This window comes from Carassius carassius, chromosome 24, assembly GCF_963082965.1.
Source record: "Carassius carassius chromosome 24, fCarCar2.1, whole genome shotgun sequence".
NCBI lineage: Eukaryota > Metazoa > Chordata > Actinopteri > Cypriniformes > Cyprinidae > Carassius > Carassius carassius.
Window position 1 is genome coordinate 13849528 of NC_081778.1, and position 520682 is coordinate 14370209.

The window sequence follows — 520682 nt, forward strand, 5'->3', positions numbered from 1 at the left end:
ACACCATCAAATTTTGCTTTTAGCTCTTGCTTCTAGTCATGCTTTTAGTCATCACTTTTAGCATTCTCTGAGTGCAGTTCCAGCGTGCTTTGGCCTGCACGTCTGCTGCTACTTAGCCACGATGGGAAGAAACACTACCTACTCTCATCAAAATTTACTTCTGTTCTTTTACTTTAGTTTCTTTTCTTTTCTGTTTGAGAGTTATGTTTTGTAATGCCGTGTCTCCGGGTCCTATAATTCAACTGGTGCAATGAGACGCAAGGCTCAGTGCAAGTGTGTTTGCTAGTTTCAGTCTGCCGCTGTTCGCATTTTCCTGTCCAGCATCACGTCGTTTAATTAGCATTTGCGCCTATTTTTGTGCCCTTGGGCGTGTTGGTCTAAAAAAGAGGTGAGTTCAGGCGCATTGCTGGCACAATGCTATTTTAAGGAGCTGAAAATAGACTGCGCCATAGACCAACTCAAACCTGGTCTAAAGTCTGAAGCAATGCTCATGTTCTTTGTTATTTAAAGAGCGTGTTAGTATAGGTGGGTACACAACGTGCCTACACGCTGCTTATTACACACAGGGAAGCACAGCATCACCCAAACATGCCAAATATAAAAAATTAAAGGATTGCAATGCATGCAATGTATGTATATAATGTTATATATATATATAAGTATAACAATCTATCAATATCTAAAAGAAATGTCAATTTAAATAGAAAAGATAATCATAATTTAATAGAAAAACTACTTTTTTGGCCATTTTCCATTGTGGTACACTGTTGCCATATGGCAACGTTTTCCTAAATAACCCCCCCCCCCCCCCCCCCAAAGAAAAATTTCACAAAATCTTTTTAGATTGTATAATTGAAGCTATTTCATGTAATACAATTTTATATAAAAAAATATTTCATGGTTAGGACATAATGCGTACCATAGAGGGTTAACAGTGTTTTCACTATACTTTAGATATTAATATCCATTGGAGAGTTGACGTTATGTGGCTCATTCAATGAATCGCTGGCCGTTTCAGTGATCAGCCGTGAATCAGTGATTCTGTTCAAATTCCATTTAAAATCTTCAATGATTCCCTTTGAGCTAAATTTACATTAAATTTTCCCTTACACCAGTATGATGGTGGGGATAGTTGGCTTGTGTGGGTTAACCATTAGCCTAGCCCGGATACCTCCGCGATTACCCCTCTTCTGCTTCCTCTCACGCCTCTTGTGGCACTTCCGCTGTGGGTGAGATGCAGTAATGGGGGTCGGTAATAGTGTAGGCCTCCAGAGCAGAACGAAATGCCGCAGCTCTTTGGCGTGCACAGAGTTTAACTCTAAAAATGTGGTTCTGCTGACATTGAGCAGAAACTCAGGACTGTAAGTGCGCTTAAAGACAGGTAGATGCGATGAAGATGTACAAAAACACTGCGACTCACAAGACAACACCATTCTGATGGGAGAGAGAGAAGCTGCAGCATGTGCACGTGCCACCATCTTGGATGCACAGCAACCATTTAAACATTCTTAAAAATATATTCTCATATAGGAAGTTGTATGTACAGGTGTATTATGTGCAAATTTTGAGTGTAGACTAAGTATGTGTATTAGATAAATAAGTGTATGTGTGTATAAATAGTGTTGGGTGTTCCACAGTTATTATCAAGTGTTCATTAGATGGATTGCCTGGGGGAAGAAACTGTTCCTGTGTCTGGTTGTTCTAGTGCTCAGAGCTCTGTAGTGTCGACCAGATGGCAACAGTTCGAAGAGGAAGTCAATGTGAATGTCCCACTTCAGGTCCTGAGAGATTGTGGTGCCCAGGAACCTGAATGACTCCACTGCAGTCACAGTGCTGTTCATGATGGTGAGTGGGGGGAGTGCAGGGGGGGTTTCTCCTGAAGTCCACTATCATCTCCACTGTTTTGAGTGTGTTCAGCTCCAGGTTGTTGAGACTGCACCAGACAGCCAGCTCTTTAACCTCCTGTCTGTAAGCAGACTCGTCACCGTCCTGAATGAGGCCAATGAGTGTGGTGTCGTCTGCAAACTTCAGGAGCTTGACAGAGGGGTCTTTAGATGTGCAATTGTTGGTGAACAGGAAGAAGAGCAGTGGGGAGAGAACGCAGCCCTGAGGAGCTTCATTGCTGATTATATGGGTGCTGGATGTGTATTTTCCCAGCCTCACTAGCTGCTGCCTGTCTGTCAGGAAGCTGTTGATAATCAATTAAATAAATTATGCTAATTTAAATGCTTTACAGCATATACTGAAGTGGGTCTTAAGTCATTTGGCTGTTAAAATTATTGTTCATTGACTGTGTGGCCTGTGAATAAAATTTGAGCTTTCTTTGTGGGATTTTTATGAAATAAATGAAAATGTTTATTGCATTTTGATGGGTCTATTGAGCAGGCAGTGAAAAGTCATCTTGATGAGAAGTTCCATTGTGGAGAACAGACTCATTCCTTTCGAGACCAGCCACTAGTCTTTGTAACAGAGGCTTGTCAGCCCCATGCTCTCCTTCCGGGCTCTATTTTCAGTGCAGTCTTGGGAGCCAAGCAAAACAAATTCTTTATCGTGTTTCTCAGTTTCCTGCTGTGCCGTTATCTTGCTACTTCTGAATTCAGACAGCTTTATTCCTTGCGGGGAAAATGAATGAGCAAACAGATGTTAATGAAATACCCGTTTTCAATACAGAAGGATCAGTTTTCTTGAAATACAAACAAAACTAATGGGTAATAATGATGAGTATTATGACAAGCAAATGAAACTGTATGGAAATTACACAATGTTTTTTGACTATCTCATTGGATCTTTCTTCAAGACAACATTGTTTTAAAATATCAAGTAGATTCCCAACTATATTATTTTATGGAAATGTCTGCATCAGTCTGATGACTGGCTAAATACGTTATTTGAGTGGTACAATGTGCCCTGGTTGTCTGTCAATAACTCATTTAAGTGTCCTCAGCCCAAAATCATCAGTGTTCTCATTCTATCTATAGATTTTTATATGATTATCTAATAATTTTAGAATCAAAATGGTGATATAAAAGGATAGTTCACTCAAAAATGTTTTGATTTAGTCACTCATGTCAATCCAAAGCTTTATGACTTTCCTTCTTCTGAATAACACAAAATAAGCTAATTTGCAGAGTGTAAACAATAAAAGTCATACAGCTTTAAAACAACATGATGACAGATGACTCTCTGATGATGACTATCTTCTTACAGAACACAATTTAAGAGTCAATGAAATCATGGTTTCAACAAAGCAACTTTAAACATGCCAGTCTAAACTTGCCACTACTCCAGTTACATAACCCTTTCACACCCAATCTGCCCTAGCCTATAGGGGGCCCGTTTTAGTGTCTCTAAAATGAGGTGATAAAATGGTTAATCTTTGCAGCATTGTCACCTCTGACTGTGTGAGCTTAAGTGGTCTTGGCAATCTGTTTAAAACAACACTAACAAGAGCTTGGCACTAATTTACAATCCAACTCAGTTTTATGTATATTTTAAAGGTTTAAAAAACATTTTTCTTTGCATCTATTGTTTGTTTTATTTTCATATTTATCATCTATCATAATGCAATATAACAAAGAATATTCCTCTACTGTACGTAAAATTATAACTTATAATATTAAAGTTCAGTAAACTATTTTAATGTCTTTGAACTGATTCCTTAAAAAAACAAACAAAAAAAAAAGTTTAGTACTTGGCAATTTCACTATGTTATTTCACAATTCCTAGAAACGTGACACGCCAATGGGACAGTAACTCAGTTTCATTTTCTCGTCAAACCTAATCTTTACTCACATTTGGCACTCAGCTAGCATTAATGTTGGATCCTGGATCAGTGGGTTAAAGCAATCCAAAAATATTACATTGTCAGCTACTGTGTCTTCCACAATCTCTCTTAAATTCCCACATTTTGAGTCTGATAAAATGAGAGGAACTACATCAACAGTAGCTAAGATTGTTTTTTTTTTTTTTGTATTTTTGTTTTTTGTTTTTAACAAAGTAGATTTGTAATAAAATATGCTTTCAAACTAATCTAGGGGATGATTGTTGACGCTATGAATCATTTCAAGAACTAGTCTACAGTAGCTATAATTCTTCTAGAAAATTACTAACAATATATTTCTGTCTCATCATTTGACCATAATCCACATTGGATCACTGTCAAAAGTTATTACAAACACTCAGTGGTGATTGATAGTGATTTTCAAGTAGAAGTGTTGTATTAATCTCATTTATTGTCACGTGTAGCTTAAAGCTAATTTTAATTTCTCCGTTATCCGATTATATTTCATTATGGACTTTAGCAAATCACTTAAGTTTATAAGAAATTTTTTTTTTTTTTAAAAATCGAAAATATTTTGAATTATGGTAATATAATGTACTACAAGCTGATCAGAGGGATGTGGGTGGGATTTAATGCCAGAGTAAAGTAAAGCCACAACTTGCACTACAGTTTTAAGATCATATTCTTTCCTGACAAAATCAATATAATGCAATATTTCTATGTGCTGGATTTAAGCTTTTCCATATTCCAAGCTTGCCTGGTGCACTGGGGACATCACATGAATGTGTGAGTTGTGAAAATTATGAAAATAAATCTAGGGTCTATTTGATTGTTGGATTTTAAATCAGCAGGGTCAGGGTTGAGGCATCAAAAGTAACTAGTAACTAAGCTGTTTTATGATTGGTAACTGTTATATTATTACTGAAATCTTATTAGTAATTAGTCACACAACTAGTTACTGCAAAAAATTTATATTACAGTAACTAAGTTACTGCCCAACACCGTTCACCAGCTAATTCTTAATGGCCCTTTATCTGTACTTCAATATCAAGCAGACTAGAAAAACTTGGACAAGTGGGAGAAAAGAAAACAACTGAGTCACTAGGGATATTAGTCATGTTTCATAGTTGCAGTGATTTGAAAAACTGTGCAGATTGTAAACCCTTATATACACACTCTCATCCAGTCTGTTGGCCTTAGGCTCAGAGACATGAGAGATCTACCGGGGTTCATGGAAAAGCAGACCCTGAGGTACTGCTGTTGAGAAGCAACAGCAAAGGCAAGATTCTGAGAAACCTGCAGTCTTTCCCAGAGACTCTAACGATCTTTGTTACTGTGCACATGCAAGAAACAATGCAAATGAAATGAGCAAACATGTTTTTCATTACAGGATGTTTGACTTGCATAAAGGTAATTAAAATAGACCTTGATTGAATGATTACAGGAATATGTGACTATACATCAACACTAATTATTTCCCATAAACATCCTGGTTTTTTGTCTTAATCTGAGATGTACGAGTAAACAATAGCAATGAATACACAGCTCAGTACCAACACGTGCAGCATCTGCACATCTCTTTGTGTCAAGTCAATGCCGCTTCTCTCTTCTCAACATGGCTGATGTAACACTCTCTTGAAATCCTTACCCATGACAGCTACAAGTGTATTGTTATGGTATGAAGAAAGATTGGAGTCAATACTGCCAGATGTATTAGTGAGGTTTGTTGACATTACAGTAAAATGATTCCAGTGTTCCAATGTATATGAATATACTGACTGTTAGAATATTAGAACTAAAAATATCAACATAACACACTCATGGACAACAGTCATTTCTCTAAATACCTGCTGGCTAAGAAATAAATATTTATTACCTGTTTTTAAATCCACATCATTTGAATATCACAACATCGATGTCTGTCAAAAAATAACATGCACAATACACTGTAGTATTTATGAGAAATACTGCATTTATGAGGTAGCCTACAGGGAGTAAATGCATTATCTGGAAGACCAAACTATTGGATGTTTTGACTACATTATTGGTTTCTGAGGAAAATGAGAAAATGACAGCCTGAGCGACTTCAACATGCTGTCTTTCAGAGACTGTAATGTATGCAATACATAATGCACATGAGTATACATTTGCTCTTCACTTGCTGAAATTTAATTGGAAAGATCAGGAAACTGAGTAATATGCCTCACACTGCATGCTAAAGATAATCAATCAAATTAACCCTTATAGGAAACTTTCTGCAATAAAAAAAAAAATATATATATTTATATATTTTTATACCAGTTTTACAAATGAGGACATCACCAAAGGGAGGTTTTTGGTGATTTTGTCAAGTTTAGCTCACTTTTTGGGTACAAATGTGTCTCCAAAATATGGTTAACTACGTACTTATTATGTAATTTCTGAGATAAAAAAAGTAACACACCTTAACAAGTCAACATATCCATATACTGCTCTCAAGAGTCCCATCCGCTTTAATTCCAGCTGTCTGCGGTGGATGATGGTCGCTGAATGACAACACATATCAATTAGCACCCATAATGTGCATGATGAACACTAATAAGAAAATATGATGTCTGTATTATTTGATGTTATTAGTACTTTTATTGTAGAAAGCATTGGCAATACAGAATTGTTTGTTGTTGTTTTTTGTTGTTGTTTTTTTTACAAGTAAATTTTGGGACTGATGTACTGTATGAAAGAGACTTGTTCCCAATATACCATGTCACTATATGGAATGCAAAAACTTTGAAATTATGGCATCCTATTGAGGTGTGTACTGCACCAGCTGCATGTTAATGAGTAAAGAGCTTTTGGAAGTTAGGGGAGGAATTATGGATATTTTGTAAAAAAAAAAAAAAAAAAAAAAAAAAAAAGGGGGGGCTTAACGAGACAAGATAATAAATTAGGCTTAATGAGACTTACTTACCTATTCAGCAGAGGATGCATTAAAGTAACCGTAAAGAAAATGTTACAAAATATTTATATTTCAAATAAATGTTAATCTCTTGAACTTTATATTAATCTATTAATCTCTGAACTGATAATAGGAATGTTTGCTCTAAAGCACTAAAAGAACTTTTCACAACAACAACAAAAAAACACTTAAGCAATCCATAAATGATAAATGGATAAATGGAGATAAATGGAGTACATTTTACAGGAAATTATTTTAGCTTTTCTACTTCAAAAGTTAATTTAAAAAATGTTTAGTTCTATGTGTTACTTGTTTCTGTTATTATTTGTAGCAATTTATGAGTGAAAATTGTTTCAAAGTAAACTGAACACCTTTTTTATTCAGTGAAATGTCAAAATCATGAACAATACCTATGTAAGATAAGATTCAGATAACGCAGCTGGCTTGATGAGGTAACACTGTTAAAGAGAGGACATAAAAAAGTGACAATGATTGAAAGTACATAAATGTAACAAAGTTCTATGGTCATGCATTGTCATGGTGTCTGCTAACTTAAAACAGATTTTTATTTTTATTTTATTTTTATTGTCCTGTGACATTGTGACACATATGCATGAGGGAAGCATTTCACAGCCTACATCAGGGATGTCAAACTCAATCCCTGGAGGGTCAGAGCCCTGCAGAGTTTAGATTTAACCCTAATAAAACACACCTGATCCACCTAATCAAGGCTTATTTGAAAATTATGTGGTATGTGTGTTGGAGCAGGTTTGGAACAAAACTCTGCAGGGCACCGGCCCTCCACGAATTGAGTTTGATTCCCCTAGCCTACATAGTGTTGTTTACAGAGTATTGCATATGATATGTCTTGTTGTCTGAGAGGAACTTGCTTTTTCTTTCTGTTACTTGTACAACGGATAGCGCCTTGCCACAGCCATGTAAACAGAGCTTTACAATTTCAAATCCTCTTAATATAAAAAAACCTCCAGAGTTGGGCTGGCCCATTTGTGTCATATCAAGAGCTGGCCCAAGGTCTGAGGAGTGGGATCAATTCCCAGAGGATACGAAAAAAAAAAATTATCCCCAAATTAAAGAAAAACACAGTTTAATGTCACCATGTCACACGACGTACATGCACAAGAAGGAATTAATATGTAGAGCATGCATAACTCTGGCCAAGAGAGCAGGACACGCAGATTGAAACAGCTGTTAGGAGGAGAGTCCAGCTGTGGCCGAAGGGCCTGAGTACATGAGGATCCCTGGGATCTGTCAGTATAAATAAACAGGAGGTTCCTTCATTTTCTTTGACATCATCCTCGGACAAGTTGATACTTAACCCTCTCACCTTAATGCATATGAGCATTGCATCATAAAGGGAATCATGGGAGATAAACACAATTTACTCCTTATAATGCTCTCCTTGTGGTTATATACACTCTGGGCTAATTGACTCAGTATTTGTCAATTTATGGTACACATTATGTTCTAACTATAAAATGTTTAATAGCAAAAATTAATATTTTTTCCAGACAAACAAACAAACAAATAAAAGAAAGAAAGAATGAAAGAAAGGGAAACATATGTATATATACACATTAAATTCAAACAAAAACTAAGATTAAATCAATATTCATTTAATTCTTTGATTATACAAATGGAACTCTGCTGAGTGAATTGGTTCTCTCATTGGTTCTTTAATATTGTTCCTAAAACTATTAAAAAATATATAATCTGACCTATGAAACAAATTTCACATTTAAGAAACAGCAAGGAACACATTGAATTAAACATGAATTTTTGAAGTAGAAAGACTGAAATAGTATTTACTTGTAAAACATACTCCAATAATTTTTAAGTATAAATCATTAATGTGCTATTAATGCATAAATGTAATTTTATCATGATAAACACTTCCAAATAAAATATAATATATACAGTACAGACCAAAAGTTTGGACACACCTTCTCATTCAAAGAGTTTTCTTTATTTTCATGACTATGAATATTGTAGAGTCACACTGAAGGCATCAAGGGCTATTTGACCAAGAAGGAGAGTGATGGGGTGCTGCGCCAGATGACCTGGCCTCCACAGTCACCGGACCTGAACTAAATAGAGATGGTTTAGGGGTGAGCTGGACCGTAGAGTGAAGGCAAAAGGGCCAACAAGTGCTAAGCATCTCTCGGGGAACTCCTTCAAGACTGTTGGAAGACCATTTCAGGTGACTACCTCTTGAAGCTCATCAAGAGAATGCCAAGAGTGTGCAAAGCAGTAATCAAAGCAAAAGGTGGCTACTTTGAAGAACCTAGAATTTGACATATTTTCATTTTTTTTTTCACACTTTTTTGTTATGTATATAATTCCATATATAATTCCACATGTGTTAATTCACAGTTTTGATGCCTTCAGTGTGAAACTACAATTTTCATAGTCATGAAAATAAAGAAAACTCTTTGAATGAGAAGGTGTGTCCAAAACTTTTGGTCTGTCCTGTATATATATAATAATATTGTAACAAGCAGTCAGAGGCATTCGGATCCATGTGCAGAAACTTTATTAAGAGAATGGTCATACAGGCAGAAATCAGGAATGGCGTCAGGTATGTTAGGGATATCCAGAATCATAAACGGTAACGAGCAGAGATCAGGGCAGGCAGCAGAGAATCAGAGTCAGTTTAAATAAGGATGGCTGAAGCGATACAGTCGTTCCGAAGCTTTGCGAGATCCCGAAGCGCAGATGTGTCGAAACACTGATCCGAAGCGTGATTCGAAACACCCATGTCACGTGACTATGACCAAACGAAGCCTCGAAGTGTTTCACTAATTGTTTCATCAGGTGTGGTCCGCCGAATCAGCGTTTGATTGGAACGGTCGGGAACAGACCACACAATCGCACATCTGTATAAAAGTGAAATAAACGCATTTTGACCTCGTGGGTTTTTGTGAGAGGAGTTTGACTTTGAGATAGCGGATTTTTGGTGATATAGTGACATAGTGCGATTTGATTAGTTATAGGCAATTTAGACTTACATTTAAATTTACACAACTCATTGACTGAGAGGCTAGAGACAGACAGAGTATACATATAGTGACACATTAATAGATACATAGATATAAATATATATAGACAGCTAGATTAATAGATAGATACATATATAGATAGATTACAGATACATATATAAATACATATATTATAGATAGATAAATATATAGATAGATTATAGATACATATATAAATACATATATTATATATAGATACATATATAGATACATAGATTATAGATACATATCTAGATACATAGATCGATTCATATATAGATAGATAGATTTGGATAGATAGATAAAATGGAAGCTCCCCAGAAGAGATGCCGTACATCTGTGGTGTGGGAGCATTTCCATTTAGAAACCCCAAATAAAGTGAGATGTGTGTATTGTGATCGGCAGCTAGCCTACTGCAACGATACATCATCCATGATGCGCCATTTGAGGAGCACTCATCCTGCCATTTTGCAGGGGGCAGAGGATGGCATTCCCCCTGTACCTACGCCTGCTACTGACACTGCTGGGCCATCTAAGCAAGGTATGCATTGTTTGGGATATAATTATAATTGAAATATAATTACAACCTTTTGGGACACTGTTTATAAAGTTTATAAGTTATATAAAGCACTGATTATAAACACTGGAAGGTTTCCAAATAATGAACCAGTAGGCTATACTTTTAATAGATGTGCACTAATTGAAGCTGTATTTTTCCAATGTATTTGTCTGAAAGTATGTTTTGTCTTCTCTTTTAAAAGTCAGACAGAGGGAATTGGATGAGGCTCTTATAAACATGGTGGTGAAGGATCTGCAGCCCTTCACCATCGTGGACGATGAGGGATTCAGGGCATTTGTGAACAAGCTTGATCCAAGCTATGTCCTCCCATCCCGGAAGGTGCTTAAAATAATGGTCAGCGAAAAGTACAACAAAGCCAAGGAGAAGACAATGGAGGACCTACAAAAGGCCGAATTTGTTAGCCTTACAGCTGACATGTGGTCCTCCATTAATATGGATGGATATCTTGGTGTGACTTGCCATTACATAACACCAGAGGCAAAAATGGCAACTGTTGTACTGGGTGTAAGGAGGTTTTACCAAACCCACACAGCCCAGCATCTCATGGAGGCTAAAGCCTTGCTAATGGCTGAGTGGGGAATAACCTCCAAAGTTCAGTGCATGGTGACTGACAATGCATCTAACATGATCCTAAGTGCCCAGCTACTCCACCTTCGCCATGTCCCATGTTTTGCTCATACTTTAAATTTGATTGTGAAAAAGGCACTAGATCAAACCCCAGTCATCAATGAAATACGCCAGAAGGCCAGAAAGATAGTGGGGTTGTTCAGATCCAGCTGCAAAGCAAAGGACAAGCTTGTGGAGATGCAGAGCTTGATGGGAAGACCAACTCTGAAACTGATACAGGAGGTTGACACGAGATGGAACAGCACATTTGACATGCTACAGCGCTTGTATGACCAACGTGAACCAGTGGCTGTTGCACTTTCCTACTTAAACAATGATACTGCTCCCCTGACAAGTATTGATTATGACATTATTCAACAATCATTGTCAATACTGCAACCATTCAAACTCGCAACAACAGAGATGTCAGAGGAAAAGAGAGTGTCTGCTTCAAAGCTTATACCACTGTACAGGATGTTGCAGCACAAGCTTGCACAGAAAAAAGGAAATGCAACGCAGGAATCAACTGTTCAATTAGGTAGGCCACAATGACCATACTACCCATGTGATTGGCCATAACTGTCATATTATTGTCATTATTATAAATATGTGTTTCTCCTGTTTTGGCTCATAGGCTCACATCTGCAAGAAGGTCTGCACTCCAGATGTGGAGGTTATGAGAGTTTTAGAGCCTTGACACTGGCTACACTGCTGGACCCAAGGTTCAAAAATGTGGCATTTGGAAATGCTGCCAAAGCCCAGGAAGCTGAAAAGCATATCACACTGGAGTGTGCTTCACTGATGCGTTCAAACACAAATCCTGGTGAGCACTTTCAGTCTGTGTTATGTTATGTAATCTGAATCATGTAATATAATATATCCTTCATATATGCCGTCAGTTTAGGATTTGTTACTAATTGCTGTTTTCATTTTTATTCAGACCCAGAAATGTCAACATCACACCCATCATCATCATCATCACCATCACCATCAACATCAACACCAGTAGAAACACAGGACAGTTTATGGGAACTTTTTGATACTCGCATCCATCAAACCAAGATGATACACAATGCTACAGCTGATGCCACAGTGGAAGTGAAAAAATACATCAACGATGCGTATTTGCCCAGAACTCATGATCCACTAACTTACTGGAAAGAGAGAGCAGTAATCTTTCCTCATTTGTATGTCCTTGCAAAAAAATATCTTTGTATGCCAGCAACAAGTGTCCCTTGTGAGAGGATTTTTTCAAAGGCTGGAGAAATTATCTGTAAAAAAAGAAGTAGGCTAAGTCCTTCCACAGCAGATAAATTAATATTTTTGAATAAAAATCTCTAAAAAAGTGAGACATTGTGGCTTGATTTCTTTTATTAATATTCATTTTTCATGACCAAAATAACATTATGCACAGTGAGGAGCCTATAGGTTACAAGCTTCACATATTAGAACATTATAATAATAAAAAAAACAACACATTTTTTTAATGGCTCGTCAAGGTTGTTTCAGATCAACACCTGCAAGTGACCACTAGGTGTCACCGTTGAGACGGGTGTCGGATTGATTCGAAGCCTCGAAACAATATGGCACATTTGGTTCAACTGTTTCATTGGTTCACGAGGCCTCGATTTTGCCATCACTAAGTTTAAACAATCCAAGATTGTACACAGGGAGAACAAACACTAGGAAAAACGCTCAGAAATGTCAGACAGGCTAAACAAGACTTCGCAGTGAGTGAGAGTGATTGTGCTGCTTTTATGTGTGTGTAAATGAGGTGCAGGTGTGGCAAGGAAATTGGCTGATGAATGAGGTGCAGGTGTGGCAAGGTGATTGTGATGCAGTGACTCATGGGGAATGTAGTTCGGGTGTGGTGCAACAGTATGAGAGGTGCTAGTGTCCAAGTGACATCTGGTGGTTGATGGGTGGAATGGTCCTGAGTGGAGTGCCCTCTACTGAAGTTCATGGGCACACCATCTATAGATAGACTGTAAAAAAAAATTTTTTTTTAAACATTTTGGAAACTGACAATTAAATATTGACTCAACAAATTGCTTTCAAATAAATATCCCCAAACAAAAAGATGCATTGGGGTAATTTTAGCTTATGGTCTAAAGGTAAAATTAAAAAAATAGATTCACTGAACATATTAAATTGTGTTCAGCCAATTCATCAAGTAAAAGTGAAATATCTGTGTTGGCCGAACATTGCGGAGAAAAAAACCGCATGTGCATGTCAGACAGGCGCATGCACCTGAGAGAAACCGTTGGTAGTGGATTCAAATGTATGGTTATGGTGTCAAATGTTATGGTGAGTACTGAAATATGTATTTATTAAGTCTTGTTTACGTTAAACCGAGTGCAGGTCTCAATAGTTCAGCATAAAACCGTAAAATATGGGCATTAATGTTACACTACCGCGGCCATTACACTAGCATTGGGTAAGGTTAAACGAATTAACGACTCTCCGAATGTTTTACTTGAGGACATAGTATATTGTAATGTCTGAAAAATGACAGAAAAGGGAAGCTCTATTTCCGAACTTTTAATCATAACGCAGACACTGTCCCCGGCCCTCCGAACTATGCTCCGAACTTACTTTGTTAACCCCATCACTGCCGGTCCAAAACAAACAGCAATTATCACAACTATGAAGAGTCTGTGCGCTACAATATTTTTCATAGCCTACATAACATTGTATTTTGCAGAATAACAGTGAATTCACGCCTTGGTTTCATGATAGCCTTTTATAAACTAATTTAGCCCGATACTAATATCTAATTTACTATTTATTAAACTAAATAATTTTGTCAAACTATATTGTGATTATGTTAAATGTATGACACACTAGGTATTAGTTATATGTTTCTGTTATAACTTTTTTTTCTCTCAATGTAGCCAAACATCGTAGGTCTGACTCAACGGATTGACTAACGTTACAACTTTCACAGTGAGTATTTAAAAGTTTTTATTGCATATTTGTTCATACCATATTTGTGTCAAATAGCCTAAGCTCTTATGATATTTAAATTGTGTTAAATTGCTTTATTGAGAGCCGCCATGAGACGCTTCTAAAATTTGTGACACTGTAATTCAGGCTGCATAATTGACAGAGTGGTTGGCCATTTTGTGTTACACCCGTTTGACACATACTCTGTCTGCAGTGCTTATGTGCGTGTTGCAGTACATGTATTGCAAGCTATAAGGCTCAGAATTACGTAATGTTTATTAAATCACTATTTATTGATAGCAATCTGTTAATTAATAATTAAATACTGTTGGGTTTCTCATACAAACCGATCATTTCGTGTCAGACATCAATGTGTCAGTGACAGTATTTATATCACATTTTACCTCAAATCAGCTTTAAGAAATCATGCAGGTCATAAAGAAATTTGTTTTTCCACCTCCAAGAAAGGATGAGTGCTAACCATTATGTCACTTTTTTTTTACCAAAATGTACAGTCCCATGTATCAATCAGGTTTTGTCATTTACTGCTTATGGCACCTAATTCTACACAAAAACGGTCTGAATGATATACAGTATCTGCTACTTATTATTTTATGAACCTATCAGACATAAACTCTGTAATTCTTTGTTAAAATTTGTAATACATGCATGGCCAAAATTAAACCAGGGGGAACCACCATGAAATCTTTCAGAACAACAATCCTAATTAGACACTAGTGTTGTCAAAAACATATTACTTACATACATATACATATTGATACTAAAAATATCTGAAATGGTTCCAATACAACTTCTCTGCAGTATTGATACACCTGTTTCAGCTGCATGTTCTCACTCTTTCTTCTCTCCGATGGTGAAGTGAAATTCACTCTTCTCATTTGCTCTGAATAGTTGAAATAGTGCTTGTATTGTGAATCCTTTTAGTCATTCCTACAAGTTTCACGCTCACACCAAAAGCATGTGCACCACTGATCTATATAAGTGGCATGCACAAAGCCTTCTCTCAGGTAGCTTTTGAGTTGCAAGTACCAAAATGAGTGGTTTGCTCCGCTTAAACAGTCAAATACATACAAAATTGTCTAAACGCCTGTATTGGTGAGTGGTCTGTTAAGCAGTCAGTTTTGGAATGTAAATGGTTGTGAAAGATAATGCATGTTGTGTAACTGTATACTGGATACGTGCATAAGCTCTTAAAGAGACAGCAGTCTAATAAGCCTGCTGCTGTCTGTCATGTTAATCAAAGAGCAAAAGACAAATCAAATCACTCTACTCTTGACTGAATAAATTTTGTAAGTGTAAGCATTCATCTGTATTTAATTTTTACAATGAAGACTAACCAGTGTTATTTTACATCTGATTACTTTGATTTATGTAGTATTTCTTAGTTCTCATCTTATTACTGACTTTTTTTATGAAAATGAAATTTTGCAAAAAAAAAATTGTACATTCTGTCAATTATATTTTAAGTTTGTATCAGCCGGTCACACTATATATTTTAAAGTGGGAACTTTTCAATATTTTATTAAATAGCGAGAATATGGGGAATGAAGATGTTCTGTATTGTTCTGTATTTATTCACAATCAGTATTAATATTGCTATTTTATACTTTTTACAGAGTTCAGAGGCATTGGAGCATCACAAAGTTGGAATGAAAATGGGAATTCTTGAAGTGGTGAGCAGCAACAGTTCTACTTCAAGATCACTCTCCAATTTGGTAAATGTTGCAATTGTCCTTGAAGGGGAAGTTGTCCAGGAAAACATGGGAGACATGGGAGAAAACATGCGTTCATTGTCCTCTTTGGCATGCTCTACGCACTTAACATGGAGTACAACAAGGACTTAAGATATACTTTTGAATTCATTCAGAAGGTCTTTTTGAACATTGGAACTGAGTGGAGCAAAAAAGTGCAAACTCTGATGAGCAAATTATTGGAAAACGAAGTAAAATTTCACTTAACCCTTACGGGAGAAGTACCCTTAAGCTCAAAGTACCTTTCGTGAGAATGTTTTTTGCTGCTTTCTATATATCTGTAAATGTGTTTACATGCTTAATATTTGATGAGTAAGATGCAGTTTCATGAGCTCATATTAAGATGAAATTACACTAAACACAACCCTGAAGTAATTTCAGACTTTTGCAGCGTTTCAAATATTTGTAAATGTTTTACAAAAATTCAAGTAAATTTAAACTGAATATTTAAAGTAACCCTCTCCTGTTACTTGCATTTTATGTTGTGTTGACTTTTTTGCACTTTAGCAAATATTAGTACCTAAATACCAAAATGTCAGTGAAATTTCTCTAAACACTGATAATACATGTTTTTAAAATAATTGTGGTTTTGTTAATGTAAGATCTAAGGTCTAATGAGTTTTGTTTATCTTGGAATCCTGAATTGAAAAGCATGATTTTTATCTACTAAGGTCTACTGTGCAGAAATGTTCAATGTATTTTTACCATTTAAGGTATTTTCACAATAATGTTGTAGATTTAATAAAATGTATTAAATAAAATGTGTCAGTATGGCTTGAGTGTTTAATATATATATATATATATATATATATATTCTTTTGGGGAAACAGGGAATAAACAATACAGTGAAGTTGCTTTACTAATATAAATTTACCAAAATACATTTTTAGTTTAGGTAAAACAAAAAATGAATGCTACTACAATTTAAAATGTATAATTGGGCCAATAACATGGGTTGGTAAACTAATTTCTTTTCAATTGTTTTAACAAATTATTTCTCATTGAGCCAATGTTAACAGACTATTGCTACAATTGATAAAATTGCATTTACAGAATTTCACTTGGGCCAATTGAAAATTTTAGATGTGACCAGTCACTAGAAAATTTTGAGTTGGGAAGATTAGAAATTTTTTACAGTGTAATGATCATGACAAATATAATATAATAGTCACGGTTGTGTCAAAGGAAGGTAGATGAAGGCAAACGGTTGCAAAACCAATAATCGTATTTTAATTCAAAGAACCACAAGACACAACTCAACTGAAAGTAGAATGGACAAAGGCTAAGGGAGAACTGAGAGTATTTGAAGGGAAGCAAAAAAAAAAGAACTAATGAGTTAATTAATCAAACACATGTGAATGAAGTGATTATAAGAAGTAAAACTAGGTCACAGGGAAACATACGAACTGAAAACACAAAGAAAAGAGCACAAAAACTAAACATAACCTTAACAATAATATAATATAATATATATAAATATAATTGATTCTGTAATAATCCCTGATGAGCAATTGCACTAGTGCAAATCCACAGCAATTTTTCCCATGGTACAGTGTTCTTATATGGCATTGTTAAAATTTTCTCAGCTTTCCGTAAAACTGTTAGATAAAGTTAATAAATTAAAAACAACAGCATCTAATTGATGTATCAAAGATGTCCAAATCAAACAACAAGTGTCTTAAATAGCATATTACTAATTAATATTTCTTTAAATAATACATTGTGTTGCAACATTTTCTTTAAAAAATAAATAAATAAATAAATAAATAAATAAATAAATCATTGCCGTATGGCTACCACCATGCCATACAGGGTTATGCGAAGCAGATGATGGAAGGATACAGTTGTAGGAGGGAGACCAAAAAACAAAGTTTAACAGGCGCTCAATGCTGCAAGGGCCATACTTGGCCCATGCTCACAATGCATTGTGTTACATGGTTGAAATACGTAAAATATACTCCTGCTGGAATACACCATAGGATGTTAATGATAAATAATTATGGTTTGAGTGTGGTCATGAGTGCATATGGTGTCATGCTTTGTTTATTTATTGCTAATAGGACCAAATGCACTTGCCAGTATTGCCAATAAAGTATTTTGCCAATATACAGATATACTCCATATATTTCCATGGAGAATTATGGAAATGAAGTGCATAGTCTGAATATTTTACAAGATATAGAAAACATAACCAATAAATCTATAAAACGTTACAAGTACAGTTACTCTACCAAAACGAAAGTTTGTTGGAAATGGTCTAACAAACATGTAAGCTTCATTTCCACTGACTGCTTTATTTTTCACTTGCACGCCAGCGGTTCAGTTGCCATGCCAAGCTGATTAAGTTTATAATGGTCACCTCTGAGTTCCGCAGTCCAGCTGACTGCTAATGGAGAAGCAAACTGGGCAATGGGAAGTTCAATTTCTCATGGACAGAATATTCCAGCAGGACACCAGATCTGCTCCAACAAATGCAACTCTGAAAACTGGAAAGTGAGCATTGTGTGAAATCATCAAAGAACTGATTATTTTGCATGGAATAATAAGATAATTTCCATTGACTTAAAAAACTAAACTAAAACTAAAAGGCTATTAAACTAAAAATCAGCTATTTGGAAACAACACAGGACAGTGAAATGGAATAATATACAATATTTTACAACAGACATCAAAAAGATAACAACTGTAATGCCAAATACAACTCAGAACAAAGAAGCATTAGCGAAAAACAATTATAACCTGATTCTTTGCAAACTTATAGAGTTCTGGAAACTTTACAAAAGATGAGATTCACCCAACTCTGACTTTAGCAAAGAAACATTTACTGTTGTAGCCTTAACTTTCACTATCAGTCATGTAAGTAGGTGTCATGAGACTGTGAGTTATGGATCTCCTATCTTTGTGAAGCCTTTGCTGACGGGTAATATCTTCAGTCTTCAGGATACAGGGTCATCAGGGCATCACAGGAACGCAGGGAATCACCAGCTGCTTAACTGAACATGAGAGGAGAAGTTTGTTATCAGTAATCAGTATTGCAGACAAGACAGATCTCTTTATATAGCAATGTCAGTATTTTAAGTGCTGAAGTGTTGTATGTAGTTTGTGTTATAGCACTTTAGGCCTCTAATGGACAGAACCTGCAGTAGAGCTAATGTATAGTATGTGGCAAAGGCAAATAATGTGTTTTATTAACCTTAAACTGCATAAACACATTACGTTACACCAAAGACACAAAATAATGTTCTTTTTAGCAGCGTCATATGACCCCTTTATAATTATAGTTTTATTAAATCAACTGTGTGTAGATTTGTGTATTTTTGTGACTTTGAAGTCCCCTGCAGTAAAAAAAGTTGAATTTCCTTGTTGTAAACATATCACTGTCTTAAAGGGTTAGTTCACCAAAAAAGTTAAATTATGTCATTAATAACTCACCCTCATGTCGTTCCAAACCCTTAAGACCTCCGTTCATGTTCGGAACACAGTTTAAGATATTTTAGATTTAGTCCAAGAGCTTTCTGTCCCTCCATTGAAACTGTGTGTACGGTCTACTATCCGTGTGCAAAAAGGTAAGTAAAACATCATCAAAGTAGTCTATGTGACATCAAAGGGTCAGTTAGAATTTTTTTAAGCATCGAAAATACATTTTGGTCCAAAAATAGCAAAAACTACGACTTTATTCAGCATTGTCTTCTCTTCCATGTCTGTTGTGAGGGAGTTCAAAACGCTGCAGTGTAGTGATATCCGGTTTGTGAACGAATCACTCGATGTAACTGGATCTTCTTGAACCAGTTCACCAAATCGAACTGAATAGTTTGAAACGGTTCGCGTCTCCAATAAGCATTAATCCACAAATGACTTAAGCTGTTAACTTTTTAACATGGCTGACACTCCCTCTGAGTTCAAACAAACCAATATCCCGGAGTAATTAATTTACTCAAACAGTAGTCTGACTGAACTGCTATTAAGGGAGAACTGAAGATGAACAACGAGCCGAGCCAGATAACGAACAAAAGATTGACTCGTTCTCGAGTCCGATTTGAGAACCGAGGAGCTGATGATACTGAGCATGTGTGATTCAGTGTGAAGCAGACTGACACACAGAGCGTATGAACCGAACTGGTTCTTTTGGTGATTGATTCTGAACTGATTCTGTGCTAATGTTATGAGCCCAGGTAAACCGAAGGCTTGAATCAAGGGAAATCTTCGCCAATGACATCATTACTTCGAGCGCAAAAGAACCGGTGAACCATTTTCTTCAACCGGTTTATTGAATCGAACTGTCCGGAAGAACCGGTTCACAGAAAAGAACCGAACTTCCCATCACTACTTGTGATCTGAAAACCGATGCAACCAGTTCTTGACTCGAGAGCAAGTAAATCTTTCATTCGTTATCTGGCTCGGCTCGGTGTTCATCTTCAGTTCTCTCTTCACAGCAGTTACACAGCAGCAGTTACACACAGCAGATCTGGTTACATGAAGTGATTCATTCGCGAACCGGATATCACTAAACTGCAGTGTTTTGAACTCTCTCACAACAGACACGGAAGAGAAGACAATGCTGAATAAAGTCGTAGTTTTTTCTATTTTTGGACCAAAATGTGTTTTCGATGCTTCAAAAAATTCTAACTGACCCTCTGATGTCACATGGACTACTTTGATGATGTTTTTCTTACCTTTCTGGACATGGACAGTATACCGTACACAAAGTTTCAATGGAGGGACAGAAAGCTCTTAGACTAAATCTAAAATATCTTAAACTGTGTTCCGAAGATGAACGGAGGTCTCACTGATTTGGAACGACATGAGGGTGAGTCATTAATGACATAATTTTCATTTTTGGGTGAACTATCCCTTTAATCTGAAAGCTGTACACTTGCATTTGTTGCTGCAGTAAAGCAATCTGCTCCCTGCTAACCAAACCTATACTTGGGGTTAGCAGAAGCCCTTTGCCCTATTAGAAGTCAGTGCAAAAAGTCAAAACATTCTATTTGCTCTAACGGCTGTTTATTCATTTATTAATTTGTTTATTTATTGTCATGCAGTGAACTAGAGATTCCCACTTAGGCCTATAATTTGCCTGATTTACATAATGTTTGATTCCTAAAACAATGTCAAAATGAATAAATCCAGAGTTCAGATATCTGTTCTAAAACAGTATGCAAATCAGTGATGCGCGGGTTGATCCAAAATGAGCGGGTGCCTGTGGTCACCTGTGGTCACCCGCGGTTACGAGTCCAAAAATATTTTTAATGATATTCGGGTCACAGTCGGTCGGGTCGTTTGAAATAAAGATGCCAATTAAACCTTTGTAATTTATTTAGTACTAGACTCAATTTTGAAATACATAGGCCTACACTTTATTGGCTGAATAACTGGTGCGAATAGAGTGACCACATGTCCCGCTTTACGTTGTACTGTACAGCAATTTTACCCTTTGTCCCACCTCAAGCAAATTGAGCACCTGTCCCACTTTTTCATTCCACCCTGCCTAATAAATACACGAAAACGTTTATAGGCGTACTGTTAACTTAAGTCCAATAGTTCAGAGAAGAGCAATAAAAGCGTTAGTCGATAGGTTGAGTCGTACGTCAATCAAACTGTTGACTAGAGCATGAACACCTCCTCAACATTGTCAACAATCTCAATTGGAGAGCGCGCGCGCTGTTTGGTCAGGTTAAGCAGCCATGGCCACGAAAAAGAGAAGATGCACTTTTAATAGTGAATGGACTGCAACATACTCTTGGTTAAGACCTGTAGATGACGAAGCAGAGAGAGCTTTTTGCATTTTATACAAAAGCAGTTTTTCTGTGGGACATGGTGGAGAATACGATGTGAGTGACATGGTGCATGTGAGTACCACAGAAAAAAGCACAACATGAAAATCAGGAAACATGCAAATCAGTGCAATCGTTTTTCAATAAACCAAATGACCCACAGTCGACAAAGTTTCGGCAGCAGAAGTGACGAGTATTTATCATGCCATACATCACACACATTCATATCGCTCTACTGACTGTAGTAGCCTAACAAGTTAGCCCCAGTAGGCAATTTTTTCCAGATTCTGAAATAGCTAAGAAAAAAGCTGTAGAAACTTTGGGTGATATTTTGGGTCAGGTAGTGTCTTAATCTTTTAGTCGGTGGGTTTAAAAAGAAATATAGGCAATTTATTACAGAAAGCTTGAAATGTCTAATTTTAAACAAAAATATTCAAACCAAAATAAATAGGCTACTCTCTGATTATGTAATCCATATGAAATGTGCATTTCTCTCTGGCGTTCATGGTGAGTCTGCATCGTCAACTTCCATCTTTGCAGTGACACAGAAAACACCAGTTTATTACTAAACAATTAAATGTCTCCTTGCTAATTTAGACACATTCATAATCATTACTTTAACTGGTTCTTTGTGGCAAGCCTTATGTGTGTGGTCATAACGCTTATTATCCTGTAGGCTATAGCCTATTTAAGTAATTAAATTAATAAAGGGGTGACGCATTTACTACTTAAAAAAAATGCGGGTCAGGAAGCGGGTTGGGTACAATATTTCCTTTTTCTTTTTTGCGTTCCGAGTTGCGGGCAATTTAGTCAGTTGGGTGCGGGTTGTTTATACATTGATCCGCGCATCACTGATGCAAATTAGTGAATACTGTATTTACTTACATAATGCCTCATTATTCATAACATTTCAGAATTTGCAATGTACACCAATTGTGTTATACTTTAATTAATCAACTCTGGAATACTGGTGATATCTATTAGCTGTTTACCTGTAGTGTCTTGCCTTAAATCAAAAGCAGTCTATTCATAGTAAAAAGCTTTATCTGTATATATGAAGACTTTTAGTTAAATATGCTATAAAACTGTGCTCATTCAATTACTGCATGGACATTATTGCCTGGATATTTGAAGTTGTCATGGAAATGATACAGTATTTCACTGCATTCCTTATTATTTTATGGCTCTGGCTCATAATGATCTAGCTAACAGCAAAGGAGCAATGGACAATTTTGCAGGTCAGAGTTACATGATCAGAACCATTTGCCTTTTTGTTCTTTGACCCAGTTGTGTCAACTAGATACAGAGAGGCTATCCAGTCAAAAAAAAAAAGAAAAGAAAAAAACCCTCGGAGGAGACAAACCGAACATTAACTGCAACTCCTGCCATGTCTCCTGCCATGTCTTCATCCATTTAATCTCTTTGTTATACACTTGTAGAACAGATTGCATTATTAGTGCCACATGTTTGGCTCATGTTTGGAACCGGGATTTTAATCTATATGAATAAATTATCAAAAAAACTGAGAATTATAGTGTAAATGACTGCCGTCTAGACTAACCTTATTGCATCTACTTGTGTTTGCTATTTTATTACAAGGTTCTGCCATTTGCTAGCTGATGTTTCTTTGGGATCCCAGCCAGTTGGCTTGTGAATACACCTGCGATTTACTTGGATGGCACCATTAAGTTGTCACTGGAGGTCCTAAGGCAGCCCATAAAGTGCCAAAGCACCAGAGATGGAAGCAACACGTGCAGTTCCCCTGTGCAGCGGCCTGCCAGAAGGAGTTAAGAAACCAGTTTGCCTCTGTGTACCGTAGCGTGATGTAATGCATTTGCAAAATCTATGCCTGTTTGAGTTCTGGCAGTTAAAGCCGGTGAACAGGCAAGAGTGAGTGTGTTATGTGACCTCTGTAGCCAAATGGCATAAGGGTATGAGGATTTTTCACCCACCAGGCAGTTGAGGCCAAAAGGCATGAAGGTTTCCTGCTTGTTTGAAAAGGTTGTAGTGAGAGGCAATAGTTTGTTTGTAGACTAAAACAACCCACAAAGTTCTTGAAATCGACTCCCACAAAGGTTAGATAGACCTTGAATGGTGTAAATTCAACCTTTAAAATTATCCTTTCGTTAATATTCATGCATTTTGTCAGTTCAAATAAGTAGTTGTGACATACTGTAAATCTAAGGCCAAGAGTGAAAGAGATGTGATGCAAGCATGTGGCAGGCTAAAAGCTTGTTTTATTCCAGTTGGCAGCAACGTTAGAAGTCTTAACATATCATATATTATTAAATCCTGTTTAACTGTTTCACAGTCTTTAATTTTCAATATGGAGTCTCTGTATCGCTAGCTGGGACAGTTTTCTTCACTTTTTCTTATAATGTTGAGAACTAGCATTAAAGGTGTGGTTTTTATTTTTATGCAGGTTTATGAGGTTCCCACAGCATACTGGCTTTTTTACAAACTTAGTGAGCTGCCTTGCTGCATACAGACTACATCTACCTTCTAAAGCCAAGACCATGCTTTTCTGACGCTCACTATGTCTCACAGACAGATGAACTTTCAAGTCTTTCTGAGTCTATTCCATTGACTCTGGACTGGACTCATATGAACAAGTTCAGGTCAACAACATTAGAACTGCTTTGTAATTTTCCACCTGACCTGCAGAGGACAGCATAGAGATCCATCTTTAAATTCTTTTAAATTCATTGTAAAAAAAGTTGTAAAAAGTCTGGAACCATCTGACCTCCTATAGGTCATCTGATTGTGTAGTTTTGTTTTTATTTATTTTATTTATTTGTATTTATTTATTTTGCCATTTACAATCTTCTTCCTCAAGCAGGTCTTAAATGCAGTGTTGTCACCTAATATACATAAAGTGTTTTGAGGTCATAAAATAGTATTTTGTGGAAAGGAACAATAATTGTTGGTGTTACAGCTACTGGTGTTTATTTCAGCTGGAATCTGCAGTGAACTGTATGTTTAGGTACGTTTTTGGAGTTTAGCAATAATGTAGGTAGCATGTATTTCCAATAAAAATGTACCTGAAATGTGTGTACAATAAACTAGAACAACCAATTAACTTTGCAGGAGCATGTGTCACACCCAGGGGCTGGCTATGCTTTAACTAAGCCACACCCCTTCTCAACTTCCACCTCGAGGAGGTCCCCAAACCCGACCCAATGGCCAAACAACACGAGAACAAGTAAGTGATAAAACAATCTTTATTTAAATATTTAAAAATAGCTTGGGGAATAGGGAAAGGGCAATTAAAACTAAACTCTGACTCGGCCCTCCAGATGGGCTATAGCCGGGAAGAGGTCAGGGAGCAAGGGGGCCACGGGGATCCGGGGCGTGGGGCTCGGGCCCCGGCCTGAGTCTTAGGTATCCGTAGCGCCCTCCTTCTTCCTCCTCTTCGCTGAATACAGCTCACGGTAAGTACTGGTTCACACAGTTCGTTCTCGAGGTGCCCACTCTCTTTCTCTTCCTCCACAGGCAACGGCTCTTCGCTGATTACAGCTCACAGTAAGTACTGATTCACACAGTTCGTTCCTTGGGTGCTCACGCTCCTTCTCTTTCTCCACAGGCAACGGCTGGGACACACAGGCACAGTTAGTTCAGCTTGGTTTTGCTCTCACCTCTTCGCTGATTACAGCTCACAGTAAGTACTGGTTCACACAGTTCGTTCCTTGGGTGCTCACTCGCTTTCTCTTTCTCCACAGGCAACGGTCGCTTTCTCTTTCTCCACAGGCAGCGGCGTAAGTACAGGTTTCCTCAGTCTCTCCTCGTGTTACCCACTCTCTCTCCTTTTCTCTCCACAGGTATCAACTTGGGCACAATAGCACAGTTAGTTTGCTTTGAATGGCTCTCACCTCTGGGCTGGACACAGCGTACTGTAAGTACAGGGTTCGCTCTATTCCTCCTCGTGTTATTCACTCTCTCTCTCCTTTTCTCTCCACAGGTATCAACTTGGGCACAATAGCACAGTTAGTTTGCTTTGAATGGCTCTCACCTCTGGGCTGGACACAGCGTACTGTAAGTACAGGGTTCGCTCTATTCCTCCTCGTGTTATTCACTCTCTCTCTCCTTTTCTCTCCACAGGTATCAACTTGGGCACAATAGCACAGTTAGTTTGCTTTGAATGGCTCTCACCTCTGGGCTGGACACAGCGTACTGTAAGTACAGGGTTCGCTCTATTCCTCCTCGTGTTATTCACCTCTCTCCTTTTCTCTCCACAGGTATCAACTTGGGCACAATAGCACAGTTAGTTTGCTTTAAATGGCTCTCACCTCTGGGCTGGACACAGCGTACTGTAAGTACAGGGTTCGCTCTATTCCTCCTCGTGTTATTCCCTCTCTCTCCTTTTCTCTCCACAGATATCAACTTGGGCACAATAGCACCGTTAGTTTGCTTTAAATGGCTCTCACCTCTGGGCTGAACACAGCGCACTGTAAGTACAGGTTTCCTCTGTTTCTCCTTGTGTTACTCACTCTCTTTCCTTTCCTCTCCACAGGTATCAACTTGGACACAAAACACAGTTACTCTGCTTTGGATGGCTTTCACCTCTGGGCTGGACACAGCGTACCGTGCTATCTCCGGAGATCTGAAGCACGCTCACAACATATACTGTACTGAACTAGGCTAGGACCAGCAATCTCCTTGTCCTCCCACGCCGAAGTGCGTGAAGGCGGGGGTTTATCTGACAGGACACACGGCAATACACAGCAGCCCACAGCAATATACAACACCACGTCAAAATTATAGGTTTTCACAGCACGAAGACTCACCCACCACACTCAGTGTACGGAAAGGACACCCGTCTTCCTTCACTTCGCTTGGTTCGGATCTGGCGATGGAATATGCGGCCTAGCTAGTGATGTCGTCGTTGTGACTACTTCAATAAGTATTCCTTCGGCTCTCCCACCACACTATATTAGGGGTAGGGCCGCCCTCCTCCTCCTGGAGAGATCTACAACGCCAGGTCAATATACAGGGCACTTTCGACTGGCTCTTAGTACTCACATCAATGCCACTTCCAATCCCCTTTTTCACGTCGTCTCAGTTCGCCGTATAATCTGTTCACTTCTCAACCTTTAAGGTTCGCGATGTCTTCACAATCATACAATTCCAGCCTGAGGGAGAGAGAGAGTTAGACAGCTACCAGCAGCGTACCAAGACGGGCACAACCCAGTGCTTCACACACACCAAAAAGAGCTTCTTCAGACTGGGAAATAACTTGGCCTTAAGTACTGCCTTGTCCAGCGTATCCTCCAATCACCAACCGCTGTCCCTAACTAGGCACAGGTGCATCGAATTCCCTGATTTTCCTTCTTACGGCGCTACCGGAAGTTCCGGTGTTCTGTTTTTCCGGTCCGGGCGGAAACGCTTCCGGGCGGAACCAAACTTCCCGAATTTTGGTTCCGCCCCTAAAGATCGTCACCTTGTGACACATGCACAATATGGGATGAAAAAAAAAAACTATTTATTTACTTTTTTAATGTTTCCAACAAATGTTCATTCAATTTGCATTTAAGATGTTTGCTATTTATAAATCTACATGTACATAGTAAAATAACCATTTGAATTTTGGAAAGACCAACATTGAGTAATTAGCTCTATATGTAGCAATAGTCTGTTTTATAATATATAGGTGATATGTGAAATAAGGTGTAACTTTGGCATTGAGTCAAAGTCTATGATAACAAAGCCCTAAATCTCCCTCAGCACGTGGCAACATACACAAAACATGAAATAGAGTAGCTTGTATGCACTGTAAATAATGAACCATATTACTGTGCTGTGAGCATTAAAATTTCAGGCCCGTAAAGAACCTGATGGGGCTATTATAGTCCCAGTGGGTGTAAGATGCATGTCTCTCACATCATAGTGCTGTCATAGTTGAATCCTAATGAAGAGACTGAAACATGGCCACTACTAACCTGTGGTGTAAAACTCTGACCTTTTGGAGACCTAAGGAGGACAAATTTGATTCATTGCAGGATTTGATTGTGTAGCTTTCACACCGAGAGAGAGATTTTCTGCATAATGGAATGTCCAAGGAAAACATAAAACACAGAAATATCCAATCAAAACAGTGGATGATACTGGGATCATTAGTTTAGCGATAGCCATTAGTTAATCACACATTTCTAAGGGGAAATGAGGCTACTGGGACATCGTTTTCTCAAATTACCACATGCACTGGAGAGGAAACATGAGCTTCTCTCTTAAAATCCAACACTAGTAAGGTTGAAATACCACTGCATAATCTGATAATATTTTCATTACTTAAACCTGATTAAAACTTTGCTTGCCTTTATAAGTCACGATCTAATAAAACTTACTTTGCACTCAATGTGACTGCCGTTTCCAGAAGATCAAGTCGTCCGGGGGTGGAAAAGTGAAGCAAAAGGCCAAATTTTATCTCTATGAAACATTTTTTAGGTTAAGTTTTCTTAAATCATTATAAATGCATGTTTGTGTTAACCTTAAGACAAAGATCTTTTCTCAAGTTAGATGCAGCTAGAGAACACCCTCTCTCAGGGAGGAAGTAGTCTTACAACGTTGTGGATCAAGTGGCCCATGGTGGTGGTGGGGTTATGGTATGTGCAGGCATATGTTATGGACAACGAACACAGATGCATTTTATTGATGGCATTTTAAATTCACTGAGATATCGTGACAAGATTCTGAGGCCCATTGTTGTGCCATTCATTCACAACCATCACCTAATGTTGCAGCATGAAAATGCATGGCCCCATGTTGCAAGGATCTGTACACAATTCCTGGAAGCTGAAAACATCCCAGTTCTTGCATGGCCAGTATACTCACTGGACATGTCACCCAGTGATCATGTTTGGGATGCTCTGGATCGGCTTATACAACAGTGTGTTCCAGTTCGTGCCCATATCCAGCAACTTCGCACAGCCATTGAAGAGGAATGGAACATTCCACTGGTCACAATCAACAACCTGATCAACTCTATGTGAAGGAGATGTATTGAACTGTGTAAGGCAAATGGTGATCACACCAGATACTGACTGGTTTTCGGACCAAAAAGTTAAAAATAAATGTTGGCAAATGAGGCAAGATGATATATTTCCTCTTGGCAAGATATTATATTTCAATCATAAAAAATATAAACATGTATTATTTAAAAAAAAAATTCACATGTATTAGTTTACCTAATAATTTTTAATTATTTATTTGTGTGCATATTAGCTTGATGTGTAACGTGCTTGTCATGGAAACATTTGTGTTTTTACTTCCTAAAACAGCAGGACAAGGGCTTATATCAGTGTAAAATTTCATTAAATGTCATAGGCAATGTTTTATTATGTTTATACTGATCATATGACAATATATATAAAGTCTGTACAAATGTCTTTGAGTTCCCAATATTGACAAAAAACACAAGCCAACTCCTACTGACCCCAACATGTTTATAACATCAAGAGTTAATTATGAGGCAGCAAACTGAATAGCAACAATGTCGTTATTACAATTGAAGGACGTCAAGTCAGGACCTCCAGACCAAGTCTCCTACTCAAACTACTGTATGTGAATATGCTTTCATGTTTTGCAAGAAGTGTTAACCCATGAAATGCAACAAATTCTGCTACTTAAACAGGGGTTTCCGAGCAGAATTATAAGGAATTTTTGTAAACACTCTTTTGTTACTATAATAAACATTTCGCCACATGTAAAAAAACTGCCATTACACATCCCACGTCACACATTTACCTCAACAAACACAAAATAAAAAGCAATGAATTCCCTGACCTTACATTAGTGTAAATGATTATGTAAAATAGCCACCAGTGAAGGTTTGTTTTAGAAATGTTTAATGAATTGTGAACAGTCAGGCTTTTGTGGGATGAGAGTTGAAGTCTAATTCATGTGACTGCACATTTCACAATGTAGGTGGTTTTTTTTTTTTTTTGTTTTTCACTTCCTTTTCACATGCTCTGTAAAACAGCAAAAAGAAACATCATTTTATCTGACTTGTACTGTGTGTGTCATAGATATTTAATTTAACAGATGGAAAATTTGATTTGAGGGGAGTTGAAATGCAATGTAATTTACAAAGGGACATGTTCTGGGAACATTCGCGAAGAATTGCTATCAACAAACCGTTATCACCTGTTTTCTGAATGGAGTTGAGAGCACCTTAGGTACATAACCATGCCTCAGCTTTAGGATGACCTTGGAGTCATATGGCCCGAATTCGAGGCAGGTAAGGCTCACCGAGAGTGCCTGCAGATCACCATACACTTTACTGATGCTAATGTAAGTATCAGAGCAGTTTTTAGCATCAGGGGATGAAGGCCACAGACTGTAGCGGCTCGAAAGGAGGGCTCTTCACAGGCCTCAACACCGAGGGCATGTTTCATGTAGGGACAGTGACAGTGAAAGGCGGGTTGAGCCTCCTAAACCCTTTCAAAAAGCAAACAACTACAGTAGGTTGTTCCTACCCACTGACTGTCCAGCTATAGGAGCGTGTAAAGCTGCTATGGCTGCTATATAGACCTTGAGCATGGAAGGAGAACGACCTTTATCCAGCAGTTCCTGCAGGAAGGACAATATTCGTGATATGTTGCAGGAAATTTAATCTGCGCCACGGGCCATTCATTAGACGGAGAAGACAGACCACTTAAGGGCATAGATCCTCCTTGTAGAGGGTGTTCTAGATTGAGATATTGTGTTTTGCACGCTCTCTGGGAGGTCCGCAGGAGGCCAGAGGTGCAGAGCTCACTGCTCGGGCTGGGGGTGCCATATTATTTTGTTAGCCTGAGAGAGGAGGTCTTGTCTCAGGGGAATAGGCCACAGGGCTGCTAGTAGTAGTTGAGACAGCTCTGTGAATCATTTTTGGGTCCTCCAGAGCGGGTCCCCCAACAGAACCTTTTGTTTCCGCTCCTTGACTTTCCTGATTACCTGTGGGATCAGGGCGATAGGGGGAAAGGTGTAAACGAGGAGGTTGGGCCAATCGTGGGCCAGGGCACCTTTGTCCTTTGAAAAGTAAATTGGCCAGTGAGAGTTGTCTTTTAAAGCGAAGAGGTCGACCTTTGCCTTGCCAAAGATCTCCCAGATTCTCTGAACCATATGTGGGTGGAGCACCCACTCTTCTGAGGGGACAATGCTCGGGATAGCATGTCTGCTCCCTGGTTCAACCTGACCTGCACATACGCTGCTCTTAGCGTATGCAATTTTAGCTGAGCCCATTCGAAGAAGCGCTCTACCAGAATGAAGAGGTGCTTCGAGGAGAGACCAACCTGGTGATTTATATATGATCCCCTTAGGTCTGGCAGAAAGGAGCGAATGCCCAAACATACTGCCTACATTTCCCAGCAGTTGATGTGAATCCGACTCTCCTCCTTCGACCAATGACCAAAAGCCTGTTTGCCAACGCACAGAGCTCTCCAACCCATGTTGGAAGTGTCTGTTGAAACTACCTTCCATCTGCAGATCAAAGTCAGGGTCACGCCCTGATCCATCCACTGAGAGTCTTTCCGAGGGGCCAGGGCTGCTACGCAGGCCCGACTCACCTTGACACGCAGGCATGAGATGGAACTCGTGGTTTCAGCCAGTACTGAAGGGGCCGTATGCAGGCCCAGCTGAAGTACTGGAGACACAGAGGCCATTAGGCCCAACATTTTCAGAAATGCCTTGAAAGGGCGAAGGGCTCCAATTTCGAATGAGGCCATGAGCTGCTCAATAGCCAATGCAAGATCAATGCAAGATGAATAGCCAGTGCAACTTCTGCCCTCATTTGGGCTGAGTTGAAAATTGTTCCCAGAAATGATATCCATTGGCTGGGGGACAGTGTGCCCTTGGCAAGTTGACCCTGATTCCCAGGCACTCCAAGTGGCTTAGGAGTAAGGATCTGTGGGATAACAGCTCATTCTCTGAGAAGGGAAGGACCATGTACTGATGTGCCATGCCCTTGAAGGCGAATCTTAAGAATTGCCTGTGGTTGGCGCCGGGGATGGTCCGACTGGCCTTGGCCTCCATGGCAAGGGGACCTTGCATTCAGCGATGGCAAGATTTTGCCCATCCTCTTCCTGTCCCACAGATCAGATGGAGATGGATCAGATCAGTGATGCCGGGGCTTAGGCATAGAGACGGTGGTGCAGCTGATGAGGTGAGTTTCATGGGCTGCAGTGAAGCTCACTGCAAACGCTTCAACCGCAGGTTCAAACAGTCCAGAGTGGGAGACTGGAGAGTTGAGGAAGGGGACTTTATCCACATCATTGATCTCTGTGAGGGTCAACAAGACTGGCCATAGATCTACTGATCACCTGAGCCATCATCTTTGTGGCGTGTAAAGCCAGGTCGGTTGTGCTGCGTAGCTCTTTGAAAGCAATGGGGTCCGGTCCCGACTCGTCCATTTTCTGGAGAAGTTTGGACTGAAGGATCTGAAGGACCACCATGGAGTGGAGTGCCGAGGCCACTTGTCCAGCAGACAAGTGGGCCCATCCAGCAAGCGCTGAAGTTGTCTTTCATCATTTGAACAGCCTTAGACAGCATTAGCCTTAAACCCAGCTCTTGGACAGCCTTAGACAGGACGCGGAAAAGTTTGGAGCACATGACTGTGCTGGCAGTACTGGGCTCTGCAGACCGCAGGGAGGCGAGGTCAAAAGACAAGCCTGACAGCTCCTCCACATCTGAGGCAGCTAGAGACACAATGTTGTCCCTAGCATCACACTCGTCTTCCACCAAACAAACAAAACATTTGCAACAATGCCAGAAATTTGTTTAGAAATTTGCTCTTTATAGTTGCCGGATAGCAGCAGGTAACCGGAAGAACACGCTGCTTCAGACGCCGAAGATAGGTGAAGAGTGGCGAAGTCAGACAAGCAGAGAGGGGTCTTCACGGTGAAGGCTTCGAGTATTGTAGTGCAAAGATCAGAGTCATTGCTGAAGGAGAAGAAATCTGAGGATCCTATATGATTAAGGAAATTTGGCCTCACAAATCAGCACATTAGACTGATGTCTGAAGAATCATGTGACACTGAAGACTGGAATAATGACTGCTGAAAATTCAGAATTACCATCACAAGAATAAATTTAGTTTTAAAGTATAGTAAAATAGAAATGAGTCCTTTTAAATTGTAATAATATTTCATCAGGCTGCATTTATTTTTTGGTCAAATAAATGCAGCCTTGGTGAGCATAAGAGACTTTTAAAAAACATTTTAAAGCTTACAACCCCACATTTTTTAACAGTAGTGCAAATCTTCTGAATTCTAAACCTCAATATGCTTTTATGTTTTGCCACTATACCTGCTGATTTATCTGTGATGTTTAGTTATAATAAATCAAATATACCAAACAAATAAAAAAATGCATCATGGTTTAACCGCATCGCCCTACGTTAAATCTATTGCTTCAAGTGCTGCTGGTCATTTGTGCTGCAGTGAAAGGGAAATTGTTCTAGGGAGTTCCCAGGACTCTAATTAGAATGTGGTGTGAGGTCATGTTTGGGTTCAATGGAATCAGCAGACAGGTATCACCGGCAGCTGTAAGGGAAACTTCTTGAGATCAGCCCCTCATGAACCCAGCGACCACCAGAGCTAAATGACATCAGCACCAGCAAGTGTTAGACGTGTGGTAATTTTTGCGTACCTCTGAACAGAACACGGTCTGTTTGATAACTGACTTTAACAAGAGGAGGAGGGCTTGAATGACACATTTCAACTTCTAATGGCAGGAATGACTTCAACAAACACGAAGTGAAAGTTATATGCATGTAACTAGCATTTAGTCAAAAATTGTTGGGAGGTTTTAGTTTAAGCCAGTTGGTAGAAAGTTTGAAACATCGATAATTACTTTGAACTGAGTTTATAGAACTCTTCCTTGTTTCTCGTGGCATTTGTATTACAAATGGAGTAATGGTTTCATGCATGTTTGGTTTGTGTGTGTTTTTTTTTCTTTTTTTTTTTTACTATAAAAACAACGAGAGACTCATAACGCTAAAAACATATCTGAGTTGAGTTTATATGTGTGCAAGCCATCAAAATCCAAATAGGATATAAAAAATTATATGAAAAAAAATAAATTTTAATTATATATAACACACACCATATTCCAGATTATTATGCAAGTGACATATCAATAGGATTTCAGTAAAACAAAGAGTCAGATTTGTGTTTGTGTTGTTTTTCACATCATTTCAGGTAACTGGTATCAATCTCAGACTGGTTTGGGAAATAGTTCGCCAGGACTTCTTAAAGCTGCGTTTCAGTCACTGCTAACCAAACCTCACAAAGAGAAACCTGCACAGTGGCTGTAGAAACATATTTTCAACCTGTTTAGCACCATGGTATTTATGCAGCATGGGATAGTGTGATATCCTGCATGAAAATCCTTTTATTTCCGAGAACACTATTCTTCTTTTTCTACCACAGCAAAAAATGGTCAATTGTGAAGTCCACATATCTTGCAGAAGTCTTTTTGATATTGTGAAACTTTTATGTAAAAATGTTTTCAAAAGAAAGGACATCAGAGTATTTCAATACAATTTAGAGTGTATTTTTGGGTCAATCCCTGTGACGCAACTAAGGACAGACCGCATCGGATATGACCATTTTCAGCAGAATTATTAAGACTTTTTACCGCAAGGTTCAAAATTTACCAATGCAACACTTTCTACAGATTAGAGCTGTGCTGCAATATATGTTTGGCGGTATCATAAAAGCCTAGGAACAATGATTCCATTCTTGGTGATTCAACCAGATGTTCCCAGTCTGCTTAAGGACCACTCTGGTTTCAGAAATATGTTCTTCATTTCCACAAGCTTAGGAAATGTCACACACAGACCCCCATCAGACTACGAACATCTCTCAGCATTTAACCCCATTGATGACCAGCAACGTCAACTCTGCGTCAAATCCTTTTGTCCACACGCATGCACGAAAAAAAAAAAAAAAACACACACACACTATGGCATTATTCTTGAAATGACATCTAAGGTTTTCTATGGAAGTGTACTTTTTTATTTTTATTTTTTTTATATATGTACAGAGCAGATGTATTTTGCAATCTTTCTTGTAAAAGTATTGTTACTTCTGAAAGTTGCTCTCTTCGCTAAAATGGTTCAAAATGCTTTTAGGGTTTTAGGATTACTCTTTTTCCCTCAAGAACCTCAATTTAGGCCAAACAAGCGACCTTAAGTCTGTCAGTGCACAAGGGTGCTGAATGTAATCTGGAAGAGTTTGTTAGAAACACTAAACAGAAAAGGCTTTCTTTCACAGTATGAATCAGCTCTAAAGACTAGGCCATATATCAGCAGGTAAACACTTCCAGCTGCTCTGCAGTGGCACAGTTCTGGACGTGATGGCTGTATTCAGACCCCCAGAACCTTCTACTAAAAATGTATTACTTTTTTCTTTAGTAATCACACAAAGACAACTAGACAAGCTCTAAAATCCAAATGATGAAAAAATAATTACGTAAACCAAATTTCTAAGTTCACACACACACACATATATATATATATGATATGATATGATATGATATGATATTATATGATGATATAACGAAATAATAACATAACATGATATAATATCACACAGTAGTGTTTCCTGTGTTTATAAAGTGTATTATAATAAATAAATAGATAAATCAGTATGATGTTTTATTAATTAGTCATGAAAATAGATAGAAAATAGATAGAAAATAGAAAGTGTTTATTCCTTTAAAAAGCCACTAATAATTCCACTATTTTCCAGAAGCAGGAAGTGAGCCAAAACCAGGCGCGATGAAAATTTAGCCAATTTAACAAATGCTCAGCTGTTGTAACATTACCGTTACAAAGATAAAAATGTTACTTCTCAGTGTAAACTGTGAAATCATTTTCTTCCAACAGAAATAAATACTAGCTAGAAAATTGTTTATTTTTCTGTAGCCGACTGGTTTATTTTGTTTCTAGATGTTGGGAACTGGAGCGTCGCTTTGCGCGTCTTTGAACATAACCAGAGCTGGATGGCTCTGTGAGAAAGTGCGTGAGTTACAAAGCAGACTCGTAAATTCTTGGTAATGTTGCGACATCATAGAATTAAAACACAGATCCAGAGCTTTTGTGGTGTAACATTTGTTCTGGTCTTGTAAACTCAATTAGAAATTCTCTTGTAACGAGGGAGTGATTTAAAGCCTTCGTGTTCTTGCTTGCAGGTTGTTGTTTTGTAAGACAGCGAGTTTTAAAAAATGAGTACCAATCCTTAATGCTATTAATTTAGACGGGCTGTTTTTTCATCCCATCTGGAAAGGATGGAAGTGGGTGGTGAATTTGTGCCATTGTTCTGACACTGCATTTGGGGTTCACAAGGCTAAGGAAGTCGGAAGAGCCAAAGCCCATAAAAAAAGCTTCACTTTCATAGTGGTCACTCTCTTTTCCAGCTCAACATGACTGTTATCACACTACATAAGCGCACAGGGCCAGTGTGACAAACAGAGGAGACCCCAAGAGGACCGCAGATCATTGCTGAGGTGATAAAAACAGGCTTGGGTGTTGCTTAAAGTGTAAATCCTCAGAGTCCTTCTAATGCTCTGTTTAAGGCGGAGCTGTTTTGTCACATAAAGGATGTGTCATGAGAGGATCAGGGAGGAAGACAAAAAGCTGAAGTCAATATCACGTCGATGCCAAAGAATTGACAATTAAGTGAGAGATGTGCTTGACTTACAAACTTTCACTTTGTGACCCAGGTGTGTTTTCCAACCCTCTGATCTCTGTGGAGTCCTTCTTGTTTGGGTCTAGCCAAGAGGTCCATAATAATGCACTTTACACGGATCAGACTAGCAAATGGGGATGTTTGTTTAGCACCACGGGCAATTGAGCCACATCTCTCGCAAATTGAAAACATTTATATAGCCCTGAATAGCGCCCTCCCTGACCCTGAGACTAGCGAAGCTGAGATAAAATGAATAAAACACTCACACACACACACACCTACACACACACACACACACACACACACACACACACACACACACACACACATACACACACATACACACACACACACACCTACACACACACAACAAAGCATAACTAAGCAAAACTAAACAACACAAAACAAAGCAAAACCAATAATAAACTAATCAATAAACAGTAAATAAATAAATAACATTTCCGTAACGATGTGTCATTATTTTTTTAAATGAGTAAAATGAACCCCCCACATCATAGATAATTACATAATACAACATTTCCATAATACATTACATAATACATCATTGCAATTTTATGTGATTACTACAGAATGTAAAATATTTGATTACAATTTAATTGAATAAGCACAAGCAATTACTGTAATAGAAATTGTTGAAAATATGTTTTTTTGTTTTGTTTTTTTTATACATATGTATTCCTTCTCATATCCAATCCATCTTTCTCATCCTATTTGTGCAGGAACACATAGGACTGAGTTTATAATTGGATGATATGCTTCATCACAACTGTTTACAGGAATCTTCACACTATAGCATAGTTGAGCAGTGAGCAGTGCTCTATGAGAAATCATCTAATTGTGCTGGCAAGGCCAGAGCTGTGAGTATTTAGCTTACAGGCAGGATACTCTTGCAGTAAAGCTGCTTTGAAGCCTAGAGAAGTGCTTCAGTGTGGAAGTGAGACTATAAACAGAAGCTCTTGCATTTCCTGTTGGCCCAAGCAGCTGCGGTTAACTTTCTGACCCCCTAAGCTCCATTAACTCCATAATGAACTCAAAGATACCCCCTGTGAAACTTCAAATATCTACAGCTCACTGGACCAATCCAGTCAATGTGGTTTTGGTTGTGTAATTTGGTACTTTGCCGATCAAAGCATAATATGTCATGTCACAGTCAATAAATAGCCTGTATTATTTAGCATAATGACCATCTCCATGTAATGGCAATGTATGGCAGAAGAAGAAAGTATTGGACATAAAAGCCCAAAATAATAAACACATATATTATTTTTATTTCCTATGGCAGGAAAATTCTTGGTTCAATGTGTAAACAGTAAAACAAAATATCAAGCTATATTTCATCATGATTCAGTGAGGAAAATAATGATTAAAGGAATATTTATTTCAAAATAATGTTGATCACCACAAATATTAAAGTTTACAATGAGACATTTACAATGGAGCCAATCTGTAAACATTAAATAAACAAGAGTTTCAATAAACAAGAAATTGGAACAATTTTAGAATATTAAAAAAATCGCATACTAACTTTTTAGTAGAGACATGCTTATTTTTACAGTTTCATTGCCATAACAATATAATACCAAAAAACCTACAGTAAGCATAAAAATAATAAGAAAGTTTTAACAGAAGAAATGATATAAGTGCTTAATAAAATTATAATTTTACATTTCTGCTTTTCTAAAAGTTGGTCCTGTTCACTTCCATTCTAAGTGCCTTACAGTAAAGAATCAATATTAATGTTATTATTATTATTCTTTTTATTTTTTTTTTATTTTTTATTTTTTTGTGGTAATTAATATTATACCACAAATGCTGTTGAGAGAACTTGTATTGAACCCGGAATATCACATTCTGTCACATTCTGTGACCCAACATCATATTCTGACTCTGAAGCACATTGAAAAGAAAAGAATATTCATACTGCATTTTTATAATGAAATCAGTTTGTTCTGATTCTGTTGGGTGCCATGCTAACATCACTTACCATGGAGACCACAAAACAGACATGGTGGAGTGTAGTGGACCTGATTTTAACTCACTCTCTCTCACGCACACACACAACACACATGTGCACCCCCACACACACAGTGACACACTGAGGAAACACATGCTGTAAAACTGCTCAGCACAGCTCTCCCACGTCTGATCGTCTGATGATAATCACCTCTTTGAGGGCCAGCTATTGACCACAGATGATAGCAGAGACACTGGATGCACTTTAGAAAATGTGAGTAAGGTGCTTTGCTTTAAAGTTCAAAAGGCACTTCCCCTCTTTACTCATACAGTATTCACTGTCAATACAGAGCGCTTGCACAAGGGAGCAGAAGACACAATCTTCATTTACAAGCTGGGAGATCACTGGCCATGATCAAGTTACTGTAATCCACATCATAATCTCTGATCATCAGTCTCAGCCAGGCTTGTTTATCAATCAGAACTGCACTATGACACTTTTTAAATGTATAAATTCCTGAATATGAACATTCAGGATATATATATATATATATATATATATATATATATATATATACAAGCAGAAAGAAAAAATAACTAAATAATTAAGGTTATAAAATAACTCAGTTTGACAAAGCATTGTTTGAAAGTTTAGATTATTTTTTAACAGTTAAAGGAGAATAAATTTCTCAGAATAATTAGAATATAAATGAGGATCATTTTTCCTTCACAAAACATATCTTCTGTGGAATGTTGTGAAAAGGCCTTAATGAGCAGTGTTGGGCAAGTTACTCTGAAAATGTAATCAAATTACTGATTACTCCTTTTAAAAGTAATTACATTACTGTTCTGATTACTTTATTTCAAAAGTAATTAGTGATTAGTTACAATACTAGTTACGTTACTTTCTTTCTCCATGAAATTTATGAAATCCCAGCATACACACTCCCAATAAATATTGCCTGCAGCATGCATGGTTTGGCCTGGCAGAATGTCAGCAAAGAATGCTGCATTTATAATACCTAAAAGACATCTCAGTTCATCACAATCTTACAAATCTCTGTTATAACACAATAAATATATGCATAATGAATCTTATTTAATCTCTAGATTATAAAACACTGCATTCTGTCAGCAATGTAACGCAGCAGTAAAGTATGGAGACCTCTGCTTGTAACTATACTCTAATGACTATTTTGAAAACTCGTTAAATAACTCTGTTACTAAAAAAGTAATCAAATTACAGTGACACGTTACTACATAATGCGTTACTGCCCAACACTGTTAATGACATCTATTTGTAATGAAATGAATGAAATTTAAATAACTGTAACTTTTAACAACAAACTCTGAATGTTGGTTTGATAGAGCCGGAATGGGAATTGTAAAATAAAATGAATGGGAATTGTATTGATGGATTAAAAACTGGACTAAAATAAAAGTAAATAACTAACTTTAGTTATAACAACAAACTTTAACTTTTAACTTTTTTGTTGGCTTGACAAAGCCTTGTTTGAAAGTTTATCAAAAAAAAAGTTAAAGGCTAGGCAATAGATAGATAGATAGATAGATAGATAGATAGATAGATAGATAGATAGATAGATAGATAGCAGAAAACTGCTTTCAGTACTGAGGAATTGAGCAATCATCTCAAAGGGGGTGAGGATCAGCCTCCAAAGGAAAACATTAAAATCTACCCACTTTTAAATGGCATATCTGTTTAACATTTGTGGTTTTGGTAAAGGAGCAGGACTATCTTAAATACAAATTAAGGCCAGTATAAAGGGGTCCTGAGGGGAGACATAATTCAAGAACAGCAGATAAGCAGCAATCAGTCTTAATGACTGGGGCTTTATTCATGCACACTTAACTTTCTTTCCTGTCTGCCACCCTAGATGTCGAAAATTATGACTGTTAGAGGAAAAGGTTGTGTAGATGATTTCTGGGCTGATAATGAGTAAATGTAAAAGTTGATATTGGAAAGATGCCAACTATAGTAGATGTGGCGCCTAACACGCTTCAACATTTGACACGACCAGTGGAGCCATTTAAACCCATCTCCTCATGTTCAAGATCTAAACACACAGAGACCAATAACAATATCAGCGTCTCTGATCCAAACAAAATGCAAAATAAGTTGCACATGGTCTTTCAATGAGGCCATTGTTCCATGTGAAATCAAGAAAAACCATGAACGTCTGCTCAACTAAAACTGAAAAGTGAGTTATCTCAGATTTCTAGCACCATATAAGAGGCACAAGTCCCTGGGTAATATTTGGGGTTCCTGACAGGATAAGATCCATACATATGAAATACAATGCCGTACTGTACTAGACACTAGATGTCTCCGCTTTTTTAAATGAGTCAGCAAAACATGTGGTTGCTCTTCATCAAAGTCAGTTAAGGGTCAAGGAAACCCCAACTGTGAAGCCGGGAGTCATTAGCCTTCATCCTTCAGCACCTCTGCAGTCTGCTGGAGGGGCCAGCGTCCTCGTGTTTGCCATGCTTTAGTGGGATGTTATCCTACAGAGACACATAGCAGAGGCTGCCGTCTTCTTCCCTTTTCCGGTTGCTTATTTAGACCATTGGACAATCCTTGTTCAAATAAACAGTGGCCCAAATTAACACATAAGAAACTGCCTTTTCACATGGATGGACCGTTACCAAGGCCAGCCAGCCTGCGTGCTGTCCCTGCTGGGCAGAAAATCTCTTTTGAGCCTAGTAGGGAATTGGTTGAAACAAGCAAAGTGGACATAAACAAATGATGAACAAAAATCGCTGATGCTCTTGTGCCGAATGAATAATTGCTCAATCAATATTGATCTATTTGTGAAAGAAAAGAAAGAAAGAAAGAAAGAAAGAAAGAAAGAAAGAAAGAAAGAAAGAAAGAAAGAAAGAAACAGCAACATTTTAAAGGAATAGCTCTATGTAGGCTTACATCAAATATTGCTGCATTGCTTTTGGCCCACACTGGAATCTGCATTACTGATCAGCAGACCTATTGCAAATCTACATTCACTGCTGTGAACAGATTTAGAATTGTGTGGCGCACTCTTGTGGTTAATATGTGTGTTGAGCTTCCTGCTCTCAAAATCACAAGCGCAACTGAGAATCAATGACCATCAAAAAGTTCTCAGGCGTGTTTGATTAACGGTGTTCTTCTAAAACCTGTCAAAATAGCCATTTAGGTTGACGCATTTAGGTTAATAATACCCAGAATTTTCTGAAACACTTTTTTTCGTATGCACTTGGTAAATACATTAGCCTAATTTAGGTTTTTCAAAGTTATTCCTAGTAATTATTATAAATAAATAAACATAATAATAATTTAAAAAAAGAGAGAGAGAGCTCGGAATCGGACAAAAAGTCTCTTTGGCTAATTGCCTGATTAACTCATACCCACCCCCATTTCGGAAGTTTGAATGGGCAGCACTTTTTTTTTTCTTTTTTTTTTCTTAGAGGTTCACTCCTCCTCGCCCCCGAACCAACCCCCTTATTAAAACAAGTCCAAAACCCTGCTCGGTTAAAATAGTCTTACAAATGTATGGCTTAGAGGAAGCATAGCCTAAAGTTAAAGCGTCTGGAAGAAATTAGACGCAGAAAAAGGACAGTTCACTACTTCTACCTGTACGCTTGGAAAAACTTGAATGAATTACGTTTTTAGTGACCAACAATGACTACTGTTGGATAACTTTTTTCTTCTTTTTACAGCTGACAACTTCAGAATGAACTGCCAAGATGCTCCAACAGACCTCATCACTGCAGACTGATGCAAACTATACTATATAATGTACTGGAGGAGGCGAGACACTTGAATGTTCATTCGTTGTATGAAAAACGTGGATACTTCACATTTTTAAAAAGCAACGAGTTTTTAGATGCTCCATGCCGGCGTCTTCTGTATTTTACACAAAAACTTATATGGGAAAGTTTTTCCAGTGTCTGGAGCGTGCGAGCCTCTTCGGACAGCATCCCTGTTAAACTAACGGGACATCTCCAAGCAGCTGCTCCAAGGTATGATCATGATTATTGAATGGATAAATCTTTCGAATGATACACACTGTTCTGTTAGATTAATAGTTTCTTAGCATACATTTCATGTTGCAAAGGAATTATTTAAAAATAATCATAAGGGGGGTAAATTTGAATGAATGGAGTAGCCAGCCATGTGATTGCAATACCTACAAGTATTTAGCCTATTAAAAAGCCTATTTAATTTAACTATATTTTTGAGTAACAAGACTCAGCAGTACAGCTGATAAAGAACAGCATATATTTTATCTGGCATGTAAATCTTGAATCGTTGTTGGTAAACCTTTGCGTATCAGCTGTTCTGTCAGATTTCATTTTGTACATTTTTACAAATTTACCCAATTACAGTCAGGCTACTAATCAACATCAACTTGATATATTTTAAACATTTATTGTGTTTGAGATTCTACCAGGGCTACAGGCGTATTAAACACCATTCGGACCCTCTGGCCAATAGCAGAGCAGAACAGATATTGCGCGCAATCCAGCAGCAGACATAAAACTGAGGGATGACGCAATGTAATAACGATGCGTAATGACGCTTTTCAGTAGGCTCCCTCGGGTGTCTTCATGGTAATACGTCACACAAATGAATAATACAAACTAAACAAACCTTTTCTACACTTCTAATTTGTATGTAAGCATAATTTCAGGACATATTTTTAATTGTATTTTGGCGTCCCCACTTCTGAATTTTATTTTATTTAATTTATTTTTTCAAAAAGTAATATAGTCTAGCATAACGTTATATATATATATATATATATATATATATATATATATATATATATATATATATATATATATATATATAATTTTTCGACCTACCATCCAGAACTAATTCAAGCTAAAGCAGCTTTTGTTCACCAGAGTCTTTTGTATTGTGATTTGTAATCTAATTATGTGCAAAGTGTTTAAAAAGGCTACTTAAACATACATATACTTGTATGTTACATGTTGCTGCAAGGTCAGAAGGCTACAACCTTAGCCATGTGCCTGAGATAAGACCCAGCTGTTCTCTATAGTCTACTAATAGGCAGCAGAAGTTGTGTCAAGTCCAGGGGACTTTTAGTGACCAAAGTTCATTCAATGACCTAATCACAGTTAGCCCTCGAGGCACTTATAACAACTTGTGGAAATGACACATTATTTTTTCTGGCAGTCTTAACCATTAGAAAAACAGTGTTTTATTTTAGGACTGAAGGTGAGACATAGTGAGATATGAGAGACCTGGAAGGTTGAAAGGTGGAAACATGTCTGGAGGCAGGATTTTGCACTAAGCCAGGTGGCAGCAGCCTGAACAGCAGTGAACATGGCGGCCACAGTGTCTGGCAAGGCCACACCACAGAGCTGAGGCAGATTGATGGATATGTCTTAGTGCTTGTGGTTGGATAGTTCCTCTGGGAGGCGGCTGTGGCAGTTCTCCACCACATCAGAACCAACCACTCCGGAGAACCAGAAACTTCCTCCAATGCATGGGAATTCACTTGGGTATCTCAGAAGTGCAGGATATGCTACATGGCAGTGTCTCTAGTTTTGTGTCAATGCCAAAATTCCCACCAACACAATTTCATTGAAACAACTTTAGTTTATTCTATCATCTTTGCTAGGACGTTTGCACCAATCCTTTAATGCTATTTTTTTATTATTATTAGAAGTGTTTGTTTATATATATATATATATATATATATATATATATAGATATAGATATAGATATAGATATATAGATATAGATATATATAGATATGAACATAGGTTGGATTTTAAATGCAGTACTTTTTTTGATAATTTTGGAAGACAACTCTCACAAGATCCACTGTTGCTAAATAAAAATTATTTCCTACTTTTCAATCCAATTTCTCCAAAAGGATTAACACCGAAAGGTGTTAAGCTCTGAGCTGTGGATTTTCTGCTGCATAACAACTGTCATTGATGGTCTTTAAAATGAAGTTTAGTCTAAAGGAAGCTCCTCCAAGTCTGAGGATAAAGATGAACAAATCCTCCGTCTCCATTAAGTTACACAATCTACCTCCCCTACATTCAGTCATAGTGTAAAATCCTTTCGCTCTCTTTGTATATATATACATGCAAACCCATTTTCTGGTGGTGTTCAGGGGGCATTACAGGCCTGGGTCCCTTTTGGCTTGTGCGAATATACTTTTCTTGCACTGCAATATTTCATCCACCTTCAAAGCTGGAGTTTCCCCCACTGAGGATGATTCAACTCTCAGTGATCCTAGACACTATTTTATCTCCTCCCTGCTCTGTTGGATCACAGCCAGATGAAATACACTAGCTTGTCATGCTGACAAAAACATAATATATTTATCTATTATTCAAGAACAGTGATCCTCAAATCTGGCTCGCGAGATCCACATTCCTGCAGAGTTTAGCTCCAACCCTAATCAAACACACCTGAGTTTGTTAAATTAGCCAGATTTGAGGATCACTGTTCGAAAACAAAAACAACATAAGATAATGAGAACTATATTATTATCATTCACACAACGGGATGATAACTGGTGGACGGGATGTTTATTATTAGTGCATGCTGGAGTTTTGTCATATTAAATGCTCAAGCTCACTAAAGTTGAATTCTGCTTGACTGTTGATGTTTTTATTGTTTATGGGCTGGAAAATCGTTCTGAAAGTGATTCCAACAATATTGTTACTCTGTGTTGTAATCCTTATTGTTGCGGTTTGGTCTTTCCTGTTCACATCGAGTAACATTATAGTTGTCGTCCTTGGTGTGAATGGCCCAAATTACCATATTTCATTCAGTCAGATAAAATCTACTGGTGGCAAATGTTTCACATAGGACCAATTCATCTATGGGATTATCTAAAGAGGCGCATCCCCCTATTCACAACAAGACGAGTCAATCTGCACATGTAAACCCTGCACATTTATCCTTAGAGACACAAAGCCTGTACCAATTTGTGTAAACATGAGAAATTAAATCACTGACAAAGACAGCAATGCTTCTGATATCATGACCATGATTAGTGTTGAAGTGTCCTTTTAGGTGTGGGCTACTTTTTGTCTTGTCAGCAGCCTTAGCACTTTCAAATGAGCCATTAGAGTTCATCTAGAGTTTAAACAAGACATGAAAGCAGGTTTGGGGATAGCCCGCGAGTAGTACAAGCATTTGAGACATAGGCTTGCACGTGTCTATGTGGATAAGGTGGGGTTTGGAGGGTCCACAAGGCCTCGTAAACATGCATGATGACGTTAAAGGGTGTGACATGTGCCAGTTAGACTCACAGAGTGCTGTAGTCCATCAGATCAACCTCACTCTCAGGTCAGAACTGCTTTATAATCTAAACCTAGAGGGACAATATCAAAGAAAAAAATCAGATTTGAGTCGTGGGAGTCAATAAAACAAGACGGCATCATTAAAACAATGGCCGTCTTCAGCAGTAATAAGACAGAGGGTCTTTAGTAGAGCCCTCTGAAATCTAAATTTCACTGTTCATGCGTTCCCACGGCGATATAAACAGATGATGTCAGAGGGTGGTGCTGCATAGTCACGTCTGCCAAGCAGATGGGGAACAGCATTAGTTAGGAAACTTGGAACAAATGGTTATGAAGACTGCTCAGATATTCAGAAGAGGAGGAAAGATGTAGGAATATGATGCTGTCTGAAATATACTGACGGTTATGCGACAAACACATATGCATGCATTCTTTGCATCCATATGGGCAAACATCTGTAATCGTCACCACAAAGCTGTCCACACATCCGCTTTCATTTCATTTATGAGTGCTGTCCATGAAGTTGTTCTGAAAGGGATGGTTCTGCCAAAAATGAAAATTCTGTCTTAATTTACCCAACCTTATGTCATTCCAAACCTGTATGACGTCAGTTCTTCTGGGAAACACAATAGAAGATATTTTGAATAAGTCTATACAATAGCCAGCTGGGTCCAAAACAACATTGGGCTTTCTGTCTTTCATGGACAAAAAATAAAATAAAATAAAATAAAATAAAATAAATAAACAGTTCTTCAGATTCGTCTAAATATCTTCTTTTACGTTCCACATAAGAACCTCTTTGGTCCAATAGTGGCAAATCATAATATTCAATATCGTATTTTTATTTTCAGATGAGATGTGATAAAGTGATCACCTACTTGAGGATTGTTTGGACGACAATGTTCGGCATTTCACTGCTTGTGGGAATCTCTACTGCTTATATCATGGGGTATAAGCTTATAACGACTGCAGGCAACTACTTGTCCTTTGGTCTTTATGGGGCAATTCTAGTCATTCACCTCATCATCCAGAGCTTTTTTGCTCTACTGGAACACAGGAACATGAAACGTTCCCTGGAAACACCGATCAAACTCAACAAGTCACTGGCCCTTTGCATTGCAGCCTATCAGGAAGACCCCAACTACCTGAGAAAATGTTTAATATCAGTGAAGAGGCTCACCTACCCTGGGATAAAGGTCATTATGGTTATCGACGGGAACAATGATGATGACTGCTACATGATGGAGATCTTTCGGGAGATTATGGGCCGGGACAAGGCAGCCACATACATTTGGAAAAGCAACTATCACCAGAAAGGACCAGAGGAAACTGAAGATTCATACGCCGAGAGCTTGCAGCACGTTTCTCGACTAGTTCTCAACAATAAGTGTGTGTGCATCATGCAGAAGTGGGGTGGGAAGAGGGAGGTCATGTACACCCCTTTCAAAGCCCTGGGAAGAAGTGTCGACTACATACAGGTGAGTCTATCTCTCTCGGGCAGCTTTAGCTTTGCCTAGATACAGTATGTACATGGGGGCAACACAGGCAAATTGTACAAAGAAGCTTTTGTGACTCCATGAGTGGATGCTAGGCTGAAGCATGTAGTACACTTAGAGAGAGGAAAGTACATTCCTGGATAACACTGATGCTGTTCATTGAGTTGCATCAGTTGAAATTAATTTGCATATCCTTAGGCTATTTCTGGAACTGCCAGAACAGAACAGTGGTATTTTCCATGCCATCTTGGAGCACATACTATTAGCCAGTGTTGGGAAGGTTACTTTGGAAATGTAATAGGTTACAGATTACAAGTTACCCTGTTTAAAATGTAATAGTAGTGTAACTTTTTCAATTACTTTATTAAAGTAATGTAACTAATTACTTTTGAGTACTTTTTGATTACTTTTCTAAATTTGTGAAAATTAAATAATAATAAATAAAATCATATACATCAACTCAAATACAGTTATCTAATAAGCATGTGACGTATTCTGTGTAATAAACTCCTGAAACATTGGTGTTTTTTTAAACTGCTGTTTCTTTGTATATGATGATAGTTTTCTCAAAATAAGTAAAATGCATGAAGTGACACAGAGCAGTTCTAGAAATTATGTTTATGTGCTTGTGTACTCCTATATTGAGACAGCAGAGGTTGAAAACACTGCGAGCTTCAGTAGCCCTATGTGTAGTAAATGAAACCATATCTTTGCCATTAATTTACAGGAGGGGCGGACTGGGAAAAAAAATTCAGACTGGAAAATTCAAACTCATACAAACAAATTCATGGACAAAACTATTTTTTGTATGGATAAAAAAGGTTTAAATCTTTCATTTGGGGACATGCAAAATAATTAAAAGTTCTCTCCTGAACTGCACCTTCACTTCTCTTTATTTTGCCCTGTTATCCATCTCTCTCATGACTTTAATACTCAAGATTGAACAAAACTATACTGTACAATACAATACTCTACAATACTACAATATCTTTATAGAAAAATCCTAATACTGTACATGAGTCATGTTTTTCCCTTACAAAATTGACCATGCTTTTATTAGCCTATATAAAAGTACAATAACCTTGTTTTGTTTTGCAAATGGATTTTTATTTATTTTTAAATAAATAAATTTGTAAAATAATTTTTGGTTACCACAGTTAAACAATAGTAACCATTTTCTCTGGATTATTAGTAAAATAACAAAACTTTAATTTTCGTAAGGGTTGTGTTGTTGTCTGTCGTAGCTTCCACAAAAAATCTGATTATTTTTCAACTAAATTACTACTGTAACATTACAACAGATAATAATGATGTCTTTTATATCGTATTTTGAGTGATGACTCATGAGCAACGTGCTGCTGCTTGATTAAATAAATAAATAAAAACACAAAGACAAAAAAAGCATCTTTACAGATGAAACTGACCTGAAACCCTGAACAGTAGTTCAGCTTTTCGGCTCCGCTGTGCGCTTCCACAGTGCACTCTATTCTCTCGCATTGATTACTCTGAGTCTGATCCAAACCGTTTGGCGGAGGCGCGGAGAGCGCGCGAGTCACGAGATTTAATTATCAAATGGCGGATTCGCAAATGATCGCTTTATTACATACGGCACGAATCGGCAGGCAATTATCCAATAATGATATTAAAATAGCGGGCCAAATCGGCTGCCAGGCCACTGGGAATTGTCCCGGTTCTCCCGGTGTCCAGTCTGCGCCTGATTTCCACAGACACACAGAACGTGCAGGAGTCATATGTTGCATTTTCGTGGCTTAATATTCACAGACACTAGTCGATTTCATGTTTTGATTCAAGTGTACTGACCTACTTTTGATTTAGTCATCCAAAATGAGGCATATTCCGTCCGCGTTAGGCATTTTGTTTTTATGACTGGATTCTACGACTGTGTTTCCGCATCCCGGAAATTATTAGGGCGTAGCCTATGTCTCAGAAAAGTCAGTGGGAAAGAAATCAGTTAAATCTGTATGTGTATGTGTGTAAATATTCAAATGTAATCCCCTTTGTAATCGTTAAAAATTTCATAAGTAACTGTAATTTAATTACTCGTTTTTTCTTAGTAACTGTAACTAATTACAGTTACATTAATTTTGTAATTAAATTACGTAACGCCGTTACATGTAACTAGTTACTCCCCAACACTGCTATTAGCTCATGACATTGAGTGGTTATTTAGCACAAGAGAACATGTCACATAAATACATGTACATACTTTAGTCACATAAATACATAAAGTGAAATGATGCCAAGTATGGTGTCCCACACTATGAATGTGTACTCCGAATTTAACCCATCCAAGCGTACACACACAGCAGTGGGCAGCCATTTTTTACTGTGGTGCCTGGGGAGCAGTTGGGGGTTTGGTGCCTTGCTTAAGGGTGGTATTGAGGGTGGAAGAGAGCATTGTACATTCACTTCACTCATCAATAATCCCTGGTGGCACCGGGACTCAAACCCGCAACCTCTTCTAACTATTAAACCCCCGAGGATCTTTTCTGTAATTCCCACCCCTGAATATTTACAAGCTTCAAACAAAGGAGGCTAATTGTTTTGGAGAATTTCATAATGGCACACAGTTGAGAACAGCTGTGTTCTTGTGTTTTCACATCACAAAACAGACCCTCTGTTGCTTTGGTGGAATGCTACATGGGAATATTTACATTTGTTCAAACTTTTTGCAACAATATGTCTTTCTAAAGATTTATTATTTAAGATCAAATGTCATCTTATGTAATCCAAACAACTGTGTAATCGATGTTGATGTAAGAAAGATTCAAGCTCTCCAAACTCAAAACCAAGAAGAAAATCTGAACATTTTTGGTTTCCATGCCACTACTTTTAGTTGTTTTTCTGTGCAAATATGAACTACATATTTGGCCATTTGGCACATAAACATCACATAAAAAAAAAAAACAAATTTGTATGAACAGCCTCTGAGAAAGGTAAACCTAAAGCTGTACGTCATTACCAGTAATTTTGTGAAGGAATATGATGTTATTTTATCCACATGCCACTTGGTTCCATTAAGATCCCTGACTTTTGCTCTGAGTGTGGAGCCCTAATTGTGTTTAACTTATCAGTGATCTTGCTACCTGGCTTGTGGTTAGTCTTACTATGGGGTGTAGCTATAAAAGCAAACTGGCATACATGACATTCCATGGAAAAAGCGAGATAACCTTTGGGCGATGCTTGCTTAACGTTTCAATGTTAGAACACTTAAACCAAATCTCTACTGGTATTTGAACAGTGTGTTCTCATGTTTTATTAGCCAACATGTTTGGCTCTATAACTGAACGTGTAAACCAGAACTTAATAATTAAGATGACTTCTGGGAGAGACTTGTATACTTGTCTCAACATATTTAGCAGCACATTTGATTTATTGTGACCAATCACACAAATGCATTCTGGCTTATTTATATGTGACTTTGGAAAAGAATAATATTTGCAGCTAATATAAATCTCTTTGAAGGAACACACATCATATTAATGATGATATTAGGCATCTTTTAACTTGTTGAACAATGTGGTGCATCAGTACATGTGGAGCAAAAACTTAATTTCTCATAGGAACATTTTGTTCAAACATATGTAAAATGCATAACTGAAGGCATTTTCATATTTTGTATTCAGTGAGTATCTTTTATTGATGTACCTATATTATGCTGGAAACAGGTATGTGATTCAGACACCATGTTAGACCCGGCCTCCTCAGTGGAGATGGTGAAGGTTCTGGAAGAAGATCCCATGGTTGGAGGAGTAGGCGGAGATGTACAGGTATGTGTTCTCTAGCAATGTTAACAACATACTGCATACAGATTCGCTTTGATTTCCCCACTGATTTCTGTTTGTTATTCTGTCCCTCTAGATTTTGAACAAATATGAATCATGGGTCTCCTTCCTCAGCAGTGTGAGATATTGGATGGCGTTCAACATAGAAAGAGCTTGCCAGTCATATTTTGGGTGCGTTCAATGTATCAGCGGGCCCTTGGGGATGTACAGGAACTCCCTGCTTCATGAGTTCCTGGAGGACTGGTACAATCAGACATTCATGGGAAGCCACTGCAGTTTTGGTGATGACCGCCATCTGACCAACCGAGTCCTGAGCCTGGGATATGCCACGAAATACACAGCCCGCTCCAAGTGTTTGACCGAGACGCCTATTACCTACCTACGCTGGCTCAACCAGCAGACCCGCTGGAGTAAATCATATTTCAGAGAGTGGCTTTACAACTCCATGTGGTTTCACAAGCACCACTTGTGGATGACCTATGAAGCTGTCATAACTGGCTTCTTCCCCTTTTTTCTCATCGCCACTGCAATCCAGCTGTTCTACCAGGGCAGGGTCTGGAACATCCTACTGTTCCTGCTGATCGTCCAGGTAGTGGCGCTCATCAAGTCTTCGTTCGCCAGTTGCCTCCGTGGAAACATCGTCATGGTCTTCATGTCCTTCTACTCAGTGTTATACATGTCAAGTCTCCTACCTGCAAAGATGTTCGCAATAGCCACCATAAACAAATCCGGTTGGGGAACGTCTGGAAGAAAGACCGTTGTGGTAAACTTTATTGGACTTATTCCGATCTCAGTTTGGTTCACCATTCTTTTTGTTGGTATTATTTATACAATAATCCAAGAGACCCGAAAGCCTTTTCCAGAGTCTGAAAAAGTTGTTTTGATAATCGGCGCAATTGTGTATGCCAGCTACTGGGTCGTGTTTTTGACTTTGTACGCTGTTCTCATTATGAAGTGTGGCAAGAGGAAGAAAGGACAACAGTATGACATGGTTCTTGACGTATAGTGTTTCCCAGTTCCCCTTATCCTTTCTTTTCTACGTTTACATTAAAAACAATCTTAGACTGCTATCTGAAGGCAGACTGTCTGCAGGTGACAAGAAATAATCCTGTTAGGAGGCATCATTGCTGCTGTGACTGTTACTAAGGATTTTCCTTTGAAGTGATAAAGGAAAAACATTGTAATATGTGAGCTTTGACACTCTTGATGTTTTAGTATTCCATCTCCAAATGACAACTTCTTTGCACTTTCACGTTCACTCTCATTATGCATAATGCTTGATATAGAACTTTAAGGGTCAAAATACCTCAGTGGTTATGTTTGCATTGTGTGAGTGTTTGGGGTCAATGAGACTCATTTTTTTAGTAATTTATTATTTTTAATTTAGCTTGTTTTTAGATATACAACCCGAATTCCGGAAAAGTTGGGACGTTTTTTAAATTTTAATAAAATGAAAACTAAAAGACTTTCAAATCACATGAGCCAATATTTTATTCACAATAGAACATAGATAACATAGCAAATGTTTAAACTGAGAAAGTTTACAATTTTATGCACAAAATGAGCTCATTTCAATTTTGATTTCTGCTACAGGTCTCAAAATAGTTGGGACGGGGCATGTTTACCATGGTGTAGCATCTCCTTTTCTTTTCAAAACAGTTTGAAGACGTCTGGGCATTGAGGCTATGAGTTGCTGGAGTTTTGCTGTTGGAATTTGGTCCCATTCTTGCCTTATATAGATTTCCAGCTGCTGAAGAGTTCGTGGTCGTCTTTGACGTATTTTTTGTTTAATGATGCCCCAAATGTTCTCTATAGGTGAAAGATCTGGACTGCAGGCAGGCCAGGTTAGCACCCGGACTCTTCTACGACGAAGCCATGCTGTTGTTATAGCTGCAGTATGTGGTTTTGCATTGTCCTGCTGAAATAAACAAGGCCTTCCCTGAAATAGACGTTGTTTGGAGGGAAGCATATGTTGCTCTAAAACCTTTATATACCTTTCAGCATTCACAGAGCCTTCCAAAACATGCAAGCTGCCCATACCGTATGCACTTATGCACCCCCATACCATCAGAGATGCTGGCTTTTGAACTGAACGCTGATAACATGCTGGAAGGTCTCTCTCCTCTTTAGCCCGGAGGACACGGCGTCCGTGATTTCCAACAAGAATGTCAAATTTGGACTCGTCTGACCATAAAACACTATTCCACTTTGAAATAGTCCATTTTAAATGAGCCTTGGCCCACAGGACACGACGGCGCTTCTGGACCATGTTCACATATGGCTTCCTTTTTGCATGATAGAGCTTTAGTTGGCATCTGCTGATGGCACGGCGGATTGTGTTTACCGACAGTGGTTTCTGAAAGTATTCCTGGGCCCATTTAGTAATGTCATTGACACAATCATGCCGATGAGTGATGCAGTGTCGTCTGAGAGCCCGAAGACCACGGGCATCCAATAAAGGTCTCCGGCCTTGTCCCTTACGCACAGAGATTTCTCCAGTTTCTCTGAATCTTTTGATGATGTTATGCACTGTAGATGATGAGATTTGCAAAGCCTTTGCAATTTGATGTTGAGGAACATTGTTTTTAAAGTTTTCCACAATTTTTTTACGCAGTCTTTCACAGATTGGAGAGCCTCTGCCCATCTTTACTTCTGAGAGACTCTGCTTCTCTAAGACAAAGCTTTTATAGCTAATCATGTTACAGACCTGATATCAATTAACTTAATTAATCACTAGATGTTCTCCCAGCTGAATCTTTTCAAAACTGCTTGCTTTTTTAGCCATTTGTTGCCCCCGTGCCAACTTTTTTGAGACCTGTAGCAGGCATTAAATTTTAAATGAGCTAATTAAGTGGATAAAAGTGTAAAATTTCTCAGTTTAAACATTTGCTACGTTATCTATGTTCTATTGTGAATAAAATATTGGCTCATGTGATTTGAAATTCCTTTAGTTTTCATTTTATTAAAATTTAAAAAACGTCCCAACTTTTCCGGAATTCGGGTTGTATATTAAATATATTACGTATACATTTTTAGACTGAAATCTAAAACAGAACTTCTGAGTATTATTTTTTTTTTCGATTGTGCTGGACTTGTGCTGTATTTGCATAATATATTTTATTGCCTTTTATGTTTTGCTTTGCCACCAAAGATTCTATATTTTCAATAAAAATTAAGAAATGTAATTCTTTAAGACTTGCCTATCTGACCAAAATGTGAAATTAAAAAGCTGGATTTGTCTCTGTGATGACAGCAATAAAAGGCAAATCTAGGGATAAGTTATGCATTGACAAGAAGGGCTATTATAATAGTTAATACATTGAACATTATGGTTTATAGCTGTCTTACATGTTTCTTAGCAAAATATTTGTAATAAGAAATTATTGTATGCTGGTTCAGTTGAATGTTTTGAATTGTCCTGTCAAAATAATTGACAGTCCCACACAATCAATGCAATTTCAGCAAAGAAAAAAAGAAACTTTTCCACTGATTCCAAACCTTAATTTCCAAGTAATGCCTTACCTTAATAAAATGCCTTTTTTGACTGATTTTCTTTACCAGCATTAGTTAATGTTTACCAAATGTTTAAGAATATTATGATTTGAATCGTATATTTCAAAGTGGCAACATGTGATGATGAGTGAAGTTACTTTGTTTTACAATAGACTATGGATTGTAATTGATGAGGACTTTTACAAAGGCAGTATTGTCATAAAGCACTTTTGTTTTTGTGCCAAATAAAAGAAACATTTGTATAATGCGTGTCCAATGTGCTGTTTCCTTTGTAAGCATCATGTCCTTGAAAAATAAATATATGACCTGATGAATCTGATTTTTCTCTCTAACTCTGGCATCTGTTCGTTTAGTGATTAGGGGAATTCCCGAGGCTTCAGGCTGCTCTTACACACAAGGACCTTGCTTGGCCTTCGTTCTGCTCATCAGCGACTGATGAGGGATGAATAAGACAATTATTTTCACCTTGTATCAGGAAGGACGATTGCCATGGCGATGCTTTTTGTTTATGACATATACAGTGTTAGCAGGATGGAGTAGCCATATAGCCGGAGTCTAGACTGAGCACTTAAAGATGTCTACAGTGCTACAGTATAATCCCTCAGCGCAAAACTGTCATGTTAGTCTATAAATCAAAGATGGTTTCTTAGGTCAGAGATGAAACCCATGGTTCTGTAAAAAAAAGTTAATTATTCTGTTCATAGCCAAAGTCTTGGCAGGCTACATCCATCTCAAATGCTGCTGACAAACAGTCTGTCTGTCTGTCTGTCTGTCTATCTATCTATCTCTCTCTCTCTGTCTGTCTGTCTGTCTGTCTGTCTGTCTATCTCTCTGTCTGTCTGTCTGTCTATCTATCTATCTATCTATCTATCTATCTATCTATCTATCTATCTATCTATCTATCTATATGTCTGTCTGTCTGTCTGTCTGTCTGTCTGTCTGTCTATCTATCTATCTATCTATCTATCTATCTATCTATCTATCTATCTATCTATCTATCTATCTATCTCTCTGTCTGTCTGTCTGTCTGTCTGTCTGTCTATCTATCTATCTCTCTGTCTGTCTGTCTGTCTGTCTATTTCTTGTCTGTCTGTCTGTCTGTCTGTCTGTCTGTCTATCTGTCTATCTGTCTGTCTGTCTGTCTGTCTGTCTGTCTATCTATCTATCTATCTATCTATCTATCTATCTATCTATCTATCTATCTATCTATCTATCTATCTATCTATCTATCTATCTATCTATCTATCTATCTATCTATCTATCTCTCTGTCTGTCTGTCTGTCTAATTCTTGTCTGTCTGTCTGTCTGTCTGTCTGTCTGTCTGTCTGTCTGTCTGTCTGTCTATCTATCTATCTATCTATCTATCTATCTATCTATCTCTCTCTCTGTCTGTCTGTCTGTCTGTCTATTTCTTGTCTGTCTGTCTGTCTGTCTGTCTGTATATCTGTCTGTCTGTCTGTCTGTCTGTCTGTCTGTCTGTCTGTCTGTCTGTCTGTCTGTCTGTCTATCTATGTATCTATCTATCTCTCTGTCTGTCTGTCTGTCTATCTATCTCTCTGTCTGTCTGTCTGTCTGTATGTCTATTTCTTGTCTGTCTGTCTGTCTGTCTGTATATCTGTCTGTCTGTCAGTCTGTCTGTCTGTCTGTCTATCTGTCTATCTGTCTGTCTGTCTGTCTGTGTGTGTGTCTATTTCTTGTCTATCTGTCTGTATATCTGTCTGTCTCCCTACAGTTTCTACATATTTGATTCTGCTTCGCGTTCGCTACCTCAATTCAAATTTTGGAATTGAATTTGAATTTCTGAAGGGTGTACAGCCTTGGTCACTGTATGGAAAAAGCAGCTCGGTCATCCTGAATAAGTTCCACTAAAAGACTGTTCTCTGAAATGGAAATGGATTTAGCTCCTGTCATGTTTTCAAGCACTCCCAGGGCTCTGGGAAGATGTCTGCACAGAGGTAACAATTCACTTGATGTAACTGCCAGGTGGAGGTGGACACACCGAATGGCACGAATCACACTTAAGACTTGTAAAACACTAACTGTGTCTGCAGATGAGCCAAATGCATTGTCAATTTTATATTCAAAATATGAACATTTAATTATTATTATTTTTTAATCAATTGAGCTGCATCTTTATCGACATGTCTAACTAGTTATTTTACATCCAGTTTGTACCAATTTGTTTATAGAACTGACTTTTAAAATAAACACTAAGATGAGATGGACATATGCCATTACAGGCTCATCAAATCTTCTATGTATTCATATTTGATCTGAAAATGAGAGATGATGTGGCTAATAGAAGCATGCTGAGATTAATCAGTTAAAGTGTGGCCTGAGTGGCCGACTTGGGAAGGTTTAATGATAAATGTAATAATTTTTGGCTGAAGTATTCCTTCAGATCTGCAAATATCAAAACATTTAATATACAAGATGAGCATTAACCACTGCTGTTTTAAATACAACACAGAACAAAATTCATATTTCACATTCTTTGCATGAAAGGAGGAAAGGTAAATACAATGCAAACTAAATTAAGTCGTCACAGATGTCGAGATAGGTCTGACTGCAGAACTGCAGAACCATTATGTCATAACAGTCTGAGGACGACAGCACCAGCCCGACTGTCTGAGAGCGGAAGTGGGTGCGGCAAGGAATTACGCTACTTCCGTGTTTTGGAACGTTTTAAAGTTTAAAACAACGTTATTATAAAGACTTTGTTTTAAACGATTTAATTGAAAATGTATATTTAAGATTGATTAACAATATTATACATTAGACAAAGCATAAAATTAAAAATAAATAATCCAATGAAAACAAAGCTTGAGAGTTTGATCATTTTATTCAGTTGAAAATAACTTAAAATACTCAACCAACATAGACCACCATACACAATAATATGATGGACTGAAAACACAAAAAATATTAATTTAAATAAAATGAGTTTTAAATAAATCACACAATAGCTGTTTTCTAATTAAATAAAATTACAAAATCAAACTTAATAAATAAATTATATAAAACAAAATCAAACCAAAGAAAATAAATCTTATTAAAGATATACAGGCACAAATTTGACAACAATAATTCTCAAGAGAAAAATAAATAACATAAATTAAAACTCCATACACATGGAGTTTATTCTGAGGTGCCTTTCGTCGTGACAATTGAAAAGAAAAACTTCCATGTCCTGTTGAAACTGGAACCGAAACATGAAAGGCTCTTTGGTCAGTTCCAGATCATCTTTTCTTTCAGCCCGATCAAGTTTAAGAAGGGCCTCTTCCTGCTCTAGGTCCAGATATGACGGCTCTTGCACAAAACCTCTGAAGGAGTGGCAGTTGTTCTGCAGCCATCCAACTGTGGTCCTGAGGTCTTTGACCATCTGTGGTTCCTTCATGAGAGAAGAGTACAAAAAAGGAATGAAATAATTAATTCATTTATTCAAAAGAATTATTCTCACAAGAGAAGAGATGCACCACATTTGGCTGCTAGCTCATTTCCATCTGTTGTCCCTGGGGAGATTGGAAGTGTCCTCAACAATACATTGTGGTTTAATCAGGATGCATGTAAAGTAATGTTTTGAAATAAAATACAATTAATGCAATTCTCATGGTCAGACAATTTTACAAATGCTGTAAAATACAACGCCAACAACAAATTAAATTACAAACCATGAATATGTAACCCAACAAATTGATACTGTGATATTGCTAAATATTAGCCTAACTTACAAAATACTTCCTTTCAAAAAAAAAATGTCAGTACAGAGCCGTTTTGTATAAGCGTAACGTTATAATGTTAAGTATGTTGCATCTATCAAATATATAACTTCTTTTTACCTCTTTCTCTTCTTCTTTTCCTTGTTCTACAGTGTGCTCCGCCATAGTTAAACCTTTTATTGTCTATCTTTTACTGTCTAAAAACCTTTTACTGTCTATCTTTTACTGTTTAAAAACCTTTTACTGTCTAGTCTTAACAAACACGTCTAAACATGAACTCCGTACACTTCCGGCATCGGACTGCTACCCCGCCCACTTCCGCTCTCAAACAGTCGGGTTGGCGCTGTCGTCCTCAGACTGTTCTGCGGTTCTGCAGTTGGTTATTATTGCAAATGTCCACCAGTGGCAAAGTCTTTATGACAAACATAATATGTGCTCTCATAGCCATGAGGTGAACTTTAAAGAAATGAAGATCAACTTGCATTGTGAACAGCTAAATATTTTGTTAACTCACACAGAGAATTATTAAAATAAAATAATATAACTTAAATAAGCATGTATTTTGCTGTTATTGCTTCATTGCTGTTACTGCAGTCACTTTAATAAAGCAATTAGAGTACTTGAACTTCTTGATTAGATTTGAATTGAAAGTGCTTGCACGTTATACATAATTCAATGTAAAGGCCTAACTTAACTCCTAACTGGCCTAACTTGAGTTTAAAAGGTCTTGAAGTTACTTTAGGGAAATAAGGAACCACTAGCTCTGAAAACCTGCAGAGACAAGCCCCTCTTTGTATCCTATGGAGCTTTATGTTTCTGTTTAAATTCATATAACCCAGTCATGCAAGATATAAAAACTACAGAGCCCCACACATGACATGCAAGAGAAAATTAATTGTGCACACAATTTATGAATTTGTTTCTTCGATTTTTCAGATCTTACGTACAATTTAATAATGTGTTCCCTTGTTTTTAAGTAAACTGTGAGCTCAATATAATAGATCTTAATAACACTACGGCTGTGAAAAAAAAAAAAAAAAAAATATATATATATATATATATACAGGTCCTTCTCAAAAAATTAGCATATTGTGATAAAGTTCATTATTTTCCATAATGTAATGATAAAAATTAAACTTTCATATATTTTAGATTAATTGCACACCAACTGAAATATTTCAGGTCTTTTATTGTTTTAATACTGATGATTTTGGCATACAGCTCATGAAAACCCCAAATTCCTATCTCAAAAAATTTGCATATTTCGTCCGACCAATAATAGAAAAGTGTTTTTAATACAAAAAAAAGTCAACCTTCAAATAATTATGTTCAGGTATGCACTCAATACTTGGTTGGGAATCCTTTTGCAGAAATGACTGCTTCAATGCGGCGTGGCATGGAGGCAATCAGCCTGTGGCACTGCTGAGGTGTTATGGAGGCCCAGGATGCTTCGATAGCGGCCTTTAGCTTATCCAGAGTGTTGGGTCTTGCGTCTCTCAACTTTCTCTTCACAATATCTCACAGATTCTCTATAGGGTTCAGGTCAGGAGAGTTGGCAGGCCAATTGAGCACAGTAATACCATGGTCAGTAAACCATTTACCAGTGGTTTTTGCACTGTGAGCAGGTGCCAGGTCGTGCTGAAAAATGAAATCTTCATCTCCATAAAGCTTTTCAGCAGATGGAAGCATGAAGTGCTCCAAAATCTCCTGATAACTAGCTGCATTGACCCTGCCCTTGATAAAACACAGTGGACCAACACCAGCAGCTGACATGGCACCCCAAACCATCACTGACTGTGGGTACTTGACAGTGGACTTCAGGCATTTTGGCATTTCCTTCTCCCCAGTCTTCCTCCAGATTCTGGCACCTTGATTTCGGAATGACATGCAAAATTTGCTTTCATCCGAAAAAGGTACTTTGGACCACTGAGCAACAGTCCAGTGCTGCTTCTCTGTAGCCCATTTCCTGCACACGCCTGTGCACGGTGGCTCTGGATGTTTCTACTCCAGACTCAGTCCACTGCTTCCGCAGGTCCCCCAAGGTCTGGAATCGGTCCTTCTCCACAATCTTCCTCAGGGTCCGGTCACCTCTTCTCATTGTGCAGCGTTTTTTGCCACACTTTTTCCTTCCCACAGACTTCCCACTGAGGTGCCTTGATACAGCACTCTGGGAACAGCCTGTTCGTTCAGAAATTTCTTTCTGTGTCTTACCCTCTCACTTGAGGGTGTCAATGATGGCCTTCTGGTCTGCAGTCTTACCCATGATTGCGGTTTTGAGTAATGAACCAGGCTGGGAGTTTTTAAAAGCCTCAGGAATCTTTTGCAGGTGTTTAGAGTTAATTAGTTGATTCAGATGATTAGGTTAATAGCTTGTTTAGAGAACCTTTTCATGATATGCTTATTTTTTGAGATAGGAATTTTGGGTTTTCATGAGCTGTATGCCAAAATCATCAGTATTAAAAAAATAAAAGACCTGAAATATTTCAGTTGTTGTGCAATGAATCTAAAATATATTAAAGTTTTTTAATTTTTATCATTACATTATGGAAAATAATGAACTTTATCACAATATGCTAAGTTTTGAGAAGGACCTCTCTCTCTCTCTCTCTCTCTCTCTCTCTCTCTCTATATATATATATATATATATATATATATTGTTTGAAGGTAAGAGGTGTTTCTGTTCACACTTTGAAAGTTTTGCTCACACATCATCAAAATGCAGAGTATTTCTGTTTTCTTTTAACCCCTTGAACATTGATAAGGGCAAGAGAGTTGCTCTGTACTTCAAGGGTTGCAGCACAAGAAAGTCTTTTTCCAATTAGAAGTGTAATTGGTGACATTGGTGACATTAAGTAATTGGGGTTAAATTTAGAGTGATGGAATGTGTGGGGGATTGACTGAGGTGACTACCTATCATAAAACCAGAAACATGTAACTCAGTGTCTTTCATTCAGTAAGATACTAAACCTCGTCACGTGGAGTCTTTAAACCCCAGGCTGCCCATTCAACATGGTTATAAATCATCCTATACTGAAAGTTTGGGCAGATAATATCCACATTGATTAAGACAAATGGTCCCTTTGCAACATGCAAATGCCTAAAGGATATTCCACTGAGACAGCAGCCTTCCAGTATTACCTTCACTGAAACATTTCTCACATCACCCAGATCTGTTGGGTATTTCAGCAATCATTGTGTTGGACCAAGAAGAATCAAATTTGCAATGTGAAGATGAGGTCATGGGTGTTAAGCGACAGGCCAAGTGTGGAGCTCTGCTCTGCTTGCATTGATCTGTCTCACATGACAGCAAGTATCTTATGGAAAGGTCATTTGAAAGACTGCATAGGGAGAATTGACAGGTCAGAGGTTCACTAGGGCATGCAACCTTCATTGGTAAATTTTGTAAACCTGGTGCCTCAGAAACATCCTGTATGACTTGTGAGAATTTATATCCATATAAATGACCATAGTTTGTACAACTTTACCTACAATACATTTTTATTCAAGTGGAGTGAATCAGGAGTTTATGACACAAGTACATGTGCATCTTAATAAGAATGAAAATTATATTGCTGACTGCAAATTAAAGTGTTTGTAGAACTAAATTATTATTATTAATAATAATAATAATAATAAATAATAATAATAATAAAATGAAGGCAATAGTTGGCATTGTTAGATTAATTAATTGTCAACTCACAACAAATAAATAAATTAATAAAATAAAAAATCTGCATAGCAGTGAGACTCTTACAATGGGTGTGAATGGAGGCAATCAGTTAATGTTAAAAATCTAACTGTATCAATATAAAGTATAGACATAATATGCATATGTGACAAGTGGGGTGGGGCAGAGAGCTGTGGGAACGGAGTGAGGCTCCAGAAGGATAAAAGGAGTAACAACAGTGAAGGACGAGAGAGTTCCAGGCCTGCACTTTATGTTGTTTTGTTTGTGCGGGGAGTCAAAAAAAAAAAAAAAAAACACCTGACAACAAAAAACCTGCTTTGCCTGTTGGGTTTACTTAAAAAATAGGAGGATATTGTAAAAAAAAAGCAATGCAGTATATGCAGTAAATGATACTGTATATGAACTTCTTTTTAACTGAAAGTTGTAGGCTGTTATAAGTCAAGCTCAAGTCAAGTCGAGCTTTATTGTCATTCCACTAAATATGTGGCCATACAGTGGAATGAAATGTCGTGTCTCGCAGGACCACAGTGCTACATGAATAAACATAAATATAAACGTACAACACAACAAGGATGGTGCTTGTTGACAGTATAGTGTCCCCATGACTACACTGGGGCAATAGGATCCATACAGACCACAGGGTGAGCACCCCCTGCTGGCCTCACTAGCACCTCTACCAGCAGCAACCTAGTTTTCCCAGGAGGTCTCCCATCCAGGTACTGACCAGGCTCAGCCCTGCTTAGCTTCAGTGGGCAACCGGTCTTGGGCTCCAGTGTGATATGGCTGCCGGCCACAAGATGTCTGTTAAGTACAGTCTCTCAGTACCTGGCCTGGTATGTTGTCAGGACCTGCAGCCTTGCGTGGTTTAACCCTAGATAGGGTCTTCTTTACATCGACTTCTTTACAACCGTCCATAAAACTCATTGAGTGCATCTGGGAGGGATGTGTCATCATCACAGGCTTGTGGCAGGAGCTTGTAGCCTGTGATGGTCTGAATAGCTTGCCACAGACTGTGTGTCCTTGCAGTCAGGGAATTGATTATTGATTTTTTTTTGCATACAACCATTGCTTTCTTGATGCCCTGGGACAGGTTGGTTCTTGCTGTTTTGAGGACTTTTTTGTCTCCCGATCTGAATGCGTCCACTCTGGTCTTTATCAGCCCACAAACCTCTTCTGTCATCCATGACTTCTGGTTGGCACATGTGGAGATCTTCTTGGTGAATGTAAAAATAGTACAACTGCTAAATAGTAAGTAATTAAGCTAATAATTTTCAAGCATTATTTACTTTATCTTACAATGTATTTTTTAACATTGTAATTCAGCTCTCCTGGTTCAAATGCAAGCAGTAGAAATCATATTGTACAGATTAATTTGTTTTTTTTCCTTTGTTTTGTGTGTCTAGATTGAATCTGTTCAGTGCTTTATTGTTTAAGTACCTCTTGACAGGCTAAGTCTCCTTTATTTCTGCATCCAATAAAATGTTTCATGTATCAAAACTGAAGAAGGGAGGTGCCTTAAAACAAACTCATTACGCATAATTACATTCATACAGATGACAGAAAAATACCCAACACAGCGACCCAAACAACAAACCAACTTATCCAGATGTTAGAGCCAGGCAAGTGTATTACTTGGACCAAGGTTTGTTTGAGGGGGGATTTCTCTACAAGAAGACAGATGCAAAGACAGCAAAAAAGCAGATATTAATGAAATAATATAATTTTGCACAGGGTGAGTCTCTTGCCAAAAAAGCGTATGAAGTGCAAACTGCAGAGTCTTTGAATCCAGTCTTTCGCTTTGCGTTTATTAACCTCTAGCAGCAGGGTCTGACAGCCTCATCCATCATACTCAACAACCCTGCGTGAATGAAAAGAGATGGGTTCTGCATCCACTCTGAAAATTACTCTAGAAAAAAGATTTACCATCATTTTGTTTACATAGAACACACACAGATGTAGTGAGTGAGCAATCTCAGTCAAAGAGGAACAATAAAGATATTCCACCAGGGGCAACCCGGGTCAAGCCTAATTTGCAAATCATGCGTTGATATGCGCTGAGTATGTCATAATGTCACAGTGATAATTTGTTGCAATATTTTGCTCATTTAAAGTGAAAACATTTACATTTTATATAAAAAATCACTTTTGGTGCAATTTGTTGGAAACTTAATGTCCACTTTAGTTAGAATATAAAAGCTTTTTCAGAAACAATAGCAGATTTGTTCTGTAAAGCATGAGTACATCACTGTCCATATTTTATTTAACTACTTTTATCTGAAGTCCTTTAATACGGCTTAATAACAGATGCAATAAATACAGTCCAAGTTTCAGAGCCAACAACAGAGCAGAAAAGGAGAGAGAAACCAAAAACAGTGTGTTTGTGAAGAAATCATGCCAGCTTCTCATAAATGAAAAAAAAAAAACTAATGGTCTCTTTACAGCACAGAATGCTGTTGAGTCTCCCCTGAGCCTGATGATTAAAATGAGCTGGCTTTTTCAAACATCGGTTGACGAATATGTGAATGAGATCTGTTAGGAGACTTCAAGATCTGCAAGCCAACTCACGTCAAAGGTTGTGAATAAAAAGTGAAAAGAAGCAAAATTTCCAGCTCAGTATCTTTGCACTAAAAATAACTTCATTGATATTAATATTTGTGTCTATACAAAACAATCTCACAGCCTTCTACATACACAGTTCATTTTAACAGATACAGTTTTAACATTGTGGTGAGTAGCATGGGAAATGTTCTCATCTAGTTTGTATCTAAAAAGAGAAGAGGAATGGACTAGATTTGCCATGTCTAGTTCCAGACAGACGCTGAAACTTTTTGAATTTCGATTTTGAAACAGAACTTGTGGAAACGTGAAATTTATTATTTAAGCAGCATTCCAAGTAGTGGAGATTTTATGTTAAGTCTTTATGAAAAGTCAGTTAAATCCTTTATTTATTGATTTTTTTTTTAACTGATTCATTCAGGAATTAAACAAATAACAAACAAATTTTCATGAGTAAGTCATTGAATCATTCACTCAATAACGTCCAGACAGAAATGGGACCTTTTGCATTTTCTGTGTGGATTTGGGGGGACAAATAGCAGAATCTTGGTCCTTGAGTTTGATCTTGGTCAAGCAGCGTTCAGAAATATAACAGTCCAAATTCACATTGGACTTCACCTTTTTTAGCGATGCTTTCTGCAGGTTATATCATTTTCGCCTATAAATGGGGATAAGAGATTGTCTTTATAAAGTCAAATTAATTGTGCGGTTAAAAGCAAATTCACACAGAAGATAAATAAATGTCTATCTTCGTGGGTAAGTCATTGAGGCCCTGTTTACACTAGTGCGTTTTGGTTTTAAAACAGCATTTTAAAATGAAAATGATCCTAGCCAACTCTTGCGTTTTCACTGTGTTTCAGAAATGATCTCCCTCCACATTACACAACCAAAAATGCAAGTCACATAATCATTTGTGGAGGTACAACAATGAGCATGATGTTGTTGTTTACCTGTTTATCAAGGATACACAGAGTGAATGTTGGCAGCCACACCATCGTTTTTCATAATTCATTTAAAAACTTTAATTCAAAATCATCATTAATGTGTTTTGCTCGGAGGCATAAAACTTTGTTTTGCTTTTGAACTATTTATATTAGCAGACCACAAATAAGGAAGCATTATTGCAAATGGCTTTACATGAGGTAAAATATGTTAGAAATGAACATGCAAGAACCTGGAGTGTATCATTTTCAAGTCAAGTCAAGTCAAGTCTGCTTTATTGTCAATTCTTCCACATGTACAGTACATACATACAGAGAATCTAAATTGCATTACTCTTAGACCCCTGGTGCATATAGATAACATTAACATTAAAGCCTAAAAATCTAGATCAAATATAAAATGTACATACAACTATACAATAAGGGAATGTAAAAAAGAAAAAATAAAGTTAAATAAAGCAGCGCAAGGCACATGGTAGACAGAGTGCAAATCAGTGAAGTGAACAAACAGTGCAGATAAAAGATTTTTAGTGCAGAAAAAGAAGATTATTCAGTCTGATTGAATTGACAAAGGGCTCAAGAGCAGTTATTTATTTAACTGACTGATTAGGTAGTAGAATGACATCAGTTCCATGTTGATTGAGGTAGTGAGCAGACACAGTGGCTGGTGCATGTCATCGAATATTAAGCGGGGGGTGGTGGAAGGACCTGGGAATGTGGGATCTGGGGGTTAAAACACCAATTTTGTGAATGGGTGTTGAAGATGCATCAGGATGCAAATTTATTTCATATGTTTGGTAGTTTGATTTTGATGCTATTTGATACTTCTCTGCATTCAAGATGCTAAATAAACACGGGGACTTCCTGCAACTGGAAGAGTATATGACTAATACTGCTGTGCTCACAAGATAGGAGTGCTGTTCGGTTAGATGCTCTGGGACTGGGTGTGGGCTGGGACTGGCTGTCAAGTCCATGTGGCATTGTGCTTCATTTTACAGAAATTATCTAGTCATTTGTGCAACATCTGTTCACTCACTTACATACAGCAGAGCACACACCACAATCTCTTTCACACACTTGTGAGCAGCTTTTTGAAATTCAAAACACATGAATTAAGAGGCACTCCCAAACGTTTTAGATTCAAGGTTTTATATCATGAGCCAAAAGGGTTTAAGGAAGAAGGCACAGTTTCAAGATGAAGAAATGAGCATGGATAATTAAGTCTTGGTTAACTGCAGTAAAGAAGGGATTAACTAACTCTTTGCAGGTGGAGTATACTAAAAGGGCATTACACAATATTGATTTTTTTTTTTTAAATTGCATGACCATGTGCCATAGTGTCCAAAAGCAATAAGCATGAATGAAAGACAATGAAAGTTACTGAAATATTGGTGATTGCTATGTTAATATAAGAGTTTATACAACAATTTGTCCTTTAACTTGACATTACACTGGCTCCCTATTAAACACTGTATACATTTTAAAATCTTGCTAATTACTCATAAAGCCAATGGTTTAGCTCCTTAGTACTTGAGTGAGCTCTTATCGCATTATTGTCCTTCACGTCCACTGTGATCTCAAAACTCTAGCCATTTGATAATACCTAGAATATAATCATCAACTGCTGGCAGCAAATTATTTTCCTATTTATCTCCCAAACTCTGGAACAATCTACATAACTTTGTTCGGGAGGCAGACAAACTCAGTAGCGGGTCTAAGTGCATTCTTTATTTAAAAGAGTGGGCAAACAGGCAGGGTCACACACTAGCAAAGTCCAGGGTGACACAAAAAAGTTATCTACAAGATAGGCAAAGGTCAGGGCAGGAAGCAAACATTTTAATAACAAGGAAATAGTCCAGGGTCAAAAGCACTAATGATGTTTCCAAAATCACTCACTTGTTCACTCATTCGCTAATCCCTATATAGTGTATGGCAGTTGAGTGGACCATATCAGGAAGGAGTGAAAAAATAAGTAAACGGATTCGGACGGTGACATATACACTGCTATTTTATATTACATGTACCTTATTTTAGAAAATAATATTAATAGCAATACCACTCAAAATGACTTTAAATTGTAATTATACATACCTTTCAGCTTTGTGGTTTCATATATGGTATGTTTCTGATTTGTTTTGTAATGCTTTTATGTTCATAATCATTAAATACTATTAAAATACTTAGAAGAAAAATAGACAAACATTAACACGTTCATAATTTTATGTATTTATTATTTTTATTATCTTGACAGCGTTTTGAGCTCAGATAAGATATTAAGTCATAGAATGCCCTCAGGCAACTGTTAATTTTACATTTTTAAATGATATACCAAATTATCATCGTTTTTGTTAGTTAACAGCGATGCCACCTCAGTAAATTAGTAAAATATTAAACTGAGTTATTGCCTACATAACATATTTTAATATAAATAATTGTATCGTTAAAGCAGAAATAATAAAGATGTAAATGGCATCTCTCATTCAAACTCACTCTTTCCTGCTCTCACTTCCAGCTCGTCGGTTCTCCGCATTGGATTGTGGGAAATAGTACTTCAGCGAGTGTACATCGGTTGTACACTAGAAATCAGAATGAATTTTGGGTAAAAAGTAGTGGACGAATGTAGGGAATGAAGTCGTTCACTCAGAATTCGGAGATCACTACAAAATGTGATTAAGTGTCCAGGCAAAGGATTATGGGAATACAGTTAGTAAGGGAGTGACAACAGTCTGGGATGGAGGGCCCTCTGGAGGAGCTCATGAATATGAACATAACACCATCTCTTTAACCTGGCAAAGACATAACAAACAATCACTTTTCTATCATTCAGATCAGTTAAAGGTTTGTTAGGCTGCATTAATAAGGCCAACCGGAACCAGGAACACTTCCCATAACAATCAATGTACTCGTTATATTGAAGAAGAATGGCATCTATGCTAACATAGTCTGTTTATTCTTATTCTGAAGTCACCGTAACTGTCACGCTGGTAAATGAAAGATCCAAATGCAGAGATAACAGGAATAACAGTCTTTAATGAAAAAAATATATAACAAAGGCAGTCCGTCTTTTCAGCACACAGAACTGGTAAATAGAAATTTGAACAAACGGAAAGACTCCTGTCTCGATGAGTAACAGAACAGGACTCCCTTGTAGCAGACTCGAAGCTCAGGAGTAGATAACTCAGGCAGGGTGAGAGAACCACATTGGTCTACAATCAGCAGCAACAGCAGCAGAATACAGCAAAAACTTAGGGGCTAGACTGTTCCAGGCAGACAAGACAAGAATAGGTGAGTACCTCTCAATACAGACAGGATGTAACTGCTGACAAAACGCATGACATGTAACAATAATCCAACCAAGAATCTACCCGAGCAAACACCAGATAAAGGGTGAACACTTAGGGCAAAGTAGAAACAGGTGTCATAGCAAATCAGCGCGAGCGCTGATTGCAATGACAAACAGGTGCATGAAGAGAGAGAGGTCAGCGGGACAGACAAAGAGTAATATAATAAGCTAATAAGGTGTGTGTGTGTGTGTGTGTGTGTGTGTAAATGAGTGAGAGCGTGCGAGAGCGAAAACGGAAGAAAAACCTGACTCATGACAGTACCCCTCCCTCAACGAGCGCCACTAGGCGCTCGAGGAAGGAGCCTGACGGGACCGGTAGAAGTCGTCAATCAGCGAGCGGTCCAGGACATCCCGGGCTGGAATCCACCGCCTCTCCTCAGGACCATACCCCTCCCAGTCCACCAAAAACTGGTGACCACGCCCCCGGGGACGAACGTCGAGTAGCCTTCGAACTCTGTAAATGGAGGCCCCCTCGTCAATAGGAGGAGGGGGAACGGAGGGACGTGCGGGCGCACGAATAACGGGTTTAATGCAAGACACGTGAAAAACCGGATGAACACGGCGCATCTGACCAGACAGTCTTAGCTTTACAGCGACTGGACTGATGACCTTAACAATAGAAAAGGGTCCAATAAAACGAGGCATGAGCTTGCGAGACGTCTCCTGAATAGGCAAATTGCGGGTGGATAACCACACCCTCTGACCGCAAAAATATCTGGGAGATCTCACCCTGCGGCGATTAGCGGCACGACGAGTACGTTCCCTAGTCTGACATAAGGCAGATCTCACCCTCCTCCAGGTACGCTTACATCTCTGAATAAAAGCCTCGACGGACGGAACCGAGGCCTGAGACTCCTGGGCGGAGAAAACAGGCGGTTGGAAGCCAAGGCAACCCTCAAACGGGGATAACCCAGTGGCGGACGATGGGAGAGAATTATGAGCATATTCGGCCCATGGTAACTGCTCGCACCAAGACGCGGGATTCTGAGAGGTAAGACTACGCAGCATGCGACCAAGAATCTGATTGGTCCTCTCGGCTTGCCCATTGGTCTGTGGATGGAATCCTGACGACAGACTGGGGGAAGCCCCTATCTGGCGACAGAACTCCCTCCAAAACAGAGAAGTAAATTGCGGACCTCTGTCAGACACAATGTCCGAAGGAAGACCATGGATCTTGAAAACGTGATCCACCATAATCTGTGCGGTCTCCTGAGCCGACGGTAATTTAGGGAGCGGAATAAAATGCGCAGCCTTAGAAAAACGGTCCACGACGGTGAGAATGACCGTATTGCCAGACGAAGGGGGAAGCCCGGTAACAAAATCCAACGCAATATGCGACCAGGGACGCGAAGGAACGGGAAGAGGTCTGAGAAGACCCGCCGGAGGATTATTACTAGACTTAGTCTGAGCGCAGATAGAACAAGAAGCAACAAAACGACGAATATCGCGCTCACGAGTGGGCCACCAAAATCTCTGGCGGATGGCCGCTAAAGTACCTCTAACTCCGGGATGCGCGACTAATTTAGAAGAATGACCCCAGCGAAGAACCGTCGAACGAGCAGCCTCGGGTACAAACAAAGTTCCCTCAGGAGCGCGGGGCGGTCTTGCAGTGTGAGAAAGAGCACGCCTGACCGCTTGTTCCACTCCCCAGACGGCTGCCCCGACCACACAGTGCTGAGGTAAAATCCTCTCATCGGTCGAGGCACCCTCTGATGAGTCAAACTGCCGAGAAAGGGCGTCAGGCTTGAGGTTCTTAGAACCGGGTCTAAATGAAATGGAAAAATCAAAGCGATCAAAAAATAATGCCCAGCGGGCCTGACGAGCGTTAAGACGTTTAGCAGAGCGAATGTACTCCAGGTTGCGGTGATCCGTCCAAACAATGAATGGTACACTGGCTCCCTCAAGCCAGTGTCGCCACTCACCTAGCGCCAGACGGATAGCCAAGAGTTCTCGATTACCCACGTCATAGTTGCGCTCCGCGGGCGAAAGACGGTGGGAGTAAAATGCGCAAGGATGAACCTTGTCATCCTGGGAGGAGCGTTGCGACAAGACAGCTCCTATCCCAATTTCGGAGGCATCGACCTCAACAATAAACTGACGTTCTGGATCAGGAGTGATCAGGATGGGCGCAGACGTAAAAAGCATCTTAAGACGGTCAAACGCATCCTGAGCAGTCTCAGACCAAGCAAATTTGGACTTGGACGAAGTGAGAGCGGTAAGAGGGGCGGCAACCTGGCTAAAGTTACGAATAAAGCGCCGGTAAAAATTCGCAAACCCCAGAAATCGCTGGAGTGCGACTCGAGAATCGGGAACAGCCCAATCAAGAACTGCTCGAACCTTGTCAGGGTCCATACTAATCCCCTCCGCTGAAACGACCGAACCGAGAAAAGTAACCGATTGGGCATGAAAAACGCATTTCTCAGCCTTGACGAATAGGCGATTCTCTAATAAGCGCTGCAGGACACGGCGAACGTGTTGAACATGTACCTGGAGAGAGGGTGAAAAAATTAAGATGTCATCCAAGTAAACGAACACGAAAACGTTAAGCATGTCTCTTAAGACATCGTTTACTAATGCTTGAAATACAGCGGGAGCGTTGACCAAACCGAAAGGTAGAACCCGGTACTCAAAGTGACCGACAGGAGTGTTGAACGCGGTCTTCCACTCGTCTCCCTCCTTGATACGCACTAAATGGTAGGCGTTGCGCAAGTCTAATTTTGTAAAAACCCTTGCGCCCTGTAGGATCTCAAAAGCCGACGACATAAGAGGCAAAGGATAACGGTTCTTGACTGTTATGTCGTTCAGCCCTCGATAATCGATACAAGGACGCAAAGAACCATCCTTCTTCTTTACAAAGAAAAACCCAGCGCCGGCGGGAGACGAAGAAGGAGTAATGATCCCCGCATCGAGAGATTCTGTAAGATATCCTTCCAGAGCCTCTCGTTCGGGCGCCGAAAGAGAGTACAGTCTACCGCGAGGGGGCGTGGTGCCAGGAAGGAGCTCGATAGAGCAGTCATACGGACGGTGAGGCGGTAAGGATACCGCCCGGGAACGACTGAAAACCGCCCGCAGATCATGGTACTCCTCCGGGACACCAGACAAATCATCAGGCTCCTCCTGGAAAAGAGGAACAGAAGACACGGGAGAAACAGCGGAAACCAGACAATTTACATGACAAGCTAAACTCCATGAATGAATAGACCCCTTAACCCAATCAATGTGAGGATTATGTTGGATAAGCCAGGGATGTCCTAAAACAATGGGGGTAAAGGGAGACTGAAAAACATAAAATGAGACTGTCTCATGATGATTGCCGGAAACAGTGAGACTAACCGGACTGGTGACACGACGAACAGAAGAAAGCTCTCTGCCATCCAGGGCAAAGACAGTGGCGACATCAGTCAAATCAACTAAGGGAATCCTGTTCTCACGAGCCCACATCTCATCGATAAAATTGCCCTCCGCACCCGAGTCGACGAGGGCAAGACCGGTAACAGAAAAACCAGCCCAACGGAGAACAGCGGATATAGTGGTTCGAGACCTTGGTGATGAGGAGATGACAGAAGCGCTCACCAGTACTCCTCCGTCTACTGGCGAGCTTTGGCTTTTAAACTGCAGGATGAAGCGAAATGGCCCGCCGTACCACAGTAAAGGCAGAGACGGTTAATAATTCGCCGCTGTCTTTCCTCCGGGGAGATGCGTACGGCCCCCAGCTGCATGGGTACAGCATCAGGTTGGTTCTGAACAGAAGCAGTAGCAGAAGGAAAGTTATCACAGGATGTGAAAAGTGGAGAACGAACTCGACGCCTCTGCTCGAAACACTTGTCAAGGCGGATGGCCAGGTCGATAAGTTGATCGAGCTGAGTTGGCGACCCCCGCGCGTAGATCTCCTCCTTAAGGTCTACATTCAACCCTTCAAGAAAGCGAGCAGTTAGTGCAGGATCATTCCACTCACTTGTAGTAGCCAGAGTCCGGAACTCTATCGCGAAATCTGCAACAGATCTTCTGCCTTGACGTAGCACAGCAAGTAGACGTGATGCCTCGCTGCCGAAGACGGATCTATCAAAGACCTTGATCATCTCATCCTTGAAAAGAGTGTACTTGCTGCAGCATGCAGATTGCGCTTCCCAAACTGACGTACCCCACTCGCGTGCTCGTCCCGTGAGGAGAGAGAGAACATAAGCGATGCGGGCCCGATCCTCTGCATACGTCTGGGGCTGAAGGGAAAAGACAACTTCACATTGGATGAGAAAAGCTCTGCACTCCGTAGGCTCACCCGCATAACAGGAGGGATTGTTGACTCGTGGCTCAGAGGGCAGCTGACGATTGTGAGACATGGCAGATTCCTGATGCAGGTGAAGTAAACGGGCAGATAGATCAGCCACCTGAGCTGAAAGACTCTTAACAGCCTGATGAGCGGCGGCCAACTCCTGCTCATGTTTGCCAAGCATAGCTCCCTGGATCTCGATCGCCGACCGGACAGGCCTCTCATCTGCTGGATCCATGTTGGTTGGATTATTCTGTCACGCTGGTAAATGAAAGATCCAAATGCAGAGATAACAGGAATAACAGTCTTTAATGAAAAAAATATATAACAAAGGCAGTCCGTCTTTTCAGCACACAGAACTGGTAAATAGAAATTTGAACAAACGGAAAGACTCCTGTCTCGATGAGTAACAGAACAGGACTCCCTTGTAGCAGACTCGAAGCTCAGGAGTAGATAACTCAGGCAGGGTGAGAGAACCACATTGGTCTACAATCAGCAGCAACAGCAGCAGAATACAGCAAAAACTTAGGGGCTAGACTGTTCCAGGCAGACAAGACAAGAATAGGTGAGTACCTCTCAATACAGACAGGATGTAACTGCTGACAAAACGCATGACATGTAACAATAATCCAACCAAGAATCTACCCGAGCAAACACCAGATAAAGGGTGAACACTTAGGGCAAAGTAGAAACAGGTGTCATAGCAAATCAGCGCGAGCGCTGATTGCAATGACAAACAGGTGCATGAAGAGAGAGAGGTCAGCGGGACAGACAAAGAGTAATATAATAAGCTAATAAGGTGTGTGTGTGTGTGTGTGTGTGTGTGTAAATGAGTGAGAGCGTGCGAGAGCGAAAACGGAAGAAAAACCTGACTCATGACAGTAACCACCCAAATCCATTCCGTTTCCAGTCCAGATGGTGGATCAGCACTTATAGACGACCTCTACAGCTCTGAATGTCAGCGGAGACCATGTCAACTAGATTAACCCTAAAGAAAGATACCATGTGAAGACCTCATCGGCTGTCGGCACAAAAGCCATAAGAACCAGACAAGTCTTCTGTTCAATCTGACTTGTGTTGCAGGCTGGAATTAAATGCTGGTTTCGTCTGGAAATTTAAGTTACTCCATATTTACATACTTCTTGTTCATCTAATTTGTCCTTTTATTTTATATTTCTTAAATAAATGTAATGTTTAACAGTTAACACAATAACATAATAGCATAATAGCAGTGTTGCAAGAATAAACAAGTTTGTAAACTGAAAAACTGTTTGTAAAAAGAGATCTTGAAATATATATTGGTTTAATCCCTGCATTAGAACAGAAAAGATGCGCTAAAATAATAAGTCTGTCTTGTTCAAACGATTTATCTGGCATTTCTCTGAACATCTAACAACAGTCTGATTTTTGAGAACTCATTCATTTGTAGCAATTAATCATGGTTCTATTACATTGTAAATTTAATACATCCTTGAAGTATTCTCTCTCCATGCAAAGACAATAATACCAGTCAAATCCAGGCTAACTGCACTTTTGGCAAGTGGAAAACTAAAAACAGATGTCCTGACAGAGCGCAGACTGAATATTGCTCTGAAGCAGACTGGAGATACAATGTCTGTGATGGCCAGGGAGAGAAAATGCAGTAACTGATGCCTAGTTTTTCCTTTCCTTAACATTTGTTCATGCTGGACATAAAGCACAAAATATAACAAGACTTATTACCAAGACCAGAAACTATTTATATTACCTTGAGCTAAATAAACACAATTCTAAGATGGGAGAAAACTTATGGCATATGAAAACTGCACAATATTGCTTACATTCTTTATGTGATTTGTAGGTGGTTAAACTATCCTGAAATGGCATTTTAACTTTGAGTGTTTGATTATTGAATGTGTATTGGCATGAGTAAAGCCTATAATGAGTGGCAGTCATTTAGGTTTGATTAGTTGGTAGTTGCAACAAGAATTGTTTTAGTATAGTGACATTCAGTGTGGGAAAACAAATTAAATCAGCCATAATATATTTTAAATAGACTAAGTACCGGACGAAGTGCTTCTCATTCTTACCCAAAACATCCTGGGTGACACAAAAAAGTAATCTACAAGACAGGCAAAGGTCAGGGAAGGAAGCAAACATTTTAATAACAAGGAAATCCAGGGTCAAAAACACTAATGCTGTGTCCAAAATCGCTCACTTGTTCACTCATTCATTAATCCCTATATAGTGTATGGCAGTTGAGTGGACTATATCAGGAAGGAGTGAACAGTATAGTGACATTCAGTGTGGGAACACAAATTAAATCAGCCATAATCTATTTTAAATAGCTAATTTTAAAGTCAATGTAAATTTTCCAACACATTTTACTGTCATAAATGTACAGAATAGCCCACCGAAAGAGAACATTCAATGAGAAAACATACTGTATAGAGCGGGAATCAGTTGTATTGTTAAGTGTGAAGTTACTTTAATGCAAAGACTTTTCAGAAAGAAAAAACAAGATTATTACACTTTGATTAAACATTACAAAACCAAACCATTTTCTATGAAACAATATACACCAATAAATAATTCACAATGATTTTAATTTTAATTAAATGGTTTTAATTTCTGTTAATATTTTCTTTAAGGCCTATTTTGCCTCTTTTAAGTGCCAGTTTCTGAGTTTTTCTCACATCCAAATATTCATCAAAGTTTTCCTTTGAGGTGATTTAATAACAGTGGTGTAATGTAACGAAGTTAAAATACTTTGTTACAGTACTTAAGTATTTTTTGGGAGTATCTGTACTTTACTTGAGTTTTTTATATTTCAGGCAACTTTTATTTTTACTGCAAACAAGTGCGCGCTGTGCACAACCATGGATGATTTCATTTCTCACTCAAGTTGAGTCAGGGGTGTGCGATACAGCGATACGTCTACGATAATATGGTAAGTGTTGTTCACCAACCACATAGAGTGCATGCACATTCATTTATTAGTCTATTAAAACTCAATATTCCAGGCATTCTAAATTGTAGATGGCAATGCATATTCATATAATTTCATGTAGGCCTAGTTAAATTAATATATACCACACATAGAGTACCATTTTTCTGCGGAGGCATGAACACATTAAAGGTCCCATTTTTCATGGTTTTTTGAAGCTTTGATTGTGTTTACAGTGTGCAATATAACATGTGTTCATGTTTCGCGTGTAAAAAAACACAGTATTTTTCACACAATTCACCTATCTGTATACCGCTGTTTTCACTGTCATAAAAATGGGCTGATGTCATCCTTGTTCTATGAAATCCCTCCTTCAGAAATACGTAACTAGTTCTGATTGTGCCAGCGGTTGCTGTGTTGTGATTCGACAGCAGCTTAGCGCAAGCTGCCCTCCTGGAAACGCAATTGGGCTAGTTTTGGACTAGTTTTGAGAAGCAAGTGGGCAGGATTTGTTTTGAAAACCTGGCAATCCTGATCTGAACCATAGACAGTAAAAGAATGCACGTGCTGGAGATGTACTTATAATAACAGGAGCGTTTTTCCTGACGAGATGCGCATGAAAATCACATTCGTTCCCTTTCAAGGGAACTTCGAACTGCGTCCTCTGAGGGGACACTATGGGGAACACCTCGTCATGACCCGTGTCTGAAGCATACTTTGAAAAACGCCAACGTGTTGGCCGGCGACAGCCTCTGACGTCACTACCAGCGCGACTATAAATATGCGCCCGTAGGACCCGTCAATATCTTCTTCGTCTTCAGTTGACTGTTTTGTTTGAAGCGTGCATCTGAGAAACGACCAAAACGGTAAGAGCGATCTTTTACTGTTTTCATCATGGCTTCCACTAGCAAGGCGTTTAGACAGTGTGTGCATCCGTGTCAGCGTTATCTGACACCCGATGACACACACACTCTTTGCGTCTCTTGTTTGGGCGTGCACTGCGAGCGTTTCTCTCTGAGAAAGCTCCACTCTCGTTTGTCTCTTTTTTCGAGGAAAGAGGGACAGCCATCTGGATCCCGCGGCTCAGGTCCCGCCGTTGCCGAGGCACGGAGGAGAATGAGCTCGTGGGGATCACAAATGGATCTCGCTGAGGAGTGTAGAGAGGGACCTTCCTTTTCACACTCTCCGGCGGCGAACGAGAGCGAACTTCGGGAGGCAGATGTGGTATCATTAACCCATTCTGACACTGAAGTTAGTGCTCTGCTGGGTTCTACCCAGGAAGAGCAGGAGATGTCTGAGAGTGGTGAAGAAGCTGAGGCTGAGCCTTCTCAATCCTCCTGTCCCGCGTATGAGGAGCTGTTAGAGGTTATTGATCGCGCCACGGCAAAATTAGATTTGCCATGGAAGCGTGCCAGCAAGGTGGCGCCACGAGGTCACCTCGCTGAGCGGTACTTGTCTGACCATAGCCCTCCAGCCCAGGTGAGCCTTCCATTCTTGCCTGACTTACATGCAGAAGTCGAAAAGGAATGGAAGAGGCCGTTTTCCTCTCGCATCCACCGGTTTCAGCATACGAGCTATGCTAATATCGAGGGCTTGCATGAGAACGGCTATGAGAGGATGCCCCCTGTAGAAGAGACGCTGGCTTGCTATCTCTCTGTGGGGCAAACGTCCTCTCTTAAATCTCCCGCTTTGCCATCTAAGCCCCTCCAAGATACATCCCGCTTAAATGGCAGGTCATACGCGGCAGCTGGTCAGGCTGTGGCTTCACTGCACACGATGGCGGTGCTCCAGGCCTACCAGGCTGACCTGCTGAAGGACCTGAATACAGGTGAGGGCCTTTCACCTGACCAGGTAGCCGAGCTGCGCCGCACCACAGACCTCTCTCTCCGAGCTACCAAGCAGGCCGCCTCCGCCATGGGCAGGTCTGTGGCGGCCATGGTGGTGACGGAGAGACATCTGTGGGTGTACCTGGCTGACATCGGGAAGGAAGAAAGACTTCCTGTTTGTTGTTGGCGGCTGTACTGCGTTTGAGCTCCGTCACTATATTCTTTTCATTGACTATTTTTAACTCAAAAATCAATTTTATACATCATCGTTTCCGTTTATATAACGTGTGAATATATCCTCTATTGTATTCTACAACAAAAACAATCAGAGCGCCTCGCTATCACTAGTTTTATTTTGATCTCCCTGGTCCGCTATTAGCTTTTAGCCCGTTAGCATTAGCGGCGTGGTTGCAGCTAACTGCGCTTACATTGCTAATACTCTATTCACACACATTACCACTGCTGTACTCACTGTTACTTGCTTTAATGGCGGATGAATGTCTCCACTCTGTGCAGCTCGAGCTCGAGGCCGTGGGAAAGCAGATTCGCGACCTGGAGGTGAGGCAGGCCCAGCTGAGAGAGCGGAGAGCCGCGCTGGAATCATCCCGGGCTGACGCTCACAAGTCCGGGGTAAGTATACAGCGATCTGCTAACAGTCCCACCACGTCTACTCCGTGTGTTTCTCTGCACAGGCCCGGTGCACCCAGGACGCGATCTTCCCAGATGTCCTTCACTGCGACGCCGGGACACCACGGACCCTGGGTGCATCCACAGCGGAGGACGCGAGCCGGGTCCCGGGCGACGACTTCTCCCCCTCCTGCCTTCGACATCTCCATCCGGAACCGCTTCGCTCCCCTCCGCGAGACAGGACGCGACGCTGTGATCATCGGAGACTCCATCGTCCGACACGTAAGTGCTACGTTAGCCGAAGGTAAAGTGCACACTCATTGTTTGCCTGGTGCTCGTGTTCTCGATGTTTCTGCGCAGATACCCGCGATCCTGAAGGTCGACGAGAGCCCCAGAGCGGTCGTGCTTCACGCCGGGGTTAACGACACCACGCTGCGGCAGACGGAGACGCTGAAGAGGGACTTCAGCAGCCTGATCGAGACGGTTCGCAGCATGACGCCCGCGGCGACGATCGTCATGTCTGGACCACTACCCACGTATCGACGAGGACACGAAAGGTTCAGTAGACTTTTTGCTTTAAATTAATGGTTGTTGTCATGGTGTAAAGAACAGAAACTGCTATTTGTTAATAACTGGAATCTTTTCTGGGAGCGTCCTAGGCTGTTTCGCGCTGATGGATTACACCCCAGCAGAATCGGAGCGGAGCTGCTCTCTGACAACATCTCCAGGACACTTCGCTCCATGTGACTAGTAAGACAATTCTCTAATAACTATTATGATGACTTTTGTTCCACCCGCTTAAATGATAAAAGTACTTGTGCTGTAAAAACTATTAAGACTGTGTCTGTTCCCCGAATAGTGAGGTCAAAATATAATGTAGGATCTAGAAAAAATCTTATCGTAATTAAACCAGAAAAATGTAAAGTAAATGAACAAAAACAATTTTTAAAGTTTGGGCTCATAAATATTAGATCACTCACACCCAAAGCAGTTATTGTAAATGAAATGATCACAGAAAATAGTTTTGATGTACTCTGCTTGACTGAAACCTGGCTAAAACCAAATGATTTTTTTGGTCTAAATGAGTCTACTCCACCAAACTACTGTTATAAGCATGAGCCCCGTCAGACTGGTCGTGGCGGAGGTGTTGCAACAATATATAGTGATATTCTCAATGTTACCCAGAAAACAGGATACAGGTTTAACTCTTTTGAAATACTTCTGCTAAATGTTACACTGTCAGACATGCAAAAGAAATCTAATGTATCTCTTGCTCTGGCTACTGTGTATAGACCACCAGGGCCGTATACAGAATTCCTAAAAGAATTTGCAGATTTCCTCTCAGACCTTCTAGTTACAGTTGATAAGGCGCTAATCGTGGGAGATTTTAATATTCACGTTGATAATGCAAATGATACATTAGGACTTGCGTTTACTGACCTAATAAACTCCTTTGGAGTCAAGCAAAATGTCACCGGGCCCACTCATCGTTTTAATCATACACTAGATCTAATTATATCGCATGGAATCGATCTTACTGCTATAGATATTGTACCCCAAAGTGATGATATTACAGACCATTTCCTTGTATCGTGCATGCTGCGTATAACTGATATTAACTATATGTCTCAGCGTTACCGTCTGGGCAGAACTATTGTTCCAGCCACCAAAGACAGATTCGCAAATAACCTGCCTGATCTATCTCAACTGCTATTTGTACCCAAAAATACACATGAATTAGACGAAATTACTGACAACATGGGCACTATTTTCTCTAATACATTAGAAGCTGTTGCCCCCATCAAATTGAAAAAGGTTAGAGAAAAACGTACTGTGCCATGGTATAACAGTAATACTCACTCTCTCAAGAAAGTAACTCGTAGTCTTGAACGCAAATGGAGAAAAACTAACTTGGAAGTTTTTAAAATTGCATGGAAAAACAGTATGTCCAGCTATAGACAGGCTCTAAAAACTGCTAGGGCAGAGCATATCCACAAACTCATTGAAAATAACCAAAACAATCCAAGGTTTTTATTTAGCACAGTGGCTAAATTAACAAATTACCAGACGCCACCTGATTCAAATATTCCACCAACGTTAAATAGTAATGACTTTATGAATTTCTTCACTGATAGAATAGATAACATTAGAAATACAATAGCGAATGTAGATTCTACAGCGTCTAACACTTCAGTTTCATCCATCGCACCCAAAGATAAACTGCAGTGCTTTACAAATATAGGACAGGAAGAGCTAAATAAACTTATCACTGTATCTAAACCAACAACATGTTTATTAGATCCTGTACCCACTAAATTACTAAAAGAGCTGTTACCTGTAGCCGAAGAACCGCTTCTCAATATCATTAACTCGTCGTTATCTTTAGGTCACGTCCCAAAACCATTCAAGCTGGCGGTTATCAAGCCTCTTATTAAGAAACCAAAACTAGATCCTAGTGTACTGGCAAATTATAGGCCTATTTCAAATCTTCCATTTATGTCAAAAATTTTAGAAAAAGTTGTGTCTGCTCAATTGAGCACCTTCCTGCATAAAAATGATCTGTATGAAGAATTTCAGTCAGGTTTTAGGCCCCACCATAGCACAGAAACTGCACTTGTTAAAATTACAAATGACCTGCTTCTTGCGTCAGATCAAGGCTGCATCTCATTTCTAGTCTTACTTGATCTTAGTGCTGCGTTCGACACCATAGATCATGACATACTCATAGATCGATTACAAAACTATACAGGTATTCAAGGGCAGGCTCTAAGATGGTTTAGATCCTACCTGTCCGATCGCTACCATTTTGTTTACTTAAATGGGGTGTCATCTCATTTATCATCAGTAAAATATGGAGTGCCACAAGGATCCGTCCTAGGTCCCCTTCTATTTTCAATATACATGTTGCCCCTTGGTAATATTATTAGAAAATACGGAATCAGCTTCCACTGTTATGCTGATGATACTCAGCTATATATCTCAACAAGACCAGATGAAACTTCCCAATTATCTAAGCTAACAGAGTGTTTTAAAAATGTAAAAGATTGGATGACAAATAATTTTCTCCAATTAAATTCGGATAAGACAGAGATATTAATTATTGGACCAAAAAACACCACACAGAATCTTGTAGATTACAATCTGCAACTAGACAGATGTACTGTTACTTCCTCTACAGTCAGAAATCTAGGTGTTATATTGGACAGCAATTTGTCTTTTGAAAATCATATTTCCAATGTTACAAAAACCGCATTCTTCCATCTTAGAAACATTGCCAAGCTACGAAACATGTTATCTATTTCTGGTGCAGAAAAGCTAGTTCATGCTTTCATGACCTCTAGACTGGACTATTGTAATGCACTTCTAGGTGGTTGTCCTGCTTCGTCAATAAACAAGCTACAGGTAGTCCAAAATGCAGCAGCTAGAGTCCTTACCAGGTCAAGAAAATATGATCATATTACCCCAATTTTACAGTCTCTGCACTGGCTACCTATTAAGTTCCGTATCAGTTACAAATTATCATTACTTACCTATAAGGCCCTAAATGGTTTAGCTCCTGCGTACCTAACTAGCCTTCTACCACGCTACAACCCATCACGCACCCTAAGGTCACAAAACACTGGACTTTTGGTAGTTCCTAGGATAGCAAAGTCCACTAAAGGAGGTAGAGCTTTTTCACATTTGGCTCCCAAACTCTGGAATAGCCTTCCTGATAATGTTCGGGGTTCAGACACACTCTCTCTGTTTAAATCTAGATTAAAAACGCATCTCTTTCGCCAAGCATTCGAATAATGTATCTCTTAAATTGTGAGTGTAGTTGCATCTACATTTTTATTCTTTAGCTTGGGTTAAACTAATTTTACTTTGTTGGATCAGCAGCTATGCTAATGATGTCTCTATTTTGTTTCTATGTTTTGCCACGGGATTTACATCCCGTGGTAACTAGGATTTACACAAGCTCCAGTCTGGATCCAGAACACCTGAGAAGAGATGATGCTGACCCTCAGAGGACCCCAGATGATCCTAACCTTGAATCAACAAACAGAACTAACAATTATTGCATCATATAATTACTATTAATTAATAATATTGATAGTTCATCATCTAGCTGACTACGTCTTGTATTATTATTATAATTTTAATTTTTCTAAAATCCTGTCAAACATGCACAAACTACTAGCTACTACTAAATATTGTAGAAACATAATTTTCTGTAAAGTTGCTTTGTAACGATTTGTATTGTAAAAAGTGCTATACAAATAAACTTGAATTGAATTGAAAAAGAAAGGGGGTTTCTTCTCGATGCTCCGGTCTCGCCTTTTGAGCTTTTTGGTACCTCCGTCGAGATGGTGGTCGGGAAGTTCAGGGAGGCAAGGGCGCGCTCAGCGGCCTTTAAATCCTTCATTCCACGAAGGTCCAGGTCCGAGCCCGAGCAGAGCCCGAGCCCGACCATCTCGATCTGAGGCCCGTAGAAGGGCGCAGAAGGCTAGTGTTGCGGCTCGCGCTCCTCCCCCGCCTAAGGGCAGGGGCAAGAGGAACCGCGGGTCACGGAGCGGTAAGCAGGGTCTGAGGGACGTGATTCGGACGAGGCAGCGTCCTCGCCCGGGTCAGAGCGGTAGGATGACCTAGTAGCTCCGGATGTTTTTAACCTCTGTTTTTAACCTCTGTTTTTTGTCCTCCCCTGCCTAATTCCCCTGTAGCCACCAGCTTTCCACCTGATCGAGGTCAGGTGGACGGTCTCTCACATAACAGTCTCCTTTCTGGACCTATGATGTTTTGGTTGGTTCTATGTTCATAGCAACCGCCTTACTGACGGTCCGGACCAGAAGGGGGCGCCCCGCAGCGGGACTCCAGTACAGGAGGGTGGGTGAGTACGTAACCCTTGCTCTACCTGTTTATGGACGTTATGTTGCTGGTGGTTATATGTCTACTAACAATCTCTGTGAGTTTCCTTTACAGTAGCTAGGTGGCCAAAGAATTTGCACAGCACTGCAGGGAATTCCATAGATGTCCGGCCAGGTCACCCTGAGGGGCCGCCTGGCCGCCTGGCGCATCCGGGGAGGTGGTGGTTACGGCAAGAAGCTCTGTATTTACTGCCTCAGGTGATGCTCCCCTCGCCTAGAAAAGAGGGTTGGAGCTCACCGCTCCCGTGCGATCCAGCGCCTCTGCGATGCTTGGGAACCTCTCTGTACACACGCTTGCCGGTGTAATTTCTCAAAGCCACATAGTGGTCAGTGTGCACGTTAACGCTTTGCGCACTGTCTGAAATCCACGTAAAGTGGTAAGTGTGCACACAAGACTCTGCGCACTTTCTGAAATCCACGTAAAGTGGTAAGTGTGCACGCAAGACTCTGCGCACTTTCTAAAATCCTGTATGGTAAGGGTTACGCGCTCCGCTTCGTTCCCTTTCTTGGGATGATTCGCCCCCGGTGTTCCTTGGGCTTCATCCAACCAGTGTGTATTTGTTATGCACCTCAAGCATCGCTTCCCTCAACATGAGGGGCTGGGTGGACTCCCACATATTGTGGTTATCAGGTGGTAGGCTTCATCAGGCCTCCCTGATGGTGAGCTCCCACATACGGTGGTTGCCAGGTAGTAGGCCTCACCAGGCCTCCCTGGAGATTTGGCTCCCACATACTGTGCGTCTCCACTAAATAGCATATTGTGGTCCTTTCAGATAGTAGGCTTCACCAGGTCTTTCTGAAGGTGAGCTCCCACGTTCTGTGGTCGCCAGGTAGTAGGCCTCACCAGGCCTCCCTTGAGATTTAGCTCCCACATACTATGCGTTTCCACGGGGTAGCATATTGTGGTTTTTTCAGATAGTAGGCTTCATCAGGTCTCTCTGAAGACGAGCTCCCACTTACTGTGGTTGCCAGGTAGTACGCCTCACCAGGTCTCCCTGGGGATTTAGCTCCCACATACTGTGCGTCTCCTCTATGTAGCATATTGTGGTTTTTAGATAGTAGGCTTCACCTGGTCTCTCTGAAGGTGAGTTCCCACGTTCGGTGGTCGCCAGGTAGTAGGCCTAACCAGGCCTCCCTGGAGATTTAGCTCCCACATACTATGCGTTTCCACGGAATAGCATGTTGTGGCTTTTTCAGATAGTAGGCTTCACCAGGTCTCTCTGAAGACGAGCTCCCACATACTGTGGTTGCCAGGTAGTAGGCCTCACCAGGCCTCCCTGGAGATTTAGCTCCCACAAGCTATGCGTTTCCACGGAATAGCATATTGTGGCTTTTTCAGATAGTAGGCTTCACCAGGTCTCTCTGAAGACGAGCTCCCACATACTGTGGTTGCCAGGTAGTAGGCCTCACCAGGCCTCCCTGGAGATTTAGCTCCCACATACTATGCGTTTCTACGGAATAGCACATTGTGGTTTTCAGATAGTAGGCTTCATCAGGTCTCTCTGAAGACGAGCTCCCACATACTGGGGTTGCCAGGTAGTAGGCCTCACCAGGCCTCCCTGGAGATTTAGCTCCCACATATTGTGCGTTCCACTAAATAGCACATTGTGGTTTTCAGATAGTAGGCTTCATCAGGTCTCTCTGAAGAAGAGCTCCCACATACTGTGGTTGCCAGGTAGTAGGCCTCACCAGGCCTCCCTGGAGATTTAGCTCCCACATACTGTGCGCTTCCTAAAAAACGAGCTCCCGCGATTTGTGGTTGTCAGGTAGTAGGCCTCACCAGGCCTCCCTGGAGTCGAGTTCCATATTGCTTTCAGTTTCCAATGAGGTGGTTATCTGGTAACAGATAGTAGGCCTCTCTAGGCCTCTCTGTAGGTGAACTCCCACATATTGTGGTTATCAGGTAGCAGGCTTCACAGGCCTCTCTGAATGTGAGCTCCCACATACTGTGGTTGTCAGGTAACCTTTCAGTACACACGCTTGCCTGTGTACTTTCTCAAATCCACATGGTGGTCAGTGTGCACGTTAACGCTTTGCGCACTGTCTGAAATCCACGTAAAGTGGTAAGTGTGCACGCAAGTCTCTGCGCACTTTCTGAAATCCACGTAAAGTGGTAAGTGTGCACGCAAGACTCTGCGCACTTTCTAAAATCCTGTATGGTAAGGGTTATGCGCTCCGCTTCGTTCCCTTTCTTGGGATGATTCGCCCCGGTGTTCCTTGGGCTTCATCCAACCGGTGTGTACTTATTGTACACCCCAAGCCCCCTCAACTTGGGGGGGCTGTGTGGGCAATTCTCGGGTAGTTCAGCAGCGCTCCCCTTTCCTGAAAGGGTCACCTATGAGCATGCTGCTCGGAGCTCGGAGTCTTCCTCTCTTGGGAGACTGATTCCCGGTTCTTCAGAGCGCTCCAGTACCACATACTGTTTGAGACGCTCTGTGAGAGCAGGCATCCTGCTGAGGCAGGGGCTGAGGCCTCCAATTGCTCTGCTCCCGGGCCACTCTTCTGCGAGCTGCTCTGACAGAGTTCCACGAGAGCCCCTCCTTAGAACAGTATTTGTAAATCCATGTTATGGTAAGTGTGCACGGGAGTCTTTGCGCACTTTCTGAAATCCACATTGTGGTAAGTTCGCACGCTAGTCTCTGCGTTCTTTCTAAAATCCCTAGATGGTAAGGGCTTCGCGCTGCTGCTTCATGCCCTTTCTTGAGTTGGTTTAAGCCCCGTTCATCTTGGGCACCACTCCACCTAGGTATCCTCGGATACCTATCTAGAACAGGGCGCCACTACTAGAGTGCTGTGGGGACAGCCCTTTCGGCAGGTTTTGCGAAAGCTAGCAGTAGCCCCTGTGTGACAGGCAAAGAATTGGTAGAGGAAAGTGCCAGGCTTTTAGCCGTATCCCTTTAAAGGAATCTCTGTGATTCCAAGCCTTTAGCTCTACCCCGGGCCAGGGCCCTACAGGATAAGTTGGGTATGTAGCTTAGGCCTTTGGCCGTAAGGGATAATGTCATAAGGCAGCCGTCAGACCGTCCCAGGGGCGACTCCCGGTGAAGAGAAAAGCGGTAGAGTTGGTACTTAGTGTTTGCCATGATTCTGGTCTGCACTCCCCTCAGCATGGCGGCGTGGGTATACTGTTCCCCATAGTGTCCCCTCAGAGGACGCAGTTCAAAGTTCCCTTGAAAGGGAACGTCTCAGGTTACGAATGTAACCATGGTTCCCTGAGAGGGAACGAGACACTGCGTCCTCTAGCTCCCTGCCATGCTTCGGACGCAAGCTTCACGAAGAAGATATTGACGGGTCCTACGGGCGCGTATTTATAGTCGCGCTGGTAGTGACGTCAGAGGCTGTCGCCGGCCAACACGTTGGCGTTTTTCAAAGTATGCTTCAGACACGGGTCACGACGAGGTGTTCCCCATAGTGTCCCCTCAGAGGACGCAGTGTCTCGTTCCCTCTCAGGGAACCATGGTTACATTCGTAACCTGAGACGATTTTTTTGCACAGCCCTAACATCTAGTTAACAAAGCTAAACAGCGTTGCCCTTTGTGTAATAAGTTACAGAAACTGTTAAACGCACCAACTTAAATAATAAAATACACTTACCGAGTGTGGTCCATAAACAATGCCTTCTCCAGACAAAGAGGGAACTGCTCCATCTTTCAAGAATAATCTTTGTGCGAATCCGGCATTAAACTGATTGAGATTGAGGAAGCTCAATTCGGGAACAGAGTTAAGCATAAATTGTAACCATTAATCTCCAAGTACAGCGTCCCTGGGAAGCCCAAACAAAGGTGATTTGACTCTGAGATAAAAATAACAGCGTTTTGACGACATGGCGACAAACACAGACGCAGCTCTTCCTCTTCTCCGTCGGAGCGCAACAAGACCACGACCCCTTTTTCCTGTATTCATGCGGGCGGAAGTTAGTCAAGAAACTGTTTTAGTGACGTCATTACTGCAGAAAGTAGAGGGATGTAGTCCAAACGGGTCGTTTTTTGTAGGCGAATTCTGTTAAATAAAAATCTCGCTTGGCATTGAACTTTGAGCTTTAGAATTTTACAGATATTATTTATACTCTAACAACAACATTACACGCTAACTAAAGTTTAAAACATGGGATCACGAAGAATGGGACCTTTTAATAATTATTTCATGCAAGTTCAGTAAAGCAATAAATGACTTACATTTTAGACATAATATTGCTTGTTTTTGCCAACAAAAATAGTTCCAAACAGATCACAGCACTGTTTTGCATCTCTGAGTAATGGATGGTGTTTACTTATTGAATGAATCAGCTTTTTGAATCGGTTGCATAAATGATTCAATGATTCACTCATTAACATCTGAATGAATCAGCTGTTTGAAGGAATCGGTTGAATCTCAATGACTCACTCATTAACATTCACTTGCAGTCACCTACTGACGGTTTTAATTACACATTTCGACCATTTTTTTTTTACATTTCAAATATCAGTTTTCAACGTTTTATGTTAAAACAAAACATGAGGCCTATTTATACATCTGTATCTGCAGTTAAATGCATCCATGTCCCCTCTGAGATACATAAACTGTGTAAATCGACTCCATCTACGCTTTGATTATCATTCTGAATCCAATTCATAGTCTTTTTTCAGCTTTTTGTTCAAAATTTTATTTTTTATTTTTATGAAACACATTAAAGTGTTTAAAAAAAGAATGCATGAAGCTAGAATAAAATGTTTTTGTTTACAAGCAGATACCCTGTTCTTTCTTTGGATGTTTTGTGTGTTCAGATATTCATAGAACAAAATATATACAAATTAAAACCTAAATAGGGACATATTAGTACACCTAAAGTATGATGTAAAGTTCACTTAAAGAAAACTTATGAGTGTACTTGCAGTATAAAACTACTAGACTAGTAGTTTACCGAGACTATACTTCAAAGTGTACAAAGTATTTCATTAGTAAACTATCAGTATACATATAAGTTCACTTTTAGTATAATTGCATTACAAACTACAAACATAGATGTAAACTAGTTGTGTACTCAAAGTTTGTTACTGTTATACTTAAAGCATACTTAAAAGTATACTTTTAATACTAGAATGTGGGCCATTTTAGTATTTTAGTTTTTAGTACCCAGTGAGTATTGAAACAGTACACTTAACTAAAGTACACTTAACTACACTTAATACATATATATGTACTTAATTATACTTAATTATATTTAAGATTTAAAAAATACTTTTTGTATTTAAGTACAATAACTATCACGCATACTCAAGTAAAATTCCAAACAGTGACTTCAACGTAATTTTCTGGTAAGATATCTGTACTTTTACTTGAGTATGACTTTCAGGTACTTTATACACCACTGTTTCATAATCATCCGAACATGAGGTACTTTTTCAGACGTGTCATTAGCAAAGGGTAAAGAAGGTCAGCATTTTTCAGCTATTTAAACATTCACATGCATGTATGCTCACATGTTTGCTAAAGTAGTTCTTAAAGTGCAACCAGAGTGTACAATCTCAAAAAAGCTCTCTGGTAACTCCATCTGATTTATGTTCTGAATAACAGAATAGCCTTATCACCTGGTTTGCAAATAGTTTCGGTGATGTTAGGTTAAAGTGATTAAAAGACAGTTCTCAGACTCCAAATAACTTAATTCACCTTTATAATTATTTGACTCTCTCTCTCTCTCTGGACTCATGGGCAAATTCATTATAAATCATTAAAAATATAAATGATGTCAAAAGATGGGCTTTTTTGTGTCATACAGAACCACTTCAAACTGGCACAGTCTCATTTCCTGTCTGGTTTCGGCTAGTTGAGCATGAGGTAACTAGGAGTGTACACACAGATCTGTTAATGCAGGGGTCACACACTGCCTCTCTGTTTGTGGGACAGAAGGAATGAGGAAACTGCAGCTGCCAGAGAGTTTGTACATAAACTGCCACCTTTCCACACGCCTCTGGTCATCATATTTTGGTGTACAGAAGATGCATTGTTGGCAGAGGCTGAAGAGAAGATGCATCCTGGATGTGTCCTTTGACAAAGTTATACACTCACCTAAAGGATTATTAGGAACACCTGTTCAATTTCTCATTAATGCAATTACCTAAACACAGGGGCGCTGCACAAGATCCCGGGTCCTATGCATAGGCAGTCCTAATGCCCCCCCTTGAAAATATATGTTCCAGACTTTTCAAGGGCCCTCTCTTCCTTTGGGGCCCTGGTAATCAGTACTGGTTTTACCCCCAGTCCGACGCCCCTGTCTAAACAATCAATCAAATGGCAGTTGCTTCAATGCATTTTGGGGTGTGGTCCTGGTCAAGACAATCTCCTGAACTCCAAACTGAATGTCAGAATGGGAAAGAAAGGTGATTTAAGCAATTTTGAGCGTGGCATGGTTGTTGGTGCCTGTGGCAAGCTGACCGAGGGCGGAGTCAGGGAAGATGCAAGTTTCTTAAGAAGCTTCTTGTTTATTTTTTTTCTTTCTTTATATTTTCAAACAAGTGAAAATATTTACAGTGTCAGGACAGTAAAAAAATAATGCAAAACAAAAACTGTTCATAAAGAAAATAAATAGGCAGTAAGTTGCCAGGCTACATCTCGTGGGACCCTGCACACTGTACCAACCAACATTACTACGCAACAGTTCTTTCTCTCAGCACAGCCCTGCTTCAACTGAGGCCATGGGGCCTAATACAGCCTTAAAATAGCTGTAGCCCCACCCACTAGATCGCCCTACTGCTAAGAAAACAATTATCCATGAAACCACATAAAAATAATTAAATAATAAATCAAACAAGCAAACAACAAATAAACAAACACATATCCAATGTTTCTCCCCTACCAAAATCACATTTGTAAAGAAAAAACCCATACAAGTAAAAACACAAAAACACCCCTGCAATAATGGTTTATCTCGCCCATCACCCGCGAAACCCCTCTATTTCAACCCAGTGGTACATCCCCTCGGCTTCCTCACGCGGCTTCCTTTTCCCTGCACCTTAAACAACATTGCATGCTAGCTGGTATTTATGGCAAACTGTAGTAAACGATATTGTAAATAGTGCACCCATAATAGATCAGCAAAACGGCATTGACAGTGAAGGTTAGCGGCGGCGTTCGGCTGGCTGCTGGCTTTGTGAGCACGTCACAGCTCAGCTCGTGACATTTCCCCCCCTTTCTAGAGATGCCCCCTGTGGCATCCTAGACAGGAAGTCCGCCGTACAGTTCACTTTTCCAGCCCTGTACAAAACGTGAAAGTCAAATGGCTGAACTGCCAAGAACCACCGTGTGATCCTTGCATTAGAATCCCTCATTTGTGCCAGCCAAGACAATGCTCGGTGATCAGTCTCCAGGACAAATTTGCGCCCAAGCAAATAGTATCTGAAGGAATCCAATGACCACTAAATTGCTAGGCACTCTTTCTCCACTGTGGAGTAGTTACATTCCCTCGGCAGCAGCTTACGGCTAATGTAGGCCACCGGTTGGAGTTGTCCACGGTCTCCCTGCAACAGAACAGCCCCCAACACTCTCTCAGAGGCATCGGTCTGTACCGTGAAAAGTTTCTCAAAGTCTGGGCTGAGGAGCACAGGTTCCTTGCACAAGGAGCCCTTCAAGTCTTTAAAAGCTGCATCACACTCCTCAGTCCAATCAACCTTATTTGGCTGGCATTTGCGGGTCAGCTCAGTCAACACCACTGCTCTCTCAGAAAAGTTTGGGATAAAGCGTCGGTACCAACCCACTAGCCCTAAAAAGGAACGCACCTGTTTCTTGGTGGTTGGTCGCTCTGCGGCCATGATGGCCTCCACCTTCCCTACTTGCGGGCGGATGACACCTCGGCCAAGCACAAAGCCAAGGTAGGAAGTCTCTTCTTTAGCCAAGGCACATTTCTTTGGGTGGATGGTCAGGCCCTCCTCTTTCACCAGGGAGAGGACATGCTGTAGATGATGCAAATGTTCCACCCAGCTTGCACTATAGATGACGATGTCGTCAAGGCCACCATCCTTTTTAGGAACCAAGATGATTGGGCTGCTCCACTCACTGAAGGACGGCTCGATCGCTCCAAGCTGTAACATCATGTCCAGCTCCTCCTTCAGGACCGGTAGTAGGCGTTCTGGTACCCGGTAGGAAGCTTGTCTCACTGGCTGTTCGTCCTTCAGCACAATCCGATGCTCCACTACCGCTGTCCGTCCCGGTCGCTCCACAAAGAGGCCTTCAGGTAAGCAGTGACTGAGCTCACGCTGTCGAGCCTCTGACAGATGACTCACATCCAGCTTGCTCTCTTCGTCACGGCCAGGCAAGTACTGTTCACTATACTCTTCTTCCTCCTCAACCGCACGGATTAGCATTGCAGACACTGCCGGCTCCGGCCTCTCACTCCACTTCTTCAGCATATTTACGTGGAAGACCTGATGTTTCTTGCGCCGGTCTGGCATGTGGACCTCGTAGGTCACTTGTCCCATCTTCTTGGTCACCGAATACGGCCCTTGCCATTTTGCAAGCAGCTTGTTGTCTGAGCTTGGCAGCAACAGCAGGACCTTCTCCCCCGGTTGGAAAGAGCGTGTACGGGCTGACCGATCATACCACGCCTTCTGCCGACCTTGCGCCTTTCGGAGGTTCTCCTGAGCCAAAGCAGTTGCAGCTGCAAGCTTCTCCCTCATCTTCAGGACATAGGAGATGATGTATGTCTTGCCTGAGGTCTCTCCTTCCCAGGTCTCCTTCAAAACATCCAGTGGACCTCGAACCTGGTGTGCATACAGGAGCTTGAAGGGTGAGAATTCTGTTGATTCTGTTAATTCTGGGACCTCCCTGTATGCAAACAGCAGGTAAGGTAGCCACTGGTCCCAGTCCTTTCCAGTGTCATTCACAAACTTCCTGAGCATGTTCACCAGGGTCTGGTTGAACCTCTCAACTAGTCCATCTGTCTGTGGGTGATAAGGAGTGGTTCTGATTCTTTTTATCCCTAACAGATCATACACTTGTCGGAGGATTTTGCTCATAAAGTTAGGGCCCTGATCTGTTAGGACCTCACAGGGAATCCCTACTCGGGAGAACAGGTGCAACATGGCCGTAGCAACCTTTTTAGTAGTGACCTCTCTCATTGGAAATGCTTCTGGGTATCTGGTTGCATAATCACATATAACCAAAATGAATCTGTTCCCTGACGTGCTCCTTTCCAGGGGTCCAACTATGTCTATTCCTATCCGTTGAAAGGTAATATCCATAACCGGTAAGGGAATTAAAGGGGCATGGGCAAGGCCTTTGCCTCCCGATAACTGACACTGGGGACAGGACTTACACAAGCTCTTCACTTCTCCAAATAGCCCTGGCCAATAAAAACGCTTGCCTATTCTCTGCTGAGTTTTCATATAAACTAAGTGTCCAGCCCATGGTATAGTGTGACCTAGCTCCAGCACCTCTTTTCTGAATTTGTGGGGCACCACTAGCTGAAGTCCTTCCTCACTCTGCCTATAAAGGAGGTTGTTCTGCAAAATGTACCCTTCCTTCCCAAGTACAGGAACAAAACAAAAACCCTCCTCTGCTTTCTTAAACAAGGGGCTTAGGGTAGGGTCCGCCCTCTGCTCTTTAGCCAGATCCACCTTAAAAGTTACGTTCTCCTCCGTCAAACTAGGGACATCTACCTCCGCCTACGGCTGCATATGAGAAAGTTCTAAAATCTCTCCAACCTTTTGTCTGCGTCTCTCATACCTCTCTTCCCTGGTGTATGTGGGCTGTACCTGAATGTCCTCTCCATGATAAGGCAATTCGGACAGGTCTTCTTGGTGTTGCTCCCTAGCCATAGCTCTAGTGACTACCCCACACCAAGCAGTCTTGCTCACTAGTTCCGGCAGTACAGGGAGATCCTGTCCCAACAACACTGGATAGGGGAGTTTTGGGACTAGTCCTACTCTAAGCAGATATGTCTGACCACACACCCTAACATAAACATCCGCTGTGCTGTGCTCACTCGGATCACCATGAACACAAACAACAGTAAGCTTGTCATTAAAGTTCTTGAACTCTTGGGGGACTAGATCAGCTTGCACCAATGTCTGTGAACAGCCTGTGTCTATGAGAGCTGTGACCAGCTTGCCATTAAGCTTGATGGTAATAACAGGGTCCCTATTCTGCTGGTTCTTAAAGGGTGGTGTGGGATTGGGAACATAACACAGGTGGGTGTACTTAGACTTCCTGAGGGGGCAAGAGGGGCTCTTATGACCTTCCCTACCACAATTAAAACATGTTATGCCTTGCAGCTTGCCACTATCTGGGGGAAGGGACAGGGCATTTCCATTGTGACTAGGGGTAGCTTCAAAACCAACTCCTCTACCAACACCCACAGACTTACCCCGGGTTTGTCTGTCCAGCATCCCAGCATACCGGTAGCTCCTGGGGCCTCTGTGTGCTGCCACAAAGTTCTCTACCAGTTTGGCAGCCTCAGCTGCAGTTGCTGGGTTGCGCACCTTGACCCAGGTCTTCACCTCTGGATAGAGTACTCTGAGATACTGTTCCATCACGATAAGTTCCATGAGATCCTCTTTGCTGCTCCGGTCGTACTTGACCCAGTTGCAGAAGAGATCCTTCAGCCGGACGTAAAGCTCTTGGGGCGTCTCCTCTGGCATGGTCTCCAAGGCTCTAAACTGCATGCGGTAAGTTTCCGAGTTGATCTCATATTTTTTTAACACTGCCTCCTTTAAAAGGTCATAGTCCCAAGTGCTCTCCGAATCCATAGCTACAAACGCACTCCGAGCCTTGCCAGTCAGGAGCGGAATGAGATGAATGGCCCAGTCCTCCTCTGGCCAGTCAAAGACTGTTGCGAGCCGCTCAAAGGTGGTTAGGTAGTGCTCGATGTTAATTGATCCAATTAATGTTAATGTTAATGAACTAATGTTAATTGATCCAAGATGGCGCCGCACATGGCTGCTTCAGTGCTTGGCTCTCCAGTGTTTGTACTGTTTTTGTTCGTTTTTCCTGTTTTTTGTTTAACAAACACGATCAGTTTCACCAGGGATGAACTGCTGAACATTCGGCAGAACACACCACATGATATTTTTCCGGATTTCTATTATACAGACGTTTTACTGAACATTGTTATCGGAGGAGCAGCGGCGCTGATCAAGCGCTTCAGGACGCGCAGACGGGGAAAGCGAGCGAGAGCGCTCGTCAGACTCAGGAAGCGCGGATTTCGAATGCCGTTGCCTAGCATCCATCTCGCAAATCTCCGCTCTCTACCCAACAAAACGGATGAACTCCTTCTGCTTTCTCGGACAAATAAGGATTTCTCTCACTCTGCTGCTCTGTGTTTCACGGAAACCTGGCTGAATGACGCCATACCGGACAGCGCGCTCCATCTGCCGGGCTTTCAGCTGTTCAGAGCGGATCGCGACGCAGAATCAACAGGGAAATCGCGCGGCGGCGGGACATGCTTTTACATCAATGAACGGTGGTGTACAGATGTAACTGTATTAAAGAAGATGTGCTGTCCTGATCTAGAAATGCAGTTTGTCAACTGCAAGCCATTCTATTCGCCGCGGGAGTTTCACTCGTTCATTCTGGTTAGTGTTTACATCCCTCCTCAAGCGCATGTGAGCTCAGCTTTACAGAAACTCGCTGATCAGATCACAGACACAGAAAAACAACACCCGGACTCTGTTTTAATCATTCTTGGGGACTTTAATAAAGCCAATCTCTCCCGTGAACTGCCAAAATACAGACAGCATGTTACCTGTCCCACCAGAGACAGTAATATACTGGATCACTGTTACACCACAATAAAGGATGCATATCACTCTGTTCCACGAGCCGCTTTGGGACGTTCTGATCACTGCCTGGTTCATCTCATACCGACCTACAAGCAGAAACTTAAATCTGCTAAACCTGTAGTAAAGACTGTGAAGAGATGGACCAGCGAAACAGAGCAGGATTTACAATCTTGTTTTGACATCACAGACTGGAGAGTTTTTGAAGCTGCTACCACCGATCTGGACGAACTCACAGAGACTGTAACATCCTATATTAGTTTCTGTGAGGATATATGCATTCCTACCAGGACTTATTTAACATTCAACAATGATAAGCCATGGTTTACAGTAAAACTCAGACACCTTCGTCAGGCCAAAGAGGATGCCTACAGAAATGGGGACAGGGTCTTGTACAATCAGGCCAGGAACAAACTGAACAAAGAGCGGCTAAAAAGACCTACGCTAAAAAGTTGGAAGACCAGTTTACTTCCAACGACTCTACTTCAGTTTGGAGAGGACTGAGAGCCATCACAAACTACAAGACACCATCCCCTTGCACTGAGGCTAATCAACGACTTGCTAACGACCTGAATGAGTTTTATTGTAGATTTGAAACCCCCAACACCCACTCTGACCATCTCCCTACACAACCATTAACACCTCCTGCAATCCCCCTCTCCATACCTCCTGCTCTTCAAATCTGTGTAGATGATGTGCGCCAGGTCTTCAAGAAAAACAAAAGAAGAAAAGCACCAGGCCCAGATGGCGTTACACCAGCCTGCCTGAAAATCTGTGCTGACCAGCTGGCCCCCATCTTTTCACAGATCTTCAACAGATCTCTGGAGTTGTGTGAAGTGCCTTCCTGCTTCAAACGCTCCACCATAATCCCCATTCCAAAGAAACCCAAGATAACAGGACTTAACGACTACAGACCTGTGGCTCTAACGTCTGTCGTCATGAAGTCGTTTGAAAAACTGGTTCTGGCTTATCTGAAGGACATCACTGGACCCTTACTGGACCCCCTGCAGTTTGCGTACCGAGCAAACAGGTCCGTGGATGATGCAATCAACATGGCATTGCACTTCATCCTGCAACATCTGGACAAAACAGGGACTTATGTGAGGATCCTGTTTGTGGACTTTAGTTCGGCTTTCAACACCATCATCCCAACAACCCTCCAGACCAAACTGACCCAGCTCTCTGTTCCTAGCTCTATCTGTCAGTGGATCACCAGCTTTCTGACAGATAGGCAACAGTTAGTGAGACTGGGGAAATTCATGTCAAACAGCTGCTCCACCAACACTGGTGCCCCTCAGGGAGGTGTTCTCTCCCCTCTGCTCTTCTCCCTGTACACCAACGACTGCACCTCTAAAGACCCCTCTGTCAAGCTCCTGAAGTTTGCAGACGACACTACAGTCATCGGCCTCATCCAGGACGGTGACGAGTCTGCTTACAGACAGGAGGTTGAGCAGCTGGCTGTCTGGTGCAGTCTTAACAACCTGGAGCTGAACACGCTCAAAACAGTGGAGATGACTGTGGACTTTAGGAGAAACCCCCCTGCACTTTCCCCACTCACCATCATGAACAGCACTGTGGCTGCAGTGGAGTCATTCAGATTCCTGGGAACCACCATCTCTCAGGACCTGAAGTGGGACAATCACATTGGCTCCGTTGTGAAAAAAGCCCAACAAAGGTTGTACTTCCTTCGCCAGCTGAGGAAGTTTAACCTGCCACAGGAGCTGCTGAAACAGTTCTACTCAGCCGTCATTGAGTCAGTTCTGTGTACTTCAATTACTGTCTGGTTTGGTTCAGCTACAAAATCAGATATCAGAAGACTACAGAGAACTGTTCGGACTGCTGAAAGGATTATTGGTGCTCCTCTGCCCACCCTCCAAGAACTGTACACATCCAGAGTGAGGAAAAGGACTCAGAAAATCACTCTGGATCCCTCACATCCAAGTCACCCCATCTTTGAACTTTTGCCATCTGGCCGGCGCCTCAGAGCCGCAAATACAAGAACAGCAAGGCACAAGAATAGTTTCTTCCCCCGGGCAATCTACCTCATGAACAGTTAAATGTTTCCCACTTAAACTTATGCTTATGCAAAAATGTGCAATATCCTTATATTTATTGTTACCCCTCCATCCTAGAACATTCCTGCATCTCACTCAATCCTATTCCATTATCATCTATAGCACAATTGTTTATACACTTATTTATTTGCCAATTTGTAATTCTCCTGTAAATTTTTTTTTTTTTTTTTTTGTCTGTGTGTTGTTGTCTCTGTTTACTGGAAGCTTATGTCACTAAAACAAATTCCTTGTATGCGCAAGCATACTTGGCAATAAAGCTCTTTCTGATTCTGATTCTGATTCTGATGTTATCAGAGTCTTCCAGCTTAGCCATCTTTGGTTCATAGCCCCTAGGCCGACGACTGGGGGCTGATGGTGGCTCAGGTGCAGGGTCCTGTAGGTCCGTTGTAAGCGGTATGGTCCTCCGTTCCCAAGTCACCTCCACATCCAGCTGTAGCTGAGTCACCTGATGGGTGAGGACTTGGAACTGATGGGCTTGCCTGGACGACTCCTTCTCCAGCCGCTCATCTCTGGCCCGTTGCACCTCCATAAAGGATTCGAACATCTTTGCCATCCGGTTGATAGCAGGATCAGCAGTGGCGGGATCTGGACTGGGCTCCATATGCTCAGTGTCGCCTCCCATCGCTCCATCTTCCTCCGCCTTCTTATTCCTTCTGGTGGACATCCTGGCTTGTTTTAACTCTTCACTTCCACCTGACTCCCAATCCCACTTCTGACACCAAATGTGGCAAGCTGACCGAGGGCGGAGTCAGGGAAGATGCAAGTTTCTTAAGAAGCTTCTTGTTTATTTTTTTTCTTTCTTTATATTTTCAAACACGTGAAAATATTTACAGTGTCAGGACAGTAAAAAAATAATGCAAAACAAAAACTGTTCATAAAGAAAATAAATAGGCAGTAAGTTGCCAGGCTACGTCTCGTGGGACCCTGCACACTGTACCAACCAGCATTACTATGCAACAGTTCTTTCTCTCAGCACAGCCCTGCTTCAACTGAGGCCATGGGGCCTAATACAGCCTTAAAATAGCTGTAGCCCCACCCACTAGATCGCCCTACTGCTAAGAAAACAATTATCCATGAAACCACATAAAAATAATTAAATAATAAATCAAACAAGCAAACAACAAATAAACAAACACATATCCAATGTTTCTCCCCTACCAAAATCACATTTGTAAAGAAAAAACCCATACAAGTAAAAACACAAAAACACCCCTGCAATAATGGTTTATCCCGCCCATCACCCGCGAAACCCCTCTATTTCAACCCAGTGGTACATCCCCTCGGCTTCCTCACGCGAAACCAGGAAGTTGAACCGGAGATCAGGACGGTGGTGGGTTAAATGTGTACATTGTTATAATAACAAAGCTTTTACTAAATAAAAAGAAAGGTTTGACAGCCAGTGTGGATATTTTCATTACTTGATACCAAAAGATGTTAATACAGATGGGCGACAAAATGTCAATGTATAGTTTGTGTAATATATGCATGGAATCAAGCACAACCATTTGCCATTTAAGAATGCCGGTAGGCCTTTCCCTGCACCTTAAACAACATTGCATGCTAGCTGGTATTTATGGAAAACTGTAGTAAACGATATTGTAAATAGTGCACCCATAATAGATCAGCAAAACGGCATTGACAGTGAAGGTTAGCGGCGGCGTTCGGCTGGCTGCTGGCTTTGTGAGCACGTCACAGCTCAGCTCGTGACAGTGCCGGTCTGAGTATTTCACAATCTGCTCAGTTACTGTGATTTTCACGCACAACCATTTCTAGGATTTACAAAGAATGGTGTGAAAAGGGAAAAGCATCCAGTATGCGGCAGTCCTGTGGGCGAAAATGCCTTGTTAATGCTAGAGGTCAGAGGCGAATGGGTCGACTGATTCAAGCTGATAGAAGAGCAACTTTGACTGAAATAACCACTTGTTACAACCGAGGTATGCAGCAAAGCATTTGTGAAGCCACAACACGCACAACCTTGAGGCGGATGGGCTACAACAGCAGAAGACCCCACCGGGTACCAATCATCTCCACTACAAATAGGAAAAAGAGGCTACAATTTGCACAAGTTCATCAAAATTTGACAGTTGAAGACTCAATTTCTGTTGAGACATTCAGATGGTAGAGTCAGAATTTGGCGTAAACAGAATGAGAACATGGATCCATCATGCCTTGTTACCACTGTGCAGGCTGGTGGTGGTGGTGTAATGGTGTGGGGAATGTTTTCTTGGCTCACTTTAGGCCCCTTAGTGCCAATTGGGCATCGTTTAAATGCCACGGCCTACCTGAGCATTGTTTCTGACCATGTCCATCCCTTTATGACCACCATGTACCCATCCTCTGATGGCTACATCCAGCAAGATAATGCACCATGTCACAAAGCTCGAATCATTTCAAATTGGTTTCTTGAACATGACAATGAGTTCACTGTACTAAATTGGCCCCCACAGTCACCAGATCTCAACCCAATAGAGCATTTTTGGGATGTGGTGAAACTGGAGCTTAGTGCCCTGGATGTGCATCCCACAAATCTCCATCAACTGCAAGATGCAATCCTATCAATATGGGCCAACATTTCTAAAGAATGCTTTCAGCACCTTGCCGAATCAATGCCACCTAGAATTAAGGCAGTTCTGAAGGCGAAAGGGGGCCAATTATGTATAAGAGTGCTCACAAAAAAACAAAAGGTGAAATCAAGTATAAAACAGTTTCATATTGTTGAATATGTGATGTGGTTTTCATTCCATTTTCATGGTATGCGCCTTTGTCATGCTGTCTAGTCTCTGTTTCCCTGGGTGTCCACTAGTGGGCTCACTTCCCCTTAGGCACTTCACCGTAGGCACTACTAATTCCCACTAGCCTTGTCCCTTCCTCACAGTAATTGCACTCCTGTTAATTGCACCAGGTGCCTTCACTCAATTGTCATTAGCCTCCCTATATTTACCAGTCCTTTCCTGTTGTCTGTATGGAGTCCTTACCTTTCGTGATCCCAGTCTTCTTGTCCTCGGAGATTCCTCGTCTGCCTGTTCCCTTTCCTGTCCCTTCCTTGTTTGTTTTATTTTGGATGATTTTCTGGTTTTGACCCGGCTTTGTTGGATTATTCTTTGGATTACCCCACAATAAAAATACCTGCATTTGGATCGCTCTCGCCTTGTGTCTTACTGGATTGCGATCGTTACAGAAGGACTCCCTCAAGTACACGATCCAGTGGTATGTTTGTTGGGGTTTCCTCCCCAGCCAGTATGGTGGAGCGGAGGGCAAAGTATTTAAAGTTGATCACCCTCCACCAAGAGAGCAATGAGGTGGGTGCCATGGCACGGGTGTTCTGGTCCCTGGGCGAGGGCATGGGCTATAATGATGCTGCCCTTAAAGACACTTTCAATATCGGTCTGGATGACCCGGTTCCTCGGATCGAGATGAATCAGTTGGACGCCTATAGTTTCTGGCAATTTGTTTTTTACTTGCGTCATCGATCCCCGTGGAATACCCCAGCCACACCTGTCTCTCCCGGTGGGATGGCCGATTCTAGACCGGGGTCTACAGACAGGAGGACCACCAGCCCAGCGCCACTGCACAAGATGGCCGCCAGCCCAGTGCCACAGCACAAGATGGCTGCCAGCCCAGCGTCACGACGCAAGATGGCCGCCAGCTCAGCGCCATAGCACAAGATGGCCGCCAGCCCAGCGCCACAGCACAAGATGGCCGCCAGCCCAGCACCACTGCCCAAGATGGCCGCCAGCCCATTGCCACTGCCCAAGATGGCCGCCAGCCCAGCGCCACAGCACAGGATGGCGGCCAGCCCAGCGCCACTGCCCAAGATGGCCACCGATCCAGCGCCACGGCCCAAGATGGCCGCCGGTCCAGAGTCATGGCACAAGATGGCTGCTTGTCCAGCGCCTCTGCACAGAATGACAGCCTCCAGAGTCGAGTCAGGTTCCCGTTGACCCTCCAGAGTCGATCCAGGTTCCCATTGACCCTCCAGAGTCGAGTCAGGTTCCCGTTGACCCTCCAGAGTCGAGTCAGGTTCCCGTTGACCTTCCAAAGTCAGGGCTAGTCACCGTTGACCCTCCAGAGTCAGGGCCAGTCACCGTTGACACGCCAGAGTCAGGTCAAGTCACCGTTGACACGCCAGAGTCAGGTCAAGTCACCGTTGACACGCCAGAGTCCGGTCAAGTCACCGTTGACACGCCAGAGTCCGGTCAAGTCACCGTTGACACGCCAGAGTCCGGTCAAGTCACCGTTGACACGCCAGAGTCCGGTCAAGTCACCGTTGACACGCCAGAGTCCGGTCAAGTCACCGTTGACATGCCAGAGTCAGGTCAAGTCACCGTTGACACTCCAGAGTCAGGTCAAGTCACCGTTGATACTCATGAGTTAAGCACTACCACAGTTAGACCTCAGGAGTCAAGCCAAGTCACTGGTGATCTTCAAGGACAGAGTCAAGTCACCAGGGTTCTTCATGGGAGAATTCAAGTCACCAGTGATCTTAATGGGCAAAGGCAAGCCACTATTGATCTTCATGAACAAAGGCAAGTCACCATTGATCTTCATGAACAAAGGCAAGTCACCATTGATCTTCATGAACAAATGCAAGTCACCAATGATCTTCATGAACAAATGCAAGTCACCAATGATCTTCATGAACAAATGCAAGTCACCAATGATCTTCATGAACAAATGCAAGTCACCAATGATCTTCTTGAGCAGAGTCAAGTCAGCAATAATCTTCATGAGCAGAGTCAAGTCAGCATTGATCTTCTGGAATCCAGTAGAAACACCATGGGATTACCAGAGTCTCGTCACTTCTCTGTGGAACTACCAGAGCCTCTCCATGTCTCTGCTGTACTACTAGAGCCTCTCCTCTGCTCGGCTGATCTACTAGAGTCTCTCCTCGCCTCTGCGGAACTTCCAGAGCCTTGTCACGTCTCAGTCGAACTCTCTGAGCGCCCGACTGATCCTGTTGTGGCCACGGAGGCTACCCTTAACTTTTTCATGTTCTCTGTTTCAGACTTGCCTAACCAGACTTGCTCTCTGTGTTGCACAAAGGATTGAATCCATTGCATGTAATGTACTTTTAGATCAAGTTCACTTTTCTTTGTCAAAATAAAAGAAATGGAACTCAAAAACTATTTTACAGTAAATCAAGATCCAAAAAGAGAAATTTTAGCTTTTCTCACGGTCAAAAGACTATCTAGCACAAAATCCTTCTGATACTTCTTCAAATTGCTATGCATATGTGGCGCCTATAAAACTAGCTGAAGTCACATGATACAATACAAATAACACAAAATATGCATAAAAGGTTCACAAATTTCACAAATTCACAAATATCTTTAGGTTTCAGTTGAGTTGCACCACAGTTATCATAATAAGGTCAAATTATCTGATATTTTAAGAGACTTGACATCAAGTCTGAAGTGCTCTATGATGTAATTTCTTTTCCTTTTTTTTTGCTGGCAAAGTTTTGCAAGTGCATTAAAGCACTTAAGGTAAAATGTTTTTGTTTTCTTCTTTCTGCATTTTTTTACATAACTTTTAAAAGCAGTAATGAAAAACATCCTCCAAAATTCATTGTATGTTTGAAATGAATTGCATTCAGTTATTATTATTATTTTATTTATTTATCTATTTTTTGTATGAAACATTGTGCAAAACACTAAATCCCAGGTTGTTGTAGAGGGATTGTACTATTATTATTATCTTGAATATACTGTCAATTAGAAAAAAGCTTTTGCTTATGGACTATTTTTTTAAATACACAAAAGGAGAGACAGGAGTAGCAGAGCAATATCTCAACATGTGTAACAAATTATTATTTAGAGTTCATAAAAAGCATTTGAGCACAATTATTTGATTATATGCTTTAATTAATGCTCTTGCATCATGGGAAACATTGTGAGCAGAGTATTGATCTGCCTGGGGGAAGCCAGGTGCCTGTTCTGCATTAGAGATGATAGAGGGCAGTGTGAACAACAAAGAGTATGAGAGAGAAAGTGACACACATGAAATGAGAAACGCCCTATGATTCCTTTCAGACAGAGACACATGTGCGCATGTGGTGCAATTTAACGGAGGTTACAAGACGCAAATTGGAGGGAGAGCGAAAGAAATGATCGAAAGGCCAGAGTGAAACTCTGAGCGCCAAGAACTGTGATGCAATAGGATCAATATTATCACTGCAAGTCTTTGACTGTGATCTTTATCTGGCCTGCGGTGGAACCTTACAATTGCAAAGACCATCACAGACTTGATGTACTTTATACATTTATCACTGTTTGTCTTGATATTTCATGTTGTGTAATATTGATGAAAATTGGGTGTTTTTCTATCTGTTTTGGGGTTAGCTTGCTGGATAGTAAGTCACCAACTACAACTAACACAGCGATAAGCCTGTGTGAAATGATATTAGGCTAATATTGTAGATGTACCTTTGTGTTGGGTTTTGTGAAATGTGAAGTCAGATCAGTGGGCTTCTCTTTGTACACATATCCTTACAAGAACAATTTTGGCTATATTATTTATGTCGCCTTCTCTTGAGAAATTTCATGTTTAGGCAATGTTCTCTCAAAGTTATGAACATTTTTCGATTAACATTGATAGAACATTCATTCAAAGTTACCTGGTCTTTAATAATGTTCTCAAAACTTTAGCACAAAAACATTATTTATTGTTCACAGACATATTTGTGAACATATTTTTATTAGCTTGCACTGTACTGCAGCTGTAACTGCTAGCTGGAAAAGTCATAATCATCAATTTATTCCCAAACCACTTACTTCTCTTAACTGAAAAAGTATCAAATAAATAGCTATATAAATCTTCTCCAAAGCTTTTGTGTCTCAAGAAAGAAATAAAACACTAGACGGTGTGATATCAGAATCTATCTATCTATCTATCTATCTATCTATCTATCTATCTATCTATCTATCTATCTATCTATCTATCTATCTATCTATCTGGATCTGTCTGTCTGTCTATTTTTTTATTTATTCATTTGGTTTTTGTTTATTAATTTATATCTTATTTGTTTTTATTTTGAGTCACCATAATGTTTCATTTGCAGGCCATCTTTACTTGTATTTCTTTGTATTTACAACAAAACAGGATATTCCATAAGAAAAATGTGGGACTGGACCCTAATCATTTTTCCCATTGGAAATTGGTTGGGTTGTGAAAATAATGAGTTTGTAAAAACTATAGCTAAAAAGCTATTTGGCTGTTTGTTGAAATGATCTGAAATGATCCCAAATTCCTGCAAACAAAGAGACTTGTTTTAGACAAACCAACCAAATTTGCATCTGAACTTGACAGCCAGTGACAAAAGTGTGTTTCAAGCAACATGAGAACGCACCTGTTGACAAAATTTTTAGACTTAAGCAAACTGCTCTCAATTTTCACTTCATGATACTTAATAGTCAAAAGATTTTCATTGTTTTTGCTTCAAATTGTCATTGCCAGGTTTGTCAAAGTAAATTATTGAGAAGATCTTCCACAGCATCTTCCTCATCCACTTAAACATGATCCCAGGAAGATTTTCCTTGGCTACTGTTGCCTTAGCCTTGTTCAATGTTGAGTTTACAGGGGAGTTTAGTTTTTCGTTTTCCTTTTATCTTCTTCATTTTTTTCTAAAGCTGCTCTTGGCCAGTGCTGTGTATTTATAAAAAGAGCTTTACAAATAAAGTACAAAGTGAAAGTTGAATAACATCTCTGAGTGGAAGATATATGATATAAACTGAGAGCTCTATTGTGCTGAATCGGTGCGACCAGGTCATGATCTTCTTTTTTAATTACTTATATCTCTTGCAGCCTACAACAGACTATAATCACACACACACACACAAAAACTCAAGATGGAGATAAAACCAATAAACAAAGTCATATAAAAAGTGTTAAAATCTTGTACTTGTCCAGATTGAAGCACTTTAGCATGATTAATGAAATGAAACATGAGAAAAAGCGAGCAAGAAAGAGCAGAAAGAGGGTGTGAGAGACAGAGAAAGAGAAACATTAGAGAGTGGTTTAATCCAAACAGCTCCACTTGGACAACGATATCTCTGTGTATAGCTCTGGCAGCCTGTAAAACTGTAAAACTCCTCTGACACACTTTTCATTGTGTTCCATCAGAATTAGTGTCACAAGGTGACGATCTTTAGGGGCGGAACCAAAATTCGGGAAGTTTGGTTCCGCCCGGAAGCGTTTCCGCCCGGACCGGAAAAACAGAACACCGGAACTTCCGGTAGCGCCGTAAGAAGGAAAATCAGGGAATTCGATGCACCTGTGCCTAGTTAGGGACAGCGGTTGGTGATTGGAGGATACGCTGGACAAGGCAGTACTTAAGGCCAAGTTATTTCCCAGTTTGGCAAGCTCTTTTTGGTGTGTGTGAAGCACTGGGTTGTGCCCGTCTTGGTACGCTGCTGGTAGCTGTCTAACTCTCTCTCTCCCTCAGGCTGGAATTGTATGATTGTGAAGACATCGCGAACCTTAGAGGTTGAGAAGTGAACAGATTATACGGCGAACTGAGACGACGTGAAAAAGGGGATTGGAAGTGGCATTGATGTGAGTACTAAGAGCAGTCGAAAGTGCCCTGTATATTGACCTGGCGTTGTGTAGATCTCTCCAGGAGGAGGAGGGCGGCCCTACCCCTAATATAGTGTGGTGGGAGAGCCGAAGGAATACTTATTGAAGTAGTCACAACGACGACATCACTAGCTAGGCCGCATATTCCATCGCCAGATCCGAACCAAGCGAAGTGAAGGAAGACGGGTGTCCTTTCCGTACACTGAGTGTGGTGGGTGAGTCTTCGTGCTGTGAAAACCTATAATTTTGACGTGGTGTTGTATATTGCTGTGGGCTGCTGTGTATTGCCGTGTGTCCTGTCAGATAAACCCCCGCCTTCACGCACTTCGGCGTGGGAGGACAAGGAGATTGCTGGTCCTAGCCTAGTTCAGTACAGTATATGTTGTGAGCGTGCTTCAGATCTCCGGAGATAGCACGGTACGCTGTGTCCAGCCCAGAGGTGAAAGCCATCCAAAGCAGAGTAACTGTGTTTTGTGTCCAAGTTGATACCTGTGGAGAGGAAAGGAAAGAGAGTGAGTAACACAAGGAGAAACAGAGGAAACCTGTACTTACAGTGCGCTGTGTTCAGCCCAGAGGTGAGAGCCATTCAAAGCAAACTAACGGTGCTATTGTGCCCAAGTTGATATCTGTGGAGAGAAAAGGAGAGAGAGGGAATAACACGAGGAGGAATAGAGCGAACCCTGTACTGACAGTACGCTGTGTCCAGCCCAGAGGTGAGAGCCATTTAAAGCAAACTAACTGTGCTATTGTGCCCAAGTTGATACCTGTGGAGAGAAAAGGAGAGAGAGGTGAATAACACGAGGAGGAATAGAGCGAACCCTGTACTTACAGTATGCTGTGTCCAGCCCAGAGGTGAGAGCCATTCAAAGCAAACTAACTGTGCTATTGTGCCCAAGTTGATACCTGTGGAGAGAAAAGGAGAGAGAGAGTGAATAACACGAGGAGGAATAGAGCGAACCCTGTACTTACAGTACGCTGTGTCCAGCCCAGAGGTGAGAGCCATTCAAAGCAAACTAACTGTGCTATTGTGCCCAAGTTGATACCTGTGGAGAGAAAAGGAGAGAGAGAGTGAATAACACGAGGAGGAATAGAGCGAACCCTGTACTTACAGTACGCTGTGTCCAGCCCAGAGGTGAGAGCCATTCAAAACAAACTAACTGTGCTATTGTGCCCAAGTTGATACCTGTGGAGAGAAAAGGAGAGAGAGTGGGTAACACGAGGAGAGACTGAGGAAACCTGTACTTACGCCGCTGCCTGTGGAGAAAGAGAAAGCGAGTGAGCACCCAAGGAACGAACTGTGTGAACCAGTACTTACTGTGAGCTGTAATCAGCGAAGAGGTGAGAGCAAAACCAAGCTGAAATAACTGTGCCTGTGTGTCCCAGCCGTTGCCTGTGGAGAAAGAGAAAGCGAGTGAGCACCCAAGGAACGAACTGTGTGAACCAGTACTTACTGTGAGCTGTAATCAGCGAAGAGGTGAGAGCAAAACCAAGCTGAACTAACTGTGCCTGTGTGTCCCAGCCGTTGCCTGTGGAGAAAGAGAAAGAGCGTGAGCACCCAAGGAACGAACTGTGTGAATCAGTACTTACTGTGAGCTGTAATCAGCGAAGAGCCGTTGCCTGTGGAGGAAGAGAAAGAGAGTGGGCACCTCGAGAACGAACTGTGTGAACCAGTACTTACCGTGAGCTGTATTCAGCGAAGAGGAGGAAGAAGGAGGGCGCTACGGATACCTAAGACTCAGGCCGGGGCCCGAGCCCCACGCCCCGGATCCCCGTGGCCCCCTTGCTCCCTGACCTCTTCCCGGCTATAGCCCATCTGGAGGGCCGAGTCAGAGTTTAGTTTTAATTGCCCTTTCCCTATTCCCCAAGCTATTTTTAAATATTTAAATAAAGATTGTTTTATCACTTACTTGTTCTCGTGTTGTTTGGCCATTGGGTCGGGTTTGGGGACCTCCTCGAGGTGGAAGTTGAGAAGGGGTGTGGCTTAGTTAAAGCATAGCCAGCCCCTGGGTGTGACAGATTTGGCGTAGTCGGCAGGGTTTCCACCTCGAGTTGAGTAACCAAGGTCGTCCAATGACCGACAACGCGGGGCTTTCAGCCCAACCCCGTGCCATGCCCGTTTTTATGGGGAGCCCCTGGATTCAAAAATATGGGGGGACAGAATCCGAGGTACGATTGTCTGAATGGAAGGCTCAACTAGAGTACTTGGCCGACCTACAGGGCCTTAGTGCAGCCCAGCGGCTTCAATTTGTGTTAAACTCCCTGGATGGAGAAGCGCGGCGAGAGGTGCATGCCGCCCCCGAAGCCGTTAGAGCCAACGCCCAAACCGTGTTCCAGTTCCTCACTGAACAGTATGGTGACCACACCCCCGTAGCTGTCCTTCGCTCCCAGTTCTTCAATTGTAAGCAGGGCCCCCGCCAACCGATTAGAGCTTTCGCCCTGAGGTTGCGAGAGCAATTCGCCCGACTACAGACCCGTCGGGACCACGGGTTGGGAGATGGAGAGACTCTATTGCGGGACCAGTTTCTTCTGGGGTTGAAGGAGGGTCCGGTGAGACAGAGCCTACGTATCCAGTTTCGAAGGGACCCGGGTCTTACGTTCGAAGATCTGAAGAAAGAGGCACTGGCCCTGGAAGGTGATGAGACTGAGGTGAGTGGTTCCCCAGTGTGTGCGGTTGTCAGTGAAGTAGCACCAGCACAACCTGGAGGCCCTGACTGGAAGCAAGCACTGAAGGCTGAACTTTTGAAAGATGTCCGCGATCAGATGTCTGAACTGTCTAAAGCCCTCGTAGGAGAATTGCGCCAAGGACGGGCGCGGGAGGAACCACGGCCGGCGCCCCGAGACCGAGTGTACTCAGAGGGAGGCCGAGAGCCGTTCAGGCGCCCGAACCACTTTAACCGGCCCCGTTTCGAATGGGACGAGCAAGGGCGACCCATCTGCAGCCGCTGTGGCAAACCAGGTCACTATAGCCGTCAGTGTGGGCCCCGCAGGGCGTCAGAAGGGGGTTTTTAGGTCGGCCGGCCACTGTGGGTCGTGTGGCCGGGACCCCTCGAGAAGACCCTGGAAGAGGATATGGCTCTAGGAGCCAGATGATTGGGCGTAGCCCCGTGGCGAAGGTGAGAGTGTGCGGCAAGGAGATTCAATGCCTGGTAGACACAGGCTCCCAAGTGACGTTGTTTGCTGAGAGTTTATCCGAAGAAGTGTTTGGGAAACAAGGGGCACCAGGGGCGGAGGCCCCCTGGCTTACTCTGAAGGGCGCAAACGGCCTCGACATCCCATATATTGGCTACCGATTGACGGACCTAGAGGTTCACGGAGTGATGGTCCCCCAGAAAGGTGTGATTATCGTGCAAGACCATTGTCTGGGTGCACATCGAGCCCTGTTGGGCATGAATGTCCTCGCTGATTGCTGGGAAGAGCTATTTCGGGCTAGGCCCGTATCGAAGATACCACCTGCAGAGAGGCCCAAGTGGGAGTGTGTGGTAGCTGACTGTCGAAGGGTGCAAATGAGCCAAGTCCGCAGGGAACAGGAAGAGGTAGGAAGAGTGATGTGTCGTTTTGCTTTGTCTGTCCCCGCAAAAAGTGAGGCTGTTGTGTGGGCGCGAGTACCGCCCCGAAGAGCGGGCCCAGAAGAGTGGGTGCTGGTGGAGCCCCATGTGGATTGTCCACAAGTGGAAGTGGCACGAGGACTATCGACGGTCCGGCGGGGGAGAGTCCCCGTGAGGATACGGAATGTACATCCATACGCGGTGCAACTACATCGGCACCAACGATTAGCCCGTCTGACAACGGTTACATCCCACCAAGTAAGGGAAGAGAGGGATATTAGTTTTCGTCAGGTGTGCCCCACTGTCATCGAGGTGGCCCTGACACAAGTAGACACCCCATGGGGTGGTATGGAGAGGAGTGTGCCGAGCCACCTGGCGGGTGAGTCGTTACAAGGGGAGGATTTAGAGCAGGCACAGACACAGAAGTTACAGGCCCTCCTTCGGAGATGGCAGCATGTGTTCGCCACCCACGATGAAGACTACGGATGCACCCAGGTGGTACAACATCATATACCTACCGGGGATGCAGGGCCCAGCCGGGAGAGGTATCGCCCAATTCCGCCCACTTTGTATACCGAGGTACGTACACTCCTGCAAGGCATGCTGAAGCAAGGAGTTGTTAGGGAAAGCAGCAGCCCGTGGGCGGCCCCCATAGTGCTGGTGCAAAAGAAGACGGGGGCTTGGAGATTCTGCGTGGACTACCGTAAGCTGAACCTCGTGACTAAGAAAGACGCTTTCCCTTTGCCACGGATCGAAGATTCGCTTGCCAGCCTCACGCAGTCGGCATGGTACTCTACCCTAGATTTGGCCAGTGGCTACTGGCAGGTGCAGGTGGCCGAAGCAGACCGGGAGAAGACTGCCTTTACAACCCCGTTTGGACTATTTGAATGGGACCGGATGCCTTTCGGGCTCTGTAACGCTCCGGCCACCTTCCAGCGGCTGATGCAGCGGTGCTTGGGAGGTCAGTTAATGGAGTCAGTATTAGTTTACCTGGATGATGTGATTGTCTACTCCCCAGATTTTGATTCACACCTGAGGCACCTCGAGGAAGTCTTTCGGGCCATGGAGAAGTACGGATTGAAACTACAGCCCAATAAGTGTCACTTACTACGGAGAGAAGTCAACTTTCTGGGCCACGTGGTCAGTGCGGCTGGAGTGTCCGTAGATCCTGGAAAGGTATCGGCCGTGAAGGACTGGAAGGCCCCGAGGACAGTGAGGCAAGTGCGATCCTTTTTAGGATTTGTGGGATACTATAGGCGTTTCATAAAGGACTTTTCAAAAATTGCTAAACCCCTTAATCAGTTGCTGGTTGGCACAGGTCGTAACCGGGGCCGGGGGTCGCCCAACGTAGACTGGGATGCAAATTGTGAGTCGGCGTTCCAGACATTGAAGCAGGAGCTGCTACAGGCCCCTATCTTGGCATACGCAGATTTCACAAAACCATTCCTTTTGTATACAGATGCCAGCAATCTCGGGCTGGGAGCGGTGTTGGCTCAACGGCAGGACGGAGTTGAGAGGGTCATCGCGTACGCCAGCCGGAGCCTCCACCCAGCCGAGAGGAACGATGCGAACTATAGTTCTTTCAAATTGGAGCTGCTGGCGTTGAAGTGGGCCCTAAGTGAGAAATTTAAAGACTACCTCTGGGGTGCCAAGGTGACGATCATTACAGACAATAACCCATTAGTACACTTACAGACGGCGAAGCTGGGAGCCGTGGAGCAGCGGTGGGTGGCCCAACTGGCCAACTTTGACTATCAACTACAGTACCGACCAGGGCGTGAACACACGAACGCGGACGTCCTCTCAAGGCTGCCCGAAGCGGAAAGCCCCGGAGGGGCCAGCCCGGAGGAGGGCTATATGGTAGGAGCAGTAGAGGCACCAGGCAGCAGACAAGAGGCCGTGCCTGAGAACTGGGGATGGGATCCCCGTCGGTGGAGGGAGAGACAGGCCAGGGATCAAGATGTGCGGCTGGTAAGAGAATGGCTGGAACAGGGCCGACGGCTGACGCCAGCGGAGAGGTTAGCCCAGACGGATACTGGGAGGAGGCTGCTGGGGCAATGGGACAGGCTGGAGCTGAGAGATGGCGTTTTGTGCAGAAGGGTCAGTGACCCGAAGTTGGGCGAAGAAGTACGCCAGATCGTGGTACCCGCAGATGAGGTAACGGCTTTAGTTTCGGCGTACCACAACCAGTTGGGGCATCAGGGACAGGAGAGGACCGTGTCCCTGCTTAGGAGATTCTTCTTTTGGCCCGGGCTAGAGGCATCGGTGCACGCCCTAATTCAAGCTTGCCCGAGATGCATATTGTTTAAGTCCAGACGGGAGGTCCGAGCGCCAATGGTACCCATCCATGCGAAGGCCCCCCTTCATATCATGGCTATGGACTTCTTGACACTGGGCCGACCACGAGATCGCTACCAGAACATCTTGGTAATAACGGATTTGTTCACAAAGTACGCTTGGGCTATCCCCACCCTCGACCAGACTGCAACCACCACCGCTACAGTTTTATGGCGGGCCGTCTTCCAGACGTTCGGATGCCCGGAGTTTCTGCACTCCGATCAAGGAGCCAACTTTGAGTCCAGGGTAATTAGAGAACTATGCCAGTTGTACGGTTGCACGAAAACTCACACCACTTCGTATCATCCTCAGGGGAACGGCGGCTGTGAGAGATTCAATCAGACCCTATTGGGGCTGCTGGGGACCTTGGACCAACAACGGCAGGACGATTGGGTGAGTGCCTTGCCAAACCTCCTACAGGCCTATAACAACAGTATACATAGTACTACGGGTTACGCTCCCACTTACCTGATGTTTGGCAGACACATACGAATGCCTACTGACCTGGTCCTAGGAGTGATAGCCGACCAAGAGGAAGCAAGTGTAACGGAGTGGGTGGGGCGCCATCACCAGCGCTTGCATTTTGCCTACGAGCAGGTGTCGAAAAGGATACAGACGGCAGGAGAGAAAAGTAAGCGGTTGTATGATCGGACTGCTAGAGAAGCCCCTCTACTGCCAGGAGAGAGGGTGTTGGTGAGAGATAATCGGCGGCAGGGGAAGGGGAAACTGAGTGACCGTTGGGAGGCCACCCCTTATGTAGTCTGTCGGCAGCAGAGGCCGGGGCAGCCGGTCTATACCATCCGGCCAGAAGGGAAGTCAGGCCCCGACCGTGTGGTGCACCGGAACATGATTCGCCCATGCCCTAGCTACCCTGAAGCCGTGGAAGAAGTCCCCACGGAACCTGTACCAGCGGCCCCCTGGATTGAAGGTTGGGCTGTGGTACCAGGGAGACCCGTGGTGGCACCACCCCCGATCGCCCCGAGAGAACCAGAAGCAGCCCCTGAACAAGCTGAGCCCGATTCACCAGTGAGACGATCCCAGCGAGAGAACCGAGGCCGACCCCCTGCCCGCTATGGGGAGTGGACAGCCCGAGGACGTTCTAGGGACTAGAACGGATTGGCGGGGGAGGATGTCACAAGGTGACGATCTTTAGGGGCGGAACCAAAATTCGGGAAGTTTGGTTCCGCCCGGAAGCGTTTCCGCCCGGACCGGAAAAACAGAACACCGGAACTTCCGGTAGCGCCGTAAGAAGGAAAATCAGGGAATTCGATGCACCTGTGCCTAGTTAGGGACAGCGGTTGGTGATTGGAGGATACGCTGGACAAGGCAGTACTTAAGGCCAAGTTATTTCCCAGTTTGGCAAGCTCTTTTTGGTGTGTGTGAAGCACTGGGTTGTGCCCGTCTTGGTACGCTGCTGGTAGCTGTCTAACTCTCTCTCTCCCTCAGGCTGGAATTGTATGATTGTGAAGACATCGCGAACCTTAGAGGTTGAGAAGTGAACAGATTATACGGCGAACTGAGACGACGTGAAAAAGGGGATTGGAAGTGGCATTGATGTGAGTACTAAGAGCAGTCGAAAGTGCCCTGTATATTGACCTGGCGTTGTGTAGATCTCTCCAGGAGGAGGAGGGCGGCCCTACCCCTAATATAGTGTGGTGGGAGAGCCGAAGGAATACTTATTGAAGTAGTCACAACGACGACATCACTAGCTAGGCCGCATATTCCATCGCCAGATCCGAACCAAGCGAAGTGAAGGAAGACGGGTGTCCTTTCCGTACACTGAGTGTGGTGGGTGAGTCTTCGTGCTGTGAAAACCTATAATTTTGACGTGGTGTTGTATATTGCTGTGGGCTGCTGTGTATTGCCGTGTGTCCTGTCAGATAAACCCCCGCCTTCACGCACTTCGGCGTGGGAGGACAAGGAGATTGCTGGTCCTAGCCTAGTTCAGTACAGTATATGTTGTGAGCGTGCTTCAGATCTCCGGAGATAGCACGGTACGCTGTGTCCAGCCCAGAGGTGAAAGCCATCCAAAGCAGAGTAACTGTGTTTTGTGTCCAAGTTGATACCTGTGGAGAGGAAAGGAAAGAGAGTGAGTAACACAAGGAGAAACAGAGGAAACCTGTACTTACAGTGCGCTGTGTTCAGCCCAGAGGTGAGAGCCATTCAAAGCAAACTAACGGTGCTATTGTGCCCAAGTTGATATCTGTGGAGAGAAAAGGAGAGAGAGGGAATAACACGAGGAGGAATAGAGCGAACCCTGTACTGACAGTACGCTGTGTCCAGCCCAGAGGTGAGAGCCATTTAAAGCAAACTAACTGTGCTATTGTGCCCAAGTTGATACCTGTGGAGAGAAAAGGAGAGAGAGGTGAATAACACGAGGAGGAATAGAGCGAACCCTGTACTTACAGTACGCTGTGTCCAGCCCAGAGGTGAGAGCCATTCAAAGCAAACTAACTGTGCTATTGTGCCCAAGTTGATACCTGTGGAGAGAAAAGGAGAGAGAGAGTGAATAACACGAGGAGGAATAGAGCGAACCCTGTACTTACAGTACGCTGTGTCCAGCCCAGAGGTGAGAGCCATTCAAAGCAAACTAACTGTGCTATTGTGCCCAAGTTGATACCTGTGGAGAGAAAAGGAGAGAGAGAGTGAATAACACGAGGAGGAATAGAGCGAACCCTGTACTTACAGTACGCTGTGTCCAGCCCAGAGGTGAGAGCCATTCAAAACAAACTAACTGTGCTATTGTGCCCAAGTTGATACCTGTGGAGAGAAAAGGAGAGAGAGTGGGTAACACGAGGAGAGACTGAGGAAACCTGTACTTACGCCGCTGCCTGTGGAGAAAGAGAAAGCGAGTGAGCACCCAAGGAACGAACTGTGTGAACCAGTACTTACTGTGAGCTGTAATCAGCGAAGAGGTGAGAGCAAAACCAAGCTGAAATAACTGTGCCTGTGTGTCCCAGCCGTTGCCTGTGGAGAAAGAGAAAGCGAGTGAGCACCCAAGGAACGAACTGTGTGAACCAGTACTTACTGTGAGCTGTAATCAGCGAAGAGGTGAGAGCAAAACCAAGCTGAACTAACTGTGCCTGTGTGTCCCAGCCGTTGCCTGTGGAGAAAGAGAAAGAGCGTGAGCACCCAAGGAACGAACTGTGTGAATCAGTACTTACTGTGAGCTGTAATCAGCGAAGAGCCGTTGCCTGTGGAGGAAGAGAAAGAGAGTGGGCACCTCGAGAACGAACTGTGTGAACCAGTACTTACCGTGAGCTGTATTCAGCGAAGAGGAGGAAGAAGGAGGGCGCTACGGATACCTAAGACTCAGGCCGGGGCCCGAGCCCCACGCCCCGGATCCCCGTGGCCCCCTTGCTCCCTGACCTCTTCCCGGCTATAGCCCATCTGGAGGGCCGAGTCAGAGTTTAGTTTTAATTGCCCTTTCCCTATTCCCCAAGCTATTTTTAAATATTTAAATAAAGATTGTTTTATCACTTACTTGTTCTCGTGTTGTTTGGCCATTGGGTCGGGTTTGGGGACCTCCTCGAGGTGGAAGTTGAGAAGGGGTGTGGCTTAGTTAAAGCATAGCCAGCCCCTGGGTGTGACATTAGCAAGTTAATGGGTCACCGCATACATCCAATTCAAGCCTCGCACAATCTCTCTCACAGTGTGGAAAGACATGCCTTCAGTGAAGTTGCATGGACTCTATCTGGGTGGTTTAATTGCAGTCACATACAGGAAGTTATCCATCTAATGTTGACAACCAGCGGTAAACACATACAGTGCTTTTGTATACAACCCTTACAAACCCATTTGCCACTACAATGGGGCATGTATAATCTTAAGCATAAAGCCAGTGAAAAATAGGACTCTTCGGAAATATATAAACAGATGTGTGTTTCCAAACATTGTGCGTCAAATGAAATGTTTGAATAATTACCTACACTCAATCCATTAAACTGACATAAAATGATCAACTAAAAAAAAAAAAAAAACAGTTCTAAGAAAATCACTAACAGCTCATGATGTTGCAACCTCTTTTCAACAGTTTACAACAGTAGAGGAGACAGATGCTTGTAACACAAGGTGCTGATGAAATCACTTTTATACATTAACGTCATCCTCCTGAAGTCAAAACAGACAGGGACAAAAACAAAAAAATATTTTTCATTTTAGGCTACTTGCATGTTATAATTTGATTTTCAGTCAAGTTTCAATGTTTGTGAAAATAAAGAACTGGTATCATCTGATTCAGCAGACATTTTGCTTAATTGTAAATATATCATAGTCAAAACTATTAATTAAGAAAAAAATAGAAATATGTAATAAGCAAATGTAATATGCGTTCTTACTAGATCAACTTGAATAAACAGAACATTATCATCCAATGGTGCGGACAATAATACAGTCATTTGTTATAGTTATCATTATTGTTATCATACTTTGTCAATGGACCTTCATATTTTCTGATTTGTTAAGTTCTATTGCACCCACAGACTGAATAATCTGACATTTGACACAATAAAGAACATGCACACACTCTACTGATTTTATATATATATATATATATATATATATATATATATATATACAGTACAGACCAAAAGTTTGGAAACATTACTATTTTTTATGTTTTTGAAAGAAGTTTCTTCTGCTCATCAAGCCTGCATTTATTTGATCAAAAATACGGAAAAAACAGTAATATTGTGAAATATTATTACAACTTAAAATAATAGTTTTCTATTTGAATATACTTAAAAAAAATAATTTATTCCTGTGATGCAAAGCTGAATTTTCAGCATCATTACTCCATCCTTCAGTGTCACATGTAACATCCAGTCTATCACATGATCATTTAGAAATCATTCTAATATTCTGATTTATTATGAGTGTTGGAAACCGTTCTGCGGTCTAATATATTTGATGAATAAAAGGTTAAAAAGAACTGCATTTATTCAAAAAATCTAATAATATATATTCTAATAATATATTTTCTTTACTATCACTTTTTATCAATTTAACACATCCTTGCTGAATAAAAGTATTGATTTTATTTAAAAAATTAAATAAAAAAAGTACTGACCCCAAATTACTGACCATTAGTGTATATTGTTATTACAAAATATTTATATTTTAAAAACATAGCTTCTTCTTTTTTTTTACTTTTTATTCATCAAAGTATCCTAAAAAAGTATCACATGTTCTGAAAAAATATTAAGCAGCAGAACTGTTTCCCACTTTGATAATGAATCATCATATTAAAATGATTTCTAAAGGATCATGTGATAATGATCCTAAAAATTCAGTTCCCTTTCAAAAGCTACTCTCGATGCTGCGCTCAATAGCGCTAATGAGAACATTCTTTGTTCGACCGGTTGTGAAGCACGTGTGTCAAACACGCCAAGAATTGTCTTACATAACCTCGGCAGGTGACGTCACTGATAACGTGCACCTGCAGGTTATAAATAGACGTGAAACGGAAACATCCTCAGGTTTCTTTGTCTACAGAGACCGCATTGTGTGTGTGTGTCACGCTGATGAAAGTATTAGTTTAAAAGAAAGTATTTTGAGAGTTATAAAAAGAAAAAAGGGAGAAGTTCTAACTATTCTTGCTGATTCCATATGAGATGTGTGCCTCGCTCTCCATGGCCGATCTCTGAAGAGATATCGCATGTTTATTGTTTAAAAAAAAAAAAAGGCTGCTTTTGCGTTCTAGAGTGGCAGTTGTAAGCACCGCGGTTCACTTCCTATCCGCGCTATGCTCTTTGCTCTCACAAGGAACGAGCTGCTTCCCACTCATTAAGATCGCGCTCCGATCTGGTTCTCGCGCCCACCTCCGAAGCGTGCCCAAGCACTTCTTCGGATTGGGCAGAGGCTGCTGTAGCTCTAGCTTCTGTTGAAATGGACATTGAGAGTGCTCTCTCCTAGTGCTCCTCTCGCGATTATAAGCACATGAGGAGTTACTAGGTGGTGACTCGTGCAGTGACCAGATTAAAGCCTTAAAATTAGATTTTGTATATTATGATTTCAAAGGTGAGAGAGACGCTAGCTGCTATCTCTCCCCTATTGGAGCAACATCATTTAAATAAAAATATAAATAAATGATGATGAAAATGATGATGATTATGATGATGAAAAATATATATATAAAATATATATATATATATGAAAGGACAGCAATTGTTTCCTGCCAAGCCACGTACTGCAGCAGCATCTGCACTTGGATGGAACACATTTCATGCTGTGGGTCAGACTAGTACTGCCCTGCACACCATAGGTTCTGCAGGCGTATCAGGCTGATTAAAATAAATAAAGAAATAAGTCTGAGTGCCAGGAGGAGACCTTTTATATGTTTCTCACTCACTGTGCTCAAGTGTCGGGGCTGTCAAGAAATAAATAAATAAACAGTCCCGACTCGATCCAGCTCCTCTGGGGTAGGAGGTTCACAGAGAGTGTGGCGAGTTGTGCACCCCCTCATAAGACTGGGGAGCAGCTTGTAGCACTTGGCAGCCGCAGATGGAGCTGGACTAAAGTACAGTCATTACGACCAAAGCAAGGGCCTTAAGCTGTGCCCAGGACAAAGGGTGTGTCCCCTCAGGGAGGGCCCTGGAAAATTCTATCAGAAGTATAAGGCTCCTCCCTGGCACCCTTAGGGGATCACTGAACAACCTCCGCCACCACCGGTGTTTCGGGGGGCAGTGGCCTCCAGTAAAATGATACATGCTCTGTTGCTTCCTGCCACGTTTCAGGACACCAGATATCTTAACCCCCCCCCCCCCCCACACACAACAAACAAAGTGTCACAATTAAGTGCTCTTTTTGGAGAAGCTGGCAGCGTGGAAGCTACTACCAAATACCTCCCCATGAGTCAAAAGAACTGGAGTGAAGGGCTACGGGATTCAGTTTGCACATCGTCTTCTGCGTTTCAACAGCGTGGTCTCCACCTCTGTGAAACCGGCACGTGCATATCTGTTGACACAGGAATCACAAACTCTGCTGGTCAAAGGGGCCATAGAATGTGTTCCCCTGCCAGACAGAGAGTCAGGCTACTACAGTCTGTATTTCTTGATTCCCAAGAAAGACGGGGGGCTGCGTCCAAACACAGATCTATGGACGTGTTCAGAAGGTTTTAGGTCTCATGGCAGCTGCATCCACGGTAATACCTTTGGGCCTCCTGCACATGAGACCGTTTCAGTTGTGGCTCAGAGCCAGGGGATTTCATCCAAGGGCCAATCCCCAGTGGCAATTAAGGGTTACGCGCCAGCGGCTTCGTACCCTATCTATGTGGTTCAGACCCCGGTCTCTGACTTTGGGTCCCACTCTAGGTCCGTGTTGTCATCGCAAGATGCTAATGACAGACGCTTCCCTCATGGGCTGGGGAGCGGCCTTAGTTGGCTGTCCAGCCCAAAGGATCTGGAGAGGTCATCTTCTCGAATTGGCACATCAATTGCCTCGAAATGAAGACTGTATTTCTGGCCCTGAAATACTTCCTCCAGCAGTTGAGAGGCTACCATGTCCTAGTGCGGGTGGACAACACATCTGTAGTCTCTTAAATAAATCGCCAGAGCAGACTGCAGTCGCGCCGCTCGAATGAGTTAGCGCACCAGGTTCTGCTTTGGGCACAGGACAAGTTTCTGTCCCTCAGGGCGATTTACATTCCTGGGCATATGAATGTGGGAGTAGACTTGCTGTCCAGACAAGCTGTGAAACACGGGAAATGGAAACTCCACCCCTAAGTAGTCAAATCTGGGAAAGATTCAAGTAGCAGAAGTGGACCTCTGTGCTTCACAGGAGATGGCACAATGTCCCCTCTACATCTCTTTGACTCATCCAGCTCCCCTGGGTCTGGACGCTATGGCCCATGCGTGGCCAAGACTGCATCTTTACGCCTTTTCACCGATTGCTCTGCTCCCGGGAGTCCTGGCCAAGGTCCATCGACAGGGGTCTCGCCTCTTACTGATAGCGTCCCGTTGGCCGACCGGAGTTTGGTTCCCAGATCTAATATCCCTCCTCGATGGCTCGCCTTGGGCGATTCCAGTCAGGAGAGATCTTCTCTCTCAGGCACAGGGGACAGTATTTCATCCCCGGCCTGAGCTCTGGAACCTTCACGTCTGGCCCCTGAGGGGACCAACCACAGATGCTGGCCTTCCAGCCACAGTAATAGAGACTATTCTAAGTGCTAGGACTCCCTCCACTAAAAGAACTTATGCCCTCATATGGAGTGTTTTTGAGGGCTGGTGCATGACACACCATGCAGACCCAGCTCACTGCCAAATTGTTTCAGTACTGGAATTTCTGCAAGAGAAATTGTCCTCAGGCACAGGCCCTAGTACTCTCAGAACCTATGTGGCCGCTATTTCGGCTTGCCACGTTCTGATTGATGGGGTTTTTGTTGGAAAGCACCCTCTAGTCGCCCGCTTCATTCGTGGGGCTAAGCGGTTGAGGCCACCCACTAGAGCTACGGTCCCTTCATGGGATTTAGCCATAGTGCTCGAAGGGTTGGCTGGCCCCCCATTCTAACCATTAGAATCAGCGCCTGCCAGGCTTCTGACTCTAAAGATGGTTTTTCTTATGGGCGTTACATCTCTAAGGAGAATTCGGGATTTACAGGCTTTGTCAGTCCTGCCATCCTGTTCCGATTTTGCCCCTAGGCGAGTCAAAGCTATTTTGCATCCTCACCTTAACTATCTTCCAAAAGTTCCTTTCCCGACCATACATCCGGTCATTCTCGAAGCTTTCTGTCCTCCGTCATTCACGACACCGGAGCAGCAAAGACTTCACTTACTGTGTCCAGTACGTGCTCTTCAGACTTACGTCCACCGCACTAGCCAGTGGCATAAGTCAGAGCAACGTTTCATATGCCATGGGGGCCGCAACCGGGGGGGGGGCTGCCTCCAGGCAAACAGTTTCACATTGGGTGAGGGATGTTCCTGCTCAAGTGTGTGATGCGGCAGATTGGTCCTCTCCGCACACATTTGTCAGGTTCTATAGTTTGGATGTCCATCCTACTAATTTCCAAAGTCTTCTGTCCTCCGCCATTTACAACACCGGAGCAGAAGAGACTTCACTTACTGTGTCCAGTATGTGCTCTTCAGATTTACTTCCACCGCACTAGCCAGTGGCGTAAGTCAGAGCAGCTTTTCATATGCCGTGGGGGCCGCAGTCAGGGGTGCGGCTGCCACCAGGCAAACAGTTTCACATTGGGTGAGGGTTGCTATTGCCCTAGCCTACGAGGCGCGTGGTCAAACTTCGCCTCTAGGAGTTAGTGCCCATTCAACCTGTTGGGTTGCATCTTCAATGGCTTGAGCAAGAGGTGCGCCCTTGCAGCAAGTGTGTGATGCGGCAGGTTGGTCCTTTCCGCAGACATTTGTCAGATTCTATAGTTTGGATGTCGATGCTACTCCGGGCTCCCATGCCCTTGAGTCCACATCCCTGTCTGTCATGTCTGAGACCTCTTCGATGTTTGTGCACACATACTACACAGCCTTGGGGGTCCAGACACTTACAGTGCGGCGGCGTTGGTATTCTCGTTCCCATTAGCGCTATTGAGCGCAGCATCGAGAGTAGCTTTTGAAAGGGAACGTCTCGGGTTACTTGACTGTAACCCTGTTCCCTGAAAAAGCGGGAACGAGATGCTGCGCCTCAATGCCGCACTGTCGACGTGTCCGGACGTCTCTTCAGACAAAGGGGTAACCTGAGGATGTTTCCGTTTCACGTCTATTTATAACCTGCAGGTGCACGTTATCAGTGACGTCACCTCCCGAGGTTATGTAAGCCAATTCTTGGCGTGTTTGACACACGTGCTTCACAACCGGTCGAACAAAGAATGTTCTCATTAGCGCTATTGAGCGCAGCATCTCGTTCCCGCTTTTTCAGGGAACAGGGTTACAGTCAAGTAACCCGAGACGCTTTGCATCACAGAAATAAATGATAATTTAAAGTATAATAAATTTAAAAACAATTATTTTAAATTGTAATAATATATCACAATATTAAATTTTTTTCTGTATTTTTGATCAAATAAATGCAGGCTTGATGAGCAGAAGAAACTTCTTTCAAAAACATTAAAAAAGGTAATGTTTCCAAACTTTTGGTCTGTACTGTATGTATGTGTGTATATATATATATTTTTTTATTATTATTATTTTTGTAAGCTAACATTTTATGTATTTGTTCAATAATTTGCTCATTTAGTATATAATGCTCTTTAATTTTGTTCACATTAAATGCTTAACATGAAAAATAAATACAAATTTAAAAAAGTTGTGTTTATTCTGAAAAAGTAAATTTGTTTAAAAATAAATAAATAAATAAATAAATAAAAATGCACATATACAATTTTAACCAATGTGAAGTTAAATAGACACTGGACAAAAACATGGCTGTTCGGCAATAGGGTAGGTTGTAACAGCACTACTTAACATTCATTTTCACAGTTTAGATCCCAGGTCACCTCATATATGCTGATGGTTTTTGTTTGCTTGCTTGTTTTATGAACTTCTGGATTACTACAGTTTTAAAGTTTTAGATTTTGTCAGTTTTTGCAGAGGAGGTGAGGTTATAAGAAGCAGGTGTACTAGTGCATGTATGTGAAAATCTCTATAGAGTGGTGTCTTACAGATGTGCAAGGCTTATTTCTATTTCTGTGCCAACTACTCACGCTTTGTGATCTCACTAAATGCACACTTAAATGCACACGTACAATAATGCTATACACTCCACAGAGCCCTGACTCAACCTCTCCTGTCATTAATCACCTAGTCAAAGCTAGAGTCAGCAAGAGCCAAAATTTAGGTGGGGGGAGAATCAACACTTATGTAAATGACTAAAGCTCGAATTCAGTTGATCATATACATTAAGTGCTATTATCTAGGCCTATATTTTTTATGGTTTAATTCAGTGTTACTTGCCATTTCTTTACAAAATCTACTAGTAACTTCTTTTCTTTTTTTCTTTTTTTTTTTGATGTGGGTATTAAGTTATAAATGTAACCCTCATTTGGCATTTGAGCAGTCTATACAGATGCACTGGGAATGTATTTTTTGAGCTACTGAACTCAGTGACCTACTGATGGTTGATTACGAAGGGAAAATAAAAACGTCTTGAAGAGGCTCCCATAATGTTGTTAAGTGGAAGGAAGCCATTCATGTGAATGGTGCCATGCCAGTATTGTTTGCCAGGGTCGGCTCGCCAGTACACACACACACACACACACACACACACACACACACACACTCAAGCAAATCATTAGCAGTAATTGAACTATTGTTTCTTCTTGGTATATCGAAGGGATCCTCTGCATGGGAATATATCCCAGACAGTTTACATAAAGATAATTTGAGACTCATATTTCTCACTCTTTTTTTCTCAATAGGCAAAGCTCAAAATGTGTGTGCCGCTCCCTCTAGTGGAGGGATATGAGAGCAGAGGGGTACAATTGGCTTTTTTATTCACCAGAGTCAGTCACTGACTACAATTACATGTACAGCTATACTTGTTTTTCAAAAACAAATATTGACCTCGAATGTCTAAATAACTTCATACTGACTCATCAGCTTTTGATGACACAATGGAATGAATACCGCCATGTGCAGCTGTGCTGTGAAGGTGGGACGGTTAAACGCATGGCGTTCAAATCGACAAACAATGCTACCATGCCAGATAATATGGTGAAACAAATAATATTATTATGACACATTAATTATGACACTGAAGTAATTCATCATCTCTTTTATTCTGGAACTGCACATCTAACTAGTGCCAGAATAGAGACTGCCAATATCCATTAGCAGAGTGAAATCCCACAGTTTACACAAACACTAGCATTTCTGGATCTGTTTTGAAAAGGGAGATTAATGGAGAGTGTTGGCAATAAATTTGAGACCACAGGAAGAGTGACAATGAGAATCATCATGCAAAATCTTTAATTTACAATTATCATGATTTAAATCCGCTAAGCAAATGCCATAGGGTGAAATGTACACAACAGGCTAGTTCTGCAAATTTGATTGGCTGAGAGGCGTTAAGATTTAGTCCAACATCACTTTTTCTCTGGTTGTATCACTAATTGTTCAGATTTAGATTTGTGTATTAGTGGTAGGGATTTGGAGAAATGTGATAATGTGGAACTCTTTTTGTTTGTGGAGCCAAATTTGACAGTAGCTCACAAAATAAGGGCGTTTAGCACTGCCGGAACCTTTCCATAGTACCAGAACTAATTGTGGAACATCCAACTTTTGGGCGTTTTATTCAGCCCGCTGGAACTAGGTGCGATTTTAGTACCAGACTGCCTTTTTCGAGGTCAAAATGCAGATAAATATATAAGTATAGCATGTTGGTATATGCATTTTATTTTTGTACCTGCATCACAGTTTTGACTGTGAAGCATGTGAAACACGTTTTACAAGCAGACCTGAGACAATTGATAGTATGATTTAAAAAAAGAAACTGCATACAAAGACACATCATGATGGAAAGCATTAGTACAGCACAGCTAGGCTTTTCATTAACTTAAATGGAAAAGGCTGGAGAGACTATTGCATTTAATTAATCTTCCAATATGTTTTAAGGGTCAGCTTGGGCATATATTACTCACACACCGTTTTATAAACCAGCTCAGATAATATTATTCCACAATGCCTCTGGCATATTAACAGTCCATCAGTTAAAAATAACTAAATAATTGGACTGAAATGGGAAAACACAGCTAGTGGAGTTTTGCATTGAAACTGCACAGTTCTTCTGTCCTGCTGTCAGTCACAAAGAATATGGTGTCCTGGTTGGGTAATTAAATAATTCTTTCACAGCATTTGTAAAATAACAATTCAAATGTCTGGAAATCTTGCCGTACAACAGCTGGAAGACTGTTGTGTTGTCATATAGGCCACAATAAACATAGATTTTTTCTTCTTTCTGTTGTTTTTAACTTCTACGTTGTGAATCATAATTTACAACATATAAATAACAACTTCAAAGGTTCATATCAACTGATCACAGTGATCGCAGTACATTTCAGAAAACCGAGCTGTAACATATTTCAAGATGTAATGTTGAATGTGTTTGAATAACATATCAAATATATATTTCCTTTAATTCTAATGTCAGTATTGTATTAAAAAATCGTATTGAACATGTTTTGTCGTTACTTGATTGAACTGTGAAGAAGATTTAAACTGATGTGATGTTTTATTCTTGAATACTAATAATTTCCCCCGAGTTCTTAAGCAGTATACTGTGCTGATTGTTTCTCTAATTACCTTATATAAAGTGTTCTTATAATTGTGTTGCTCCTCATTTCCATATTTTGACAACTGTTATGATCAAGGAGAAATGAGTGTCTTTGGTTGAATCCTTGACATTGTAATTTGTGTTTTCAGGTTCTTAAAAATATGTTGGGCTGTGGGAGGAGGAAAAGCCATAAAAATAAAATCCATAACTGGTTTTAGTAGAAACATACAGGCGTCTTAGATGTGTTGTTTTAATGAGCACACTTCTGGCAGCTATTGTACACATATCTAGCAGATAAGTCCACCACGTTCCCCAAATACAGAACTGCTGTTTTCATTTACTGCATAATGTGGCTTTCTAACGATGCCTCCATAGAAATACATCTGAGCAGTATTTGAAAACAAAGAAACCATTTGGCACAAGAGTCCATCTTCACATTTTTAACAAGTCTTGAAAGCAATCTATGTGTTAGTTTAAACAGCAGTAAACATTTGACGCCAGGAATTACGTTTTTGTTTCAGACCACATGGCACAGATAAACATTGGTTGTGTAAAGACGTGCCACAAATAGCCTGTTTGTTGAAGCTTTGATGAGATCTACATTAAAATGTCTTAAAAACTATATTTTGCTTACTTATTCCTTATACTGTTATTCTTAGTTTCTGTTGGAGTTAATAAAGTGTGCCATTCCTTGGCAATTCATATCCAAAATGCATGTTGATATAACAGACATTTCTCTTACGGATCAACTTGATAACTTGGACTTAATTTCTCAGTAAGATAATACACATGTATTGCGTTACAGCTTGGTCCTCCACTCTGTTCTCTAGATGCACTGCGATAGCAGTACCCAACAATATACAAAGACAGCCAGGCTGAGAAATAAAAACTAAATTCGGGAAGACAGTGGGACAGTTATATAGACTTATAGGCTTTATATAGACTGTTATTATCTTCTCTTTTATATAAATATGTGTTTAAGTATTGTAGCAGCATATTTCACAACAATTTAAGTAAGTCATTTAAAGTCATATTATAAAATATAGAAAATACATAAAATTGCACTGAACCCGCAGCATGAACCTATTGTGAATCTTTTATAATCTTTCACAAAATTCTTGACAAACCAACTTAAACAGCATGTATTCCAACAACAACAGCAGAGCTTTGTTTGCCAAAATATATTTAAACTATATTCTAAATATATGTTGTAAGCAGTAAAGCTCAATCAAATATATTTTCTGAAATACTACATATATTTAATTTCAACCTTCATATACTCAAAATGTATTTCAGTGGCAAAAATAATATATTTTACAATATCACAGCAGCCTATATATAGGCTAAATTCAAATGTAGATAGCCTAGTGATCAAAAAATATTGTTTATTTTTTTTTTATTGGCCTATAGTAACATGATTTGTTGGAACATTGTAATGTATGTTCCTTACTGAATTTTATTCAAATGTGTTACATGTTCACACGTTATAGACAACAAATACAAAATTTCTTCAAAAGGGACATGAGACTGTATTTTCATGGGTTTTGTATATTTTGATATTAAAAATATATATTTGAAAGAATATATATATATATATATATATATATATATATATATATATATATATATATATATATATATATATATATATATATATATATATATATGCTGTGTGGGAAAAAGCTATACTGAAAACGTTTAGACAAAAATGCTCACATATAAGAAAATATTAATTGAAATAAGAATAAATAAGAAGTTTATACAATTTAAAAACAAAATGCTCTTTAGAAGTAGGTTGTGCTCTTTTCTTTACTGTTGTCATGTAAATACAGTATGCAATAATAAACACTAGATGGCACTAGAAAACGTTCCTTTAATGTTACTGAGAGAAGTGCGGTCTGGCCAATGTTCATTGCAGTGTTTTGTTTACATGTAACATTCGTTTTTGTCACCTTGCTTTGCTTGGAGATAAACACAAATAACTTTTTTCCAATTACGTACTTATGATGACAACAGTGAGTGAATTTTATTATAGTTGTCGTTTTAAATATTTAAGTGATCACACACGTGTGATTACAATTAATTGACTGTAAACGCTGGTGAACAGAACTTAGGTAGGTAATAATTAGACAGAACTAGTATCACCAGATCATTTTTGTGATCAGAACTGCAGCGATCCTCAAATCTGGCTCGCGAGATCCACTTTCCTGCAGTTTAAACTGCAGTCAAACAAACCTACCTGTGATTTTCTAATGATCCTAAAGACTTTGATTAGCAAACTGAGGTGTGTATGATCAGTGTTAGAGCTAAACTCTGCAGGAAAGTGGATCTCGCGAGCCAGATTTCAGGATCATTGTTTTACAGTAGTTTCAGTTAAAGTCTTTGTATCATTCCCAAACTTTAAACATTAAAAACGGACCGAAATAATGAACGATTTGACTTTCATTATGGAGGTAGTGCTAAACACATTAAGGTATGCATATACACGACCATGGCTGTGAACAGTGATCAGTGTATTTAAGAGAATCACACAGAAGTCAATCCGAGCGAGCGAGAGTTCAGCATGACCATGCACACACAGGACATGTCAGACGTTTGCTCCACCCAGAGAGGATCTGCATGTGGAGCCTGTATAGGGGCTGAAATCCAACCTGAATCACAACTTTTCCCTGTCCGGGGGTAAAGTCCGTGCGTGTGTATGAAATCACATGGCATTTTAAGAATGTTTCAAAGATGGCGGTTTGTAGTAACAGAGTGCAGAAAAGTGCATGTTTGGAGGTGCTAGTACGGGAGCGATGGCACGCGGTGCTGGCGAGTTTAAGCGACGAGTCGCTGACGCTCAGCTGCGAGGAGACCGCGACAGACACCGGCGTTAACCTGAACGGCATCACCACCAAAGGCTCCTACGACCAACCAGACCCCACCAACAGCCCCAAAGCCGGAGTAAGGACTCCTTTCACGGATTCCCAAGTGCCCGAAGCGATTGCGAACCGCAAAAGATGTGTCAAAGTGATCAAGCTGGAGGTCGGTGGATTAGGGATAAGCATCAAAGGCGGGAAGGAGAACAAGATGCCTATTCTTATCAGTAAAATATTCCGAGGTCTGGCCGCGGACGAGACTCAAGCGCTCTACGTGGGGGACGCGATACTGTCCGTGAACGAGATCAATCTGCGGGACGCCACGCACGACGAGGCGGTGCAGGTGCTGAAGAAAGCGGGCAGAGAAGTTATGCTGGAAGGTAAGGACCGGGGAAAGACTAGGGAACTGTCAGTGGGGCTGTTGAGTTTGAGGAGGTTTGTCAGGTGTGGATGGGTCTGCTGGGGAGAACTGAAGCATAAACAACATTCACGAGTTTACTTAATGCTAAAAACACCTTTAACCAGTCTAAACTGGTATGCTGTGCACAATACCACTCTTAAACCAGTTAAAACAACTAGGCTGGATTAAGCCTTTTTTGTTTCCTCAGCAAGTTGCCCAGCTAAACCAACTAAATAACACCTTGGTGACCAGCTTAGACCACCAAACCATACTGTTTTAAGGTGTGTGGGTCATTACTAGAGTTATGGACGTGTTCGCTGTGCCTTCCAGTGTTGTACATTTAAAGATGAAGCTGATAAAGTTATGAAATTCCCTCACACTGCACCATAAAAGCGTAGCACAGATTTCTGAGGGACGTTCGTAACTTTCCCGCTGTTATCAGGAGGTTTTCATTGTGCTTAGTCATGTTGAAGGTTTTCACAGTACAGCTGAAGATTTAAGCAAATGTGGTTTGACACGCATTGCACTGCAGCAGCAGCTACAAATAAAACATGGTACATGGTACACAAAATACAGTGACAAATAGGGTACCATTTAAAAAATATATGTGCAAAATATGCAAATTTTTATTTAATTTACACTAGCCTAAATTCCTAGCTTTAAAAATGAGATCAGGGGCCGGTTGCATAAATTTAGTTACTACAATAAGACTGACTGACCAACTAGCAGTTATTCAAAGTGAAATTAATCATTTTTTTGGATTCAAATTAGACCAATTTATGTATGAGATTTGAAAAAGTTATGTATAGTTTTAAAGAAAATTTGATGACTAACTTATAAGTTTAGTCTAAGCATTTTATTCAACCAGCCACAGAATATGAGAATTTATTATGTGCATCAATTCATGCAAATCTATTGTCTTTATTCTGTTAAAGATACTATTGTAAGAATGTATCCTGTTGTAACCAGTATTTCCGTGACCTGTACATTTACATTAAGTCGTTTAGCAGATGCTTTTATTCAAAGCGAAAATGAGGACATTTTAAAATCCCGGTTAGACAGTATATGCAAAAGCTCTTATACTATCAGACATACTGCTGCATGTGCTGTATGTTGTACTCTCTGCTGTGAGAGACTTTAACCCCATACCATCACTGCATCATTGTTCATGCTTTTCAAGGGTTTTCCTGCACACTGACCTTAGGGTCAGATATTTCACCTTCTGTAAATAATTTAAACAGGGCACTGGAGCTCAGCTGTGGAGTTATTTTGATGTGTTTATACACCATAAAAGTTTGACTGTCATGACAGAGGGTAACTCTTATCAGATTACTTTGGAATTTTAATTACTTTAAATAAACATTTGACCCCTTAATTGACAAAGATCGGGACAAACTTTGCATCAGTAGAAAGATTATTTCTTTTTTTATTTATAGCTTCGATATTTGACCGGTTTTGATAAAACATTGACAGTTGTTTAGTCATTTATTTCAGGAGTGCAAAATAATAAAGTGAGATTTGCATGTCAAATCAAGGCCCTCGATTCCTTTCTCCCGTCCTTGGGATTTGGCTTCTTTGAATAATTAATTTTGACATTTCTTGCCAGAAATATTTGCACATCCTTTTACTCCCACAGATATACTACACCCAGCTTGTATTTTACCCTGTCACCACTCTATCAATCAACACAATCTTCTTTTAACAGACTCCCTGATGCCTGTCCATAGTCTTTGTCTATATATCCTTGAGAAACACATTTGTTCTGGGGGACAAGTCGTCTTTGGCCCTGCAGTCTGAAGGGATTTGACAGGTTGATCGCTACCTGTCTATGTCTGTGCCAAGAAAGCCAAATTCACTAGTTATAATTTACTAAAAAAAACTCTGGTGTCTTTTTTGCAGCACCACTTCATGACTCAAATTAGCAATTTACCAATCGAAGTCTATAAAGGACTTTATTCTTCTTCTTTGAACAAAGAAACCCATTCTTAAAAACCCAGACAGTTTGCAATGAGGCTGACCAGATAAACACAGTGCACAAAAAGCTGCTCGCCTGTATGCCTGATGTTTCATTAAGATAAATTAAATGTATGTTAAGGCGCTGAGTGTTCAACAACACACTATTGTACTGAAAATAATTACATATGAAATGTTATAGTTCTGTAGACAAGTGAAAAAAAAATGATTTTGAGTATCTGTATTCATAGATATGCTTTAAACTAAAAACACTGTTCTAAAAAAACACCCAATTACAGTGGTAAGTGAAGACTCATACTAGAAGCCAAGACAAAGAAATTGAGATAATGAAACTGTTACTAGTGTGAAGCATGACACCATGTCTCTGCAAACTGTGTTAGTTACTTTACCTGAGATACACTTCTGGAATGTGGCACCTTATGCTTTGTGTTCTTTCTCATTCACTCACGTATTTAATATTGTAAATAAATGATAAAGTGGGAAAGAATGGGACTGGGATTGGAATGATGGCTAGTCTGTTCTATGAAGGGGAACGTGTAGTGAGGATCACTCACAAGTCACATGACCTCATTCTTAAAGCATGCACTAGATACAGGGAGCACGGGCAACACATTTGCACTCCATTCAATATCAGGTAATTTTTCATTGTACCTTTTGTATTTGTTTCCCAGTTAGTTAATGGTTATGAGTAGTGTAATTTCAAAACATTCAAAGCAGTATAATTTTCTTGATCCAGCCTGGAACGCAACTCAGCTGGTTCTTGACATTCCCTTTGGCATTCGGGAGACAAAGGAATGTATATTCTCAAACAAAGTCAGCTCCACATAGCAAACTATAGAGATAATTGAACCGCAGCCACAAGACTAGAATAACTGGTTGCATGTTAACACTGATCCCATGTTTTAAAGGGGTCATATGACGTTGCTAAAAAGAACATTATTTGGTGTAATGCAATGTGTTTATGCAGTTTAAGGTTCAAAAAACATTATTTTCCACATACTGTACATTGTTGTTTCTCCTTTATGCCCCATCTTTCTGAAATGTATAGATTTTTACAAAGCTCATCGTTCTGAAAAGCGAGGTGTACGCTGATTGGCCAGCTATCCAGTGTGTTGTGATTAGCCGAGTGCCTCAAGCGTGTGATGGAAATGTTACGCCCCTTAACAGACTGTGATGCCATGTGTCCCAGCACGACGAGACAAAACCAATAAAACCCATTACATAGAGGCGTCAAATAACGGACGAACGTAAAGAGAGCGCTGGAAATGCACAAGTCAGCAATATTTCTTATTTATTGGCATGAAGTTTCGTGCAGAATAACAAACAGCAACAGGAGTGCAACATTCTCAAAAAAATATATATGCAGAGGGGACGGCTGCCATAACAAAAGAAAAACACTGCAGGCTTCAACCCGGCTGCATTTATGATTTAGGCAATTCAAAAATCTCCAAGATTATTTTAAATAATGATTCAATCCATTTCAAACAACTGTTCAAAAAATTAAACTTTAAATGGACTTGAGAACAGGCCATGTGTGTGTGTGTTTTTTTATTGAACGTAACCGACACTTAGGCTAGGCGGCACAAGGCAGGCAACAAGTCAATCAACATTTTCGGGGTCCAGAGCAGAGCGTTTTTTATTCACTATATGTCCAGCTGTTGAGAAGACGCGCTCCGACCACACTGATGTCCCAGGGACACTCAGGTACAGCTGCGCAAGGTGGGAGTATTACTGCCAATTTTCCACCACAAAAGCCTGTCGCTGTCAGCTTGCAATGGTCCTTTTGATAACTCAAAATCTCCTGTAACTAGATGCGCGAATGAGGTTGTCTACAGCGCCGCGAGATCTCCAGACGCGCATAAACGCGTCTTTACGTTGACTTAACATTGAAATTATTCGCGCCAGACGCTCTATTCGCGTTTGGTGTGAACGCTTTCGACGTCACTGGGTCTTATAGGCGTGTAAAATTGCTGGTATTTTCTGTCTAGCTTTCGCAAGGCATACTGCACTTTCGGATTTCTTTATTTTCTTTTTCTGCTTGTTTGTGAGTTTTGTTACATCTATATTTTTTAATTATTTTAATGAATAGTGTACATATTTGGTTAAAATCGATTCCCTATTTTCATTATCAAAACTTTTTTTGGTTTGTCCGATCGATTGCGCAATCGATTTTCGAACTAAAAGTGACAGCACTAGTTTGAATCATCAGTGACATTCTTTAAATATGTAAACGTACTTACGGCTGTGAATCAAAAGCACCAGACTGTCCTTGCAATGTTGGAATTGCCCCACTTTATAGAAACAGTCTTTGTGCACAGACGGCATTGTAGGCTACTCTCCCAGGTTCAGGAAACAGTCCTCCTTAAAATGTGCTGCACACACTTGAATATTTGGGTTGAACTGTTCTGGAAGGGTGTTGTGAATACAACTTAACCACTGATTTCTAGTTGTGTCCTCTTTTGTTTCGCTCTCACTATGAAACCATGTGAATCTCCACGACATGGCGATGGCAACAATACTACAGCGAGAACAAAAGTTACGCCTACCTTGTGTGAACATTTGGGAGGCGTTATGTAAGTCTTCCCACACGGTGATGTAGACAAGGGGGTGTTTAAATGAGGGATTTTAGGAGGGCATGGATGAGTATTAACTTTTTTTTTTTATTTTTAATAAAGAATATCTCTTAGGGTTTGAGACTTTAGTATTTGCAACTTTATGGATCTTATCTATGCACAATCTGCTTGTAAAACTCCTAAGAGAAAGAAAAACTTAAAATTCCATCATGACCCCTTTAATAACATAAACCACCTGGATCATAAGACAACGTCAATTAGGTTTAATATTTGTATGCGAGCCCTGTTCTTTTACAATTACAACAAATTCCAAATAGTTGTGCAAAAGTGGTGTTACTACTTGAAATTTTGCAAGCAATACAAAATTAAGTAGCTCAAGTCAAGTGTTCTTGATTTATATTGCGCTTTATACAATACAGATTGTTTCAAAGCAGCTTTACAGTGAATAAGTGTATTCATATAAAAATAGTGATTCAAAGATACGAATAAAATTAAGTTTTGTCCTATGAAAGGACAATAGTAAATGGTATTCAGTTGATATCAGTTTATTTGTTGATTCAGTTTGGTTCAATAACTGTGTTAAGTCCATCAATTATGCACAATCAACCAGTTTCAGTGGTTCAATTAAAGTGTTCAGGCCTTTTTTTCATTATTTTGCACTGCTCTCTGAGGTCCAATTATAATGTTGTAAGGCAAAGCACATGCACACCTACAGAGGTGCAAGTGGAAGGAAAAAAAAATTTAAATCCAGTCGAAAAAGAACAACTGCACACTCACTTGAGCAGACTGTTTATTATCTTACATTATGATTGAGTTGTTTTTTGTAGCCTAATGTAATTATTTGACTTATAATAATGTTTTGCATGGAAATTTACCATCTTTTGGTGTTTTATCTTAAATCAATTTATTGATTTGTCGATGTTCTATAGATATTCATTTATTTATTTTTTTCGATTGGATTTTCACTTATGTTATCAAGTTTAAAAAAAAAAAAAACACAATTTAGAAGTAATATAGAGGCTATTTGCTGTCCTGTTTTGATCTCGCCCAAATACTCGGAACATATAAATTCTGTAACAACAAACAAAGCAATAGTGATCACATAATAAATATTTACATACTGTCGGATCCAATATATATTTGGCACAGCATCTTTTTTTTTTTTTTTTTTGTCTCAATCTTTATGAAAATGATGTGCCAAAATGTGCCTTGTTTGTAAATGAATCTGCAGTAAAATGAAGTGAACAAAGCACCAAGCTCTTACTGATGCAGTCTGGAACTTTATAAAAAATAAACTTCATTCACTCTTTTCTAACATTTGAATCAGAAGGAACGCCATAAAAACTTTTTCCACAACTTGGATGTGCAAAGCGTCATCTTGTCTTCTTAGCCATCTTTATAGTTTGGTTTCTGTGTAAACCTGCATTTGCCTCTTGTTATTTACCCTACATGTGCAAATTTGTAGGCGGGGCTAAAAAGGCAGCAGCTTTGAAGCAGGTGTTGCTTTTCTGTGGAGGTGGTGCTTAGCCAAACTATTGCATCATAAAGTGGCACATTCCATAAACGACAAAAATGTCTATCACCAAGCCCTATTGAATACTACTATGCTTCCTTTCCACAGTACATTTACCATGTTTTGAAAGTGAGTGAGTGAAGTGCATAAATGCCACATTTTAAATTTAACGACCGATTTCTGGAATTTCATTGGTGCTTCGGCAACTGAGTTTTTACTTCAAATCTCATTCTGACTGGTGCTCTCAGCTGTTGCACTTAACATTCTCCCTTGAGTGCACATCATAATGAGAGCAATTAACGTCCACTCCCAAGTGTGAATGCTCAAGAAAAATGGATCTCTCATGGACTGTTCTCAAATAAAACATAGATTTAATAATGTATGATGAGAGTCGACCATAAACACACCATTCCTCAATGCTATAATTTTTAAAATTTTTGCATTTTGCTTGAGACTAACCTATTACTCCCTGAAAGTCTGCAACATTAAGAAACCTTTTAAGGACTTTTTTTTTTAATGGAATGTATAGGCGATGTAACAACTGTTTTGTGACACTGAAGTAAGATAATATATATTTTTTTTTAAAGATGTCAATTTTAAACAAAGTTATAACTAACTGTTTTACCACAAAGTTACCCATTGCCTTTGTAGAATATAGAAAATCCTTTCAGAGCCTTGTGTTTGTAGCCAGTGTGTTAGCTTGTCCTTGAGGATAAAGAACCACTAGAGCTCTTAGGCCTGTGAATAGAGTTCCACCTGCTGTGTGGTGGACTCTAAAGTTCTGAGTAGTAATGTTTTATGCAAGAGCTGACTGAAGAACCCTTGAGCCTGAAGTACGCAGTTACATGTGGTACATTGGAAGTGGCATTCTGAATCACTTTCTCATTCAGATGGAGGATATGGATTATGTTGTTGTCTTGCTTTGTTAACTGCTTAGTCTTTGTTACTTGTATCAGTGTGAATGTGTAAAACAGGGATTAGGCCTACTGTTTAGACATTTCACTTTAGTGACCTGGCAGCTTTGTAAGTTGTGTGTTAACGTGGAAACTTAAGGTCATGATGATAATGCATGAGTGTAGATACGTTAGCAATAGCACAAACTTCTTATCCTAAATTTAGGATACATTTATAGACAAAGACGAACCATTTACATGAGTGATCGAATGCAGAAATTAAAACTTAGGATATATATATATATATATATATATATATATATATATGTATATATATGTATATATATGTATATATATATATATATGTATATGTATGTGAGAGAGAAAGTTGAGAAGGTCGAGACCTCATGTAGCTGGTCACATGCTACATGCAAGGTTAATTTTATAGTGGATAACAGAATATCTAACATCTAATTGTTCTCCAAACCTAAAAGCATGCAGCTTGTGTACCTTACATTTGAAAAGTCTTTTTCCAGAGTGAAATTTTGTTGACCTTTTATTACTTGGTCCTGCAGTCAGGAATTGTTTACTTGGCATACTGCAGCATATTATGATCAAATGTGTTTGTGGAGAAGCATTTATGTAATATACAACCCAGGCATTCAGAATGATTGCCAAACAGCCCATTTTAATATGTCGTCTTTATGAGTAATTGTGAAAAGCCTCTAGTGTTGGGAAATAGGTCTGTACTCACTTGGTCAACACCTTCCTGAAAAGAGATTAAGCTGTCATGTGGAATGGGAATAATTGGCCCTCAGCGTGACGTTCACCTGGGAAGCATGGTGGTTGTAATCCCATTATTGCATCTTATCAACACGTTCATGTGCAGATGCTTTGTCCTCAAGTTCACTGGCCCGTCATAAAACCAGCAGTAATTGTCTAGCTATGCAATAGGATACTATGCAAATGTGCGGTGAATTGATTTCTTCACTCAGGACAGCTGTGGGAGTGAAGTGGTTTGCGTAGGGGTTTCCTGCTTTCATTTCTGACTGGCTGAGGCCCAGCGCACACGTGTGATGGAAAATTAACTCACAGAGCTGTATGTTTTGTTATCTTTGAGTATGTGGGTCTACTGATACTGTTTTTTTTTTTTTTTTTTTTTCATCAAGGAACATTGTGGGAACTGTTCACAGATACTGTTGCGACCTTTCACTGAACCCTTTCTTTTTTCATTCCAGTCAAGTACATGCGGGAAGCGACGCCATATGTGAAAAAAGGGTCACCGGTGTCTGAGATTGGCTGGGAGACTCCGCCTCCTGAGTCCCCTCGTCTCGGCAGCCCTCATTTCGATATCCCCAGCCCCCCCTCACTGTCCTTACAGGGCGACCGCAGATACATCCCCCTCAAAATGTGCTACATCACCCACAGTATGACCGTCCCTGACCCAGAAAACAGGTACTGCTTCTCATGCATTCAATATATTGACCACAGGAAGTTTGCAAGTCTTACAGCGCTAATTTATGAGAGGCCAAAGTCCAGTACATAAATGTTTAAAACATTTAAAGAATGTTTTAATAAATATTATGGCAAGCAGTATTCAAATTTTTATTTAATTTTCATCTAAATGATTTCGGTATTTGACAAACTGAAACATGTGTACTTTAAAATTTATTTTTGCTTGTGTAGTACTTGTTAAAGGTCCCATTTTTCGTGCTTTTTTTGAAGCTTTGATTGTGTTTACAGTGTGCAATATAACGTGTTCATGTTTTGCGTGTAAAAAAACAGTATTTTTCACACAATTCACCTATCTGTATACCGCTGTTTTCACTGTCATAAAAACGGGCTGATGACTTCCTTGTTCTATGAAGTCCCTCCTTCAGAAATACGTAACGAGTTCTGATTGTGCTAGCGGTTTCTGTGTTGTGATTCGACACCAGCTTAGAGCAGGCTGCCCTCCTGGAAACGTGATTGGACTAGTTTTGAGAAGCAAGTGGGCAGGATTTGTTTTGAAAACCTGGCAATCCTGATCTGAACACACGTGCTGGAGATGTACTTATAATCACAGGAGCTCCTTCACAGACCAGATGCGCATGAAAATAGCATTCGATTTTTTTGCACAGCCCTAACATCTAGTTAACAAAGCTAAACAGCATTGCCCTTTGTGTAATAAGTTACAGAAACTGTTAAACGCACCAACTTAAATAATAAAATACACTTACCAGTTGTGGTCCATAAACAACGCCTTCTCCAGGCAAAGAGGAAACTGCTCCATCTTTCAAGAATAATCTTTGTGTGAATCCAGCATTAAACTGATTGAGATTGAGGAAGCTGTCCTCAGCAAAATGTGCTGCACATAGTTTTACATGTGGATTATAATTTTCGGGAACTGAGTTAAACATAAATTGTAACCATTGATCTCTAAGTACAGCGTCCCTGGGAAGCCCAAGCAAAGGTGATTGGACTCCGAGATGAAAATAACAGCGTTTCGACGACATGGCGATAAACACAAACGCAACTCTTCCTCTTCTCCGTCGGAGCGCAACAAGACCACGCCCCCTTCTTTGTTTATTCCTGTGGGTGGAGGTTAGTCAAAAAAATGTTTTAGCGACGTCATTACTGCAGGAAGTAGAGGGATGTAGCCCAAACGGGTCATTTTTTGTAGGCGAATTCTGTTAAATAAAATATCTCGCTTGGCATTGAACTTTGAGCTTTAGAATTTTAACAGATATTATTTATACTCTAACAACAACATTACACACTAACTAAAGTTTAAAACATGGGATCACGAAGAACGGGACCTTTAAGATCCTAGTCCTAATAAAATAAGGTGATTGGAAGTGTTTTAGACAATCTCTTTGTAATGCGGTCTCATTATTCAGTGGGTGAATGTGACAACCCTGGTAATGAACTCCACATAATAAATGCTTTATGCCGGTCGCTCACTCAGTTATGTTTGAGGTCTAAAGACTCCTCTGCTGTCAGTGGATGAACCTTTATATCTTCAAAGTGATATAGGACAACATCAAAGTCCTTGTCAACAATGACGTCAAGGTTTTCATATGTTGGCAGAATGCTTGAGCTTGGCACTTTCCAAAAAAAAAAACAACAACCTCTAAACGAAATGCAAAATATGAAGTCAAACATTGAACCTGTGACATTGCTATTCTGAATTATTATGGAATAGAAAGGAAAGAGAGCTTACACATCATGGCCAAAGAATGGCAATAGTAATACAAATAAAATTTATGAAGAGGCCAGATGTGACTCAGCAAATTAAAGATGACAGTGCATTTTCTGCCTCCTAGTGTCCATAAGACTGGAACATTTACATGTTTGCATTTATTGCTTATATTGGTCATCTTATTCACACTACTGTAGATGTCACAGATCATCAAGTGTTCGTAAAGACATTTATAATGTTACAATAGATTTATATTTCAAATAAAAGCTGTTCTTTTTGTTTTCATTAAAGAATATTAACCATTTTCAACATTAATAATAAAATTTCTTGAGCAGAAAATCAGCATATTAGAATGATTTCTGAAGGATCATGTGATACTAATTAAATGGCTGCTAAAAATTCAGCCTTGTCATCACTGGAATAAACTACATTTTGAAATGTATTAAAATCAAAACCAGTTATTTGAAATTGTAATACTATCTCAGTTTTACTCTTTTTACTGTATTTTTGATTTTATAAATACAGCCTTTGTGAGGCTAAGAGAATCGCAAACAATAAAAATGATACCAAGCTTAAACTTTTGAACGATAGTGAATGCACTATATAAATATGTATAATAGGGCTGTAGCTATCGAAAATTTTAGTAATCGAGTATTCTACCAAAAATTCCATCGATTAATCGAGTAATCGGATAAAATGTGTTTTTGCTTCAAGTGAAATTTTAATTACCGTATTTCCCGGACTATAAGTTGCACTTTTTTTCATAGTTTGGCTGGTCCTGCGACTTGTAGTCAGGTGCGACTTATTTATCAAAATTAATTTGAGATGAACCGAGAGAAATGAACCAAGAGAAAACATTACCGTCTACAGCTGCCAGAGGGCGCTCTATGCTGCTCATTGCTCCTATAGTCTACCACTGAGCAGCGTAGAGCGCCCTCTCGCGGCTGTAGATGGTAAGGTTTTCTCTTGGTTCTTAATAAATGCGACTTATAGTCCAGTGCGACTTATATATGTTTTTTTTTTCCTCATCATGTCGTATTTTTGGACTGATGCGACTTATACTTAGGTGCGACTTATAGTCCGAAAAATACTGTATGCAAGAGAAAATAAGACTCCCGGTTCTCTTAAAATGAACAACTACGTTTCATTTTTTAGAAAAAAAAATGTTTTTATTTTTTAAATGCATAGAATGCAATGCATACATCAAAAATAAACATTTAATTATTACCCATTGTTTCTCTGTCTGTACTTGTACTGTGAACAATGACAATAAAGTTGACAGATGAATTAAGTGCATTTCAGTGCCATTCAGTTGGGGTTTTAAATAAAGCATTTTCTGAGATGCACATTAAACATTAAACACATAAAACATTAATTTAATTTATCTTTTAGTTATTGAAAATTAAGCAAACTTAACTTTTTGGTAAACAAAGGGGATTTACTATTAAAAATAAAACATGGAAGAAATGTTGTGTGATTTAAACCTTAAAAAAAATAATGTTTATTATTTTTTTAGTAGTAGGCTATGTACATTCTGATGAACAATAGTAATACATCTCTGGCAAATACTTGTCTTGGACTGTAAACCGGACTTTTATTTTGACCGGTTGACGTACCTTTACAGTTCTGTGTATGTGATGTGACGCTAGTTTTACTCAAATCAAACGGTCAAATGCTCATGAAGTGACCGTCAGAGCAGTTCTGGAGATGTTCATGTGTTCACGTCCTTATTTAGTGAGACAGCAGATGCTGAAATTACTGCGAGCGTCATGCATGCTTCAGTGTGTGTTAATAAAGGAAGACGCGCTTCTGCTCCATTCATTAACAGAGACATGCAGAACATGCAGGATTCATATTTAAATAGACTGTTCCGGCTTAATATTTACAGATATTAGTCCATATCGTGATTTGATGTAAGTGCAATGACCTATTTTTGATTAATTAATTCAAATTTTGGCAAATTCCGTGCCCTTCCGCGTTTAACTGTAAATTCCGTTTTTATGACTGGATTCCGCGATTCCGTCTGCGTTTTCTGCATCGCAGAAATCATAGGGCCCTAGTTGTGGTATGCCAGCTCTATCTTGCAATGGAAACACGCCACGACGTTCTCTTTACGTTTGCCCGCGCCCTCAAATCAAAACACTGCTGACTCCTTGTGTCTCTTTCCGCTTTGTGGGTGACGTAAACGCGTTGTCACATTAAAAAAAATCATTGCGAAAGAACCTGACGTGAGATTTCAGATAAATTAAAAGAGGCTTTGAGGCCGAGGAATTTGCCTAATGTATAAAATGATCTGGTTTGTTGTATATAAATGCAATATAATTACCATGTTCAATGTTTTCTCAGTTGATATCAACAAAATACCATTATTCATAAAATGCGTTTCAAAAGCATTCAACATTTTCAAAATAACATTGTCTTGATATAAAAATATATAAAATAACTTAATACTCGAGCATACTAAGAGTTAATTTCTCTTTCATGCCTGGAGGATGTGAATATTTTAAAGAAAATCTCAGTCTCCGATGTTTTGTTCTATATTGCTAAAAGTGTTTTTGCTTGAGTGGTAAAAGATCTCACCAACCACTGTTTTTGTGCTCAAGCCTTGTGTTATTTATTGCACTATATTGTACTTTTGTTGTCAGAGAAACGAGCGTTGTGGTTTGTGAGATTAACCATAACATTACACAGGAAGTGTGTTAAAAGATGATGTACCAGCGCTGAACTGCTTGACAGTAATGACAGGCGGAAAATGTCACAACACACACAGTAAGGCTTTGTGTCTGCGTGCTGCTGGAAAGTTAAACATTCTGAATCCGAATAACTTTCTGCATACCTTTTTATGTTTTTGTTTTAGATTAGTATTAAAAAATAAATAAAAAAAAGAACCAGATTCAAAATCTAGTTTTTGTCCTTATTTGAAACTCAAATGTAAAATTTCACAAAGCAGCAAGCTATTTTGCTTTGTGTTGCTATATTGTTCCTTATACAACAGTATTCTTTGATTAAAAGACTGCTGATGTTTTTAATAATTTTATGACTATATCAAGCAATATTACTTTCACAGTGCTGATTGCCTTCGGAGGAATCACAGCCGCTTGAGTATGCAGTACAACAGCACTCTAGCTCATAAGACATTGCTTGAAAATCTGGCATAGGTAAATAAGCTGGGAGACGTGTGGTGAGAGAAACTGACAGGTAGACAGACAGACGAAAGACTCTTCCACTCCTGCCATGTGCTGTCAGTCAGCTCTCCGCAGACCGGCTGCCAAGTCGTCACTTCTTACCCTCCAGCTCTGTTTCCAATTTACACCATTGTGTCCCGTGTCTTCTAGCCCATCCATCACTTTGGAGCTCATGCAGAGCATTCACGGTTTACCTTAAGTGCCACACTGTGAGAGGATTCATGTCAAATTCCTAAACAGAATCCATGTGGTATAAAAATAGATTGTGCCCTGTTCCACTGTCGTCATTTGTTTGGACTGTTCAGTGTTCTGATGGTCCAGAGTGGAACTTTAACTGAAGTTGTTTTCAGTGGAAGTGAAAGTAGCTGGTGGTTTGGGGTATGGAGATGTTCCTCCATGACAGATGTGTCAGTGACCTCTCCATCTGTCCTGTGCTACTCCTGCTCTTGTTTGGTTTGACACAGTGTTTTTGGAGACATCTAAATTTAGTTCACCTTCTTTGTTTTGTCCTCTTGGACCCATTATTTGGCAGGTTGGTGGTGAATAGAAGAGCATTTGCCAGAAATGTTTAATTAGAAGTGTATTGTTTTTTGTTGGAACCATGGCCTGTGGTTGTCCCACTTGCTCCAACATGAGTGTTCATACAATGAATAATAATAATAACAATAATGCAAAAGGTTTGGCTTTTTATTCATTTAGTTCATTCATTTGGTTTATGAACTAATTTAAAATATATCTCAGTACAATTAAATTGTGGGTGGATGGATGCATGCAGTAGTCAACATTTTAGATTTGGATTCCTTTTTTAAGAGCATGTAAAAAAATTTAAAAAAAGCCAATTGCGATAGAAAGGACATAATTCTGACTTCTAGTTAATAAGAATAGGTTGTGTAGTCGTAACGTTCTTTTTGTCATAGTTTTATTTTCAATGATATCCACTTGCAATGTTAGTAAAGTAAACCGTTATTAAAGATGGTGCAAGTTTACAGAGTTGGACATTTAAGGTTAAACTCCTGAAGTTCACAAGATCTATTTTGACCACAGAAGGCATTGAAACTTTCACGACCTAAATTGGACACCGGCATCTCCATTAGTTGTTAAAATTCTCCCAATTATAGTCTTAAAGGGCAGAGCTCCAAAGCTTTTTCCTCCAGTCTACTGCAAATACATCAGCTCCATCTGTGCCCACCTCCTAAGCCCCTCCAAACTCTCTTTCTTCATGAAAGTAGGTCTATTTTTACCAACTCAGTGCACCTGAAAATGATATTGTGGAGTGTAAGGTTAAGACTCTTACTCTAGATGATGTATGAGTGGAGCATTTATCACTGTAAACTCCCTGAGCTGAACTGATGTGTTTCTGTTTGAATCTGATATTCCGGTGGTTAATGTTGACTCCAGAGCACTTTTAAGCACTGTCTGCTCGCCTTTACATTGACTCAGATGTCTTGTTTTTTTTTTTGTTGTTTCTTTTTTAAATGTGGTCATCACATGTGTTCTACTTTGTACTACATACAACTCATTCAACTCCACTATATAATTTTTTTTAATAAAAAGTATTTATTTCTCCATCTGTTGCTTTTTTCCTATGCTATATAAAGGCAAATCTATTGTAGTATCTAGATCTATTAATTTATTTAAAACATTAAAATATAAAACAAAAAAGGAAATATAACTAAATGTAAGCTTTGGTTGAACTATTCTTTAAATATCCTGTTGGTTGACCAGTGAGATCACTCTGCCATTGATTTTAAATGTTAACTATTTTGTGCTCCTTTTCTTTCTTTCTTGTGTTTCAGGCAGATTGAGCTGCACTCCCCTGATACCAAGCACACAATAGTCATGAGACATAAAGACACCGCCTCTGCCCAGACCTGGTTCACTCTCATGCAAACTGCCATCTCAAACCTGACAAGCAAAGTCCTCTGTGAACTCCAAGAACACGCGGGCCGCCATGGCATCGCCGGGAGTCGAGAGATCCGACACCTCGGATGGCTAGCGGAAAAGGTGCAAACTGGTTGCATACAATTTGATGAATGCAATTTAAAAATGATTATCTTATGCGATATAATGAAGGTACCCAATGAACCGTTTGCAAAAACCTGAGACCACATTAACATTAATCAAAATGGAAGACAAAATGTTAAATTATTTTTCCATAACTGAATTAATATTTATGCGCTAAGCCTCCGTGATATCACCAGCCCATCTGTTCCAACTGTCCAGTACACATCAGTTCAGATTGAATTGAATCTGCATGGCAACAACGTTGAAGTAGATCGTCATTAAAACTCATTCTTTCTGCATGTCTTTAAGCCATATTACAAATTCAAATTTCTTAAAAGTATGCTGTCTAAACCCACAGGGATATCTTGCATAAGAGCCAACATTAGTTCAGGGTTTTTGGTTTGATGCAAGTGTTCCACCGTAAAAAGTTTCCGTCATGATAATAATTCTGGAGCTGTGAAGACTTCTACAGTCACTTGATTAAAATGAGCATAAATGACAGAAAACTGTATGGAAGACATTGAGCTTTGTTAATTTGCTCTTGACTGATTTTTTTCCCCCCACAAGTAAGAGGCACTACTGGAAACACTTGTAAGTCCTTTCAAAAACACAAGATAATTGTGACAGGTAATGTGAACATTTAGTTTAATAATGAAAACATCAAAATGATCTTTCAGCTAAAGTGTGGCTTTTAGAATGAAAACAGCCTTAAAGGCACCATGTGTGTATTATGTATTTTTCACCTTTGGAGGGCACGTATTCAAAACAAAACAAAGAAACAAATGCGTAGTTTGATAACGCTGTGACTGAGTGTGGAATCATGGGAGTTGTGGTCTTCATCCCCACAGCCGATGCAGTCAGACGGGACTCTGGCAGAAATCATGTTCATGGATGAGCTAAGATTTATTAACATAGTAGAATCAAGCAGGATGAGGCTGAAAGCCGTCGGAGCGGAAAAAAGGAAAAGGAAGCGATTTCAAACATAGCTTTAACTATGCGTTTCACTGTAGCCTGGTTTCCTGTCAGTTTCATGTGAAATATATCAAGCAGATAAATAGCATTTTAAACAGCTCTGTCACAAGCTGTCAAGTGCAGCTTTTCTGTAGCTGTTATAGAAGTGAACCACTAATGATTATTTAAAAAAGGACCAACGTTTTCAGTGCCACCATCTTGACATTTTAATTGGAAATACATCAACTCTTATGAATACTGCACTCATTAAGTCACTCTTTAATTCCATACACGATACATGCTTCAAATTATAGCAGAATGAAAGTTAAGCAATGTAGAGTCATAAATCATATTACATTTAAATAAACTACCCAATCAAATCAACACCTATAGTGCCTGCATAGCTATGCTATATGTAATCAGAAGGTGTGATTGGTTTTCACAAAACATAGGTCTTTTATATATTAACTTGACAATTTTGAGATTTAACAGCCTTTCATTTTTTTTTTGTTTAGCTGTTGTAGTTTTGTTGTTGTTTATTGCCCAACTTTTTGATGGACCTCTTGTACACAAATGTAGAAGTTTGCAACATCACTTTCAAACAAACTGTAAAGATCACACAAGCATCATAACAGGTCCTGGGTTCTACTCTGCGCTCTGCTTGGAAACATGGCTTACATTCTGAAAACTGTACAGACAGCTCCTCTGAAGGGTTGTTGTTGTTTTTTCTGCACAGTGTTGGATCGATTGATAGAGGATGACTTTTCTCAGTGTGACCGCAGGTTTTTCCTCCCTATTAAATCTCCTTTTTATCGCCATCCAATTAGCTGAGGCCTGGCAGAGCTGGCTAATAGAGAACTGCAGTGATGGCAGGGCTGTGGGCAGCTCCGTCTCAGCCTGCCCTTTAATGAGAGCTCCCTCGTACTGTCTCCTACGACCAACCTGCCGGCCCCTTGATGAATAATTATATGAGAGGAAAAAACCTCCAGTGTGCTGAATGCCCACAGACAGCGAGCAGATTTCTTTGCGTGAAGGCTGGAGCTTATAACAAGGACCTGTTTGTGGTTACGTATCTGCTTCTGACGCACTCGGCCCCACTGGGCACTTTTTTTAGCTTTAAGGCAAACTGACCCTCTGAAGAGCAGCCCTGTGATTTGTGAAGATTTGAGTGGTCTGTCAGGCTTTCAAACCCCTGAGGAGACATCTGTCAGGCTAGCAGGGCTTCGGCAGTAAATCACACTTGGGCTCAACTTAAGGTCTTATTTGGAAAACTATTACTCATTTGTAGTGCATGTTTACTTTTAAGTTTATTAAAGTCAATGTATCTTACATAACCCCTTTACTTCCATAATGTGATGAATTTCTATAGAAGCTTGCTTCTGGAAGGAGTCTCACAATTTATAGAGATGTTTGTCTGTGAGATCTGCGAGATCTCTCATGCGCGCCGCGGAGGCAATCTGTCAGTCACACACACACACAACAAGAACGAGCGCGGCGCACACACACGCATAAGGGGTCGTTCACATATCTCGTCTTTTGCGCGCTCAAGTTCGTTATTTCAAATGTAGACGCGCGGTATGCTCGCTAATAATGGAAGAGACGAGCTCGTTTTTTCCAGGCGCGTCCACACCGCATCGAGTTGAAAACATCTCAACTTTTCAGAATGCCGCAAGCGCACCGCAGGTCATGTAACTTCCTCACCTTTTCCGTGACAACGATGAAAGCTCAGCCAAGATGATCGGAATAGCTGATAGCTGTATGTTGATTTTTAAATTAATTTAGTAGCAGTGCTACTGCAAGCAGTTTTTAGTGCTGCAGATCCTTTTTATCCATTGCTGAAATTTCCGCGTCTTCATGGAGAGAGCAGGTCATGGTTGCTTAGCAACGGCAGACTCCTCAGGAGCGCAAGTGCCCGAAGGCTTTGGGGAAAAATAAATCAGAAAGCAGTGTGCGCGTTTTTAGACGCGATATGTGAATGGCCCCTTACAGTACGAAAACTCCTGCTTAATACAAAGAGTGACAAAGGCGGAGACAGCAAAACGGTAAGTATCGGTAAGAGTATGAAACCCATGAAAATTAGCATAAAAGTAGCGTATATAGATTTTTTTTTTCAATACATTCATGAAGTTATTTGTTGCATAGCCACAGTTAGTTATTAAAGTTATTACTATTCACAAACCACTGTTAAATCAAACATAGGCTGCTGCGTGCATGGTTTGTCATGGCAGAATGCGAGCAAAGAGCGCTCCCTTTATAATCACTGAAGAGCTGACATCTCCGTTAACTGCAATCTCAAAAAAGCTCTGTTATAACTCGATGAATGAATGCACAATGAAGCTTTCATAATTTCTAGATCAGCGGTTCCCAATTCTGGTCCTGGAGAACCCCAACACTGCACGTTTTTGGTGTCTCTTATCTGACGCACACATTTGAGGTCTTGGAGTCTTCACTAATAAGCTGATGAGTTGAATCAGGTGTGTTTGAATAGGGAGACCTCTAAAATGTGCAGTTCCTGAGCATGCACATTTCAGCACTGCACAAGAATTCCAGTGTTTTGAGTTGTGTTGATTCAAACTAAAAAATAAATAGAAAATAAACCTAATTGGCATTTACAGTGCAGAAATCAGCAAGTCTGTGATAGGCTGGACTGCTCAACATATGCTATCAATAGAAACTTTACCTATGCTTGCGCCTGTTAATCTTTTTTTATATTTATTAGCTGTTCTTGCTGCTTTTGTGCAAAATATGAATGACAATTTATTTGTTTTAGATACTTTGTTTAGATATTTGTATTTTGCCGGAGTCCTGCAAAGCAGATCGGTCTAAATAAGCTTAAACTCTGAAACTTCTCAGTGTTGTCAGAGACACAGAACTGAACTGAAGACAGAACTGAAGAAACGTAAAATAAAGCAAACCATGCAACATTTGAAACTGATAACATAAATTCACTTTTTCCTTGACATGCCTCTGTCAGGACAAGGAACAGGATCCAAGTGCGGTTGAATGAATGACACGTTTATTGATAAAACTCAGAGGACTTAATCAGCTGGAGCACGAGACAGTCAGCACTCCGCAAGAAAGGCCAGCTTGGTGATCTCTTCGGCGACAGCCGCACAGCAGCGGGGAACAGGTGGCGGATCAGCACTGGAAAGCCATAGCCAGAGTCCGAAGGCAATGCAAAGGTAAGTAGAGTCGGCCGCCAGGTAGATACGGGCTACTGAGTAACGAGAGGCAAGGCAGGAAAAAAAAAATAAAAAAACAGGAACAGCAGATCGACTAGACAGAGGGAAAAAATACAAAAAAACGAAGACAGCAAACTATGGCTAGCAAGGAGAACGCTTAACTTTAACAATGCTTACGGACTGACACAAGACAGCAAACACAAGGGCATAATAAAGGGAAGATAATCAGCGAAAGACAGTGCAGGTGAGGGAGAAAACGTTAACAGGGATAACAAGAGGGGCGGAGAAAACATAGCGGGAATAGTGAAACACCTGGCGAGCCAGCAAAACCTAAATCATGTGCTCCAGGACAGAAAAAGCCTCAGACCCCACTGAGATCATGACCGTACCCGCTCCCCCAAGGACGCCACCAGGCGACTTAAGGGAGGGGCTTACCATAGATACAGACGGTTGGTCCGGGAACGCCTCGTCAGTCCACCAGGTATCGAAAACCCCTGCCACGATGACGAACATCTAGTAATCTCCTAACAGAATAAACAGGAGAACCATCCACTAGACGAGGGGGGGGCAGGGGAAGAAATGTTGGTATTAAGGGGGGACCTTAAAACCGTATTAACCCTGGATACATGGAAAACAGGGTGAACCCGACCAAGAGAGGAGGGCAACTTGAGCCGTATCGCAGCCGGATTAAGGACCTTGGTGATCTGGTATGGGCCAATGAACCTGAGTGCCCATTTGCAAGAGACAGCCCTGAGAGGCAGGTCCTTGGTAGACAGCCACACCTTCTGACCACAGACATAACGGGGCGCTGGAATCCAGTGGCGATCAGCCGCTGCCTTGGTCCGCCTAGAGGCCTGGACCAGGGCCTTCCTAGCCTTCCTCCAGACATTACGACATCTTCGAACAAAGGCTAGGGCAGACGGAACTGCAGCATCGGGGGGAAATAAGGAGAGGGAAACAAGGGAGGAAGGTAACCAACAGAACATTCAAAGGGTGACATACCTGTGGATGCTACTGGAAGAGTATTATGGGAATACTCAATCCAAGTGAGCTGTTGGCTCCAGGAGGCAGGGTTACGGAATGCCAGGCAGTGGAGGACTCGCTCGAGATCCTGATTGGCTCGTTCACACTGACCGTTGGTCTGGGGATGAAACCCTGAGGACAGACTTGTAGAGACCCCAATCTGTCGACAAAATTCTTGCCAAAACCGGGAGACAAACTGGGGACCCCTGTCAGAGACCACGTCCACCGGAAGGCCATGGATACGGAAGATGTGGTCAATTACCAGTTGGGCTGTCTCCTTGGCAGAGGGGAGTTTGGGTAGGGGCACAAAATGGACCGCCTTAGAAAAGCGATCCACCACTGTAAGAATAACAGTGTAACCATTCGAGACAGGCAAGCCAGAGACAAAATCTAAGGCAATGTGTGACCAGGGACGAGAAGGAATGGGCAAGGGTTGAAGTTGGCCAATGTAGGGACGGTTAGAGACTTTGTTCTGGGCACAAACAGAACAAGCCAATACAAACTGCCTGACATCCTGGCCCATTGAGGGCCACCAAAATCGCTGAGGGATGGCAGCCAGAGATCTCCTGATTCCTGGATGGCAGGTGACCTTAGATTCATGACCCCACTGAAGGACCTCAGGGCGTAACACTGCCGGCACGAACAACCAACCCACCGGACACTCAACTGGTACTTCCACCCCTCGTCTGGCCTCCTCCACCCGCCGCTCGACGTCCCAGGAGAGAACCCCCACCACTAATCCATCCGGGAGTATAGTCTCGGTAGGCACCTCCTCTCCCGGCCGCTCGAACTGACAGGATAGAGTATCAGGTTTGACGTTCTTAGCCCCAGGCCAGTACGAAAGGGTGAAGTTAAAACGGTCAAAGAAGAGTGCCCAGCGGGCCTGGCGCGGACTCAGCCTCTTGGCCGAACGGATATATTCTACGTTTTTATGGTCCGTCCAGACCAAGAAGGGCAGCGCCGACCCCTCCAACCAGTGGCGCCACTCACCCAAGGCCAACCTCACCGCCAGCAGCTCACGATCGCCTATGTCGTAATTTCGGTCTGCAGGGTTAAGGCGATGGGAAAAATATGCACAGGGGTGCACCTTCCCATCCTTACAGGAGCGCTGGGACAAGGCCGCGCCTACCCCAACTTTTGACGCATCCACCTCAACAATGAATTGCCGTTCAGGATCTGGAACAGGAGCAGAGATAAACCGGGACTTTAAATTATCAAAGGCCTCCCGAGCCTGAGTACTCCAGGTGAACGGTACCTTAATGGAGGTGAGCGCCGTTAGGGGTGCAGCTACCTGGCCAAAATTCCTGATGAATCGCCGATAAAAATGGGCAAAGCCCAAGAAACGCTGCAGAGCCCTCCTGGAATTGGGGACTGGCCACTTGGCGACAGCCTTGACCTTGGCCTGATCTGGCTTGATCTCCCCTGCTGAGACTATAAATCCCAGGAACGAAACAGCTTCAGCACCAGAATCAATAAGTGCCTTGCAGGAGTGAACTGAGCCCTGGTACTTGATGGTGGCAGAGAGCTGGGTCCGTGATTAAGGGGAGATAAGAGGAGAAGCGCCCACCAGGACTCCCCAGTTGACTAGTTAACTCGTGTGTCGAAATCTCGTCCTGAGTGTCAAAGTTCAGCCCCTCCCGAAACATAGCACGCAGCGCCCCCTCATTCCAATCACAAGAGGCCGCTAGAGTCTTAAACTGAATGGCATACTCAGTAACAGAACTTCCACCTTGCCGGAGCCGTGCGAGTTTAGAAGCAGCCTCATCCCCCTTCACGGATGCGATCAAACAACTTCATCATTTCACAGCGAAATTCCTCAAAGTTCAGGCAAAAAAAAAAAAAAAGCTAGCTGGCTTGGTGGCCGAGGAGAGCACCTTGATGCGCGATAGCCGATCGAACAAACTCTTCGCCCGCTGGATCCATTTCTGGTCAGTCCGTACTGTCAGGAAAAGGAACAGGATCCAACTGCGGTTGAATGAATGACACGTTTATTGATAAAACTCAGAGGACTTAATCAGCTGGAGCACGAGACAGTCAGCACTCCGCAAGAAAGGCCAGCTTGGTGATTTCTTCGGCGACAGCCGCACAGCAGCGGGGAACAGGTGGCGGATCAGCACTGGAAAGCTGTAGCCGGAGTCCAAAGGCAATGCAAAGGTAAGTAGAGTCGGCCGCCTGGTAGATGCGGGCTACTGAGTAACGAGAGGCAAGGCAGAAAAAAAAAAAAACAGGAACAGCAGATCGACTAGACAGAGGGAAAAATACAAAAAAACGAAGACAGCAAACTATGGCTAGCAAGGAGAACGCTTAACGTTAACAACACTTATGGACTGACACAAGACAGCCAACACAAGGGCATGATAAAGGTAAGATAATCAGCGAAAGACGGGGCAGGTGAGGGAGAAAACGTTAACAAGGATAACAAGAGGGGCGGAGAAAACATAGCGGGAATAGTGAAACACCTGGCGAGCCAGAAAAACCTAAATCATGTGCTCCAGGACAGAAAAAGCCTCAGACCCCACTGAGATGATGACAGCCTCTCTGTTTTGCTCATAAATATATATATAGATAATACTTAATAATTTAATATAATATAATTTAATATTTGCATTTCTTTCTTCATTTCTTAAATATATATATATTATATTATATATATTATATATACATATTGCTTTGCTTCTCTGGGAAATGTATCTTGTTTTGTATTAAAAACATTCCTAGAGAAATTATATGCTGATGACTTTATGCAAAATAAAAAAAAGCACCATTGTAAGCACCATGTATGGCTATTTTGAGGAGGAGAAGATGGGTAGGGGAACAAAAAAGTTGTGTTAAAAAAAGTGCACTTATCCACAATCTTGCCTGTGGTATCAAGTCAGCTCTGTACAGGTCTTGTATATTTAAAAACCTGTGTGTGTGTGTGTGTGTGTGTGTGTGTGTGTGTGTGTGTGTGTGTGTGTGTGTGTGTGTGCACATACTTTCAGGCAAGTTATATACACAAGGAACAGGAACTTGCATTAAAACAATAAACAGAGTTAATTTTGAATCAATGACACGATTGCAGACTAAGCTCTTGGATATGCTTTAAACATATTTTTTTGAGATCATTTGAAATTTGCATATTGTTTCACGAACATTCCATTAGTATAAAATATGCATATCAGATCACATCACAATCATTTACCTCGGGACATAAGTGCTCATTTTATTGGTACATCAGTAAAAGTTGAAGAGGCTGAATGGTTTTGAAGCTTTACTCTGTTCTGAAAGCATTTGGAGTTCCCGTGGTTAATCACAGGAAGTGGTCTTAAAAGAGACACACCCCTGAGAGGTTTTCCACTTTGACAATGTTAATTACCAAATCTCTCAGATTAACAAAAGGCTTAATGTCTGCACTTGATGCTTTAGTGAAAGTGACATGACATACAGGCAAGTGTGATGACCCATACTCTGAATCCAAAGTGCACACACACAGTGAACACACACCCGGAGCAGTGGGCAGCCATTTATGCTGCGGCAACCGGGGGAACAGCTGGGGGTTCGGTGCCTTGCTCAAGGGCACCTCAGTCGTGGTATTGAAGGTGGAGAAAGTGCTGTACATTCACCCCCCCCTCCCCCCTCCCCCCTCCCCCTCCCATTTACAATTCCTTCTGGCCCAACACTCGAACTCGCAAACTTTGGATTATGAGCCCAAATCTCTTAACCATTAAGCCACGACTTCCCCCTTTACACAGGCTTTCGAAATGTAAAATGTACCAGTTACTCATGGTGTTTGTGTGTGTGTGTGTGTGTGTGTGTGTGTGTGTGTGTGTGTGTGTGTGTGTGTGTGTGTGTGTGTGTGTGTGTGTGTGTGTGTGTGTGCGTGCTCTTGTTTTTGTGGCATATCAGGACACAACTCTGTATAATGACATGGGTATGACACAGGTATTACAACGAGAGGGTGACTTATGAGGACATAACCCATGTCCCCATTTTTCAAAACGCTTATAAATCATACAGAATGAGTTTTTTTGAGAAAGTAAAAATGCACAAAGTCTCCTGTGAGGGTTAGGGTTAGGTGTAGGGTTGGTGTAGGGCAATAGAATATACAGTTTGTACAGTATAAAAACCATTACGCCTATGCGATGTTCCCACTTTTCTCAAAAACAAACGTGTGTGTGTGTGTTTCAGATGGAAAGTGAAAGACGGTGTTGGAAGCCGGTGCTCGTGATGTTGACTGAGAAGGACGTGCTGCTGTTTGACAGTATGCCACGCATGAGAGAAAACTGGCTCAGCCCGACACACACCTACCCTCTGCTCGCCACACGGTACACACTCACACACAGCATTACTTCTCTCAATTTGCTTGTTCATACAAACACAATCAAGGTACATGCACCTACACACTCTTGTTTAACACATGCCTCTGTACAAATACATGCAAACACAAACATACCTTTTGCATGCCAGTTGGCAGTGCTGACCAACTGGGAACTAAAATACACAACTGCAGCCAGTTGGAAAGAAAGAGTATAAAAGCATCATGGCTATTAAATGCCTGTTGAAGCTGTATGAGGTGGCAGCTATTACTGCAAAGGATAGATTTGAAGTCCAAGTTTAACTGGCCTACAGCCCAGATTTCACTCTAAGGCTGATAGGGCAGTTATCACAGGCTCAGTTGGCATGTGCTAATGTTTTGTTGACCCTGGAATTGTCCAAAATGGCAGAAAGTACTGCCATGCTTTTCTCAACTTATTTTGGCTTGACTTCCTCAGCCAAATCTCAAGTTTCTATCAAGCCAGGCAGCCCCGCCAATGGTGAAAAGAAAACTCATTGGAACAATCCGGAGCCAGTATATAGGATGCAACAGTGCCCGCCCACTTTTTCAGCAGTCTTGTTTCCTGAAGTATTTTTCCCATAGGGTTAACTCTTCATTAAAGAGTTATAAGCCATGAAGAAAACCAACCAGCTCAAATCAGTTCCCCTCTGGAAAAAGGGAATGGGAATTTTACATTTGGAACTAGAATGTTGCACTTTATTAACCACCAAACATGAACTTGGAGACACTGATTCCAACAAATGGATGTTAAGCATAGACTATAAAAGCATGTACGTAGTGTCCGTGATGCCACCCATAGATTTCTGAAGAGTGTTTTTGAAGCTAAAAGTGGGCGGAGTTGGTTGCCGAAGCCACGCCCACCTAGCTTGAAGGTAATGCCGACAATCCACCTGTCACTCAAGTGGCACTCAAAAGGGTCTGAATTATTCAAAATGTATTATGGGACTATGGTGTACTGTTATGTTTTTGTAATACTTATATATTTATTTAAGTAACTTAAACATGAAACACAATTCCTATAATAAAAAGTACTATGGTGGAAACCGTAAGATATTTCCAAGAATTCCATATAGAAGCATCATGGTAAATATACCAAAAAAATTAAGATTTTTTGCAAGTGATTTCCATGATATACTTATATATTGAGTTTTTAATCATAGGCTGGTGCATTCTGGTCCAGATAAGGGTTCACCACAGCCTGGTGGTGAGCTGTGCTTTGCTACACGGACGGGAACCAGATTGGGTATAGAAGCCCACCTTTTCAGGGCAGAGACCTGCAAGGACCTGTCACTCTGGACCAGACACATAGTCACTGGCTGCCACATAGCTGCTGAGATGATCAAAGAAGTCACTACCAGTGAGTATGGATTCTACTTCTTGCTGATTTCACAGTTCCTATGGCCTGTCCACACCAACACTCTTTAAAAAAAAAAAAGAAAAAAAAAAAAATGTTCCAAAAGGGGATTTCACACTGATGCCATAGAACAGGGGTGTCCAGACCTGTTTCTGGAGGGCCACTGCCCCGCAGAGTTGCAGGATTAAACACCCCTGCCATTGAAGAATCATATTTGGATCTATCTAGACAAAAATTTAGCACTGGATTTTTCACACATTTGTAAAATATCAGTAGTGGATACAATCTGCCATCAACTTTTCTCTGTATGCTTTCTGTTTGTCTTCTGTCTTAGTTAGCAGTATTCTGGAATTTTGCAATAAGCTTTACTGTTAGTGTTATCTGTATGCACCAAGGGTCTGAGTAACGCAATTTCAATTCTTTGTATGTATGTGCTGTACATGTGGAAGAATTGACAATAAAGCAGACTTTGACTTTGTTTATATGATTTTTAGGGCTATAGTTTCTTGAATATTATACACATACTTATGTCAAATGTAGATTTGTTGGTACACAAACTTCCATCAAAGATACATTTTGATCATCTGAGGTCATGGTCCATGGCTCCTACTATACTTTGAATTTGAAGACTTTGTGATGCACTGCAATATTTCTGAGTTTTGGATGTGCGTTATTCCTATTACAGTCGCTTAAGAGTATATTTTTAGAATGGAATGCCATGGCAGAGTTCCTGTGTGGTCTCAATGCAGCATGCGAGGGGCACCAAGCAAAGCATTCTGGGAACTGAAGCTCTCAGGCAGTCCCTGAGCCTGGACTGATAGGAAATGTATCTGCCATTACTGAACTGCATGTGAACCCCTGGAGATCACTTCGCCTTATTTGGATATTTTGCAGTTTTCCCCTTCTGTCAGATATTTTCACTGTTCTGAGATCAGACTTTAAGATATTTCTACTTAACAAAGCTGCAATGCAAGTAGGCCGAGATTAAACTGCGCAACGATTAATGTTGATATTATTGTCATGAGTTAAGCATGTTAACAGTGCTGTGAGGACTTCTGAAAGAAACACAATAAAAATAGCCTGACCTTGTTCCAACACGTCACGGTCTAATTAATAGATTTGGGAGAGCATGATGATTACTTTGAGTTTGTAAGAAAAGAGCAACAGTTCAGATCCTCTCGAAACAAACCAGACACTTTTAACACAACAAATAAGAGCTGCTCCATATTTGAGTTTTTATGGGAAAGGCCCTTTTGGTAGCTGATGCTCCATTACCTGTGTTGAGTCTAATCTTATAATCTGTTCAGAGTATTTGTCTCCAAAGATTAATTTTTTTAGTTCTCATTTTGTGGGACGTCATATTTTTTACTGCTGACCACAAGACTCTAAAATCCTCTTTCAGTCTGTAATGATAAAAAAAAAAAAAAACCTAAGGGCAAATGAGATTGTAATACAATGTATTATGCTGCTGCTGATTAATATTAGACGGCTCACTGAATAGATTTATGGTGCACTCTTTGTGGATAAATATAAAAAATGGTTAGTTAAATGCTCTGTGTAATGTTTGTGCTATTAAATTTTTTATATATAAATACTAATACATTTTTTTTAATAAATGCATGTAAATAATAATGTTAAATAATCTGACAACTATAAGCAAGCCATTTGTGGGTTGATTTCTCTAAATCATATAACGTTCTTTCTGCACTTTATTTGCATGGCCCAATTCAGCAACTATTTTCTGTCTCCATTTATAGCATAGTGTCTGTAGTGTATGTATTATATTGATTGGTAATGATAAGCCTGCGTGGACACATGAGGAACAGTTACTGAATTATTGCAAAGCTGTTAAGAGGCCGAAAAAGTCCTAGGCTAAGAGGCAGTTTGTGACTGACTAAAAGCCCATGTGGTGGGAAAGAGTCTCTTAGTCTTGAAAATCAGTCCATTTCGATGGGGATAAGGTTACAGTATGGGAACAGTAATCCGAAATCCCCTTTTTAGGAGCCCCTCACCCAAAGTCCGTAATAAATGCGTGTTTGAGTATTTAATATCAGTGTTATTCCAATTAAATGGGTAAACTGCAGAAGATGGTATTTCATTGCTGTGATGATCTAATCAGCCAAATGGACCGAGCCGAGGGGTTTCTCAAAGATACACAATGTGAAAAGAACACACTAGCCACACAATTACACGGTCAAAGAGAGATCCAGGGAGCTTTAATGGGGAAAATGGATGGAACAGCTGAAGTGGATCACTGGCACATTCACAATAGACGCGGTAACAGTAGGTTTCCACAGATTCTGTAATTGAATGTATTGGAGGGGTGATACTAGATACGTGTAGTCCTCAGATGTATTTGATGAAACCAGGGAGGTATTAAGCAGGGATTACTGGTGATGAATAATGTACCAATTATCAGGTGAATCAAAGGACATTTATCTCATAAATGGAACCTTAATGGATTTTGCAGTGTCTGCTTTTAACCCTCTGGTATGACAACTGAAAGTAATTTTGTATGGTTATCATGGCAGCTGTATTTAATTTTAAGTATTCTTGATGTGTTTTTGTGTTTGTCTCTTCAGGTTGTATGTATCAGGGTCAGGACTGTCGCTTGGTCATTCATTATGAGCGAGGTTTCTCTGTTATAGCTGATGGAGAGGACCGCTCTGTGGCACAGCCTCTGTTCAGTTACCCTTTTGAAAAGCTGAAGATGTCTGCTGATGATGGTGTACGGATCCTCTATTTGGATTTCGGCGGGAACGAAGGTGAAATTGTGAGTAAAATTTGAGGTTCATTCAGCACCAACAAAATGAGTCGTCCATGAAAAGAGTGCCATCATGGGGCAATTTTGCTATTATTTAAATTAGATAAAAACAATTAATTGGCTACTAATCTTTTCATAGATAAATTTAGCTGATTCAAAACTGAAAAAGAATCTGATTCAATCGGAGTCATTTGCATCAATGTTCATGGATGTCTTGGTGTGTAATTTTTCATGTTTATTAAAAATAAACTGTGTGTGTGTGTGTGTGTGTGAATATATATATATATATATATATATATATATACACATATATATATATATATATATATATATATATATACATACATATATATAGAATGATTTCTGAAGGATCATGTGACTGAAGACTGGAATAATAGTTGCTGAAAATTCAGCTTTAACTTCACAAGTAAAATTACATTTTAAAATGTATTCAAATATAAAATATTTTTGTCATAATTCACAATATTGCTTTTTTTTTACTGTAAAAGTTCTTACAAACTCAAACTATTAATACAGCAGTTGTATATACATGAATATAAATTAATAAATACTATTGCATTACTGGATAAAAATAGCTGTTTGATTAAAATCGTTCTTTCTAAGGGATGATTTTTTTTTAGTTGCACTGCAAACATTTTATTTATTAAATATCGTCTATACAATCTATTTTTAGCCGTATCACCCATTCATTGGTGAAATTCTTCAGCACAGGAAACGATGCATGTCTGTAATGATAGACGGCTCATCTCTGGCAGTTCTTGAGAAGTCCTGTCTGATCATGATTGTTTTTCTCAACATGTGTTTGTCCCATCAGGCACTTCCCTTGTTTGCTTAATACTTTGTTTTTTATATTCACAGCAACTTGACTTGCACTCCTGTCCCAAGCCCATTGTTTTTATCCTCCACTCCTTCCTATCTGCCAAGATTGCAAGATTAGGATTGGTAGCCTGAGATTGAACTGTCATAGACTGAAACCGTGACATGATTATTCCAAAATGGAGAAGGGAAACCCGGAACGCAGTGGAACTCGCAAGACTGAAGGAGGGCGATGACGCAGAACTGACCCTGTAGCAAACCGGACCACTCAATGATTTTAATTACATTTCAGTAATGAAAAACTATGTATTTTTCAGAGAAATATTAATTATAGTGAAACAATTTCACATTGATTTTCTAAAAAAAAAAAAAGTCTAACTATCTAATGAACACTAATTTGTGATTGGAACTAAAAAATACTAGAAGTGTTATTTTAGAATCCAATACAGCAGAGTATTCATGCCATTAACTTCTATGTAATGTTAGGAGGTAAGGCGTCCATGACAGCTGTGTAACAGCTAATGTGGATTAAAGAGGCTAGTTTAGACCTGGTTAATGCACATAAAAGTTAAACAAGCCGAAAATGGTTATCTCGTTTCGTTTCTGGTGCTTTCACTCAGGAGTTGTGCGACACTGATAGTTGAAGCAAAATCAACATGAACATTCTAGAGTGCCAGTCATCAAAGAGGCATGTCAACAAACTGTCTGCTTTCACAAGGCCTTTGTGACAAAAGAGGAAAATCGAGACAGGGTCAGCCCTCCCCTTCAGAACTGTATCGGTTTCCACAGACAAATGGAGTTTCGGTGACTTCTACAAACGTCTCGCTTATGAAATCTGGAGTCCTGACTTCAAAAGAAATCTTCAGTAACGCCGTCACATTTGTGTAGTTGTTTTTAATATTCATCAGAAGGATGTTCTCCATTCTTGTGTGATGTGCTTGCATGCACGCTAGCACAACTATTATGGAGGCTGAAAAGTGCTCTCATATTTAGCTTCACTGTGCAAACACACAAGGGCCATTAAAGAACTTTGGATGTCAGATTATAAATTAGAGCACTTGAGAATTTTCAAGTTAACCAGCAATTATTGTCTATTGTCAGGCACTGAGTGTTCCCAGAGCACTGATCCATTGTGGGGACAGCAGGGCCCCTGTGGCACAGCCTTTGTCTCATCTGTGAAACCATCCCTGTCAGATTCCAGCCCACATGACAGATCCAGGAGTCACGGGGCTGAGAATCAATTTTCAAAATTAAAGGGATAGTTCACACTAAGATGAAAATTGTCATAATTTTCCCAGCCTCTACTTGATCACAACACAAACAATGATATTTTAAAGAACGATTCTACCCAAAATATGTATTAGTCAATGGGGTCCAAGACTTTTCCGAGCTTCAAAAAGAACAAAGATGGTGTGGAATTATGCTGTGTTCACTCATTCTCTCTATAAATTAAAAACTGTAATTACTAGATGCCAATCTGGAACATTCATCTCAACACTGGGCTATAGCAACATTATTATTATTATTTATCATTCATCAACACACGAACAACAGTCAATTGTAGGAATTATTAAACAAAATAGTATGAAATGGTGGCTTCTGCCATTTTGGATTGTTTCCACATGACAATGCAGCAGACAGGTGGCACAAGTGGGAGCTCTCAAAAGAAGAGTTCACAAGTTCTTCTTCCAGGACGTGAACTCTTTTACAAGTTGGAATTGAGTCACTTCAAGTTTTCTGAAGAAATGATTGCAATTTAGGTTTTTGTTCACTCCTAAAAGAATTTAAAACACTAGTTATGCATAAGTAAACTACATAAAAAATGGCAAACTGTTAGACCCCACTGACTTTCATAATGACAAAAAAATCTTCAATTTGTTTTGTATTTAGCAGAACAAAAAAAAAAGTTAATGCAGTTTTAAACAATATGACAATTTGTTTGAGTGAACAAATATTCTGTACATTATACGCAGGATATGGAGTGTGTGGAGCAGTAGGTGGCCGACTAACATATTTCACTCATCATTAGTTCTACTGTTTAGGAATAACGTTATTCACACTTCCTAGCTCTGCTGATAAGCAGTGAGTGAGCTCAGATTGCATATTGCCTTTGAGGGCTCTCAGTGTTGACAATGTTATGTGCAGCCCCCTCCCTCCTTTCCCATCACCCCTCTGGGCACCCAGGAGTGAGAACAATGGCTCTGTATGGGACTGGAATGTTTCTGGTGACTTTGCCAAACAAGACACCCTCACCTTTCTCTGGGCAAGGAGTACCAGGGGGCAGTTACTCTTAATGACCTCAGACCAATGTGATCTGATCCCAACACAGAAGTAATTTTAGGGCAAACTACTTGCAGTGGTAGTTAAGTGCTGATCGCTTGTGTGTGATCAACGAAAAAGAAAAGATGAAGTAATCACTGAGGGAATGATGAGGTTTTGGAAAAGTCGACACTCTGGTTTGTTGCTTGTTTCATGCTGATTTGAGTGAACTGATTACGGAAACACGATCTGGACAGAAATGCCCTCTGATTTATTTTCATGATGCAAAACAGCATTTCTCAGAAAACATATGGCCATATTTGTCAGACAGTTTAAGTGTTTATGATATACCATATAAAACCAAATAAAATATTTTTAATACATTAAAATATTATCTCAAACACTATGCCTCCTGTCAGGAACAGTTCTATAATTAATGCTCTGAGAAGTTCTAGCATTAGAAGCTCTTTTCTACTACAAGGACCATTCATTTACTTTGTATCATCATGTTGTTGTTCTTATGACTGTGTTCTACTGCAGGTTTACCTTCAGTGTTTCCAACTAAAAATTAAGTCATCTTTTAGATGATTTCTCCACAACCCAATCAGTCACCTGTGGATGAGAACAGCATGTGCATAAAACATTTTCCATTGTATCAATTTTGAGGGCATCTGATGAAAACAAGTAATTCAAAATAAAACTACATAGCTGTAACTTGTTATTTTCATCAACTCAGGTTATGTCAAAATAGAGCAAACTGAAGTGCGTGGTTTACCTGTTTTGCGTTGTTACTGGCTGCTTTCTTCATTTCCTCATGTATGCCACGTGAGGTTTTCAGATCCTGTTGTAAAACAAACACAGGCTGCTGAGGCATAACGGCTCCAAGAGCATTGTGCAAGCTAAACATTGCTAATGCATTATTACATGTATGCATATTTACACTACCAGACATTACACTGAGAATTAAATGTATGTATATTTTCTCAAAATAATTAATAAACTTAAAAGTGAAACGTCAAAACTCACAACCATGAGCACATAATACCATCCATGTTTACATGGAATATCAATATCTATTCAGTATCCATCAACTTTACCCATTATGATGAACAAAATGAAGGACTGTGCTATCATATCAGAGGCCATTTATATACTGAGGTCTTACAGGTACCATAGCAGAAACAGCCTTGTAGAAATTAAGTACATTAGGAATGATTATGGTGCACACAAAAATCTAGACATAAATGACTTTAGGGAAAATTGGAAGGTGCTACAAAAGACTGATATTTTTTCCTCACTCAATGCTTTAGGAACAAAGCGAATAGAAACAAGTTTATTGAACTAAGTTTTTGCTCCCCTGTCATGGATAAATGATGTAGATAACATCAATCGGCAGCGTTTACGCAGCATATTTTAAAAGCTTCAAAGACGTCCTAAAGGCAGGACAGCAGGGTGCGAGGGAAAGAGGCAGAAAGATTTGTACCCACCTTCAGATAAAACTTTGATATGTCAAACAGTCTTTGACTTCAAGCTTCAAAGCACTTGTGCTCAATGCTGATCCCGTGTTTATTGAGCATCTTAATAACCACCTCCCTCAGCATCTGAAGCTGAAACAATGGATGAGAACGACGCACAATCACGTAAATTCTGCACTTAGACCTCACATTAAGACCTGATATTTGCTGAGGACTGTGAAGTCAATGAACAAAGTAAAAGGTTTAAGGTTTTGAATGGGTTGAGAGCTGTTTTGCCTAATTCCATGGCTCAGTCAATTCTGGCCAAATGCAGCATTTATCAATGGTCAGATATTTTGGTATAATGACCCTTAAACTGCATATTTGACTGTAGTCCCTAGACACCAATTTTCTACAAAGCTGTACCATTTTGTAATCTCTTTTTTTACACTTAAATCAATATTTCATACCCATATGTTAATTTGTCGAGCTGTAATATAAGCAGGATAATGCACAGTCAGCTGGCCATTATTGCAAAATAAATGTATTCAGGTTTCTAAATATATAAAAAAGTGAAATAAGCATGAATTAATTACCCAATAAATACCCAAAGTGTTGACCTATTTATGTCTATAGCCTCTCGGCAAGCGCTCTGAAATATAGCGTGATTGCTCTTTGGTTGAACCAACTTTAAAAACTTTCCACCCCCTCTCTCGTTTCACATCCTGTATACACTCAGCACTGTCCTTTATAAATGAAGACAAACACACAAAATATATATATATATATAACAATAATATTATATATATATATATATATATATATATATATATATATATATATATATAGTGGCATGCAAAAGTTTGTGCACAGTCTGTCACTGTATATATATATATATATATATATTTACAGATATATTTACCTATTTATATCCAATGTTGGCCAATGAGAATACATTTTTTTAAAAAGTCTCATTATAAACCAAACGATACCAATACAAATTATGCATCACTATTTGATCCCAAATCTCTGCAGAAAATGAGGCCAGACCTGAGCTGGAACAGGAATGGGCTGCTTGATGCCATAGAGCCCCCACTGCCAACCTGAGAAAGGGGTTTTAAAGGGGATGAGGTGGATGGTGTAAGATATTGCCTCTCTGAGTTCATCAATCCAACAGTCTCACTTTGTAGCTCACATTAAAACTCTAATCAAAATTATTTGATGTGACGGCCTACTTAAGCACTGGAGCACACACCTATACCTCTTTTTCTTCTCGAGATCTCAGTTCTAGCACTCTCTTTCTGAGCCCATTTAATAAGAAACTGCTCAGTTCCTGGATTTTTTATCCTTTTTATCTTGTGTGTTTAGTTCCCAATGATGTGACGCCGCTGTGGTAATTTCAGAGCAGAGCAATGTCTGAGATGATGATAGGCCTTAAAATTAATGTGGCCCCTGGAGTTCTGCAGTAGGTCAGCATTTAAAAAAAAAAAAGGTCAATAATCTCATGTCCTGACAACACATCATTTAATGCATGCTAGGCTTCAGTGGCAGAAAAGGTGGCCAAACATTAGACATTTGATCTCTGCCATATGTTAAAGCGCATTTAGAGAGGGCCTACATGAATTCAACCAAATATGCTGGAAATAGCAAGACTTTGACATTCATTGCAGCACTACTCAGTTATTTTCATTCATTGCTCATTTCACTCTTTGACAAAGCCATCAAGTGCAGATCTATATTCAATTTGGGTGTGAGTGACTTATGGTGCATTCAAATGCATGTAAAGTGGAGGGACAGGAAGGCAATGATGAGTAGGCAGAAATAAAATGAGCCACAAAGGAGATTCAATGAACTGACAGCTTCAGAAAATGAACCTAACTGAAGAAACATTAGGTTGACCTTCTAACTGAATGTCCGTCTTCTGAGAAGTGACGTAACGATGGGTCGACTAATTCAAAAACTGGTAAAATTGAATATCATTAAAACAGACTGCCCATTAATAATAATAAAGATAATAAAGATCATTATTAATATTTCAGCAGCAATCATAATTGATAATTATGCACCAAATTAGAATATTAGTATGATTTCTGAAGGATCATGTGACATTGAAGACTGGCAGAATGGCTCCTGAAAATTCAGCTTTGTCATCACAGGAATAAAATACATTTCAAAATATATTCAAATAGAAAACAGTTCTTTTAAAATAGAATGATATTTCACAATATTACAAATTTACTGCATTTTTGATAAATTAAATGACGCCTTGGTGAGCCTAAGGGACTTCTTTTGATCTGAAAAATATTTACTTTATTAATATAACATTAAAATTAACTTATTAAAAATAAACCTAAGGCAGGGGTCTTCAACTAAAATTGCCTGAGGTCCAGTAATGAACCCTACTTACCAGGTCTGGACAATTATATAGGCCTACCAAAAACATAAACTGATGTTTTTTGGCAGACCAGGGTATCTGCAGGTCATTTAAGCTCATATTTAAGACTTTTTAAGACCTGCACAAATAAAATGACTGTAAAAAGCACAAAAGATTTCACAAAATCAAAAAGAATGATAAACTTGACCTTTTAGTCTTTAAACCATTTTCTTTTTAAGAAAATGGAGGCCAAAGTATCAATTATAAAGCTATATTAATTTAAATAATTATCAATCATTATAGCCTATTCTTTAAATAACATGTAATATTTACATTTTTATAATGCATTAGCTTCTTGTCGATCCACCAGTTTACATTTACAACTCTGCATGTTTGCTGAACAAAAACATGGGTTGGTTTTCACATTGGTCTGAACAAAAACAGCAGACAGGCTTAATAAAAAAATAAACATTCATTCTCTGCCAGCAGGAGGTGCTTTTGGAATGGCAGAAATACAGTGGTTTCCCTGGTAACAGCTAGACACAAAGCAGCTGGCTTTCAAATGTGCAGCATACATGTTCAGTAAAATCTTTGCAATATCATCATATTGAGCCGTATCGCAATTCTTGCAATCATGCATGCAGTGTTCTCACCTCTTGTGTGTATGGAGATGGTTTGGCTCACTGTGCAGAGCTTCATTGTCGGGCATGCTGCCTGGTACAGACAGCACAGCTTAGGAGGGTACAGGACTGAGGGCAAATGGCACAGGGCAGGACTCCTTACAGAATGTACTCTGGGTCTCATATCTTATTAGACGAGACTGCAGCTTCACAAAGCCACTGTCTCGCTCAAGGGCCTTACGCTCATCCAGACTGAACCTGAAACCCACCCAGAGAATGGTTTGAGAACATCAAGGAATTAGGGAGAATGGTTTGTAATATGGCTGGGTTTTTATATATACACGCACACACACAAACTTACTCTATTCCATGGTAGTGGGATCTGGCGGCCTTTGAGAAAGGAAGCTTGGTCACCTTCCTGGGTGTGAGGTCAGGAGATTACACTGTTCACTACACAAACAAAAGCACAAATCCCAATTAGAGACATTCAGTTCAGGAATAAATAAATATGCAGATTTCTAGAGACTATGTGTAACTGGAAGAGGGCAAGTTATGTGGAAAATCTTCACACTATTTATTTTAATTTTATTCTCTAAAGCAATGTTTTCAGTATTATATTTATCTCTACTAGAGATAACCTGGCTTTGCAAGAAACAGTGTGAAACAAAATGGTTATATAATTTTAATTTTTAAATATTTAATAATATAATTTAGATTGACTTTACACACTTTAAGCAATATCGTATCGCATATCGAATATCACATTTTTAACAAGGTATTGCATAGCCCATTATTTTTTTTCAATATTGCACAGCCCTAGTCAGAACAATTTCATCAGGATAATGTCAGATAACACTTAAGCAAAAAAATGGTTAGGTCAAAGTGTCTGAATAGTTTAAGGTCCCAAATTTTTATACATTTTATTGGTAGTCCACTGTATGAAGAATTGTTGGGTATATGTCACATTTTATTTTATTTTGCTATCCTTACATAAATTAACTATAGTGTCCCTCACCCAATAGTAATATATATATATATATATATATATATATATACAATACAGACCAAAAGTTTGGACACAACTTCTCATTCAAAGAGTTTTCTTTATTTTCATGACTATAAAAATTGTAGAGTCACACTAAAGGCATCAAGGGCTATTTGACCAAGAAGGAGAGTGATGGGGTGCTGCGCCAGATGACCTGGCCTCCACAGTCACTGGACCTGAACCCAATCGAGATGGTTTAGGGGTGAGCTGGACCGCAGACGGAAGGCAAAAGGGCCAACAAGTGCTAAGCATCTCTCGGGGAACTCCTTCAAGACTGTTGGAAGACCATTTCAGGTGACTACCTCTTGAAGCTCATCAAGAGAATGCCAAGAGTGTGCAAAGCAGTAATCAAAGCAAAAGGTGGCTACTTTGAAGAACATAGAATATGACATATTTTCAGTTGTTTCACACTTTTTTGTTATGTATATTATTCCATATATAATTCCACATGTGTTAATTCATAGTTTTGATGCCTTCAGTGTGAATCTACACTTTTCATAGTCATGGAAATAAAGAAAACTCTTTGAATGAGAAGGTGTGTCCAAACTTTTGGTCTGTACTGTATATATATATATATATATATATATATATATATATACAGTATATATATATATATATATATATATATATATATATATATATATATATATACATATATACAGTATATATATATATACGTATATATAGTGTCTGAATAATTTTTGGTTTGACTGTACAAGTCCGATGGACAATTTGTTTTGATACTTTATGTTTGTTTTTGTGTTTTTTGGTCATTAAATCCTGAAATGCCACACTTCTTTTTATTACATGGAAAATAGTGAACAGATTATTCTTCAAAATGTTCACCTATTGTGTTCCAAAGAAGTCAGTCAGTCATATAGGTTTTCGCACAGTGTGAGGGTGAATAAATGAAGTGCTTGGGGGTGAACTATCCTTTTAAAACCAGTACAAGCAGAAAACAAGAAAAGTTGTAAAAACTGAATATTTTAAAATGTTCTACCATGTACACACATGCTCCCTCGTTGTCTTAAGTGACTTGAATTGCAGTTTTAATAAACTAGGGGGTCATATGATGCTTTTTTTAAAAGATCGTTATTTTGTGTATTTGGTGTAACAGAATATGTTGAGCTGACATGCTTCAATGTTAAAAAATCTGTTGTTCAAATATTATACATTATTGTAGGTCCTCTATGCCCCACCTCTCTCAAACGCATAGTTTTCTACAAAGTCCCTCCTTCCGACAAGCACAGTCTGCTCTGATTGGCCAAATGACCCGGTGCATTGTGATTGGTCGAACACCGCAAGCACTCGTCGGAAATGTAATGCCCCTTTCGATAATCGCGAGTTTCAGCTTTCAAAATAAATGTAAAGACAGTTAATAATGTCCTTAATTTTACCATCAGTTCAAGCCAGAAAGGGGAACAGAGTCACCTGACAGACACAGTGATGAATCTTTTATGTGTTTCATTACACAAGCCACAAACGGTTAAGACAGCTGACTCCACTGTTTGACCATCTCTCTCTCTATGTAACATGGGAGCCGACGAGTCGTGAGATGTGCGGATCCATGTGCAAGCTTTTACTACACAGAGAGATGATTGTAACAGGCATGGGTCAAACACTGGCAAACAGGTATATAGAGGGCAAGACAAAAAATATTCCTTGGGCAAGCGTGGGTCTTCGATGAACGAACAATATCCAGAGGGCTAAGCAAGAGGGGTTATGCAGAATCTAGAGCAAAGGGTCAAAACACGAGTAACAGGGCAAAGCAAGAAAAAGACTAAACTATGAACTGAAATAAGACTGTGAAAAAGTCTCTAGGTTACGTATGTAACCCTAGTTCCTCGAGGGAACGAGAAGCTGCGTCGAAAACGCTTTAGGGAACGCGTTTAGCGTGAGCGACTCTGAATATCATATCCAATCTGTCTTATAGAAGAGCGTGACGTCACGGGCGGGGTGACGTAAGCGACCAGGAAGCTATAAAGGCATGAGCCGCGCAGCTGGCTTCAGCTTCGAGTACCAGCAAGCGCCGGCAGGGGTGCTGGGGGTATAGCCTCGAGACGCAGCGTCTCGTTCCCTCGAGGAACTAGGGTTACATACGTACCCTAGAGATGTTCCTCTTCAGTAACTCGAGCTGCGTCGAAAACGCTTTGGGGGATGAGTACCAACACTGCCAGACTACCAAACCCCTGCCTAGTGTGTATCCGAAGAGCACAGCTTAGTACGAGAGGACTGAAGTGCCTGGAGTGACTGGTATGTCTAAGCCATAGAATCTTGCAAAAGTAGAAGGCGTGGACCACCCCGCAGCATTGCAGATGTCCAGCATGGACACACCTGCTAGAAAGGCCTTGGAGGCTGCCATACCCCGTGTAGAGTGAGCCTTGGCTCCCGACAGTGGGGGACGACCAGAGGACTCAAAGTGGTGTTGATAGTCTCAACTAGCCAACGACTAATAGTCTGCTTAGAAGCAGGAAAACCCCTCTTGGGGGGACCGCAGCATACAAGCAATTGGTCCATTTTTCTCCACAGGGCAGCTCTGTGGACGTATGCATCCAGCGCTCGAGCTGGACACACACAATTTAGCTTCTCTTGGTCGGGCTCCCAAAAGGGAGGACAGAAGGCCTGCATCACTACAGGTTGTGGTGTGATAGAGGGCACCTTAGGAACATATCCCGCTCGAGGGTATATGAACACTTTGGTCATGCCAGGTGCAAAATCAACATAGGTAGGGGCCACTGAGAGGGCCTGTATATCTCCTACTCTCCTCAGAGAGGTAATGGCCAACAAAAAGGCGGTTTTAAGAGTCAGATGTCTGTCTGAGATATCTTGAATCGGTTTGAATGGAGATTTGCAAAAAGCCTCTAACACCACACCCAAGTCCCAGGGGGGAACACAGAACCGTACTGGAGGTCTCAGCCTCAGCGCACCACAGAGGAAACGTGTAACTAATGGGTGTCTTCCCAAAGACTGGCCATCGAGAAGGGCGTGGTAGGCCGCAATGGCCGCCATGTAAACCTTCAGCGTGGAGTGGGTCAACCCTGCAGAGAGCCTGGCCTGTAGAAACTCCAGAACTGTACCAACTGGGCAGTTTGCTGGGTCTAGCTGGCGGTCTCTGCACCATGAGGTGAAGAGTTTCCACCTCAGGGCGTACAGTTTCCTCGTTGAGGGAGCTCTGGATTGGAGGAGGGTCTCAACAACCTCGGTTGAGAGACCAGCTGCTAATAGTTGTGCCCCCTCAGGGGCCACACCTACAGCTTCCACAACTCCGGGCGAGGGTGAATTATCGTGCCCTGCGCCTGTGAGAGTAGGTCTGTCCTGATCGGTATCTCCCATGGAGAGCCGTCGAGGAGCGAGACCAGGTCTGCGGTCTGCGAACTCGGCCCGGCCAGAGCGGGGCTACTAATAACAGACGGACCCCGTCCCGGCGTACTCTCGCCAGAACTCCCGGGAGCAGAGCAATAGGGGGAAAGGCGTACAGACGAAGCCTCGGCCAGGTCTGTACCATAGTGTCCAGTCCCAGAGGAGCTGGATGTACTAGAGAGAACCAAAGGGGACATTGAGATGTCTCTTGAGTCGCAAAGAGGTCTACTTGAGCACTGCAAAAAACTCTCCATATCTGCTTCACCACCTCTGGGTGAAGCCTCCATTCTCCGGGCCTTGGCCCCTGCCTCGAGAGTATGTCTGCTCCCTTATTTAGTTTCCCAGGAATATATACTGCTCTTAATGAGAGGAGTTTGCTCTGGGACCACACAAGGATCTGGTGCGCCAGCTTGTACAAGGGACGCGAACGCAGACCTCCCTGGTGGTTGATGTAAGAGACCACCGATGTGTTGTCGGTGCGCACCAACACATGGTGACCCCTTAGGTCTAGGAGGAAGTGCTTCAGTGCACGATAAACTGCTAGCATTTCTAGACAATTGATATGCCATGTCAGATGGCGACCGCTCCACAGACCACGGGCAGGGTGGCCAATCATGACTGCACCCCAGCCAGTGAGGGATGCATACGTTGCTAGTATTACATGGCGACAAGGAGCTCCCAGCACCGGGCCCCGATTCAAGAACCAAGGTTTCTTCCACATGTCTAAGGCACGGAGGCAGCTTAGGAAACTTCCTGTGTTGTGGAAGGATGGATATGTGGAAGTATGCATCTTTGAGATCTTTTTGACAAACCAGTCCTCTGACCTGATCTGAGCTAAAACATGCTTGATCATGAGCATTTTGAACTTCAATCTCATAACTGAACGATTTAAAACCCTCAAGTCTATAATCGGACGCAACCCCCCATCCTTCTTTGGAACTATGAAATACCGGCTGTAGAACCCGGACTCCCTGTCTTGAGGAGGGACCACCTCGATGGCCTTCTTCTCTAATAGGATTTTCGCTTCCTGTTCCATAACCAGACCCTGCCTGGGGCCGACTATTGTCGGAATGACCCCGTTGAATCTCGGCGGTGCAGAGCCGAACTGAATACGGTAGCCTTTATCTACTGTATGCAGGACCCATTGAGATACATTTGGCAGTAGTTTCCACGCTGCTAAATAATCTACTAAGGGAATCAGTCTCTCGAGACTGACCTCTGGTGTAAGAGGCCCCGAAGGGGCGGTGAACATCTCAGCTCCGCTACGCATGCGGGCGGAAAATACTGAGAACATTGCTCGCTGGAGGCCGCTGCGCCCTGGAACTCTGGCAGGGTTGGCAGACTGGCCCCCAGAGGGCGCTGAGGCGAGACGGGCACCGTGTAATGCAGTGTACGCCGCTCTACCCCAGTAGGGGCCGCCCTCTGCAGTCGTGACCGAAACGTGTCAGGACTTCTTAACCGAGGGCCTCCCAGCCTGGAGTACGCCCTCAGATCCGCCTTAGGCTGGGAAAACCCTGGTTCAGAGCGTTGCTTCAGCCTCCGGTCCCGACGCAGGGGGAGCGCGGGCGGCAACGCTCTGACTATAGACTGAGAGGGCAGCTCCCGCCCAGCAGCCCCTCCAGTATATATAATTTCTCAGAGTGCGATAAATGTCATTATATTCCTCAGAATTTCATGCAAACAAAGAATCAGACGAGTAAACACGGTCTGCCTTGTTGGTATAATTCATATCTAACTTCTCATAGTCAGATAGATACTGAATTTAATTCCTCAGAATTAATGCAGTTAACCAATCAGACAAGTAAAGACGGTCTGGTTTTAGTAAGATTCACATCAAAACTGTAAATGATGTAATACACTCGTTGCCTCGGCAACACGCGAGCCACTTAGTCACACAAACAATATTAATCTCCTCTGAGATAAGTTGCTGCAGCTGCGAGTTCACAGAGGGGGAAGGAACCACTGCGCGTGCTTCCGAACCTCGAGAGAGAACTCTAAATCTAGGGATCATGGGTGGAGATAGGCAGAGCCATCTTCGCCCCGTCCTTAGATATGAGAGAAGCACAGTCAGCCCCCTTATTTTTTCCCGAGAGCTGACTGTTATACAGTTAGGCATAATATGCTTCTGAAACTGATGCTTGTGTAACTGTTTGTCTGTGCAACTGATGTTTATGCAGCTTATGTTTGTGCAACTGCGAGCTCATCGATGCCCTCTGTTTCAATCTCCTCGGAGAAAAAAAGGCGGTGCGTCACGGCCGTCACTTGGGGGGAAGGACCGCAACACTCGGGCTTCCGAACCCGGAGATCGTGAGGTAGGAGATAGGGACGCGCCCGTCTCCATACCCTCCAGCAGATCTTATCTGCGAAGCCAGCAAGTCGAACGCGGGACCGACACTGCGAGGAACGCTGGCGAAGACTCCCCCTCGAGAGAGTCCTCCGGGAGTGAAGCGTCCACACTGGCTTGTACCAGTGCAGGCAGTCGGCTCCCTCAAGAGCCGAAACAGCGTGCCTCGATCCCAGGCAGACCGCGCACAGACAATGTATTCCCACTCATGATGAACACACAATCTGAAACGCGATCTGGATTCGCCTTTCAGATGTCTCGTCTTAGCTTTGCTCTTTGACTATTGCTTACTCTTTGAGGAGCTAATAGTGACAAACAACAATAAATAAGACTGACAAGACAGAATGACATGCACACACAGAGCGCTTGCTGACATACGCGAAGCTGAAGCCAGCTGCGCAGCTCGTACCTTTATAGCTTCCTGGTCGCATATGTCACCCAGCCCGTGACGTCACGCTCTTCTATAAGACAGATTGGATATGGTATTCAGAGTAGCTCACGCTAAACGCGTTCCCCAAAGCGTTTTCGACGCAGCTCGAGTTCATGAAGAGGAACTATAAACTTAAACAAGACTATGAAAACTATAAACTGAAACAAGACTATGAAAACACAGAATGGCTTGGTATCACAGCTATTGCCAGGGGAGGGATATGTGCAGAACAATACTCTGCAGTGTGTGAGGGGAAGTCCAATGCTTATAAATCGTGTCTGATGATTGTGCTGTGTGTGTGATTGTTATCAGGTGAATGTGATTGGTGCAGTGGAGTATGGGAAATGTAGTTCAGGGTGTACTGTGTAGTGGGAGAGTCTGTGTTGTGGATGATGAGCTCTGGTGGTGAATAAATGGAAGTTCAGTGACCGGATCATGACACTCTCTCTCTCACGTGCACACACACACGACACACAGATACTACTGTCGGAATTACCTCTTCTCATAGGTTCACGAAACGGTCGTCTATTAAAATGCGTTGTTGTTCTGTTGTAAGTTATCTTAAAGATTCCTAAATGCATCTACTTTCGGATGGACAAATAAAGTGATTTTGCTTTCGCCTAGATACACACAGCATCTCCCTGACATGGCTGCTTCAACACTAACTGTGGTCACTGAAACCACGCCTTCTTTCTTTGCATGAACATTTGGGCGGCATTACGCAAATATTTCCACATAGTGACGTAGACGTGGGGGTGTGTTTGAATGAGCCATTTTAGGGGTGTGTGGCAGAGTCTTAACTTTGATAAAGAATATCTCTTTGGATTTGAGACTTTAGTTTTTACAACTTTACAGATCTTCTTTATACACCAAGAGCTTGTAACACTCCAAAGAGAAAGGAAAAATTGAATATCAACATATGACTCCTTTAAGAGACATCATGTCAGAAACTGTGTGTATGATCAACCCTCTAAGAGCTAGCAGCGGCTGTAGTTTCCCGCAAGGCAGTCCATCAGGGGTGAAGTGTTTGAGCAGTTCTCTGGCATCCAGCAGTGTAGAACCTCCTCTCTGGCTATCTTTAGGCCCCATCAGACTTTCAGAGGAACCACTGCTGAAGAGCCTGCACCTGTGGATGACACCGGAATTTATTCAACCAACCAAACACAAATGTACTATTCCAAGCTGCAGAACCTATTTTCCCCATACACTGATACACTGCTTTGAGATTCTTTAAGCCCTCAACAAAGACAATAACTGACGGCTCCAGACATGGTAATGAGTTTTCAGATAAAGTGATATGGTACCAGATGGTTTACCTGGATCTTTGCCGGGCTCTCTGTATGTTCTCATAGTTTTGTAGGACACTCCTCTCTGGCCATTCTGCACAACGTTTAACATCTTTAAAAGAACATGTTATGGTTAGAAAGAGCAACAGGCTAAGTAAATAATAAAAGTAATCTTTATTAGGAACACTATGTTAACTAAGGATTAAAAATATATAATCTTTTACTAATAATGGAAGCAAACCTGCCATGTCTTTCATTCACACAGGCGCAAAAGAGTTTGTAAACTCTCCAATATTTTACCACATTGTCATTTGGTATCCGGCCCATACCATACTTATACAACATTTAGTCTAGTGTTTTTTCTTTTTATTAAGGTGCAGTCAAATTTTATGGGCAAAAAAACGAGTCTACTGACAATAGTGTAGAAATATATGAAGCACTCAAAATTCTCTTTCAAACCAAGCAGTTTTCAGTTAGTCAACATAATAAATTCAGGTAACCAACTTTCTTGTTTATTCCTTAAAAAGTGTTTCCTGTTCAGACTGGCATGTTAATAATTTTGCATTGTGTTAATTATGTAGTCAATGGTAATTTCAGAACATTTGACGTCAAGCGCATTTTTGACATATCTGGTACTATGTTGGCTCACCACTTGACAATATAAATCTGGTCAACAAAGTGAAGCCAGTCTAGAAACACTGGTCTAAACTGGATTTTATTATATTAAATACAATCAGTAATCAATATGTGGTATAATAATTAGGGCTGCCATGGACTAAAGATTTTTCTAATCGACTAGTCGTCGTTCATTTTTAGCAATAAGTCAAGTAATTGCACATTTATATTAATAAACCATATAATTCATAATAATTAGCCTTTAATTGCCTATAGCATATCAGCGATCAAGTGCACACATAAAACTTGCCACAGCACACCAGCAGAAGTAATGATTATGAATAAGTCAGGGTTAAAACAGCAAAAAACTCCCTAAACATTCTAATAATTCACTGATAAACTAGTGTTTTCTGTATTTTCCGCTGCAATGCCTGACTTGTCATCTCCACAGACTGCTGAGAAAGACATTTCTAAAAATAGATATTTCACTTTCAATAGATATATTTTGCATGTCTGTGAGCACAGAATTTCGGTTCATTTTTTTTTTGCCATGCTCAAGTTCACAGAGACCTAACCTTAGATGGCAGAAAGAGCACTGTTTGCTTTCATTATTTTACAAAAGCACAGTGTTTTGTTGTTATTGTGAGTGCACACAAATAAAAGTAAACCTTTTACAAATTAAAATGACTCTATATCAGCAAAAATGACAGTATTTTAAGTTTAATGCAAGTGATTGCACCGGTACCTCAAAGTGAACAGTCATGCAGTGAGTGCAATACTATTCAGGTTCCACACTTCATACAAACACTTGAATAGCACACACCTTTCTAGGTTAATGTTAGAGCGAGCAGCCATGTCATGTTTCTACTACTTACATGTTTCAAATGATTTTTGAAACATGTAAGTAATACATGTAAGTAGCCACATTGAGGTCAGTGAATGAAACAAACGTTTGGATTCAGATGTAGTGTATTACCACATAGACCAGCTGTAAATAATCTGTCTTCACAGACTATGTGACCTTGCCACTTCGTGTAGAATTTTCTTCATTGCCCTAGCAACAGATGACATGCATCATTAAATGTCTCTCATTAATCATACTACCCTTTCAAACCAATCTGTTACATATTTATCTATCCGTTTTATGTTGTCGTCTTTTTCCTCATAAGGCACACTAATGAAACTTGGCACATCTGAGACAGCTCTATAATCAATAAATTAGAAGATGTTTACAAATCAGTTATCATTATTACAAAAACATCCACGAGAACAACCTGAGTTTAAGTCTCTTAAGTTATTGAATGGTAAAGGGTGCATGATCACACATTGGTTCTTTAATCGTCTTCACAAATAATTTGATATTCAATGTATATACAATTTACTCTGTATACCAAGTCTGCAAAGAAAATGTGTCAAACATCTGATACAGCCTAGGAGCTAACCTGAATGTATTAGCTACAAGCCTAATAACAGTGCAATGACGTACCACAATTAATTTTTAATTACACAATTAACCCCTTTTAACACAGTAGACGTTGAGAGTCTTACAAAAGTTATATTGTTTACAACGCATAAGAGAGCTTAATTTTCAGAAAGCGCTCGTGTGAGACTGAGAATGTGTGACCAGAGAAATATGATTAGAAATTTGCTGCTCTGGGGTGACTTAAGCACAGCGTGTGAATACTTAGAGGTCCTTGTGAAAGATTTTCTGTTGCCTGGGAAACACTTACGACAGCATTCTTTGAGGACCAGAGTCTGCATGTTGGCCAGCTTTCTCTCCCTTTGCAAGAACTGTTCTCCACGGAGACATGGCAGGGACCGCATCCAGTCAGCAGTGCTGCTCCCTGTGGAGAAAGAAGAGAAGAGAACGATAGTCTGAGAATGCAGAAGAGTGAATTGAAGGTGTTAATCACGTCCAAAGCAAAGTACCAGGTGAGAAACCTGCCTAACTCAGAACTGTAATATTGTTATTTCTTACAAGCATTGTTTTGGTTACATTAATGTCTTACATGCACACCATTAAGAAGGGCCATCTATCTTCTATGACACTTGAGCTAGATCAAAACGTAAAACAAAATTCATGAAAAAGAGCTCAAATTTAAGTATGCATGCATAGTCTAACCTTTAAAACCACAAAAGCATGTTAACTGTTTTATAACCATAGAAAAAGTTTCCGTTTCAGTTTAATTTAAGTTTATTGACACATCAGCTTCCATAGACAAAGTTTCCAGCGACAAGCATTTGCATGTCCATACTGGATACAAAACGCCTGACACAATCACAACTGAGCATGACAGAAGAAAAAGAAACCTATCTATCTGCAAATCCTGTCACTCATCACAGTCACAGTTGAGACAAAACTCATATTTACAAAAAAAGTATTTAAGTAGTTGTTGTCATGACAAGTTAGGACACAGTGTGGGGCACTGCAGATTGGTTCACATTTAATATTACTTGTTCTTTCACTTTTACTAATTAATTTAACATTTGTCCTCACTTCTTGTATTCCCAGGTCCCAGGTAAAACTTAAGATTAAAAAAAATATATTAAATAATAATTTTGCAATAAAAACATTTGATTAATAACTTCCTAGCAACACATGAATTCGCAAATATTTAAATGTTTTTAAAGCTGTTGTATTAACTACCTTTAAATACTTTCATATTAAATATTTAATTAAATTAAATTTCTAAAAAAAACATAAAATAATAATTACCAGTAAAAATAAACTCCATTGATTTCAGTTGATTTAAAATGACTATATATAATGGCTATGCAGTAGTGGGCTCTGAATTTATGAATTCAAAATAATAATAATAAACAGAAGCATAAAAACAAATCACTTTAAAGTTTTGTTTAACATGCTGTCAGTCCCAACATTAGAGCATAGACCTCGAAATGACTTCTCCAACTTGAAAGCCTAACCAGAGACAGAGGGTACAAATTATGTATTAGCTAATTTTTGAAAGATACAATTTGTGAATTGGTAAGTTGTTTATTTAATTGTTAAAAAGTACTTAGAAATGCTTAAAAACATCCCACGTACCACCTCTTTAGGTGAGCAGACACCTGAGGGGTATCCTGGAGTGCTCCTCATAATGCAGGTTCTCAGAAAAGTATATATTTTTTTGTAACTTTTATTTTTATTTTTTGGTGGGGTGGGGTGGGATTCCATTGTTTGGACTAACAATTAGTACCAATGTCGAACCATTGTTGCCATGTTAGGTAGCCACATAAACAACCAGCTTTCTTGTTTGTGTCTTGAGTTATCAAGGCTGAGTTATGGATCTTGCATAACCTTCTGAACTCCACAGGAGGCTCTGAACAAACACATGTATTCTCTGATCTTAAGAGCAGTAATTAACTCCGACAAAGATCAGAGGTGGGCTTCAATACAGTCACTCTTGCAGTACAAAAAGCCATTGAGACCACAAACCACAAACCACCTGATTACATGAGTAACAAATAGATGTTAATCAATGAGAAGACAAGGCAAGTCAAGAAATGATACTTTACGTGAATTAGCCAAAAGGGTCCATGTCAGGGCTCCAGACTGCAATTTAAGATTAGATTAGATTAGATTAGATTCAACTTTATTGTCACTGCACATGTGAGGTACAAGGCAACGAAATGCAGTTAGCATCTAATCAGAAGTGCAATAAGTAGTAAGTACAGAATATACAAGGTATACAATATGTACAATAACTATACAGATACAGTTGTGTTCAAAATTATTCAACCCCCTAGAGACTGCAGTACTTTACAAATACAAGCTTTTCTGAAGATCCAGGATATAATAAAACTTGCATCTATAACAGTTCACTGGCATATTAAAAGTGATATTGTCAATATATAATGTAATATATTTGAGTTATAAGATTTTTTAATAATACTGCTATGTCATAATTATTCAACCCCTATTCAACATTGCTGTTTTTAAATCACTTATTTGCATGGTGGGGAATAAAACAGTCTCAAAACACAATTAAGCCTTTAGAAACTCTATTAAAAACAGAATTAGCTTGAGCTGTTACACATACAGTTTGGCCCATGCATGTATTGAACTTGAGTAGCAAAATGTCAACAGAGATCTCACAAAAGCAAAAGAGAAGAAATATTGTATTACTTTAGAAAGGCTAAGGCTATATGATGATTTCCAAGACATTGAAAGTTCCTAGAGACACAGCTCTCAGCCTTATTCCTTAGCTTAAAGTGTGTTTTACCAGAAAATCTTTGAGGGTGTGGAAGAAAAAGCACAATATCATAAAATGTTTAATCAGAGCAACTGAGAAAAAACCTGCAATGTACAGCCAAAGACTTGCAAGATGACCCGATGAAAGGAGGAAAACCCTTTCAATGCAGTGTGTAAGAAGAACACTAGACAAGTATGGCCTTCATGTTGAGACATCTTGATAAATACCACTCTTGATCAAGAAGAAAAAAAAGCCAACTTGAACTTGATAAAATTCATTTGTGTGGACCTGTGGAGCTCTGGAGGAATGTTTTATGGAGTGATGTGACCAAACTGGAACTTTTTGGACCCATGGATCAGCGGTATGTCTGCTGCAAAAAAGGCAAAGCTCATAAGCAGAAGAACACCATCTCCATCATCAAACTTGGAGGTGGATCAGTCCTGTTATGGGGTTTCTTTACTGTAGAAGGAATTGGAAATCATGACTGTATGAAGGACATCATGGATTCTTTAAAGTGTCTGTTCTGTCGTTTGTCTCAATAACCAGTCTGTTTGGCTGTTATCTACTTTTTTATTAACACATTCTCAACTACATGACCATTCTCTCGAGTCACTCAACTCTCGCGATCACACCCCCTCTCTGTTCTCGCGATATCACTACACTACAGTGTCAGGCCATTTTGACAAGAATTGTGATGCCTTTGGTGCAAAAACTGAAGCTGATGATCAATGGACTTTCCTGCAGGCCAGTCATACCAAAGTACACATCCAAATCTACTACTGCTTGGTTCAGGGATCAGTCATAGAGTGTACTTGAGTGACCTGTTCAGTCTCCAGGCTTAATTCTCATTTCAAATATCTGGTTGAATTTGAAGAAAGCAGTGGCAATGTGAAAACCAAAGATTATCAGTGATCTGAAAGCTTTTTCAGGTGTGGAATGGGCCAAAACTGTAGTAGAGAGGTGACAGAAGCTTCTAAACACTTACAGACAGCGTTTATTGGTGATTTTAAAGAATAAAAGATTCTGCACAAAGGGGGTTGAATAATTTTGAACATGAATGTTTAGAGTCAATTTGATCATGATTCATCAATGTTCCATTCTCAGAATCACTCAAAAGTGTATTAACAAACTTTCTCTAATACTTTACTGATGCCTTTTTAAATTGATTTCATAAAATGTTATCCTCCACAGCAAATTGTCTTGCAAGTCAAGGGGGTTGAATAATTTTGAACACAACTGTAAGTATTATGGACATAATTTACAGATTTTAAATACTATTAGCATGATATACAGATAGGTGTACTATGAACATACTATACAGATGGATTATGTAAAAGTGTATGTACACTATAGGCAAAACTGTGAACATATGAACATAATTTACAGTATTGCAATGGACAGTAAAGTGCATAGAAAATATCAGTTTAGAAAATACTTCAACTTAAACGGTCACATTCGCGATTAAATGTTAGATGTGTGGATATCAGCAATATCGTTAACAATTCTCATTTATTATTGATACTACACACCGGCGGCGCCAGGGGGGGTCTTGTGGGGGTCTCAAGACCCTGCCAAAAAACACCTTGATCACCCATTTGACCCCCCCACCCTCTTCCTGGTTTATATATATATATATATATATATATATATATATATATATATATATATATCCGGGATAAAGATTAAAAAATGTTTCTCTTCAAACTACGCAGAACAATAATAAATAATAATTATTTCGTCATTTATTCGTACACTGAACCGAGAACCGTTTCTGTTGGACGCGTCCGATTCGAGAACCGAGGAGCTGATGATACTGCGCATGTGTGATTTAGCGTGAAGCAGACTGACACACAGAGCATCTGAACCGAACTGATTCTTTGGTGAATGATTCTTAACTGATTCTGTGCTAATGTTATAAGCATAGACAGTAAAATTAGCGCGGGTAAACTGAAGGCATGAATGAAGGGCAGTCATCGCCAATGACATTACATCGAGCGCAAAAGAACTGGTGAACCGTTTTTTTTTTCAACTGGTTTATTTGATCGAACTGTCCGAAAGAACCGGTTCACATGAGCACCTGCTCTTTTGCCCCTTAAGTGCCCTTTTGTCAAAGCAAAATTTCCTCGAATTTTTTTTTGTAATAACATTCCCTTTTGTGAATCCTTGCCCATGCCCAATCATAATATTAGTGCAATTTATTAATAATAATTTAGCCGTAAATAAAATGAACAACATGATGACCTTTCACCTGACGACGACGACCTCATCCGACCGGAACGATTCCTCACGCCGCACGCGCATTTTTTAATTGCTAGAGGATATTTTCAACACCGTGGCAGCTGGTAAGTGGTGTTTCATTCTCAGCAAAGTGATTTTGATGTTTATTTACTCATTATTATTTTACAAGAACTATGTAATGTGAGAACATGCAGATATGTTGTTTATATTGCTGTGTGTGTAGCCTGTAGTGTAGAAGTAACACTAGCGTGCTGTTTGAGGGAGAAATGTTTCACAGGCACCGAAGGGTCTGGTCTTTTTTATGTTTTTGACTAAACTTTTATTATATTACAGTACTTATTTATTTTTTAACACATAGAGTGCCTTAAAAATAATTATCACTTATTATATATATATTATATATAATAATTAACACTGGTAAGGCTTATTCAGATTTTCTCATTCTATGAATTATCATTATAAAAATAAAAACAATTAAATTGAATATAATTATATTTTAAATGTGACGCAAATATTTTTTTTTTCTACAATAGCAACAGTGTTTACAACAGCAAGACCACTTTAGACTGTAAACTCAATAATATCTCTCTGGAAATAAATGTAAAATTATCAATGTCAATAAAAAATGCATAATATACCTGACATCAATGTGCAGTGTGAAGGATATGAATAACTAATGTAGCTTGTCATTTGTTTACATTGCAAAGGTGTTAAATTTTAGACAACTACAACAGTAATAATAATATTAATCACTATATTCCAGTGTATCAGTTTTTTTATGTTTTGTATCAATATTTAAGGTGGACTTATTGATTAGGTGCAATAGTAGTAGTGATGGTTAAAATAATAGATTAATGCTGAAATAGTAAATTGAGCCTTGCTCCTAGATGGACAGAGAGTGGAAAGTAATAGATCAGATGAATAGATGGAGATAGAGGAAGAAAAAGAGGGAAATGTAGAGGCACAAGTGACAGAAAGAGAGCAGGTAACAGCAAGCCAGGAGACAGAGGCTGGTAAGAAAGAGGAACATGTAGAGGCACGAGCGTTTTCTATAGTTTTCACTATAACCGCTGTTCTTAATTAATCTGTAGAACAGAGAAGAAAAAGCCATCAGGTTGGGACAATTTAAGACATTTCGGTTTCTAATCCCAGAGCTATTATTATTTTAAACTTAAAATTGTCTTCTCTATTGTTTCTTTTTCAAAACTGAATCAAAGCATTTGCTGCTGTATCAATACATAATCATCCATATCGATACGCGAATCAGCAAGGAATGCATCACAATATATTGCTGTATTGGTATTTTGACCAGCGCCATTTAAAGCCTTGTTCCATGTGCCACTTTTATACTTTGAGCACCTGCCCCTCCAAAGGTCTCTGCACGGCCCTGTTCAGAGGGAGAGTCAGCCATGTTAAAAAAGTTAACAGCTTAAGTCATTTGTGGATTAATGCGTATTGGAGACACGAACCATTTCAAACGATTCAGTTCGATTTGGTGAACTGGTTCAAGAAGATCCGGTTACATCGAGTGATTCGTTCGCGAACCGGATATCACTAAACTGCAGTGTTTTGAACTCTCTCACAACAGACACGGAAGAGAAGAAAATGCTGAATAAATTTGTCGTTTTTGCTGTTTTTGGACAAAAATGTATTTTCGATGCTTCAAAATATTCTAACTGACCCTCTGATGTCACATGGACTACTTTGATGATGTTTTTCATACCTTTCTGGACATGGACAGTATACCGTACACACAGCTTCAATGGAGGGACTGAGAGCTCTCGGACTAAATCTAAAATATCTTAAACTCTGTTCCGAAGATGAACGGAGGTCTCATGGGTTTGGAACGACATGAGGGTGAGTCATTAATGACATAATTTAAATTTTTGGGTGAACCAACCCTTTAAAGTTTGTGCATATTGTTTGGTAAACTGCAATTGATTAATTAATTAAAAACAAAGTAGTTGATATGCTGTGTTGTTTTTGTTGTTTAGTAGCAGTAATATGCAGTTATTAGCCGTGTCCACTGTATTTGTTGTTGGTTTTCATGAGACCCCCCTTGAAATGACCAGGACCCCCCATTGCCCCCCCAATCAAAATTGTCTGGAGCCGCCACTGATACTACAGCTTCTTATCAAGTCTATTTGCTAAATGCTGTGTTCTGTTAATGCACTTCATATTAGTGGACTTGCCATCTAATACTTGCAATAAGCTTTGTTACATTTTACTAAAAGTATCAGCTTTAAAATTCTGCCAAATTCATAATGACATTCAAACAATAAATGCCGATTTGGCGCTCTTTAATCCGGCATGAGCGGTCGCTTTAGCACCTCAGTTTAAGCAGCACATGAACCCATCATATCTTTTTCTTTAACTTACTAGTACCAAATAAATATGAATGCACATTGAAATATGTCTAATTGGATCGCTCATTCAGGGTTTTTTCAACTGCTCAAAACCCGTAAAGCCTGTAAACAATGCCATGTAAAAATACATTTACCTTAGAATAACCATTCGGCATCCACAAGCTCAATTTTGCTAAATTTATGAGCTATATTGCATATTCATATTTTTACTTAACCTGTTGACATAAAAGACAACGCTGATAAAGACAAGAAAAGATGAGACATAAACACATGACAGTATGACTGAAATGTTAAGTGTTAATTATTTTTCAATAAAACACGTTTATTCTGTGGCACCTAAAAAAATAATTTGGCGCCAGTTTTATTTATTTATGTTTTCTTATAGGAGCCAATGGATCCTTCATTGATTATTTTTTTGTCTGGAGCCTTTGGCTGCTTTTTTCTTTATTAACCATGAAAAAGAACAGTTGTTGTATTTTAAAATGCTATGCTGAAAATCAAAATTGAACTGTACACACAAAATGCTGAAAATGTAAAATATTGACTTCTTTTCAGATTTTTGTTTATGACATTTACATCTTTAGTAAACATTTTCAAAATGCACAAAATAATATATATATATATATATATATATATATATATATATATATATATATATATTTATTTTATTTATTTTTTTGATAAAATGCTGTTCTTTGGCCAAAATAGAAGTGATGCTTCTCCTGCATGTTCAATTGAGAACTAGAGCAGTCTCTTGAACAATGCAGAGAACTTAATACATGACTTTAAAATCATATTTTAAAAAAGACATTTCAGAATCCTGTTCCCCTTTATAATCACTAAAAAGCTGTAACTCATTTCAGTTTATCGCAATCTCAGTTGCCTTATAATCAATGAAGGCCTCTACACTGCACAATAAATATCTTTACATTGTGTCTACACTTTGTTATAATGAGATGAACAAAACTGCAGCGTTGAGTGTATTCTGAATGAAAACACCTCTGACTGGCCAATGCATTCAAGAAATCAACAGATAAGTTGCAGATTGGCTAGTGGCTACATTGATCAATGCTGCAAAAACACACTGTAAATAGAATTCTTTCAAGCTCTCCAGAGTGTAAATGCAAAATGCACTCGATTGTTTCCCAAATATGTTATTTCGCCAGTTCCCTGTGCTCTTTCAAATGTATACAAAAAATACATTAAATGGAATTCATTCAATAATGAATATACACTTGAAATATCAAGATATTTTGAGAAACTAGCTTTATGATCATAAAAATATTGATGCCTTTAGAATCAGTATATTGACACCAAAGGTCTTTCATAAAGCAATCAGTTACCAGTAGCCATGTCAGTAGTGCTAGCGGGCACTTTAAGCGTGTAAGATTTTTAAATTTAGCATTTATATACATTAAATAACAAGCTGTATATCATTTTTATGGTTTTTACTGAAATAAGTATTTTGAATAATTTTGAAAATGGGTTTGTGTCGTCTTATCATATTCATCAATGTTAGAACCATTAAAGAAGAAAACCACATTTTCTGTATTTCATTTCTGGGTAAAAAAATGTATAAATATATATAATAAAAAGAGAATATTTTTATTATATAATAAAAAGAGAATAGAGAAGTCGCATCAGTCCAAAAATACGTCATGAAAAACATAAGTCGCATTGGACTATAAGTCACATTTATTTAGAGCCAAGAGAAAACATTACCGTCTACAGCCACGAGAGGGCGCTCTATGTTTTCAGTGTAGACTACAGGAGCACTGAGCAGCATAGAGCGCCCTTTCGCGGCTGTAGACGGTAATGTTTTCTCTTGGTTCATTTCTCTCGGTTCATGTCAAATTAATTTTGATAAATAAGTCACACCTGACTATAAGTCGCAGGACCAGCCAAACTATGAAAAAAAGGAAAACATGACTACAAGTCTGGGACTGTTCTATTGTATTTCCAATCCAGTGTTTTCCAGTGTTTGGACTAGGTGGAGTATATTTTCTCCTCTGTGTCATCTTGGTGACAGGTGGCCTCAGCTACTGCTGTGATAGATGAGACTGGGTTTAATTTAACTCTCATTTGTGCTGTGCAGCTTCCAGACTCTGCACCAAGAAGAGGTAGTGGCCTCTCTCACCTTTTACCTCCACATCAGGCACTGCATGGATGAAGAGTTAATAGCATGCTACCAAATACATGGGAATAAAATTATGCAACTTTAGCGTATAATTGTCAGCATATAATTTACAAACTCGTGATGTAAGTACCAGGCAGCATGGTACAATCATACATATTACCAGCCTTTATTAAACATTGCTCATACCAGGTATGTCCTTGTGGAGTATGGACATGAAGTCTCTCCATTTGCAGGAGCTGAGCTGGGAGGCCGCTGGGAAAGTCTCAGTGCTTATCACGCAGGAAAAAGAAAACAAAGCTCCCACCTGCAACAGGAAACACTTTTTGTCATTGTCGCCCCAGCTCCAGCTCTGGGAAATGTGTTGTTGGATGCAAGTTATCAATTTCCAACTATCAGTCACAGAGGACTTTGGAGTTGGCCTTACTTCTCCACGCAATGTGCGCAGTTAGTCCAAGAGTAGCTTGGCTTTGACAGATTTGGAAGCCAAACCTCTGTTGAAGAATGTCAAGGTGTGAAACAATACAAAGAGGAAAATTACAGTGCAGTTTACAGTATAAACAGTCACGAGGAACATGCCATCTCAACAATCCTTAGCTCTGACTTCACCGTGTGACATTGAGAAAACAGGCAGAGTTAGTAAATGGTTGCACTGGTTTTACCAGCCACAAATTTTTTTAAGCAAATCTTATACATTCATATACTTTAACATTCAAAAGTTTAAAAGAGGTCTGTTGCTCACCGAGGTTGAATTAATTTAATTAAAAATACCATGAAAACAGTAATATAGTACAATAGGATTACAATTAGAAAAAAAGAAAAAAAAATGTTTCTATTTTAATATTTCAAGAAACATTTATTATCCTTTTCAGGATACTTCCATGAACACAAAGTTTTTTTTTTAAATATATATTATAAATGTCTTTACTGTAACTTGACAAATTGAAACATGTAATACTAACCCCTAACTTTTAAAAAGTCTCTTTGGCTAAAAGTATCTGACAAATGCTTACGTGTAAAACAGATTATTATGATTATTTTCATTAATTTTTAAAGCTTTCAGAACATCAACCAAATACTTCCATATATACAGTAGTGAACAAAGGGAATACATCATGTTGTATCATCTAAAGGCACTACCTCTTAAAAAAATCGGTTATTTATACTCAAGGAGGCAAATTTATGTCCATTTTCATTTGCATTTTTGAGAGAAACTAATGATATTCATTCTGATTGGTCAGTTTATGAATACAAGGAGACTTTAGGTCTTTTCTGATATCTGTACAGTAATTTAATTGAACTTTTTATGCATTAAGTGTATTTTGGTATTTCGAGTTATGTGTATTAGTAAGATAAAGGTTTAAGAATGGTCACCCAATCTTGTATCCTCTAACAGACTGCCACTGTTTATTGATAAAATGCACTAATGGACTTCTGTGGAGCCTTTAGTCTTTTAAGAAAGATCAAGTTCAAACTCTGCGCTTGAATGGAGATGAAATCGACTAAATCAGTTCCAACACAGGCTGGTCACACTGAAATACCTAAAACACACAAAACCAAGCAAATATACATATTCCAAGCAACCTAAAGTCATAAAATATTCATGTTCAGGGAGAAATTTACATTTTGTGTCTTTGTAGAGTCACCGACCATAAAAATTAAAAAAAGGCTAGTCCTAGTAGACTGTAGATTCTGTCAAGCCATTAATGCATTATTCAAAGAAAGGGAGGAAGAGGACCAAGGAAAAACATTAGATGACAGAGCAGTTTCAGCCAAGCAAAGGGTTATGTGACCAACAAATTAAAGTGTTACTGGCTGTGACAGCAGCTGGCAAATGAAAAGAAACAAAAACGGCCCTTTACGGTTTATTTACAATTAGGAGAGTAACAGATAAAGCTGTTTGAGGGCTGCTGGGCGCTTGTGCCCCTGAATGATGAAACAAAATCAGCTTTGTGCTCAGACAGAACTAAACCAGAGCTTTGGGGCTGGAAAATGAGAGGCTGAGAGGGAGCTGGCAACATTTCTAACTCTTTATCAGCTCTTTCAGCTTCTATACAAGAGAAGGCGCGCAGAGATAGAGGAAGTCAGTTTTGAAGAGATCTGCTCCATTATTCAGTAGTTCTGAGCCCACAGAAAAGAAGAGTACAATGTGACATGGTGAAATTAGTTCTACGCTATATTTTAAGTCTTAAAAATCCTGTTGCAAATCCCTAAGAGTTATGAAATGAAAAGGAAGATGATAATAACATCATGTTGACAATTTTGAGCAAGATAAAAAAAGACTGTCAAATCAAATCATGTAATTATATCCGTATTTTCACAAGTGTTTATCAGAGAATCAGGGTGTATGATAATCTATGACAAATAGATTATATATAAAACTCCCCAGGTTATCCAAAAATTGCTATTAGTGCAGTATTACACAAAAAAAAGTACATAAAAAGCTGTATCGTAATAAAAAGTATTTGTAAAAGTGTGTGAATGCCTTTACATTATATAGCAAAATATCAAACTAAGTGGCATTTGTTTTAAATACATATAACAAACAATTTAAGCAAAGCATTTCACACAATAATTATCAAAAGATAATTATTAACTAAACCATTTGCAGATGCCATTTTTATATTCTCTATATAATGCAATGGCAATTAGACATTTTAAAACGGAAATTACATGGAATCATATTTTGCTGTTTAGGTTACAAAACAGGAAGATGTTTTGAAAGTGTTCTTTCCATCTTTCACATTGCAGTATTTTGTAATGGATTACTGAAAGAGCTCTGAATGAACGTTCGCATGAAAGTGCTGTCGTCATCTCTCTTCAGACATGATGGTAACAACTGCAGGTCTTACTCTGATACAGACTAGAATAGCATTTTCACACTGATTGCGGTGCACATAACAAAAACATAAAGTTCATAAGCACTGTGGGTATAAAATAAAAAAAGTTAATGGTACTAATCAGCAAAGAAGCAGTGAATGTGAGACTGTGGGGTGTAATCGGCTCCGTTGGGAGGGCTGAAGTCTCCACTACTGCCACTGTGATGAATCTAGAGAGGAAAACTCATTACGATTGCAATCCACACTCTCACTTTTATGACAGAACGACAGTGTAAGAGATGCAGAAAGAGGGAAAGAGAGCAAGAAACAGCCACAATAAAATTTAGAGTGCCTCTTCCGTAGGGCCACAAATGTGCTGGATAATTTCAGTCATCTTGTGAAACAATCTTTAATAGCGTTGTTTGATACTTAATATTAAAAGCTTCATATGAGATCTCATTCCCCGTTTCTACTAGTAAGAAACTCTTATGGGTGGCACCGACTCAAATGTGCCACCTGAAGAGTCACAAACGTAGTTCCCAAATAGGTTTCATTTGTTTGACATTATCCCTTCAAACTCCCAAATGTAATTAGTTATTGGACAGGGCTCAACAGTAAGGCCTTTCTTCTGCTGGTTCAGTTACACCAGTAGTTCTGAACAAGTCTGGATTTTTTCACTGGTCCAAATAAATAAATAAATACAGTTTCTACAGCACATGAGTGACAGAAACTCATAAATAGAAAAAATTATTGCCGTTTGCGTCTAAGAAAACTTCCACCTGTATTACCTGTATAAATGCTTTTAATTCACTTTTGGCCCAGAAGATCCAGAGTCTCAGATCTTTACTGGTTGTGCTCTCTTTCCTTACCCACACTTAAGCACACACTGCACTGTATAACTGCTCTCTTCTCGCTAAGACATCAAATTTCCCTCAGTCAAATTATTTTCTTTACATCTGCATGCTTACTGAATCTTTCTATCTTTGACTTCGAGTCACTGTTTTCTCATCCATAATTTCTTGCAAGTGTTCGCCCTCTGCTGGATAGAAGAATATCTATATCTTTATCAAAGGTGACCTGTGCATTTTTTATTTTATTTATTTATCTATTTTTAATTGAAGCACTGCCCATGATCATATTTTAGAGACAATTATGGTAAAGCAATTCATAAGTTGCTTTTTAAAGCGTAAACACTATGGTGAACAGTGTTATTTTAGTATTATTTACATATGTATAGATTTTTTGTAGTATTTATTAACATTTTAGATTAAACTGCAGTAATTTTTGTTTTAACATTTATATTTGTTTTAGTTTTGTATTTTTTAGTACTTTTATTTTATTTACTTTCATTTTCAGTTAGCTGTAGTTCAGTCAGGATCATGATTAAGATTATTTTAGAGGTCCTGAACATTATTTTGACAGCAGGCTTCGCTGTGAAGGGTTCAGATTCTGAGCTGTCCACAAGCAAACCTCACAGAGTTTTGAAACCCCCGAAGCCTAATCCAATTAAAATCATTTTTTAATATGTAACAGATATAAAATTCCATGCAGATGTTATACAGGTCTGTAAACGAGACTGGTCAACTGGACAATATGCTAAGTGATCATGTACCCCCAGGGCATCCAAGATGTAGGGGATTTTGTTTCTTCTGTAGAACACAAATTATGATTTTTAGCTTCAGTCGTTGCAGTGTCTCAGTTGTACAATGCATGGCAAATGGTAACAGAATCTATGAGAGTAAAAAAAACATGCACAGACAAATCCGAATTAAACCCTGCAGCTCGTCAAGATACATTACTGTGTAAAGACAAAAAAACGATCGCTCTGTGCAAGAAACTGAACAGTATTTATATTGTTTTTTTTTACCTCTGATTCATGCAATGCCCGAACTCTTGTGAATGAGCTTCACAGCAGCAAGCGCAAAGCATTCTTCTTCCTCTTCTTGCATTACTTTGTTTTATTATACATATGCTAACAAAGGGGCTTTAGAACAGTATAATGTACCTTTTTCTCTCTAATATGAAGTCCACCTCTCCAAATCTCCCTCCCATCCACAAAGTTGTAAATCACTGATGGAGAACATAAGTGGGAATCTAGGTACAAGACAGCTTTCTGCCACCTTTACAGAGCAGAAACAAGAGAAGCAGGGCGAATATGAACAGCAGGACTCATAAATAGAAAGGATTACCTCAAGAGCAGAATATTACTATATAACATTAGATTTTACCCTGCACTGTGTTCAGTGACCACGATCATATGTGCCGAATGCCATGCCCTCGTGTGCTTCAAAGAGTCAATCACAGGCAACATATCCTTCAACCCCACTTTCTCATCCACACACAGAACAATAACATTGAGTAAAGACTTCCCTGCAATCAAGAACTTATATTACATCAATACGACAGTAACACTATGATAACGTCATCTGCTGTTAACAAATTTTCTCAATTGTGTAATACGAAATAATGAAACCACTACTACGATTATAACTTTTTAACACCCAAAACTATTTAATGTTATAAAATGGTACCTGGAAGAGGAAGTTTGTCTGCTAACTAATGAAGACCTTCAGCTGCCTCTTCAAATAGTCTATCATGATCAGTCATCATGGGAAAAAATTAACTGAAAATAAATGTAAACAAACAAGTGTCAGTGATCAACTTATAAATGACATAAACTAATCCCTGAAACATGATTCAATCTTTGGTCCTATGCAGTTCTTTAGTTTGAGATATTATGGGACAACATTACATCATCAATCAGAAGCTGTCACTCTGCGTGGGACAGGTTCTTTGTGAGCGCACTCTGTTCCTCTTGCTTCTGAAGGGCAGCGATGCAGCTGTCTAGAGCAGACGGCTCTGATTCCTCACTGTCACTGTCCCACTCTGAGCTGCACCACTGGAAATACACAGTAAAGTGTGTGTGTGTGTGTGTGTGTGTGTGTGTGTGTGTGTGTGTGTGTGTGTGTGTGTGTGTGTGTGTGTGTGTGTGTGGATGATCAGATGCACTATACCAGGAGTTTTCAATCTTTTAGATGTGAGAAACATATAAATATGATCATCCTCATGCAAATGACCCCATCCTACTACATCCTCAACTCTGTCCTTTCATGTATAAAGACCCGTTTTATACTAACTTAAATGTTTATAATATGTACTATACTAATTTAAAATATTATTTAGAAAATATTTATTAAGTTAAAACACTTTTCTACTCACTATAGTACTGTGTAGTGTTAGATGCATATTCGTTATTTTAATCTGATTTATATTATTTATTGTCAGTCTTATATTGTTTATTGTTTGAATCAATATAAATTGAATTGTAAATAATTACTAAAATACAATTTAAAAATAATTTTAATCTAATTTTGTATTTTATATCGACTTTGTAGTTATTTTGAAATATTTTATATTTATATACCCATTTCAATCTAGTTATTTATTTATTAATTTAATGGTATTTATAGTATTTGTACCATAACTGGCTTGAATGGCAAAGCACCATCTCTGTGGGGCAGAACTAGGACTCGGACAGCAGGCTAAATGGATTTAAACAAACACAAAATCAAACTTCACACCAACACTTATGGAAAATGGAGAGGCAAATGAGGTTACAATGCATAAACCTACCTGGAAACGGAGAAATGCGCGTTTAATTCGAATTAGAAATGTTCTTGAGATTCTCAAACACTTTTTTGGTTTCAACAACCCTTGCAATAAAACCAATACATCCTCACTCTCAATATCCAATACGCGCTACCTAAAAAAAAAATACAGTTTATAAATAACAATACATGGAGCTGGGTTGAACTAAACCATAATTGTAATCGTATACTTTTAAATTACATCATCAAAGTAACATAAGCTCAAAGCATTAAAATTATAACTATTGAATATGGAACCACATTTTCATTCTGTTGGTCCGGGGGAAGTAAATTGCTGCTGTACCACTACAGCCACACATAGCAGCCAGCTACATTGAGGTCAAATTATTCAAATGATGTTTAAAAATGTTTTTCGAGATCAGCCCAAGTATGTTGTTTATTATGACTAACTGTCATACTGGTCCAATGTCATTTATTAAGATACTCACGTACGCTGTCAGCCAGTGCTTGTAAGGAAAGCGCAATCTTTTTTATTGAGTTTGTGCGCTAACAAGCTTACGGCCAAATAACTGAGAGATGTCTGTGTACTGTATATTATTTACACTTATGTGCATGAATCTATTTTAATAGCTTTAGAAATGACTTCTCTCATCTGCAATGTAACAGTTAGCGTATTTACCAGCATTGCTGAAAATCAGTGAATTAATGTAGATGAGTGTAGTACGTTAAATGTGTAATTTACAAGTGAAAGGTAAACAGGACAGTTCACCCAAAAGTGAAAAATTATTCGGTATGATTTTTTTTTATTTTGTGGAGCACTAAACTTACTTGCATGAAAGTGAACGGTGACTGATCAAATATCTGCTTATAATTTTAATTGAACTATTATTATCAGTTATTGAGACATTCAGTCCTTGAAAAAGTCAGCTTGCACTGCATAAACAGCTTTTGTTATTTTCTTCCCATTAGCAATGGGCGAGCTTCGCAAGATCCTGGCTCCTGATAGACGCTCGGATGCAGCCTCCAGGAAAGATCGCCTCTGTGTGCTCCGTGCGGCTTCAGGGGAAACATAAACCCATTTACCATCCACTGAGTGAGTAACTCTGTTTACTGAACCAAACGAACGCCTTTCTGTTCATTTCTCACCTCATGTAGAGCATGACAGGGATTCATTGATATGAACCTGTTGGGAATGTGTAGCAGCCGAATGACCACAAGATGGAAGTAAACGACCACTGTTTAAAACATTGACTGCGCTTTTCTATTTAACCAGTCCATGTGAAGTCCATTGTATTCCTTTTCTGGATATTGTAAATGGGATATTGCTAATAATATTTTGCTTGTATGCTTAAGATTTCTGTGCGACAATCGCCAGAATAACCATGTTGCAAAAAATTTTTCGGAAGCTGTGATCTGTATTTATTCTTATAAATTCATACCAGGAATTACAGTTGTCCTGAATGTCAGAAGCTGCTAGTGTGGCAGCTGATTCCAGAGAGCTGTCAGGTGTCATGACTTCTGATTCTGACAGGCTGATGCATTAGTGTGGAGCTGCTCGCTGTACTGTATGTGCCTGCGGCTCACTCACAGACCCTCCTTCCTCGGACACGCTGGGAGTTTTTAATGAAACTAACTCTCTGATAGATGAATGAGCATAACGGGCCAAGAGATGAAAATTCCCAAGCTGTGCAGTCATTCTTCCGGGCAGCAAAGTCAGAATGTTTTCATTTACTGGGTTTGAAGGAACTGATATTTTTGGCTAGGATTTCTTTCATTTGTTCTGTTAGAGCAGTGTGTAAATGTTGTTTTTCACCTCATTTTTAATAACATTGATGTGAACAATTCGTAGAAATTAAGTCATTAAAAGTCATTCATTAAAAATGCAGAATTAAGAATAAAGAAATGAATTAAGAGCAGTGGATGTTTAATTATTGCCTTACAACTGTATTATACTATTATTAATTACAAAATATATTATTTTTATTTTTTTATGCCTCCCCAACAAAACAATTCGTAGAAATTAAGTCATTAAAAGTCATTCATTAAAAATGCAGAATTAAGAATACAGAAATGAATTAAGAGCAGTGGATGTTTAATTATTGCCTGGCAACTGTATTATATTATTATTAATTACAAAATATATTATTTTATTTTTTATGCCTCCTCAACAAAAAATATAAAATACATTAATAATACATTTTGCAATAAAAAACTAAAATAAAATAAAAATAATAAAAAAAATATATATATTTACTCATTAGAAAAATGTGTTAAAAATGATGATTATGATTAATACTATTTTCAAGTAACCATTCAAGAAAACAGTCATAAAAATGAAGAATTAAAATGAAATATATTGTAATTTTTTTCTATTTATTATTTTTATTTTATTTTTTAAACATGTTTAATTGTTAATTGACTGATTCCTTTAAAAAAAAATTATCTTTATAATGACAGGTGGTCAATTTATGAGACTTAATTGACTCTAACTGGGCATTTGAATTTAAAAAGAAATTATAAAGTGCTTTACTATTTTTATGCCTATCTTGTAAAACAGTCAATTAAAAAAAATAATGGATAACAACAATAATTATAGACGGTTTCATCGGGCGCACGCGGCTGGACCTAAGTTAACTTCAGGTCTGTGTTGTGTATATCGGTCTGGCTGCAGTGCCTTCTACAAACGCAGTTAAAGTCAATGTGATGAGTAGTACATTGAAGTTGGGGTCAGGTGGTTGTGCTGAGGGATGTGTTTCCCATACATTTATTTATTTTTGGAGACTCGCCACAATTTTAAAACTGGTCGATTTTCAAAAAGGCTTCGCTGAATAAACATGAGTAACGTTACGTACTGCATGTTTAATAATAATAATTCCTTACATGTATATGTTTAAATATCAAAACGAGTCACAGGTGTTTTTATATCGCTGTATTTCTGAAGGAAGACTTGCGTGTTATATGCCTGATAAAGCAGCGTGTGAGCGTACCACCTCTGCTTTGTTTACAGCTGTTACTGGGGAAACCTCTATTTCTCGCCCTTTATGTCTATGCTTTAAAACATCTCCTACTGCCAAAGAATGAATCTGCATTTTCATTAAGTCCACCTGATCCACGCGGCAAACATATTTTGTTTGTTATCAAAAAATATCTACTCTAGAGGGACTTGGCTGTTGTTATTGATTCTATTTGGAAGTCTACCGGAAGTTAAGTTAGGTCCAAAAAAGCGCGCATGCGCAGTAACGTTTGTTTATGTTGGGGCCGTTGAAACCGTCTATATTAGAAACACTACTGTGACTACAGAGCTTACACATACAGGTGGATTAACCATTACAGAAACATAATAAAATAATTTTGATAATCACCATTACTGTTAGTTTAGGGCACCTATGGCACAGACTTCACACTGGGATGTGGTTGTCTAATAAATTTGTGATAGATAGATAGATAGATAGATAGATAGATAGATAGATAGATAGATAGATAGATAGATAGATAGATAATTTATATACATTTATTAGTATATAACATTAGTATTGACTTGACAAAACAACCAGTACTTTTGACACCATTAATTTCCACTGTGGTAGTCATTTTTCCTCAGCAGGGACAAATGTCAAGAGTTCAAGCTGAATGTGCAAATGCATCATGTACACATGTCTTGTTCCCAGGTGATATTGGAGATCATGTGGTGCTCATGAACACCAGACACATCGCCTTCTCTGGAAATAAATGGGAACAGAAAGTGTATTCGTCTCACACTGGGTAAACAGAGCTCTCTCCTTCCACATTCTAGCTCAACTGAAGACAGAGAACAAGCTTTATATAATCTTTCATTTATGCCCTGCTCTTGCCTGTGTTTTCCTGTGTGCTGACAAAGAGCAAAAAATCCAAAGGAAATCTGAGATCTGAACCACACGATATACAACATGCATGGTGCATGTAAAAGAAACAATAAGCTGCTTTCCAAAATGTTTAGAATGTGAATTATAGGTCTGATGTGAAAAACTAAAGATCTATTTTTTCATCCCACAGCTACCCTGGATCATTCAAACAGCTCACCGCAGCCCAAATGCACAAGAAGGACCCAACAGCCGTGAGTATCCTTCTGTAAATTTGGCTTTTGAATTGGCCGTTTCTCTGTGACAAATTCAATTTTGCTGTGATTTCTACAATAACAATGTCCCCACGTCAATCACAACCCTGCCGCTAGTACAGACCTGTTCATAATTTGAGTCAAATTGCCTTGCACATTGGAGGGAGGTGAAAAATTACTTCATTTATTAATAATAATTTCAGATAGTGGAAGTTGCAGAGCAAAATATTCCCTCAAAATCAGCAGGACACACATTTGAATAATAAATACAGCGCAGAGCAGACCCCACATTGCCCAGTTCTCCATCATTCTTTCAGAGCTTATCTGTCCTGCTATTTTCCCAGTCCGTCCTTCACTGAACTAAAGAATTGTTTTCTCTCTCAACGTCAGAAAGATTTTAAAGTGTTCTTTCAAGGCTCAAACACCTCGACATTATTAAAACAGCAGTCTTTCATAGCCTGTCTGTTACTAATAATGCTCTAGATATGGAATATATTTTTTTATGTTTTTATTTTATGATGCTATTCCAAGTCTGAGCTGTGGCGCAGTGGTTATGGCATGTTTCTGACATATGCAGGTGATAAAAGTTCAAGTCTGGCTTGTGGTTGTCGTATTCCACTATATTAGTTAAAGTAATCTAAAAATAATGTTTCACCACTGTAGTGGGGAAAATGCATCCATGCCTATTTGACCCCAGTATATTTCTTAAAGAGATGAAAATTATGTCATCATTTACTCACCCTTAAGTTGTTCCAAACCTGGATGAGGTTTGGAAAGATGTTTTGAAGGATGTGCTTAACCAAACTATTGACTGTAACCATTGACTTCAATAGTATGAAAATACTATAAAAAATATTTTGTGCTCAGAAAAAAAGAAACTCATACAGGTTTAGATTAACATGAGGGTGAGTAAATAGTGACAGAATTAAAAAATTTCAACTATCCCTTTAAATTGCACCACATTAAGGCTTTTCACACTGTACTTAACCCAGTGTTATCACCATCCAAAACCCCGCTTTTAACCCGTTTCTTTCTTCGTTTCACTTCATTTATAGTGGGGCTGTGTGATATGGACAAAAAAAAACCTATCACGATTTTTTTATAAATTTTGCGATTTCGATTTTAATCACGATTTTAACACACAGGCATGCTTTACAGTCATAAATGCATTCATTATAAATTTGAAACATATTTCCAAAAGAAAACCAATGAGAGCTTTATCAAAAAGTTGTAACATGTCTCTAGAACAGACTTAAGTCAAAATAATCACTAAGTAAAGATGTCAAACAAAATCTAGACATATGGCAAAAAATTATAATAAAAAAATAAATTAAAACCCGTTTTTTTTCCCATGCATTGGTCATAAAGCTCACTGTAGCGGTGCCTCAGGTGTTATATGTTTTGCCCAATATATTTATTGCCCAAGGTTCACACGTACTCCGTCTGCAGTGTGTATACAATAAGTTATGTGTACGCGGTTCAGAAGCAGCAACGAAAGCGCATTATTGTAACGCGAAAGCACATTAAAATAATGCACGAGCGCGAATCTATCCGCTCGCATGCAGATTTTCCTTTGCTCTGTTAACAAAACCAGATGCGCGTGCTCAGATCATAGACTGTATAAGGCTCAGATACACGCTGCCTTAAAACGTGTCTCCTCTCGCTCAACCTGTGTCTTGTGCACTCACAACTCTCTCTGTGCTCATGCGCAAGATATTAAATCTTTTCGCACCTTTCTATTTATAACCTTTTCTGTTCTCATCTTTTACTGCGTGCAGTGTGAACGTCCTGATCCGTTAACATGGGCTTGAAAAAAAAAGGCTACGCATCACAGACAGTGTGTGTGAACCTGGAGTTAGGCATATGCCCAGTCTGCTCTGTTCTCGCGCTCCACTTAGGTGCGCTGCATCCTGATTGGTTCAGATAACATACTGCGGGAGTTCGGGGCTGTGGAAAATCGTGCTATCAAATCGCGATTTTATTTCGATTTCGATTAATCGCACAGCCCTAATTTATAGGGAGATGCAGAGTGTGTATCCCATCTCTGTCTGATGTTTTTCACTTCCTTAAAGTAACCTTAACCATTTCATACCATCAGATTCCATCCATAGTCAGTGGGACGCAACTGAAGAAGTACGGTTGTGTAGGTGCTGTGCCATGGCGCTGAAAAAGCCCAGTCAAATTCAGCCTGTGCCTCCCTCCAGCCTGCTACTCATTCTCTGTCATTAACAAGATGAATGCTCGACTTGGGCTGAGTTATTAAATTCGAGGGGAAATGTATCAGGGATAATTGTGGATAATGATCAGAGGAAGGTGACAGAGTTGTGAAGAGAGAACATGCCCTCAGACAGCTTTCATCCATCAAACATCTACGAGTCAGAGGAGGGGAAAAAAAAAAAACCTGATTAATGTCCTGATGAAAGAATGATGGGGATAGGTTGGTGTTTTGTGGTTGGTTGGATGACGGGTTAAAAATGGACACACTTACTTGTGTATTCATGTGCTGTGGCATAAGCTAAGGAACTGATATTTATTATTTAATTTATCAGTGGAGTGATCCCATTTGCTTTGTATGTTTTTGAATTTGAAATTTCACAGGGGAGGGATTGGCTTTCACTCTTGGTTGTGTAGAAATACTACACAAAGCTATGAGTACTATGATAAGTTATAGGCAAATGCTGCAAAGTGAGGACATTTTCAAAAAATAATGTCATAAATAATTTAATTTTTCAGTTAACTTCAATAAACTAAATCAAATCAACATTTGGTGTGACCAAGCTTTTTGTTTAAAACAGCTTTTATCGTAGGTACAGTTGCACATAGGAGCACTCCTTGTGCATACAAAAATCTCACTGGATTATTACAATTAATGGCAAAAAGTATGATTGGGAATGTAAACTGATATAACCTGTTGATCCACAACAAAAAGAAATAGAAATAACTGACTTAAAACCATTTTTTTTGTTGTTGGTGAAAATTTGAATAGCCTAAGACTTTTGTACAGTAATGTGTGTTTTGTTTATTTGTTAAGAATTCATTTATTTTGAGAACTGAAAAAGTAGAAACCGCCAAGTTTCTTTTAGAGAGACACTGACTAAATCTGTGGCCAAATCTCTGGCCTGCTTTTTTTAACTCCACAGATCATTAAACTGGCTGTGTACGGGATGCTTCCAAAAAACCTCACCAGAAGGACCATGATGCAACGGCTTCACCTCTTCCCAGATGATGTAAGCTCTCAGTTGATGCTCTGATTTATGTTCATTGATGCGTTGTCCAAAGCTTGACATGTTTGGGAAGTAGAAATGTGTCCGTGTGTTTGATGAATGGATCAGTGGAGGATGGTATGTATCAGATTAAGAAGCTACATAATACAGTACTACAGCTGCAGAAATAGAAGAATTACATGATGGTAATACACAATCACGTCATATTCAAACCACATTAATCCATTTGATAAGTAAATGTTGTTGTAAAGCCACCTCAAGTTTGGTCATGTCGAAGAAAGTAGTACATTTCTAAAGCCAGATGTGATTATTATTATTTTTATTACTTTGCCATACCATTGTTTTGTATCTGAGTTACAGAACCCCATTGGAAGGTTAGACAGTCTGTCTAACTGATCATACTTCTGCAGGAATGTTTCACATTAATATAAATCCCTGTTTTCGGTTTTAGCTCCTTCCGGATGATATTCTGTGAAACCTGACAGAGGAGCTTCCTCAACCCAGAGAGATTCCTCGTAAGCTCAGCGAGTACACGCAGGAGGAGCGGGACGCCTTCCCCAGGCTCTGGACCCCGTGAGTTTTTTTTCCTTAGCCCCTTTGTTCCTGCTCTACCGTATTTCCTCCATGTGTGTGAAGAGCATGAATCAGTGTTGTGTTAGATTTAGAGCCTAGCTGAGATGGTCTGCTGACGGGAGAGAGAGGGCAGTAAAGAACTGATGTTTAATAATCCATCTGTGAAGCTGCACCTTTCTGGATGGCTGCTTTGCTGGTCCCCAAACTGCAGACATCCAATCAGATTTATGAGAGCTGAGTCACTGACTCGGAGGCCAGCCAATCATACGCTGCCTGTGAGGTCACAGCGGAAAACTTTTTGCACACTGATTTTTCAGTCGCTTAGCTACTTTTCTGATAATAATGTGGACTGGCAGTTTATTTCTTTATGTATTTTAAATTACCACAGCCCAATCCACACAGTTAAAGTTTGTCTTTATTGACACCAGTATTATTCTGGATATCTATTATAAGCAAATATGATTAAAAGTTAATTATATCTTCACTACCATTCAAAAGTTTGGGTTCAGTACAATTATTTACAAGAAATTAATTATTTTATTCAACAAGGATGCATTGTATTCTTCAGTACGGTGACATTAAAGACATTTATGGTACAAAAGGTTTCTAGTTCAAATAAAGGCTGTTCATTTGTTTCATCAAAGAATCACCAAATTGTGAAGTGGTGTTATGTTTTCAATATTGAAATTAAAAAAGAAATGCTAGTTGAGCACCAAATCATAATGTTAGAATGATAAATGAAGGATCATGTGATATTGAAAACTGGATAAGAATTAGCTTTGCCATCACAGAAGTACATTACATTTTAAGATATATTACAATATAAAACAGTTATTGTAAATTGTAATAATATTTCACAATATGCATTTTGCATACAATTGCATTTTGGATCAGATAAATGCAGCCTTGTTGAGCATAAGAGACTTTGAAAAACATTAAAAAAAAACTTCCTGACCTCAAACTTTTGAACAGTAGTTTTATATATATATATATATATATATATATATATATACATTTAAATATATACACTGCCTGTCTACACAAAGTCTTAAAAATGGGATGAAGTACCCTCTGCGTTACATGTACACATGAAAATAAGCAGTTTTAGAGGTCAAGTGCTGTGTATGACATACAGAACATGCCACCCGGGATACTTTTCTGCCTTGTTTGGCAGCACTCATGAGATCGTCCAAAGAATTTGATATCACTTGAGATTGTTAGCGCTGCTGTGCTGCTGTTAAACGCCTCGTAAACCCTTTACATCTGTGCAGATTGTCCCGCAATAAAGTTTCCCATCCTGAGTATTTCATTGGCACAGAACTTCTCCCCCTGGCCCATATTACATCTGGACTTAATAGACCAAAGTTGTGGCATAGGAGCACTTTATTTCTCATCCCACCAAAAAAAAAAAAAAAAAAAAAATCAATTCTAAGCATCCCATCATGGTTTGTATTTGTTTTCCAAATGATAATGCATGACTGATAAGGACATTGCTCTTCCTGTGACCTTTATTGAACCTTTATGTGCATGGCACAGGTGACTGAATCTCAGATGAATCTCAAGGTATGAAATCAAATGGCTTTGTAAGTGCTGTAGAAGATATTGAGATTTAGAGACCGCAGTCTCACTGCGGGAGGTATAAAAAGAGTCAGAAGGTGCTGCTGTGTCTCGCTTCAGCTCAAGGAGATTTACCCTCTCTCATATCCTGTAGTTTTGATATCACTTTAGTATTAAATCACTGAATGCTGGAAGGCAAGTGACAGTACACTCTTCCTCTGGTGGACATAAAGGGAAGCAGTATAACAGCATTTCAAAGGCAGTTTGTTGTGCCAAAAGATGTACACTGGAAATGTACAGTATTGCTCACTAAGGCAAGGCAGAGTGCTATTACTCTACTTAGTTATTTTAACCTGTAAACGGTTGAGTGACAATAAAATGTTCAACTTTACATAACCTTTGTGTTAAATAACAGTCATTTAGTTCATTTAAGCACATTATTTGATATTTCTGTAGCAGCTGTGTCAGCAGTTGTGTTTTTGGCATGAATGAAGACCACTAACCATCAAAGCAGCTATTTTGCCTTGGTATAAGCAACAGCTACCCGAAAAATGCTTTTAAAAACACTATGGTAGATGTAGGCCTCTATAGAACTTGAATCTGTTAAATATATACTTTGCCTTCATGTCATTTCTAGTAATATTTCTCTCGTGTCTCCAGGCTCTGTGAATCAGTACTCCAAACCGTATTAGAAGATGTATTGTTCTTAATAATGAATGAAGTCTTCATATGAAAATCAAGTTCATGAGAATCAGTTACTCTAGTTCCTCTATTCGCTTTTGATTCATTTAAAAGTATCGACTCCGTAAGAAAAGTATTGTTGAGAAATTGCAATGCAGTAGTTGGTTTATGTGCTTTTTATTTACTGTATTGACCAAACTAATACGAATCAATCATTCAGAAATCAGACTACTTTAGTCGCTTTATCTGATTTTGTTTCACTAAAAAGTACAAACTCAGTCACTGCTCCGTTGTGCTGTAAATTCAGTAAATTCAAAAAAACTCTCTCATAGTAATTTCAGTTTGGTGTTTTGTTGGTGTTGATCCTGCTCCAGTCCTGAGGTTCTACATCAAAAGAAAATGTGGTTGATCTTTGTGTGTGGGTTAGTGTGGGGTCGCTGTGTGGCGCCCAGAGTTCATATTCCTCTCAAACAAACACAGAGGCAACCAACTGTGTCTGTTTATGCCTATATGGCTGCTTCTGTTTGTTGTCTCCATTGTATTATTTCACACAAGCCGATTCCTCTTGAGAAGCCACATGGAGCGTGTAATTAAAACAGATCAGCAGGAAGGAGACGACAGTGTGATAATGAGACGGCCAGATCTCCTGTAATTAAACTGGAGTAAAGCAACATGATGCTTGTTTGGTAACATTTGATTGGCGGATAAGTTGGTGAGTCAAAACATCTTTTTCCTCAACAGTCTGACCACAGCTGTTGTAAATTTGACTTCCTTCAGCATTTATAGGGCATTAACTGGCCAGGAGTTTGATGTGTCCCTAGGCTCAAAGATTTTCAGAGGCATTACTTTACTTAATGTAGCTGAACCACAGCTCTTCCCTTCTGTGTCAAGAGATCGGAGAGTTTAACCTTATTTCACCCCTCATGCATCTCTCTCTCTCTCTCTCTCTCTCTCTCTGCATACACTGTTCCTTATGATTATAGAGCAATATGCAAAGCTTAAAAAAATTAATGTCCTTTACTAATGTCGGAATTAAGCGTACCGCTCCCAAAATGCTGACCGTGACTCAGCCATCTGATTTAAGTGTCATGATGTGGTTATTATTTTAAGTGCTTGTAAATGCCGTTCACTCCAATAACGACAACTGTAAAGATTTTTATCATATGTGTGTGCTGCAGTTATCTCATCTTGAGCTCTTTAAAGCAGGGTGGACTGTGATCTGTGATTCTGGCTTCTGATTGTTGTGGGTTAACCTGCTCTCATAGAATTAGAGTGAATATTACATTTATAGTTATCGTTATTGTAATAGCTCTCATCCTTGGTGTAAATATTGGTGGTATTATGATAGTACTGTATTAAAATAGAATTTTTATTTGTTTGTTTTGGTAGCATTCAACATGTCTTCATGCCATAAAAAAAAATCCATGTTTATCAAATAAAGTATACTTATATGAAAGGCTATGCATTCAGCTGTACACAAACAGTGAGCGTACACATAAAACAAAGTATACTTTGGCCTTGATTTAAAAAGAAGCCAGTGTCCTGATACATATTTTAAAAATGTAACATTTTTTACTCTACACAAGCATCTTAAAACATGGCCCTGATGTGCAAGACGTGGCATAATTTAATTATTTAAGAGCATTGATTACTGTATGCAACACTGGCTTTTCATTTACACAGAACTAAAGTCTTAACTAGTTATTACCTTAAATGGTAAACTTGATTCTTTTGCTGCCTTGTAAGTACCAGTATTTCCTTCAGGAAATGTACATCCACTTGTTTTCATTCTCTTGTAATAGTCGAGTTGCTCTAATGAGAAATTTGGCTCCCAGCATGCAATTGGCTTCTTGGTCTATAGAGTTCAGTCAACAGTGAGGTATTGTCTGAAATTAATGAAAGCTTCCATTATTGTTGCACTCTCGGAAATGATTTAAGTGCTGAATTGGTAGGTGGCATGGTAATGGCTAGTTTACATTAATTACAAGGACTTTCAATCAAACACGATACAATAAGTTCAGCGGGAAACATATTGATCTCAGCTGATCTATTCAAGGTTGGGAATTCGTATATATTTCACCATAACCGTCAAAAACCTGATTGGTTACTATCTTGCATGTATAGTAGATTTTAAAAAAGAAAATACACCACATTGTTACAGACACAGGATGCCTGCAGTCATCTAAAACACCAGTAGGTGACATTTACAATGTATTTAACTCAATCAGGAGGACCTTGTTTGAATCCACAGTGCTGTTTTGTATGTATGACAGCACAAATGTCAGTCTGAGGTCTCTCATATCTTCATGTTTCTTAGACAGTGTTTGCCATGTATTATTTAAATACCTAGAAGAGAAATCCTCTCAGGTCTGTCTCTAAATGTTGGAAATGTTTAAAGATTCTCAGACATTAGATGATTGTTGTTGTTGTTTTTTTGTACGTTATATTTGAATTACATTTATAGGGCTTCATGTAATTTATTCTTTTCGCTCATGTAACTCTGAACTGACAGTCTCATGAAAACATGCTGTTCAAGTTCTTACGTAAAGGCACATTCATTTTTCTTATTATATTTAGAACATATTCTTTCATTTTAGGATTTACTTAATTTTTTTGTAATGAATTTTAATTCAGCGTTCAATTTTTAAATGCAGTTCTCAGTAAAATGTCCTGTAATAACCACTTATGTAAACGGGTGTAGGGACATGAAAACGGCAAATAAACACGTTAACACAAACTTTTAACATCATGTTCAAACTGAAGGCTGGCAGGCTAGTAGAGTCTGAAAGTACCAGATGGTATCTGTTTATAAAATATCTGAAGTTATATATAGCCTAAATTCACAGACATATTTCCTCATTATGATTCAAACTGCGAGATGCCCTTCAGTGTTGAACGTGGTAATATCAGCAGTGATCAGATGCCATCCCGACGCAGCACTTGTAATAGTGACAAGGTGACACTGCTGGCATGGTGATGGGTGAGTCTCTGAGTGAGACCCTTAATGTGGGTCACTGTCGCTACCCTGGGGGCCCCTGACCCCTCTGTCCCTCTTTGGGTCCGTTTCTGATAGGACAGTGAAAGGATGTTGCCTTTTTAACCTTGAGATGAAATTTCCTCAGTACCAGATGGCATTATTTTCAGCATTCAGAACAGTGAAACTTGTTAAATGTGTCCTTTCTGAATAAAAAGTATTAATGACCCCAAACTTTTCAGCCGTAGTATAATTATTATTATTTTAATCTTAAATTAGTTCGTTTTTTTTTTTAAAGATTTTATTTATTTAAAAAATTTTTTTTTTTTTTACAGTTTCTAAACCACTGTAACAATAGCACTGACGTTTTAATTGTCATATAAATGAAAGGAAGCACTATGGGATGTCATGTCAAATTATGCAGTGCTTCTCTGCTGACATTCTGAAATTGCTCTTACATCAAGTGAGCACAATATTTGGATCTTTTATGCATACATTAAGGGTATAGTAATCTAAGTGGGGGAACTTTTTAATTAAAATTTAATACCGGTGGAAACAAATCACTATATTCAATGATTAATTTTTCTTGCTTCCAGGTTCAAAGTCAGAGGAGCACCAGCGCACCAAATAGCTTTACAAAATTGCCTAGCCTCAGTTGACTGTGATAATGTTGAATACAATTTGTTCAATTCAGACCGGAAGGTTTAAGTTCCTGTTTTGTTCAGATGGGTCTTTAGCAACTATTTCAATCTTATGATGTCACAGTCATGCGCTTGAACATCGACTTCACTTTTCTGTCTGTGTGTTCACAGGCCAGAAGACTTCAGGATGAAATGACCGTCATACAGCAGTTTCCCATATCTTGCATCTCTGAACAGGAGTTATGGGACTTGGAAATGTTTATCTTTTTTTATGTTGTTAATGTGAATTCAATTATGTCTCAAAATAATAAAAAGAAATAGTGCGTTTGTCAACTTTTGTTTATGTTTGATATTTAAGCGCAAACATATACCTAATAGAGATGAATTTCTGAATGATGTTTATTCATCAGAACCTTGGGCCAGAGGTAGTCAAACGGTGTTTAGTTGTGACTGTGTGGTAACAGAGTTTAGATTCTTTGGCCTTTGCTTGTCCCACAAATGGCTTTAGCAGCCTCTCTGAAGCCTGATCCAGCTGTAATTCAACTGCCGCTTCGGTCTTAATTAACTTCATATGGCTCTATAAGCCCTCTGATGCTACTTTGGCCTTTTTGAAGTCTGTCTAACGCATTGTGTTTGGATGGAAACGAAACGCCCTTGTTAGTCACTGCTGCCTTTTGTAATGTTGGCACCATCATGTTTCACTTTTTATGTAAAGGTAAAATTGAGTTTGCTTGTGAAATGTAATTTTTATGAAGAAGGGACTTCAGAGCATGTTCCATTATTGAGGCTCATTAGACCAAACGTGTATTAAAAAGAGAATTTATTTTGAATGTAAAATGAAATATTTAAATAAGTTTTGGGTAATCAGTTAGCACACAGAACTGAAAACCACAAAGGCCAGACGAGACATCATCTCGAGTCGTTGTAGCGGTTTTATTGGTTACAAAAACAATAAAGTAAAAATAAATTACTTTGTAGATTCAAAGGTCTGGGGATGAGTCTTTCCACTGGCACCCGCTTTCGTTCTGAAAGGACGGTAGACCACAGGCCTAACTCTAACTATTGAGGTCTTTCACAGTGAACAGGACCACAGAGACACAGAAGGATGCCATGCTGAGCTCCTTCATAGAAAAACACTTTGGGAGCTTTTACTGCATCCCCTGCATGACACTTCATCTTAAAAGACCATATGTAAAGAATGTTCACATAAATGTGTGGTAATACAATTACGATCCAGACAAAATGTGGTGGTACACGGGGTGTTCATGTGAAGTACCAGTGAAAAATCAGGAGAATAGGTTTAGTTCAATTATGTTTTTTAAGTGTGATTAAGAATTCAGCTTCTCATAAATAACTGCTAGTGATAAGAACATCAAAAGCGTCAACGGAGGTATTTTTTTTTCTCTCTAAATAAAATAACTTAATAGCCGGTTACAGAACACTGCAAAATGCTGTAAACATCTGTGAAATTTGTAACATAGTAGATCACCAATTTGCACTTTTTAAAAAAATACACAAACTGTACAGACACCCCCATTATCATTTACAAAAGATATGGAATACACAATTCAGAACCACTGCGCTGCAAAATTCATTTTGTTAATCAGCGCTTGTTGTTTTTCAGTAAACATATCTTTCCTTAAACATTGCTTGTGGAACAATATCATGTAAGACATTAGGACTTGTTTTATGAAGAATAGATATTTTACTTTTAAATTTATTTTTCTTATAACTGTCAGATTTTTAAGCATTAATCCAGATTAAATTAAGTGAGGTTGATGATTGAAACATGGAAAAAAAAGTCAAATGGGATTAGAAGAATAAATTTCCCTTGGGAAAAGGAGGATTTTTTTTCAAGGGGAAAAATCTTTTTCTTAATGTATTATTAGAAAATACATACTGAATTAACTGAATTGCTTTTATAAGAATATAGAATAAATTTAAAATGAATATATTTGGAATTCATTCAATACATTTTGCTTCAGGTAAATTAATTAATACTTCTTTATTTATTGAGAAAGTTTAGATATTTTTACTGGACAACCAGACAAACAATACTGACTGGAAAAAATGATTTTTGCAGTGTTTGAGCTTGCTTTTCATCTCATTGGCTACATGCAGCCTCACAAAAAGACAGATAAGTCACTGGATGAATATCGGCACAGTTTCATTTTCTAATCTTCTCCACAAACCCACCCCCATAAAGATGCATATAGCAGGCACTTTTCGGATTTCCCTCAGTCCTATCCTGCAGGATACTCGTATGAAAAGTGTTTTGTGTGTTGAGCTATTTAGCCTTCACTTGCACTTCTGACTCGTCGACGCTCCCCTCTTGGGCCGTGCTGCGCGAAAAGCGTTGTGTGCCAGATGACCTCATCCCCACCGTGTCACCAGAGTGGGCGGGGTCAAACCTGGCGGCATGGGGGTCAGGGTAACTGGGTTGGTAGTACTGAGGAGGGTAGGCACGGTAGCCACCGTAAGGGTCCTCTTCCTCCTCATCGTTGTTGTAGTTGGTGGCAGGATCATAGTTTTGGTAGGGATTGGAGGGTAACTGTTGTACTACGGGAACATGGGGGAATTAGATCGGTTGCCATCTTTTGTAGTCACCACCACCAAGTAAGTAGCCGTCGAGTTATTGAGAGAAGGAACCAGCAAAAAGATAAAGGCAGAAAAGGAAGAGAGTTACTGAGATTAGCTTAGTTTAGACAAAGGGATAGAGGTTTAGCTGGTTAGCATGGCTCAGTTAGCCCCTGCTGTAAAGTGTTGAAACTACAGCATCTAGCTAGAAGAATCTCCATTTGTGGCCACTTAAGTGCCATTGAGGGCACTTAAAGCACATTCCAGTCAGCATAATTGTGCTGCTCTAAATTGTTTTGTCGGATGGTATTTATAGCTCAAAAATCAAATCTGGCTGCAGAATTGAGCACCTATGAGCAAAGATGGCAGATTTCAAATCACACACTTTCTGGGGACAAGCGCCAGCCAAGCAACTGACATTAAGATGAACGGGAATGGTAAGGATGGCTTTCTCCAAGTGTTATAGATTTATTTAGACGTGAACTCTTAAAAATAAAGGTTCTTTATTGGCTTCAATGGTTCCATGAAGAACCTTTAACATCCATGAAACCGGTTCCATTACACAAATGGTTCTTTATAGCGTAAAAAGGTTTTTCAATTGAACTTTTTACACTAAGAAAAAAAGGATTATTTTAAGAACTATTTTAAGGTTATTTGGAGAACCTAAATGTAATCGTCCATGGCACTGCTACGAAAACCAATATTTTGGAACCTTTATTTTTAAGAGTGTGGGTTTAAAATCTCAACTTTAATGCCAGAAAAGGTTGAAAATGCCTCTAGTTTGTCTGAATACTGAGGTTTGCGCAATAGTCAGATGGGTTAAAAAGGCACGGGGCTTCAATGGTGGTGACATTTTGAGAGTTGGGGAACCAAGGACATAGATTATCGGGTTTGGGAATGTGTGGAAAAGACCTTCCTTAGAAACAGTCTTTGGTTTTGGCCCATGGAAGGAGGTGGGATGAAGAAATGAAGGGAGAGAGGAGCAGAGCAGGTGGCTCTGTACTGGTTCTCAGTAGTCATTTTCATACTGCTCTGGACCTTCATGTGAAGGTGTGAGAGAGTGATGCCCCGTTAAAAAAAAGAAAGGAGACACTGCAGTAAGTGTGGGCCCGATATAACCAACATGATGCAACACCTTGTCTACCAAACTGTCATCTTTATTTCAGAAGGAGAGTCAAGGATTCTCAATAAGGCATTAAAACCTGGTCAATACACATAAAACGTACATTTTGTCATTTGAAATGAAGTATTATCCCAGAGAATGAGGGCTCAATAAGTTACAGAGCAATTTGCAATGCTATTAAGCTGTGTTGCAAGATTTTATGCTGACTGAAAGCTTAAGCTATAACCTTTATAGATCTTAAAAGTGTTGATGCAGTATTTCATCTATTGAGTGGAATATTACACTGTCATTTAATGGCCTTACATGGCAGAAACCCCAGAGAACATTAGCGTTATTTTTTTAAAACTGCCATAATCTGTGAGGCGTTCAGTAGAAAACTTTGCTGTGATCTGATAAATCAATTCTAGAGTGCTGTCCAATTCTATCCAGCCTTTCTCGTATCAAAAAACTGAAATAGTAAAAACTTGTAAGCACACAGTCCACTTTTAAACTTTTGATAGCATTTACAGTATACTCCATGAGAAATTGATAAGTAGAATAACAGTTTGGGAAGGGTTTAGTTTAACAGGACGAAAAAATCTCTGCGTTTAAGATCACAAGCTTGCTTAAAGCAATGGGTTTGCCATTCATTAACAGTTATGGAAATGCAATCGCAAGCGAGAATGTGTGAAGCACTTCAAAAGGCCGTGGAGAATAACACTATGGAAGAGCGTGTGGTATGTTCCCTCATCAGTTTGCTGTATGGTGATTATTATCAGTGAAGCCTGAAGCAGTCTTAAACCCACAGCTCAATAAGAATTCGTCAGGGATGCTGTTACTAGACTAACTCCATAACTGACTTTCAGATTTTCAGTATCCACGGTTACCTTGACAACTAAATGTAGATTTCATTGGGGCTTATTCACTAACTAGGCATACACAACTATCTGTGCATAGAATTTGTCTGTCTGTCTGTCTGTCTGTCACATCCATCCGTCCATCATTTGTATTGTCTCATTGTTATAGTATCGTATCATAGCAAACCATTAATCCATCTATTTATAGTATCCATCCATTTATTAGTCCAACTATAGTATCCATCCATCCATCCATCCAGCCATCTATCCAGTATTCATCAAATTCAAATTTAGGAAGCAGAGCAGAGGGTTTATTTGTCTATTAGCTGTTTTTATATCAGTGTGCCAATGCTTGTGGACATAGTATTCTAATTACTGCTCTGTCATTTAGAATAACCTGCATTCATCAACATAAGACCAAATATGTAAAAATTTCACGCGAGAACCTCTTCTTTACATATACTGCAACATCACTTCTACACAATTATTAGTAAATGAGACCCCATGGGTGTACCTGATAGAATAAAGTTTGAATGAAATTGAGAAACCTTGAGAGATAGAGGGAGTTTGGGAGAAAGAGGAAGAGAAGGAGAGGATTACCTTCAACGTTGTATCTGAGGCAGGAGTTCTGGTCGCAGTAGCCGGGGGGTCCGGTAGGACCAGGGCTACCAGGGATACCTGGACGTCCCGAGGTGCCTTGAATTCCAGGTCTCCCTGGAGAGCCCTGACTTCCTGTCCGACCTTCTCCAGGAGGCCCTGAGTGGTACAAGACATCAGCCATTAATATCTGCCTCGTGAAACCCCGCTGGACTCCCCACTCAAAGCCTGGAATCCTTAACCCCACAAAATACAAGTTTTAATCTTTTCCAGTGCACAGCATTGGCTGTTACAGCTATGTTGCTTCAATGAATCTCATTTGTGAAGAGTATTGATCAAAGCACGATTAACAGCGAGCCAGCTCTGGCATTTTCAAAGTCTACTGACCAGCCATACTGCTAAAATCGATATGAAAACATTGCTCCCTGACCCGAATATTGTTTCAATATCTGCTTGATATTGTAGACAGGAATCAAAAGGACCAAAAGCAGATCAAGATGTGTGCAGAGGTTATTAAAAGTTTGCAAGCTTGTGTTTTCTTTGACAGACGACATTTAATAATGGAAACTCCTGTAGTCTGTGCAAATGGAAGACATTGAGGTCTACTTTCTCCCATTTGAATTGAAATCATTTTTTACTGCTGGCTTGAGGACAAAAAAGTCATTGATTTTGACTTAAATGTAACATTTTAACAGCCTCTCACCTGGGGGCCCTGGAGGACCACGAGGGCCTTGTGTCCCTATCCCTGGACTGCCCTTCTCTCCCCTTTCTCCTGGGAGACCTGGATAAAGAGAGACAGGGATCTGTTAGAACTTGCAAACCCATCTGAAGAAGCTGTGTCCTTCTCTTTCCATGTGATTTAACTTATTTCACACCTTTATGAGACCATAAGGGAAGAAATAAAAGACCTGGATGGTGTTAAAAGACACATTGTGACAGGTCTGATGTGGCTGATCTGTCAGCAGGGGCTGCAGTAGAAGGGAATAAATGATTTAAGTGAATGACAACTTAAATCACAATTGTTTCCTCACACAAATCTATCAGAATCTATATATAGTATCTTTTTTTCTTCTTTAAGGAGTTAACATTGGAATTGAAAACAGTCAGTGAGTGGTCAACATGACAATTGACCTCTACTGGTAGATGCTGTAACAACACTAAAAAGCACCTTGAAATGAATGGGAATAAGATTTCCTTGAACCATGGTTCATTTGTCCAAAGTGTTTTCTCTAAGGGTCTGAACACGCTGAATGTAAGCAGCTTTTTGCCCCACAGGCAGTCTGATCTTCATCACCTCTGAACAACACTGACAATCTAAAAGAAGACTTCTGACTAAGATTCATCATTATAGGCCCCATGTTAACATAAACAGAAAAATATCTCCTCTATGTTTTCCCTCATTAGCAGCTCTGACTGCATCATAAGCATGCCCTGCATGTTCCTCCTTGATATCTGAACGTTTGAGTGCACAGATCCCTGAGAGTAGCAGTGGTGATGGTGAAATATCTCACGCTGAAAGCTTCGGCTGTGTGTCAGGGCTCTTCTAACTGAGGACAGTGTGGACACTCACTCATGATAAAGTCCCTGGCTCAGAGTTGCTCTTGGCAGGAAGGTCAAGCAGATCTAATGTAATTTGTGTACGGTTGTATTCAGGGGACAGAAAGTTCAATTCTTTTCTTTTTTTTTAAGTATTTTCAAACTGAAAAAATAATAATGCTTTGGACCAACACAAAAAATATACTTGTTACAGCCAAATGTATTAGTTTTTGTCAAATTATATTTATGGTTCGGTTAAAACCTTTACTTAATATTTATCAAAAACATTTCTTTTCTAAGTAAAATGATTTTTTTTTTTTTGCCATACATTAATTAATAAATACTTACTTTAGAGATTACATTAGTCGTGAGCCAAAATGTTTAATGCAGGTCAGTATAATAATTTAGGGGTTTTTACAACTTTATTTCACCAAATTAGCTATAAAATGAAAGTATCATTTTAACTTATATGTTGCATAGTAAGTATATATATATATATATATATATATATATATATATATATATATATATATTACTTACTATGCAACATATTTGTTCTTAGACAAAACAATAAAACCATCAATAATCTATGCTGTACATCGACACTGGTATAAAAAAAAAAGGGAAAATATAAACAAAACCTCAATTCAGCTATTACATCCTAAAGAGACTAAAGCATTTGCAGTGCTTTGTGGGATCTTTGAAGTAGTTATTCTTGGCTTGCTAACATTAACCATAAAAAAGACTTAGTAGTTTACTTATTGTTTATGATGACAAGTGGTATTGAGGTTAGCCAGGGCTGTCAGCCAAAGATGTTAGCAAGATTTATCACGGATGGGGTCAAAGTCTATATATTCAATATTATTATAGCTACAAGATCTCTTCTTAACCTTAAACTCAGGGGCAAAAATTCTCTTCCATTAACTAATCATGCTCCATACTATGCATACTAGACTTAAAATAATCCAATATATACTGTTCAGCTTGCTTATGCATTTAATACCCCCACTGACATGCTAATTTTGCTATTATTTGCAAAGGTTCGTAAACTCAGCTACTATTTTCTACAAATTAATCTTCAAAACTTAAATTTTTCAAAACATGTGTTTGTACTGTTGCATAATGCATACTGTATCAGCAGTACACAGTATCCAGTGATGCAATAGGTTATCTCATGTGTTAAAATGTTTACCTCTCTCTCCTGGGCGGCCATTTTGCCCACTGGCTCCAGGGAATCCTGGTCTGCCAGGGGAACCCTGCTCTCCCTGTGGCCCCGGAGGTCCTGGCCGACCAGACTCACCCGGTGGACCTGGTACTGTTCGTACTGAAACAGACTGACTGGGAATTTGGTTCAAAATAGAGTTGTAGCGAGACAAGTGACCTGAGGGGGAAGTAGAAAAAAAGAAATTCACTTAGGGAGTCAACAGGGGTTAGACAACTTCATGTGATTTATGAATTTGGTAAAAGAGTGTCAAATCAAATACTTGTTCAAATAGTAGATGTACACAAAATATACACATTCTCAACTCACTCTGAATTAGCTGTTCACAAACTTGTCGCGCTATGGCACGGACAGCGGCCTGAGACTGCATGTCACCCTTCAGAAACAAACAACAGGGGATTCAGTTAAATATTATAATAATTTTAACCCATAGGCACTGTGTGAAAGTTATGAACTAGGAGAGCTACAACAAAGAAACTGATCTTCGCCAGATATAAGAACTTGAACTTGTACAGTATGATGTATTCTGTTTATTCTATGATGGGCACATAAAAAGAGAGAGTCACAAAAACTGAGACAATCAATAAAAAGGCAAGATATTCTCGTTTCTCTCAAAGTCTGGACAGTTTCCCGAGGATGAGCAAAAAATAATGAATTATATAAATGTTGTGTGCTGATAAGGGGAAAATGGACAGTTCTGGTGCGGCATTATTTAGCTTAACATGTTTGCAGTAATAAGTCACATTAAGATTAGTGCACATTTAACTTAATATTAAAGAGTAGTACGTTAAACATAACTACTTTGTTACATGCCATACTATTGAAAATGATAAATAAATAGGTACATAAATCTATTTTGACCACACTCTGAGCTGCTAAATTGTCCAAGCCGCTAGCACAGCAATTGTACAGCCTGGATTAAGACCACAAGCTGCTGTGACAAAATCTCCAACAACACACAAATAAGCTTTAGTTGCTTTAAAGGGAGACTATTCCTAATATGTAATAGCCTGTACAACGTGGGTGTTTAATTCACCCAATTTAACACTCTCCACACACCCTAATGGTGGTGGCCAGTACCACGGCAATGGAGAAATCAGAACTGAAGAATAAAAACACAAATATATTGTTGTCTGGAAGCTCTGGAGCGAGTCTGACTGTGAGGCTTGATAAACAGCTTTAGCTATACAGTACCTGTGCCACTTTTAATGCTCCCGTGGCGACTGAATTAAAAAACCTTATGCATTCAGAGAGAGTGTGAAAAAGAAAAGGAGCTATAATTCAGCACTGCTGCTGTGACTTTTATCAAGAGGCCTGTCAGCAAGCCTCTTAATCCTGCTGCTGATAAACCACCATTATGTGCACCACTCGAGTGCCACATGCCACCACCCCAATCTAAGCTCCATGACAGTTTAGATGCAGATTGGAGACTCACTCTCTCTCCTCGTTCACCTTTGGTGCCGGAAGGCCCCTGCAAAAAGAGAAATAGAGAGTGAAGAGAAATGTTTCTGAATACACTGACTGGGGAAGAAAAAGACACAAAAGAAACACAAAGGCAATAATGACTGTTTGGAGAGGGGGATTTGAATGTAAGAGTGGACCAAATCGATCATGGATGAAATGCATGAGCCAAATACATGAAATGGATGTGTCGCTGACCTAATGTGTTGGCCGGGATTTGTGGCTAGAGCACCATGGCTGCTAAACAATTCTGATATCATAACATCTGGGTAAAAATGAGATGTAACCCTGGGACGGTCTCTCTGGGAGCTCTGGGGTGCATAGGGACTGTGTGAGAATATGATCATAGTTTAAAGTACTGCATGTAATTTCACACATCGGAGCAGGAGGCTATGGCTCTATATCTATTTTGTAGTAGAATTAACAAAGCCCTGCTTCCATAAACTGGCCCACAATTGGTCATAAACTTGTCATCTTACTGACAATCGCTCTTCCAGGGCTTATGAAAAGAAAGACGTACAGGTTTCAAATCTGTGTTGAGAGGTTACACAGCAATCGAGCGCTGCAGATGTTTTTCAACGACTGCGCTGAAGCATATGGTTCTACTTTACAAATCTATGAGAACAAAATGTAATAGAGCTCCAACTTAAATATAGGCATCACTCAGCAGGAAACTCATAGAGACTGACGTTAATTCAGAATCCCTTATGTGCTTCTAATATACAAATGAGAAACAAACATTTCAGTCAAAGGCTTTGTGCAAACAATAACAGGTTTCTTAGTTTGTAGCTCTCTCTCTGACCAGTCGGACTTATATAAGGTAGATCTTTGTAGGTTAAAACTGAACTACAGTGAGCTTGAGCACAACAGTCTGTATGATATATAGAATCTCATATGGAGCCGTCTGCTCCAGCATTCATAAGTGATTTCAAGCCATGAATAAAGTGACTCTTCATGATAAATACTTTAGGTGGATTTCTAGCTTCTACACAAGTGGACCTTCAAAGCAAAATTGTCCCTGCTGAATAGATCAGGCAAGTTAGTGCAGATTTGATGCTACTTTAGCTCAAGGGTGTCCAGTCCTGCTCCTGGATGGCCACTATCCAGCAAAGTTTATCTCAAACACACTTGAACCAGCCAATCTAGAAACTTCTTGGCAAGTGTGTTGGAGTGGGTTTGAGCTAAACTCAGCAGGACATTTGTCCTTCAGGAGCAGGACTGGACACCTCTGGTCTAGCTGGAGCTAGCATTATAATCATTCTGTTTACCAGCAAAACCTGGTTGGCCACTGAAGATGGCCTTTCAGGCAAATATGTTTGACTAAGGCAAAGCTCAACAGTAAGGATTTTTCTGCTGGAACCGCAGCATTGATAAAAGTTGTAAAGCAGCCTAAAACCCTGGCTTTTGCCCTGGAGCCCTGCCAAGGTAGGCTTGTTGGTTGATCTAGTTGAGAAGTCTAATGGGAACACTACCACCAAAACATGCTGGTCTTATCAAGTATATTGATTAAGTATATTCTATATTTGTTGAGGATGGAACCAAAGAACCAATTTGCTTCATGACTTCAAAGTATTTTTTTTTATTCTGGTCTGGTTCTGGGTGGTCTGGTACTTCAGTGAGAATAATGCTTGAGTCTGGCACTTAAGAGAGTGATACAGCAGTAGGACAATCTGCCAGAATGATAACAAGAACGCCACAAAACCACATTTATAGAATTGAGCCGAACGCTTTACTTCACGCTTAAATAGAGGAGCACAGACTTAAATATCAGTAAGCTAATGTCATGATCAGCAATCTACAAACTTTTGAGTTTAGTTTGTTTAACATGGCTGTAATGCAATACTCACAGGTGGCCCCTGATCACCAATTTGCCCTGGCGATCCACTTGGTCCTGGAGCCCCAGGAGCTCCAGGGCTTCCCTAAAATGAGATATTGAGAGGACAAAAGGTTCATGACCAAGTCTCAGAAAGACTCAAGTAGTGATTTATCGTATTACAAACCATTGGTCCTGGAGGGCCCTGTCGTCCCTGGGGTCCATCATTACCAGGTAGGCCCTAAAACAAAATAATTTTTTTTGTTTAAAATTAAAAAAGTGTGGTATAAATTCTTAATAATCTAAAAATCTTAATAATCTTCTTTTAGCACATTGTATGAAATCATAAAATGCAGAAGTCCCAATTCTCATAAGGGAACCTAAGAAACGGTAAGCGGAAATGAAGATAACACATTATGACTCCATCAGTGCTTCCTGTACAGCTTTTCTTCAGCAAAATAAATCATTGCCAGAGTTGTGAATGTGAGTTTGTATTGTGCGAGTCTAGTCTGATTCACAAACAAATGACTCAAATGACTGAATCACAGTTTGAATCAGCCTAATGAAACTCACTGAATCTATTAGTGACTCACTAAATGAACAGCATATGTTCAACTCTGGCTGACCTCTGTACACTGGCAGCATGAACCTCTCTTGGAACAGTTCAACAGCCAACGATTCCAATGCAAAAGACCAGACCCACAAATGTTAAAACAAAGTAACAGAACAGGTGGTCATGTGTTCTAACTCTACTGCCATGTGGTAGAACAAACTCCTCTTGAACATTCATTCCACTACTGTTTTACTGTTTACCTCAGTAGGGGATGGAGACTCTACAACAACTTACTGTCAGATCTGTCTGCACAAATTATATAATACGGTTCTGGCTGTTTTGTTTTAGCCAGTGATCCAACACTGTGTTCTTCCACTGAACTTGCCTCATTGCCCTAAATATCAGGCTCTTTTGGGATCAGCCCAGTGGAGGAAAGGGAAAACGATGTAACATTTAAAACGCCTCAAGTGTAACATACATTTGGAGTGCCACACTTCAAGAGCATAAAGCCTCAGAATAGTTCTAGTGTATGCAATCCCACATGAGTGCTCAAGGTCACAAAAGTTTTTCTCTCTCACTATATGTGTGTTGAGATGGATAAGAACCTCCCTCAAGAAGGAGTCATGGTGGAAGCAAGCTATAAACACCTCTTTGCTTTGTCCATTCCAGCCCCACTTTGAACCTGGTGTCAATCTAGAAATGTCTCCTATTTGTGCTCGCCATGCTTTGTTCAATTGTTCCAGTGTCTCCATGAAGTCTACTTGTATGTGAAAATCACAGAAGTATGGAATACTTTCTTTAGCACTTCATTGTGTGCCACTTACAGATAAAACAACCCATTAGTTAACCTTGGAACTGTAATAATATTCTTTTACAAATGGTATGTTTATAGATAATCATATGTTCAAAGCCAAACATCTGTTTTCTTTGTTAAACTGTCATTTTGAGTTACTGTGTATGAAACCACAGCAGATTTATCCCTCAACCTGCTTTAAATCAGCTCAGCAAGCAGCAGTGTGGTCTGAACACCACCATTTGTGCTCCTTGTTTTTCTTTTTCTGATGCAAACCGACAGATTTATCCAAAAATTTCCACTCAGGCTGCTCATTACTAAACAGGGATGGTGAACTTGCTCTCTCTCACTAAGACATTAACATTTAATTACACCACACATCTTTGGGAATGGTAATCGAATAACCACCTCATGCATATTTTTCATTCCAGTTCAGAGAATAAGTGTAGTGTGCCTTTTTTTTTCTCAGTCTTCAGTGGCATTTAATCTGTATAGGCCCATGTACATATATGTGATTCCTCTCTTGTAGAAAAGGCAATATTAAACACATCTGTATCTGTGACAACACATGCAGCATAAACAACACATAAACAAGGAGGCAATTATATTTCATGTGTTGCATGTGAGCTGATACCAAAATAATTTTAAGGATCTGTGAATCACGTGTGTGATTCTGAAATTTCAAGTATGGCTTTGTTCACAAGTTCCTTAATTTGGTTTGGAGACTAGGAACAAAATCAATAACAAAAAAAAAACACGCAGAGCACTTATTATGACAGTCTAGCGGGATAGATCTGATTAGTTCAGTTTGTGGTGTTATAGACTAGCAGTCCTGTAAATTGAATCTGTGAGTCCAGGCCTCCTTCAGCATAATCAGATCTGTTCAGACACAGAAGAACACATAAGCTTCATTTGATGAGCCGCCCATGTGGAATCGTTCTTACACGGCATGACTGAAACTGCGTTTACTTGATAATATCACTCAGGCTGTCAAAGTTAACTCATCCATTAAAGCATTAATCATGAATTAATTATTCAAAAAACAGTTCTCTACAAATGAATTCATTAACACAAAATTAACGCAAATTAACAATTTATGCCCCCTGACCCATATGTAAATTCCATCGTAAGCAAATTTCCTTGCAACGGAAGTTTGAAGTACCACTTAAATGCAAGGTGTATGTTTGCCAGTTCTGCAGGGAATCGTCCCACCTCCCTTAGCAAGCAACACAGGGAGGCAGCACAGAATGAGTGAGGAGCTGTTCATGCAGGATGGAGTGCCAAAAACGGAAAAGCACACAAGAGTCTCCATATGCATTTTTAACCACTTCAGCTGTTATTTAGATTTTTTGAGAATTAGGCATATGCAATATTGGACCCACCGGTGGGTCCCCAGAGTTGATGTGGTTAACAGATGCTAAAAACATTGAGATGTGACTGAATGTCTGTATGTCTGTTTATTAAAAAAAAATTAATAAATAAATCACAAACAATTATCTTGATTGATTGAATGCTTTAAAATTTAAACTACAAAAAATATGACTATCAACTAATAAATAAAATGAAAAATTACACAAAAAACCTGCATAATTTAAACGGTAAAAGACTGTCAAAATTTCACTGTAAAAACCTGTTAATTTGTTACTGATGAGTACCAAGTCTTCTTATAATTTACAGTGAAAAAATTTACATTCTCAGAATTCTCTCGCATTTGATGGGTTTTCATTGAATCAATTTTTTTCTTCGATTTTTATTATCAGTTATGTACACTTGTAGGGTTTTAGGTTTCATCTTATGTTGTGAAATTAATGTTTATTGCATTTTTATTGTTAGCGTTTAGTGTTCATTTTAGTATTGATGGTGGTGATGGTATTTTACATTTGTATTTGTGCACCTTCTATAAAACCATTTTCAGAACTGATTGACAACCCTGAATATTACAAGTCATTTCTAATGGTAGGTTCCTAAGCTTATCTGATTTATTCACATCATAACAAAACAACAATATAGTTTAAATTGAGTTAAGAAAAATGCTTACTCTCTGTCCTGGAGGTCCATCTCGGCCTGGTCCTCCACTGGCACCTGTTACACCCTGAAAGTAAATAAATAAGACAACGTGTTTATTTCAATGATAGACATAGATGTTCACAAAATGTGTGGCCTTTGCTGAGTAATAAATGTTCGGCTCTATTGTTTCACGTTGTCGTCTGCATACACAGAATGTCTCCAATTGATATTGACATTATCTAAGTGCTCAATCTCAAGGCTGACGAGGTAATCGAAAGTGAGGACAGTTTGTGTGGTGTGATTTGAAGAGCTGCTCTGCTATGATATCTTACATAAAAGAACATAAACTGTAGGCTAGTCCTTCAAGATTTGTGCTGGCAACCAAACAACTGTGGGATCTCTTGAAGAACAGTGTTTTTGTCTCCGGATTGAAAATTAATTCCAGTTCATTGACTTAAATTGTATGGAACCCATTGACTTTTATTGTATGGGCAAAAAAGAGTTTAAACTGTGTAAAGTCAAACAGGTTTGGAATTACATAATGGTGAGTAGAATTGCATTTTTGGGTGAACCATCCTTTAATTACCTTTAATAAACATCATTTGACACCAGGACTAACATCTACCACTGATGTCTCAGCCTCCACCTCAGCGATTAGCATTTTTTTGCTTCTAATTTGCATAAAGTTTTTGCATTTCTCTGCTTTTTATGGCTGACTCTCTTATAACAATCCCACAATCCCCTGCACAAACCTACCACTCAGCTCCTATAGAACATGAACTGAAAATGCCTGCTCATCTCCAGGTGGACACATACATATACGTTAATTTAGATGAAATTGCCTTCCTCTACATAATGATACAATATTTCATAGTTTCAGCTACGGTTTTACGAATCAAAAAGTTAAATTCAACAATTCAACATCACCTCATATATCAGTACCACACACACTAAAATGGGCTTGGTTCCTTCACAAGTGGACTCGTAATTCTGAAACTGTGTGTGAGGGCACACTTAACAGTATTATATACAGGGCTCTCAGCGCCAGCGGCAGAGACAGACTGAGGAAAAGATGCGGCACATGATATGGAGGACTGGCAACCAGCAGCCAATGAATATAATTCACAGGCTGACAGGATAGATTAGCCCTGAGTGAGAACTACGGGCGTCTGTACAGCAGTACGGCAAAGACCACTTCCTCCTTACTGCCAACATTACTCTGAAAGAACTCAATACCTGCTGCTAATCGAAGCGAGTGTGCAGATAGCCTCTCTGCTTAAAGGAAGATATCCATCTCAAGCCAAAATGTCTATACCGGAAGACTGAGGAACGTATGCCTGTGTGTGTGTTTGTACTCTGTCCACTGGAAAAGCCAGGATGTTCTTTTCAACACCCTGGAGAACTCGGGGATTTTTCCTGAGTGGTTGTCATTGGCTTCACATCAAACAGCTATTCCTCAACAAATGGAACTGTCACTGTGAATGTTTTAGAAGCCTTTTGGTGACACTTTCAGCAGAAATCTAAAAAGATTCGCATAAAAGGCAGAATTTTAACAGGCTTGTGAAAGAGGCTTTAGAAGCATAAAAGTCTAAGACATCAGCTTAAGGCAAAACTATAAATTCCATCCTGCCTGCATAGAAGTGTCTGTTGAGTTTAGACAATTAGATTCTCCCTCAAATACGATCTTCAAATGACAATTTTCATGTCAATAATGATTTATTATTATTAGGCAGTGGCATGTGATGGACTCAAATGAGCAGGAAGAGTTGCTTGTCTGGATTTGGTTTCCCAATGTTCAATACCTTTGAAATGTTTTTGGGTCCGTAAGATTTTTTTTTCTTTCTTTTTTTCATGCTTTTGAAAGAAGTCTCTCATGTTCACCAAGATTCCAGTTACATTGATGCTGAAGAAACATTCTTATTATCAATGTTATCAATGTTGAAAACAGTGATTCTACTTAATATTTTTGTGAAAACCATGATTCCTTTTTTTAATTCTTTGATGAATGCAAAGTTTAGCAAAAGCATTTATTTGAAATATAAATCTTTCATAACATTCCACTCTCACCTAGCCTCATTTGATCTGGCACAGCCTACCACTACATGTACTCGACCTCATTTACACATGCAACTGTATCACAGAAAACATTTTAGTGAAGCCTCTGCACACTTCTTATAATTTCTTCATTTACATTTACAATTTACGTCTTGTGTGCCACCTAACCCTCTGCCAGTTGCATTCAGGCAAAACATATTCTCTCTTTCTCCCTCCCACCTTACCTTACCTATTGTCTCATGCTCTCTTCCATCTCTCAGCCAATTCTCATCACTGAAGGGGAATAGTGCTTCAGACACTTTATGCTCCAATTTAACTTCTAGTCTATACAATATCTGTCCTCTCTCCTCTAAGCAAGCGAGTGCTACTCCCTCCAACCCCTGGTTATCCGATGTTCTCCGTGAACACTGGACCAAACTCAGGGATGCAGAGAGAAAATGGTGCAAATAAAAAGATCCAGCTGACCTGAGTATGTATCAGTCTCTGCTTTCATATTTTCTGTCAAGGTCCACACTGCCAGAACTTCTTATTTCCACAAAAAGATCAACAACCACACGCATACTTCATAATATTCAAACTTCAAAACTATTGAAGTTTTCCTCTGCCCCCCTCCACCACATCTTTAACTGCTGATGGTTTTGCCAATCTTGTTTTTTCAAATACAAAACTATAACCATCAGCAGTCAGTTTTTCGCTCCACATATGCAGGAACTCAGACCAACAACATTTACAACCAGCGGTTTCCTCTCACAGAGGCAGCAGTTTCTGAACTTTTCCTCTCCATCCTACATCATGCCCTCTAGATCCCATCCCCGCACACCTTCTACAAGCTATTTCTTCTACACTTCTACCAGCACTCACACATATCCTCAACATATCTCTTCTCACAGGCATTTTGTCCACCACATTCAAACACCCTCGGTTAACCCCAGTGCTTAAAAACCTACACTAAACACTTCATTTGTAGAAAGTTACAGACCTGTCTCTCTCCTCCCAATCACAGCGAAAACACATGAATAAGTTGTTTTCAACCAGGTATCATCTTTCCTTCCACAGAATAACTACAGTAGCTGATCAAGAGCCAGTCATGTTTCAAAAGCGGTCATTTGTCTGAGACTACTGTTGTCATTGAAGCTCTGCAGATTGCGAAAGTTCTCATTCTACTGGATCTATCTGCTGCTTTTGACACCATCAATCATCAGATCCAACTGCCACTCTCTCATCGCTGGACATCACAGAAATTACACTTCTCTGTTTTGAATACTATACCTCACATGGTCTTTCAGGGTTGCCTGGAGGGGGGTTCCTCAAGGATCATTTCTTGGACCTCTCCTTTTCTTCATATAAACAACAGCACATTTGCCATTTCTAGGCTGGACTATTGCAGTGCTCTTCTGGCTGGACTTCCTTCATGTATAATCAAACCTCTACAAATGATTCAGAATGCAGCAACACGACTAGTCTTCAACGAGCCTAAGAGAGCCCACGTTATTCCTTATCTTAAGTCTACATTCCCTTTAGAAGCATCTGTAAAAGTCTGTAAGTGAGTGATGCCTCGTGGTAACATTACAGAACAAAATCACTTTGCAGAACATTTTCATTCACTGTTCCTTGCTGGTGGAATAATATTCACACCCCCATCTATGTTTGGCCATTCAAAAGCGTGCAATCCCTCACTCTCATGAAAGCTTGTGAAAATGCTTTAGAATGCCCTCGCTTTTGTTTTGCAACTTTTGCTTTCAAATTCGGGAAGGGGACGGGTAGGGACAGTACAGTAGGTAATTTGGCTGGGTTGGTTGTGGCCCAACTATACCCCCCTTTTTTGTAACCAGTATTTCCTAAAGGGATAAGTTGATTCTATTAGATTGCCAAATGAGGAACGTTATCCGTGTATGTATAAATTTATTCATATTAAACTATTTTCTTAAATTTAGGATAAGCTGCACATACAGACTTTAACAAGCTACAACCATACACAGACACTCGCAAGACAGTGATAATTCTAGCTCTCTGACGGAGGGGATGAGGTTAGCTAATGAGAGACTGCGTGGGTGTTATGAAGCTGTCATGAGTGCTGATGAGACAAGCAGGTGATATATTTCCCCGTACCTGAGGACCTGGCAGACCAATTTCACCCTTCTCTCCTTTCTCTCCTGGAGCCCCCTGAGGAGAGAGGAATTGTAAAAAGAAAAGGGCAAAATTAATAAAAAGAATGAAACAAACTATGCATAACACTTCCAGTACTCAGTATTCAGCTTACCGGTGACCCCTGAATGGACAGTCCATTTGGCCCCTGAGGACCCGGTGGCCCCTGTGGTCCTGGAGGTCCAATCTCACCAGGTGGCCCTTGAGCCCCCTTGAACATAAAGTTAGGACATTATCTTAATAAATGTAACCCCATTATAAAAGCATCATGGTTTCATTGCTGGGTTTAATTTCCTCACTATAATTATGCAACATTTTATGCCTACCACCAGCCGGGCTGCTGAAACAAAGTGTGAATGCCCGGCAGTCTCCTTCTCCATCAGGAATGCAATAATCGAGGAAGCAAAAAACACTCGTCACAGTCTAGCTTGTGACACACCTCTTAGTGGCGGTAATTTGGACCAAGTTTACATAAAACTTTGGTGCGTGAAATGAAATTATGTCTGCCCCAGCATGGCTTTATTTGTACTGGAGCATGATGTATTCTGTACATGGACACACACACATCTGGATGGACTTTACTCTACAGGAAACTAAGTTGGACAGAGAGACACAAAAAACAAAGCGAGCTCTCAGAAAAACCAGAGCAAGAGGGTGAGATTTACTCACTCGAACCCTCCAAAAACAACATGGAGGCACATGCATTGTGCTTATTTATAGATTCCCAGATTTTAAGCTCTTGTCCAGTATCTATTCTTTTGGGAAATAATGACAACTCTGGGTGGCTCTGCATATGGGATACATAAAGCATATGTGTACTTTACCGTCAAGCCTGGCTCCCCCCGATCTCCTCTTGAACCTCTGATACCAGGACCGCCCTGAGAGTCAGACATACACAATTAGATAAACACAAATTGAAAGACTTAGGATAAGAAAATAAGTTTTCCTAGTGGCCAGAGCTGGGGCATGTGTCAAGAAAGCAATTTTAAACACTGTCACTTACTCTGTTCCAACGCTTTCAGCAAACTTCCAAGGTGGCCTCAGGATGACTTAAAAAATTGATGAATAGCATAGAAAAGCTCTAAAATGATCCAAAAACAACTGAAAATCTTTTTTTCTTTGAAAGACCAGGATTAACTAGGTCTTGAAAAACCTTTATTGAGGTAGCCACATTTTAAAAGTGTGATTTTTAAACCTGAAAAATCCATGGGCTTAGAATGAATATACATTTTTCTGGTCACACCAATATATTTCGTCAGGCAGAAATTGGCAGTAAAATATTTTTAAATACTTAAAATGAATTCTTATTCAGTAAATCATAAACAACTGGAAACGTTGTGTTGCCTTCAAAAATTTGTTGTGGAAAATTGGGGGCCTTTAAGAGAACCACTGCTCTTAAAAATACATGTATGCAAATATTGGCTGAATTTTTTTTAATGGCTCTGAAATATTTTTATTCATACTTTTATGTTTTTTTAAATGAAATACACAATGTGAATAGATAATTTCACTGAACTTGTTGCTTCGAAGAAAGTCAAATGTGGCTAAAACAGCCCTTTGACTTATTATAAGGACAAAAAAATCTAAAGAAAGTGACATGACATGAGTGTAATGACATTTGGCTGAGTAAATGATGAAAGAATTTTAATTAATGCATTTAATTTGTCTTTTTGGAAATATTTCCTATTTGGGCAGCTCACTACATTTCAGAACATTGTTACTGTTTATTTGTAAAACCAAACCATTTTCCTCATCTAAGTGTTTCAAACACTGCTAAACTGGCTAGTTCAAAAATATTAGATGGAATATGCCTGCAGTATCCTTGAACTGGTTCACACCATATCCCACCTGCTTCTGACCCTCATAAACTCTTGCCCCCACTGCTGCAGGCAACTGCTAGTAATTTAACCCTGTTTGCACGTCTTCCTTTTCCTGTGTTTACTTTAATTGCATCCCCAATGGCCATGGCTGCAATAAGGTAGTTCTTATCACTGAAGGCTATGGCAAATTTGATTCATGAGCTTGCTCAAAACACACTTAACAAAACCTGCTGTTGACGGTGGAAGCCTAGAATATGCAAGTATAAATATTCATCTGAAAGATGCATGTGATGACTCAACAGGATACTTTCGATTCATTTGAGCAGCCGGTGTAATCATACTGTAGGAAAGACTTAAGAACGCATGACAGTAATATTAATATCAAGATGCAGCAATAATATATACAAAACTGAAATACAATCGCTTTCCTTGCATCCACTTCTTGTTCATGGAAATGGGTTTGTATGGATGGAGGAATCTATGAATGCAGACAGGACAGGAGTGGACTAATCGGTTTTGATAAATCGATCTCCTCGTAATGACTTTCTCGAAAGAGCTGCTGTTTATATACCATGGCCTTTTCGAGGCCTCAGAAATACATTTTCCCTCAGGGTGCATACGATGCTGCCTTCCAAATGAGCTCATTTATTTGTTCCCGCCATATTGAGTTCAACCTGCAGCATGGGCTGAATTGAGCATTCTAATGCTAGGTCTTTTCTCAATCTCTTAAACAGTCTCCCTGTTTCATTATATATCTTTAATATCTTCATGTGCCTTCTTAACACGTTCTATGTTTTTTTTCTCTAAAGAGAGGTGGTATCATTAAGGCTTGAAAAGTTGCTGGTTCCATAAAGATCCAATACCATTCTGCCTTTTGAGAAAGACACCCAAACCTGGGATATTCCTGGAGACTAACCATTGTCATGTGGTCATGAAAGTCACAAATCCCAGCAGTTTTTGTTGCACTGCACTATATATACAGATGCTTTTTTAAATGTCTATGTATTACACAAAGTCATAAACAGCTAGATTTTGTACTAGAGATGTTCCAAGATGGCGGATGCGTTAGTGAGAAGTGAAACCAGTGGTTTTACCGGGGGTCCTGAGGGTCCAGGTGGTCCTTTGCTATCCTGAGCACAGGTGCAGGCATGGGGCATGGCAGGACAGTCCTCTTCTACTCTCTGAGGAAAGCACAAACAAAACAACACCATTCGTACACCATTTCAAGCGGAGGACTATTTCCTCTGTATGTACTGTATCTAACAGAACTTTATTTTGTTCCACGTCAACCAAGGGTGTCTGTGCAATTCCCTCAAGTAATTTATTCGCAAGTGCACATATGCTGCAAGCAATCTGAAGATATTGTTCTTCCTACCCATGGAGGAACAAAGTCTATTCATCTGCTACAAGACTACATAATTGAATTATTTGTAGAGTGGTCATGGATCTTTAAAGTTAGGGACGACTGCCAGAATGGCCAGTTGGTGATCACTTAGAGAACATTTTTTTCAGCATTATATACAGTAAATAGCCAAAATGATGCAGGGATTGAACAAAGAGTAATATCGCTAAGGCATCCAAAGTACTCCATGACATACCAACAGGCCATAAAACCATCCATCACAGCAGAGAACCTTAATAAACAGTTATATCCAATTATATAAGGTTTCTTATGGTCATTTTATTAGCTTTATGGATTACATGAGTGTTTGTTTTTAGACTCAACGTTTCAATTTGATTTACATTATTTCCCTTTTTTCCTTTTTTTTTTGCATAAACAATGAATGTTATTTAACTGTTATATGGAGTCTTTACTCATTTCCAAGTCACTGAAATGCTAAGAATAACATTACAGAAAATAATAAACACCCGATGCACAATGAGCTGCGATTTTGACATTTAACGGTGTTTTTATTTCCATTACACAGTAATTCGCAGGGACAGCCAGAAGTTGCAACATTTAATTTGATAATTTTATCTTTGCATATGCCACACCAACATTTTTGGTAGTTCAAGTAGATTAGTTTTTTAACATTATGTCTCAATCAAATATATGGTTAAGCTTATAAATAGTATCAATCTAGAGATTTTGATGCAGAGGATAAATCAGTGGGTCAGTGCTGTTGGCCTGAGGTTCAAATCCACCATCATATATCTCTTTATTTTAATAAACCAAGTTTGTAGCATGCCAGTGGATGTATTTCACTTTTGTTTGTTGAACCTTTATTAGATACATTCCTGCTCCAAACTATTTCATAAAGCTATTTAATTTTAGCCATGACAAAAAGTGGTGGAAAGACGCCCAGGGTGATGATGTTCCCCAGATAAGGTTGCAGTAGTTAAAAAGGTTTAATGCTTGTTACACAAATTAGTACATCAATAATCAATTCTAAAGTGATTACAAACACTAAGTGTGGGGGCTGATTGGTATTTAAGGGTTAAAAGTCAGATATTTCACCAGTGACAGAACTGCAGTATTAATGTAAGCTGATTAGAGTGTGGCTTATACAAAAAAAATGCTGATTGTATAAAACGAATATATTGTATAAAATACCGACTGGTCAGCTCTTACCAAGCCTGGAAGCTCACAGCACTTATCCCGACTGGCCCATGATGTACTGCAGACTATGTCAAACATCTGGAGCTGAAACTGTGGACAGGATCATAAAAACAAACACAAACAGAGCAAAAATACAAGGTTGTTGAACACTAATCACTCATTTAACAACAAATGCATTACAAATCTTATCAAAACAATCATTTTATGAAGTCTAAACAAATTACAGGGGATCATTGTTGAGGATGAACAAAATCTAAATAAGCAGAAACTTCATGCATTTATTAACAGTCATATTTGAGATGCGTCTGATTATTTGTTTGGGCTGAATGACTGATTCAAAAAGTTTTTAAACTGTTGCACCATACAAACTCAAATTACAACCCCTACTAGCAGAATTACAAAGACAATTAGTCTCATCAGTTGTGCCGGCAGCCTCTTAGAAGAATAAAATCAGACGCACTCCAACACAATTAGACAAAATGATCCACACATTCTGATGGAAAAACCGAAAGGCATAAAGTCTGTATTACCATCTTGGACCAAATGGCTATGCTTTAAATTCCACTAAATCATTATAAGGGTGAATCTGAGACCATTATTGTGCTTTCAAAGGCCTTAGAGTTTAAGACCATCTTAAATTCTCCTCAGAAACACTCCCTATTTGTATACTGAGTTCTTTGTGTCTGTATCAGACAAAAGATGGTCCTGTTATGGGCTCAAATGATTCTTTCAGGCCTGGGCAAGTCTCGTCTTTTAAGATTGAGGCTGAATGACTGTGGTCTTACCGGCGCTGAGTTAGCTCTCCTTCCACGCGAGCGGACCATGCGTCCCAGTACCTCCACTCCATCAATGGTGATGTTCCCTGCAGCATTGATGGATTTCTCTCCCACCGTTTTGCAGTCGATCACCACTTTAGCAGCGGTTTTGCTGATGGCCACATGAAGCTGGTGAGATAGTATTGTGTCATCAGATCTGATAATAATTCGGCCAACCAATCGACCACCAAATGAGTAAAATGCAAAATTATTTTGTACATTTTATGAACTTAATTATAAGGAATTGAGGATTGGGCAACTATTCTGTGTTTTTACACATTTGAGACACTTAATTTTAATTTTATATAGTTGTTTTTGAGGTATATTGATTTCAATCATGGTTATGAATTTTATCATACAGTATATTTAATTTAAATGAACAGAAATTATTCAAAGATTTTACATGTAATGCAAATTATATAAAAACGTAATGATCAAAAAATAACTTTGATGTATCAAAAATGATAGTAACACAATAAAAAAAGTCAGTTTTGTCTAAAAATATGATAGTACAAAAGATTAATTTCAAAAGACGCTTTCGTAACACTTTACAATAAGGTTCCATTTGTTACCTATATTTAATGCTTTAACATTAACATTTAACATAATGCTTTAACTTTAACATTAACTAACAATGAGCAACACATTTGTTACAGTATTTATTCATCTTGTTCAACTGTTCAACTTTAAGAATCAACATTAAGATTAATAAATGCTTTAGTATTTTTCTATGTTGACTAATGTATGTAGTTAGCTAATGTTAACAAATGGAACCTTATTGTAAGTGTTAACATGTTTTTCTAAGTTCTCAATTTCAATCTGAGACTTCGAGTCTTACAGACATTTAAGTTCACTAATGCACACCAATGAAAACCAAATCAAGCTTGCCGTTTTCTTTCTCTACACATTTATTGTCAATCACTGCAGTCAGTCAGGTAAGAGAACTGTGATTGTCCATAACAACCACCAAAACTAAAAGATAAGCTCATATGGAGTTAGCAAAAGTTCATATTTTGTATGTCAGATTCGATTTCAGTATGAGACAGCACACGACGCCTGGTAATGGATTTGGAGTCTAAAACTAAATTTTCCTGACTGAAAATTTGAGTTGAATTGAAATGAATTGTAAGTGCGAGTGCGCTGGCAGGCAAGCGGGCTGATAACAGACTCAGACCAAGCTCATTATTGTAAAATCTCACATTAACGTCAATTATAAAGCATTATGAAGGGAGGCTGTTCAATGCTCAGAAATTAAATTTCTCTATCAGTGTAGAAAAACAGGCTGAGACAGATGCAATTTGGTTAAGTCTGGGAGGTGGTATGCTTGTGTTTTGGTAAATAAGCATTTTCATATTGAATATCACCTTCCATTTTCTGAGCAGCAGGTGTTTCTGCACTGAAAGGCAATTATTGTACAGCTGCAGCAGTGACATGCCATTTAGGCAGGGACGGGTCCATGTGCTGCGACTGTTTATCCTGAGAGTATTTATGAGTGTGTCTGAACTGGTCTGGTGGTGGTAATGATGATCTGCTAAGAAAGAGTGGCAAATGAGAATGAGAGGTCAGCATCGCCGCTGTTTTAGCTCAGCCGCTGATGCTCACATCTGCCTCCTGATCGCTTTCAGGATAATTCTGTTTCCAACATGATGAACTGGCTCATTTCACACAGAGATTGTTTTTTTTTTTATCTGTATTTTGTCTTGTTTTCCCTTTTTTTTAAAATATAAATAAAAAATAGCAAAAAACATGGTAAGTTTTATACTGTGTGTGTATTTAATATTTAATAATTTGATAATACTATAATAATTTGATAATACATTTAAGCAATACAAGACAAAAAACAACTGCTTAATTTTTTTTCTCAACTTTGTATCATTTGGACATTACATATATATACTGTGTATACTGACATTTACACTGTGTATGATTTCACCGTTTGTTAATATTTATTAGGTCAGAGGAAACAAGCCTTTAAAGCCATAAAATTTATTTTATTTTATTTTATTTATTTATTGCTGCTTCGGTTTTTGCTGGTTAACAAAATTATTATTATTATTATTTTGATAAAACTCATTGATTGTTTTTTTTTCTCTCAATGAAAGCTGATGGCAATATCTAGGTATTACCTTACCATACAGTATATTTTCACTTTACAAACCTGAATTGGATTTAATGATAATAATAGTATAGTAAGATAATAGTAATAGTATGATAATAATAGTCAATAAAATAATAAGATAATAAAAGACAATTCTAGAAAAAAAACTAAGATGGTTCAATATCATATCAAAACAATTTATCATATTATAGTAAAATAAATTGTAATGATGTTTCCCACAAATACTCATTCACACAAATATTAAATAATCTAATACCAATGACATTTTTAAATGAACCAAATGGGGAGGGATGGATGTCTCTGTTTTTGTTGTAGATGTAAAAAGATCTACAAAGCTAGTATGTGACCAAAAAACATTATGAATGAGATTACACATTATTTATAACATGTATCTTTATATTTCTTCATGACCTATGCTGTTTATGAACAAGTGTTGTCAGAGTAGCACTGTCTCGCTCAGGTACAAACTGCTTTTGTCAGCGCTTCCTCCAAATGTGTTCAATACAGTTCCCACCTTGAATCTAAATGCACAGGAGCAGCATGAAAGTACAGAACAGTCCCAAATAACACCCATAAGATGAGCCACTGAAATATCTGAAGAGTAACAATATCCACATGACTTCCTCTCACCACCTTGCAAAATTACAAGCGTTGACAGTGCTGGGGAGTAACTAGTTACATGTAACGGCATTACGTAATTTAATTACAAAATAAATGTAACTTTAATCAGTTACAGTTACTAAGAAAAAGTGAGTAATTAAATTACAGTTACTTATGAAATTTTTAAAGATTACAAAGGGGATTACATTTCACACATACACATACAGATTTAAATGATTTCTTCTGAGACACACGGCCCTATAATTTCCACGATGCAGAAACATAGTCTGGTTCGTAGAATCCAGTCATAAAAACGGGATTGCTATTGCCTAACGCGGACAGAATATGCCACATTTTGGACAAATAAATCAAAAGTAGGTCAGTACACTTGAATCAAAGCATGGAGTAGTGTCTATGAATATTAAGCCGCAAAAGACATTATGAATCCTGCACGTTCTGCATGTCTGTGGAAAACAGGCGCGGACCGGACATCTGGAGAACCGGGACAATTCCCGGTGGCCTGGCAGACGATTTGTCCCGCTATTTTAATATTATTATTGTATAATTGCCTGCCGAATGTACTGTACTAAAGCGATCATTTCCGAATCTGCCATTCGATAATTACATCTCTAATAATTCATGGATCGGTTAGTTGTGACTGGCAATGGTTGGGCGCGCACGCTTTCCGCGCCTCCGCCGAACGTTTTGGATCAGACTCAGAGTAATTAATGCAAGAGAGAGAGACCGGAGTGGACTGTAGCGCACAGCTGGAGCAGAGAAGCAAAACTACTGTTCAGGGTTTGCAGTGCAGGTCAGTTTCATCTGTAAAGATGCTATTGTAGTTTTGTATTTGTTCACTTAGTCAAGGAGCAACAGCACATTGATCACACTCACTCAAAATACTGCATAAACGACATCATTATTATCTATTGTAATGTTGCAGTAGTAATTAAGCTGAAAAATAATGAGATTTTATTATAGGTTTAGGGGAAGCTACGACAGACAACTACACAACCCTTACGAAAATGTATGTTTTAATATTTTGCTATAAATCCAGAGACAAAGGTTACTATTGCCACAAAGCACACAATACACCATGCCACAAATTAAAAATTATTTTACAAATTTATTTATTTAAAAACAAATACAAATGGTAATCCATTTGCAAATAAATAAAACAAGGTTAATGTACTTTTATATAATAAAAGCATGGTAAATTTGTGTGAGGGAAAAACATGACTCATGAATTAGGATTTTTCTATAAATATATTGAAATGATGCACTCATTTTGACATGTAGGCAATTTAGAAAGTATAGTTTTGTTAAATCTTGAGTATTAAAGTCATGAGAGAGATGGATAACAGGGCAAAATAAAGAGACTGAAAAGAAAAATGGAAGTGAAGGTGCAGTTCAGCAGAGAATTTTTAATTATTTTGCATGTCCCCAAACTAAAGATTTAAACCTTTTTTATGTCAGGTCCATACAAAAAATAGTGTTGTCCATGAATTTGTTTGTATGAGTTAGAGATTTCCTGGTCTGAAATTTTTTTTCCCAGTCCACCCCTCATGGAAATTGATGCAGACTTGCGGTTTCATTTACTATACATAGGCCTACTGAAGCTCGCAGTGTTTTCAACCTCTGCCGTCTCGATATATTAGTACATGAACACATAAACACAATCTCTATCATGAATCATTTCATGAGCATTTAACTTGTTTTGAGAAAACTATCATCATATACAAAGAGCAGCAATGTTTCAGGATTTTAGTACTTATAATAGGATGTATGCTTATTAGATATAACATATTTGAGTTGATGTATATGCTTTTATTTATTATTTTTTAATTAACTTTTTCTTTCCAAACTATTTTTAGAAGCAGTGTTTCCTGTAACTATGCAAAGATTTGGTTTCAAAAAAAATTTCACTAAACAATTTCTTATGATTTTAAATTTGCTTTGAACTTCAGATCAATCTTAAAGTAAAATGCAGAACTAAAGTCTGATTGTGTGGTGGATGTTCAAATTTGATCATCTTAATTCAAGTGATGAAGGATGGTGAAAGTCTGACAGTATTGAGCTCTACTTTAAGGTTAAACTTGCATAGTGTAAATGTTGACTAACGGTTGCAAATAAACATTTATTAGAGATTTTTAAAAGTAATCAAAAAGTAATCAAAAGTAATCAGTTACATTACTTTAATAAAGTAATTGAAAAAGTTACACTACTATTACATTTTAAATAGGGTAACTTGTAATCTGTAACCGATTACATTTCCAAAGTAACCTTCCCAACACTGACCGTTGAGCACTGGTTTTAGAAAGTGTGGAATAAGTCATGGTTGAGAGGAATGGGGTGTTTTTACGACGAGAGTCCTAGACCCTCTGCTCAAATCATCAGGATCTCTGAAAGCCAACTGTGTGCTTCTTGGGGTCAGTGGTATTGAGGACAGTGACTGCCATGCAAAAAGGGTTTACATTGGGGAAATCAGATTCAGCTGTGGCCAGATAAACTCTCAGCTTTGGCCATGAGCCCCGAATACGAAGCTCATTAGCGACTCTAAAAAGAAACAATGCCAACTCAATGCTGTAGTTGCGCTCTATAAAGCAGATTATATTAGTCGTGCACTGAGCGCTCACTTAAATGCAAATAGAGATAAATTAATGTAGCATGTCTTAGGCTGATGATACACGGGGCAACTTTTTTTATGAGCAATGTTGCTTGGGCACTTTCCCATTGAGAATGGGTAGCAAATTTCCATTTGTATACTATAGATTGGTCTTGGGCCCTTTGTCTCACCTTGTTGCCCGTTAAAGACATCATTGCTCAAAAAGTAGATCAGTGTATCATCAGCGTTAGTTTGTGTTTGTCGCTCTGTTGAGCACTCTTTGTGTTTAATTTTCATATTACATATGTGGGTCATTCTCAAACAATGCACATTTTCTGATTCACAGATTTTGAAATGTTGAATTTAATTCAGTTTTCTCCCATAAAAGTGGTGGTTAATGTTAATTTGAACAGTATTAATAAGTATAATTTAATTGTATTATTATTATTATTATTATTATTATTAAATTTTATTTCACAAATGAAAAAGAGTGTGTTTTCATAAAAAAAGATAAATTTATAAATCTAAAAACACACTAATTGATCAAAAATAAATAATTTAATTACATCATTAAGCCTTTTTTTGTACTGGAAATCTTTCAAATGAACATTTAGCAATGTAAAAGCATCTTATATGATATTAAAATATGATATTACAAGTAACATTTTTTAAATGAAAAAATTTAAATAAAATTAATAATGTCATTAATATAATTAATACTGTAATTAATGAAATACATAAAAATTAGATCAATTACAAATTAACCAAATATGAACAATTGTGAATAACTTCTTCAGCCTAGAGGGAAAATTCACCATATGCACATTTGAACTTTCTAGAATTTTTTTTTGTATTATCAAAATACAGGTTTATAAAATTCATAGTAAAGTTTAACATTAAGTTGTATAGCAGATGAAAAGCAACTTGACCGATTCATTTATGTAAATTTTATATTAATAATATGGAGTTTCTTGGCTATTTGACAATTTTTTTTGACTCAAAAATGTCAAGAGACATGTCTGTCATCATAATCTGAGAATGACCCATTTGCAGCTGTATAAAAGTATAAAAGTTGTCTTTAGAAAACTATTGAACAAGTAATCAAAAAATATGAATAAAAAAGGTAAAATATGTCAATAAAAGTGTCTAAATCCTGCTGATTCCCCACCATTTAGATGAGACAGGCAGAGATTTATTTATTAATTCAGAATGCGGAGTGGAGACAGTGCAGAAGTAATCTGTATTACTCACAGACTCTAATCTTGACGAGTTCTGCCAAGAGGGATTACCCTACAAACACATCATAAGTGATGGCAGGAGAATACTCGCTCATAAACACACACGCCACTGCATCAAAGGCTGTGGAAGGCTTGTCAGGCACTCAAAGGCAGAACACACTTGGCAGGAAAAGGGAATTATAACCAGACGAGCAACACACAGAGCCTTGGAATACATCAGGCAGCCTCTCAAAACTACTGGAGGGCGGAAGAGTGATAGAGAGCTGTTCACTAGCACGGATGTGAAGAAAGAATACAGAAAATGAACAGGACAGGGCTATCATAAACCGTTTTCATACCGTCAGAGCTCTGTAGTGCATGGCCTGGGTGAAATAATCATTGAAATTCCCCGGTGGACATTTTAGAACCATGAATGACAGCATCACTTCCAAATTTAGTGTTGCATTTAAAACTGGTATACGTATATTAATATGCCAATACATTATAAAGTTTTTAACGCAGATTATCTTTTCCCCCAAAAAGATGTGTGAGATCAAAAAATAAAAACAATGAAATCTAGAGATGAAATCTACGGAGCCCCGCACATGACATGCATAAATTCTGCGCACGATTTAATAATTAGTTCCCTCAATGTACTAAATCGTGCACACGATAACTATTGCGTTCCCTCGATTTACTATTGCGTTCCCGCAATTTGCTAATTCGTATGCACAATTTAGCTAATCATGCCAACGAATTAGGAAATTGTGCGCACAATTTATAAATCGAGTGAACACAATAGTAATCGTGTGCATGTTTTAGTACACTGAGGGAACAACACACAGTGCACACAATTTAGCCTAATATTTTTTCTTGCATGTCATGTGCGTAGGATCCGTAGATATCTGAAGGTCAGTAGAGTTTTGTTGCTACAGTGACTAACCGATTTGCTGTTTAAACATTGTGAAGCTTCTGTAAATCCCATGAACTTCAATTTCATATGACGTTAAAAAAAAATTTAAATTCTCTTACGAGCGATATTCGGTTCTGACAGTCAAGGCACAACTATAAAGAAAATGAGGTAACTTTATGAAGGAAAATAAGTGTATTCAGCTGTATTTGGTCAGTTGGCGCATGAATGGTCATAGCATGAATTAACTTCAACTTTGGTTACGGTAATTCAAGCATTTCCAAAGTCCGACTTAAATCATGAATTTCCTAACAAGAAAAAGAAAGCCTCAACCATGAGAGCGAAACACAAATGACAGTATAGTTTCTGTAATCATAGTCATAGCTGGATCATAAATGGAAGAAAAACTGACCTTATGGAAACTTCCATAGAAAATCTTCTTAATTTCACTTCCGTCGAAAGTCACCGTTTGAAATTCTCCCTTGTAGTCCGAATTGAAGAAGGTTAATGTTTTCCCTCCGTCTGAAGACAGACAAAAAAAAACAAGAACAAAGAGACAAAAGGGTTTTACTGTAGATCTTTTAAATCAGCGAGTTCTCAACTGGACTAAGATTTTATATAGGACATCAAGTGTAGACTTAATCAAATATGTACTCCTTATGTCCAGCAGTACGCAAAATTAACATGTCACAGGCTGAATTTTGGTTTTAGCTACATTATGTTTTTTGTTTTTTTGTGTGTTATCTTAAAAATATACAGTAGGAATTATTTAATCAATTGAAATCATTATAAAATAATTAATTATTATTAAGGATGAAAGATTTTATGTTGGGTGAAAAAAAAAGAAGAGTGATACTCACTATCCAGGATAATGCCCACCAGTGGCTCATTGTTTTTGTCAAGGATTTCCCATAATGCAAAAGGTTCCTGTGGAGTTTCCGGCAGTATGCGGAACAGCATAGATATAGTGTAGTCAGAGGGAAGGCCTTCTGGATGCAGATACCTGTCAACATACATATGCAAACTCCTTCACACCATGCTTGAAATATCGAACTGAAGCGAGCTGTTACTTTTTATTTTATTTTATTTTATTTTATTACAAAGCCCTACACATGACACGTGAAAGGAAAGCGGTTTTCATGGAAGAAGAAGATATCATGGTCATCATGTTTCCTTGTTTTAGATAAATAGTGTTATTTATAAACAGTATTAATAGTAGTATTAAATAGTGTAAATTTGTTTCCTTGTTTTAGTTTAATCATAGAACGAATTAGTACAACATGGCCACAACTGACCTAAAACAGGACAAAATAATCAAACGTGGCAACAAATGAATAAGTCTTTTTTTCTGCATGTTATGTACAGAGTCCGTACTGAACAGTTTATCTAGATATAAGATTTTATTTTATTTTTTATTATTATTATTAATTCAAATTACACACAGTTATGAGAATAGTTCTGGTACTAAAAAAACCATTAACAAAAGGCTATAAGATCTAAATCTGTGATATATCCAGCCATTTGAGAACTTCGCAACTTCTCGTTTATATATATATATATATATATATATATATATATATATATATATATTGCTCAAACCACTTCAATGCAACCCACAATGAATAAATGCTGTAGAACAGTCAAAACAAAGCTATCATTGAAGTATAACACAATGCAGAAACTGAAATTTAATAAAATAAAACGAAACTAACTAAAATAAACACAGATCAATATTACATAAGTATGAAAAGAAACAATTATGGTTGAATACTGCAAAATAAACTGCACAGCCAGAAAAGCAGATCTTCTACATGAGCACTTTCCTCTGAAGAGCAAATGTGAACTGAATCCAGAGCTCCACCATTAGCCTGTGGGTCTTTGGCCTTTCTCATAATCACAGATGAGATGATCATAATAACAGTGTTGTAGTAATTCCCAGCTGCCTGAGTGTGAGTTAAAGTGAGGCTGCAGTTTGAGAGATTTACAGGAGAGGAGACCCTCGTGCTGAAACCCTCCACTGTAATAACAATATTCCCCCTGAGCACAGGAAAGTGAAGCGTAATCTAAATATTATCGCATGCTAGACAGGAGGAGGAGGGTCAGTGCACTGGGATCAGGCACAGAAGCCCAATAGCTCTTTATTTTGCATTTAAGTGAGGGACTAATCTGTTCTTGCTCACTGAAACCACTTCATCTAGATTTGATTACACTTGATCGGTATAATGGTTTTGATTTGACAGGTGACATGTTCCTGCTAACACATATTTTTCTCATTTCAGAGATTTCAGTTGAGCATGGTGGTACACTTTCTCACATACAGAAACACTGCACACACACACACACACCTGGTAGGCTGGGAGACGAGGGCGTCCATGTGCAACCGGTAGCAGGGGTAGCTGTTGAAAGTCCCAGGCTCCATTGAGACACCTTGCACACTGCTGTAGTGCTTCTCGACCAAACCAAACATCTCCATCATACGAAAACCTGCGAAGGATAACAGATAAATGTCAAGCATGCTAATCTAATGAAACAGTACTGTTTAAAGGTCTGTAAGGTTTTTTTTTGTTTGTTTTTTTTGTTTAGTTTCTTATGCTCACCAAAAGTGCATTTGTTTGATCAAGAAGAAAACAGTAATATTGTAAAATATTGAAATTTAAAACTAATTTATTTTTGTATATATAAATATATATAAATGTATATATAAATGTGTGTGTGTGTGTGTGTGTGTATATATATATATATTCATGTTAGTACGCCAGTCTTCTGAGTTACATGATCCTTCAGAAACCATTCTAGTATGCTTGTTTGGTGCTCAAGAAAGATTTCTTTTTCCAGGATTCTTTGATTAACAGAAAGTTCAAAAGAACAACTTTTTTTTTTTTTTACAATCTTAAAGTCTTACTTGTCACTTTTGATCCATTTAATTCATCCTTGCATAATAAAATAATTTATAAAACTAAAAAAACTTTCTAATCCCAAATATTTAGAGAGTAATGTATGTACATCAAATGTAAGCAATGTATACATTTAAAAAAAGAGAATGAGTGATTAATTCAGCGACCTGCATTTTTAAAGTCTTAAAGTCGGTTTTGCTATGTTAAAGACTTTCCTATGGCAGTTTAATATTTTACATTATACATTAATTATAAATATTACAAATATATTAATTATGAATATATTATTATATCATACAAAATTAAATAAATAAATAAATAAATAGATAGATACATACAATACATATTTATAATATAAATTGTCTATCCTAAATCGTATATTTTCATTTAAAAGTGTAAACATTAGCTATGGCAAAAAGTTTGTTGAAACGGCAACAACAGCTCAGCCACCAGTGTGAGTTTGGAGTGGGTATGTTTGTCCATTCAGTGAAAGACAGGCCGTGTAAAGGAAAATTAAGTGTGTTTTTCTTTTTTCTTCCAGATCTAGATTATGGTGTGAATAACACAACTCACTGGTCCTAATTAATTAAAAGGGGTTGTTAAATACTGACAATAGATGAATAGAACTAATTCTTCAAATAAATCCTTAGATCCTATCCTCCTACCCAGCACAATGATGGAGAGGTTAGTGTGAAGCAAGAGCATTTATTGTTGTCTTACCAGCTAAAGTGTTCCCGCTCATTAACATCGAGGGGCAAGCTGTAAAAGAATAAAAAGAAGAGGTGCAAAACCTATTAATTAATTTTTTTTTTTTGTTCCGAGGCCATTTACCAGCAATTAATTTCAAAATTGTATTTTAGACTTGACATAAGCTCGAGTCTCAAGGGATGATTTCAGAGAACAGAAGAGCAAATAACATATCCAAAGCAAAGAAATAATACAAAGGTAATTACCCTGCAATTTAAGTCATTGCTTACTTATTTTTATCTGAGACAAAAGTAAACTTGCAAACATGCCAAGGTCACCGATCAATCACATTGTTTAGAGGTCATTATAAAAAATTTTTTTTTGACCAATCAGATTATTCCAAAGACTTGTCTCATCCACAACATTGTGACATACTAACATGTGCTTTGACTTGGTTCTATATATTAATTGTAGATTTTGAGATGTGGAAACTCTCAAAACTGGGATGGTTGAATGCAATGACTTAATGTTGTAGTCTATCCAGCTACAAGCCAGAAATACTACATAAACATGATAAAAAAACACTTATTATTGGAAATTAGGGTTTCAAACAAATCAGAACGTCTTGAAAGTATAACAATACTTGTAAAAGACAGTTCTGGTTTCTGATTGGTCAATACAGCATCTTAGCTGTTCTCAAATTTAGACACTGTATGATCCATTCAGTTGCACAGCAACATTCTGTTTAGTCAGGCACTTAATAAAAATTTCAGTGAAAATTGAAAATTGGCGACTTTAAAGGGTTAGTTCACCCAAGAATGAAAATTTGCCCATCTTCTACTCACCCTCAAAGCATCCTAGGTGTATGTGACTTTCTTCTGTCAGAATAATCCAATCAGAATTATATTAAAAATGGTCTTTGCTCTTCCAAGCCTTTCAATGAGGGTAAGCGTGTGTGTGTTGTCAACAGATGTGAAATAAGTGCGCGCATCTGTAATAAAAACGCCCCTCACATGGCTCCTGGGTATCCAGATTTCAAACATAATAAACACTTTTTTCTCACTTCTGCTGACTGTTGGAAACTGGAAGACGTGCAGCCGGATGCTGTAGTTCGTCAGCGCTGCATGTTTAGTGACGAGCACGGAGAGAGAACAAAACAAAACGCAGGTCACAAATTAGAAGCACAAAACAAAATTTTTTTAAAGAAAAATGACGGAGGATTTCAAAATAAGTCAAGAGGAGACTGGGTTTTCTTTTGCTAAAATAAGGAAACTTTGTTTCTTTCTCTCCTACATTTCCCAGAGGTGCATGTGTGACGCATGCATCTTCCATCATCTACTGCACGTCTTCCGGTTCCTAACAGTCAGCAGAAGTGAGAAAAAAAGTGTGTATTATGTTTGAAATCTGGATATTTATCTTACAAAAATGCATGGATTCGCTAAAGGGGGTCTTTATTCACTCCCCAGAGCCGTTTGAGGGACATTTTATTACAGATGTGCGCACTTTATTTCACGTCTTCTGAACTGTTGACAACAAACACCCGCTTACCCCCATTGAAAGGCTTGGAAAAGCAAGGACAATTTTTTATATAACTTGGATTGGATTATTCTAAAAGAAGAAAGTCACATACACCTAGGATGCTCCGAGGGTGAGTAGATCATGGACGGATTTTAATTCTCAGCTGAACTAACCCTTTAATATTCTTATTGTGTAGCATGTCTAAGCATATTGCTTAAAAGCCACATGATATACCACATGACACAGCAACATGCAAGAGGAAGATTCTCAAAGGGACGTACTGGCAGTTGCAGCCTCACAAACAAAAGTTATGAGCTGTTCTTCAATTTTCTTGAAGGCATCCAGATCATCCACAAAGAACACATGTCTCTCGCTAGGTTTGCTGGCAATGTTCACCAGCTCTCCATAGTCAGCATCAGCGAAGCCAATGGCAAAAATTATATAGCCTATAGTGAAACAAGAAAACATTACTTTTATCACAGCTTTTAAAGTTCTATTTTTAACAGTAAAACCAAACCACTAGACAGTTGGTGTTTTTCTAAAGCTGTTGTTTATAATGCTTATTTTTAGATTCAATGTAACTGGATCATTCAGCTCACTCACCCTCCATCTGCATTTCTTTAGAGATCTTGTTGACATCATCCTGAGATCGTCCGTCAGTGAGCACTACCAACACTTTAGGAATGCCCCTCCTTGCGCCCGCGTCCTCAGCAAAGATGGCATCCTTCACATGCTTAATGGCTCGACCTGAATCAAGAGTCACAAACATTTTTGTTACTGCCTCACGCCAAGAGCAGGATTTACACCACTTCACTGACAAAAAGTGATGGATTTTACAGGAACTTGCATCCTGACAGCGTGATTTGCATTTGCCAGAGAGACATATTTTGTTGAAAGCCGGTACCTTCAAGCCAGTACCTGCAGAGAGCTGGAATAATGATCAATGGGGTGAAAGAACAAAACCTTTGACAATAAATAACTACTGAAAAGTGTGAATTCAAAAATGATTTCCTTGAAATGTTGATAAAATGTAGCTGCAGTGACGAATGGTTTCTGATACTTCGGCGAACATGGCTCAAACTATCAAGTCTAAAAAAATATGCAAAACAGAAAATGCCATGATTGGTAGTATAATTCTGCCAGGACACTATGAGGTTGTTAAAATTACCCGACTGTTAGTTTAACTTAGGGGAGAGTGTCGGGTTGGATAGAAGAGTTATTATTATTTTAATTTATTTTCTTTACTCTTACTTATTTAATTGTCCTTTCTGTTCTCATGTCATATATGTATGTATGCATGTATGTACATCCTATAAAAATGCAACAAATTCCTTGTGTGTTTGCACAGACTTGGCGAATAAAGCTAATTCTGATTCTGAGTTGGCAGACAAATGGTAAACATCCCACAAAGATTTAATAAGGTGATTTGAAGGAAACTTTTTCTTTTTTACTTTTCTTTATCAAAACAAATATTTAAAAAGAAGTTAAATAGTTTTATTATGCACATAGGTTTTGGAGCCTGGGATAAATTATACAACCTGACAAACAAAATTTATGAAAAGAGTGTAAGAGGGAATGGTTACTACGTTGTTTAACACAAATGAGTAAAAGAAAAACCATAAAAAGTTTCCCTAGTGGTTATTTAAATGATAAAAAGGCCTTAAAACAATTATATAAACAATTATTTTTAATAAATAAAATAATAGTATAGAATTTGTGTCAAATTATATGTTAACAATACATTATGATACATTATTTACTCATAAAAATAAATAAATAAATAAATAATGTCAAAGTAAATAAAATACTTTTTATTAGTTATAAATATTTTCACAGTTAGATATATTTAAATTTAATAAAAAATTTAAATATTGATATTAATTATAAAAAATACTGATTACACAACTTGTGCCAGACTAGGACATTTAGTTGTTTGTTTGCACAGCTGAACAACTTTTGTCATTAATTAACATTTTCTATTTTGTGTATGCTTTACATGAGCACTTAAACTTTAATTTGCACCTGGTTGGGTTACAAAAATCAACATCGGTCTCACCTACTATTTTGAAGCTCACAAAGTGCCAAGTATTTAGAACAGAGCAAAACAAAGTCAGACTCCTGATGAAATGAATTTTCAAAGACCTGAACTGTGCGATCTAACAAGCTGCACTGCCCCATTTCAGTATTTTACCATTATCACCAACTTGGCACTGCGGCTGCCAGACATCAGCCGGGCTGCTCATTTCTAATTTGCATCTCTAATCTCTCAGAAACTTCTCAGGTTCCCCTGGATCAGCGAGTATTAGACACAATCCCCTCACAAAAGCTGTACTCTGAATAAAATATGGACGGCGTCTGAGATGCTGCACTTTGGCGATATATTGCGACGAATTGAACAAGGGGGCCTTGTGGCTTTGCTTGAATGACTCCTGAAGCTGCCTGTTTCTCTTTCTGGCTTTTCTTCAGCTCCTGTCAGAGGGAGAAAAATGACGGATTCCAACTAAGGAAGCAGGCGGCAGCACCATTTGATGTGTGAGTTTTTTTTTTTTTAATAACAGATGAGAACAAAATAATTTAGACTGCAGATTGTGGCCTTGAACTGACGGAGGCAAAAGCACTGCTGACTGACTGACAGGAAGTATCATCCCATCAGGTAAAAACTCTAAAAACACAATTCTCTGAAAACTGAACTACAAAACAATATCATCCCATTTAAATATTTTCTGAATTTCCGAGAAACATACAGACGGTCTAAATACTCAGAATTGACTTCTTTTTCCAAGTTTAAACACGTTGAATGAGGCCAATCACTTTGATCCTCACCTCATCCTCTGCATATGAATGTAGGGAAATGCAGGCGAGGGATTAGCCCTAATACCCTCAGAAAATAAGTCATGCTCATGTTTCAAATGAGCAGCCCGCTAAAGCCAGGATGGATAAATGCACTGGGCTCATAATACCTAGATCACACATGTCCACAGACATGTATCTGCTCTCACCAGTGAGGCACAGCATCTGCCGCCCACCGACTGACGGGGGGCTCACTGCCATGGAGAATATACCTTATACGGGGACATTTGTGTGTGTGTGTGTGTGTGTGTGTGAGGTGGGGGCTGCCATTCCTTCACCAAGTAGAATGAAAGGTGATTCATTTTAGAACAAAGACTTGCAGCAAGTCAGTGCGAAAACAAGCGCAGGGACACTTTGTGCTGCTCTGATGCTCACTTAGCTGGAGCCATGCTACTTTTCTGACTCATACTATTAAGTTCTTGGTCTAGGTCTTCTTAAACAGGACCTTAATAAAGAATGTTTGTCTGGACACAGATTACAAGGAGATTTCACTGCTCAAAGACCAGCATGAATTTGCCAAATTGGTGCAGTAGAAGTTGGTGTATGCTGGTTAGTGATAATCTGATCCAGATCTACCTGGTGGACCAGCATGCTGTTCACCAGGAAAACCATTTTGGATATTAGAGGAGAACTTTGATCTCTGTCTTCTTGGATATGAATGTTTAAATTTACCGTCAGATTAAAAATTCGGATTCACTTTATTTTACAGTATGTGTACTAACATGTACTTATAGTGTACTTACAGTGTATTTATCTAAGAAAGTTCTGGTAGTACAAGGTAACTACATGGGGTAGGTTCAGGGTTAGTACCTAGTTATTACATAGTTATTGTAATTACTATAATAAGTACATAGTATGTACATGATGAACAGGACTGTAAAATAAAGTGCTACCAAAAATTCTTTATCAGTGTTTATGTCAGGTTTTCCAGTTTAAATATCTAAACATACTTAAAGTAATTAATTTGGAAAGTGACGTGACATGTAGCCAAATATGGTGTCCCATACTCTGAATTTGTGCTCTGCATTTAACCCATCCAAGTGCACACAGTAGTGAGTACACACAGGGAGTACAGACACTCGAACCCATAACCTTTGGGCTAGAAGTCTGACTCGAACTCTAACCATTAGGCCACGACTACTGAAAATCAAAGATTGTAATGTAAAGCAGACCAGACCAGGTAAGACAAGACAGACATAGAGTATAAAACAAACAACAGAATGACCAAACAACATATGGATAAAAAAATTAAACAGAATGAGCTAACAATAAAAAGGTTATAGATAGATAGCCGTTTAATTGACTCTGAGGATGGAGATACATGCCTGTCTTGGTGTTTCCTCCCTTGTAGGTGATGCGTTGCACGGCGTCCAGCAGAGACTCCTTATCGCTGTAGGAGCTGAGCTTGAACTCAGTCCTGGCGTCATCACTGAACTGAACAATGGCCACCTGTCAGTTGTAGAAAGTAAGTTAGCAGCCATTTAAAGCAACAGTATATCAATGTCAGAACCAATTGCCCCCTGGAATTGATTTTAAAGGGCATTTTGGTACTTGCATTTTGTATTTTTTTACATACTTCTGTACAGTTTAAATCAATTTAAATCAATAAATATTTTAATAATCTTTTATTGTGCTTTAAAGAAGTTCACTTATTTTAACTACCATACTAAAGCATGTAAGTTGTTTTATTATAATTTTAACTGTAGTGTGTTATTTTGTATTATATTTAGAGTTAATATCAAATGTACTAAATTGAAACTCAATCAATTATTTGAAAGTATCACTTAAGTGTATAGGATAAATAGCTCAAAAATACCCTTAACCATTCAAAAGTTTGAGGTCAGTTGATATTTTGTTTTTGTTTTTAAAAAGAAGTCTCTCACCCAGTGGTTGCCAAGGAAAATACAGTACAGTGAACAAAATACAGTTTAAAATACATTCCCTGTTTTCCACACGGTCCTTTAAAAACTCATTAATAATAAGCTGATTTGTTGCTCAAAAATACATTTCTAGTGTTTTCAAAAAGTATTACTGAAAAGTATTCATTTATTAAAAAAGAGACCCAAACTCTTGAACAATAGTGTATATTATATATATCAAATGCTAGATAACTGAAAATAAAAAAACATGACCTCATAGAAATTGACTATGGAGGTTTTTTTCCCACCACATTTCTTAAAAAATTTAGTGTCATTTTTGCCTCAATCCCTGGTTCATTTTTTACCTGAAAGTGTTTTGCTCAGCTTAAACCTAAAACCTTGCATTTACCAGCTCAGAACTTTAACCACTAGGCCACACTCTAAAAGAGAGAGACACAGAAGCCATGTCATCATGCATGAGAGTTTGCTGATGTTGAGCCAGTTTGAGCCAAGTCAAACATTTCTACAAGGCCTACAACAGACAACAGAACGCAAACATCTGTGTGTAAAAGAAGATGATGTTGTATCTGTGTTCCTCTGTTTACTTTAGCTCCTGCCCTTGAAACGTGCTTATTCTCCTGTTTTCACATCCCCTGTGGTAGGTCCACTGCAGTGATCCCTAAAGCTACTGATGGGTTGTGATAAAGATCTTCTGAATCCTGGACTGACAAGTCTACACAAAGCTATTTTTATCAAATGCTCTCTCAGGCTACTGGGTTAAATGCTTGGAAGTGTGGTCTCTATCCCAGAATAGCTATTCTCATGATGCCTCATTCCAAAAAATATCTTTGAGAGAAGCAAAAAACCTTTTTGAAGCAAATTATAAATTCAAAAGCAGAGCTTTTCATACTGTAGCGTCCACGTGGAATGCATGACTCTGCAAATTTGTAATAGGCTCTACTCCTACTATATTTTTAATGGTCTATGGTCTGTATAACATTTTAACACATATCTGTTCATTGTGAATAAGTGTGCTTACGTTTTTTGAATACTGAATGTGTACTTGTGTATGCAAAATCTTAAAAGCATATTTTAAAAAACTGTACTTGCAGATAATATCATATTAATGAAATGAAAGAGTTCAAACAGTTGATAAATACATCACAATAATCCACAATTAATCCACAAATTTCCAAAGGAGAAAGTGATATTATGGATACAGGACTTATATTTTCAGTTAGAAGCAATTTGTTTGAAGTAAAAAATTTATTGATGGGTTTGCTTCTTACAAACACACAGCTTTTTCACTTCACATAATTTTGAATGATGTGTCGTGTGGATTACTTGTGAATTATTGTGATGTTGTTTGAACCTTCATGCTGATGACACTCATTCACAGCAGAGAATCCAATGAAGAAAAAAACTAATCTACATCTTGGGCTTACAGTTTTGCTTTTAGCTCAGGATGACAATTATTTCATAACAATGTTAGGAATGTTATACAATGTAAACAAATAAAAACAATATGAAGTAGACTGAATTTGACAAATATATCACGCGCATCATACCTGTGTTCCCTCGGGGCCAATCACATCAAGTGCACCAGTTGTGCTGTATAGGAAACGGATAATCTTCTGAAAGTTGTCATCTCCGATACTCCAGGAGCCATCTACAAGGAAGGCCAGGTCTGCCTTGGCTGCTTTGCAAACTTCGAGAGAACGTTATAAAGACAGAGCAAGAGAGAGAGAGGAAGCAGGTGAAAAATCACTAGCTAAAATAAGAAATTCTCATTACTGTGCAAGCGCTGCAGTACAACAGATGTCAAATGATTCCAAACACTTCCCTTTCTCACTGACAGGATCTCCATCACAGCTAGCTGGATAAAACAAGGAGGCTTAATTAATTCCCAGATACCTCTGCTATACTCCGCCAGACTGTGGCTTAGCAGGATTTAGGGCTGAACACACTCTCAGTAACCTAAAAATGAGCTTTATGTACTAGCATCTAACTGGTTTTATTCAAGTCAAAAATATTAATTGGTGTCTGAATCAATCTCAATAAATTAGATTATATTAATGAAATAAATTTTAAGGCTGATGTTACATATATGATTCATTTATTTTAAAGTGCTAAATTCTACATACTTACTACAGTAATAACTGAAAATTATGCATAGCTGAGCAACAAACAAGCAACAAACCCTAACCCTAACCTTAACCCTGTAGTTAAGTACTTAACTTAGTACATGTTGTTATTTATTATTACTAGAATTTAATTGTGGGATTGCACTGTAATATTGTCGCCTTCAAATAAAGGCGTAACCTCAAAAGTCTTACTAGCACAATCAAAAGTATTTAGAGGTTTTTATTGGTTGATGAGTCGCTGTTTTGAGTCTGAACAAGAATGGCACTGAACACGACTACCACGTCGTTTGGGAATAAACTAAAAGAATCAGGCATTGTGCTCGTTAACAACTTGAAAGAACTGGCAAATCTCATTACTGTACAAATTGGGACAGCTCATTCAGTTTGTCAATCTGATTCAGAACAAAGAGATAAATGGGTTGTTTCGGTAATGAACAACTCTGAATTATAAAGAAATGTGATTCAATGGCATACTCATAATAAACATTATTATTCATATTATTATTATTATTATTTTTCAAAATAAGAATTATTATTTTATTATATATTTTAGCAGGGATGCGTTAAATTGGTGACAGAAAATGTATAATATTAGAAAATATTTTAGATATATTTTAAATAAATTGCATTGTAAAATACATTAAACAGAAAATAGTTACAATATTACTGTCTATTTTACATACAAAAAATGTTGCATTGATGATCGTGAAATTAAATTTATGCATTTAGCAGACGCTTTTATCCAAAGTGACTTACAGTGCATTCAGGCTAACATGTGTTCCCTGGGAATCAAACCTACAACCTTTTGCATTTTGCACAATGCTTTACCACTGAGCCACAGGAACTATGCAATGAAACAAATATTTCAAGAAATCTGACTAACCTCATGCTTCTGAACATTTAGTACAAAGTGTATTAAATGAACAACTCTGACCTAATCATTTAAGTAAACAGCCTCATTAGACATAAAAACCCTAATTTCTTTCTTGCGCTGACTCATTGCTTATTAAAACAGCAAGTTCGTGAGATATATCACGCTATTGTCCAAGAGCTAAACACGTACTTAAAAAAGTCACAAAACTCTCCTTTTGATTTCATGACCTCTCTAAGGTAATAAATGTTTCACTTTTTACCATGTGACCTGACCTCAATAAGAGTAATGTGTAACATGCAGGGCAAAGCATTCGGGCGACTATCCAAAGGCCCAGAGATAAAGCCATCTAAAAATAACAAATAAAGAAATTATTCAGGTCTTACTTTAGGATACATTAAAAACACCATAAGCTTTCTGCCAGACAATATATCCACTATAAAGTTTGAAATCAAAAAGATCTATATAAGGAGGTTAAATAAGTTCTGTGTGCTTTTATCAGATGTTTTGGGAAGACTCAGACATATTTATTGAGTGCGGAGTGGCTCCGAGACTAAGTAAAGGTTAGCTGTCAGCAGAGATGTATGTTAGTGAAAGGTCACACAACACATAGGGACATGGCCAGCAAACAGGGAAAAACGATGGCAGACAGGCCAATTTTCCTCACACTGGTGTCCTACCTTCTTTGGCTGGGGGGATGGTGGGAGGAGGGATCGAGGTGGGTGGTGCGGTCGGTGGCTGGGTGGGTGCTGGAGCTGCAGAAACAACAAAACAACACATAAACCAGAGCAGGGCCTGGCTGTCTACCCTTTAATACACACACAATCAGATTTGTGATCTCAACGGAAATTGTAAAAGAAATAGGACACACTGCTCTACCAATGGTGGTTCAGTCTGTTTCTCAGGCAGTGACTGAGTGTATGTGGTCAAGGGAGGATGTTGTCTTCACTTCAAGCACTGGAAATGACCTGTATCATTGAAGTGTTTCTACCGCCTAATTGACACGCTAACTTGTGTGTTATATACACTGACACTTGTACAGTGTAAAATCCCCATAAACTGCACAAATATGCTCTTAATCATTATTTTTATGTTTATTGAGTTTTTCAGTATAACTATCTAAACATGCATACAAATATATGTCATATTTAATATATTGGGTGAATTCAGCTAAACTGAGAAAACAAGACTTTGCCAATGAAGATAGCACATTTTTCATGTTTTAAAAATATTTAGGAAACGAGATCAAATAATTAATTACGATTTTTTTTTTTTCACCAGTGTAGAATTATGATCAAAGAATGCTGATAAATTTGATGAGGCCACGTATTGACAACGAATGGCAATTCGGTTTTCAGCTGTTAAAATGTTATTATTTTTTATATTTTGTATTATTTTTGTGTTTAAGAATGCTTCAGTCAGTCTCATGGAACCCCATGTCTGCTACAAAAAAAAAGAAAAAGTAATTGCGGCATTGTAACATCTGTTTGTTTTTTCAAGAGTCAAACTGCAAGATGTTAACTTGTACTGTAGTTAAGAGAAAAAAAGTCAGATATCTGTGAATTTTGCGATATATAGTTGATATATATATATATTATTATATATATATATATATATATATATATATATATTATTATTATTATTATTATTATTATTTTCATTCCATTGCATAAACAGGCTTCCACACATTCTATATAACACTGGTGGCAAATCTCCTAAATAATAATAATTTCTGCTATACAAAGTCTGTTCTGGCAACACAGTTTGTCACTCAAAGGCAGCAAACCAAGTCGCCTTCAGGTGTTTTATTGTTGCCTAAAAGTCCCCAGGGAGATTTAGCATCTGACCCTATTTAACACCCCAGTAAATCTTATTAAGGACAGATGCCCATATTTAATCTAACATGACTAAAAACAAGGTTATGATAGGATAGACAAACATAGAACCGATCCTTCACAGTCTTATATTCATTCACAATTTAATATGGTGTGCACCCTGATTGAAAGTATATAGTTATTATTGCCATGTAAAATATATAGTTATCAGATTGTTTTTACCAGTGGATGCCATTGTGGTGACGGCTGGACCCTCTGTGTCCTGTAAAAGACTGTAGACGCTGATCTTGTACTGGGTGTCGGGGGAAAGGTTGAAGAAACACTCTCTAGATGCACCACCACCGACCCTCACTTCCTGTTTCTGACCGTCTGCGCAAATAATAATAATAATAAAAAAAAGTTAAAACAGCAGGATTGGCATTCAAGCAACAATCAAAGTCAAATAAAATGCAATCACAAAAGCTTTCTCCAGCAAACTATTGTGCTAATTAATCAGACAGTACCATTCAAGTCCTCATAAACGAAGCCTGAAGTTGGAAATGACAGAAGTGGCACCACAGCAGCTCGCCAAAGTGTTGTTATTTTTAACAGGCATGTGTTATTGCTCACAAACTGGTCGTTTAAATGAAAGGAACTATCAGTAAATCATGTTTTAGGGAATGCGATCCTCAAATCCTAGGGTACAAGGCAGCAGAACTGCTATTTATCACCTTAACAGCTGTAATTATTTTCCAAAGCTGAGAAAATGATCAGTGTTTGAGCTCAGGAAGAGTAAACCTTGTATTCAGCCCATAGAGTTCAAAGGAGAGGTCTTTAATTGTTTTAATCGGAGGCTGAAGACTGCAGGGAAATGGGTGAACCATGATAAGCAACCCAAGCTCGGTTTAAATGAAAAGAAACCAATATTTTCATTCTTTTCACTTTCTTTTCTTTCTAAATGTGAAGGTGTTCTCGCTGACGCCAACTGTTTTTCTTTCTGATTTTCTCTTTTTCTACATATCTCTTTATTTTGTTTGTGATGGCAGACATTAATATCCAGCTTGACTTGGTTCATACATCTTAATTTGTCTGCCATTAAACAGCTGTGTCCATGGGGAATATAACCGGCTGGGCTGTTCAGAAGCATTATTGCCAAAAATTTGATTTATTAAGCCATTTTCTTTGCATTTTCTAATGATAATGTGGACTGCAAAAATTGGAATGCCATAATAAGATCAACAATATTCCCTTGCTCAGACATGATTTGATTGCGGAGCTGATCAAACAATGGGATGCGGCATTTGCCTATTACATTCCCGCTCTATGGAAAAGTAGGTGGCAAGCGCTCCGGCTCGGCTCACTAAACACCTATCCTCCCTTAAGCATTTGTTTCAACAGACTGCACTTCTCAGTCCAGTCACATCTCTGGCACAAGCAGGACAGTTCCTCCCCTTCCTCACATCTGCACGCAGGAACGCTTCACTTCACCACGAGCGCTCGGTGCAGAAGAGTCATACATCTGGCTGAAATTCCACAGCCAAATTCTCCCTACGAGTAAATGGCAAATAACGAATCCACTGTTCCTGCTGGTTACCAAAGTTTGGACATTATTTGACAAGAAGAACGCCAAAAGGAAAGCAGCAGTAGTTTTGATATATTTTTTGTAGGCATAGTTTACCATGATTACAGGGTAATCTTCAATTGCAACTTTTTTCTCCACTGCTTTAACAAAAATCTTCCTTATTTGGTAAAACAGATTGCAAGATCTTTAAACTAAATTATTATATTATATTATATTATATTATATTATATTATATTATATTATATTATATTATATTATATTATATTATATTATATTATATTATATTATATTATATTATATTATATTATATTATATTACGTATATTATATTATATAATATATTAAAAGTTTGAAAGAATTTCTAAGTTAGATTTTTTTCACCCTACCTAGACTTGTTAACATAACCTCTTAAAAACACAACAACAACAAAATTTGTGTTTTTATTTATTTATTTATTTATTCAGTATGTTTATTATCATTTAAAAGTTACAGGTCTGGAATTTTTTTTATTTTATTTTTAATTTTTGTATTTTTTAAAGAAGACTCTTACGCTAACCAAGGCTGCATTTATGTGATCAAAATACAGTAAAAACAGTAAAATTGTGCTAGATTGCTACAATTTTAAAGAATATTTTCTATTTTCTGTTTTATTTTTGAATACAATTTGAAATGTAATTTATTTCTGTAATGCCATTACTCCAGTCTTTAGTGTCACATGAACCTTCATTCTAATATGCTGATTTGGTGTTCAAGAAACATTTCTTATTATTATTAAGGTTGAAAGCATTTGTGCAACAGCTTAATATTTTTATCATAACCATAATACATTGTGATTTTTTTTTCTCCAGGATTCTTTGATGAAAAAGAACAGCATTTATTTAAAACAGAAATCTTCTATAACATTTTAAATGTCTTTGGTCTATTTAATGCACCCTTGCTGGATAAAAGTATTATTATTTTCTGTTTTGAAGGTGGTTATTGGAAATTACTTTAAGTGTTAAAATAAGATTATATCTCAGCAAGGGCAGAAAAGCAGGAATTTGAACACCAGAATTATACTATTATATATTCTTAGATTATGATCTGAAAGTCATTATCAAACCAGCTAACATGTGAGAATTACATTTTCATGATTTGACAGTTAAAAATAAACTGAAAAATAACTGAAGGTTTCTATATCTCTAGCTTCTATTGCAGTGATCCTCAAATCTGGCTCGCGAGATCCACTTTCCTGCAGAGTTTAGCTCTAACCCTGATCATACACACCTCAGTCTGCTAATCATGTCTTTAGGGTCATTAGAAAATCACAGGTAGGTTTGTTTGATTAGGTTTGGAGCTAAACTCTGCAGGAAAGTGGATCTCACGAGCCAGATTTGAGGATCACTGTTCTATAGTGTTTCTTTGAGAACTGCAACGACTGTCATTCAAATAATTCACACACAGCGACACACACACTGGGACTTCAGACAGGATCTGGTTTTAATAGCATCACTGAGCTGGTAGCCATCTGAGCAATCACTCGCTGGAAGGAGAACAGAAGATTTCCAGGATTGCGAGATAAGCTGGGCCGGTGAAATATCAGGCAGGAATAAGAAAAGCAATAACGGGAAAGGGCTTTTGACTGTTTTAAATTTGAATCGAAGCCATGTCACACGCCAGCAGAACAATATGCATACAATAAAAGAGTTTTGCTGAACAGCCCAGAGGCCCAGAGGTCTGTGCTGAAATGAGCCATAATATCCCATTACCTCTGAAACTGAAATGTATGTCAATATTGCAAAACAGGAAGCCACCTTATGGCTTTGCTCTGCAATGCATTAACAATGTGTTTGAGTTCTGTGTGTGTGTGTATCACTCACTAAGCAGTGACTCAATGACGACTCTGTAAACGGTGGCGTGGTGATGAGGTTGCCACTGGGCACACATGCTGCTACTGAGCACCTGGTATGTGCTGAGACCGTTCACCCCCAGGAACACTGCAAGGGGAAGAAGAAAACAGATATCTTGAAACTAGATGAATTTAGTGGTAAAGCAAAACTAGAATACTTTGAAAAATCAATGTTGGGGGGGGGGGGGGGGGGGTTACACTGGTACACTGAAAGTTAACAGACTCCAATGTTGTTTTGTGCATTATTGACCTTTTGTGAAAATCAGAAGAAATCTTTTTGTGTTCAGCAGAAGAAAGAAAGTCATACAGGTTTGTAACAACATGATGAGTAAATGATAACAGATTTTTTAATATTTTGTGAACTATCCATTTAAGCTATGACCAGAAAAGCATTTTAATTTAAAATGGGACTTTTAATGTCTTATGCAGTGTTGCTTGTTAGTTAAATTAGAATAGTATATTATTTTAGAATTTTGCTTAAATAAATACAGTCTATATATACAGGCTTTTATACAGAGTATAAAAGACTTTCAAAACAATAAAAAAAATTACAGACCCCAAACGTTTGAACAGTAGTGTACTACACCTGCCTAAAAACGTTGAAATGTACACGTTAGTGGGTAGTGAGAGGAAAGTCTTGATCGTTGCTTCTCTAATGTAGTCTAATGTTCTGAAGTGAAAAGCAGCACGTGTATTACAGTAAAGGCTAATGAGCCATAGGGTTTTTTGTGCTGCAGGTTATGGGATAAAACGTGTAGGCTTTACTTTTCCTGAAACCAGCACTCTTTTTCTGATCTTCTCAGATTTCTGTGTGATACTCTTTAAATACTGCAAGTCAGGCAAAACTAATGGCTAGAAAAACACATCTCTCTGAGGAAAGCAAGTGGTTCGAACAGTATTCTTAAAAGATAGGCTCTCCACCATTTCTTTCTTTATTTTCCTTTTTCTCTTTGTGCAAACCAAACAAAATGTGCCGTGTGAATGAAAACTCTTTTTAAAGCCAAAAAAATTGGCTTATTTTGGAATTCACACGTTTTTGTTCAGCAAAACACAAGCCCAAGCCGCTGCACATGGTCTAATTTAGTTGCACAAAACAGTACTCATCTTTGGAGCTTGTAGTATATGGAACAGAATCACAATTGGGGCCCTGTCACAACAAATGGAGTCCCACGCATTTGATATGCCTAAAGTTGTGGCGAACCCAAAGTCTGCTTGTACTGGAAAAGTTCCATATGGTGGGACACTGTCCTCCTTCGAGCCTTGATATGAGAGCCAGATCCTAAAAAGGAACTACTTATGCAATCCAGCAGTCCATTGGAATTCATGCTACACAACAGAACGTCATGTCAGTCGCGTTTGAGACTTGGAGATTTTAGATTAAAACGGAGACTGTGCACAAAACATATGGTGCACAGTGGTGGTGATTCGTTTAAGGTTTTGAATAATGCATGTGACAAGCTTTCCTCCTTATATAAACTATTTTAATGAACTATATGAATGCAAAAAGGGCCTCTGGCTGTTAGTACTAATACAAGGAGCTGGAAATCCATTATTGTGCATTCAATTATTCAAAGGTCAAACAGAAAACGTATTAAAAATTGATGGAGCCCATTGAGCAGGTGATATGCAGATGTCCTGTAGGGTGAGATCATTTGGGAGGTTCCTCAGACAGCCATGAAGTGTGAGAGGAATTATCGCCCATGTCACATCCCAAAGCATTTGACTCACATATTTGACTAAAAATAGATATGTGTGACTGTAAAATGTGTATAAAATATATTTAGGCATTCCATATACTTAAAAAGCCTTAAATTTAGCTGTTATTGTTTTAGTTTTTTTCAACAGTTAAAGTAATGAAAAGTCATAAATATCTAAAATGGTATAAAAAAGTCTTATTATAAATTATCAAGATGTCAATAATCCGGGGCCAAAAATTAGGAGTCACAATACACTCTGGTCTGATGATTACACTTGATTAAACAATGTTTCAATTAAAGAAATCTTTACACTTATACTTTAACATACAGTACATACAATAGCTCAGTATTGTTTACACCCTTGATTGTGGAAGTAACAGGAAGAACCCTGATTACAGATATTTTATATAATATTCCTTAGCTTCCTGTTATATATTATGATATAAGATATATATATATATATATATATATATATATATATATATATATATATATATATATTATTTTTCTGAGATAGAACTGTCAGTTGCAGGTATTGTAAGCATTGTGTCTATTTATCTGACTACAAGACCCTAGTGACTGATATTGGGATGGTGACACCACGGTGCTCTGATGGATGGCCTCAGCACTCCCTGAGAAAACATAATCGGTTTGCTTTTTGATGACAATCGCTAAAACAGGTATTACTTTGTGATGTACCTGGCGATATCAAATTTATATGCAAAAGACTGTCATTACTGGAGCCGTCTGTCTGAATATTGATATATGTGTAGCTGGCTGCCTATCAAAGAGCACCTTCAAGTTTCATTAACAGACAAAAGGGACAGTTCTCCGCTTACATAGTGATATTATCGCTGTTGCATATTATTAAGAAACAGTATTAGCAAGGACGATCACACAGGAGGCAAATTACATCTGTGAATCTGACGTGATGGTGCAGCAAAATGATGGTGGGCTGTTGGGAATAGTGTAGAGATCTCACGCTGGGCAGCGTCCAGATTCGTGCTTACTAGATAATTATGTTTAGGTGTGTATTTGTGCAGAGACTCACATGTTTTGCCCTTGCTGGTGAGGGGTTGGCTGGAGCCGGTGGTGTAGGAGGCGATGACCTGAACGCTGTACTCCGTGTCACTCAACAGATTGAGGATCAGCAGGGTGTTCACATCATCCCCTACAAACGTCTCTAGAGCCGGACCTGGCACTGCACACAGAGCGAGACAAGAGCTGAAAACAATCGCAGCAACCTTACAGGAAAACTGTGCAAAACAAGTTAACTACGTATTATTGTACAGGTTTTTGTCTTTTTTCTCCCCCTGGAAGTACACCGTACTGTTACACTTATAATTTTAGTCAAGTTGTAATTTATTCTTAAATCAGTTGTTTTTCACTATTGATACACTAAGAAATTCTATATGTAAAGGACTACTGTTTTGATTGTAGCTTAGTTCATGCTACACGATTATTTCACCTAAAAATTATATATTTAAAAAATCTGTCAGTGTTAAGTCATTCTCATGTTGTTCCTACATGACTGATTGACTTCTGTGAAACACAAAATGAAATTAAATTGCAATTATTTATTATTTTCCATGCACATTAAATAGGAACTGAAGATTTCAAGATTCAAAAATAAAATAAAGAAATAAAAAAATTATAAAAAGGCCCACAAGATACACTACTATTCAAAAGTTTAAGGCTGGTAAGATTTTGTGTGTGTGTTTATGAAATAAGTTTATTTGATCAAAAATACATTCAAAACAGTAATGCTGTAAAATATTATTGCAAATTTAAATAACAGTTTTCAGTCTTCGGTGTCAGACCATCCTTTAGAAATCACTCTAATATGCTGATTTGCTGCTCAAGAAACATTTCTTATCATTATCAATGTTGAAAACTGCTTAATATTTTTGTGGAAATTATGATTAATTTTACTGACTACATAGGTTGTATGTGTACTATATTTCAAGTCTTCTGAAGGGACCATGTCAAGTGGTGGTACATTTTTATTCATTGGAAATCTTCCCTTCTAATGTGTCATCCGGATCACCGGGAGTTATTGAGATAGCAACTCGACTCAAGCTCAGTTCATGAATGAATCAATCAGACAGGTTTGTCAAAATATTTCACATAGACAAAAATATTTGTCTATGAAAAAAATGATTTGTTTAAGTGAACCATCCCTTTATTTCTGAACAGAAATACTAAATATTCTTACTAGTATGCTTATTATGCTAATTATGCTTACCAAATATTCTGGGTGGAATGGGAAGGGAGTTTGGGCTGTGAATGTCTAAGTATGTCTATTGTATTTAGTACATTAAATTATTTAAAATTATAATCAAAAAATGTTGTTGTTGTTATTTCAGCCCTCATACCTCATAGGAACCAACTCCAAAAACTAAAGTGCAAAGAGTAGGTGGACACTTACAAACATAGCATTACACTATAACCATCACAAAGCCTGGGAAAACTAGGTGTGAAACGAAATGAGAATAAGTGAACCCTCCCTTTTAACGACACACAAAGACACAAAAAAATGAGCTCTGGACAGTAGAAATGACCGGTGCTGGGATGAATTATTAGCAGCTGTTGGGAGCAGTTTGGTAGGGCATTAAATGTAGGCGGGGAAGCCATTTCTCTCCACCACAGATGGGAGTTTAAGATCATATAAAGGAATTTATTGGGCTGGACTTCAGTGGAAAACAGAAGAGTGCAATATATTTTCCTCTGGTGTGCTGTAGCCACATTAGAGCTTCTGTTTACAGTCGAATATCAGACTGCAGATGGAAGAACAGTCATAATCAGAGCAGCAGACATGGAGACAGTATCTCCACCTTCATTTAATGCCCTTACAAACAAGCTGCTAATTATTCATCTTACCCGTCAATACATGACCAAATGTCCCCACAAGTATAGTAACACCAGTAAATTTTGACCTTTTATAGGTCAAATGTTTTTTTTAAATGCAGAAGGATTTGTGTGAGGGATATGTTTAGGGGTAGGGTTAGGGTAGCAGGGTAGCAAATAGAGTTGGTACAATATAAAAACAATTAGACAAACTTCATTATACATTGCACCATGATGATAGGAATACCTGTGTGTGTGTGTGTGTGTGTGTGTGTGTGTGTGTGTGTGTGTGTGTGTGTGTGTGTGTGTGTGTGTGTGTGTGTGTGTGTGTGTGTGTGTGTCTGTGTGTCTGTGTGTGTGTGTGTGTGTGTACCAGAGATGGGCTGGTAGATGACTCTGTATCCCACAGTAGGGAACTGAGGGCTGTCCCAGCTGATGCGGAAGCGATTATACCATTCGTCAGACACCCGGAGGTTACTGGGTCCTGAAAGTGGCACTAACAAATCAGAAGACAGAAGATCATGATAAGTATTTGCAATGTGGTTATTTAATGTCAATTGCTGGTTAATTGAACTTCATAAAATCGTATGTGATTTGAATTGCACAATATGCTGGATCATTAAATTGTTCAGGTGCAAAAGAATAAATAAAACAAATTAATCAATAATAAACAATGAATAAATTATTTAAAATAAATACATTTCAAAAGTTTGGTTTCAGTAAAGTTTTTTTGATGTTTTTGAAAGTCTCTTATGCTTACTAAGCCTGCATTTGTTTTGATCAAATAAACAGTAAAAACTGTAATATTGTAATTCAATTGTAATTACAATTCAAAATAAATCATTAATTAATTATTAGTAATTGATTCATCTGATGGTATTATTCCTGTCTTCAATGTCACATTATCCTTCAGAAATCATTCTAATATCACGATTTGGTGCACAAGCTTAGAATATTGTTGTGAGTACAGGATTCTTTGATGAATACAAAGTTCAAAAGAATACATATTTTTAGAATATTTAAAGAATATATATAAATCTATATAAATATATATATCTATATCTATATATATATATATATATATATATATATATATATATATATATATATATATATATATATATATATATATATATATATATATATATATATTTATTTATTTATTTATTTATTTATTTATTTATTTATTTATTTATTTATTTATTTTTATTTTTTTATTTTTTTTTTAACAATGTAAAACTTGTTACTGACACCTTTGGTCAATTTACTGTAAAATGTATCCTTGCAGAATAAATGCATCAATTAAAAAAATAAAAAAAATCTTACTAGCCCCAACATTTAGTATTGTAAATAAATAAATCAATATATTGATAAAGAAATTCAAGCGTTTGTTTATTTATTTATCTGCTACAGGCCGTAGTTCTAATTCCCAGCATTCTCTTAGAAAAGTCTCTGTTTTCACATAATTATCACTCCTCCGCAGAGAATATAACCCCACTCATAATTAATTCAGCTTCAACCTCAATCAGAAACAAGGGCAAAGGTTTTTCCAAGACAACTAGCAGAACCTGATCTTAAGTTCAGTGTGGTAACATTAGCATTTCTAATCAGACACTGGGCTGTAATTTGAAGGTGATCACTGGGAGAAAGTTGTAGATAATCAATCCCATCAGAGGAAAGCAGATGGGTTTGATCAGTTCATTAGAGGAGGATCCCCAGGGCTGGAATACATTGATTTCTTATGCTTATTAATAGGTCAAATCAATATTATTTAACTTGCTAAAGTATGTGTTTCATTGACTGACCGTCCAACTTCAAAATGCAGTGAGTATAAACTATATATATCTCAGTGCTGTGATGTAAGAGGATCTATTTTCAGTTCATGAGCACTATATATGGTACATAAAACAATCAGGAATGCTGTTCATAATACAAACAGGAAATTAGAAAGAGATTAACAATAATACTATGCAAATTTAAAATTGAGAGTCAAAAGATGTCCTATAAGAACAAAACTGTTGTGTAAAACTAACTTGAGGGTTACATTCTGGTTCACTGAGCTTAAAAAAGGGAATTAACTCGCTAACTAACATTGAACTAAATGAGCTCACGTTCCTGTTTATACAATGAATGGCACAGTGTTGCATTTTTACTTGATTTATTAAGACGGGATTAAAAAATCATTTATTTTAGCCTGGGAATTGAACCCAAGTCGTTCTGCATAACTACTCACTAAATATTCCTAATGCTGCATAAGAACATGCTAAACATTTAGTAAGTGTGAGTTGTTGTTGTTTTTAATATTTCAAATTAGCCAAGCAGGGTTGTGTGTTAATGACATGTTCATTTAATGATTTCTAAAAAGGGAGCTAGGACACAACTTAAAACCATAACTATACAATTATGCCAAAGTAATATGTAATTAGCAGAACTGCATCTGTTTTGAAAGGGTTTGGAGAGTACCTGTAATGTACTGTATTTCATTTATTATGACTCCCGCAGCATTTGTTCATTCATACTCACAAGTTTTGCCAGTTGAGGCCATGGCCAGAGCTGTGGACTCTCCATCTGCATAAAAAGGGGTCACTGTGATCTTGTACCTTGTGTCTGAGAGGAGAGGTTGCAGGATCACGCTTCTTCTGTTTCCTGAGACTAACACCTGGAGAAGAGCAGGATATTTAATACCAGACAAAGCACAGTGTGGGTGTGGATGCATTTCGCTTTCTCTGCGAGGAGGACCAAATGTCCTTGAGGTCTCTAAGTGGAAAACAGCTTTATAATGGAAGTAAATCATTTACAAATGTATAACACAGAAATGGAGCATGTGTAGTATTAGGGTCAGTATATAATGATTTTAATCAGCTTCATTTAATAACAATAAGTGTTGATGGGATGATCAGACAAAAAAAACAACAACCATGTTTTACAGTATTACAAAACATTTATATTTAAAAAAAATAATCTGTTTTTTTTCTATTCATGAAAGAAAAATTCCATAAAATATTAAGCAGTACAACTGTTTTCAACACTGACTATAAAGATTTTATTTTTCTTGATCACTGATTTCTGCAATCGTGTGAAACCGAAGAGTGTACAGTAGTGATAAATGCAAGGCTGTACTAACCTTTTCCCCACAAAACCATTACAAATTTCATGGGGTGCACTTACTTTCACACAACATGTAATGCTGGAGGAGAAGAGCAATATCTGCTAGTGTAAGGAGTGATTTTCAAGGAAATTTTCAAGGAGATTTTCAAGAAAATGCCAAACAGCATAGAGAAACAATTCCAAATATTTGAGTGTTGGATCAGCTCTCATTAAACCTGTTTTGAGTATAAGCCAAAAGACTAGAAATCTGTGTACTGTAACTTTAGGGAGTACTGAGCTTTAGAAAGCCAGCACTCAGCTCAGTAGCCAGCATCCAGTCACTGCAGTCATTTGCCACAGACACACCATTAATCACACACACACAAAATCATGGCAGTTCACTGCTTGTTGATAATTAAATGTTGGGTTGCATTATGTGGAGTGGCTTCCTCTGTGTGAGAGTACTATCAATCGACAAACTACAAATAAGACAAATGAAAATAAGTCATTTTTGAATGTTACGAGGTTTTAGAAAAGTTAAGGTTCCTAATTGCCAACATGTTTTACATGTTAAATTAAATTACTGGGTTTTTTAATATTAAATTATTGGATGTTTGTATATTAAAAATAATGATTTATTAGCACAGGCACTAAATACATTTATAACTGTGGAATCACATCATTAATTACCACAGCAGACTGCAAAATATGTTCAGAGTTTATACTGTATACTTATTACAAATAAGTCTTGCACATAAAACACACTCATGTTCAAACGTTCGTGGTTGGTCATTTGTATTTTTTGAGTGAAGTATCTTTTGTTTACCAATGTTGAATTTATGTAAAAAAAAAAAATATATATATATATATATATATATATATATATATATATATATATATATGTATATATATATATATATATATATATATATATAAATTGTTATTATTTTCTATTTTAATACTTTGAACAATTTCATCTTTTTGGAATAAAAATATTAACTTAAAATTTTAAATAAAATTTATTTTTTTACATTGATCACAAACTTTTGAAAAGTACTAAGTGCAGAAAATTATGTACAATTCTAATTTCCTTCGATCAGTCAGGTGTGGTTCTCCATGGTCAAGAAGGTAGAGTTTGACCACCTACTGTTTCCAATCTGTTTTTGCTGTGCAGTGTCCTGCAGAACAACTCTCATTAGCAGAGCTGTCCACCAATCTGTGGTGCTGAAACTGAAACCTTTTTCTAAACTTTGCTCGAACTTTCCCTCAAAATGAAGTGTTTTTTTTCCTTTACTATCTCTCTCAGATGTTCTCTTCTTCTCACATTTTGCTCAGTGACCTAAATGGCACCTACATACATAACATAATGGAATATCATAATCCCATCTCCTTTATAGCTTAATCCCCAATGATTCTCCATGAGAATTACAGCTCAGGATAGTTCAATATTTTCTACTGTTAGGGGCGACAAGTCACCACAGAGTTCGAATTAAACTTTATACCATGAAAGAACTTAACCATGCTAGACCAAGGTTGCAGCAAAGTCAGATTCTCACATCAGAAGAGTGGCTGTGTTTTAATTCACTCCTTGCAATTCCTTACCATATGGTTATGCACATCAGGAATCACTATAGGATAAGACAAAGGGGGTTCCAGTACAGGGACATGCATTTAAAAAGACATGTCCTTGCAACAGATAACACAAGCAGCAGAGCTGCATCATTCAACTTCACTTACCCAGAGGAATATGATCAGTCTGCAGTCTAACAGCACAGCGGTAATAAATGTTTCCCTTATATTTTTAAAGTGCAAGAGCAATAAAGGTAGCTTTATGAAACGACTGCCTCGCTGGGACACAAATAAGACAAGTGTATGTTGCCCTCTTCATGCACTCTGATTCAGAGAAGAGAGTGGAGCTAAACTGTTCAAGAAGACAGGAAGATGATGATGACAGAGATCTTGTGTTGTTATATTAGCATTAGTTATGGATGTCTGTGTGCTGTGGTTATGTTTACTCACTGTCTCTTCTGTGCGGTCTGCACTGACATATGTCACTTTGTACTGATCGACGTCAGAGTCCAGCACCTCCCAGTTCGCTTGCATACTGAAGGGGGTCTCCTCATCCACCCACAGGTTAATCACTCCAAGATGAACAACTAGATGATACAGATCAACTTAATCTCCCCATCCATCCATCTAATGTTAAAATCTTAGTAGGATAAAATCATATTTGTCTTACATGCTGAAGTGGATGGAAAAGTTGTTGGAACATCTGTGGTCTGGCCCACTGCAATCCCAAAAAAAAAAGAAAAAAAAAAAAAAAAGCACAGCAAAAAAGAAGACAGAGCAAAACAAAACCAAAGTGAAGGAAAAAAATAATTAAAACAAAATGCAAAGTATTAAGCAAAATAAAACAAACAAAACAAAGCAGCACATATAAAAAAACAAAAATAAAAAAAAACAAACAAACAATTAGTCATCTTGATATAACGTGAATTAGCTGGTTGAGGTTAAACATTTAAAGAACATTATTGCAGGTCTTACATGTATTCTCAAGCACAACCACAGCGCTGCTCTCCGTTTCATCTTTATAGATGGCTGACAGTGACACCTTATACTCTGTAAAAGGACTCAGGTCTTGAATCACGTATGAGTCCACAGCTCCATTCAGCATCATCTATACAACACACAAACACAAGAGCACCCAGTTACAGTACAGACCGGAGCTATAATAACATCTGAATAGTGCTGAGATTAAGTAAGCCTGATTAAACCTCTCGTTTGGTAATCACCAAGACGTGGTTTAAGAGTTAATTCAAATCACATCTTTTGGAATGCATGGGACAACAACGCTTTTTAAAAATAGCTTGTAAATTATGTTACAGACCAGACAAACCACACTTGACAGCAACGAAGATACTTCACAGTCAATTGTAAGGATTTACCGCCAAGTGTTGAAAAGTGAGAATGAAGAAAATTATATTCGTCTTTCTCTTTCAGCCCAGATCTAAGAGTGACGGTTCTGATCAAGAGGCCCACCACAGTCCAAACTACAGTCTGCTTATGGTTGTACCATTAGATCAATGACAGATGGCATTAATAAATGGAGAAGGGATATTTTTACTAAACTTTTTGTGCGTCATTATGCAAAACATTTTTCAATAGTATTTTCTTCTCTTTTTTTAGCAAAAGTGATAGTAACTGCAACAGATTACAATCAGTAACATCACATTTTCTCTAGTATAAATGGTGTAGGCTGCTCAGCAAAGCACCTACGCCATGCCAATAATAAGGCTGCATGTCCACCAAAGTGTTTGAGCGCGCTTTAGCAGGGTTTAGTTTATTTCAGTTATGAAGCTGTGGTTGATATGATACTGAATAACAGTAGAAGCAATATGGTAGATGCATCATGAATGAAATATTGCAAGCATTATTGTTCATATCAATATTCGTAGCAGTCCGGGAATCCTATCTAGTACAGACTTGAATACTCAGAGACAAGCAATATTAGTATCTCCTCCATTGTTGTTTAGCCATGGTACAAGCACAATGTGTGACATCTCTCCCGCCCCTCCTCCACTCTGATTGGACGGCTGACTCAAAAGTGACAGTGAACATTTTTATGAAACGTTGAACATTCTTCAACTCTTGCCACCGAAAAAAAAAAAAAAAAACACTTTAACCCTCACATTAAAAAAAAACTGAAAAAATATGCTAGCCTCTGTAAAAAATGCTTTGGTGGACACGGTGCCTAAGAACACGCTTTTAAAAGCAAGCCTGCTATCAAGAGAGCTTTGGATCTCAGTTAGCTCTGGGCTGTCCCAGCAAACCCCTTTGAGTGAATATGTGTTTCTGGGCTGACTCCTCTGCTCTGAGACATGAAGCTCAAGCCAGATTCCAGTTTGCCTCGCAGCATTTTATTATTTTCTGCTCTGGTGGCTCTTGGTAAACATATCGACCTGCAGAACTATCTATAAAAAAACAGCTGCAATGACTCCTGGCCAGTAATAAAAACTTTCTCCGTCACACACACTCACACACGCTTGTGTTTGTGGTCACGTGTGTCAGGGATAGAGGTGGCGGGACGTGTTCAGTATGCTTCTGGCTGTTTTGGTGTTTGTGAGTGCCGGTGATTGGTCATTTCTAATAGAGAATAACAGTTGGCCCCAGGTTCTGGGTTAGGAGAAAGTATTGATTGACTCATAAATCATTTTCAAAGACCTCATAAAATTCATATTTCACTTTCTATTTTTCAACATATATGTAGTTTGTTGGAACCATAGACTGTATAAAGCATGGACATAGTGTCCCCCTTTAGACTCCTGAAGTGTGTTTTTGAAGCCTAAAGTGTGCAGAGAGGGCCGTCGCCATCTTGGCAGCGCGTCACTGCGCAACTCTCCCGGACAATCAAAAATGGGCAAAAAGGCGGGTGCTACATGCTGAAGCCACGCCCACCTAGCGTGACGGCAGTGTCAGCAGTGGCAATCCACCTGTCACTCAAGTGGCCACGCCCTTAATTATGCAGAACTTTAAGTCTTAATATAATTTAGTTGATGAATTGCAATTTTAGTCACTTCCTTATTGGCCTCACAAGAGAGAGCGAGAGGTTGGCGCTCGGTTGGAACTACATCTAGTAAAGGACGTTGAAACCAGCAAGTAAGTCACAATGGAGAAACACTAGAAAATTCATTCTGGGGTTTAGGGCTTGGCTGGTTAGCATGTGCACCTGCTGGAAGATGGCAAGACTCCACCATCCTACTGCCAAAAAGCATCTGTCTCCACTGACAGACAAAATGCTTTTGCAAGCCATATCAAAAATATTACATTATATTATAGTAAATGTTTTGCCAATGACCAACTGATTTAAGAGTTCTTATAAGCATGAAAACTACTTATTATACATTTATATATTATAATATATTACATTATATTATAGCTCAAAAAGTTTTTAATGTTTGTTTAAGAAGCATTTTATGCTGATTTTATGCTAAGTCTGCATTTGATACAGAAATATTGAAATACATTAATATTGTGAAATACTATAAAAATGTAAAATAAATGTTTTCTATTTTAATATACTTTAAGATGTAATTTATGCCTGGGAAGTAATAAATTATATTATGCTGATTTGGCGACCAAGCACCTTTATACACCCTTGCTGAATAAGTAATAATTTAAAAAGAAAATCTGACCCCAAAATGTTGTTTTATATTATATTATAAAAAGAAAAAAAAGAAATAAAATAAAAAAAGCTAAGCTAAAAAAAGCTAAACTAAGCAAGTAACAACCTCTAGCTCAATCACATCATTAATTATTGAACTGTTAATTGACTGACCTCTCTCTCTTCTCCCGCTTCAGTGGGGGACCAGGTCATCTTATAGAGCACCACATCTCTGGCAGGACGTGACCAGCTGACCCGGAAACTCTCTGAGGTCACCTCTGATGTCATCAGGCTGAACGGGGCCGGCACAAGCACTGAATGAGACAGAATCAGACTCGGTAAGATCCTTCTCTAAACTATAATTAGTTTTATCACAAAAATGGACAGTTATGTTTTAAATTGTTTACATACTAAAACAGCAGTTAACTGCTAATAGTAATAATAATCATTTCAGTATTTTATCTTGTGTTCCAGTAAAATATGTAAAAAAAACCTGTCAACAAGATAGACAGACTTGAAAATTTGTGTAAAATAGTAAAGGTTGTTTTCATAGAATATATTTGGAATTAAATATATTTATAATACTCCAATATGGCATTCATTTCGGTCTGCTTCTTTGACCATTTCTCCTTTTGTGTTCGACAGATGAAAGCCATAAGGCTTTGACATGACATGAAGTCGAGTAATTGATGTGTCACGGTTGGTAAACCGTGATCTCTGGGTTTTGCACTTTGTGGGTGAAGTCTGTGTGTTACGCGTCAGCATTGATTAGTTTGTGGGCGTCTCCGTTAATTGTCATCAGCAACAGCTGTCACTCATTACTCATCCCTAAATATTGGCTTGTCTAGCGTCTTGTGTTCATGAGAGCGTTGTTTCATGTTTGTGACCTATGTTTTGCTTTCTTGTGTGTTTCTGCGTTGGATGTCCGTGTCTCCCCGGAACCCCGTCCACTCTACGCAACCCACCAACAAGCAACACCACTTACCTTCGGCTCGCTTCCCCGCAGTTCCTGTGTCACCCTCTCCTGCTGCCAACTCACCTCCGCCTTCCAGATTCATCATTCATCACCACCATCTTGGACTGTGCATTCCTCCCAGCGTTATTTGTGTCTCAGTATTGTATTGTTTCATTATCTTCATTAAATCTCATTTATCTCGCACTTGCTTCCTGCCACTCCTTCACCCAGTCGTTACAGAACGCTCTCACCAAACATGGAAGCAGCGAGCACCACTTCACTGTCTGAATTCATTCACCACAGCGTCAACCGCATGGATCAGCAGCAGGAGAGCATTGTGAACACCGGACGCGCGATCCAAGCGCTGGTGACACAGGTGTCCGAGCTCACCCAGCGGATTCATCAACTCACCTCTCCCACTGCGCCCACCGCACCGCCTGCGCCGCCCGTCCCCCGGGAGACCTCCCAGGACCACTTCCGGCCAGAGCCGCGACTTCCGGCGCCAGAGAGTTACTCCGGTGAGCCAAACTTTTGCAAGACTTTCCTTAACAAATGTTCCATGCATTTTGCATTGCAGCCCCGCACCTTCGCGACAGAGGAGTCCAAGGTTGCGTTTGCTCTTACCCTACTCTCTGGCAGAGCCGCCTTATGGGGGATGGCGGTGTGGGAGAATCAACATCCGTGTTGTGCCTCGTTCCACTCCCTCTCCGAAGAGATGAAACGGGTCTTCGATCGAGCCCCGGCCGGCAGGGAGGCCGCTCACCAGCTCTCGGACCTTAAACAAGGAAAATCATCAGTGGCGGACTATTCCATTCAGTTCCGCACCCTGGCGGCCATGTGCCAGTGGAACGAGGCGGCGCAGTGGGATCAATTCCTGCATGGGCTGGCCGACCATGTTCAGAAGGAAATCTACCTCCTCGAGCTGCCCCCAACTTTAACGGCCTAATCGACCTGGCACTCCGGGTGGACGCTCGGATTAACCGGCTGGGTAAACAGGTCAGTCCTACACGCCATTATGTCTCTCCGGAAAGGGGCCGCTTGAGTCGAGAGAACATGGTCGGTCCCGTCTACGATCACAAACCCATGCAGGTGGGTAGAGCTCGGCTCTCCCGGGGGGGAGAGAGAGCGGTGGAGGTCCCAAGGACTATTCTTATATTGCGGTGGCTCGGAGCATTCCATCCATTCCTGCCCGGTAAAAAGAGCCAGCCCGGTAGTAAGTTTGAGGCTCCTATCGGGTGGGATCTCCGCCGGGAAGTCCTCAACCACATCATCGACTCTCCTTCCGGTGAAACTGCGGTGGGAGAACCACACTCACGACTGTCATGCCCTTCTGGACTCTGGGGCCGAAGGTAATTTCATTGACTCTCTCCTTGCACGTCACCTGAACCTTCCAGTCCTTCCTGTGTCTCATCCCATCCATGTCACCGCACTCAATGGCCAGGAACTGCCACACGTCACCCACTACACTGAACCCATAACTCTGCTCACCTCAGGCAACCACAGTGAAACCATATCCTTTTACCTCATGGACTCCCCTGTAGCTCCCATTGTTTTAGGTCACCCCTGGTTAATCAAACATTATCCATGAGTGGATTGGGGTTCCAATACAGTCACCTTGTGGAGTTAAAGTTGTCGTGAGTCCTGTCCGGTTTCTGCTTGTCCTGTTGTGCCTGTTTCTGTCTTTCAGAAAGAGACCATGGTGTTATCAAACGTGCCCACAGAGTACTTGGACCTGAAGGAGATGTTCAGTAAGTCCCGTGCTGCTTCCCTTCCTCCACATCTTCCCTACGACTGTGCTATAGATTTAGTGCCAGGTAAGTCTCCGCCTAAAGGCAAGCTTTACTCTCTTTCTATTCCGGAGAGGGAGGCCATGGAGAAATACATTTCTGATTCCTTGGCATCGAGGTTCATCCGCCCTTCCTCTTCTCCAGCGGGGGTGGGATTCTTTTTTGTGGGTAAGAAGGATGGTTCTTTGCGACCTTGTATTGACTACCGGGAGCTGAACAACATCACGATAAAGAACACCTATCCGTTACTATTGATGTCTTCAGCTTTCGAGAGGTTACAGGGAGCATCCGTATTCACAAAATTGGATTTACGTAATGCTTATCATTTGGTCCGCATCAGGAAGGGGGATGAATGGAAAACCGCCTTTAACACCCCTAGAGGGCACTTTGAATATTTGGTGATGCCGTTCTGGCTCTCCAACTCGCCATGGGTTTTCCAAGCAATCGTTAATGACGTGTTGAGAGACATGGTAGATCAGTTAATATATGTTTACCTGGATGACATACAGATTTTTTCTTCATCTCTCCAGGAACATGTTCAACACATCAGACGAGTGCTCCAGAGATTACTCGAGAATGGGCTTTTTGTCAAGGCGGAGAAATGCGTATTCCATGCACAGTCTGTCCCCTTCCTAGGGTATATTGTCTCGTCCGAGGGAATACGTCTGGATCCTGACAAAGTTAAGGCTGTGATAGATTGGCCATCTCCAGATTCCCGTAAGGCCCTACAGCGGTTTCTGGGGTTCGCCAATTTTTATCGACGTTACATTCGTACTTTCAGCCAACTAGTCTCACCTCTGACGGCCTTGACCTCCCCCAGTACTCCGTTCAGGTGGTCGGATGCAGCCGAGACTGCATTTACCAACCTCAAGAGCCGCTTCGTTTCGGCTCCCATCCTTGTAGCCCCTGATCTCACACGGCAGTTCGTAGTCACTGCTCTAACGTTGCTTGTCATCCAGGGATAAGCCGAACCAAGGGGTTAGTTAAACAACAATTCTGGTGGCCACTTATGGCTCGTGACGTCCACGATTTTGTTTTGGCTTGCTCAGTTTGCGCCAGTGGTAAGTCGTCTAACCGGCCTCCTGATGGGCTTCTTCAACCGCTGTCTGTCCCTTCGAGACCCTGGTCACATATCGCACTAGATTTTGTTACCGCCCTCTAATGGCATGACGGTCGTTTTGACCGTAGTGGACCGTTCTCAAAAGCGGCACATTTCATTCCCTTGCCCAAATTACCTACAGCCAAGGAGACAACGGTCACTCTCCTAGATCCCATCTTTTGGTTATATGGCCTCCCGGTAGACGTGGTTTCTGACAGGGGATTCCAATTCATATCCAAATTTTGGAAGGAATTTTGTAAATTGCTAGGAGCGACGGTTAGTCTGTCTTCGGGTTATCATCCCCAGAGTAACGGGCACTCTGAGCAAGCCAACCAAGATTTAGAGAGAACGTTGCGATGTTTGGTCTCCAAGAATCCTTCTTCCTGGAGCCAACAACTCTCTATGGTGGAGTACGCTCACAATTCGTTACCAGTGTCAGCCACGAGCCTCTCTCCGTTTCAGTGCAGCTTAGGTTACCAGCCACCAGCTTTTCCTAGTCTGGAATTGGAAGTCGCGGTCCACTCCGCTCACGCATTTGTCCAGAGGTGCCACCGCACCAGGACCAGAGCCCGCGAGACTCTGCTCCAGATACGGGAGCGCACTGAGGCCAAGGCCGATCGCTACCAGTCAAAGCCTCCCATTTACATCGTGGGTCAAAAGGTGTGGCTTTCTACGAACCATATTCCTCTCCGTGCCGTTTCTAACAAATTAGCTCCCAAATTCATATGCCCGTTTACTATCACCAAGATCATTAGTCCGGTGACAGTCCGCCTCAAACTACCTCCAGCGTACAGGAGGATACATCCCGCCTTCCATGTGTCCAAAATTAAACCTGTGTTTTATTCACGTATTAATCCGCCTACCCCGGTTCCCCCGCCGCCGCGTCTCGTAGATGGGGAACCGACCTATTCGGTTAATCGTATTCTGGACTCGAGACGGAGGGGACGAGGATTCCAGTACTTGGTGGACTGGGAAGGTTACGGTCCGGAGGAGAGGAGTTGGGTACCTGCTAGGGACATACTGGATCACTCCCTTATTGATGATTACAATCAGCAGGTAGGCCCTTCTGGAAGGTTTTGCACTTTGTGAGTGAAGTCTGTGTGTTACTTGTCAGCATTGATTAGTTTGTGGGCATCTCTGTTAATTGTCATCAGCAACAGCTGTCACTCATTACTCATCCCTATATATTGGCTTGTCTAGCGTCTTGTGTTCATGAGAGCGTTGTTTCATGTTTGTGACCTATGTTTTGTTTCTTGTGTGTTTCTGCGTTGGATATCCGTGTCTCCCCGGAACCCCGTCCACTCTACGCAACCCACCACCAAGCAACACCACTTACCTTTGGCTCGCTTTCCCGCAGTTCCTGTGTCACCCTCTCCTGCTGCCAACTCACCTCCACCTTCCGGATTCATCATTCATCACCACCATCTTGGACTGTGCATTCCTCCCAGCTTTATTTGTGTCTCAGTATTGTATTGTTTCATTATCTTCATTAAATCTAATTTATCTCACACTTGCTTCCTGCCACTCCTTCACCCAGTCGTTACATGATGACATTATTTTCATTTTTGGCTGAACTAATCTTTTAAACTATTTAATGTCATTTGGTGAATGAATCCCTGAACATTGTCATTTCCACTTTCCACAGTGCGACCAGCATTTACCATAACAATCACTTTTAAATTCAAACGTATTCCCTAGAAATTTCACAGTGTAACCTGATTGCTTCAACGACAGTGTGAGGACACCCACAGAACATTGAAACTCAGGAAATGAAGGACCAGATCTATTACAGATTCCAGCAGCCAATCAGTGATTACTGAATGTAACAGCCTGCCTAGAAAGATATGCTCTGTCCAGGACAGAGAAAGCATCCATTCCCGCTTTCCAGCTGGAGTAAATTGCAGACTCTGTGTGCAGCGGATATTGTAAATTCTGTTGGAGGAAGAAAATATGACAAAATATGTACATACATGTACATGTTAAATCAGCAGTGCTGCAAGTAGACAAGATTTGTTTTTGCTGGGCTCATGATAATGAATACCAATGGGCCCTGTCTCTTCTGTGCTTGGAAACATAATTTGCAGAAATCCACACTCATCGCCCAGCATATGCTGGTATTAGGGCTGTGCAAATAATCAAATACGATTTTCATGTGCATCTCCTTAGTAAAGCTGGTTCTGTGATTAGTAGTAAATTCCAGCATGCGCTTTCAGATGGAGTGGCATTTACTACACAGAGCTGTAGTTCACTAACAAGCTATGCAATATGACAAACGTATTTGATTATTTACACAGCACCAGCTGCCATTTTTAATGCAACCAACAAAACTGAATAATTGCAGTTCATTGGAAGGGATCAAACAGTCTCACTTGTAGTGAATCCACCACTGAGTGCCTCTGATTGGCCGGCATCGTAGAGAGCAAAAACTGCAACGGTGTACTCTGTAAAGGGTGACAGGTTCTTCAGGTACACATTGATGACTGGACCCAAATCCACCTGGAGAGAAGAAAAAGAATGCATACTGCATTTATCTTCGTTCAATTATTACAAAAGTAATGAAAGTTATCAGTAATATTTGAATTAATAATTGCATTGAAATCATTTGGATTTTAGAACAATTATAATAACAACACAACCCTGCATCTTGAAAAAAAAAATCAGTTGATTTACAAAAAGGCCTAATAGTACTATATTTGATGTTGCCGAGTTCCAAAAATATACACATATAAAAAAATATTTTTCAAATGACATGTACTATACTGTATGTAAAATTCAGTTAAGAATTGAACAAATATGTATAAGCTGGCTCAGAGGAAGATAAGAATCATTTATTTGTGACATTTATTATAATTAAAGGATAATACAAATCTTCTTCACCTCACAAATGGTTATAAAAATGCATATATCATTCAGCAAATATAATGCAGGACCTTGCAGTTATTTAAATGTAAGTATTATTTCACTAATATTCAATCATTTGAACAATTTTCTATATATATATATATATATATATATATATATATATATATATATATATATATATATATATGATTAACTGAGTGTGAGAGTGAGTGAGCACAGACTGAGAAACAAGTGTTGTCATGTATAGTAGGTTGTGCTGTAGTGATCACCTCACTGGTCTGGACACCATCTGTCTTCATATACATGACACGGTAGCCCTTAACCTCTTTGGACGCTGCGTCCCAGTTGAGTCGCACAGAGCTGTGGTCAACTTCAGTGACCCGCAGGTTACGTGGAGGTCTCAGGGACACTGCAGGATGACAGGGACTAATGTTCACTCACTGACACTTATTGAATATTAGTTGACGTTGTTGCAACATTGAAGTCACACTGATTTTAATTCCCTTTTTAATAGTTCATTAACCCTGAAAAATTAAATCATTAACCTAACTGAAAATTCACCTTTGCCATCATATAAATTATATTTTACTGTTATTTTATAAAACACTGCACTGATATTTCACAATATTACTGATTTTACTGCATTTTGACCAAATAAAATTAGGCTTTGTGAGCATAAAATATTTTCTGTATTTCAAAGATGTTAAATAACTTTAAACACCCCAGATGTTTTAACAGTAGTGTAAATTAAAATGTTGTGTGAACATATAAAATGTGGATCTTAACAGAATTTTAATATTGCATTAAACATTTTTTATATAATTGGTTTTACATAACTTGGTTGAAGCCAGGTTTGATCTGATAAAAAAAAAAGCCATTTGAGATATAGTTCAAATATTATTATTCAAAATATTGAACTATTTTTCCATCCAGCCCTATCACTTTGAGCACATTTAAACACATTATTGTGTTCATTAATGTGCATTATTCTGAATTTATCTGTGCTGCAGAATTTAAAACAGAACCATTAAACACTGGACATTGTACAAATAGAGTTGGAAAGAAAACAGATTGGCCTTGACACTCACTGGTGGTCTCCTGAACAGTAGCGGGATCACTGGCCTCCTCTCCAAACATGGCATAGACCGTAACGGTGTACTCAGAGTCAGGAATCAATCCAGTCAGTTCCACATCAGTCACCGACTCATCCACCTTTAGCTGTATCCCAAAAACAATGGCAAAATGGCAACACCTTTAGAGAAGCATAAAGGCTGCTGAAACACAGATCAAAGTGCAACCAAGGGAACTCAGACATGATGAATGCTATTCCTCTTCTACAGCTCCCATGAAAAGAGTGTAACAGCAAAGCTACTATTTTGGTGGAAGTGTCATCATACCGGCACGTATCATTCACAAAGATAATTTGCAGGCTCACCTCTCTTTCATCTGTAGTCTCACTGCTCAGTGGAGCGTAAAGGATCATGTACCCAGAAGCCCCTTCTGCATCCCTCCAGCGGGCTCTCATGCTGTTGTCTGTCACATCGTACACCTTGAGATCACTCACTGTTGGCAGAGCCACTGAGATACACACATACATATAAATTAGACATCCATACTTAACACAGACAGACAGTGTTTTTTTGTGTTTGCATGTGAGTGAGTGTGTGCAATAATTTTATAAATCCATATTTTGTCTTATTTTACAGTAAAAGTACAGAAAACAAGATGAATACATGTGAGAAAAATACATAATCATAGTTCATAATTCTTAATTATTGTGAGGATAAAAAATCTAAGATTTAAGATTTAAATTTCTAATTAATTTATCTTAATTTAAATGTAAGTGCAAGCAAAGTTGTATAAAATATTAAGACTAAAAGAATGTACTTAATATATATCTAATTTAAAACATAAAATATTTTAATAAGGAAATACATATTAATACAATTTTAATAATCTTTGAAGAATAATTTATAATTCAGAATATTTTAAGAAAAATAATGCTTAAGGAAAAGGAAAAACAAAGGGTAAAGAAACAATTTTAATAATAACATTTAACTTACATGGTTACATTTTATTTGATCTGCTTTAAATACAAATCACATCTCAGAAAACCCAAAAAGTTTTAATATCTAACACAATTTAGCTTCTCTAAATTGAATTAAATCTTGTTTTACTGGAAAAATACTGAAAATACAGTGTATGTGCACAGTATCTTGAGTGTTTTTTTTTTCGGTTTTGGATGTGTGTAAAAGATTTGCAAAAATCAGAAGTGTGTTCTAAGTTGGATTCTGGGAAGAGTGTGACTTTGATGGAGTGTGAGACGAGCAGAAAATGTTTTCATTGTGGAACAAGCACACATGAATAAACCTAAAAGACTTTAAACATCCTAATCAACCACTAAATACTACAGACTTCAGTCCTGTGTTCTTGAGTTGACTGGCAAGCTTCTGCTCTAAAATAGTAATTAGGAAATAAACATATTGTATATACAGAATTACAGTAAAGGGCATTTAGGAACACGGAATAGTCATGTGGTTTGTGGGTAATTACTGTTTTACAGTGAAATGGTGTTGAAGGACACGAGGCTGTAATGCATGTGAAATGAAATGTTCTGTAGTCAATGTTGGTCGTGGCAAGTTTAGAGTATGACTCACGCGTGATCTCGCTGCCTCTCAGAGCGTCACTTGCTGCGCTGCGGTACACAGTGAACACAGCAATCTCGTATTCAGTCAGAGAGTTCAAATTCTGCAGGACGACTGAATTCTTTGTGCCGCCCACCACAATCTGTACAGCAAGAAAACAGTGGTTCGTGATGCCTAGCAAAGCAGTTTGGAGAATGCTTCTGGAAAATAAGACCAAAAAACTTTAATAATGTGGCACATATAGCGCAGCACATACTATTTATAGTATTGTGCTGACACCCATGACAAATAAAAACAAAACAAACGAAAAAACCTGGAAATAGAACAAAAGATTAAAGAGGCACTAAAAAGTATTTTGACATTTAAGCCACAGTTAAAAATGACTGTCATTGCTCTAGATAACAAAATATTAAACAAATCAGAGTTTATTTTAAAGAATGAAAGCACAAGAATGACATCTGGTGAACATCAGCTGACTTAAGTAGTAAGACCTCTAATAATAAGGTTATCTACTGTATCTTCCAAAAGACATTTTGGTAAAATGTGGCCATGCAATGTAAGTCAGTGGTGTTGAATTTGGTTTCGGACCTAATAGACTTTCATCATATTGGTCTTTTGTGTTCTACAGAAGAAAACAAATCATACAGCTTTAGAATGATTTGAGGATAAGTAAATAATAAATGATTTTGGGTGAACTATTTCTTTAAGTGGCTCTTACAGTAGGTGGAAGGTTTGTATAGGATAAGCTTGGTGGATGTTTTGTGGCATTGTTAATAGTTCAGTAGCATATTTGAGAGTTGTTCTGATTGGTCACCTCTTCCAGAATATCTGCTCCGGTTGGATGGTAAACAACCCGATATTTTTCCACACTGCCAGGCGCATGAGTCCAAGACACTCGAAAACTGTGTGCAGTCACCTCAGAAGTGACCAAGTCTTGGGGTGGAGATGCTGTCTCTTCAGTGGAAGAATCTGTTTTCAGTCATGAGGAAATCATGAGGCTTTAGAGCCGTTCCACACATCACATACTGTATCTAAGTTTAAACCGCAATTAAAACACTCACATATAATTTCTTTGTCTTGTTGTTCCACTCCATCACACACCTTACTGGTCAAGCCATCCACTATAGTGCTCATGATACTGAAGTCTGCCACATTATAAACGTGTGTTTTCTCTGGTTCAGAGGCGATGGCCTTCAGCTCGTTCTCATCAGCATTCTTCACACCTACGCACAACCATTTCCACACAGGTCATATTCCATGCTTCTGGAATATCTATCATAAATAGCTTGTGTTGATAGTGTGTCATTGTTGACGGTTTACAATCTTTTGGAAGATTTTGTAAATACTTATTAGTGATAAAATTCATAAATGACTTCTGAAAAGCTCCGCAACGTGTAAACATTAGCCCTGAGGATGTATATTTTTCACTAGCACGATACTTTTTCTACAAACTGCATACATTAAACTGGATGAACTAGTTTACACAAAGATGCGTTAAGGAATCTTCTAATACCAATGGCAAATAACTCGACTCCAGCACTTCTCAGGGACTGAGCAGGTGGGATAACGTCATCTTGGGATTTGCCGTCAGTTATCAGAATTCCAATTTTGGGAACATTGCTTCGAGCCCCAGACTCAGGTTTGAAGCTGTTCTCCAGGATGTAATTAAGAGCAAGACCTAGACAAACCAAAACATTAAATAAAAGAGTTTCAAATATGCAAATACAAGAAAAAAAGCAATTGTGACCTATAAAGTTGCATTTATGAACAGAGCAGTGGTCACAACTGTGAGATATAATGTCAAACATCCAAGAAATAAAGTCGCAATCGTGAGAAATAAAACTGCAATTACCAGAAAGTAAGTCATAATTGCACAGTTGCAATTAAAAAATTAATCACGATTATATTGTAGTACAAGAAATAAAATAACTAACCCTACATTTTGACAGAAACAATTTTGAGAAATAAAACTGTGATTTCGAGAAAGTCACAATTGTGAGATACAAAATCACAATTACAAGAAATAAAGTCGCAATTATGAGAAAGTATTTTGAGATGTACAATCACAATTACAAAAACTAGTCATAATTACAAAAATTCATAATTTTGAGAAATACAATACAAACATTTTACAAAATTGCAATTCGAGATGAGAAAGCGAATCAAATTGTGAGACATTAGGTTACAATTACTTGAAATAAAGTCACAGTTGTGAGAAATAAAATCACAATTACAAGTAAATTAATCACAATTTTGAGATACAAAAACAATTATGAGAACACAAGTGACAAATCTGAGACATATAACGGCAGTTATGGGAAACTAAGTCATAACTGTGAGACATAAAGGTGCAATTGTGATATATGAATTTGCACTGCTACAATAAACAACACCTATAGTGCCTGATCATGTTAACGAATAAAATTCAGGTTCCTGCACTGAAAAACTGCACACAAAAGTGAAATACCAATTTAGTTATTTATTGTTATACCTACAGTTAATCATTTTTGTACTTTAGATTTGTACTTTGGTACAACGATCAGACTGGTTATTAACACTTTGACACGGCACAGTATATCAGTGTCTCTGGAACAATGGAAAAGGTCTGGAAAAGCACAGCACATTACCTGTGAGAGTGTTGCCTCCCTTGTACGGCAGGTTTTTGACAGCATCTATTACTGCATCTTTTGTGCTGAAGCCATTCAAGTGCCACTCAATTCGTGGATCCCCGCTGTACTGGGCCAGTCCTAAAACATAAAAAACACATTCAGGAAACACACTGACACTTTATACATCAGATCTAAATTGAAACGTAATTTATAGCTGTCTAAATTAATATATGATCCACTTACTATACATCTGTTTTTAGGTCAGACCAATTATTACAAAAGAATAATGAATTAATGAAACGCACCAATCCGGGTTTTGTCTATTCCCACATCGAAGGCACTGACCAGGTTTTCAAGGAACAGGCGAACCAGACGGAAATTGATTCGCCCAATACTCCAAGATCCATCGACCAGGATGACAATATCCGCAATAGCAGACGTTGTGCAGACAAACTGATCCGCTGGATTATGAGAGATGAACAGAGACAGAAAAAGAATGAATGAACCTTGTTACAGTACAGTCCCACATGTCTATAGATTCAAAACACATTGTCCTCTTAAGAAACAAACAAACTCAACACCATCCCACAAATTACACAGCAGTCTGCGAATCCAGGTACGGTTTTATTGAGCCACTCTGTCATTGCACAAAGTATCATCATAGGGCAGGGAAGAACATGTCTGATTTATGAACACAGCAGTAACAATCATCCAAAGCAAAATTATTTTACTCATACAATTTTAACGGAGCAGCTCTGGGATCCACACTGGTTAGAGACAACTGATGGCATCTTGAACTCGAACAAATCATGTGTGTGTTTATGTGACGGTAACTCCTGGCCGTCCCACTGTGCAATAACTACATATCCACACACAGAGGGGTAAAGTGATGAAGTGAGAGTACGGGCAGTAAATCTGAGGAGCACAGGACCACAGAGCTCAGTAGTGTATCATGGGAGTCTGTTGTGTTCCTCCCTCAATCATTTATTTTCACAGAAGAACTGGCCGTCAAAGCCTTATAGCCTTATATGCAAGTCATGGCTATAAGAGCATTGGTGTTTGGTACCATCAACACAGAGCTGAAATACAGAACAGGGACATTATCCAAATTCAACTAGTCCTAAACATCAATACAGAGAAATCCATTGACACAAAGATGGCAGTGAGGAGTAGAGAATGGAGGCTCTTAATTTGTGGCAAATGACATATTTCCATAATCTTAAAAGTGACTGATCTACATTAAAATGGACAGTTCATCCAAAAACTGAAAATGTTATTATTATTTACTAACGCTCATGTCACACCAAACCTGACTGTCATTCTTCCATGGAACATTAAAGGTTTTCAGTGTAATGCAAGTGAATGAGGAATTTAAAAAGATGAAAAAGGTCCATAATAGTAGTCCACACCGAACATATATTCCATGTGAGTCATATGAAATTTCTGTGTGAGGCATAGACCAAAATGTACGTGCTGCTAAGTGTCGGGACTGGAGTCAAACAGTTTCCATGATTTTCCATGAATAATGATCTAAATTTGTATATATTCTGTGAAATTTACATTTTGATTTATTATGTAAAGAGTTTTAGTGAAGAATTTTTATGAGTTTCAGTGTGTTTTTTGTGTGTTTTTCAATGTATAATTATTAAAATGTATAATGTTTAAATGTTAGCACTTAAGTCATATGTGACCGTGGACCACAAAACCAGTCTTAAGTGTACATTTTTCTAAATTGAGATTTATACATAATAAATAAGCTATTAGGATCTGACAATATTTGGCCGAGATACAACTATTTGAAAATCTGGAATCTGAGGGTGCAAAAAAAGTCGCCTTTAAAGTTGTCCAAATGTATTCTTAGCAATGCATATCACTAATCAAAATTTAAGTTTTGATATATTTATAGTAGGAAATTTACAAAATATCTTCATGGAACATGATCTTTTTGGCATAAAAGAAAAATCATTAATTTTGACCCACACAATGTTTTTTTTGGCTATTGCTAAAAATATACCCCAGCAACTTAAGGGTCAAATATATACCACTTCTATGATACTTCAACTTTATACTCATCCTCATCACCTTTTGTGTTACATGAATGAAAAAAATAAATACATTAGGGTAAGTAAATTAAGACAGAATATACATTTTTATTTTAGTTTTAGAACCATTACAGTAAAGACAGGTACTGAAAAAGCACATCTTGGCAGGCAAATCAACTAGGCATGTCTGTCAAATCAGTTTAGTTTTACCACCAGGAAGCGATTCGTCTCTGAGAAAACACTCAATAAAACCCCCATTCAATCGCTGCAAGATTTGTTTAATTAACTCTTGTGCTTCTTACTTCCACTCTACCTACTTATGTCTGTGAATAGCAGCGGCATTCGATCCACACCATTACACAAAGAGTGGCTTGTCAAGACACAGGTACCTTCTGCTGTTATCAGTGAGCTATTGAGAGCCCCGGTATCACTAATCAACGTAAGCTCCTCTATCTGAGAGCACGAGGCCAATTGTATCCTGAGATTCAGGGGTGAGGATTCATCAGAACCATCAGCGCTCCGGCAACATCGATTCATTAAGCCCTAAGAGCCCAGGGACTTATCTACTAAGCAACAGACCTCGTTGCTGCTTTAGAAAACCCAAAAAGGTAATGCAATTGCTATAGGATGCCATGGAAGTGCTTGCTGCAATGCAGTTGCCATAGATTGCAGCCGTTGGGCTGCACAAGCTCTCTGTCGGTTGCAGGACGTCCTCTGGGAGCTCTCAATCAAACATATGCTGGAGGAAGAGAAGAAGAGACAGGCGAATGAGATTAACACACTAGACAATGCAATCAACTCTTCGCATCCTTCATGAATGCAAAATCAAAGCAGCGTGATATGATATATGCACTATGCTCTGATATTTATACCTATTCTGGCTTCATTTTTGTCACCTGTGTGTGCCGTGGTGTCTCCAAACATGTGAAAATATTCTCTATAGGTGAATATCTGCGGGCAGGTTCCGTGGCAGGTCACGTTTATTGTTCTCATTAAATGCATATTTAGATTAACTACTGAATAGCGTTCTTGCTGCTCGTGACAGAATCCTCATGTCAGGAATTTGTCAGCTATCTTCATACCCTTGCCGCTGGGGTGTCTAGACTACTAATGTGGGGGGAAGGAGAATTCTTGCTCTTTCTAGGCGCTGAATAATGAGTACGTTTTGAGCAAGCAAGGTTTTTGGCTACCTTTCAACTCTCTTTGAGGTGAAGTCATTAAGGAATACAGGGATGTTGAAGGGACAAAGATATAGTAAGCCTGGGGTTAGAACAGTCTGCTTGATATCTGGAGTGGTTTTTAATATGCTGACAATATCCCCAAATTATTATGCATGGGCTACCTGCGGGCAGCTACTGTATTATGAAATACAACAAAGCCAGAAAGGATAGGAAAAAAAGATCTTAATCTCAAGGTAAAAAGCCCATTAGATTTTATTTTCTCCTAAACCTCTAAATGGCAACAAAATCAGTCCAATATATAAGATTTTTAAAATGATAAAATATTGTTTAAAAGATATAAAATGTTGTGTAAAATGAAATAAAAGAATATTTTTTTGTTTTAGATAATACACGCTTATTCAAAATTTCTAACGTTTGGGATTATTATTATAATTATTATGTTTTTGAAAAACAGTCATATTGTGAAATATTATTACAATTATATCCCTGTGATGTCATTTTTAATATGTTGATTTGCTGCCTGTTTGAGAATATTTTCTTATTGTCATATATATGGTGAAAATCTTACATTATAAATGGATTTATTTAATCAATTTAATGCCAAGAAAGTACCAAGAAAAGTATATGTTTATAAATATAATAATACACACATACTGGAATTCTGCACATCTATAGCAACAGCAGACCAATTTTAGTCTAAGTCACAGATTAATACTTTCTAAGAATCTGAGAACAATTCTGAGACTGTATCTGTATCAGTAGAATATCAACAAGAAAGAGTTATTAAAAAGGCCTTTAATAACTGAAGTGGGCAGAGCAATAAAGCATATAACCAGAGTAAGAGCTCACCTGGGACTTAGGGGCATGTTTAAAAACCATTCAGTGCCTATTAAGGTTAACAGCTTTAACCAACGGATTTCCTCCACCTTCCTAAAGAATGCAGACAGGGGTCACTGAAACAATGAGAGGACAGCAGCTGATCTATCTAGCCTCTGTAGAGCATTTTATCACACCACATTATTCCTGTCTTATACCTCAGCTTTTTCTCCGACTGTATGATATGCGTTGTGACATCAAGAGAAAAATCTGGGAACAACATAACTAACTGCCAAACAATGCACAGGCGGAAGAATGGGAGCCTTTGTTCTAAAGAGCACACAAAGTTAATCAGTCTATTCCATCTAAATAAACCGTAGGAACAGATAGCATGGCACAATCTGGGCTTTTCTGGGCCTTTTGGGGGACTCTTCCCAGAATTGGCAGGACAACCTGAAACAGGCCTTAAGCATGAAAATTAAGCATTTCATCTCGTCTCTTAATGGGTTGCGAAGTGGCAAGAAATATAAAAAGGTGAATCAGAGTTTAAACACAGAGGTCTGTTCTAGTTAAAGAGCACAGTGAGAGATGAGAGCCCAGTGGTGTGGAACAAGATTTAGATTAAGGAGACAGAAGTTGGGTGAGTTGTGACGTCACTACATGAATGTATTAACTGCCTATATAATACACTGATCTGGCACTGAGATATACAATACCAAGCAGTCTGATTCAAGGCAGACACAAATTTGACAAATGCATGAAATGTCAAAAGTTTGCAAATGAAATGAAATGAAATGAAATGAAATTAATTTTAAGTAAAGTATTAAGTATTAAGTAAAATTAATACTTTTAAACTGATCAAAAGTGACATTAAAGAAATTTCAAATACGTCATCAATCAAATGCTCATACGTTATTTACATCAAAGAATCCTGAAAAAAAAAATGCTGTTCACAGTTTCCATAAAATATTAAAAAGCACAACATTCATAATATTAAGAAATGTTTCTTTAGCACCAAATCAGTAGGACTTTTTTTGAATGAATGATTTATGATGATTAAATGAATCATTTCTGAAGGATCCTGTGACACTGACGGCTGGAGTAATGGCTTCTGGAAATTCAGCTTTTCCATCACATGAATAAATGAAACTTTAAAATATATTAAAATAGAAAACTGTTATTTTGAAATGTAAAAATATTTAACAACATTATATCAGTATTTTATTATATTTTTGTTAAACAAATCAAAGATATGCAGCATTAGTGAGCATAAGAGACTTATTTTAATAACATAAAATAAAATGTTTTCAAACCCAAACATTTGCAGTGCACTACTTTTTATAGTGGATATATATATATATATATATATATATATATGTGTGTGTGTGTGTGTGTGTGTGTGTGTGTGTGTGTAATTTTAATATTGGTCATTTAACAATTATCAGCCATAACATTAGTTTATCAGTATCAGTCAGAATTGTGGAATGTTTTTATATCACCTTTTATTCTGTTTATTTTTAATCAGATTGAAATGTCAACAATGTTACATCAATTAACTAGAAATAATTATCAATATATTATAACTAAAATGTATAAAATCACATTAAAAATGATCAGTGTCACTTTTATTGATTATCTCTCCTAAAAAATTTGTTTTTGAAGAAATATTAAAAATATTTATAACTACAGCAAACCATAGCCTGTATCAGAAACGTGCTTGTAGTATATGAGTCTGCAAAGGTACATATTTTAATTTCAGCCTACTAATTTTGATTGAGTGGGCTAAAAGTGGAGGAACACAGAACCGCCCCCCGGTTCCAGCAGCCCTAGAAGACACAAACCTACAGTGTGGAACAGAGTGGAGAAGAGCATTTGTGATGTTGACATGTGGGAGTGTAATGCAAGTCCACGTCTAGATTTCTCCAGGCAGACCAGCTGGAAAACAGTGATGACTACTATTTTTGTTCTTATAGCACTCCTGTTAGATTCTCATTCTCATTCAGTGCTAAAGAGGTCAGGCTGCTCAGACCAAACACACTCTGTCTGCACACTAAACAGCTTATTCAACATGCTTTGTTTCACATTAACATATTATTTAACTGCAAACTATATGGTTCATTTAAGTGCATCACATCCACAGATGACGGATCTAAGAATGCAAGCTCAGTTTTTGAAAAGTCGGAGACAGAATTCATGATTACTGACCAATGGTTTATGTTGAGTTCACTGTCATGTAAAAATCATCAGATGCCTCTAAGCCTCCTTTTGAGAATAGCCAAATAATGCTGTCCAATCTAATATCTTCCATACCATGTTCAAAGGATTCAGTCCTTCAAAGTAAAGGAATTTCAATCATTAGTATGCCTTACAGTCCACGGCTTCTTTACAAGCTAATTTTTTTCAAATGACCATTTTTCCAAGACATGAAGATGATTTATTGCAGGGCCTCCATTTATCTGGGAATGAAATTGACTCTGTAGCAATTCTGTCTGATATTTATTACATTTTTTGGATGTGCCTATTATTCTCAGCAGCATTTTTACTAAAGCACAGGCTTTGGGTTGTGTCTGGGCTGGAGGGATTGTTTTACACTCCATCTGGGGTTTGTGTGGGAAGAGGCACAGACCGAAAAGGCCTCTAAACACTTTGAAAATGTCACAGCTGATTTCCAAACTGCCCTTCAGCGACACACTATATACAGCATCTGCTATCAGGGCTCTCACACAAGGGGAAGTGATGTTATAGGTAAAAATAAATATAAAACAGAAACCTATGGAGTTTGGGTAATCATGGCTACAAAGCGAGCCTGTCTCAGCTTCTCGAAGCTTGCCGAAGATAGTTCACATCACATGCTGAGATCAATCATCAACAGAGCTCTTCTAACTTCTGGAAGTTTATTTCAGACAAAACGTACATGAGCCTCTCTCGGATATAATGCCCAGACAATCAATACTTCAGACATACTTTATTGTGTTCAGATTTTTCAATAAATGACATCAATCACACCATATACAAATATAATAAAATACCCAGTCGTGGAAACGTCCCCACAATAACAGACCAGTGTGTAAATCTCCTGGATGCATTTGAAAGAGTGAATGGCGTGAGCTTGACATATTTCACATACTTTTGGAAATCCAGCATTTAGTTTATCCAGTTATAAAGTTATAAACATGAAAGCTTTCTTCTTCCATGAGGAGGTTTGGCATCACGGCATCTTTGTTTACAGGCCATTATGACCTTTTTGGCGAAAACGCAAATTAATACTTTTTAAGACCTTTTTAAGAGCTGAAGAAACCCTGCTACTTTCATGTTAAGGTCTTGATCACCCTGTTGGGTGTCGTTTTGTGATAATGACCGTCTGACTGTACATTATCCATTACTTGAATCCCATTACATCATCATGTTGCAGTCATCCCAGATATCAATTTAATTGGCACTTCCCCGACAGCCATTATGTGCGATCCTCATAGGGGTTAATTAGCACTCATTTTCATTAAGCTATAGGCCAGACAGGGTGCAGTCTAAAAGCGACAACAGCTTTGAGAGATGTCGCACTTTAGCATTTAGCATTATTCAGAGACTTTAAATTGTGAGCATGGGGATTTTTTGCCAGAGAGGAAGAGAATGTGGATGAGTTCCTCTGCTGTAATGAGTAAACTATGTTCATGTTCAGAACCACCCTACATAAGCTTCAGTGCAGTCTGATCTCTGACCTTCTTCTCGAATGGGTGAAGGGCAGGACAGAGAATCGCTATCCCATAAGTGCCACTATTAACCAACTCTGTGTTTCATCAGTTGCCAGTCAAACCAACCCATACCACACCTAAACGTGTATATGTGCATGTGCATCATAAACAAAAACAGTATTTTGAAAAAATGACCAGAGGCACTACTAAATCTTGAAGGAGGGCAGGCCTAAATAAATGATAACACTGGGGATAAGTGTGCTTCCTCCCAATGGTTTGACAGATGTTATGAAAATATCAGTTTGCCCTCGATTTGTGACTTCCCTCAGGTCTCGAGCGTTGGCACTTTATATGTGCGAGGTGTCAGAGGAGAACTCTTTATTGAGTCATCCATTAGCCACACAACACAGCTTTAAACAGTTGTCTATTAAAATATAATGAGAATTTAAACATAAATATCAGTTGATACACATCAGCTGACCACAAAAAGTATGCTGCAAAAGTTCTATTTCTTAAATGTAATTATTTTTGTGTTGTTTTTAAAAAAAAAAAAACCCTGCATACAAATTTACATATAAAAAACAACGCATAAGACTATAAGTACGCATAAATATTATTTTAATAAGTTCGAGTTATTTTATTACTGTATGTGCTTTGGTTATTTATATTAGTTTATTTTAAAATATTTCTATTTAGCTTTCTTTAATTAGTTAAACAATTTTAGTACCTCGACTTTCACTTATTTTAGTTAGTTACCAAGGCAACATTTCTAATTTTAGTTTAAGTTTTTCATCTAATATTTAAACTTTGTTTCAGCTTTATTTTTAATTATCAAAAATAATTTGTATAGTTTTAGTTAATAATAACAACACTGCAGAGAATATAATATTTAATGATACACTGAATAAAAAAAAAGTGGTGAAAACCATTATTACATTTTGATAGACTTATGTTTGAAACAAGATCAAGAAAACTAAAGAAAAAAATGCCATTTGGTTAAGAAAATCACTCTTTATTCAAATATTTTAAACATTTATTTCAGAAATAAAAACATTTTGCATCTCATGTAAATCTTTTTGTAGGGACAGTTATATATTTTTAGAAACCCAATTCAAAAAATCAGATTAAGACAATGATTTTTGACGAATGTATTTTTATTATAATGTTAGATGGTTCCCTAAAGAAAATTTAATCCAAGATTTAAAATCTTAATAACCTTGAATCATTGTCAAACTCTCCTCGCAGGTGTATGAATTCATGGAGAGGGACCATCATATAATACTCCCAGATGCTTAATGGTGCTTGTGCAGAGGTCAAGCTCCACACATATATTCAGAGTTATGCCCCGCTGGATTATTACTGATTCTCCCTGGTGGGCGGCACTGGAGCGGAGGTTTTATTACCTCACTAGAGCAGTGCGTTGTAAATACCCATCACACACCTGAGCTGAGACTTTCATTAGCGCACAGCAGACGTGCAAGGTGAGAGGTGACTAGAGACGTTGACTTGAGCAAAATGAAAGAAAAGAGAGTAAGAAAATTAAACAAAATAGGACAGGGATGGTCAGGGGATACAGAGCCAATGATAGTCAGGTTTCTGGTATACATACACACACAGCATATCGATAAATACATAAATTTGAAGTTAAGATTTTTTTGTGTTTTTTTATGAAGTCTCTAATGACCACCAAGGCTGTGTTTATTTGACCAAAACTACAGGAAAAAAACAGCATTATTGTGAAATATTATTACAACTTAAAATAGCAGTTTTCTAGTTAAATATATTTAACAAAAAATTATTTATTCCAGTGAATTTACAGTCTTTTCCAGTCTTCAGTGTCACATGATGTGTGTCAGAAATCCTTCTGATGATTTGCTGCTCAAGAAACATTTCTTATTGTTATCAGTGTTGAAAACATTTTGCTGCTTAACATTTTTGTGGGAACTGTGAGCCTTTTTTTTTCAGGATTTTTAATGAATATAAAGTTTAAAAGAGCCACATCTGAAAGTTTAAAAGATACCAAATTTGTTTGTAACATTATAAATGTATTTTCTCTTCTGATCACTTTAATGCATCCATACTGAATGAAAGAATAAAATAAATCATTAATCAATCAAATAAATTATATATTATAGGCAGTCATTGCCTAATTGTTAGAGAGTTGGACTTGTAACCCGCAAATATATATATATATATATTTTTTTATACTCTTTAATGGAAAATAAGACAAAAACACTGCTTATAAAATGTGTGTGTGTGTGTGTGTGTATATATATATATATATAAGGGGCATAACAGTTAAGATCACAATATAAATTAAAGACCAATCCTTGTTGAAGTTACAAAAGCTATTCAGTCAAGAGAAGTGAATGACTTCCTTGTCTTTTATTGTTTAACATTAAAAACACAGACAGCAGGAATAGACTGCTGTTCCTTTAAGACATAATCCAATAGAGTGATACTGATACACATGTTGTCTTTCTCTCCACTGTTTACTGTTCAATGTTTTCTGTTTATCTTCAAAACGGAAACTGCGAGTTCTCAAGCTTGAATATCACGGTTTTTTGGTTTGGTTAGAAAATCGTTACACCCCTAATTTGTATGTACTGTATACATCATTCATTACTACAGGCACTTAGCAAGTGTCACTTTTATTTGGTACGTAGTATAAAAAATAAAGAAATAAAATTCTGTCCTAGGCAATAAATTCTCACATTAGTAACCTTATCATCAGAATGACACAATCACATACCACTGACAGTGTCGGATCTGCTCTACATCTTCCCACTAAATGTCTGAAGAAGAGATACAAGGAAACGTCCAATATAAACGGCAACTCTTCATCCAAAAATTGTTCAAAGAAATTTTGCAGCTGAGACCCTGGCAAATGCACATTTGTGCACGCACATGCACACACACACACACACACACACACAGACAGATTAAATATACTGCTCTCCAGGAATCATACCAACTCTTGATGATTACATCAGTGCCTCACTGGCCCTGAGCTGCCCTCTCTCTTAATTACAGGAAGGGATATTAAATCAGGCATGAACCAGGGTGTCCCTCTGCAATAATCTCAAGTATAGAGGATGTAATTTACCTTTACTCCCAGCTGGAACATCTACAGTAACACAAAAGCTTATGGTAACAGACAGTAATAAACAAACAGGGGTCAAAGAAGTCAAAATTTATAGTAGGATTGGACGTAGACCTGTCTTTAGTGTTCTGGAGCTCAAAGAAATATATTTCTAATGCAGACAAGGGACCAGATTAGAGGGGAAAGAAATCTCTTAACAGCTTCTGTTTAATCCAAACCCCCTGTCCCCAAACGGCCCTAATCAAAACGCCACTGCTAAAACGAAGTCAACAGCAGTTTATCCTATGCTGATACTGCCTAATGGCCATAACAGGTCTTTTTGTGGACTTATAATGAATGAAAATGAAAATGAAAATTAATAAACAGCTGGCCCATACAGAGTTTGTTTAGTATGGGCAAAAGGCCAAGCGGGCAGCTGTGTGGTGCTAAGCAGCTGTATTGGCCTTTGGTTTCACATCTGGCATGGCAAAGATCAGTGGTCTCTCTTGCAATATGGCTGACGTGATTACACCAGCGCTACTACAAATTAATCACAAAACAGATTACACATATACTCACTTAATCAGCACAAGATTAAGAGGGCACGGCTGCACCACTGAATGAGTGAAAAGGCTGGAATTTTCAACATTGAAATAGTCCTAGTGTACAAGGTAATGGTGTTTGAGGCACACGGTAACAGTTTACTAGAACAACAAAAAAAAAATTGGTTGTTGCTTGTGTATTCTTCCACCCACGCAGATGGAATCGCATACTAAAATGCTCTTATAATATTTCCTGCTTTATTATTCAGTGGCAACGGAACACAGGTGCTGAATGTCAATCGTGAAACATACATCCGTCTAGCTTGATTCATCAACAAATTACCCTTTGAGTGATTTATTTTTAGTGAAACAAAAACCATTGTTCACAAGTCAAGTTCACAAATAAATGAATCCTGTGAATCTGTATTTCAGTAAATCAAAACCATACAGATTCTTAAATGAATGACTCTTTTGAGTATGTTATTTTTAGAGAATCAAAGTGTGACAGTGTGACCAGTGTAGTCTGATTCCCAAACATTCAAACATTGAATCTGTTCTTTTAGTGATTCAAAAACATACAAAAACATTCTTAAATGTACATCATTCTAGTCAGACTCTCTAACTAAAGACACTTCTGAGTAGGTTCTTTATAGTGATTCGAAACCATATCAGTGTGACTGGTGCAGTCAGATTCCCAAACAAATTACTTATTTGAATCTGTTCTTTTAGTGAATCAAAAGCATACAGATTCTTAAATGAACAACTGTTTTGAGCAGGTTCTTTTTAATGAATCCAGCATGACCAGTGTTTTTTAAATGACTACTGAACAAATTACACCGTTATTAATAAGTCCATTATTTTTAGTGAATCTAACACATACAGCTTTACAAAATTAAGCCAGTGTAGATGCTAATTTGTTCTTCATATGACAACATAATTAAAGATACACTCTTTATGGTTTGTTTGTTTAGTCTTGATTTTTTCTTCAAGTATATAACGTGTATTCATTATCCAAATTTTTTCTGAATATTTTATCCTCATAAACTGGTAAATGTCTTTACCAGAAAGAAATATGCATTTAATATGCATTTAAACACAGCGTCTTATTTAGTTAAGAAGTTTTATTGGTATTCTGTACAGTACACCAGTATTGTAGAGATCACTGTGACCATGTTTGACAGCGTCAATATTCTTTGATAATCCGATTGAAAACCAATCACTGCCTGTGTTTATGTAGTAACAGGCAGATTTGTTCAGCACAACTGAACAGCATTCAAATTTTAAGACATAGTTCAGCTGACATGCCAAAAAGATGTGCTGTTTCATAGCAGCCAAATACTCTGCCTATCGGCCCCCTCCACCAGCGGGCCGCGGGGCCTGATAAGACGTCAAACTCCGAAAGTCTCCTTCAGAGAAAGTCCTGGAGCTCCTTCCTCCTTGTGAGGAAGATCCAGAGCATTGTCCTTATCACTGCCTACCTCAGCAAACTGCCACCTGAGACTGGAGCCAAAATAGACATTATTAGCATTCCCAGTGCATCACACGACCTAATGCAGGGCAACGGAGTGCTTTAAAGGACAGCCATCTCTGCACCTTACACAGCACCTCCAAGAATAATGTTCTACAGCAATGATCGCTTATTAAAAGCGCCTCCCTCTGCGAAAAATCTCACATTAAAAATACCATCAGGGTATTAGAAATAGGGTCATTTGAAGTGAAGCAAACCGTCCCCATGCAGTCACCTTGGGTTCTCTGAGGGAGTGATATCTCTCTCTAGATTACAGTGGCTGCAGGTACTGAATTCCTAAATAACAGCCCTCTCACCTTACTCCAGTGCCCTGCCTGCCCTCTAACAAAAAAGGTCAAAAGAGACCATTATCAGGCCTTTCTTCCCCTACTATTATCAGGGAGGGTGGGAGAAGAGGGTTTGTGTGAAACAGATGTGACCGTTGACCCCCATGGCCTTTTCCAGCAAGCCCAGACAAAGACTATCATGCCCAGACAGCAGAACTTTCTTATTAAAGGTGTTCAATCAGTGTTTTTGACTGAATATTTAAAGTAAACAAATCAATCTCTACTTATTTTTACTTAAAGCATGTGACTGTTTTTCTGCATTCAACAACTGACTTTGCGTCTGAATGAGATTTTGAGCAATAAAATGACATACAGTACATAAGGACATGCAGACCTTATTGAAACTCTTTATTCATTTTGGCTATTAATGTTGTATTGTTTCTCTAGCTTGATAAAATCATTCACGAAAAGTTGGAGATCTGCTTTGTTGTCATTTGTGGAGAAAACAATGACTCAAAAGTGTCAGCTTGTTCCAGTTGTCAACAAATAATGACTCAAAACACACATGAGTTGGAGTCGATGGCCTTGTGGGCATTACTCTGACATGTGGCACAGCTGTGCTTCGGGCTACCTGAGTTTGAGACTCGGCTCGCAGTCCTTTCCTGATTCCACCCCCTCTCTCACCCACTTCACTTTCTTTCCTCTCTCCAATCGTACTATTGAAATAAAGGCAGAAAAAATAAAAATCTTAAAAAAAGGATGCTCAGTTGTTGCCACTGATTTGTTTAGCAATGAACCTGGAGTCATTGAACAAATCTTTCTTGTGAATGGGTTCCAAAGATTTGATTCACTGGGATGAATACAAATTTTTCTAAATCTGAGAAGAAGAAAAAAAACTTGATGCTATAATTTTGGGGTCAGAAAATTTTTTAATGTTTTTGGTAATTGGTCTCTTATGTTTTTTGGAGCCGATGCCCTCGTTGGCAATGCTCGGACATGTGGTACTGTTGCACTTCGGGAAACCCTGAGTCCTTCCTCTCTCTCCCACTTCATTTCCTGTTCTCTCTCCAACTTGACATTCTTATGTCTCTAATGTTTACCAAGGCTGAATTTATTTAAACAAAAATGTAGTCAAAACAATAATATTTTGAAATATAATTACGACTGTTTTCTATTTTAATATATTTTAAATATATATAGTATTTATTCATGTGATGGTAAAGCAGAATTTCAGCAGCCATTACTTCAGTCTTCGGTGTCACATGATCCAATATTTTAATTTGCTGAATTGAGTGCTCAAGAAACATTTCCATTTTTATGGAATTTTTTTAAAATCCTTTTTATTAATTAGAATGATTGAATGCATCATTGATGAATGTAAAGTATTAATATCTCTCTAAAAAAATATTTTAAAAAATTGTGTCGTACTGAAAAATTATTCATGGCTCATGAATATAAATTAGCAGAAACTGATTTTTTGAAAAGCCAGGAAATGTGCATTAGCCATATATCAGAATAACCACTTGCCAGTTAAGGGTTTATTTGCTCATTTGACTGCAACATTGTAATTTACACAGCGGGCTGCAATGTTTTTTTCTTCGCCTCATATATACCCACAGATGTTGAACATGAATCACAATTACAGACATCCAGTAAAGAAGTGTTTGGTGAGAAGATAAAAAGCAACAGCTTTGTGCTTATGCCACCTTTCAATTTGCTTCTGGAAACACTAATTTGTGAATGAGAGGATTGGGAAGAGATATAAAAATGTGAGCTCAAAGTGCCATTTCACATCCCTCTGTGATGGCACGGATCCTCAGATAACCATTTACCTCCATTCTGTCTGCTTGGACACATTCCCATTTTTTTATAGCCCTCCATCCCATTCCACCAGCATTCAAACACACACACACACACATACACACGTGCGTGGGCAGCAAGACACCATCTATCTGTCTGAATATGCCTTGAGTCAGCGATAACCCTCTTGTGGCAATTCTCATCATCAAGAACTTGCTGTGAAATAATATCTCATTGTTTTTCTGTGCTAATGAGATCTTAAGAAGAGAATCAAATTAGTGCTCAGTCATAATCAAAAAACATGCAGCCATTCTTAACAGAACTGAACAGAATCAGAGCTCCCCCACCCAATTGGAGTCCGTGTGCCAAGTCTTGCCATCTTTGACAGTAGCCTGAAGAGGAAAACAGGACAGCTAAGGTCTGTGTGAGCCGTACCAATGTCAAACCTCAATGAAAGACTGTGAACAACAGATGCGAGACCACGTAGCACAAAAGTTAAATGCTTCATTTAAGTGCACATTTCAGCCTCAGAGCAGCCTGGGCTGTTTTTACACCCACTAAACATCAATGTTCATGGCTAAACAAAGTCTAATCTCTCTTTTGAGCTGAGTAAAAAAGGCCAACTGAGAAAGGCTGGAGACGTGTCTCTTTCACAGTCAACCACAAGCTCAGTATCCTTACCCTTGCATTTTACCTCCTCGGTTTCATCTGTACTTTACAACATTGCATTTTGGGTCAAAAATCCAGCATATATTTCTTTGTGTACAAAAATCCTTCAGAATTGTAACAGACTGCTGTGATATAGGACTGGGCGGTGATACTAAGATCTGGCCCTGAGAGACATCAGAAGAAACTTTCAGACAGGAACATCTTCTTTGACTTTGACTTCCTGAACATGCTCATTTTGTCAAGTGTGCCAGGGACATAAAAATCAGCAAAGATGTGATCTACAGAGAGATCACTGCAGCTTCAGCCAGTTTCAGTTCTTATACATCACTGACAGTGCTGAAATATCTTGACAGGAGGGTAGCTCTCACTGGAAAATCAGCAATAATGAGTCTAAGAAGAACACTGGAGACATTCATATGGCCTATAATGTAGATTAAAGCAAAACGTGCCACTGAAAAGGAAGACCCACAAGAGAAGAGCCCACAGAACAGAAAACCCACACGAGAGATGTCTTTAATATCTCAGTTGTCTCTGAAATGAGAGAATGGAGATTTTCATGTGTTACATGAGTTTTCTCTTGAGAAAGAGTCTCGCAAGAGTTTCAACGACAAACAGGTGTTCACAATGTACGTTCAAATATCACAAGATACCAAAGTTTGCCATCAAGCATTTGAGATTTTAAAATGAACTCAAGCATTTTCAAAAAAAATTCACTCAAGACCAGTGAGAAATTAATCTGAGCTATTAAGTTCACAACTGCTTTTGTCCCACAGACAGTTAGGTTAAGTGGTGGACCTTTACTGAAAATAATATATTTCCATACAACCAAATCCTGTGAATTCAAACAAAATGACCAATTTATAAAATAGTTATGTTTTTTTTTTTTTCAAACGGTTTGTTTATTTGTGTGAAATAATAAGATTTTTAACATTTGAAACACAGTTGATACTTAAAAGAAAAATCCTCAGAACTCCATTAAGGCTCCTGAGCTATGAAAGAGCAAAGTCTGTGGAGGTTAAACTTTACCTCCTGAGATCTCATTGCCCTCTTCCACAGGTCCTGGTTCTTTCAGTCTTTGAGGCTGAGTGGTGTCTCCATCACTGCTCTGGTCTTCTGCTGAAGACACATGAGGAATTAAGAGCAATTCCAAAATATTGAGCCATGGATATATTACTATGTATAAAATACTTTGTATACCATTAACTAAATATACAGTAAGGGTCATCTAATATTTTTTATATCAATATACGAATATTTGAACTTAATCTCAAACATGCAAGATCTGTACATTTTTCATATACACAGTTTTACTAAATTAAACTGATGCTGTTATTTTCAAGGCACTCTTTTTTTCATTGTTTTCTTGAAACACACAGAAGACTACAAATCAAACACATTATTTTCACTTGCCGTCTGTTTTAGTGGGAATGCTTCATAGAAACAAGGTATTTCGTACCAGTATACTTTCCCTGAAGTGCTCGGCTGTGCAGGTTTCCAGTCACAGCTATAACCTTGACTGAATACTCCTTCCCGGGATTAAAATCCTTTATTATTGCTTTATTCTCACCCCTTGCAATTTGTAACTCCCTTGTTTTCCCACCTGTCATCAGACACAAATCAGAGAGAGGATGGTTAGTTAGCACTGTCTCATACAGTATGCCTGTTTCTACTCAGAAACCTATCAAAGCCTGTTCTTTATTGTCTGACTGCCAAAGCCAAACATTTCCTATAGATGCAGTGTCAGAAGGGAATAATGCTCTAAATGATAATGATATTAATAAATAAAATAAATAAAATAATGTTTAAATGAATCACTTCATAAATTCCTGTGTGTGTGTGTGTGTGTATATAAATTCCAATTTAAATTAGGAATAAAAAAATCTCATTCAGCTGAAAATGCATTGGTTGCTCTCACTTGTCAGCTGTTTAATTACACATTTTTAACTTGACATGATTAAAAGAAAAGTATTTTGCAAAACGATAAAGAAATACACATTTGATTACCTTTAACAGTGTCATGTAAATGATTAGCAGTTCAATTTTTATTATTATTATTATTATTATAACCACAATTTTAATATGAATTAAGTACACATCTTGAAACTTGAAACAACTTGGAAAAAATAATTTATTTAATGTTTTATTTTTTTATTTTTTTGCGTGGTGAAAACTCTTGTCTGGTTGACAAAGTGGTCCATAGATAGATGGTCCATTAACGGTTTCAAAAAAACTCGCACTTGCTCATGAATTAAGTATAATGAGCATGTTCATGATTACAGAAAAGACAGACACAGGCTTTTGGGCATCCCATTATCTGTCCCCTCATACATCTAACAGAACAGTCCTCTAAACTGATCCAAGTTCTCTAATGCAAAAGCTAACACATACTATTATGTCCAAAAAACCTGTCTAAAGTAGCTTTGCTCTGAGCCAGAGGAGGAATAGTACCGGCCTGACAAGTTGTGATGCCAAGTTATCACCCAAATACAATCTGTGAGTGGACACTTTATGGCCTCTGCACAGCAAACAACTTCATGAAGTTTGTTTGCAGTACTGACAGTGACAAATTGTCTGTCCTAAACAGGTCTTGGCTGCAAACCCATCTCTCTTGCTTCATGACATCCCTGCCTGGTGACAAAGTCTGGGATTATGACTTAGTAGTAGACCAATTTTGTCCGATAAACAAACCAGACAAGAGTAGATTAATGTTGGTGGACTTGAACTTGAAAAATGGTGTGTACTGACTTCTTCTGCGGTTAAAACAAGATACTTTCTGATGTTAATTCATGTTTATTTTGAGTGATAACTAGTAAAGAGAAAGAAATTATCGGGTTATCTGCTGACTGAACTGAGGCACTCAAGCAATCTGACACGTCACATTAAAGAGCCGCAAAATGGTATTTATTGTTGGAATTTCTGAAAAGCTGAGATTTTGTTTCATACCAAAAGTAACCTGCTCTGTCTTGTGTGTCAGCGTGCTGTCAGTTTCCTCTTTGCTCCACAATGTATTACTTACTGCGTAAGAACATGATGTGTGGCATGAGAGTGTCATGCAGTGTTGCCAGATTGGAAATACCCAAGTATCGTACCAGAAGTTCAAAATTATCGTATTTGGAAGAAAATTATCGTATACGAGTCAAAAGAGTTATTTATCTATTCTAAACCAACAACATTTTGACACGACATGCAAATGAACACAATAGACAACAAGGCTTATTGTTGGACGGAAGCAGTGAGACAAAATACTATGACTGTCTGCGTCGCGGCGCATATTAAAACATATAAAAATGATTTTTAACACTTGCTTCGTCGCATCCAGTGAAGAAGGAATTTAGCTGTTTCTGCGTGGTGCAGTTAACTCCACATCTGTGCCGCTGTCATCGAAATCCTGCGTGTTGCCAGATGTTGAAGGGGTTCTTTCTGTCATGGACCGCAACTAATGCAGGGCACTCTCCTGCATTCTTAACACACCCTGAGGTGCACACGAACGCATTTAGAGTGTCTGTAATGAGCCGATTTCGTGTATGAGTAAAGAAGCCCTATAACTGCAACTACCATCATTTAAATTTTCAAAAAATTCTGAAATTATCGTACATTACGGGATTTTTTTCATTATTGATCGTACATCGTACAGAGGTAAAAATTATCGAACAAATACGCTAATTATCGTACGTCTGGCAACACTGGTGTCATGGCTTGTCGGATGTAGCAACAGTAACGAAAAGGGCGGGGCTTTGAGAAGGGTCATTTTCGACTTTAAAAGACCGCTCTGCTGCTTAGTTACATGCATCTTGTGACAGTTTAAACTGCCGTGTCGATCATCTTTTCACAGTTAACATTATTCAGATTTTCGTTTTATTTAATTTCCTATCATACTGGAAAGAAATGAAGTGTGTGTGTGCGTGTCTTTCATCCCGACAATTCTCCCATGCTTTTAAATGTTAATGACCAAACATATATTTATAAAATTTCACAATGTTGTTACAGATCAAATATAACGTGGATAACATTAGATAAAAACATTTTTATTAGGTTAGATATAGTGATTATTTATCACTCAAACTATCTTCTCTTCCTGTCCGTCGATCTCGCATATATCGCTTTTAAAGCATCAGCTTTGAAGGTTCTAGCCATTTGCATTATATAGACTAAGAGAGATGGATTATTTTTCTAAAAAATCTCCATCTGTGTTCCACAGAACAAAGTAATATTTATCTGTGATGGCATAAGAGTGAGAACATGTTGATAGAACTTTTATTTCTGGGTGGAGTATCCATTTCAAAGCACTTGCCAATTTAAAATTTACCCAAAAAAAAGCATTTTGTGATGTAATAAAAAGTGCAGACAAAACGTATTGCCTTTGAATCGGTCATGCCTGAACAGTCCCTCAATGTGATGAAGAAGCCTGCCCCTGCAATTCAGATCCCTGACCAATGATCCTGATTAAAATCCTCGTGACTTGCCGAGAGATCAATTGAAGAGGAGTGGAAGTTGCTTATTCAGCAGCAGTGGGAGCATGATTGGGGTTAGTCTCAGAGCAGAGGGAGTCAGAACTGGAGAACCACAGTTTGCTGATGACTTTGCACATCATGCTTCAAAGAAAAGATTGCTGTAGACAGCGAACTGTCACTGGTTCTCGAGACAACATCAAAGCTCTCCAATTCTCATTTGTTTAAATGAGACCAAAAGACAGAATCAGTTTGTCGCAAGTGAAAATATCTCCCTTCCCACTTTGATTTTTAGAAAGAGTGGAGCAAAGGGCTATAGTTACATCTAAAAATAGATGTGAAATCAATTTGTGCTCCTCAGTGCAAAATATTATAACTTATTCTGTTTTCATTTTTGAACACTCCTATTGCTGAACATACACAACAACAAAAAAACTCATTCATTTTTTTATATTATTATTATTATTATTTAATAATAATATATGTATAATTGTATAATTTATGTATAATTATTATTTATATGAATCATTTTTTATATTTGTGCAAAAATAAACCGGGAACGGTTATTATGATTACAAGACCACAGAGTGATATTTAATTGAGGCAAATACAATTTTCACTAGAATTACAGCATCAAGTTGTAACAAATTAAAACCAAGTACAACTAAATCATCTAAGCTCATATAACTTAATTTCCACCGCTGTCCAGATACATTTTCAGAGAGGATGGTATGTAAATTAATATTGATCAAACCTATAAAAGACTGCAGCAGGTTCAAAGGCGTGATGATTAATGACACAATATAATCTCTCTTATCAATAACACAACAATTGCTAATATAGTAAATCAACGGAACAAATCTTGACTATGATCATTTTAAACATTTACACATGCATGCACAGCTCTAGTCAATCTACATACTCTATGTTTAGAAAAACTCCAGCCTCCATTTCTTCAGTTTGGTACAGCTATAAATGGCCTGTCATTAAGCCTCACTTATTTTGAGATCCCTCATTAATTAAATCAATAATTTTGTTACATTTTATTTGTTTCTCTTTACTTGATATCTTAAATACTAGCAGGCTTGATGATTCAGTAAGATGAAACTGAAAGCTGATTAACTTGAATCTCTGACAGTTATTAGTTGTGCAGTATATTAATTTGGATGGAAGCAAACCATGTTACGTCATTTGAAAATTCATTCTGATCAGTCATTTTAGTAATGAGAGGTGATTTTATGCTGTCAGCCTCTTTTAACATCCATGCATCCAGTCTCCTGGATAAAGGAAAAATATATTTTTAAATATTTAAATTGGACATTAATGCATTTATGCTGCAAATCAGTACATAAACTGAATAAAACAAACGTTTTCAACTAAAACATTCATTTTGTTGTAATATGTTACATTTTAGGAGCGTTGCCATTTTTTGGTTTGCAGCCCTTTTTAAGGATGCCAGTGTTGCTGTGAGATTTGGACCTTTGCAAAGCTGACATCAGATACCATAAATACAAGCAGCTGGATCAGACAGTAACCTCTATCTGACCTCCTAGATTCTGACCAGGTACCGCAGCCAAATATTCCTCACCTCAATCACAAAAGAGTCGCATTGACCCGCTCTGATGCAAACTATCACCTGTTCCCATCCAACCCTGTTCCATCACTTCAACACCTCAATTCTGGCCAATAGAGAGAATTACCATGCCTATTAATGCCACTTTGCACATAGAAACACACCAAATGAGCTGCTATAATTGAAATGAGTGCTTTTCCCATCTGTTGGGAACATCTGAAACGACTGATGAATATCTATTCTATGGCCCCAGACCTAAAATACACAGGGCTCTGGAATGTGCTCTAAGAAAAAAACAAGTTTGGACGTGTTTAACAAAGGGGTGAGTTTACAGAACTGATGGCCAGTGCACCTGGTCTTCATAAAACCAGAGAGTGACCTTGGCTGTTTATGTGTTATCAGGAGCCGTCTCAAACCCCCAGACAAGGACTATTGTCAAATATGTAAAGAAACAAGGAGTCCTTCTGATCCGGCAAGGTTAACAAATACACCTGCTGAAGCTCACAGAGGGAAGTCTGACACTACATCTGCATGCATTTAGAGAAAAAATGAGGCTCAAAGGGGAATAAAACAGAGACTGTATATCATTAATAACAGATTAACAGAAGGCAAACTTGTAAGCATACAATATAGTACCACTACATTTATTAATTTTGACTGACAGCATAAGAAACAAAATAAAAAAAACACTGTTTTATTGTCATTGCTTCTTACCTGGTTCAGTATTATATATAAATTTGTAGCCATCGTATTCTCCTTTTGGTTCCTTCCATGAGACAAGTAGCCTGCCTGCACTCAGAACTTTAAATCGAAGTCTCCTCGGAGCTGGAACTGCAAGGAAAGAATGGAATTATTAGCTGAAAATGTGAAAAATATGATCTAATAAATATTTCAAATATTTTTCAAATGAGATTTTAAATTATACTTGGATAGAAATCCGAGGAAAGGCATGTTTTAAGTCATATTCTCATTCTTTTGTTTATAGCTATGTCCAATTTAAGGATATAATCATCTGTAAGTTATTTAACATTAGGAAATGTAAGGTGATTTAATATTATTATTTAATTGTCCATTCGATGTAATGCACATAAAATCATGAACAGAGAGTTACTGTCTTGTTAAAAAACTTACAAAAATTACAAGATAATTAAGAAGAGAATGTGACTTTTAAAGCTCCGAAGAGTTTCGGCTAAGTAAGGTTCAAAAGGAAGACAGGCGTATTACTTCAGTTTATGAGTATCTATAGCCATGAACAACTGATTAGGGGTTGTCCCTCATCATTCAATCCTAAAACAATTCTACAGAAGTAAACAAATGCTTCTGACCCATAATCAGTTGTTGTGTATTAGACCTATGAGAAACCAGCACAGCCAAACATCACACATCCCATCTGAGTTAATGAAACACTGGTTAATCAGTGTTTCTCTGTCCTTATGTTGTTCGCATGCCACAGTTCTGCCCAGAGAAAGAAACCGAGGTGCTATAAAGTATATATGAAGAAACCATGTTGGCACAAACAGAAAAGGAAAATATGTAAGAATAAAACCCAGAGGTCAATACTATTGGGAACAAGGCATTTAGGAGACAGAGATAAGACATACAACTGATCTAGGTGCACCAACCTGAGGAACGGGACACTGCTGGGTTTCCTGTGGGGTGAACATCTCCCTTCTCATGGACAGATTGGACACCCACACCTCTCTGTCCAATATATGTCTTTGGGGAACTACGATTCATTTCCATCAATCAGTGTGTATAGGAACAAGTTTCAGTGCTTCTGTGTTCCATGGAAAATACCCAGCAGGAATCAAGGTTGAAAGATTAGGCTAAATGAATCTGTTACTCACTAAGGACTAGGAGGTTTGGGACCAGTTGTTTATGAGTGGTTAACTTATATCTCCCATGAATTCAAGAAAACTTTTAGCTTGATCTTTTCTTAAAATAAACTGGATAACAGGATTGAATGGTTGAGCTTAACAAATATTAATTTTACACCATGCTATGGATATGGTCCAAAGTATAGCTTATTTTCTTTTTTTTTTTGTTCTTTTATTTTTTGGTGTCACAATTTAACTATTTATTTATTCAATCATTCATTGATTTAAGGATGTATGGATGGAACAGCTAAATTAAAATGACAAATCACTAATATTAATCACTAAATGAATGACCATTCCAAAATGTGGGTCCTTTTTTTTTTTTTAAGATAGTAATACTTTTATTCAACAAAGATGCATTAAAATAAATAAATACTGTTCTTCTCAACTTTACATTTATCAAATAATCCTGATCAAATCTATAACACGTTACAAAGGAATGTTTATTAGCACAACTGTTTTTCAACATTGATAGTAGTACAAAATATTTCATGAGCATTTTAAAACAATTTCTGAAGAATAATGTGACACCTAAGACTGGAATAGTGGCTGTAAAAAAATAGTGATCACATGAGTAAATAAAAAATACTTTTTTTAATTGTAATAATGTTTCACAATATTAATGTTTTTACAATATTTTTTATCAAATGAATTCAGCCTAGCCCTAGAGACTTCTTTCAAAAAGCATTAAAAAAAAATCTTATGACCACAACCTTTGGAATGATGCTTTATTAAAAATAATAATTAAAATAGTTTCCTTCAACAATGAGCTGCATATCAGTAACGTCCAAAATGGCATTTTTGTATGAATGTAATTGTTGAATTAAAATCTAATCTAAATTATCTAATAATTATTATATGTAATAGTTCACAAAAAAAAGAGTACAGTATATGAAAAGACACCAAAGTGTACTCCATTCATAGAAAGCGTCAGTGAAAATTCTTAAGTCATTCACGTGAGTTGGATGAAATGAGTACTGACATAGATCCAGCCAGAGAATTTCCTAGACAGCAAGCAGTTTCGGCCCAGAACCGCGTACATCTGGCCCGCTTGGATTTCACGCGGGCCAGATGTGGGCCGGATCTGGGCCAAAACTGCTTGCTGTCTGCATTGGAACATTTTTCACAACATATCAACAGCGTATAAAGTAACCACGGGTTTAGAGAGGAAAAGTGTGTTGTTGTTCCAGCTCAGTACTGCAAATCATGACAGAGATGAAAAATGAATGTTAAATACTCAGAAAGTAATTCCAACAATGTTGAGATGCTAAAACCCTGCTCACAAACCATGAATAATGAAGAAGAACACAACACATTCATCAGCATGAAAAAACACCAGATATCTGGAAGCGGTATCATGACAGTTTCATAAAATAGTCCTACGAACACGGTCTTAGCACACCTAGGTATCCACGACTCCTGGCTTTCGGCGATTAAAGGTTTTGTGCCAAATAGACTCCTGTAGAGATTGAGGGGGAGGTAAAGAACAACGGTGGTTAAAGGGTGACAAGTGCTGACTTGTAACTTGAAACGAGAGAAATATAAGCAGGAGGTCCTGTGTCTGTAAATTAGAAACTCACACCCACAAATCCACAGGCCTTTGATGTGGTTATCTTTCATCCTTCTGAAGACACTCACAGAGTTCTTACTCCAAAATCCATTGCATCCTTTTATCACCGTGCTTCCAATTACTCACCTGCCAGAAGGCTCCGTACCTGTTTGGAACGTTTATTTTCCACAAACTCAAAGATCGTTGTTGAAGGAATTAAAATATTAATGCCTACTTAGCGGAAACAGTCAGAAACATTCTGCACTTTACAATCATCTAACTCTGCTGGATATGAATTAGATGATTGCAGCAGGAATTATTCAGGACCAAACGAAAACCTGGGAGACTTGGCTACATTTCCCATCTCACCAATGTGTAAAAATACATTATCTAGACAAAGTACGAAGTTAAAGGTTTTGTAATGAGATGTGCTGCTTAAAACCGTGAATGTGAATTGAATTGTGCGTTTGACTGCTTGAGAGTTTCAGACAGCTTGTTTAACGTTGACCTTCAGTTCTTTAGTTTCATTTCCACACAACTTCATCACGCACACAATACAGACCCTTCCAAAACGCTTTCACAATGTCTCATCACACCGCTTTGTATCACTGACTGCTTCTTCCCATTCATTCATCACAACAGGGAATTGTCAGCATTTGCAATCATTTTCACTCCAACTTCTCAAGTACCCACAAACACTGTGCAATGTTTTCTGTTAAAGGAATATTTCGTTTCATTTGAGGAATGAAAGGAACCTGTCTAGATGGCATAAATTTAAAGACTGCACATGCCCATCACACAAGTGTTGGTCAGGGAAGAAGAGAGAATGCAAAAAATTCAGAGAATAATCCGAACTTTGTCATCCAGGCAGAACCTCCCACTCCAGACGATGGTCCAGGCTCCACCTTCACTCCAGGGCCGGAGAGGAATTTAAAACTCCTTCCAAGCAATTAAGCCTTTAAACTGCCTTGAGGGATATTATCATTGTGGTCCTCTGTGATGTTAGACTAAATGCTTTTCCACATCTCTATCCCATCTAAAATCCTCAAGACTCGCATTATCTCTTTTTACCTTCTTACTGAGAGGCATTACACTGAAATGAGTCCTCTTAGGAGACGTGAAGGTGCATGGAGGGTCAAATGTTTATTTTTGTTTCAAGCACAATCAAATGTAACCCAGCCGTTGCCATCAAATGACTAAATTATGCACTGAATGAATAGGACATCGTCTTATATTTTACACAACCACACAAATGCCAATAAACCAGAGCAAATACCAATTCAAAACCATGAAGACAGCAATTACCTTGAGCCGAAACAGGGGTAAGAAACTGAATCAGTGCCAGCACGATAAGCGGACACCACAGCTTAATTCTCGATCCCGACACCCGCATCCTTATAGCGTGTGAGTGATGCTTGCCCTGCACCTACGGAGGGAGTGAAGCAGAAAGTGAATTCACTGAAGCTGTGTAGCCTCAGGGGGATTTCGGAAACAGAGAGGGAGGGACGAAAGTCTCTGCGGGTCAAGAACAGTAAAGACTTTTTTGAGTTTTAATGGACAGCCAGTGAGAAGTGCTTCCCGAGGACCATTGTTGTTCCTGAGAACATGCAGGCCACTACAGCTCCTGTCATTCATGTCGGATAAAAAGGCTGAAGTGTGTTTAGAAGCCGCCCGGGCTTGTTCAAGAGGGCACCCCCACTTAACTTACTTAAACAGTGGTCTAAATTAGGGTCAAGAGATTATATTGGTTAGCTGCAGACTATGGTATGTAGTTCAATAAGTCAGTTTTTCCTCAGGTGGCTTCTCTCTCTCTCTCTCTCTCTCTCTCTCTCTCTACATATTGTTGTTGTTGTAGCCCTGGCCATATGCCATTATAAATGGAATATTGTTTAAGTAAACATGGCTGTCCATCAAAGCATCTCACTTGTAATTTGTCTCAAAGCAAGCTTTATACTGTAAAATAAGATTTTAAAAAGCATGCTATTAAGGATCTAAGCACAAATAGTTGATGTTACAGTCAACTATTTGTACTAAAAGAAAAGCCTTTTTAACAAGCCCACAACGCATGGTTGAATTCACTTGCATGGCTCTCTCTCTCTCTCTATCTCTCTCCCTCTCTCTGTTTCACCTGCTACTGAATGCTGAATCCTGAAATAAACATCAAGCGTTCACCTTGGATCATTTCTATTCTCAACAGCACAGTAAAGATGAAACGCACTAAATTTAAAAATAGATGTAGGATACAAGAATATTCTTCACCGGTGGTGTCTGGGACATCCCAAAGGGTTTTTGTTTTGTTGTTTTTTCCCTTTTTTCATTTAGATAGAATATTGTAGGAGCAAAAATAAAAATAATAATAGAAAACACTTATCTATATAAACTATTTTATAATTGTTTCTAATTTGTGTGTGTGTGTGTGTGTGTGTGTGTGTGTGTGTGTGTGTGTGTGTGTGTGTGTGTGTGTGTGTGTGTGTGTGTGTGTGTGTGTTAAACACACTTTAAAGTTTATTGTGTACGGGAACAAAAATGGGTTTGCAAAATTATACTTTAAATATTCTTAGATAAATTCAAGAGAATGTATAATACAAAGAAAGTATAGCAAAACAGTCAAAAATATATTGCATAATATTTTCTAGACTTTATCATGAATAGTTATCTCGCACTGATGTTTTAACAAACGCATATCAGATAATGGAATTGAGCGAGAGTAAGAGACGGAATCCGACAGCAGTCTTACCTTTCAAACCATTCAATTCAATGAAATCCGCTTGATCTAAATGTGATCCGAATTCGCGCGTCTCGTCTCGTGATGGTCAGACTTCACTCGGATCTTGTCGTGGCGTCAGTCAGATGGCTCACAGCGCTCTTTCGTCTGTCTTTATTCGCCCATTCCTTCAGCTCTTCAGCTCTGTGCCTCATTTCATCCTTTCGTCTTGAGTCTGGGGGGGGAAAACGTTCATGCGACCAATTGCAGCCGCTGGACAGAAGACGAATGATCTCACGGCAATCAAGAGCCCTTCTCAAATACTGCCTCGCGTTACATGAAGGCTGTTCAGCGCGGGGAAGAAAGCCATATTTAACTGTAGGCTAATGAATAATCATAACGCCTACACCAGAGCGATGGATGATTAAATTGACTGTTATGACACTGCCTAATTATATTTTACCAAGCAAAAATAATTGAACGAGTCAGTGTGCACAACTATTCAGTGCATTTCTACATTTCAAAATATTTTTTTGTCAGTATTATCTGAGGCTTCGCGTCAACTTCGCAACTATCTTAATAATTATTCGTGTGCGTGTGTGTGTGTGTGATATGTGTTGATAAAGTGACAAATGATCATATATATATATATATATATATATATATATATATATATATATATATATATATATATATATATATATATATATATATATATATATATATATATATATATATATATATATATATATATATATATATATATATATATATATATAAAGGCTATTCACAGACGCTTTTAAACTTTTTGCTAGGGACTTCAAACCTTAATTTGGCGAGGCAGAACTTTCAACTCCATAATTGCACACTGCGTTCAGCTATCAGTTTCAATGTAAAAAGCCTCAATATCTCAAAACAATTTGCGCTTCCATTCTCTTTGGAAGTACCTGTATTTTATAATGATCATCGTATTGTATTTCTTTGTTCGCTTTCCTATCTCTCCTAACACACTGAGAAGAGCTTCTAAACACCTTTTGGAAGAACTTTTTATCCTTTCAGTAACACCTGCACCTTCTTATATCAGTTCAAGTTGAGCAGAGAACAAAGCTATCTAGATGTACACAAGGCGTGTTGAAAGAAGGAGATGTGAAAGATTTGTGAGACTGTATGTGAGATGTTTCTTTTTTTTGGAGGTTGCTGATTGGACAGAATCCAGGGCGCAATGTTCTCTGCATGACCCAACATTTCTTCCACATTCTGCTTGATTATGGGGATGAAAGAATATATGACTGTTATTATTCATTATTTGATTGCCATGGGCCATCTCACTGGCAGCACTTCCCACGAGACCACAGATTTGCAGTCTGAATGAACTGCTTCATTTGCATGACACATCTGATGAGTAAATATATTACAGAGAAGATCAAGGGTTCATCAAACCCCACCGTACGATCCTCCACCATGCTTCTGAGGGTTCAGCAAATGTACTATATGTTTATGTTCACATTGTTGACTTCAGTGCAAACAAATATGATTGGAAAATATAAATTCACAGCCAATAACAATATGCAAATGTGTTTCAAAAGTGCATTAAGTGTGTTAAACTAAGTCTTGTACTCTTGCTTATTGCTGAGCATTAAAGTGCAGGAATTTATCACAAATCCATCCTTCAAAAGAAAGAGGACATTTCGATTTTGAAGAGAGTCTTATAAACTTTCAAAAACTTCTTCACAGAATAAATGGCTCATTGAAAGCAGCCCAGCTTGCAGCGTATACAGTATTTATCAACTTCAATGTACAGTCAGCGGGGGACTGGAGCAGTGACACCTGGATGCCAAGATGCAGTGACTGTAAGCTCTTTAACTCTGAATGGCTTATTCCCAAATGACATGGCAGAGAGTAATGAGGCATTGTGGGCTAATCAGTGGGTTCATTCAGAAGGCTCCAAAGGAACCTTATATTACTCAGCGACTTCTAATTAACCGTGGGATACGGCAAAGCATGAGTCTGCGAGACCCTGGGGATGCAGGAAAAAGCAGTTCACGTAGACAAGCAGATGCACCCTTGCACATAAAGGCAGTTTTCACACACACACACACACACACACACATACACACACAAACCGTGTTTGGACGGATTGAATTGTAGAGATGCACATGGAAACAAAATGGACACACCTCTCAAAGATGATCGAATGTCTTTAGGAATAAAGAGAACAAATATTCTCAGAGGCTTCACAGAGGTCACTGCCGTTGCATGGATTATTCCAGTGCATATCGATCTTTGAAATTTCAGTAGCCAAAATTTTGGATCCATAAAGTGAATATGTCTGTCTCAGTGTTTATTTAATATGGCACCCCTTAGCAAACTGGGAAGGACATGGAATACTGCAAAAGGTTGCATATTCATATAAATCTGGTAGGTTTCTAGACTCTTTTGAATAATATGAAGGGGCTGATGAGCCATGCCCTTGAGGGGCAATTGTTATTTGTAAGATTTGCCCAGTCCTCTCAACTCACTGTGATTCACCCATGAGGAGGTTTCAAAAAAGATTCATTATTAACACAAAAGGTTAATATTTTCCACACACCGTCTGTGAAGGTAATCAGTGCACACAACTGCACTGTTCAACAGTGATATCTTGTTAAAAGAGCTGGGCTATATGTTCTATGCTCATAAAAGCACAAGGGGTATGTGGCCTGTATAGGCCTGAGTGTAACGGCAACGTATGTAAGTCAAAATTTAGAAATTGATACATACAGACTTTCCTGTAGCTCAAACAGTAGAGCAACACCAAGGTCGTGGGTTCAGTTCCCTGGGAAAGCAAGGGATATATATATATATATATATATATATATATATATATATATATATATATATATATATATATATATATATATTTAAATATGTTGGTCAGAGCTTTGGAGTGGAACTGAGGGATTATCAAGGAAGGAGTCATTTGCATCTGATAAGATTCATCAGCTGTCACTGAAGTGTGTGGCCTATTGAACTAAGAAAACATCTAGACTCCCTTCTGGGAATCAGCAGCAGAGCATTGCTTTAGGACATAAACCTTTGCATGGTCACTTACACAGACAAAATAAGGCTGTTCTGAAACACTTTAATCACTTCAACTACATTTCTGCAGTTTAACAATGAACTTCTGTTCTATCACATAGCTTGTAGTCACCCCTTAAATTAATTTAACTAATAATCATGATTTTTTTTTTCTGTTCTTATCACATCTTGTAAATCTTTATGTTCTTATCCTGACAGATTTGATTAATTAAGAAAATTAGATAGGCTACTTAATGAGTAGAGGGGAAAAATGAACGCAGTATTACTTATTAAACCCAGGTTACAGCCTCAGCAAAGGGTGGTTGACTTAAGACAGAGGTTAAATGTCTGTTTGTGTGCTCTTATCTCATTTAGTGTGCAGGAAATTACCCAAGATCCTCCTTTCAACACTCACAACTTACTTTGTCTACTCCTTACAGCCAGAGCAAATTTAGGCTTTGCTTGAAGGAAAAGGGAGGGAAAATTAATGTGGTTAAATTATGTTTCATCCAGACAACAGGTAAGATGCATATACTAAAACAGAATTGGAAATGCGCATTGCATCAGTTAGGAAGCATGTGTAAATGCAAAAATGTGGAACATTTATACCGCGGCGTTAACAAAAAGATTACACGGAAAGTCAGTTGTTTAAAGGAATGTCATCTTGACATTGTTCTGGCTGCTGACGATCATTATTTCAACTTTCAGTTTTAAAACAACAGAATTAAAGTGAAATGAATGTCGTATCAGACGGGGCAAAGAGTAACACTGCCCTCTAGCGATACGACAAAAAACTTTACAATCAATTATGGGTCTACTGTTACCCAGAATAATCCTGGGGCTAAACCGATGAAAATAAAAAAATAATAAAAACCTTTTGAGATTAAAATATCTAACAGTAAACTGTACATTTACCTACAAGTTTAGAGCTCGAAAATGAATAAAAATACGCAGTATAGTAAGTCTCGTTAACCAACAGGTGGCACTAGTAAACCTAAATAATTCAGGATGTCAACAGCATTACGTCATCTCTGTACAGAAAGCGCCTGTGGGAAGACACGGTTATCTCTGGTTATGAATACATGTGGTAAACCGTTTGATACAGTACATTCTAGGAATATTTGAGGTTTTATCACTAAAAGAGAGAGAAAGATTACTGATATGAATAATGTGGTTTTAAAAACAAGACACAGAAGACTTTCAAAACTTTTACATCAAGGCGTTTAATAAACATTTAATGAAAACACACATTAATCATGATTTAGAGCTGCACAATGAAATACTATGGTACCATGAGCATACTCAGAATGGTTTGCCCCAAAAATGAAAATTCTGTCATCATTTACTTACCCTCATTTGTTCCAAACCTTTATAAATAACTTGTACCAAACAGTTTCCTTCAGCCATTGAATTGTTCGGTTACAAACATTCTTCAAAATATCTTCTTTTGTGTTCAACAGAAGAAAGAAACCCATACAGGGTTTGGAACAACTTGACGTTGAGCAAATGATGACAATTTTTTGTATTTTGGGGGGGAGTGAACTATCCTTTTAAACAGACACATGTGCATTAAACTCAGCTGCAGTGAACTCAGTTTTGGATGAAACTCTCCTTTTTATTCTATTTCCGAACAGAAGATAGAAGAACTATAGCAACATTAGATTAGCTCAGACTTCCGGCAGTGAGGAAGTTGTGGCACATAATGTATCTGGCCCAGTATTTAACAAACTACCTTGATGCTGATTGTCATTATCACCCCCAAAATCTTCATCTATACTGTCTTTAAAAGAGGACTTTATCATGTTACATGACCATCAGTCAAAATTAGCAGCACAATACATGTCATTAAGGCAGACGATTCTAGCTTACTTCTAATAAAAACAAAAGTCATGTGACTGTTGTTTATCATTCTCATTGATACAAATGAGTACAATTGCACAATAAGCAACCTTGTATGAGCACATTATAGACATGTTTTGTCATGTCTTCATTCTTACAGATGCCGGCTTTGTACAATACACATGCATATATGAGTTTGCATATACAGCACTACTGTATATTTCCAATTTCTCTAAAAAATCCTTAGAATTACAAATGTATTTCTTAAACTAGTTACATAATTTGGTGAGTGACTCCATAGTCTTATCGACTGATTTACTCTATAAACACTACATGACTTTTCTAAATTTTCCATGGCAGTAAGTTTTAAGGTTAAAACAGTAAGACCCAAAAATTACTCTACACAAGTACGTGAAAGCAGACTAGACACACAACTCTGTTTTGAGCATTGTTGTGTTCCTAAATGTCTCTGATCGTGACCACAATACATAATTAGCGTTTTTAGGCCACTTTTGTCTTTCATATCAACCTCTGTCAAAGTGGACCAAGGGTTTAAAGGTTTGAAGATAATCACTAAGCTGGTTAGTAGCAAAAACACATCCGGAATAATAACGCACATTATTAAATTGTCTGCATTCTCAAACTTGTGTAAAGTAAAACAACATTTCTGCCGTAACTCTTTTATAATATTATATTTTCAATGATGTCATATAATATTAGCGTTATACAGTTAACTGCTTGCCTTTTTGATGGCACTTAGACAAAAGACAGAAACTTTAAACTACTTTAACAAGATATTTTTAAAACAAGACATGAGTTACAGTACAACAGCATCTTTCAGATGTGCGAAGCGTTTTAAACATTCACTCTCAAGTTTCACTTAAGGTCCGTAAGTGCTGTTGTTGGCTGTCCCCTGCATTTGAATGGATGTCAATATATATTATTTTACTAAATCCCGGCAACCAAGACAGGGATTATGAAAGAGTTATTTAAAACTAACAACACAAAGTGATGCCATTAATTAACCAAAGTCAAAAAATACCTGATACAATGTGGTATTCCTTTACTCTCCAAATCTCACAGCTTAAACGTGAAATGATGAAACAGTCATAAAAGAGCCCTGAATTGTGCACTCACCTGAATGGCTCACATATATTAGTTTGGCACTGTTTCTGCAAACCTAACAAGAGTGTTTTAAATTCTTCAGTTCAGTTAAAAATGATATTTGGCAGCTGCTTTTCCCATATAATCTGTCCAGTTACAGTCTTAACTGATATGGACCCGTAACAGTCAATGAGGAGCCAATGGGAGGCACGGATTTCAAAGCATGGATTAGTGTCATGCTAATGGTTTGAATCGAAATGATGAACGGAATCAAGAGTTCACTTCTCTGAACATTCCACTGAACAGAACACTGACCCACTGAAGAAAGTCCAGCAAAGAAAAAAAGAGATAGAGAAGAACAGAAACACTTAAGAGCTGTTGTGAGCTGGTCTTCAGTATTCTGCTTCCTCCATGACCTCCATGAACACTGTTTTGGGGCCAGTGAGGACAAGGTTGCTGACAGTCCTGTAGTCCAGATTCAGCACATTCAGTCCATTAACCGCCACCACAAACTGACACACCTGCAGAGATGAGAATGAGTAAACTGTAATGATCGCCTACTCTCGATACACCCTTTTTGTACTTTGATAAAGACACGAGTGCTGGAAAACAACATAATGGATATAGAGCATATAAACCACATATATGATGTGTTAATTTTGTGTTAATTGTGTGTTACACCTGCAGAACTGGGTATTAATCTGGATTATGTATTAAGATTCCAAAATTTGGAATTTGGAATTACATTAAATTACATTTTAATCAGAATAAATTCTTGCATGCATTAAATACTGAAGAACACATTCATTTTTATTTGAATTATCACTCAGTGAGTTATTTAACCATGTATTATGTTTTTGGAAGGCTTTTGTCTTTTAAATGCACAAATTCACATTATTTCTTTTTTACATGTAATGCAGGTATTCACAGACATTTTTTACCCTAATATATTTACTTGAAGTACCCCTGAGATTAAAAAAATGTTTTTTTAATAAGTATCAAATTTGCATGTTCACGGTTCTCTGGCGTTGGTTAACGGTCACATGACATGCAGGTAAACAAATAAAATATAACATTTTATAGTAAGTGTTTCATTTTGATTTGTTATTTAAAATGATTTTATTTGATTAATTATTAGCTTTTTATTAAACTCACAAACCTCCATTCAGTTCCTTTACGAACCCCAGTCTGGGAAACCTTGACGTAATGTAACGTTTAGTGCATTTCATGTTTTTAATTACAACGAATGGAATATATTTTTCATACTCTTTGTATTTTAATATACAACCCGAGTTCCGGAAAAGTTTGGACGTTTTTTAAATTTTAATAAAATGAAAACTAAAAGACTTTCAAATCACATGAGCCAATATTTTATTCACAATAGAACATAGATAACATAGCAAATGTTTAAACTGAGAAAGTTTACAATTTTATGCACAAAATGAGCTCATTTCAATTTTGATTTCTGCTACAGGTCTCAAAATAGTTGGGACGGGGCATGTTTACCATGGTGTAGCATCTCCTTTTCTTTTCAAAACAGTTTGAAGACGTCTGGGCATTGAGGCTATGAGTTGCTGGAGTTTTGCTGTTGGAATTTGGTCCCATTCTTGCCTTCTATAGATTTCCAGCTGCTGAAGAGTTCGTGGTCGTCTTTGACGTATTTTTCGTTTAATGATGCGCCAAATGTTCTCTATAGGTGAAAGATGTTGTTATAGCTGCAGTATGTGGTTTTGCATTGTCCTGCTGAAATAAACAAGGCCTTCCCTGAAATAGACGTTGTTTGGAGGGAAGCATATGTTGCTCTAAAACCTTTATATACCTTTCAGCATTCACAGAGCCTTCCAAAACATGCAAGCTGCCCATACCATATGCACTTATGCACCCCCATACCATCAGAGATGCTGGCTTTTGAACTGAACGCTGATAACATGCTGGAAGGTCTCCCTCCTCTTTAGCCCGGAGGACACGGCGGCCGTGATTTCCAACAAGAATGTCATATTTGGACTCGTCTGACCATAAAACACTATTCCACTTTGAAATAGTCCATTTTAAATGAGCCTTGGCCCACAGGACACGACGGCGCTTCTGGACCATGTTCACATATGGCTTCCTTTTTGCATGATAGAGCTTTAGTTGGCATCTGCTGATGGGACGGCGGATTGTGTTTACCGACAGTGGTTTCTGAAAGTATTCCTGGGCCCATTTAGTAATGTCATTGACACAATCATGCCGATGAGTGATGCAGTGTCGTCTGAGAGCCCGAAGACCACGGGCATCCAATAAAGGTCTCCGGCCTTGTCCCTTACGCACAGAGATTTCTCCAGTTTCTCTGAATCTTTTGATGATGTTATGCACTGTAGATGATGAGATTTGCAAAGCCTGTGCAATTTGACGTTGAGGAACATTGTTTTTAAAGTTTTCCACAATTTTTTTTACGCAGTCTTTCACAGATTGGAGGGCCTCTGCCCATCTTTACTTCTGAGAGACTCTGCTTCTCTAAGACAAAGCTTTTATAGCTAATCATGTTACAGACCTGATATCAATTAACTTAATTAATCACTAGATGTTCTCCCAGCTGAATCTTTTCAAAACTGCTTGCTTTTTTAGCCATTTGTTGCCCCCGTGCCAACTTTTTTTAGACCTGTAGCAGGCATTAAATTTTAAATGAGCTAATTAAGTGGATAAAAGTGTAAAATTTCTCAGTTTAAACATTTGCTATGTTATCTATGTTCTATTGTGAATAAAATATTGGCTCATGTGATTTGAAATTCCTTTAGTTTTCATTTTATTAAAATTTAAAAAACGTCCCAACTTTTCCGGAATTCGGGTTGTACATATGGTACAACATGACCCTATTTAAATCACTGTGATAAATGAGTTTGATCAAAAGTGATCAAAAAGTAGTCTGATTATATTACCTAATACTACATGTATAATGTAACTTTAATTTTTATCAAGTCATTTGGAATCAGTAATGGACTACAATAAGTAAGTAATATTCCCAGCTCTGTATTCCTGTACCTATTTTTTCTTGACTTTCAAAGTGATGGCACCCACTGACTTGCATATTACAAATAACCAAGGACCATGGGTCCTGCTAAAAATCATCATTTGTGTATTACTGAAGAAAGTCGAGTAAATTAACAGCAAATTTTCATTTTTGTATGAACTATCCCTTTAAGAGCCATCGGCGTGGGTTGTGTCCATTTATTGGTTATTGGACATAACTTGAAAATAATTATTGGCTCATTGGTTGCAGGATGACTACCATACCCTCATTCCCACAGCTGCAGCGGGTCCGCCGGGGTCCACTGCCTGGATGTAGCAGGGTTTACTTCCTCTCACCACGAATCCCCAGCCCACTGCATCTCCCACAATCTGCAAACAGATACATCCAAGCACATTAACTTAAGACTGTGTATATATTTGGTCATTTTAAAACAATTCAAATGCCAGTGCTGCAGTGGTGGAGCAATATGGTTAAAATATGGTGGTGTTGTGCATATTGCATTCAGCACTGATTTTAAACAGAACTATCAGTGGATGCAACTGATTATTAATTCATGACTAGTCACAGTTAGGTATATGACAGCTGAAGACAGAGTATAAAGTTTCAAAGGCTTCTAAATTGCACTTGAATTTTCCTGTTGATCCAGTTGAGGATTAGAATCATCACCACATGCATCTGAGGAAAAACTTCCTCTTGCTATTTTTAGTTCGGAACTTTCTCAGAACCAAACCTAGTAAATTATGCAATTAGAGCTTGGAGCCTGAGCACATTTGGCATGAATGTGTGTGTGTGAGTGACTTACTGTGAATGCCTTCTTTATGTAAACTCCACCAGGAGCCTGAAGTTCCTCTGGGCTCACTTGTCTCTTCAGCACTGTAAATAATATACACACAATGTTCCTCAGTCATGAACTCTAGGCCCATTTTCATGAGAGTAAAACATCATGTGACTAGCACACAGCATCAAAGAATCAGGTTGATCTATTCACTGCAACAATGAGTTTGAATCACTACTAATTCATCACTTTACTGAGTAATACTGCAGTCCATAATCCCTCATTTTAAACTCTATTAAAATAGAAACAGTTATTTTCAATTGTAATACTGTTTTACAATATTACTGTATTTTTGATCAAATCATTTATTATTTACTTTATTGGCTTATTTCTAAAACTATTGCCTAAAACTAAATCTAAAACCATTTTTTATTGCCTTGCATCCCTCAGTAAACAAGTTAGTATCAATAGCAAAAAGAAACTTGTATGTTGATCTCTGATCATATTTACATGGACAATTTTAAGTTTTATAAAAGAAAAATAGATATATTGTTTTTGTTAAAAACTTAAAAGAATCACTATTAATCATCTAAATTTAGAAATCAAAATGAATAATTAAACTGTAATAATATAAGAAAATATGGTTAAAATATTTAATTCAAGTTAACTTTGAAACTCATTTTTGTGCATTTGTCAAGTTTGGGTCTTGATAGAGATGATCATTTAAAGGCAAAACAATTAAATGGCAAAAATATCAATTAGAATGAATAACGAATAAGAATGATATTAGGGTGAGTAAACAAGGACAGGTATTTGTTTTAGGGTGAGCTATCCTTTTAAAGAATATTCACTGTATGTGTGCATTTATGGAGCACAAGGCCATCTATTTTCTTGACTACGAGCTATAGTCACTCTGTACTTGCCTGAAACCTTTCACACACAATGCCACATCCTTTATAACACAGGGAGAAAGAATTATGAGTGTGTGTGTGTGTGTGTGTGTGTGTGTGTGTGTGTGTGTGAAAGAGAGAGAAAGAGAGAGAGAATATGTATAATAACATGCCAACAAAAAATGTATAAGTAGATTTATCGGGCCTCACTCGGTTTCACCTGTTCTCTCTTATTGCCTTTTTCATTTTGGCCTCATCCATTTTGGGAGAAGAGCTCAGTAATCCCAGGATTGGATGAGAAATTTGACCAATCAGAGACAGGCAACAGCCCTGCCAAACCCAGAACATGCTAGTCTCTTTACACACCATTGTTTCATGTTGAAAAAACAGACACACACAAGCAAAGAACACAACATTTGGAAAAGCAACCTATTTCCCTTACACATTCAAAATGTACAACATGTTCCAATGCTGACTACTCTGATGACAGATTGCATTATGGGTCTGTGTTGTTGTTGGACAAAAAACAGGTTTGGTTTTAACAATGGGCCACACCGTACCGGGGCAGTGCAGAGTGGGAGCGGGAGCTGTGTTGTGGTAAAGTGAAGGCTGAGTCATGTGCTAGGTGTGGAATGCTTCATTCCGGGCATGCTTCAGACTTGCCTTTGATCACCATGGAGGCCAATGTTCTAATTTGGTGGCTGAAGAGAAGGAGGAGCCTGAGTTTGGGTGTATAAAATGTTTTTCTGTCTCTCTGCCTGTTGGCTGTGCTTCTCGCTTTTCCTGAAACGGACGATGTGTTCTTGCCAGGCTCTCTCTCACACACACACACACACACACAACTCGTGTACTTCTATTGTTAAAAGTTCTCAGCTCGACAGTTTTCATGGGTCAGATAGTTTACTACTTCACACACAAACATTCACCCAGACTGGGAGAAAGAGATGGATAAAACATATTGAGATATAGTAAAATTAGGGTAAAGAGTAAATGTATTTTACAATCAGTTCTAGTTATTTTTTATTTGTAGTCACTGGGCAGTGATAGACAACATCATCAAGTAATCGTTCACTCTCATTCACTGTGAAAGGAGCTTCAATATAATGTGAGATAAAGGGATTGCTGTCTGTCATCATTTACTCATTGCTGAAGCTGAAATAATATATATATTTTTTTCTGGATAAGCACAAAGGGAGAAATTTTATATTATAAATATTATATACAGAAGCCTACTGAAAGCATCCAATCAACACACTCGTGCTTTGTGTCAAATGGCATTGTTCTACTGGTACCATACTTTAAGAGATTTGGTGGAGGAAAAAATTATTTATTAGTGATTGATTATGGGAATTATTAGGACATAACGCACATCTGAGATGGTGATACGGCCATTGTCTAATAATTCAACGGACCAAAGTCAATTTTGTCACTTAAACTACGGTTACCAAACCTAAAGACACTGTTCAGATGATGCATTTCAAGACATTCGTCAGGGTTTTTGTCCTTAAAACACTCTTGCGTGTAGAACCAATTTCTTACACCTGCTACGCTTCAGAATTTTAGACTTAGTAATGGAGGCTTGAGCCGTTGATAGCAGACTAATGGAGTTAATAATTAAGTTATTAGAGAGAGAGAGAGAGAGAGAGAGAGAGAGAGAGAGAGACTCACCTCTGTGAATTTGTGCATCTCAACAGTGTTCGGCAGCAGCGTCTCTACTAATAGCGAAACTGTAAGTTCATCTGTTTCAAGAACAGATTTTATTACCTCGCTAGTCTGTATTCTGTAGTTTTTTAGTTTATATATATTTTATTGATAAAATGATCAGAGCAATGCGAACAACTCATTTCTGTTTGGTGTGTCTGTACTGTATGTGTGTGCTATCGCATGGGAGAGAGATTGGGAAAAAGACAGCATGTGCTTTCCATAAATTGCTTGGTCAATGTCATTGTGGGGTTTGGTTATTTTGCTGTTTTAGGCTGTAAGGACCTTTGAAACAACAGTAATCATTTGACGGAGTGATATGGACATGAAAGGCGGTCAAGACCTTTTCTCAGAAAATAATTGCACACCTTAGCATTCAACAGCTCTGTAGTATAACAAAGAATAATAATTTAGATCTTAGATTATTTAACCTCTTCTGTTAATTTTGAAAGGCTATGTGCTTGAATATATATGTATACGCTACATAAAAAAAGTGAAGCATACTTTGGCCTTTAATGTGTAACTGTAGAACAAGGCTCTCAACTGTTAAGCTGCAGACATATTAGTCAAATTCAGGTGAAAAAGGTCCACTGTCGAGTAGCAATAGTGTCGAATCACTCATACAGCAATCACTTTTTAAAACAAACCAGCTTTCTGTTCGTCAAAGTATCCAATTTGCACGACCAACCTGAACATGTGAAATCTCTGTGGGGAACTTCTTGCCCAAACATTGAAACTCCTGCAGATTTCTCCTGAAATGATTGGATTTCCCCAAAAATTTCGGAGAGCAATGGTAAATATGACCACACTACTAAAATACCAAGGAAATTCTGAGCTATTGATCTACTGTGTGAACTATTTTGAATATAATCTAATTCATCTGATACATGTTAACAAGGAGAATCTCTTTAAGAGGGGTGAAAAAGTTCATGGAAACTACATGGTCGACGCCTCTTAGAATTACTGTCAACAAACACAATTACAGTGGAGGAAGGCCAAAGAAAACAGGGGGAGAACTAGCTGATGTGGCTTTATGGCCCGAAAGCACACAAACCCACAACCTTCTGACCCACCCACGGAGCACTTTAGAAACACAGTAGACATCTACGATATCTGCAGCAGATATAGGACACGCTCTATACAATGTGTTCTGTTTAAGGAACAGTAACAAATCCTTGAGAAAGCTAAAGCAACCCTTGGCAATTCTTCATTTCCCACAAAGAGCAGCATGTGGTTATGGAATCTCCGTAAGTCGTCTGCGGCTTGACAAATGCACAGTGTTTTGGTTCTATAAAAAGTAGGGCCATTTCACCATAAAAAGAGAGCAGAGATGGTGTAAAAATAGGTGCTAAAGTGTAAACGTGAAGGTCAGGAAAGCATCAAGGCAGCAAGAAATCAAAACTGACCTGATTTGCCTACTTAAAGATGATGTGCATAATTTTTTGTTTTGAAATACTCAGATAAGTTGATATATATGGGGTGTTTGAGCACATAAGGGGGCTTTTCTTACCAGACTTTGGGTTGCAGAGCACAGGGGGGCTGCTGCTGAGAGTGGGGCTACTGCTATAGTAGCCATTGCTGCCACAACTACTGCTCATACTGCTCCGCCGTATCGCTGACACCAACTTTATCTCTTTAGTGGGACTTACTGAGGGGAAGGAGATTGAGAAAGACAGAAATAAGGTTAGATAGAGACTTGATAAGAGGAAGTGAGAGAGAGAACAGTGATCAGTTAAAATATACAGGCAACACTTCTCCCAGCTCGAAATATCATTCAAATGCAGTGTAGATAAGGTTATGGAATGAAAAAATCAATTTTGTGTGCATTTACGAACTGAAATAACAATTCAGACGAAGGCCTAACATCTGTTAGTGTTCTCCTTTTAACATAGATGTATTTTATGTCAAAAAGCATCAAATAAAGCACATACCTACATGTTTATAACTATTTAGCTATCAAAACAGTAGGGGTGTAACGATTCACTCGTTTTCTCAATGCATTGATTACAAACCCTGACGATTCATATGCATCGATCTTGAAACATGATTTTTGAATCGTGAATCGCCGATCTCGGACAGTAATCGATTTAAAACACTAAGAATCGAATGAAACGCAATTCCTATAGTGATTCAATGCTTTCTAAATATATACACATTAAATTACTACACGTACAAAATTAATGGAGACCTTGAACAGTGTTCGTGCCTCGCATCCATCCTTCACGCGCTCCACAGTTACCGTCTGTGACTGTCACAGGATTTCGCTCGCGCTCCGTTTGTCTCTGACGCTGCTGATGTGTGATGTTCTAACTCCTGGCCAGAAATACTAAAGTGAAGTAGCTTTACTTTTCTGTAGTTTGTCAATGGCTCTCTGCTTCTAACCAACGCTGTTACCTGAGCAGTTGAAATCTGCGTATTTATTGCATGGATGGAGCAGAAATGTAAGTGTCTAAAGCACACGCACAGTTCCATTGAATGATAAATGTGTTTTAACAATGCTTATGAACAGAATAAAATAAAAAAAATAACCACAGCATTAACAACGACCTCGAAATAAGAGCGCAAGGTTTATCTGATAATCAGATGCATGAAAGTAGCATTCGTTGCTTTAGCAAACAGACATCAGGCATGTTTTCTCTCAAAATCATCATTCGCTGATGGAGAGGAACAGTAAAATAACTACTATAGCATTTTATTTTGTGAACATTGAAAAGAGAAGTGATCTTGCTTTCATATACGTGCCAGGCTATATCTGCAGCTAAACTGAATAAAAGCAGAATAAACTGATGAAAGATTGAGAAAAAAAACACAAATTAATAAAATTTATGAATGATGCAGTGCTAATTGACATCGTTTATTACAGTACAGAAACTATAAAGTATATTTTCTACCTTATTCTGTTCAGAAAATTGAAATAATAGCTAATTAAATGTAGTAGCCTATATAAAACAATCATAAAATTGCCATTAGGAAAAAATGATCAATTACAAATGATTATTGTCAAGCAGTGTATTTGAGTTCTAACAGCAAATTAAAAATAATAAAAAAAGAAGAGAATTTATTGTAAAAAAAATAAATAAAATAATGATAATAATAATAATGATGATAATACATAGGCTACATACATAAAATGATTGTATTTGACATTTGTCACTTGTGAAATGATGGCTATGCCCCTGGTGTGACAAAATGTTAGCTGATACATAATACTTTTAAAGATCTTTTTTGAATCTTGGTTTACATACATTTTTACATATGACATAAACTAGCATCGGTTTATAACAATGGACAAAAGTTTTTTTCTAACCTATGGCCATAAAGGCTGCTGTGTAATTTGCCCCCTGACTAAGCATTTAAAGAATTTAGGGGAAACATTTAAATAATCCTGTGAATGCAATCAAATCGTTCTAAATTTGCAAAAATCATTCTTGAATCGAAAACCTATGAATCGTGAATCGAATCGAATTGCTGCCTACCCAAAGATTCACAGCCCTACAAAACAAACATATGTTAGACATTAACACTACCACTCTTCACATTTTTATAACTAAGAAAAAATGTTACTTGATTAACTTTGAGTGCGATTTCAAATTAGAATGTGAAGAAAGAAATTAATATGTTAATACAAATAAATAACATGTAGAAATTATCAAAATATTTAATGTTCATTTATTCTTAGAAATGCATGTCTTTTTAAACATCAGTTAAATAAATGGCTAATCATTGGTCAACTAAAAGTGACTTATTTATTTACAATTTTATTATATAGTTATACATTTTTATTTTAGTATATAACTCAATAAATCTATAAATATAAATAAGAAAATCTATATTTTTTTCAATATTTTATTTATTTTGAGTAATATTGTGAAATTATAAATAATAAGAACTAATTTATAAACTAATTATACTTTCATTAGAAAAAAAAAACTTATTATATAGTCATCAAAACATGCAGTAAAAAATAAAAAGTGTTGTTCACTAATCTACCTGATTGGCAGTTATAAAACTTGAATTTATCATTGAATCACAGCGTGCACACACCACAAGCACATGAAAAATTAAGAGTTCATGTTGTATTCCACTCTGACGAGAGGAACCAGTGAGGCAGTGAGGAACCATGCGGTCCCAAGCCACGCTGAACTAACTTCCTCTACTGACTCATAACAGCGTGATGCTGAATCTACAGGCCAATACTCTAAAACCCTTGATCTGAAACTGAGTTTTCATTGACTGAAATCCATTATTCAACATGATTAAGGGCCATATTCTAGCTTTGTCAAATATAATAAAAAATTTTGTAAATCTAAACAAAATCTAAACAGAAGCAGTTTGAAAAACTGAGGTTACATGTATCATACTGCCCAATACTGACTAATATATTGACAAATTAACTAAAATGGAATACAAATAGATGAAACATGACATGTTATGCTTGCTTGTCTTTACATGTTCACCTTTCAGATAATTGTCACATAAAACAGATGATATATCAGATCCGTCGCGTGAATCTTTCAACAAGATCTGGAAAAATCTGTGGAGATGGGAAACTACCACCTTCAGTATTTTGATGGATTTAGTCATTTCAGTACAAAACTGGATGTTCTGAAGGCTCTAGTAAGCACAAATAAGCATACACAGGATGTGAGAACAACTTAACATAAAACCGTCAATCAAAATGGTGGATTGATGACTAGTAAAAGCTTTTCGTTCCGTCCATTTATTGCGATACCTGTCTGTCAGAAGAATACAATGTCTTTAAAAATATTAATTTAGGGACTTTTGTTTCATTGCGATTTATTTGTGCATGATTGATTATAATTTGCAAAACATTTGATTATTTGAAATAATAAAAATTGGATGACGTTGTCTACCTGCCCATGTAAATGACCACAGCTGTGTCCACTAAATCTAAAAATCAATATCACAAATTACTGGGTTTAGTGAACACCGTTGTGCACGCGTTGTGTAGATTACTTTTATGATCGTGAACTAACCTGAAAGGAAGCTGGTGTTTCCCCCCTCAGAGCCCTGTTTGCGCAGACAGAAAGGGCTGTCGTGGTTATCCGGTATGCTGCGACAACGCTCGATCAAAAGCTCTATCAGTCGCCGACGCCGCCGGAAATTCATCCTGAACTGGTAAAGCAGTCCGCCATCCACGAAATGGTGCTTGTTAGAAACTAGAAAGAAAAAATAGAAAAGAAATGCATTAAAGACGTGATCTGTCAACCCACAATGGTCTAAAATCTAGAAGTGAAAGGCAAAAATACAAAAAACACAATATTAATATTTCTGATTTTAATTTTAAGGCTGTTTTTAATGGAAGTAAAGTATTTATTTATTATTAATTTCATAAAATGGGCAAAAGTGGCAAAATAGCTAAAAAAAAAAAAAAGTGGCAAAAAAAAGCTGAAGTCCCTTCTTATTTATTTCTTTTTTTTTTTTTTTTTTTTTTTTTGTGGTAGAAGCAGGAAAACCAGTCTAACCAAGTCTAAGTATCTGAGACTGAGTGTGTTTGTGAAAGAGGTGCGCGTCCCTTCTTAGAATCTCATCCCATAATCCTATGAAGGAGTCTAACAGAGCCATCCTAAACTCCCTTCTTGCATAATATCCATTGAGTCATCATGTTTCAAACACAGCATTTAGTTTTACTTTGTTTCTGTTTTTTTACAATGTTAAGCACTCTGCCAAGTCAATATTTCAAAGACATACAGTGGGAAAAAAAATCTATACGACATTCCCACCTTTCACCGATATGAAATATTGAGTAACTATGCTAGCAATACACAATAAAATATTGAGATTTCAACAACAACAACAACAAAAAAAAAACTTGAAAAAAAGATTTAAAAAAAGCAAAATCAAACGGATATGTTATGGGCAGTGAAGCACAGTGGATGCATATGATTTGTGGTGCAGAGGAATGCAGATAAACGTGTGTGGGAGAGAGCTGAGCTGAATGAGCTAAACACTACCTCACTGTCTGACTATCACTACATGGCTAGTCTTGCAGAACAAGTGTTTTGCCTTTATGCAAAAAGTCCAGTCCATTTTCCAGCTTACTCACGTGAAGTGTCCACAGTTTGCTATTTTGACACAGTTTGAATAAAAATAGTAAAAGCAAAAAAGTTTCACCAAATAATCTTGGGCAGCCATTGATGTACCTGGGCGGCCAGCCCTAGTAAAGACTATGAGTTGGAAACACTGAAGTTATGCAACTTCATGCCAGGGGGCCTGAGGGGCCAGAAGGGGCAAAATAGCAAGAAAGGCTAAAAGGCTTTCATCTCTACCGTATGCTTTGCCCTACTGCTGTGGGCAAAAAAAAAGAATCCTTCTCCAGTTTTTTTTCACTGATTTTGTAGTTTAAAACAGCAGATTTCCCAGGATGCCCTGTCATGATCTGTTTGCCGTGTCAGCTAAATTCAAGTCACGGCACAAACTTTTGTTCATTTCTGGATTGTTTTTTGTTTTGTTTAATATCTGCATGCCTTTGAACATAATATAAAAAGAGACTGTGGAATCTTAGCAAGTGTGCATAATTTTATACTGAGAAATAAGCAAGTTGTTGAGGAGTTTAGGAAAAAGGATTGATTCTTAATTTGGCAGGTTTTGATCTGTGCTTGTCTCTCTTAAACTAAGGCTATAAATTAGTGAACAAAAGAAAATTAAATAATAATTTGTTATATATTAAATATAAATTTAAAAATTGTGTGTTTATTTCTTGTTGCACACCTGAAAAAAATGCATCAGTTGCCAAACACTGAAAAAAAAAATTTAAAGGGTTAATGTTATTATGCATTTACTTTACATGCATTATATATAAACTAAAACATTTAATTATTTGGAAAAAAGGCAAGGCAAGGCAAGTTTATTTATATAGCACATTTCCTACACAATGGTAATTCAAAGTGCTTTACATAAAAGAAAGTAAAATAATCATGAAGAAAAATAATAACAAAAATAAAACAAGCAATTTTTAAACTTTTAAAACGATTAAAACATTTAAAAACAGTTAGAAAATGATTTTACATAAAAAAATAAAATAAAATAAGAAAACAGTGAAAATATAGTGCAATCAATTCGGACATTGCACAGTGCTCATTCAATAAATGCACAGCTAAACAGATGGGTTTTGAGTCTAGATTTAAATGTGTTTAGTGTTTTAGCACATCTGATCTCTTCTGGAAGCTGATTCCAACTGCGTGCAGCATAGTAACTAAAGGCGGACTCCCCTTGTTTTGTGTGAACAAAAATGTTTTTGTGTGAAAAAAAATCCATTGCATCTTTTGTTTAAGGCTTAACTTAATTGTGTAGAAAAGTTTGTCTCAATTTAATTTAATGTACCATTTGTGGGGGGGGGGGGGTTCTGCACAGTGGCAGAGGTCTGAGGGAGAAGCCTGTGAAGCCTTTAGCAGATTTCTCAAAGTCAGCAGAAATCAGGTGCTGTCAAACGAAGACACTGTATCAGACCCAAGAGGGCTCTGATTGTGCTGCTGTGCATGTGACTGTTGGGTGTGTGTGACTGAACTGAAGGGTATAGCTCTGTTCTATGGTAACTATTTGTGTGTGTGTGTGTGTGTGTGTGTGTGTGTGTGTGTGTGTGCAGGTCTGTATACAGCTGTATACAAATGTGTTCTAGTGTGTCACGCTATGTTTGGCTGTTGCCTGGTCAGAGATATGTCCATCTGTTGCTGATCATCAAAGAGTCGTTCCTCTTGCCGAGTTATGACTCCACCAATCCCCCCTTGTCATATTTAATAACACGAATGATGTAATACTGCACATTTACAATTCAAGAGACTACAATTCAATGGTCAAATAAATAGTACTGAAGGGATAGTTCACCAAAGTTAAAACTTATTTTATTATTTACTCACCCTCAAGTCGTTCTAGACCTGTATCAGTTTATTTCTTCTGAGGAACACAAAAGAAGATGTTTTGAGAATGTGGATATCCAAACAGTTATTGGTCCCCAATGACTTTCATAGTATGGAAAGTCATGGGGAGGATAAACAGTTTGGTTTAGGGATGCACGATCATGATTTTTCATGGCCGATTCCAATACCGATTTTTTTTACAAGCAAACTGGCTGATTCCGATACCGATTTCCGATTTTTAAAAAATCTTTAAGCAACAAACAAGAAAGAAGGAAAGTGTGCATAAACAAGATGTTTATTTGGTAATTAATAGGAAAAACTGGCTTTTGGCTATTGAAAACAATAACCATAACCATCTGAAATTGACGGCAGTAACTGCACAGCAAGTAGCCTACATTCAATACAAACATAGATGGTACAGACATCAGCATTTAGCTTTTGTTTTTGAATTGGGTTGAAACTACATAGAACTGGCCTTAAATTAAAAGATTAACTGTGACCATGTGAAATTAAAGGCAATAACTGCATAGTTCTACAGTCCAAACAACACAATCAACACACATTCAATAAGAGGTTTCTTAATCAGCATTCAGTATTTTAGTTTTTTAAATTGGATTTAAATTTAAAACAAGGTCTTTACCAGTGAGACTAAATAAAAGTATGCTATATAAATATTATTCCAAAATGTTAAAATCAAATAATGTTGGTGCGAATAAAACAAAGATGCAAAGTGTTTCATTCATCCAATTAAAAAAATTAAAATAAGGTAATTATTCACATCTATATTTTTTAATTGAGCCAATGAAAAATAAATAACTATTGTCTCAAGTTACAAAATATAGATGTGAATCATAACCTAAATTTTTTTAATTGGATGAATGAAACACTTTTAATTATTTTATAAAAATAAACATACAATACATAACTGACGTTAACTTCTGGCTTTTCAAACATGTATGCAAGTTCTACTTTACAAAAAAAAATTCAGCTTTGTCACGGTTTAGTCCGTTTCGTTTCTCATCCAACACGTGAGAATCCCTTCACTGTCTCCGCGTGTTCAGGGCACGGACAGGTACAGTACGCTCGCGCAGCCTCAGTGAGCGCTGGAAAGGGACTCTTATTTTGTGCAGTCCACTTCCTGTTATCTGTGCCTCAGACGTGTAGCTCTGCACTTCCAGTGCTGATCGGCTGCCCGTGTCCAGGGGGCAGGGTTTCATATTTTTTTGAAGCAGCCCCGGGCGTTGGCTAGCGGACCCCCACCTGCTGTTAGCATTCCATTGACTCCCATTCATTTTGGCATCACTTTGACAGCGAATAACTTTACATCTGATGCGTTTAAATACTCCATTTGTCCATTAATTATTTCTAAAGAAACACGAAAATGTATAAAAGGCCCCATTACATTGTATCTTACGTTGTAGAAGCAGTTTTTGTAAAAAATAGGCTTACGATTGCATCATAACCTGCGACTCTCTGTCGCACAGTAGATAAATTACTGTATGGACAGGAGGAGAAGCTCGCAGGCGATCTTTTACTTTCTATTCAGGCAATCAGGGGGATGTTGAGGCATGAAGTCAAGGGAGAAGCCCAAAGAGTGTCCATAAAAGCAACGGGACAAAATTATTCAACAATGTCTGCAAGATTCGGTGGGTGTTTTTAGATTTCTCTTGGCACAGCGATTAGAAGACTTACAGGTTGCTCACGTGACATATACGTCATCAAGCTCAGTTTGAGTCTGCGCAGTACGCTCGACCCCCAGGAAGTGTGTGCCTCTAATTGACTTCACTTGTCTCCGTTGAATCCAATGGGGTCGCTGTGTCCATTTCTTTTACTGTCTATGCCCGTGTCCTGCGCACGGATTTCGAAATACTTCCACACAAATGACAAGATAGCGAATGATTACAATGCAGTCGGTGCACACGGGCGCACTTCCGGAAAAATCGACCGAAAAAAGCCCAAAAACCGGCAGATTTCCAATCGCGTATTTTAAGCAAAAACCGGCCGGTTCCGATTTATGGCCGGTCAACCGGTGCATCCCTAGTTTGGTTACCAACATTCTTAATAATCTGTCATAACAGAATTTACATTTTTGGGTGGATTATGCCTTTTAGTTCATGCAGCAGACCATGAACTATAATTCAGTAACAAAGCCATCTAGAACGGTGCCAAACAATGATTTGGTTCGGTAGGTCCATAACTTAACATTAAGTTATTAACTTATTATTAAACAAAGTTATGTTTAATTTAAATGACCAAATTAAAGTTTGATTTAATGTTTTTTTAGTTCTCCAAACTTTTTTTCCAAGAAAGGTTTACATTTAATGCAATACAAAAAAATGTCAATTAAAAAGTACTAACATATTTTAATCACACTTTTAATACACGTTCATATCTTAATCTTTATTTAAAGAAAAAAAAAGGTAAAATGCATTTTTATTTAATCAATTATATGTGAATTGATGGGGTTTTAATTTTAATCTTTTATTCATTTATTCTTTTGTTCTTTTTTTTTTAAATACAAACTATTATGGTTATTTTTTTGTAGCGTGCCAAAAAAAACTACATTTGAAAGTAAAAAAAAATTTATCATTTAACAGATTTTTTTACAAGCCCTATCAGTCACGAGGGTCTGCAGGGGTCAGACCACATGACTTTGATTAAGGTATGTGTGTATGCTGCAGGACTCCATTCTGCCAAAGATCTCACCATGCTGAATGATGCCATGCTCCAGCAGTCTGCGTCCCAAATGCTCGGCCTCCTCTCTGGAGGGCATTTCCCCTTCCTGTAGAAGCCAGTCTATAAACTCTACGGCCACCAGCGTCCGCTCATACGTCACACCCTCCTCTTCACGTGTCTGCAGCAGTGTGTTTTCAGTGTTCATCAACCTGTGGAGCGGTCAAACTCATTGCTTATAACATTAAGAGATTACATTTACCACAAAACAGCAAGATTCGTGAAGAGATTTCCACATTTAAACAAGGTCATAGTTCACCAGTGCTGTTAAATACAACAACAAAAGAAGAGCAACAGGAAGAAATTTCAAGAAATGCAACATTCTCTGCCATTCAAAGGCAGGTGCTGACGGGTCAAAACCAAATGCTTTCATGCGTGCCACTGCCAAAGGCACACTGTTTAGCTGTCACCACACTACCATAGCTAAATAAAGATTGCCATGATAGATACAAGTCTTCAGAGAAAATGTGATGACTCTTCCACAATTTAAGAACTGATTATTTATAATAAAAGCATATGCACAGTAGATATTAGATTTGCAGGCCATTCAGGTCAATATCTTCAAGAAAAAGAGTATGATACATCTGAAACAGCTTAGCAAACATCCCAATGAGACAAACAAGGGCACAAATGACTAACTATCAGTCAACATACTGTACTGTGCCAGCAATATGAGCCGCTGTATTAAATGTTCGCCATATACATATTGAGTTTATTCTTGTGCAAACTGCGATCTCAAACTGCTTGCAGTTGAGCAACCATATATTAATGACTGACTTTTGCAAAAAAAAAGAAATGTGACATTGACATAGTTTCAAGCCCCTTAACATTTTTTTGATCATCGTTCTTTTAAGTCTAGCTTTTGTGTTAGCAGGTCACCATTTTAACCATATCCTGAATGCTGCACCAACAAAAACACACAGATCTGGTTGCATAGTACGCTTGTGATGCAATGCTAGTTAAAATCTGAACTGATGATTAAAGTGGAAGTGAAAAAATCCTTATAGTTTAACAGTGGATGTGATATTCAGGAGTTCCCTTCAAGCACTATTAACCCTTCTATAAAACACTAAATACAGACATTCTTTGTTCGGTTTTGTTTTGTTTCCTGCATGCATTTCTACAGTAGTGGAATTCTAGGTGGACGTCTAGAAGTAAAGAGATCCAGATCAACATCTATTACAACTTAAGACCTCCATTAGGACAAAAGGGAACAATCTGAATAAACATCGAAGTGTGAAAGTGACGTGACATTCAGCCAAGTATGGTGACCCATACTCAGAATTTGTGCTCTGCATTTAACCCATCCGAAATGCACACACACAGAGCAGTGAACACACACACACACACTGTGAGCACACACCCGGAGCAGTGGGCAGCCATTTATGCTGCGGCACCCGGGGAGCAGTTGGGGGTTCAATGCCTTGCTCAAGGGCACCTAAGTCGTGGTATTGAGGGTGGAGAGAGAACTGTACATGCACTCCCCCCACCCACAATTCCTGCCGGCTCGGGACTCGAACTCACAACCTTTCGATTGGGAGTCCGACTCTCTAACCATTAGGCCACGACTTCCCCTTCGAAGCAGGAAGTTCTTGAAGCTACTATTTTTTACATTTGGCTTTAGTAACCCAAGCCCACAGAATAGAGATACTGAGAACACTAGCAAACAATCTTGGAAGGCCTCAAAAATATCAGGTTAGTTGACAAAGGTCGATCACGGTTGCTTAGAAATGGATTGCAAAACATTCCTGGCCATTTTCGTATGAAGGTCTTGACCCATAATAAGACAGAGTATTCCATATACTACCAAAAACATTTTATATTTATGCTCCATCAGCAAACCGAGCTCTTCAGCACTTATGAGAGGCAAACTAAACAAGCTTCTCTAAGAGCAAAGTCTGCAAATAGTGAACACAAGCACAAATGTGTCCATGGCGATTACATAAACGCACGTAGGTGGTTTGTGTGACAGATGTCTCCCGCTGGACTTCATCTTCCTGTTATGCAAGAGCAGGACGGCCCACAGAGGAACGTATACAGTGCAGCAGGACAGAGAGACAACATGCTGCAACCTCAACTTCATTCTGCTCATAAATGCGGAGCAAGCACAAGCTGCTATTGCAAGATGGGTAAAGCATTCATGGCTCAGATTAACCTTGCTTCAACAGTTCACTACTTCAGCATTTCACTGCATACAACCAAAAAGTACTTGCCTTATGTTTGATCCAATGTAAAGTTAATTTAAGACATGAATCTGAACTGAAGACCTGGGGCCGTATGTATAAAGCTGCTCAGAGTAAAAGTTTAGTCTTAGGTGTCAAAATTCTAAGAATGACATAATTATACTCCGATACTTAGACTAAAGATTAAGTGTGATTCATAAAGCTTCCTAAGTGTTAAGACTAGGTCTTTGCTCCTAAATTATTTAAAGAGTACTGGCGAGGTCTCCTAACCTAGTAAGGAGTAACAATATGCCAGTGCAGAGGAGAAGCCCACGCACTTTCCAAGAATGATAGAGCGTGTTGGAATTATATGATGACAGGGAGTTGACAAAACAGTACAGACTTGAGTGTCAAGGTATTCTTTTTTTGTTACTCAACTAGTCAGAAATTCAATAACTCCTCAAACTCTTGAAACAATACTTTAACTGCAGAACTGAACGACTCTGCGTTTTTTGGCAACTGGAAAAATGCAGCAGTGCCCCAGCGATGACTTTGGACCCATCATAGTCCACTGTCACCAGGGTCTTAAATAGCAATATCGCAGCACTAATCATCCCAAGCATCCCAAGGCACTACATTTACTTCCCAATTGACCTTCAAACTTTACGGCAAAAGCAAGAAGCTTTTATGATAATTGCAGGCTTCCCCCGGAGTTGTTGGTGCCATCGATGGCGCTCACATTTGCATAATTTCTCCAACTGTATATGAGGATGCGTACATCAACAGAAAGGGATTCCACAGCATCAATGTTCAAGTTGTATTTGATGACGCTTACAAGATCCTGGATCTTGTGCCAAAATGGCCAAGGTCAATACATTATTCTCAGGTTCTTCTTGAGAGTGGGCTCACTGGGTTATTTGAACAAACTAATTTTCACCCCAGATGTCATCTGATGGGTGACTCAAGATACCCTTTAGAACGCTGGCTTCTTACCCCTTACAAAAGAACAGAACATGAACAGCAGCTCAATTAAAACAGGTACTGTCCAGGAAGAGGCTTTAGGCAAGACACCAATTTTAGTCTAAATTCAGTTTTTGTGTGAACTAACTCTTTAATAAAGCAAATGTCTGTTGTGACCTGCCGAAAAAAGACAGCATGTTACATGTCCCACCAGAGACAGTAATATACTGGATCACTGTTACACCACAATAAAAGATCCATATCACTCTGTCCCATGGGCAGCTTTAGGGCTCTCTGATCACTGCCTGGTTCATCTTATAACAACCTACAGGCAAAAACTTATATCTGCTAAACATGTAGTAAAGACTATAAAGAGATGGACCAATGAAACAGAGTGGGTTTTACAAGCCTGTTTCAACTCCACTGACTGGACTGTTTTTGAAGCTGCTACCACCAATCTGGATGAACTCACAGAGACTGTAACATCCTTTATTAGTTTCTGTGAGGATATATGCATTCCTACCAGGACTTATTTAACATTCAACAATGATAAGCCATGGTTTACAGAAAACCTCAGACATTAGTCAGTCCAAAGAGGATTCCTACAGAAATGGGGACAGAGTCTTGTACAATCAGGCCAGGAACACACTGAATAAGGAGATTAGAGCAGCTAAAAGGAACTATGCTATAAAGCTGTTCACTTCCAGCGACTCCGCTTCAGTGTGGAAAGGCCTGAAAGCCATCACAAACTACAAGACACCATCCCCCAGCACTGAGGAGAATCAACAAATTGCTGAAGACATGAATGAGTTTTATTGTAGATTCAAAAACCCCCACAACTGTTCTGACTATCTCACTACACAATTCATTCAGATTCCTAGGAACCACCATCTCTCAGGACCTGAAGTGGGACAATCACATTGACTCCATTGTTAAAAAGGCCCAACAAAGGTTGTACTTCCTTTGCCAGCTGAGGAAGTTTAATCTGCCACAGGAGCTTCTGACCAGAATACCAACCATAAACAATACAGATTTTTTTTTAAATGCCGTTTATCGCATTTTGGAACCAAACTCTTCATTTTTTAGCAATAGACAAAATAACATTGTATGGGTCAAAATTGTCGATTCTTCTATTATGACAAAAATAATTAGGATATTAAGTAAAGATCATGTTCCATGAAGATATTTTGTAAATTCCCTACCATAAATATATTAAAACTTAATTTTTGATCAGTAATATCCATTGCTAAGAACTTCATTTGGACAACTTTAAAGGCAACTTTCTCAGTATTTTGATTTTTTTTTCACCCTTTAAGGGTTTTTCCTGGGTCAAAATTTGTCTTTGGTGGTGGCTGACCAACATGGTCTTCCACACACAGCAAAGAGTACCCTAGTACCCACATGATCCCAATATTGTCAATAAATGTTACATTTAAAATAAATACAAAGAAATTCTAATCCTATTTATTAATGAAAAAATGATCACTGTCATCCTTTCTTGCCCTCTTTGCAAAAAAAGCTGTGATTTTTCCACGACTGGCTTTCATAGTTTAGAAAGATAAAATCCTTTTTTGATAGACCTGATAATTAATTTAATATAATCATATCAATTAAAAAGTAGCATTAAAAACGTAGCATTAAAAGGTGTAATAGTGTAATTTTTTACCATATAAAATTTAAGAAAATTAGCAGCTAGCTAGCAACAGCTTGCTTTGTGCTTTGATCTAGTTTCATCTCACTCCAGTCTAACTTTAAATGATTTTATAGGTTATTTACTACACATTGTCATAGGCCTATTTATTAATGCTAAATTCTACTAAACACTCTTGCTAAATGGGGTAAGCACACTTACTTTCTCATTTCAGATGTGTATGTTCTTCTAAGAAGTAAGGATTTGTTATACACTGATTCAGACACTGACGGGCAGAGCAATTGCTTTAACCCAGTGGTCACCAACCTTTTCGAGCCTAAGATCACATCCAAAGTCCAAATGTAAACCAAGATCTTCTTTCAAAAACATTAAAAATAGTAATGTTTCCAAACTTTTGGTCTGTACTGTAAATATATACATATATTGCGTTTATTTAAAGTTATGTCAGCTGCATGTGTGGAATGCTTTTCACAAGTTGTAAGAAAAGATAAGGCAAATTTTGTTTTGACTGCAATTCACACCCAGCGGTAATTCAGCAAAAATATTTTCCGAATGCACCACGTGAAACATGTATTCGGTCTTCCGACCATTAGGATCAGTTGATTTTGATGCGAGGGAGAAAGCAAAGACAGAACTGAAGATGAAGAGTGCCCGCGTGGGGGTGGGGCGCTGTGCTCGTTCTCTACGTCACTCCGTCAGTAGCCTGCTTCACTCACAAAACCCAATTACAGATCAAATATGGCTTTGGAGGGACAAAAAATCATTTTGGCGGCCGCCAAAAACTTTTCAATGTAGGAAAAACCCTGCCTTAGATGTATACTCCTTGTATCTCGGCCAAATATTGTCCTATCCTAACAAACCATGCATCAATGGAAAGCTTATTTATTCAGAAAATTCACTAATATTAAAATAAATGTACCCGTATGACTGGTTTTGTGTTCCAGGGTTACATATATGTTTTTTTTTTCTCTGTGTGTTGCTGTTGTCTCTGTGTACTGGATGCTTGCAGACTCCCTATTGGCTGATTCAAAGACTGAGGGCGGCAATTTTGTGTTGAAATCATTGTAGTCATTAATTTACAACACTTAAGTCAACTCTTAAGAATCAGTCTTACTGAAAGTTGCTTTTAGCCTCTTCATAAAACTATCCTACTCTTAGATAACTCCTACTTGTAACTAAGAATTTTTTTGCTCTCAAGTCCAAGCTTAAGACTATCCTTAAGAGAAATTCTATGAAGTTTTATAGCTGAAGAGGTCTCCTGACCTATTTAGGAGTAACAAGATGGCAGCAAAGAGGAGGAGACAAACACTTTCCAGCGAAGATATGACATATTGGAGTTTTATGATGATACAAACTTGATTGTCAAGATCAAAAAGTCATGATTTATTTATTTATTTTTGTAACTGACAAAGTGAGAAATGTAATAACCTCTTCCACTCAACAAGTCAGTGCTCTAACTGCCGAAATGTTGTAATTACATTTTTTTTTTGGCTGGGAAATTGGAAAGATGCAGCAATGTACCGGTGATAACACAGTAAGCAGGGCCTTACATATTTTGGCATTAACACAACAATGGCCAAAAGGGATGTGTGGATTTTCTTGTTTCTTTTCTTTTCTTTTTTTTAAGTGACCCCACATTTCACTTAAACCATTAAAATACAAAGAAAGAAAAAAATAAGAAAAAACACTGACCAGTGTTGCCAACTGCTTTCAACTGAAAGTTGTTAAAACTGGTCACTTAACGTTGCTGATCTCATATATTGTATATATTCTCATATACATTTATATAGATCAGTGAACTCACCATTATGACATCATTAGTCTCATAATGTGCACAAGGTTTATCCAAGAAATTGATTTTGTCGCTAGGCTTTTGAAAAAAAGTCTCTAAAGGGATGAGGAAGTCACTAAATTTAGTGACAGAAATCATTAAATTGGCAACACTGGCACACTGACTACAGCATAAGTTATTAATAGTTCATTTGTTCTTTTGTTGTGTTCATAATTTCTTTCTATGACAGCATGCCAAAATTTATGTTTGTCATGTTTCATTGCATTATTATCACAAATAAAACAACTGACTCTAAGCAACTATGCAATATGCTTACAAAATCTTGCACATTTATTTATTTTTATTTTTTTTATTTAGGGTGAAGATGTCCAATTTTCTAGGCTGGACCTCACTTTTGGCCACTACTATATGGCAGTTAATTAACTTTCCAAATGACCGCCAAACCATATTGCAAAAACAAGCCACTTTTATGATGATTGTGGGATTTCCTGGAGTTGTTGCAGCCACTGATGGCTCCAGCTGTAAACGAGGACAAATACCAATAGAAAACGAAGCATCAGTTATAATGTGTGATTATTTTGCGCGGGAGCGGATATGCTTTGAGGTGAATAAAGATCCATAAAATGTTCTACTAATAATTTTATTTAAAAATATTTTTTCAAAGTTTTTAAAAAATCATATGCTAACAATGCCAATTTCAATTACAATTTCGTTATTTCATAATGAATGAAATGCTCATAATGTAAGAGACGCCGACGCGACCACAACAGTGCCCAACATTAAATGGCAAACATAATGCAAGCGGAACGAAACTGCCCGTTATTGTGTGGTTGACGGACCGTTTATCAGTTTGGACCAGTGCAGCGCGAGCCGATCGTGATCATGCGACGCTGTTACTACACAGCGCTAATAAGAGATCCAGTAAAGAAAGCATTTGAATTTGCCACAGAAGTAATAACATCGCTGCGAGATCTAGAGAAAAACATTCACATTTCTCCGTTATTAACGGATCAAACAGCGCGTGGAAACCAGGAAGAAACATTGTGCCGTGAATGAACTATCCAGTGTCCAGATCTGCAACATTCACCATCGATTTACTGTAGTAACACTAACCTAACCATGAAAGTTTGGCAGGAATAGTAGGCTATAATTCCTTCAAGTAACATTACGTAGGTTTTATTTTGACATTATGAATACAATTGCTGCCATCAAATGTTAATTTGAAATAAAATAAACCTTGGTTTATAACTACTACAATTTCATTTTTTCCAAGAAGCTGTTTTGTTTTATATGCTCATAAGAAGAATCAATTATAGCTCCAGAATTACTCAAAGTAAAAAATATCACATTTTATTATGTTAGTTTTAATATAAAAAAAAAGAAATCAAGGACATTTCTCTGGCATTTCTTTCTTTTTGCTGTATCAAAAACGTACCGAACCGTACCGTGACACAAGTGTATCGTATCGAACCGAACCGTGAATTTTGTGAACCGTTACACCCCTATATATATATATTAGTGCTGGGAAAAAAATTAATTGCATCCAAAATAAAAGTTTGTGTTTGCATAATATATGTGTGTGAACTGTGTATAATTATTTTGTATATAAATACACGCATATGCATGTATTAATTTAAACTTTTATTTTGGATGCGATTAATTTTTTCCCAGCACTAAAATATATATATATATATATATATATATATATATATGGAGGGGGGGGTCACAGATTGTTAAATATGTACATGGGGGGGCCCCAAGGAAAAAGGTTGGGAACCACTGCTTTAGATCATGCAGTGATCATGTTTGTGACCGATATTATTAGAGACACGCTAACATCTCCGACACAGTTTAAAAATGCCTTAGCACCAGAAATGAAAGTAATAACTACATTAACTACAGCCGCGTTCACACCGTCAGTTTTAGGGACTGACAACCCCATTTCCTTACAGTTTCGAAATATACCGTTCAAACAGCAGTTTACTGTAAAGTAGCATCTCGAATACTATCTGTATGAATGTGCAATGAGAGTCAAGCCCGTCTATATGCAATTGCATCCTTTTCTGCATCTCGCGCACGACACTAAATTTGAGTCATGCACAGAACACAAAACTGATGGATCTGCTCCACAGGAAATCAGTGACTGGATCTAAAACCCTTCAGATGATGCACTGCCTATTTCTCCATCGCTGTAGCTTACCCAGAGAGAAACCACAAAAGAGTAGCTCTCTTGCACTGTACTGCAGCTAGGTTCTGAGAATGCAATTGTGATTCCTAAAAATAGACGGGTGTTAGTTCGGTCATAGAATGCAGTTCCTTATCAGGAACTCGAGCTGCGTCGAAACGCTTTTGGGGAACGACCCTGACGAGACCGACTCTGAATATCGTGTGCAATCAGTCCATCGGAAAGGCGTGACGTCACGGGCGGGGTGACGTAGCGACCAGGAAGCTATAAAAGCACGTGCCGTGCAGCTGGCTTCAGCTTCGAATCTGTCAGCAAGCGCTCTGTGTGTGCATGTGCAAAAGTCTGTCCTGTTGGTCCTATTTATTGTTGTCTGTCCCTTAGCTTAAAAAGATCGCTAAAACAGCTCAATATGCCTAAGCAAAAGCTAAAGACCAAACATTTGAAGGGCGATTCCAAGCCGCGTTACAGACTGTGTGTTCCTCCCTGCACTCGCTACATTACGAGTGGGGATACACACAGGCTGTGCGTGGCTTGCCTGGGATCGAAGCACGCTGAGTCGGCTCTCGAGGGGGCCGACTGCCCGCATTGCGAACGTTTGCCAATGCGGACGCTTCGATCCCGGAGGGCTCTCTTCGAGGAGGGAGCCTTCACCAGCGTTCCTCGCGGTGCTGGCCCCGCTTCTGCCGAGGCAGAGCGGCTGCTGCACTCGTGGGGTTCGCAGGTGGATCTGTCAGAAAGAATGGAGACGGGCCAGTCCTTATCTCCTTCTTCATCTGCCAGATCCGGCGCCCAAGCCCTGGGTTCGGAAGCACGCTCGTCGGTTTCTTCCCCCCAGGGTGAGGGATCAGCTCTTCACCTCTCGTCCTCCGAGGAGGTCGATGTGGAGACTGTTGCTGGGGATTCGCCACCCCTGTCGCCCCAGTATGAGGAGCTTTTGGAGGTGGTCACGCGGGCAGTAGATAAATTAAAAATCGACTGGCCTGCTGAAAAACAGACTGAGCCGCAGAGAAGCAGATTAGACGAACGCTTTCTGCGGCCGAAGCAACCACCTCCACGTCGGAGCCTTCCATATTTTCCCGATCTCCATGATGAGTTATCGAGATCGTGGAAACACCCGTATTCGACCCGCCTCTTTGGCCCTGATTCACTATATTATGGCAACGTGATGGGGCTGGGAGAGCGTGGTTATAGAGCGATGCCACGGGTTGAACAGACGCTTGCGGGCTATCTGTCACCCGGTTCGGCCTCGTCTCTAAAGGCTCCGACATTGCCCACTAAGCCGCTTCGAGTTACATCATCGCTAGTGGGCAAAGGTTATGTGGCAGCAGGTCAGGCTGGGGCGTGCCTTCATACTATGGCAGTCCTGCAAGCTTATCAGGCTGACCTGCTGAGAGATGTCGATGAGGGGGAGGGGATTAAGTCTGAAGAGGTTGAAGAACTCAGAAAGACCGCTGATCTCTCCCTCCGCGCCACTAAGGAGACCGCTCGCGCAATTGGGCGGTCTATGGCAGCTTTAGTGGCCGCGGAGAGGCATTTGTGGCTGACCCTGTCAGAAATTAAGGAACGAGACAGGGTCTGCCTCCTGGACGCCCCGCTTCAAGCCTCGGGCCTGTTCGGCGACACAGTTAATACTGTCGTCGACAGGTTCCAGGAGGCGCACAAGCAGGCGGCGGCGTTCCAGAGTTTCCTCCCTCGTCGCTCTCGTGGTGCATCTGGGCGGGAGATGACCACGCCACATACCGGCTCCTCACACCGGGAAGCGCAGAAGCAGAGCGTCGCCACTCGTGCTCCCCCACGTCGGGGCCGAGGGCAACGACGCTCTGAGTCGGGGGCTTCTAGGGCGAAAGCCGATTTAAGATCTGTCATCGAAGCCCGGAAGTCCTCGACGAAAAGATCCTGACGCCAGGATCCAGAGGGTAGCCCCTGCTGGGGTAGAGCGCGGTTCACCTCATTACACGGTGCCCGTCTCACCTCAGTACCCTCAGGAGGTCGGTCTGCCAACCCTGCCAGAGTTTCAGGGCGCAGCGGCCTCCAGCGAGCGCCACTCCCAGTTACTTCCGCCCGTGAGCGTAGCGGAGCTGGGATGCTCGCCGCCCCTTCGGGGGCCTCTTACACCAGAGGTCAGTCTCGAGAGACTGATTCCCTTAGTAGATTATTTAGCAGCGTGGAAGCTACTGCCAAATGTATCTCAATGGGTCCTGCGTACAATAGAAAGAGGCTATTGCATTCAGTTCGGTCTTCCGCCACCGAAGTTCAACGGGGTTACACCGACTGTGGTCGGCCCCCAGCAGGCTCTGGCTATGGAACGAGAAGTGAATACCCTATTAAGGAAGGAGGCCATCGAGGTGGTCCCTCCTCTAGACAGGGAATCCGGATTTTACAGCCGGTATTTCATAGTTCCAAAGAAGGATGGGGGGTTGCGTCCGATCCTCGACTTGCGTCTCCTGAACCGCTCGGTTATGTCACTGAAGTTCAAGATGCTCACTGTCAACCAGGTTGTAGCTCAAATCAGAGCCGAGGACTGGTTTGTCACAATAGATCTCAGAGACGCATACTTCCACATATCCATCCTTCCACAACACAGGAAGTTTCTGAGGTTCGCTTTCGGGGGCAAAGCTTATCAATATCGAGTACTTCCCTTTGGCCTCGCACTCTCACCCCGCACGTTCACGAAATGTATGGATGCGGCTCTGGTATCCCTCCGTATGCAGGGCATCCGCATTTTAAATTATATCGACGATTGGTTGATCCTAGCTCAATCAGAGCAGATGGCAACTCGACATCGAGATGTCGTTCTCGCACACATGGGGGAGCTGGGTTTGAGACTAAACGCCAAGAAGAGTGTACTTTCTCCAGTTCAGAGAACCACCTATCTAGGCGTAGTGTGGAATTCGACCACGATTCAGGCACGTTTGTCTCCTGCTCGGATCGAGTCGATCCTCACATCAGTCGAGAGAGTCAAGGAAGGCCAGTCACTCACTGTCAAACAATTCCAGAGATTGTTAGGGCTGATGACAGCTGCGTCCAACGTGGTACCTTTTGGCCTGCTGTACATGAGACCCCTACAGTGGTGGCTCAAGTCCAAGGGCTTTTCCCCGAGGGGAAATCCACGTCGAGTTATCAAGGTCACGCGGCGGTGCCTTCGTGCCTTAGACATGTGGAGGAAACCTTGGTTCTTGAATCAGGGCCCGGTGCTGGGAGTTCCTTGTCGCCGTGTAACGCTAGCGACAGATGCGTCCCTCACCGGTTGGGGTGCGGTCATGAGCGGCCACCCTGCCCGCGGTCTGTGGAGTGGTCGCCATCTAACATGGCACATCAATTGCCTAGAGATACTAGCGGTCTATCGAGCATTGAAATATTTCCTCCCAGACCTGAGAGGTCACCATGTGTTGGTGCGCACCGACAACACATCAGTGGTCTCTTATATCAATCACCAGGGGGGTCTGCGTTCGCGCCCCTTGTACAAACTGGCACACCAGATCCTTCTGTGGTCCCAGGGCAAGCTCCTCTCGATCAGAGCAGCGTATATTCCTGGGAGATTGAATGTGGGAGCAGACATACTGTCGAGACAGGGGCCGAGGCCCGGGGAATGGATGCTTCACCCCGAGGTGGTGAAGCAGATATGGAGAGTATTTGGTACAGCCCAGGTGGACCTCTTTGCGACTCAGGAGACATCGCAATGTCCCCTCTGGTTCTCTCTAGTTCATCCAGCTCCTCTGGGACTGGACGCTATGGTACAGACCTGGCCGAGGCTTCGTCTGTACGCTTTTCCCCCTATCGCTCTGCTCCCGGGAGTTCTGGCGAGAGTACGCCGGGACGGGGCCCGTCTACTACTAGTAGCCCCGTTCTGGCCGGGCCGAGTATGGTTCTCAGATCTAGTCTCGCTCCTCGACGGCTCTCCGTGGGAGATACCGATCAGGACAGACCTACTCTCTCAGGCGCAGGGCACGATAATTCACCCTCGCCCGGAGTTGTGGAAGCTGTGGGTGTGGCCCCTGAGGGGGCACAGCTGTTAGCAGCTGGTCTCTCAACCGAGGTTGTTGAGACCCTACTCCAATCCAGAGCTCCCTCTACGAGGAAACTGTACGCCCTGAAGTGGAAGCTCTTCACTTCATGGTGCAGAGACCGCCAGCTTGACCCAGCAGACTGCCCAGTTGGTACAGTTCTGGAGTTTTTACAAGCCAGGCTCTCTGCGGGGTTATCCCACTCCACCTTAAAGGTTTACGTGGCGGCCATAGCTGCTTTCCACGTCCCTTTCAATGGTCAGTCAGTGGGTAGACACCCCCTAGTTACACGTTTCCTCCGCGGTGCGCTGAGGCTGAGACCTCCAGTACGATCCCGTGTTCCCCCCTGGGATTTGGTTGTGGTTCTAGAGGCTCTTTGTAAAGCTCCATTCGAGCCAATACAAGATATCTCAGATAGACATCTGACACTTAAAACTGCCCTATTACTGGCAATCACCTCACTAAAGAGAGTTGGAGATCTTCAGGCCCTTTCGGTGGCCCCTACCTACTTAGACTTTGCCCCTGGTATGGCCAAAGCATTCTTATACCCTCGAGCGGGTTACGTTCCGAAGGTTCCCTCTGTTACACCACAGCCTATCGTACTGCAGGCCTTCTGTCCTCCTCCCTTTCGGGAGCCAGACCAAGAGAAGCTAAACTGTATGTGTCCAGTGCGAGCACTGGACGCATACGTCCACAGAGCTGCCCTGTGGAGGAAATCAGACCAATTGCTTGTTTGCTACGGTCCTTCTAACAAGGGTTCTCCTGCCACCAAGCAGACCCTTAGTAGTTGGATAGTCGAGGCTATCAACTTCTCCTATGAGTCCTCTGGTCTTCCCCCTCCTTTGGGGGCCAAGGCTCACTCTACTCGGAGTATGGCGGCCTCCAAGGCCTTCTCAGCAGGTGTGTCCCTCTTGGACATCTGCAACGCTGCGGGGTGGTCCACGCCCTCCACATTTGTCCGATTTTACGATCTTGACATGCGAGCCACGCCGGGCTCTTCTGTTCTCTCGTCTTAGCTGTGCTCTTTTGACTACACACTAGGCAGGGATTTGGAAGTCTGGCAGCGTGGGCACATCGTTCCCCAAAAGCGTTTCGACGCAGCTCAAGTTCCTGAAAAGGAACGTCTCAAGGTTACGTATGTAACCCTGGTTCCTTGAAGGAACGAGACGCTGCGTCGCAGAGCCATACTCCCGGCACCCCTGCCGGCGCTTGCTTCCCTACTCGAAGCTGAAGCCAGCTGCACGGCACGTGCTTTTATAGCTTCCTGGTCGCTACGTCACCCCGCCCGTGACGTCACGCCTTTCCGATGGACTGATTGCACACGATATTCAGAGTCGGTCTCGTCAGGGACGTTCCCCAAAAGCGTTTCGACGCAGCGTCTCGTTCCTTCAAGGAACCAGGGTTACATACGTAACCTTGAGACGTTTTCACTCCTGTAAATAACTGTATTGTGTTAACAGGACCCCTTTAAATATGTTAATGACTAAATTAATTTAATCAAAAAAATTACTAGATCACTTTCTACTTTTTTTCATGTGCTACTTTCTTAATAATCATAATTTTAAAAAATTATTGTTTTACTGTCATGTTCAACAGTGGATAACAGCACACTGTGAAAAAAAAACATTTGAGGTTGTAAATAAAACAAAGATTATTGGAGTATGTGTTACATGAAAATACAATTTAAGTTCTTCTATGTCAAAACATCATGTTTAATTAAATGTTACCTTTTTGTAACTATTTGTGAAATTTAATTGGAATTTCTGAGTGAAAACTGTTTTACCAAACATGCTAAAAATGATTAAAAATGTATTAAAAAAATTATAATAATAAAATACAGAGGTCAAGACAGGACAAGTTCAAGACAAAAACAAGACCAAAAAACTAATGAAATAAAATGAATATGAAGATAAAAAAGTTCACTAACAGTAAACCAAAAGGCATAATTTTCTCTCTTTAGAGTAAATATATAGAGTGTGGTTTTGTGCTGAGCTACATCATCAAGGCAACAACTTGCAGGTAAAGCAGCTACTTCTAAATGTAACCAGCTGGAACACAGCATGCTTGATCTACTTGAAATCTGTTTCTATGGACACTGTTCATTTACCGGACAGACTCCAAATGTTCAAATCAATATGTACAGACCTGTGTCACACATGAACAACAAATAATCCAAAGGTTGGACTGTAATCACAATCACATCCTAGAGAGGAAGAGTAGAAAGAAAACTACCTTGCATGGTCTTTAACAACCTCTACCTCAATAATGAATAAGAAGAAGAGGAAAACATGATAATGCTAATGTTTAAAAAATGGAAATCAAATAAACTGGTAAACTATTAATAATTCAATATTCCCTCTGAATTGTAATAATGCATGAAAGTACTTACTTCTCATATATCCGTTGGCCTCTCATAAAAACTTTGGCTCCGCTGTCCAATGGAAAAGTTCCGTCGTCCTTCCTGAAACGGTAGAACAGCTTCATATCTTTGAACTCCTTGTGCTCATCACAAACTGTGAGGACAAACAGATTCAAAACAGGTTTGTTAAGTGCTATCAAGGTAAGTGCAGTTAAAAAGTAAAAAATACAAAGTAAGACAATGCTACAAGCAATGGTTTAAATTTCACAGACAATGTAACAGAGATCATGTTTTGTCATCCTTTTGCACACAATATATTAAAGGGAATTTTTTTTAAATTCTGTTGCCATTTATCTTTAATGCTCTTTTCCATATAATGAAAGGGAATGGGGACTTGGCCTCTATAGGCTCTAAAATAAAAAGAAAAGAAAGTTTCACCCTAAAAATATCATAAATTCTCACTATGAATACTGTGACACTGTCTACTGCCTTTAGGCTGTTATTCATTGACCTTCCTACTTCACCGAAGCTCAAAAATGGACAAAAAAGTGGTACATTGAAACCAACTGATGTAGATAGAATTACTTAAATCTGTTCATCAACATACTGTAGCTATTGAATGGCTTCAGAACAGTTGTAATACAGTGCACAATTCTAATGGACCACTATTATGATATCTTTATGTAGATTTTGTTTTTGTTTTATTGGAGCTCGACAGCCTCAGTCCCCATTCACATTCATTATAAGGAAAACTATGGAAGCCCGTTTCTGCCACTAAATAAAAAATAAAACCAGGTAATTGCGAGTTATAAAGTCAAAATTGTGAGTTATAAATTCAAAATTGCGTGATATAAACTCGCAATTGCTAGTTATAAAGCGAGAGGGAAAAAAATGTGAGAAAAAAAAAATAAAGTCATGATTGCGAGATATAAACTTGCATTTGTGAGAAAAAACTTAGAATTGTGACTTTATATCTTACAATTCTGAATTTATAACTCGCAATTTTGACTTTATAACTCGCAATTGCGTGGTTATATCTCGCAATTCTGAATTAATAACTCGCAATTGGGTTTTATAAAGTCAGAATTGCAAAATACTCGCAATTCTGAGAAAGAATTTTGAGATCAAAAGTTGCAATTACCTTGTTTTATTTTTTAATTCGGTAGCAGAAAGGGGCTTACATAGAAAACAGTGGTCAGGACAATCTTCATACAGGTTTGGAATGACATGAGTAAATAATGACAAAATGTTCAATTTTGGGTGAACAATCCCTTTAATATAGTGGAATACAAATATAGAAATTCAAGTACAGCATGTGGTGGACAAACCCACCATGGTGAAGGATGCTCTGGTCAAGAAGTTTCTGCATGATCTTGATGGCAGTATCTCTGTCAGATGCTTCTTTGTGCTCAATTAGCCAATCAATGATCTCCTTGGCCACGAAGCAGTTTGGGTAGGTGCGGAGATGATGCCTCCTGTCTTTGATCAACTTAGCCTCATGGAGCCGTAGCCTGGAAAAGAGGAAATAACAGCCATCTTTCCTTTAAACTAGCCTTGAGTTTTGTCAAAATTCAGGTTCCAACATTTGGCTTTTGTCTATTATGTCTTGGGTCAATATCATAATTGGACTGGATTTGTCTAATTATTTGATGGCCAGTGCATGTGAATTGAATGCTTTCAACTTTAGACTCGTGATTTCAAATTATGCTGCGCTTTATGCATTTGCCCACTGTCATATACATGTAATTGTCATGTAATATACATGAGGGTTACCCTGGCTTTATTTGAAAAATATGATTCCTAATGTACACAAACTTCCCAGAATTCTGAGTGCCCTGTTGATTACAGTGTTTACTTACTTTTTAACTATATTTTTATTAAATATTTATTCATTTGTGAAAAATACTGTCATCTAAAGTGTATATATATATATATATATATATATATATATATATGTATATATATATTATATTTATATATATGTCATCTATAAATATACAGTACAGACCAAAAGTTTGGACACACCTTCTCATTCAAAGAGTTTTCTTTATTTTCATGACTATGAAAATTGTAGATTCACACTGAAGGCATCAAAACTATGAATTAACACAAAAAAGTGTGAAACAACTGAAAATATGTCATATTCTAGGTTCTTCAAAGTAGCCACCTTTTGCTTTGATTACTGCTTTGCACACTCTTGGCATTCTCTTGATGAGCTTCAAGAGGTAGTCACCTGAAATGGTCTTCCAACAGTCTTGAAGGAGTTCCCCGTGAGATGCTTAGCACTTGTTGGCCCTTTTGCCTTTCGTCTGTGGTCCAGCTCACCCCTAAACCATCTCGATTGGGTTCAGGTCCGGTGACTGTGGAGGCCAGGTCATCTGGTGCAGCACCCCATCACTCTCCTTCTTGGTCAAATAGCCCTTGATGCCTTCAGTGTGACTCTACAATTTTCATAGTCATGACAATAAAGAAAACTCTTTGAATGAGAAGGTGTGTCCAAACTTTTGGTCTGTACTGTATATTGGCTTCATATCGGCATCAGCTGTCAAAAAACACATATCGGTCGACCACTAGTCATTATAATCCGTAATTATGTCCCCACTGAATGCAACAAATGGCTCGTTTGTAATGGGATTTATTGTGATTGCCTTGTCCCGCCGGTGTTCTGACTGGGACACGCATTACAGTATAGTAAGGGGCGAAACATTTCCGTCACCCACTTCAGGCATTTGGCCAATCACAAAGCAGTGGATAACTGGCCAATCACAGCACACCTCGTTCTTTCAGACTGATGAGCTATGTAAAAAACAACAGGTTTCAAAAATGCAGAGCATTGAGGAGAAACAATAATGTACAGTATGTGGAAAATAATGTGTTTTTTTAGTGGTGGGCATAGATTAAATTTTTTAATCTAGATTAATCTCACTGTGATCTTGAAATTAATCTAGATTAATCTAGATTACAATGGCTCATTCGAATTCTGCCGAAGGCATTCAGAATGTGTGTGTTACCCAAATAAAATTGACAGACAGTAAGTCTTTGAGAAGGGGTTTATAAAGCTAGGTGGTGCATTAGAAAAGGGCCTCATCTCCTGTTTCCAAAATGCATCACAAAGTGCTTGAAAAAGCTGTAAACTAATTCCACATTGCACAAGGTGCAAACAACCTTACGCCTGTCTTCAATGTAAAAATGAAATATACAATCAAACCTATATTTATTCAGACACCTTCAACATTTCTCACATTATTACAGTTTTGCTATATATAGCAAAAATTATTTCTGGTGTCTGAATAATTTTTGGTTTGACTGTTAAAACTACAAAGTAATTCAGTCAAAAGCAGTGAGTGATTTTCATTTTCATTTTCTTAGATTAACATTACAGCAGCCAGTAGCTAAATTAGGCGCGGTCACTTTAAGAGACGATGAACGCATCCAATATAACACACATCCCATTTTTTTCCTCAACTGTTTACTTTCACTTAAGTAATAACTGACAGTTTTTCGAGCATAATTTCCAAGGTGGATATTTTGACATATTTTGTATGTATTTGTCGGCACAAGAGCAAAAATAAGCAAATTCGATGTTCAAGTGTTTTGAGACGCCTTTCTCTGCGTGAGCCCTGAACACCAGAACACAGCGGTACTGAATTGGGCTCTTTCACATCTTTTTGTTTGTTCAAACTGAGATTTGTATTTGTTCGTTCAGGTGCAGGAGGGACTTCGAGGAGAACTTCGCAGAAGAGAGCTCGGTTCAGTGTCACTGTCTGTGAAACGCGGCTCTCGATCTCTCTCTCGTGCGCACCGAACACAGCGCGCGAGTAACCCGCTACTCTGTTCAGCTTTTCCGCGTCTTGTTTTTGGATGCTTTAATGTTTAATTCGACAAGCGGTTAGGCTTAAAAACACGTGAAAAAGATAAGCTTTCATGAGCATGCGCAGCAGTGGCCTTTTTTGAGTCCGCGGGTCAAAGCGACCCCAATACAAATAACGTGATATTTAGCCCCTAAAATGCGAATTTTACCAAGGCAACCCTGCTAAAAAAACGTATATTTTAACCCCGGGAAGCAATTTTTATCGGGGAACCTCCTGGAAGCGCGATTGGGCTAGTTTTGGACTAGTTTTAAGAAACAACTGGGCAGGATTTATTGTGAAAACCTGGCAACCCTGATCTGAACGCACGTGCTGGAGATATACTTCTAATTACAGGAGTGTCTTTACTGATGAGATGTGCATGAAAATCGCATTCGATTTTTTGCACAGCCCTAGTGGTGAACTGTCCCTTTAAGAGCTGTAAAAACACATTTTAATTCGTTCATAACCACAAGAACAGAAACTACAGTAAACCATAAAAAGTTCTCAAAGTTTGCTGGCAAAGGTTACACACACCGTAACTGTTTCCAAATCTATCCCGCTTCAAAGACCTCAAGCATATAAGGCATCAGACAACAAAACTGCATCATGTACTTATAATAAACAGAACAATAATGTGTATTGGCAGGGACACTGATGCAGTTATTGCTATAGTCTTCATGTATATAATTTTTAATGTAAAAGGGCCTTTACACCCCGTCTGAATTAATAATGAAAATGACATAACAACACAGGACTGTTGAGAAATTGAAAGCTGACGAGTATTTTTAAACAATACCCTTACATTTATTTTAATTTGCAAATAAACTCACAATTAGCAATTTTTATATTCCAGTAGTATTTTGGTAGCACTAATATACTAAAACGGAAACAAACAGTGATACAGTGTTTGCCTGTCAGCAAACTGAACTAAATTCTGTTTTGACTACCAACAACAGATCTAGATAAGATAGAGTTAACCTGACGGCCCAACACCTGAATCAGGTACATTTGAGCTGAGTAAAATGTGGGCCTGCTGATTGTAATACTGATTATACAAACCTGAGTCAGTGTACAGAGCAAAGTGATAACAGCAATTAGCAGATAAAACTGGTTCACTGTGACCTACAATAAAAGAACCAGTCCTTTGAATCTGATATTCCCACACAACTAGGAAATAAAATCTTTCTCTCGCCCACCAAATGATGTCTTTACCTTCAGGGGGTCTGTTAGAGGTCCCATAACATCATCATTATTATTATTATTATTATACGCACCTGAAACTAAAGCACATTCAGGACACTGAATGTGAAATCCTGTGAAATAAAACTGCTTGTAGATGAGGTGTAAATAATAAGTTGCTAGATATTGTAATGCTGAAAAAAACTTCTGTGTCATGTACTGGGATTCAGCTATCATTAATCAGATGTATGGACTAAACACCTTTCTGCTTCATTCACTTTCACTTCACAGTTCACCGCAAACAGAGCAGCTGTCTGGAAAAGTGCAGAGGCCCGACCGATGTTCACCAATCAGTCACATTACGCATGAAAATTCACGGTTGTGATCAACTGCAAACTAATTTATTTTTTAGTGTAATAGAAGACTCTCTCCAGCAGATTCATAGAGGACATTCCATGTGTGTGTTTTATATAATGTAATGACAAATGAGTGTACCGACCGCCTGTCTTTATGTGCTAAACTGACTATATTTTAAATCCAAATCAGCAACGCCACATTTAAAGAGATCGACTGGTAACGACGGGACGGGACAAACCAGCGACGTCGCGCGCTTGCAGCTTCATTCATTTAAATGGTTTCATTCTGGTTTTGACGCGTCGCTTCGGTGAAATTGGGGTGTCAAGCCGCACCTACCGTAACTGCTCTCCTGTAACGAGGACTTCGGCCATGCGCTCCAGCTCAGCAGCTTTCTTCTGCATGGTGTTCCCGATGTCGTCCATCTCTGACAGCGAAGCTGAATATAAAATCATACACGCAAATGTGACAAATAAGCATTTGGAAGAGAAAAGCGCTGTTTGCGAAATGACCTGACACGCACAGCGTGCTTGAGTTTGTATTGGGTGTAACGTTACCGAACACGCCTCTCATATGGCAGACTGGCGTGATGATTGTTGTGACACCCTTAATATTTGAGGTAGACAGACTGCCCAGTTGAATGGAATTAAGTGAAAACACAGCAGCATGTTATTATTATTATAATTGTTGTTGTTGCTATTTTACATTTGCAATAGGGCTATGTCATCGAAATGATTAAAATCAGTCTCCGTAATGTAATAACATCGAAATAAACACGCAGTGATACGATGGAGAAAACATTGTTTACCTTATTAGTTCCGATGTAGAGACGTCAGACTGATCCGAATTTATGTTTGCAGAGAAATAGCAGCTATGTCACTTAAATAACATCACTGTTCAGCTGATCACAGGTCAAAACGACTCGAAATAACTTTGTCTTTTGTGTGAAACCAAGTGCCCCTATCCATCAGTACATCCAGACCATGATTTTAAATGCACATGGACCTGTAAACTGCAATAGATTATACCGACGCTTCAATCAGCAGATTATTCCTGAAGACAGACTCGAGGCGATTCGTTTTCTTCATGCTATTGTGGATTGTTTACTGCTGTCAACTGAAAGCACGTTACTGCCATGTTGCGAGGCGAGTCTACTTGACCATCCTCAGTCAGAGGGGTGTTCACCATGAGGGGCGGAGCCTGGAGTAGACCACTTTACTTTACTCCCGAATACTCATGTAAACACCCAGCAAAACCCATGTTAATCTCGTACAGCGGTGTGAATGTAACAAAATATGCAGATACTATTACAATATGACATTATATACGTTAGTCTCGAACATTAAAATAAAAAATAAAACAACATTTCATATAATTAAAACGTCTTCTATTTTAATTTATTTTAAAATTTGTTTAAAAAAACAAAATGTAATATCAGATGCAAAAGAAATACAATCAATAATATTATTTAAAATTATTTAAAATGTAGAACACATAAAAAGATACATTTATTTATGCATTAGCAAACATTTTACAGTCCCAGACCTATATTTAAAAATCTTAAATCTAAAAATCTATATTTAATTATGTAAAAAAAAAGAATATAAATTATTGCATTTTAAGATAAACACAAACCATTTTAATGCATGTTTATTGTGTGATTATTTGTTACTGATTATATGTATTTATTTATTAAAATAACAAAACAGTCCTCAGCTGCTGTGTCATATGTCCACCACAACAAACCCCATTAACGTTTTTCTAAAATAAGTGTACGTTTATCAAGGGCAACAGTGTCAACGACGAGCATATTTTGAGATAAAACATGGGACATCATGTATACAGAAAACAGAAAACGTCTCTTGGGGACATGATACTGTATGGAGTTGGTGTTCAATGTTTTTTGTAAGCATCAAACAACAACAGAAAAGCACGCGGCAGGTAAATGAAAACTTGTCATACAGCGTCATCTAATGGACAAGTGAAGTTTACACACGTTCACGGGTCCGCGTGAAAGCGTTCATTGGCTGTTACTGCTGCTGTCAATCAACATTTTCTTCCGGCCAAAATATTGCGGGAAAGTTGAGCGCTGACAACAGCAGAAGTCTTTATGTTGACTTGGATTAAACAAATCCTGACAGCATGAGGACATTAGAAGAGGTTCAAGCCACACTACAAATCGCTAAAGTAAAAGAAGAAGACCTGCAGCCCGTAAGTTACTGTCTTCCTTTCGGAGACACAATAGGTTGCATTCAAAGGCTGCATACGTCATCGAGGTTGTCTCATTTCAGAAAAGCAAGTAGCACACTCCGAATGCGACCTTCGAATGCGACCTTTTTCCACAGGAATTCGAAGGATACATGAGGTGTATCCTTCGCTGCTACAGATAACCCACAATTCTTTGCGTCGCCATAAATAAGCGTTGTTTATTTGAAAAAATGGCAGCGGCAGCAGATTTACACACAAGCAGAGATGTGGTGTTTAAATGAAAGTATTTTAAAGTTCTTCATTTTTTAAAAATTTAATTACAAGTGTGGTCAACATGATTACAAGTGTTTAGCTCCTCAAACATTGAATAAAATAAAACAAGTAAAAACTTTTTTTTTTTTTCAAATTACTTTCCAAATTTAGAAATTATTTTCCTAATATTTTTTTCTTTAACAAGTGTGAGAGCGCAACGACGCTATGTGTTGGCATAGCAACATGATACTTCCTGTTTCCTTTTCCTTCCATCCTACGAAGGCCATCTCGTTTAATCCCAGGGTTAAGGACACTCCGTATTCGCATCCTAGAGAGGATTCGACCTCCAGAGGATGCGACTTCCGGAGGACGTGGCCATCTAAATGAGACACAGCTAATGTATCGTCAGGCGACTACTGTCTCATGGAGCTGGATGATACACTTTGCAAACACATTGAAGCAGGCAAGAGGTAACGTTAAGTTAGTTATTATTACTTCCCTTTAAGCTGAAAGAACAACTTACCATCTCAGTATTATCAGATTAGCCAGAAATTATCTAAGAATCCGTATGGCGGTCCAGCGGTGGGCATGCAGGAGGAGGCACCTGGACTGAAGGTATGCCACTTGTGTTTAGAGGTAGTTAGTAGTTATTAACCTTTACTCAATAAATGTTCAATTTAGGTGTTTTGGGGTCTACATTTCCTTTATTATTTAATTACCAAGCACATTAACAGTGCTTGTGCTTTTAAAACCTTTGTCCAAAACTGACATCAAATGTTTTTGTTTTGTTTCATTTTCTTAGTACACTATGGATGACCTCCTCGAGAGAATACAAGCAAGTAGAGAAGAAATCGAGGCACATCTTCAAAATGTCCATGCCTGGGAAATTGACGGTGAGCTAACCAGATCCATTTCCTTTAAACATGTAAAAAAAAAAAAAGAAATTATATTTGGTAAAGAGACCCCTAAAACCATTAGATATTTATTGGATATGAAAATATTTGGGAGAATCTGTGGACACAGTAAATGATTTAGATTTGTGGCGGGGACTCTCAGAATTGGGGCAGACGGCCCGGCCCGCACATTGTTGCTGGTTATTATTATTGTTATTATTTAATTTACTTTTTTTATACTAAAGTTATCATTTAATTAAAAAATATTTTTTACATTTTAAAGCTCTTGTTGTGCCATAGACCCAATAAGCTTAAAAAGTGTAGAATTCAAAAAGGTTTATTTGATTTATCCTTATATTCAATATATATACACACACATTAGTATGTATAATTATACTGATTTCATGTACAATGTTCCATTAATACAAATAACTGATTAATATATGTGTGTGTGTGTGTGTGTGTGTGTGTACTTTAATTTACAGATTCTGTTGGAATCAGTGAATAATTAGTGTCAAGTAGTTTCGTTTCAGTATATTTCCCATTAGAATAATAATATTCATAAGGGGGTTATCTTCACTATCGGTGAAGTGAGTTGTTAAACACAGACCTGTGTTTGTAGGATTTTGGAGGGTCCTGGATTTTGATTATGAGATGAAGCTCCTAAGTCATGTGACCCAGCTGGTGGACTCTCAGTGTCTGTCTGGAAGATCTGGGATCCCTTGAGCCTAAGTGAGTTATGATGAAATATTAGTAAAATTAACACTGTCTGAACTGTTATGGAAGACGCTACAGTATTGAAGGTCATTGTTGTTGTTTTTTAATACTAGCTGTGCATTATGAATTCAATGGATGAAGGACCCTTTATCTTGTCTTTTCACTTGTTTGTGTTTACCCATTCCTTTTAGATGGTCAGTTGATGTATGCACTGGATGAGGACAAAGTATGTAGGCCCACAGCTCAGCTGCTCCTGCAAAATGCTGTGAAGTTCAACCTGTCAGAGTTCCAGGAGGTTTGGCAGCAGAGTGTTCCTGAGGGAATGAGTGCTAGACTGGATCAGCTCCGGGTGAGGACACCAGCTTATACACACAGAGCAGTAACCACATTAGTCGGACACTAACACATGGTCTAACAGCTGCAACATGCTAAATGTCTAAATCACCACTGAATGAGATTTATTTCCAAGTATGTTTACACTCCCAAAGAATTTGTCTTGGTGACACAAGTAGTTTCCAGTGCATGCATACATTGTATGTACAATTTTAATAAAACAAATACAAAATCAGTGGTATGTTTATTATTATGTTAATTAATATGGGATATTTCATGTGTAAATATCCATGTTTTGTGTCATTCAGGGTTTAGCTCTGTTAGACTGAAGCACTAAACCAGAGACCATCTCGCTGTTGCGGGTAGAAGATCTGCCTGAGGACACACTGGAGCGATTCAACGGCCTCTTCAGCCTGAGAGAAAAATGGATGCAAGATGATATCGAACCCTACATACAGTACGTATATTGATATTCAAAATCTTTGAATCCTATATTTCTTTACAAACAATAAAAAAGCAGTGTAGGGCTGCAACTAGCAATTAATTTGATAATCGTTTATTCTGTTGACTAGGGATCGACCGATATGGATTTTTTTAGTGCCGCTGCCGATACCGATTTTTCCCCATCAGCCTTAGCCGATGACTGATACAGGCTGCCGATTTTCTTGAGTCGATATTTGGAACCGATATTGCTTTTTCTCCCTCAATTTACATCATAAAAATGACACGATGATACCAAATGTTACAAGTCTCAATTTAAAAAAGGAACATTTATTGAGCTTAATATGGATGGGTGTACTGCATATGGTTAACTGTGCAAGAGTAAAAGGCTTTCATCAACATCTACAACACAGCCTTGACGATGCATTGTTTGCTGACATATTATAATCAGGTCATCACTAAATGTCCTGACTGTCAACACATTTAAATAATTTAAGAAAACAATAAACCTGAAAAGTAGCCATTGAAATAAAGTGCTTGATTTGTAATTTAAGACTGCCATGGTTTAAAATTTTCTACATAAAATAAAATGAGCATGTCTAAGTAGGGTTGGGTATTGTTATTTTTAATAAATATTATTTATTTATTTTAATTAAAAAAAATGGGGGAGGGGGGGCAAATACTTAAAGAATAAATATTGCTTCCTTGTATTCTTGCCAATTTTAAGGAATAACCAATAAAATGGCTAAAGTGAAAGGAGTCTCTTCAGATAAAGATTGTGTTAATTACATTACTCCAGTAGGTGGCAAAAATCGACTGTTAATTTTTTTTTTCATTTAATCATTTATTCAAGAAGATTTAAGAGATTCATAAAAAAAACAGTGAATCATCCAATAATTAAACAGGAATTTATGAATGAGACTGAATTAATTTTAAATGTGTTTGAATTACCGTATTTTTCGGACTATAAGTCGCACCTGAGTATAAGTCGCATCAGTCCAATAATACGTCACGATGAGGAAAAAACATATATAAGTCGCACTGGACTATAAGTCGCATTTATTTAGAACCAAGAGAAAACATTACCGTCTACCGTCTGTAGACTACAGGAGCACTGAGCAGCATAGAGCGCCCTCTCGCGGCTGTAGACGGTAATGTTTTCTCTTGGTTCATTTCTCTTGGTTCATTTCAAATTAATTTTGATAAGTCGCACCTGACTATAAGTCGCAGGACCAGCCAAACTATGAAAAAAAGTGCGACTTATTCCGGAAAATACGGTAATGATTCAAACTAGTATTTTTTTATATATGTATGATGCATATATGTAATCGTGATTTGCATTTTAAACCAAACAAAAACAATTTTAAACCAAATAGATTCTCAGTTTATGAATTTGGGGCCGTTCACATATCGCGTCTAAAAATGCTTTCTCCTTTGCACAAGTGCTTGCGCTCCTGTGGCGTCTGTCATTGCTATGCAACCATGAACTGTGCTCTCCACAATGATGAGGACGTATCAGCTATGATCAGCTGTTCGGCTGAGCTTTCAATGTTGTCATGGAAAGGTCGGTTGTTTTTATCACATGACCTGCGTTCGCTTGCGGCATTCGGAAAAGTTGAGATGTTTTCATCTCACCATGCCACGGCATAAGCGTGCCTAGACAAAAAAGCGCGCTGCACTGCATGCGCGTCGCAACCACGTCGCTTCTTTTATGAGCACGCATCCAAACCACAGCCAGGTGGTCGCTGAACAAAACTCCTAAAAATACCACGGAATCACCGAACAACGTCGGCAACTCAGCATTATTTAATCCTATGACCAGTGTTCATAACAGCTACCGTATGCATATGGATAGCCTACAATTTAGCTATTTGCAAGTCCCTAAAAACAATGGCAAGCAGTTTTATAGACGAGGCATTTGTCATTCGTGTTTTCTATTTTGACCCACAAACTTTCTTAGCTATAGTTGCACGCACATATAGAGCAACGTGTTTCCACTTTCAAAGTGTATGGCAATATTTCAGCTAAGTCAAACAGTTAAACGATGCTTTGAAAGTTTCAAACTTACCAGAGCAGGCTTCCAGCACTCTGCTAGTGGGGGAGGGGCAGTGTGAACTGCAGCGTCTCCAGCAACACAGAGCTGCCTGTGGACGCCTGCACGTCCTAATATTGCTGAGTTAGATGTGTTCCTAGGTCAACATATTTTGTTGACCCTGGAACAACATTTTACTCAAAAAATGTAGTCTTGACCATATCCCTACACCTAAACCTAACCTTAACCATGAGTGATCCTTAAAATCAGAGGAAATGATAGATGAATGACACTGATGTACAAGCACCTAACAGCAGAGGTGGGTAGAGTACCCAAAAACTGTACTCAAGTAAAAGTAAAAGTACTTCTAGAAATATTTACTCAAGTAAAAGTAAAAGTACTAGTCTTGAATAGTTACTTGAGTAAGAGTAAAAGAGTATCGGATAAAAAATCTACTCAAGTAGTTAGTTACTAGTTACTTTGGGTCATATATACTGAGCCTATTTTTATTTAGATATATAGATAAAATGTATGTAATGTATGTGTGTGTGTATAAATGTATATATTTCATCAGGCTTTACTCCAATTTATGTAATTTATTATAAAACCCAGTCTGTTTACTTAAGTAACAGATATAGGTGTCATGCCATAACATATTTTTAATACGACTGACTTTATATTAAATGTGAATTTAACATTGAAAGTTAATGTGATATAAATATTGCTACTAATCTTTCATTGTTCAGAAAGAGAGCACATAACATTTACATTATTAAAGATCATTTTCACTGACAGTCTAGAGTTCAATCACTCTCAGAAGCTCCCAATAAAATCACTGAAACTGTTAACACTGTGAAATCAATATCTTAATTAAAGATTCATACACACATCTGCACATTGTTGTTTCTGACGAGAGAATTCGCCAGAAAGAGGTATTCAGTCAGCAAGCGAGTTAAGGTAGCCACCGGCATTTTAGCGATGACTCATCGGAACACCTCTGATTGGCCAATGCTTTAATAAGCTCAAAAGAATCATGTGTGATTGGTTATAATGTGCAGCGCTGTAAAAACACATCTATCTCTGGCTCAGCGCCAGCAAGCAATCACAGATCTGAATTTAGCAGCTGATGTTATGACTCGCTGAACAAACTCGCACCGGTGTGATTGTATTAAAATTAATAAAATCTTAATCGGCTATTTTTTTGTCTTTTGGAAGCTGCATTCAACTTGACTCCCCTCTTGTAAGCCACACACGTACAAACTAACAACAAACTAATGTCAACAGTGGTATCGTGTACTGTAATCGAATGCAGCCCAAGTTATTATATTACCTGTTAAACAGTAGACAGCACACGCGGTGTTCATCTAATAAGGATCTCCATCGCAAGCAAATAATAGCCTTTGCAGATTTGCTTTCAATTCAGTGCAGTTCCATAGCCAAGTTTTCAACGCTGCTGATGTTCTTAAACGTTACAACTCTGAGTGAACCGCTTCAGAAGCTCAGCGCGTGCGGCAGGGAACTGAACGACTCATTCAAACTGATTCATGAACCAATTCACTCGTTAGCCAATTGGTTTGATCAAGCCTTTGAACAGAATTGACTCAAAAGGATGAATCATTCGCGAATGGGCATCGCTCATTGTCCAGAGAAAAGTAGACGGCGCGTTTGGAATAAACTGAAGCATTTATAACATTTATTGCATTAAGATAAAGTAACGAGAGGAGCGTCGCCCACAGTAACGAAGTAAAAGTACAGTTTTTTCCCCAAAAATTTACTCAAGTAAGAGTATAAAGTACCCATCTTTAAATATACTCCGAAAAGTATTAGTTACCCCAAAAAATTACTCAAGTAAATGTAACGAAGTAAATGTAACTCGTTACTACCCACCTCTGCCTAACAGTGATTGTAAGCGTAAACTTCACAAAATCTATAAACTTGTTCTTCAAATCTGATTGGTTAATCACAATGTTGTTCCAGGGTCAACAAAGATGTTGTCCCAGGAACATGTCTCACTTGGTAAAATCAGGTTCTGCGTGGACGACTGTCTGTAAATAATGGCAGGAAAAAACTATCGGCGAAAGCTGCAGCCACGTATCGGCCGATGTTGAAATCGGCCCTACTGTTGACTATATCTTTGTTTAATTGGAAAAAAAAATATTACTAATTACTAAAATGTAATAATTATGGAATACAAATATTGTAACTGTGCAATTTGAAGTCTATGAATACAAATATTGTGACTTTGTCTTTGTAGGGTTAAATATAACCAATATAACTAGTTGCTTACCTTTTCAAAGCAAAATCTAAAAACACTTTTAAAAATAATAAAAAGCACAGACTAAATGTTAACTGGTACGAAGGACATGCACTCAACCGAATGTAATAATCAAATGATATTCCATCCGCACATCTCAGATGCTTTAAACAGCAGATCTGTCTGTCAAATGCCTGACAGGATAAACTGTCATATGCATTTTTTGATACATTGAAATGCATTATTACTTTCATAGCGCACAGATGCCATTAACTGATAATCAGATTTGTTAATGTGATATAATATAATTAGTTGCAACTGCATTTTTTGTTTTAAAGAAGCTGACATAGACCCTACATTAAGTTTTACAGACCAGTTTTACAAACCGATTGTTCTTCTTCAACAGAGATCTCTGTGGGGAGAAGCAGACCACTGGAGCTCTCCTGACCAAACATGCACGTTCATCTGTGCAAAGTGGTGTTAAGGTCTACAATTCAAGAAGCCCTGTGTCAAATTAACATTAAAAGTCATTGTAAACCACTGATTGTTGCCTTATATGTTGTGTCAAAAATAATAAACACATTAATTATTGTTATACTGTGTATTTTAGTATGGATTATATCTACACTTACGAAACATGAAGCCTTAATATTACTCTTAATATGGAAATATTACTCTTTGACAGTTTATGCCCCCCCCAACCCACACTTTATTTTCTTGTGTGTACTGAATATATTTTGCTTTGATTGAGAAATCAAAAAAAAAAGAAAAATTTTTTTATAATGTCAAAAGGCGCAACCATAACTTAAGATTTTTTTTATCAAATGTCTGTTTGCTAAAAATAATCACACATTACAGGTTTGAAAGCCTGCATTACAATATAATTTGAAATGGGGAAAAGTTTTGTGTTCTGTTTCAGTTCATAGTATTAGTTCTTTCAAAAGATCTCATGGCATGACCCCTTTAAGTGTTTAAATTTAAGGGAGTTATGTACCGTATTTTTTCGGACTATAAGTCACACCTGAGTATAAGTCGCATCAGTCCAAAAATACGTCATGGCGAGGAAAAAACATATATAAGTCGCACCGGACTATAAGTCGCATTTATTTAGAACCATGAACCAAGAGAAAACATTACCATCTACAGCCGCGAGAGGGCACTCTATGCTGCTTAGTGTAGACTACAGGAGCACTGAGCAGTATCTCTGGCAGCATAGAGACGCCCTCTCGCGGTAATGTTTTCTGTTATTTCATTTCTCTTGGTTCATGTCAAATTAATTTTGATAAGTCGCACCTGACTATAAGTCGCAGGACCAGCCAAACTATGAAAAAAAGAGCGACTTATAGTCCGGAAAATATGGTAAATATCACAATTGTAGAAGAAAAAGAAATGGAAAACAAGCGAGTTGAGCGGTAAAAAAAAAGAATGTTAGAGGCGGAACTGTAAAGGGGGGCAGCAGAAAAAAGATGAAGTGTGAAAAGAATAAAACTTGATTAATATTGTCACCGTTTAAAGGTTAAATTATACTACTTAAACAGTCATCGAGTGCTATTTATATTTCTTAAATATAAGCTGCTGTTAGGTTTTGCTCTTAGAGACTATAAGGAACTACTCTGGATGTATGTACTGAAAGAAAATGCAGACAAAATTCTGAATTTTATTGGAAAATTCTAAATTGTATTTTTTACACACCTCACCATATCCTCATTGTCATTCTGCTAGGTTTTCCTGTGTCAATTCTACCTTAATAATATATTAAACAGAATTGCATAAGTTGCCAAACTGTCTTGTACTCTGCACAAGTTGAGTTTAACTTATTGTGAAGAAGACTAAACAAAATGGCAGAAATCTGTGAAACATCAGTAACAATCATAATTTTCTGTGCTTCTCTAATCTAGAATGCACTCATTACATTTATGATGCATTTATACTGGTGAGAAAATAGACACAAAAAAGATTATATCTTTACCCTTTTTTGTAATATACAGTATATGTTTCTTTGTTTTCTTGTTATTGAGCAAGTATATGGTCAAATTATAATTTAAATGTTTCACATTTGTTTAAAAAAATTCACAATATGTTAATGTGTGAAATATGTATATGGTCTGGAAGACAATTACATTTAAATTTATTAATTTAGCAGATGCTTTTATCCAAAGTAACTTAAAATTGAGGAATACAACAAGTGATTTATCATAAAGAGACAAATAATCACAAGAGGTGCTTGTAATGCAAAGTTTCAGACATTGTTTAGATTAGTACATGTACTAGGAAAGATGGAAAAGAAAGCAAAGGGTTTTTACTATTTTTTTTTAATGATTCAGTCAAATGTGACGAAAGAGAGGACGAGAAGCTCAGTCTTTGCCAGGTTGAGCTGAAGTTGGTGTTGGATCATCTGGTTGAAATGAAAGATAGAACTGTGTGTCATCAGCATAGCAATGTTAGGAGAAACCATGTGCCTGTATTATGGGTCACAGTGATGTCATGTATATGGAGAAGAGGAGGGGTCCAAGAACTGGTCCCTGAGGAACTCCCAGGCCACCATGTTAGACCTACTGTACCTATACTTTAGGATTCAAACCAGCGAAGTGGGAACTCTGTGATGTTCAGTGATGAGAGGGTGGACAGGAGGATCTGATGATTCACAGTGTCAAAAGCAGCAGCTAGATCCTAGAATGAGAATGAGAACGAATCATTTGGAATCGGCTTTCACAATTTGCAAGGCTTCAGTGACTGACAGTAATGCAGTCTCATTAATAGGGCTGAAACCTGACCTGTTAACGTCCAGTTGGTTGTTCTGTGAAAGATAAAGTGATACCTAGTTGAAAACAACTCGTTCTACTGTTTTTGCTATGAGATATCTATAAAAGAAGTGTTTAATATAGGTTTTTTGAGCAGTGGGGTTACACGAGCCTGCTTGAATATGATGGGGAAAATGCCTGGGAGAAGAAATGTGTTGATTATATGTTTGGGTGCTGGTAAGAGTGTGGAGAAATAGCTTGGGGAAAGGGTGAGGAGATAGGGTCTAGAGGGCAGGTTGTAGGATGGCTGGAGAGGAGACTTTTTTAAACTTCTGCCTCAGTGAGGGGATAGAAGGAGGAGAGGGCAGTTTTAGCAGTGAATGTGGTTGGTTTGAGTTCCTGTGTGTGTGTGTGGAGCTGAGAACTGACTGCTGGTGGTTGTAGTTTTGTCTGTGAAGAATGTGGAAAAATCATAAACCATTAAATGGGTGGTGGAGGGGGACAGAGGAGAGAATTCAATGTTTTGAAGAGATTACGTGTGTTTGAAGTGCTGTTGATCTTGTGGAAATATGAAGATTTGGCGGTATGGATTTTTGCAGAGAAAGGTGAAAGCAAAGAATTATACATACTCAGGTCTGACATATCTTTTGATTTGCGCTGTTTTTTTTTTTTTTTCTCTGCTACCCTGAGTTTGGACCGATGTTCACAAAGAACATCAGACAGTAAAATAATAATAATTAAACTGAAAGTTGGACCAATCATATCTGATAGAAGTGACACATGTCTGATACAAAGTAACTCCAGTTTATCTTGCTCCAAATTAAAGGTCACTAATGCTAAAAGAAAAATACTGTAGAAGTCTGGCTTTAATGATAATTACTGAGTCATTTTATGATTTATATAATTATTGTGATTCATATTATTATTATTTCTCATTTACACACAAGCAATTTCAGTTTAACAGTTATTATGAATCATTTATTTAAAATAAATATTAATGTATACAGATCATGTTATATAAATAAGCTGTAGTATCAATACATTACACTATTTAAAAAATAGAAAATCTGACCTTACACGTTCAAGTCTTTATCACTATATATTTTCAAATGTATAAACTAAGTTAACAAGTTTTACTTGTCACTGCACTGATAGAGAAAAATAATTTATTTTATTTGTCCTCCTTCATTTTTTATATGACGTTTAAATTTTTCATATTCTTCAATCTCTTAACCTTTAGCCAAACTTTTAACCTTTAGTTTTGAATCTCACTGGGTCTCTCACGAGAAGTAAATCAAACTTGCTTTGTGTTGCAAGGCTCGTGATTGGCTGTTCGCCAGTGATGTCATACATTCATGTGCACATGCTCCACAAACTCAGGATCGAAGCCTGAGTTGACAAAGAAAGTTAATGAACAGCATCATGGTACCAACAAATCCGGATTGGAGAGGTTTGGTTTTGTCAAGTCAAAACTAATCCTGTAACTCTGAATTTGTTCAGCTACCATCATGGTACAGGCCCCTAATCTACATGTGTCAGGTAAGCAATGTCTACTAAATATAAACTCCAGGCTGTCTATGGTTTTGTCAGATGTTGTCAACATCAGTACATCATATTCATAGCAGGGACTATAATAGTCAAGCACAGTACAGTAAGTGCAGAGTGACCAGTTGGGAGTGGACCTAACAAGTCTATGGCCACATCCTGTTAGGGTCCATCTGCCAGTGGTGTGGGTCTTAGTGGTTCAGGTGCATCTGGCCTGGACACCACCTGGCACCAATAGCCGCATTTGCACTGTCGGGCCAGTGCAAGCCAGGGCTTAAAACGGGCCGGGTGGGGCTAATAGCATCGGGCCAGTAGCAAGAGGCCAGAATAGCGCTGCATTTCCACTGTCGAGCCAGAAGCTCCACTGAGCTTCACTAAAACCCGCCCTTTACACGCCTTTCAGGACCAACGTCACGAAACCCCATCATTTCACCAACAAAGAGAAGTTATCAGAAAACTAATAAGAAATAAATCACTGGAACCAACGTGATCACACACGAACATGATAAAAGTGGCCGTTTGTTTGCATGCTTTGTTAAATATTCAAATTCAAAAGCATAGATGTTTTACTATAGAATAAGTGATACATTGATCATAATTAATTAATTTATCAGGACTCAAAATTAATCACACAGAAATAAATGTATTTATATTTAATTTATTTATTTTCAACGCTTATGAAAATAGCCTGCTTATTCAGTCGAGTCCGTTTCTGTTTATTTGTAGCCACAGTTGCCTATACGTCACATTTAGAATGAATGATAATATCTCTATTTTTATAAAAGCTTTTATGATAGGCAACGTGGAGCTATAACTCTTGAGACGAGATTTATGACAGATAATATAAGTTACAAAATAATTACACGATTGTGATAGAGAATAAGAAGCTGACGTCTGATTTCTTCAAGCTGTCATATTTACCATGGTAATGTTAATGTTTAGCGTGCATAGTCTTTTACATCGCTTATAAATATTTCTGCCTTGTATGGTGATTATAATCCACATCTGATCGGATCGCGTTATTTCAAACACTCGCTGCTGACTGAAAGTGAGTTTTGAGCAACTTATTTAAAAAAAGTTTTTAATGCTGGTGTTAAAGCTGTTATCTTTCTGAAATGATCCGCAGCGCTGAGCTCTGAGATACGCCGCTGTTCAGAACCAGTCCTCTAGCCCCAGATGGCCTGCTTTGGCCCAAGGTTTTCGTCGGGCCAAAAAACCCTGGCTGTTGGCCCCGAGGAAGCCCCGGCAAGGCACGATCAAGCCCCAGAAGTGACAGTGGAAACGCGACTGGCCCTGGCACACACTAGCACACCCGGTTTAAACTCGACAGTGGAAACTCAGCTAATGACATGACTTGCAGTACCTTTCTGCTCATTTATCTACACCTGGCCAACACACTTTGGACCAGAAATGTTTTTTATGGCCCACAATTCCTAAATGTCCTTCTTGAGCCAATGCCCTGGGTTGTAACACTTTTGGTAACATTATTCATGATCCATGGATGACCAAATGACCAATGTAGCACAGCTTGTTGGCTTTTGGAGCATACGCTTTGCAGTTCTCAAAATGTCCGCTGTTGGCTGCAAGACATACTTCCTTCAATTCTGGGTCACTCTCAGAGGTCTTCTCTACCTCTCTGGTAGTCAAAATACTAGGAGTTGCACTTACTGCAATAAGCCTGGGCCCGTATTCATGAAGATTCTAAGAATCCTCTCAGAAAACTCTTAATTTAGCTTAAAAACTTTTACGTAGGAGTCTTAGCTTAAGCAAATCTGAGTAAGGAAAAGACAAAAACTTTCATCTTAGTGAGGAGGCGGGGATGACCCTGTTGCTATGTATGACACAATCTTTTGAAGACTGTGATTGGTTGGTTGTCCAAGAAGGAAAAAAAGAATTCTCACTTTGAATTTACATACGTAATTTTTCCTATTTGACCGTTCTCTCTCACACACACACATTATATGTGTGTATATAAATCCTTTTTTTATTTACTATGCTTTTAATTTCCTATAAGGCAGTGGTTCCCAAACCTGTCCTGAAAGCACCCCTGCCCTGCACCTTTTGTGAGTCTCCCATATCTAACACATCTGATTCCACTCATCAGCTCATTATTAGAAAATGCAATAACTAAATTGGGTGTGTCTGATTAGGGAGACATACAAAATGAGAAGTGCAGGGGGTCCTCCAGGACAGGTTTGGGAACCACTGCTATAAGGTATTTGATTGGCTTAGAATGATAAAAATTGTTCCACTCTTTCCAATTACAGTGATTGCTGTCCTATTTAAGTGGCGGTTTGAATGTTGGTTTTAATGTATCAAACATGGAATCAAAACCAAGAAGGGCGAGAAAGCCAAACTGTACAGAGGAACAGTGTTTACTATTAGCCCAGTTAGTGGATGAACACAAGGCCATTCTTAAAGGAAAATTCGGGCCGGGTGTCACAGCGAGGGACAAGAAGCAGACATGGGAGCGTATAGCACAAACTATTAACGGTTCATTCCCCCTGCTTGTGCGCACCTATAAGCCTGTTATATTCATAAATGCAGTTTTTTGGGCCTGCAAGGTGGGAATGTCCAGTGGAAACGAAATGAACTGTGAAACAATAAGATGTTCTGAAAGTGCTGTGATTGTTTGTGTGATCACTCTGCTTACAGAAGGTTGTGACAGACCCAAATCATCACTATTGCATTGTTGCATTTTCCCAGTTGCCAAATATCGTAATGTAGTGATTACTTTAATTTCTGGCGCTATGGCATTTCTGCACTGTGTCGGAGATTACCACGTCTCTAATAAGATCAGTCACAAACATGATCCCTGCACGATCTAATCTACATGTATAGCGTCTTAGTAACTCACTGTCATCCATTGTCTGCAACACATTTCTTCTGCCTCTTCGTCTTTCTGCCATTTTCTCCTCTGCTAAAGAAAATCTTAAGCCTCTTAAAAGTCCTTGTCTGTGCTCCTAACAAGTTTGACTTTATGACCTCTTTTAAGGGTTAAGATGCTTTCTGAATTACTTTTTTCTTTACTAGGATTTTTTCATTAATTTTAAGAGTAAACGCCCACATTTCTAAGAATTTTCTTAGAATTTTGTCACTAGGAGCTACTTTTTGCATTAAGATTCTTTATAAATACGGCCCTGGGCCCTTATCCCTAAAAATTCTGAGAATCCTCTCAGAGAGCTCCTAACTTAACCTAAAAATTCCTTGCCAGGAGTTTTAGCTTAGAAGTGATTCCAGAACATTTTCAGTGAACTCTGAGCAAGGAATGGATGGAAAATCCTATCTTAGTGAGGAGGTGTGGTTGACCCCGTTGCTAGGTATGAGTCATCATTTCAAAAGCCGTGATTGGTTGATCCTACAAGTTTGATGAAAATGAACTTTTGGTGATAATGAGCAAAGGATGTACCCTCAAATCAATAAACATAATTATACACTCTAATCTTATGCAGACTGTAATTGTAAATAATATTTCACATTCAAGAAAATATCTGGAAAATGAATAGTAAGCTGTAGGGGTTATAGCCTAACATTATAATCTAAAAAAAACTTAAGCTCATTACACCCTGTTCAAATAATGATTCGTGTCTTATTTGCTCATATTAATATCCTAGCTGGCATATTTTGTACTTTCACTCCCATATGGACCCCATTGAAAACAAGATGGCCTATCTCAAGGGGCTGTCCTTAATGAAGTAGAAATTACAACATTACAACTCAGTGTGGTCTTAACGAGGGTAACACGGCTCAGCTTTTATCAATGTCTGTGATTGCTGGCTGGTCTATTTATGAAGGCTTGTTAACAAATATCCTACAAACACAGAAAATGGAGAAAAAAAGGAATCGCAAGCCTAACTGGACTGAGGAGCAAGGTTTGTTGCTGGCCCAGTTGGTGAACGAACATAAAGGTATGTTACGAGGAAAATTTGGCCCAACTGTCACTAGCCAAGGCAAGAGGCGCGCCTGGGACACAATATCCCAAACAATCAATGCCTCTTTTCCACTGGTGGTGCGGACAGGCGACGATTGTGAGAAAAGGTGGTATGTGCTGCAGTCCAAGGCAAAAGATGAGATAGCAGCACACAAGCGGGAATCCTCACTCACAGGTGAGCAAAATACTATAGCCTACCACATAATCTGGCAACTTGCTCCTGCTGGCAAAGTTAATTTACATGCCTAAGTACTGTGTTCATTGACTGTTTCTTTCTAGGGGGTGGACCACCTGCAAAGCGGCTGTCCCAGGTGGCCGACACTGTCTTTCAAGTCCTGGGACACTCTGAGGTCAGTGTCACCGGGCTGCCAACAGGCATTGACACGTCAATGATGCAGGCCCTTGAAATGCAGCAAAGGTAGGACACAGGGTTATTCATATCAACAGTGTTTATTCATTGCAGAAGCCATTTCATGTGTTATCCATGCTCATTGTATTAAATTAATTTAATCAAAACAATAATTAAACTAGGCCTACGTATTTCTGTAGCATGGAGCCATCACAAGAACCGGGCCCATCAAGTTTGCCGACAAGATTGCCGCCTGAACCATCTGCAGCTGCTACTCCGGATAGCCCGGCGGATCAAACACCATTCCCATCCGAAGCACCTGCTCCGTCAGCATCCCTGCAGGAGAGAAGATTGCAACTCACAATTGATGTGTTTGAACAACAAAAAAAGTCCTTTCCCTTCAGGAGGAGTACTACCGCCTTAAAATTGAACACCTAAAAAATAAACCATTTACAGATTGTGTTCTGTGTCTTGCATTTAACAATTGCAGGTGATGTGCAGTAAAACTGTGGTAGTTCTTAATACCATCACAAGTTCTCAAATGACATGGGGCTACAGCTTGCCTGAAATGTAAATTTGTGAAGTTTGCGCTGTAAGGCAGTCCACTCTGGGCTAGGTTCCCCTGTGGAATTTGAATATCTTCTTCACCACCATCCTCATCGTTTTCTTCATCCTCATCGCCATCCTCCAGAGGTTCTGCAATCTGTCTAACCTTGCAAATATTGTGTAATATTGCACAGACTATGATGACTTTGCTGACTTTTTCAGGCCTCAGCCGCACCTCTCCGTGGAGAACATGAAAGTGCCTCTTAAGCTGGCCTATGCCACGCTCCACCACCGCTCTTGTTGTCTTGTGGGCCCTACAATAGAATACAGACCTTTAATTATTTGATGGAAATATTGCACTACTTGGATGCTCTAACATATTGCTTGCATTTCATTTCCATGATTTTTGTATTGTTTGGCTTACCTGTTATAGTTTAGTTGGGGCCCTTGGCGTGGCTGGAGGTAAGGTGTAAGAAGCCATGGTTTGCATGGGTAGCCACTGTCCCCTAACAAGTGGCAATTAGCTGGCACATAGCGTCTCTCAAAAAGCTGTCTGATGCCACTCTCAGAGAGCATTCTCGCATCATGTGTGGAGCCTGGCCATTTAGCCACAATGTCCAAAATCTTACAGGCCGCATTGAACACTATTTGCACATTGATGCTGTGGAAATTCTTCCTGTTAACAAAGACAGCCCTCTGATGGCGCAATTATTCTCACATGTGTCCCATCAATTACACCCACAACGCCAGGGAATCCTGCAATGTCCATAAATGCCCTTTTATGTGTGTGTAAAGTGCGGGCATCCAGCGGGAATGAAACAAATTGTGTCACAATATTAGGTTGTGACAAAGCTGTCAGTGTTTGGGTGATGACTCTGCTGACGGAGGATTGGGACAGACCCAAGTCATCACTGCTACATTGTTGCATTTTCCCTGTTGCCAAATACCTCAGGGTTGTGATTACTTTCTTCTCCGGTGTAATAGCGTTGTGGCGTCGAGTTGGTGAAGTAATTGCATCTCTAAGGAGATCCACCACAAACATGATTCCTGCACGATCCAATCTGTAGCGTCTCAATAATTCCCTGTCATCCAGTGTTTGCAGGACATCTCTCCTGCCTCCTCTGTTGGCCATTTTGTGCAGCTGCAACTCCTAAGCCACTAAAAGTCCTCTTCCCTGCTCTTAGCAGATCTCGCCTTAGGAGCCCTTTTAAGCGCTAGGAATCTTGAGGAATAGCTTTTATATTAACTGGGATTTTCGTGTCACTTTTAGGGGAAATTCTAAGAAAACGTCATGACTCTGAGAATTTTCTTAGAATTTGGCCGCTAGGAGCCACTTTTTGCACAAAAATTCTTTAGGGATACGGGCCCTGATGTTTTCTTCTGAATTATGTATATGCCTCTCAGTCTTTGAAGTTGCGTCTAACAATCTTGACAGGGGGTCTGCAATATTTTGCTTTCCATGTAGGTAAGTGATTCTGAAATTGTAGGGCTGTAATTGAAGAACCCACCATTCTATCCGGGCACAGGGCTTATAGCAGGACTGTATATGGTTTCTAGTGAATTGTTGTTAGTGACCAGCTCAAATTCTAGGCCATAAATGTAAGCAAGCAACCTCTCACATGCCCACATGAGTGACAGGGCCTCTTTTTCTGTCTGGGAATATCTGCATTCATAGTCTGTTAGACAGTGACTAATTTAGCATCTTGGCACTGTGCCTCCTTTTTGGATCTGGACCAAGACAGCTCCAAGCCCCACTGGACTTGCATCCGCTATCACTTTGGTCAGTGCATCTTTAGCAAAATATGCTAACATGTTTTTGTTTCATTTTTTTTGTGTGTATGTGAAGCGCCACAGTGGGGGATGAATCTTCTGCTGTAAGCTACCAGACCTAGTAAGCTTCTGACCTCTTATATTGTCTTTGGCTCTCTTGTCTTCCTTCCAGCTTGCACCCTCTTTTCTGTTGGACTGCTTCCTAAGAATTCCTATGAATATTTGTTTGCTCATGTTGACACTCCTAATTGAGATTGTAGATAGAGTGTCAATGGTCCATTTGAGAGATAGGTGGTGGTAATGCACTTATAAGTCTGCAATCCGCCATAATGCAAGAAGAAGAAGAAGAATGTCTCACGCTTGCTGCTGTGAAGCTCGTTCACAAGAGTTCTAACAGTTTGGACAATGTTAGAATCAGAGGTTAAAAAAACTATATAAATACTGTTTAGTTTCTTGCACAGACTGATCGTTTTGTGTCTTTACAAATCAATGTATTGTCACAAGACGCAGGGTTTAATTTTGATTTGTCTGTGCATGTTTTTTTTTTTACTCTCATAGGTTCTGTTACCATATACCATGCATTGTACGACTGATAGACTGCACCGGCTGAAGTTAAAAATCATAATTTGTGTTTTACTGAAGAAACAAAGTCACCTCTTGGATGCCCTGGGGTTAAGCAGATAAACATCAAATTTTTATTTTTGGGTGAACTATTCCTTTAATAGCTGTATCCAATCCTAAGAGAGGTTCTCCTTTCCCTCTAATCACAATGAATTCAGCTTGCTCTGTTTTATTAGAAATGTTCACGTCACATTTAAATGCCCCCTTGACTGCTAAAGGTTGTTTTGAAGTGTACAAGTGGAGTTTTCTCTCGGTTTTGGGAATGTTTGATTTGCATTTGATTTTGTTTTTCAGTTTGAGGTCTACCCAGGTGTCTTCATCAATCTCATTATTTGTGGCACCTGAGTCAATTAAAAATTAATTTCGGACCACCTACGAGGAAAGTCAACCTCTCTGACATTGCATTCTCTAGGGCAACAAATGCATTATCAGTTTCCTCCACATAACTTACACAATTCTTTTTTGGATTATTTGTGCAACACAGTTTGGAAAAATTATTATTTTTTCATTACATATATGACATAGGCTACATAACCTCACGCAGGGCAAATTTAGTCTGCTTAAATTATCTTTGTGTCTACATCTGTGTCTTAACATATCTTATCTGATTTCCTGTTTCTGCTTCAAACCCAGTCTTTTGCAGCTTGCTGCAACGGAGAGGGGCAAATTGTTGTACTGTTGTACCGTCTCACCTGTTTTCTGAGTCAACTTGTGAAATGCTTTCCAAGCGAATACTGCATTGACCTGGGCTACAAAATAGAAGTTCAAAACAGTCACCAAAGCAGGTCTGGACTGGCCATCGGGAGCACCAGGAGAATGTGGCTTCGTTGCTGATTTGGCCCACTGCCCACAGTTTTTTTCTCAATTATATGTTATTATTTTATATTATTGCCTGCCCCGAGTAAAGTGATCATTGACGAGTGTGACATTCTATAATAAATTATTATCTGAAAGACGAGGATGATTAATTACCATTCCTCACTAAAGACTATACAATACGTATGATTGATATGAAAGATACGTGTCAGAAAAGTAATAAAAGACATATTCATAAAGTAAATGAATACAATTTTTAAATGCATGTTACATTGCATCACTTTTCTTAAGGTGCTTTGTATTCATTTGGTGAACTTTTAAAACAGACTGTAACCCATAGAATAATTTAAATATAAAATATAATTATTAAAAGATCAAAAATAAGTATAATATTGTGTGAGAAAGGTATTTTAAAAAATGACAGACACGTGTTAAGAATTTAAATTTTTATTTAAAAAATGATAGAAATAATGAGGCAAAAGTGCATAGAAAGCAATATATGACAGAATTAATTCTTTATGTATATCAGCAGACATCCTTACATTACTGCAGTTTCAACTTTCATCAGATAGAAATAAAAGAAGCAAAGCTACAAAGTAACATCCAGACATCACACAGGACGTGTCTAGACATGAAACAGCTCCTCAAAAGGAATAAAGCTTGTATTTGCCATTGCTTTACTGCAGTCTGGTTTGTTATTATCTGGTGTAGCATAATTTTTATTTGCCTCAAAATGAATAGGTTGACAATTCTTTTTAATTTTATCACAGCCAAGAATAACATGCTGTTTCTCAACTTTGACTTTCTTGACTTGCTTCCTATTGTTGATCTCAACAGTAAAGAACGTTAGAGGCTTTTTGCTGATGCAGAGGTTTCCTCCATACATCTTTCCTCCTGATGAGCACACAGCTAACACCCGTCCTTTTTCTCTGAAGGGAAAGAATGACTGAGTCGGCCTGTCCCAGGTTTTGATTCTGTTAATGAACTTCTGCCATACTCTTAGTTTGTGTGAATCTGTTGGTGTGTCTTTACGCAAGTGATGGTTAAGGAAAATATCAAACGCATTCTGGTTCTTCGCTTCTGTGCAGGGCTGAGATGGATGCAGCATGTCCAGCTCACACATACAAGTGTGGAGCAACACAGTCAAGAGGATCATGAATGACAGCATTTTTAGGATCTGAGGACGTTTGTATAAATGCAAAAATGTAATTATTTCATAATGCAGATTTGAATACAGTGCAACTTTAAATTGGTTATTTTAATGAATCCAACAATAGAAAGACTCATTCTTACAGCAATAATAAAAATAATAATACCATAAAAACAACAGACATACAAGTAATTAGAAAAAAAATGTATCACCATACTGTGAGAAGTCCTTGTGTCCAGTCAGATGCTTGTCAGTGCTTTGACTCAAGTTCAGGGTTATATAGGTGTGCTGTGGGAAAAACAATGCTGGCAGTAGGAAGTGGCTAACCATCTTTGAGCTTCTTTTCACACTTTAAAATTGAGCATTGAGGCTTTAATTTGTAAAAGAAGTGTTAAAACATATATTTAACCAATCTGAAACATAAACTCATAAGTGCAATTTCACACTCTCAATAACAGGAAATTAAGAAAAAGAAAAGAAAAAAAAACACAGAAAGTATAAAGAAGCTGTTTCTTTTTGAGGTGTATCACCATTTAGGTGAAGTCATGCAGCAGATCTCGAACTGAGGCGGTTTCAATGTAGATTTGACTTGTACAGAAAATCTGTTTGTGACCGACAAGAATTTTGAAAAACAAGGATAAAACTAGTAATAAAAAAATAAGAATAAGAATATCATAAGAATAATAAAAATAAGAAATAATGCATAATAAATATGAACTAGATTAAAAATGTTATCATTTAATTTAAAAAACTGGTGCGTGTGTGGGGCTTCAAGTTTCTAACCACATCATGATGCTTGTGGTCTTTCTCTGAAGCTTGCAACAAAGGTAACCGCAAATTTTCTTTTCTTTCTCTCTTTCTTTAATTAAAGCAGTATAGATTTAAGAATCAACTATCCTGGTTTTATGATGACTTTTTGTTGTGATCTTAGACTTTAATAAAATTTTGCACGGATAAACAAAATTGTTGATCAGAAGAGCTCTAGTTGTCTGCTTCTTTCCACACAACTGTTCCCCTCCTCATTTCATCATCAAAAAGTGAAAGCAGTGCAAATGTAAGGGTTGGTAATTTTGCTTCATCTATCAGCTGATGTGGTAGTAGCATACATTTTCAGTCTCACATTGCTGTTGGCAGTTAAAACCAGTTTAACTCTGACTCAGTGGAGAATCACACGTCATGCTTGAGGTTTCAAGAGGAAGAAAATTGTGAGTGTGCAGTTTGCACCATGCAGTTTTGCACTATGAAATTAGTCGATCATAACTATCAGTGATTTATAAAACTCATTGACCACTTCCATTTATTTAAAAAAATATGAGTCTGCACATACAAATTTATTTCTTTTTTCAAATATAAATCTCAAGATGATATTTCACCTGAATTAAAAGTTAAACATTAAATAAAAAAATAAAAAGATGTTACATAGATGAAAAATAATTGCCCACTTCCTGATGTCCTTACTACCATTTAACTACATAAACCACACACAGAAGAGAAGTAAAAAAAAAAGTGTCCTACATCTGATTTTTGCTCTTTATTTAAAAACTGTTGTTGTCATATGTTTTAGCTTCCAATATATCAGAATGAACACAGTACATTCACTAATGTCAAAAAATTGATAGTGAGAGCTGAAAGTTCAATGTATTTTGAAGCAAAATGCTAATCAATTAATTGTGATGCAATCTTGAATCACATCAGGTCTTGAATTGTGATAAGCATGCAAAGGGCTACTGAATAATCTATATATATAGCCATTACATAACAGATAAATAGAACTGAAAGAGTTAAAGATAAATAGACATTTAATAAAAGGAAGGGTGGTGTCCCACTTCCTGTAGATCTCAGTCTTCAAGACCACCAGCTGTATAAGTAATCATACATACCAGAAGTAAAGATCTGACTGTGTCTGGTGGGTCTGTACACTTCTCACAATATGGTAATATGTGCTGTTTCTAATTATGCACTGAATAGATCTGTATGTGTGATAGGATTTTAGTTAGAGGGCATCTGTGATTTCTTCAACTGTTGATGGATTGAATTGATTGATTTCACTTTTTTTGCATTTACACAAACATCTTCAGGCATTGCTGTCATTCGTGATCATCTTGACTCTGACATTCCACGCTTGTCTGAGTGAGCCAGACATGCTGCACCCCTCTCAGCCCTGCACCAAAGGAGAAAACAAGAATGCTTACAACACTTTTCTTAAACGGCACGTACGTGAAGGCACACCAACCGATCTGAAAAAAGAAAACTGGAAGAAGTTCATTGACAGCATCGGCACCTGGAACAGGACGACTCAGTCATTCTTTCCCTTCAGTGAGAAAACCAGTGTGGAAGCTGTGTGTTCATCAGGAGGACAGATGTTTGAGCGCAACCTCTGCATCAGCAAGAAGTCTTTTTCCTTCATCACTGTAGAGATTGACAGTAAAGAGAAAAAAATCAAAAGTGTCAACCGTCAGAAACAGCATGTTATTCTTGCCTGTGATAAATTTGGAAACAAATGTCTCCCTGATCATTTTGAGGCGAATCTAAAAAAAATTAAACCAAATAAGAACAAACCAGACTGCAGTAAGCTGAATCACAATTCTGTTTATGAAAAAAAATTTCCATGGCTGTAATAAAAGACAAATGCAAAACCTGCAGAAAACTGCTTTTTCTGTGGGTTGATGAAATTGTTAATGTTGAAAAATATAAATAAATGTCACATATAAATATATAACAACTTTCTTGCTTATATTATGTTTCAGCTACAGCTTTTCTTGTTCAGAACACATGAAATTATAGGAGAGACAAACCAGCACCTACAAATCTCCACAGAAAGTTAGGTTTTATTTTAAATACATGTATTTTATAATGACTAAAAATACACATTCAGAGTTATGTATTTAAATCTGTTTATGTTTATGTTATGAAATTTAAATAATGAAATTAAAAATATAATAAAATAAATAAGCTGTTTGTCAAATAGTCTAGGATTCAAGGTTTCCTTTATGTAACATATGCATCAGTATTTAAAGTAATAGAGTAATCCATAGTTGCTCTGAATTTCTTGCAAAAGTATACATAACGGCTCCAAAATATATCACCGCCCTGCCGGACAGTCATTCTTGAACAGTGATTTAAAATTCCTAACTTGATTCACGTTGTTCACTCGCTTGAAGGGGTGAAACGGATCGTAGTTGATCGTTTGCACTTGTTTCTAAATCTTGCCGATTCAAACGTTTTAAACAATTTGCACGCATTCAGAGATGTGCGCAACCATTCAAAGCACGCGCTGAGAGCGTTTCAGACCATGCGTGTACATATGATTGATTCATCTTTCGCGTATCCTAGCTTCTGAATGAAAACATACACACAATATTACCTCAAAATAATTGTCTCTGCAAGTATTCTCGCAAACACAGTCGATTATGTCTTAAGTGAATGTATACAGTGGATAAAGAAATCTCCTGTGCATTATTATATTGGATCCGTGCACTTGGTCTTAAAGGGGCAGCAGCCTTTACATACCCGCTGTTCCATTAGTGGCACCTGCTGTCAGAGAGTGACATTTGTGTCTTTCACAAAAGTGAAATCGGACCATTCTGTTTTACTTCAATTTTTTAAATTATACAATCCAAATAACATGTATTTAGCATCTTTTTTTGGAAAGTAATTCAAATGGTTTTTGCTGATCATGCTGATTTGTCCACAGTAAAGTTCAGCCGATGTCTTTTTTATTTTTCTCGGTCTAGTAAAATTCATTTTGGGCTACCAAAACTGAAGAATGACTGCCCGAAGGGCTACCAGGGATTTTGTAATTTGGAGGCCCCTGAGGTGTGTTTCCCAAAATCATTGTTAATAACGACATAGCCTGTCAATTTTGACTCGGCGATTCTTTTGCGACTCTTTTTCACTGAAAGTTTTGTCCATTCTTTAAATAAATCTATTGTATAACTTGGACAACTGTCCCAGTTGTTTTAGCTACTTTTATTATGTGTTTGGTGTGTCTGGATTCGTTTTGAAGCTTGGAATGCAGCATGAAACAGCAAGGAATCCCATTCATTGTATTCAAATTGAATGTATATTGATTGGAAGATTTAAATAATATAACTTTTTTTTATATGTTCTTAAAAATAAAATGCAAAGAAACCACAAATCTTATAGCTGGTACAACCCGAATTCCGGAAAAGTTGGGACGTTTTTTAAATTTTAATAAAATGAAAACTAAAGGAATTTCAAATCACATGAGCCAATATTTTATTCACAATAGAACATAGATAACGTAGCAAATGTTTAAACTGAGAAATTTTACACTTTTATCCACTTAATTAGCTCATTTAAAATTTAATGCCTGCTACAGGTCTCAAAAAAGTTGGCACGGGGGCAACAAATGGCTAAAAAAGCAAGCAGTTTTGAAAAGATTCAGCTGGGAGAACATCTAGTGATTAATTAAGTTAATTGATATCAGGTCTGTAACATGATTAGCTATAAAAGCTTTGTCTTAGAGAAGCAGAGTCTCTCAGAAGTAAAGATGAGGCTCTCCAATCTGTGAAAGACTGCGAAAAACTTTAAAAACAATGTTCCTCAGCATAAAATTGCAAAGGCTTTGCAAATCTCATCATCTACAGTGCATAACATCATCAAAAGATTCAGAGAAACTGGAAAAATCTCTGTGCGTAAGGGACAAGGCCGGAGACCTTTATTGGATGCCCGTGGTCTTCGGGCTCTCAGACGACACTGCATCACTCATCGGCATGATTGTGTCAATGACATTACTAAATGGGCCCAGGAATACTTTCAGAAACCACTGTCGGTAAACACAATCCGCCGTGCCATCAGCAGATGCCAACTAAAGCTCTATCATGCAAAAAGGAAGCCATATGTGAACATGGTCCAGAAGCGCCGTCGTGTCCTGTGGGCCAAGGCTCATTTAAAATGGACTATTTCAAAGTGGAATAGTGTTTTATGGTCAGACGAGTCCAAATTTGACATTCTTGTTGGAAATCACGGACGCCGTGTCCTCCGGGCTAAAGAGGAGGGAGACCTTCCAGCATGTTATCAGCGTTCAGTTCAAAAGCCAGCATCTCTGATGGTATGGGGGTGCATAAGTGCATACGGTATGGGCAGCTTGCATGTTTTGGAAGGCTCTGTGAATGCTGAAAGGTATGTAAAGGTTTTAGAGCAACATATGCTTCCCTCCAAACAACGTCTATTTCAGGGAAGGCCTTGTTTATTTCAGCAGGACAATGCAAAACCACATACTGCAGCTATAACAACAGCATGGCTTCGTCGTAGAAGAGTCCGGGTGCTAACCTGGCCTGCCTGCAGTCCAGATCGTTCACCTATAGAGAACATTTGGCGCATCATTAAACGAAAAATACGTCAAAGACGACCACGAACTCTTCAGCAGCTGGAAATCTATAGAAGGCAAGAATGGGACCAAATTCCAACAGCAAAACTCCAGCAACTCATAGCCTCAATGCCCAGACGTCTTCAAACTGTTTTGAAAAGAAAAGGACATGCTACACCATGGTAAACATGCCCCGTCCCAACTATTTTGAGACCTGTAGCAGAAATCAAAATTGAAATGAGCTCATTTTGTGCATAAAATTGTAAACTTTCTCAGTTTAAACATTTGCTATGTTATCTATGTTCTATTGTGAATAAAATATTGGCTCATGTGATTTGAAAGTCTTTTAGTTTTCATTTTATTAAAATTTAAAAAACGTCCCAACTTTTCCGGAATTCGGGTTGTATGTCGGAAATAGCAATATTACATAGCTTAAGTATTTCAAAGTATTCTAAAGTATTTAGATTAAGTTACTAAACCTGAGTAATATAACGAAATACGTTACTGATTACTTTTTAAAGCTTGTATTTTGTAATTTGTAGTGAAATACATTTTAAAAGTAACCTTCCCAGCCCTGTATACTGCATATATATATATATATATATATATATATATATATATATATATATATATATATATATATATATATATATTAGGGCTGCACGATGTGTCGTTTAAACATCGATATCGCGATGTACGAATTCACAATAGTCACATTGCAGGATGTGCGATGTAGGCTGTTGTAGTTGATCCGGTATTCATTAACTGTACGGGCCAGCTACTCCCCTGCCCTTGACGAATGTGATTCGCAGGTTAATTGCACAGCTTAACCATCATAGAGTGAAAGTTTATAATTGACAGGACTGAAAACCACATGCAAGTTTAACAGGGCAGAGAAAGAGGGAGCGCGCGAGAGAGAGAGAGAGAGAGAGAGAGCGCGCGAGAGAGACAGAGAGAGAAGAGCGCGCGAGAGAGAGAGAGAGAGAGAGAGAGAGAGAGCGCGAGAGAGACAGAGAGAGAGAGCGCGCGCGAGAGAGACAGAGAGTACATTAGAAGTACCATCAATGTTTATAGAAATGTATATGGATTTATTTTGCATGTAATTTTTTTTTCTTATGAATATATATGTATTTTTGTTTTGTTTGTTTCTATTCTGCTATGTACAATGCTTTGGCAATATGTACCTTTGTATGTCATGCCAATAAAGCAATATGAATTGAATTGAGAGAGAGAGAGAGAGAGAGAGAGAGAGAGCGAGAGACCGAGAGAGAGCGAGCCGTTTTCAAACAACACGAGCGCTGTCTTGCTCTCTCTTCCTCCGCATATTAATCAATTGACACGATGGTGTCGATGTTTAAATCATTTAAAATGAGAATGTAAGTGTGCTCACCCCATTTTTGTTTGTAAGAAAAAATATCGCAATATATATCGCAGAAAAATAAAATATCGCAATGTCATTTTTTCCCAATATCGTGCAGCCCTAATATATATATATATATATATATATATATATATATATATATATATATATATATATATATATATTTTTTTTTACATTGGCTCATGATCAAAACTGGGAAAGCTAAAAAGGTTGACGTGTCATGACAATTGCACATATATAGCGACTCAGAGAGATATACACCAACAGAAAGAAATATATGATGTCGTTAAGCTAAAGGAAGCGAAAAGATACTGTCCACATTAAAAGAAGAACTTCACAAACACCAACACATAGGTCTGCAGTGTGAACATTTCGGCAAGTATCGATATGTAATCTTGCCCATTCACATGTATAGAGTTGCTAGCTGTTAGAGACAGAACCACGTGCATGCAACAGACGCCAGCAGAGCTGTAGTTTATAGCATGCTATTTTTAGATGACTTTGAGAGAGGACCTGAAGACCCTGGCCGGTAACCTGTGTATCAGTAAAGAGAAAATCTCTTTTATGTTTTTTTATGTTTTATGTTCTCTTTATTATGTTTTAGCTTTGATTCCCATCCACTTACAATATAAGACAAAGTCAAATCAGGCAAATGTTTCAGTTAAAAATCTCAGTTTGTGTTCTACTGAAGAAACAAAATCACCTACATCTTGGATGCCCTGGGGGTAAGCAGATAAACATCACATTTACATTTTTGGGTGAACTATCCCTTTAAACTGCACTTTTATTTATTGTTTGCCGCCAGGGGGCTCTTGTTCTCCGCTTTTTACTCAATTGACTGAACAGAATAGGCTTTTTACTTTATGAACCTGGATAAAACGTTAAGATTCGTGTTAATGCAGTAAAGTCTATTTTTATCCGTACCAGAAAGCACTATATATATTAATTGCAAGCTTGTATGGTAGGTGAGTTGTACAGTGTAGACTAAGTTGTGAAAGCACTGATTTGTGAACTCTCTCAGTAAGGATGGATTTTGTTACCTCACTTTATCCACGAGATGACACTATTGCTCAAATTTATATCGTAAGGCACGAGGCAGTTCATTTTGGCAGTTGCCCCTTTTTTTCTCAGTAAAATTTCCTTACAAGCTCATTATTAAGACTTCTTAGCATCAGAACAAGGCTTCTACCTACAAAATGTCCAAGAATTAATTTGAATCTTGAAAAAAATATAAATTGACTCGATTCAGAATTCTTTCCTCCCTTTTTTTATCACTTCTTTATTTTAAAGTGTTATTATGTGTAATTTCTAGCATAAGCAAACCTAATTCCAAAAAATAAAAATAAAATAAAAAATTTGCTATTTCCCTATAGCATGCAAAAAACAATTTAGAATAGGGTGTACAAATGCCCAAATGCATTAACACGAATATATATATATATATATATATATATATATATATATATATATATATATATATATATATATATATATATATATATATATATGGAACAAGCAAACAATTTATACGATCGACTGCTTGGTTTTCTGCTTGACATAATTCTGAAGTGTTGACATTTTTCTATCACAGAAGCCAGCAGGTATTATAGACTTTCTTAGGCTGGTCAAACAAAAACAGAGCAATGTTTTCACAGTGCCACAAGGCCATTGTTAACACATTTTCTGGGAAATCTAAGAAAAAATACAGCACCTTTAACCTCTCATTCACCTTTCCACCCATTAAATCTCTTGTTCCCTAGGCTCTCCATGTGCAGTTATTGTATACGTTACAGGAATATGGCCTTCTTTACAAGAATTCCACCACATTTCCACCCTGTTTCTTTCTTTCATTCACTCTGCTCTCTGAATTTCTGCCTTTTATACCATTTGCCAAACTCTTGCCATGGCTTAGGTACACTAAATATAACTAGATGTGTTATGGTTCTAGAGAACTGATTTTAAAAAATGAATATAAGAATCACTGAAACTGTATGCACTATTTTTCTACATTTATATGCTGAGGTACATGAGCTGGAAGCATATCATGAAAACACGCTGCAGTCTTCAATACAATTTCATGTTCTTTCACTTTGAGATACTACTAAACAACTATCAATCAAGCATCAAGCTCTGGCAAGCTGGCACTAACTTCAGTCAATAGGTCATGACACAAATATGACATTAGGCAAATCAATACATGCACACACCAGGCAGAGCCAGTAAATGTAACAATTGGTTTTGAGGAGAAAGGAGGGAAGAATGTGTGAAAGGCAGGGGGTGTGCTGAGGGGTGGTGGTAAGGGTGGAGTATTAGAACTCAAATTTAACTTTATGGCCAAAAAAAAAAAAAAAAAGCAAGAAATTAAGAGATGTGCACATAAGGTGAGAGGCTGGGAAAAGCCTCTTGCTTTTCTTCCCATATGTCTTTCTTATTCTTCTCTCCTCAAGTTCTAATTTTATTGTCAAATTGCTTAATGCTCACTTTCATTGCGTTATCAAAAGGCTTAAGGTGAGCTATAAAAATGAGGATATCTCACTGTGAATGGATACACAGGTTATCCATTCACAGGTAGCACAACATGTAGAAGCAATGATGAATTGACATGCAACTTGCAGCTCAGCAAGTGACTTATGATTCAGTGTTGATTCAGTAGTATCGTTCTGTGAGTATATTCATGAGAATCGTCAGCTTGATTCAAAACTGGAACGATTTGTGATCCTTCCCTTTGAAGCAAACTATTTGTTGAAAGAACTGATTCCTAACCCTTGTCTGTTCATTAACCGTACCAATGAACCTTTACAGTTCATACCCAGGCTTTAGATGACTGAAAGCTACTGAAAGATGTGGGCGGAAGAGTTCATTTTTACAGCATTTTGGATCTAAATCAAGGCACGAGGACGCTTAACAAAATAATAATCTCAGAAATCCCCCACTTAGAGAAAGAGAGGAAGAGATCTACTGTACATTATAATTAAACTCAGTTACCTCAGCTACACTCTGCTCTTTTTCTTTTAAAATAACTTAGGTCAGCTGCCTGTTTTATTGGCAATAGTGACCAAAAAAGTTTGATTAATGACTTTATATTTATAGACTTATGCATTTACTGAAGGTAAATGAACAATCGATATTACTGCATTGTTCTAACATGAAAATGGTCTTTCAATCTGACTCCCAACCTCCAGACTAAAACCATCAGGGAAACATAAACAAGAAACAAATGCCTGGTGGGTTAGGAACGAGCCTTTTCATTTAGAGTGCCAGTTTTATTGCACACACTTACTGCAGCCCCAGATGACTGAGGTTTGTAGAGGTAAAATAGTTCATTTTTGCAAGCATTTTGGATCATGGTCAACAAACAAAACGTGAGAACATTCACTCTGCTGTATTGGATTCTGAAATGCCCCTGTGCAGAACAAATGGAAGAAAGAAAACAGCCTGATAGTAATTGGTGTCATGAGACACAAAGTCAAAGGTCAGGTCAAGTTTAGTGGAGTGGCTGTGGTTTGCCTGAAGTGTGACCAAGAAAAAGCTGAACCACGATTTTCCAGATTATCAGTGTGTGTGTTGAGTCTTTTATTCAGATGGAAACAGCATGGAGAACAGAAGACAGTAGGAAGTGATTTTAGAGAGAAGAAGTCAGCCAATAATGGGTAGACGAATGTTTGGCTACTGCTTCACCAGTCTGAGACTGATTTGACCAAAGTAAGATAAAGACTGAATTAATGATTAGAGGGAGAGCGGCTGTGTGTTTAAAAGAGGGACAATAAAGGAGTAGGAAGGGGGGGATGGAAAGTGGAATATAATGAGCAAAAGGTGGACTAAGAAAGAATGAACAACATGGGGAGAAAAGGGAGGAACATGATGTATATAGAAGGAGAAAGAAAGAGGAACAGCTTGATTAAAGAAACCATGTGGTTCATGTTAAGTTTCAGTGCTGGGTCATATATCGAGGTAATGAGTCAAATAGTCAAGCATGATCTAGATTTACTTCTTCACCCAAATTAATTTAACCCTTCATCGGATGTATGAATGAGTGTTTGTTTGAGCAAGATGGAAAGACAAAACTCCTATTTTCAATAAAGTTGATGATGCATTAGAATGGGGGGAAATGCTAAATACATTTTTCAAGATTCAAAATATAAAAGATGTGTAATCATTTTATTAATGTATTTTTGAATAAATGAACATGAACATCGTGTCATTGACCTTGTCAGTGCGGAGCTTTGGCTACACTTGTGAGAGTCAGATGTTCCCACAAACATATAAAACTTATAATGTTGACAGGATTATGTGAGATTCAGGGTCAAGTTTTGGGAACATCATATAAAAATCACTGTCTATATGCCTTTCCTAATATGAAAACAACATATGAGCGTGTGTGTGGTGTCCCAGGCATGTTTTTGGCGTTATGTGAGTCCCCAGAGTGGAGTATCACTTACCCTGCTGAGTTTTTGGCAAGAAGAGTGAGAAGCAGGAAGAGTGGGAGGGAAAGTGAGAGAAATGTAAAATGAAACCCTAATTCCTCTTTCGAAGTGCACAGAAATATTTATGCCCTCATTGCATGCCAAGCACCTCTCTTTACTCCCTTCAACTCTGTCTCTCTCTCTCTTCTTAGTCTCTCATCCTTTTCTCCATCTTTGTCATTCCCCATTGGGCTTTGATCTCTTTCTCTCACTTATTCTTTCCTCCTTTCACCAGGCCTGAACAAAGTAATAAAAAATGACCTAAGCACAAAAGAACAAAAGATAAGTGGGTGGGAATGAAAACGGGTAAGGCGAAGAGGGGGGGGGGGGTGATGCTTACAGAAAAGAGGAGCAAGATGGTGTTCGGTGTCTTGGGCCACCCAGGACAAAGAAAGATATAGTAAATGTTTACCAGAAAAAATATCAACTGAATTGCTGTGCTAATTTCCTAGTTCACCTGTTTCCACACTGCTGGTTTCTCCTGAGGTCAAACATGTGTTTTCATATGCAAGAATGCATTTATATTTGAACATAATTTCTTGATGATGGGCACAACCCACTAAGGGGGTTATTTAGATATACCATTGATAACTTTTGTCTCTTGCTTGCAGGCCTGCAGCTAACAAGTAAAAAAGTCAACAAAAACCTACAAAGATAGAGGAAGCCGTAAAGGAGAGATTAGGACGGCGATAAGAAGACAAATAGCTCCATTGATATGAGAGTGTAATGACTATTGTCTATTGTTGTTGTACGAAGAGGAACATGTGTGGACAAGAAGATATTGTGTGAACACCATCGGCAAGGTGTGTGGTGTATGACGCATCGCTCCCCGCTATCTCTGACAAGCGCTTGTAATACAAGCGTCGCATTTTGTCAACATGCAGTGAGGCCTACAGTAAGGAACCACTTTGTATGGGATGTTTAAAACTAATCATAAAACTGAAGTGTGTCGGGGAGGTTGTGAGTCAGATGGTGAAGTGATTCTGTGTTGCCAAATCTCACGAGAAATCAAACTGTTCGGTGTGATTAGTAGGCTAAGGAAAAGGAAAATGACAAAACTAGGTTAAAATGTGACAAATTATAGTTATTCTTTAATAATTATTAGGAGTATATATTCTTGTACAAATATATGTCTATAGATCTTTATTTTATCATTGATAAATAACTACACCTGTGGTGATTGATAATGCCAGTGTGGCTGGAATAATATATTTAGCTACTAAAAGTGGCCATACTTTATTTTCATACATAAGTAGGCTATAGATCTTAATAAGGTTAGATGCCATACTGAATGTAGCATGTATGAAAACGAGACTTATACAGTCTTTACAATGGTAGGCACTGTATAAAAGTCTTAAAAGAACACATAATCTTCACACCTCACAGCTTTAATGGGAGTTTTGACTCAGAAAGACGTTTTTTCAGCTAAACAGTTGTACGCACTATAAGCCTACTTTTATTTTTAACAGCCTTGATTTCATTCCTGTCGAAAACATTATATAGCTAGGGCGTTACGATGCCGAAAATGGGCCAGCGATGGTTTATTTCGTTAATGACTTTTCAAAAAAAAAAAAAAAAAAAAAAGGTTTATAAAACTCGTTTATAATAAGCAGACATGGCAACACCGGGGAAACTGCACAGCGCGAGCGGCCCAAGTTTTGACCCGGGTAACCCGCATATTAAAATGTGCAGTTCGTTGTCGAGTAGAAGACCATCCATCAAAAGTAAATGGTTAAACGACTTATTTGTACTACTCACATTCATCATCCAGTCTCCATGGCCCGCGTCTTCATTAGAGACCCAAACCTTGCCTCTCCACCTTTTTACCAAGCCCTTACCCTAATTTGCTCGGTTCTTTTCTTCCGCTTTAACAGCAGGGGTGAGGGGGAGACTTAAGACCCTCGGGGACGCTCCTGCAACCTCCTGGCCTCTGCTAGGTCACCTTTTGTGCCTGCTCCCGTCGGGATCTCCGAAATCTGCTCCACCGCTGTAGACCCCCTCCGTGTTACCTCTCAGTCCCAAACGTGGAAGAGGATAACCACAGCGGAGACAGATCCAGTCACGAGAGTTTTGAGTGTGCTGTGATGTAGACAGGAGAGAAGAGACTGAACTTGACAGTGCTCTGTTTTAACAATTAGTCTGATAAAGTGTTATGATTGTTTTATGATCATATTCACATTTGTGTGTCCAACAGTTACTTGCACACACTTTAGGTGTCACAGAGAGTGAGACATCTGTAAAGTACATCCCATCTTGTTGAATGTCTATTCTATTATTTTACTTGATTTTTAATTTTCTTGTCGATGTTTATATATGGAGGATCTCTTCACCAGAGATCCCCCATTAGCGTTCAATTTTATATAATAGATTTTATATCCTTTATATATCATATTTGTAAGTAAATGAATCCCCGTTGTATTTATTTTATTACATTGTCATTTTTTTATTTCCCCTTTAATTTCGTGTATTTCCCTATTGAATGCTTTAACAATATTGTAAATGTGGATCATGCATTCTAACAATATTTCGCATTGTCTTGAAATCTCTCGTGGAAACAGTGCAAATAAATAAATTCATGCAAAAAGAACCTGCAGTTCTGATGGGCGTTTTCAAACGCGCACATGTTTCAAGCGGGGCGCGGTGTGGGCGGGGCAAGACGATCATTTCGAAATATTATTGGCCCCTTGATCTGACAGGGCAAATAGAGGGTGGAGTTTGTCGATGAAGGGGTGTGCGCGCTCACGGATCAACGTGATAACTGGCACAAATTTTCAGTTCAACCAATTTACAACGGGCTGTGTCTGAATAAAAGTCTGGGACGGGAAGAGAAGGGCTTGAGATATTAGGTTGCACTTGTCAGGACAGAGAGAGCATTAAAAGGGTAAAGGAAAGAGGGAAACCAGTTTGGCATAATCAGTGGGAACACTGCTTTCAGAATCAAAGTTACAGGTACATTTAAAGGGTGTCAGGTTCAAGGACTATCACTCACGCACCAGAGAGAATAATCGTGGGATACACTCAAAGGAACGACAGAACGCACGATGGATCGCAAAATCCCCGATTTTGCTGGCACTTGGAAAATGAAAAGCTCCGAGAACTTCGAAGAGCTTCTAAAAGCACTGGGTAAGTGTTAATCCTGATGCAGACGCGCGCACAGAGACTGCGCAAAATGTCTAATCAATCCTGAATGCGCGGGCATGTGTTGCGCTACAGACCAACAAATTCATATGCAAATCCGTTTTAATATTCATTCCATAGCTAACTAGTCTTAGCTGATAGTCTATAGCTGTTTTTATGTTACTAGTACTTATTTATTTTACTGCCAATTATATATACAGATAGCTAGTTATCCTTTAGTATTTATTAGGTACCTATTTATTAGGAAGCCTATCTTGCTTGTTTTAATAAACCTAGCAGGTAAAAAGCAATTGGGCAGGATTGAGCTTATTTCGCTTAATTTCCTTGAGCAATATTAACCCATATTCTGATTGGAGCTTTTTTAAAGATCCATTCTTTCACAGTAGTTTGCAATTTGACATAAGACACTCTAAATGTTTGCGTGCATACTACATAATGGAAAATCAGTTCACTGCGGGTTCACAAAATTTGACTGACGTCCGATTTAACTAGGGCACTGCTGAGACCCAAACACCCCTCTTTGTGTCGAACAAAAGAAGCAGATTCTCTGAGAAGGAAGAGAAGGTCCTTCCGATGCAGACAGGTTAAAGAAGGTGGAGAAGGAGAAGCACAATGGAGAGAAAAGGCCCCGCTGTTTTCTGACATCGTAACATGATGTATTACATGAATACCCCAAATTTCAGGAGATGAGATCTGCAGCCACATGAACCATTCCGAGGACAAATGTCATCGTAAAACCGACGGGGGCGTGGCTATATGTGAGGAATGTGTATGATTGACAGATTGGATGATGGACGAATGAACTTTGCGACTTGCTTTGATGTTTTGCAGAGACACACACACGCATTCATATGTACACATTCTCTTAAATTCACACACTTTCAGCAATGGCACATATTTCAGGGCACAGATGAGGCCAACGTATCACCACACCCTGTCATCCACCCTCCTCCATCTTGTCTCCTCATCTCCATCCCTCTATTCAGAAATACTTCCTTTGACCTATGACACTGACCCTGACTGTCTGATTCCTCTGACATCTTCTCTCAGTTGGTTATGGGGGTTTGAAGCAGTGCTTGATCTCACAGGAGTTGGTTTAACTTTATTAACTGATGTTTTTAACAAGGTTCTGCCCAGATTACAGTCTCATAAGTTTAAATTTCTTTGTGTGTGTGTGTGTGTGTGTGTTTATTGCACTTATTGTGTGTGAATTTGCATGTGCTAATGGCTCCATGCTAAAACTCATAGGAGTAATTGACAAATTTTGTCTAAATTTTGGCCCCATCTTGTCTGCCTTCATGTGTATATATTTACCCTTGGTGACAGGTGGGAATGAGGGTCTCGATGCACAGTGACTCTCTCCCTCTCTCTCTCTCTCTCTCTCTCTCTCACACACACACACACACAGACTGGCCTTTATATCTAGTGAGTTTTTACAGTCGAGTATAATTTATCTTAGTCTCTGCTGCCATTCTTGCTCATTTTTTTTCTCTTGTCAGTAATCTTGCCCTTTCTTGACTGTGCCATGCTTTTTTCTTTGTTGCCTCTGCCTTTCCCTGTTTCCAAACTGCAGTCTATCCATTTCCTGTCAGGAAGGTTTAATAGATTACAGCATCCCCTGTGGCTGGTTGAATAACTTCCCCTTTCAATGCATTCACCCATCTACACACACACACACACAGCAAGGCTCCATTTGACATGCAGTATTTAATCTGCGAATGGGTTTCTCTCTATGGGATTATAACAGGTGATGTCATCAGACAGTGCCGGCAGCGAGTGCAGATGTCTTTATAAAATCACTCAGATTCTAAACTGTGCAAATGAGGAATTCCCCATAACCTCTATGGATGCCAGAGTACTGTACTCACTGTTCTTCAGGAGATTGTTCTGATGTGCATGTGTGTGTTTTGTCAGGTGTGAACGTGATGCTGCGTAAGATTGCGGTCGCAGCTGCATCAAAGCCATCTGTGGAGATTACTCAGGATGGAGAAACCCTGTCAATCAAGACCTCCACCTCTGTAAGGACCACCCATGTCACCTTCACAGTTGGACAGGAGTTTAATGAGGCCACTGTGGATGGACGTCCCTGCACGGTACACACACACCCACAGAAAAACACTTGTCTGTCTGACAAACTGTCCTTTTCCAAAACATGCAAAAAAGCAAGAACCTACGAAGTGTGTGTGTGTGTGTGTGTGTGTGTGTGTTTATGCAGTCCGGATCTCTGATGTGGACTCAATCACACCCTCCATCTCAGAGGAGCTATCAAACTGCACACACACCCATTCCTTCAACCTCCATCCCTGGAACTCACATTCTCATGGGCACTGATCTCACTCTTTCCATCTCCAAAGAAAAATACTGCCTTCACATATTTGTCTGTCTCTGTTTCTCTCAGAGCTTTCCTCGCTGGGAAACAGACAGCAAGATTAGTTGTGAACAGACTATGCAGAAGGGTGAGGGTCCAAAAACCTCATGGACCAGGGAGATGACCAATGACGGCGAACTGATTCTGGTAAGATTCATTCCTACTATTATGTGTTATTCTTACAGTTCTCACACACACGGGTCTTTGATCATATTTTTCCTTCTAATAGTCTTTTTCCTGCTTTTTTTGGCAGACCATGACCGCAGACGATGTCGTGTGCACAAGAGTTTATGTCAGAGAGTGAAAGTACGAGGAAACAGGAAGAACATCCATCCAGATCACTCTCTTTCATTGTTAACTACAATTTCCTTTCTCCCTCATCTCTTCTTTCATTTTTTTTTTTTTTTGACAGTGTATTTGAATACTGTAATATATCAGAGAGCCATGCAAATAATTCATGTGAGAAATTGGCTCCAGAATACATCAATTTGGGCTCAAAAGCACTTTTAAGGGTTGGTTTTCACAGATGAAGACCTGGAAATCTGAAGCTTGGAAACCAGACTTTGGTGAGACTGTACATAATCACCACTGAAAAAAATATCATTCAAGGAGCGGTAATACTTACTATTGTAAATCCAAAATAAAAACAGTTGTTTTTAGTAGTGATCTACATTAATGGGAATTTGGCGTAAGGGTGAAAGATTTCCCCACTCAGATTTCAGTAAAAGTTCAAGATGGGTTAAAATGACTTCTGTGTGAGCTGTGCGTCATACATGACAGTTTAGTCCATAATTATCATTTTTTAATCTTCTCAGTTGACCCATTGCTAAACTCCACCATAAATTGTAACTGACCAATCCTAATTTTTGCTCTTTCATGTATAACTCCTTAGAGGAGCTGTGTGTTTGGATAGTTGTTTTTTTTTTTTCAATTTTACTGTCATGTTACAGTCAATGTTACTCAATTCAGTTGATTGTGTGAAGTTTTTGCCTTGATTTTAATTTGCTGTTGCCACAGTTTATAAATCGTACTGCATAATTTGCAACAGAAACAAAGCATAAAAGGCAGATAAAATGCTTCAATTCAATTCCATCCCAATATCCAATCAACATTTTAACATTTTATGAGCACATCTGACTCAAAAATTACACTGTTCATTGAAATCTCCAATTCATTCTTATGTAACATTCTGAATTGTCTGATTTAGCAACACTACCAAAGGGGGCGGAGCTAAGCAAAGGGTCAGTTGTAATTAGAACCCCATGAAGCTCCAATCCCAACCTTCTCTTTTCATCTTGAATTTTATGTATATATTTTAATAAAACCTGAATCTGAAGTTCATCTTTTTTCATTATGTTCTTTATATATATATATATATACAAACAATTGTATATATACAAACAATTTCAGCAACCATTTTTCTGTGCATGGATATTAAAGTTTACTGCCAAGAGTGAGTTATTTTTTTGTTTTTTTGTCATTCAGCAGCATTTATCCACACAGAAGCTTACTGGCAGCTCCATGATGTCAATGGAATGAATGTCATTTGATTTTATTTTCAAACTTAGAAGAAATTAAAGAAACTGCCTTGACCTTTTTAACAAACCCACACTCCTTCCCACTCTCTTTTCTCACTCAGACACACTGGTAAGTTCACATCTTAATTTAGTATTTCTGCCAGCTGGCTGTAACTAGAATAACTTGTCTGTCCCACTGCACCCCTCCGTCTCTCCCTGAATTTTCCATCTCAGTCTTTCTTTCTCATCACTATCACCCTCTTTGTGTCTGTGGTTCCTGTCTTTTTGGAATGTAAATGTATTGTAACATAAAAATGGATGAAAAACACACGCAAGTCTTCAAAGAAATTTCCCCAGTAACTTGATCTTCCACTCCAAGCATTAACATTTCTGTTTGCTATGCCGACAGCATATGATGTGCAGAACAGTGCTGACTGTGGGTCATTTATTACACTCTGAACTAGCCAATAGGATAAAGCTGTTAAATAAAATGGATCTAGGCAAGCAAGCCAACTGTCCAGTCCAGGCAGGAAATGCCAGTCGGATTACAAGGTGAAGATGATTGACAGCAGATGTGCTTAACAAGGAGCAGGATCATAAGAGGGAATGAAAACTCAGGGTCAGAATGAAATGAGGACCAACACACAGTGTACTCATATGCATATTCATATATACTGTACATATACTGTATCTATCATACACCGTACGCCATCACATCCAGGGAAGTTGAGAGTATATATATACAGATTAATGGACATAATCATGTGCATTCACTCTTTAAAAGAAAATCAAAGGTAGAATGGAGGTGATGGTGGAATGTGGAGAGGTTTCGGGGTGATGCCTGCAGCTGTACTTGGTTATTATATGTGACCCTAATAAAACCAACCCCTCTCTACCTCCTGCCCCAATAAAAGACCCCAAGTAACTGCCTCTCCTTTATTATGCCCTGAGGCTGTAAAAGGCAGCTGTCTCTCTCCTCTCAAAAACCACACGCACATTTGCACACGTATGAAACCAAACATCCAGATTCTTTCAAAACTTCACATGTACCATCAAACACTTTGGCCACTGTGAGCACAGACGGTAAAACCGCACACATACACACACTCACACACATGAGCGCCCACAGCCAGTAATGGACCTTAATGAAGCAGAAACACTTGCATATTTGGTCATTAGCTTCAAAGGATGAAGCAGATATAAGTCTAACACCTCATAAACACACATTGATTTTGCCCAGTTATGTGAAGAACAGGTAAATCTGAAATGGCAATCTCTTCCCAACATCTATTCTGTTTACTTTGGATTTAGCTGGCAGGCAATTTGACCAGGAGATTTTACGCCACAGAACACACACACACACACACACGAATGCACAAAGTCACTGTTGCATTTGCCAACCTGAAAATGACATTCAGCATAACTCAATAGTGAAGTTAATAAACCCAAAAACATCCATAACCAGACTTTCTGTCCTACACTATGACAATTTTGTAAAAATATGAATCATCACATTTTAATTTATGGTAATCTAAAAAAGTGAAACAAGTATAAACCATTTCAATATGTTTTTGTGTGAATGATATACATATATTTTTTATTAAATATTATATTATATTATATTATAATTTCATATGTTCAAAAAATGTGAATATATAATTTCCATCAACAACGTTTTCACCACACAACACAGATGAAGTGAAAATGTACAACTTTTTTTATTATTATTATTTTTCTAAATTTCAGAATATACTAAATATTTTAGGGTCAGCAAAAAATGTTATTATGTTTTTGAAAGAAGTCACTGAGACTCCATTTATTCGATTAAAAACAGTAATTTTTATATAATATTATTTTTATAGACTTTTTTATATAACATTATTACAATTTAAAATTTTTTCAGGATTCTTTCATGAGTAGTCTTATTGATCAATGTAATGCAATCTTGCTGAATAAAAACATTCTTAACAAACTTCCTTAAAAAAATAAATACAAAAAACAACAACAGATAAAATATCAATGACTCTCAAATGGTGTTTCCATAAAAAAAAAATCCTCTGACCAACTAATTCCCTTTACTAACACTGATGTTGTTAGTAACAACCCTTTAGAACTGACTCTAATCTCTTATCTCACATTTGATGTTATAAAGATTTGTAGCTGTAAATAAAGCCGTAAATAAGCCACACATGGGATGAGCTGGCTGTCATACAAAGTCAGATCTTAATCTTTGTTGCTGAAAGATAACAGATGTATCAAATCCATGCTAAACCTGACAGCAAGGTGTGATTTGGGACATGTGGACAGTCAGTTGAGTAATGATAATACTTTGTGCCATACAGCAAAAATCTGCACAGAATGTTGTGATAGACAGAAAGATTTATGCAGCTAAATGTGTCTGTGTGTGTGTGTGTGTGTGTGTGTGTGTGTGTGTGTGTGTGTGTGTGTGTGTGTGTGTGTGTGTGTGTGTGTGTGTGTGTGTGTGTGTGTGTGTGTGTGTGTGTGTGTGTGTGTGTGTGTGTGTGTGTGTGTGAGAGTGTAAGTGTGCATGTGCATGTGCTGGCAAAAACCACTTCATCAGGGACACTGAGTGGCAACAGAGATGAAAACTGAAGCAGAGGGTGTGTGTGCAGAAACTGTGTGGGCACAGAGTTTTCCTATGACATGTACAAGCATGTGTGTGTTTGTGTGTGTGTGTCAAACAGTTAACGGTGAGAAACATCCCACAGACAACACTCTCCAAAAGGCCCCGTGGGCTAAATGCAAAGCATTATGGGTCAAACAAACCATTATTGCCTTTCTGCTGATTGGTAGATCAAAGCTGGCCCTGATCCATGAACCTCGAAGACAGCCTGTGAGATACCTACGCAAACTCACAAACGTAAACAGGGTTCAGATCGACAAATATGTTTCTCAAACCCGTCAATCTACACCTTTTGCTTGCACACTACCACAGAGGCAATTCATACACTACTCCACACATGCACTCGGTCATCTACATCAGGCAGAAAAAGACAAACAGTCTGAAACATATCTCACAGTGGTGCTGACTCAAAGTGAGCTGGCGGTGAGGATTCCAAGATTCCAGACGTGCGGAAAGAGTGAGTCCCGCACCGAGGTGTGGAGAGAATCACACGGAAACAGTCGCAATCTCATGGCCAGGCTTCTAGGGCAACTGTCAAGTTTAGACAAATAATGTGGGTTCAGGACAAGTTCAGTTCAATCCACAGCATCAACATTTTATTTCCACTTGTCTCTCATTTTCATAAAACTTCTGGTTACAGTGAGGCACAAACAATGGAAGTAAATGGGGCAAATCCTTAATGGGTAAGGCCATAACATCTAAAACAACAGTTAAAAAGTCTAAGTGCTTTTCTACAATAATAAGCTTAACATTTCTGCTTGAAAATCTGCACTTGTGTGTGTGTTTCTAAAGAAAATGATGGATGAGTCAAATTTATTTTTTGTGGTAGGCTTAATCAACAACTTGTACTAAATATTCCTTTAGGCCTTAGTCTGGAAAATAAAGAGAGCCTGAGGACATGTGCGTCAGTTTGGCAAAGTGTCCTTTTTGCAACACATTTTGAAGAAAGCATGTCCTCCCTGAAAACAGAATCAGATCTCTTGCAGTATTTGCAGCGAGAATAACGTTAGGGAAAATTACAGATGCCCGAAAGGGTAGATGAGATCAGCAGACATTAGACTATAAAGATCACAGTGTTGACCCCAATGACTCACAGTGGCTTTAATAGGGTAAGATATCATTACATGGAACTCAATGCATGAAGGGAGAGAGTGTAGACATACTGTAATAATAAAGCAACATTGAGGCTATGTTCACACAGTCAGCGTGTCTCTTAAAAACTGACCTGGACGCACTACAGTTTACATACAGTGCCATTTTTGAATTGACTCATCACTGTATGAATAGGTATTCGATGTCAACCCTCTTTTTTATTCATGTGCTAGCAGTGAATACTACCAGACACAACAACAGTGAACATAAAAGTAAACATAAAAGATGGCGACGTCAGTATAACTGGACAAGTGACAGCAGCGTTTATACGCTCTCAGAAATAAAGGTACAAAAACTGTCACTGGGGTGATACCTTTACAAAATGAACACTTTTGTACCTTTTAGGTACTAATATGGACCCTTTAGATACAAAGGTGTGCCTTTTGAGAAGGTATGGCTCCAGTGACAGCCTTTGTACCTTTTTGTCTGAGAGTGTACAATTTGAGTCACATAAACTACTGACAAACTGCAAAATATAACAAAAAATGATTGGATCTAAACTTTTAACGTGACACATCTCCATCTTTGTATGTTAGCAAAACCACACATGAAAGCACGCAACACACACTAAACTAGTTGTCCATATGGATGTGTTAAAAAGGTTGTGAGTCCTGAAAATTCACAGGTGTGAATTCCCTGAATGCAGTTGACACACTCAGTAATAAACAAACTGTATGTGACCTTAACTCTATCAAGCATTCAAATACAGGACTGGTAATTCTACGGCTGTGCCGTTTCTTTCTCTTTCTCTTTTTTCCCTCACTAACTCACTCACTCACTCACTCATCCATCCATCATTACTCACATACTCTACTGAACGGAGTCCCAATCTACAGATTTCATGCAATGCTGTATTGTACCATGTGTTTGGAAGCAACATTGCTAGTAACAGGAGGCAGCTGCTGAGTCGAGGTGACTGCTGAGTTTTGATTAGTTCAGAGAACTGAATCAGAATTCAAGAAACAGTCAAAACATCAGCTTCAGACAGTTTCCTAACATTTGTCCCTTACAGTGTGTTTTGGTCTCAACGCTCATTCTTTAATGGGAAGAGAGTGTGTACTTGGAGATGATGTGAACACCCTGTTTAGTTTTTTTTTTATTATTACATAAGTGTGAGTCAGAAGGAAAATCCTGCTAGTCCAGTTAATAACATTTGATTTGAATTGTAGCTTTTGCACATAGTACTGTAGACTACGTGACTAGTGTTTGTGGCTATTGTGTCCATAGTGCTGTGGTGATATCATCAGTTTTAAGACTTTTTTTTATCAAAAATATGACAGTATTACAAATATAAGCTTTTACTGCAATTATCTTTTTTGTTTAAAGAATATATTTCACATTTAGCACAAGATGTTTGCATACATTTTTGCATAAACGATCATTCTGTAGGCCTATGAGAGTGTGTGTAAAAGAGAGACGTTAATAAGAGGGAGGATGATCATTTGTTTCAACTCCCACACAACTGTACCTGTGTGACATTTCATAACGTGACAAGCACACAACCCCCACATGAGCATTACACAAGTTTCTGCAGTTACAAATATTTAGAGTTGTTGTACTTAACACCCTTGTAACGCTCAGTGCAAAAGGTCGACAAACAACAACGTCGATAATCAAGAAATAGGTTCAGAAGGAAGGTCATCACTGCCGGTAACATAGTTTTACATTTACTTAGCGCCGGTGGACTCGGGTGGAAAACGAATAGGGGAATGGTACCACCTTCAGGACTCTTTACGAAACATCAGAAGAAACAAAATGACGTGTTCTAAGATGTTTAACTCTGTCGCCCTCTGCTGGATGAATATTACAGGTGCATGACCGAGATTCACTCTACAGTCAACAACCAAAGGAAGAATTGCAAATTATAATATTGATATAATTCTAGAAAATAACAGAGTTTTAAAACTTAAGTTTAAGCTTTGTTTACCAAGGAGACAACATTGTCAGTGAAAAGCATACTGGGGTCCTATATGATTTATGATGTGTGAAGACAAAGAAAAATCAAGGTTTTCAAAAATCAGTGTGAGATTATGTTGTTTATTGTTTTTGATAACTCTTTATTACTTTTGTCATAAACGCAAAAGTGAAAATATCGTTTAAAGAGAAAAAAAACCTTCAAAAAATCATCTTTTGTGATCTGCAAAAAAAAAAAAAAAAAAGCATGGCAATACACGTTTGGAACAATATTAGGGTGAGTGAACTATCTATTTAAATTATATTTTCAACTTTTTTTCATGAAAAAAAGTAAAGATTGATAGAAAAAAATAAATACACACACACATATATATAATGCTATTCCAAAAAATACTAAAATGTAATTTGCATCTATTTCATAAAATGTTATCAAACACACAAATAATCTGAAATGCGGTGAAATGACAGTGTGATGGAAATTTGGTTACGGAGAAGAATGAACAGGCAAATAAATAAATAAACATGTAATATCTGAACCTGAAATAAGATACAATGGTTGTGTTTTTCATAGCTCTCCTACTCCAGTAAATGAGTTTTCTGGGTTGTGGTGAACCCATACATCACCCAAGGCCCTGCAATGTCTTCACATAACAGAGCTGATAATATACTGTATGTGGCATGATTGTGGAGAGAGAAAAAAAATATACCAAATCCTGCTTTTTCAGCCTGAATTTCATGTTTATGATGCTCTTTTTGACGAATTGATGCGATTCTGTCATAAAAACAAAAGGTTTATTTACAAACTAATAGGCATCTGTTATCGCAACCAGAATATACATGGAGTTTCCAAATCCATAATAAATTTGCTATTACAATCACTCCGGTTGGAAATGGTCATACTATTTTCTTTTGCCCTGAATTCAATCCAACAAAACCGCATCTGATGTACTAATTTCGCCTAATATGAGAGTAAAAAAAATAGTGTGACACACACACACACACACACAGAGAGAGAGAGAGAGAGAGAGAGAGAGAGAGAGTTTGACTGAGGGAGACGAAGGTCTTGCTGCAGAATCAAGGCGCTCTTTTATTTGCTTGTATATATTTTGGAGACTTGGAGACTCTGTCGAAAGAAAGCAGCTACGAACGCAATTACATAAATTTCTCCTCTTCAGGACAGTTGCGCAAAATAAAATACATTTAAGACAATATCCACATTTCATATGCAAGGGATATATGTTTCTTCTCGAACAGCATAAAAAAAAATTCCTGGGAAATATTTTTGACAGTTATTTTTGCGCATGTATTCATTTTGGAAACTGCTCGTTTTGCAGAAGCTGGACTAAACTTCTGCGCGCGCTCTTTTAACTACAGCAGGTGTTGAAGCCGCGCCAAACTGGATTTCTATGTGGGGAACAAGACGGTAAGCTAACCTAGTGTTTAATTTGTTGGTTTGTCAAGATTTGCTTATAGCTACTAAACTGCCCCAAATTTAAAAGTGATTAAAAAAATTATTTAATACACCCTCATGTTTTACCAAACCGAGTCGTGAGACACAAACCGAGATGTGAATGAACTGAAGACAATTCAAGTCACCATCACTTTCTTTATATGAAAAAGTTAACTGATAGCCAGTTCCTATATTTAGTCTAGCATATCAATTTCTTTTACACGAAATAAAAAAGTAGCTAACATGGGTTAGCATAAGGATGAATAGTGAATCATAAAGGTTTCAGTTTTGGGTAAAATGCCATTGTAATATAACGATATTTATCATGTGTAGCTAAATTATTAGTTAACTTATGACTGGTTATTGTTTTTATTAATTATAGAAACATGGTATACGCATATATGTTTACTAATTTGAAACATAGTCAAACAATTTTTAGTAAACTAATTGTTTTGACCCAAAATGATGCGAGCAGGCCAGATACAGTAATGCCTTTCATGCGCAGAGAATGTGAGAGCGTCGCGCGCGCTGCAGTATCGCACTATGAGCGCGTGAGTTATTACACTGGAGAGGAAGGCAAGCACATCTCCACCTGAGAGAACATTAACAACCACTGCTGAGAATTACAAACTGAAGGAGGAGGAAAATAAACGCAATCACTTGACTGACAAATGGAGATTCACAAGTACCTGCTGTTGTTGAAGATCACTGTTCTTCTCAAAGGTGAGTTTAACCAATTTGAGTGTTAAATTGCATTGATTTGTGCTGTAGCCTACGCTTTCTCATGTGATGTTGATTGAAATATATATTTGTTGATATGTAAGATCTCACCACTTACAGTCTTGTAACAAGCTGTTGACTGTGACCCCAAGGATATTATTTGTTCAGCTTAAATCCTTTCCTACCACACATTTACATTATAATGTACAGCGATTACTGATGTGGCTCAGTTAAGTGAAATAATAGACTTGATTGTATTTAATTAAAGTGTAAAGCATGAAAATCGTTTTATCTAATCATAATCACTTTCCTTGTAGTTGTCTTTTTACTGGAATTACTTACATTTATGCAGTAGAGTTAAAGTTACCACCCCTATTAACTGACTTCATCAAGATATGGAGATTGTGAGGGAGAATTGTGTTTCAATTCGACACTGGCAGAAACTAAGATTTTAGATAAAGTAGCCTACTTATCATGGCACTATTAGGTATACAACATCACATATCTGTACAAATGACTGTAAACGCTAGAAATAGGCTACTGCTTTAATGGACCACAGCAGTTGCAGTTGAAGTATTTCCAGACTGTAGCCAAGTGTAATGCCACTAGCCATTCTGTACACACTCATCATACTAGCTGTTTGTATGCAGTGTGTCACCTAGACCGCATACTGTAGGTATTGGTGTCTGTTTTTGAGCATATGCTGTGGCCGGGGTTGGATTCTGCAGAGGCTCTGTGATGAGTAAGCTGTCTTGTGTTCAGCTATGTTCTTCTGTGTTTTAGATGGAGAACACAGGTGTGGACTTTGGGAATTCCACCCCCTTGCCCCCTCCATTTCTCCCTGTGTTTCTCACTCTCAAACCATCCGCCCCCATCACTTATAGGAGAATGGATTGAGACATAACATGAAAAATAAAGACATCATGAAGCAGAAAAGGAAAACTAGTAGACAGTCTAGTGAAATGGTTATCAGTAGCAGCTGCAGTTTAATAAATCTGTTTGAATAGCAGTGTGATTTAAAAACTCAGAAAGGGTCAGCTAATTTTTGTTCTTTATATTAATTTCAAAATAAACTAAAAAGCAATTTATACAATGTTATATTTGATTTTTTTAATGACAAATAAGGTTAGTTCAGGTTGTAAAATTACATGTAAAGTGAATCCCCAAAAACCTAATGATATTTAATAAAATTAATATCAAACAATATAAATATAATCATGTTAATTAATCATTCATAATGTTTGTAAATATATATATATATATATATATATATATATATATATATATATATATATATATATATATATATATATATATATATATATATATATATTTAAAACTATTTTTGAGAATAAAGATTAAGATTCCACATTCAAGGCATGAGGAAAATGTTTTTTTTTTATTTTTTTATTTTTTTAACTCAATGGATTGATCCAACCCTGTCTGATGTGAAAATCTATCTATTTTACGCTATGGCGAATTGATGGCAAATCCATATCTTTTGAGTCATCTGAAAACGTATGGTTTTTAGAAAATAAATATGAACCATGAAGGTCCACCCCTAAGCCAACCCCTAACCTTTAGTGGCCCGTAAGCAGATTGAAATTCATACATATTAATTCATACAAAAATCATAAACAATTAGCCACCAATTCGCCAAATCATAAAATAGTCACACAAATTGCCATGACATTGTGTTGGTTACATCAATTTTAGTCACTTTAGAGTCAAATTCTCAAAAAAGTATAAAAGTTCTTCAAACCCATTCATACATTTCTAAGAGCTTATATGTTTTTAATTCAATTTTGAAAATATTTTATATTGTTATATATTATATTTTCTATATTGACACTCTTATATTTCATTTTTTCATAACATTGCTTACAGAAATGAAAGTGCTCATGGAAAAAAGAGATGGAATAACTAAACTGTACCATTTTTAACATGGATCAAATTGTTTCCCATTTGAGTGGGTTTCTTAGTAACATGTCCTCTCTCAGTAATGTCACATATGTGTTCACATATTAGTCATGCTGACATGACTGAACTGTACATTTGCATTGCTAATAAGACTCATTCAAAGTGACATCCATCCAGTGGGTGGGTGAGAATGGCTATGTCTCAATGTAGTGTAAGAATGCATTTATATGTGTGTGAAATGTGTGTGTCCTGGAGGTATGGACCAAGAAACCCACAGAGCTGAAACAGAGGAACAGAAAGATACTTTACACCACTTTCACACATAGATATAAGCATTGACGAATAAGAGAAAAACAAGTGTAAATAAGAAGAAGGGAGTATTTGGATGCTGGTTATAGATGGGGATAATTTGTTAAAGATAAAGCCGGTTTTGAATGCTTAAATGTTTGAATGTCAATGGGTCTGATTACTGAACTCTTCTTAGAACTAACTTCACTTTTCCAATATGTTTTTATCACAATGTCATTTTAAATTTATATATAGGTATAAGGTCAGTGCACCTTAAGTTCACACAAGTGTCCTGCAGAGTAACCGCTGATGTAGTTCATCACATTAACTATGGACATGTTCCACTAACACAGTTGTGCTAAACCTTTTTGACTTGAAGGACCCCTGTTGTCCAACACAATATTCAATTGGCCCCAGTTAGGATTATTCCTATTCTATTTCTGATTTAATTAAGACTGTGCTGCTTGTTCTCATTATATGTATTAAAAAGAAAGAAATATTCTGGTGGAAAAATACAGTTTTTGGTAGTTTTCTTTTTATTTATTTGGTATTTATTTTTTATTTTTGTATAAAACATTACAATTTTATTTATTATAAAAATTACCCTCTAACACTAGCACTCTATTTTCTATTTCTATTCTATCTACTTGTTTTATTTATTATAAAAAACTTAACCTAAATATATAATACATACTGTTTATAGTCGAAAGCTTTGCCTTTAAAATGTTAAAATAAATGACACTTTTTCAATTTTTTATATTTTTGTTATATAACACAAAGACATTGTATGTGTGGCTTATTGTAGCATCAACATAAAGGTCATTTGTTTGTTTCTTTGGATTTAGACAAACTGATCCAACATATACCTTGAAAGCACTGCATGTTGTTTTGGATAGAGTGCAAAACAGGGAAAAGGAGAAATAGGAGCACAAGAGTTTTGTGGGAAGACAAGTTAAGTTCTCTTACGAGAGCTCTCTCGTACTGCGTCTTAGCTAAGACGCTACGGGAAAAGTCTCTTTTCACGAAATACTGAAGCAAAAAATTATCCTTAATTTTGTATTTTTGTAAAGCGCATTTGCAGCAGTACACAGCCATAGGCGAGACGGCTCGTTCGCTCATTGGCTTGTTCTGCGGCAACTGCACAGCCTATCGAGCGCGGGCTGATGCAACATCAGACCAATAAGGGCGCTTCGCGCCCTTCTTGCCACTTCCCGCCGAAACGGGTGTGGCCCAACCTATAAAAGGAGCTCGAAAAGGCTGACTCACCTGATTTTTCATCTCTTCAGCGAAGCTCACGCATCGCTGGATCACGGAGGAAGCAAGCGCCGTCTGAGAAAGCACATCAGCAGGACGAGCCATTCTGAAGCTGCTGGCATCGCCGCCTTCCATTGCCGTTCCTGCTGCGCTATCCGGCGCCTATATCCTTTCAATCCTGTTATATACAAGCTGTTCTTTATGTGTGTGTGTGTGTTCGCCCTGCGACACACACTCGTAAAAGAGCTCGCGTCTTTTTTAAGATGCCTTCCTGCGGCTCGTCAGAGCCCCACTCAGCGAGGGAGACCGGTACGTCATCTGTGTCTCCTGCCTGGGTGAAGATCATGCAGCGCTCGCTCGCTGACGGTGGATGCCCCCACTGCGAGCTGTTGCCATGGTGACTGTGAGGACTCGCCTGGCCTTTTTCTCTGAGCCTGCATTCTCCGCTGCGCTGAGGCGCCGTAAAAGCATCGCTTCCAGCGGATTCCGGAACCGTCTTCAGCTCAACCGAGCTCGCCGGTTCGCCCTGCTTCACCGGCCCCCCCCTGCATCGCTTCCCGGTGGGCAGCGCCCGCTGTTTGCCGGCGCGTCGTCCGAGGAAGTCGATCTCAGGGCCGCGTCGGGGGAAGAGGACACGCGCTCTCTGCTGGCTTCGGGCAGTGATGGCTGGGCGAGCTCCGAGGATCTCGCGCCTTCTGCTCAGAAGCCCAGCAGACGAGCTGACATCGAGAAGGAGCAGGGGCGAATGCTCGTGTTGGCCGCGATGTGTCTCGGCCGCGAGTGGTTTGCACCAGCGCCCCCCCCTCTCGTTCCCGGCTGGATGGTATTTCCCTTTCGGATGAGCGTACTTCTCAAAGCCCGCCTCATTTCTTCCTGAGCTTCACGAAGAGGTGGCGAAGGCTTGGAACGCTCCATATTCAGCACGAACTCGTTCGTCTGTCTCACTAGCATTCTCCACACTGATGATGCTAAAAACAGGAACTACCACTCACTTCCGCTGGTGGAACAGGAGATAGCGACGCACCTTTGTCCGCCCTCTGCTGGACGGCGGCAAAAGCGGTGTTGCCATCTAAAGCCTCCTGTGTGACGCTGCGTCGGCACTACTAACGATGGCTGCTTCATCGAAGCGCAGGTGTACGAGTTCCGCTGTGGCCGAGCTCTCACCCAATCGCGCCGCTGTTTCAGTTCCAGGAATTGTGACTGTCTCAGCGTTTTCTGCAATGCGCAAGCCTGCACAGTTGCCCGCTTGCCTGCACACAAAAGCCGTTATCACAACAGCTTCAGCAACGCAGCTCGAGACCCCCGTTCTCGCTCTACTGGCCGTCGCCCCGCGCCGCGGGGACCGCTGCAGAGGATTACGGTGAGGCCGGGAGCCCCGAAGCCATCCTGGGAAAGCCATCTACGCATGCTGCATGACGCTGCGTCGGCACTACACACGATGGCTGCTTCATCGAAGCGCCGGTGTACGAGTTCCGCTGCGGCCGGGCTGTCACCGAAGCGCGCCGCTGTTTCAGTTTCCAGAGATTGTGACTGTTTCAGCGTTGTTTGCAATGCGCAAGCCTGTACGGTTGCCCGCTTGCCTGCACACGAAAACCGTTATCACGGCTACCCAGATATTTCCCGAAAAAGGTGTAATTTCTGGTGTCCCGGCCACGGCCGATGGTGCTATAAATGTAGTGACGATGCCCACTGCTCAGTGCCCATCTCCGCATATAAGCACAGCCCTTCACACAGGGCTCGCGCCTATAAAAGCGACTCAAGTCGATCACGCGCACTACATAGTAGACGTGCCCACTCCTCAGTGCCCACAATCACTATGTCACACGCGTCATGTGGTTTCTGTAAAAACGAAACCCGTGCACGTTCGTCCGGCCACGGCCGATGGTGCTATAAATGTAGTGACGATGCCCACTCCTCAGTGCCCATCTCCACATGTAAGCATAGCCCTGCACACAGGGCCTGCGCCCATAATGTCGACTCAAGTCGGTCGCGCACACTGCATAGTAAACGTGCCCACCCCTCAGTGCCCACAATTACTATGTCACACACGTCATGTGGTTTCTGTAAAAACGAAACCCGTGCATGCTCGTCCGGCCACGGCCGATGGTGCTATAAATGCAGTGACGATGCCCACTACCCAGTGCCCATCTCCACATGTAAGCACAGCCCTGCACACAGGGCTAGCGCACATAAGATCGACACAGATCGGTCGAGCGCGCCGCATAGTAAACGTGCCCACTTCCCAGTGCCCACATACACTATGTCACATACGGCGCGGGGCTCCTGTAAAAATGAGACCCGTGCACGTACATTCTGCACAGGCAGACAGCGAGTTGAAAGTGGTAAAAGTGCACACATGCAGCCCACGGTTACTCGCAGATATATCGAGTCCCACGGGACCCGCTCAGCCTCCCTCCAGTCGGTTAAGCGCCGGAACGGGGTCGAGGAAGAGCGATCTGCCCGCTGTGATCAGCGCGCTCCCCGCCTCAGATGCGCAGCACACTCGAGCGCCGCCGTTGCCCAGTCAACAGAGCGCGTTTCGCATCCAGCCCTTAGCCATTCATGCAGATGCATGGTCAGTGCTTCCAGGGGTTTCGGATTGGGTGCTAGGCATTATAAAGAGAGGCTACTCGCTACAGTTTTCTCGACGCCCACCGTGCTTTTCAGCGCGCGTCGAAACTACGGTCAAAACAGAAGTAGCACACATACTTCGGGCCGAAATATCAAAACTGTTGAGCAAAGGGGCTGTAGAGCCTGTGTCTCAAAGCGAGGGGGGGCTGTACAGCAGATACTTTCTGGTGCCCAAGAGAGACGGGGGTCTCCGGCCCATACTGGATCTAAGACAGCTGAATAGGCATTGATGAAACACAGTTTCAAAATGTTCACGACCAGGAAGCTCCTCGCGCAGATTCGCAGAGGGGACTGGTTCATGTCAATAGATCTGAAGGACGCGTATTTTCAAATACAGATAGCGTCAAACCACAGGCGATATTTGAGATTCGCCTTCGAGGGCCAGGCATACCAGTTTGCAGTCCTGCCATTCGGCTTGTCCGTAGCTCCTCGTACGCTTACGAGGTGCATGGATGCAGCGCTCGCTCCTCTTAGACTCAGAGGCACACGAGTGCTGAATTATTTGGACGACTGGCTGGTTCTGGCCCGATCATGAGCGGAGCTCATGGACCACAGAGCCGTTTTACTCGATCACCTCGAGAAGCTCGGCCTCAGTGTCAATTGGGTGAAGAGTTCGCTGAACCCCAGTCAGACGATCCTGTTTCTGGGTATAGTTCTGAACTCGTGTTCCATGACGGCGCGGCTGTCACCACAGCGCGCGATGGGCATTCAGCGTGCAGCGAGTTCTTTCCGCTGTGGCGCGACTGTGTCGCTCAAACACTGTCAAAAGATGCTGGGTTTCATGGCCTCAGCATCTCCGGTTCTGCGGCTGGGCCTGCTCCGCATGCGCCCCCTGCAGTTCTGGCTGAAGGCTCGGGTGCCGCGCAGAGCGTGGGCGTCTGGCCGGCTGCATTTCAAGGTCGATCAGAGCTGTGTTGCGGCTCTAGCACCTTGGACAGCGAACGGCTGGTACCGATCAGGTGTAAGCCTGGGGACTTCCCCGAGTGTGAAAATGGTGTCGACGGACGCCTCCACTTCGGGATGGGGAGCGCTGCTCGAAGGCAGACCGTCCTTTGGCCTATGGTCAGAACGGGAAAAGCTCCATCATATCAACTGCCTGGAAATGCTGGCAGTGGAGAATGCGCTGACGCGCTTTTGTCCCCATATCAAGGATCACCACGTCGTAGTCCGTTCGGACAACATGTCCGTGGTGTCCTACATAAATCGCCAGGGCGGTCTCGGGTCCCGAAACCTGTACAGGCTGACGGAACGCCTCCTGATTTGGGCTCAACGCAACGTGCGCTCGCTGAGAGCGGTGCATGTGCCTGGACTGCAGAATCTGGGTCCAGACAGGCTGCCCAGAGGCAATGTCCCTACGGGAGAATGGTCTCTACACCCGCAAACAGTTCGGCTGTTGTGGGAGAGATTTGGCATGGCGGAGGTGGACCTCTTTGCGTCCCACGGAAACGCTCACTGCCCCACATTCTTTTCCAAGAACGAAAGCGCGCTGTCACGGAAATGGCCGTGCTGCCCGCTTTATGCGTTCCCTCCCGTCTCCCTCCTTCCGCAGGTGATAGAACGGGTGAGAGAAACGAGATGTTCAATACTGCTTGTGGCACCTCTTTGGAAGAACCATCCATGGTTCCCAGATTTGATGCAATTAGCAGATGTCGCCCCATGGCCGGTACCGTTGAGGAGAGATCTCCTCTCGCAGGCCAGGGGCTCGATTTGGCACCCTCGACCGGAGTTGTGGTCCCTCCATGTATGGGCACTCAACGGTTACCCGCTGATCTCGCAGGGGGAGTGCTAAATACCATCACTCAGGCTAGAGCTCCGTCGACACGACGTCTGTATGCCTCGAAGTGGTCGGTGTTCTCCAGCTGGTGCACAGCTCGAGGTTATTCACCCCTTAGTTGTGGGGTGACGGAGGTCCTCTCCTTCCTACAGGAGCTGTTGGATAAGGGCAGAACCCCATCCACGCTCAAAGTTTATGTGGCGGCCATCGCGGCGTTTTCTGAAACGGCGTCCGGTCAGTCAATAGGAAGGAACGATTTAGTCATCCGGTTCCTCAGAGGAGCTAGGAGGCTGAATCCTCCCAGACATCCGTCAGTCCCTATGTGGGACCTCGCGGCGGTTTTGGAGGCCTTGAAGGGTCCCCCTTTTGAGCCTATCCAATCGGTTAGCCTTCAGCATCTGTCGTTCAAGACAGTATTCTTGTTGGCTCTCACTTCTGTGAAGCGTGTGGGTGATTTGCACGCGCTCTCGGTGAGCCAGTCGTGCTTGGAGTTTGGGCCCAATGACTCAAGGGTCATACTCAAACCTAGGCACGGTTATGTGCCGAAATCCCTTCAACACACCGTTTCGGGCTCAGGTTATTGCCCTGTCTGCCCTGCCGGTGTCAGGGGAGGATGGAGACTCGAGTCTTCTTTGCCCTGTCAGGGTTTTAAGAGCTTATGTGTCTCGCTCTGCTGCCTCTCGGCAGACGGAGCAGCTATTTGTCTCGTTCGGTGGACGTTCCAAAGGAATGGCTGTTTCGAGACAGACTCTATCCAGATGGATAGTTGACGCCATAGCGTTAGCTTACGCTTCCAGGGGCCTTCAGTGCCCGTTGGGCGTCAGAGCACACTCCACAAGAGGCGTCGCCTCGTCGTGGGCGTGGTCTACTGGGATCTCCTTGCAGGATATATGTATGGCGGCGGGTTGGGCCTCGCCGTCTACATTTATCAGGTTCTATAACCTGGAGGTTCCCGCCTTGCAAGCAAGGCTGCTGTCGGTATAGAAGAATCAGGGCCCTGAGGGGAATTCTGAATTCATGAGCGCTAGGCGCTGCCGACTGTTATATGGGCAGTATTGCGTAAGACCCGCATTGCCACATTGGTCAGGCCTTGCCTCGGCTGTGTGATGTCATATTGCCGCATCTACGGATGCTGCTAGATATGGGACGGAGGGTTTTTCCCCCTTTTTTTTTCTGTCCCGGACTCTCTGTGAGTCCCTCAGGTGACTGTGCACTGTAAATCCTGGGCGTTGCTTCAGGTTTATCGGTGTGTGATCCCTGCGCGCACGGCGTTTTACATCGGGTTCCCGTAGCGTCTTAGCTAAGACGCAGTACGAGAGAGCTCTCGTAAGAGAACGTACTCGGTTACTAAACGTAACCTCGGTTCTCTCTAGAAGAGCGAACGAGTACTGCGTTCTCTGCCGTGCGTACGATTCACTCTGGTTCGCTTCGGCGATGAAATAAATCAGGTGAGTCAGCCTTTTCGAGCTCCTTTTATAGGTTGGGCCACACCCGTTTCGGCGGGAAGTGGCAAGAAGGGCGCGAAGCGCCCTTATTGGTCTGATGTTGCATCAGCCCGCGCTCGATAGGCTGTGCAGTTGCCGCAGAACAAGCCAATGAGCGAACGAGCCGTCTCGCCTATGGCTGTGTACTGCTGCAAATGCGCTTTACAAAAATACAAAATTAAGGATAATTTTTTGCTTCAGTATTTCGTGAAAAGAGACTTTTCCCGTAGCGTCTTAGCTAAGACGCAGTACTCGTTCGCTCTTCTAGAGAGAACCGAGGTTACGTTTAGTAACCGAGTACGTTTTGTGAACATTTAGTGGGAATTAATTATAGAGCATGCCCCATTTGTTCTTTGATCCATAAGGATCCCCCTCCATGTTCTCATTCCATTGGAAAGGGAGCGAAAGGATGAGAGACTGAAAGAGAGAGATGCAGGGACCCTGTTTTAGGTCTTAGGCCTGCCCCCTTCTGAAAGCTTCCCCTCTGCTTTCTGGGTAAACAGTCCTAAGAAATCCACTCAGACCACAACTTCATCCACAGTAAATGAGACCTCAGTGTGCGTGTGGATCAAAACCCGTATCACACAAAACAGAGATTTCCCCTCAGATAGGTTTCAGTGTTGGTATTATACTGGGAGTGTGATTGACTGGTCATCTTTGTTTCACAAGTCTGTTTGGCCAATTGGGTTGTTTTGAGTTACATTTGCCATGAGTTATAAATCAATCCACCGGTGAATTTCTGCTTCAGCTTCTCTCTCTCTCTTTCAATCATATAAAAGCCAGGTCTGTATGTCATAACAGGGAACCACTATGTTCAGTAGTTATTTTAACCAACGCCCTTTCCCTCATTTTTCCCTCTCTTTCCTTTTCACTTTTGCAAACTCTTTTTCTCTGGGCTTTTCCTCTCTGTCTGTCTGTTTGTTTGTCTGTCTGTCTCTCCATCCATCAAGTTCATTCATCAACTACAGCTGTTCTTCAGTGCTCCTTTTCTCCAGAATCTTGGACACTAGAGAAACCAATATTAATCCTTCTTTAAATTAGTTTTTATCTTTGGATATGTTTATCACCTAAGCACTTTTGACCATCATAGATCCTTTATAAATGTGTTGAAGTTTTGTGTGTAGAAATGTGAAGAAACTATGGTTAACGTGGTAAAGTTTTTTTTAAAAGAAGTGTTTGTAGTAAATTGGGAACATTGGTTTGTGTTATTATTTTTAACTTTTACATTTTTGTTTGGTTTATTTTTAATTGTATTTGTTTTAGTTAAAATATTATTAATAAACATATCAAATTCAGGATATAATAATAATTTCTAATGGATCATGTGACACTAAAGACTGAAATAATGACTGCTGAAAATCCAGTGTTGACTTTACAGTAATAGACTGCATTTTAATACATATTAAAAAAGAAAACGTCTCAGTTACGTACGTAACCCTCATTCCCTGATGGAGGGAAGTCGTTAAACTTTATGTCGTGATGACATTAGTGGTCTAACTAATGGGAGCCCAATCTGAGAAAACGCAGATGAGGATTGGCTAGTGGATTTTGCATGCTGAGCCACTCCCTGTGCACATGGTTATATAAGGCGACAGTGTGCATCCACCATTCAGGTTTTATGCTGAGTTGCCAAGAATGTGTCCCTGCATCAGAGAGTGGTTCGGTCACTATGAGTTATGTTATTAGGGTTCTATGGAAAATGCCACAACCTGAATGCCGTCACAACCCTGAGGCTTTGCAATCTTGACAAGCTGTGGCTTGACAAAGCAAAGCTACACCCATTTCATAACCTTCCAAAAAACACAGTGTTAATTTACTGAGCTTGGTCCCAAAGGTCTTACTGAGGGGACCAAAGATGTACATCAGTACATCACTGCTGGGGAAGGCCATGCTACTGTTCCATTCACAAAGAAAAAGCCTTTGGAAGGAATTTCAACCTTCAGTGAAAGATTGCTTGAAATCTTCCCTATTTGTTCTTCCAGCCTGGCAGAACGATGGGAGCAAGTCTTTAGCAAAAGGTTGCTATGGAGACCACATCCTACCTGTAAGGAGGTTGCATGTGGAGATAATGATATGGACTGACCCAGAGGGCAGTACTACATATGGAATAGGTCTCTGAGACAGGTCCTACCTTAGAGTAGGGATGGAACAACTGCCAGAAGAGACTGACAGAGCGGGTCTGTCAAAGGAAGACACAGGTTCACCAAGAGGGAAACCTTGCGTGGAAGAATACATGTATGGTTTTTCCCGCAGGATACCAAGCCATATGGACACCTAGCCCAGTACAGTGGCTGACCGGGACTCCGAGCATGCTAACATCAGTACTGGGCCTGGCGTCAGACTGCTCCGCAAAGTTTCCCCAGTGAGCCTTCTCGCACATACACTGTGCAAGATCAGGGAGGACGAGGAATAGGTCCTGTTGGTTGCGCCTTACTGACCCACCCAGAATTGGTTTTTGGAACTCGTGCTTCTCGCGAGAGCCCCTCCCTGGCGGTTCCCCCTGAGGAAGGACCTTCCTTCTCGGGCTGGCACCTGCGTACATGTCTTTTGAACCACCATGTGTGGCTACTGGACGGGACGTGGCAGAACTAAGTGATCTGCAACCTGTGGTGGTAGACACTATCACACAGCCTTGAGCTCCCTCTACGAGGCAAGCCTTTGCTTTGAAGTGGAGTCTGTTCACAAATTGGTGTTCTTCTCGCTGAGAAGACCCCCGGAGATGCTCAATTAGAGGCATGCTTTCTTTCCTGCAAGAAAGGTTGGAGTGTAGGCTGTCACCCTCCACCTTTAAAATCTATGTTGCTGCTATCACAGCACATCATGTTGCAGTGAATGTCTGGTCCTTGGAGAAGCATGACCTACTCGTTAGGCTCCAGAGGGGTGCCAGGAGGTTAACTGAATGGCATAGTCGAGTTGAACCATCTAAATATTCCAGTGGGACAGGTTGGGCAGCACAAGCCACGCTCCCAATATCTGTATGAGTGGCACCAAAAGTATAGTCAACATACCCGCGGTGGTGCAGCAATGGGGAGTTATGCTGGGTGGCCCAGAAGGCACTGTGTTCTGAGTGATCACAGCAAAACTCGGAGATGCAACGCCTCTCCACGAACTTCTGGCCAGTCCCTCTGGGGACACGTAGAGAGGCGTTGCATCTCCGAAATGCGATCTCTTGGCCACTGGTGATAGGGGGCGTCGTGGGTTAGGGTGAGGAAGCAGTACGTCGCTCACTATCAACCCACAAGCCTTGCAACCCAGAAGAAACGGAAACTGCCCCCACTTTGACAATGTGGAAATGTGTAGCAAAATGAAAAGGAAACAAAAGTTAACCAACCTTAAACTTTTGAACAATAGCGTGTGTATATTTATTTTTTATGTTAAACACTGTATGCATTAATTTACTATACTGTATGTCTCTCTCTTTTAGGTCTGTGTGAGTGTTTTAATATTGATGTGAAGAGGCCACGGATCTTCAGTGGGCCTGAAGATGCTCTGTTCGGCTTCTCTGTGTTACAGCATGAGAACAATGGAGAAAAATTGTGAGCACTTTTCAGTAATTTTTAGTTTTTACTCACATTTAGAAGTTCTTGATGATAAATACAATTTCGATTTTAAAGAGCTGACTAGATTTTTTTATATTAAGGTTTCATCAGGTGATCACAAAATATAGAACAAAACAGGCCCTAAAAATACAGAATGTTTTGCTGTTCTTTTAAAGTGTTTTTTTGGATATTGGAGTGACTCATTGTTTTATGAACAGAATTCTGGTTGGTGCTCCATGGGATGGACCACAAAATAACAAGAAGGGGGATATTTACAAGTGCATTGTGGGAGATGAGATAAATTCCAATTGCTCAAAAGTTAACCTAGGTATTGGATCGAATCTCAGGCTATGAAATTTACATTCAATGACTTTGTTGTGCATGGTGTGGTAGTTTACAACATGTTTTTGTGTTATTCCCTTTATAGGCGAAAATGCATTTCAGAATTTGTCTCGAAATCTTAAAAACTCTCATTTGGGGATGACGCTGACCCCTGCTGCTTCAGATGGCTTCCTGGTGAGATTATATTTGAAATTCTGTAGACTGTATTTAGAGCCCAAAAACATCTCATGTTTGAGCACTGACATCACAGCAATATTTGGATTATTCAGTCATATTTATGAGTGTGTACGTATTTGTGGTATGGTACAAATAAAAAACACACTGTGATAAAATTTGCTGGAAATTTACTTACCCTCAGGTAAGTAAATATGTCCTCTTTTTCCCGGAGATGGGAAAAATGCATCCGGCTGGGATTTTTAAATCACCCAAAATGTCCAGGATTTGGCTATTACTTTCTACAGTCGCCAATCATTGTGTCTGTTTTTGTATCAGAGCCATGTGATAGTCTGTATTTTCAGTCCCACTCCCACTGAATTTCTAACAATATTTTGTGTCCAGTGCTCCTGCAAACATTCTAATATTGCATATAATTTTCACGCATCAGGTAGCCTTCATCAATATGCAGAGTAATGTTATATAAATCTCTTTTGAATGAGCACTCATTGTTCACTTTCACGTTAAATTTCGCGGTAAGGCATGCTTTGTGTAAAGGAAGATCAGATATTTGTCATTGAGCTCAGGATCTGTTGAGCAGGAAATCCTTCAGCATGATCTGTCAGCCATCTCTCCTCTTAACCTGTGATAAGTGAAATCTGACTCCTGCAGGTCCTGTCAGATGCAGGGTTGTCAAGTCCGCTTTTTTTCCCCATGGAATTGGGCTACTTTTAAACAGTTTCCATGGATTGATTTGCCCCTGTGGGTTGAAGGTTTGAAATGCTGCAAAAATTACATTTGACTGAAATGCTTGTATTGAAACATTTTGCATTTTGCATAAATTGTAATGCTAAACTTCTTAAAACCTATTCCAATGAAGAAACAAATTACAGCGTTCCTCTAATTTTCACTGATGTTGCGAGATGGCGGGCCGCTCCAAACTGACTGAAACCCTGCGACAGAAGGTTGTCCAGATGAAGGCCAAAGAGAAAGACCCTTTCAGCTACAGCAAAGAAAGTTGGTCATTCCAAATCTGAGATTTCTGAAATATTGCAGCTGTACATTGACACTAATTCATTCAAGTCCCACTAAAAGACTGGTCATTCGAGTTGGATAATTGCACGAGAAGACAGGATACTGCAGAGATTCTCAATGGGGAATGGGTTCAACACTGCAGCTGGAATTGCTCCCCAGTTCAGCACTGAACAGAATAAGGATCTAACTTGATATGTTTAAGAGAAGTCGTACTGAAAGTGCACTCTGCAGTGGCCAAGCCTCTCATTAGCAGAAATAATCAAAAGGATAGGCTCACTTTTTCTGAGGAGCATGTTGTGTTGAGAAAGGAGTACTGGTCCAAAGTGAACTAGTGATGAGAGCAAGTTTAATTTATTTGTGTCTGATGGGAGTCATTTTGATCGGTATCAGACTGGGGAAAGACTAAAGCCCAAGTTCATAAAGAAGTCAGTGAGAGGTGGAGGAGGAAGTGTTATCCTTTGGGGGATATTTTTTTGCAGCAGAAGTTGGGCCTCTTATACAGCTACATAGCAGGGTGAATGCAAATGTTTATCTCCCAAACAGCCTGCAATTTTCATGCAAGACAATGTCCCCATCACTTCACAAAACAAGTGAAGCAGTTCCTTGAAACTAAGAATATTAAAATAATGAAATGAAAAGTCCTGATCTAAGCTCGACTAAAAATCTCTGGAAGATCCTTGGCAACAATGTTATGGCTAAGAAACCAACTACATTTACCAAACTATGGAAGAGAGTGAAAGAAGAGTGGACCAAGATCACATCAGCCCAGTCTGAGAAACTAGTGATGTGCTGAAGTCATTCAAAGCAAGGGCCTCTAAAAGTTTTGGGTCAAAGGACTTTCAATGGACAGAATCATTGTTTAAGTAAGTTGAAAAAGAACCTCATCAATGTGTAAATTAATCATTCAGACTAATTTCATTGAAAAGATCCAGTTTAGAACAATTAAGGGCCTTTCACACCATTTTAGTTCAAGAACTAAATGTACAGTACTAAAGTACTGGAACGATTTGCACCAACAGTGTGTGCTAAGAAGATATGTAAGCCGTTCGACAGGGACGTAATTTTGCGCGGTGTTCAACAACGTTAACAAAGAAGAACAACGTTAACAACAGCAGGATGGAGGACGCTGTGATTGGAGCTGTTTTTTTTGTTGTGTCTCATGGGTTGCACAATAATGGACATGGAATGTCAACGTATATGTAAAGCGATTGAAAGAATGGCACTTCAGCCTCTGTCCATCTATCGCTGATTATCATACTTGCGAAATAAGTTGACACAATGTTTAATCTATTTTTACACGCCATTTTAAATCATGGCGAGTGAGGGTGTTTTCAAATGCGTCTGGCTAATCAATGTATACTTATGTCATGGGTAGTACCAGTTGTGCTGGTTAGACGCTGCTCCAAAGCAGAAGCAAATTTGGTTTTGGTACTAAAATCTCACTCAGTTCCGGCAGTGTGAAAACGCCAAAAAGTGGGTAGTTCCACAATTAGTTCTGGTTCTATGGAAAGGTTCCAGTGGTGCAAAAGGCCCTTTAGTCATTCATAACCTGGACACTACTACTTCTCTAATCAATGTGCAGAGGAGAATAGGTCGAATGTCAGGATTTCCATTGAATAATGTGATTTGTGATCTGATCTGTCTCAAAGCTATCGTATGACCTTTACCCTTTAACTGTCACCCTGTCCCGTATATGGGACGCCTACATTTACTTCACTATATTACAATTAAATCTAATCTAATCTTGACAAACTGGAAAGGTCTAAGACTCCCAAATATATATTTTACCAATGTTTTTTGTTAACAATTATGTAGGAAAAGTAATAGATTAATTTATGACAAGAGTGCACCCTCAAAAATCTACATTATAACAGGAGTTCTGACCTTTGTTAAAAAAAAGAGTTCTTCATTGCCTTTTTCTCTATCACATTTTAGAAATTATCAGAAATTATATATTAACTGAAAACTTAAAATCTCAAAATTCATTCTTTAAAACCCATTTTTAAATCAGATATCGCATTACCATGTAAATGGTACATCAATATTATGTTACAAAATGTTTTCATTCATTAATTATACAAATTTATGTTTGGATCGTGCACTATAAAGTCTATGTTCAAAAATGTGAGTGACAGTTAAAACTGAAACAGTAGTCTTAAGTAAGTACAACATCCTGATTTGCATAGAAAGAAAAGGAAATCGTGTGGATTTGGAACAATGTAGGTGATGACAAAGTTTTCATATTTGAGTGTACGATTTCTTTTAGACATAGAATGGAAGAAAGGATTTATATATGGAGTGGGAGACAAGACAAAAACAAACTACAACCTCACCTGACCCAAAACTCAACCAGAACAGTCTTCCTCTTAATATTCATGGTTTCAGCCTGCAAAATTCTTTTACCCCCCCACACACACTCTCTTCCACATACACAAGGTTTTTGTGTCAGCAGAATGCAGTGAACCAGATAACTCCAGTTCTGGAGCTGCTCTGCTGTGGCTTTGGTGGAATTGCTGGGTGGCTTTTGCCAGTAGTCAGACTTTTAATGAGAGCCAGTGAAAGTTTCGGTGGAGGGAGTCAGGCTATGTGTGTTCAAACAAAAATATGTTTCTGTGTTTGTGTTTGTGTGACAGAGGGTTAAACAGAGAGCAAGTGAGTACAGCTTCTGGGATGGAGTCAAACATAGTTCCCCGTGGTGTATGCCAACTGAAACTTGCACTCACAGCATGGATGTAATGAGCCCCACATTGCAGAATCAAGTATCATTAACCAAGCGTCTAATTGAATGTACCTGTTTGAAGATTTGCGAGTCTGTGTTTATTCCTTTGATCAGTGCTATAACAGGATAGGAATGTGACTCAAGCCCTTTGTAATGTCAGGCAGTGGAAAAGCCATAGCACCTCTCACCCTCATCGCCACTTCAGTTCTGTCTCTTGCACTCATTCTATCCTTTTTCCTTTCCCTTTCACCATCCTCTCATCCCTCTGTTACAGGCCTTCATAATAACAGGGTGGGGAGTCACAGAACATTTACCAGTCTAACCACTCCTTCCAAACCTGTCTTTCTTTTGTCTTATTCTCACTCTCTCAGTTCTTGGTATGTTTTCTTTCTCTTCATTCTTTGCCTCACCAATCCTCACAATGGCTTTTAAGGCAAATAAATCGCAAGCTTTGAAGTCATACTATTTTTATGTGTTTTTTTGCCCTTCTCCCCTCAACTCCCACCAAGTGAGTTTAAATTGCTTCATTGACAACTCTGCATCAAAGCATTTATGACAATAGCAATAACAACAGTTCACTATTCATATCATTCCTTCTCATTTTCCTTCTCTTATCAGTCTTTTTCTTTCTCTTTCTAACCCATATTTCTGATTATTTCCCATAAGAAAAGTAAAATCACAAATTTCTTTTCAATATCTCTTTCCTTTCTCTTTATCCAGAGAAAGAGACTCAAATATTAAACTTTTATATAAACCAACTTTTAAGTTTCAAAAGAGATCTTACATTTCACTGCTGGTTATATATGCTCTTTATGATTGTGTATGTGACAAATAAAAAAAAATCTTGAGATCTCAACAATAATTGAACTCTGTTCAGACCAATACAATTTCAATATGAACTCAAATATTTCTCATCAAATTAAGTCCCATATACTTATGGAGGAAGCATTTATTGCATCAAAAATACAGCAAAAGTAATATTGTGCAATGTTATACTAAATACTGTTTCCTATCTTAATTTATATAAAAAATGTATTTATTGCTATGATGGTAAAGCTGATTTTTCAGCAGCCATTACTTCAGTCTTCAGTTTCACATGATCCTTCAGAAATCATTATAATATGCTGATTTGGCACTCAAGAAACATTCTTATTATTATCAATGTTGAAAACAGTTGAGCTTTTTAATATATTTGTGGAAACCATGATGAAAAAAATTCAGCATTCTTAAATAAATAGAATGTTCAGAAGAACATTTGAAATATAAATATTTTGTTAAACAGTCTTTAATGTCACCATTAACATTTAAATCAATTGTAATTTCTTTTCAAAATGCTTACTGACCTTCAAACTTTTCAATGGTTGTGTAAGTGTTCTGCCTGAGCAATCGAAGAAACTTCTGAGCTATAAAATATTCCTCTATGCTTTTTCACGACCACTTTGTCTTTGCTTCTCTCTTTCTTTCTGTTTTTCTCTACTACTTTCCCTGGATCACTTCCCATCAGTAGATTTTATTGGTCTGAACAGCACACAGCACACTCCTTTTTAAACAGAAGACATTAAAATGGAAAAATTCCAGACTTTACTTTTACAGAGAGAATTTAACATACAACACTAACAAAATCCCTGATTTGTGCACATATCAGCCACATGCTCTATGAGTTAATGCTGTTTATAATAAGTCTGTAAGGTATCAGCTGTGTAAAAAAAACTGTAAAGCATAAAGGTGGTGCTACGGATGCTGAATGAGAATTGTATATACAAACTTTCTCTGTATAATCTTTAGGCCTGCGCTCCACTTTGGTCCCAGGAATGTGGAACATCTCTGTTCAGCACAGGAATCTGTGCATCTATCACCAATGACATGGAGCCCAAGGACATCATTGCACCCACTGCACAGAGTGAGATAAACATCCTCTGTCCATCTGACCTGTTGGATTGAATGAAACAACTGCATATAACTGATCTCCCTTTGTGTTTGTTTTTCACAGGATGCACCACATACATGGACATAGTGATTGTTTTAGATGGTTCTAATAGTATCTACCCCTGGTACGAGGTGCAGAACTTCCTTAGCAACATTCTCAGCAAGTTCCACATAAGTCCTGAGCAAATGCAGGTATAGGTTTGTTTTACCTAAATGATGTAGTTCCTGTCTGTTTAGTTTAGTCTGTTTATCTTAACGTGGATTTAGAGGAATTTTTGTGATATTAAAACGCATTCAGTATGTTTCTTCTTTAGATGTTTTAGTAAAATCTTAAAAGGTCATGGAAAATTCAAATTAATGTAACTTTTTCTATTTATTTGTGTGTGTGCAAAAATTAATTTTAAAAATCTCAACCATTTCCCATCCACTCATTACAAATATTTGGTAAAGTTAACAAACAATCATGGAAATTAATTGGGCAGAATGAATGCATAAACATTCAGCAAAGTGAGTGAGCAAACCCTTTACTCTCAAACTGTGTGCTTTTAGGTAACAGAGACCTGGCTGCGGTTTTGACAGATATTTAGAATGGCCTTTTAACTCTAAATCCTTTCAGTTCCAACGCCGGTCTAGCTTTGATGCATTGACCCAGTATAAATGACTGTGAGAAACAGAACCACAAGCCAGTCTGCAGAGAGATATGAGCCCAAACAGAAACAGCACTGGCAGGCTAGGGAAAATAAATGACAATATTAATGTGAAACGACAGCAATTGTGGTTTCTAGAGTAGAAGGACAGAGGGGACAAAATTAGAAATGTATGGGGGCAACATAAGGTAAAATGAAATTCCTCTGATTTGAGGGGCATTTCTTGCTCAGACAGATTCGGTCGGGCCTTCTTGCTGGTGGAGCAGAGCACATAATGGAGATGCCAATTACATCTACAACTCCTTCTGAAGTTATCCGTTCTGCACAAATTACTGCTGCTGTGTGATTTACAGGAAATCACCTCAAACATCAGCTAGATCATTTTTTTAATGCCATAGACCCCACTAGATTCAGGCTGTTGGTTGAGACAATGTTACTATGTTGCGCTGATCAGGATGCTCGAACAAACACATCAATGATTTGAAAGCACCACAGAAATGTCTTTATAAAATGTTTTAAAACTGAGATGAGAGAAATGTTACTGTCAGAAATTATACTGTATGCATTGCCTTTACTGTTTGCAACTATTTGTAGGTAGGTGTCCTGCAGTATGGGGAGATTTCGGTCCATGAGTGGTCTCTCAGGGACTTTCAGACAACACAGGATGTGGTTGAAGCTGCCAAGAACATCAGTCGTCAGGAGGGACGGGAGACCCGCACTGCGTACGCCATTCAGATGGCCTGGTATGGTGATCCACTGCTCATTCAAACAAATGTAGCACGGCCCACTCTCTAACTCCTTTATGTACATTCTGACCTTTCCATGATCCCCACCATATCCAGAGAAAATTTAAAGTGTGTAACATAGTTGAATCTATCTGGTCAATAGTGCTTTTGTTTTTATGTTGATGCTTGTGAAGGTGCCTCCTCAGAACTGTAATTCCTTTCCTTCCCCTGAGACTCTCATGCAGGAGCAAAGATTTGTTTAAAGAGATTCCTATTTGTTGCATTCTGAGTCCCATTCACACTCTCTTAATTCCCGTAATGTCTGCTTCTGTCATTCTTCTTTATTGGTATCCTAATGCCCTCCTACACACACATATGCCCACAAATCGGATGATAACCATAGTTGGCACTTGCTGACCACAAAAGCAAAGGCTCACAAAATGAAATGAGTCTCAGATTTTCAGTGACTGCTGGGAAGAAACTTTCTATTGTCTGAAAGTTAGATTTGAACAATCCAGTCAAATTAAAGTCAAGCTATGCATCTTAAAAGGACCATATCATGGAAAACAGAATTGCACTTGTTCTTTTGAAATGAATTAATAACACATAACTCTGTCCTCGGTACATTTATTGCCACAGGAATATTGCATTAGCATTTTATTAGGGTTGGAAATACAATAATTTGTTTAGAATAAGGTGTATTTTAAAAAAAAATAATTGAGAAACCAAATGACAACACAGATATTGAATCTAGAACATGAAATTAGTTCATCTAAAACAAAGAGTGCAAAGCACCGTGGTTTGATTCTTGAACAAAAATATCTTATGAGTCAGTTCTTTTTAGTAAATCAGAAACATAGAATATGAATCATGTACTCTGATTCCAAAACAAATGGCTCTTGTCAGCAAATCTTTATAGTGAATGAAAAATGTACAGTGCAAATGTACAGTACATCCAGTGTTGCCCTATTCCCAAACAAATGACTTTTATGAGCTGATTTTTTTTAAGTAAATCAGAAACATGCAGTATTTAATGTAGTCTGATTTCAGATTTAATGACTCTTGTGAACCAGTTATTTTTAGTGAATCAAAAACATAGAACACAACAAATGTAGTTTAATCCAAGAACAAATTAATCTTGTTTCTTTTCAGTGAATAAATATATATTAGGCTATATTATGATGTGTAATTTGTAATATACAATTTGAAAACAATGAAACTGTAACAAGAAAAATGATCAGGAATCTCTGTCAGTTTTTAGCTCTCTTACTGTGTGTGTGAGTTTGTTTTGTTTGTAGTGTGAGTTTTTCATTTAAGACTTTTCACTCTCTGTAAGGCACATATTTGACTGACACACTCTCTCATGGTAGATGAAGTGATAGCAGTAGTTGGCTGAGGTGAGGAAGATTGTCGTGACATTCAGGTCTGCTGATGGAGAGAGAGAAGGATAGCTGGCTCAGCAGAGCCGCAGGTGTGGTCACCATCCAGTAGACACAGCCTTCGCCCATGCAGCTGTTTAAACACATATGACCTTGTTCATACAGTACAGTCACACACACAAACATGAACATGAGAGAGTTCAAGTTTAGTAATTCATTCAAACTAACAGTAAAACAAAAGAGTGCGAGTTAAAAACCACAAAAGTCCAGATGTAGCACTCAATAAAAGCACAGCAGTCTTTAAATAACACCAGCCCCAGCAATTAACAGACTTCTTTGCTCAAATCACTTTCTCTGTCTCTTTCTTTCTTTCTTGCTTGCTTTCTTGTTTCCCTAAAAGAAGTAAATTTAGCATGCTTTTAAAAAGAGAATCTATTACTCTTATTAGTAAGATATCCTTAAGTGTAAACATAATTTATTGTAATTTACAAAGACAGTTAGTTGGACCTAAGTGTGCTTTTTTGACCCACATTCAAGTATACATTTATATGTAATTTGATTATTTTCTGTACTGTCATTTATATTTGGTAAAAGTGTGCTGTCAAATGTATGGATTTATGTACAAACATTTATGGTAGACAAAAATCAGTTTTAATGTAATTTCTATTGGAAATTGTATGTCATGTATTTAAATATGATGAACTTGCAGTTTAGTAAAATATATTTATACTTTAATAAACTTTAATACTTTAAAACACACTATAGTTCAAATTTCAATGTACTTAAAGTATGCCTTTTAATTTGACATTAATATAAAGGACAGTTTTTTAATATTACAAAATATAGTCATGAAAGTGTGCTCTCTCTAAGTACATTTAAGTGGCCTTTTATATTATTCATAGTATATTATCTGCAAATATGGATTTTAAATAATCTTTAAACATTTGAAATACACCACCATCGCACCTTCAATACAATCAAGCACACTTTTCACAATGGTTCTTGTTTGCTTTTTTTCTATATCCCTTACAAAGTCTTCATAATCACAAAAATCCCACTGAAACATCTGCGTAATAAATTCTGTATCTTTCTCATAATCAAGATTTTTTTCAAGATTTTGTGCATAAATATCTTAATGGAACAAACGTTTTTCTCCACCATTAAACCCTGCCTTCTATTTTACACATCCCACATCAAAACAGTCCCTTTTTTCATTTCTTCTTTCATTCCTCGGTTTGAAAAATCAGGGTGACATTTTTACACATGACTTTGAGTCTGTGTAAATCACAGATAGTATTCAACATTGTACTGTATGTGTGTTTTCACTGTTGTTTGCTTCCTTACAATGTTTACTGTTATTCTCCTCTCCTCTCCTCTCCTCTACTCTTCTCTCCGCTTTCTCTGGATGTGATAGGTGTAATTCTGCTGGTTGTTTTTTTAACTCTGCACTGTTGCGGGCAGCTACGTAGTTATATTTAGCTAAAAACTGGACGACCGCCTGAAAATCACAAGTTGACTAACGCTGGCTGTGCCACAAAACTTACATCTTGAAAAACACAGGTCACCCTCACACAAACGGCACAGAAACCTGCTGCACACATAGAAATTATTTACATTCATTTCTGTGAATTTTAATATGGAATTTGGAAGGTTTTCAGATTTTCAGAATTTAAAGGAATTATACAGGGGTCCCAAAAAGTATACATAAAAAATTTAAGCCACACATAAAATTTAATAATATTTTGTTGTTTAACAAAATATTAAACCATATGGCATTTATTTTACATATGTGTGTGTATATAGCACAAACACCATTCAAGCAAAATTAATAAATGTCATTAAAAAAGAACTTAAAAATGTTAGGTTAACACAGTACACGTAGCATGGGATTTTAAATAATAAAAATAAATAAATAAAAATAAAAAAATAACCGATAGAATAAAAAAAGAATAGAGCAAGCTAGTGTTAGAGATCTTTTCACATACACATACACACACACAAAAAATTGCATAATAAATGAAAAGAAAATAGAATACAAAAAGATTAGAAAGGTAGGTAGATTTTTTTAAAGAATAGAATTAGAATAGTGAGTGTTAAAGTTAGAGGGTCAAATAAAGATGGAAGAGATGTGTTTTCAGCCGATTCTTGAAGATGGCTAAGGACTCAGCTGTCCGGATAAAGTTGGGGAGGTCATTCCACCAGGAGGGAACATTTAATTTAAAAGTCCGTAAAAGTGACTTTGTGCTTCTTTGGGATGGCACAATCAAGCGACGTTCACTTGCAGAACGCAAGCTTCCAGAGGGCACATAAGTCTGAAGTAACAAATTTAGGTAAATGGGTGCAGAGCCAGTGGTAGTTTTGTAGGCAAACATCAATGCCTTGAATTTTATGCGAGCAGCTATTGGAAGCCAGTGCAAATTGATAATCAGAGGTGTGACATGTATTCTTTTTGGCTCATTAAAAATTAATCTTGCTGCCGCGTTCTGAATTAATTGTAAAGGTTTGATAGAATTGGCTGGAAGACCTGCCAAGAAGTTATTGCAATTGTCCAGCCTGGACAGAACAAGAGCTTGAACAAGGAGTTGTGCTGAATGTTTCGAAAGAAAGGGCTTAATCTTCTTGATGTTGAATAAAGCAAATCTGCAGGATCGGACAGTTTTAACAATGTGGTCTGAGAAAGTCAGCTGATCATCAATCATAACTCAAAGGCTTCTAGCTGTTTTTGAAGGAGTTATGGTTGATGTGCCTAACTTGATGGTGAAATTGTGATGAAACGATAGGTTTGCTGGAATCACAAGCAGTTCTGTCTTGGCAAGGTTGAGTTGAAGGTGATGGTCCATCATCCAGGAAGAAATGTCTGTTAGACAAGCTGAGATGCGAATAGCTACCGTCGGATCATCAGGATGGAATGAGAGGTAGAGTTGATTGTCATCAGCATAGCAGTGGTATGAAAAGCCATGTTTCTGAATGACAGAACCTAGTGATGCCATGTAGACAGAGAAGAGAAGTGGTCCAAGAACTGAGCCCTGAGGCACCCCAGTAGTTAGATGTTGTGACTTGGACACCTCACCTCTCCAAGATACTTTGAAGGACCTATCTGATAGGTAGGACTCAAACCATTGAAGTGTGGTTCCTGAGATGCCTTTTGTCAGTAGGGCAAATATATATTTAATATTTAATATATATTTAATAATATATTTTTTATATTATAAAAAAAAAATCTGTTACTTTTGATCAATTTAAGGTGCCCTTAACCAAAAAATAAAACATTTATGTTTAACTGTTCTCTTTTTCTCACTCATGCGTAGCACGGAGGCCTTTAGTCCAGACAGAGGAGCGAGGGAAGGGGCCACTAAAGTGATGATAGTCGTGACAGATGGAGAGTCCCATGATGGTGAAGACCTTCCTGAGTCCCTGGCTGAATGTGAGAAACGTAACATCACCAGATACGCCATCGCTGTAAGTGCAAATACACATTCCTACCATAATTAAACCTGACCTGTGATGTAGGCTGGAAAAACCTACAACCCGTCCTAAGAATACCAGCGAGCAGCAGACTTTCTGCCTGAATATCAGATCTCCACTTAAACCAACCATAACTTACACTGTTCTCTTTTCAGTGTCTCTGCTCAGCTCCACCCGGTTATCTCTCTCTCTCTGTCTCTGTTTGAATGATAAAACTGTGTTCCCTCATTCTTAAAACAATAATAACCACATTATTGCTGCTCAGAAATAGACTAAAACGGGGTTCTTTGGCATCAGAGGAATGAACCACACCCTAAAACCTTTCGAAACTGACATCCCGCCCCTCTGGTGGGTGAGTGGGTGGGCAATACTCCTATACTGCAACCTTACCACCATAACAGCACAAGATAAAGACAAAGTGAAGCTGCCACCATCAGAGCCTGGGGTGTCAGTGGAGCCAAAATGGCTTCTCAACTTCAATAGACTGTCTAGTTGTTTTGTAAAAATTACAAAGAAATTGCAAGAGACATTAAATTAAACATGACATTTTGAAGTAGAAAGACTGAAATTGTATTATTTATTTGTATAAAAATTACCTCAGACAAAATAATAAAGAGTATATTGTTTTTCTATTTTCTATTTGTCTGTAAAGCATCCAAAAGGGCTGGACGTATTCACATTGGCTCAACCAATGAAGTAAACTTTGTGTAGGGCTAACTGCCTGTTTAACCAATGTAAGACGGTTATTTTAAACTTGCATCTTGGAAACTTGAAAGTCTTTATTTTAGCATTTCTGTTTTTTGTGCAGTCCACTAGTGGTGCAGAAGTTACACACTTCACCTTTAAATATTCTGAGAGTGGAACTGAGTCTGAACTCCTCAGCCGATATTGGTTTCCTTTCATCAGGCTATTCATGATTACAGTCATATGTTATAATGTCTGAAGGCAAAGAAGTGTTTTTTTTTTCTGCAGTCTGAGACCGTTCCAGAACAGATTTTACACAGGAGGAAAGCTGATAGCTTGTTCTAATTCATGGAGGATTCAGGGAGAGCTCTTGCTTATTTTAATTCTGGTATTTGCAATAAGACCATGGTAAACCACAGGTAAAACCATCCATGATCCCTCATTACAATGACTGGATGTTGCTATAGGTTCTATAAAAAAGCATTTTCAGCATTTCTGAGCACATAATCAAAAAGAGTGGTGCAGTTTAAAATGTTCCCAAGTGCAATCTCTAACAAAATTTAATGTAAGCCTATTGGATATACAGTGCAGATAAACCACAAGAAAGAGTCCAAAGAATTAAAAATAACTGTCTGAATTCACTTTTAAATTTTTAACTGCCTCTCACTGCTGTCCTGGGTGATTTGCCATTTCTGCTGTACTCCACTCATTGGAACGGAGGACAGCGTGTAAACCTGCTCCTGAATGAGCCTGTGTTTTCCTCTCTTAGACAAACTGCAGAGTCATCTGGGTAATATGTCTCTCTGCGTCCCCCCTTGGGAAATGTGGAATAAATTTATGACAGCTGGTTTTAATGGCCCGCCAGCCAAAGCATAGCTTTCATGTTTTAATGTGTTTTATGTTCTCTCCGAGCGCCAACCTCTCGCTCTCTCTCGTGAGGCCAATAAGGAAGTGACTAAAACTGCAATTCATCGACTGGCCGCTTGAGGCTGGCTGCAAAAGGGAGTCTATCCCATAGACTCCCCATGTTAAAAGTTTTAGAAAAAAGTTCAGAACAAGATAGTAGGAATGTGCAGCAATTCACTGAAAACTACAGAAGATATAAACTAAAATAGCTGAATATTATTGCAATATTATTGCTTGTGATCTCAGATATCCTCCTTTGCGTGACTACCTTGGCACTAGTTGGGAACATGCTTGGAAGGTTTCTACCAGTTGCATTGTTTTTGAGAGCAGGAATCTGCCCCAGACTCAGAGGAGACCCAATAAGAAATCCTCAGATCTCAGTTTAGGGTGCTGAGCCATCATCGTCGGAGCGGTAAGTGAGTGGTTTGGGCGAAAATTGTCATCACCTGTTTCTTGTTCTAGTAATTGGCGTGGAGAGAGTATATAACGCCAGGAGAGTCGGAAGCAAGCGACAGAGAGACGGACCACTGACGCAAACCGGAAACCGAAACCGGAAAGAGTAAACCGAAAGTGTTGTGCCGACGTGTCAGAATAAAAGTCACCAGTTGGTGTTTGTGAACTTTAATTTTATATTTGTTAAATAAATACGTCAGCAGTCCAGCCGACCCCTTTGTCCTCTTCCTTTCCTCCAAACGAACTTGCTACACTGGTGCCGAAACCCGGGAAGGAAGCAGGACCGCCGCCGCCATGCAAAGCCCGTCCTCCACGCCGCTTGCGGACATCATCGCCTCCCTCGTGGTCCTGCACCGCGAACAACACCAGGCCCTGCTGGACCTAAGGACGGATCAGGAGAGGCGTTTCCAGGCCATTGTCCAGGCCCAGCAGGAGTACCGCGAGAGGTTCCGGAGCTGGATCGCCCGCCACACCCATGGGTCGCCCTCTCCCTAAGTCCCGTCCACCCGGCCCTCCTCGTGTCGGTCTGACCCGGGCTATTTTGCGAGTCGCAGCCGGAGGGGACAGTGCTTCCGTGTCTCCGTCCACTCCCTGCCACTGGGGCGGCGGGTAGGTCTGGGCTGGCCTGTTGGCGTTGCGGGGACCCGGAGCATTTCGTGGACAGGTGTCCAGTGATGGAGGTGGGGATGATGATCCGGGTCCCGGACGTCCCGCAGGTCACCCCCGGTCAGGCTGGCGAGTACCAAATACCAGTGAGTATCAAGGGGGGTAAATATCCGGCCTTGGTGGATTCAGGATGTAACCAAACCTCAATCCATCAAAGCCTGATTCAACCAGGGGCATTGGATACAAGCCGCGTGGTTAAGGTGCGGTGCGTACACGGGGATGTGGTGGAGTATCCGGTTGTCCCAATTATAATTCAATTCCGGGGACAAAAGCATAGTGTGGAGGTGGCGGTTAGTCCCCACCTCCGGCATCCGATAATCTTGGGGACGAATTGGCCCGCGTTTACGGTTTTATTGGGGTCGTTATGTGCGGATGCCTCTTGGGGAAATAAGGCACGGAAGGAGACCGCGCGGGTACAGGTGGGGGAAACTGAGCCAGGACCGCTGGGTTCTGCTTCAGGGGAACCGAACGAAATCGGGAGACTGATTCTCTCGGAGCGTGATGACTTTCCTCTGGAGCAGTCTCAGGATGAGACCCTAAAACATGCGTTTCAACAGGTCCGCGCCATCGATGGCCAGTCTCTCCAACCTGCCCTCCCGCTCTCCTATCCGTATTTTGCCATTTTAAAAGACCGGTTGTATCGAGTGACCCAAGACGCTCGGACAAAATTGAATACAACCCAATTGTTAATTCCAAAGGGCCGCAGGGAAATGCTTTTCCACGCGGCTCATTCTAATCCTATGGCGGGCCATTTGGGACAGGCAGCAACACTAAATCGCCTCATGGCCCGTTTCTTTTGGCCGGGCATTCATGACAACGTGCGCAGGTGGTGCGCGTCTTGTCCGGAATGTCAGTTGGCAAACCCACCGGCCGCCCCAAAAGCGCCTTTGCGCCCTCTTCCCTTAATGCAGGTCCCCTTCGAGAGAATTGGTGTGGACCTCATCGGGCCATTAGAGCGATCGGCACGAGGACATCGCTTTGCACTAGTCATAGTTGATTATGCAACACGATATCCTGAAGCGGTGGCCCTCCGCAACATTTCCGCTAAAAGTGTTGCGGATGCCCTGTTTCGTCTTATCTCCCGGGTGGGGATTCCGAAAGAAATCCTCACCGATCAGGGCACGACGTTTATGTCACGTACGCTACGCGAACTGTACGGATTATTGGGCATTAAGTCGATTCGAACTAGCGTCTATCACCCACAAACCGACGGCCTGGTCGAACGATTTAATCGCACGCTTAAATCCATGATCCGTAAGTTCATTCACGAAGACGCCAAAAATTGGGATAGGTGGCTAGAGCCCTTGTTATTCACTGTGCGAGAGGTCCCGCAAGCCTCCACGGGGTTTTGCCCCTTCGAGCTTCTCTATGGACGCCAGCCCCAGGGGGTGCTCGACGTACTGAGAGAAACGTGGGAGGAGGGACCATCTCAGGGCAAAAACGAAATTCAGTATGTGCTGGACTTGAGAACAAAACTCCACACATTGGGGCGGCTATCAATGGAGAATTTGTTACAAGCCCAGGACCGCCAGAGCCAGCTGTATAACAGGGGAACTAGGTTACGCAAATTTGCACCAGGAGAGAAAGTACTTTTATTACTCCCAACGTCGAGCTCCAAATTAATGGCTAAGTGGCAGGGACCGTTCGAGGTCGCACGACAGGTCGGAGATCTCGATTATGAGGTAATACGGTCCGATAGGAACGGGTCCCGTCAGATCTACCACCTCAATCTCCTTAAAAAATGGAATGAGGCGGAATCAGTGATGTTGGCAACGGTGATTGGCGGAGAGGATGATCTCGGGCCAGAGGCGAATATCAAACCACAATCCCTCGCCCTGGCTCAAGGTGGAGATCACCTCTCGCCGTCCCAACTCACTGATTTAACGAAATTGCAGGCAGAGTTTGCCGACGTCTTCTCACCCCTACCGGGCCGTACTAACCTGAGCACCATATCGAGACCGAGCCGGGCGTGGTAGTTCGCAGCCGGCCGTATCGTTTACCTGAGCACAAGAAAATAGTAGTTCAGGCTGAATTAGGAGCTATGCTTGACATGGGGGTAATAGAAGAATCTAATAGTAACTGGGCGAGCCCGATAGTTTTAGTTCCGAAAACGGACGGCTCAGTCCGTTTCTGTGTAGATTACCGCAAGGTGAATGCTGTGTCGAAATTCGACGCGTATCCAATGCCGCGGGTTGACGAGTTGCTTGATCGGCTAGGCACGGCTCGCTTTTATTCGACATTGGACTTAACAAAGGGCTATTGGCAGATCCCCTTGTCTCCATTGTCCAGAGAAAAGACAGCTTTCACAACGCCGTTTGGATTACACCAATTTGTTACCCTTCCGTTTGGCTTGTTCGGGGCCCCAGCTACCTTTCAGCGCCTCATGGACAGGATTCTACGGCCCCATGCTGCGTATGCGGCTGCCTACCTAGATGATATCATTATATTTAGTAATGATTGGCAGTGGCATATGCAGCATCTGAGGGCTGTCCTGAGGTCGCTGAGGGGAGCGGGGCTCACGGCCAACCCAAAGAAGTGTGCGATTGGGCGGGTGGAAGTAAGGTATCTGGGCTTCCACTTGGGGCATGGGCAGGTGCGTCCCCAAATTGATAAGACAGCCGCTATTGCGACCTGCCCACGTCCCAAGACCAAAAAGGAGGTAAGGCAGTTCTTGGGGCTGGCGGGATATTATATATTGCCGGATATTGCCAGATACGGTCCAGTGGACGGAGCCGTGTCAGCAGGCCTTTACTCAGGTCAAGGCTGCTCTGTGTGGCGGTCCGTTGTTACACTCTCCTGATTTTTCTCTCCCTTTTCTGTTGCAGACAGACGCGTCGGACAGGGGGCTGGGGGCAGTCCTGTCCCAGGAGATCGAGGGAGAGGAACGGCCGGTGCTGTACATTAGCCGGAAGCTCTCGAAGAGAGAGGCTAAGTACATCACCATCGAGAAAGAGGGCCTTGCCATCAGATGGGCCGTCCTCACCTTCCGCTATTATCTCCTGGGACGGGAGTTCACCCTCTGTTCGGACCACGCTCCGCTGCAGTGGCTCCACCGCTTGAAGGATACCAACGAGCGGATCACTCGTTGGTATCTAGCTCTTCAGCCTTTTAAGTTCAAGGTGATCCACAGGCCGGGTGTTCAGATGGCGGTGGCCGACTTCCTCTCCAGAAATGGGGGGGGGGGGGCTGCAGGCCGGATGGCTCCCCGGCCTGAGTCGGGCGGTGGGGGTATGTGGCAGGGGGGGGCGTGGTTTAGCGGCGGGAGAGAGAATCAGGAGACGAGCGGTAAGTGAGTGGTTTGGGCGAAAATTGTCATCACCTGTTTCTTGTTCTAGTAATTGGTATAAAAGTATAAAACGCCAGGAGAGTCGGAAGCAAGCGAGAAAGAGACGGACTGCTGACGCAAACCGGAAACCAAAACCAGAAAGAGTAAACCGAAAGTGTTGTGCCGACGTGTCAGAATAAAAGTCACCAGTTGGTGTTTGTGAACTTTAATTTTATATTTGTTAAATAAATACGTCAGCAGACCAGCCGACCCCTTTGTCCTCTTCCTTTCCTCCAAACGAACTTGCTACAGAGAACAAATATCTATGACTGGACAAAAATTCTGACCCATATTTTTCATGTTGACTGGAAGTGGTTTATCCAGTCATCATATCCAACCAGCTGAAATCTTGTTGGAAATGTTAAGTGACGTAGGTTGAACTCATGACCTGGTAATGATAGTTTTCAAGGCTTGTCAGAGGTGTGCTGCCAGTCAATATGAGTGATGCTCTCTCTGTTTCCTCTGCGTAGGTGTTTTGTTTCTAGGATGAGTCCTGTATGCCGTCATTAAGTGTCCTGTCAGATCATCTGCTTTCACCCTAATGGTGTAGAGGAGGTGTTGGCTCTCTGGATGAGAAAATCTATGCTGTTGTTGTTCTTCTCCCTCTACTGTAATATATGACTTGTCTCTAACTAGGCTAGTGATCAAAAGCCTGGAGAATCAGCATTTCCAATTAATTTTCGATCAGTGTATACTTTTAACAACTTTCTTTCTCTCTCTCTTCCACAGGTATTAGGTCACTACATCCGCAGACAGCAAGATCCAGAGACATTTATCAATGAAATTAAGTACATTGCCAGTGACCCAGATGAGAAATACTTCTTCAATGTGACAGATGAGGCTGCTCTAAATGACATTGTGGATGCATTGGGGGATCGCATTTTTAGTCTAGAGGGTAAGAGGAAGAATATTCATCCTTAATGACCATAGAAAAAAAAGACCTACAGTGGCTCTTTGACCTAAAGAAGAACAGAAAAATCTGACAAAATGACAAAAACAAAATGACAAAAAAACTGACAAAAAATGCTTTTCATTGAGGATGTAGTTGTTTTTCAACATATTTGGACACTTTAACAACATGAAAATGTATGAAGATACACAACATATCAGACCAAGCAACATCTATTAAATTCATATTTAATATGAATTATATTTTTTTAGATATAAAATGGCTATTAAACTTGTATTTTAGGAATGAGTATGTTGCAAGACAAGCAACATTTCTATCCCCAAAAGGCTTAAACATCATGAAAAACGGGAAAGAGACAGGACAAGATATTATTTCAGAAAAAACAGTTATTCCTGTAAGAACAACATGTGATGCTTGTGCCATCTTGATTCTGAGGAAAACCAGGCAGGAAGGATGGAAGGGAGGAGATGGATGACCTTAAAGTGGGCACAGCTGTGCATACACACGATACATGAAGTACAGAAAGAAACATGATTAGCCATTGCTGTGCGATATTATGTAGCCTGCTGTATATTGTATATGTAATATTTTTGTATACTGCCATTGATAATTACTTATCCTGTTGTATACATTTTTTCACTTTTCAGGATAAGTTTTATTTTTATTTCATTTTTATACAGTAAAAAAGGCGCATTGATTAACCAAAATATAATGAGTGTACTTTTTCTTGAACTTTAATGCTCCAGCTCAGCAGATTTCTGCGCAATTACATTAACTTTGGGGCAGGTGAGATGCTTTTGAAAGAAGTATCTTATGCTCACAAAGGCTGCATTTATCTGATGAAAATGCAGTAATGTGAAATAAATATATAAATGTCACATATTACTACAGAAATCATTCTAATATGCTGATTTGATGCTCAAGAAACAGTTCTTATTATTACCACAGTTGAAAATAGATTCCCTGATGAATAAAAAGTTCAAAACAACGTCTCGGTTACGTATGGTAACCCTTGTTCCCTGAAGGAGGGAACGGAGACGCCACGTCGGTGACGACGCAAAATGGGATATCGCTTCGATAGACCAATCTACTTCGAGTGTAAACTAAACGAGCAAATGCACATTGGCATGCAATAATTGCATCCAGCTGCTGCTGATCACAGCATGAGTATAAGAAGGCAGCAGGTGCCATGCATACCAGGTTTTCGCTGAAGAGCCGAGCCGGAGACGTGGTGTCTCCGATCCCTCCTTCAGGGATCGAGGGTTACCATATGTAACCGAGACGTTCCCTTTCAGTCAGTCACTCTGGATGCCACGTCGGTGACCGACGCAAAATGGGATCTACCAAAGCGCCATGGGTGCTGCCTCTTCCAGTGCCCTGTGCGAGCCACCTGTGCCCCTATTAGGTGTAGGCCGGGCTCGGAACAAGTAGTTCCACTCACCATTGTCAAAGCACTACCTCACTGGGTGAGATTGGATAACACTGGGAAAACGTACCCATTCCGCTTGGAACAGGGACACTGCGGAAGCCTCATCCTTCCCGAAGGAGGTCTCGGGGGCAAATACACATATAGCATCCGTTTAGGAGTATATGGAGAAATTTGAGGTGATTAAAACCCTTTTGGGAAGGCAGAAGTCTGCCGGGGAAACAGTGGGCTATCCTCTGCTTAGAGACGCCACTCCCCTTCTGCCATCCTCCGTAACATACAAAGAGCTGGTCTGAGGTCCTGAAGCTTTGTGTCTGGTCTACGTAGCATCTCAATGCTTGGACGGGACAGAGCAAAGCCAGGGCTGGGTCTGCCTCCTCCAGGGGCAGCGCTTGCAGGTTCACCACTTGGTCTTTGAAGGGTGTAGTGGGAACCTTGGGCACGTAGCCAGGCTGGGGCCTCAGGATTACCTGGGACTCAGCACCAGAGTCAGGTCCCAAAAGGGTATAGAGGGGGGGCCGGGAAGGATTTTACCTCCCGGCCCCTCTAAGGAACCTGATGATGAGGTCATGCTTACCCAAAGAGATCTGCTCTAGGGGCACCCCTGCCCAGAGAAATTAGTTTACACTCAAAGTAGATCGGTCTATCGAAGCGATATCCCATTTTGCGTCGGTCACCGACGTGGCGTCGACAGTGACCGACTGAAAGGGAACAGCATTTATTTGAAATACAAATATTTTGTAACTTTAAAAATGTCTTCTTTTTTATTAGTTTAACGTGTTCTTGCTAAATAAATGTATTAATTTAAAAACAAATCTGACTTCAAAGATTTAAAGGATAGTGGGAAAAGTTTATTTACATTGCAATTTGATTACAGCATTTGTATGTGTATTCATTTACAGTGTGTAATGCAGTGTTAATGTGTTCTGCTGTTTCAGGGACCCTGGGATACAATGAAAGTGCCTTTCTCATGGAGATGTCTCAGATTGGTTTTTCGACACACATTTTGGATGTGAGTTTCAACATACTCTATGTCCATATGCATTTGTGCCTATTTAAATATATTAAATTATAAACTTGGATATATGAACAGTAGATTACATAAAATTGCAATTGTGCTGTAATGAATTATATTATTTTGGACCATACTGTAGGATGGCATCTTGTTTGGCATGGTGGGTGCATATGACTGGGAGGGAGGCATCCTGAAGGAGAGCAAAGAAGGGCAGCTTAAGCCCTCAAGAGAGGCCTTTGAGAAAGAGTTCCCATTGGAGCTGAAGAATCATGCAGCATACCTAGGTAAAATTTTACTTTATAAAACCAATCACAAAATAACTAATAACTACTTCAAGTTTATACCTGAACATAACGTTTGCAATTTACTAATGCTTAGATGTGGATGTGTGAATTTTTGCAGGTTACACAGTGTCCTCAGTGGTTGTAGGTGACTTTAGGAGGCTGTATGTTGCTGGTGCTCCTAGATTCAAGCACAAAGGAAAGGTCATCCTGTTTGACCTCACCCCTGAAGGCGATGTCATAATTACACAGGCCCTAAATGGAGAACAGGTGGAGATCTCTCCTTTATTCTTGTATTTATTTATACTTACATGCTCCAGCTTCACACACTTTGTCTCTGGTCCACAAATAAGATCCCCATCAAACCCTTGCGTGAAGTCCAATTCTTTGGTTTTGCATTACCCTTCTTTTCTCAGTTGCTGTTTTACTGCTTTTCCTCACCCAGTCCTTCTTTCACACCACATTCCTGCTCTCTCAAAATTAATTTTGTGTTTATTTTCTTAGTAAGCATAAGCAAATGGGTTTTTATTTTCTCAGATCGCTCATAAAATCAAAGTGATGTTCAGGGTTTTAACATACATGGAAAACGCCTCAGGTTACCCATATAACCATGGTTCCCTGAGAAGGACACTTTGGGGAACACCATCACCATGACCGGTGTCTGAATTGCATATGGAAACATGACAATGAACTTGAGAGGGGCAGAGCTTGAGAGCCGACCATGCATGCTGCATCCATAGACAAAACACACAAAGCTTATGTGAATCACTAGGTGTGATGAACCTTTTACATGGTGGCACACATTTCTTAAATTCACACTTACTCAACCTTCCATATAAGCACACACAAACAATATGGCTCCTAAAGGCAAGAAGCTAATGACGTGTTTTAAAGGTGCCCTTTTATATTCGTGGTCGCACCAGTAGCACGTTATAGGCCAATGTCAAGTTCATTGTCATGATTCCACATGCACTTCAGACACTGGTCACACTGAGGGCATTCCCCCAAAGTGTCCTCTAGGGCAGGGGTTTTCAAACTGTGGGTCGCGACCCAATTGTGGGTCACAGAATGGAACAAGATGGGTTGCACAAAGTCACTTGGCTGCAGCTAAATTTGCGTTTCAATGACACACACACACACAGTTCAGTCTAGGGCTGCACGAATGTGACGAGATGGGTGGGGACGAGAGCCATGGGAACGGAGTGAGGCCGGTGGAGTTATATGGAAATGAGCGACACCTGCGACACTCACCGGTCTCGAGTCCCATGGAGGAGATCGGAAGGATACAAAAGAGGAGCGACGACAGTGAAGGATGAGAGAGGACCAGACCTGGGTTTTATTTTGTGTTTGGTTTTTGTTTGTGCACGGTAGTCGTCCGCGAGGGTTATTAAAATTTCGTTTGATTGTCCGCCGGTTCCCGCCTCCTTCCCGAAGGAGTCATCGAGGCAGTCGGCTGGAGTGAGTTCAACTCCAGCCCACCGCCTCGAGCATCCTCGGCGGCAGACTCCTACGCCCTGCTCGATGGCACCGCGGATTCACCCCAGCAGGGATAGAAAGTATAATCTTTGAAAAGAAATCTTACTGCCAGCAAATGTTTTGAATGGATTTGTGTATTTTTCAGTTTTGGTTATTTATCAGTTATCAGCCATAACATCAAAATAATTGTAGGCTTATCATATCCACCATAGATTTAATATCATTGCATCTCTGATGGAAATGCACTGGCAAAAAAGTGTGGGAACCTTCTTTCCTCTCTCTCTCTGCAGATTGGCTCATATTTTGGCAGTGAGGTGTGTGTGGTGGATGTGGATCAGGACGGAATAACAGATATCCTGCTCATAGCTGCTCCCATGTTCCTGGGAGCAGGAAACAAAGAAACAGGCAAAGTCTATGTCTACTATTCGGATGGGGTGAGAACCACAGTGGCAGTACTGTTTGTGTGATGTATATGTTAGAGAAATACAGAGAGAAATGCTTGCTACCATGCTAAACAGCTTCCTTTAGTCTTAAACTTATGCCATTTCAGAGAACTAATGTCTAATTGCATAAACATTTTATCTGAAATATGCTCCCCACTATTTCTCTCTCTGATACTATATTTCTCTCTCTCTACCAGGATGGTTTTGCCCCTAACGGTACGCTACATTCTCAGAAGAAAGCACAGAATGCACGCTTTGGTTATGCCATGGCTGTAGCCCCTGACTTAAACCATGATGGATACGCTGACTTGCTTGTGGGAGCTCCACTAGAGGATGACCACCAGGGAGCTCTTTACATCTACCATGGCGACGAATACTACATCATACCTCAGTATAAACAAGTAAATATATCACTAGTTCATGTGTGCAACCAACCACAAGTCTGAGACCACTGATATCAGACAATCAGACAAAAATGCACCCATGCTAAATAAAACTTACTGACCCCAAATTTTTGAATATTACTGTAAAACTAGTGACCACTTTTACTAGTGGTCTTTAACTTTTAGACCCCTGTAAATTATATTTGCATACTAATAAACCTGTCTTTTTCTCTCTGTAGCGTATCCCAGGATCCTCTCTCTCTGCAGGGCTGCAGTATTTTGGCCGTAGCCTGAGCGCTCTGCTGGATTTGGATGGGGATGAGTTACTGGATCTTGCTGTGGGAGCACAGGGCACTGCCGTCCTGCTGAAGTACTTGATGCCTTATTACATTCTTGTGTTTTTATGCATCATCTAAACACTGCAATCATACAAGTTGCCAATTCAACACGTTCAGTTGTGTATCAAACAGTAGTAAAGTCAAGTTTGATTATGACCCGTGGTAACAATTTTGCTTGACTCATGACCTCTCTCTGAACTCTACAGGTCATGCAGTATAGTGCAGATCAACGTCACCCTGTCTTTCCAGCCACACTCCATCAACGTGATACAGAAGAACTGCCACAGGGCTGGCCGAGACTCTGCATGCCTTAACGCCACGGTTTGCTTTCTGGCCCTGTCTCGCTCTCCTGGCTCTCACGGCACATATTTTGGTAAAGTGGCTTTTAACCAAAAAGCTTTTTTTCTTTTTCATTTTATTCTTCTATTACTGTACTTAATTCCTTTAATGTACGGCATGTCTATTAATAACAACTCTGATACACTTCCTAAACTACCCTAAACACATCTGCATATTTGTATAGATATGCAGATTGAGGCCATGTTGGATGACAGAAAAATATTGGCTCGTGCTCTGTTTGACTACAACTCCCAGCGGCAGACCCTAATGGGCATCATTGTTCATGTGGGGCAGACCATGTGCTACACGCTACCATTTCATGTCTTTGTAAGTCTAAATGTCTTCAAAAAATCAATGAAGTAAAGGCTAATGTACAATTAAACAGTCAATATCACAGGGGCTGTTTTGCCCTGATGGCCGACGGATTGTACATTATCCTTCTTATTACATGAGTACTTACTTGTGGTTTTCAAGGAAAAGTGTTCTTCTCTCTGTTTCTGTCTTCCTTTATATATCTAGGATACAGCTGATTACATCCGACCAATCAGCTTCACTTTGCACTTCAAAATCAATGACACAGAGAGTGGACCAGTACTAGATGAGGGCTGGCCAACAACATTCATGAAGTCTGTGAGTGCTGTTCAGTTGCACTGTTCCTTTGAAGAATAGGAATATAAATGAATGGTTTTTCCTCTCAAAGTATGATCTGTTTTATTGCCTTTAGATCCCATTCTTCAAAGACTGTGGGGAGGATGATGTGTGTGTAACTGATCTGGTTTTGAAGGCCCATATGGACATTTCTGGAACAAGGTAACAGAGAAATTGTCCTCCTGCTGTTAGCATGTATATAATAAGCACACCTAATGATCCACAACTAGTCCAAACATGTTGACCATTGGCAGAACTAGTTTCAATAGTTGAAATAGAAATATTCAGAGTAGCCATAGCAAACATTTTCAAAGATTGATCATGTTCAGTGACTGCTAAACAGTGATTGAGATAGCATGTGTTGTGCATGTAATGTCAATGTTGCTCTCATCTGTTCTTGCAGGCAGCAACCGTATGTTATACGCGGCCCTCGGCAACGGCTTCCAGTAGAAGTGCAGCTACAAAACAGACTAGAAAATGCCTACAACACTAGCCTCACTCTTAATTACTCCAAAAATCTGCACTTCAGCAGTCTAAGTATACGGGTACCAGCTCAATCTGTCAAACACATCAGCATATGTGTTAAATATGGCAGTGTGATTGTATTTGCCAAATGAGTAATATAGTTGTTACTTCACTGATAAAGATCACAAATATATATGTATATATATATACACACACACACACACACACACACACACAAAATATACATCAGATTTTTTTTAAGACATTAATAATTTTATTCAGCAAAGATGCATTCAATTAATTAAAATTAAAAACATTTATAATGTCACAAAAAAAATTGAATCATGTGACACTGAAGACTGGAATAAAGGCTGCTGAACATTCAGCATTTTATCACAGTATAATATGTGATAATATTTTACAATATTACTTTTTTACTGTATTTCTGGTCAAATCAATGCAGTCTTGATGAGTGTAAGACATTGTTTAAATAATTTTTAAAAAACTTTTTAAGGTTAAACTTTTAAATGATAGTGCAATTAAACAAAATGTTCTTATTTATACACATAATTCATACAAAAGTACAGTACAATCCACTATTTCGTGAATCACACTTGGTCTTGCGTCTTACAGTAATTTCTCTTTTTCTTGCATCTTTCTATTTCTCTCTCTCTCTGTAGGAAGATGCTCAGTTTAAGACTGAATGCACGGCTCTAAGCTCCAACAGTCATTCCTGTAATGTCAGTTACCCAGTGTTCCGCTCTCAGTCGAAGGTAATCCTCTGAAAGGACAAAGTTTTGTTATCATGATTATTTGAAACAATCATTAAGCTGTTTTGTTTCATTGATCAGTGACTGCCACATTTTTCTCAGGTGAACTTCATGTTGGAATTTGAGTTCAGTTGTACGTCTCTCATCAGTAAGGTCCAGATGCAGCTCTTTGCTTCCAGGTACACACACACCACTTAAACCATTAGCAAATGATAATTCCCACGGATGTTATGGCCATTTATTTTAATAATAAAATTTTTTGCATTTTTGACATTGTAGCATGACACTTCTGCACCACTCGACATACTGCACACAAACATCTAACACACATTTGCAAATGCACATTTACAGATATATACATATACTATACATACTGTACATACATGCACTATATACATATATTTACAGTATACTAAATGTGTGTATTTCCACAGTGACAGTGTGGAGAGTGAAGGCACACTTTCAGACAACAGTGTTCAGTTACAGAGTATTGTACAGTATGAGCCGGATCTCTTCATCACAAGGTCAGTTACTTAATGTGATGATCCAGGACCAGGACACACGTCTGAACGTCTGCTTTTCTTAATCGTTGATCACTAATGTGAACTTCAGTACTTTGTCAATTATTGATGTATGTCTTCAATAGTACAGCAGTAGTAGCACACATCTTTATTCGACAAAATGATAATAATAATAATTTTTATTATTATGCCAAAAAGAATCATTTCAATTACAAAAGAGTAATGAAAATGCGGTAGCACTTTATTTTACAGTCCTGTTCCTCATGTACATACTATGTACTTATTATAGTAATTACAATAACTATGTAATAACTAGGTACTAACCGTGAACCTACCCCTAAACCTAACCCTACCCCATGTAGTTACCTTGTATTACCAGAACTTTCTTAGATAAATACACTGTAAGTACACTAAGTACATGTTAGTACACGTACTGTAAAATAAAGTGCAACCGAAAATGCTGCTACTCAAAGTCCTTGTATACGTCATTCAATTCATTTTTTTATTAAATACCCATGAATAAAGGCTTTTTGCATTTTCTTAATCCAGAGTGCCTTGGCTTTATATGTTTTTATGCTGTTTCATCCCATATCCAAAGAACATTAATAATAATTTTTTTATACATTTCCCAAAATCACCTTCGCTTTTACACCTAAGTGCAACCTTAAAAAATGTCTGCATGCTCAATGTCTTACTTTAGTTAATTTGACTACAGTGACTCCAACCTAAACCGCTATGAGGTTCACCCGACTACAACGGTGTCAGAGGGGACAGGACCTGAGTTCCACACACATTTCAGGGTGTGTAAAAGTAAACCTGATAGGCTAATTGGTTTATATTGTAAAAAATAAGTAAACTCATGAGTACATGCGAGTATGTTTTTTGTTATCAGGTGCAGAATCTGGGCTGCTACGCTGTCAGTAATCTGGAGCTGGTCGTCAATTTGCCTGCTGTGGCTTCAGGAGACAGAGTTTTTGCAACTGTGGTTGATGCTTTCTCTCTTAATGTTAGTATCACGTGCATGTGTGTATACAGTCTTACTGTATTCATATGCATCTTTGTGTTCTTGTAGTTGTTGATGGTTTTTCTGTGTATTTGTAGTCTTCAGGTGTGAACTGCAGTATAATCAATGATCTTTCTAAGTTAAAGTCCAGTCAGAGAGATGTACGTCCATTTCACCCAGAGGACATGAAGAAAACTGAATTATTGGTGAGAAGACAGATAATATTAGAATTTTGAGAGTGAGTTTAGTTGATTTGTGCTGAATGTCTCTGCATAGACATTGTTCTTCGTCTGGTTGAAAAATAGGACAAAATTCCCGTTAAGTGTTTGAGTGGACAAGAGGATAAAATAAAACTGGAATGAACCAGAAGGTTTTGGTTGCATATCTACGAGAATGAAAGCAGCAGAAGAGGACCGAAATAGGGAGGGATACCTACCCTAAAATTTTATCTGTGTTGTTGTTTTGTTTTTTGTACAAAGATGCAATATATACTTGCGATTGATAAAGTAATAATATATATTACATTTGATTTGGAAATAAATTGTTACCTGGTTACTGATTTACTAACTAATTGACTTATTTTAATCTAGTTTTATTTATTTTAAGCACATTTATTTATTCGTTTTAATATTATTTATTTTTATATAGCTTTTCTTTAAACATTTCCACAGACTCCCTAGCACTCCCTTGTGAACATTAGTTTGAAAACCCCTGACCTAAAGTACCCAGGGCCGAAACCACCATCAGAGGGTGCAAGAAATAATTATATTTGTGGAAATAACCGCTAATTTATGTACTGCTGTTAAGCATCTTATATTATAATCTAATTTTGTTTTCATATTTAGAATTGCACTTCCTCTTGGTGTGTGGAGGTTGTGTGTCACATCCAGCAGCTACTGAAGGGACAGACCTTAATTCGCATCACCAGGAGGATACACGACAACTTCTTCAGACAGGTGCATCTCTCAGACTTTAGTACGCACAGGCAAATGGCTACAGAGGTCAGATGTCTTTACTGGGATGGGTTTGTGTTTTAGACTCTAACCTCTAACTACTGTTTGCTTCTATCAGGCCAAGTTTAAAGCAGTGACAATTGTGGGCTCTTACCAGCTGTCAGCTCGAGAGTCCAGTCTGATTAAGATGGGACATGCTGCCCTCTTGAGGGAGGTGAGAAAACTGACAGGACATAAACTCATAAACCAGGGTTGTTCAGACCTGTTCCTGCAGGGCCCCGTCTGGCAGAGTTTAACTCCAAACTTAATTAAACACACCTGAACCAGCCACAAATATTGTCTTCATTCTTTCTAGTGTTAAAAAAAAAGACTGAGAAAAATAAGCTTCTAGACCATAATGAAATCCTTCCCTACCAGGCAGTGCCTCCTCAAAAATATTGAACGACAAAATGATCCACAGTACAAAAATAAAACAACACAAAAACTATGAAGTTGGTTTTTGAGAATGAATACGTAAAAATCACATGAGAGGAGATACAACCTCCATCACACTATGATTTGACTATTACTATATGTTGTTCATGTAAAAAAATTATCCTGTTGTTTCCATTGGCATTCCATATCCGCAAATAAATCTTAATTGATAAATTATGGTGTTAAAGGAAAGACTCATTAAAAAGTAGTAACTCACCCACACTTACTTAGCTCCATATATTTTTGGACACAGGCACAATTTTTATTATTTTAGCTGTTGACCAAGTCATATTCAAGTTACATGAATATGGGCTTAAAGAGCAGCTTTAATTTGAAGGTATTCTCTTCAAAACTGTAGGGAGGAAAGGTTAAGGAATTACAGCTCTTTAATATGTACCTCTCCCCTTTTTCAAGGGACCATAAGTAATTGGACAATTGACTCAAAAGCTGTTTCATGGACAGGTGTGGGCTATTCCTTCACTATTTCTACATCCGTTAAGCAGGTAAAAGTTCTGGAGTTGATTGTGATCCATTTGCATTTGGAAGCTGTTGACCACATCAGGCAGTCAAATGAGCTCTCCATGCAAGTGAAACAGACAATTGACCCAAAACATACAGTAAAAGTAACCCAGGAGTTTTTGAAGGTAAAAAAAAGTGGAATATTCTGCCAGTCAATCTCCTGATCTCAACGCGTCTGAGCATGCATTTCACTTGCTTAAAGGGTTAGTTCTGCCAAAAATGACTCACCCTGAAGTCATCCTATGTGTACAGTATATGACTTTCTTCTCTCTGACGAATTCAGTTGGAGTTACTGGAGTAACGGTCTTTGATCTTTTAAGCTGTTGGATGCAACTCAGCAGGTGTTTCACTCCATTCGTCCATGAGAAGTTTGATAAAAAGATCATCCATTAAAAAAAAGTGTCTCACATGGCCTCCTGTAGTGAATCGATGTGTTTTTATAAAAAAAATGTCCATATTCTATCTTAAAAATCAATTTAATTTAGCTGTCACTCAGTTGTAAACGAACCAGCTTTGCGCATGCGCTGCTCAGAAATGACAAACACAGAAACGCAGCAGAGAGATCAAAACAAAACAATGGTCACTAATTAGAAGTACAAAACGAGGATTTGTTAAGAAGAATGTCGGAGGATTTCGATATAAACCAAGAGAAGACTGGCTTTCCTTTGCTAAAGTAAGGAAACTTTGCTTTCTTTGCTCCTGTTAACAAACGTTGGTTTTCACGAGTCTCACCGGCGCATACTGTACGTCATTCCCCTGGAACTGCTTACGTTTTACAACAGTGAGCTCATGCTAGATTAAAGTGATTATTACTTTTTGAATATTTTTCTTACATAAACGCATCTATTTACTATAGACGGCCTTTGTTTACACCCCCCCCCCCACACACTTTTTTTATTGGATGCGCTTTCTATTAAACTTCTCATGGAATGATGGAGTGCAACACCCACTGAGTGGCATCAAACAGCTTAAAAGATCAAAAACTATTTTTCAAATAACTTATGGGCTAATTTTCATTTTTGGGTGAACTAACGCTTTAAGACAAAACTTAAGGCAGAAAGACCCACAAACTAATAACAAATGACGCCAGCTCCAGTAAAGGCCTGGCAAAGCATCACAAACTCTTTGGTCATGTCCATGAGTTTTAGGCTTAAGACGGTCATTGCCTGCAAAAGATTTATCAACAAAATATTACAAATCAACATTTTATATATGATTACATTTGAGCCCTTGAAAATAAGGGGATTGTGTATAAAAATGATTGTAATTCCTAAGCATTTTAGGTTATATTTTTGCTCAACCCCTTGAATTAAAACTTTAAAGTCTGCACTTCAAGTTACTAAAATTGTGTCAGGGTCCAAATATATATGGACCTAATTGTATATATTACTGCTGTTATATCAAAATGTAAATTTAAATGACAAATCAGAGTTTTTGAGTAGCTTGCATCTTTAAAGTCTCTTGCTGTCTTTGTATGTATAGACGGTTTTGGAAGTGCTGAAGGGGCGCTCAATCCCAATCTCTCTCTGGATTCTGATTGGCAGCATCATTGGAGGATTGCTGCTTCTTGCACTCTTAGTATTTATCCTTTGGAAGGTACTGAGCACAACACAAGCAGGTGTACAGCAGCCACATCTGAAGCACATTACTACTTAAAACTATTTATATTTACCACTAATAGCATGTGTTGAATGTTTCTTCACAGTTGGGGTTTTTCACAAGGAAACAGAGGACGGATGAGAACGAAGACAACTGACACTGCAGAGCAGAGTTTCCTTTACAACCAGGAGATAATGCCTTTTGTAGCCATTACTTCCCCTTTGAGACATGACACTTCTGCTCCAGGACCACAAACAATCCATTATCAAGTCCAGGTGGAATCTACAGACTTATTCTTTTATTTTCTTTGCTGATTTTGGGGTAAAATCTGCAGAATAGATTTAAACCGGATGAAATATTTCACATGGAGCCGAGAGTGTTATAAAAGTGCCAAAGTATTTAATAAATGGATATTCAAAGGTGTGCACGTTGTGTAAAGCTTTGCGATTGATGGGTGTATCAGTTCTTGCAGGTCAGTTGAGTCACCTAGCGTTTGATTTAGAATCTGTTGAGGCACAAAAAAGCACATGAATCCCAGTGTACTGAAGAAGGTTTTACCGGATGAGAAAGAAGGTTGATCTGGAAGACCCTCTGGCTTCATACAGCCAGATTATTTACAACTGCATTGCATTGAAAGAACTAGCAGGGAAAAAAGCAAATGCACAAAATAAGGAATTTTGTATTTAAGTTGAAAGCATATGTTGTAATTCCAAGCAGTTTATTGATTTTTTTCTTAACTGAAATAACAATGTCCGTTTTAGTCTTCATGTTCAAGGCACAGGTAAATTGTATTAGCTTTTTTGACATCAGGCCAAATTATTAAATAAAAAATGTTAAACCATTAAATAAAATAATTACATCTTTATTTTTCCCTGTGGAAAATAAAATTGTTCACAGCTACACAAAATACACTATTAAATACAAATCAGTCACTCCTTATTCCAAAAGAAATAAACATCTCTGTTTGAAAACAGTAATAGCCCATCTCCTCTTCTTTAGCCACCTATTTCACCTCCTTTCAAACAAACATCAACAACTTTGTTTTCTGAACTAGCCTACAGTTGCATAAACTGTCAGTGAGAGGCCTTTGTAGAGTTAATGTAAGATTCCAGAAGAAATATGGACTCATCCACCTGGTTTTCACTGGAATCCAACCTGCCACCATCACGAGCACAAAGACAAAATATTAATGATTGGCCGAACACCAATCACGTGACTGATTCATGTGTAGAGAGTAATTGGTACTTGTTAATGTGGTGCCGTAGGGACTCGAGCTGCTGTCTTTCTGGAACGGTGATCATCTCCTCCACCTCCGTCAGCTGGGCCGCCTCTGCCTCTGTGGCCTGCAAGGACGCCAGGATGGCCTCAATTCGCTGGGACTTTTCCAAAAGTCGCCTATCAAAATGGCATAATTAAGAACTAGTATTTAGATTGAATATTTTTTTTATTGACAAAAATGGAGGTACTTACTTGTTCTCTTTGGTCTCATACAGCCGCCTCTCGATCAGGTTGCAAACGGTCTGAATGGGGTCCGCATACAAATGTTAAAACATTATAAAAAGCACTGAATAAACACTCCAAGGACGTTTGTATGAGCTCTGTACCTTGTAGCAGTGTTGCAGAAGTAGTCTGGCGGTGGGCAGCTGATTAACTGTGTACAGGTAAAAGGTGCGAGAAGGGGCGTAGTCTGGCGTTTTGGGGATTTCCTGCACATACAATATAAAGAGTGGTATGAAGCCTGATCCAGGGTTATTAGCATTAACAACAACTAAAACCATAAAAAGAAATTAATAAAACAAATGTTAACAGAAATATTATATTTAAAAAAACTTGACAAAGCACCATTTCTAACCTTCCTTTATATTTTATGCTAAAATCTATCTCAAGTGGTCCAATCACAAGTGGACAGCATTTAATACAAGTGCAAACGTGTTCCAGAATGTTTTGTGATCACTTAAACATGGCGAATGTAGTACGGATTGTCTTCATACTACCCACACACGTACTACTATATCCATAAGACACCAGAGGCCTTGCACGATCAAGGTAAAAAATGGCCGTTTTTGCTTTCTCGTTATAAATGGATAGAACCTGTGAGTGTGTTACCTGGAGCTGGACCAGGTTCTCAGACAGGAGTGTGTACAGCATGTCTTTAGCCTCTTTGGCTGGAATCATGGCAAAATCCTCCACCTGTTTCTGTTCCAGGTGCCGTTTCCGCAGCAACAGACGAAAGATTCGAGCTGAGCGGGAACCAAACCTGACATAAAGCACCGACGCATCATTCAACTAAGAACTAAATCAAAAGATTTCAGGAAGGTAAAACACTATGACTCTACTAACCTCTCTTGGACCACAGACTCCAGGGTAGCTCTGGCCAGGTTAGCCAGTGCACGGTGTAGATCTGACCACAGGGTCAAGGGTCAACCAATGTATTATTGTTTTTAGATACACGTAGAATAAAACACTACTGTTTAAAATTCTGGGGTCAGTAAGATTGAAATGTTTTTGGAAGAAGTCTCTTATGTTCACCAAGGCTGCATTTATTCCAAACCATATACTTCTGAAAAATAAATCAATGAATTATAATAAAAAACTATTTGCAGTTAGAAATGGAATGTATCCTTTTGTCCTTCAGGTGGTGTTTTAAAGGGATACTAACGACATACATTCCTCCACCACTGTCACCCGTCTTCCCCACAAATTCCATCTAGAAGAAAAAAAGACATATACATTTTTAAGCCATTTAAAACCTTCTTAAGTCATTAAACTCTTGTATAAATAGCAACTATAAAGTAGTGCGTATCTGTGTATTCATTGCTTTACCGGATCATCCACCAGGAGAGAGAGGTATTGATCTAAATTTGGTCTGGCGATGTTGTAACTGGACTGAAGAGCTCGGAAAATCTGACGGAAAACAGTAAGGTTTTGATCACACCTCACACTGTCATCTGTCATTTTAAACAATAATGAACTCAATCCTAAAATAATCAGAAGCATCACTTTAAATGTTTCTCAGTAAGGAACAAAAATGTGCATGTCTGTCCACTACCTCGTTGGCTGAAAGAGCTTGTGTGAAAGCAGCGTGAGCCGGAGTGGTAACCTCACTCATCCGTAACATGGTCCTAACAATCTCACTGCTACTCTACAGGGGAGAAACAGAGAGAAATAGAGCCGATAAAGACCTACATTCTACCAGCTTATTATTTCCCTGGAGGAGAAAGTCTAAATGTGAGAATCCAGAACATTCTGTCTCAGATACAGCCGTGAAAGAATATTCAGTCCACAAGCTAATTATATCTCGCAGCACGATGATATACAGAGTGGAGGTTATGGTCACCTGATCAAGTTTACAGGAAACGGCACTAATTATGGCCTGATCCCTGAAGTATAGGTGAAAGCGTTGAAAATTCACTTGCCAATGGATCCCGTCATCACCACACTGGAGGAGAGTGGAGAAAACAGATGTACAATGCATGAAAAACCCAGTAAATGGACATCACAATCATAATACCTCACTATTGTCTGTCCGGGTTTTCTTTGCTGCACGCTGGTCAGCTTCACCACCCTCGCTTGAGCGTCTGCGTTTTCCTTGACCTGAATAAACAATTCAACTACCTGAGTTTTATTCTCAATAGGACAGAATATTTTTAGCTCTGAAACAATATTCATATATTTGTATTTTTTTGTATTTTTTATTCCTATTGTGTTTTTTGTTCTGTCGCTGTTATGTTGCACTGCGGAGCTTCTGTCACGAAAACAAATTCCTCGTATGTGTACATACCTGGCAATAAAGCTCATTCTGATTCTGATATGGACTATAAGAACTATATTCATGGGGCAAATAATTTTAAGCATTTAAGCATAAGCTAAAATTTTCACTGGTAATGTATATACCATATGAGTTGACCACTAAAACGTTTCTCAGCGTGTGTTTTGACTGAAGTAACTGACCGGTGAGATTGATATAGGGTAGTTTGTAGCAGTCTGGGTTGCTCTCTGGTTCAGTGGGCTGTGTTGCAGCTGGAAGGGGAGTGTCGACTGCTCCTGAGCTTGATGATCCTGCTGAAGCCAAAGGAGGACAACGCTGCAGGAAATGAGTCTCAACCAACCGGGAAAACGCAGAGACAACCTCACTGTAGTCCATACTCTGGCCCTCTGGTGCAAAAAAAAAAAAAAAAAAAAATTTCAATATGTACATCTCTAATAGAAGTCAAGACATAAGACAGTGGATGGAGCATATTTCAGATGTAATTATAACGTCCTTTCTCTTTCTACCACATTTGTCTGGTCCTCTTTAAAGAATACAAACAAGCCCAAAAATGAATGAAGAATTTGGTTTTAAGAAATGGTTTTAAAAACAGACTCAGACAAAGTTAGCACAACATCCGTCTGTGTAGGCTGTACAATTAACACATTTCTTGTTGCTTTGACACAAAATGCATAGAGTTAACACAAATGTTAGCACAACATCCGTCTGTGTAGGCTGTACAATTAACACATTTCTTGTTGCTTTGACACAAAATGCATAGAGTTAACACAAATGTAAAATGCTTGAACTTTGTTTACACACAAGCTCAACCAAGACCATAACAATGTAATTCTACTGCCAAATATTCCAGAACAAATTGCCAGAACAGACAACATTATGTTCTAAAACTAAAGTCAAAGTAAACATCTGTTCATATTGTGAATTGAAGCATGAATATGTCCCCTGTATTTTATTCTATTACACTGCTAATGAGAAACAGCTGATTGCAGTTATGCAAATATAGAAATTACAGCTGATTCCCATCTAGGAAACAGCTTCAGGTGTTTAGGTTCTTTCAGTCGCATGACCATATGGCACGCAGTAAAAGAGGAGCTCTTTGGGCTGATTTTGGGTGGAAAAGTACACTCCGGCATAGTTGTGAGATTTTAGAAGATGTGTACCAAAGACTGGTGACAGGATGCAATGGATGCTGCATGCCAAGACATCACAGCTGAACAATATCAGGAAGGATAAGGCATACCAAAAGATTACTCCCGAGATGTCTGGCCAGAGAAGATAGCAGGTCTGATGTGGATGAGAACGTGGCCAAACACAGAAGATTGGGCAGATTAAATTATATATTTATATAATTATATATATATATACATATATTTAGTTATTTTTTTAATTCTTCGGTGGCTTTTCCAGTTGAATTTTTTATGTTTAATTTTGTATTTTCATATAATACTGTACGTACATGACAGCTATATATTACACTTGTTTTCTTGCTTTTTCTAATGTCCTGTTGCAAATAAAGCCTTTACTGCCACAACCAATAACAACCCCCCACCCCCACCCCACCAATAAACCCTTCATTTTATAAAGCTACTCTGAGATGGATCATTCAATTTTTTGTATAGAATTTCTGCAGAAATAAATAAGTTAAAAAAATAAGTAAAATAAAATACATGCATTTACTAAACCCAAAAAGAAAAAAAAGTAGTGTAAAACAATCTATGATCAATGCAATATACTGTCTATTAAGGTCAGATCTGACACCTAAAATAACACCGTTTCTGTAATTCCATTTGATGTTAGTGTTTTTATTATATTGTGTTATGGTTAACTAAATGTTCCTGTTGGAAGAGAACATGTGTTAGTGTTTTGGAATAATAATTTGATTTTGAGATATGTTTACAGTGTTTTGGTAGATGTAGTGTATTGTGTTAGGGTATTATTGTAGTGTTGAAGGTAAGTTTACAATGTGTGATTTTGTGCATGAAATTAACTGTTTTTAACTGAAATTAAATTAAATTAGTCAATTGTGTGTTGTAAGTGTGTTGGTGCATTAAGAGTTTAGTTAAACTGTTGGAAGTATTGAAAACAAAATGTCATAGCAATTGTAAAAGACTTTAGGCTTGATAAATAACATTTTTATTATTACCAAGATGGCCTCAGTTGAGTTTGGTTTAAAGGGGCTAAGTTCGCTTTAAAGTTTCTATACTTTATACTGTTTATATTACATATACTGAAAGCCAAAATCCTTAAAAAAAAACTATATTCTTAAATCCTGTTATTTTTTCATATATGAATTTGCCCTTCAGTCTACTTGTATTCTTATAGTTTCTCACCTGGCATATTGTGGGTCAGCCGGTCTGCTACAGTCTTGACTGTGCTGCTCATAGTCATCTGTCCTCTCTGCAGTATCTCCTCAACTATGAGCTCGCCTGTGTCTCCATAAAGACTCTTGGCAGTGTAGATGTAGCGTGGATAACGGAGCATGTGGAAGATGCTCTCACAGTTGATGCGATATTCCACAGGTCCTGCTGGACCACGACGCCCAGCACCAAACGTACACATCCCATGCTGCACTAGCACACACAGAGACTTCTTGACCTAGCAGGAGAAGAGTGTGTTAAAGAGAACACAATTCATTTACTGGCTCTGCAAATGGACGAAAGAAAGAATGAAACTAGAAAGACAAGGGTGTGATAGAGAAAGCTTAAGCACGTGCCAATACCAGGTCAAGAGGAAGTTTGGTCTCATGGGCAAGAGCTCGCAAGGTCAGAACTCCACTGCGGATGAGATGAGTGCCCACTTTCTCCACCACATTTCCAAAGTGCTGCTGAAGTAGAAGCCCACACAGACGCACCTCCTGCACTGTCATCTGCAGAAAAGAGATAACAAATAACCGATGAAATAACATGGTTATATAAACACAGAACACAAATGTAGCAGGACAGACTAAGGAGCACAATCATATTTTTAGTGGCAAAATATAAAGCTTTCAGGACAGGCCATAAGCTCTGAGGCAGTTATTCTTTTTAAAACTCATCTTTAATCGATGAATCCCCAATGAATAACTAGACTACCCATAATCCTGACGAAAGATCCACCAATCAGAAAAGTTGCTGTTACTAAAGAAACAAAAACTCCCATGAAGCATTGTGAATGGTATAATTGATGAATGCCTTCATTTTAAAACTATAATATATATATATATATATACACACACACACACACACACAGTAAAACGTTACAGTAAAAGCGGCATATTAAAAGCACTAAAAGAGCATCCTATTCAAAACGTATAGGAATAATTATTCATATTTAGGTTCAAGGTGATACTCCTTACACAAACTAACACTTGAAATCAGCATTTATTGCTGTCAAGCCTTTCTACAAATCAAATATCTCATGTATCTTAACACTGCACGAAAAGTCACAATCATGCACAAACGTGAACCTACCTCTAAAAAGTATCTAGCTGTACGTGTTCAGAGTTTTAATCTCACCTTTTAATCCGACATGTGTTGTTCAGTCGGTGTGTAATGATCAGCACTGACGAATTTCGGTGGTCATGTGGAGGATCCAGTGTGATGCTTGATCAGCGAACGAATCGTTGCAATGAACTGATTCTTTTAATGATTCAAAAGAACCGAATTTGAATCGCTGGACTAAAAACGGTGTTCTGAAAGTAAAACGAATGACACATTGACGAATGGCACATTGAAAACGTAAACATAATATATGACAATGTCCAACAAAAAACATAAATTTTCTTAGAAAAAGATACATGTTAAGATCTTAGCTGACGCAGGGCCCATAAGGATGGCCCTGACTGAGACAGGAACACATTTCATGCTATTTAATTTCATTTTTTAATACTCATTATTGTTAATTAATCACTCCCTTTATTTTACATTTTTAATGTTTACAGTCTTAAGCTTGTAGGAAACACATTCCACTGCAGCTGTAAGGATGTGTGACAAATAAACTTGACTCTGAATCAATGTATCGTTTTGACCGGTTCATTTAACGGTCCAAGTGAAACGACTCGCTACAATGATTCGGACTTCCGAGCTCTCATGTCAGAGAGCCTCCTCCTGCAGTGGGCGGACCGACGACGAGGGCTGCTGCTGCTGCTGTTTGGGGCTCAGACAGAGACAGTCTCACGGAAAACATGGCGGAGGCTGCGGCGGTCCCTCCGCATCGCTTCTTCTGTCACTGTTGTAAGGGTGAAGTGAGCCCCAAACTGCCGGTGAGTCCGCGTCGCTTGTAACGCACAGCCGGTTCGTCTCAGTCGGTCTCTGTACTCCCGCTGTCGCTTCATAAGGTTTGGCTGTTGTGCTAAAGGTAGCATGGTAGCAGTGTATCAACTTGATGTTGGCGAAAGGCCTGTCATGTCTTGTTGTTTGTATATAATATTACACACCCGAAATAAACGTATTTATCGATGACTGGTGTTTTTAAACCTACGACTGGTGTTCGTGCACGAGAAAACTGACGTGTTTTACCTTTAGCACAAATGCTACCCTAATGTCTAGTGTTTTCGTGATATCTTTCTTTACTAATAGTGACTTATTCACATTTTAAGACATGTTAGGCTTTAATAGATGTTCAGTTCACGCTGTCACTTTTGAGAGATGTTCAAAAACGTCTTTAAATGTGATCAGTCCTGAACTCTCTTCAAAAGCGAAACTGGAATACCAAATATTTCTGTTTCTGTTTTTAAGTTAGTTGTAACGTGACGTTTGACGTGCATCGCAAATCTGTCAGTGACGGTTTAATTTAAGCACTTGTTGGTCAGTGTGTCAGTAAGGCAATCCATCATGAGCTGTTCGGTGAGAGGATGAGCTGTGTCACACTACTTGTTTTAATTACTACCCATTTAACTTATTAAACGTCTCACTGTTTAGAAGATGAATCATAACTGTTTCACGCTGAGTGTATACAGTGTGAATGAGGCAGAACTGTGTTCCCTGTTGTGGTGCATGTCGAGATAAGCAGCCATTGTCCTTGTTTTGTTGGAGACCCACAGGATGACCTGTCTTGACCTTTTCAAATAATACAAAAATTGAAATGGGAAGCAGCCTCTTAAATCAGCCAGAAATTCTTTGTGACACACATTACAGGGAGTGTCTCTCCTCATACAGGAATATTTGTTTTAAAATTCAAATAAATGTGTTTTTTAGTGCTATGCAAATGTGTGTGTCCCCACGAAACCCACATATGTCTTGTTTGTTTGATTACAATATTGATGTCAACAGTGTGATTATTATAATTTTTTTCGACATTGTATTCTAATTGTGAGTTTGCTTGTGTTCAGGAATATATCTGTCCCAGATGTGACTCTGGCTTCATCGAGGAGGTTACAGAAGACTCCAGGTGAGCTTTTCAATGGCTGCACTTCCTCATTCGTTGTCTCTAGTGGCATGTTGCTACTCCTGCACTGCTACATTTACACAGCAGCTCTTTCAGTGCCTACTGGAGAATATAAATAAGCTGATTGTGTCACCTGGATTCGTTGCACCACCAAACGGACATGAGAAGTAACAGATGTGAACACAGAGATGTGATGTAATATTTTAGTACTGATAAATCAAGGAAAAGTTGTAGATCATTCATAGTATGTGCATCCATACTGCCAGAGGAACATGAAGGATTCAATTGAATTGTGTTGAATTCCAACTCAGTTTAGTTTGTGTCATTTTGGAATTTATTGCGGAAAGGGTTTAGATCAGTGGTTCTCAATCCTGTACATTGTGGATGTCTCCGCTTTTTATTTATATTATTAGTTCTTTAGAAGACCTGTGTTGTGTCTGAAATCATTCTATTCAGTGCATACTGTGAAAGTACACGAAGAACCTCTCAACTGTTATTGATTGAAGTACTTTGGAATGCATTGCTGGACATACCACATCTCCCATGTTGCCATTGACTCTATAATTTCTTGCTTAAGATTTACTAGCAGTAAGCTTGAAAATAGTGTGATGTGATTTGTGAAAAGATTTTGGCCTATCTAATCATTTATTTAAAATACATAAAAAAAATTAATTTATTCAGTGATTTGAAAAAAAAAACATAAGGTGGGTTGGCATGATATTGTATTATTGTTTCCTAGGGAAAAAAGCAATGGTTAAGGTTTGTTGATTTAATTTTTTTTTGTTTGAAAGTCATGTGGTGTAACTGACGTGCAGAAAAATGCTGGGGAATAAAAACAACATAAAACAGGAAATGATATCGTAGACCTTGCAGACACTATTGACTGTGTGTCAAGGTTGCAAATGTCTCTTAAAATATATATTAATTTGATCATTTTATGATACTGCAAGGTTAGTTCAAGTTGTGTAATGTCATGTGGTGCAACCCTCCAAAAAGCTTATGGATTAAGCTAAATCAATTATTGGAATTAATTAATCATAATATTTGCTTTAAAAATAAAATAAATAAGATTTTCATGTTTTTAAGGTGTAAAGAAAAGTTATTACCTTTCTCTTGATGGTTACAACATAAGACATTTTAAGTCATTATTGAATTGAAACTTTTCTTGAAAATTGTATAAATGTTTTTTAAATCCAGAAGAAAATGATCATGAATAAGGACTCTTCTGAGAACTTGGCACACGTTAAAAACTAGATTTATAAAATAATGATTTTTTTGGACACTCTTGTCATTGACCTACTTGCACTAGAAAAGAGTTGCTCAACTCAACTTTTCTCCAAACTTTTCAAATCTGATGACTCCTCAGCTGCTTTGACATTGAAGGATAGCAAAGTGTCCACCAGTTGAACGCACTCTCTGCTGATGCAGTCAGTCATTTGGGTAATGTTCACTCACTTTTTCACATTTATATACTCCTTTTTACATGCTATGTACTGTAGTACAGAAATCCTGGTGGTCTTTTGAAGGCAGCATAATGGATGCCTATGGTATCTCACGATACTGCTTGAAAAAAAGCTAAATAAATTAATTCACAAATGTTAACAATTTAAAATTCTTTTAATGCATGTCACCATTCCTAACAAACAATAAACATTGCAGTCATTAAACATTTGCTTGGTTATGACTTAAGCTCACATGAAAACAGACGTAACCAGTTTTTTAAGGAGGTGCCTTCACACTAAAAGGCTTCTGTGAAGTCATTGTCTAGGCACCATGGGCAGCGAGGCAGCTGCTGTGTTAGCCTTTAAATGAGTGAGACATCCAAATTGTGCCGTTCTGGATTGAGAAGCACTGGTTTAGATCAATGACTCCCTCGTGGCAGTCAGCTGTACTGCAGTGAATGAAACAGCAGCCAGATCTGACATGAATGTGATTGTTTCATCCTTAGTCTTCTGGACAGTAGTTCAAATAGCCTTGATGACACAGCTTCACGGTTTGCTGAGGTATGTTGACCCCTTCCTTCTACAACATCTTTCCTGCCTGAGATACAGATTGTGTAGCTGTTAAAAAGGAGTTGTTGTCTCAAGGCCCCGATATACTTCAAACAAAGTTCGTTTTTGTTCTTCGTTTGGGGGCAAAACGAAATTTGAAAGGGCTGAGCGACGCTGTACTGTTTTCGAACATTCCAACACCGCTTTTATTAGTGTTCATTTATTTTATTAAACTGGATAAATTATGAAACTTTTTTTTATATTTTGTGTGGTGTCATGATTTGATAAAAACAAAGGTTTATTATTGTGTTCTTTTGGCATTTCATTTATTGTATACTTTTTAAATTAAAATTTAATTTATGCATTTAGCAGACACTTTTATCCAAAGCAACTTAGTTCATTCAGGCTAATAATTTTTACCTAACATGTTCCCTGGGAAACGAACCCAGAACCTTTTGCACAGCTAACGCAATGCTCTACCACTGAGCCAAAGGAACACAACATTTTTTTAATTCGCAGCAGTATGGTGTAACATTTATTTGAAACACACGTATTTGGTACTTGCTACCTTATATCTTTACTCTTTCCTTTCATTCTTTTAATAGCTTTGGACAACTTTCATCTGATGTTTCTCTACATCACTTTTTGCATAACTCCGGGTTGTCGGTTTCTTTCTAGGAATTAAATGCTTTCTCTGAATCTTTAAGGTCTCTCCGTGAGCGATTGTACAGGTGCGAATATATCTGTGGCAGTTCAGCTATCCGACACAGTGTATTCATGTTGCTCTTCTGCCTGACCTCCGCTGAATGAGAAACGAACCGGAAAAAAAATTGCACGTCAAAGAAGGTGGAGTTCCAGAACACACCCACAGATTGTCTAATCTCCACAGACCAATGGTATCTCAAAGGTGTTTAGGAGCCAAAACGAACTCCCCCCGAAATTTTGCTCTGGTGAGCTGTTTCAAACTGCCAAAACGAACTCAAAATGAACTTCGTTTTGGGCTGATTTTGTTTGTAATGATGTCATAGTTCGTTCTTCGAGTTCGTTTGAAGTATATCGGGACCTTAAGTTTGAATGAGGTACATTGTACTTCTGATTCATAACTATCTCTCTCACACCTTCTTTAACTGTAGCTATGGCAGCTGTTATTCGTGGAGAGGCCGTTCAGTCTGGATCTAGACAGTCCTGACTCCGAGCGGGTTCCTGGAGGTGGCAGTGGGTCTGGGAGTCTTGGAACAGGGCCGTTTGGCGGTTCTGTCCCAGGTGGGCTCGGTGGGTCCCTGAGTGGCCCTCTAGGCGGAGGAGAGCACTGGGGTCCTGGTCGTCCTCCACGCCTGCACATGCAGAGGAGGTACCGATCCAGAGGAAGCAGTCGACCGGAGCGCTCTCCCGCTGTTGAGGGGTAAGATAAATATCTCAGCTTTTCATTTGGTTATGTTCTGTATCCCAAAATCAGTGGATTTGTTTTCATTCTCTTTTCTCTGAGGTTGCCCTGTCATAGTTTCTTTTTTGAATTTTAACTGAATCTCTGATGAAGGCCTGTTCACACCAAATGTGATTTCAGCATGAATGTTTTGCATGCTTAATAAAGATCAAATCGTCTCCCATGCAATGAGCTGACAGTCAGAAAGTAAAGATAACATTTTGCAGATTAATCAAGCTGTTGTGATCCATTAAGGAATATAGAATCCATTTTGTTTGCAAGTAAAGTACAACGTTGCATAAATCTACCTCTTTCTGGTGTATATATCCACTTATTATATGTTGCTGTACATGGCTGCTTTTTAATGCAATGATATTATAATACAAGGTACAGTGGTATAATATTAAAATATAAATTACATTTTTAATTTGAAGATTAAACACAAGGTAAAATTAATATCTTATAAATAATAGCTATCCTCACATTAAATAATATTATTGACAATAATAAATATAGCTGCAAGCAGCGATACAGGGCTGTAGCACAGTACAGAGCAGGAACAACAAAAACAGCAGAAATAGAATGTACCTAAAAAAGTTCAGATGAGAATGAACAAAAACACATTTATGATTCGAGATGAACACTCATGGAAGATCCATCATCTGGAACAGAAGCAACTTTGAGACCATTTCCGGCCACAGTACCTTTGATTTAGCACCAGATTAGCATGCTAAGCTAACTTAATGCTAATGTAGTTTATGGTTAACCTGCTGAAGAGCCACATTAGACAGAATGGCAACCAGTTAGCATGCCAAGCTAACTGGCATAAGTCAACAAACACAGGCACAGTATACTTCAGAGAGGTATTTCTCAGGAAAAAATCGGTTCAGTAATTTCTGTGCGGATCAGTTCAAAAATCATCTGATCAATTTTGGACAAAATTTGCAGGTGGAATAGCGAAAAAAACTGTTTTTCCATTTACTTCAGTATGACAGACACATTAATGGAAAATGACAAATGAGATATCGTCAGCATTGGCCTAACCCAAAGAACGAAATGATACAAAAATAAGTAAGTTATAAGCATTTTTGCAAAAGCTGTTATATCACTGGAACGCTAAGTGGGGCTGTGTTCAAATTTGTCAGGTACCTCAGGGACATGCTGTCGATGATCCCTGCTGATTTTTGTGCAGATACTTTAAAGGTTCAAAAGATAATGCAATTTATAACAAATTTCGAATTGGTGGACAGGCGGTTAGTCTGATCCTCGAAAAATCAACATCCACACAACATCGGCATGACCCAAGGAATCCATAGACATCAAGATCATGATTTTGTAACAAACTGTTCAAAAGTGACAAAGGCATATGATATTGTATATTTCTAAATGGCAGGAGTAAAAGTAAACTTAACAAACTGAACATGGGCATAATGAGTAGCAAATAAAGTTAAAAAATGGTTATAAATAAGCCAGTAACTTTAGGTCTACTACAGTATTACAATAGGAAGTAAACTTCTAATGCAGAAAGGTTTATGTCCCAGCTTAGTAACATGAATGGAACTGTTCTTCTCAACAGGAATGTGTAAACAATTCAGTTCCACAAAACAATGTGGGGAACAAAATCTGTATTCTTGTAGTTACTGGCAATATGTTCATGTAGTGCATGAGGATCAGATGACTGATCAAAACAGCTCCGGAAATGTCAATAAAAAAATTAAGGAAGTTGGCAGAATTCCCCAACACAAATATCAGTTCCTCACTGATGTCTCTCTCCTCTTTCCTTCTAGAATAGTACAACAGTTTCTCGCAGGCCTTTTTGCCAATTCAGGAGTACCAGGCTCTCCTCCACTGTCATGGTAAAGATTTTCACTCAGGATTTTGCTACTATGTAGTTTGGGCAGTCAGTCTGTATACAGATAAATGTATTTTTATGTTTGGTTCATTTTGACTGTGAAAGATGTCTTCTAGATGTCACTTCTAGTGGTATTTTAATTTAAATAAAATTTAATGAATATTTGCTATACGCAGTAATTGATATTTCAAAGTTGTTAAGCTTCACTGAATTATGGCATACCAAGACTCATATTACTACTTAACATAATTAGTTATATATTATACATTATATATAGTTATTTTATATTATATGTCGAGGCTTATACAACTAAGTTATATAATATAGATTAGCTTTATAAAGGGCAAGTGTGTATTTATGTATATGGTTAAAGCTGTCGTGTGTGTGTGTGTTAGGACGGGCATGCTGCACTCAAACCCTGGGGACTACGCCTGGGGACAGGGGGGTCTGGATGCAGTCATCACACAGGTAGCTGTACACTGGTTGTCTGTGCATGTTACCGGATCCATGGCTCTGTGCAAATAAGCTGATCATCTGTTTTTTTCTCTCACACAGTTATTGGGTCAGTTTGAAAACACGGGTCCTCCTCCTGCTGAGAAAGAGAAAATTTCCTCCCTCCCCACTGTTATCATCACTCAGGAACACACTGGTTAGTCTCTTCTGTGAAGCTCGTTATTTTTATTATGGTCTGTCAGAGGCACAGTCATTTTTGTTATGATTTAAGGCTCACAGACTCAGTGGGGGTCATTGACCTACCAGTATGAGTTTTGCGTGGTGATGAATTATAATTCCTATTTAAGGCACTGAAATCTCATTATTCTCACCCCCTGCACACTGTCTCTCTCTCCTCACTTCTCCTAGACTGCAATATGGAGTGTCCTGTATGTAAGGAAGACTACACAGTCGGTGAGCCGGTCAGGCAGCTGCCCTGTAACCACATCTTCCATAGTGACTGCATCGTGCCCTGGCTTGAACTGGTGAGAGAAACAATAGGAAGGAAGGAACTGAACTAAAGGGAGAGAAGGGGGAAAAGACATAGGAAAAGGTCATGAATGGATTTAGATTGCATTGAGAATCTTTTGAATTAATATAAATTATGAATGGAAATGGAAAGATTCCTAGATATCTAGTAAGCATTAGAAAGCATTTTATTTGTGTACAAACATCTGGTAAATAAAGATTGGGGTCACAGTTCAAAATAATAAATGTAAAACATCTGGAAATTTTTTTATTGCAGATCAAACAGTCTTTTTTTTTTTTTTTCAAACACATTTTATTGATTCAGTAACATCCACGTGATTGGCATCGTAGTAAATACATCGAAACTATAAAATAACAGATTATTCTATTATACTGAGTTGAGCTCAGAAAACATTTAGTATTATCAGTGTTGAAAACAGTTGTGCTGCTTAATATTTTTGTGGAAACATAATGAGCACAAAGTAAAAAATATTTATTTGAAATAGTAAAGGTACTTAATGTTTCATTTAATTGTTCCCGCTGAATAAAAGTATGATTTTTTTTATATACTGTGTATATATATATATATATATATATATATATATATATAAGTACTTGCCTCAAACTTTTGAACGGTAGTGTAAGTGTAATGTGTAATAAAAAAAGACTTGTTGTTTGTTAAATTCAATAACTGGCTTATATATTATTGTTCTGAAGCCAAAGCAAATTAAGTAAATATCTGGAAAATACTGACTTTTGTATTAAAGCGTTAGTTCAACAAAAAAGGAAAATTAGCCCATAAATTACTCACCCTCAGGTCATCCTAGGTGTATATGACTTTCTTCTATCAGAAGAAACCAGTTGGAGTTATATAAAAAATTGTCTTTGATCATTCAAGCTGTTTAATGGCACTCAGCGGGTGTTGCATGCATCAGTCCAAAAGAAGTTTTTAAATAAAAAGTGCCCATCCATTAAAACAAAAAAAAGTGTCTCACACGGCTCCGGGGGGTGAAAAAAGGCCTCCTGTAGTGAATCAATGGATTTTTGTAAGAAAAATATCCATATTCAAATCACTTTAATGTAACTTGTGCCAACAGTTGTACATGAGAAATGATGCTGCCTTACAAAAAAAATAGTAGTTCTATCCAAAATTCATTGTAGTTTTAGCCAAAAAAGTCATCATACGTTTCCTTTGTAGATAATCCAATCTCAGAATCTTGTTATAATTCACTGTTCACTGATAACCAATACCGCAGACAGCATCGGGGTGAACAGTAATTCTGTTTTGTTCAGAACTGAAAAGTTTGTATTTTTGTGCTTATTAGATCCAATCATGCTCAGATTTATCTCATGACATGTGGTTCAATTTCAGTTTTAACTATAATTTCAAGGTCACGAATTGTCACCGACATATCTTTCTCTTTTCTTCCTCTCTGAAGCACGACACGTGTCCTGTGTGCAGGAAGAGCCTTAATGGGGATGAAAGCGGCACTCAGTCGTCATCAGAGCCTTCCTCCCTAAACACTGATCCTCGCACACCTGAGAGATGGTCCTTCTGAAACACACGCACACACGTCCATCCATCTTATCCAAGCGCTCTGTCTTAACCCAAGCTATTTGTCTCTCTTTGCTTTTTTTTGGTCTATCCTTTGTGTACATGCTGGTATATTTTACTATGGTTTGTTCACCTCTGTTCTCTAACACAGTCCTTCTCAGTTTTGTCTATCCTAATGTTTCTGTGTCTTTCAGATGTCTTTGACCCCCTCCACAGTTTTCCACACAGAATTTTGTTTAGTATACCCTTCCCTTATTCCTACCCTGAGTGAACAAACAAACATTGTTGCTATAGCAGCACAACTCCCAACCCACATTTAGATGGTACAGTGTTCAGTTTCCCAGAGACAAGCTGTACTCCCCCGATAGCGTTTTTTATTGTTCAATGTGAATTCTCATTGGGATGGGGTGCTGTGTCTTTACGGTTCATGAAAGTTGCTTTACTTCCCCAGGTTTTTTGTTGTTCTCGCATCCCTTTTGTTCAGGAGATCATGAAGTTTTGTCTTTCTGTCCTTTTTGATTCCAACTCTGGTGTGTATATATATCACAAACCTATCAATGTCATTCAGTTGAATTTGATTTAGATCTTTTCACTCATTTCTATTACAGTTTCTTCTAATGTAAATAATTTTAGTTGGAAAACTCATTTAAGGAAGACAAAAACATTGATGATGAATTGCTAAATATTAAAGTATATAAATATATATTATATGATGTGTATGACCATGATGTATTAATAATAAAACTGAATTAAAACCAGGAGACATGTTGATCTTATGGCACAGATGAACCACAAATGCATTCAGACCTTCCTACTGATTTTTGTTGCCATAAATATGGATTCTCAGAAGAGATGTCTGTGAAAAGTTGATTTATTGTGTCTTTTTAATTCTTAGTGTCTTATACATCACGTTTTTCCAGGAATGTTGGCATTATTTGTTAAAACATGACTCGATCAAAATTATTTTCATTGCATTTAAAATTAATAATTGACTCATAAATCGTCCTCTGACTGCCAAATCCTAGCATGTTCTGAAACAGCTTACCTTAAGATTTATCAAGCGAGATGTATAGATTATAAACCACCATTGACTCGAGTGAAATTATTTCTTTGTAGTTGTGGTTGCTGCAGTCATTTAAAATGTTACTGGCTGAAATTATTTGAGTTACTCATTAAGGTGCATATGTGGCTTCTTTATGTTTGGTACAGCCATTCAGCGTCTGCTCCACAGTAGGGTGAGGATGGAGTGAGCTGGAGTTCTTCCTGTCAAAAAGCCCAACGTGTGATCCCAAACTTCTTTAGAACTGCAATTTCACAACATTATATACACCTGGAATAATGTAACAACACCAGTAGAGAGTAAATTATCACATTCTCTTACCTGTTGATAACGATTTACACAGCTGAGGCATCAGGTCTGATATAGACGTAAATTTACAAGCTGGTGTGTTGACTAAAGGCCATGCCCACTCTATATGACTCCTCCCACAGGAACTTCCTGTCAGGTACAAAAAGATGAGATGGTCCTCACTGCAAAACATAAGTCCAGGGGGCGTGGTTGGATCCAGATCCAACTCCTCCCACATTACATATACCTACACCTATCTGTCTCCACCCCCAATTTCCTAAACCCACCCATCTCCGCCTCCTAAACCTACCAATCTCCACCCCTAGATCTTGTCTTCTGCAGTGAGAGGCTACTGAAAAGATACTCGGATGGAAGCTAAGATTGTTAGTTTTGCATATTGTATAGAAGAATGCTGTATTTGGATTATATAACAGATTTATAAATTAATGTGTAATTTTACACACAACCCAAGTATAATACTTTTTTACCCAAGAGGAAAAAAGTCATGCGCCTGCTTGCAAATGTTAGCACTTAAATAACAGTAATAGCTGTTTAGCAGTAAACACGCATGCTAGTGAAAGCTATATTTAATAGCAAAACTTAAGCTTTAGAAAGCATTTTTGAAGTGAAAGTGAAAGTTGCAAAGTAAGGTAACCCATACTCGGAATTGGTGCTATGCATTTAACCCATCCAAGTGCAGTGAATAGTGAACACACCATGAACACACACCCAGAGCACTGGGCGGCTATATATCCAGCGCCTGGGGAGCAACTGTGGGATCAGTGCCTTGCTCAAGGGCAATTCAGCCATGGGTTTTGAGGGAAGAGAGCGCTGTTATACAGCAAAAAGTTATTTGTATTTACATTCCAAATACACACTGTACCTGTATGTCATGTCTTCTGCTCTGTCCCAGTTGCCCAGACGCACCCCACGATCCAGTGGATTCTACCCAGAACATGCCTCTGTTGCAAACAGGAAGTAGAACCAGAAGTCGGTTGTCATCAAGGATCATGAGGCGGGTTTGGAGAGAGAATGAAGAATGGAGTCCTAGACCCAGATCCAGGGCAATCCAGTCGCACTGTGTCTCCGGAGGAAAACCCAAAGCCTGAAAACTGTAATTTGTCAATTAAAAGGATAAAGCTCTTATAAAGCATTCATGTTATTTTATGTTAAATTATTTAGGAATTTTTATATTTTGCATAACAAAGTGCTTTCTGCGTTCAGGTTTGAATGTACTAATAATAATGCAAAACACTATACTTTAAATCAACATTTAAAACAACAAAAAATATAAACCTTGACACAAAGTAGTCTTAAATATACTTTTAAATCCACGACCTACTGAAGGAAACAATTATGTATAAAAAAAACTAGGGAATTCACAAGCCTCTCTATAGAGTCCTATACAGGAATCTAGCGGTTACACCATGAAAATACAGGTTTTTCTTTTTTTTTTCTCTAACCAGGAGGTGCTATTCTGCCTTCAAAAATTGGATTTTAAAGGCCTAGTCTCTATTTTAAACTGAAATACTACATTAATTGAAAAATAATTGTAAAAAAAGTAGAATTTTTTATTATTATTTTCAATGGGAAAAAAATTATCATAATGCATAAATATTAATTAGTACCATGAGATACAAAAGAAAAAATATTATTGAACAAAAATATATCAGATTGATTTTACTGAAGAAAAAAAAAAGTTACATTTCAGGTGTCTGTGACTCTCAAATGAGGAGCGCACAAAGGTTAAAGGTGTTGTATGTAGGATTGACACAGAGTGATTGAACTAGGTATTGCAGTCCAAATTCAAAATATTGAATCATTTTCAAAATATTGTACTATACTACTATTGTACTATATTATAATATACGTCTTCAGCGCGTTCCTGAGCTCACAGATGGTGCATCATTATTCACTCATTATTCTCATTATAAACATGGTCAAAACTTTTCCACACGTCAGACTTTGCTTTAGTTGCTGGTGCAACCAAAACGTAATCGCCAGAGGCAAGCCTCCTTTTACACCTACTAAGCATCCATTTCACATCTTTCTCGCGCTAATCGAAACACATCACATGACCGCTCCTTTACCAAACCGGAGCACAAGCCTGAGCCCGGCCCGAGCCCACGTAAGATGATATAAATTAAGCCCGAACCCGTCGGGTCCCATTGGGTTTGGGCAAAAATCTTCAGCTCTAACCCGGAGTGCCGAAATACAATTGGGTAAACTGGCAGTGGGCGGGTTTCACAAACCAAAACAGAGACCGACTTTCCGGAATTCACATTTTCAGATGAGAATAACCACTGTTTCTTAAATATCTGCAAACATATTATGGTATTTTTATGCTTAAATAGAGTCAAAATCTTACAGCACCTTTAAGAGAAGTAGAGTTTTATCAAGTTCAAAAATCACACATACTGTAAAAAAGGCGGTAGACATTTTCCAAGTCTTTTCTAAATGATTTTATTATGAAAAAAGTTGCACGCTTTAAACATTTGCTGAATTCATATTATATATAGTTACATTACAAGAAAGCACACAATCTTTCCCGAATGGACAGGTTTTTGTTGCTGAGAAAGATGAGCTCTTTCTTTCCTTATTCAGATCGACCTGTTGGTAAAAGATAAGAAATAATAAAAAGCAGTACCTAGTAACCTATGCATGAAAGGTTATTCTGCCTTGAAGAATAAAACTCTCATGAAATTAGCTTGTTCAATTAGAATTCAGCTTTTTTTTTTACTCATTTAGACGATTTAGATGAGTTTTCAATCTTTTAGATGCCACAGACCAGACATGGGGACTTGGACTCGAGTCGACTCGAGTCGCTATTTTTATGACTTGTGACTTATATGAAAAATAAAATACTTGAGACTTGACTCGGAAGTTATAGACTCGGGACTTGACTTGACTTGAGACATGATGACTTGAATGACTTGAGTGTTAATCACATCATGTTTTCAGTTTGAATATAAAATATATAAATTATTTTAAAAAATAAAGTTGATTACTCAGCTGGAGCGCAGGCTGAGAATAGCGTTGTCATGACTGGATTAGGACACTATCATCAGTCATGCCCTCTCGTACCTTACGCACACCACGCCCACTTAGATCAGATATCACATCACATCAACATGTCAGCCGGAGGGGTACCGAGGGTCATCGCTTTTGTCTTCAAGAATATTTTGCAAGATGGCAAAAGAAGAACAGCAGTTTGCAAGATATGCAACATACAAATCTCGACAGCCAGACGACAACCTCCAATTTCGTCCGTCATCTGAAGAGCCATTCTGCCCAGTAAGTGCATGTAAATTTGTTATTGTTATCTGGTTAGTTGGTAGTTAGCTAATGTAATAATAGCTAAAGTAGCCATTAAAGGTTGTATCAGCGATTTCAGGCACAAAAAAGGCACAAATTAAATGATCACATTCATCTAATCTTTCCCGGGGCCGTTCACATGTTGTGCCTAAAAACGCATGGAAAACGCTAGGCGCGCAGCTTTCTCCATCTTTCCAAAGTGCTCGGGCAGTTGCGCTCCTGACGTGTCTGCCGTTGCTAAGCAACCATGATGTGCTCTCTCCATGAAGACGCCGAAATTTCAGCAAAGGATAAATGGATTTGCAGCACTAAAAATTGCTCGCAGTAGCTCTGCTACTAAATTTATTTCAAAATGGTAATCCATATACAGCTATGATCAGCTGTTCCTTCATCTTGGCTGAGCTTTCAGCGTTGTTACGGGAAAGGATGAAGCTGAATGTTTAGTTCTTATCACATGACCCGCGGTGCGCTTGCGGCATTCTGAAAAGTTGAGATGTTTTTAACTCTGAGCGGACGCGCCTGGAACAAATGAGCGCATCGCACCACGTGTGTGTCGCTTCCATTATGAGCACATTGGAAATAACCATAGACAGTAAAAGAAATGGACACAGCGACCCCATTGAAACTCAATTGAGACAACTGAAGCCCAGTTTTAGCTATTTTTAGCACTTCTGCAGTTTAGCAGTTTCTGACGCGCAGACTCAAACTAAGCTTGATGACGTCAGCAACCTGTCTGACAGATGTACATCTTCTAGTAGCTGTGCGTGCAAACTGCCATCGTTAATCTTGCAGAGACGGCGAGCTTGTGCGGGGAGTTCTTTGGCATGAGTGAGCAGGAGTAAGTATTCTGATTAATTATTTTGTATAGTTTTTAAAAATGTAACGCCAGTACGCCATATTAGGTTAATTGCCTGCGAGCTTCTCCTCCTGTCTGTACGGTAATGTGACAGAGAGTCGAGTGATTATGACGCAATCGTTAGCCTATTTTTACAAAAACTGTATCTTTAGAAATAAATAATGGACAAATGGAGTCTTTAAACGCCTCAGATGTAAAGTTATTCGCTGTCTAAGTGTCGCCAAAATGAATGGGAGGTCAATGGGATGCTAACGCAAGTGAAGTTCTGCTACAAGATGGCAGCACCCGGCCGACTTCAACTTCCGGTCGGCTTCCTTGCCGCATGGAAATAACGAACTTGCACGGGCAAAAGACGCGATCTGTGAACGGCCGCATATGTGAACGGCCTCTAACGATCCGCTAGCAGGCCGTCAAAAAAACGCATTCCAGGGGCGGCGCTAGGCCTGGGTTTAAGGGGGCTTAAGCCGCAAATATTTTGTTACCTTGTCTTTCTCATAGAGCAAAACAATTAATCAGAAAAACAAATGTGAATAAGACTACAGCTGCCGCGATTACCTAATGATGAAAAGTGCATATTACAGTTTTATATATATATATATATATATATATATATATATATATATATATATATTCCCTTTGCATTAAAAGGTACTCACGACGTGTTTTTGCAGCATTGAGCATTGTAGCCAATCACAGACATGTCTGTTGAACGCATTGGCCAATCAGAGACGTGCAAATGAGTCGCTGTGCTGAAGATGTGTTTTGTTCTGCGCTAGCTCACCCCATGTTGGGATAGGCCACATCGTGCTCGGCTTGCAGACAAGACTCTCTCGAATCTTATATTTTGCAAGTGCAATACCTTGTAAAAGAGGTAATGACTTATGGATATTTTCTGAGAGTGTGTGTGTGTGAGAGAGAGAGAGAGAGAGAGAGAGAGAGAGAGAGAGAGAAAGAGAGAGAGAGAGTGTGTGTGTGTGTGAGAGAGAGAGAGAGAGAGAGAGAGAGAGGAGAAATGTAACAAAGTTTAATGTTGTATGTAAACTGTGTTTCAGAGAGAGAGAGAGACAGAGAGAGAGAGAGAGAGAAGAAATGTAACAAAGTTTAATGTTGTATGTAAACTGTGTTTCAGAGAGAGAGAGACAGAGAGAGAGAGAGAGAGAGAGGAGAAATGTAACAAAGTTTAATGTTGTATGTAAACTGTGTTTCAGAGAGAGAGAGAGAGACAGAGAGAGAGAGAGAGAGAGAGGAGAAATGTAACAAAGTTTAATGTTGTATGTAAACTGTGTTTCAGAGAGAGAGAGAGAGAGCGAGAGAGAGAGAGAGAGAGAGAGAGAGGTGTTCAGAGAGGAGTCTGTTGGATGTTAAGCTGTTAATTGTTTTATGGACTCAATGTTGAAAATGTAAAACATTTCAAACACTGTTGGCAAAAGTGAAAAATAAATAATTGTATGAAGTTACAATTTCGTTTGATTCCATGATGCATGAGTATTTACAATGCAAATCCAAATTATTTTAATTTACTGACAGTTACTTATATCTTGTCTTTTAACTTTATTAAGATCAGATTCTGCAGGTAAAATTACAATAATAAGGTGACTTGACTTAGACTTGACTTAATACAGGACTTGACTTGACATAGCTTGTGACTTGACTTGACTTGACTTGCCCAAGAAAAAAATACTTGGGACTTACTTGAGACTTGAAGGTTAAGACTTGATACTTACTTGAGACTTGCACATGTGTGACTTGGGCCCAATCCCAATTCTACCCCTTAGCCCTTCCACTTTTTTCCCCATTCTCTTTTGGTTGTAGGGGAAGGGGTAAGGGGAAGGGCCAGATAGCCCTTCAAACAAAGATTTTTCGGGACCACACTTAAAACGAAGGAGTATGAATTATCTCAGCAACATGGCTGCTACAGCGAACAAAAAGACACATAAATGTAAGATTTATAAATAATAGGAATAAGAATAAAGATTTTAACGAAAAGTAATCATTTGTTTTATGTTACATTCAATTGTGTGTTCATATTAATGGTCATGTTACTCAAAGAAATGTTTGCAAAAAATCGCTAATATTTGCTAACGTCATATCATTACAGACTGCATGATAGTGCCACAGTATATCTGATCAGGGCGATAACTGCCGTAGCCCAATAATTAGAAATCGCTAAACCATTTTCTCAAATATTGCCTATCCGAGAGAGAGAGAGAGAGAGAGAGAGAGAGAGAGAGATGGAAGTAGCGTGTATTCGCGTCTGTGCGTTTGTCTTTTTGGAGTAAAAACAGCGATTGTATCCTCTCGCTGCTGGAAAATATAATGTAGCGATTCAGTATTTAAACTTAATATAAGCCGTGGGGCAGCGTTGACAAGTTTTTTTTCTCCTGGATGTGTGAGCTGCGCGATTTCCGATATGTGTGTGTGTGTGTGTGTCAGTAAGCAGCAGCTCATTAATACAGAACAATGATTAAAGGCTCTAATGCACACCAGTATATGTGTGTATTGTAAGAGCAAGACGACGAATGATGGTGTGTGACGTCATGGTAGTGGTGTCCCAATCCTTAGGGGAATATTTTCTCCCCTACCCCTTGACACTCTGTTTCAAGGGACAAGGGGAAGGGGTAGGCGGAGGGGTAGGGGAAGGGGAAGGGGAAGGGGAAGGGGTATAAAATAGAATTGGGATTGGGCCTTGGTCCCATCTCTGCCACAGACCTCTAAATATGATCATCCTCATGTGAGGGACTGTCAATACTAAATTCTTAAAATACATTTTTTTATTCCAGTTTAAAAGACCCAATATATACTGTGAAAAATGTACATTATAAATGTCTAAACTATTATTTGCAAAACATTTAGTTTGTATTTTATTTCCTACTCTTTGTTGTACTGTACTGCTATAGTACTATATTTACCTAAACCTAAAATTAATACATAAAATTAATGGTTGTTTGGTTTCGGGCTCTGTTCCTGTCTATTTTAAACATGCAATAGTGCCGCCAATTTTGAAACTTCCCTTTTTTTCAAAAGTTTTAGAGAAAGTAGTCTTCACTCAATTACAGCCTTTCTTAGAGAAAATTTAATTATTTGAAGTTTTCCAGTCAGGTTTTAGGGCAAAACAGTACAGCACTCTTAAAAGTCTATAATGATATTTTATTAACTGTTGACTCTGGGGTTTCTGCAATTCTAGTTTTACTAGATCTTATTGCTGCGTTTGATACTGTTGATCACACTGTTGACTCACACATCTTGGTTTCTCGTCTTGAGAAATATGTAGGAATCCAAGGAGTGGCTCTTAAGTGGTTTAAGTCGTATCTATCACATAGAAGCTTTGCAGTAAATGTTGGGGAATTTTTATCGACCTCGGCTCCTCTCACCTGTGGTGTCCCACAAGGGTCTATTCTTGCCCCGATAATTTTCTCTTTATATATGCTCCCTTTAGGGTGCATTTTTAAGAAGAATAACGTTTCATTAAACTGTTATGCAGACGATACGCAGATTTATTTACCATTACAATAGAATGTTTAATTGATATAAAAGCCTGGATGTCCTTACATTTCTTAAAACTTAATGAAAATAAAACCGAGATTATTATTTTGAGCCTAGTGAGACTGTTAATCTTGGCCCTCTGGTCTCGTATTATAAGATGGTGGTGAAAAATCTGGGTGTTTTATTTGAAAAAGATTTTAAATTCGATAAGCAAATAAATGCTGTCGTTAAATCCAGCTTTTTTCACTTGAGACTTCTGGCTAAAGTTAAGATATTTCTCTCTTTTAAAGATCTTGAGAAATTCATCCATGCCTTTATTTTTTCAAGGCTTGAATATTGTAATTCTTTGTACATAGGAGTCAGCCAGAAAACATTGTCACATCTGCAGGCAGTTCAAAATGCAGCAGCTAGGATGAGACGACAGGGTGAGCACCCCCTGCTGGCCTAACTAACACCTCTTCCAGCAGCAACCTAGTTTTCCAAGTAGGTCTCCCATCCAGGTACTGACCAGGCTCAACTCTACTTAGCTTCATTGGACAATCAGTCTTGGGCTCAAGGGTGATATGGCTACCGAAAATTATAAATTGGAACTTCCTACATTTTATATGGCCTCATTATTCTCTTTTAACACACAGCACTGCCAATTACACTGCTCAGAATCCAAGCAAACAAATACGCAAACTTACTGTGTGGATGCTGAAGCCAGTTGCGGTCTAAATAGTACAGATAACATCTCTCAAACTCCTTCTCATTGTAGTTAGACACAGAAACTGGCACAAAAGGTTCCATATTATCAAACCCCTCCTGAAAGACAGAAGGCATAAACAAAATGGGACAAGGAAACAGAAAAAGTGCAAATATATTGAGCCCTTTTAACAAATCTATACAACACGCACAACAGATTATAACGGGTGCCTCTAAACTTTATTGTGCACTAATTCTTCAAAGTGTATTGTTGATGTTAAAACGAAAACTAAATTTGGTAAAAAAAAGGCATAATGTGTTTATTTTGTGTGTGAAAGCTGCTGACCTCTCCTAGTAGCTCACTGGGAAGGTAAGCAGACCGTGGCTTGAACACAGAGCCAGTCTGAGACAAAGCTATCAGAATGGCACCTCCACTCTATGACAGAATAAATAAAGAGTGAACAGCTCACTGAGAGTTAAATCTGTATCTTAATATTAAAGTTATAATTTACCCAAAAATACAGATGTGCTGAAAATGTACTTACGCTCAGTGCATTCAAGATGTAGATGAGTTTGTTTCTTCATTGCATATTTGGAGCAATGTAGCATTACATCACTTCCTCACCAATGGATCCTCTGCAGTGAATGGGTGCCATCAGAATGAGAGTGCAAACAGCTGAGAAAAACACTGCAATAATACACGCGACTCCAGTCCATCAATGAATCCTTTGTGTAATGAAAAGCTGGATGTTTGTAAGAAACAAATCCATCATATACTGTCTATTATGGTCAAAATAACAGTCCATAATCCACAATAACTCTTCCTCCAGTGTCATCCTTCCCCCTTTTGTCCTTTAAATTTTTTTTAAACTATTTTTGTTTAATGATACTTTTATTTTGCAAACTCTGTTTTTACTCAAATGGTAAACTGTACTTGATATGAGCATATTTATCTCCTGATTCAGAATAGAGAGGACTTTTTTTTTACAGGAGAATGTTACAAACACGCCAGGTTCCACCTCCACTCATTCACAACACACGCCCTCACCCGAGTACTGAGCACTTCCACCTGACCCTCATCATTACCCAATCACCTCGGCACCATAAATACCACACACACGCACTCAATCAGCATCCGGTCTCGTTCGTGACAAGGTCTTACCTGTATGCTAACTCAAAGGACTAACTCTTCCTCTACTTACCTCTCTCCAGCGATTCTCCGAAGATCAAGATCCCCAGTGTGCGTGTGTGTGGTTCACCTCCCTCCTCTGACGTCTTCACCCAGCTCTCACGGATCCATTCATCACTCTACCCAACACTACCTGCTCCTCTGCTTGTGTCCATTAATAAACCCTTCTGTCTGTTACTCCTCAGCCTCCCAAGTGATCTGTAACAGAAGACCGGACCAACACCGCTAGGCACAAGCATGAGCCTCACGGACCCCTTTCAAGATCTGGTCGATGCACTCCGAAGAACACTCACGGCTACACCTGCATCCCCAACACCAGCGAGCACTTCCGTCAATGATGCCAGCACTTCCTCACCTTCCGTTCACGCCAGTCCCATGGCCCGGCCGGTGGAGGATTGCAACAGTTTCCTCCTACAATGCTCGCTGGTCCTGGAGATGCAACCACACTTGTACCCCACAGAGAGATCCAAGGTAGCCTTTGTAATTTCTCAACTGGAAGGTAAAGCACTACAGTGGGCAGATTCAATATGGACTCAAAATAACCCAGTTATCCAGTCTTATTCCAGCTTCATCGACCATTTCCGAGAAGTTTTTGGCAGACCAGCTTGGGACTCTTCCATTGGTGAGAAGCTGTATAATCTCAAACAGGGAAAAATGTCTGTCAATGAATATGACCTTCAGTTTAGGACTCTAGCAGCCTCCAGTGGATGGAACGAACAGGCTTTACTGACTACCTACCGTCATGGATTGGAACCTCGAGTGTGGTTGCATCTCGCTGCATACGAGGACACCATCAGGCTTGAACAATTCATCTAGCTGTCCATCCGCTTCGCCACCCGTATGCAGTCGTGCTTAGAAGAGCACCAGGGCCAGGCGTATTCCTCTATGCCACTCTGCCGACCAGAGGCCGTCAGCTCCCCAGAACCAGCCAGCGAACCCATGCTAGTGGACTCATATCGTCTCTCTATGGCTGAAAGACAAAAACGGCTGGCCTAGAATCTGTGCCTTTACTGTGCAGCCCCGGGGCATGCCATCGCTGTATGCCCCGTCCGTCCTCCTCGTCCCATGGTGAGTGCCATTCTCCCTTCAAGATACCAAATGAAACCACTGACCACTGTTGTGACACTTACTGCCGCTGACATATCTCTTCCAGTTTCCGCCCTCCTCGATTCTCGGTCAGCCAGCAACTTCATCTCCGGCGCCCTCTGCCGTCAGCTCAAGCTCGCTACCATGGCAACGCCGTCAGCCTACCAAGTCCACACTATCACCAGCAAACCGTTAAGTAGAAGATGCGTGCGTCATAGTGTGGGTCCCATTTCCCTCCAAACCGGCCTTCTCCATCATGAGGAAATCCATCTGCTGGTTCTGGAGGAATCCACCGCTGATGTGATTATAGGGTGCCCGTGGTTAGAGAAGCACAATCCCGTAATCTCCTGGAAGACGGGTGAAGTCCTGAAGTGGGGCGATGCCTGTTTCAAGAGCTGCATCTCAGGTTGTCCAGTTCCGGCCACATCTTCCCCTGAACCTCTTTTTTCCACTTCAATAGAGAGCCCAGTTGAAAACCAATCCATCGCCATCCCTACCTGCTACGCCCCCTTCTGCCCCAAACGGGCTTCCAAGCTGCCTCCAGACCGGCCGTGGGACTGTGCCATCGATCTGCTGCCGGGTGAACCAGTGCCTAAAGAAAGGATATACCCCCTATCCATTCCGGAGGAGAAGGCCATGGAGGAATACATCAAGGAGGCGCTGGCCCAGGGTTATATTCGTCCATCTACCTCCCCTGCTGCTTCGAGTTTCTTATTTGTGGAGAAAAAGGACGGAGGTTTAAGACCATGCATTGATTATCGGGCTCTCAACAATATCACTGTCAAGTTCAGGTACCCACTTCCCCTCGTCCCAGCTGCCTTGGAACATCTCCATGGTGCCAATGTTTTCACCAAGTTGGACCTCCGCAGCGCCTATAACCTCATCCGGATACGAGAGGGGGACGAGTGGAAAAAAGCCTTCATAACCCCTACTGGCCACTATGAATACGGCGTGATGCCGAATGGACTTGTTAACGCCCCCTCCGTCTTCCAGGACTTCATCCATGAGGTGCTCCGGGAGTTCCTCCACAAGTTCGTCCTCGTCTACATAGATGATATACTCCCGGAGCCTGGCAGAACATCAACGCCACGTTGCGGAGGTCCTGCAACGCCTGAGGGCCTTTCAACTCTATCTCAAGGCCGAAAAGTGCTCTTTCCATCAGCCCTCAGTGCAGTTCCTTGGATACAACATCAACAGTGGCATCAGGATGGACGAGGGGAAGGTAAATGCCGTCAGAGATTGGCCCACTCCTACCACCATCAAAGAGTTACAACGGTTCCTTGGCTTTGCCAACTTCTATAGACGGTTTATCCAAAACTTCAGTACCATCACCAACCCTCTCACCAGTCTCCTCCGTAACAAACCCAAATCTCTCCCCTGGACTCCTGCCACCACAGAGGCCTTCCACACCCTCAAAGAGGCCTTTACGACCGCCCCACTCCTGGTTCATCCCAACCCCGACCGACCCTTCATCGTGGAAGTCGACACCTCAACCACCAGAGTGGGAGAGGTCCTTTCTCAGCAGCAGGGGAATCCCAGTCGCCTCCACCCATGCGCCTTCTTCTCCCGGAAACTCAACCCGGCGGAGGTCAACTATGATATCGGCAATCGGGAGTTGTTGGCCATCAAATTGGCCTTAGAAGAATGGAGGCATTGGTTGGAGGGAGCCAAACACCCATTTCTGGTCCTCACAGATCATAAAAACCTGGAGTATCTTTGCGTGGCCAAAAGATTACATCCAAGACAAGCCCGCTGGGCGTTATTCTTCACCCGCTTCTGCTTTACCATCTCATATCGCCCAGGGGTGAAAACGTAAAGGCTGACGCCCTGTCCCGGTGTCACGCCCCCGAAGAGAATCTCGAAGAACCAGAAACCATTCTTCCAGAAAAGGTCATCGTCTCTCCTATTAGCTGGTCCGCAGAGACCCTTCCTCCTTCCGATCCTACTACGAACACCCCGCCGGGTTGCCCACCGGGACATCAGTATATTCAGTATATCTCTTGGCACTGGTCACCCGGGGGTCAATAAAACCCTCTTGTTGCTTAAGGAACGCTTCTGGTGGCCCAACATGGCCTCAGATGTCAGGAGGTACGTGAATGGATGCACAAGCTGCGCCATATCCAAGAGCCCTCGCCATCTTCCATCAGGCAAGCTCCATCCTCTGCCCATTCCCAATCGCCCGTGGTCACACCTAGGGGTGGATTTCATCACCGATCTTCCTCCTTCAGATAATAATACCTGCATTCTTGTCATAGTGGATAGATTTTCTAAATCCTGTCGTCTTCTTCCCCTGAAGGGTCTGCCCACGGCCATGGAAACGGCCGAGCTGTTATTTAACCATGTCTTCAGGTACTTCGGCATCCCAGAGGATATCATCTCGGACCGAGGTCCTCAGTTCATCTCCCGGGTATGGAAGGCTTTCCACTCACTCCCTTTGTCAACCTACCACCTGACTCACTCCATTCCAGTGCGTACTCGGCTACCAATCTCCACTCTTCCCCTGGTCAGGTGAAACTAGGATGTCCCCGCCATCGACTACTGGTTCCGGGAGAGCGATAGGGTCTGGGATGCGGCACACCACCAACTCCAGCAGGCCTTACGCAGAACGACAGCCGACCTTCGCCGATCTGAGGCCCCAACGTACCAACCCGTTCAGAAGGTCTGGCTGTCCACCCGGGACATCCGCCTGCGCCTGCCCTGCCGCAAGCTAAGTCCCAGACTCATTGGCCCATTCACCATCCTCCAGCAGATCAATCTGGTCACTTACAAACTCCAATTACCCCCTGAGTACCGGATTCACCCCACCTTCCATGTGTCTCTCCTTAAACCACACCATCCTTCTGTCTCTCCCTCCACAGAACCTGGCAAAACCGAGGCCTCCCCTCCACTCCTCCTAGACGACGGCGCGGCCTATGAAGTAAGTGACATCCTGGACTCCCGGCAGGGTGGTGGACAACTGGAATATCTAGTTGACTGGGAAGGATACGGTCCAGAGGAACGTTCCTGGGTCCCAAGCAACAATATCCTGGATCCTAACTTACTCGACACCTTCCACTCCAATCATCCTGACCGACCAGCTCCCAGGGGAAGAGGACGTCCACCACGTCGTCGGGGTCGTGGGGAGGGGGGTAATTTTACAACACGCCAGGTTCCACCTCCACTCATTCACAACGCATGCCCTCACCTGAGTACTGAGCACTTCCACCTGACCCTCATCATTACCCAATCACCTCGGCACCATAAATACCACACACACGCACTCAATCAGCGTCCGGTCTCGTTCGCGACAAGGTCTTACCTGTATGGTAACTCAAAGGACTAACTCTTCCTCTACTTACCTCTCCAGCGATTCTCCGAAGATCAAGATCCCCAGTGTGCGTGTGTGTGGTTCACCTCCCTCCTCTGACGTCTTCACCCAGCTCTCACGGATCCATTCATCACTCTACCCAACACTACCTGCTCCTCTGCTTGTGTCCATTAATAAACCCTTCTGTCTGTTACTCCTCAGCCTCCCAAGTGATCTGTAACAGAAGACTGGACCAACACCGCTAGGCACAAGCATGAGCCTCACGGACCCCTTTCAAGATCTGGTCGATGCACTCCGAAGAACACTCACGGCTACACCTGCATCCCCAACACCAGCGAGCACTTCCGTCAACGATGCCAGCACTTCCTCACCTGTACCTTCCTGCACCTATAATTGATCTGTAACAATTATATATAGAGGACTCATATTTTATTTATAAGGTAAAAATGTCTTAATGATATATTTGTTTATTACACATGCAGCTTTTCATTTCATAAGATGTAAACTGATGGATTGGAGTTGTGTTGATTACTTGAGGATTGTTTTATCTTATTGTGACAGCACCCATTCACTGAAGAGGTTTCGCTGGTGAACAAGTGATGTAATGCTAAATTTCTCCAAATCTGTTTCAATATGAAAAAAAAAACATCTCAGCCGGCCTGAGGGTGAGTGCATTTATAGCAAATTCTCATTTTTGGGTGAACTATTCCTTCAAGAGTTTTTTTTTACCCAGTTGTTTTTCATCATCTTTATGAATCAAAGTCAGTTCCTCTGGCTCACACTACATAAAAAGGAAAAGAAAGCAGAATGTCAAACAAATGCACCAATTATTTAATAAAATTAGTATAATTATGCATAATTATGTAAATATTTTTAAATTCATTTTTACTTTATTTTTACTGACTAATTTACACCAACAAACCATAGTTCTGTCCTCCTTTCGAAGAGATGTTTTGCCCCACAGAGATGTTTTGCCCCACTGCCCCACGTCCTTTGTGGCGCCCCCTGCCTGCAGCCTCAGCTCTTGAACAGCTGCTCCAAATAAATAAAACCATTGAAAATATGGTTAACTAAAAACTATACTATAAAACTTCTATAATAATAAAACTCACCTGATCAATAAGCTCCCCTAAAGGCTGCCCCTTTTCAGTACTTTCTCTCTTCGTCCACACATACGGCTGTGTTATCTTTAACTGTTAATTGATCAGACTGACATCAGAGCAGCTCAATAAATAAAATGAACCGAGCTAGTGGAATATATATTGTGAAATATAAATTTCTAAACACTTTTTTATATTTATTTTAAAGTTAGAAAACTTAAGCAAGTCCATATTTTGTTAAAATAAAATAAAAATACTATTTTATAACATTAATAAATATAAATAAAAACAACGTGATATGGTATTTTACACACAACACAAAATAGCACTTGCATAATCTCATAAACACTACAGTTCAATAAACACTTCAAGTTGTACCTTTGATAAAAATCGTTCGTTGGTGATTTTGAAGTTCTTCAGCCATTGGGATGCTTGGATCGGCTGGTCGAAGCATTAGGGGCGGGAAGAAGATGGTAGCAGCTCTTTACAGTTCTTAACCCACAGGTGAGCTATACAAAACATCATAGCAACATCAGGCTCCAAACTTCACATCACTGTACATTTTGACTCAATGAGGGGTTCAACGGAGCTCACCATCAGGTATGTGCACGATCAGCCAGCCCTGAGTGTAGCAGTAATGCAGGGCGTGACACAAAGACATGGTCTTTCCAGTGCCAATTTCTCCATCTGAAGTACACTATCAAGGAATTTGTTATATATCAGTGTGGAAAAATATGCACAAAGTAAAACAGGTCTCTGGATTGGAATTTTGTTTTTGAGGATACAAAGGACATAACGCAGGGGAGGCTTGTTGTAATCAGCCCTTTTTTCAGATATGAGATAAGCTCCAGTGCCGGCGGCCTCACCATCACACAGCCTTCATTAAAGGTTTTAATCTGAAACAAGAACACAAACATGCATTAGTTGTCCAGGCATATTTAACCACAAATCATGACAATGGCATTTCTATTTGGACTATATTAAATCAATGCAAAAGTGCTCCAAACACACATACTTCAGTACTGTTCCCAAACCTGCAACTGAAAGCGTGGAGGCAGTCCATAAGGGAAGAGTTTTTGGATGTGAGCCGGGGGGAGCTTGTAATACCGCCTAGTATGTCTTTCTGAATGATATGTCTGAGGAAAAAGGAAAGAGCAACTGTAATAAGAATGTAATATGATTTCCATAACATATTTTACATGCAGTTTCAAGGGGCAGCTCAACAAGTAAACATTTAAATAATAGGTAAATTACCAAGCAATTTATTTATTTATTTCATGTATGTATGTATGTATTTATTTTTTAGCAAAAGCCTGCTGGATCACGCAAAATGCTTCACTTTGCATCAAGCGGTGGACTTTTGACATCTCCAGGGAATATGTTAAAAATACAGATCAAACTTCCTAATTTTTGGATTACGTGCATGAACAGTCCAACTGACAGAGGGGTGTTGCCAAAATTAAATAAAAAATGTATTACAGGTTTTAAAGTTTATTGGAGAACTGGAATGCCATAGACCCTTTTCTTTGTCTTCTCTAGTCATGTACCACAGACTTTTTCCATGGTCATACTGCACAGAGAATCAATATTTATAAAAACCCATCTTGCCAGTGGTGATTTACCACTTTAAAAAATGAAAATTCTGTCATCGCTTACTCACCCTCATGTCATTCCAAATCTGTTTGAAGATTGCTGGTAATCAAACAGTTGGTGGTTGCCACTGACTTCCATAGTATTCTCCCCCTACTATTTAACTCAATGGTTTCCAGACATGAGAGTGAGTAAATGATGACAGAATTTTCATTTTTGGGTGTACTATCTCAAAAAATGTCAACTTCATGAATAGGTACGTGTGAAAGCTACTGATAAACGAAGACACTACACAGTTTCTGTTTTTAGGACGTACAGGATCTTGCTCTGAAGTTCTGAAGAATGACAGCAGATTCGGTTCAGTTGATGCGGTTTCCACAGCAACTGCCTCCAGCTGCTGGCCACTGCTTTGAATGTGGAGATGCCTGAACTTCTGTGTTGCCTGATACATAAACATACATAATGGTTATGATTGTTATATCTAAGGATGGCTGAAGCGAAACAGTCGTTCCGAAGCTTTGCGAGATCCCGAAGCGCAGATGTGTCGAAACACTGATCCGAAGCGTGATTCGAAACACCCATGTCACGTGACTATGACCAAACGAAGCCTCGAAGTGTTTCACTAATTGTTTCATCAGGTGTGGTCCGCCGAATCAGCGTTTGATTGGAACGGTCGGGAACAGACCACACAATCGCACATCTGTATAAAAGTGAAATAAACGCATTTTGACCTCGTGGGTTTTTGTGAGAGGAGTTTGACTTTGAGATAGCGGATTTTTGGTGATATAGTGACATAGTGCGATTTGATTAGTTAAAGGCAATTTAGACTTACATTTAAATTTACACAACACATTGACTGAGAGGCTAGAGACAGACAGAGTATACATATAGTGACACATTAATAGATACATAGATATAAATGTATATAGACAGCTAGATTAATAGATAGATACATATATAGATAGATTATAGATACATATATAAATACATATATTATAGATAGATACATATATAGATACATAGATTATAGATACATATCTAGATACATAGATCGATTCATATATAGATAGATAGATTTGGATAGATAGATAAAATGGAAGCTCCCCAGAAGAGATGCCGTACATCTGTGGTGTGGGAGCATTTCCATTTAGAAACCCCAAATAAAGTGAGATGTGTGTATTGTGATCGGCAGCTAGCCTACTGCAACAATACATCATCCATGATGCGCCATTTGAGGAGCACTCATCCTGCCATTTTGCAGGGTGCAGAGGATGGCATTCCCCCTGTACCTACGCCTGCTACTGACACTGCTGGGCCATCTAAGCAAGGTATGCATTGTTTGGGATATAATTATAATTGAAATATAATTACAACCTTTTGGGACACTGTTTATAAAGTTTATAAGTTATATAAAGCACTGATTATAAACACTGGAAGGTTTCCAAATAATGAACCAGTAGGCTATACTTTTAATAGATGTGCACTAATTGAAGCTGTATTTTTCCAATGTATTTGTCTGAAAGTATGTTTTGTCTTCTCTTTTAAAAGTCAGACAGAGGGAATAGGATGAGGCTCTTATAAACATGGTGGTGAAGGATCTGATCCGAAGATCAAGATCCCAAGTGTGCGTGTGTGTGGTTCACCTCCCTCCTCTGACGTCTTCACCCAGCTCTCACGGATCCATTCATCACTCTACCCAACACTACCTGCTCCTCTGCTTGTGTCCATTAATAAACCCTTCTGTCTGTTACTCCTCAGCCTCCCAAGTGATCTGTAACAGAAGACTGGACCAACACCGCTAGGCACAAGCATGAGCCTCACGGACCCCTTTCAAGATCTGGTCGATGCACTCCGAAGAACACTCACGGCTACACCTGCATCCCCAACACCAGCGAGCACTTCCGTCAACGATGCCAGCACTTCCTCACCTGTACCTTCCTGCACCTATAATTGATCTATAACAATTATATATAGAGGACTCATATTTTATTTATAAGGTAACAATGTCTTAATGATATATTTGTTTATTACACATGCAGCTTTTCATTTCATAAGATGTAAACTGATGGATTGGAGTTGTGTTGATTACTTGAGGATTGTTTTATCTTATTGTGACAGCACCCATTCACTGAAGAGGTTTCGCTGATGAACAAGTGATGTAATGCTAAATTTCTCCAAATCTGTTTCAATATGAAAAAAAAAACATCTCAGCCGGCCTGAGGGTGAGTGCATTTATAGCAAATTCTCATTTTTGGGTGAACTATTCCTTCAAGAGTTTTTTTTTACCCAGTTGTTTTTCATCATCTTTATGAATCAAAGTCAGTTCCTCTGGCTCACACTACATAAAAAGGAAAAGAAAGCAGAATGTCAAACAAATGCACCAATTATTTAATAAAATTGGTATAATTATGCATAATTATGTAAATATTTTTAAATTCATTTTTACTTTATTTTTACTGACTAATTTACACCAACAAACCATAGTTCTGTCCTCCTTTCGAAGAGATGTTTTGCCCCACAGAGATGTTTTGCCCCACTGCCCCACGTCCTTTGTGGCGCCCCCTGCCTGCAGCCTCAGCTCTTGAACAGCTGCTCCAAATAAATAAAACCATTGAAAATATGGTTAACTAAAAACTATACTATAAAACTTCTATAATAATAAAACTCACCTGATCAATAAGCTCCCCTAAAGGCTGCCCCTTTTCAGTACTTTCTCTCTTCGTCCACACATACGGCTGTGTTATCTTTAACTGTTAATTGATCAGACTGACATCAGAGCAGCTCAATAAATAAAATTAACCGAGCTAGTGGAATATATATTGTGAAATATAAATTTCTAAACACTTTTTTATATTTATTTTAAAGTTAGAAAACTTAAGCAAGTCCATATTTTGTTAAAATAAAATAAAAATACTATTTTATAACATTAATAAATATAAATAAAAACAACGTGATATGGTATTTTACACACAACACAAAATAGCACTTGCATAATCTCATAAACACTACAGTTCAATAAACACTTCAAGTTGTACCTTTGATAAAAATCGTTCGTTGGTGATTTTGAAGTTCTTCAGCCATTGGGATGCTTGGATCGGCTGGTCGAAGCATTAGGGGCGGGAAGAAGATGGTAGCAGCTCTTTACAGTTCTTAACCCACAGGTGAGCTATACAAAACATCATAGCAACATCAGGCTCCAAACTTCACATCACTGTACATTTTGACTCAATGAGGGGTTCAACGGAGCTCACCATCAGGTATGTGCACGATCAGCCAGCCCTGAGTGTAGCAGTAATGCAGGGCGTGACACAAAGACATGGTCTTTCCAGTGCCAATTTCTCCATCTGAAGTACACTATCAAGGAATTTGTTATATATCAGTGTGGAAAAATATGCACAAAGTAAAACAGGTCTCTGGATTGGAATTTTGTTTTTGAGGATACAAAGGACATAACGCAGGGGAGGCTTGTTGTAATCAGCCCTTTTTTCAGATATGAGATAAGCTCCAGCGCCGGCGGCCTCACCATCACACAGCCTTCATTAAAGGTTTTAATCTGAAACAAGAACACAAACATGCATTAGTTGTCCAGGCATATTTAACCACAAATCATGACAATGGCATTTCTATTTGGACTATATTAAATCAATGCAAAAGTGCTCCAAACACACATACTTCAGTACTGTTCCCAAACCTGCAACTGAAAGCGTGGAGGCAGTCCATAAGGAAAGAGTTTTTGGATGTGAGCCGGGGGGAGCTTGTAATACCGCCTAGTATGTCTTTCTGAATGATATGTCTGAGGAAAAAGGAAAGAGCAACTGTAATAAGAATGTAATATGATTTCCATAACATATTTTACATGCAGTTTCAAGGGGCAGCTCAACAAGTAAACATTTAAATAATAGGTAAATTACCAAGCAATTTATTTATTTATTTCATGTATGTATGTATGTATTTATTTTTTAGCAAAAGCCTGCTGGATCACGCAAAATGCTTCACTTTGCATCAAGCGGTGGACTTTTGACATCTCCAGGGAATATGTTAAAAATACAGATCAAACTTCCTAATTTTTGGATTACGTGCATGAACAGTCCAACTGACAGAGGGGTGTTGCCAAAATTAAATAAAAAATGTATTACAGGTTTTAAAGTTTATTGGAGAACTGGAATGCCATAGACCCTTTTCTTTGTCTTCTCTAGTCATGTACCACAGACTTTTTCCATGGTCATACTGCACAGAGAATCAATATTTATAAAAACCCATCTTGCCAGTGGTGATTTACCACTTTAAAAAATGAAAATTCTGTCATCGCTTACTCACCCTCATGTCATTCCAAATCTGTTTGAAGATTGCTGGTAATCAAACAGTTGGTGGTTGCCACTGACTTCCATAGTATTCTCCCCCTACTATTTAACTCAATGGTTTCCAGACATGAGAGTGAGTAAATGATGACAGAATTTTCATTTTTGGGTGTACTATCTCAAAAAAGGTCAACTTCATGAATAGACGTGTGAAAGCTACTGATAAACGAAGACACTACACAGTTTCTGTTTTTAGGACGTACAGGATCTTGCTCTGAAGTTCTGAAGAATGACAGCAGATTCGGTTCAGTTGATGCGGTTTCCACAGCAACTGCCTCCAGCTGCTGGCCACTGCTTTGAATGTGGAGATGCCTGAACTTCTGTGTTGCCTGATACATAAACATACATAATGGTTATGATTGTTATATCTAAGGATGGCTGAAGCGAAACAGTCGTTCCGAAGCTTTGCGAGATCCCGAAGCGCAGATGTGTCGAAACACTGATCCGAAGCGTGATTCGAAACACCCATGTCACGTGACTATGACCAAACGAAGCCTCGAAGTGTTTCACTAATTGTTTCATCAGGTGTGGTCCGCCGAATCAGCGTTTGATTGGAACGGTCGGGAACAGACCACACAATCGCACATCTGTATAAAAGTGAAATAAACGCATTTTGACCTCGTGGGTTTTTGTGAGAGGAGTTTGACTTTGAGATAGCGGATTTTTGGTGATATAGTGACATAGTGCGATTTGATTAGTTATAGGCAATTTAGACTTACATTTAAATTTACACAACACATTGACTGAGAGGCTAGAGACAGACAGAGTATACATATAGTGACACATTAATAGATACATAGATATAAATGTATATAGACAGCTAGATTAATAGATAGATACATATATAGATAGATTATAGATACATATATAAATACATATATTATAGATAGATACATATATAGATACATAGATTATAGATACATATCTAGATACATAGATCGATTCATATATAGATAGATAGATTTGGATAGATAGATAAAATGGAAGCTCCCCAGAAGAGATGCCGTACATCTGTGGTGTGGGAGCATTTCCATTTAGAAACCCCAAATAAAGTGAGATGTGTGTATTGTGATCGGCAGCTAGCCTACTGCAACAATACATCATCCATGATGCGCCATTTGAGGAGCACTCATCCTGCCATTTTGCAGGGTGCAGAGGATGGCATTCCCCCTGTACCTACGCCTGCTACTGACACTGCTGGGCCATCTAAGCAAGGTATGCATTGTTTGGGATATAATTATAATTGAAATATAATTACAACCTTTTGGGACACTGTTTATAAAGTTTATAAGTTATATAAAGCACTGATTATAAACACTGGAAGGTTTCCAAATAATGAACCAGTAGGCTATACCTTTAATAGATGTGCACTAATTGAAGCTGTATTTTTCCAATGTATTTGTCTGAAAGTATGTTTTGTCTTCTCTTTTAAAAGTCAGACAGAGGGAATAGGATGAGGCTCTTATAAACATGGTGGTGAAGGATCTGCAGCCCTTCACCATCGTGGACGATGAGGGATTCAGGGCATTTGTGAACAAGCTTGATCCAAGCTATGTCCTCCCATCCCGGAAGGTGCTTAAAATAATGGTCAGCGAAAAGTACAACAAAGCCAAGGAGAAGACAATGGAGGACCTACAAAAGGCCGAATTTGTTAGCCTTACAGCTGACATGTGGTCCTCCATTAATATGGATGGATATCTTGGTGTGACTTGCCATTACATAACACCAGAGGCAAAAATGGCAACTGTTGTACTGGGTGTAAGGAGGTTTTACCAAACCCACACAGCCCAGCATCTCATGGAGGCTAAAGCCTTGCTAATGGCTGAGTGGGGAATAACCTCCAAAGTTCAGTGCATGGTGACTGACAATGCATCTAACATGATCCTAAGTGCCCAGCTACTCCACCTTCGCCATGTCCCATGTTTTGCTCATACTTTAAATTTGATTGTGAAAAAGGCACTAGATCAAACCCCAGTCATCAATGAAATACGCCAGAAGGCCAGAAAGATAGTGGGGTTGTTCAGATCCAGCTGCAAAGCAAAGGACAAGCTTGTGGAGATGCAGAGCTTGATGGGAAGACCAACTCTGAAACTGATACAGGAGGTTGACACGAGATGGAACAGCACATTTGACATGCTACAGCGCTTGTATGACCAACGTGAACCAGTGGCTGCTGCACTTTCCTACTTAAACAATGATACTGCTCCCCTGACAAGTATTGATTATGACATTATTGAACAATCATTGTCAATACTGCAACCATTCAAACTCGCAACAACAGAGATGTCAGAGGAAAAGAGAGTGTCTGCTTCAAAGCTTATACCACTGTACAGGATGTTGCAGCACAAGCTTGCACAGAAAAAAGGAAATGCAACGCAGGAATCAACTGTTCAATTAGGTAGGCCACAATGACCATACTACCCATGTGATTGGCCATAACTGTCATATTATTGTCATTATTATAAATATGTGTTTCTCCTGTTTTGGCTCATAGGCTCACATCTGCAAGAAGGTCTGCACTCCAGATGTGGAGGTTATGAGAGTTTTAGAGCCTTGACACTGGCTACACTGCTGGACCCAAGGTTCAAAAATGTGGCATTTGGAAATGCTGCCAAAGCCCAGGAAGCTGAAAAGCATATCACACTGGAGTGTGCTTCACTGATGCGTTCAAACACAAATCCTGGTGAGCACTTTCAGTCTGTGTTATGTTATGTAATCTGAATCATGTAATATAATATATCCTTCATATATGCCGTCAGTTTAGGATTTGTTACTAATTGCTGTTTTCATTTTTATTCAGACCCAGAAATGTCAACATCACACCCATCATCATCATCATCACCATCACCATCAACACCAGTAGAAACACAGGACAGTTTATGGGAACTTTTTGATACTCACATCCATCAAACCAAGATGATACACAATGCTACAGCTGATGCCACAGTGGAAGTGAAAAAATACATCAACGATGCGTATTTGCCCAGAACTCATGATCCACTAACTTACTGGAAAGAGAGAGCAGTAATCTTTCCTCATTTGTATGTCCTTGCAAAAAAATATCTTTGTATGCCAGCAACAAGTGTCCCTTGTGAGAGGATTTTTTCAAAGGCTGGAGAAATTATCTGTAAAAAAAGAAGTAGGCTAAGTCCTTCCACAGCAGATAAATTAATATTTTTGAATAAAAATCTCTAAAAAAGTGAGACATTGTGGCTTGATTTCTTTTATTAATATTCATTTTTCATGACCAAAATAACATTATGCACAGTGAGGAGCCTATAGGTTACAAGCTTCACATATTAGAACATTATAATAATAAAAAAACAACACATTTTTTTAATGGCTCGTCAAGGTTGTTTCAGATCAACACCTGCAAGTGACCACTAGGTGTCACCGTTGAGACGGGTGTCGGATTGATTCGAAGCCTCGAAACAATATGGCACATTTGGTTCAACTGTTTCATTGGTTCACGAGGCCTCGATTTTGCCATCACTAGTTATATCCTGTAAAATTGTCTAATCTTTAATAATCTTTATTTAAAAATTATATAATAATATGTGAAAGGTGAATGACACTTACTTTTGGACACAGTCCAAGGTGAGTTTTTGCAGATTCATGTTCTGAAACAAAAGTAAAGCAATTTGAGGTTCTCTTAATGTAACTTAATCAAGTTGACCAAACTGCTCACATTAAAACTATTAAACTGATAGCTTGTTATGCAAGTGTCTACTAATGGACAGTGATATATCCTAAATTCAAGGAACCCCTGTTTTATAATGTTAATCTCTGATAGAGAGTCTGGGATCATGATGTCTGTCACCTCGAGAGAGATTTGCTGGCTGGAAGCATGAAAGTGCATGAGACATGATGCTGCTATAACGTGATGCACAAAAACCCGCAATAAGACATTACCTTACCCCTACAAAAAAAAGTCGACAGATGCGTAGAAAACAACTTGTCATTTAAGGCTTACGTGTACAGCGATAACCACGTATTTCTGGTTGAATCGAACGGGTCGTACTGTCACGGACCACGGCCGATAGAGGTCGCCATCATCGTTTCGATAAACGTCGGAAGTTACGTCATTACGTAAATGAAGGAGACGTATGACCAAAAGGTCAAGGTTTGGCTTGTAATTAATCGTTAGATATGAATTATGTGAATTAAATTAATACGAAATAGGTAATTTGTAATTACCATGGCCTGTTAGCATCTGCTAGTTGATAACTATACTGTTATGCTTCATCTTTCTCCACTGACGATAGTTCGAAAGTAATGTTAGCTGTGTATTTAGACCAAATACATATTTTTGCATCTTTTTCCCAGCGGGGTTGATAACTATTATTTAGACCAAATACATATTTTTGCATCTTTTTCCCAGCGGGGTTGATAACTATATATATATGAATAAATACATTGCTCATTTGAATAAAAACATTGCTCGGATTTGTGTCAAATATATGTAGTTAATTGTTACTCTGAGCCAAAATAAACTAAATCTCAGAATGTATCATGAGAAAGAAACAAGCACTTTAATTTGGATGCAGATTACAATTGCTTCTTTTGTAATTCTAAAGGAGACACCGTTTATTTTTTTGAATGTCAAAGTTCTTCTCCATTTCATCATCATCACAAGTCATTTCTGAGTTTCAAAGTTAAATTGCTGAGTTTTAAATTAATCCATCAACACTTTTACTTTACTTAAATGAAGATGACATTTCAAACAGAGAAGTATATATCATTGATTGTTTTTATTATTATTATTTATTAGGAAAATGTAATATTTGTCAAAGCAAGTGTGATGCAAAAATCCTATTTTGCTCATGTATTTTGGATCCATAAACATTTCAAAAAGTAAAGTCTGTCTTTATTAAATTACTTTTAAAATATGTTTGTGATGCCCTTTAATTTTAATTGATTTAATTTTATGTAGTTAGGCTTACTATTGTATCATTATTTGGGTCTACTTTATTAGTTAGATGCAGCACCGCCACTTCCTTCCGTTCTATATTAATATTAATATACAATATACATATACAATTTATCTTTTTTGTGTGGTTATGAAAACAGACCTAAGGGAACAAAAGCATTTAAAATGTCTTACAAAAAAACAATGAGGCAATAATGATTGGTTAATATTCATAATAATCATATGGTTAAACACTATTAAAATACATAATGTAATAAAAAATAAATGAACAATTTACAAATGCCTGCAAAGGGTGCGAAAGGCCTGGTAATTGCTGCTGTTAAACTTACAGGATGATCAAATACTTGCTTAATATTCACCAAACATTTAATTCAAATATCTTACATTTTTGGCCACCTTTTTGAGATAGAATTGCTACAGCTTTCATAATTTCTTCAACAAAAACATATGGACATCAAAATTAACATTGTTTTATCATAGTTAAACTGCTTAATTTTCTTTTGTGTGATTTATAAATTATTGAGACTATATAAAATTCAATCAGACAACTGTACTGTATTAATAAAATCATAGTCACAGGAGGTAACTGTTTGTTTGTTTGTTTGTTAAAACAATGCTTTATTATAGGCTACACTGACTGCTCTTAATTTACTTAAGTTTTTTTGTTTTTTTTACTGTAACGATATCAACCTTCATATTCATCCGGAAGAAGGAGGCGGGAACCGGCGGACAATCAAAAACATTTTAATAACAAAATAAACACAAAACAGCGCACCAGCCCCTCACGGACGACTGGTGCGCATAAAATAAAAACCAAAACACAACTAAAAGCCCAGGCCTGGTCCTCTCTCGTCCTTCACTGTCGTCGCTCCAGTTTTATATCCTTCCATCTCCTCCATGGGCCTCGAGACCGGTGGGACGAACAGGTGTAGTTCATCTCCAATCACTCCCCCGGCCTCGCTCCCATGTCCCTCGGCCCCGCCCCACTCGTCACATACCCCCATCGCCCCTCGCAGGCCGGGGGGTACTCCCGAGACTGCGCTCTACCCCCCCCCCCCCCTCCCTCCGGGGGGGCCGCTCCCGGGGACCTGCGGGAACCTGGGGGTAGGACAGGCGAGGCGAGAGAAAAGGAGATGGAAGGAGGAGTGACAGAGACGAGAGAGGGGAGAGAGGAAAAAAAAAAAAAAAAAATTCCGGTTCCCAGACGCACCGCTGCTCGGCCCTCCACCAGCTGGGTGATCTCCTCCGCGGTGCCTGGCGGTGGCACTGGACGGCCCTCGGCGGACGGCACGACACTCCTCCGCCGCCCGGTGGACGGCGACGGCTCCTCCGGTTTTGGGCAGCCGGCAGGAGTCCCCCGTTCCCTGCTCCTCCCCGTTCCGGCGGAGGCAGCAGGCTCCGGCCACCTGGCGAACGGCGCCGACTCCTCCGCTCCCTCACGGACGGCAGCCGTCTCTCCACATCGTGGGCGGCCGGTAGCGAGCTCGCCCGTCCCCGGCAACTCGCTCCAGTCCACCGCCTCGAGCGTCCATGGCGGCACACTCCTCGCCAGCTCGATGGCACCCCGGATTCACCACAGCGGCGAGGGATCTTCAGCAGCGCGTCCCTCCTTCTCCCGGGTTTCGGCACCACTGTAATGATATCAACCTTCATATTCATCCGGAAGAAGGAGGCGGGAACCGGCGGACAATCAAAAACATTTTAATAACAAAATAAACACAAAACAGCGCACCAGCCCCTCACGGACGACTGGTGCGCATAAAATAAAAACCAAAACACAACTAAAAGCCCAGGCCTGGTCCTCTCTCGTCCTTCACTGTCGTCGCTCCAGTTTTATATCCTTCCATCTCCTCCATGGGCCTCGAGACCGGTGGGACGAACAGGTGTAGTTCATCTCCAATCACTCCCCCGGCCTCGCTCCCATGTCCCTCGGCCCCGCCCCACTCGTCACATTTACCAATGACTGTTTGTTTAGAAGTGTACTTATTCTTCAGTGACTAATATCTTCTGCTTCATTTAATGCAGGGTCAGTACTGAAATTTGTTGCAAAAGAGGATGAAGCAGTTTTTGATTTAATTTATCATTATTTATTTTTATATTATTTAATCTTTTAAAATATTTTATTTTATATGTGTCATTTCAGTTTTTTTTGTTTGTTTTTTTTGCTACAGAACTGTACTTTGTAAATAATACAGTTTAAAAAAATATTTTATTAAAGTTCTATTTTGACCCCTATAATAGGTGTTAATAGGTTTTGTTGTTGTTTTTTGTTTTGTTTTTACTTCCATACTATTTGGGGGAGGGGCACAACAATACAATTCTGCTTAGGGCACCCATATGACCAACATTTGACCCTGGTTATGTCATGAGAGCCTACTTTATTGTTTTGTATAAAACACTGAGATGAACTGGAATGCTAACAGATGGCACTCTCAAAGAGAGAAATGATTGTTATAATTCAACAACACGTTTATAGTTTAAATATAGCACCCTCTGTGCTTTCAACTAGTTTCATTTGCAACTCCTGCTAAACCTGGCTAATAAACAAGAACTTGTCGATGCATAAAGCACAAATTGTTATTGTAGTTTGGAAATCCTTTTCAGATTTTGTAGGTTATTGTTATGTATGGATTTAATGCCACATATTCTCAGTCTAACCTGTACATTACATAACTTTTTTTTTTTTTTAGGTTAGTATCTATGTCTGTATTATGTTTGCACTACCACCTATAGGTCACTGGCAGTAAATGCGCAGTTATTCCGTTAAATATTATATGCCATGTTGTAATAGGCTGCATCGTAATTCAAGTAAATAAAAGACCAAAAATAGATGTTATTAAAAGATCGCATGGTAATTTGAGAACCAACCGTCAAGAGTATGCTACTAGATTTCCAGTGATGATATGCGTGCACAATATTAAATAAAATATCAAATATTGATAAATTCCAAAATTTGTACAACTCAATAAATAATAACAGTTTATCTTTAAACCGAGCGACGCAGGTTGGCCCACAATTCAATTACATCACTATCATTTCAAAGTCAGCCATCTCGGGTTAGATTATTCGATATCATTTTCTAACACACACATGCGAATATCTCGTGTTATTGGTGGGTAAATTTAGCTCAAGTTGCAGGCATCAGCTCAGTAACCGAACACATAGAGCACGGTCATTGCTCTCCTCCGTCTCCCCTCATCGGTGAACTTGGGTTGTGGCTATTGGGTACACAATGTACCACCATGCTTTTGATGTAAAACAACTGCGCAAGAGACGAATAGAAACAGGGGGGCGAAGAGAAGAAGAAGGGGGGACGTGAGTATCGTGTGGTGTTGCACAATGTTCATCTTCATGGGTCCCGTGGACACGCAACATCCCCCCATTTATCGTTTCAGCTCGTTGCACACACTTGTAAATTAGCTGCTCCTTTTCATGCGATGCGTCCTCTTTGCAGCTCGGGTAAGTCATTTTTCATTTCGTGAGGCAATTGTTGTTGTAGCTGCTGTTTTCTCAAATCTCCTGCGGGTTTTACAGCACATATATTTCGGAGTGCACTACCGCCGTCGCTTAATAAAAATGTAATTTGAAACGGGACATTAGGCCCTCGCGCAGGAATACACTACGACACTTTTTATCGTAAACATACGCGCGTGCAGTATCGCGTATACTATTTGAGTTTTTCAAGTAATAACGCTATAATACCAGTAAACAACTCAAAATTAGCGATAATAGATTAGAAACTGGGTCGCGGTCTCTCTATCCTGTTTTTTTTATTTTTTTATTTTTATTTTTTGCTACTTTCCAGACAACTTATATCGATTGTGCCTCGCGCTGTATATAACCGGGTCATATTGACAGTTTTATTTTCATTATATTTTACAATAAAAAACCTTTCTTCAGATGATATCTACAGAGAGGGTAGCTAATTTATTACATCCTACCTAATGTCCCATCAATCAAGTCCTATTCACTCTGCATTGACATACTGTGCTTGTCTGCTCGAGCGGCCAGCCAACTAAAACATGATTGTCATTGACTTCTAATTATTTATCCATATCTCTATCATATTTTCATAAAATGCTTTCGTTTTCTGCTATTTCTGGAGCACCCGGCTATATCTAGGTCAGAGGAGCCTGTAGAATTGAAACCGCTTTATCCCCGTTTTGTGTTTTCACATTTGGCAGATGGATTTGCGGGCAAATCGCGGTCGATTCTCGGAGTTTGTCCAGAGAACCCTTAAGTCCCGTAAGGTAGAAGATCTTTGCCGAATGAAGGGCAGTGCTCAGTGATGTCATCTTGTTTTGCTACTTTAATGCACTTCAGACTATTGTGTGCTACTTTCACATTGCACAGATTAACAATATTTGACTCAATCTGCCTGACATAGGTCTGCTTAACTGATAAAAGCTGGTGTTAACCTGCCGATTGCTGTCTCAATATACAAAAGAGGACAGAAGACCCCAGTGGGTTGAACAGTATAAGAGAATCGTTTGTAATGAGATAACATACACAAACTGAAACATAGTGAAACCTAATAACTTCCTGGAGACTCATTGCACTTGACGCTGAAGAGCTGGATTGAGAAAGCATTGGGTAAAAAAGATCAATAAAACTGACACTGTGAAGAAAATTTGGAGAAAATGAAAGGGGAAGAAAGAAAGGAACATGCAGAATATTTCTAGATGACAAGAACAGTGATCTTCTGTTTCGAGATGTTCGTGTGTTTGCAAAGATTTGTATCAGCAACACCAAAACAGATTTTTAAGGAAGAGCATATGGTTTTGATTTTCGGGGGAAAGAGTGACTTATTTAACCGCTCAGTGTGGTCTGCTTTGAAAATGCTTTTAGAAATATAGTGTAAAAAAGAGAGCTAATTATATAGGCTACTGAAAGGGAAAAAATATGAACAGAAGTAGCCTAAATGAAACGGAAGGACACGAAATAGGAAGAGAATGAGGGGTTAGAAACCTGCGGATGGAGGGAACGTTGAAGCAGTACAAGAAAATGAATAATTATGGTAAATGTTGAAAAGTAGGCTTAGGTCCCAGGGAGAGAAAGACCCTCAAACGTCCTTCTCACATTGCTCCTGAACTGTGCTACTAATAGCCACAGAGCTCCCTCTTCTGCTCTCTACACACACACATCATTGTACTTTGCTCTCTCTCCTCTCCTCGGGCCATTTTTCTTTTCAAGCGTTCCACTGGGATTGTTTTCTTAGCTCCAAATCCTAAAGGAGGAGCTGAGGAGATTGCACTCAGCAAGTGAAACGTTGCTGGATTTTGTTGTCTTTATAAGAATTAGCAAAGACTGAAACAACCTGCAATAGGTTTTACTTTTACTAGATTTACAAGATGATTCACGACGGGAGATCATGGTGGGAAACTTTACCTTATGGTTAGGCGAGATTGTATGAGTGGATAGAAAGAAGTTCTTTGACAGAGTCCAGGCGAAAACCCACAGATGGCTCAGGCTACCGATGCTGGGCTTTATTAGCGTGTTCCTCCCTGCAGCTTGGAGGTCAGCCGCCTGGGTCCCCTGTGCAAGTTAACGTACTGAGGTCATCGTGCGGAATCTTCCATAGAATGACCTCATTCTGTTTGGGAAAGCACCTGCCTTTCAGACAACTCAAAACAGAGTTTCAGCCAGCTTTTCACAGTTGCTGGGGATTTTTATGTGGGTATGTCCCGAGGGAACTGATCTATAGGAGATTAAGATGTTTTGTGCTCTTAATGTACCGTATTATGTACTGTAGGTTAAAAGATTTGTATTGTACGAGTTAACTTGAAAGTAGACACTACCTGACTAACCTGCTTCTCTTCACAGTTAATGTAAAGCTTCCTTAAGAGTTTGAATAATTGTAATTGATTCTTTAGATTTAAGGACTATACTTTGTTAGATAAAGCTGTCTGGATTTTTTTAAGATGTAGTCTTCATCTCTATTGCGTCATCACTCACAATGCTGCCCTTCTATTACACCAAATTTGGAAATATTCAGAACTGTTTTGGCAGGGCAACACATAGAGAAACCACAATCAGGCTGAAAATGTGCATGTCTTCAGGAAGCAGAGAGATCATTGCATTTCAACTCAGTTAAAAGTAGTTACAAGACATTCCTCCCTTCTACATTAAAAGTAAAAGGTTCCAGTTGAAAAGTATTGTCAAAGTTGTTGCAATAGGTTATCCGATGCACCTCATTTTTATGAACTGCATGATTTGAACAACTGGAACGGTCAACCATTTCCTTTAAGATTGTTACCATTTTAATCACCTTAATGTAATCTGTTGATTGACCATACAGCAGTGCTTTTCAACCTTCTTGACTCCAAGAAGTCACACAACAATATTGGAAGACCCGAGACTCCTAGTTCCTGTAAATGAAATGGCAGGATTAAAAAATTTAGGAAATGTTTAAGGTTTAAAGTTAAGGGATACATTTTTTTTTCATTAAGTTTCATCATGTATCTACAATTATCAAGACTGTGAGAACCCTGATTCTTGAAAGAAAATAAAATGGGATAAGTAAATTATAAAATATCTTTTTGTAATATTTGAATAGTTTTAACTGATTTTAATTCTTGTTTTGTCTTATTTTGAATTGTTTTAAGTCATCCTGTGGCCTCCTTAGAAGTTTGCTGAAGCCCCCTAGAGGGCCCTGGCCCCTGACCCCTGGTTGAGAACCACTGCTGCAGACCATAAAGCTGTTACAGCTTGTGCAAAGTCATAGTTTAATGTTACATTTGCAAATATTTATTATAAATATTTTACATTACACATTTTTTTTAGTTAAGTAATCTTGCATTGTGAATTTGTGACAACTGAATTTTATTTTTTAAAGATAGAGCATAACATGTCACGCTGCAGGACGTTTACTTTCTATAAGTATTTCATGTCAGCTACTCAATAACAAATTCCATTAGCATCTGAATCGGCCTGTTCAGAGCCAGCTGCACATGCTTTGATAATCCATGCCTCTAAATTGAGCACTAAGTAAGGTAGTCAGCAATAGCTCAGGTAACTGGACTGTTGAGTGTAAAGTTGCAGGCTTTTTTAACAAGATATGTGTTTTGATCTGGGCAAAAGTTGAAATATGTAGCATTTTCTGTTGTACTGCCTGCATATCTAATCTTCTCACTATGTATTGAGGTTTTCCTGTGAAAATGTTTTAATGTTGTGTCACTGTGAGTAAACTGTTACTAATGTTCTTCTCTTTCTTGTTTTTACTTGTTTATAGCCCGCCCCATGGTACCAACACCTTATTACTCTCTCGAGTTAAGTGAGATGATAGAAGAGCATTAAATAAGACTGAAAAACACGTTTCCTCATAAGCTGAACATTAATTATTGACAAAACTTCTCCCATTTGCATCTACTACTCTGAAAGTTCAAATGGATAAGAAAAAGCAAAAGACAACAGAGGACAGGAAGAAGATGAGAAAACCCAAAGAGGCTGAACCAGAAGCATCCTCAAAGAGTGTTACCAGTGAAGTTAAGCAGCAGCAGCAGACTAGTCTGGGGGAGTTAACAGATACAAAGTCCGACCAGTCAGATGGAAATTTAAGAATGAAAATAGGGGTTGGAGCGAAACGGACAAAGAAGCCCCCAAAGAGCCTTGAGAACTTCATATGCAGGCCCACAATCAGAATCTCTCAGAGGCTTGCACATGGAGATGGAAATAGTTCATGTGGAGGTGAAGTCTCCAGTCCTGATATCAGAGTGGCCAAGCAGTCTCATCGTGAGATTCAGAAAAAAGATAGGAACGATTGCATTTCTCCAAAAGCATCTACAAGGCCGTGTGTCCCACTTCCCACATCATCCAAAAAAGCTGACTCTAAATCAGTCATTACAGCCTCTAAAAAGGTAAGTCTTTCTCAGTTCTTTTCTTGCTTTCATTTTTTCCTCAGTTTATGCAAATTCTTATTTCTTTCCATTTTTAGCCACCAGTGGTATGAAATGTTTTATCTATTTTTACATCCCTTAATTTTATCACGTTGTCTTTTTTGCTCACTCAGATCTTGTTCCTTTTTTTTTTTTTTTTTTTACTGTCATTCTCACTTTTTTTGTCTCCCTCTCCCATACACAGGGGCGAAAATCTCATCTAAATGTTGGGGGGGACAATAAACATAACATTTCTCACGAGCAAGTTTTGAAGGGGACACCAATAAAACAGGCAGGATTGTACTTAAGGATATGTGTACAGAGAGGAAAGCCTTACTATTGCATGGAGACCGTTCCATTATCCTTCTTCTCAAAGTTTATTTCTGGTTCAATGAAAAAGCTGACTAAATTGACCAAAACATTCTGCAAAACATTTTATTTTTTTGCAATGTTTTTGAAGTTGTTTACAAAATCAAGCCACCAAAATACAATGGAATTTGAACTTAACTTCAACTTTTATTTATTTGTATAGCACATTTAATAGCAATGTTGTTGCTTCACAGTTATAATTAAAACATGCATATATAAAAACATTTGCCATGCCTAGCAAAATGAAGGCATACACACTCTTAGACATAGGCTACATCCTCACACAACTGTATAGTGAGATCGGTATAGAAGTAAAAGAGGGGGGAGAAAAAAAAAATTATTATTTATTACGTCAATGACTGATTTGTTCAAAAAGTGGATTCATTCAGTTAGGAAACACCTCATTGTGTTTCTCAAAATCAGTGCTGTTACTGCTGTAGATTAGTTTTCAACTTTTTTCGTTGGTGAAATAGAGCTAAAACAGGCAATATGGTGCCTAAAATGCACTTAATATTAACTTATTGTTTATTCAATTTTTATACAAATCTAAATCACATTTGTTATGCTAATATCTGGAGAACAACTGCACTCTTATTGTGATGTTATATTAGATTGACTATATTAAATGAAGTAAACCGACTAAATCATAGTGAACACGGGAAAATCTAAATGCGCACCCGCGCTAATCTAATCTAACGTACAAGACTGTGTGTATGTCGGTGGTGAGGTGAGATGAAAATGGGAGCAGGCAGTGGACCAAAGCAATTTGAGGCAAAGCAGGGAGAACTCGAGATGTTTAAAACTTTTTTTGTTGTTGTTGCTCCGTTTGCATTTGTATTGTTTTACTACTTACACAATTAGTTTAACTATATATCATTATATTATTTACAATACACATATTTCAATTATATTTTATGGGGGGACAACCCTCAGATAGGGGGGGTCCGGACCCCCCCGCGATTTCCGCCTTTGCCCATACATTGAAAAATATGTAGTTGGAAGTCCTTAATCTGCACTCTGTTATTCATTTATGACCTGCAAACAGTTACTGGAAAGCTCAAAGCTAAATGTATTCCTCACATTGGTTTTATTTTTGCTCAAATGTTATGTGCCATGTCCTTTTGTTTCATTCACCCAAATTCTTCTAGATCCTCAGATCATAGTATCATGGAGTGGTTACACAAAAAGAGTATTTAAAAAAAACGTATTTACCATGACTCTTAGTGATGTTTTATTATAAAATGTCAGTGAAATTAAGTCAAAGTCTGTCAGAATCATCATCTAATGAAGCCTGTCAAATTTACTCAAATTTATAGCTACTCCAGACTGGCTTTGATTTAATTTTACCAGATATCCTTGAATGACCTGAATGACTGAATATCTTCAAACATTTCCTGATGAATTCTGGTCAGCACATGTACTCTCTTCCAACAGGCTCCATCAAAACACATGAGGAAGACTGACTCAAAGTCATTATTAACATCAGATGGACCTTCGTATGCAGTTCTGCCACAGACTGATAGCAAAGTACCACTTTCAGATAAGATAACCTCCTCTACATTGCTGAAGCAGACATATTCACCTCCAGCTGCCCCTTCTCCGCCTTCCTCTTTACAACAGAACTCCAGTCTACAAGACAGCACCCAAGTTTTAAATGCTCAAAAAGAGAAGGGTGAAAATCTCCCGACTGGAGAACCAATGATCTCCTCCCTCAGTTCACATGGTTCAAATGATAGTTCTTCCAGTATTGAAAATGACAGTGAAAGCACGTCATATCCAATATCATGTAGTGAGAATTTAGGAAAGCGAAGTCCCTGCCCTACAAAAAAGAGTAGAATCAAGGAAAGTAATGTTGACAAGGTTTTAAACGCAGCAGAGAAAGAAGATGGAGAACCTTCATGTTCCAAAAACACGAGTAACACCATAACTAACAGTAGGAGTAAGGAAAATGGTTTATTGAATCAAAGTCCCTCTGTCGAGACACCATTTCTCCTTACTGCTTCAGATAAATCTGCTGAATCAGCAAATCCTGAGAACAGCACTTGTATGCCAGAGTTACTGGAGAGCAGAGGAAGTAATAAGTATAATGAAAGTGAAGTCATAGATGACTCCAGAAAGATGGAACCTTCCCAAGCTGTTGCTGTCCAGCCAAAAGATGGCAGCAGGGTGGGGCAAATCATTGACAAGAAAAAGAAAAGAGCCAGGCTTAGTTCAAACCAAGACGAAGATGTGCAGTGTTCCTCTCAACCCTCTGGGTGTGCAGATTCTCAGTTTAACAGTTGCTTTCCAAGTGATGAGCCACCTTTACATCCAAAACAAAACCTCATGTCACAGAAGAAACAAAAAGCTGTTCAGGTGACAAAGATGGAAAATCCAGACGAGAAGATGGATCTGGCTGCCTGTAAAAAGATACCACAAAAATCAAACCTTAAAAAAAATCCTTCCATTAAGTCATCAAAGGTGTTGTCATTGCAATCAAGACAAGCTGGACAACCTCCTAAATCTAAAAAACTACGAAATGTATCACCTAGATCGGAAACCTTTTCCTCTGAGCCCCCTCCCAAGAAAAGGGGTCGTCCAAAGATGACCAAGTTGGGGGAGATTCCTCAGGAAAGTAAGTCTCAAAAGTCCTCTACTAAATTCCCCATACTTGAAGATGCAGATATCCCTGATCCAGAGAATGGCCTGAAACTCCCAAAGCCAACCCCCAAAACACTAGGTCATCCCAAATCTTCCTCCTTTGTCCAAAAAAAGAGATGTAAATCACTCGACTCAGCATCTGGGAAGAAGCATGCTCCAGGAAAACTCAAACCCTCTTTGTCTAAAGCTAGAGATGCTCAAATCAGCCGCAAACAAAATAGGCTGATAATGAAGACAATTATCACAAATATCAATAAAATGAGAGTGAAGAAGAAGGATAAAGTACTCACACAGTTTCTTTCAGGGCAAAGCCAAAGTTACAATTCTGATTTTGTTCAGAAAGACAATGAAGGTGATGCAGATTGTTCGGTTTCAGATGAAACGCACACTTTATCCTCACTTGTTACCTCTTTTAGGGGAAAATTTGGTCCACAAATAAATATCAGCAAACGTGGTACTGTCTACATAGGAAAAAGGAGAGGTCGTAAACCTAAAACTCAAAGAGAAACTTCTGGCCAAGACTCTGAACAAGTTCTCGGTCAAAAGTCTCAGCAAGTCTTGGCAGAATCTTCTGATCAGTTGAACTCTTGGTCCACCTCTGATGAACATAGCCATTCACTTGAGGGCCAGTCTGCTTTGTGCAGCTCTCCTTTTAAACATCTTGTGTCCCCTTCACCCACTACGTCCCCGTCTTTTCGAAGAAAGGTTCATCTTGGCAACCGTGAATATAATCAACGTTCTGCTCCAAAGGTAACCAGTTGCCAAAGGGTTAAAGCAGTGCACGAAGAGAAATCAAAACTTCCTTCCTCCTCGCAGTCTTCACCATGCCCTTCAGCCACATCCCAGTTAGGCTCTGTAAGGATTGATGACCACAGAACTACACACCTTGGACAATCAGGATTAATGGAGCAAGAAAGACTCAAATACAAGTGCCATAGAAAAGGTCATAATTGCTTTAGCCATGATAAGATTAGGAGACATAAACACATATGTAAGAAAAAGTATCTTCAACTCAGGGCCAAAAGGCAAGACCCGGCCTTTCTGGCAGAGATTGAGGAATTAGTGGTCAGACTTAGTGAGATTCGTATTGTGCATCATATCTCATCACGAGGGTGTGGGGATGAAGCAAATTCTGGAAGGAAGAGTGGGAAAGGAAAAGCTCATCCTCACGTTCTTCAGTGTCTACCACAAAACCTTCATCATCCAGCTATGTTTCAAATCAACTTCAGTGGTTACTACTCACCTCAGTCAGACTTTTCTCGTGACTCTCTGCATTATGTTGGACTGGCAGATTTTAAGAGGAACAATGGGTGTCCCTCACAACCAAGTGAACATATTGTCACAAATTGCCCAGTAGTGCACAAACTTGGCTTACCACTGTCGGGAGGTGGTTGTTACCACTCGCCATACAAAATGCCACTTTCTACCACTTCATTTGGTTTTGGACTTTATAGAGGATACCCTCCATCTGCAACTATATACCCTTCGTCACCCTTTTTACCTTCTTATGTGCACCCCTACTCCAAAAATCCCATTTTAAGCCCATCAAAGTTCCATAAAAGGAAGCACAAGTTTCTGAGAAGTGACTCTCTACTTTGTGGCGGAAAGCCACAGGGGAACTACGCTAATGTAACATCTCATTCCCCTGACTGGTTCAGTAGAAATAGCTGGCAACGAGAAGACAACAGAGAGCAGGCTAGAGATAAAAGGTTTGTGGATGATAGACTTAGAGAAAGAGATGGAAAAGAGGGTTTACTAGGACAAAGTAAGCCCAGAAAATACCATTTCAGAAGGGGTCCACCCTCAAATTCCCCCTGCTCTTCCTCAACACCCTCAAAACAAGCAGACAAACACAAAACTTCACCACTTTCATATATAGGACTTGCACATCTGAGACCGCTATCAAAAGTTAGGTGGGCAGAGCATCAGCAGCCATGGAGGTGGAGAGAGAGCACACAGGTAGAGCCGAGGAACAGGGTTTTAAACCAAGAAGCTGGTTCAAGGTACCAGGAGGATGATGATGAAGGGGATGAAGACCTGCCATCACCTCCCCTAGCAGACAGAGCCATCCACCATCACAGTTTCCTGAGGAACCCTAACCTTGCTAGTAGTGCGTACAGTCACATGACAGCTCAAAAAACTGTTGGTGAAGTTCAGTCTGCTTCAAGGAACTTAATGAGACCTGGAGGCTCATTGATGAAGGATTGCTCACCTGGAGGCATTAGAACATCAGGTGAGATGGCTTGAGATTATTTTTTGTTTGCATGTAATGAACAACTGTCTCTGCTCAGGTGACATTTTACAGAACATGTACATTTTAAGGGTACAATCTAAAAATAATTTTCAGTGTTTGGTATTGAGAAGTTCAGTTTTAACATTCAGTATCCTTTTGTTCCTATTAACTACGTGAGAAAATGATTGGAATGATTTTATTTACACACTCTGAAGTGTGAAATAAGACTATTTTATTACAGGACTGAGAGTCTATGGTCTTATTTGTCTCCCGCTGTTTTACTAGTTAGGTACCAAAATGGAGCTTGATTTTGCTCTGCATGTAATTGGCTACACAGATTTTCCTTGGCAGGGAATCTGTTTAGCAGTCCATTGAGAGGTATATGGTCTCTGTTGTGTGTAAATATTGTGATGCATTAGTTCTACACATTATATGGTATTCTGGCATTGATGTTGCTGTCATTATGCACTTGTTTTGTGCTATATATCCTTAGATAGTTGTAGATGAAATGATGTGTGAGGGAACTGCAAAACCTGTGTTTTTAATGTCTTTTTGTATGTTATCTCATACTATCATGTGAATGTGGCTCACAGTCCACAGTAGCATCAGGGGAAATGTGATTTAATGCCAAGTTGAATAGAATTAGATTTTTATTTAATAATTTTTTTTACCACATATATTTGTATTTGACATGAAACAAAGTGTGAATCAATGCTTAAGTCTTTTCTCTGCAAATACACACCTTTAGAATAAAAAGAAATGCATATTTGATTAATTGGCATTGCTGAAAGCATATGGTAAGAAATAAATACCAGCATGTGAAGAACTTCTCACAGCAGGAAGACTGGAACATTTGGTGTTGTGTAGTGTGTGGTGTCTGCTAGTGCATGCTTTTACTGTTTATTATGTACAGTAACTGCCCATCAGGGCTGCTTTCTCAGAGGAAGAGCCAGACACACAACAAAATTGTAAGAGAAAGTAGCATTCATTCAAACAGCCTTTAGAGTGCAGCAATCTTTTTGCAGTCTTTCAGCTCATCATGTTCACATCACTGAGGTGCAAAACACAGGTGAAATGTCCCATAAGGAAGCAGTGCCTTCATGTCACTGTGAATGACTGATAACTTTGTCAATTGGATGATTCCTGCTTATCATTATCATCACTATGATTGGATAATTACCCTTGTCTAAGCGACAGTGCCTGCCTATCATGTTTGCATCCAGTCTGTGAGTTGGACTCAATGAGTCAAACCAATGCATATCGATGTGCTAATTACAAAGTTAAAAGCTCATTTACTTGGACGTCTCCACTTTCAGTCACATCTGAATCAAAGTTAACTTGAAATGATGATCTGTGAGTTACAAGTATTTTGTTACTGGTTGCTTGTTGATAGTCCCTAATCGTGAAGGAAAAATTAATCTGGAACATGAATATACATAGTACTAAAAACCAAACCCAAAGAGGGGTTTTTCTTCTTATTTCAGAAGTCCTTGCCACTCCTGCCTATTAATGCAAAACAAAGGCAAACTGAAGCCAATTCTCAACAAATAAAATAATTGTTTTTCCTGATTTCCTTAAGGAAATACCAGTTCTTGCAAGGAAGTAAAAGAATAGTGTTAACCTTTCCTTTTAACGTAATCTTAGATTTTAGGTTTAGATAATGAATCGCCTTATAATGAATCATGCTTATTTATAAGTAAACACAAGCTTTATTTTTAATACTTGACATTTGAGTATTTCTGTAAAAGGGAACTACCCAGATTTCTGCTATACATTTAACCACTGGGAATTATATGCTTATTCTGTCATGTTCCTACCAAAGAATTTCCATTTAAGACTCTGCCATAGACCTTCTGTCAGCTTGTGGACAAAACAGTCTGTTTGATTTGGAAAGGGTGAATATGAAAAAGCAGGCATTCAGCAGCGGTAAGGAAATGTGGTGATGCTAGTGGAAAAGACGAAATCTGAGCATGGAAATCTACAAGGGAAATGTGAAAAATGATTGACAGAAATAATAGGGGAAAGCAAGGAATGTTTTTGTAAGTGCAAGCGAATAAATGGCAATAACACGTTTTGTAATCTGAGCCAGATGTGCCCTAAAAATGCCACTCTTCTGTATTTACTCTGCCTCAAAATGTTATTAAAACTGATATATCAGACGTTAATGTGTCCTTACAATTCCATTCAGAGCTGATGGACATTTTTTGTAGTCTAGGTTTGGCTGTCATCAAGAAACCAGAAATAGCTCCTTTGTAGATGCTTGTGGAAACAACTACATAGGCCATTTTTTTTCTATCTTTTTGCGACTTTCTTTCTTCTTTCCTTTTTGTCTCTCAGATAATATTTAGAGGGATAACATGAAAGTGATGTTAACCATATCATGCAGCTTTTATTCTCACTGCCTGTCCTTATTTATTGTCAAATGTGTTATTTATCACTATAGTAAAGTCCGTTTAAGAACACACCCTTACTTCATCTCACGATCGCTGTGCTGGAGACCCAGGGTATGGCTCGCTGTGGAATGCACTCCACTGGGGCTCTGTGAAATTGATTTAGTGTTGTATCTAAACTAGCAGTACTGGTGGAGGAGAGTGGAATTTGCAGTAAAGGAGTGAATACTGGCAGTATAATTCCCATGGTCAGGATTACAGTAGTTACTTCTCAAAAACACCAACTCTTTCATGAGGAAAAGTGCTGTCTCACAGGTTCTCCAAGTTTTAGTACTGGCTTGGTTAGAAAAGATGCTTGATGGTGATGACTTAGTTTTGCTCTTCTTTGGAAACAGGAAAGAAACGTTCCTTTTAATTCCATCATTGTAATTGTCATTTGTACCAACAGTAATTGCAAGCATTGTGGTATAAATGTAATTACAGTTCCTCTGCATGCTGTGTTTAGACGGTGTCCAAGGTTGTTCAAATGCTCAATACTTGTTCGGTATTGCAATGAAAATATAATTTTGCAGTGGGGATGTGGGCAGACCGGATGAAATCTGAACCTGATTGAATGCTCTCAAACTGTGCCTGTGGTCTATAAGAACCAAAACCCATGACATTAACAAAACCTTAAAAAGAAAGATGTTCATTTTATTCAAATAGTTGTTTTTTTCTCCATATTTTATTTCTAATGTCTAATTAATTTAGAATTCTATTAATGTATATAATATATAAAGTTATGCATACACAATGGAAGACTCATGCATCTCTGAGTCCATATAATGCAAGCGGATGGTCTGTGTCTTCTGAAGTGAAACGAGAATTCTACTATAATTCTATGAGAATAGGAAAGTCCATACCACAGCTGTAATGTTATGAGACAAAGGAATGATGTTGGAATCACTTTAATAGATGATAAAAGATAAAAACATTGACAGGCCATCAAAATCCACCCAACTTTAAAGAGCGCAAACATTTAAAGTGGAGCTTAATAAATAAAAAATAATCGTTATCATTGGTTGGTGTGGAAGCAAATGCAGTTATCGTCATAGTTATCTTTATAGTGTGAATGGGCTTTTATTCACATACTGCATTTTTCATAGTTTTTTTTCCTTTCTATGTTACATGTTCTCATTGTAGATGTTATTTGTGAAATTCTGCTGGTTTTAAAATCCAATTCAGGAAGCTAAATCCCAGTAGAAGAAGAAGTGATGCTGTACAGTCCTTATAAAATGTGCAAGATTGCAGTGTGCTGCATCTGTCACAACTTAGCACTAAGAACTGGGAATTGCATCATGGAAGTTACATTTAGCACAGCTTTTTTTCTTTTGTGTATTTCATGATTTACGGAAGTCCTTTGGTGAAACTGGTTCTAATGTAGACAGTGTGTGCAAATTAAAGATGCCATCAGTGGGTGCAGTTAATCCTAAGTCAATTTCCCCCATGTGATTGCTCACATCTTTTCTATTTCAGAGAGTTTCCAGCCTGGTGGTTCACTCTTCTCTGAGCACTATCCGCATGCCAGTCCCTCTCTTAATGAAGGACAAGAGAGAGGAGGAAAAGAAAAAAGACCCAACATCAGCAGAACACACTTTCAGACCAACGATATCAGGCCTTTTTCCTCTTGTACTGCCACCAAAGTCAGTTTTTCTCATTTAAATAAAACCAAAAATACAACGCCAAACAAGAGTAAACTGAAACATGTCAAAAAGCCTCTCAAGAAAAAGAATCCCAAAGGTCAAGAGGTCACAGGAAGTGAGGTGAAGAGGAGAGGACGAGGTCGACCAAGGAAAAACCCTGCACCGTGCTTTTCTCCACCTTTACCTGCCACACCTTTACATCATGAAACCACAGAGTGTCCTGCGAAACGCAAAAAAGGAGATGACTATACAGAACTCAATGCGACTGAGTCCATGGCTCAACATGAGAAAAGGAAAAGAAAGAAAAGAAGAGATGAAACAAGGAGCAATGATGGGCAGGTAGATGAAGGAAAAGACTCCGGTCTAAGCCAAAAGCCCTCACAATCGCACATCGACACATCCTCACCTTCCCAGGAGCCATCAGTGTCTGTAAACAGCCAATCGGAGAAGAGGTCTGACGTGGCAACTGAAAAGAAATATGAGTGGGCGGGATTTTACTCGGATGTGTATAAAAGCGAGAAGTGAGGGAGCTCTTCCATATTTATAAACAAGTATTAAGAATAAATGTTTAAATGCTGCCTTTATTTCGAGAGCTCTTAACAAATCCTCTGTCTGTTTGTTTACTCCGCACAGCCTCTCGAGTCTGTCCTCTCCAGTACACACAGAATGCCTTGACTATGATCCTGAAGAACATGAGCATGGTCTACTTCCTGCACCTATACACGTAGGTAAGTTTGTGTATGTGTGTGTTTATTGGGGTCATTTGGAGGTCACTATAAAAGTTGATCTGAAAGTGGAAAAAGTGATATCTGTCAGTCAGTAATGAGCTGGATTTAAATCCAAACTTGATTTATATTGATTGAAAGAGCTCTTGGTTCAAACACACAAGTGGCATTTGAAGTGGGAGGGGACACTGAAAAGCTCCTTATGATGTCATAGCATGGCAATGACTTTGCTAGTGAATAATGATGAGTAATAATAAGTAAATAATAATCAATATTGAGCTGACATTTTGTAGATAACCTTACATTGTTACTTTAGCATCAAATCAGGTGACAGAGTAATGGCTGGTGAAAATTTGACTTAACCATCACAGAAAGGAATTACATGAATTAAAGTTATTTTATATTGTAATATTTAACATATATATAGATATATTTTTAAATCTTACCAACCCCGAACTTTTGAACTTCTCTGTAATTTGCAAACTTTCTATTCTCTAAGTTAAAGTGCGCAGATGTGTATGTCATAAGTTAATGTGAACTTAATTTTCACACCTCTCGGAATAGTTTAAAATAGAGGGAGCGATAAAGAGAAGAATTTCAATACATTCATAACCCGTGTGTGTGTGACAGGAAAGTATCTGAGGCTGAAACGGATCGACTTTCAGTTGCCCTATGACATATATCGACTCTGTGCTCAGGAAAAGGTATTTCTTAAATTATTTTTTAAAAACATAAAACATGAATGGTCTGTCAATATTTGTTGGCCCTCATGTCATTCCATAAATCTTTATGTCTTTGTTCTATAATAGAAATGGTGAAATTTTGTCAAACTTCCCTTTTCCATAAATACACCTTAATTAGACAAAGCCTACCTGAACCTACCTACCTGAGCTATGATGTGCGATAAGTTTGTGCGAGGAACCTTAAGTCTAAATTATTTGCTGAAAATCCTTCAGTGTAGTTCTTGAATTTCATTAATTATTGTGCACATTGAAAAATGGTCTGTCACAATTGATAACAAGACATCTGAGAACCGGTGATAATGGGTCATCGGTTGTTGGAGGTTTTGAATGACATTAGGATGACTAAATGATGACAACTGAAATTTTTGAGTGAACTCTCCCTTCAAATATTTCCATTTAATCACCGTCGTGCAACAATTATGACAATCTCTGTTCCAAAACAGCGTCCTAAAAAGTCACGAAAGACCCCTCGCAAGATGGCCTCATCCAGTAAGTAGACTTACCTGCTTATTTGTGTGTTAGTGGTTATTTGCATGTGTCTTTGTTTGTGTATGTCACATACTCTAGTCTGTATGGAAGTCCATTTGTGCCACATAACTATAAAAAATCATGCTGACCAACTAAATCATAATTCTGAGATAAAAAGTTGGAATTCTAAGATTAAAACTCATTATTATGACAAAATTTGATTACTGGCACTGACTACTGTGTAATATTACATTAAAATTGGCTTTGTTCTCTGCAGTAAGTGTGTAGAAGCAATTAATATTGTGTAAACATATTCTTCTTTGTCTCTTGCTCTGTCTCTTTGAGATGGATCTGTTGATGTAATGTCTCGCACTCAGACCGAAGACGGCTCCTATAAACATCAGAAGCTCAGTGTGACTCATGACTGCGTTTCTGACAGCCTTAATTGGTAAATAAACACACACATACACAAGCACATTCAGCATCTATTGCTGAATTTAAAGTGCAGATAAATTCTCTCAGGCTGTTTGGGCACTTGGTTTCAGTTGTTTAGTCCAAACTGATTTTATGCTATCCCATAACCTTTTTTTTCTTATCTTTGGAATGTCAGCACTAGACTGAATAACACAGAAGAGGTTGGAAAAGAAATGAGTGAAACAGACATTGATAATAATCTTCCCGATCAACCTGACCCTCCCAAACAGCAGGTATGAAGCATATTTAAATACCATTACAACTTGCCTGAAAGTGACTGCATCATTGTGAATTAGTTTAAATCACATGGTCAGTTTGGTCACTTTCCAAATGACTTTATCTGCAGGAGAAAGGCAGTGATGCTGAAAATATCCCCTCCCCTCTCCTGATGATGCCCTTGTCTTGTGAGGAGAGGCAAGATCACATATAAACACCAACAGTAGCATTTCTACGCCCAATAGCATAGCTCACCCTTTTTATGTTTATGCTTTTCTCTTGTACACTTATGTCTTATGCTCCTTACATTTGTACTTACATCTTTGATTTGCTCTTATTACCCTGATAGGAGCTTCGTCTTAGAACATGGCGTTTTTCTGGTGAGAAACTATGAGAAAATGCGAGACAGACAGGCATTGCTCCTGAGGGAGGAGGTGACAGAGCGAGAGGAAGAAAACAAAGAAGATAGAGGGAGGAGCCAGAAGGGGGATCAGAAAGGGGATCTTGAAGACACCATCACTAAGTCAGGTCCAGCAGTGTGTATAGCTGTAAAATGTGTGTGTGTGGTGTCACGTTGTTCTTGGCTCTTAAAGGGATAGATGACCTGAAAAAATAATTTTGTCAATATTTATGACCATCTACTTTGACTTTTATTAATTGTGCAGACTGCTGTACCTTTAAAGAGGTCATGAACTGAGGTTCCTTTTCAGGAACTCGAGCTGCGTCGAGCGCTTTGGGGAACGTCCCTGACAAGACCGACTCTGAATATCGTGTGCAATCTGTCCAATGGAAGGGCGAGACATCACAGGCAGGGTGACGTAGCGACTGGGAAGCTATAAAAGCACGTGCCGTGCAGCTGGCTTCAGCTTTGCGTCTGTCAGCAAGCGCTCTGTGTGTGCATGTCAAAAGTCTGTCCTGTTGGTCCTATTTGTTGTTGTCTGTCTCTTAAGCATTAAAAAGATCGCTAGAACAGCTCAATATGCCAAAAGTGAAAGCAAAGACCAAACATGTGAGGGGCGATTCCAAGCCACGTTATAGATTGTGTGTTCCTCCCTGCCCTCGCTACATCACGGGTGGGGATACACACAGTTTATGCGTGGCTTGCCTTGGATCGAAGCACGCTGAGTCGGCTCTCGAGGGGGCCGACTGTCCGTATTGTGAACGATTGTCAATGCGGACCCTTCGATCCCGGAGGGCTCTCTTCAAGGAGGGAGCCTTCACCAGCGTTCCCCGCTGTGCTGGCCCCGCTTCTGCCGAGGCAGAATGGTTGCTGCACTCGTGGGGTTCGCAGGTGGATCTGTCAGAGGGAATGGAGACGGGCCAGTCCTTATCTCCTTCCTCATCTGCCAGATCCGGCGCCCAAACCCTGGGTTCGGAAGCACGCTCGTCGGTTTCTTCCCCCCAGGGTGAGGGATCAGCTCTTCACCTCTCTTCCTCCGAGGAGGTTGATGTGGAGACTGTTGCTGGGTATTCGCCACCCCTGTCGCCCCAATATGAGGAGCTTTTGGAGGTGGTTACTCGCGCGGTTGATAGATTAAAAATCGAATGGCCCACTCAGAAACATACTGAGCCACAGAAAAGTAAGCTAGATGAACGCTTTCTGCGGCCGAGGCAGCCACCTCCACGTCGGAGCCTTCCATTTTTTCCCGATCTCCGCGAGATCATGGAATCACCCATATTCGACCCGCCTCTTCGGCCCCGATTCACTATATTATGGCAACGTGATGGGGCTGGGAGAGTGGGGTTATAGAGCGGTGCCACGTGTTGAACAGACGCTCGCGGGCTATCTGTCGCCCGGGTCGGCATCGTCTCTAAAGGCTCCGACGTTGCCCACCAAGCCTCTCAGAGTTACATCTTCGCTGGTGGGCAAAGGCTATGTGGCAGCAGGTCAGGCTGGGGCTTGCCTTCATACTATGGCGGTCCTACAAGCATATCAGACCGACCTGCTGGGAGATATCGACGGAAGGGGATCAAGTCTGATAATATTCAAGAGCTTAGAAGGACCGCTGATCTCTACCTCTGCGCCACTAAAGAGACCGCTCGCATGATTGGGCGGTCTATGGCAGCCTTAGTGGCCACGGAGAGGCATTTATGGCTGACCCTGTCTGCCTCCTGGACGCCCCGCTTCAGCCTTCTGGCCTGTTTGGCGACACAGTCAATACTGTCGTCGACAGGTTCCAGGAGGCACGTAAACAGGCGGCGGCGTTCCAGAATTTCCTCCCTCATCGCTATCGTGGTGCATCTGGGCGGGAGATGCCCATGCCACATGCCGGCTCCTCATATCGGGAAGCACAAAAGCAGAGTGTCACCGCTCGTATTCCCCCACGTTGGGACCGAGGGCCTCATCGACGCTCTGAGTTGGGGACTTCCAAATCTAAGCCTGATTTAAGAACAGTTATCGAGGTCCGGAAGTCCTCAACAAAGAGATCCTGACGCCAGTGGCATAGGGATCCAGAGGGTAGCTCCTACTGTGGTAGAGCGCGGTCCACCTCATTATACGGTGCCCGCCTCACCTCAGTGCCCTCAGGAGGTCGGTCTGCCAACCCTGCCAGAGTTTCAGGGCGCAGCGGCCTCCAGCGAGCGCTGCTCCCAGTTGTTTCCACCAGAGCGTAGCGGAGCTGGGATGCTTGCCGCCCCTTTGGGGGCCTCTTACACCAGAGGTCAGTCTCAAGAGACTGATTCCCTTAGTAGATTATTTTAGCAGCGTGGAAACTACTGCCAAATGTATCTCATTGGGTCCTGCGTACAATAGAAAAAGGCTACTGCATTCAGTTCAGTCATCCACAGCCGACGTTCAACGGGGTTACACTGAAAGTAGTCGGCCCCCGGCAGGCTCTGGTTATGGAACAAGAAGTGAATACCCTATTAAGGAAGGAGGCCATCGAGGTGGCCCCTCCACTAGACAGGGATTCCGGGTTTAACAGCTGGTATTTCATAGTTCCAAAGAAGGATGGGGGGTTGCGTCCGATCTTAGACTTTCGTCACCTGAACCGCTCAGTTATGCCACTGAAGTTCAAAATAATCACTGTCAAGCAGGTTGTAGCTCAAATCAGATCCGAGGACTGGTTTGTCACAATAGATCTCAAAGACGCATACTTCCACATATCCATCCTTCCACAACACAGGAAGTTTCTGAGGTTCGCTTTCGGGGGCAAAGCTTATCAATATCAAGTACTTCCCTTCGGCCTTGCAGTCTCACCCCGCACGTTCATGAAATGTGTAGATGCGGCTCTGATATCCCTCCGTATGCAGGGCATCTGCATTCTTAATTATATCGACGATTGGTTGATTATAGCTCAATCAGAGCAGATGGCGGTTCGACATCTAGATGTCGTTCTCGCACATATGGGGGAGCTGGGTTTGAGACTAAACGCCAAGAAGAGTGTACTTTCTCCAGTTCAGAGAACCACCTATCTAGGCGTAGTGTGGAATTCGACCACGATGCAGGCACGTCTGTCTCCTGCTCGGATCGAGTCGATCCTCACATCAGTCGAGAGAGTCAAAGAAGGCCAGTCACTCACTGTCAAACAATTTCAGAGATTGTTAGGTCTGATGGCAGCTGCGTCCAACGTGATACCTTTTGGCCTGCTGTACATGAGACCCCTGCAGTGGTGGCTCAAGTCCAAGGGCTTTTCCCAGAGAGGGAATCCACTTCGAGTTATCAAGGTCACGCGGCGATGCCTTCGTGCCTTAGACATGTGGAAGAAACCTTGGTTCTTGAATCAGGGCCCGGTGCTGGGAGCTCTTTGTCGCCGTGTAATGCTAGCGACAGACGTGTCCCTCACCAGTTGGGGTGCGGTCATGAGTGGCCACCCTGCCCACGGTCTGTGGAGTGGTCGCCATCTGACATGGCACATCAATTGCCTAGAGATGCCAGCAGTCTATTGAGTATTGAAACATTTCCTCCCAGACCTGAGAGGTCACCATGTGTTGGTGCGCACCGAAAACACATCAGTGGTCTCTTATATCAATCACCAGGGGGGTCTGCGTTCACGCCCCTTGTACAAGCTGGCACACCAGATCCTTCTGTGGTCCCAGGGCAAACTCCTCTCACTCAGAGCAGTGTATATTCCTGGGAGATTGAATGTGGGAGCAGACATACTGTCGAGGCAGGGGCCTAGGCCCGGGGAATGGAAACTTCACCCCGAGGTGGTGAAGCAGATATGGAGAGTGTTTGGCACAGCCCAGGTGGACCTCTTTGCGACTCAGGAGACATCGCAATGTCCCCTCTGGTTCTCTCTAGTTCATCCAGCTCCTCTGGGACTGGATGCTATGGTACAGACCTGGCCGAGGCTTCATCTGTACGCATTTCCCCCTATCGCTCTGCTCCCGGTAGTTCTGGCGAGAGTACGCCGGGACGGGGTCCATCTGTTATTAGTAGCCCCGTTCTGGCCGGGCCGAGTATGGTTCGCAGATCTAGTCTCGCTCCTCGACGGCTCTCCGTGGGAGATACCGATCAGGACAGACCTACTCTCATAGGCGCAGAGCACAATAATTCACCCTCGCCCAGAGCTGTGGAAACTGTGGGTGTGGCCCCTGAGGGGCACAGCTCATAAAATCCGGTCTCTCAACTGAGGTTGTTGAGACCCTCCTCCAGTCCAGAGCTCCCTCTACGAGGAAACTGTACGCCCTGAGGTGGAAACTCTTCACCTCATGGTGCAGAGACCGCCAGCTTGACCCTGTTAACTGCCCAGTTGGTACAGTTCTGGAGTTTCTACAAGCTAGGCTCTCTGCAGGGTTAACCCACTCCTCCTAAAAGGTGTATGTGGCGGCCATAGCTGCTTACCATGTCCCTTTCTAAGATCAGTCAATGGGTAGACACCCCCTAGTTACACGTTTCCTCCGCGGTGCGCTGAGGCTGAGACCTCCAGTACGATCCCGTGTTCCCCCCTGGGATTTGGTTGTGGTTTTAGAGGCTCTTTGTAAAGCTCCATTCGAGCCAATACAAGACATCTCAGATAGACATCTGACGCTTAAATCTGCCCTGTTACTGGCAATCACCTCGCTAAAGAGAGTTGGAGATCTTCAGGCCCTTTCGGTGGCCCCTACTTACCTAGACTTTGCCTCTGGTATGGCCAAAGCATTCTTATACCCTCGAGCGGGTTATGTTCCGAAGGTTCCCTCTGTTACACCACAACCTATCGTACTGCAGGCCTTCTGCCCTCCTCCCTTTCGGGAGCCAGACCAGGAAAAGCTTAATTGTATGTGTCCAGTGCGAGCACTGGATGTATACGTCCACAGAGCTGCCCTGTGGAGAAAATCCGACCAATTGCTTGTTTGCCACGGTCCTCCTAAAAAGGGGTCTCCTGCCTCCAAGCAGACCCTAAGTCGTTGGATAGCGTTGGACAGATTGCACACGATATTTAGAGTCGGTCTCGTCAGGGACGTTCCCCAAAGCGCTCAACGCAGCGTCTCGTTCCTTCAAGGAACCGGGGTTATATTTGTAACCTTGAGACGTTTTTTATTATTATTTTATACTGTTTTCTGAGGTTTTTACATTCAAAAACATCTAAATCAATAGGTAATAGGTTTTTATAGGCGTGCCGAATGGAAGACTTGAAAGTAAACGCCAACTGCTGCCAATAAAAGCTTTTATTTCAGTAACAAGGACGTTTTGAGTGCTGAAACTAGCAGGATATTCTTTTAGTATGATGATCTCTTATACGTCAAAAGCTCAAGTAAAAGCTGATTTCTCGAAGAAGTGCGCTTAATTGTATCGGATGTGCACTTGTAGTGAACTTCAGCTTTTCAGATTTTATTTTGACGTACATTTGCACTCACAGTTTAAATCATCTTTTGTTTTGCTTTAAATAAGTACACTTAATTTGATGTGTTGACTAACTAACATAAGGCACATTTAAAGTAGTTGATTATAAATTTTACTGTAATGTGTTATTTGGTATTAGAGTTCTTAAAATGTACTGAATTGCAACTTCATCACTACATATTTGTGATTAAATATATATATAGTAGATTACATGACATACAAGAATAGAAATTAACTTAAGTATTTAATTACATAATTCAATTATTTTTAGATGAACATATTTATATACACAAGTCTTATCTAAGTAAGCCAAAGAAGCACTTTAAAGTTAAATTGAACACGTTTCATACATTTAAAATATAATACATTTTCATTTAATAGAAATTAATTAACACAATTAAGTGTCAGAAAACATTGCATTCAGTTTGCAATTAAGTATATTCCTTTAAAGTACATTATTTCTGTAGCAACTACTCTTGAAGTATGCTGAAGTTTACTTCTTTTTCAGTACATTCACATTAAGTGGGACAGTCTGTTTATAGCGCTTTTTGTGACCTGAGGCAGTTTCTTGATGAAGAACATGGCATCAACTATTCCTCCTCCTCCTCTCCTCTCCCTCCTTCACGCACAGCGAGCGGGCTGTAGCTGAGGAGCAGCTCCCAAAACCACCTCAATTCTATTTCCACTCAGCTTTAGTCAAAAGGGCAGAAGAGGACATGTGGTTAATGGCTAGCGAGGCTACTGTGTCCCGTTGAGTTCATGGAAACAGTGTTTTTAAGTGCATTCCGATTATTGCACTTCAAATAAAGATGACAGACTATGAGAGACTTCAGATTACAGTCCTTTACTAAATGTGCGTTGAATTGTCAGTGAGTTGATGGCTTGACATTTTTCAAATGTGTGTATCATGTATGTGTAATAAGACAATATTCGGTGTGTGTAAGAGGAAGTGTGTTGTGCACATTACAGACCAGCGCCTGACTCACTCGAGTCCACAGTCAGAAAACAGAGAGAGAGACGAGGATGGGAGAAGTGTACAGAGCAGAAGCCTCATGCAGACACTCCAGGGGATCTATGACATCATTGTCAGTCACAAGGGTACATCTGTTAATTTTATTAATAGAGACGTGTTGCGGAAGAGTGAGACCAGTGTGAAGATCAGCACAGCTGATCACTTTTTCTGTCATTTGTGTTTTTAGGGTCATCTGGACAAACCCTCGCCGCTCCTCTGCTGAACCTGTGCTCCAGAAAGAGGTTTGTGTGGACATGTGTGTGTGTGTGTGTGTGTGTGTGTGTGTGTGTGTGTGTGTGTGTGTGTGTGTGTGTGTGTGTGTGTGTGTGTGTGTGTGTGTGTGTGTGTGTGTGTGTGTGTGTGTGTGTGTGTGTGTGTGTGGACGTGTGTGTGTGTGTGTGTGTGCGCGCGTGCTTTTCCATGCACCAGTGTTGTTTGCTCAGCGGTTCTCCTGCTGTTCTCTTCACAGTCTTCAGATGATTAGAGAATCAGGGAACCTCTTCCCACTCAAAGCTACAGTAGATTGCAGAATGTTTTTAAAGTGATGTTTTGGTGATAACAATATTTAAGGTTATCAATTGTTAGTATAATCTATAATTTAAATTGATTAATTAATGTTAATGCTGCAAAAAAATTATTAATGTATTTAAAGAATCAAAACATTTTCTTTCATTAATACATTCCCTATCTAATGTACTTTAATGCATTTATGTTTAGTAATTTATTGTGTTTTTTACTGACCATTTATTATCATTAAAATTAATGTTAATAGAAAATACAGATATTCTCCAATGGACTGTAAAATATTTTGGAGAGTACTTTAAAACTTTAAATTCAACTTTATATACTTGTAGCAATATTTGGAACTTACAAATATTGCTACAAGTGTGACTGCATCATATAATAATTATTAATTATTAATAATATTAATAATGTTCATCATCTGGCTGACTACGTCTTGTATTAATTTTTCTACAAATCCTGTAATACATGCACAAACTGACAGTCACCACTTATAAGCTATTACTAAATATTGTAGAAACATAATTTTCTGTAAAGTTGCTTTGTAACGATTTGTATTGTAAAAAGCACTATACAAATAAACTTGAATTAAATTGAACTTATTGGTTTAGCATTTTAGAGTGGCACCTGCCATGGCCAGTTCAATTTAGGAGGCCATTCACCTGGACATGCCCCTGTCTTTAAGGAATAGTTCACTAAAAAATGAAAATTATATGTGCATATATTACTTCTATTTTATTAATTTATGTATTTGTGTTTGTACATGTTTTTTCTATTCCGATGGGGACATAAACCTGAATACACACCGACTCGTGGGGACTCATGTCACTGTAGGGACCTAAATTGAGGTCCGCATGGAGAAACAAGCTAATAAACATACATAATTTACAGAATTTCATACAGGTTTTTTTTTTTTGAGAATGTAAAAATGCAGAAACTTTTTTCAATGTAATGCTTCCTTGCTGCATAAAAATATTAAACAAATGTATAATGTAGAGGTAGGGGTATTCACAGAGCATTTTATTGGACAAAAATGTGCACAGTACAAGATGAGACACCAACATTTAAGTCAGTACTCTAGAATATAAATGGCCTCAAAGTTAATAGACATGAATTAAAATCACAAAACTCATTGTTTATATTTCTCTTTATATTTCATGTTTTTTTATAGATTTGTTGGGGAAAAGACAATGCATTTGTATGTGTTTCCTCTTCCAGATCAGACTCGGCTCCTGTGGATCTCAGTACGTTACAGAGGCAGCTCCTCTCAGGCCACTATGAGAGTCTGGACACCTTTCACTCAGACATGCTGAAGGTGTTCCACTGCGCCGAGGTCAGTTTCACAGAGGGTTTGATGTTGTTCTACACCTGTCATGGCTTTGACTTTTGAGCTGTCTAGGTCATACCTCATACTGACCATCAAATAATATTTCCAAAAGAATGGAATAGATTTTTTATTGCTACACATCCAGTGTTTCCCTGTAATGATACCATAGAACAGCACCCTGAATTAATTACAGAGACAGTCTCTCTGGAGCAGCCTGAGGTTCAGTGTCTTGCTGGCTTGCTTGCTTCTTGAGAAGATCAAATCTTTCATAGCCCAATCGTAATATATGCCTAAGTAAAATGTTTAGAAATGCACTTTTAATATTTTATGCTCTCGTTTTGTTTTGAATGCTATCAGAAATACTACGGTTGTGAGTCACCAGTGGGTCGTAATGTGAGGCAGCTGAGGGAAGTGTACCACAGTGCTCATCAGGAGGCCTTAATTCAGATCGTCAGTTTCCTGTGAGTGACAAAATACCACATCAGCAACCTCTATCAGGGAAGTTGCTGTGGCCAAACCCAGAGGCATGATGGGCCTTCCAGAAGGCAGCTAATGCTCTCCAATACCAAAGACCTGCTGTATGTTGCTCTCACAGATGCACAGGTAAAAGTTTTGCCATTCACACACAACTGTGCAAGAAAATGTAATTTATTTGTAAACATCACTGCTAGGGATGCATTATGTACCATATTGCTCGATATTAGAGACTTTTTTAAATTAGCAGCCATGTTAATAGTGGATATTTAATTGTGTATGCTCATTTCCCATATTTTTACATTTAGATTACCTTTGTTGTCATTTCATGATTAAATAAAATTGACCTTTAGCAAATCTTAAAATGAATAATGATTCATCAAAGCGGATCAAAGCCTTTTATTTCTCTGCACTTCAAGGGTTCTTTATTATTATTTGCTGGTTAGGTGCTCGCACTCTTACTATTTCTCCTGATCTTTGTCCTTCTGTAGGTTAAGACAGCACTCCTGGAAATGCCATTTGTGAGCATGGACACTGCTGATGCTTGACAACGTGATTAGTTGAAAGCAACCCAGCCTTACTTTCTCTCAGGGAAAAGAAAGTCAAGCAAAGGAACAGGAGGCATGATAAAACAAATCAATATCTAAGACCCCAGATCATTTCATTTACTCGAACATGCATTTCTTTCATATTGAGATGTTACACCGCAGACTGAACATAAACATAACAAAAGGGATGCGGAGAACCATGCGGACAGGACGTGGTGCTGTTTGGGGTTGAAGGAATGAACATGCACGGACTGTTTTAAATCATTCAACACTACATCAGCATACCTACAAGAAAATGGACTTGACTATTCTTCAGAGGCTCTGCTGACTGAACAGTTTTGAATGGTGTGAACAGAAATGTGGTCTACAGCCTTTTTAATGTTTTGTTTTGAATGTTATAACTATAAAGTAAGCAATAATGCATGAAAGGTTCAATTACACCGCCTTAATGTTAATGCTTAATGTAAGCAAATGTGTGTTTATAGCCATTTTAGAACAGTCATTTTTATTTTAAAGGGAATTTACTACCACTCTGTGCAGAGCTGTCTTGTGCTAGTGACGTTTTGTAATACATTGATTTGAAGAAGTAATCTTTATAGCGTTGAGACAGCTCGGAAATATTTTATACAGTTGTAGAGTATATTGTAAATAATGTATATTTAGCAAAATTGTGTTTTAATATGGTTCAAGAAACTCTATTTACAGTCTTAAATTGTTGTGGGAATTCATCTGTTTTCCATTGATTCTTTAATAATATTTTTTATAGTTTATAAGGTTTCTCAATGCATGTGCAATTTGGAACTGGACATTCAGTGTCTGTGAAACATCAGATTTTGATAGTCTTCTTTATGCATGGCATACTTTACATTGCTTAATAATGTATAATAGCTGTGTATGCATATGCAACAAATTATATGTCTATGTTGAACTAAGAAATTAATTTTTGGAAGCACTTTAAGCAGATTAAAGCAGAACAAATGAATTAAACCAGCTACATTAGTTCACTACAAGTTGGACCATTATGCTTTTTAGATTTAATAGGTTTTATTGCTTATAGATAATATTGCTTGAAGAAAATTGTAACTAATACTAATAAACCCACAGGAAGAGCTGCAGACCTATTTTTATCTTTTAATTTGTCCATGAACTCATAAGTGCTTTGTAAACCAAATGTTCATTACTTTAGGTTTGTCTATATACAATTATATGTGTGTCAGTGGACCTACATTAGATTATTGCATCATGTGATTCATTAAACATTATCTCTCTTTATAGCCTTAGCACATGATACTCAAACCTTATTCAAGTCAAAAGCATGCCACAGTCAAAACCTGTGAAGTCCTGTGTAGATTGAAAGTTGTAGATAAGTTTCTTTCCAGGTTTTTTTTAAATAGTGGACTTGGTTTCATCACTCTCCTTATATAACAAGGTGATAAGAATAGATTCTGGTGTGACTGTCACACATAATATATAGGCTACATTCATCTCTAGCGAGGAATCTGCACATGGTCTTCACCAACAAAACTACAAGGCAAAAGCTGAACCTTACAGACTTGTGTCCGAAATACGGGAATGCTTAAATGTATAGATTGTGTACCTTCCTATAGCTTTAATTAGTTATTATTTCACTTGATAGCGGTGTCAGGATTGTTGTTAAAGGGAATGGCACTCTCCAGTGGTAACACTAAAACTGAGATGACAATGCAGATCTGAATGTGCAACAGTGAGAACTGTAAAAATGTTTACTTAATTATGGTAAGAATTTGTCCATTGGCGTCCCGTTTAGCAGCCCCATATTCCTTGTTTTCTTAAACATACTAAATGTCAAACAAATTGTTTTTTTTTCTTTATTAAATTGTAAGCTTCGTCTTGGTAGTTTAAGCTTCTTTTACCAAGAAGGCAGCAGGCTCAGTCAAGATCATACCTCAGATGAAGTATCACGTTACGACAAAGAAGCAAAATCAAGGTAAATATCACAGCGTATGATAAAGTTTGTGCATTTCTTATATATACAATATAGACAGCATTATAATGTAATTTACTCTGTGATGGCAAAGCTGAATATTCCATAGAATATTCAGCAGCCATTATTCTAGTCTTCAGTGTCACATGATCCTTCAGAAATCATTTTAAATATACCGTAATATAATAAAATATAATAATATTTATTTTCTTTTATATGATTTTTTTTAATGAATAGAAACGACAGCATTTTTGTCACATTATAAATGTCTTAACTGGGACTTCTGATACATTTGATGCATCCTTGCTAAATAAATACATTTTTAAAAAGATGCACCGAACGTTTGAATGGTAGTGTATGACGGTTTTCACAAAATATTAAACAGTAAAAGTTTTTTTTTTTTTAATCTGAAGTACAAAATCTGCAGATTGGGTTGTGAATGATCACATGTCGTTGCACAATTATGGAATTACATTTGCTTCAATAAAAATTTACGAAACTTTATAAAACTGAACGTAACTTTTTCAGAAACTATCAAAAATATGCCATTACAAAAGAAGAAAAACACAATGAAACTTCCCGTACTGTACTTCCCGATCAGAGAGCGCCTGTCAATCAAAAGATCCAATCAGAGTAGACCACTGTTAACCCCGCCCCCACGAGAGGTTTGTGTCAAAACTCCAAACGAAAAACTGCGAAGCAAAAGCGAAATCTGTGGCAATGAATTCAGAATCCACGATCAGCGAAAACGAATCTTTGAAAAACATTAACAAAGAATGAAGCATATTTGAAGAGCCTGTTACATTTGTGCGACTGAGTTAATTTTTTTCATTTTCATTGTGTTTTTCTTCTTTTGTAATGGCATTTGTTTGATAGTTTCTGAAAAAGTTACGTTCAGTTTTATAAAGTTACGTTCATTATTATTGAACTAAATGTAATTCCATACACAATGAAGTGATGGCTGCTTCGTGTATTTTGGGATTTTGGATTTTACATGGATACATTTTCCGTCGTAGTGGAGGTGAGTTACATTTGCATAATAGCGCCATCTAGTGCACTCAGTAGATCAGTGAATCTGTGTTAAAAATATTCTCATGTTCATCCTGGTGGGGATAGGAAGACAGTTGTGATGTACTGTTGTAAAGAGAAAGATACATGTCGTAGCTCAGCAATTACATATAGATTAATTGTTTATGGATATGTAGTAAACACATTCATCATTGTTTCTGATAAATCACTATAGTTACTACTAAAGTTATTAATACTGTACAACTCTAATACTGTTTAATATTTTAAATGAATATGCTCGTAATTCAGGCTCTAAGAAAAATAAGAATCTTTGTCTTTTTAACTCTTTTTGTGCTAACAAATTCTGTGTGTTATCTTTTGCTTTAACATGTTTGACGGTATAAACATGCTACAGTGTCTTATATCACTATGAGCTAATCATGTGATCCAGCAGTGTAGGGCCTGGAAATGACTGGCCCTCTGCTTTAGCACAAATATTTCATTCTTTGTGATGTCCGATGGTATCTGAACCAGACTGGTCATTTCTGGTCCTTAGCTGATGGCTGATGTAAGTGTTTAGATGAAGGATCAGCTGGACTGCCGACTGGTAGAATTTGTTGGTGGTCAAGCTTGTTAGAGCTAGAAGAAGAACCTGGACCAACAGGGTAATGTACATAGGACAAGATATATTAAGACAATGTGATTTAAGA

At 39.3% G+C, this 520682-nt stretch overlaps 9 protein-coding genes and 4 pseudogenes across 16 annotated transcripts; 8 read left to right on the forward strand and 5 right to left on the reverse strand.

Annotated features, from left to right (window-relative positions):
* The first annotated feature begins 41587 nt into the window (after nt 1–41587).
* Nucleotides 41588–52055, forward strand: LOC132102861 (hyaluronan synthase 2-like). Its single transcript, XM_059507554.1, has 5 exons — nt 41588–41696; nt 41781–42083; nt 46208–46834; nt 50542–50643; nt 50735–52055. Exons 3-5 carry the CDS (start codon nt 46208–46210, stop codon nt 51662–51664), a joined length of 1659 nt encoding a protein of 552 aa, XP_059363537.1. The 5' UTR covers nt 41588–41696; nt 41781–42083; the 3' UTR covers nt 51665–52055.
* Nucleotides 52056–126986: 74931 nt separating this feature from the next.
* LOC132102862 (beta-1-syntrophin-like) lies at nt 126987–158745 on the forward strand. The gene is made up of 7 exons (XM_059507555.1): nt 126987–127696; nt 135908–136124; nt 142832–143039; nt 152363–152499; nt 153671–153867; nt 156447–156637; nt 157508–158745. Exons 1-7 carry the CDS (start codon nt 127192–127194, stop codon nt 157598–157600), a joined length of 1548 nt encoding a protein of 515 aa, XP_059363538.1. The 5' UTR covers nt 126987–127191; the 3' UTR covers nt 157601–158745.
* Nucleotides 158746–160135: 1390 nt separating this feature from the next.
* Nucleotides 160136–190856, reverse strand: LOC132103481 (mdm2-binding protein-like; annotated as a pseudogene).
* A 166-nt stretch (nt 190857–191022) lies between these two features.
* On the forward strand, nt 191023–204686 carry LOC132103482 (large ribosomal subunit protein uL13m-like; annotated as a pseudogene).
* Nucleotides 204687–206302: 1616 nt separating this feature from the next.
* Nucleotides 206303–306677, reverse strand: LOC132102863 (collagen alpha-1(XIV) chain-like). Its single transcript, XM_059507556.1, has 48 exons — nt 306372–306677; nt 304940–305060; nt 300923–301039; nt 295644–295787; nt 295214–295303; nt 278878–279033; nt 278591–278710; nt 277477–277641; nt 277025–277186; nt 276778–276932; nt 275976–276105; nt 274754–274896; nt 274407–274536; nt 273588–273727; nt 272826–272952; nt 266790–266929; nt 263999–264131; nt 263694–263741; nt 263474–263610; nt 260891–261026; nt 258741–258863; nt 256572–256721; nt 253795–253911; nt 250598–250744; nt 249221–249295; nt 247094–247233; nt 244992–245115; nt 241420–241563; nt 241098–241262; nt 239332–239370; nt 238063–238201; nt 236578–236720; nt 236130–236239; nt 228237–228395; nt 227464–227541; nt 225986–226072; nt 223896–223949; nt 223187–223282; nt 223036–223089; nt 218903–218956; nt 215706–215759; nt 215553–215624; nt 213680–213715; nt 212554–212620; nt 212215–212403; nt 210190–210267; nt 209490–209645; nt 206303–206912 (listed from the first exon to the last, which is right to left on the reverse strand). Exons 2-48 carry the CDS (start codon nt 305025–305027, stop codon nt 206641–206643), a joined length of 5583 nt encoding a protein of 1860 aa, XP_059363539.1. The 5' UTR covers nt 305028–305060; nt 306372–306677; the 3' UTR covers nt 206303–206640.
* A 5559-nt stretch (nt 306678–312236) lies between these two features.
* LOC132102864 (DEP domain-containing mTOR-interacting protein-like) lies at nt 312237–350993 on the reverse strand. 2 transcript variants are annotated; one of them, XM_059507558.1, is made up of 10 exons: nt 350630–350993; nt 350161–350260; nt 345770–345948; nt 344468–344591; nt 329298–329476; nt 323712–323894; nt 320225–320362; nt 316151–316221; nt 315612–315716; nt 312237–312859 (listed from the first exon to the last, which is right to left on the reverse strand). In XM_059507558.1, the coding sequence occupies exons 2-10, from the start codon at nt 350244–350246 to the stop codon at nt 312731–312733; spliced, it is 1194 nt and encodes a 397-aa protein (XP_059363541.1). In that variant the 5' UTR covers nt 350247–350260; nt 350630–350993; the 3' UTR covers nt 312237–312730. The 2 variants fall into 2 exon arrangements, with proteins under 2 accessions (XP_059363541.1, XP_059363540.1); XM_059507557.1 differs by lacking the exon at nt 350630–350993 and having other exon boundaries at nt 350161–350276.
* A 1853-nt stretch (nt 350994–352846) lies between these two features.
* On the forward strand, nt 352847–359588 carry LOC132103599 (sister chromatid cohesion protein DCC1-like; annotated as a pseudogene).
* Nucleotides 359589–386379: 26791 nt separating this feature from the next.
* LOC132102866 (cellular retinoic acid-binding protein 2-like) lies at nt 386380–389625 on the forward strand. Its single transcript, XM_059507559.1, has 4 exons — nt 386380–386719; nt 388649–388827; nt 389133–389249; nt 389356–389625. The coding sequence occupies exons 1-4, from the start codon at nt 386638–386640 to the stop codon at nt 389404–389406; spliced, it is 429 nt and encodes a 142-aa protein (XP_059363542.1). The 5' UTR covers nt 386380–386637; the 3' UTR covers nt 389407–389625.
* Nucleotides 389626–398289: 8664 nt separating this feature from the next.
* On the forward strand, nt 398290–443755 carry LOC132102867 (integrin alpha-10-like). Of its 3 annotated transcripts, XM_059507560.1 has the most exons (30): nt 398290–398502; nt 411275–411386; nt 411608–411717; nt 411817–411905; nt 417424–417538; nt 417629–417756; nt 418806–418954; nt 423624–423774; nt 430544–430709; nt 433089–433162; nt 433305–433449; nt 433568–433716; nt 435213–435356; nt 435563–435766; nt 435988–436118; nt 436293–436459; nt 436610–436752; nt 436945–437055; nt 437150–437235; nt 437477–437618; nt 438219–438311; nt 438411–438487; nt 438743–438832; nt 439545–439629; nt 439722–439835; nt 439931–440038; nt 440678–440788; nt 440904–440999; nt 443261–443374; nt 443484–443755. In XM_059507560.1, exons 1-30 carry the CDS (start codon nt 398451–398453, stop codon nt 443532–443534), a joined length of 3507 nt encoding a protein of 1168 aa, XP_059363543.1. In that variant the 5' UTR covers nt 398290–398450; the 3' UTR covers nt 443535–443755. The 3 variants fall into 3 exon arrangements, 2 of the variants coding, with proteins under 2 accessions (XP_059363543.1, XP_059363544.1); XM_059507561.1 differs by lacking the exons at nt 398290–398502; nt 411608–411717 and having other exon boundaries at nt 411294–411386; XR_009423296.1 differs by lacking the exons at nt 439931–440038; nt 440678–440788; nt 440904–440999; nt 443261–443374; nt 443484–443755 and having other exon boundaries at nt 439530–439629; nt 439722–439751.
* A 625-nt stretch (nt 443756–444380) lies between these two features.
* LOC132102868 (DNA-directed RNA polymerase III subunit RPC3-like) lies at nt 444381–450749 on the reverse strand. Of its 2 annotated transcripts, none has more exons than XM_059507563.1 (15): nt 450641–450749; nt 449866–450012; nt 449477–449741; nt 447329–447532; nt 446889–446971; nt 446715–446816; nt 446427–446519; nt 446201–446281; nt 446033–446084; nt 445718–445778; nt 445484–445634; nt 444982–445083; nt 444848–444897; nt 444623–444772; nt 444381–444532 (listed from the first exon to the last, which is right to left on the reverse strand). In XM_059507563.1, the coding sequence occupies exons 2-15, from the start codon at nt 450010–450012 to the stop codon at nt 444451–444453; spliced, it is 1623 nt and encodes a 540-aa protein (XP_059363546.1). In that variant the 5' UTR covers nt 450641–450749; the 3' UTR covers nt 444381–444450. The 2 variants fall into 2 exon arrangements, with proteins under 2 accessions (XP_059363546.1, XP_059363545.1); XM_059507562.1 differs by having other exon boundaries at nt 450596–450724.
* A 489-nt stretch (nt 450750–451238) lies between these two features.
* Nucleotides 451239–460568, forward strand: LOC132102869 (E3 ubiquitin-protein ligase RNF115-like). The gene is made up of 9 exons (XM_059507564.1): nt 451239–451386; nt 452455–452513; nt 454459–454513; nt 455635–455903; nt 457712–457780; nt 458172–458244; nt 458332–458425; nt 458638–458753; nt 460176–460568. Exons 1-9 carry the CDS (start codon nt 451309–451311, stop codon nt 460293–460295), a joined length of 933 nt encoding a protein of 310 aa, XP_059363547.1. The 5' UTR covers nt 451239–451308; the 3' UTR covers nt 460296–460568.
* A 3595-nt stretch (nt 460569–464163) lies between these two features.
* Nucleotides 464164–486660, reverse strand: LOC132103483 (small ribosomal subunit protein mS29-like; annotated as a pseudogene).
* Nucleotides 486661–490608: 3948 nt separating this feature from the next.
* Nucleotides 490609–516612, forward strand: LOC132102870 (histone-lysine N-methyltransferase ASH1L-like). 4 transcript variants are annotated; one of them, XM_059507565.1, is made up of 15 exons: nt 490618–490996; nt 494769–495393; nt 497215–500653; nt 504559–505246; nt 505359–505453; nt 506081–506154; nt 506637–506682; nt 507007–507109; nt 507272–507368; nt 507482–507549; nt 507701–507879; nt 514088–514216; nt 514318–514372; nt 515871–515985; nt 516337–516612. In XM_059507565.1, exons 2-15 carry the CDS (start codon nt 494923–494925, stop codon nt 516442–516444), a joined length of 5667 nt encoding a protein of 1888 aa, XP_059363548.1. In that variant the 5' UTR covers nt 490618–490996; nt 494769–494922; the 3' UTR covers nt 516445–516612. The 4 variants fall into 4 exon arrangements, 2 of the variants coding, with proteins under 2 accessions (XP_059363548.1, XP_059363549.1); XM_059507566.1 differs by having other exon boundaries at nt 490618–490852; XR_009423298.1 differs by lacking the exon at nt 516337–516612 and having other exon boundaries at nt 490613–490996; nt 507701–507874; nt 515871–515955.
* The last annotated feature ends 4070 nt before the right edge of the window (nt 516613–520682 follow it).

What these genes read in the sequence shown, in the direction of transcription:
- LOC132102861 (XM_059507554.1), top strand. Translation starts at nt 46,208, where the DNA reads ATGAGATGTGATAAAGTGATCACCTACTTGAGGATTGTTTGGACGACA. An exon ending in GAAGTGTCGACTACATACAG is followed by an intron (nt 46,835 to 50,541) that starts GTGAGTCTATCT and finishes TGCTGGAAACAG; the next exon opens with GTATGTGATTCAGACACCAT. An exon ending in GAGTAGGCGGAGATGTACAG is followed by an intron (nt 50,644 to 50,734) that starts GTATGTGTTCTC and finishes CTGTCCCTCTAG; the next exon opens with ATTTTGAACAAATATGAATC.
- LOC132102862 (XM_059507555.1), top strand. Translation starts at nt 127,192, where the DNA reads ATGGCGGTTTGTAGTAACAGAGTGCAGAAAAGTGCATGTTTGGAGGTG. An exon ending in GTCCCTGACCCAGAAAACAG is followed by an intron (nt 136,125 to 142,831) that starts GTACTGCTTCTC and finishes CTTGTGTTTCAG; the next exon opens with GCAGATTGAGCTGCACTCCC. An exon ending in TACCCTCTGCTCGCCACACG is followed by an intron (nt 152,500 to 153,670) that starts GTACACACTCAC and finishes TTTTAATCATAG; the next exon opens with GCTGGTGCATTCTGGTCCAG.
- LOC132102863 (XM_059507556.1), bottom strand. Translation starts at nt 305,027, where the DNA reads ATGCGGGTGTCGGGATCGAGAATTAAGCTGTGGTGTCCGCTTATCGTG. An exon ending in TACCCCTGTTTCGGCTCAAG is followed by an intron (nt 301,040 to 304,939) that starts GTAATTGCTGTC and finishes CTTTCCTTGCAG; the next exon opens with TTCCAGCTCCGAGGAGACTT. An exon ending in GAGCAGATATTCTGGAAGAG is followed by an intron (nt 276,106 to 276,777) that starts GTGACCAATCAG and finishes CTTGCTGTACAG; the next exon opens with ATTGTGGTGGGCGGCACAAA.
- LOC132102864 (XM_059507557.1), bottom strand. Translation starts at nt 350,276, where the DNA reads ATGATTTTATATTCAGCTTCGCTGTCAGAGATGGACGACATCGGGAAC. An exon ending in CCAGAGCATCCTTCACCATG is followed by an intron (nt 344,592 to 345,769) that starts GTGGGTTTGTCC and finishes TTGTCCTCACAG; the next exon opens with TTTGTGATGAGCACAAGGAG. An exon ending in GCTCTGCAACCCAAAGTCTG is followed by an intron (nt 316,222 to 320,224) that starts GTAAGAAAAGCC and finishes TATTATTTACAG; the next exon opens with TGCTGAAGAGACAAGTGAGC.
- LOC132102866 (XM_059507559.1), top strand. Translation starts at nt 386,638, where the DNA reads ATGGATCGCAAAATCCCCGATTTTGCTGGCACTTGGAAAATGAAAAGC. An exon ending in AGAGCTTCTAAAAGCACTGG is followed by an intron (nt 386,720 to 388,648) that starts GTAAGTGTTAAT and finishes GTGTTTTGTCAG; the next exon opens with GTGTGAACGTGATGCTGCGT. An exon ending in TGGATGGACGTCCCTGCACG is followed by an intron (nt 388,828 to 389,132) that starts GTACACACACAC and finishes TGTTTCTCTCAG; the next exon opens with AGCTTTCCTCGCTGGGAAAC.
- LOC132102867 (XM_059507560.1), top strand. Translation starts at nt 398,451, where the DNA reads ATGGAGATTCACAAGTACCTGCTGTTGTTGAAGATCACTGTTCTTCTC. An exon ending in CTGCTTCAGATGGCTTCCTG is followed by an intron (nt 411,906 to 417,423) that starts GTGAGATTATAT and finishes TATAATCTTTAG; the next exon opens with GCCTGCGCTCCACTTTGGTC. An exon ending in CCGGATCTCTTCATCACAAG is followed by an intron (nt 438,833 to 439,544) that starts GTCAGTTACTTA and finishes ATTTGACTACAG; the next exon opens with TGACTCCAACCTAAACCGCT.
- LOC132102868 (XM_059507563.1), bottom strand. Translation starts at nt 450,012, where the DNA reads ATGACAGTGCAGGAGGTGCGTCTGTGTGGGCTTCTACTTCAGCAGCAC. An exon ending in ACCCTATATCAATCTCACCG is followed by an intron (nt 446,972 to 447,328) that starts GTCAGTTACTTC and finishes TTGTTTATTCAG; the next exon opens with GTCAAGGAAAACGCAGACGC. An exon ending in CTCTCCTGGTGGATGATCCG is followed by an intron (nt 446,085 to 446,200) that starts GTAAAGCAATGA and finishes TTTTTCTTCTAG; the next exon opens with ATGGAATTTGTGGGGAAGAC.
- LOC132102869 (XM_059507564.1), top strand. Translation starts at nt 451,309, where the DNA reads ATGGCGGAGGCTGCGGCGGTCCCTCCGCATCGCTTCTTCTGTCACTGT. An exon ending in GGCTCTCCTCCACTGTCATG is followed by an intron (nt 457,781 to 458,171) that starts GTAAAGATTTTC and finishes TGTGTGTGTTAG; the next exon opens with GACGGGCATGCTGCACTCAA. An exon ending in TGGATGCAGTCATCACACAG is followed by an intron (nt 458,245 to 458,331) that starts GTAGCTGTACAC and finishes TCTCTCACACAG; the next exon opens with TTATTGGGTCAGTTTGAAAA.
- LOC132102870 (XM_059507565.1), top strand. Translation starts at nt 494,923, where the DNA reads ATGGATAAGAAAAAGCAAAAGACAACAGAGGACAGGAAGAAGATGAGA. An exon ending in TCCTGCACCTATACACGTAG is followed by an intron (nt 505,454 to 506,080) that starts GTAAGTTTGTGT and finishes TGTGTGTGACAG; the next exon opens with GAAAGTATCTGAGGCTGAAA. An exon ending in GACTCTGTGCTCAGGAAAAG is followed by an intron (nt 506,155 to 506,636) that starts GTATTTCTTAAA and finishes GTTCCAAAACAG; the next exon opens with CGTCCTAAAAAGTCACGAAA.